Genomic DNA, 495,095 nt, shown 5'->3' with positions numbered 1-495,095 from the left:
GATAGGTCTGTGTAGACAGATGCTTGTGTGTGGTTTAGCAGGTGCATCCCTCCTAGTCTCCCCACTCAGCGCTCTGTTCAAACTCTGCAGCTACCACACCAGGACTCATGGTTCAGAGCAAAGCGGGTATTTACAAGAAGTGAGGAGTGATCCGCCCATGCGAAGGCAGCATCAGAACACAGGAGATACGCAAGCAACCATGGTGCATGATTCTGGAAAGCAGGTCTGCAACTTCTCCATGTTGAATCTGCCTGGATAAACAATGGTGAACTGAACCTTTGAGCCTTAAGACTACTGGTACCTTATTACTAATGAACAACACATGATAATGCTAAATAGTGGAAGAGAGACATGTGTAAGAGTGTTGGGCCCATAGCAGACCAACCGATACCTTGTTCACAAGTTAAGACAAGCAGATCTTGACAAACCACTACCATTACTCAGGCACGTGAACCCAATTCGTGAGCTATAAAGAAGACAGAAGTATGACACTGGTGTGGGAGTTTGGTTAGTCTTCCAGAGAGTATGTGCGTTTGTAACAAGAGCTGCTACAAGAGAGAAAAAGAGGTGGCTAAGCCAAATACTCAAGATCTTCCAGGACCTTAGAGCAAGTGCTGCACAGAGGCTACTGTAGTCCGTAACTCAAACGCTGGCAGAAGGCAGAAAGTACTGTGAAGGAGCAGCTTGGCTAGCCTGTTAGAGGCTGCAGCCTAGATACTGATGGGAACACAAAATCCACTCTGATGGAAAGGAGGAGAAAGTGAAGCATTTCATATCCTGCTGAGACTTGAGCTTGGCAGGGAGCAGAACAACATGAAAGCAGAAGAAGAGCCTGTAGTTGCTTATGGATGGAGAGTGACCTTTGGAGGATAATTATTGCTGCAGTCCAAAAGCATCAAGGCAGGGGGGAGAACATACTGTCCATATCAACTCATTATACCCCCAAGGCAAGGAGCTGAAAAAGTACCAGGTCAGGCACCTGTGAAGGGAGTGGTATTCAACTGACTATAGGACACGAGGATGCAGTCAAGGTCTTGCACTGGTAGGAGAGCAAGGGATGTACAACTGAAGGCTTCAGGAAGCATGATTTGTACAAAAAAAACAAGTGTGCGAACCACATGTGCTGGGGTGTTCTAATATGCCCTATTACTGTGAGTTAACCGAACAACATTTTCAGGGATGGACACCCTGGGCACTTGATTGTTACAACAGGGATCTGGGACATTGGACTAAAGACATTAGCTCCTTGAGGATTATAATCCATTCACCTACATTTAGAATTTAGTCCTCCACCCTGGTTCTGTTGCCCTAAGCCCTTTTCATTCATGTGGTGTTACCTATTGTGAGGGGGTCAGAAACGAGAGGCAGACACAAAGTGGTATAATTATCAACATTAGCCATTTCTATTAACAGAAAGGGGTTTGATGAAGACCTGAATTTCCCTATCCTAACGTAAATGTCCCTTCCTATGAAACAAAAACCAAAGTAGGCTGGCCTAGTGTCCAAACTAAATCAGACCCTCACACCAACATACACATGAAAAAGGTGCAAGGCAAATGTTTCCAAGTTCAACTCTCCCAGGAAATTGCACCAACTTAAACATATAACTTCAACCAAAACAATCCTTGTATGCAGGATTTTGTTCCCTTCCCCTGGATTATTTCCGATAAACTTTTCACAGTCTTGTGTGTCAAGACAAGTCTCTTGAATGCATTACAAATGTCTCTTTTATGGAACACACTCCTCAGAATTGCAAAACAAAATGTATTGGCCACAATGCTGGTTGGAATAAGACAAAGGAAAGTCTTTACTACTGTCAGGCTTCCCTTATTCCCAATTTCCAGTTCCTAGGTCTATTCCTCTGTATTAATAAGTGTAAATATATTTATGTATCTGGTTATGGGTTTTCGTGTGTTAGAGCCCAGGTAGGCCTTAACTGGAAGTTTTCAGAGTGTTGACAATCTCCCAAACCAAGATGGAGGTTTTCATTCTGTTCCCTGATTGGCTGTGGAATTCCTAAGGTCAGTTGTTGAACTCTTTCAACTGCCTTTCATTGTCAACAGCCCAGCTGAAAGGATCAGGAAGTGAGGAGCTCCCACTTAATGAAGATGTGTGCAGGTTCACGTGAAAACAGGGAGTATTTATAAAATGTGCAACTTATTTTTAACACTATGGTAGATGCGCTCCAAAAAGTGTTATTCTTGTAGTGGTTTTTTGGGGTTTAACTCAAATTTAACTTAATCCAATCCCCCGACACGTGTTTCCCCATTGGTGACAATGGTTCCTGTCGCGGAAAAACCGGCAGGCTGCCGTCGGACCCTTAATACCATTCCACCTCTATGAGTGCCGGAATTACAACCCCAGTGACCCCGTAATTCCGGAGGCGGAATTCCATAAATCCCCAACCCCATGGAGTTCCATAGGACTCCATTGGGTTGGGGACAATGGAAACACTGGTTCCGTCTATGACGGAGCCAGTGTTTCCATTTCTGCCGGCAGGTGGGTGGCGTTACTCCTGCCAGGTCAGACCTGGCGGGAGTGACACCTCCCACCTGCAGAACTCTGAATCAGCCGGTCCGGAAACAATGGTGGCGGCGGATTTACCGCCACCGTTGTTTCTGGACTGGCTGACTCGTAATGAGGCCCAATGTTTTGATATTCTGTAACATAAATTTAACAAGAAACAATAATCATTTGTAGGAACTCAAACTTGGTGGCTATATAATGGTCAATTTGTTTGCTTTTGCTGTTTTGTTTAAGAATTATAAAACCACTTACTTTGATGGTTGTCGAGAAAGTATGCTTAAATCGTACTCCAAAATCAAACTTTTGTGAATGATTGTGCATACAGGTTTTCCTTAACCCATTTTGTCAGATGCTATTTAATAGAAGATGCTTTCCTTAAACTGTATATATTATAGGTATATTTAAAGTTCATCTGCTTAAAATCAAAGTATCTTAGCTAGATCTCAACATTTCATTTCTAAAATTGCCAATTCCCTTACCTCGATTTCTTCTTTGTTGAATTACGAAGAATTATGCTGCACTGGAACTGGATCTTATGTTTTCAAAATGACTGTTTAAATATATGACGTTGCAACGTGAAGACACGTGATAAGCATGTAAACGTCATCACGTTGCCAACATAATCACGTTACAGGCCCAATTTTGGATCGGATATGTAACGTGTAGCTTTGCTATAATTAGCATGGATCTAAATGATCAAAGATTCAAAAGAGAGTCAACATGCTGCCAACGCTGGAACGTTGCAGGCGCCAATAAGAATCAGTTATGTAGGCATGTAACTTGCTGAGATTGGCACATATCTAATTAATGCAACAATTTGAAAAAGGCAAACATTACTCATTATGCAGATGCATTCTGGGTATTGTCAGATGCATGGACAAAATAATGTGTTATAATCCAAAATCACTCATATGGAGTCTGACCATTTTAACAGTTAGTGTATAATAACAACTTTATCATCATCAAGCAAATTACAGTTAATGCTAGGAATCCGCAATTTTGAACAAACATGATTCCTGATAGTAAACTCATTGTTGTTAGGTCCTTTAAAGGAAATGACCCAGTTCAGTGTCTGAATTTAAACCAGTTTCACATCTGTCCATGAGGCAAATCCAATTTGCCTCTTCCTGTCTCAAAGATTGTTCTCTATTGCCACCTCTTGTTGGCATAGTTATGTGTTCTAATCCATGAAATTTGATATTTTTGATTTGTTCCTCTGAGTGCTCTGAAACAAAGTGTTTGCTTAAGGGATAACGCTGATCCTTGTGTTTACTTGCTCGTAGGTGTTCTGCTATTCTTATCTTTAATGGTCTTATGGTACTTCCAATATATGGTTTGGAACATGAACACCGAATCACATAAACCACAAATTTTGTATTAAAGTTGATAAAGTCCTGAATAATGAGCCGATTACCATTAGGTTTCAAAATTGAGGCGGGTCCATTTTCTGAGTGCAGATACATGCTGCAATTACCACATCTAAAGTGTCCTGTCAATTTGCTGGATTGCCATAATCTGTTGATTCTTTTGGATGTTCTTTGTTTTATAAAATGTGAGGGGAAAAGGATATTTTTTTATGTTAGGAGCTCTGCAAAATGTTATACACAGTGAATTATCAAGATGTAGTGTTAGATATTTAAAAAGTAGTAAGTGCCAATGTCACCAATGGGGAAACACGTGTCGGGGGTCAATTATGCTTTCCAACCATGATCAAATGGATTAAGATAAATTTGAGTTAAACCCAAAAGAATCAATACAAGAATAAAACTTTTTGGAGCGCATCTACCATAGTGTTTGTATTTTTCTTGACTTTGTATTTAGCTCGGTGCAGCCTCAGAGCTTACAAACAAAATTGGATGCTGCCCTCGAACTTTAAGTACAACCTAAAACAGTCATACTCCACAAACTCGCCATCGGTTGTTATAAAAAGGCTGCTAATCTCAATTGATCAACTTATTTTTAAGACTTCCAAAAGTTAATTGTATTATATTGCAATTAAAGTGCAGCAAGGACGTTTGGCATCGAGGCACTAATGAGAGAGGGAAGAGGAAGACAGCCACCTCTAAAACAACAGTGTTTTAAGCTGTTTACGGAAGCTAGATAGGGCGTGGATGCTCCTAATATAATAAGGCAGAGCATTCCACAATGACAGGAGCAGAAGAGAGAAGGATCTGCCACCTGCCCGGGCACACCGAAAGCGAAGAACAAATAACAGGAATTGGTTCGATGAACAAAGCTATCTTTTGGGTTGGTAAAGAGATAACTTAGTTTGAAGAAATTCAGCTCCCATCAAGTGAATAATCTTTAATGGTCTTATGGTACTTCCAATATATGGTTTGGAACATGAACACCGAATCACATAAACCACAAATTTTGTATTAAAGTTGATAAAGTCCTGAATAATGAGCCGATTACCATTAGGTTTCAAAATTGAGGCGGGTCCATTTTCTGAGTGCAGATACATGCTGCAATTACCACATCTAAAGTGTCCTGTCAATTTGCTGGATTGCCATAATCTGTTGATTCTTTTGGAATCAAGTGAATAGCACGATGGACCGTAAAAAATCTTAAAGTTCACTGGGACAGTCTGGGCACATTAAGAGCAAGCCTAGCGGCCATGTTTTACTGAATCTGAAGCCACTGAAGTAGCATCTCTGGTTGGCCGAGCTAGTTGCCATTACAGTAATCTATTGCTCCCATAATGGAGGCAGTCACAATATTAACCCTAGCCTCATCAGGAAGAAAGGGGAGAACCTTTTTCAGAATTTTCAAATTAACAAACCCTGTATGGCAAACTGTAGAGATTTGTGCTTCTCTGGAGCCAGAAGCCGTGATCTTAATGCCCAGGCTCTTGACTACAACAAAAGGTCTTGGGCAGGGCCCAAGACATACTGGCCAGTAGTCGGAGGTCCAACAGGGGCTGTCAGAGTCTTGGCCAATTACCAGTACCTCCGTCTTCTCCCCATTTAGTTTCAACGAATTTTCAGTCATCCACATCCCCACCGCTGAGAGACAATCTTTCAGAAGCTGTGGGGTGGAGGGCTTTCTTTAGGGGCATTAAGACAGTAAAAGATCTTGGTGTCATTGGCGTATATGAAAAGGTGCACACCAAAACAAGAGATACATTAGCCAGTACGACCATATATAGATTAAAGAGTAATGGGGAAAGTGCCGACCCCCGTGGAACTCCACAATCAAACACCATAGGAGGAGCGGTGAAAGGGGGAAGAGACACCACCTGAGTGCGGCCAGAAAGAAAAGATGAGAACCACTTCAGAGGGATTCCCGAGACTCCTGCATCTAAAAGGCACTGCAGAAGTTTCTGGCGATTGATAGTATTGACCGGCTGCAGAGAGACAGAGTAAAATGAGAGCACTCATCTCTCCGTGGTCTTGTAACCCTGCAATATCATCATGAAGTGCAATCATTATTGATTCTGTGCAAAACATTCAGGGGTTTGTCTCTGAAAGCGTTACATTTTGGTGTTTTCATTTTGTTTAAGGGTTAATTTCTTCCATTGTGCTTCATATAAACAAGTATTAGACTGTTTATATATTTTCCATTCATTCACAGTCAACGGTTGTTTATCTGAGGTAAATCCAGCGCGATCCGTTCTGTTGCTAAGGAACGGTAATGTGTCTGGATTTCCTCAATGAGAAAGCTTTCTTTTGTTTTTAACGCACTGCATCCTGCGCAGTCAGCGTGTAGATTTGTCATGGTGCGGCAAGGACGTTAGCCCTGAAGTTCATTCCCCACGCTCTTTCTCAAGTGTGGGCAACGCGACTTGCACGGTGACAGGATCCCTTTTCAGTGTAGACAGGAGTTGCACGGTAAGCGCAGGGACAGATCAGCTTCTGAAATGTCAGTTTTTATTTTTTGCAAAAGTTAGTTTCAGTGAACAAGTAAGGAGCATAGTGCTTACTAGTCACTTTTTAAGGTTGCAATTGTTAGTCAGTAACTTTATTAGTGTATTTTAATAAAGTAATTTGCCCACAGAGAGACTATTTCTCTGAACTATGCAACAATATCTAAGACCAATTTAACCACTTCTCAGGATGACATGGGAGTTACAAAGAGAAGACACCATTAATTCTTTTATTTTTTATTTGAATTAGTTGAAAATCAACTTTACAAATATATAAAAGAAAAGATCATCATTGTTACATTACAATCAGTCTTTTTCACATCCTTTACATTTAAAAAGAAGAGTAAATAAAAGAAACCATTAAATAAGAAGTGTTTTGGTAATCTGGATTTTGAGCAGTGAGAACACAAAAGGAAAGTTTCTTGTTCTTGGAGTGTAAATATTTCAGATCTAGAGCAATACTTCTCTGGGCATTCTGCAGAAAGGATTCAGGTACTGTATAAAGAAATACATTAATGGGTATATCCAGAGAGCATTAAAGGAGGTAGATGATGTTAACCATTTGTGTTTTTTCCTTCTTCCCTATTCTGCAGATTTCCAAAGAGTAGATGAAAGGAATCTGACTTTTTAAATTTGTTTATCCACTTCTCCTTTCCCCACTGGGTGTTCCATGTTCAACAGTGAATGCTTTTTAGTTGAGTGTGTCACGCTCAGGAGGGTCTGCTGGGGTTCAGCAGCTTCTGCGGACCTCAGTGAGGACTCAGCCTGACAACGATTTTTCAGGATGGCAAAACAAAATGTTTTTCCACAGCACTGATTTAAGTATCTTAAAAGGCACGTCTTTTCAAAGCTTCTGGTTGACAGTGTTCAATTGAAACAAGAATTTAATATGACCAGTTCTCTCTTCAACACACCAGTTCAAAGTAAGTTTCCCGTTACACTCTCCTGCCAGGAAACATCTCAGTTGAAAACTCTTAATATCCTGGTTTACTCACCTGCCAGGAATATCCCCCTTTTGGTTCACATAGATCCCCTGGTGTACTCTCCTTCCAGGTATCGCTTTCCAAGAAGGTTTCAAAACCTTATACCCTTATCAAGCTTCTCTCCAACATTCACTTCCTCCTTGGGTATCACACAATTGTGCTTCTTCACTAACACAATGTTGTTTACTTCAATTGTTACTTGTGCCAATTTCCCCCATACTGACAGCCCATCTCATGTCAGGAGAATTGTACACATTTTGCCACTATTTTTCTCACAGCCTCTTTCGGCTCTTGGCCAACCGACTTCTTATATTGGAATAATTGTTCCATATTTACCCCTATTGTTCATTTGTCAATGTCTTTTGGCTCAGGCAATGCTGGTCCCAGGTTTCCAGCAACTGACATTGCATGTCAGGAGAATGCCTTTTGCTTTCAGTCCTATGTGGCTAAGGTTATAGCTAGAGAAGGACTGCAGACAATGCTGGATTCTAAGGGTGACCAAACCAGCACAGTTACTGCTGAGTGATTATTTTTGGATGTTCAGTATGAACCCAGTATCATGGTGAGCAGGGCATTATCTACATCCCGTTGAAGAGTACCACACTACTGAAATCTGTTCTGAAGAGGTAATGGTTGACTTTGCACAGGAGTGACTGCCTATACCACTCAGTCGGGGGTTCATAGTGCTGGGGGACTTGAAGCAATAGTCAATATAGATGATGAAACCGAGAGACTGGGCTTATTTTGATAACAGAATGCTGAGCTTTTGAATATCTACTTAGGAGGCATTGTTTTCAGTAGGGGTGCACGTCATCCACATTGTGGTGTTGAGAGACCTGGTCGACATTCATGGAGGGGTTTGTTCACCAGCACAGGCGTTTCATATATTAGCATATTTTATTCCCTGTTAACAAGCTGAGTCTCCTTGGTACAGTTTTACAGTACCTGCAAAAGAAAACTACAGCACTGGGTGTAGCCTCTCCCCATTATTTTCCCTTCTGTCAGTGAAGTGGAGAAACCCTAGACTCCATCGCTGGAGCCGCTTCTATGTGATTTTTCTCAAATATTGAATGCAGCACACTAAAAAGAATGAATTTGTGGGCCTTCACTATTCAGAAATATCGCTTTTCGGGGGTTTTCACCCAACCGCACTCGAAAGCGGCCCGCTTCCCACTACACCTTTGAAATTGTGGTGTCCCCCCCCCTTCCTTTGCTCCCCTGCCACCTCCCATTAACATTTACACACAAACCCACCGTTCCCTCACAGATGCACACAGAAAAGCAGAAACACATACACGCACTGCTAATCCTCCCCCTCCCAGCCTCACAACAAACACTTCTCCTCGGCCACCACACACACTTACATTTAGTGACTATGTGAAAGTGGGCACTAGAGGCTGAATCAACATGTGCTGCTCTGAGTCTTTAGCTATATGGTTTGTTTTAGGTGTCGATATTTGGATTTGCAGAAAGGTCACGGTAGGGAGAGGTGTTGCCCATAGCTCTTTATTAGTTTGAAAGGGTTGGACCCCGTAATGCTTGCATTTATAATAAGGATGAGGACTGTTTCCTAGTTTTTCATATACAGGATTTAATTAGTGATTTAAGTAGGTTAGCTAACATGTTTTTCGACATACCAAGGTCTTTCTCAAAGCTGAATCAATACAGATGTTAAGTGAGGTACATTTTAAAGTGTAGACATTTTGTTTTAGAGAGAACATATAAATAAGCAATACATTCCTGGTACGGAAGAGCCTTACCTAAATGGATTCTTGGCCACCCATGTTTGATGGGTGACTGGCTCGCTGGGTGGACACTATGAGAGTAATCGGTCGATTACAGGTTTGAAGGTAGTGATTGCTGATAACCAGTTATCGCTTGGTCGGGGGATTGCCATGGGGTATGTGACTCTTCAGTTGGTGGAGGTAGATAGGTTTGGGTCGTGGTTGGCCATGAGTAGCGGTTTACTGCTGTGGGTGTCAGCCAGGGCTCTCAGCCTCCTTCATACACAGAAGATGCAATCGCACTAAAAATGCAAATTAACTTGCTCTCTCTCGCTACTTTTCCCTCCCCTCCACACTACAAACATTTCCCCAAAATGCAGACACACGCGCCAACAACTTCCATCTTCCCGGCTGCGCTTTTCAGCTTCTGTGCGCACTCATGTGCAGCAGGGGTGTGACCGGTTTAGGAAGACCACTCTGAATGGTTGCAGAGCAGTCTTTCTTAATCGGTCGTTTCTGTCTTCAGACAAATGAAAAAGAACATTTCACTCCGATTCTAACTCAATGTCGTACTCAAAGGAGTCCTCAGGATAAAATTCATCTTCACTGAATACTGAATTCCTCATTTCCTCATGCATTAAGAAAATGTCTAACTTTAATTTTGCCAAAGCTAAGACATCCATATTTGCCATTTGATGTTAGTTGCTCTCTTTCTGTTTTCTGTGAGCAAGTTTGCCAAGCCAGTATGTCGGGTCTCCATAACTTTACTGAGGTTAAACAAAGACTGTATGTATTGTTTTCAGCAACACCATATTGTGGTAGAGTGTTCAGTATGGAATGGCTTTAGTGTGAAAACTCTGCATGTTAAGCACAGGAGATTTGTTTGAAGCTTAAATGAAGGTGCTTAACTGGCACTGGAAGCTGTGCCTTTTAAGAGCGCTTCCGCCATATTGAACAAGGGAAAAGTCCATCTAGAGGCACTGAAACGATCACGATATGAGGAGAGAGCTGAGAGGAGTGGGGATAAAAGAGTGAAAGCTTGTCACCTCACACTGGCACCATCTACGGCAGCCTTCCCCTTTTGCAGAAGCGCCATTATTGCCACCCCACTTAACGACAGGAACATTTTTAATGGCAAAAGACTCCCAGCAGCCATCGATTAGGGTCGTCAATGAGTAGATTAATTTATCAGCAGATGACCATACTCAGACAAGACCGTTAATGACAGTCTCTTTGATGACAATCAAGTGTACTCTTCCCAAAAAATCACCACAACTTCATCTACACTAAGGATACCTCTCAGATAATACAAAAAAGAAAGATATCAGCACGGTCTCTTCTTACAACATGCTCTGAATAGCCTCCTCTTGCCCCGATACAAGTACTGGAGATTTACAAACAGGCTGGCCCCTAAGGGAATCCTTGTAGCGGACATTGCCTCTTCAGCCATGGAAGCCTTCACACTCGGGGAAACACCAGACTGCCAAAAGAAGATGAGGATACCTTTTAAAGATGTTCTAGAGGAAGCAGAGGTGTCCTGCCAAATTTAAGTCAGAGGTTGATCGGGTAGGCCTGACGATCAGGATCCATTAAACCCATCCACATGCAATGGCGATGACTTGGATGGCTTAGTGATGGTCTCCCGTTGTTTTCACCAAGTGAATTACTTTGCAGTAATTTGTAGGCACTTGTTATTCTTTTGTTATGCTGAAGAAATCAGAGGGAGCTTCTAACCATGCCGTCACCATTGCTATGGATGTGGTAGAAACTGACTTTGAATAGATGTTGAACAGGGCAGTGCTGTGCAGGCTTTGCTGGCTGCAGCCACAAACTATGTTCCTGTGCTGCTGGAAACATAGATAATTTACTCTGGGAACTGCCACCACTTTGTAGGAAAGGAAAGCAGTCAGAATGATATGGGTGGTGCTGTGAGTGGGATATCCTGCCCAGTTCAAGGTGCACCTGCGAGAGGCTCAGAGTCTTGGCAACTTAAGTAAAAGCAAAGAGCATTTATGGAAATATACGAGCGTCTCGTTTCCCATTCATGTGTTACACAGCTTGTAAATTAATCACTGGCTTACCATGAGCATTCTGAATTTAACCACTAGACTAAAGACACACTCGAGAAATCGTGCTGCTTGTGGGTTACTGATTTTAAAGACTTTGCACTGGGAGGTTTGCCAAGAAAGAAAGATCTTTATCTAGCCAAGATGTTCGTACATTAGAAAAAGGTTTGAAATGTGTACCTACCCAGAGTACAAACACATTTCAGACTAAAGTGAAATTATACAAGCTCATATGCAAACTGAAACTCAAAATCTATTTTGCAGGGACGGCGAATGCACCTGTACCAGAGCTAGAAAGTGAATACTTAGAGTTTAAACCTAAGAGCACATTTTGTGCACCTGTTCATATACCATCTATAGATATCTTTGAAAAAATGGTGTTGAAAGACTTATCCCAAATCCAATTCAAGAACCCAAGCAGATACAATTTGAACCGAGGAGAGTTATCTCAAATCAAAAGTTTGTTTACCGATGTTTCTATTACAATCAGACCGGCAGATAAGGGTGGTGCAATAGTAATACAGAATACTGAAGACTATGATAACGAATGTCTGAGGCAATTAGCGGATGCAAATACATAAGAGTTATTGACACATGATCCTACTATAGAAATAAAAAATGAACTTGAATTACTTCTAGATGAGGCATTGGATAACCACTGGATCACGGAAAAAACGAAATCATACTTATTTACAGCATACCCTAAAATGCCGCATTTGTACACTCTGCCAAAGATACACATAAGAATGGAAAAACCATCAGGAAGACCAATTGTGGAGGCAACAGAGAGTATCTTGCAATCTCTCGGTACAGACTACTTTTTGCAACCTATCATACAAAAAACTCCAACTTTTGTTAAAGATACCACCCATTTCTTATAGATACTTAACCAGATACAATTAGAGGAACAAGATATCCTTTTCACGATTGATGTGGTCAGTCTGTACACAAGTATACCCCATGATCAAGGTCAAGAGGCAGTTCAAAATCTTCTACTCCAAACCGAACACATCGAAGCAAATAAAGAGTTCCTGATGCTTCTACTGCAGTTTATTTCCACACATTCTTGCTTTGAGTATGATCATAGATACTACAGACAGATATCTGGAACCGCAATGGGGGCAACCATGGTGCCAGCTTATGGCAATTGTTTTATGTATGTATTTGAAAGCCAAAATATCCTCAAAAACGAGAGATGGAAACCGTATTTGAAAACCTGGATTCGATATATCGATGACCTTTTTGGGATATGGTCAGGAGACAAAGAGGAATTGGTGGTGTTCTCAGGATATCTCAAAAGTATAGATCCACGGTTGCAATTTACCCTTGAAATTGGAGACCCTAACGTACACTACCTAGACGTACAAACAGTGATCAATGGGAATAAGATCGACACAACGCTGTACACCAAAAAAACTGATCGCAGTAACTTGCTTCATTGGATGAGCTTTCACCCTCCAAATATGCTCCGCAATTTACCTTTTGGCCAAATGCTGAGAATCAAACGAATTGTTAGCGATCCAGATGATTGAGAGAGACAATTGGAACAACTTAAAGAAAGATTAAAAGAAAGAGGTTACCCGGAAGCAGATTTGCAAACAGCACATGAAAATACAGAAACATTAACAAGAGAACAGCTGCTGACAAAAAGGAAGGAAAGGACTAACCCGGAATTGGTCTTCATCACGACATATGCTATACAGAGCAATAAAATAAAAGAAATAATTCGGGACAGGTGGAATGATCTGACGAATGACGCCCGGATTAAAGATTTGTTCCCACAACCACCCATGTTTGCCTATAAAAGGAGCAACAATTTACATAACATGCTGGTGAAATAAGAATTCCAACAGGGAACCAGTCAAGCACCCAGGTACCTACCCGTGCATGAGCTGCAGCAATTGCAATAATGTGATGAAAGGAAATCCTATAATGCATCCCAAAACTGGGGCAAAAATCAAACTGAGGTATCATGCAACTTGTTTATCAGAGAATGTTGTCTACGCCATAAGATGCCCCTGTGGCATCTACTATGTAGGAGAAACAGCGCGTAAAATACGAATAAGGATAAATGAACACAAATCATGTATTCGCAATAGCAACATGACCTCAGCCATAGCTAGACATTTTAAGACGAATGGACACTCTCTTACACAATTGAGGTTTGCAGTACTGGAGGTACTATCTACCTAGAAACATAACAAAGACATGAAAAAATGGAGAGCACAACAAGAAGCATTCTGGATAGATAAATTGGATGCACTAGCTCCCGATGGGATCAACAAGGAGTTAGATTTGAGTTGTTTTTCATGAAGACGTTTCTTTTTGGGATGTTTACTTTTTACTATCTTGATGGTATCCTATGTCCACACGCCAGATGACCATACAACCACATCATGCTACTATGAAACTGAAACTGTTTGCAGGGGAGTTGATACCTAACTGTATATTACGATTGTATTCGACTGAGGTTGTCAGTTCTTGACTATATTGACATTATCTATCAGAGGACACTATGGTTATATAGTTCACAATACTTAAGGTAGACCACTCGAGACTAATACTAATATTAGGAAGCAATTTATTCTGAGAAAGAAACAGGAATATATTACTTTGACAGCTGCCCCTGTTAAGTGTTCTCTATCTTGATTTCAGCTCAAGTTATGTGATAAATACTCAGACAGACCTTTAGGGTCAGCTTCTGTTCATTAGGTATAATCAGGAGTAAAGTATAGGAGATATTGTAGTTTCATGCAGATAAGTGGCACATAACCTTCACCTGTGCCATTTTTGTACTACTCCATTCATTTTCTGGTTGCACTAATACTCTGTGGCCCTCATTAGGACCCTGGCGGAGTGGGTTTCCGCCAGCGCTATTCGCGGCGGACCCGTCCGCCGTACTACGAGTTCCCTTAGCGCCATGGAGGTTTTCTCCGCCTGGTTTTACCGGGCGGAGAAAACCATGGCGCTAAGGGACCTCATTGTTAATTACGCCGCCGTACTTTACGGCGGCGTAATTAACTCCTTCCCCACTCCCATTATACCCTATGGGGCAAGAATGGGAATGGGGAAGGGTAAAATGGGGATTGGGGATTTACCGCTCCGCCAAGGTCGGCATGGGGTGGTAAATCCGCCAACCCCCATGGCGCTATCGACGGCTTTCCGCCGTGCTTCGCGGTGCATTTAGCACCGCGAAATCCGCCAGGGTCGTAATGAGGGCCTGTGTCTCTGCATTTAACGTTTGAGATAACTACAGTGATTGTTTTACAAATGTGAGCATTTGACAAGTCCGGGGACAGTATTACCGTATTGTTTCCTCCAGTTTTCTCTACTGACTAGCCATAGACAGACATAGATCTAGACACAACCTTGACGCCCTCCTCCGATACTTATGTGGAGTGATGAACATGAGTGTTTACCCCCTCACTTTTTTTCACATCTTACGCGCAGTCCTTATCTATTGCATTAGTGTTCTCCAGCTGAGGACGCACTCAGTAGCGTTTCATCCCACAAGGAACACACACATCAGATAAGATACACAGATCATAGGCACGAATTTGCATCCTTACTAGTGTTACCCACCACATTTTCTTTTTGGTTAGGTGAATTTTTGGCTGTATTTAAGCTGTGGAGGGATTACAGTATTATTCTGCCGTTCCGAAACGGCTAAGCATGCAATGTTTTTTTGAATCTTTTTGGTTTAATGAATTTCGAATAATCCCCTTTGTTTAGTGTTTGGCTAAATAGATTAACTTGTATGAGTAGATGAGACCACTTTTGGACAGTAAGTGTATGGTTACTGTCATTTTTTCATGCTTTACATTGCAATGACACCATTCTAAGATGGCCGCTGCTATTGGTCGGGAATCTCCAGTTATAGCTGTATGAGGTTTCCGTGGTTACTTGTGACAACAAATTAACTCGCTGTGAAACGCGCATCCATGCGGTTTCACCGAGAGCTGACGCGAGTCCTCATGCAGCATCAGGTAAGCCTGTGCTACCTTCAGCATAGTACACGCTACTGATAGATTTTATAAAGACTCCTATGTACCCTGTATACACTCTTACAGATTTACTTGGGAATCCTATCTTTGGCACTCGAACGCATACAATCTCCCAGTACCTATGCAACTGACAGCACCTATTGAAGTACTTGCACATAAGAAACCTTGGACAGTAAGGTACCCATTAAGGAAACCCTATCGACAAGTGAGACTAACTGACGTTTGGCAGAACACAATACCTGAAGAAGCCAAGAAAATCCTAAAGGATGACGAATGTTGACATCACAAGAACCAGGACTGACTCACATATAGAAATATGACGACCTGCGAATGACGAAAAGACGAAAAACCATGGTTAAGTGACATCCTAAGTTTAACGTGAAATGAGTGATGTCAAATGTAAGAACCTTATGCCATAAGCATGATGAAGACACGCAGCCAGTTTACACGTGTACATATGCTTGGAAGTGCAAGAAAGCTGAGAAAATGTGTACGGCTTACAATGCTTAGTATTGAGATAGATTGTGGCAAGCGCCACCTATCAATATCTACTTCAAAAAAGGAGCACTTTATATAAGTATACTTCCACTATGCACAAGAGCAGAATCAACCAAAGGTTACTAAAGGACTCAGGAGAGCAGCTCCTCAGCACGTAAATTGAACACTAAAAACAGAGAGAAACTCAGACGCATGCAAATCATGCCAAGACGCCAAGGTTGTATCGACTGAAATAGACCAACAGTAGATACAATTAATGAAGCAAAGAACAGAGTAACCTGTTCAGAAAGGTCAAGATAAGCCGCAGAAGGCAGGTGGTGGGTAAAACTAAATCAAATACACGAATTGCATGGAGAATGAGACGATTTCATGGTGTTGGAATCATATGACCAGCCAAGCGAGAATAGATGAAACTTTCACACCTACACGTGGCCTTGTGCCATGCACAGATATCTGAACTTTTCCAGACAGATCTACAGTCTTGAGGCCAAGCACAAAGAAATAATTGACAAACGACCACTGAGGTGATGATTGATTGTAGCAATAATTGGAGGAAGGCTGGGGGAGCAGACAAGCACCCTGCACCTGGCCGGCTATTCTGCACACTGCTAGGCTAGTGGAAAGGTATGAGTGGGGTTGGTGCCAACCCAATCATAGTGGACCAAGTAATCTAGGGTCCTATAGTTTGTAGAACCAATGTGACGTCGTACTTTTCGTGACATCCACAGTAGCCATTTTGAAGGAAGTGCTTAGATGCCCCACCTGACACTGTTTACCCAATCCCCTCACTCCGTTACCATATACAGATATAGCACCTATATTAAAGTTACCTTCTCATAACCAATAGATTCGCATGCACCATTTTAATCATTGCGCGTCAGTGATGAGTTTTTAGTATAAAGGATGTGTATTTTATGTAGTTCGTTGGAGTTTAAGCGAGAAGGAAGATCGAGCGGTTGCTGATGTTCATTGAACGCCCCGTTTTTTGTACTTGTCGTTAAACGGACTCCCTTTGCCAAACCATTGAGTTGTCTTTATTGATATGATGCCAGAGTATTAATCTGCATCCATCTCACGGTTCTGCTACTCATCTTAAAGTGCTATTGGGCAACCTACTGGGTTCCTACTGCACACTTGGTAGCAGAGAGAGGATGGTTTATCGATTACACAAGACACCCATTGACCGTCGACATAAAGTAACTCTAGGTCCTCTGCAATATCACAAGTCCTTTGCCATCCGGCTAAGTAGATCGAGAAGCTCCCCATAGATAGTGGCTAGATTAAATTGAAAAACCTACAGGTTAAGGCCTGAAGGAACCTGTGTTTCACCCACGAACCCCTTCCCACTTCTACGAGCAGCTGATCAAGCGAACAGCAGGAGAGGCGGTGACGAAGGCAGTGATCCTGAGGATCCAGAGAGGAAAACATGCGGACGGTGAGTGAAAAAGACAACGCTTTGGCAAAAAGTTGCATGCCTTAGAACAAGTAAGGGAAGGTAACGGTGGGAGGCGGGAAACAAAATAAAGTTAGAGATAGAGTAGAATGTATATATATATATATAGGGAAGGAAATAATGACTCGAGGGTGACCGAGCAATACATAGAGGCTACCAGGAGGATACCCGAGCATAGAGGAGGATACCAGGAGGATACCTGAACAGAGAAAGGATACACCCAAATACATATGATTTAATATAGTGGTTAGAAGTAGCCTGTATTCAAAGTCCTGAATAAAATAGGACGAAATAGGAGACCAAAAGGATTATTGAAAGGAATGGGCTTACACTCCATGTCAGGGTAAATCATCGGGGTAGGAGATGTGTATCCAGCTGGAGTTTGTCACATCTGTCTTATGTTTTTTCCTTTCTTTCCTTTCCTCTCTGAAGTCATAGAATGAGAATGTATTTGGAGGAATTATCACAAAAATTATGCGATTGTTTAGCTAAGACACTGTATAATATGAGTCGATGATTGTTGTTTGAAAAATAAAAAATAATTTTTTGTGGGAAAACGGGATTGGAGCTTGCGACGATTGGTGCTCGCTCATATTGTTGGAGTTGGTTAAGAAGCGTGAAAAGCATAACAAGGTGTTATATAAAGAGAAGGTGAACGAATTTAAGCATGGAAGACATTACACCATAAATACACTTGTGCAAACAGTTGCCAAAACATGCACCTAAGCTGAAAAAGTACAGTGTAGAATGGGTTAAGGGAACTGCCAAAAAAATGTTTATGACATAGCCCCAGGGTAGATGGCTGTCTAAAACGGTCCTGCAACACATGATGACATATTTACATGCTACGTACACTAGCAAAAAGTTAGACAAACGCCTAGCTAGTTTAGATCTTTGGAAGATGTACCAAGAGGAAAAGGAAGAGCAGCCGCCCTTAGATTGGATACTTAATGTATGCACAGAAGGGGCTGAGATGCCTTCCGCGCCACCAGCCCCACCTGAAACAAAAATCGAAGCCAGTAAATACAGAGGATCATAGCCGCTAAGGGAATTTAAAGCAGCCACGGCATATAGCAACCCGGCATGTGAGTCACCTACGCAAAGTAGCGACGAAAACCCAGACAAATACTGAGATAGAGATATCACCTCCAAAGTCCAGAGGGACAAGGAGAGGCACGAGAAAGAGAAAGGAGACCAGGCACAAGCAAGTACATCTCTAGATACCGAGAGAGAGGGCAAAAGATGGAAAGGAGATGAGGATAGAACTGATGAGATAGCATTCACACAGAACAAATGGATGGGAGGTCAGATTCTGTTGAAACTCAATGGTAAAGGCATTGAGGACGTGAGACTAAGGGAGAGCCAGACGATTTACAAAGAAAAGAGAAGGAAAAGGAAAAAGGATTGAGAGACGAAAGGATCAGGTAAAAAGATGGGCAGAAACGAGAGCAGTTGTATCACGAGGAGCAAGAAAGGAAACACGATCAGAAGCAGAGAGCAGCTAACGATCAGAACAGGCAGGAACAGCAGAGAATAGAAGAACAACAACAAAAGATAAGGGAGGAGAGAATAAAAAGACAAAGGGATGAGAAATACAAAGGGCAAACAAACATAGAGATGCAAAGAAACGGGAAGAAGATAGGATCAGAGAGGAAGCTAGGAAGCGCAGAGAATTCGATGATGACATAGAACGTAAGCGAAGAGAGAAAGCCCGCGATCTTGAATATCTAGAACGAGAGGTTAAAAAACCCGATCCAGTAGTAGATTGGGAAGACAGAAGAATTATTTCCTGAGTATGATTCAGTACCAGGCACATCTAGGGCAAATATCGAGGATGACTTCGACACCAGAAGCATCGGAGAGACGACCAACAGAATATATGATGAAATGGGGCTAGAACAGGTACTCCAAGGGAGAGGAGAGGACGGACGTCTTGAGAGCACTCAGTTGTACGACACTGAGGAAGCCTACCGAAGTAGCAGAAATAGAGAGCTGTCCCTGGATAGGTTGATGCTAAATCAGAATGCGGAAGATGAGGAATTACACGAGTTGGGCACAGACCATATCAGACGCAGAAAGAGGAATAAGAGGAAAAGGAAGAAGAGAGAAGACACGAAAAACGCTCCTCTGGAGGAAAAGGGATAAGATGGTCAGATTCTAGCAAATCTGTACCTCAGGCATCAGAGTCATCCACACAGTCAGACCGACGCAAAGGAGTATCTTATGGTCAAAGGGGGGTGTCTCCACTACCCTATGTGAGCCAACTAAGGACATTGCCAGGTAGACGGCGATGCGGGACTATCACCCCTGCAGTGGATAGAAAAATGATGGAGGAAAAGGAGTGCCACGTATTACAATTCCTGTTGCTCGAAAAAGGAGGCACGAGGCCTGAAAATAAAGCTTCCAATGTTAACCTCGGGAGCCGGAAAATGGATACATCAGCTAGAAAAAATGACGGGAGGTAACACGTTGGCTATTGGAGATATTAAGGGTCTTTTAATCGCCATACTTGGTGATCGAGCTGACGATGTGTGGACACGTTTAGGTTACCCTGGCACGACTACAGTTAATACTGCACATGATGGAGCTCCATTTAACAATTGCAAGCCACAGTATGGAAAGCATTACGATTGCTATACCCGGATACATCTGTCATGGGAGCCATAATGACAAAAAATTAAAGAGTCAGAAGATCCTTTGCTTTACATTCAGAATTTCCAAGACGCGTGGGTATTGGAAATGCGTGAATATTGGGGGAAATCCATACCCGTGTTCTACCATATATTATGCCAAGGGCTGCCAGATCAGGTACAGAAGCAGCTCAAGAAATTGGTGGGAATTGTGGCCAAACTGTGGTCTGAAATACAGTTAACCATAGCTCACTATTGCAGACTATTGCAAGAGAAAAATCGCAAAAAAAGAGGCTGCACGAAAAGCTGAAGAGGCAAAATTAATGCAGAAAAAATTGTCAAAGTATACCATTGAAGGGGCAATGATAACACAGGCAGATCAAACATACAGCAGGTCAATAATCAACAGCAGGTTAATCAGGGCAGTAATGGGTTTTACTCCAGAGGGAGAGGCTTTTGAGGAAGAGGATGGCAGAGTAATCAGGGAGGTTTTCAAAACATGCAAAATGGCAATCAGGATATGTCAAATGGGCAAATAATCCGACCACCGCCAATATGTTGGACGTGTGGGATGACAGGGCATCTAGCACGCCTATGCAGAAGTCAAGGCATGGTGCAAAACGACCAAGGAACAAGAGTAGGGATGGTGAATCCACCGGTGTTTTTACAGCAAGGGGAAAATGGAGTTGCACAGAATCACACGGTGTAACAGAAAGCACCAGGAGCACAGCAAAGCTTGCTGATGCAACTGTCACAGACAACAAGTGCAGGACAGGCATTGAACTCTGGGATGAGAGCCAACACTGGTAATGGACGAAGTCCATTCACACAGCATGGGACAAGGTCATATGGACTAGGACAGCTCACTGGGGAACCTGATGTGTTCTATCCTATCAGTGACACCTAACCCTCATGAGGAACCAAGGGTAGATGTTGTTATAGGGGATAAAGAAAATTCCTTCCTCGTAGACACAGGTGAAAACATGCTTGTGTATACGTGAAGGCAGGTTTTCCTTGTCCCACGATGCCATAAATACTCAAGGTTTCACAGGAGCAACAAATCGTGTTCATTTTACAAACTAACTTCCAGTCTCTATAGAAGAATGTTATTTGAATGTGCCACTGCTATTTTCAAGGCAGACCCCAGTAAATATCTTGGGACGAGACCTAATGACGAAGTTAAACATGACAATCTTGTTCACGGAGAAGGGCATAGTATGTTCAACTCCAGGAATGCATTATTTAAATGTATGCGAGATGGTTAGAGCATACGTGGGACAAACAACTATGAGGGCAGTCCCATTGGAACCAGAAATATTCATGTATGGGATACGCATACTAATGGCAGGGCTACCATGCCTTGCAGACAAAACCATGAGATCCCCAGATGAGTTTTTATTTAGGCCAAGAATACCTATGTACGAGGAAAAGGGTCAAGTATTTCCCTTGACAATACACACAGCCATAGTGCGAGGGAAGATGGCACTGATCGAGGATTGTGATGACGAAGGCAGATAATGGTGCACAGTAGTCGCCATTGAGGAAGGGTACAGATTGACTTACATCACTGATGACGATCTGTTTAACAAACAAACAGCTGGGGAGGAAACAACAGTTGAGGTAAATCTAATTTTTTGGGTAAGGATGATCAAAAGAGAAGTGCCCCAGAGAATGATCCTGGCACTGAACCGTCCTGAATATTTTGACAACATGGCCCAGGTGCCTGTCTCAGTGTGGACCACAGGCCCCTATGACGTAGGCTTATTTCAAGGAGGCCGAGAAGTAAGGATTAAATTGAAACCAGGTGCAATTTTGCCAAAAGCACAATATCCCATGTCCAGGGAAGCAGATGAAGGAATTTTCAAAACAATGTCTGCTATGATGGAACAGGGCATCTTAGTGATGTCAGAGTTGTCACGAAACACTGTGGTTTATCCGATTAAAAAATCAAAGGGAGGATTGTGGAGACTAATTCAAGATTCACGCCTGATAAATGATATTATAAAGGCTGAGTTCCCTCTGGTTCCTAACTCAGACACAATTCTATATAATATACCTGTTGAGGCACAATATTTCACAGTGATGCATTTTTTCTCAATCCCATTGCACAAAGACTCAAAAGATTTGACGTAATTTACATTCAGGCAGATGCATCTGAAAAGCACGATGTTACCCAAGGGGTACTGTGAGTCTCCTTCAATATTCAATAGAGTCCTGCAAATGGACAGAAGTTGACAAAGAAAAGTTCCAATATTGTCAGCAAGAAGTGCTGTACATAGGCCAGCTGATCTCGCATGAGTGGAAAAGGGTTACCCCTGAAAGGGCTGAAGCCGTACTGAACACAGCCAAGCCACACACGATTACAGATGCAGAGTTTTCTAGGTCTTTGCAATTATGTCAGTGCATGGGTCTTTGACTACAGCTCATATACCAAGCCCTTGTTACAGGCCCTAAAGCCGGCATAGGTGACAAAAAAAAAAATGAATTGTCTGAGACCATGGAAGAAGGGTTTACTGAACGCAAAGCCATTTGCACAGCACCAGTTTTAGGGATTCCCAATTATGCAGAGGAATTCTATTTGTTTTCACACACAAATGGCAGTGTTATGACGGCAGTACGCACACAGAGAACCACATTAGGGTACAAGCCCCTGGCCTAATACAGTGGGAATTTGGACCCAGTGATGAGAGGCCACTTCCCTTGCGAAAAAGGTTTAGCTGCTGCAGCGTTCGGGGTTGAGAAAGCTACAACCATTGTGATGGGATGCTCTATGACATTATTCATCGAGCACGCACTATTTGCCCTTCTAGAGAAACCAAAAGGCACGTTGACATCTCAGAGAGCTTCTGCTAATGAAGTGATCATATCAAATCCATCGATTAAGATAATTCGATGTAAGATAGTGAACCCAGCTATGTTTATAGCAGAGCCATTCACTGAAGGAGAGCTGATCCATGACTGTACAAATTATGAGGAATTCTATGATGAGATGACAAGAGTGAAAGAGAACGCATTGGCAAGAGGAGAAATTGTCTTCATTGACGGTTCTTCGAGGATCAATCAAAATGATGGACAAAGATAAACAGGCACTGCTGTGGTAAAGCACACAGCAAATGGAGAATTTCGAGTACTCATTAGTGCATGATTACTATCTTACTATTCAGCACATGCTGCAGAATTATTGGCGTTGATGCTCGCCATCGAGAATCACGCAGACCAGGAAGTGACGGTGTACAGTGACTCCACCTATGTGATTTCTACAGTGCACGCAGGCCGAGCGTGCTGGAAAAGGAGGGCCTACCTCCGAGCGGACGGCACGCCAGTGCAGCACGCAGCCCTTTTGGATAGGCTCATTAAGGCACTACAACTCCCAGTGGGCATAGCAAAGGTGAAATGCGCCGCCCACACGAAGGGAACTGATTTTATCTCACAGGAAACTCAAGCAGCAGACACAGAGGCCAAATATATGGCATCCAAGGGTGAAACCATAATGAATGTGGAAATAACAGATGTACATTAAAAAATTATTGTTGCACGAAGTGAACCTGAGGGTTATAGTAACATGGGGCAAACCCAGTTAATGGAACTCCAACGGGAAGCACAACAGGAGGAAAAGAACCTCTGGAAGCGGCGAGGATGTTCTTTAAACCCCTTCGAAAGCTTGTGGCGGCAAGACAGCACTGGTAAACCAGTAATGCCTATAGCCCTGTTAAAATTAGCATTGGAACAATTGCATTATCCAGCGCACATGTCAAAAGAGAATCTAGCAGCAACGATCGCTGAAGAATGGTTTATACCAAACTTAGCAAAACACGTTCAATTTTTTATGGTGAACTGTATAATCTGTCAAAGACATCTAACTATCCCTCCATGTGGCTGGTAATGTCCCTAGGCAGCGCTTGTATAACGCCTATCTTTTTTATTTTATTTATTTATTTATTTTTTTATTTGTGTTTAACCAAAAAAGGTTTTTACAAAAGAAGTTCAGGCTTCCATTAATAAATACTAGTTCGATACTTGGGACACCACTTTCGGTCGAGAAGGGGCCGTTTGGCTAAGGACCGACTCCTACAGGCATGGAGTTCATGGTGGTATCTGAGAAGTTGGCTTTCTTGAGTGCCACTATTAGGATTTTGGCTGCCATCCGAGACCATTTCGCAGAGTCGCCTGCCATTAGACGAAACCAGCAAGTTTCTTCATCCAAAACAGAAGGGTCTGAAGTAAGTGGTGCCAAGTATGATTGTCTTTCAACTGTTAATGCTGGGCAAGACATAAGAAGATGTCCAATAGTTTCTGCCTGGTCTGTAGCTCCACAAAGCTGACAATTTGATCTAAGTGAACGGGCTCGGATAGCCAGAATTTCCCTTGTGTGAAGCAGGTTCAGTCGTGCACGCATGAAGGTTTTCTTAAGTTCTTTCTCTGGGAATTTTTCACAGTACTTCAATGGAACCTTCAACTGATTATGCACCGGGGGCAGATGTTTTAGAGATTTGTATTGCAAATTTTTTCGTTGGTATTTATCCAGTCCTGGTACTCAAGTTTCGCTTTTACTCGTCCTGGGTTCGTAAGTAGAGTTTCTTCCAAGCAAGCGACTTCTTCAAGCATTTATAGAACTTTTTTTACCCATGCCGCTAAAGGTTTACAAGTGTCATGTATGGGCACTCGTTCCTTTCCAAACCGCTCTACTCCTCCCACGGTCCATGCCGAGTAGAGCGCCGCGCTGTCATGTGACTTGCCTCCTTATTAGCGCCTCCTTCACCTAGATCGGTGCTTCTGATCGCTGATTAGTGGCGTTACAAACTCTGTTCAGTGTTACTTCCTTGTATCTTGTTTATCCGATCCTGTCCTTGTTATTTCTGTTTTTTCCCCTCAGTTCCTGATTACTTTTGGCTCCTTGACGCGGACTGCTATTTGGATTGCTCTTCCTGAACTCTTTGCCTTGAATTGCCTCGTCACATACTCTGACCACGGACCGTTACTGGATTTCCCTTGCCTGCTCCTTGGATACTATGTTACATCAGGTGGTTGTTGGACCCCGTTTGCATACGGTTCTCCACTTTCAGATTGTCCCTGAAACTTCTGGTTTTCTCTCGACAACTTGGACCTCTTGGAGTTTAGAAATGGTACACGGACTAGAGACTCCCTGTGTGTACTACTGTCCTCGTGCCGTCGGGCAGGGTGTTATTAGGCGTCCTCGTGCCGTCGGGTTAGGTTTGGACTTCATTCATTTGTGGACTGCTTGGAACTTTTTCTACGCTTGCTACCTACTCTCTCCTGGGACAGAACCACCGGTAAGCTGCAAACCTCTTCAATTAAATCCGGGGGGGAGAAGGGAGGTATGTTTTGTATCCTGTGCTAACCAAACTTGTGGGGTACGATTACTGGGACTGCTTCTTTGCCTTGTTCGGTTGTTGGATCTTTTGGCACAGCGCAAACTCAAACCTTGCTGCTGTAGTGTGTTTGTTATATCTCATATTTGCAGGTCCGGCCTCAAACTGCTGTTGTGTTTTCCTACATCCAGTCCTCCTTTGGCATCTCGACCTGTGATGCTCCATTGGTACCCTTGGATTTCCATCGGCATCCATTCTTTTCTCCAATTGATCGCTCTGGTTCTTTCTTCAAATCAAAACCAGAGGGGTACATTGGGAAGAAGAATTCATCGGCTACACTACGTGGGCAATCTGATATCTGACAACAAGAACCTTTCTTGATTTCTTGTGCCACGACCTGAAAAATTGGGAGTGAGCTTGGAGACAGGATTTTCCCGTACAGCTGGACTGCGCTTTGTGCCACCACCGAGGCTAAAGAGGAAAGGCCCAAGTCACGCTGAATTGCCGGCATAGGGTGAGGGATAGACAAGAAATGACCCAATCCTCTCTCACTACTTTCCTATGTTATGATATTGTAATATGTAATATTTTTTGTCAAATCAAACTAGTAATGATTTGACATCATTCAAAATAAAAGACACAAATTTGGAAGCCAGACTAATAAAGGTTACTGTTGACTTCCGAATAGTGTGCACACACTTTTAGTAACATAGGAAAGTAGTGAGAGAGGATAGGGTGATTTCTTGTCTATCCCTCACCCTAGATAGGCGTTATATCAGCGCTGCCTAGGGAAAGAACCAGCCACTTCGAGGGATAGTTAGATGTCTTTGACAAGGACATTTATGTAGATGTAGGGACATAGTCCAATAGGAATAACTTTTTAAGTAAAACAGTTCTGTCTATTTTGTGTTAAAAAGTCTGGGTAAGGACAGAATGGAATCACCTGTAGACTCCCATCTGTATGGAACTGTATAATCTGCCAACAGTTCACAGCTGGGCATATACTAAGAGTAGTTAAGGAGTCATCCCAAGGCCTAATGAACCTTTTCAGCACTTGCATGTCGATTATGTCGATATGATTCAAGTATGTAACGGGTACAGGTATCTAATTGTTGTGGTGTGTCCATTTTCTAGATGGAGAGAAGCAGGCATATGCACACACCCAGACTCTACCTGTGCGACCAGATTTCTAGTGAGAGGTATTTCCCAGGTGGGGAGTATGTGAGGTCATGAGGTCAGATAATGGTCCCCACTTTGTTAATACAGTATTTGACCAGATCAGCTTGCTGCTTGGTATAAAGCACAAGTTCTCGTCGGATTATCACCCACAAGGTAATGGGATATGTAAGAATCGCAACAGCTTGTTAACAGTAAGGATAGCAAAATTGAAGCTTACTCTAAAGAAGGGATGGCTACACTGCCTTCCATTGGCACTGTACTCACTCAGAAACCAGCTTGGTTCTGACCATCTTACGACACACAAAATAGCAACAGGCAGAAGGATGCACACTCCACTGACACCCCGAGATAGAGCTAGATGTGATGCCCAGCCAACAGGGGAAATCTTAGGGTCTGAAATGCAAAATTACTTGAATTGCATGACAACTTGTCTTACTGTAATTTCAGGACAGCTGCAGCCACAGCAGAAAGGGTGCAGGGCAGCACAGAACACAGAAGGAGATACTACTGCAAACTCAATTCAGAGTTGGTGTGTCCCATCAATCTTCCCTGGAGACACGGTTCTGGTGAAAAATCACATTAGAAAAAAGTGGGACGAGCCAAGGTTCAACTGACCCTTCACAGTGGAAGAGGTCACTCCATCTGCAGTCAAGCTACAAGGAAGAGGAGCTTGGACCTTCCTGGGTGACATCAAGCCATACATCGGAGAAGGCCCCTTGCCCGCACCCCAACGTGTAGAGACTACAGACGATGGGGGAAGAACCACAGCATGCAGACGAGATCCATGACGAGGAAGGAGGACACATGACCAGCAAAGCAAAGGCAAATAATGTTTGTGCAAGGTTGTGGCTTAATTCTGGACATTTCTTCTATGCAGAAAAGGGGATAAGGACATAAAAACTGACACTCTGTGCATCCTATTTGCAGGGTGAAGAAGAGAATTGCATGCATAAACCACAAGGTAGGTTATTAACTTTGAACTTTGGACTGGGGCACAATGAAGCCTTGATAAGAAAAGGATATACCAAATTTTTATTGCGGACACACAAATTGGAAGAAAATACAATATCCAGACTCGTTCCAAACAAGAGCATTGTTTGGACTCACTTATGGTGTCCCACAGCAGTGACATCACTAAAGACGTTCTGAACTATTTTGACCTAGTCTTGAGGTCATACCCGTCACTAGTGGGAAGGCTCACTAGCATCACTGAATTTCTTCAAGAACCTGAAAACGAAGAGACAATAAAGAGGCTGCCCACCGTGAACGCCGAGCAGTTCCTCCTGCTTCCAGAGTACAAAGAGGAAAAAACAAATGTCCCCAGCAGAAGAAGAAGCGAGTAGGCTTGTCAGTGTGCTGTTCTTTTGTTTAATTGAAGACTGTCCAGATCTTGTTGGGAGACGCAGTGACGTCTTGACATTTCTTCGAGATCCTGCAAATACAGAACGCTTGAGTGTAATCCTGAACGGAATCAGAATTCAGGTTGCAATTCACGCTCATCGAGATCACAGAAGCTGCTCACAGTTTCAGAATTCAGCAAGGGCAAGACAAATGTCCCTATCACCAGAAGATATCAGATTGTCGAGCAACGTTTTCTTTCGCCTAATTCCGACTTTCGCCTAATTGATGACTTTCCAGAACTTGTGAGGAGGCCCGCCAGTGTTGACGTCCTCACTTTCATCAGAGACCCAGGAAACGCTACACAGATGAGCATGCTCTTGCATGGTATTGTGATGCACGTTGAACTTTCTAATCACCATCATAATTTCCAAAGGAGACTGTAAGAGTTTCCGCCGAGGGACAAATTGAGGAAGTGAGACTTCACTCTTGTTTATACTATCAAAGGACACAACATGTCTTCTGGAGTGAAACAGATAAGAGGACTAGACTGGGAACTGGTGTATTTTGAACACATAAGTGAAAAAGAACTTGCTGAACTTATTGTCTTAATTCAAATTTTTTGAATACAGAAAAGAGAACTGCATCCAGAGACAATAAGACAATCCATTATCCAGGCAAAGGAGGACAATTGTTCCAGTACCTGCAACCCACAAGCAGAGACATCAGAATCCAGAGATATTGTTGCATAGAATATATTAACGTTAGTCTTTTTTCCTTAGATGATGGAGATGGGAAATCAAAACAGCAGCATTGTCATCCCTCAGGAGAGACGTATTTATTTTTCCAGAACTAAGTCCTGCCATCAAACCTACAGGGGCATAATGTATATATGCATTATATTCATTGTTGTTTTATTGTCACTGACGATTTGAACTGCATTCTTCATAGGTGTACAAAGTGTTCCGATTCCAGTGCACCCACCTAATGATGTACGCCTGACACCCACAAAAGCACCCAGACCCTTTATAGAAGGTCTGACAAAGGAGTGAGTGAACTTGAAATGGATGTGATTAGCAATCACACATATGTAGTGACAAGCAAGTTGAAAAGCCGGAGACAGGGTTGGCAGAGTAAGAATGAAAGAAGGTTACTGACAACCACATGCATGCAAATGATGAGTGCACACACACCAGGTCTAGTGTCAATAACTGCAGAACCACAGGCCAAAGAAGGGGAGAAGGGTGGACAACCAACGATGAGAAGCTCTCCTACAAGTGAAATGAAAAGACAAATGAAGAAAGCTGCACTGTTAAAGAAACAAAGGGAGTTGGAAAAGAAGCCAACTGAGACAGCATTGATAAGCACCCCTGATCCAAAACTGAAAAGGGCAAGTGCAAGCCCAGCCAAATTCTCACGAGCACGGACGAAAGCAGAATCAATATGGCCGTCCATAGCCAGAGCCAGGAAAACGCAAGAGGAACAAGAAATAATTGCCAGACTTTTGCCTAGTCAATTGATGCAGACGAAGAGGGCCACACCATGGATTGAAGTACCTGAGAATCCTCCAATGAGAAGAAGATACATGGATGCTATTAAGGATGTGATGACAGCAAACTACATGAAAACCTTGAGAATCAAGAGAAGCATACAGGGATATGAGGCATCCACATAGCTTGGTTCCTCAGAACCAAGCTACGCGGTCTAATGTTTTGGCTGTGGTAGCCTAGGGACTACTTTACCTGGACTATTTGGTTGGGGCTATTTAAAGCACACCCGAGCAAGACAACACGCTTCGCGTTACTTTGCCGCTTACAACGTGACGCTCACCGTGTCCAGCTACACTCCCGAACCTCGGAGAAGCAGAACCTGCATGGTCAACGTCAAGGAGGCAGGCTGCGAGGTCAGGCTGAGAGTTGGAGTCTGAGTTGAGGGTTTTAGGATTATTTGAGTGTCATCAGCATAGTTGTAGCACAGGATATTATGGAGCAGACTATTCCAGGGAGAGTGGACATATATAGTTTGAACACGAGGGTGGATAGGCATGCTCCTTGTGGTACCCCAGTATTGACTGGTCGAGCGGCAGAGGCAAAAGTGGAGAGGAGGGTTATTTGTTTCCTGTTTTTGAGGAAGGAGGTGGTCCATTCAAGAGCCATTTCACATATTCCTAGGGAGTGGAGGCGGTCAAGTAGGATAGAGTGGTTAATTGTGTCAAACGCAGCAGAGAGGTCTAGAAGGATTAGTGCAGCGCATCCTGCAGAGTCCCAGATTGAGGCCAAAGTGGTTTTGGTTCCATGTCGTGGTCTGAAGCCAGATTGGGCGGGGTCCAGGAGGTTGTTGGTTTTGACAAAGGCGTTTAGTTGGGAATATGCAATTTGATCGATGAGTTTTGCAAGGGATCTGGTGTTCGAGATGGTGCAGTAGATTTTTGGGTCGAAGGGGGGGGGGGTCGAGGGAAGTTTTTTTTAGAAGGGGTTTGACATGAGCAATTTTGAAGGCATCGGGGAAGATTATAGAGCTGAGGGAGTCATTTAGGACAGTTCTTGTGTACTCTCCTGCGCAGGTGGATGAGAACATTTCTTTGAGGACTGAGTGTCAATAGTTGTAACTGATCCTTTTATTTTGCGCATACAGTCACTGATCACACCTGCCTACAATCAGAAATTTAAAAAGAATTAAATGGACACTTGGCAAGCAGTCATTTTTAGAAAACATTTATTACCTGGTGTTAGGAATGAATGTATTCCCGGCTTAGAAATACATCCCCTGCTTGCTGTTTGTCATTACTCAAAGCTCTAAATATGTTAATGTTATTACATATACTTCATGCAATATTACTTACTTGATTCATGTTATTAGAATGTTGTGTTGTGACCCTGCTTGGAATATGCATCACCATGGAACTTGTAGCTTACATGCTCAGCTGGAGTTCAAAGTTCCATGGAGAGCATTTCGTGTGTGCAGGCAGCTGGGGGGCGGGGGAGGGGAAAATCGCTGCTCGTGTGGACTTGGCATAGTCTCTTTCAATAAATCTTTTTCCTTAAATGAAGTTAGTGTGTCTGGCATTTCTTGCCTCTGGGGTTGAACATAACTGGTGATGAGGTCCAAGGGAAGCAGTGACCCCTGCAGTGCACAACGAAGGTGAGGGCTGTGCGGCGCAAAGCAGAGAAGCAAGGAGGCATTTTAAGGCACACTATGGCTCATCCAAGTGTACAGCATCAGGAAGCCCAGTGGGCCTCATCCAAGCGCGAGCCACAGATCCCGGAGAAGTGCATAGGTCAGAGGAAAGGCCCTTAAAATGTCGCTATACATGCGGCCATCTTGGCAAGGAGGATGTTGAACGCGTTTTCTTGACAACAAACACAGAAAAAGGCACTCAAAGTAACTTAGACTCAGTCAGGTTGTCTAGGCAACAACCACAGCATCGCTTTACCGAAACCAGCCCAGCGGCAATGCAGTAAGACAGAAATAAGGCATGGCTAGTATATATAAAATGAAATCGTGTCCGAGTGAACAAGGCTACATACATCATTGTTAAACAACCACAGCAACTGAGTATAGCCCCAGCACAGTTTCAAAGAAACTGCAAGAGTCAGTGCATAACACACCCTACTGTGAAAAATTGTTAATTTACCTCTGGACTAATATCTGGTTTGTATTTTTCTTCATTTAGATAAAAACGCAATGTGTTTTCATCTATTTCGGTTTGCCAGTTTTTCTTGGGATCCAAATAAATATCCAAAGACTGATTCTCTTTTCCTCCTTGCATTTCATCCGGACTCATGAGAATGACAGTGACACTAGGCACACAGCTATTCTGAAGATATTCTTCCACTGCACTTTCTGATTTAGCAACAGAGTGGCATTCTTTTACACTGTTGCTTTGGTTAATTATGTTCTTACGTCTCAATGGTATTTTGGCTAAGGACCATAATACTCCATTTACCCCATCAATGAGGAGTGGTAACCTCTTCAGGCAATTTATCCCTATGAGAAAGGGTATGTCATTAATGGGTGTGACCCACACTTCCTGTCTCATCCGATGCTTACCTATCTTTACATCATCCTCAGCGACACCTTTAATAGGTATTTCTTCCCCATTGAAACCGTGCACAGGGTATTCATTTTGCCTCGCCTTTACATGATTTTATGGGGATCTCCCTGCATTGATACTTTTAACCAGTTCTTTTGATATTATGGTTGCTTGGGCACCTGTGTCAATCATTGCAAATGCATAAACATTTTTTTCAAAAGTGATTGGAGCATAGTACCTATCTTCAACCTCTTCTAGTACTTTCAGGACTTACATTGCTTAGCTCTTTTTTACTTTAGGCTCTTCTTTTTTTCCCACAACATTTTGAATTTGTCTATTCTCCTGGGCTCAGAACCCATTTGGAGTGTAGCCTCCGACTTCCCCTCTGCCTTGGGACCACTAGTGTTCATGCCCCAATTTCTCATTGTGCCTTCCCCATTGTCTGGATCCTCTCTACTTCCACCTTGCAACCTACTGGCTGGGTATTTTCACAAGTATCACGTGACAGCATGTCAGTTTCTGTTGTGCAACATTTATCTGTGTTTTGTACGGAGTCTGTCATTTCTGTCCCTTGGAATATCCATGGTTCATTGAGCTGGACCCACCTTATAGGGAACTGTTTCCTCTGTGTGGGTATCGACAGTATTTTGATTATCAAGTAAGGATAATTATCTGTTCATCCCAATTCTACATTTTGTATTTTATTTTCACATTGGATGTTGTTTTCAAATCTGCTTCCCGGTTATTTGGGTTTTTCTTGTTCATTTTCCCCCTTTTGTTCTTCATCTCCATAGACCTGAATGGACTGAGTCAACTCTAAATTGAACCACACTCTTTGGGTGTGTTGAAATTCCCTGCCTCACTTTCATTTGTTTGTTTTCTCATTTTTAAATTGGGAAGCAATTCAGTATTTTTATTCAAGGGCGATTCATGGGCATCTGTGTTTTCATCAGTGCAGAGGTCATTAGCCGGTCACTTGTTATCGTTACGCACAAGATCACTCCTATGGCCTTCTGCACCTTCACTTGGCTGTTGCTTTTGGACTGCACATCATTTTCCTATCTCTTCAGACAATATTTTGACTTGGGCCTCTAAACATTGAAATCTGTCCATGTCTCTATACTCTTCTCTTTGTGGTCTGGGCCGGCAATGATTAAACTTATTCTGATAAAGCTTGTTCTGATATCTTTCAGGAGGTTGATTTCTGCTTGCGTTACATCTGAATTCATATGACACAGCAGGTGGAGAACGTGGAGTGACCATCCTTTGACCATGGTTGATCAGTGGTGGTGACTGATTATATTGGTGAGGGACATAATTCATATTTTGTCCATTTGGTTGGAATGGTTGCCTATGCTGGCTTCCATTTTCAATGAATCTATCCACATACCTCGGCCTTTCTTGGTGGTCATATACCACTGTATTAGGGTCAAATCTACTCTGGGCCCCTAGTGTCTGGTATGGGACATTGTACATTTGATTTTGATTGTTATTTAGGCCTGACATATCGTGGCAAAATCCCACTCGGGGGGGACTGCCAAGATATCTAGGACTAATTTAAGAACGTCTATTGCTGGGATCAATCGATTGGAACATAGGAGTTTGGGGTGATGTCCTCTGTGGAGGCACGCCCCTTTCATTAGGTGTCATGCCCTGCTTTGCCCGAGTTTCGGCTGGTTCTATCGGCATCTTTTGCAGATTTTACCTCAAAATGGACTTTATTTTGACTCTTTATTCTTAGGCGCCTCCCCTCTCTGACCAAATATCACTTCTTACAGATTGGTCCCCTGTTCTATTATCCATTCAAGGGGTTTTTCCCCCGTCAAATTCACAAATTAACTGGGAGACAATTTCTTTTTTGGAGCCCATAAAAGTTTGAAGTTTTAAATTCTACAGAGTTAGGGTTAAAGGTCACATCAAAGAGTGAAAATGCTCTTTTAAGTTTTGAAAGAATTAGCAAGGGAACTCACTTTGCTGTGCCGTCATAGCAGAAGCGGCTTTCTTGGCTTGCTGTATAGACTGGTAAGGTGTAAATTGATGCCTAACCTTCTCAAAGTCTGCCCAGGACAAATGTTCCAGTTCATTGAGACCACAAATGATACTAGCAGATGCTTCATCTAGTGTTAGGTGAAAGTACTGTCTATATTGTTCCCTAGGGATCTGGAGGGCTTTGAATATATCATGAACTGTTGCTAGATGGTCTTGCATGCAACAATCACTTCCCTTTTGGAATGATTTAATCAAAGTCTTGATAGATTTCATAATTTTTATATGACTACATAGTGCATTCTGGTATGTGTCATTTTGTTGCCCATTCCTGTTCTGTTGTGGGCAAGAATGTGTGTGCAGGTGATTCAGACAAGGGGACACTTGTGGGTACATTTATTCTTGATAAGGCTGTGAATGAGTTCATCTTCGGGCGGTATAGTAACCTGGCGCTTTTCCTGAGATTTCAGATTACATATTTGCTGTTCCAGGTTCTTGCACCGTCCATGAAGCTGTTCTGCCTCATGACTGACATCAGAATTCTCATCCCTGACCTTACTGATTATTGCTTATAGCTCTTTGATTTGTGTCTGAGAATGATTAAGTGCTTTGGCCTTTTTTTCATTTTCTTCCAGTAATTTAAATATCTCCTGTTCCGTAGCATGGAGTTTTTAAAATCTTTTTCCCTGCTATCTTCTCTAAGAGCTTGCATTCGGAAACTGCAATATCTTTATCTTATCTTATATCATCCAGTATTGTTTTTAAATGGGTTAATTCTTGCTGACTCTCATTGAGATTTTTCTCTCTCTGAGCCAATTGAGTAGCAAGATTGCTACATTTGGCTTGTAGATCCAGGTCTAGCTCCTTCTGCTTTAATTCTGCTTTTAATTACTGCACCTGATCACATTCATTGTCCAAACTGCGTTGTAATTTGCTAATGACTTCACTGTCTTTCCATTGCATCTTTATGGATCTGTGTAGCAGAAACCAAAGTTTTGCGCACAGTCTGATGATGCGGTTTTTCTCTTCTGTGCGTTCTGTCACCCGAAATAACCTAAGGAGACACACATGCACAATGCTTCCTTCATCAAAAATATTTTTAAATGCCTCCTTTAGTTTTCGTCGGCGCAGTTACGGGTGGCGCATTGATCACACATTTACATGAGCTGGACCGATTTTTCCACTATGCTGTGGTGTACCATAAAAAAATGCAGTAAATAGATTTATTTGCATTGTATGCAGTGAACATGTTACCAAAAAAAAGCAGTCTGATTTTTTGCCCAAGTGCAAACGTATTTAGATAATACAGATTGGGACAAAACCAGGATGCTCCGTTCCGTATTACATAGGCAGCAAAACTGGTGCTAAATGCATGCGCTATATTTTCTGTCCTGGTGAAAATGTTACATAATTTGGTCCTTGGTATGTTACTGAAAAGCAATCGGGCCATCAGGTTCCAGCGCCCATTCCTCTTTTTAGCCTTTTGTCCTGCCGGCACTCACCGTAGCCTGCATTTCTGGGCCGCTGATCATTTCTATATAGACAGTGCCCCTTAAATGCCCTGTATAGGAACGGCTAAGCATTACTCGGGTGTGGGAGAGTTGGGAATACTTTGTTGCTATCCACACCCGGAAATTCTGTTGCAGCCAGAAGCCTAGTGCAGAATTCAGCAGCCTGTCCTGCAACTACATTTCAGGCCCCCCCACCTGCCCGAGATTGGTGGACATGTTGGAGATGGCATATCATGTGCATGTACACTATCTGTGCATAGTGAGATTCTGTCACTTGTAGCACCTCAAGCCTTGCCTGCTCATCCATACCTTTGGAAGTAGTCAAGCAGGAATAGCTAGATGGCTAGGCGCCATACTGTCTCCATAGCTGGCTGCGGGAGAAAACAAAATGTTTGCCCCATCAAAGACCCTACATACATCACCCATAATCTCCATGCAACAGCAGAAGAGGTGGAGCAGCACCACATCGTGCCAAGGCAGTGGTGGTATGAGTATGTGGGAGCCAGCAAGGTGATAGCCATGTGTAAGGCACACATTTGAATTTGGCTAACCCTTGTATCTATGATTTTCAAAGTTGATGCACAACCCTTTCGCTTTCCAATATCTAGTGGTACATGTCTGGAGTTCAAAGCTACTACATTTCCTTTTATGTTTGCTGTTTTTATCATGGTTTCTAGTAGCTGAATCAACACCATGACCGAGGGGTGGAGGGTGACACACTTTGCATCTCTGTCAAATGTGAGCCTGATTCATTGGTTCTGCAACTTTGACAGCATTCAGCAGAGCACATCACTGCAGCACAGGCATAGCTCAGTATTAATGCTTGCATCGTTAAATGTGTTAATCCCTCTGTACAACACCTACTTCAATGTACACTCATTTGGAATTTTAGCCCATTGCTATATGTTGTGTATCTTTTCCTTCTGAGTAGTTTGTGTGGGAGATCTACTGAGAGCTGAGTGTTCCACACGATAGACCACACTCAGATGGGTATAAAGTTCATGACTTCGGGAGTGATGGCTAGGGTTTTTTCACGTGGTAGAGCGTTAAGGTTTTCCCCGTATTGGCCAGACCATGTGCAGCAATAAACCCTAATCAAATCACAGGTTCTTGCCCCAGAGACTTTTTTTTTTAAACAATGGGTACAAATGTTGCATTTTACAGCACACACTTCATAGATTTGGTAAATTACAATCGGCTCTGTAGGGTAGCGCATAAAATACTCAGCATATGCCAGCAGCATTTCACAGTCATGCTTACTATGCCATTAAACAAAAGTGTTCCTATTGTAGGGAGGTTGAACACTGCATACAAAAAAATGCAGCTTTAGGCATTCGGTTTCAGTGGCATTCCCTAATCTACCTTCGTATCCTCACCTGTAGGGGTGAATGAAAATGACTGACGCAGGTGGTGTTTTTACCAGCGACAGTCACTCGCTGGCAAAACCACCTTATACTAGAAAATCACAAGGCCTTTCTCAATAACATATGCCAGCACTACAACTGTAAAACACATTTTCATGCTGCTTGCGATTAAAGAAAATCAAAAACCTGAGTTTACAATATATGCCAACACAGCCACTTTAAAACACATTTACCACTCACAGCCAAGCTCTGCCTTCAAGCATCCACCACCGCATGCTGCGAGTCCCTAAATGTACACACACACAGGCACACTCACATGCGTGCGCGCATCCACACAGATGTGCAAACACACTCACAAAGATCATACAAATGCACCACATATACAAACACATTGTACTCTGCACTTCCGGCTCCTCCTCTCGCCTTTTTCTATGTTTTACGCATTCCTGCCGCCACTTTTGTGGCTTTGAATGGGAAATGTCCAAGTGTGACTCCACCAGGGTGTCGCTTCACAGGAGACACCCACGTAATCCCGGCTTTGTTTTAACAGGATGTGGTGCCCATTCCCGGGAGGCACTCCCATCACCTTGTGCCGTTATTTTCTTTTTTGGAACGCAAAAGCAGTCGACAAAATCACAGCTGTGAACATTTGACGCAGTCTTGCCATTAGAGCTTGGATTTGGAGCCCCATTATGCACCGAATTGTGATCCTGGGGCTCCACAGAGGACACCCTCAAAGCCTTCCATGGCCAGTGTTCTGCCACACAATTTACGAAAGCAAAGTGCGACTAACCTGAAGGCCTTCATGTAGGACTGTGCCTGGTGTCACACACGACACTCTGGTCTCTCAAGCTGCATGCTCCCCTGACAGGTTTAATGGTGGGAATATATTTGCATAATGCAAAGGTAGCCTGATCAAATTGGCAAGGAGCAGGCCCTTCTCCAACCCCCATTAAGAATGGAACAATAATAAGATAACACATATTTTTCTGATTTGATGAAACAAATTAGTTCTGGATGCTATGCCACGATCTGAAACTGAAGCTGAACTTTCCGCTCTTTCCTTGTCCACCTTCCAGCACTGTATTCAAAATTAGATGTTAGCATGTGGAGTTCTAATGGTTGCTCACCCCCTAAAACCAAATACCACATCCCTAGGTTTTTTTCTAGTTAGCAAAGTGCATTCCAAATCGAATTCCAACAAGTTTTGCAAAAGGAGCTTAATTCCAACTTTAACAACTGTACAAACACATTAGGTCCTGCAATTCAATCTTTAATCATCTATGCAGTCTCTTGCATGGTCTCGAATGGTGTATGAGAACCTTATCTACGGGACTCCCCAGAAAATAGCCCTCACAATTAAAAGTGTCTCAGCGTCTAGCAGCACTAGTCCTGTCCATTAGAAATTGGCATCCAATACAAACTTGGTGACTCTTTAAGAATGTACAAACCTACCTATGGGGTTATCCGTCTTTAAACTCGGGACAAGGAATTCAATAGGGATTTCTACCTGGAGATCCCAAGATGCGACAGGATATAAAAAGCTTTAAACCATCATGTTTGTAATGTTCTCCAAGAATGTGGATCACTTTTCTTAGCTGTAACAAAATCATGTTCTTATCAAATTCCGGAAAGAACTCAAAACCTCCTTTTTAATGGACTCCTCAGGGGCAGGCTCACATATAGCCCATTCTGCAATTATATGGCATCACACAGAGCGACGAATGTTAAGGTTTTGATCCCATCACTCCATACCCCACTTCGATACTATATGCTAACCACCTTCTGGTGGATGACAATTGATGGCCTCTCTTCCCAGTTGCCTACCAACCTGTATTCTCACCTGCTCTTCAGTGTTGAGTTCAAAGCAGAAATGAAGAGGGGCCTACTTGTTTTAGGAGTTGAAGCTCTCCTGAAATCAGTTTGAAGAATATTGCATTAGTGAATTTACGGCCTTCATAACCTCCAAGGCAACAGCCCGACACATCACTTAATTGCGTCACTCCTCTATTCCTGACCAACGAAGGCTAATCAGAACTGTGCCCATGCAATCATCCCTATATTATGTTCACTTACATTTCAGAAGCATAGATGAACTGTGTTTTACAAACTCTGTCTAGGGAGTTCATCCATGCAGCACAGCCAGACTCGTTGACCAACCTTTGAGTAGTTGTCCTGTGCCTGCTATCGTCGCTAGTGTACTGATGTTAAGCATAGTAATATTCACTGGCTTTCAGTAAACGAATGTTTGCTTTAAAAAATGAAAACAGAAGAATGAAAAAAGATAATGAAGTTGCTTCACATTTTTCTTTATTACTGGTCTTCATAATTTCATGATTGTGACAAGATCCAGGCAACCGGGATTCCAAGTACAGTTTTAAATTACTGCTTCACTATTTTCTTTTTGTAAAACCTGCAAGATACAAATAAGAGTATTCGAGTGATATACCAGACTGAATATTTATAACCACATAAAAAATGTCAAACATTCAGAATACCACTATGAATATCACTAAGGATCATTTGCAATTTATAATTATGCTTTATGTAGAAAACCACAACGTGGTGGAGAAATGTGTAACCCAACAAGTTCCAATAATTCAAGTAATGATAACTTAAAATATTACAGCACTTAGAGTAGGTAGCAATACGGCTTAAACTGCTATATAAAGTTATCAGCATTATTATAAAATGAGATAATATTCCAGTGTGGCCCAATTACGACTCAATTTTTTCTGACAAAGTGAAAACTAATTTGATCATACACGATTAAGACTTGCACACCATAAAACAAGATAACACGGGTGTTCATACAAAAAATACCTTGACAACCACCAATGTTGAAAAAGTCGAAATCAAATGTATCTTCATATACCAAGAGTCAGGTAAGAAAAGACTCAATCGCTAAGACTGGGCAAACAAATTGAAATATAGATCTCGCTGTGGATCATAGCTGCGGACTGGAGACACTTTGGTGGCACCGTAGTGACCAGTTGCTAGAATTTGGCACATGTAAATGTATTTTGTCGAGTGATTTGTGAATAAAGCATTTGTACCTATGACTGTGGGTACACTTGGTGTGCTCTGTGGGGGGTATGCCGACTCATATAGGGGCATGACTTTGCCAGAGTCATTTGATGTGGTTTGAGGCTGAAAACATGTAATTGTCTGAGAGTTCTTCGGAGGTATCCTTTCTTAAATTGTGTGGTGCCTTTCCTCTACTTGGTAGAAAACGGGGGTTGCATTCATTAAGCAGATGTCCCACTTTTTTGCGAATTTGAGAACAGTGGTAGGGTTTGTGTTGAGTACTGTTGATGGGGGGAATTGGTATCGGAAGTATAAGGGATGTACATGTGTGTGGCTTGTGTGTATGTATGTCTTTCTTTTTTAGAGTATGCCTTGTGTTGTTAAAGAGGGAACCTGCTCTGTGTGCATGGAATGTTTGTAGTGACTCACATGGAGTCTTGAGCAAGTGAATGTTCCCTCATGTGTGTTCTGAGAGTGTCAGTTGAAGATGGGGTGACAGAGAGAGGGTCCGGTGGATGTTGTCCCTTAGCTATTTACCCGATCTTCCCATTTGTGTCATTGTCACCTGTACCTAAAACTGGAACCAAAGTCAAGATGTTTCCTGCTCCTACACCAGTCTGAGGGTCATCTGTGATCAAGACCTCGTTACAATATGTGGCAAGTGGAAAAAAAACCTGAGCGGCAATGGTGCTCAAAAGTTAACAACATGGGCTTGTCCCTGCACATTTTTTTCACATTCACTGCATCCTGATTGGTCACTGCACAGACCAAGTCTGCGGATACTTGCTAGACTATAAATAACAAACACTACTCCAGAGAAAGGGTAAATAGGTGGTGGTTAGGACGAGAACAGTTTGAAAGAAAAAGACTTTAGGAGCACATATTTAATGCTATATCAATATAGTAATTTGGTTCAGTAGAATAAAGAAATGGAAAAATAGACATAGAAAGATTTGCAGATAGAGTTGTTGGGGAAAGTTGAAGGATCACAACACAAAAGACAGATTTGTTAAAACTGAATGTATTTGGGGAAAATGACATTTGACGGCTATCAGGCCACCACTGTGTGAGGGAATATAAGCTTGTGTGGAAACAATTGAACAGCAAACTCATTTTGTTGTAAAGAAAGACCTTCAATGTTGGGCAGGATTGGTTCCTATATTGGAATATACCCCAGTCAGACAGGCATTGGAACACTAATTGGAAATATGTTATACCAGAATGAAAGGGTTTTGTGACGAAACAGAGCTAGAGCCAGAGAGAGAGAGAGAGAGAGAGAAAGAAAGAGAGAGAGAGAGAGAGAGAGAGCTAAAACCAGAGAGAAGGAGGGAGGAGGAGAGTTAAAGATGGAGAGGTTCACACAGCTAAAAGGATTAGTTTATCTTGTTGGATAGCAAAGCATTTTGCCACAAATGTATTTGTAAAGAAAGACACTTTCCAAATATGTATGTCAGGGGTTTGCAATGGAAAACGACTTGAAAAAGACCAATCTGAAAGTTTAATTTAAATGGTGACATTTGACTTGTTGTTTCCAATTAAATTGACATTTAAAATGTGTGTTGTGTCAAGCCATGCTCCACTTTCAAAGCTTTGGTCTGCCTAGTCGCAAACTAAATCTTTGAGACATTTCTCTGGTAAGCAACATATTAATAATATCTATTTCCTATACAGCACTACACACCCATGGGTCTCAAGAGTGCAGAAATATCAGTTGACATTATTATCCCACAGAGTGGCACTCAATTTATCGACCTTGGATGGATGAAAGTGAGTGGACATTGGGGGGATTCAAAACCTGTGACAGCAAGATGCACATAGATATCAGTGCCAAGCACTCAGCTTGCTGTGCTACCTTCCTGGCTATAGACCCGTTAGCCCACACAAGGTCCTGCCTGGCAACCTTTCTATGGTTAATGGAAGGTAGGGAGCTGGTGTGAGGAATATTGTGGCCAAAGATGCAGATGCACACTGTGTGGATGCCCAAATTGTGCATGGTACTTTAAAGGGGCAACCATAAGTAGCAAGCCATCTGTTAGTATCAATAGCATTGTATTCCTGAGTGTTAGCATCCATTACACCAAATGATTGATTTGATTTTTGGATTTGTATCACGCAAAACACTAGAACAGTGTACCAAGCAGAATGCACTGCATCTGGGCAGAGCTGTTGTAGAGCAGAACAAATAATTGAAGTCAGAATTGATGATGAAAATGTAAGTAAAAGACAACTTTTCAAGTTCCTATGGCGAGGTACAAAGAATTGTATTTAGGCCGGAATGCTAGGGTTGAGCGGTATCTCAAGCCATGTGCGGTATTATGATATATTCAGGCAGTGGGCAGAATTAAAAAATTATGAACAGTGAATTACATTTAGGTTGGATGTCTGGGTTGTCACCAATCTTATCTTTGTTATGGAACACGGAAACAAATTGTGTAAGCAATACTTCTGCGATGCACTCCAAACAGTCTGGGAAGTGCTGCAATTGTCCCTGTTTGTTATATTATACAAAAATAAATGTTCTTGTTAACAATAAGTAAGGAACTACAATGAACTACAACATTTCTGTCAAAGTTGGATATGAGGGATTGAAGGTTATTTAGCAACTAGCCGTAGTGCGATAAGAAAGCAACTTGCAACTGGGCGACAGGTTTAGGCAATTTACTGCCAACCTTGCTTTAGACATAAACAAGTAACTTGCTCCTGCTAAATGCTGATAGTAAGGCATGACCTAAGCAGCATCTTGCTGATAGTGAGACAAGACGCTCTGATACTATAAAAAGGCTGGCTTCGGGAGGCTTAGAGAAGCTGTTCTGATGGAGCTGAAAGAGACATGAAGCAGAAAGAAGCTGAGAGAACCATCCATTGAGAAGCACGGCAGCCACTCTTTCCCATGATGATGGGAAGGTGGGAGTCCCTCTTTTTTCCTTGCCAGGTTTTTGAAGCCACTAATTTGGATTTCAGGCATTGAGTCTCCAAAAGACTCTGCCCATTCGCTTTTGAAAAGTAGTATTATTTTTAATGGAGCTGTATGTTGTCTAAGGCACTCAGCTCACCACCTATTCACACTTCACTGTTTGACACCATGGTCAACTCCACTTAACACTGAATCCTTTAAAATCATCTTTGCCTATTTTTTCTGCTTTTTGCTGTCCATGGTGATTCTGATAGGTGGTTTTTTGATAAAATATTCTGGGATTTCTTTCTTGGATTGGTGCAGACCACAGGCAACCAGGCATCCTGCCTCCACCTCTCTTCTCCCTACCTTCTAAAGATAGTAGTTAGTATGAGAACCTGTTTACCCATCTTTAAATGTTTTACCCATCTTTAATATCACATTGGGAAAGAGGAGAGGTATTGAGGGGGCAGGTCATTCTATGAGGTTGCCTAGCGAGATCTATTGAGGTAGGCAGTTACTATTGACATGGCTATCATGCTTCTGAAATTATTGATTTGTCTTGAGTAGACCTAGAGGCAAAGACAATGAAAGCTGCATATTCATTAATAACATTTCGCATATTAAGTGTGTTCTGTGTAGTGACTATAATGATAGTAATGTTTCTTTATTACTTATTTCTCATAATAAACATATTTACACTACACACAAGAGTGTAAGGGCATTCATTGAGTGCTCATTACTGACAATCTTGTCAGAAGCATTTGAACATGAGCATAATGTGTGGGGCATCTATTTGAAAGTACTGTGCATTGATATGTTATATATCATGCATGTCATTAATACACACGCAAAGGTGTAGAGGAAGATCCAGAAGCTGTGCCCCATGATGCCTATATGTTGGGAACCAGAAATTGCAACACATGCAGTACCAGTGAGGATGCCTGTACCGCAAAGAGTTCTTGAAACAAGGTATCCATTGAGAAAGCCCTATGCGCAATATGAAAGAAATGATGGTCTTCTGGATAAAGTCCCGGAAGAAGTGCGAAATTGGATGAGAAAAAGGATTGGTGACTTCATGCGGAGCAGAACTGATGCACCCAGAAGGGATACAAAGGACAAAAGAACAAACATTCTATAAGATCTGAAGAGGAGGTATTGTTAAGCAACATTTTGGAATCAAAATGAAGGTGCCCGTGCGAAGAAACCGAGAAAATGCAAAGTCATTTTACACTTGTACAGATGCTAACGTAAGTAGATGAAATAATCCTGAGGTGGCTATGTAGTGAATAGATTACGGCATTGCACCAGTGTACATACATAGGCATATATAGAATCTGGATTTTCCATGATGTACTTTAGTAAGTTTAAAACCCTGTGACTGAAAAGGGCTCGAGTGTGGTGTAGTTGTAAAATAGGTAATGGCGAAGTAGAAATGAAGAAAGACTGGCTGGCCCAGCACCAAGAGTCAAGGCCACCATGAGCCTGGTTGTCTGTCAAAGAAGTTACATGAACGTGAGAACGAAACAAACTTCTGTTTGAGGTGGGATGAAAAAACAATGAAGGAGTCAAATGTTCATCATTTACTAGTATTCTATGCAACAAAGAGCTTGAAAACGTCTCCAGTCACGTGGTCAGATCAAAATAGACTTTGGGTCGAGCTACACTGAAACTAGAAGATAAGACTATGGCATACACCCTTTTATTTTCAGGCACAGAATTTCTGCAAGGCCAAGTTCAAAGCCTAATTGGATGGCAGACCGTAAAAGTGATGATCAATGTTGAGCTAATTGGGTGGGGAGGTATGACCATGCTGCTATTAACTGGAATATTCTAGAAGGGTACAAGCTTGCCAACCAATTGTAGAGGCCCACGTATTAAAGAGCCCTATAGTTCATATTACCAATGAATCGTCGTGTATTTTGTGACAATGAAGATGATTTGGACATGAGGAGGGCTTAGTTGTCCACCTGATATTAGAGACCCAATCACAAACCCTGTCAGTATGGAAAGTATACCTAGATGTTCCCTGTAAGCCTATCACATCCCCAAGTAGGTTTTTGTAGTTTGCCACATAGTGTGATGCCAAAGATGACACATTTTTGCTACAAAAGTAATGTTTTTTATGTGATGCATTGAGATTGTGCTCTGCAACGTCTGATGATGTTGTTTGTAACTCCGATTTAGATCATTGCAAATAAAACCGTACCAAGTTTTGCGAACTTCCTGAGTCGGTTTAATTATTGATGTATGAGTAAGTTCTGCATTCCCATCCATCTCTAAGTATTGCTAACTCATCTTAAAGGACCCCAGGTCCCGGGGTTCAAAGGCGAAACTGGAAGGCTTGAGCAGTGGACCATCAATAACATATGTGACAATAACAAGCCTCTCCTGTGCTGATGGCCGAGTAGCCATCCGCATGGGGTTGTTGCCTTCTCTCTTTACTTATGCACAGCCACAGGCATATGCTTTTCCCTACTTCTACCACAGGCCCTGCAGGTGGAGTCTTGAACACTCCCATAAGGTTGGAGGGAAGGTTCTGCAAGGTAGCGATGATTAAAATCACTTCATTTTTGCCGTCCCTTGCAGGGCTCAACTGCTTAAACAATCCTACACCGTAAAATAATCTCCCTACTTAGCTACTGAAGAGGGGCTAAGGTGGATGCTACAGTCCTGGTGATACAAAGGATAAACATAAAAATCCACTCTAGTGAAGAGTAGGGTATAGAATAAACAAATATCTAACAGCACACTGTAGTGAAGAACAGGTTGCCTTTAAAAGGAAGTACTCTTAACAGCTATCTAGCTAAGAGATAGTAGAGAGGCTAACCCACATGTTGATGTCCCTCTACCTGTAGCTTACCTCCAAGTGGTAACCAGGTGGTTACAGGGAGGTGGTGTTAGAGATGTCAACACCAACTTTATAGTGGAAGTGTCTGTACCTGGAGGATTGCCACAGGAAACCCGGTTTACATATACGAACACACCTGGCATGATGCCAGGGGATAGGGTTGAAACCCTACACACCAGAAGGGATGTAGACCAAACACAGTACACAACATAAAGGTATCCAGAGTTAGTTTTGCAGCAGGTAGACCAACAGAACAGGTTCCAAGGGGGTTTGACATATCCCACTACCAGGGATAGACATGACCCTTTTCTATAGAGGGGTAAACCTTAGAACACATCCTTAGGTTCAACCTAAATAAGCAGGCAAATAAACCATATATCAGGGAAGGCTATGAACTCCTGAAGAGACATTTTGACACAGTCTGTGCTCAAGCTGTAGAATATACAGCTTTGGAAGCTACACCAGCAGCACTCAGACCAGTAACAGCAGGGGATGAAGGAATAGTTGTATTCCAAACCTTCAGCCTTTTTAGGTACCTTCCCTACAAGGCAGGTGGACACCCATAGAAAGTATTCCACTAAATTGAGCCAGCTAGAGACAGCCTACCCTCGAGTCACTCCTCGGCAGAGGCAGAGGGCGCTAGCAATCATAATTACAACAGGTTATAAGCAGCCACTCATGGAACACTGATAGTTGGGTTTCAGTGTATAGTTGGTTTTACTGTCATTTAATGGGGACCTTTACAACACTAACCTCAATTTTGGAAGAGATACTGAACTGAAGGGAGCAGAAGCAGCAATGAGTTTAGGACTGGCAATAGCTGGGGGCAATTATCTCATGGTAGAGGGAGTACTCATGAGTCAGTGAGACTTGAAGTCTTCAGGCACCTAGCTGTGCTGCACAGTGATCAGGAAAGGAAACTCCAGTTTGGTCACATGGTGACAGCTGCTTCCAAGTCCCTGGGTAAAGATCACCCCAGTAGACGACCCAGAGACGGGCCAAGGAAGGAATCGGGTGAGAAAAGGCACACTAAAACCTACTAGCAATATTGGTATCAGACAGGCTCCAGGCAGAAACACCTTCCCAGCTAAAGGCAGAAAAGGAAGGACATGGGCTTCCAGTATGCCCCCGATTGAAGGAGAAAGGGAGGCCTTTCATAGTAGAACAGTATCTGTGCAAAGAGACAGTACAAGCCCCAGCCAAGTATCTGGCTGGGGTAGAAGCCCTATAAGGACAGGAGTGGCGAGACTAGTACGTATCATTTAAGAGATAGGGCATAGTTAGGCAACCACAAAGATACAGAGATTAAAACTATACTTCTCCTTCACAGAAAGAAAAGAAACAGGCTTGGCACCCAAGGGATAGCAGAAGCCTGCCAAGAGGGATGAGAAGAAAGGAGAACAGAATCAATCTGTAGCTTTAAGAGTGGACAATGGCAAACGCTATGAACTAGAACTCACAGGATAATACCCGTGACTAAATAGTGATAGGATTTTGGCGCACAAGTCTCCATATTCAAAGAAAGGCACGAGAAACTTTAACAACATATTCCTACTGATGAAACAGTAAATGTTAGTACTCCTACAGGAGAAGTGGTTGAGGCAAATGAAGTGTACATAGTTTCCATACATCTTGAAGGGGACAATCCAAAGGAAATAGAGGCCCTATTTTGGTCTAAACTGCATATAACACAAGATGGCCTTTTAGCAGAGCACTATTGGCCCAGGCTATATGTTAGGTAAAGCCCAAGGAGGAAGGGGGAGAAGTAATTAAACCAGCTTTTTCCAAGGAAGTTGAGGAACACGTAGTTAACACTTATGCACCCTCGTGTGCTGTTTTACGCACAGTTATTCAAGAATCATGTAGGACATGACACAGATTTCCCTGCACATAAAATACCAGTGCTTGCAAAACCAAAGCCTCAGAGACAATATCCACTCGAGCACAGTGTTCGGAATCGGCATCAGCGAGCAGGATTCCCACTCGCTGCCAGCCAAACTCACCTGTTGCCATGCAGGCTGGGGGCACGGTGATGCAGGTCTCTCCTCCTGTAGGAGACATCGTCTGCATTCAGTGGGATGCATGCGGACACATTGAGGTCCTTTCCTCTAAGCCACTGATGCACGTCACGCAAATCTGATGGCAGTCACAGCAGCCGCTGCATAAAATGAGAGCCAGTGCTTACAGTTGCTGTTCTCTGAATGGTCCATTTAGTATATGGTCCGTTATGGAACATTATGTTCCTCAAGTCATTTTGACCTATTTTTGAAACCTTGGGTTATTTAGCGCCTAGTTGTTTAGGGTTTGTTTTGGTTTGTCTTCTACCAAGACCACACGTTCAATTCAGCAGATTAGGTTCCAGGTTGGGTGCACTCTACCAGCAGGTAAGCCCCTGTTTAGGGTGATTCCAGCAATAGCTTATGTACCTTTGGTATACAATTTAAGGATCTGTTTCTGTCCACTTGCCACTCCTATGCCCATATTGATTGTCCTAAGGAAGGGGAGTGTCAGGTAGCACTCCTATCTCCTTGGAAAGGCTTACGCAGTTTATTCATCCTATATTGAATGGCTGGCCATTCCTTGAGGGTAGGGGTTTGAAGAGGGGACTTCCAGGAAAGATGACCAGCAGCCAGAGATCACAGTAAGTCTTTTACTTTTTACAGGACACAAATCAGGAATACGAAGGATTCACAGGTAGGTACAATACAATAGGAAACATCCACCAGTCCCCATCTCTGTTCAGTCACTCTCCTAAATGACACTCACAGAACACAGCATTCTAAGACTCAAGCACGCTCCACATTCCAGCCATACAAGGGAAGCAGGAACCAGAGAACACACAAGTAAACCATGTTACACACCTTCCCCTCTGTAACAAACCAAGATGCGCTCACCAGAGGAGACCAACAACAGCAAAAGGTATAAAATCCAACTTTGGGGCAAACATACAAAATAACCCTAAAACAAAGCTAAGTTTCCCTCCAAAGCCATTCTATCTCCTCACCCACAGATTGGGCAAACTACGCCAACAGAAACCCACGCCGTCCTCACCGAGTGGGACAACTCATATTCACTGCCCGCTCCTCCTTTCTGCTGAGTGAAGGAGCGACACCCATGAACAAATTCTGCACTGCATTGTTGTCTCGCCCAATGGGCTCCAAGCCCCCAAACTGAACTCCTCTTCACACCACAAGAAACCAAATCAACTCCCAGGTGAAAATTGCCCCTAGAGCCAGTGAAACTCTACCCAGAACTAAATTCAAACAGGCTAACTGCCATACATGAACTGCAATACCAGATGTAAATACAAACTGCAAAAACTAACAACCTCCAACCTACACAGGGCGAAAGGAACAAATTGCCTAAGGATCCGAAGACTGCCCCCCATCCTAGGTACCAGGCGTCCATCACAGCTACATCATAGTGCAAGGAACCCTCCCTTGTCATCTCAGAATTAATGGCAGAGGTCCCAGACCCTGAGTGCCGGGTGTCCCACTCCCCGGGTGTCCCGTGGTCAGGCCCAGATCCCAAAGAGACCAACACCACACAACATTCCTCAGGCAGGTCAGGCCCACGGGTGGACACTGCACTGGAAATCAGGACACAAACAGGATTGGGCCACCTCAAACCCAGCATACGGTTCGCTACGCTATATGCAGTTTTTACAAACATAAAAAAACACACAAAATTACATCTCACACTTAAGATGAAACCAGAACATAAGCAGGTATGCAAATGGAAGACTACCTTAAAAAGTCCATAGCCAACTCATAAGAGATAACCTTTGAGTCCATAACTTTGTAAATAACTCAGATGAACTAGTGAGGAAAACACATCAACACAAGAAAATACTTTGCAATGACATTTAAATGCTCCGAACTTAAATGACAGAAGCCACGCTGCAACACATTTAGGGCTGCGATGCCCTACGTGGCTCAGTAACTCACCCTGGCTGGGCTGACTCAAAGTCAGCAGCCAGGGTGCTGAACTGGGTGTTGCGGGGCCTGGCGCCTGTGCTGCCATGCTAGCAGCAGAACTTACAGGTGCCGCGGCGCAGAAAATCGCTTTCCGGCTTTGTGTTCGTGCGACACACAGACAGGAACTAGGAAGCTCATTCAGCTTGCTGGTTTCTGTCTGGTGATGCGTAAGTGCAAAGAGGTTAGGTTGGTGTAACATGTGACGTGGCCCGGGCGGCATTTGAAAGCAGAGCATAGGTACTTTAAAAAAAAAACTTTTTAAATTATGTTTGTGTATGTTTGTTGGGGGGCTGGGCTGCTGGCTGACCCTAGTGAGGACGGGTGTCATATTTGGAAAATGTGAGCAGAGCTCATAGTACACATTAAGGCCCCAGGTATGAAGACACACTAACAATAACAATAACAAATGGTGCATTCTCTGCTCTGCAACGCCTCTAAAATTAGTCTTGCCACTTTTCAGATGCTACTAAAGCACCACCATTCTAATTTCAAAACGAAGTTTGCGGAAGGTGCGCCTTGCCCAAGTAGAGTGGAAAGAGTCAAGCTGAGAAAATCTGTGACCCAAAACTGTCATACTCTGCAAATTCTGTGAAATGAAGCTGAGTGCTACACGACTTCCAAACATGGTGAACTTTTGTTAAGTAGTTTTTGCTTGTGGTGCGCAGAAGGAACCGTATGGGATTTTGTGGTAAAAGCACACTTTTAGGAGCCCTGTATAACTTTTCCCCCTGCCGCCAAACATAATCTTCACCAAACTGGAAAAAAGTATTTCAAGTTTTCCAGACACTTTTTCTGGACGGTTTGGTGCAAATTAGTAAAATGGGTGTCATGGTTCTGGTTTCAGGCCACCAAAAACTGCTTCACTTTCCAAACTAAGCAGGGGAGTATCCAGCATTGTAAGAGTGTGTATGGGGAGGGGTTTGTGAGCAACGAAAGGCAGTGTGTGGAATTCAACATGTTTTCATTGGTGCCCCTAAACCGCCCACCCCTTCCCCTATCTACTTTAGTGGAAGATGGCATTTTAGCACACAACAAAAAAAATAAAACTGCAGATCATTCCAGATGCAGGAAACTCATCTATTAGAACTATTTTCAGGCCCTCTGAGGCAAAATACATGCAAACTTCCTAATTATTATATGGATTGCACCAACAGAAGCGAGTTCACAGAAAAGGACATTGCAAGACGCATCATCAGTCTTTGAAACTTGGAGGCACCATGGAAGTGACTTTAGAATAATTTGCCATAAATAAGCCAGGTGACAAATAGTTTTGTGGTGCAAAATACCTAAATTGCACTATTGTTATATGTGGAGAAATCCTATAGTCATTAGGCTTTTCCGTTACAATACCATGATACATTAACATAAGCTTTGAAGTGAATCAGAGTCACTTGCAGAGCTGCAGATAAGGGACAATGGGGGGGTCATTATGACCGTGGCAGTAGCCATGCCGGTAAATACCGGAAACTCTGCTGCCGGAGTCATGAATTTACCGGCACCAGGCAATGGGGACTTACCGGGGCATTACAGACCTGGCGGACCCGGTACATCCCCATTGCCAAGTGCCGGTAATTATTAGTCCCCATTCCCATTGAGTCCCATTGGACTCAATGGGAATGGGGAGGCCGGACACACCGGCACCATACATGAATGGTGCTGGTGCATCCGCCAAGGTCTGCTCGCAGGTGCCGGTCTGCCCACCAGGTCAGACCTAGCGGCCGGAAAGGCACCGCTTAGTAGAACTCGTAGTTTGCCGGTCCGGTAACAACAGTCCCGGTAGCTACCGGCACCGTTGTTACCGGACGGGCAAACTTGTAATGAGGCCCAATGTGATTAAATGATTTGCTCAGGATCACACACTTGGTTAAAGGGTGAAACTGGGATGTGGACAATTTAAGTGACAGCGCACATCTTCCAGGTTTAGTTGATATAGATATTTATTAAGGTTTTGCTTTGCATTTCATGTTCGGTAATTATTTATAGCAATGCCTTGGAAGCAAACCACATTACATAATATAATTTTGCATACCAAGTAACTTTGGGTCTCACCCTAAGTTAACAGGGGACTCCAGACGTGTACCCCTTGCTCACTGATCTTAGAGAGACACAGCTTCACCTCACTGATGATGCCCAACAAGGTTGAAACACATGTATGTGGTTGCTGTGGTACTCTTGTTCAGAGGTGAATTGCCTAGAATTTCGGTGCTGGACTGCCCCTTGCCAGGATAAAGACTGATATGTGGGGAAATGTATTCTCTGTCAAATGAACAGTGAGCTAAAGACTTGGTTGAGACTCTCCCAGGGGCCATCCACCCAAGAACAAGTCAATGGGCTGTGTTTGTGCTGGTAGAGTTTCCCCAGACCCCCGCCCTGTTTTGCACATTACATAATAAACTAGCCTTTTCTAGTAAACTAACCATACACTATATACATTGTCATAGAAATATGTTGAGCAATGGGAGTATGTCTTTAGTTTTATTCTCCCCATTCTGCATGCAGTCACAATAGCATCATGTAGATTAATGTTAGCCTAACAAATCCCCCTTTTGTTTTAAAGCCGTAGTCATTATTTCATAAAGCATGCAACATTATGCACCCTTCTCACTTCTGATCACTCCCTCCCGTTCACATTTCTAAAGGGACAAAAGTCCCTGCTAATAGTACCCCCCTCCCTCCCATCAGTGCCTAATGCCTCACATTGTAATGCTCTGCTATTACAGAGCAACGTGAGGTCCCTCTGCTGCCCGAGCTCCTTGGGACATTTTCCTGGAAGTGGGACACCTCTACCATTCGGAACGGGTAAGGTGTCCTGCTGCCAGGACAAGGAGCGTGCTGAGCAGGAATTGCTCAGCCCACATTGTCCTGCCAGCGGGATACCTTTGCCGTTGGGCGCCCTCTTTGAGGTGCCAAATGGGAGAGGTGTCCCAATGACAAATGTCCCGGTCTGGCTCTTAAAAAAGCCACAGGGGGCAGCTTGCCCCCCTGCCTCTCCCACTCGGTACTCCACTGCTTGGAGCTATTTGAACACATGAAAACATACCTTAATTTTAAACATTCAAAGTCTTGTAGAAAAAATCTATCAGCACGTACACATATAAGGTGCTGTGCAGAACCTGATTATGGAGATGTATGGCAATGTCAAATTGATACCAAGTATACATGGTCACCCATTGCACTGCATTAGCCGATGGCTTCTGCCTTTGAATGAAAGGAAAAATCAAGGGAAATGGATTTCTGACATTGCAATGAATCTGTTCCTTTCAGCCACAGCTTTATAGTTCAGCTAGGTCAAGTCACCTTACCGCAACATTTCAGGGATCAGGGGGTGATAAAGTCGGGTCTGCTCAATGGACGTTACGCCACTGTTTCCATGGGTTATTGTATATGTACATATACATGTTGTGTGTACACAGTGTATGTCAATGGATGTGCTGGGTGCATTTGTGTGCGAGTGAGAGTGTATGCAAGCATATGTGTGTTGCCCCTTGTGTCTGAATGAATGATAAATAATGGATTGTTTGTATGTTGTGTCACTGGGTGAATGGTAGGCCGGCTGAAGATGTGTGGGGGCCCAATAGAATTTTTAAAATATGCCACCAGTCTTACGAAAGTTATAACAGAGCGTCAGCAATGGACTCTTGTGGTGTATTAGTCTAGTGTTCTCCCTCGGGGATTTAGGTTGTTTGACCGAGGTACAAAATCACGGCGGAATTGACCATGGTCATTTTCACTGCAAATACGTTTTTACCTCGGTACAAAAAACCAAACCCATGTCCCCCCCAAACCGCCAGTACACCCATTAACCCCCTCTACCCTACTTATCTGTTCTCCATCCACCGCCTCTCCTGTACCCTGCAGCATCAGATCATCCATCTAACGCAGGTCAGAGCTGATGCTGTAGGGTCCTATTTTCTTTTTTTTGTGGGGGTTGGGTCCCCTGCCACCAATGCTGAAGACACACCTGCAACCGCCAAAACCAAAAATACCAAACATGGAGCGCGGGGGAAACCCCTGCAACCCCAGCTCTTCATGTTTGGTAGCTTTGAATTAATGGTGGAGACCGAATTCAGTCAAATCTACCATTCAACCAAATTTTTTCGAACAATTTGGCAGAAACGATCCCTAAGAGGCACCATCCAACCCACTCCTGTCCCCTCCAACATTTTCAGCAAAGTTACTCCACTGGCAAAAAACCCTAAGCTCCCTCCAATGGACAGAAGCCTCATATCTTGTGATGCGATAGGGACACAAAATGAAATCTTCAAAACAGTAACTCTTTTCTCTGTCAGTCCAAGAGTTTTCCGCATCTCCATGCACTTGGCCTACTTACTGCACTGAATATTTGACTGGGCCATTCTGCAAGGTGTGACTAAAATAATGAGCCAGCTGAAATTGCTTCACCTTTACAGCGCCAGCTCCATCGGATAGGTGCTGCCTCTTCGGATTGCTGTGGTGACGCTCATACTTTCGAGCAGCCGACAACAGCGCCGTAGAATCCCCCGATGTCAGGAGCTCTCTCTTCCTCCTTACATGTCTCAGCTGCACGCAGTCATCATTGTTAGAAAGAACTCTGTTGCGTGCAGAGCTCCTGCTGTACCAGCGCACCGCAGAGCATCTGCCCCTTGGACACCACGCAGTGGGGCACAGCAGCACAACTCTCAGGAACCTCCTGACATTAAGTCCCATCTGCTAATTCAGGACCCCTCTCCGCACCGTAGGTCCCATAACTGTGCTTCTTCTCAGCCCACTTACTGCTGATCCTCCCGACAGCGGATTGAAGCTTGCCATAGCCGCTCACCAGGCCAACAAGTCTTCCAACTGTCCCTTGCAGCCCGCACTTACTCGCTCTCTTTTAATCTGAACTTTGCACATCTCTGCAGTTTGACAGCACCTCGCCAGTTAATGAAATTCCCTGATGGCCCTTCACCATCCTGTCACTGGTTGAGCAGCTCCACACCTTATTCACATATACTCACCGGGTTGGATAATAGTTTACTCACGGCCCCTTGCCACGATGTTATTTAAGACGATTGTGCCTTCCAACCCGTCCTCTTAGCCACTTGCACCATGCAGACCTGTACTATTTTACAGCTTTTGATGTGCACGGCCCCTCACAGTACATTGACTATTGCAGCTACAACTTGCAGTTTGGGCACTGCCTTCTTTTGTTGTCCACTTCAGCCCCTGGAACTTGGAGATCCGACTGCCACCAATGCCAGCTCCTCGGAAGTGCGCTTTTATTAACTACCTGCCCTTTGCAGGTGTGCTGCCACCCCAGCTGCCCTCTATCTCAGCAACGCTTTCTGATGCACAACTTTGTACTCTGGGGGCCAGCTCTTTTCGAAGGGGTCGGGGGCGTTGGATGTTCCTCTACTTCCCAAAGTCACAGTACCTTAGCAGCAGGTTGCTCAGCTCTGCTTCTTTTATTTTTTTTCTTTAGGCTTGTTCCATGGGCTGTTCAAGAATCCTCGTCACCATTTCAGGAGGTGGGCCTTCCAGGAGAGAGGACTAGGAGCCAGAGATCACGGTAAATCTTTTACTAGTTACAGGACACACATCAGTAATACGCAGGATTCACAGGTAGGTACAATACAATAGGAAACATCCACCAGCCCCCATCTCTGTTCAGTCACTCTCTCAACTGATACTCACAGAATCCCTAGCACACAGCATTCTAAGACTGTCAAGCACACTCCACATTCCAAACACCCGACATACATGGGAAACAGGAACCAGGGACCACAGTTACAACACAGTGCTTATTTCTTCCATGGTTCCTGAGGATCTCTGCTCTGTATGTGTCCTGGTTCCAGATTTTTTCTACCTCCTAAGCCATGGAAACACTGCTCAAAGAGATAGCTGCCTCAGTACTTGAACTCCAAACAGAGATGGTTACCTCGCGGCAAGAAAAGGCAATGCTGTACCAGTCCATGACTGCCTTAGAGGGGAAGGTAGAACAGTTGGCGAAGACCAAGCCTCCTCCCAGTAACCCTTGGGGGGGTTGGGGAATGCTAGTCCTACTACTAGTGCCCCGGCCCATTCAGATTCATGTCCCATATTGACTCCTGCTACCTTGCCACGACCAAATGCCAATGCAAGGCATTCCACCCCCTCCCAAGCCCTCCAAATGTGGGGGAGAACCTAGGGAATTTAGGTCTTTCATGAATCAATGTAGGACCAATTACACAAATCACCCCCAGATTTATGCAGCAGATCGGGGCAAGGAGTCCTTCCTATTGTTTAACCTTGAAAAGACAGCACTGGCTTGGGCTACACCGTATGTAGATGGTAATAGTCTTTACCACAAGATTATACGGGGTTCCTAGAAGCATTTAGGACTATGTTTGACCGCAAGTATGCAGGGCAATCCATTCGTAATGAATTGGATATCCGACAAGGAAGTCGTGATCTCTTCACCTATATAGCCGATTTTAAAGGATTAGTAGCCCAAACCAATTCGCCTGGTGATGCACAGCTGACTATCAGTTACAAAGGATTAAAGGAAGACCTTAAGGACTCCTTAAATCAGATAGTGGCTCCTCCTGACACCCTAACAGAATACATAGCCCTTGTCATTAGTGTGGATGAAAGATGGGATGAAAGAAGAAGATTAGAACCTCAGAGACCCTGTCCCTGGTGGGAAAGGAGGTCCCTTCTCCAATGACCGAGAACCCATGCAGTTAGGGAGCACTTGCAGACATATCGAGTCTGAAGAATGGTGGCAGCGACCATGTTTGCACCTTTGTTTCTATTGTGGTCATCCAGGCCATTCAGTAGAGTTTTCCCAAAAAAACATGTATTCCTCAGGGAAATTCCAGCGCTTGCCCTCAATAGGGAACCAGTTGGCAAGTCTTCCCCTTCTAGTTTCTCCCATGATGTCATGTTCAGTTATGCCCACACAATCCCCTCATTAGTTTTGGCTATTAGGTGGTGCTGAAAATGCTACCTTTAAGCTGAAACTATGGTCATTAACGTAAGAGCTTCAAATAGGGGCTTTGAATGAGAGTCTCTAATGCTTTTCAATGCAGAGGACATACGAGGTTGCATTTGTGTTTGGCTATGTGTCCTATCCATTTATTGCCCATCTCTAAGTGAAATCTATATGATTTCCCTCTCATTCCCACCCATCTCAGCTCAAACCACACACCTTTTTGCACTCTTTGGCTGCATTGTATTATGTGCTGAATTTGTCAGCCATTTTTACTTCCAAATTGGCGGACGCCATATTATGTTAAGAAAATGTTATTGATGCTTGAAAACATATTTACTACAGCTTTGAAAGTATGTTACACATTTTAATGAATTTTGTATTTAAAATAAACAATTAATGTAATAGGTACGTTTTGGTCTACAATGTCTTTCAAAATGTTCATATAGTGATTTGTGGGGTGTTGGTGCAGTGTTTTTGATGTAAGCAGCACCTGACTGGCTGTGCAGTGAGTGATGTCAGTATGATGTAGGTGGTTCTCCGGTCTGTGTGTGTTTACCCAGGGCAGCCTTTTTCTTTCAGCATCTGACAATATGCAAGGATGTTGATTTTGTTATATGGTGCGTGCACTCACTCTTGCTGTGCGCGAGGATGGAATTCTAAAGAAATGTTAGCTATTGCAGGGGTGAGTGGAACATGACCCAGCCATGGAAATACTGTTCCTGAAAGGCAACAGCAACTCTATGGCAAACCCGTGTGGAAGACCTGGCCGCAATGCACAATGGGATAGGCTCGCCTGGTCCGTCCTCTTAGCTATCAGGTGATTCGAGAATTTAGTCCCCTTCAATTACATTCCCTTCATCAGTTGTTCCACCTGACCTGCAGCTGAGCTGTAGCCAATCAAGTTTTGCTCATGTCCACACGCCTGGGGCTTCGTGCACACTGAGCGGCCCCAGGAGATGCCAGCTCTTGGGAGAGGCTGCGGGGCGACGAGACCGAGCCTCGTATGAGTTCCGACGAGCAGCTGCAGTAGTGTCTGGGCAAAGACCAGGATGCTGAGACAGGCGCAGACCATTGCTATTAAAAGAAATACACACACGCCTGCATATAATGGTTAACCGTGAGACGAGCCAGTGCTGCAGGCATACTAAGTGTCTTATTTCTGAAAGCAAATCAAATTTGCACAGGAGCAATGTAATGTGCTCAATTCTCCATGCATTTATATCAACACATCTATTTTCACATAATATGTTATGAGCTCCTTTGTTTGTTGAGCCGAGCAAAGTTATGCTATGCTATGCTTAATGCTCAGACTCATGCTGGCCTAATCCGCAGGGAACGTCAGCATGGGGGCAGTCGTTCTACTTACTCCCATTAGTAGAAAGTCGGGAAATGATGTGTGCTAAAGTGGGTTCCCCACCTGTGTCCCGATGCCTCTCAATCAGTGGCCTGAATTTCCATTTTTCTTGCTTTCATTCACTGGTCACCCTGTTAGACAAGCATTGCGATGGATTTAATCTAGAAACAATGACAGCGTCGTTTCCCTTTAGAAACTTATTACCATTGAGAGCGAAGTATCTTTGCCGACGGGCTTGGACAAACCCATATTCTCCTCCCCAAAAAGATTAGCTATATTGGTGATATTCTTAGCACTCATTAACAATAGGCTTTTATCGAGAGATATATTATATAAGAAGAAAGTTAGGATTGCAGTTTTAATGTATGTTTTAAGCACTGTGGAGATTAGCAGACCGAGTGATCAGGTGGATGAGTTTTAGGATTCTGGCCTTTTTTATTGGCTTAGTAGCTGGGCTGGGGGGCATCTGTGCTCTTCAGCCTGGCACACCCTGGTCAACGCTGGTATCTGAAGGAATATAGCAGACATATGCTGGGAGCCACACATGCTGCCTTACTTCAGGTCTGCCATGATAGGAATAAAACGCAAGCTGTAAGTAATCAAAAGAGCATAACATTCACAGGATATGTGGGAGATGTAAAGAACATGGTTTATATACAATTTAAACATTCCTGCTAAAGTCAATGCACATCTTTCTTTAGAGGAACAATAATTAACAATTATTAATATATATGTCAAGGAAAACAAAATACATAAATAACACCTATAAACTAAAAGAAACCACATTTTTCTATTATACAAAAAGCTAAATTGGTACAAAATACATTTTCTCCCATTCTTTCCACATGGCCAAAATGTAGATAATATGGTCCCAATAAGTGAATCCTTTGAGAAAGGTAAAACTACAAGACTACCTAAGGAATCCCTCAGAGTGGCATAAACCTTGCAGCAAACCAGGAAAAGTGGTTCTCTGTAAAGACTTTGTTGTACACTCACACAGCGCGCAAAAATATATATAGTTATGAGAAACCAGCATTGGTAATGCCAATTGTATGAGTTTTTGTGCCAGCATGGGAAAGGCACATGCCATCCACAGCCATGGTGGTATTAACACTGGCCATTGATGGTAGCAGGTGCAAAATGGTGTGAGTACCTTGGCATCTAATAGCAGTGCCTGGCAAATGCCTAATACTTATAAACACGGCCAAACTGTTGGCCTTGCCAATGCTCGTTTTTCTTCCCTACTGGATCTCTCTATAAAAGGCCGGATATGGGAAAATGTGTTAGCCCTTATAGATAGCTTGGCTAGAAAGAATTTAATAGATTTAGCATTTGCTCATAAACACGATATTCACATACAATCAAAACCCAAGTCCAAACCAATCATGTCAGTCAATGATTTGGGCAGACCTATGCGGGCCTCATCACGAGTTGGCCGGTAACGCCGGCGGTATTACCACCGGCGGTATTAACCGTCCCGCCAACCCCCCGGCGCCATTAGCGCCGGATCACGGGTTTGGCGGAGCGATTAGTGCCCATTCCCCATTGGACCCATTTCGTAATTCCTCATTCCCCATTGGGCCCAATGGGGACATTTTGCGCTATTACCGCCGGCGGATTTCCTGCCGGCGGTAATAGTGCCGAATATTGGCAATTTTGCCGTGGATTTCCCCCAGCTAAGAGCTGGGGGGAAATCTGCCAAAGCCATGATCTGGCGGACTTTTAAATGCAGCGGTAATAGCGCTACTGCCGCATTTAAGGGTTACCACCAGACTCCTGATGAGGCAATGTGGTACTAAAAGATTACATAGACAACAACCTACATAAGGGCTTAATGGCCATTCTACTTCCCTGGCTGGAGCCCCTATTTCTTTATCCCAAAAAAGGATCAGATGGAACCCCGTCCTTGTGTGGATTATCACCAGCTCACTGCTATTACGATAAAAAAAAATCGTTATCGCTTACCCCTTATCCAGGTACTCTTCGACCAGGCCCGCAATAGCACCTTGTATACAAAGCTAGATCTCAAAGGGGCCTACAATCTGCTTTGAATGGCTAACGGTGAGAAATAGAAAACAACATTTCGAACCAGATATGGTAATTACAAGTACCTCGTAGTGCCCCTGCTGTATTCTGATACTTCTTGAATGATGTCTTAGATATGTCTTGGACACTTTTGTTGTTATTCATCTAGATGATATTCTAATCTTTTCAAGTAATTACCAAAAACAAGACAACCATGTCAAAGAAGTCCTAGACCGACTACGTGCCTATGGCCTATATGCTAAACACTCTAAATGCGAATTTCAACAACAGCGCATCACCTACTTAGATTATATCATAACCCCAGAAGGCATAGAAATGGACCCTCACAAAATAACCACTGTACAGTAGTGGCCTTGTCCTAGTAGAGTTAAAGAAGTGCAGAGGCTCATTAGATTCACAAATTTCTATAGGTGGTTCATCCCCAACTACTCCCGAATCTTACTTCCTTTGACTGAGTTATTGAAAAAAGGCCTTCCTTTTTGGTGGGATCAGGAGACAGTGCAACCTTTGTATCACGCAAAGAGGTTTACTTATGCACCTATTCTACACCTACAGAGTCCCGATCTTCCGTACTTATTAGAAACGGATGCTTCAAACTGCGCTCCTGGCGCACTCTTGTTGCAAAAGTACCCACCTTTCCAGCTGGTTCACCCTTTAGCATATTATTCATGCAACTCTCAATACCACCGAGAAAAACTACAGCATCCTTGAAAAAGAGCTACTAGCCATAAAAGACGCTTTCCTTAACTGGACACATCTCTTGGAAGGTGCTAAACACACCATAACAGTGTTTACAAATCATCGGAATCTAGGATTCCTCAAGACAGCTGACATGATGAACCAAAGCAGCACCAATGGATTCATTTCTTTGCTCTGTTTGACTTCATAGTCACTGATAAACCCGGAAACCAGAACACAAAGGCTGACAACTTGTCCAGAGCCTACCAATCAACAACAGAAGAAACTGAAGGGGTTCCTTTCCTTCCAGTTCAAAGCATAATTTCTACCATTCATCTTGCCCTATTTGCATATCAGAACGCCCAAAGAAAAACATTCGCCCTTACACTAAAGAAGAACTTTCTTCAACAATCCACCTGCACACTGAGGAACAGGGTTTGTTGTTCCACGACAAAAGACTATGGTTACCAACTTAGATTTGTCAGCAGACCTTATTAAAGTGGGGACATGATTTACCAGGAGCAGGACATGTTTGTATGCACAACACCTTGGAAAAATGCATGGTGGACCTGTATGAAGAGAGACTTGGAAGACTATATCCAAGGATTTCTTGCGTGTGCACGCTTTAAAACTCCCAGGCAACGTCCCATGGGATACCTTCAACCTTTCCCTGTGCCTGATGGACCATGGCAGATATGCTCGATGGATTTCATTTCAGATCTCCCACTAGAACAAGGAGACACCATCATTCTCACATACGGACTCTTTTACCAAGGTAGCACATTCCATAGCCTTGGAGGTCATACCTTCATCTCTACTTTTAGCTGCATGTTTCATCCAAAATATTTTTCATTTACATGGTCCACCCCTTGCTATTATTAATGATCGTGGATCCCAATTCATTTCCCCCTTTTAAAGAGCAATAGGCAAGGGACTTAACATCAAATTACTTTTTTCTGTGGCTTACCATCCTCAAAGCAATGGAGGGATGGAGGGCAAATCAGACGATTGGACAGTATTTGAGGGGTTTTTATCACAGAGCACGATATAATTGGGTCCACCCTAACGTTACAGTAGGGTGCCGCAAATTCCCTTTGCGGCACCCTACTTTAATGGCTGGCAAAACCAGCCGTTAAAGTCGGGTCCCGCAAAGGGAACTCTTAGTAAGGCGGTAGGGGTTTACCGGTACCGGTGCCCTTACCGGTACCGGTAAACCCCTACCGCCTACCGTGTAATGAGGCCCAATTTCACGCCAAATATCCCTCCGTGCCAGGTCCTGTCAGTACCCATCCTCCCCCGTGTCTGGGTCATTGGGGGGGGGGATGCTGTTAGGAATTGGCAGTGGTATTCCCGCTCGCCGAACTCACCTGTTGCCCTGGAGGTTGGGGGCACGGTGATGGAGTGTCCCAGTATGCCGCGGGTCCCTCCTCCTGCAGGTACTGGTACTTTCCTCTAAGCAGATGGTGTGCGTCACACGAATCTCGGGACGCATTTTGCTCAGGGGCAAAATGCTCTCCTTGGAAGCAAGACGACACAGAGCACCACAGGTTCGATCCCCGGTCTGTGCTTCGAAACCTCTGGGTATTAAGCACATTATAAATAAGCTATAATATCAATCTCTCGCCTTGAAATACTTAATGTTATAGGCACGTTACAAATGCCATATCATATCTGAAGGCAATCAAAGCAGCCACTGTATAAAATGAGAGGCAGTGCATACAGGTGCTGTTCTCTCAATGGTCCATTTAGTTTAAGGTTCGTTAAAGAAGCTTTTTTTCTTCAGGTCATTTTGAGCATTTTTTGAAACCTTGTCTTCACAGTTTTAATCCTTAGGTATTTAGTTCCTAGTTGTTTAGGTTTTGTTTCCATGTGTCTTCTTCTATCAAGACAAGTTCAATTCAGCATATTAGGTTCCAGGTTGGGTGCATTGTGCCAGCAGGTAAGCCCCTGTTCAGGGCGATTCTTGCAATAGCTTATTTACCTTTAATATACAATGTAAGGTTCTGCTTCTGTCCACTTGCAGCTCCTGTGCCCATATTGATTGCCCTAAAGAAAAGTGTGCATCAAGTAGCACTCCCGTCTCCTTGGAAAGGCTCACAACATTAATCCTATTTGAAACAGCTGGACTTTCCTTGAGGGTAGTGGTGCTTATTTCTTCCGTGGCTCTTGAGTATCTCTGCTCCATCTGCGTCCTGGTTGACACACATGTTATACCACATTTGAAAGTAATTGTGGATTAGTTATTAGACCAAATGGTTCTGATACAACAGGCCAGCCCATACAACATAAAACGATTTCCGGTGTCAAAACCAGATGGATCATATCGATTGGTAATAGACTTTAGGGCTCTAAATGCCAATACATGCACAGAGGCTGTACAGAACATGCATAGTTCAGGCCTTCTGAGTAACATACCGAGATACAAATATAAGACTGTATTGGATCTGGGGAATGGATTTTTCTTGCAGCCTTTGTTTCCAGAGAGTTATACATACACAGAAATAACATTTAAGGGAAACAATTTTGCTTCACAAGGCTTCCAAAAGGGTACAAAAACAGTCCAGGGCTATTCTCCAGTAGAACACAGTCCCTCTTAGGAGGCATACATCAGGCTGGACATATCTATATGGCATATACTGCACAGATGATGACTTAAATGAACACTTCGATAAGGTGGACTGAATCACACTAGCAGTTAAAGGCTACATTTTCAATTTCAAGAAATCTAAAATCTCCCATAGAGAAATCATATTTCTGGGATTTTAATCATTTGATGAGGAAAGGGGACTTGCCCCACAGTTCCTAGAGAAATGTGCACACATGCAGAGCCCATGTACAGTTACAGACCAGATTTTGGGCATTGATACGTTGCCGATTATGCAACATTAGTGAAACCACTATATGACCTGTTGAAGCCCAGCTTCCATTCGGCAAGCTAGAAGGGAGAGCACATACGCATTCTGCACCATATCTACCAACAGATGACTCAAAGTAGTCTTCTCCAGGACAGAAACACAGATAAGGACTTAGAAATGACACTGTTTCCTGTTCGAAAAGCGTTAACATATGTATTGTGTAGCTATGGAGAGACAAAACCCATAGCATACCACTCACATGGCTATACAATTCCAGAACCAAAGTTTACCCTAGAAGAGAAGATTCTGGCTGCAGTACAGATAATAGTGCAGATGGAACGCACATTAGGTGCAAACAAGACTATGTATATAAACACATCGTTAGTGCAATTAGAAGCAGCTACACACAAGTATTGTGAATGCGGAGGCACTTCACTCCAGGGGGGTACAATGGGCCTCAACGTAGACAGCACAAGATATAAAATATCATTATAAACCAGAACTACTACAAATGTATGAACTTGAGTAGTCTTTAAAACTAGAAGAAGATGCTGTAAAAGAGCGCTTCAACCATAAAAATGAGCCCGAACACCAGGATACCCAAACAAAACATTTAGGGGATACATCAGCCCAGGTTAGTGAGTTACAAGACCTCCTCCTTACACTGTAATCAATTAGTTCACATATGCCCACTTTAAGTGGGTCTGATTCAGAGTATGTAGTAAGAGGTTATAATTCTGACCTTCAATGGTGGCAAGCCAACTCAGAGATTCTAAATGCAAACCAATAGTGTCAAAACTGGGTTATGCACACAAAATCACACAAAAAGATTCTGTGCAGTGTGCAGGCAATGTGCGTGCCAATCCATCTGCAAGACAGCAGACTGTGAAAATGGTAGAAGCAGCATTGACACACTCTGCTACATACATAGATGAGGACACAACAGCATGTTTGAATTCAAATTGTCATAACCCACAAGGATTCCCCACAACCTATACCTACACTGTAAAAGTAAATACAGTGATAGTCACTAACCTTAGGTAAAAAGGAGGCCCTGTTGACAGGGTACTATCAGATAGGCAGGATAGTTCAAAACTAATCTCTGCAGCACATGCAAGTGTATCCACAACACACTTTGGGCTGTCGGCTACTACACAACTCTTGCAAGACAGATATTTGTTGTCAGGGCTTAGTAAAGAAGTATGACCGTACATAGCGAATTGTTCCATATGTTTGCACACAACAATGAACAATTCCCGAATATCAACAGTGAGCACACTAACAAGGACACAGTGCCTTTTGAATGCATGTATATGGACAATATAAGTCCATTAACACTGTTCAATAAGTACACATTTGTTGGTCGTGGTGGATTTGTGCGCAAGAGTTACCTGGCCAATTCTCTAGAAAAAAGCTAATTGTAACAAGCTCATAAACGGTTGCTGTCCTTAGTAGCTGCCTTAAGAAGGGTCCTGTCAAGGTGGGTTTGTACTCTGCACTTGGCCAATCCATTTTGTCCGCAAGCAAATGGATTTGTAGAGAGCCAATGGGATAGTAAAGCAAGCCTCGACTAAATGCATCCTCTCTTCTGGGGGTAATTGGGTGAATCATGTACCTATAGTGCAGCGTAGCATAAATAAGCTCCCTCGCCTTTCTCAATGTGAAGGTAAACAACCTTATGAGGTGCTATTTGGTGCTACCAGTGATATGCCCGATTCTACCATTGATATGCCAGATTTGTACAATCCTTGTAATTCTCTCACCAGGCCAGACCAGCTGCTCCTCAAATCTCCTGTAAGACTCCATCCATTGTGATAAGGCACCACAGCATCAAGACAAGTCGCAGAGCACCTTAAAATCTATGGAATACGTTATGGAGAAGATACATGAAAAAGAAGCACTCGGACCACACTACAGACCTCCAGTGAAGGTAATGGAACTCATCAGCTCAAGAACAGCCATACAACCAGCCCTGTCTCCTAAGAAAGGGACATGTCAAGTGTCTGTTGACCACCCTAAGTCAGCCCCAGACGGTTACTTCTCTGTTCCCGAGAGAGGAGACTCTCGTGAACAACCTGACAAGCAGGCAAAAATAGAACACCACATGGTGTTAACAATAACTCCAGAAACCTCTGCATTTTATGGGAATATGTCTATTTTACTGGGAACAGAAGAGCCTAAAAAAAGTCTAGAAGTAAAGCAAAGCGCAAGGTCCATCTGAAGGATTTTTGACTATCCAAAGTCTACCAAGAACTTTTCTGTGGATAAGACTTCTCACCTTTTTTGTATTATTGACCGTGGGACATAATCCTGATGATCAGCAGACGGTTCAACATAACACCTTTAGCCATAGAACATACACAACATAAGAGGGAGGTGCAGTCTGCTGTTGATGAGGAGTTTCAACGCAAATAAGCATATACCCACTAGAGTTAGGATTTATACTCGCTTGTCCAGAATTGCCACAAGGGAGGCCTAGTATGCAACACCAGGTACATACACTATCAGCAATAGATGAATCTAGGATAATGTCCCCTGCGATACATGTCACAGATACATATGGGAACCTGGTGAGGGCCAAAATCAAAGCCTTTGCTCAAGGAGCACTGTTCGATCCGGAAGGTGATCTAGACAAGTTTGATGACATGGCAGAACATACATGTTTTGTGAAATATTTTGACACCTTTCTTTTTTACAAGCAAAGATCAGTGCAGTGTCTTGACACAACCTAGTAGGAGCATTGTCCTGTGTCATTTCTGATCTCACCACCAGAGTTTAAGGCACATTTTCCTTACATACCAAAACTCCAGGTGGAGGGTGAGCGAACAGTGGTGAATGGATATATATTCCTGCACCTCCTGAAAATGGTATGTTTATGTGGCCTACACCGGAGTATGATAAAACCTCCTATACCACAATGACAGAGAAAACATGACAAGAATCGGTCCCTCTCAAAATGGCATGGTGGTGAACCTTGGCAAGCTCATGGAAAAGGCACTCTAGATCTAGCATGTAGAAATCCACATTTAATGTATTTCCTCAATCACACTTATTTTATTGTAATGTGTAGTTGAAGCCAGTAATCCATGTATCAAGATTGAGCGGCCACAGAGGGGAGCTTTTGGTGGACCATTAAGCAGTTTAGCAAAGCAATACAGGAAAACACATCTGACCATACTCCAAATGCCTCAAGCATTCCAGTACTCTGGAACTTTGGTGCCAATGAAAGTCTTAAAACGTAACAAAGGTATAGTAATAGGGCCATACACAGCTTGGGTTGCACAAAACATTTCACAAACCTATGCAATTTCTCTAACACTTACCTCTGGGGCCCTGCAGGAGTGCCAGGTCCGGCTCACGGGGCAATATTCACAGGTTGAGAAGATACGGCCTCAGTAACAAGATGCTAGCCCAAACCACTCTTTTCCCACTGTTTCGCTGAAAAGCTATTGCCCAGCATGCAGTGCGGTTGGGAGTGGTTTGGTTGAAACTTTCACTGGTATAATGAAGGATAGTGGAACTTCTGGTTGAGCCAAAGGACAAATAAGTGGAATACGTTAATGCCCGCTACCTTCTTCCCCACCCCCCCACCCAACTCCCTTCACTACCCTCTTAGGTTGATTGGCTGGGGGGAACCTGGGCTCACCTTTAATATTGCAGATGAACTCACAAATTATTAAGGCAACATCTGGTCAAGTTGCTTGACAAGATAGTCATGGCCCAGTCCTGCTGCAGTGCACAAGATGCTTTCTGAAGGTAAGTCTCAGCGTTAAGTCCTTTGCTGTGTTGCTCTGCGGCAATGCAGTTTCCTTAATGTCTTCGAAATGTTTCTTAAGTCTGTACTGTCTTTTTATGTCTGTAGAGAGTATTGCTGAAGACACACAATGTGTGTGTTATGGGTGTTTAATATCCTTTGTACTGATTTCTCTTTTAGCTAAGGCGGATGCTGAAGTGGCCCCCCCGGCTGTGCCGAAGCGTAATGCTCATCTCAGCTGCACTGATGTCAAAGCGGTTATCCATTTGGATTCCTAGCGGGGTCAGGATAAATCCCAGAAACTCCACCTCGGTTACATGGAAAGCACACTTCTCCAATTTGGTGTATAGCTGATGGCATCGTAACTTCTCTAATACCGCCTTGACATGATGCACATGTTCCTCCCGTGTCAATGAAAAGATCAGAATGTCATCTATATAGACCATGGCGCAACCATCCAGCAGCTCTTGGAGGACATCAGTCATGAAGTATTGAAAGGCTGCTGGCACGTTGCATAAACCGAAGGGCATGACAGTGTAGTTGAATAGCCCAAACTTGATATGGAAGGCCGTCTTCCACTCGTCGCCTGATTTTACGCAAACCATGCGGTATGTCCCTCCCCTGCCCCAAGGTCAAGTTTGGTGTAGATCTTGACTCCTTTTACTTGGTCCAGCAGTACTGGGATCAGCAGTAGGGGTTACCAGTTCTTAATCGCGATTTTGTTAAGCCCTCTATAGTCTATGCAGGTTCTAATGTCTCCTTCCTTTTTTTTTAGGGACAAAACAGAGAGCCGAGGAGGCAGGAGACTTGGAAGGCCAAATGAATCCGTTATGCAAATACTGACCAAGATAACTAGTGCTGATTTTCTTTTTCTGTAAGCGCATATATGCGACTCCATGGTGCCTGGAAATCTGGGATCAGATCTCTTTAACAGTCATAAGGCCTATGTGGTGGCAGGGTATTGGCCTGTTCTTTCTGAAAAACATCTTGACATTCTTCATACTCGGGAGGCAGCTGTACAATGATACTGATTGTTACCTTGTGGTTGTCGTTTAATGTTTTGTAGATGGAGTAATAAAGAGTGAGGATGAGTAGCAAGTCTGTAAACACTCAGCAGAGAAGGTCAACGTATGCATCTGCTAGTTGATGACTGGATTATGACTCTCCAACCAGGGCATGCCTAATATGAGCTGGCACTGAGGTGCGTTGATTAAGTCAAAAACTATGCGCTCTTGATGGCCATCATGAGAATAATTCAATTTCACCCGTACACTTGGTCACTGGTCCAGATGACAGTTGTGTACCGTTGACTGAGACTAGGTTATCCACACTCAACCTCTGCTGTATGGGGAGGCCTATCCTCTGGGCTACTGATGTCCATCTAGTTACCTACTGCTCTTTAGTCTACGTAACCCTCTAGGGCGTGCATTCATTGTGGATGCTCTGGGCAGATGAGGATTACTGGTGTTGTGAGATGTGAGATCGTTGACGCCTTTCCCTGTCTCAACTAGCCGATCCCTACTCTTGCCGAGCCATGCAGTTTTCCACCGGCTTACTTGTTTCCATCAATCCAGAGTTTATTGCCCATAAAGGCTTCTGGGGTAGATTGCTCAGGCAACAATTTAAGAAGTGTCCAGCCTTACCACAGTGTAAGCAGAGTTGTTGTCGCCTGCGCATCTCTCTTCTCTCCTTGGTCAGCGGACCTCTGACACTGTCTAGTATCATAGGTTCTGGCGGAACTTCTATACTACGGAATGCGGTCTCATGTGGTCTTAAAGAGCAAGATCCTTAAATTTGCTATCGAGTCCTCAATAAAACAGGGAGGTCCATTTCTCTTCTGGCCAATTAGTTTCTGCCACTAACCGGTTGAAGGTGGTGATATATATTAAAAGATCCTGGTTTCCTTGCAGAAGGGTCAACAGTTCTCCATCTAAGTCCTGCCCTTGTGTCCTGCGAGCAAAGAGTTTGTCTAGCTCTTGTTGCAACTCCTGTAAAATTATATAGAATGGGGTAGTCTCGTTTGACTAACGGCACCAACCAACTAGCCGCGTGTCCACTCAGTTATGACAAAACAAAGGCTACCTTGGTCTGACCTGTTGTGCATGCCCTTGGCCGACACAAAGTGAAGCCTGCATCGATGCATGAAGATGGCGTATCTCTGGGGATCACCCAAGAATTGTTCAGGTGGTGCCAAAGGGACGGTGACAGAGGTGGTAAATTGCATCTGGGCAGGCACTGCTGCAGCACCGTCTGATGGGCCTGGTAAAGGAACCTGACCCGCTTGTGTCACAGTTAGGTGTTTTGCTAACTCCTCTGTTCTTTCCTGGTTCACCACCAACTCTTTTCTCATGGCATTGGTCTCAGAACAGGCGGCGTGGACTTCTGCCTGCAATTCACCTAGTAAAGTGGCAAACTGGTCAACTTCCGAGGCCATGGAACTCGGGCAGGGTTGATTTGCGTGTGCTTAGCGTTCTGTAACGCTTACCTCTGGGGCCCTGCATGAGTGCCAGGTCTGGATCACCGTGAGATATTCACAGGTTGAGATGATGGGGCCTCAGGAACAAGATGCTAGCCCAAACCACTATTTTCCCACTATTTCGCTGAAAAGCTATTGCCCAGCGTGCAGTGCAGTTGGGAGTGGTTTGGTTGAACCTCTCACTGGAATAAGGAAGGATAATGGTACTTCTGATTGACCCTAAGGACAAACAAGTGGAATACGTTAATGCTTGCTACATTCTCTTTCCCCCCACCCCTTCACTACCCCCTTAGGTTCATTGGCTGGGGGGAACCTGGGCTCACCTTCAATATTGCAGATGAACTCGCAAAGGATCAAGACAACATCTGGTCCAGTTGCTTCACTGGATAGTTGAGGCCGAGTCCTGCTGCGGCGCTCAAGATGCTTCCGGAAGGTAAGTCTCAATGATAAGGCCGCCGGCTGTGCCGAAGCATAATGCTGATCTCAGATGCACTGATGTCAAAGCGGGCAGTCGTGGAATACCGGTTTCAGGTAAGCAGAGTTCAAAAGGGTTCCGGGGTTGGCAGGGGTGTTATTATCTCCGGACCTACTGTATTGTCTTTTCTTCTAGGATGCAGAGGAACATTGCAGTGGAAACTCAGATGCCTATACAAGTAAGGAGAATGCTGGCACTGCTGCAGATTCAAGGAAGCAGTCGCTCCGAGTAAGTATTGAAGTCAGAAGGCCCAGGAGCGCAAGCAAAGTACTGAAGATCTGGAACCAGGTAAATTGCACAGAGCTTCTGAAAGACTGGAATCCTCTGGCACGTGGAGCCGGAATAACGGCAAGTGTCACACCACTTGCAATTGCTGAGGAAAAAATGCTAAGCACTGGGTGTGGCCCAGGGTGGGGGTTATATAGCCCTGGGCTGCACTTTTCCACTAGACCATAAAGGATACTCACAGTATGAGCTACTTGGGGGGGATCTTGGGTTCTAGGCTGTGTCCTAACTTGGTGGCCATTTTGACTGGGGCACTTATTGTTTGCATACAGGTGCTCACGCCAGCCAGCAACCCACATTGTCCATTGTTTACCAGTGTTGCCCAGATGTCCCTGGTGATTATATGAATGGATGCCTGATGCTCTGCAAGGGGTCATGACAATTTCCATAGGCAAAGCATGTCAATTAATGGTAAAACAAACACCTTTAAAGGAGGTCATTAGCGAGATAGACACATGGGGACGTTCAGGTAATTAGTCAGCAATCCTATACAGGATAGGTTAACTAAGAAAGGCTAGGACCAAAAGAGGTGAACCAAACAGACATCTTTGGCAACTGGAAAGAAACTGTCCTGGGAAACCAAATAATGGCAGGACAATCCATAGAGAAGAGTCTTCTCGCCGCTGATGACAACTTCATTGCATTGCAGCAGGGCGTCTACAAGCTAAGAGATGTGTTAGTTCATATGGTGCAGATCATCCAAGAAGACTTGGAAACTTTACACGATGGACAACAAGCAATTGTTAAACTTCTAAAGATCACCAACTTCCTGGACACGCTGTCTACAGGTGTTCCAGATTGGACTACCATCACATGGCCAGAGTAACTGGCAGAACTGAAACTATCAAGACAGGCTCAGAGACAGGCCATTTCCCATTTCTGAATCCACCTACACAATCCTGACCGTTATCAAAAAGACATGCTATGGAATATCAGTGTGGGACAAAGACCTTATGTCTTGGACACTTCATGGGATCCTGAACACTCCTGTGCCAGAAAGATCACCACTGTTTAAAGAATTGGAGTCCTGGGGCACCATAAACCAAGTAATCAATGGATACAAACCATCTACAGCCATGATTGCGTGATGCATGGGGACTCTACTGTCCATCAGTATTCCACAAAAGACTGTGGGAACACGCCATACAAGATGTCGGGAAACTGCTAGGATCAGCCCATGTGAGCAATACACCCATGTGAGCTGGGTGCAATATGAATGGAAACATTTAATAGCAGAGCTCTGTTACTACTTAATGGATCCTACATCATGCATTTTAACACTTCATGATCTGGTGTGCCTGTGGGGATTGCCAACTTCATCACTGTCACAAAAGTGGTGAAATGTTATGACATCATCCTTCTTCGGCCGGTGTGGACTGAACTAGTATCATTAAATTGGCCTGAAGTGAAGCTAATGCCTCTGAAGGTCCACAGTTAACATTGAAACTGGCGTATCTCCTGAACATGAAGATACATATCACTAACACCACAGTAACCTTCATGGAAGCATCAAACAGAGCACTGCAAGTGGCCAGCGATCTGCTGAAGAAAACCCCAGATTGGCCCAAAGCAATTCAAGCCCTACTAGAAAGCTCCACTCCAACAAATGGGAGCTCCATCCTGGGATCCATTACGGACTGACTGATTAAATCAGTTTCTTCATTCCGCCAATTGACCAGCATATTGGACTTCTTTGGAAAGATAGGCTCTGGGATTACACCTGTGTTCTACATCCAGAATATTTTCATTAATGCACCAGAACTGTAACCTGACTGACACTGAGTCATGAAAATCTACCCATCGCGGATTCGTCTACATACATCATCAACTGGATGTGGTCTGCTGACGAGTATCTGCTGCGGCCAGCTCTTCACAAGAAGATATGTTTATGTTTTAGAATTTAGTAACCAGTGAAGATCCTGAGTGAACACTTTTTATCAACAAAGTAGTGTGCGATGTTTTATATGCTCTTTTGTCTTTTCACTCTTATTTCCTTGAGCCCCATGATGCATTCATGGCTTGTTCTACGGCTTACTGGGGGAGTGACATGTATTTTAGCTTGAATACTAGGGTGAGTTGTATCTCAGAACATGTGTGGTATTAAAATATATTCAGGCAATGCCCAGAATGAAAAATTATGAAAAGAGAATGATGTTTGGTTTGGATGTCTGGGCTGTGCACCAATCTTGTCTTTGTTATGGAACACATGGAACAATTTGTTTAAACAATACTTCTGGGATGCACTCCAAACAATCAGGGAAGTGATCCAACTGTCCCGGTCTGTTATAGTAAACACTAAATGCTCTTGTTAACAATAACATTAAGGAACTACAATTAACAACGTTTCCGGCAAAGGGAGATGAGGGATTCAGAGGTTATTTAGCAACTAGCTGTAGCGTGATAGAAAGCAATTTGCGACTGGGTAAAAGGTTTAGGCAACTTACTGTCAAACTTCCTTTAGACATAAAAAAGCAACTTGCTCCTGCTAAGCGCTGATAGTGAGGCATGATCTAAGCATCTTGCTCTTGCTGATAGTGAGACAAGACGCTCTGAGACTATAAAAAGGGTGGCTTTGGTGAGGGATAGAGGAGCTGCTATGACGTAGCTGGAAGAGACAGGAGGCACAGGAGGCTGTGAGGACCATCCACAAAGCAGCACTGGAGCCACTCTTCCCTATGGAGAGGGAAGTCTCTACTTTTTCCTTTCCTGGTTTATTGAAGCCACTAAATTGGATTTCTGGCATTTGAGTCTCCAAAAAACTCTGGCCATTGGCCTTTGAGAAGAACTACTATTTTTAATGGAGCTGTATGCTGTCTGAGGCTCTCAGCTCACCACCTACTCTCACTTGATTATATCTGACACCATGGTCAATTCCAATTGACAATCAAACCTTTTAAATAATTTTCTTCTATTTTTGCTGCCTTTGCTATCCGGGCTGATTCTGATAATTGATTTTTGGATTCAATATTTTTGGATTGTTTCTTGGATTTTGCAGACCACAGACATGTGTGCATCCCGCCTCCACCTCTCATCTCCCTACCTTCTAGGGATAGTAGTGAGTATGGCAACCTGTTTTACCCATCTTTGCTATCACTTTGGGAAAGATGAGAGGTATTGAGGGGGCAAGTCATTCTATGAGGTTGCCTAGTGAGATCTATTGAGGTAGGCAGTTGCTATTGAAATGGCTATTATGCTTCTGAAATGATTGATTGGTCTTGAGTAGATCTATAGGCAAAGATAATGATAGCTGCACATTCATTACTAAACTTTTGCATGTTAAGTGTGTTATGTGTAGTGACTATAATGGTAGCAATGTTTCACTATTACATGTTTCTCATACTTAAAAGATGTATACTATACACAAGAGTGTAAGGGCCTTAATTGAGTGTTGTGGGATGTTTCAACCAACGCATCCAAGCCCTGCAACAGCACTGTGCATTACTGGCAGCGGAAACATCATAATGGCCGCCGGAAAGCATGCTGCTCGTCAGAAATCATCCCAAAATGCGCAGTAAAAATCTGAAAGATAGGTTGCCATCTTCTTTTGCCTCTGTCAGTGTTAATACAGACCATTGCCAGACCCCATCCTTCGGCTGCACAAAGAGCAAAATCAATGCAAAGGACTATAGAGCTGTTCAAAATCTGTTTTATTTGATGCCAAAAATTGCTAAAATCATGGCTCACCAAAACCACTAAAAAGGTCCCACCTCCTTGTTGGGGGGTCAACATCATTCTCCCGCAAGAATCTACATGAATCTGAGGTCCACAGAAGTGTATCTATATTTGAACAAAGTATATTTTGAGGATTGCTTACTGGTAAGACAGCTGTCAAAAATAGGTGCAGTACCGGTGCTCGCCACTGATCGGCGCTGGTGATCTAAATTCTGACAGGAAACCTGTATTTCAGAAGCTAAACAGTAACCTGAGTTAGCTGAGACTTCAAAAGGCTTGCTGTCCCCGGGAATCCTTCACACCTGGGGACTCCACACCAGAAGGCAGGATATCACATGGTCCTGTTGATTAAGAGGGAGGAGATTTTCCCTGCAGCCTGGAGGAAGGAACAATGGGGGCTTTGGGATGAATAGAATATGCTGATTTGAGGTTTAACTGTCCATTCTGCTCAAGGAAAAACAAGACATGTGACCTCTGAGTCAAGCCAAGCTTCTAGGGGCGGGGACAACCCAATGGGTGTACTGAAGTGAAGGCAAATATATGTTTTATAAGAATACTGATAACTAATTGTAACCAGCTGATAGAAATGTACAATTTTGAGATTCTTAAAATGACACCTTCACTCACAGTTGAAGATGAAGTTGGACGCCGTGGGATGTTCTGAGGCCATGCCCTGTATTTATTAATATTGTAGACACTTTTTATACTAGAAAATTGAAAACTTACTGTAATATGCCAAGAGAGGGGGTGTACCGTGTAAGATTTGGTGCAAAACCAATATTGCAAAGCCTAGCAAAATCGCGAATAAGTTGTCATTTCTGAACCCAAGCTCTTAGAAAGAGCAGGGTTAAACAGAGACATGTCTTAATTAATATGTGATATGTACATGTATTCTCAACAACTTGTGTATCTGGGAAGCAGGTTTGATTATGAAAAATGTATTTTCTTGAGAAACCAAAGGGGAGTGTTCTTTCCTTCAGCCATAAAGATGATACCTGATGACTCATTCTGACTCACTATTCCCTTCTCCAGTCAGAGGACAGTAAATCCTTTAACCTATCAGGATCCTCAGAGGGTTGGGTATAGAAAGCTAGCCTCCACGCCCCCTTTGGAAACACACAAAAATCACCACTGAGACCCAGATAGGGACACTCATTTTTCCACTACTCATCAATTCCTGCGCAGCACGCTGCCCCACCATATCCAGACAAAGACTCCAGACTCCTGAGACTCCTGATTCCAGACAGACGCCAGAACCAAACTCTAGAACCTAAAATCTAGAACCTTGGAGAAAAGAGGCCTAATCCACGAGCTGAATCCTTCTCAGCAGGCCCCAGTATCCAGCAACCTAACCAAACTATTCAACAGCCTTGCTGTGCTGTTCGCTTCTGGCCCAGAACCCTGTGCCAGAACCGAGATCCAGAGAAAGCAGAGCTGTATCCAGAACCAGTCAGACCCAGACCAGACCGCTGTGCAGTGCCGATAGCAGACCAGAGGCCACGCTGTGAGCAGAACCAGTGCCTGACCGTCCGGTGGCGAGAGTTTAGTCCAAACCTGACCAGATCTGTGACAAGGTCCATTCCCTTCCAAAAACTAGGATTGAGTATCTATTCTAGAACTGTGCATAGTCATCTCTTAGTCTAAAGTAATCTTATCCCATCCATTTCAACCTGTCCAGAACTGCATAGAAATCGTGGGTCCATTCTGTAATTTCAAATCTGTGAAAGCGTCATCTGTCATTCTGAAATCTTGACTTCATTTTTGAAAATCTACCTCCACAAAAACGTCCATATCTTTTGAACCGCACGTCCTAGAAGCGAGATTTAACTGTCATTTTAAAGCTAAGATCATCGGCTTTCCAACAAACCCAAACATTCCAACTCCTTATAGTTTTTCCGTAATCGCTATATACGCACTCTGAAAAAGTGCTGCGAATTGAAAACTAGATCAATTTCACCACATGTTAAAAATAGCTGTCTTTTGCTTGCAACTGCTGAATTTCATTTTCAACCTGATAATCACTCATGAATCGTTGCTAGTGTTGACCTGTACCAATTCAAAGTAACTATCACCTACCCTGAATCTCCTTTAGTGAATTAAAATCACTTTTAGCATATTTGTCACTTCATTGCACTCACATTTTAAAGTATTTTTGCCTGTTTAAAAGCATACCGGTTTTCTCTAAGCTTGCTGGGGGAACTGGAATTTGAACTGTATTTTGATTTCATCCCTGAAACCTGTGTGCCCGCCTTTCCATCTCTCCATATTGCATAGGGGGGGAGTGAGTTGTCACAAGGGAAAAAGTGATCATATTATCTCTTGTTGAATCCATATCGAGTTTTATTTCTGTGCTGCATTCTTTCATAACTTGCATTTCCTTGAAACCATAAAAGTATTCTCTGCTACCTTATCCTTTCTATACCAACTCCTAAGTGATTAAAGAATTGTGCTATTGTAATATTACCCATTGTTGATCACTATTATAATCATAAGTGTGTTATCAAATATTAATTTATTCATAAAAGTGTGATATATATCTATTGTTTAATTCTTCAAATAAATCTTTTAATTTGCAAAACAAACCTACTTCTTGGCTCAGTGAGGTCAGGGGGATTCAAAGAGAGGGGCGTTATATAAGGGTTTATCATCCAGATTTAAGAACTTGACATAAAAATCTATACATAAGGGCTTCCATTGGGCATCCCAGACTAGGCATTGACTTAGTAGGATTGCTGGATTGAAGTCAATTACATAGTTCATCACTGAGATCTTGTCAGAAGAATTTGAACATTAGCATAATGTGTAGGGCATCCATTTGAAAGTGTTGTGTATTGATATGTTGTACATGATGGACATTTTTAATACACACAAAAAGGTTACTGGAAGGTTTGAGCCGTGGACATCAATAAAATATATGTGACATTAGCAAGCCCCTCTTGTGCGGATGACAGAGTAGCCGTCCACTGCAGGGGGTGGTTGCCTACTCTTTACTGACGCACAGTGACAGGTATATGCTTTTCCCTACCACTACTCCTACCACAGCCCTTGATGGGGGTCGGGTGGGGTGGTCTTGACACTTCCCTGGGGTGGAGTGTAGGGTCTGTGAGGGAGGGTGGTAAAAATCACATCAGAATTAGAGGAACCAAGTTGGATTGGAAGGTTATTCAAGAGCCGCGGTCCAACCACAGAAAATCATTGTGTCCCCTCTTGTAGTACACCGAGGTCTGGAAATAACTAACAAGTAAAACTGTGCTGATCAGAGTGAGTGTAGAGGACAGTAGGGAAGAGTGTTATGCATGAGGTTTTGTGGTGCCAGGCCATGGGAAAACACAAACTAAGCAAAGGATCTTGAAAGTGTTCCATTAGCATATGGCTAACCAGTGTAATATACATCCTAAAAGAGAGGTAGAATAATATTATATAAATGAAGAATGAGCCGAATGGCTGCATTTTGTGCAATTTGAAGGTGATGTATGAGAAATGTAGGTAAGCATAAATATGCTTTGGCATATTCCAGACAGGAATTTTCCATTGTACTGACCAGTATGGCATGACCCGATTGTGGAAGAAAAGAGGGAAGGGTAGGGCTAAACAAAAGACTGATTTTACCACTCTGTTAATCTGTTTGGAAAGCTTTAGTTCCAAATACCAGGTGGTTCCAAGACTTAACATTCATCGATAAGGTTGTAGGTGGCCTAAAACACTGAGGAAAAAGGATGTGCCGAGCAGAGTCATTGAGAAAATACTCGGGACCAATTCAATGTTTATAGGATTAAGTTTAAGTGTATTGTTAGTCAACCATTAATTGACTTCCTAAAAAAGAAAAGTCGAAGCTCATCAAAAGTGTCTTGGGGGCTGGATACCTTAAGAAATAATTTGTTGTTGACAGCATACATGTGGAATTGAATACTGAATTTACGGATGATGAACATCAAAGGTAAAACTTAGATATTGAAAAGCAAAGGTGACAGGGAAGATCCCTGATGCACTCCGCAAGTAACAGAAGAGAAAGTAGTGGTGAGAGAGCCCAGTTTCGCACTATGACTTCTGTGAGAATGACAACTTCTGAACCCATTGAGAGCAAGGCTAGAGACTCCTACAGCATCAGAAAGTTGACGCAAAAGAATGGTGCGATCCACCCCATCAAAGGCTGCTCATATGTCTAACAAGACCATAAGGGATAGATAACCTTGACCATCATAGTTTAACAGAGCATCCCAGATCGATACAACTGTCGATATCCCATCTGGGTCAAAATCCTGATCAGAGATGGTCAAGATTTTTTCAAGAATATTGGCCATCGAAGTTCAGCCACCTATTGGTTAATAATTTGCCATTTCTATAGAATCAAGAGAAGGTCTCTTGATGGGAGGCGTGATAGTTTTCAGATTAAGAGGGACAATCCCTTCAATGAGAGAAAGATTAACCAAGTGTGTAACGGAGCTTGAAAGAACTTCAACATTGGTTCATGCTGGCTTATTCAAGGAGAAACTACGTCTTGTGAAACATTTTTAAAAAAAAACCGAAGATTTAGATGAAACTAAGAAAGGAAATACCGTTTTGGTGGGGTTCAGGCTTGAATAGATTGTATGAATGTTTTCAACAAAATATGTATTGAATTGGTTAGCAAGTGAAGCCGAAAGTGCCAATATTTGAGGAAAGACTTGGGGCATTGAGAAATGTGTTAGACAATTGCAAACAAATGTGCACCTTTATAAGTAGCCAAATTAACTCTGCTTTGAAAAGAGGTAGTTTTAGCAAACCTTATCCCTTTTCTTGGGCTACTAGTGCCAAAAGGAGAGAGGTGCCTAGTTCTCACCACCATTTTTCTTTTTTTCAATACTTTTGTTTAAGAGTCATTAAATTTGCGAATAACAAGGATTGGATGTTTTGTTTGGGGGCAGAAGACAGGGGGTAAGGGTGGCTGTTAAGCTCACCTGGTATCCACAGGGACGCCACCAAGCCCTGGTTGGATGAATTGCACTCTCAAACCCTCTCCGGGTCCCTTGGTAAAGCCTCTGGTTAAAGATGGGTCTGCAATATAGGAGAGCTGGATTCAATACCAGATTGTCTTTATGTTTCCCCACCTACCTTGGCCTCAACTCCTTCCTCCCCCTTGAGCCCTCTCCTCACCTTAATATTGTAGAAGGTGGATTATTTGTCCTGCTCCTCGTGGTAGGGGTGTTTAGATGTGGGGGGCAAGCAGCAACCAAGTTACTTCACTGGTGCAAGCCCCCCCACCCTGTGGGAATCCAGGCCTGCTGCGCCTCCGTAGATTTGCTGCTTTACAGTCTTTATATGCAGTTCTTCTGTTCCTCTTAGTTCGAATAATAATGTCTTGCTTCTTTCCCTTTAGGTATGGAAGGGTATTTTGAAGTTGTCATGCAGTTTGAAGATGAGCATGGGCTGGTAGGTGAAAGCGCGGTGTGCGCGATGCTGTCCGGTGAGTAATGCGCGATGCGCGCCGCTGTTTCGCCTTTTATATTGCTAACCTATGTCTTTTCTCTCCTTTCAGGTTGCGATGTTCCTTGCCGAGCGCCGTAATGTTCCAGCAATGATACTGACCAGGAGATGACTACCCAGGTAAGAATTGTGTGGCTTTCTTCATTCGGAAGGAAACGTGAGTAAACGCTTCGTAATGCTGTCTTTCTTTCTCCTCTTTCCAGGTTATGGTATTCCAGGATGCATGCGGTGCCGGATGATGGAGTTCGTACCTTCAGGTGAGTGGAACTGAAGTCGGTGATGGATTGAAGACAGTATACTGGCCCAGGTAAGTTTCGTAGTGTTCTTTCTCTCTCTGCAGGTCCTTGGTTTCAGGTAAACTGGCATCAAAGAACTGGACGTGGTGAGTGTTACGCTGCCCACAACAGAATAATGCAAAGCATGTTCTGCTGTTTGGATGTGGTTTAAATAGTCTCAGGTAAAGTAGTCCAGGTAAAATAGTCCCAGGCTTACCACAACCATAGTAGTCCAGGTAAAGTAGTCCCAGGCCTGCCACACCCAAAAGACTAGACAGCATATGATATGATATGGCATTTGTAACGCGCCTATACACAAGTGTTTCAAGGTGCGACGAGGCGGGGGGAACAAAGGGGAGACAGACAACTATCCTACTAGGCCAAGTGTTATTCAGATCACGCAAGTGCAAGGGTAGAGGGGTAGGGAAAAGTGCAAGGGGGCAAGGGAGAGGGGAAAGTGCAGTACAGAGTTAGCAGAATACAAGATAAATAATAAGAGCCAGCTGTTGCCAAATGTAAGGTAGGTGCAGACAAGTGCTGGGAAGGGGGGCTGTAGGGATACAGAGACAGTCCCGCAGTGCAGGGTTGCCAGGGAGGCAGTGCAGGGGAGAGTGGCTGGGCCAAGGACCGAGATCGGTGAGTGGCCCAGTTGCAGATTCAGTGCAGTTTCAGTTAATTTAGCAGGGGTGAGGGGTAGAGAAAGCGGAAGCAAAGAGGAAGGTTTTGAGGTGCTTCCGGAACCGGAGATGGTTCTCCTCAAGTTTCAGGGAGGCAAGAAGGCTGTTCCAGAGGGAGGCCCCTGCTGCAGAGAGAGATCTACCCCCAACTCGTTGCTTGGAGAAGCGGCTGACCCTGAGGGAGTTGGAGGCAGATGAGCGAAGAGCTCGAGAAGGAAGATATTTAGGAAGAGAGAGTTGAAGGTATTTTGGCCCAAGGCCCCAGAAGGCCTTGTGGACAATGCAGAGGGTTTTGAACTTAATCCTCGGAGCCAGTGTAGCAATGTCAGTCCTGGAGAGATACGGTCCCTGGGCTTGAGGCCAAGGACAAGTCTCGCAGTCCTGTTCTGGATGAGTTGCAGAGGGCGGAGAGTAGAGGCAGGCAGATTTAGATAGAGGCTGTTACAGTAGTCCAGCTTTGAGAGAACCAGGGCTCTAGAGACAGTGAGCTTCTGGGGGAAGGAGAGGAAAGGAAGGATACCTCTGAGGAGGGGTAGCTGGTAGTGTGACTTTTTAGAGACATCAGATATGTGAGGAGAGAAAGAGTGTGGAGTCGAAGATGACCCCGAGGTTTTTTGCATTGCAGGTAGGAGCAGGAGGCGGGCAAAGAGAGGCCGGCCAGAGAGCTGCAGGGAAGGAGGGAGTGGGTGTGCCGATGAGTAGAATCCTTGTAATTGAGCCATGTGTGTGCCTCCATGTTGGCTGAACCCCCTCCCACCCCTCCCCAAGTTAAATAGTCCCAAGTAAATAGTCCCATTCGAATGTTGGTCTTCATGATGGTTATGAGCCTGGCGCAAAAGGCGCCAGGGCTGACTCCAAGAGAGTCTTGGATGAGGTTTGAAGGCCTTTGACCTGGCCCTAACTGGAAGGCTTACTTGCCAGTGAGGGCCAGGGGCAAGGGTCATGACAGCAGCCCCCCCCGCCCAAGGCCCCTCTCACGGTGGCACTTCTGCCTGGTCCTGGTTTGGTTGGGCAATTCTGATGGAACTTTTTAATTAAGCGAGGTGCATGGATGTATTCACTAGGTTCCCATGATCTGTCTTGAGGGCCGTATCCCTTCCAATCAACTAAGTAGTATAGTTTGGATCTGGTGTATTTTGAGTCTAGGATATCCTTTACTTCAAACTCTGGTTCTCCGTCAACTAATACTAGTTTTGGTGGTGTTGTAACCCGAGTACCGTGTTGTACCGGTTTCAGGAGTGATACGTGAAACACAGGATGAATCTGCATAGTGGGTGGCAGGGCTAATTTTACTGCCACTGGATTTATTATGGATTCAATAGAATAAGGTCCCAGATATCAGGGACAAAAGGTCTGAGTCCCTTTTATGGGCACATATTTTGATGCTAACCAGACCTGGTCTCCAATTTGATAGTCGGGGGCTTTACTACGATGTTGGTCAGCAAATTTCTTTTGTCTGTTCTTGGCTTGGAGTAAATGTTCTGCTGCTTCTATGAAGGCCTGGGAAATAGTCGTATGTATGGCTTTAACCGCTGGCATTTCCAAAGGGGTTGGGAGATCCAATTCTGAAGTATGTGGATGTCTACCATATTTAGTGTAGAAAGCGTAAGTATTGCTCGAGGGTTTGGTTTGTTCTTTCTGTTTGCTCATCTGTTTGAGGATGGTGACTTGTGGTTAGTCGAATGTCAATTTGGGCCATTGAACAGCATTTCCTCCAGAAGTTGAATATGAACTGGCTACCTCGATTTGAGATCAAGACCGATGGAAAGCCATGTAGCCTACGATTTCCTCCAGGAATACTTTTGCTAAATTGAATGCATTTGGAAGACCCTTAAAAGGAATAAAGTGCGCCAGTTTAGAGAACAAGTCTACAACTACTAGGATGGTGTTGAATCCTTGACTGGGAGGTAGATCTGTAATTAAATCAAGGGACAGTATGTGCCATGGTGCGGGAGCAATTTCCAATGGTTGGAGAAGACCAGCTGGTTTCTGCTTTTAGGACTTTTTTTGTGCACACAAACCGCAAGATTGGATAAATTGTATAATATCTTTACGCCATGTGGGCCACCAATAGTTTCGTTTTACTTTAGCTAGAGTTTTGGCAATTCCAGGATGACCTTCAATCAGGGAGTCGTGATAATCCGAAATAACCTGCTCTTGTAAATCTTTACTTGGCAAGTATAGACGGTTCCTAAAATATGGTAACTGATCTTTAATGGTGTAATGTTCTCCTTGAGTACACCACTCTTGTGAGAAAGTGGGATCCATTAAGAGTTGGATCTTGTTTTGGAGTTCACCCTGTGTCAATGTTGTCGTAAGACCCAAGAGTTTGTCTTCTGGAATGATGGCTACTGGATATGGAGTTATGTCTACCTTTTCATCAACACCCATGTTGGACAAGACATCAGCCTTTCCGTTTCGGACTCCTGGTCAGTAAGTGATCACATAGTCATATTCAGCGAAGAAAAGAACCCACCGCAGTTGACGGGATGATTGAGCCTTTGCTGCTTTTAGGTATTGCAGGTTTTGATGATCAGTTATGACCGTGACAGTATGTCTAGCACTAAGGAGATAGTGTCGCCATGCCTTGAAAGCAGATTTTATAGCCAAATGTTCTTTGTCTGTGATAGCATAGTTGAGTTCGGGAGGGGAGAATTTTCATGACCAGCAGGCCACAGGGTGTAACTGGCCAGTTCCTGGGTCCCTTTGAGAGAGAACATCTCCCATAGCCATGCTAGAGGCATCTGTTTCAACTATATAAGGGAGGTCTGGGTGAGGATGCCGTAGAAGTGGAGAGGAAGTGAATTTTTTCTTAAGTTCTTGAAAGGCCTTTTCTGCTACTTCGGTCCAATGGAACTTTTTATTGTTTTTTTCTCAATAGTGGTGTAATTGGAAGCACTATTTGGGAAAAATTCTGGGACGAATCGGCGTTAAAAGTTTGTAAAGCCCAACATATTCCTTTAATTGAAGTTGGTGACGGACAGTTAAGAATGGCATCTACCTTGTGCCTATCCATTCTGATACCTTTTGGTGTGAGGATAAAACCGAGGAACTCCACTTCGGTGACATGAAAAGAGGATTTTTCGAGTTTAGCATCCAGTTTATGTTGGCGGAGTTTAGTAAGGACGGAGCGGACATGCCTGACATGGTCTTCTTTTGTAGCAGAATACACTAAGATGTCATCAATGTAAACCAGGGCGCAAACGTCGAACTTCCGCAAGACATCATTCATAAAGTACTGGAATGCAGCGGGAGCGTTGCAAAGTCCAAAAGGCATTACCTGGTATTCATACAAGCCATATTTGGTATGAAAGGTGGTTTTCCATTCGTCACCTTTCTTCACTCAAACAAGATGGTACGCCCCCCTAAGGTCCAGTTTGGTATAGATTTGGGCGTCGTTGACTTGATCCAATAATTCGGGAATAAGGGGCAGTGGATAACGTTTTTTTTACTGTGATCTGGTTTAATGCGCGACAGTCGATCCAAGTCCTCAAATCTCCTTCCTTTTTAGGTAGGAAGAATAAGGGCCCGGCTGTCGGTGATTTAGACGGTCGGATAAATCCATTTGCCAGGTACTGATCAAGATAAGATTTCAAATGGAGGTTTTCTGGTTCAGTAAGTGCATAGATTCGGCCACAAGGAATTTGCGCACCATGTATGAGGTCGATCTGGCAATCGTAGGGCCTGTGCGGTAGTAGAGTATTTGCTTGTTCTTTCTGGAACATGTCTTGAAAATCTTGGTATTCATTTGGTAGAGGACTAGTCACACCTAGTACAATCGCCGTTGTACTGGGAGTAGCAGATGTACATAAGTCTGTTTTCCCCTTTTCTTGGTAATAACAGGTGTGAGCACAATCATCAGAAAAGGCCAACTTCTTGGCACGCCAATCTATTAGAGGGTTGTGAGCTACCAACCATGGCATCCCTAAGATTAGTCGAAACTGAGGAGCTTTGATGAGATCGTATGCAATAGATTCTCGGTGTCCATCCTGGCACAGTAGGGTTAGTGCTGCTGTACATTGGGTTACTGGTCCGGAAGCTATTTCTGTCCCATCAACAGTAGTAACCTTTTCAGTAGTCGACTTAGAGCATAAGGGAAGCCCCATCTCTGCTGCCAGATCTTGGTCTACAGAATTCCCAACTGCTACGCTGTCTACGTATGCTTCGACAGCATGCATCCGTGACGTTTGTTGGTGATTGATCAGAATTGCTGGTAATGCAAAGTGTGAGGTCTGTGGCTCATCCTTCTCGCTCGACAAGTGGACCTCTATGCTTGCCGGGCTTGGTAGTTTTCCGACTCCTCGTTATTATCGTCCTTCTCTGTGGCTCGAACAGTTCTCCTTGGTGGTTTCACTGGACATTCTTTGAGGAAGTGGCCTGATTTTCTGCAATATAAGCATAATTGCTGTTACATTCTTTTGTCTCTTTCAGTTTTAGTTAAAGGGGGCCGTACACCTCCGATTTGCATGGGTTCTATCGTGTTTTCCAATGTACGTGGAACACTATCCTTTGACCGGACATACACAGCTCGAGTGTCTAACCTTATCCGGTCCGCTTTTCGGTCTTGTAATCTGTGATCTAATTGCACCACAAGGTTGATGAATTCTGCACAGTCTTTAGGTGGGTTAACCACTTGAGCAAGGACATCCTTTAGTTCCCCTCGTAGACCCCGATGAAATAGTGTGGTCCTTTTTTCCTCAGGCCACCCAGCTTCAACGACTAGTCTGTTAAATGTTGCTATATATGTAAGCAAGTCTTGACTTCCTTGACAGAGTGATACAAGTTTGTTATCTAATGCTTGGCCTTGGGTATGATGAGCAAAGACTTTTTCCATTTACATCTGGAAACCCCCAAACTCATAACAACGGGTCATCCTGATTTACTAATGGTACCGACTAATCCGCAGCACTGCCGCTCAGATATGACAAAACAAAAGCAGCCCATGCTTGGTCGTTAGGAAAAGCCCTAGGTCTGCAAAGGAAATGAAGACGACACTGGTTCATGAACGTTGCATACTTCTTGGGATCCCCTGTAATTCGTTCAAGTGGAGCTAAAGGAACTGCCCCAGGAAGGGTTATTTGTACTGGATTGGTAGAAGTTGGTACAGGTGCTGGCGGAATGTTACCAGGCAATGGGGTCTGTCCTGCTGTGATTGGAGCATTTGTCTACTTATTTCGTCGGTACGATCCTTAGTAACAATCAAATCCCTCATAAGAGGATTGGTTTCTTGCCTGGCTGAATGTACCTCAGCGCATAATTGTCCCAACAACGGAACTAACTGGTCAGTCTCTGAAGTCTCTATGACGCCCAGGTGGATAATATTATTGAGGCTTTGCGTTCTGTTACACTTACCTGGTATCCACGGGGACGCCACCCAGCCCTGGTTGGATGATTTGCACTCTCAAACCCTCTCCCGGTCCCTTGGTAAGGCCTCTGGTTAAAGATGGGTCTGCAATATAGAAGAGCTGGATTCAATACCAGATTGGCTTTATGTTTTTCCACCTCCCTTGGCCTCAACTCCTTCCTCCCCCTTGGGCCTTCTCCTCACCTTAATATTGTAGAAGGTGGATTCTCTGTCCTGCTCCTAGTGGCAGGGGCGCGTAGATGTGCGGGGCGAGCTGTGACCACGTTACTTGCCCCCCGTCAGAATCCAGGCCTGCTGCAACTCCGTAGATTTGCTGCTTTACAGTCTTTATATGCAGTTATTATGTTCCTCTTAGTTCGAATAATAATGTCTTGCTTCTTTCCTTTTAGGTATGGAAAGGTATTTTTGTGTTGTCATGCAGTTTGAAGATGAGCATGGGCCGGTAGGCGAAAGCGCGGTGTGCACGATGCTGTCCGGTGAGTAAAGCGCGATGCGTGGCACTGTTTCGCCTTTTATATTGCTAAGCTGTGTCTTTTCTCTCCTTGCAGGTTGCGATGTTCCTCGCCGAGCGCCATAATGTTCCAGCAATGATATTGACCAGGAGATGACTACCCAGGTAAGAATTGTGTGGCTTTCTTCATTCAGAAGGAAACGTGAGTAAATGCTTCCTAATGCTGTCTTTCTTTCTCCTCCTTCCAGGTTATGGTATTCCAGGATGCATGCGGTGCCGGATAATGAGTTCGTACCTTCAGGTGAGTGGAACTGAAGTCGGCGATGGATTGAAGACAGGATACTGTTCCAGGTAAGTTTCGTAGTGTTCTTTCTCTCTGTGCAGGTCCTTGGTATCAGGTAAGCTGGCATCAAAGAACTGGACACGGTGAGCATTATGCTGCCCACAGCAGAATAACGGAAAGCATGTTCTGCTGTTTGGGTGTGGTTTAAATAGTCTCAGGTAAAGTAGTCCAGGTAAAATAGTCCCGGGCCTGCCACACCCAAAAGACTAGACCGCATAGCTCAGTTCCTTGTAACTGAGCCATGTGTATGCCTCCATGTTGGCTGAAACCCCCCCCCCCAAGTTAAATAGTCCCAAGTATATAGCCCCATTCTAATGTTGGTTTTCATGATGGTTATGAGCCTGGCGTCATGACAGTGGCCATAGTCGTTTTGAATGAGAGTTGGCAGCTGTTGAAAAAAGGTGTAGTAGAAAGGCCTTCACATTTTGGCAAAGTGGAGAGTAAGGCATAACCACTGATCTGAGCTAATGTCTTTTTGGTTGTATACGAATTGTTCGTTTTACAACTGTTCGAATTACAATTGACCTTTTCACAATTGACCGAATTGTGAAGGTTAATTGTAACATATATGTGGGGGGAAACCCCCCACAACTCCCCACCTAACGCCAAACCCCCCAAAACCCCTATATATATAAATAAATATATATTACCAAACATATATATACGGTCAATTGTGAAAAGGTCAATTGTGACCCTTTAAATTCGGTCAATTGTTCATTCGAACAATTGTAAACAAACAATTTGGGTAATACCGTGCTTTTAGACCCATGGAGCTCAGTCATAGCGAGGGAGGGTTGTTAGTGCACCACCATTAGTAACCCTCTACTGTTGGGCATGAACCTGTCACAAAGGGATACAGAATACAATGGACTGTGTGATGTTCTAAATGCAGATCTTCTTTGACTGTAAAAAAAAAATATTGTATCTCAGTGTCACTTTTCTTCACTCCCCGTTTACAGCCCCTTAAAGTGCTTCTTGTGAGAGCAACTACGTCAACATAAAAGTGAAAACGGATGTTCAATCTCAGTGAGCAGCACATAAACCTGTAAAGACTCATGCCATACAAATGTGGAAAGGGTGGTATAAAAATGATTACAATTACAATGAATGGTTCCCCTCGAATTACCCATTCTGTGTCCACTGTGAGAACGCTTGTGCATGATGATGGCAGCAGAAAGTTGATTATGTGACATGCTCCCAATCTCCTCAATTTGTCTTGTGTTGTGACATCAGAATATGTGCCTAGAACTTGAAAACTAGGGTTTGTATATATTAAAGACAACTGGGAAGGAATAATTACTTGCTACTGTATTGGTGCACCTATTAGTCTGTTCTGAAAGCAACAACTGGCCGAATGGAGACAGAAACTCTAAAGTGCCTCCCTCACACTTTTGTCTAGTTGGAAATGGTTTTTATTCTGTCAAAAAAATCTACATACATCTTGCGGTGAATTGACTGAACTCCCCATCCTAATAAATGGGGGAAGCAAGCAATCAAAGACTGGGCTGGTCCAGCTGCTAACTTACACAACTTGCAGAGGGTGGATAAGGAGGGATCCTACTGGCTTTCTGGTGATAATATAGCGTTAAAGGACATATTGGGAGGTGATGGCTGAAGGACTTCAAATTCCTGGAAGCCATGGTAAGGGTTCCCACAGCTTGGGGAACAGAGCACTAGAAAAGTAAATGTGAGAAGAGTCAATTCCATTTAAAATCTGTGTTCGCGAGTCACACAGAAAGATGAGCTGGTTCCTAGTATGGGGGCGAGAACGCAGAATGACAGACACTCAACATGCAGAAAGGAATTCCAAGATTACGCCACAAGTCAAATACTTCTGAAACCTCACCAACTCTCATTAATGGAAATGAAAACCTATGTAATACCCAAAACAGTTAATAATCCAATGCGAAAGGTACACTAATAGAATAATGAGGTGGAGTATGAATAATGAGGGGTACTAAGGATACCCCAGGGAATAACCAATCGGGCTTCAGAATTCAAACGGAGATGGAGGAATAACCCACCAGGAACAGCCTTAGAATCCAAGTCCAGCCTAAGGACTACAAAAGGGTCTACAAAGGTCCAAATAAGTAGGGAATCCCGGAGGAGGTAGACATTCTTACTTGTTTTCCCTTGACAAATACAGATACTCAAGCAAGGAACAAAGAGGGGATTACTGCCTGGAGTAAGGCAGTGTAAACTTGGAAGCCGATTAGAGAAGCTAGGAAGCAGTTTAGACCTGGAGGCCCTCAAAGCAGAAGCGGACAATGGTGATTAGAGAACACCTCCCATACCTTAAGGGAATTGGAAAGCCAAACCATAAGGCTATTCATCAGCAATGCTAAAGAAAAAAGAGAGAGGACCCTCATGCCTGGCAGTAGGGTAACACCATATTGGCTGCCTGAAAATACACGTTAACATTTTGAACCCTGAGAAAATTGAAGCCTTGGAGAGATCTACTATGAATGCTCTGATGCCAAGGTCCTAGGAGGGATGTACAGTGAATTATGAGGCATCCAATGTCCGATAGAGACCTACCATGAGTGTTAAGAAACCCAAGGTCTGGGAGAGACCTGCAGTGAATGCTAAGAAATCCAAGGTCTCGGAGTGACTGCTATAAATCGAATGAATATAGGTTTTGACCAACCTGTTGGGTATCCTGAGACACCTATGGTCTGGGAGAGAGCTGATATGAATCCTAATAAACCAAAAGTCAAGGGTGAGACATGCAGTGACTACTGAGAAACCCAATGACCGAGAGCACTTCTGTGAATGTTAAGAAACCCAAGGTCTGGGAGAGACCTGCAGTGAATCATAAACACGAAGTCTGAGAGAGACTTCTGCAAATCCAAAGAGACATGCTGTAAAACCTGGGAAACTAGAGGGCTAAGAGAACCTTATAAGTGATATTTGCAAGGCTGGTGAAAAGCCTGAGGAAAAAATGCTGTAAAGCTTGTAACCTGTAAGGGAACTTGAGAAACAAAACGGAAGAAGAGAAGCCTGGGGGCTGATCCCCTGGAAACAATAGACATTTATCTAACCATTACTTGACAAGTCCACTAAAGATCCTTTATTTAGCAATTAGAAATCCATGTCACATGTGTCATTGCTCAGCCTTATAAGTGATTTGAGAATCTGGATTGGTTCCGTTCTGAAGCAGGCTAACTAACCCACACCCAGAATATTTTGTTTTTATATTTGGATTTATTTGAAGACCAATGATGTCAATGTCGACCAGAAATGACTTACAATAACACATTTAAACATGGTGAAGTAATTGACTGAAAGGATGCCTTCACAATAGCACAAAGCTGCGAACAAGTGGTGAGCCAGTTTAAGAGAGTAAAAAATGTGGGACAAAGAGCAGGGACAAAACAAACGCATACAAAATATATAAGAAATAAGCAACTTACAAAGATAATAACTTTAAGGGCAAGTGCTTCAAAATAAAGAGAAGTACTGTACACATATTCAGAATAATATTATTGGGCTTCATTTGAGGGAGTGGTGCGGTCAGGTAAGGAGGATGAGGAGAGATGGGGGTTGCTCTCTCTTTAGCCAGTATGTGAAGTTTAAGGCAAACTTTGAAGAGATACTCAACTTTGATTGTGATATGCAGAAGGTTCCAGTGGTGCGGAGACAGTAGCGAGAAAGAGCGGAAGCAAGAGGAGACATGGAATAGTGAGGTTGAGTGCAGCAGTTGGGCAGAGCGAATGGAACGGTTAGTAGAGTATCTGACAGATACTGAGGAGCAAGATCATTGATAGCTCGGTAGACTCAGAGAAAGAACTTGAAAAGGTATTGCTATTTGCCTGTTGAGACAACCAGAATATTGTCAGTAGGGAGAAGTGGTGAACAATGTAGGTATGTTGTAGAGAGTGCGAGTAGCAAAGTAGAAGACGTGCCCTAAAGGGATGAAGGAGTAGACAGAAAGGTGCAGAATAGGCTAAAGCATAAGTTACGTTTTATGAACATGAGGTTGGATGTTAAAGTTTTTGTAGAGTGGTTAGTAAGAAATTGACAATATTTATTACTCTTGAGCAGGTAAATGAGAGCAATAGAGGCAGTAGTAGTGATTAACTGTTGCAGTCAAAGGTAGCTACCTAAGAGGATTGAGGAAACCCACAAAATCCTCGGCCTGCGCCAATCAGGCTTACACCTCGGTCACAGAATGGAATCCATCCTCCTGGACATAAAAATCTGAATGGATGAAATCAAAGACGATGGCAACATGGCCATCCTCCCCTTACTGGACTTCTCTGCAGCCTTTGACTTGGTCAATCACAAAATCCTCTGCCACCACCTCTCCTCAGCTGCCCAATTCTCGGCAAAAGCCATAGCCTGGACAGAGTCCTTCCTATCTAACTGCACAATGAGAGTGTTCTCCACCTCAGCGGCAGCCACCCTTTCCCTAATCACCTTTGGAGTGCCTCAAGGATCATGTGACTCATTGACCATGTGTAATATCTTCACCAAACCCTTCTTTGACCGCCTTGATGTCCTGGGTGTCACCTACACCAACTACGCAGACAACACCCAAATCATCCTACTCATCTCCGGCAACTATGACACTGACTCCAATGCACTAAGCAATTGATCCCAAACCATCCAGGCCTGGATGGCACAACACGGACTATGCCTAAAGGATGAGAAAAATGAACTACTCCTTATTGGCACACAATCCTGGCTAAACACACTTAATGGTTCATACAAATCCTTTTCCATCGACGGGAACATCATCACTGTTGCCAAAGAGGTAAAGACCATGGAAGTATACTTAGACTCCACGTTATCACTAACTAGACAGGTAAACGCTATCGCATCAGCATACATTGCGAAATTGATCAATGACTGTAAACCCTTCCTAGCTGTTGACCGCTGCATCACATTCACTAGAGCCCTCATATTATCCAGGAATGACTACTGCAACTCCCTCTTTGCAGGTACCAATGCCCGTAATATAAAGAAACTACAGGTTACAGGTTATTCAGAATAACGCCATAAGATCAGCTCTAAACATCTGCACAGCCAGATGAAACAACCACTGGCTCCCGGATCAAGAACGCATCATGTTCAAAACGCTAGCATTGAGCCAGAAATGCATCTCAAACACTGCCCCAACTTACCTGTCCAGAAATGTTTCCAAGGCTCAACCCTCCAGACCTACCGGGCTGCCTACTCGCACTTACTCGGCATTCCTAGAAACAGGCACCAGAAAGCAGGAAGAAGCAGCTTCCCGATGTTCGCGGCAAGACTCTGGAATGCCCTCCCTCTAGCCCTATGATCTGATGACTCCATCTGGTCCTTCCGCAGAGGCCTCAAAACCTGGCTCTTTTCACAAGACTGCCAAATTTAACTGAACCCGCCCAACCCGACAAACTCTTGGCACTTCCACCTCGACTCTGATCAGAAATGTAGATCTACACAACATGTATGCACCACTTAATTTATGCTTATAACCATTGTAACCCCTACATGTAAACTAAGGTAATACCCATAGTTATAACCATGTGTAACCTCTGCCCTCATGTAAACCAGTGCCTAGATGCCCCAGGGTTCGGTGCGCTTTTAAATGTAAAAATAAATAAATAAAGAGGACTCTAAGGTTGTAAGCCTTTAGCGAAGGAGAAAGAAGGTGAGGCAGGAAGGAGGTAGGAGAGGGGAAGGTAGGGAAGGCAATGGAATCTGGGGAAGTTTCCTTCCTTTTTTGAAGAGTTGATTATGAGGCACCAGCGAGGCATCCAGTGACGAATTGCAGTGGGACATTTGATAATCCGTTCCAAGATGGCTGGAGTGACAGAAGGAAAGGAGAAAAAGATTTGAGTGTCATCAGCAAAGAGATGGTAGTGAAAGCCAAAGGACAAGATAAGTCTTCCTAGGTCAGAGGTATGTACAGTGAAGAGCAGCGGTCTAAGACACATTTCTGTGGACATCAACAGGGAGCGGTTTGAGGTGAGAGGCTTGCGAATTCCAGGTGGTTTTAAAAGGATCAACCTTCCAGGTAGGAGGCCCCTCAGTTAGGAGTATATTGGTAAAACACAAGGTGATGCAGAATTAAATGGAGAGAGTAGTGGTCATCATTGTTTCTTTGATTTCTCTAGTTTAATAGCCGTGTATCGTTTTACTAGCACCATGTTGGCACTCGTTGTGAGAGGTTTTCCATGTTTTTAATCTAATACTAGTACTGATGTTGCATCAATTATTAATTTCTTCTATGACATATGTTGCCTATGTGGTATGCAGTGATTATATCGAATACAAAACTAATGAAAAAATAACTAATGAAAAAACAACTAATACCAAAATAACTCATTAAAACAAAAATGGGGTTGTAAGTGGGAATAATGGTTTAGGGGTGGTGAAAAGTTTTTAAAAATTTGTAGAAGGGAAGATTTGGGGGCGGAAACCCACCCGCGTAAAACAACGAAAAATGAATTTGTTATTTTTTCATTAGTTATTATTTCATTAGTTATAATTGCATGCAACCTGCCTGTGAATGTATTTGATTGTAGTACCATGAAGCTGTTGGGCCCATAACAAGATAAAATGTGCTCCACATAGATGCATATCACAGATGTTCATTTGAAGCTTTTTCATTGCACAGAAGAGTTTATCACTGGGTCTTAGTGGAAATGAGATGCTTTACCAGGAAGTGCAGATCTCTGAAACAGCGGCAGGAAACCTTCAAGGACAGCACGGATTCGAGTAACTGAAATTAAGAAGATCAAGGATAGTTTTACAAGGGTACAATAGAAGAAACGAAGTGTGTTAATATTCCACACAGCTGAATAAGTGTATGCGCATTCTGTTCAATATGGATAGTGCTAGGAGACACGTATGCACACAATTTGAAGGAGCACACAGGCACACAGGTATAATAGACACGTTAGTACCACCCGCATTCCTACATTGACAAGCTCCAGACTATTCTATGTGAGTACAAATTAAAAAGGGTATAGAATACAGAAATTACACCGGCACCTGACATGTTTTGCACTGATGCATTGTACTGTTGTGCCATATCTGGAAGTGTTGCACTGACTAGTGCAATATCAACCTTGTGCTGAAGTTGGTCACTTCAAACGTTGGTGCAAAGTTGCCTAGCAAAAGTGCACATTTGATCAGAACTGAGGCTATTTAAGTAATCTGGCTTAAATAAACTAAATTCCCGCCTTACTCAAAATCGATTGCCATTATGTACGAGGCTGTTAATTCTGTGCCTTTGTGGGTAAAGTTAACAGCAACCTGTTCCCCTCTGCATAGGACTATGCTGCATGTCCAAGTCCCAAGCCCCCCCCCCCCCAACCGCGCACTGCATGCCCTCTGTCATTGTGCTCTCAGAACTGGCTTCTGGGTAACATGCAGCACACTTCACAGGTCCCAAAATACTATGCAGTGCAATGAAAATACTAACAAGCGACTGATGCGATATCAAAGAAGTACGAAAAGTTGCAAATGTGCAAATAGTTCTTACCAAAGCCAAAATATATTCCAATTGTTTCCAGGGATGCAAATATTAATAAACCGACTCCAGCTGAAATCGTCCAGTCTATATAAAAAAAAGTGAAAAACATTGCAAATGTTTCATCTGGTGCTTAAAGTGGAATCTTACCTGACTCTTTCTTCTGAACAGTATGAACATCCTTCCAGGACCTTAATGAAATGTGTCAGTCACACTTTCATCATGCATCACTGAAACGTGTCACAGTCACACTTTCATCATGCATCACTGAAACGTGTCACAGTCACACTTTCTATGATGCATCACTGAAACGTGTCACAGTCACACTTTTTATGATGCATCACTGAAACGTGTCACAGTCACACTTTTTATGATGCATCACTGAAACGTGTCACAGTCACACTTTTTATGATGCATCACTGAAACGTGTCACAGTCACACTTTCTATGATGCATCACTGAAACGTGTCACAGTCACACTTTCTATGAACACTTTTTATGATGCATCACTGAAACGTGTCACAGTCACACTTTCTATGATGCATCACTGAAACGTGTCACAGTCACACTTTCTATGATGCATCACTGAAACGTGTCACAGTCACACTTTCTATGATGCACCCCTTTTTCATGTGCTGTACATCCCCTTCACATTGTGCGACCATTGCCCTTTTCTGAGAAGAAAACCAGTCCCGTTGGGCTAATTAACACTGAACGCCCTAGAGACACCCATCTTACAAGAGCCCTCTCCTAGTGATGGGTGTGATCATCAGAGCAAAACTAAACGCTGCCTCTGCGAGGTTAGGCTGAAAACGCTCCGGCAAGCTCGTACAACTAACGGTGGAGGCTGCATGCACGTGTTTTCATAGGTTTCGTGGTTATTTCCTAACAACCTCCTTCGTAGATTGAGAATGTGGCATTTGGCTAAGGGCACTGTTCACACCATCCTTGCTTCCATTATCCATGAGTTTTACGAGCCCTGATCACAATTTCTATGCTTCTGTAAGCCCAGGGGGCTGTGCACAACATCCATCCATCCATCCATCCATCCATCCATCCATCCATCCGACCACCCCTAAAAGGTTTTTGTGACCGTTTCCTATTGCCTGAAGTATATTGCAGTAGTGCTGCAGTGCTGTTCATGCCATCCATCCACAACTGAAAACAATCGCGTCCAAAAGTCTCATTATATCCCCACTAAACGCGCTCTTCAGAGGTATTTTGTGGTAACGAGATCCACATCTTTATTTATGGAACACGGTACATGGTCCTTACATAGGGATGTATAGTGTGGTTGATATTTAGTAATCATGTATGGTAGGATTTGCCTTTTACATGTTGACTGGATCAATTAAAGTCAAGTTATAATATGTATTCAGACACGTGCCCCTGTCAGCGTTTATAGAATGTGTGTCAAGTCATCTCATGTGCTAATTAGAAAATAAGAATGAAACTCACATGCAGAAATAAAATAGTCATTCAATTACAATAACCCAACAATCACATCAAGATCAAATAACACTGAATTCACAAATTGGACCAAATGTGTTCTGCCAAAAGCAAATATTAAAAAAAAAGCAACCAAGGTGATGAGCAAAGTTACCTAAATATTTGTAGGGGCGAGGGGGTTCAGAAAGACTAAATTCTGGAAAATAAATGTGTAAAGTCGCTGCTGTTATATGGGGGCGTGAGGGGGTAACCAAATCAGATGAGTGGATAGTATGAAAGACAGTATGTATGAGGGTAGTGCAGACCACAGAGGTTAGGCTATGAGTATAGCAGTGATGTCATTTTGGAGTGGGGTCAAATGACATCACTTCCTGTGATATCATCAGAGGTTAAGGGGCGTGTGATGTCCTTTCAGCTACCCCTGGCATTTTGGTGAAATGACATCCCTGGAGTATAGACTAGAAACCAAGGCAGGTAACAGAAAAGGGTGGAAGAAACATGTTTACTTCACACTCGGAGCATACACAGAATGGTCACAGAGTTGCCATGATGTCAGGGCAAACTATCCCATTGAGCAAGTTACTATTACAATGCCTTACCATAGATGCTCCTGGGAAGGAGCCGCAGGAGTGGGATTCTGTGTGTCGACCTCAAGGCATGACCTCGGAAACAATACTCACAAGATAATAGCCTATGTGGATCCAGCAGGAGTAGAACAGGGACTGCCTCATGAAACGGAAACCCCAGATTTATTAACAAATACGGCACTATGGACAGCAGAGAGATGCATAGGAAAGGTACAGACACTGCCTACTGGGAACCCAGCAGCCAAACCCCATGCAAAGGACTTCTGTAAACTGTGGAGTATTTGTATCCATGCCACTGCGCCACACTGCACCCCTTTGCCAATGGGAAAAGAAAACTGCCAAAAATGGAGGCAATAACCCCTGTGCATGCTAAATCTGCAAAATTGTGCAGGGTTCATAAACCACCAAAAGAGCTGCTCACCCCACCCCACACACAGGCAATGTTGGTGTAAAAACAAGAATCACTGCTGTCATCTGTCACCTGAAACAAGGCCACAAAAGGGCCTAATCCGAAAATGTCCTTAAAAATTCAGTCACTTTCCCAGAGAATTATGGAAAGGAAAGTGTGCTGAAGTCATGGATTCTCCAGGCAGTCAGAGGAATCCAGGTCTCTCTGCCTGACAGCTGCTTAAGGAAACTAGCTGTCAAACCCATTTGAAGGGGTTTCTTTTTCTGAAAAAAATGCAAAATCCACTATTTCAAGCATGTTTGTGAAGGGCTAATTCTTTTAACAGGTTTAAATCCTTTATAAACTGTGCTTATATTTGATATGGGAAATGAAAAGACTTTAATGTCAAAGAAACCAGTCTGGGAAAACCATTATTTAATTCTGATCTGACAACCTGGCTTGGGAAAACTGACATCTATGCTTGACACTCCCTTGAGAACAGGAAGGCTAATGGCTGTTAATGGTTCCCGCATAATGCCAACAAGCCACACAATGGTGCCGAATTAGACATTCGTCCGCTGGCTGACCAAAGAACAAAAGACAGGCTGAGCATTGACCTCTGCCAGGAGGGGTAGGATGTGGAGGAGGTTTCTCTGTGAACTTCAAAGGACTGGACAGCTGCTGCCTGAAAAGGGGAGGTTACACAGGAGGACTTTGGTGTGAAATCCTTATTTTGATTAAAAATGTAAAACTCTTAACTGAACAACCTAAAGAGGGATACATCTGAAACTTGGTAGACATTAAACTAATTTCAGCCTTGTGATTTGGAGACATTGAGGAAACTCATACCATTTAAGGAACCAAAGTTATGAAAAATGTCTGATTGTGCCAAAACTATTAATGTTGCAAACTTACAATTGTATGTACATGATCCACTGATAAGCGCCCAGAGATGTATCAAATTAGAAATGATTAATCCAAAATGTTATGGGTAAAATTGATAGAAATCCATAGAATGACCAATACAGCTCTCACAAAGATGGGAAGTGAATGTAAATGTAGACAATCGAATATAAAGTATGTGTGTCCAATTTTATGAGGGTACATAATGGTAGAAAGGTACATTTGTGCAAAAGTAAGTTTTGGGTAAAAGTCCAGGTGGGAGTTCCTAAATCCTGTCATAAGATGTCAGCTCTGTTCAGGCTGCCAACCAAAACAAAGCCCATGCCTGTAGCCACTTACAGACATGGGGGTGTGTTTTGAAGTTCTGCCCATGCCATAAACTTTGTAATGGATAAATTGAGGAGTTTCACTACACATATGACGCACTGCTTCCAGAACACCCTGCTTCCAAACCCATCCAGATGTCCACGCAGCACCTTCTTCCAGAACTCTTCAACTTGTAGCTGACTCCAAAATCCTTGAAAGATCCAGATTTCTTTGCAGAATCCAGACTCTAGCATTGCCATTTTATTGCTAGCCTGACCCAATTGCAAACATACCAAACTTGAAGGGATTGAATTCTGATTCAGCTTGGCTTGCTACAATTAAGGCTTGCCCGCGGAAAACTTGCATCCTGCTATCTACCGTTTCCAGTAACCAGAAGGGACCCTTCCAAATCCAGGCTGAGGTGCAGTCCAAATTGACCAGAACCGCCTTGCTGATCCAATCTCGCTAGAGGTGCCCTGCTGCCGGTAGACCAGATCCAATTCATTGACCAGATCTCAAACCCATCCCATCTTTAAACTCAATATCTGTGTTCCAAAACCATAACTCCCTAATGATTTTGAATAACTAAAGTAAATCCCAGGAAGAAGTAGAGTATCCACAACCGGACGGGTTACGCTGATCACGTGACTTTAAGATCCATATGTGGCATTCTCTTTTTCATAGCCATAATATAGTGTAATCAAACCCATCTGTAATTTTCAAAAGCGCTTTTCTGTTTTCAATTTCGCGCCTATTTTGCAAAAACGCCTTTCACTAAAACCTCTAGAACTCCTTCACTTTTAAAGATAGAAATGAAATTTCAACTCTCACTGATACCTAACATCCTTAGCTACATCCACAACTAATAACATCGCCGAACAGTGGCTCTTCAATATTGCATAGTAAATGTTTGCTGCTAATTTGCAAAATTCCCAAGTTTTCACGTGTCATTTCCCCATTTCAAAGAGCTTTTTCCATCCCATCCTGATCTGAAGTGTGTATTGTTGTTTATATTATAGCTCATGTATGTTAGGACCTGATTAGTGTTGCCTTCCTTAGAATTGCTACCCATTTAAGCATTTTTGCACCTTTTGCAGTATTTCACAAAGCCATTTTTCGTCTGCCAGTTTAAAAGTGTCATTTGCCAAAACCCTTTTCCTCTCTTGTTTAGGGAGGGAAGATTGCCTATAACTCTAGACATTGTATTTCATTCCTGTATTTCATTCCTGAAAACCTGCTGATTACTTACATTGGTTTGTAGGGGGAACATTAACCTAAACGCTATCTGTGTGCAAAAAAACGTCTTTTTCCCTGTGTTTTCTATTTTGCCTCCCTATAAGTGAATTCAATTTCTTTGCTTATTTCTGAATTGTATGGTCACCCTATGGCTGATTGCTGCCCTATATATATATCTATAGTAAACTTATGTGTGATTTGAAGATCAAAATAAATAAATACATATTTATCTTTACAAACTAGCCTGATTCCTGGTTCAGTGTGACCCGGGGGGTATTTTGAGAAGGGTGTGATACGAGTGGTATTTCATTCAGAATATTGAATTTATAGACAAAAATAAAATAAGGGTTTCATTTGCGCACTACATGCTAGTCGAGACTTGGGTGTGTGCCTGATCGAAATCCCTTACAAAGCACTAGTTAAAATAAGATCAGAATTGCAAACTTTCACAGAATTCCACAGAAAAAGAACAGGAAGGCTACACAGCACATATTTCAAGAGACTATAGCAAAGGCTAAGAACAGACTACGCTGCAAGAGGAATTACAGAAGAAGGAAACTGAGGGAAATGGCGAGGTCAGTCAGAAAAAGTAGAGAAAACAGAGAGCAATAGTATTAGCAAAAGCACTGCAAACTAAAAACAATGTTACCGCAGACTAGCAACTACAGGCTGGTATCAAGGAAACTACCCGGATTAAGGAAGTGAACTCGGAAGTAAACGGATGACTGCATGCCAGACAAGCTCCTGGACCAAAGAGTAAGATTAATCACATGACCCTGCCGGCACAAAGATGCCACACATATGTAATTATTAATTCATCAAATATTTACACCATTTTGTTCATTGTAAAGTTCCTTAAAGTCTAATGAAAACAGAAAATCAATACACAATTTACACTAACTCCACAGTTGATTATACATAATAAAGAGCTAATCCAGCAAAATAGCATCATTACATAAAACAAATTCTTTTGTCGGACAGTGGGGAGTTCGCATTTGAAGCAGTGACTTTGATGTTTGGGAAGCAGCGTGAGATGAGACCATGTAAACCGTTAGCTTGATAAGAACGTGGGACTTTGAAATAACATGGACTATGTGCATGGACTGTGCGAATTTAAAAAGGACATCTAGGCACTACAGGTCAGCAAAATCCCAGTGATTACTCGGACTATCTAGAGCCTGTAGCCTGGTTGGCATTCTTTAGTGATAAGGAGGCGCGCCACGAAGCACCAGTAAGCACCGTTTACTGGTTGGAACGGCTGGAGGAGTCTGAGGTCCTTTTTCATGTGTTGCTGCTGCCGTGCGGCCAGGAGGACGTCTTTGACTTCAACACCGTGGTTGCATGAAGCGAGCGTCACTGGCTCCACCACCTGCCTGCTCTGTCTTCCTGTTTCCGCCTACTAATACCTATGGTGCAGCACACCTGCGCGCACACCACAAAGCACCAGTAAGCACTGTTTACTGGTTGGAACGGCCGGAGGAGTCTGAGGTCCTTTTTCATGGGTTGCTGCTGCGGTGCTGCCAGGAGGACGTCTTTGACTACAAACCGTGGTTGCCTGAAGCGAGCGTCACTGGCTCCGCCACCTGCCTGCTCTATCTTCCTGTTTCCGCCTACTAATACCCATGGTGCAGCACACCTGCGCGCGCACCACAAAGCACCAGTATGCACTGTTTACTGGTTGGAACGGCCGGAGGAGTCTGAGGTCCTTTTTCATGGGTTGCTGCTGCCGTGCTGCTAGGAGGACGTCTTTGACTGCAACACCGTGGTTGCCTGAAGGTGACTACACGGCGTTCTTGGGCTGTATTTAAAAAGTTATTGGCCACTGGATTTGTCCACAAATACAGACTTATGGACACTTAAGCTATCCTTATGTTTAGTCTTTTAGACTGTAATATTGAATTATAGTAAGTAGTATCTGGCAATTCTAGCAGCTTACTTTTTTCTTTCCTTGAATTGCAGCGAGCGTCACTGGCTCCGCCCCCTGCCTGCTCTGTCTTCCTGTTTCCGCCTATTAGTACCCATGGTGCAGCACACCTGCGCATGCACCACGAAGCACCAGAAAGCACTGTTTACTGTTCACTGTGAGCAGTGCGTAGTGCGAGGTGTTGGTTTAATCTTATCATTTGTTACTTACTGCTTTTTGGTGGAGCACAATTGTTGACTTACTATGGGGGAATAAGATTCAGTATTGACTTCTAGCTGGTAAGAATAAGCTGTGACTCTGGTGGTTCTGTTACATATATGTGCTATTTGGATAGATGTAACTGATTCTCTTCTCCACTGAGGGTCATTCTGCTTAAGTGGGCTACTAAGTTTATCTCAATCTGTCTTTTGTGATCGGAAGATGGGGAAAAAAAGCGGGCTTTGCAATGAAAGATATTAGAGCAGATTTTTTTAATGCTGTCAGCACACGTCGTGCGAGTTTGGCGCGGGCTGCTGCTCTTCCTCTTCCAGTTATCAGTGATGAGGAAGAAGCTTTGCTGCAATGCGCGTAGGATTGTTCCCCTAATTGTAAAACGATAGAGGATGCTATTGATCCCTCGCAACCACTCTTTGTAGATGAGGAACTACCAGAGTTTTTGGCGGGGAGGGATACTATCTTTGTGGAAGAGGTTGTTATGGAGGAACCTAATGTGATGAAAGAAAGCAGCTTTTGTTACAACGACTTTGCTGATACACCATTTAGTCCATCAATGGAGTCAAGGCATGCGTTAGCCTCGGATGCTATACCTAACAATCTGGCGTCTAATAGGGGTGTAGGATCGGATTTTATTGCAACCATAAGCATATTTAACAGACTGCTTCTATCGGAAATGAGAAAACAGACAGCAGCTCTGACTAATTTAACTACAGAGCTCTTGAAAATTCCTCAGTATGTAACTGAATCTTTTGCTGAGGCAATGAATAAAGAAATACCCAATATTATGGCCCATGTCCAAGGGCTACTAAGGGACAAGGTAAAAACTGTCCTGGATAAATCTGCTTCACTGGAAGAGATAATCATTATTCCATCATCACAAATAGCTGGAGGTGGTATACTCTCAGAGAGCTTGATTAATGAGACACAGGCAGAGGCCACTGATACTGATAATGAAAAAAACGGCTCAATGAAGACTCTTAACAACGTCTTTGAGGTAAAAATTTCCAAAAGACAGAGTAAGAAATTGGCCAAACAAAACAAGAAAAGAAACAACAATGCGGCTAGAAACAAAATGTTGCAAAAATGTATAGGAAAAGTGGATCCACAACAGTTAGCCTGTGAACAGGTTGTACTTTTTGAATCCTACTTTGACCCATACAAACTCAGGGGCTAATGCTCTGACCACAGCTATCGTGATGGGACAAACAACTGATGTTGAATGTGGTCAAAGGGGCATTTTTACAGAAGGGGAGAATACTTTGAGTGAAGCATTAAAACAAAAATCAGATGTCATGTATCAAATTTTTAAGGGTCCCCATTCTCTTGACTTTAGTAAAGAAAACACAAACTCAAAGGGTGTCTGGGGTATCAAACACCATGTAGGTTGCACTACTAACAGTGTTCTCAAGGCTGTACAACTGCCGCACCCCATATTACTGAACTCTATTGGTCACACTAGAGAATCGATCTATGAAAGGCAACCTAAGGTCTCCACTCGTGTGAAACAATCTGAAATGACAGTAAATACTGGTTTGGGTAGTGTGGACTGGAGTAGAAACAATGATGTTGGGAGAACAGATTGTAATTCTAATGCTAATAATGATGCGAATGGGGAACGTGAGACTCTCTTTCCCAATCCCATTCACGAGACAATTGTTGGGTCCCTGGGTACTAATGAAAGGAAAAGGAGAATGAACTAAGGCGTATTATTTTGAAGGTGTTGGGTGAGAATCACGCCTTTATGAATAATTGTACCTTGGGAACCAGCCAAACGAACCTGCCTAAAGGTGAGGCGCCTGTTTTAACCCAGGGGTATGTACCCAGTGGGTTGGGAAGAGTTGACCTGGGGTCGGGAAGAGCTGACCATGTGGTTAAACTTCATGAACACGAATCTGATAATGTGGTTTCCTCATCCGACAACATGGACACTGATTTAAAACAACCTGTGTTTCCTGATATCCCGGGTCTGATTTTGAAAGTACTATTTGAAGACCAGGGTCACATCTCACTAAACAGATCTTACATTTTATCTCTATTAGCTACTATACCTGAACTTAGTTAGATCACTTCTGCGGATATCACTTTGGTTGATTTTATTCACAGGTTCAGATATGACTATGTAAGACTTGTAGTTCCTTCTCCCTTGGTAAGGTCTCTGCTGCTAAAGGAATTTGAACTACTTCAAAAATTAGGTTTTGATATCTATGAATACAAATCCCAAGTGGCAGTACAACAGAAGCCTAGGTTGTGTGAGGCAGAGCAATTAAAATCTAGTCAAGCTAATAAGTCTTCTGATGATGAATCGAATTTGAAAAAGCAGGAATGGAGGTGGTTGGCCTTGACTCTGAGGCAATCTATCGATTCACTCAGAAAACATGGTAAACCCCTCCAGCTGTTTGACTTTTAAACTGGTGAGCTGGAACTCACGGGGATGTTTGAATCTTCTGAACAATGAAAAATGTATGAGTTTTCTGTCGCAATATGATTTTGTTCTTCTTCAGGAAACTTGGTCAAGGGAGCAGTTGTGCTGGGAAGGGTTTACTGTGGTTAACATTTGTGCTCGGGGCTCCAATAAGGGTCGCCCTAAGGACGGATTACTTATAGCCATTAAACAAACAAATCTGTTCTCCAAAACGGGGGAATGGTGCCTGGAACACCACTTTCTGGTGGCCGCATTTAAATCAGGAACAAACAAAGACTCTCTTTCTGTTCTTTTTATTAACATCTATTGGAACCCCAGTGAATTGAATGACCGGCAACTTGGAAAGGAACTGACCAAATTGGGTGTAATAATTGAATCCTGGTGAGAGACAAACCAGGGAGGTCAAATTGTTATGGCTGGTGACTTGAATGCCAACTGTTTGTGCGAACAGCTAGCGGGTGACGAAATGATAGCAAATGCAGAGCAGCACTCTCGGGTAGGTGGCTGTGGCATCTTACGTGGAAGGTTGTGGATGCACTTTGCGGAATCCTTGGGGTTAGATTTTCTCAGAGGGGACCATCATACTTGGAAAGCCAGAGGTCTCGAATCGACTATAGATTATATTTTTCTCCCTACCGGTATTTTTAGGAGTGTGTATGACTTTGAAGTTCTTGATTCTAGCACGAGCGATCATTGTATTCTCTCCTTTAAAATGGCCTTTAATTTCCAAATTCCTACTAATGAAAAGTATACTCATTGGGTGATGATAAATCAGAAGGGGAATAGAATTAAATGGTGCCACAAAAAAAAAAAGTGAAGTTTACATCGACAATGATGAATGATTATCTATCCATGTCTGAGCTACATCGTGATGATTGCTATTCATCTTTACATTTTTCTAACTACATCAAAAATACCATTGATAATTTGGCTCCTCGGCCCATGAAGGGTACAAAAGTGCAGATGAAAAATAGACACCCCACGGACGTAGTGGTCCATGTACGTAAAACTTCATACAGAAGAGAACTCAGACAATTAAAAAAAGGTTTACTACCCACTGAATATAATATCAGAAAAAATAAAATCAAACAATCTTATAAAAATTGGCAAATCCAATACAGAGCTTCTCGAATGCAGCAGGATGGTGAGCTTATGTTGAAAGCTCTACCTCGGCATGGTTGTATACATTTTTGGCACCTGATAAATGAAACTGAAAAACCTCAACAGGATATGGCTGTGAATGTCATTAATGAGGATGTATGGCAGGACCACTTTTCCCAGTTATATACTGTCAATAAGGTGACATGTAAATTGATAATTGCTGAAAGTCAGTCATGGTCTTTGAAGTTTTCAACCTATGATATTACAGATCTTATCAAGAAATCTACAAACTCAGGAGCCAACGGACCGAACAATTTGTCTAACAAATTGTTAAAAATGGACCCTGTAACATGGGAAAATATTTTGTCCAAGTTGTATGCCAATATCTTAGAGACCAAGGTTATACCACTCTTGTGGAAGGTTTCCATAGTCATCCCGGTTTTCAAGAAAGGTGCACGTTTGTGTCCCACTAGTTATAGGCCGATAGCAATTGCTGACACAGAGTCAAAAATATTCTGCTCTTTGGTCTTAAAGGAATTGCAAGAATGGATTACAGCAAAATCCATTCTTGATTTAAAACAAATAGGTTTCAAAAATAATATTGGAACAGATTGCGGCGGTCTAGTGTTGGAAACCTTAATAGCCAACTCTATGAAAAAGGGGGTGAGACCTATGTTTGTGGCCTCGATGGACCTTAGCTCTGCCTTTGATCTCGTGGATAGGCAACTTCTGTGGTTAAAGTTACAAGAACTTGATATTCCAGTTCATTTACTCCAGATCATCATTGCTCTGTACACTGATACCAGTTTGAAGGTCCGCTTGACAACAGAGGGCTTACTCTCCAAGGTAATTATTATTCCGAACGGCCTAAGACAGGGTTGTATGCTGGCTCCTACGGTCTTTAACTTGTATGTAAGCGGTGCTCAAAATGCACTTGGTGGTAAAGGTATGGTATGTCCTAAATTGAATAATGTGTCCATAGACTGGATGGTTTATGCCGATGATTTTCTTCTTCTGGACAAAACCAAAATTGGTCTGCAAAGTCTACTTAGAGCCTTTGAAATATTTCTAGACGATCTCAAACTTAAAATAAATCCTGCAAAAACAGCTATTGTCCGGTTTGGCAAAAATAACAAAAAGGAGAATGTTTTTGCTTGGTCTTGTGAAGGAAAGAGGATTAAGGCACAACCCTCATTTAAGTATTTGGGATTCTATTTTTCTAGTCAGGATTCCACTAGTCTGTTAAAAAGTCAGCTGATCTTGAAATCAGAAATAGCCATCAGACAGCTGAGGGATGACAATAAATGTGGAAACTATACGATGGTTCCGCTGAGGGATTTCTACAACAAAAAGGTAATACCACGTTTAATTTATGGAATTGAACTATTTACCAATGAATTACATACATATCTGACCACTATTGAAGGAAAAATCTGGAGAGCTGTGCTATGGTTTCTGCCTAAATGTATACCACTAGATATGAACTGGGTTTGCACTCACTCTCTTCTCATGCAGCTTGGAAGAGACTATGCCTCTGGAAAAAATGTAAAACTTCAATGGATGAAACTCTGTATACATGTGCTTATCGTGAATTATTGAATCCCTTCATGTGTGCGTTAAAAGGTGAAAGTGAGACCTGTTTGAAAGAGCAAGGTCTATCCATGATCTCATTATGCAATAAACCGGGTAAAGTGAAGTTCAGTTTAATGAGCTTTGATTGGCAAAGAACGAAAGCCTTAATCCTAGATTCAAAACTTTATAAATCTGCCTGTTCCACTTGGAAATGGCAACCCGACATGGAAGGTTATCTGATCAAATAACCAAGCAAGCGGTTGCGTAATGACTTCATGCGCTTTCGCTTCAATGTTTTACCTACTAATCAAGTACAATGTATTAGAAATCGTACAATCATGGTGTAGATACTGTAAAACTGCTGGTGTTGTGGAAACTTTGCAACATATTTTATTGGTTTGCCCCTATTTAAAGACTCAAAGGATAGAGTATGTTTCAAAATTTGTAGTTTCAACAAATGAAGTGATTAGATACTTCATATGGCACAGAATGTTGCACGATAATTGTACAAGCTTAAAAATCTCTGTAACAACCTTTCTAAGAAATGTCTGTGATTTGAGTTAACAAGGGTACACGTTTTATTTGTGAGGATTTCTGCGGATTGGGATCTGAGGAAAATTTTCCCTTGTGTCTTTTACTCTGGAAACGTAATGTAAGATTGCTGTGATGTGAACATTTGGATACAAAAAGGAAAAAAAATGTTTGGTACTTTTATGCACTTCTTTTAATTTTTCTGTATAATCAATGTTCGATACTTTTGTGATTTTGTAAAGGTTTGTAAATAAACCAAAATAATAAAGGAAAAAAAAACAAAAAAAACAAAGCAACACACTTTCTTGGGAATTATGTCGTGCACCCTCATACATACTTCCCTGAGAGGAAAGCCACAACTTGCAACTGGAATCCAGCTAAATGTTTTCTTTTTTATTTGTTTACTTATTTTTCAAGTCAGCAGTCAAAGTAAATACAGAAACACATAGCATAACAGTTTCTAGTACATTGCTTAAGCTTTCATGGACTCCATACACAGTGTAACTCAGATGTTTATGTTGGTATTGATGTGGTTAGTATGTACGCTGTTTAGTTAATCTATTTCATCTTGTTGTTTAGACTTTAGCTAGGTAATTTCGGAACTCTCCCCAGAGATCTCTGGGGCGGGACATGTGTGGAGACAGTGATCTGTATAGATCTTCATGTTAAAGGGATGGTCTAGTAAAAAATGTTATTTAAAAAATAGATAGGCCACATAAAAAAAAAATATACTAGCATCCTCGGTTTTAAAACTTCCTATGTAAAATTTTGAGCTATTCAAGCTCAAAATTCGAAAAAGCAAGCACAGGGGCGCCACCATTTTGTGAAATGGAGGCCCTCCTGTGCTGGCTTTTGCTTTTGCGGCACTAATGAAGGAAAAGCCAGCCAGCTGTAGTAAACAAAGTCTACCGCTGGGTGGCTTTCCCTTCATTAGTGCCGGGACTCGGAGGACGCGGACCGGAGACCAGAGCAGGAAAGCTGCAGCTGAATCTCGGTAAGTGCTATTTATTTTTTTTACAAAAAATAAGCACTAGCTGCGTTTTTCTTTCTAAGTTTTCCGGGCTGGAGGAGCCCGGAAAACGTAGAAATAAAACCGCAGCCTGAGAGCCCCAAATGGAAAAGCAGATTCAGGCAGACATAACGCGGCATTGCGGAAAACAACCGCGTTGTGTCTGCCTGAATCTGCTTTGCCATTTGGGGCTCTCGGGCTCCCCATGGGGAGCCCGAGAGCCCCAAATGGCAAAGCAGATTCAGGCAGACACAACGCGGCATTGCGGAAAACAACCACGTTGTGTCTGCCTGAATCTGCTTTCCCATTTGGGGCTCTCGGGCTCCCCACGGGGAGCCCGAGAGCCCCAAATGGGAAATCAGCTGCAGGTAGAAACACTACGCGGCATGTAAACATAACCGCGTGTGTTTCTGCCTGCTGTGGCTTTCACTTTGGGTCTCCGGTGCTCCCCTGGGAGCACCGGAGACCCAAAGTGATAGCCACAGCAGGCAGAAACACATGCGGTTGTGTTGGAAAACGCTGCGGTTTTAAAACCGCAGTGTTTTCCAACACAATAACAATGTATTTATGTTTGCGGTCGCTTCAAAAGCGACCACAAACATAAATACAACGTTTTTAAAGCTGCGGTTTTATTTCTAAGTTTTCCGGGCTCCTCCAGCCCGGAAAACTTAGAAAAAAAAACGTAGCTAGTGCTTATTTTTTGTAAAAAAAATAAATAGCACTTACCGAGATTCAGCTGCAGCTTTCCTGCTCTGGTCTCCGGTCCGCGTCCTCCGAGTCCCGGCACTAATGAAGGGAAAGCCACCCAGCGGTAGACTTTGTTTACTACAGCTGGCTGGCTTTTCCTTCATTAGTGCCGCAAAAGCAAAAGCCAGCACAGGAGGGCCTCCATTTCACAAAATGGCGGCGCCCCTGTGCTTGCTTTTTTGAATTTTGAGCTTGAATAGCTCAAAATTTTACATAGGAAGTTTTAAAACGGAGGATGCTAGTATATTTTTTTTTATGTGGTCTATCTTTTTTTTAAATAAAAATTTTTACTAGACCATCCCTTTAATTTACCCACGTTAAGTTCTTTAGCCATTCCTGTGTAGATGGGGGACATCTAGCCTTCCATTTCCGAATTATATATCTTTTTGCTACCAAATAACAGACATTTAGGGAGGATCTATTTTGAATTTCTAGCCGATTTTGCCACTTTCCAAATAATGCAGATATAGGAGTAGTGACCAGGCTCGTACCAGTTATTTCTGACATTACTTTGTATATATGTGTCCAGTAGTGTGACAGATTTGGGCAGGACCAGAGCATGTATAGGCATCCTGCATCTTCTGTCCCACATCTCGGGCAAAAAACCAGTGTGATCTGGGAAATATCTCTCGAGTCTGTATGGCATGTAGTGTAACCTATGTAATATTTTATACTGTATTAGCTTCAGTCGGCCATTCATAGAGACTGACGTGGTAGGCTTACACATTTGCCCCCATTGTGCGCCACTTATTATTTGGTTTCGCTCTCGCCCATTTCTCTCTCAATGGGTCATCTTGTATCGGCATTCCAAGCAATGTCTCCCTGTAAATAGTGGCGAGTACATGTCTGCATCCACTGGAGTTTGATATATAAGCAAGTAGTTTATTTTCAAGTGGTTCAGTGGGGTACAAATCCCATCTAGCCCAGATTGCCACCCGTAATCTGTAGTGTTGTAGCAGCCCCACCTGTGTGTTGCCATGTTGTGTTTTAAATTCCTTCACTGTCAGGAACTTCCCCCCAGGAAAAAAGTTGCCTTACAATGATATCCCACCGATTCCCATAGCCTGCGAATTGCAGCATCTCGAGTAGGGGAGAGGTGTGGAAAGTCCCACAGTGGGAGCTAGTGGTCGCATTGTGGGGTACATTTACCAGCCCAGCAGAACTCCCCAACATCACCAAACTGCATTTGAGCAGTTACAAGTAGAATGGCAGCGCTGGCTCTGCAGAGCGCATTCCCTTGCATCAAAACTGCGTTTTGCAGATACAAAACTAATGGCTGCGCTGTCTTTGCCGGGCACATATGGGGCAAGATGAAACATAGAACACCCCGAGAATTGCTGCAAGTTATTTTCTTCAGGTGCACCAAAGAACCAAATTCAAAGGCAGTGCTGCTATGCTGCCAGCTGAAAAATTCCAACAAAATATAAAAGGGGAATGTTTTGCATTTAAAATGGCTTTGCACTGTTGCCATTTTTCATCCTTCAACATTACACAGTTTGGCTCCAGATAAAATCTGTGACATACATGAAAATTAACCCAGGTGTAAAATGGTGCTTTTGCCAAGCAATAATGTAGAGGAGGTCCCAGACATGGCCTGCACCCCTTCCCCTCATTTTGAGGTACCAGGAGCATACTCGCCAAGGTATGTGACGTATGAAGAGCAAATGAACCTACAAAGGGCTGCACTGGGACTCTGCCTGGTATACATCAGAAGATCCATACCTGTTCAAGCACCCATAACCAGACAACCCTGGGCAGCACGGTACCCTATCAGACAGCCATACCAGCCGCTGATACGGAACTAAGAGTACCTGCACACGGTCCACGAAGAGACCCCAAAAGCCTTAATGGAAGGCCAGTGGAAATGACACAAGGGCCTGAACAGACTCATGAATGAACAAAAGTGGCTATCGAAGACAAGCTTGCCAGTGCAAAAAACTACAAAATAACTGTAATGGACACAGAGAAGAGACAACGTTAAAATGTAAGGAAACGGTGCTACGTGACAAGATGGAAGCAACCGACCTGTTAAACATGTGTAAATAGGCTTTAAACGCAAGATGCTAAGAAATCAATACTGCTTGCAATGCTTAGTAGAAGATAGAGCGGCAAGCGCCAACCATATATCTACCTCAATAAGGCACATTATACAAGTGCGACTCCATTTTGTAAAAGCAGAAATGTACCCAGGCGGCCAGAGGCCTGACAGGCCAAGTTTTGAAACCCAGCCAAAGGCAAGAGAAGGAGCGGAATCGAAACTCAACAATGAGCGCTCATGCCTAGGAAATCGAGGTCAACCAGAGAAGGGGAGGAGAGCGTCAGCTAACAAGACTCAAACTTCAGAGCATACCAGCTTGCCTCATGAAGGTTGAGATAAGGGGGGCCCATGCAGGTGGCGAGGCGGACACAGAATTAAATGCGCTAAAAGCCGGAAAGTGAAGCAGATTCATGGAGAACTAACACGTGATCGGCCAGGGCGAAGAAGTACCATCGCCTGATGTCATCCAGGACCCGAGATGCCATAACTTTTCCCGATAAGAGACTACAGTTTCGAGGCCATCCTTTGCCAACTAATTGACACATCACCCTAAAGCACTGATTGGTGGAAGGGAGGCAGGGTGAAACTTGGGACACCAGGCACAGGGGTGTCCATTCTGCATGCTGCTAATTCAAAGTGGAAATGTATGTCTAGGGGTGTAACCTGCCCAATCACAATGGACCAAGTTATCTGGAATCCTATAGATACTGTAACCAATAGGACGTCGTAGTTGTAGTGACTTCTATCACGCGTGATGTAGAGGGATGAGCATAGACACCCACCCGATAAGAGGTATCCAATCCCCATGCCCTATTATCATATACAGATATAACACCTACACTTAAGTTACCTTTCCTAACCAATTATATTGCATGATTATTTTTTATAGAATTAGACGTCAGTGATGATGTGCTTAGCCTATAACAAGGACTGTTCAACTGGAGTTCGAGGAAGTCGGAGCGAGACAGGTGATCGCAATGCTGCTGATTTCCATTTTTTTCGCTGTTTGATGTAATTGTCATTAAACAGACTTCCCTTTGCCAACTTATTGAGTCCTCATTATTGAGTCGTGTTAGAGTAAGTGAATCCTGCACCCCCTTCCTCACATGGTGCAGCTATCTTGTCTTACAGGTTCTAGAGGGTGAAAGCTGGCCTATGGGCCCGTCAGCGATTTTCTCTCCTCATGAACACTTGGTAGCGTGAGGATGGTTTCGGCCATCGATTATCGATTATCGATTGATATAGTGATAAGACACCTTTAAACCGATGGTACGAAGTAACTCTAGGCCTTCGGCAAGATCACGAGTCCTTTCGCCATTCCGGCTGAGTAGACTGAGAAGCTCCCCGTGGACAATGATAGAGTAAAATTTCGAAAATCTGCAGTGGGTCTTAAGGAACCCGCCTTTCCAAGCATAACCCTTCTCATTCCCAAGGGCAGCGGATCGGACGAAAACCTTAAGAGCAGGAAAGGAAGGGGCGGTGATCCCGAAGTTCCAGAGAGGAAACGATGCGATCGGTGAGTGAAACAATAAACTCGTTACTTTGGCAAATGTCTTGTAGGCATTATAACCATTATAACCATTAAGCGAAAGGTAACGGTGGGCGGCGGAGAAAAACTAAAGTAGTTAGAAGTAGAGAAGACTATATATATATATATATATATATATATATATATATATATATATATATAGGGGGTAATGACCCGAGCATAAGAAATAAAGAGTGGATACCGAGGGGACACCCGAGACAAAACGTAAGGATTACCAGGGGGGCACCTGAGACAAAACGTAAGGATTCACCTTATTCAGGCACTTTAAAGAGTGGTCAGAAGAAACGTAAACTCATAGCCCACAGTGGGGGGACAATTTAGGCTACGGTGATGATTAAAGACAGCATCAAAGGGGGTTGTTTACATCCCATGACGGGGTATTGATTAGAAGGCAGGTATACGTATGACCAGCTGGTGTCCGTCTAGGCTGTCAAATGTCTGTCATATGTGTTCTGTTGTATGTCCAATGTGAAATAATTGTATCGATGATTGGTTGAAATGCATTTTTGCCTTACGCGATTCTGTAACTAAGATGGAATCGCCATTGAATTGATGAGGTATAGCAACCCCGCATATGAGTCACCTATGTACAGTAGTGACGACAATAAGGGAAAAGAACAGGGAAACAATATCGCCTCTGCAGTCTCAAGGGAAAAAGAGATGCAGAGATGAAGGGAAAGATTGGGCACGGAGTTGTGCACCTACAGATAAGGAGACAGAGGGAAATAAACAAAGGAAAAGCGGGTAGAGGTGATGAGATAGCATTCGCGAAAGACGAATGGATGGGAGGTCAAATATTACTGAAGTTGGATGGAAAAGGAAGTGATGATTTGAGGTCAAAGGAGAGGTCTGATGAGACGCAAAGGAGAGAGAGAGAGAGAGAAAGGGATGGAAGAAAGGGATGAAAGGACAAGAAAGAAGGATATGCTAAGGTGAGAAAAACTATATCGCGAAGAGCAAGGAATACTGCTGAGTCGCACACAGTACGCAGCCTATAAAAAGTACAGGCAGAACATGTTAAGGTTAGAGGAAGAAAGGAGAGTGCACGAAAGAAAAGTAAAAAAGCCGGAAGATGAGGAAAGTAGAAGGGCAAAAGAACGTAGAAATGAACGGATGACGGAAGTAGATAAGGCTAGAGAAGAAGCAAAGAAGCGAAAGGAAATAAGACGAGGAAATAGAACGTAAGTACAGACAGAGGGCACGGGATCTTGAATATTTGGAGCGGGAAGTGCTTAAACCCAATCCTACAGTAGGATGGGAAGACATAGAAGAATTTTTTCCTGCAAGAACGCGGTACCAGGTACAAACGGGACAAATATTGAAGATGACTTCGACACCAGAAGCATCGGGGAAATGATTGATAAAATATACGACGAGATGGGGCTACAGCAGATATCCAATGGGGGAAGGAAAGTTGAGCGCTTAGAGAGCACTCAGCTACATGACACTGAGGATGTCACCCGAAGTAGTGGGAGCAGGGGACTGTCCCTAGACAGGCTGGACAGAACGAAGGAGATGCAAGGAGTTGTGTAACCTGGGAGTATTCAGTATCTGACTCCGGTGGGGAAACGGAGGATGTGGCTCCCAGGGGACCGAGAGGTATGATGGTCAGACGCTAGCGGGTCCACAAGTAGGGCACCGAGGTCTGCCGGACAGTCTGGCCGACATGAAAGTACACCCCATGGTCAGAGGGGGCGTCAGCACCTGCCTATGCAGACAGATTAAGGGCATTGCCAGGTAGACGGCAAGGCGGGAATGCCACCACGGCGATAGACCAAAGAACTATGGGGAAAGAGAAGGAGGACTGTGCATTCCAATTCCCGTTGCTAGAGAAGGGGGGAGCAAGACCACAATATATTCCATGGCCTCACATGGATCAAGAGAATCTTAAAAATAAGCTTCCAATGCTGACATCGGGAGCCGGGAGTGGATACATGAGTTGGAGAAAATGACGGGGGGTGTCACCTTAGCTATAGGGGACATCAAGGGTCTCCTAATTGTCATACTTGGTGAACGAGCAGATGATGTATGGAAACGGGCAGTCTATCCTAGGGTAACCCTAATTAACACCTCCCATGACGGAGCTCCATTTAATAACTGTAGGGCAGCAGTGTGGACAGTGCTGCAAACGTTATATCCAGACACTTCTGATATGGGGGCTATAATGACTCGGAAAAATGAAGGAGTCAGAGGACCCATTGATATATATTCAAAATTTTCGAGACGCGTGGGTGCTCGAAATGCACGAGTCTTTAGATGAAATCTATCCCTGTATTCTACCATATATTGTGCCAAGGGTTACCTGAACTGGTGCAAAAACAGCTCAAGAAATGGGTAGGAATAGAAGCCAAACCATGGGCCGAAATACAGTTGACAATTGCACACTATTGCAGGTTGTTGCAAGAAAAGAATCGGAAAAAGGAGACAACTCGTAAGGGAGAGGAGGCAAAGCTGGTGCAAAAGAAGCTCTCGAAATATGCTCTCGAGGGAGCCATGCTGACAAGTCCAGCTGAACCAAGCACACAGCAAGCGACTAACCCATCGCAGAATAATTAGGGTAACACCAGATTTTACCCGAGGGGAAGGGGTTTTGGAGGTAGAGGATGCAGAGTAATCAAGGAGGGTTTCGAGCTAACCAAGGAGGTTTTCAGAATGTTCAAGGTGGCTTCCAGAACGCGCCGATGGGTGGTCCAGCTATGCCACATGGACAGATGGCTCGACCACCGCCTGTATGTTGGATGTGTGGAATGACAGACATGTGGCACGCATGTGCAGAAGCCAAGGCATGTGGCAAAACAGCCAAGAGATGGGGGCAGGCATGGTGAATCAACCTGCCGGCCCACAGCAGGGCGGTGCGCAAAATTACGCAGTGCAGCCGCAGGCGTCAGGCATACAGCAAGGTGCACAGCAAGTGGTTCAACCACCGAACATGGGGAATTTACCACAGGGACAACCCCAGCAGGCACTGCCACAGATGACACAGGGTACTAATTCCGGAGGAGGAATTAACCCTGGAAATGGGGTAAACCCACAAGTATACAGTGGACGAAACCTGTACATGAAATAGGACAGCTCACAGGGGACCCTGATGTGCTCTATCCGATCAGTGACACCAGACCCTAACAGGGAACCAAGGGTTAATGTCACCATAGGGGGGAAAGAATATTCCTTCTTAGTTGACACGGGTGCAACACGCTCGTGCATACGAGAAGGCAAGTTTTCCTTGTCTGGCGAGGCTATAGATACTCAGAGTTTCACTGGAGCTCATAGTAGAGTTCCCTTTACAAACGCACTCCGTCTCAGTGGGAGAGCGCGAAATGAATGTACCTCTATTATATTCACGTCAGACCCCAGTAAATATTCTGAGTCGGGACCTGATGACTAAATTAAACATGACCATCTCGTTTACCGAGAATAGTATAATGTGCTCCACTCCAGAAATGCATTATTCAAACGTGTGTGAAATGATCAGAACATACTCAGGACGTATAGCCATGAGAGCTATACTGCTAGAGCCAGAAGTCTTTGCATATGGTGTGCGGGTGCTTATGGCGGGACTGCCAGGCCTCGCGGACAAAACTATGAGAACCCCTGATGAGTTTCTGTTCAGACCAAGAATAGCCATGCACGAAGAGGAGGGGCAAGTATTTCCCTTAATGATACAATCTGCCACAGTGCGAGGGAAAGTGGTATTGGTCGAAGGATATGATGACGAAGGCAGACAATGATGTGCGATTATCGCCATTGAAGAAGGTTATCGAGTGACTGACGATCTGTTCGAAGAGCACCCTGACCTAGAGGAGACAAGAGTGGAAGTAAGTCTCACATTTTGGGTCAAAATGATCAGACGGCAGGTGCCTCAGAGAATGATGTTGGTGCTGGTACGTCCAGAATACTTTGAGGACGACATGGCCCAAGTGCCTGTCGCAGTATGGACTACAGGGCCCTATGACGTGGGTCTCCTGAAGGGGGCAGGTGAAGTGAAAATTAAACTGAAACCAGGAGCAATTTTACCACGAGCGCGACAATATCCCATGTCCAGAGAAGCGGATGAAGGGATCGCGAAGACAATTTCCACCATGATGGAGCAGGGCATCTTAGTGACATCAGAATCACCTGGCAACACAGTGATTTACCCTGTCAAAAAATCACAGGGTGGGTCTTGGCGTTTAATCCAAGATTTACGAGCATTAAATGATATAGTTGAAGCAGAGTTCCCCCTAGTCCCTAATCCATCCACAATACTGTGCAACATACCCACTGTGGCAAAATATTTCATGGTGATCGATTTGAAAAATGCGTTTTTCTCGATTCCGTTGCATCGTGAATCGCAAGACCGGACGTCATTCACTTTCAGACAAATGCGCCTGAAAAGCACGAGGTTGCCACAGGGGTACTGCGAGTCCCCATCTATTTTCAACAGAGTCCTGCAAACGGACTTAAGCAATATTGGGGTGGACAGTGTTGTTTTGCAGTACATAGATGACATTCTGATCTGCAGCACCACTGAAGAGCAATGCAGGCGCGACTCGGTCCAGCTATTGACTATATTGGCTGCAAAGGGATACAAAGTTGATAAGGAAAAGTTGCAGTACTGTCAAGAGGAGGTGTTGTACATAGGGCAACTGATCTCTCATGAGGGGAAGAAGGTAACCCCAGAAAGGGCTGAAGCCATCATGAACACGGCCAAGCCACACACGTTAAAACAAATGCAGAGCTTCTTAGGCCTGTGCAATTATGTCAGAGCATGGGTCTTTGACTACAGCTCATACACCAAGTCCTTGTTACAGGCCCTAAAGAAGGCCCAGGCGACAAGGAAAGATATCGAATGGACTGGGGAAATGGAAAAGGGGTTTACAGAACTCAAGGGGGCAATTTGTAAGGCCCCAGTTCTGGGGATTCCTAATTATGCAGAGGAATTCTACCTGTTCTCACATACCAATGGCAATTTTAGGACGGCAGTGCTCACGCAGCGAACCTCGCTGGGGTACAAGCCCCTAGCATATTACAGCCGGAGTTTGGACCCGGTATTGAAGGGCACCTTCCCATTGTGAACAAAACCTAGCTGCTGCCGCATTCGCTATCGAAAAGGCGTCATCCATTGTGATGGGATGCTCCATGACATTGTATGTTGAGCACTCACTGTTTGACATACTAGAGAAGCCAAAGGGCCCACTGACCTCTCAGAGAGCATCCGCCTTTGAGGTGATCATCTCTAACCCATCGATCAAAATAGTTCGATGTAAAAATGTGAATCCAGCTACATTCATAGGTGACCCAGTCACAGAGGGAGAACCTATACACGACTGTGCGAACTATGAGGAATTCTATGATGAGATCCCCAGGGTTAAGGAAAACGCCCTGGCAAGTGGAGAGATAGTCTTTATTGATGGTTCTTCGAGAATTGACCAAGAAGACGGACAAAGGTATACAGGCGAGACCGTGATAAAACACCTAGTGAATGGAGATTTTCGAGTACTCATCAGTGCGCGAATACCCTCACTATTCTGCGCAAGCTGCAGAACCGTTGGCACTGATACTCGCCATTGAGAATCATGCAGACCAGGAAGTAACTGTGTACAGTGATTCAGCCTATGTGACGTCCACAGTACATGCAGGTCTAGCGCGCTGGAAAAGGAGGGGCTACCTCCGAGCAGACAGCATGCCAGTGCAACATGCAGCCTTATTGGACAGGCTGATAAAAGCACTACAGTTCCCAGTGGGCATAGCGGTCATGAAATGCGCTGCTCATACCAAGGGGACGGATTTCGTGTCACGTGGAAATCATGAAGCGGCCCCGGAAGCCAAGCACATGGCATCCAAAACTGAAACAATCACGGACGTAGAGGTGGCACGTACCCATGAGCGAATGATGGTAGCACGAGCCACACCAGAAGCCTATAGCAATATGGGGCAGATTCAGCTAATTGAGCTCCAGGGGGAGGGACCTCAGAAGGAGAAAAATTTGTGGAAGCGTCGAGGGTGCTCTTTAAACCCCTCTGACGGGTTGTGCAAGCAAGACAGCACTGGTAAACAGTAATGCCTGTCGCCCTTCTAAAAGTAGCGTTAGAGCAACTGCACTACCCCATCCATATGACAAAAGAAAATCTTGCTGCAACGCTCGCAGAAGACTGGTTCACACCGAATTTAGCAGAGCATGTTGCATTTTTCATGGTGAACTGCATAATCTGCCTGCAATTCACTGCTGGGCACACATTAAAAGTAGTGAGAGGGATCATCCCCAGACCAAATGGACCATTCCAGCACTTGCATATCGACTATGTCGACATGATTCAAGTGTGCAATGGGTACAGGTATTTAATTGTGGTGGTGTGTCCATTCTCTAGATGGATAGAAGCAGGTCCCTGTACACACCCAGACGAACCTGTGCTGCCAAGTTCCTAGTGAGGGAGGTGTTCTCTAGGTGGGGGGTGTGCGAAGTAATGAGATCAGATAACGGGCCTCACTTTGTAAATTCAGTTTTCGAACAGATTAGCTTGTTGCTTAGTATAAAGCACCAGTTCTCCTTGGCATATCAACCAGAAGGGAATGGGATATGTGAACGGATCAACGGCTTGCTTAAGGAGAGGATAGCCAAGTTGAAGCTCACATTAAAGAAGGGATGACTGCACTGTCTACCATTGGCATTGTATGCACTTAGGAAGCAACCGGGCTCCGACCATCTCACGCCGCACGAGATAGTTAAAGGCAGAAGGATGAGGACCCCTCTTGCCCCCAGAGATAGTTGTGATGCCCAGCCGACTAGGGAGGTTCTGGGAACAGAGATGCAAAAGTACCCTAACTATATGACATCCAGCGCCTCTGTCATTACAGGCCAGCTGCAGTGACGGCAAAAAGGGGACAGCGCATCTCGAAACACAGCAGGAAGTGCTGAAGCAGACACCGAGCAAGGTGTACATGCGCCCCTCATTTTCCCTGGTGACAGCGTACTTGTGAAGAACTTTACCAGGAAGAGGTGGGACAAGCCAAGATTCAATGGCCGGTTCAGCGTTGAGGACGGCACCCACTCCGCCGTCAAACCCCAGCGCAGAAGGGCATGGATCTTCATAAATGACATTAAACCGTATATAGGAGAAAGCCCTCCTGCTGCATCCGACTGCAAAGAAACCACAGATAACGGGGAAGAACCTCAGCACGTGCAGACAAGATCCACGGCGAGGAAGGACGACGCATGCGCAGACAAGACAAGACGAGAGAGCTCCTCGTGAAAATCTTGGCCTTATGCTGAACATTTCCTTTAAGCATTGAAAGGGATAAAAGACAATAAAACAGATACTCTGAGCAGCACAAGGTGCAGGGTAAAAAAGAGAATCGCACATCCAAAGCTGCAGTAACGCTACTCATTCAAACATTAAAACCACACAAAGCATTGAAAAAGAAAAAGCCCAAAAGACTCTGATAAGCGGGAAATAAGACATTGTCTGAGAGTGTAACACAGTATCCAGAAGCAATCAGTATCGAGACTTTGTTCACAGAATTTATGGTATACCCCAGTAGAAACATCACAGAGAATGTTCTTTCCTGTTTCCGGCTAGTATTAGAATCTTATCCATCACTTGTAGGGAGAGTTACCAGTATCACAGATTTTATTCAAGATCTGGCCAACAAGAAAATAATCTGGCAACTGCTGACTGTCATCACGGAAGCCTTCATTGTACTGCCCGAGTACGGTGATAAGGATACAGATGCTCCTACCACAAGTGATCATTGATGAACTGACATACACTGTTTTTCCGCATCATCGAAGAATGCCCAGGACTCGTCGGGAGAACCACAGATACTTTATCCTTTATCAGAGATCCAAGAAACAACAAATTCCTAAATTGCTAAAGTATGGTACCAACTGAACTACATGGTCGCGATCCACGCAGCAGGAAAGTGTAAAAAGTGTTTGCGTCACAAAAAAGGCCTGTGATCTAGAAACCCGAAAATCAGAACGAATGTCCTTGTCACCAGAAGACAGCAGATATGCATACCATGTCTTCTTACACCTCATTGAGAACTTTTCAGAACTAGTGGGTAGACCAAACAATGTTGACGTACCCGCATTCTTCAGAGACCCAGTAAAGAACGCGCAATTAAACAGGCTCCTGAGAGCCATCACAGCACAACTGAGAAGTAATTATGGCCATCCACTGCTGATAAGAGCCTTAGAAGGAAGAGAGCCACAATAAGACTTTTTGCCGTGGAGCAGATCGAGGAGAGAGACACTGTTCAACTTGTCACCGAGAGACTGAGCGAAAAGAGCGGACACAAGAACTTCACCGTCTTATCTTCCTTTTTTCTTCATTTTTCTCATTTTTTCCTATTTTTTCACATGTTCACTTTTATTTCTATTTTTGTTTTTATTTTTACAGCATTTTATTTTGTGTGATTTTTAGCAGTTGCATCTTTTCATTCTTTTGCATTCAGCAAGTTCGAGCATGTCCTCAGGACCAAGACAAATTCGAGGCGTGCATTGGGACCTCACATATTATCGCTATTCATAATGAATGTGATGTACCAAGATTGATTGCCTAACCCTTTTCCATAGTCTAGCACAGGAACTGTACCGAGTACCCAGAGACTACCGTCGTCACCCGCAAGAGGGAGGACACTTGAGGCAAGAAAAGAATAAATAATTGACTATGGACCTGGTGGAAATGGGGGCCCAAAACAGTAACATAGTTCTACCCCCAGCGGAAGGGCGCCCCCACTTCCCTGGAAGAAAATGCTGCAAATTGTCGTTCAACGATTATGTGTATATGTATAGTTATTATTATTGTTTCTGTCATTAACAATCAGAACTGCTTTCTTTATTGGTGCACGAAGTGTCCCGATCTCAGTGCACCCACCAGATAATGAACATCTGGGGTCTACGAAAGCACCCAGACCTTATATAGTCATTTCATTCCCAAGAAAACCGGATGATAAAAGTAACAAACTCAATTTAAATGTAATGATCAATGATTTAGACACATTTGAGGTAACAAATGAAGAGAAAAGCTGGAGAGAGGGTCAGCACGGAATGAATGAAAACGCTGCACTGACCACTGCACGCACCCACACAGGATGCACACAGACAAAGGCAAGTGTCAATGGCTACAGGGCCTCCAACGAAAGCAGCAGAGAAGAGGAGACTGCATGCCGAACAATCTATTCCAGAAAACAGTAGAAGTACTCAAGAGGAGCCAAGTGAACCACTAGAGAGAGAGTGCATAGCAAAAGCCCTCAAAAGAACAGAAGTAGCCACAAAGGAATTCACAGATAAAACACAAATGCTGATAGACTATTTGTTCCCATTCATAGTCAGAGCAAAGAAACTGCACAAGGAGCTGGAACAAGAACTGCAGAGACTATAACGACAAACACGCCAGCTCGAGCACTGCAAACAAGCACCAGATCTATAACTCAGCCTCACGCTGAGCAGATGGTGAGCCAATGGCGGCCAGAGAACCACGATGAAAACCAACAAGAGGAGAGGAAGAGAAACGCAAAACCTCCTCCTACCATAGCAAGGCAGCCTGCTCCACCGAGACACCCAGGGAGGAAAAGCAGCACAGACGCATTTAGAGACATAGTCATAGCAAACTACAGAAGAACGCTGAGAATCAAGAGATGCCCACATGAAGAGAACAATGAACTTAATGATTACATGGACAGCACAGCCCATCTCGGAAAAAACATACGGTACCAACACATGACGGAAGTAGGACGAAGGCAGTCAGAAGGGGAATGCTTTGTCTGTGCTCTCCTACTTTACAGCATGGGAAAATCCAAGATCTTCGTGGCCGTAGAAATTGATGTCCCTACAGCACACTGTATATCACATGTAGCAATGTGTAACACAAGAGGACAATTTATGGGAAAAGACGCCACGTTGATATGGGGAAAAAATGATTACCCAGATGAAGATGGCTACATCCAGGACATTAAAACAAGAAACAGGGCGTATACTAGGAATCACGTGATCAGATACGAGAACCCTGAAGGTAAGGGCTCAGGAACACGATGGGTAATAAACCCAAGATTGAACACTCAAGGAAAAACTGGAAGAACAGAGGCCAAATGCAGATCTGGGGGACAGTGGTCTACCCAGATGGATGGGAGTACGGAGTAGTAATTTGCCGAGCATGGATGGTCCTTGGAGCCTGCAAGGAAGCAATAGAGAATTAGCAGAGGTTATGCAAACCTCTGTGGCCAAAGCTAGTGAAGCTACTAACGTGGGTCGAAGACAGAGAGGGACTCCTGCAGATAGTGCCACTGGAGAGCCCAAAACTATGTTACAGAAACAATGGCACAATGAAGATGAGAGAGAATCAAAACTGCGGAAGAATCTTTGAAGCCCCAGGAATGACAGAAGGAACCGTACTTATTATGGACCATTACTGGGCGTGTAGATCCAAGGCATACATAAGGCTGCCGAAAAACTGGGGAGGCATATGCACACTAGTGAACGTTCAAGTTCCCGCACTAGTGATCCCTAAGAATAACCTGAAGTTGGACAGTTTCCCGAAAGCAGATGCTCATCTAAGAAGGAGGAGTTATGTGGGACTGGTATCCAGGATGAAGAGGGAAAATTACTTTTCTCCCAAATCAGAAGAGGCATTTCATGCAATCCCATACGAACACAGGCTGTTCAGCCTCACCTCAACAGTATTCACAACACTACTCTTGCCCCACATCCAAGTTGGAGTGAATGCTAAATGGTTGCAGATAACCAGATCAGAACAATCATACTGATGACCCTCCAAAACAGATATGTGCTTGACATGATCACTGCAATGGATGGAGGTGTTTGTGCAAAAATCGGAGAATGATGTTGCACATTTGTACCATCACACGACGAGGAAAACGGAACCCTAACAGAGGCCATAAGCATGTTGACAAGCCTGAAAAACCAGATGATCGATGAAAGTGATGAAGTGGACGATGACAGCTGGTTTGGAGACCTATTCTCGTGGGTCCCACAATGGATGGCAGATATATTCAAGTTTCTGGGATCTCTATTAGCAATGGTATTGCTAGGATTCTGTGTTATTAAGATAATCATTACACAATGCCAGAAAACTGCGAAGAAAGCCATAGGGATGAAAATAATGGTTGATGTTGAGCCAGGGTGGAAGCCCAGAGACCTGACTGATGAAGAAATAAGAGACTTTGTGAAAGCCAGCAAATTTGCGGCAGAGGGAACAAAGTTCACATATCCTAAGAAACTAAGAAGGTACGAAGGTAAATCGATCTACTGCAGCCCAAATGGACAATGTCAGCTGATGACATGGAACAAAGACGAACATGTAAAAACAGCAGGGAGTTTGAAGGGAGTAATAAAAATATGGACTCCAAAAGCTCACACATTCACACCATCATGTACAAATGCTGAAGACGATGGACGTGACACCGAAGAATCAAAAGAAATGAATGTAAATACGGTTGCAGAAGTGGTCGATGAACCGACCAGAGGGGGGAGTGTAGAGGAGGTCCCAGCAAATGAACCTACAAAGGGCTGCACTGGCACTCTGCCCGGTATACATCAGAAGATCCATACCTGTTGAAGCACCGATAACCAGACAACCCTGGCCAGCATGGTACCCTATCAGACAGCCATACCAGCTTCTGATACGGAACTAAGAGTACCTGCACACGGTCCATGAAGAGACCCCAAAAGCCATAATGGAAGGCCAGTGGAAATGACAAAAGGGCCTGAACAGACTCATGAATGAACAAAAGCATCCATCTAAGACAAGCACGACAGTGCAAGTAACTATGAAATAAATGTAATGGACACAGAGAAGAGAATGTTAAAACGTAAGGAAACGGTGCTACGTGACAAGATGGAAGCAACCTGATAAACGTGCTTCCAACCTGTTAAACGTGTGTAAATAGGCTTGAAACGCAAGATACTAAGAAATCAATACTGCTTGCAATGCTTAGTAGAAGATAGAGCAGCACGCGCCAACCATATATCTACCTTAATAAGGCACATTATACAAGTGCGACTCCATTTTGTAAAAGCAGAAATGTACCCAGGCGGCCAGAGGCCTGACAGGCCAAGTTTCGAAACCCAGCCAAAGGCAAGAGAAGGAGCAGAATTGAACTCAACAATGAATGGCTCATGCCTAGGAAATCGAGGTCAACCAGAGAAGGGGAGGAGAGCGTCAGCTAACAAGAATTAAACTTCAGAGCATACCAGCCTGCCTCATGAAGGTTGAGATAAGGGGGGCTCATGCAGGTGGCGAGGCTGACACAGAATTAAATGCGCTAAAAGCTGGAAAGTGAAGCAGATTCATGGTGAACTAACACGTGATCGGCCAGGGCGAAGAAGTACCATCGCCTGATGTCATCCAGGACCCGAGGATGCCATAACATTTCCCGATAAGCGACTACAGTTTCGAGGACATCCTTTGCCAACTAATTGACACATCACCCTAAAACACTGATTGATGGAAGGGAGGCAGGGTGAAACTTGGGACACCAGACACAGGGGTGTCCATTCTGCATGCTGCTAATTAAAAGTGGAAATGTATGTCTAGGGGTGTAACCTGCCCAATCACAATGGACCCAGTTATCTGGAGTTCTATAGATACTGTAACCAATAGGACGTCGTAGTTGTAGTGATGTCTATCACGCGTGATGTAGAGGGATGAGCATAGATGCCCACCTGATAAGAGGTATCCAATCTGCATGCCGTATTATCATATACAGATATAACACCTACACTTAAGTTACCTTTCCTAAACAATTATATTGCATGATGATTTTTTATAGAATTAGACGTCAGTGATGACGAGCTTAGCCTATAACAAGGACTGTTCAACTGAAGTTCGAGGAAGTCGGTGCGAGACAGGTGATCGCAATGCTGCTGATTTCCATTTGTTTCTCTGTTTGATGTAATTGTCATTAAACGGACTTCCCTTTGCCAACTCATTGAGTCCTCATTATTGAATTGTGTTGGAGTAAGTAAATCCTGCACCCCCCTTCCTCACGTGGTGCAGCTATCTTGTCTTACAGGTTCTAGAGGGTGAGCACTGGACTATGGGCCCGTTAGCGATTTTCTCTCCTCGTAAACAAGAATATGGGTCTCATTACGCAGTAGGTGGTAAGAGATTACCGGCACCGGTAAGGGCACCAGTGCCAGTAATCCCTTACCACCCTATTCCAAGGTCCCTTAGCAGGTCCCTTCCTTAACACCTGGTTTTACCGGGCTTTATGGACGGGACCCGTTAAGGGACTTCACAGCTAATAACGGTACCGCAATTTGCGGTACCGTTCTTGGCTCCATCCCCATTCCCATTGAGCCCTATGGGGGCTCGAATGGGAATGGGGACATACCGGGTCCTCCAAGGTTGGAATGACCCGGTAAGTCCCTATTTCGGGAATCCAGACCCAGAATGCGGTAAGGGGGTAGCCATGGTGCTAATAGCACCATAGCTACCTCCTACCGCGTAATGAGGCCCTATGTCTTTTTAAAGTGAAATGTTAAAATGAGGCCCTGCATAGAAATAGGATGGGAGATGGGGGTTTGCTTTAAAAATATACATGATATTTATTTCCAAAAAGACTTGGGTTTTGTGAAGGAAAGTAAGAAAATAAAAATGGCAGAATAAAGGGGCTTGGCCTGGAAATTCAAAGGCACTAAACCTTCCTGGGGAAGGAATTTCCCCTGCAAACTATGAATACGGCCAAAGTGGAGAATCTAACAACCTGGTCAGGCGAAGCGGCATTGCCGGTGCATGACACAATGGACTGCCCTGGAACAGAGGTGTGAATTCCTGGTGACACCTCCCCTCAGCTTCAACTGACTAAGACCAAAAGTGAATCCATGGCAACCCTGGGCTATGCTGACCAGAGCCCGACTTGTTGCTGGGTGTGGGAAAGACTGCCCATATTTGGAAACAATGCCAGCCCAGTGGATTACAGAGACTGTTCAAATCATAACATTTAATCCAGTAATCAAAAGAAACAGTAATGTGGAATTATGACCATTTAAATATTTGTCTTTTTTTGTGGCATCAAAATAAGACATTGTAGGTTTTTCTAGCATGTTAGGGAGGCAAACGCCAGGAAAATGTCATTTTGGAGAAAGGTGTACATGGTACAGTTTTGTAATTTAATGGAAATATGCCCAGTGATGATATGTATACACATACACAATTGTAGAATTTTAGGCGGGATGTTTTCCAGGGAAATGGCGAAAGACTGCCGGAATGACTAAACAGCATTGCACTGTCATGGGAGTTGGATCAGCATGTTTCTTGTAAAATATGGAGTATGCCCATCTAATTTTCCTGATGGTGACATGTGTAAAAGTGTTTTGCTCCATAACTTATTTTGTCAAAAGTAACTTTGTGAATCAAAAGTACATCATAAAACACCTAAAAACTGAGTCACCTCCTTCAATCCAATCTGCTTACAGGGAGGAGGCGACATATTACAGCTTGACCTATCCGATTTAGAGGTATGTCTAGCTTAATTCAGCCCACATAGTAAAAAATACATTGATGTCATCTGGCCTATAAAGGGGGGAGACAATCAAAGCTCAGGACACACACAGATTCCAGAAGGACAGACATTCAAGAAAATCCAGCATTCCTAAATCAACACCCAGAGATCCAGGCATTCCACATTCACCCTGCAAGATCCAGATTCCAGAAGCCAGGCCAGAGCTAGTGGACCCTATCCAGGCAGAACCACTGATCCAGAATTAAAACCCTACTAAAATCCCTATGATTCAGGGAGGAAGGGACCAGACAGGCTTTGCCTGCTACCTGATTGCCCAGCTGATGCACCTGCAGTCTACCGTGAGCAGAATAGGCCCAGCTGTCCCATTCTAGGAGAGCCCGCCGATGTGCAGAGACCAGATCTTGCCTCGCTGTCCCGAAACACGGTTCGCTGTTAAAACAGCACCATTCAAGGCTCTTTGTAAGTATTTCCCTACCCAAGTAACCCAAAACTGCATCCTTTGCTTTGTTACCTGGTTTTATGTCCAATCCCATAGAAATCCTATAAATAACCTAGTAAATCCTTAAAATTGTCAGAATCCTCCGTGTATCCTGTCCTTAGGAAAATCTGAGTTTCCAAGTGTTAGCACAATTCTTTCCAACTCATTTCAGTCCTTGTGTAAGTCCTTAGTACTATTTTGAATAATTCAATTAATTCCCATATAGAGCTGAACGCGGCGTGGATAGGTTGCCATTGCAAGTAACCTCCTTACATACCGTGCCTTTCTCTAACAATCTAGTCACTAAAATATAGTTTCGGTAAAAGAAATCATTTTATTAACAAAACCGAGTTGTCCCGTGAAATTGGTCCCGTTTCAAAACAGAGTTTCCTTTCTCTTTAAGAAACCCTTACTGTCATCCCTCCAGAGTAAACCTTTCACATTTATATTATACCTGTGAAGGGCCTTTATACCTTGGCATCAAAACCACATTCCGATTTCGTCTGTTTAGCCCATTTTCCAAGCCATATTGCTATTTAAAACTGTAAAAATAAGTCACTGCAATTTCTCCATGTGTGATTTTGCTTTCCTTCCAAAGTCGATTTTCTGTACTGTATGCACGTTATTAGTACATTGCCTTGTAGTTTGCTAGTGTTCTCACTTCTTTGATACAGCCACACATGCTTGCCTTATTCATTCAAACGCACATGTAAAATAACTATTTAGTCATTCTGAGTGCTATTATGCTCAATTTCAAGGATTTCAATCCGATTTTGCCTCCCATTCAGGGGTTGAAGGTTGCATTTTCATTCTGTTTGTTGCCTAGTATACCTGACTCCTTGCTACTCCACTCTACCCACACAAAATTTGGTTCACAGGGGTTTGAGGGAGTGTTGCGGGGGGAAATATTAACGGTGGTGCTCTCTGAAAATAATACCCGAAAAGTAATCTTGCTTTTATTCAATTGTGCATTGTGTATCTTATGTTAAACAGTCAAACTAAGTGTGTTCTATCACTTTACAGTGTAATTATCGCCACACTGGTGATTGCTGCCCTATGTCGAATGTCTTTGATTCTTGTTCATAATTAAAAATAAATAAATATTTCCTTATCACACACCGGCCTGGTTCATGGTCCATTGAAAATTGTCTAGTTTTGCACTGAACACCAACTTGTGCATAGTGCTATAACAAACCAGTAGCAACCTTGACTGGGGGCTGCTTCCTCTGCGTACGGACCTCCCAGAAGTGGCACGCTTCCAACAGTATACTGAGGATTTGTGAGCCTGTGTGGTTTATGGAGGTTGTCTCTGTTTGATACTAGTGTGAGTATGCAATATCAACATTTCAATGCTCAACTAATATCCTATAAACAGTTAGATTTGGCGTCCCTGTAACAATTATAACATTCAAGTGAATGCAGTTGGTTCTCCTGATCCTAGAGTCTCCATTGACTGTGGTTGGATTGGTATATGAGCTTCCATGAAAGAAGCTGCCTCCTCCGGTATTGTGAAGAATATGGTCTTCCCGCGGTGTTGTATGTGGAGTCTCGCTGGGAAAAGCATAGCATATGGTACAGATCTTTCTTGCAGCATGTGCTTCACTCCCATGAAAGTTTTCTGCTCCTGGTGTACCACTGCCGAGAAGTCTGGATATATGTGCAGGGAGGTATTACCTTATTTCAGCAGACCCTTCTCTCTGGCGAATCGGATGAGGGCCTCCCTGTCACAATAGTTTAGGAGTTTCACAATAACTGCTCTTGGTGGTGCTCCAGGTTTAGGTTTTATAGTAGGCGTTCTGTTGGCTTGCTCTACCACGAACATAGGTGAGAACTATTGGGTACCTAGTAATTTCTTCAGCAGCTCTTCTATGGCTGTTTCTATGGGGACGTGTCCAAAGTGTTCAGGAAGGCTCAGTATTCGGACGTTGCTTCTCCTAGACCTGTATTCCAGGTCATCACATTTGGCTAGGGCTTTTTTCAGGTCTGTATTAACTGTCACCATCTGGGATTTAAGGGCATGTACATCATCCTCAATTGTACCGATACGTGATTCTGCTTCCGTGAGTCGCGTGCTGACACGCTCCATCTTGCCATTGAGGGTAGCTATTTCCGTTGTCATGTCATTAAGTTTCCCTGTAAGGGAGGTGAACCCCACCTGCATGTTTTTGATGATTTGCCTGAGGTTGGGGGCTTCTGAAACTTCCTGCATATTAGCTGCAAGTTCTTGGGTTTCAGATAGTTTTCCTGTTTTGGGCTGACTTACTTGACTTGTGTACGTGTCAAGCATGTTTTGCTTCTTCTGGCTCTCTCCTCCTCTAGGTATAGTTGTGGCCTTAAATGTCTCACCCCTCCTTTGTTCCAGCAAGTGATGCAACCTGAGCTTCTAGCGTTGGCTATTATGTAGTAGCGAGAACGGGACTCCAGTCTATGTCAATGAGCCCTGCAAGTAAATCATGGCCCTAGGAGCAGTGTTTAGCTTTGACTTGAGAGTGTGCAGGTAGGTTTGCTGTGGTCTCAGGTGTGTTCTTTTGCCACATGGGAGACCGAGATTGTGGCAAAGTACAGGGTAGGTGCATCCCAGTTCCTGGACTTTAATTTGCTTACATTGCCCGTGTTGCTCTTTTGTGGTCTGGGTCTTCCGGTCTGCACATATTTATGGTGCTGCAGTAAAACCCGGCTCTTGTATCCAGAGTGCTTTGTAGAGTTTTGCATTTGTAGACCAATAAGGAGTTTATGGCCATTTCACAGTCAACTGTATGGGGAAGATAGTTACATGGATAGTGCCTGTGGGTGATATTAAAGCTGCACAGCTGCTCCCACTGCAGGCCCAGACACCCACTCACCCTGCAAGCATTTGAAGATAGTTAAGATAAGAAGAGTGAAATGATTTAGTTCGGTATGGGCCGCCAGTTATTCATAGTGCTTTGTGTGTTGGGGAGTTCCTCACATCTGTTCGTTACCGCAGCAGAGTTTCTCACTCCTTGCCAGACTGTCAGGCGGTGGCTGCGGTATATCAAGTATTTATTCCAGGCACTCCCATGGGCCTGGCACTCCCACGTCCCACTAGAGTGCCCGATGGCAGCGGGGGGAGGGAGCAGGAATGAATGAAGCCATCGCGGGCCAAAGGTGCCCCAGGTGTCGTATCCCTTTGATGAGTCAACCGCCTCCGCTTGTGTGCTCCGGAGTCTTCCACTCCGCACCAGGTCCGTCTCATCGATGGGCGGTTGCTTCTACTCCATGTGGGCTATCCGGGGACAGTACCAGTACCACTGCCCGGCTTGTCAGTTTCCACCAGCTGATCCCCACGGCATGCCTCTGATAGCTCCTACTATCCCCTCAATCAGCTGCATGGTTTTATGCCGGTCACCTAGTGCAGGAGGCCAGCTCAGCGATGGGAGCTCGTATCAGGAAGCAGCTTAAACATAGCTTGATTGAACGCTCCTGAGTTGTGCCAGGGAGTCTTTTTAAAAATGCAGCAGGTAGTTTTCCTTATCCTGAAGCATTTGAAACAGGCTCAATTAAGACTTTATTAGGCGCCTCACACAGGAGTTCAGAGAGTAGCCGCCATCTTTCTGCTGCTCAACAGCGCCCCAAGAGCTAAATGTTTTCACCTGAACAAACGGAGTAGTGACTCCTTGCAGCATATATCAACAACATGAAAAACAGACTATGCTGCCCAGCATTGTGATACATGCAGTGTCAAAACCATAATCGATCTTACATAAATGTAAATATGGGCATCAGAGAGAGCAACCCATTTAACCAAATGCAAACATTGCAAACATTTTGATAATAAATAAACTGTTATTCACTGCATCACTTATGATATGATATTGTATTTATAGTGCACCTATACACAAGTGTTTCAAGGCGCGACGAGGCAAGGGAGAGGTACAATGGAGGACAAGACGACAGGCGCAGTGACATTGAGATTGCAAAAGTGCAGGGGAGAACTTCAGTTCAGATAATGCAAATGCAAAATTCCTGTCAAAAAGCACACGCCAATGTAATATTTTAGGCTACCAGGTATTCGTGCCTCTAAAAACCAAATCCAAAAGAGCTGTCATATTTTCAGCCATGACTGCCTTTCCCCACCTCTTGAATCTCACAACCAGTTATAGAATTCTGAATCCCAACTGGGCATTGGTATGGTTTTTAAATGTTATAGTGCCTAGACAGTTCTTTTCTAGATTTTGTACGCATGTCCGGGGATGCTCATAGAGTCTTCGCCTCACATTTTTTGGTGGTTCACCTATATATTGTAATCCACATGGGCATAACATTTGACACATGGAAAAAGAACGTTTGCACGAAGCATAAAGTTTTATATAAACACTTTTCCAAGTGAAGAGCTGAGGCACTGAAAGGTGGAAGATTTTGTTTGCGTTAATAACGATTGTATACTTGATGGTGACATGCAATTACATTTCCACTATTCAAAGTCCCTTTTTGTACAGAAGAAGGTCCTGGCAAAACAGAGTGACAGCTCCTGGTCATTTACCAAAATCCTTCAATAAGTGTTAATGATCTGTTTAACCTTATTGAAAATCGGGTTATAAACCACTAAGCAAATTATTTTTCTGTATGTGGTTTCACTGATGTTTTCAATAACCCAGATCAAAAGACTTGATCTAGTCTTTCTCTATTGAATGTTAAGAGATGGGTTGTACGGCCTCTCATATATATATATGATATATCTTCCGTACAAAATTCTTTCGATGCATATATATTGAGACTATAGTAGCGATGAAATTTAAATGTGCTGGATGATTTGGTGTGCGACATGTTTAGATCTATGGGCTTTCTGGATAATTTGCATGCAAGTCTCGGATGGTGTTTGTAAACTATAATCTCAAGAAAATTAATTTCCTGTTTTGAAAATTACATTGTTAATAAGATTACATGATTTCAAGAAATTGATGAAGGCATTCAATGATGTATGTGAGCCACTATACAACAAACTAACCATCATTGCATCAAGTATGTAAACTAATCTAGAAACGATGGATATATTCTCAAAATCTTGCATTAAAATAATCACAAGATTTGGTCCCATGGAAACTCATTTTATTTGCTTGAAAACGGTTTGCATATTGAAATATGTATTTTTCAATACAATACTTCACAGGATGACAAGTTTCATTAACATACTATGAACTGAATTTTGATATCACTACATTGATACTGTTGTTCTGTGGTACGTTAGTATAGAAAGAGTTAATGTCACAGGTTACCAAAATAGATTCAGAAATATGAGGATCCATTCAATTTGTTTTTTTAAATGCTATCCATTTGCCATTGGTGCATTTTTCATTCTTGTTAATAAAGTGTTGTAAACAATAATCAACTTATTGTGGCACCCGATTAAAAATATTGCCTGACTGAGAGATAAAAGATCTCCCAGGAGAGAACATTGTGCGTCTTTATGAGTTTTTGGTAAACAATACAAATGGGTATTTTAGGATGCTTAACTGTCAATAATTCAGCATTTTTCTGAGCAATATGGCTCAGATCTAGTCCCATCTGTGCCACGGAATTGATGATTGCTTAAACACAAATACAAATTAACCTTTAGTAAATACTCCAATGTATTCAGTATTACAGTGGCATCACTGCTCCTCTGCATGTTTAATAATGGTATAACTGTCTTGTTTAAGGGCCACTACAGTGCTTCAATAACTTTGCTAGGGTTTTACAACATTTTGATTAACCAAGTTTAAAAATGTGATAGCTTCAGCAATTGCAATTATGAGGGGCAATCAAACTGTTTCGAAAAATCCTAATACTGGTTTTGAGGTTAGGTTGTTAACAGGTTACATTGCAAAAACAACTTCTAATGTAACATCCTTAACCATGAGTGACATTCAGTCAAAGTTTGAAAATGAACCATGTGAGGTGCTGGACTAAAGCTTAGGCCTCTGTCAAGCACGTTTTGGTCCATTTTAGTGGTCATTCTCTCTGATAAGTCCACTACAAGAGATCCTTTGTCTGAGCACTGGTGGCTACTTTAAAGTATTCCACGTCGGCCCTCTGAGGGGTTTTCTTCATCTAAAAAAAGAGTGGGATTTTTCTGTCCCAGTGGTAGCATTTGATGTTCACAGTTCTTGGGAACTCCCTGTTTGCGGAGCTACAGAGTGTTGTGGTTGAACTGATTCCCTTGCCTCTGTGTCTGATGAAAGGTTTGATGACATTTTTCTTCTTTTATGAACCATTTGTCATCCATAAAGGTACATACACGATTTAATTGATAATCCAATCGGTCTGGTTTAAACTTCCTTCATTTTATTTGCAATATTTTCTCACAGTGATCTTCAATCAAGTCAACCAAAAGATTTGTCTTTGTTGCAGTCTTCTAATGAGCCATCTTTTCTCTGAATTGGACGATGACATGTTAATACGCGTTTCAAGACTTTCCAAAGTTGTTTGTAATTGCTAAATTGTTAGTCATAGACACCACAATTTGAATTAAGGAACATTATGGACTGAAATCACAGACCAACTAGAATCAAGGAAACTATGGTCTGGAACAGAGAGAAAGCAAATAACTGTGGGCCGGGTACTAAGAGAGCTGCTGTGCCGAGAGCAAAAGGTGCAAAGGCAATGGAGCAGGTGCTGGCAACAACTAAAGGGCTCAGAAGGAAAGCACTGTTCCAAAGGGCTACTCAGCCAGCTGCTTAACCACAGATACACCCCGGATTGATACTGGCTCAATGGCAGCACCTGGATAATGATCTTTCTCCTGCCTCAATGATCCTTGGAGAGTGACACAAATGTAGGCCTTTCGACTTCTGGGGATTGTAGTTCTCCAGATGCATACAGAGAACCATCTTGTTCATCTCAATCACTAACAGGTGAATTGTGGGACATGCAGTTTGTGAAAACCATTATGGACTTTCATTTTCAATCCTTTCTAAAGGCAATACAAAGTCAGGAGTAGGCATTCTAATACTCGAGGATGGCTTGTAACGATGAATTCGGGACCACAGTTAGTCTGTAAAGTGTGTTCCCTGTTGTTCAAGTGGCAAAGACAATTTTGAGAGGGTCCATTCTATCAAGCCCCCCAATGCGTGTGTTGGTATGTTCAATCAGATCATCCAGTGTATGGTGAGTTTGCCGCAAAAACCGCAACATTAAGTGAGGTATAACGTCGAAGTCTGCTAAAAAGGCACATCATGTATTTTCATGCCCATTTACTGCCCCTTCTATTTAATCAGGAGGACAAGTTAATTCCAGTTCCCTAAATCCAATACAAACCACAAGTGCTAAAAGGCCACACATCATGTAAATGAAGGAACTCCACATGGAAGATGCGGTTTCCTATCGAGTGGCATAATACAAATGGAATTCTGTATGCAGCTATCACTCATCATTACTAGCTCTCTACCATACATGACCAACCTTTCTTGGATTACTATTTGAATTAAGTGTAAATGTCACAAAATGGAAAGAAATGTAGTGTATCCATACTACCTTTTTCCTTGCTGCAAACCTTTGAAAATCAATCCCACTCCATCCCGGGCTGGTCTGCTCTGCTCAACACGGTTTAGTTCACTGAGCATAAATGAGAGCAGAATTGAGCCTGCCACAGGAAAATGAGTATGCGCTTCATTTAGAAAGTGAAGGCAAAATTGAAATGTGAGTCCACACTCCCAATCATGTCAGGAGGATTTCAAAAGTAATTCACGATTAGAGCAGTAGCCTCAAGCGCCTTTAAAATGATTACAGTACAGGTCAAGAGTTATGAAAGAGCAATGTCTGACGATCGCAAGCAGCATGTAGACTGACGCGTACACATGCAGGGTAATCTGGAACGGAGAGTATCCCTACTGCTCAAGAAATGTCAGGAGTAGTGGTGGGAATAATGAGGAATTTTAGGAAATCATGAGCTTTTTATATGAAGGTTTATTTTAATATAGTTATAGGTTTGTGCCTTTTTGAATAATATGTGGAGGTATTTTGTATTGCATGCTAAATGTTTTGTACTGTATAGCATCCAATGCACTTTAAGATAAACAAAGCACATTATGTATAGCGCTGTAATGAATTAATTGATTTTTATAACACACTTAATACCAAGACAAACACATTGCCCCTGAACTATCCTTCTGGCTCCTTTACTCCTCCATTTGCAGCACCTAATTAGAGGCAATGTTTCTAGGGGAATGTTAAGTTCATTTGATGAAGTTGAATCTAGATAATTTATTGTAAGACAATCATTGTCACAAAGATATTTTAAGAAAGATTATGTTTAAATGTATATATACGAGGTATAAAAGAAAAATAAAGGAAAACAGAATCAAACTATGAATTCATTTTAGAAAAATATGATACAATCTGAGAAGATTACACATTGAATGCTTAATTCCCTTATTTATTTTATTTTATTGTGTATAGCACAAACCTAGCTCAAGAGCAGCAGAGCGTTTCACAAAAGGATTGTGTCAGAATTGGGCTCAGCATTTTATCCAGTAACACAATACTGTTGGTGGCGGGAGAGATATGATATGATAGTTTATTTATATTAGCGCCTATACACCATGTGTTTCAAAGCGCTTCAAGGCAAGGGAGGGAACAAGGGAAAATACAACAACATTCTTACAGGCCATGAACAGTAAGGATGTGAAATTAATTATCGTACTCGGCCTGACGACATTTCAGATAGAGCAAGTGCTAAGACATAGATAAGGAAGGGAGGGGGAGCGTGGGAAGGAAATGGAAACAGACAGGCGACTACCGTACTAGACCTGACAACATTTCTGGTAGAGCCAGAGGAAAACAAAAGGTGAGGGAGAGGGGTGCAGAAAGGGAGGAGAGGAACAAAACAAGCGCCTATCGTACTAGGCCTGACAATGTTTCAGATAGTGCTGGGGGGGGGGGGAACAGTAAGGGGATGGGGGAGCGACAGACAAAGTTGCTATCATACTAGATCCAGGGACAAGTCTGATAGAGTAAGTGCATAGAAGAAAGTAAAGGGAAGAGGGGAGGAGATAGGAAAAGGGAGAGGGGAGGGGAGGACAGAACAGAGAGTAAGCGGTCAAAAAGAGTGGAGAAGCAAGAGGGGAGAGCGAATACAATAGCAGAAATCAGTAGTGACACAATGTTGCAAGTCTGGATACAAGAGAGGGATTTGTATTATTTTGTATGCATATATGTAATAAATAGACAGGATATAGATGTGGATAAGCCTGAGCTCTCCTTTGAAATAAAGGAAGAACAATAATGCCACAGGATTTTAAAATTCTGTCCATTAAGCCTGAATAAGCCCCTTGTTTCCAAAACAGAGTCATTACATTAAAACGGGTCTGCTGAGAAGAAATTATGATTCAGAGTCAATCCTGGAATCTCAGTTCTGCCTCTTCTCAGCAGAAGAGGCGTTAGGAGTAGGTGTACATGCGAGCATACCGTGCCCCATGATAGGGATGTCCAGTCGCTATTTGTCATGTCTGCAGTAACAATATGCATCCCTCCACAGCAGCTTCATGCAACACTATAGACATTGTAAGGAAGGCATGGCATCAAAGTAAGACAGACATAAGTGACCACAGTTCAAGGGTGTTTATTGAACTTTATCAAGGTTGTAATAAAAACCTATCTAAACCTAAATCTAAGATTGGAGCAAGTCACAACCATCAAATAATATTGCAGTCCTAGTGGAGTCTCGTCAAAATAAAGGGGCTTATGTTAAAAAAAAAAATCTATTGCCTATCCCTACCGCTATGGTACAAATAGTGTGGGATAATGTTTATGAAAAAGAAAGAAGTGTTCACAAAATGATAGGCCAATGGCCTGAACATCCTGACTTCCCTTCCACACGAATCAAAACATTCCAAGCACCAGGGTCTTCTTTGCCCAAGTCTCTCAAATTATCAAAAGTCTCTGGCCTCAGAGGGCCTGATGTATCAAACAAAAACGTTCCTTTCAAAGTATTCAAGCAGGGCAATTCACTCTTCACCCTGGATCCCTCTCAGCCGGGCTCAGATTCCCTTGTGCTTCGACAATCCCTTTTCAGGTGACTCGCGATTCACCCCGCATCACCCTTAGTCGGGCTCAGATCCCCTTTTGACAATTAGCCTCCCTCAACCGGGCTGGGACCCATTACAGTTTGTATTAGCTACTGAGGACTTTTGAATATGCACAGGGTTTGGCTTGACCTGTTGCAGGACCACTTTGATGTTACAGTTCACAATGTTACACTCTCTGTTGGATACCTAACATCTGTACTGACAGAACACGCACGGTGCGTAAGCCACGGGAACGCTTTGCACGAGAAGACCATCGCAGTGATAACGAGTGCAGGCGGAAGGCGACCGCTCTCTGAAGGGTAAGCGGTACGATGTTAGAGGACGTTCTTGATTAGGAGGTGATACTATGAAAAGACCCGGATTTAAGAACTATGACAGTATGGCCATGTCAGTGACGCTCTATTTTAACATCGAGTAATTCAATTAGTGTAATTAATAGCTTTAAGTCAGAGCCAGTATACTGTAAATAGGGGTTTAAGAGTTAGAGTTCACCATTAGCCGAGTTGTGTGAGATGAACAAGTTACTTTCTTACCTGGTAACGTTCTTTCGATGGGATGGTCCGACGACGTATTCCATATCTATGACAGGCAATCACAGCTGTGCTGCTTTGGAAAGTTTTCGGCGTCTGCATCCTGCGTTGATGACGTTGATACGCCGTCCTCGAGGGCCTCCGTCGAGCAGACGTCACCGGATGTTATAAGTAGGACGCACAACGCCCATAGCCTCAGTTGCAGTTTTTTCCCCCAGAACATGTGGCACCAATCTTCTGCCAGTATGACCACAGAAAGCCTTGCGGAAACGTAAGCTGCAAATGCATAAGAAATTCTGTAGCGGGGCAGGAAGGGAGGGAGCGATATGGAATATGTCGTTGGACCATCCCATTGAAAGAACGTTACCAGGTAAGAAAGTAACTTGTTCTTCGAGGCGATTGGGTCCTACGACGTATTCCATATCTATGACAGACTCCCAAAGCAGTACCAACGTATGGAGGAGGGAAAAAGAATTTAGAATATAGAAATTTAGAATGCCCAATCAAATTGCAGAGTAAAGGACCGCCTTGCCAAAGGCCAGATCCTGCCATGGATAGAATCTAGGCAGTAGTGTCATACAAAAGTATGGACCGAAGCCCATGTGGCTGCTTCACAGAAGTTACGAATAGGAACACCCCTCTGCAGGGCAGTAGAGGCAGCCATACCCCTAGTAGAATGGGCCCGTAAGCCTATCGGAGGGTCCTTACCCGCCAAGCGGTAACATTGAGAAATTGCCAAGATAATCCATCTAGACAAAGTCTGCTTAGTAATAGCTTGTCCCGAACGCCTTCCAGCGTAACCAATAAAAAGCTGATCATCCACTCCGACCCGGGACATGCGTGAAATCTAGAAACTTAAAGCTCTCCTAGGATCCAAACTATGGAGCCTCTCCTCTTCCTTACCAGGATGTGGAGGAGGTTAAAATGCCGGAAGAATAACCTTCTGGCTTAAATGAAATTCCGACATCACTTTCGGAAGAAAGGAAGGACGAACTCCAAGGACAATCCTTTCTTTATGAAACACAGTGAAGGGTGGCTTAACTGAAAGTGCCTGCAACTCACTCACTCTGCAAGCAGAAGTGACCTCCACTAAAAATACAGTTTTCAGGGTTCACAGTCTCAAAGGACAAGAATGCAAAGGCTCAAATGGAGCACCCATTAGGAATTTTAGAACAAGGTTCAAATCCCCACCAGGCACCTGGAAAGGTGACGGCGGAAACACATTAGTTAGCCCTTTGAGAAACTGAGAAATTAAAGGACTCTTGAAATAAGAACACTCCTCAGACGAGCGCTTAAATATGGACAGCGCCGCCAGGTAACCTTTAATGGTACCCACTTGCAGGCCCTTGTGGGCTAACGAAAGCAAAAAAGACAGAACCACAGGAATGTCACAAGAAAAAGGATCCACATTCTTAACCCTGCACCAGACGCAGAACTTTCTCCAACAGCAATGGTACAGGGACTTTGTGGCTGGCCCTCTGGCCAAAAGCAACACCTCCATCACGTCTTCAGGGCGGTCCCAATCCTTATACCTCAACCTTTCAGAAGCCAAGAGTGAAGGTTGAGGGATCTGACCTCTGGATGGAGAACCTGACCCCCCCTCCCATGAGAGCAGATCGTCTCGGTAGGGAAGACGACGTGGAGGGCAGATGGACAAGCCGAGAAGGTCCGGGTACCACGTCCTCCGGGCCCATGCCGGAGCAATGAGGATCATCCGTAAACCAAACCCCTGTAACCTCCCCAGCACTTGCAGGATGACGGGGACTGGAGGAAACGCGTACAGCAGTGGGAAGGACCACTCCACCACAAACGCGTCTCCTAAGGCGCCTCTTGGAGGAAATTCCCACGAGCAGAAACTTTCGCACTTCCGGTTGACACTGGAGGCAAAGAGATCCACTTGAGGGGTCCCCCAAGGGGCGAAGATCTCCAGGAGAATCTCCTGAGCCAGCTCCCACTTGTGAGAGATCGCGCTCTGCCTGCTCAGAGCATCCGCCGTCTCGTTTTTGTCTCCGGCCAGATGAACTGCTGAGATCGAAACTTCCTGCTGGATGGCCCAGAACCAGAGCTGCATCGCCTCCCTGCACAGAGGAAGTGACCCTGCCCCCCCCCCCTTTTTGTTGAGGTAGTGCATGGCCACTGTGTTGTCCGTCAGAATCAGAACATTCTTCCCTCGCACAGTCGGCAGAAAAGCCTTCAGGGCAAGCCTGACGGCCCTCAGCTCCAACAGATTGATATGGAGTTTGGACTCCGATGGAGACCAATGACTGCTGGCTGTCAACTCTTTGGCATGAGCTCCCCATCCCATGAGGGATGCATCCGTCACAATCGTCACCTCCGGCCAGGGCAGCCAAAATGGAGCCCCCCACATCAGATTACTTTCGACGGCCCACCACAGAAGGTCCTGGGCGACCGAGGGTGGCAACTGAACGGGGTCTGACATCCTGCCAGCGGACTGTGACCCCTGCATCCTGAGAGCCCATTGCAGAGATCTCATCCGCAATCTGGCCTCTGGCACCAGAAGAATGCAGGATGCCATGAGGCCGAGCAACCTCAAGAACTCGAACGCCGGGAGACTCTGGGCATGTTGAAACATGTGCACCATCTGCTGAATGTGAGGAGCCCTCACCTAGGGAGGGAAACACTGCCCCAGGGTTGTGTCGAGCAATGCTCCGATGTACTGGAGCCACTGAGTTGGCGTCAAGTGGGACTTCTTTAAGTTGAGGGAGAAGCCCAGCTTGTGAAGGGAGTGGCAGGTGACGGACAGATGATCCAGGACTTGCTCGGGAGAGCGCACCCTGATCAACCAATTGTCCAGGTAGGGGTAGTCGTGAATCCCCCCTTTCCTGAGATACGCTGCCACCACCACCACCATGAGCTTGGTGAAGACCCTCAGGCCGAGGTTAATCCGAACGGCAGGACCTGAAACTGAAAGTGCGAGTCACCAACCGCAAACCTCAGGTACTTCTTGTGCTTGGGAGGCATCGGCACATTAAAGTATGCATCCTTGAGGTCGAGAGACACCAACCATTCCTGAAGTTGAAGGGCCTGGAGGACTTGAGAAAGAGTAACCATCTTGAACTTGTCCTTCCTGAGGAGCTTGTTCAAACCGCGCAAGTCCATGATGTGTCTCAATCCCCCGTCTTTCTTCGAAATCAAAAAATAAGGGGAATATCATCCCTTGTTCCTCTCCGCTACAGGCACCAGTTCTATGGTGCCTTTCTCCAGCAGGGACTGTATTTCCTGCACAAGGAGTGGATCCAGACTCTTCAAAGAGAGATTCCCTGGTGGATTGTCGTGAGGCCTCTGCCGGAAAGGAAGACAGTAGCCAAGGGCTATGATCTCCAGAACCCCCACATCTGAAGTAATGGCACGCCATTCTACAAGATGCTGCGCCAGCCTTCCCCCAACCGGCGAAACATGGGACATGGCCTCATGACTGAGCTGAAGAATGCGGCAGTGCCCGAGGGCAAAGAAGCAACTGGCCGAGCGGCCTTGGCACCTAGAGTACCCTGTTTTCCACCTCTGGTACTCCTACGGTGGCCCCTTTGACTTGCAGCTCCTCTCGATTAAATAAAGGATGAGTAATATCGAAAGGAACCTCCCCTCCATTGCTGTCCCCCAGGACGAAAAGGCGGAGGTTGGCAAACTGCAGCGCTCAACGACTTCACTGCAGCTTTGGAGGTCTGCAACCTCTCAAGGCTCTCGTCAGCCTTACTGCCAAAAAGATGTTCACCATCAAAGGGCATGTTGAGGAGCCGGGCTTGAACATCAGGAGCAAACCCTGACTTCCGCAACCAGGCAAACCTGCGTATTACGGTGGTCGCCGCCATGGACCGGCTGACACAATCTGCCATGTCCAGACCCAACTGAACGGACTCACACATGGCATCCTTTCCATCCTGCAAAAGGGCAAGAAAACCATCCCATTCCTCCCCTTCGGGAATATGTTCCGCCGCTAACGAAATACAGTTCCAGAGTGTGCGTGAAACGTGACAAGGCACACACGGAGTGTGTCAGTTGGTGGACCTTGGACAAGGATATCCGTCATCCTGCAGAAAATCCACTGGTGGCGCAGACCACCCCAAGTATTCCTTTACCCTCGGCATAAGGTGCCGGTACGAAGACTCGGCATGGGTGCCAGGCTTAGGCCTACAGAACTCCACCTCCAGAGAGGTGTCCAGACCACTGGCGCCGTGCAACGACTGACGCAGGTCTTCAATCTGGCTATGACCAGACAAAATCTCGTCAGGTACCTCATCAGGAACCATAACTTACTCAGACCCTTCATCCACCTCAGAAATATAATCCAGAGGCTGGAATGAGGGCACAGAAAAAGAGACAAAGACATTTTTAGCCTTGGCCAGAGCCTTTCTAGGGGGTTCCACCGTGCCATGGGGTACCACCAACAAAGCAGCCTCGAAAGGCGTCGACGGAATCGGCATCGACGTCCAGCATGGTGCGACGGCTTCGACACAGTCCTCGAGGGTGGAGCCCCGAGCATGTCCTTCGACATCCTGGGTGCCAATGGCGTTGACGGCTTCCTCGGAGGCGGAGCCACGAGAACCTCGGCACCGAAGGCGTCGATGTCTTCTTCAAAGACCTCACAGGCTCTGACGGTCTCGAGGGCGTCGAGGACCGGGACCTGGAATGGGCATGTCTAGAGCGACCATCCTTGTCGGACCGGGACCATGAAGGCGCCCGGCGGTCGCGCCGACCGCTCGAGCCCGAAGGCGTGCGAGTGGTGTCTCTAGCACGGTCACAGCCGGCGTCTTTTGACGGCGCAGACAGATCGGAGCCCTGCGACTGAAATCACCATCATCTCCTGCGGAAATGAAACCCATTCGACAGGAGTGGAATGCTTGTTGGGACAAGCAACCCGCCGACGGGCAGAGTCCTCGGACGAGGAAGGCGACCGCTGACGGCGCTTCCATGAGTGCCTCGAAGAGGCAGAGGAATGGCGGGACCGACTCCCGGACCGAGACCCCCCTGGACTTACGCCGACGATGCGGTGAGTTGCCCCTCGAATCGTCAGTCGAAAGCCCAGTGGATCTTGACTTCCGGGGCTTGGCCACCTTACCTACAGAAAGCTTCTTCTTACGCTTCCGCAAGGCCTTCAATGTAAGCGACTGGCAGTCTACACAGTCATCCGTGTCGTGATCCTCACCGAGGCACCAGAGGCAAGCGTTGTGCGAGTCCCTCAATGACTACTTGGACCCGCAGTCCCGACACTTCTTAAACCCCATCCGCGGGGTGGAAGAAGCCGAAGACATCATGGAATCTCTTCACAACTAACAGGTTCGAAGAATCGAAAGAACAGAACTCAGAAGAACCGAGGCTCGCCGAGATCTCCGAAGCAAACACGTTCGCAGAAAAAATGGAACTGAGGCTACGAGCATCGTGCGTCCTACTTATAACATCCGGTGACGTCGGCTCGACGGAGGCACACTGTCATAGATATGGAATACGTCGGAGGACCCAATCCCCTCGAAATGGAGATTTCTGTTGAGTAACCGGTTAGGAGGGCTAAAGAAGAATCTTTGGCTTAATGGGTTGGAATGTGACTCGTAGGGTTTTATCTGCACCAATCAGTGTGTTTTAATTTTCAGATCGTTTTTTTGTCTACAAAGAAGACAAGTCTACCCATCTGTTTTGAAGCATTAATGTTGAATGCCAATGCAGTAAGCCATCAGTAGGATACTTTTTGTTCCTACTTGAATATGGGCTTTGTGCAATAATGTACATCTTAATTGACGGCTGTTTTTCTATGTTGTTTCCCTCCCTAGGGTATAAGAGTACACCACGAAGAAAGAAAGAATTTGGTTTTGGTGTTAAGTGTTATGACCAGTGTGCGTTAGATAAATTGCCTTTTTTCTTGCCCCTGAAGAAGTTCTTTCATATCTTTAACTACAGATAAAGAACGAAACATGTTGGGTTTTCAAAGATGTTGTATAAATAGCCAACATTTAACAAAGAGGTATTTAGTTGATTAGAACCACATGTTAGTACACATGAGGATTCATTGACTAAGGGCATAAGGTGTCACAAGTGAGTATCCTTTAGACAGGGACTGTCTTTTGTTTAAACTAGGAGTGTTTATCACTACACAGGGTCTCTTATAAATTGTAGAGGCAACCAGTTGTTGAGCACAGTTGGTTGCTGTAGAGGATTTTATTCTTGTATTTTTAAAGGTGAAAACCTATGATTATTGATTTAATTGCACTTTAAATTTGAAAAAAATAGAAAATGAAATAAATTGTGTGTTTTTATTAGATAGGTGCTACGCACCGAGTTTTAATTATTATATGAATATGTTCATGAAATGTCAATTTAATAAAGTATTATAAATATATGTATTACCTGAAGGTTTAATTGTTTTGTTTGTTAAGAGGTGTGGATTATCCCAAGGGAGGGTCAACATGGAAGCCACAAGATTCTTTAGTCTGGAAACTGTCGTAAGCCGTGCTATGGGGATGAATCTCGGGGCTATTTAAATTTTCCCCAGAGTCTTTTCTGTGTTATTTGGTGGATACCTAACATAGGCTTCAAATGAGCACCCACGTGGTGGCAGACCACTCTGTATATGTTATCTTGGGTTGCCTCCCAAAGTTCAATTACTTCAGTTCCAATTATATTTGCGTCGCTCATCACCAACACTTCACGTATGTCTCTCTTTAAACAATGTTTCTGTTTGCAGCCTTGGTTCTAGCAGTCCGGTCTGCTATCAGTCTCTCTGGCTCACTGGCTGCGCTGACTTTACTGGAGCTGTTTTGTTGCAGGAGCCAAGGACAGTACCATGGCGGCAATCGCTGCTCCCCACCTCGGCTATCGATGCGGGAAAGGCCCCAGCACCTTTGACCCACAATGCACATTTCCTCAGCTTCAATTCCCAGTCTTGTGTACCTTATTCTTGAGGGTTCTTGGAAGTATCAGCTTTCCTCCGAAAAGGCCACGGGCAACTTCCTCCTTGCAACTCTTTCTGGTCTTGCCGTCTTTCTCCTTGTATTAAACTGCCATCTCGGAACTGCTGCTTCCTTGTGTGTTTTGCATTGCTCAGTGTGTGCTTTCATGCTCCACCTTTTATCCATGTGGGGCAGTGTGATGGAAGTCAGGTTTATGTAATTATCAGTAACTGCCTGACCCCCGCGTTGGAACAAGTCAAGTATACGGCTCAGGTGTTAATCCGTTGTCGCTCATGGGGAACTGTCTGTGAGAAAGTGTTTGTGTTGGAAAAGGGGGCAGGGTGTTGAGCTCCTAGGTATCCTACCTGGTAGGATGGGAAAAAGGTGTTATTTGGAAGGGGATAATGCATCTCACCCTCCAGTGTCCCACTTCCACTCCCAGAGGACCCCTCATCCAGGTGATCCACCTGCACTGGTCCCCCCCCAGGAACTGGATCCAAAAGCAATGGCTGTGTCCTGGCCACCTGGATGAAAGATCCACAGGGATTGGTGGGTGAGACACCTTCAGGTTTCTCACAAAATCAATCTGCAGAGAACTGCCACTGGAGAACCCGGAAATATGGCATTAACGAGGTTGGGATGCTCAACAAGTAACATGAAAGAGTGTGTAACCTAGGCATGTGCACTTTAATATCATTTCCTGAAAAAGCACAACAAAACACCACGTTACCGGGTAAAAATGTACATCAGGTGGGGGACCATGATGCACTCGTTCTGCATCATGGAGCAGCTGATTTACACCAGGGTGCCTCTAATAAGTATCTCCAAGAATATTGCCAGAGAATCAAAGCTTTCTTTAGCCAGACCTAAAACGTTTGCCTTGAAGTACAGGTTGGAGGTGCACTGAGAAGATCTCTTGGCATAGGCTCCTAAAAATAAAAGCAAATGTTGAATTCAGCCTGCGCCTTTTGTTGTGCAAGGTTGTGGGTGAGTCATGCATGCTTAAGCATGGAGCGGGAGCATTAAGCTCCTGCCAGTACACATCTGCACTGGAGGGGTCTGATGTATGATTTTGCGGCATGACTGTTCAATGCTAAAGGGCCATGGGGACAGGCTAAATATTAGAAAGTGGTGATGGTGGCATAGCTTCCGGGGTGGGGTGTGCAGCACTTGAATAGTGGTGTTTCATTGACAGTGTGATTGTGCCACATTTCATTTAGATACCTGGTGGCTGTGGATAATATTTAAAAGAAGGAAAGGAAAAGGCACACCTTCTCTTTAATTATCACATAATCCGGTTTATATCCCCGGTGGAATCTCACCTGCATAGTTGTGATAGCAAACTAAGACTGCTCCAATAGAGAAGCAGGCAAGGATGAAATGGAAAAATTCATCTGGAATTGAAAAAAAGAAAGAACCTCAAATTAGCATGCATATGGCAGTTTTGGTGCATAAACTGATTAACATATTCTGCATGCATAGATTTCAAATGCATGCTGCTACAAGCCTAACCCTCCCAAATCAGTATTATGAAATGACTTTGGCTCTACATTTCTGAAAATGGTTTCATGGGTACCCAGTCGAAAACATTACAGAGTGGTATATTTCACTGCAGACTCTACCACCGAAAATCACCAAAAACATTAAATAATTATATACATGGTAGTGGGATAACGGGTTAAAATGGGTCAGGATGGGATTGGGGTGGCGTTATAAGGGTGCAAAATTGGAGGGATTTCGGGTGGGGACCGCAATGAAATGTAGCACTCTGTAATGTCTGGCAGTAAAATCACATATAACCGGGTTCATAGTGTTGCCGGCTATTGTAGCAAAAGATGCAGGGATTAGCATGCAAAGAGTGGCCATCATCCAATCCCTGTACACTGACATTCATTAAAAGTGTGTTCTCATCTTACATGACTGTATAGAATATACCACCTTCCCCCTACACACTAGTCATTCACATAGAAAGTGTCAAAAAAGCAGCTGCTAAGAAGCATTCTTTTCCAAACCATACCAGTTGCAAAAGCAGGGCCAACAGCGAGGAAAAGGGGAGGATGAGGAGGTGAAGGGTAAGGCAAAGAAAGGGCATGTGTAATATTAATAGGAACACTCTGTTGAGAACCGGCAACATGGTGGTGTACATGCCCAGTAACGTCCTGCCAGCCTGAGCCTAGTTGAGGGCTCAGGGCTATTACGGGCCCTGTATGCCACCCTAAGCGGGGAGATTGCTATATTGACAGCCCAGGATGGGGGTGAAAATATATTATTTATACCAAATGTGTGGGCCACGCGTGTATTGCGCAAGCCCAATCTCCTGTAAAGAAAAACAAACAAGATGGCCACCGCCATAGGAAAAGGATGGAGTATCTTTTCTATTTCTATGGTGACCACTGGAGGGAAGGTGTGCTGCGACTGGAACACAAAGTCCTGGTCCAGCAGGGAAGGGGAAGAAGAAGGATGGAACATGTCTTGGAGATTTGGCAGGAGAGTGGGGAGGTAACAGGGAGAAGCTCCCTTTTGCGTCCCCACAATCAAGATTGCCCATTCCGGGCAATTACTTTGGATGCTGGAGAAAAACGCTGGTGGTACACTGTGTGCTCTCACCTGTGTTCCCCACCACCCGATATCACCCTTCAGTGGGTGGAAATAACCATTCCTGAGGAGCTAACTTCCATGTTTGCCTTCAAACTACAATAAACAATGATTTGTAGTCAAACAAGGTACAATACTGCATTCCATATGTAAATGGTATGCAATGTCACAGACCAGTTATCACATTGCCTGTGGGGCCAGAGAAACCAGCAGCAGAGATGCCATTCTCCCAGAACGGTAAACAAGAGAGGGCCAGTAAACACTAGAGTAAGAGAGAGAGTGGAAGAAGAGGAGGGTACCGCAGTGCTATTGTAATAATAACAATAGTTGATGGTGCAAAAAAAACAACATTGAAATGAGAACATTGGAATGTGATAAATTCTTTGGTTGTCTTCCTCCATGTTTAACAGAATTTTGATTACATTATTCAGTGGCCTCTCCTTTCTTATTCACAGTCCTCTTTACAGTTTTGGCTATTAGTCGGCATTTAAGCGTGACCTTTGAGCTGAAATATTGCATTGGAGTACAGCTAGGAGGGTGATGAAGTGTGGAGGGACACACAGTCTGTGGGTGTTGCTTGGTTATTTACCTACCCATTGAGTTCCTATACCCTTGCTAATCCCCATGCCATTTCCACCCACTACTGGACCCTCCCTGCTCAAAACACATGCTTCTGGGGTCTCTTTAAATTAGATCTATCAAGCTGTAACTTCAAACGTTGGCCTGCCAGTGTTATTTCTAAGTAGTCTGATGAGCGTTAATGGCTTAGTTGAAGCAGCAAATTACCATCCTTCCGTATCATCCAGCCACCTCTGTGCCCTCTGTGATCGTGATGATGGTCTTCACTTTCTTGTTCTAAGAAAATGAAAACATTAGCGATAAACAAAGATGGCCACAAAACCATAGTTCATTTAAGATATTTTTAAATCGTCTCATTCTTTTAAGTAAAGCATGTCTGAAAGTATATCATTTATGAAGGGATGCATAGAAAATGTCTTGTTAGACCTAGAAGTGTTTTCAAATGTGTGTATACTGGTCAAAGGGTCTGATTTACAAAGCATTTTTTTAATGAGATTGCTCCATTGTAACACACTTTTGTAACTCAGGGCCAATGTGTTCCGGCATTAAACTGCTGAAAAACGGATCAGAATTTCCCCATGTGACCCATACCCCGGAATCTTGTTAGTGGGATTGCTTCCTCCAATCAAACTACATAAACCAATGGGGGTCATTTGGAGTAAGCTGGTCTGGAAAGAATGCCGTTAAAACGTCCGGGTCCATCTCCTCAGGCATTCTTTCCAGACCGGCTCACTCCGACTCTGCCGGGAGAGGCAGTGAACGACCGGCAGGCCCGACCTGCCTTGAGTTCAGGCCCCTACCGGCAGAGTATCACTGAAGCACCAGCATCATTAGCAACGGTGCCGGTGCTTCAGTAGTTCCCATATAGGACTCCATGGAATGGGAAGTTACCGCCGTTGCCGGTGTTTGTAATATCCAGGTAACACCAGGCTATCGGGTGCTGATAACGGTAAGAGGAGTTTGCCGGTCACCTGAACTCCTAATGAGTGTCAATGTCATTTTGTTGTGGTCAAGGAACCGAGATGTAGGCACAGTTCTCCCTCACCATAGATGGGGTGCACACAGGAGATCTTCCCACCTCTCTGCGCTCATCAGCACAGGATGGACAGGCCAGGAGCGAGGCTAAAGAAATGAGGCTTGGATGGAAGGGGCTATGGAAGTGGGAGAGTTGCACTGCTGAAGACCACAGATGCTGGCGGAACATGTGGACCTAGGAATGATGCAATAGAGGGGCCAATCAGGGATCTTGCTGATCTGGCCGATTTTAACAATTTGTTTTAAAAAGCTATACAGAGGTTGTGCTGTAAAGGGATTAGACAGAGCATCTTCAAAAGAAAAATGTTTTTTACCGGGAGACACATGGTTGCATTTTACTTACTGGATGAGACATAAAAAAAGGTGACCAATGAATTTCCAAACCCAACACATGAATTGATGAAATCTGTCACTTATGGGAATAAAAGAGGATGTATTTGCATTTCTGAAGTTCAAAGTCGCAAGAGATTTGGGAAAGTATGAGGTTGTGGCTGGAGCAGTTCAGAACACTAGTGTTCAGAGGAAATAAGCGCCGGGGGGTATTGTCTTGAGGGAAGATTCTTGATGAGGGTTGAAGTTTTGCTTTGGATATCCAGCTATTGGTCATCCAAGATATGATAGCATCTAAGCAGCCTTGCAAAGCTTGAGAAAGAGAGGAAATGAGTGAATGTAAAGCTGGGCATCATCAGCACGTGACTGGGAAGAACCTGCCTTTTATTTCATAGGAAGGGGCATAGGTCAAGATTAAAACGAAAACGTAAAGTGGAAGGATGTGCTGGGAAACACCACAGAAGGGTTTAGATGTGGTGAACTTAAAAGTGCCGAAATGCACTTGTCGAGAGCAGTTGGATGAGAAATACTTCAACCAGTTAAAGGCAGAGGTAGAGAGTTGACCCATATAAGGTGCTATGGAGGTCATTACGACCCAGGCGGTAAGTACACCAACTTTACCACCATGGTGTAAACTATGTTTACACCATGGTGGATGGCGGATTTACCGCCCCATTCCAAGGTGAGTGGGGCGGTAAATCCCAATTTCCCATTTACCCTTCCCCATTCCCATTTTTGCCCCATAGGGCATAATGGGAGTGGGGAAGGCGCTAATTACGGCATCATAAACTACGGTGCCATAATTAGCACCAAGGCGGTTTAGCGCCATGGATTTTAACGCCTGCTAAAATCAGCCGTTAAAATTGGAATCAGGCGTTAAGGGTCAACGGCGGCGTTAACCCTTACCGCCTGGGTCGTAATGACCTCCTATGTCTTCAGTGTGCAGTTCTCTATCTGCATGAGTTTCATGCCACTTCATGAATGTCACCACACCCAGAAGGCAGCTTTCCTCTGTTCACCCAGAATGTCTGAATGCGGTCAACTGTTCACTGCACTGGCACTGTTCTTTGGAGGGCGTCCCCCAGAAATCCGGGGGACTAGTCCTGCTCCAAAGACTCCATGCTGCCTTTTATTCCTGGGACCCTGCCTCTGATCCCTAATCTACTACCGAATAGATTAATTCGGAGGAAGCCGTAGCCAGCCCAATTCCAGCCTTACTGACACGGGCTTCCGCTCCACCCCAGAACCCAATGCACACATTAGTCGTGTATGGCTGCATCATGCTCCGGCCATGTCTGGCTTGCTCCTCTGCAAGGCCACCTCCCATCTGTATGTGGCCTCTACTGTGCGGCATTTCCTCTGTGCAAGGTCTGGAAAAGGCCACAGAGAGGTGGTGATCGTGTAGATCCGCAGCAAACGCTGCCTGAGAGGTCGAATTAGCAGACGAGGTTCATCAAACCATCATTTGCCGCTTGTCAAAGTTCACCGGAATAGAGAGTAGCGCAACGTCCATCCAATTGCCGGAGAAGAAGAGCGAGTGGTGGCATTAGAGTTAGAGTGACAAGGCGTGCTTTAGAGCTGGGGAGAGGCAGAAGGCTTCTATGATTGGAGTAGGATGACTTCGGGTGTTCTGTAGATAACCATAGGAGGGGCATGAGCGGATAGACTTCATTGGATGTGGTCAGGGAAAGGGCCTTTCTTGAAAGAGCCGTTAGAAATGTTCGAGACAATTGGGGGAAACGGGTTGAAGAAATGTTGCAGAGCAAGGTAGGGAAGAGGTTGTAGAAAGTCTTAACAACGGACCATGGAATGAGGCTAGTGACAGTTTTAGAAATAGGAGTGCAATTAGAGTAACGTCACGAGCAACACGTTAAACGAGTCTGGGTGCGACCTTCGGTGTGTCAGTTTCTGCGACTGCATTCCTTACATCTAGAATTCTCTGGTCAGAAAATGACAACATTGTTGCACACACACTGATGATGAAGCTTTAGATCCCAAGGCAGGCGGGGTGGCTAGTTCTTGAACTGGTCATATTAGCTATTTTTTGCCTTTGCCCTGACAGTGATTTTTTTTGCCATTAGAAGGGCTGAAATAAAATTGTATTGGGATACATTTTTCAGTTTGGGCCATTAGGTGTCACTTGCGACACTTAAGCCTAAACTTTTTCATCCAAGTACAGATAGGGAGAAATGGCATATGAGTGGTGACAGACAGCTTTTTGGTGTTGTTTGGTTATTTGCCTACCCTGCCAATGCCCATGCTAATCCTATTGCCATACCCACGCTTCCCTGCCTTTCCCTGCCCAAAACACATCCGGCTGGGAACGCTGAGCTCCCTTTAATCAAGCCTTGCCATCAAACTTTGCACTCGAAAGTGTCTTGCAGTGTTTGTTGCAAAGCAGTCTTCTGCGAGTTAATGACTAAGGCCTTGATTAACATAGAATTTTCCAATGGGTCCTTGCCATTCTAAAACGCTTCTGTGAATTAGGCCCTTAATTGGAGTTGTAAACCTGCTACTGGTGTAATTAAAATATGTCTTAACCAGGTTGCCTTCAGCCACTCGATGTTTAGGCATGTCCTTCATTGAAGTCCTGATAAAAATAAGCATTGGCAAAGTCAAGAGTTTTGGGTTGTGTATAAGTATTAGGCATTTTCCAGGCAATGCTATTAGATGCCCAGGTACTCACATCATTTCGCACCTGCTATCATCAATGGCCAGTTAATACCACTAAGGCAGTACCTGGCAAGTTCTTATCCCATGCCTACACAAACCGCTGGCATTGCCAATGCTGCTTCTCAACTATAATGGATCTGTAGTCCCTTTGCCATTTGGAATTTAATGTTTTAGATTTAAAAATGTTGCCTCTTGTATGAACCTAGTAGACTTTCAGTCTTTGGCTTTTCTTTTCTTCCCACAAGTTTGGGAGTCAGATAGAAGAGTCATGAGCATTTTATCCAGGGATGGGAGAGGTGGGAGTTAAAATGGGTTGGGCCAGGTGAGAGTGAAGAAAAGGGCGAGACCACAGGATTGATCGACCCAGCAGTTATGTTTTGATAGAGTGGAAGAGTTGGGTATCTATGCGTACGTGAAGTGAAATGGGAGGGTACCAGACGGTGGAATGACCAGTAAGCAGAGGAACAGTGAGGCACTAACCCCAAGAGTAGTGCTTCAGTAAAGCTCTTTTTAGACCTTTTAATTCAGTAAAAAAAACACTACAAAACTTCTAAAAAGGAGGAGCCAGAAAGTCCTATACTTTCAAAGACTGACTGGTCTTTAAAAAATACTTCCAATTGTGGCGACAGAGAGTATGTTTTAATATGCTGATAGCATTTATATGTTCGTGGAACGTCACCCAGGGTCAGACCTTCCACTGTCCGTCGCTGGACTGTTCTATTTCTAAAAAGGCAATAACCACTTGGTCTCCATTTTTTTTCTGAATCACAAGGCCAGAGAATTCTACCCATCTTATTTTTGTATGCCTTCTAGATGCAATCACTTGTACATTTTTAGGTTTGTAGTTGTAGGACTGAACCAAACATCACAAGATCATATGTAGGGAATGCCCCTTGCTGTGCACGGCCCTGTGATAGAGGGAGCAAGGCTGAGAGTATAGCACCTAGGCATGAAGCGTGTAGAGCAGGGGTTGTCTGGGAAATCTGAACACAATTGCCAGAGTCTCTTAAAACAAGGTGGTGTTCAGTGGAGGGCTGTAAGCAAGGCATGGTATCAACAGTAAGACAGACAAGTGACCACAGTTCAAGGGTGTTTATTGAACTTCAAAAAGGGTTTGAAAAATGCCTATCTAATACTAAATCTACAGGAGGGGAGCAAGCTACGACCATCAAATAATAATAACACGGTCCTCTTAGTGTGTTGTCAAAATAAAGGGGCCTACACTAAAACCTATTGCCAATCCTTACCTCTAAATAATAATTGTGTGGGAAACAACGTTACGAAAAAGAAAAAAGTGTTCACAAAATGTGTCAGGAAGTACAGGCCGTTGGCCTCCTTTCCCAATGTTTTCAGCACGGGAAAAGGTGGTACACTCTATCTTAGCACAGTCTCTGGCTTACCCAGCATGAGGATCCAGTTCCTACATTAGCATAAGGGCGTCCGGGCCCAAGTCTCTTTGTGCCTTTCAAAGTCTCTTCATTCAGAGGGCCTGATGCAACAAAGAAAATATGTTCTTTTCCTCTTTCAGATTATCACAAGTACACAAATTCTTAGTAGCTTCGTTATTTTTCTGGGATCCCCCTCAGCCGGGCTCAGATTCTTTCAACTCAATGGTCGTACATTTTTTATGTATCTAATTCATTGTAGGGTATTCTTTTTCAGGTGACTCACGGTTCACCCCGGATCCCCCTCAGTCTAGCTCAGATCTCGGATCCTCCTCGGTCGGCTCAGATCCCCATCAGTCAGGCTCAGATCTCAGATCCCCCTCAGTCAGGCTCACATCTCAGATCCCCCTCAGTCAGGCTCAGATTCCTTTTAACGCACACTTCATAACTTTACACAAACGCTTTAACCAAAAGCATTTAGCTGATCACCCTCTGCTGGGCTCGGACCAATTTCATATATGATTTCATCAACTATCGAAGATTTTCAAATGTGCACATGTTTTTTTGCTTGACCCGTTGCAGGACCACTTCGATTTCACAATTCTTTATCACTCTTCACATTTGCCGCCTTTCAGGTGGATACCTAACAGACTTTCGAACAAGCACCCTTGTGGTATCGGACCACTCTGTCTACAGTATTATACGTTGTCTTCAAAGTTCAATCACTCATCTGCTGAATAATTGTGTTCACGTTGCTTGCAACATATGCTTCATACACTGTTCTCTTCTGTTTTCATTATACAGTGTTGCCGCTTGCAACCTTGGCTTTAACACAGATCAGTCTGGTATCAGTGTCTCCAACTCATCGGCTGTGCTGACTTCACTGGCACTGCTTTGTTGTAGGAGCCAAGGACAGTACCATGGCAGCAATCGAATCTCCCTGCCTTGACTATCGACGCGGGTGAGCCCGGGTACCTCTCACACACAATGCAGCATTCTTCAGCCTTGATTCCTGGTCTTACGTTTCCTGTTCTCGAAGGTTCGTGAAAGTGGCAGTCTTTCGTTGGAAAGGTCAAGGACACTTCCCTCCTTGCAATCCTTTTCAGTTTTGTCTTCTTTCATCTTGTATTAAGCTGCCATCTTGGAACCGCTGTTTCCTCGTGTACGTTGCCTTGCTCAGAGTGTGCTTACATGCTCCGCCTTTTATCTGTGTGGGGAAGTGTGAAGGACCATTGTATTGGGACATGTCAGGTATACGACTCAGGTGTTAGTCCATTTTCTCTCACAGTGAGCTGTCTGTGAGAAAGTATTCATGCTGGGAAAGGGGTTGGGGGAGAGCCTAACTGTCGTACCTGGTAGGATGGGGTAAAGGTATTACAGGGTAGGTGATACCGCGCCTCGCCATCTGGTGTCTCACTTTCCACTCCCTGAGGACCCCTCACCCAGGTGATTCTCCCGCACTGGTCCAGCCCCAGGAATTGGATCCAAAAGTGATGCAGAGTCCTGGCCACCTGGATGACAAATCCCCAGCACTAGCGGGTGAGACACCCTTAGGTTTCCCATAAGGGCACAATGCAATGCATTCACAGACAATCCTTCCTCAATAATGATTAAGCAGTCTGCAGTTCCTGTCTGCATTATCGGACCACTCTTTTAGAGCCTCTTCACTGCTTCCAAATACGGCAGAAACCGGTGGCGAGATTTGCAGCTGGACAGAGTAGAAAAAGCAAGACACCTTCCTCACGTGTAACCCACTGGTGAGATTGAATAGCTGAGAGCGCCACATTTAAATGGAGCGACTAAACATGAAATTCTTTAGGACTCTGTCCGACCCAAGAAAAGGTACAATCTTAAATAAGCAATGCGAGATTGCACGCCGTCAAACTGCTTGTCATCTTCAAATTTAGCCCATGGGCTTCTGGGAAAAATAGCTGGAGGTTGCAAGCTGCATTTATCTGCGACCAGGTATCCATAGAATAGTGACAGGAAAGTGTACCCTAGGCTTTCTATAAACAACTGGTAAATAATGAATCCCAGTGAGTACAGGGCCTCTGCCATTGCCTTTTTCATCTCCACTCCGAGGAGGCGAAAGAGTTTCTGACCCATACATGGTTAAATCTGTGATTGGTCAACTACCAGATTACATTTTTAGGACAAATGTTACTTCTGAAAGTTGTTCTATAGACTAGATTATCTGGAGTGCATAGAAGGCATCACTGCAGCAACACAGTGTGACATCACGCGTGTGTTATGTCAACACCAACTTTTTACATGCACAAATGGATCTACTCAACAGTAAAATGGGAGAAAAGGGTGCATAAGAGCTAGACAGGGGGCAATCAATGCAGGACTGGCGGATATCAATGCAGGACTGGCAGACATCAATGCAGGACATGGGGGGGCAATCAAAGCAGGACTGGCGGACATCAATGCAGGACATGGGGGGCAATCAAAGCAGGACTGGGGGGGCAGTCAAAGCAGGACTGGGGGGCAGTCAAAGCAGGATATGGGGGCCATCAAAGCAGGATATGGGGGCCATCAAAGCAGGATATGGGGGCCATCAAAGCAGGATATGGGGGCCATCAAAGCAGGATTGGGGGACAATCAAAGCAGGATTAGGGGACAATCAAAGCAGGATTAGGGGACAATCAAAGCAGGATTGGGGGACAATCAAAGCAGGAAAAGGGTATAGAGAGGGACAATGCATTTTAGTAGATGTATAGCTGAAATATTGCCAAACTAGCAATGAGGACCAGCCAAAATCGGTGACCGTTACCACCACTTGGTCTCACGGATTTACTGCAGGTTCGCAAGTGGTAGTAAGGTGGTGCAAGTCCCCATTTTTGTTGCCATAGGACTCCACAGGGACTTTGGTGGAATTACTGCGTGGGGTAATTCTGCCGATTCGTTGCGTTAAAGTGGAGGATTAAGCTTCAGCAGGATTCTGGAGGTAAATCCTCCACCTCAATGTCAAACTCTGGATTTGGAAGAGCGGTAAAAACTGACGTCATACCGTTACCACGTAACGGAATTACCACCACTTTATTACCATTCTGCAAAACTCTTAATGAGGCCCGATGTCTTGGTGAGGGTTGTAAAAGATGGAGGACTGCAACTGAGTCAGGCAGAAAAGAATCAGGAGGGGAACATTGGGACATGCCTGTGTCACTAGAGTGGCACCGAGGCATAAGCTAGAGCACGGGGATGGGGGCAGTGAAAGAGAAATCAGAGCGTGGAAATATGGGCAGAACTGTGTGTCCATGGGGGGCAGTTTATAGTCGATCTGCAGGCAAATCAATTTTAAGCGGATCTACATGGAAGAATTAACATAATGCATGTGAGTTTTAAACAATTGCACAAAGCAATTACCCAATGACTTTAAAAATGTGTGTAGGTGTAAAGATATATTCTGCAAGTTCTTGCAACTGAGTAAATTACTACTAAAGTTGGCTCCTTTGCTATTATTGCACTCTTGAAAGTAAAATGCATACAGTCATTTAGATTATCAAGGATTGATTGATACATTTTAATTAAATACTGCTTAAATATACAGTACCTGATAGTGTTACAGGCAGCTTTTTCTTCTTCCCTGTGCAAAGAACACAATTACATTTTACTTTTTCTGGATTTGTATGGTGATAACACGAATAATTGTGAGAAGTGTTACACGTGCATTTGTATTAAGTATTTGTATAATAGTATAACATGTATACATATTTAAAATGTGTTATAGGTTGTGAATGGTTGGGTCATTGAATGCATCGAAGTGATCCGACCCATTTTTCCCTGGCATGGTACAATTTTGGAGGTGGTGGGAGCCCGGAAGCACAGGAGGACCTCCAACGGGGTTTAGTGCTGGTTGTGGTGGAAACCCAATGTGTAAGTGTTCATCTCTAATGCTGAGGCTGCTTCCCAAGAGAGCACTCCATCTCCTCCAGGATGCCAGAGAGGATGACCCGATAAGTCACGGCCTCCATGGCCACTCATCTGTTGACTCTGGAGAGTAGTTACTGTTGCCACAGACTCCCACCAACCTCTGCTGCAGAGTTTCCGCTCATATTCCATTGCCCACACCTGTCCAACACAGGCTGAGCTTGCTAATAAGGGGGAATGCCCCCAGCAGTCCCTGGATTGGTCCATCCCCCCTGTAGGTGGTCATTTAGATCCATGAGGTGAAAGGCCTATACCAGCAGCGCATTCCGGTCAACCACCATCATCATTACCTGTGGCTCCAAAACATTCCAATGGGATAATCCTGGGAGTCCTTCCCCCTCTACATAGTAGTGTGCAGCTGTGCCTGCGGCACACCGCCCCTACAACCATTCCCATTGGCACATCTTCCCATGGCTGTAGGAGGATGAGGACCGGGTGGATGGGACCCTCCTGGCAGAGGACTTCCTTGAGGCTACCCTGCTGCATTTAACCCCCTGGCCACCTCCAGTTGCAGCTGTGAGGACATCAGCTGCGGCAGATCCAGTGTTGAAGATGGCGGTGGCAGTAGACGTAACTGTGGAGCAGGCGGAGGTTGCGTTTTCTTTCTGATGTATTGTAATACATTGTTTCTATGCGCTATGTTGCTATATTTCTTTTATGGAGGCTTGTATCTTCCAGAGAAAGATATTACAATCCTGGGATTGCGGTTGTTTCCAAGCTGCTGCAGTTGATGGCAGTGGTGGTAGACGCAGTGTGGGTGAAGTTGGAGGTGCAGGATTTCCTTTCCTTTAGGGCTTAAAGTGTGTGCCCCATTCGGGGCTCCTGTCACATGAGCTGGTCATGGCAGAAACAGCCATTCCTGGGCATGGCAGAAACTGGTGGAATGCAGGTGGCAGGCAGATTTTGGCTGCAAATACATTGTTTCTGAGTGTGCCTTACACAAATGCCATATACAGGCCTCTCAGTCACATGTGGTGTGCCCCTCAAATAATAATAGTCTGAGACTGACATATGTAATCGAGATAAATTAGGCACATTTGTTGTGCACCTTTTGATGGGCAGGATTCCCATCTTTTCTCAGATTTGAACACTGGTCAAGCTTTCTCACAAACCTCAATCACTACCTCCGGGCCACTTTGCTTGCGCCTTACAAATAAGCTAAAGTAAGTAAAAGTGGGAATTTAAATGGAATTACCACACAACTCGCGTTGTGGCCCATTTTATGATAGGAAAAGACATTCTATGATTGACAACACTTGCTTAGAATTGGCCTTGAAATGAATTTTAAAGTACGTTGTCTTAACCATTAGCAGCTGCACAAATACATGTCTGTGTTTCAATAAATAATGAGATAATATTTGGTAGAATTCCTAATATATTCTGCCAAATAACAGGGAAATCTATACTCACCGCGTTGAACAAGCTCCCTGTGCGTGTCTACACAGTAAAAAAACAACAAAAAACAGAAATAAAAGGGGAAATAATCCTTAGATTAGTGAATAGGTTCATTTGGTATTTTTCAGTGATAAAGCTCTCAGTATGCCAGAACACAAAACAGGCCCTTCTGAGAAAGTTTATGCTACTTTTCAATTTAACCTCCTTCTAAAATATGGGGGCCACAGGAAAGATTCACTGGATTTCGTTTCTAGAGCCACGTTACCATGAGCACAAACAGAGATGCAAATGCACTGTAATTTGCAGGTACTTCCAAACAAAACATGTGCATTAGTACAAGCAAGACAACGCAAAACAACCTGAAGTCTAAGAAAGGAGTTTTATTGTATTTGGAGATTTTCAGCATGCAGTTAAGGAAAAAACAGTGAAAAGATGTATTTAGCCCCCACACTGTGGCACACTAACCGCTAGCACATTATTGCTATTTTTTAATGCTTTAGTGCATCATTACCAGTCCGGCGGTAGTGATAAAAAGAGGCAGTGATATATTTACCACATTTTTAACCGATCCGCCTGATTATTTTAATTGAATTGGATATTTGTAAGATGCCTATACAACAAATGGTGTTTCAAGGTGCCACAAGACAAAAAAGGTGAGAGGGGTGTTGTGGCCTAGCGCCTAGCTTTGCTCTACCACCTAGTTTGCACCCGGCAGAATGAGCTGTGTGTGTGTGTGTAATAGTGGTGGAGCTTAGAGTGTTGATGTGAGGCTGGAACCTAGAGAGGATGACGGTTCCAGGGATGACCGTTGGAGAGAGGTGGAGAGAGAGCCAGAGGAGGTAAAGCACATTACCTGCTCTCCAGTCTTACCTTCATACTTTAACTGTAACAATAAAGTAACTTACCTTTTCTACATGCCCGGCTCTGGTGTGGTTCCTGTGTGTCCTGCCTGAAGTTAATGCCACACCAAGATACATCAAGGGGGGAACAAGGGCGAAAGATAACGACATTTCTACTAGGCCTTGTGACATTTGGCTCGTGCAAGTGCAGTAACAAGAAGTACGAGGGAGAGGGGGGAGAGGGTGCTAAATGGAGGCCTGGAGGGCAAGCGCCATGGATTGCATCAGGTGCAGGAGTGAGGGGCAATATGCTAAGTGCAAAGAGCGGTGAGGACTGGGCGGCGGGACGGGTACCCTGTAGAACTCGGAGGGAATCAAGCAGCCAGTCATTGTGGCAGACGGGTGTTGGGAGGGGAGGGGGAGAGGGAAGGAAGGAGAGAAAATGAGGGTCTTCAGGTTCCATAACTTAAGGAGATTACGTTTTTGCATTATTGAAAGACGTGTACATGGCCTTTTTGGCGAATGGTCTACTACCGACTACCACTAGACATGCTATGATTTCAATATTCCTAAAAAAAAGGGAAAGATGATACGCTTGCTGCGAGCTATAGGCTGATTAGTCTCATTAATACAGACAATAACATCCTGGCAAAGGTTTTAGCAATTAGGCTGGAAGGTATCCTCCCTACTTTGATCTACGAAAATCAATCGGGTTTCGTGAAAGGAATGAAAACATCTTCAACATCTTCTAACATTAGAAGGATTTGCCATACGATTTCAAAGGCAACAGATCCATTGGATAATGCTGCAGTGTTTTCCTTAGATGCAGAAAAAGCATTTGCTCGAGTAGATTGAGACTGCCTCTTTTCAGTCCTTCAAAAAATGGATTTTGGTGAGACATTCAGGTCTTGGATTAGATTACTTTACACAGAACCAACAGCTGACGTCAATACAAACCGCTTACGTTCAGATCCGTTCAAGTTATAAAGAGGGACGAGGCAAGGATGTCCACTATCCCCACTGCTGTTTGTTATTGCGATCAAACCCCTAGCTGCTGTAATTAGAGATCACCCAAATATAACAGGGTTGTCATGCTGGTGGATCCAACAAAAATTGTGGCTATTTGCAGATGACTTGCTACTAGTACTCAGGGAATTGGGTCAGTCTTGGCCCGCTCTCACGGACATTTTGGCATTGTTTCACAAGTCCTCAGGATACAAAATAAATTGGACAAAATCGGAGGTTTTACCCTTGGTACCATGCTGTAGTAAACGGTTTATAACCGATCTAGGATTTAGATGGTGCCCAGATAAAATGAAGTATCTAGGGATCTGGATTACTCTAAAAGTCAGTGATCTGGTGAAGATAAACATGGATGCGGTTTGTTCAAACTTTAAAAATGATTTGGAGCGCTGGGGTCTTTTAAATCTTTCATTATGGGGTAAAGTTAATGCTTTAAAAATGGTGTCGACCCCTAAAATCAACTATGTCCCAAGTATGATTCCGCTAAATGTTGATACAAAATTTTGGAATGAGTTGGATAGGCTTATCCAAGGCTTCTTGTGGGATGGGAAACCCCCTAGATTAAAGTTGTGGAAATTGCAATTACCTTTGGATAAAGGTGGAATGGGGGTGCCGAACTTTAAGGCGTATCAGCTTGCCTACATTTGTGACTTTATGGTTAAATTCCTAGCACCGTCACCTGATCAGTGGGTTGTGGCAGAGACGAGCTATAATGGTCCTCTAACACCGAGGGCGATGTTGACTACAGAATCTAGAACGAAATGTGTGAAAGATCCATTGACTGTTTGTCTGAGCAACTCATGGGAAAAATTGATTAGATTACTGAATGCGAATACATGTAAAGATCCTGGGGCATCGATATGGATGAATCCTTCCATTAAATTGGAGAACAAAACTTTATTTTGGCCGGAATGGTTTTTTGGGGGAGTTAATTGGATTGAAGATCTCTTTAAGGAGGAAAAATGGTTGAATGTAAGAGAAATACAACAACAATATAGTATTGAAAATTTCAGGGCCTCAGATTACATGAAAATAAAAAATGCTATTGGAGAGATTGATGTGAAGGCCAGAATTAATCTGAATATGCTCACAAGAGAGCCAAAGGAAGGGGAGGGTGGTCTAGCAAGTTGTGTGTACAAGCTAATTGTGAACGAATATAAAGGAAATGACTTGAGAGATGAATGGAGTCTCAGAATTGGATCTGAAATTACTGTGGAATCATGGACAAGAATGTGTGAAAATGTTAAACGATGTTCCTTGGGATTGACTGAGAGGACGAGACAAATTAAGATCCTAAATCGGGTTTACTGGACCCCCGAAAGGTTATGGAAGAGGTCAGGAAGATGATCCAGGTTGTTGGAATTGTGTTCATGAGAGCGGTACATTGGAACATATGTTGTGGGATAGCAGGAAGGTGCGAGAATTTTGGACAGAGTTAGGGGAGATCTTCGAGAAGGTTTTAAATGAGAGGATTGAGCTTGATTTTCAAAAACTGGTCTTGGGTTGTGATGATAACTTTTTAGATCTTACACAATGCCAGAAAAAATGGTTATATAGAGGTGCCATGATTGGAAAAAAAAATCATTTTCAGGAATTGGAAAACTGCTACTAACTTACACAAAGATGTTTGGTTTCATGAAATGTATAGTCTGGCTGATGTGGAAAAGTTTTTGTAAAAAAGACAAGACAAGAATATGCTATTTAATAAGATATGGGGGAGATTTCTTTCAATATATTGGTGGACTCCATTTTTTCAGTGATTTGTGATCTTGTATATAGTTTATTATTATAATACCTTGATATTTTTTTATGTTTTTTGCATTTACCGTTTTACAATAACACATGAATACCCCGAACTGCGGGCTATACAACCTGCGCCATCAAACTTTCCCCATTCCCCCCCTGCCGCCCCAGACCTCCCTCTTCCCGCCGCACCCATTGCAGTCTTTTTACACCTCTGTACATTGTGTTGGTGTTGGGTCCTAGTCCGCCTGGTTAGCTGTTTGTGTTGGCTCAGGCGATGGTGAGGAGGAGTCAGCTTTGGAAAGCAAATATGATACATAAGGACCCCATATGTCCGGAGGCCTCATGTGCAAAGGCAGTGTTCTTATGAATTCTGCTTTCACCTCTTGGCAGTAAAGGATGTCTTTCCGCCAGTTTGTTAGTGTGGGGACTGGGCCCCGTCCCCATGCCATAGCTATTCTTCTGCGTGCCAGTACCAATAGTACGTTTGCCAGTTTCCTTGTTGGCGGTGCCAGGTTTTTTGTCATCCCCAGTAATGCTGCCATTGGAACAGGTCTCAACTCCTCACCTATTATTGCTTCAGTTTCGCAGAGCACACCTGTCCAGAATTGGGCCACCGCCGGGCAGCTCCAAGCGAAGATGTAAGAAATCAGCCGCCGGCGTGCCGCACCTGTCGCATGTAGAGTTTAGCTCTGGGTGGTGCCTATTTTTTTTTCCGGCGTGTAGTATGTTTGGTGCAAATAGTTAAAATGAATTTGCTTGAAGCATGAATTTAGTGCCACTTTTTGTGTCTGTTGTAATATGTAGTCCCATTCTTCTTCTGGGATGGGTGCTTGCAATGTCTTTTCCCACCTTTATTTTGTTCTTGGATTCGTTGAAATTGTGTCTGTTAAGAGGGTTCTGTATATAGTTGAAATTCACTTTCCCTCTCCTTGTATCACCCTGTGTAGTAACTGCCACGTTGGTGGTTGTTGCGGGAACGAGGGTATGAGTTCTTGCATAGCATATCATAATCTGAAGTAGATAAATATATCTAGGGAGGTGGTGCTGCCTCTCTCTTTTGCATGTTGGGGCGTTATGAAGGTTTCTTGGTTGAATAGGTCGCCCAGCGTGCTAATTTTGCATTTGTCTACCCATTCAGCACTGAGGGATATCCCTGGGATAAATGTAATGTGCAGGAGAGGCGAGTATCTAATCTGTACGTTATACTTTTGGGCTATCTTCCGCCAGATTGCATATGTGGACTGTACTATATTCAATGTTGTATGTGGCACCACTTGTTTACTAATGACCACATCTCTCAGCAGGTTTGGTGAGGCTAGGGCTAGGTCGACCTGGACATGTGGTCTGATGAACTGGGTCGAGTACCAGTGGCTGAGAAACTGAGCCTGAGCCGCCCAGTAATATCTTTCCAGATCGGGGAGTGCAAGGCCACCCTTGGCTACCGGCAGTGTGAGGGATGAGTATGCCACCCTCGCTGGTTTACCCGCCCAGACCAAGTCCAGCACTAGACTCCTCACTGTCCCCAGGAAGCGTCGTGACAGCAGGATTGGAATATTGGAAAACAGATATAAGAATTTAGGGAGAATTATCATTTTCACCAGGGACACCCTCCCCCACAGGGTTAGTGGGAGTGATTTCCATCTGTTCACCTTTTCTCGCAATATCTTAAGTACGCTTTCGTAGTTGTCTGAATATTCATGGTGGTTTAGGGACATCTGGATCCGCAAGTATCGGACGTGGGCATTCCGTAAATGTTCTGGTATTGGCATTTAGGGGAAAGATAATTGACTTGGAGTGGTTGATTTTTAGCCCTGACACTGACCCAAACTTATTTCGTGCATGATAGGATTGAGGTTTTCGCTAGGATTTTGCACATAAAGCACTATGTCGTTGGCGTCGAGGGATATTATCAATTTGTGGGGTCCAATATTCCTCTTTGAATTTGCCGCTCCCGAAGCCTGGCCGCCAGGGGCTCCATTTCTAGTGCAAAGATCAGGGCAGATAGTGGGCATCCCTGTCTAGTGCCACGTTGAAGTTTTATATATGCGGATTTTGTTGTCCCTAGCGTGATTGCCGATTGGGGTTGGTTATATAGGAGGGAAACCAATTTGATATACTGGTTCCCGAGTCCAAGTTGCTGCAGTACTGCGAACAGGAAGGGCCACTCGACGGAGTCGAAGGCTTTTTCCGCATCCAACAGCACCGCTATCGCCTGCTGACTGGGATCTAGTGCGGTTATCACCCCGAACATTCTTCGTATACCGAATGTTGTATTACGCCCAGGAACGAAGCCCGCCTGGTCGGCGAGTACCAGTGGAGGCATTAGCGGGAGCAAACTGTTTGACAGAATATTTGCCAGGATTTTATTGTCGAGATTTATTAAAGAAATTGGTCTGTAGGACTTGCATTCTTCGGGAGGTTTGTCTTTTTTGTGCAGGAGAATTACATTAGCTTCCATTAGTGTTTGGGGGAGAATGCCAGACTTGATTGCTTCTTCGTAAACCTTTAGAAGTAAGGGAGCTATGATGTGAGCAAAGGATGTATAGAATTCACCTATTAGCCCATCGGGCCCGGGAGCTTTGATGGTAGGTAGACTCTTTATTGCTTGTAGAACCTCCTCTAGTGAGATGGGATGATTTAGGGGCTCTCGGAGTTCTCTCCCTACTCAGTACAGCTCGCGGTCATTAAGATACTTGCGGATGGCCTCAATGTCTGATGGATGATTGGCACTATACAGCTCTTGGTAAAATACTCGAAACACCTCGACTATATCTTCCTCTCTATGTACCATATCCCCTTGTGGGGATCGGACTCTTTCCACCCTTGTTGGTTTCCTATCTGCAGCAATCAGCCGTGCAAGGAGAGCTCCAGGTTTTTGGTCTTCGCCATAATGCCTGATCCTGTGTCTGTGCCCTAGGAATTTTAGTTCATGCTCTGCTAATGTCCTGAAATTCAAAAGTACCTTCTTCAACTCTGCTTGGGTGTGTGTTTCATTTGTGGTAATTTGCCGACTTTCTAAAGATTTCAGGCGATTTTTGCTAGTGGTCAGTTTGCGGCGAATCAGTTTCAGAATTCCGTTTTCTTTAGCTATGCACACCCCCCTTATATAACATTTCAGTGATTCCCAAAGCATACCTGCAGAGTAGACTGTGCCCTGGTTGGTTTCGAGGAAAATGGTAATTTCTTCTCATAGCTCTGTTGCAAATACTTGGTCTGCAAGCGCCCCGGGTTTGAGGCGCCAGTGGGGTGCTCTCGGTCTGATGTCTGGGGGGATGCATTCAAGTGTTTCTGTGGCATGGTCTGAGAAGGTTTTGGGAAGTATTTGACATAGACCCCATTGCAACTTGCTGTGGGAAGAGACCAGCAAATGGTCAATGCGTGAGCTTGTGTTGTGGGTGCTTGTGTGGTGGTAGGAATAGTCTCTATTTTCCCAGTTCTGATGTCTACAAATGTCTATTAGATCATACGCTCTGCAAATTTCTTGCACTTGACTGGCCTTGGACGGATTGCTGTTGTTGACTGTGTTTTGTCTTTCCATGGGTCAAGGTGTGTATTCAAGTCGCCTCCCCAGATTATGGTTGCGTTGCCCACTTGTGCAAGTCGAGATGGCACCCAGTCAAAATTATTTGCGCTATCCGTGTTGGGGGCGTAGGAGTTGACAAACACCACTTCCTCTCCTGTCACGACCCCCTGCACCAGGAGTGCTCTACGTTCTCCATCCTTTTCTATTTTTATCAGGCGGAAGCATAGTGTCGGATGAATGAGGATCGTCACTCCTCTGGCGTATGATGAGTCGGAAAAGACTATTGATGACAGCTCAAGTTTCGGGCCCAGAGGTGTTCGTTATGAGGGAGAACATGGGTCTCTTGGATCATTGCCACCTCCACCTTATGTCATCTGAGGGGTTGCAGGATCTTCCTCGTCTTGGCTGGGTGATTGCCACCTCTAATATTCCATGATGCTACCTTGAATTGCACCGGTGATACTTTATGTGATGCCCGCAGGGAGAGGCAGAGGCTGGCTTCTCATGGTCAGTGCCTCTGTGAGCGGTACGTCGGAGATGTGTGAGACCTTCTTCGATTCTATGAGAGTGCAGGGTGCACTTAGGGGCCGAGGGGCCAAGGCGGCGATTAGGCGGTGATGGGTGGCGCGTGCTTTTAACAACAACAAAACATTCTTCCTTACACGGACAACCCCCAACTTGTCAATTGGGGGAATTGAAAAATTGTGTTCTCCCTTCATATTGGATGCACAGTTTCGCCGGGAAGAGTATTGAGTAAGTGATTTGGTTGTCGCGTAGTCTACGTTTGACGTGGGTAAAGGACTTTCTCTGGGCCTGGACTGTTGGTGAGAAATCCGGATAGAACTGTCATCACCGTCATACTGGATTTTGCCCTTCTCTCTCGCCATTCTCAAAATCATGTCCCTGTCCTTACAGCTTAGGAGCTTAGCTATAATCGGTCGGGGTGGTGCCCCGGGAATGGGTCTGGTGGACGGGATCCTGTGGGCTCTCTACCACAAACAGTTGAGATAGCGCTATGGGTCCGAAGAGCTCTGTGCATATTTTCTCAATGTGTTCCTCCATTTTAATTTGTAGCTGTTGCTCTCTAACACCGACCACTCTTATGTTATTACGTCTGGAGTGTCCTTCCAGATCCTCATTTTCGGCCAGGACTGCTTTCATTTGACTCTCTAGTGTTGAGACTCTTGTGGTTAGTGATGACGCACCACCATCGAGGTCTGAGACTCTTTATTCAACACTGTCTAGTCTGTCGCTGTGTTTGTCACTTCCAACTTCCATAAACGGATCCACTCCATCTACCGTCTCTGAATACGCCCCTGGACATTCACTGAAGACAATTCCAATTAGGCTTCTTATTTTCATTATTAGGATATTTTTTAGCACAGACCTAGCTTCGGGAAGCAACAGAGAGCTTTACAAGTCATAGGGGGGGAAGTACACAATGCCGAAAGGAGAGGTACAACGGAACATAGTGCTAACAATGGGGCAGGGGGACAAGTAGGAGGGTGGGATGTTCGTCAGCAAGAGATCTGCAAGCATATGGGAAGAGGAAAGGGGGGGGATTGCCTAGTCTCAAGTTAGGTGGAGAGTGTGTGGACCTAGGTGTTAGGGAGGAGCCATTCCTTGAACAGGTGGGTCTTGAGTTCCTTCCTGAAATGTAGCAGGGACGAGTTTTATGTTCATGGGTAGGACATTCTAGAGTGTGCAGGCATAGATATAGAAGGCCTGTCTCCTGGTTCTTTCCTTCCTGCATTGGAGTAGAACACTGAACATGCCTGTACTTCTGGTGGATCGGAGGCCTCCGGAGATGCAAAGCTTCTCAGCCGTTTGTGTCTTCCTTGTTATGTGCTCCTTGAAGGAGAGGTGTCTGTCATTGTAGAACCTAAGGGACTTGGCAACAGTGGTCAGCTATAGTGTGAAGCCCTGGAGGTTCATACCAGGGATCCAGCTCTGGATCTCAGGGTGTTCTGTGCTGTTCGTAAGCAGAAGGAATTCAGTCTTGGATTAGTTGATACTCGTGCTATTCCATTAGGAAGAATACTTAGATTTGCTCCTCTCTCCTTTTAATGAAACCTGTATCATAGTAACATTTCCCCACACACCACTGTCTGAGTGTAGCTACTGGACTGTACACTTTGTGATCCTAGATAGAAGCTCCTTCCCTGATCCACAATGTGCAGCCCCCTTTTTTATATATGCACTGTCCTAACCCCCTCACAGTCGCTGGCCTTCAGCAACAGTTTCCCTTTCCCACACTTGAGGGAAGCATTTCCAAAGCAGGTAACAGAAAACACAAAAATGCATTCTCTCTTTCAATGCAGATTTACCATTCATAGATAGTTACTGGATAGGAAACACCCAAGAGTGGATCCCAGATATCCCCCATCTTCTCAAATCACATTGGAATATGAAGCAGGAGGCTTATAGTGTATTTCACTATCAATGTGGCTGGCGGTGGGAATCCTTCCTTCCGTAATGTAACATCAAAAAGCCAACTATAAACTCCTACCACAATAGTACAATAATGTCAGTACTACTCACCCTTACTCCAAGCTCCTATTACACTATCATCTCTGGCCAGCGACACATAATACCCAATCACCTGTGCCTAACATGGTGTTCCACATATAGCCAGTTCTCAGGCAGATCCAATATCCTATACCTGAGGACCTAACTCCCTCAAGCCTATGCTAAATCATACCTTGTAACACTCATATCCTCTGGTCTCACAGTGGCCCAAGACATTGTGCACACCGACACGACCAGACGTACTCTGCCAAAGGAGCCTGTATGTGCTGCACTTTCACCTCATCTTACAAGAAACAAGATCGAGCCCTAACATCACCACTAACCCTTACTGCACACCTACAAAAAACAACACTGTTGACATCCAACCATCCAATAGGTTTACCTACACTGAATGCTAGATCAGCCATCGATCCCTCTACCAATATCGATTACACCTTAGAAGAGTTCAAGAACATCCAGTTTCTCAGAATAGCCAAAACCTGGTTCTGACACAAAAACACCACTATCCCGGGCTCCTGATGTACGGTTTTAACATATTATCTAACAATACGAAAGACAATCCAGGGGGCAGAGATGCACTTGTGTATTCAAACCTGTGCCAGACATCCACACTGCTGATGGACAACACAAACACATTTCAAAAACAAATCTGCAAAAGCATACTCGCTTCCAACTCCTCTATGGTCTGCGTGTTGTAGTGTACAGACGCCAGGATAACATTCAATGTTTTCAGAAGAATTGGCAGATTTCATATCCCAAACTCTTCACCATTCCCAGCAATGTTCTGATACAGGCGGCATTAGCATACGGCTGCATATCAATGAGAATACATGTACCAAGATTCCTGAATTACTGACAGTTTCGACATGGCATATCTCAGCTTACCAATGCCAAACATCAATGGGTAGATGCGCAAGAGCTCACCTGTATCTGTAACACAGCGCTGTCTACCTCTAGCAGCATCCTAGACCTCTGGTCAGACCATCATTGGGCTCATAGTACATGGGCCCTTCAGAAATAAACCTCTCTCTCCTCCACATATAGAAGCAATGAACACAACTACCCTTTTCATACCCGAGATGATCAACATGGACAACCTTGCAACAACAAAAAAACAAAGATCCCCTAAAAACAGCCAACAAATGGTTCAGCAACGAACCCGACATTATAAAAAGCAGTGCTAGTAAACCTGAGCACACATGAAGAAAGTCCCAGTTGAACAATGTTAAATTATCTTTCGGAATCATGTCCTGCAACAGCATTATGCTTCTGAACAAACCTGCATCACAGCAGCTCATCGGAAATCTACTGATTTTAACACTCATTCAAAGCAGCTGGTATTTAATATGGAAAAGGACTAACCTCTTCCAGTCTTCCTAGACATGCTGGCCACGAACATCCGAATTTCAGGATATTTCCATCTCCTCAACTCTCTCTCCCCCTGCACCCGATTATTCCCCGACCATATCCGAAATGCAACAGTACTCAATGCACACCTAAAGGTGAAGTTTCTTTTTATGGAGTCCACTAATTCTATATTGTGAATTACCGGTCATGAACATATGAACAGGTTCCACGATGGACCATCAAAGCTTTGTTTCCAGACCTTTTCTAATGATTGCGGGTAGTTTAGCAAAAAGTGGAGGATCCTCTCCTGGATGATCCTCTCATCCACCACGTTTTCCCCTTTTTACCCAATCCCTTACCCCAACACATATACATTTTGGGGGTGGGCCATCTATTTGTAATTCATAAATTTTGCCCCAATTTAGAAATAAACAGTATTTTCTCATTACCTTTTTTCATTAACCAAAAGGGAGACCTGGAAATGTAACCTGTTAAGCGACCATACACCCATGTTGTGACCTAACATTCGCATGATGTCCTCTATTAACAGGACACAGTAACTGCAGTTGAGGATGAGAAGGCTAGTAAGAGATTGGTCAAGTAAATTAACTCCCATAAGCACCTAGCCACACCCTCAGAGAATTCCTGCTTCACACAACAATATAACCATTACTTTAAAGGCCCTGACAGGACTCTGGAAGTTCCAGGAAGGTGGGACTCTGGCTTCTGTGCCCAAGGAAGCTGTGGTCGAAATCCCACTCTCAGTTTAATGTGCTATGATTTACTTCCAGCTTCCCCATCTATGGAAACTGGCTGTTTGTGGCGATTTGGGGCATAAGGCAGTAAGTAAAGGGGTTTTTCAAGGTGCGATTTCTTGGGCATGGTTCCTACATGCTTTGGCTCACCATGATACTGTGGAAGGCTCAGGGACAGGCTTTGTGCACAAACCTAGAGTTTTGGTGACCATGGCATTATAAGGAAGCCAACCCATCTTTGTTTTTGCTCCCTTTAAAAAGGGAGCTTTTGCAAACTTGGCAAATTCTGATTTCTGACATATACCCCCTGCCAAATGTTGGGATCCCAGGAAAGTAAGTAGAAGGGCTTTGTCGCCTATCTTTTCTTGGCCATGGCATTAACATGTCTTGGCTCACCAGTGCCGTCTCTGGACTAGTAATCCTGCCAGCAATCCTTTTGTGTGGCTGAAATGCAAAGGTATACCAAATACCCATCCTGACAAATGTGAAGTGTGTGATGGGACAGTAGTGCACAAACATGTCTGGTTTCATTGAGGGCTACTTCTTCAGCAAAGGGAAAATCTGACCAGTATTCAGCGCATCGGTGAAGGAATGGTGTGGTCGCTTGCCCTGGCATTGATTTCACAATAGAGGCAGGAATTAAGTAATCTTCCGATGAGGTGAGGTTAAGGGCAGCGAGAATCTTTGCCAGTTATTTACGTTTCATACTCCTAAACATGTACCATCTTGCTGCAACATGTGGCAGAACGAGTGCTGCGTCTTAGGTGGGTTTGGAGTGGCCAATGTAACACCTGGTCTTTTCTATTTTGTCTATGAACAGCTGGTTGATGGTGCTGCCCTTGTCAGTATATTGAGGTATGGATGGCTCTGGCAGATGGTGGGGGTACCGTTTCATGGCCTTGAAGAGTGCCCTACCATTGTTGGATGCCTTGGCAATGGGGGATGAATACCGGTACGTTTTGGCAGTGGCAATGAGGTTTCTGCACGCTGATCAGACTTTTTTCAGGGTGGTGAGGTCTTCCTGTTGTGTTTGTCATCACATCCTCCCTTTTCTGCAGATGGCTCCTTGGCGGTCAGTGAGTTCTTCTGTGCCAGGTTGCAGTGGTCTGTCATCCATGGATTGTAACATTCATGGTCAATGCGGTCTCCACTTGTCGATCAGGTCGTGGTTCAATATGCTGAGCGGGGTATTTACGTTTGATTGCGGGTAGAGAGGGGACATCATACAATAAGGTCTTTATCAATTTGAAGGAGCCATGTGATTTCTGGATGATTTTTGGTGCTGTTTTTCGTGGGCATGTGTGATGAAGCTGAATGGGTACAGTGGCTGTGTCAGTCTAGCTAGGTGGCAGGGGTGGTAGCAATAATAATTTGTGGACTAAGAATATCAGTACAATGGCATTGCCTTTATTGTGAATGGCATCAGTGACGTGTGTTCATAGAGTCAAGTAGGTTGTCTAATTCCTTTGGTTCCTGGCAGAGTAATTTCACAGAGAAAGTTGTGGAGTGCGTTTTTGATGGGTGCCGCAGTGGTTTCATCAAGAAAGGCCTTATGGGCTTGAGACGGGTCAGACAGATCAGATGGACAGTGGCTGGTGCACAAGAGCAGTAGATGACAAGTGCAGAGCTCCATTGAGCTAAGCGGGATCGAAGATTACTGTGAGACTCCGTCCAGTCCTTCCTATGTGGTTGATACGCCTTATGCTGTAGAGGAACAGCATGTGTGTGGGGTACAGGTAAATGAGGCATGCAGCCAGGCCATGTGTGGTGATGAGATCCACAGTGCCTGCTGCATAGAATACTGCAGGCAGTGAATTCATGTGTATGAGGTTGTGCAGTAAGTGCGCTTTGGTGGGGAGTGAAATGTGAATGAGGCTGTTAGGGTTGGAGCAGTGTGGGTGATGAATGTGTGGTAGACATTTTCTAGTGTATATGCTGATTGTCAGTGCACCATCCACCAGTGCGGAAGCGCAAGCATCATTGCTAAGTTACAGGTCACATGTTGCACGGGCGCCCAGGTAGGTGCGCAGAAGGAGATGGGTGGGAGCTTCATGTGAACCCTGGAGACAAAGTCAAAGTGCTGCATTTCCCTCGTTGGCGGTTTCCACGTGGGATAAAAGAAAGCTCTGTCTTTAGACTGAATAACACACAGTAGTTGCCGCATTTGTCGAGTTGAAAGCAAATAGTTCTGTGATTTCCCCAATGATACAACAATCTCCAATGATACAATTGTAATAAATATGTTTATAATACATATGTCATTAATATACACTGCAATTAGCTAGGTCTTTCTCTGAATTCTGGGTACTTGATTAAAATCCAGGACTCTCACCCTTGTAATTTAGTTTGGACATTATTTCTGTCCTTGTTTGCCCCCAGTATGTGTGTGATGCAGTATCTTTATAGGCAAGATCATCGGTATCTTTAGTGGCGGGATCATCGGTATCTTTAGTGGTGGGATCAGCGGTATCTTTAGTGGCGGGATCAGCGGTATCTTTAGTGGCGGGATCAGCTGTATCTTTAGTGGCGGGATCAGCTGTATCTTTAGTGGCGGGATCAGCGGTATCTTTAGTGGCGGGATCAGCGGTATCTTTAGTGGCGGGATCAGCTGTATCTTTAGTGGCGGGATCAGCGGTATCTTTAGTGGCGGGATCAGCTGTATCTTTAGTGGCGGGATCAGCGGTATCTTTAGTGGCGGGATCAGCGGTATCTTTAGTGGCGGGATCAGCGGTATCTTTATAGGTAGGATCAGCACTGTCTTTATAGGTGGATCAGCGGTATCTTTACTGGCGGGAGCAGCGGTATCTTTAGTGGCAGGATCAGCGGTATCTTTATAGGCGGGATCAGTGGTATCTTTATAGGCGGGATCAGCGGTAGCTTTATAGGCGGGATCAGCGGTAGCTTTATAGGCGGGATCAGCGGTAGCTTTATAGGCGGGATCAGCGGTAGCTTTATAGGCGGGATCAGCTGTAGCCACATCTTTTTGATACTTGCATGGTCAGAACGAGCGCACAGCAACTTATCAACATGAAAGGTATGGTGAGCCCAGGCAAGGACGGATATATCTCTGAGAGACACGTCATCCTTGGAAACCATTGTTAATCCTCAAACTGTCCAGCCAAGAGCAATTTCAGAGTTTAGAGTTGTCTGGATTTTCAGAACAAAATACCGCTGGAGGAAGTTACCACCTCTACCCATGGGACTTTTCTGAAAATGTGCCCAGTTTAGAATTTACTGCAGGTTTAGGAGGTATTTCTGGTGTTAGTTCTGAAATGCCACCTCTAACAGTGGCACTACGGTTACCACTGATCCAAACACATCCATGGATCTGTGTGAGTGGATGCATGTGGCATGCTCGCACGTCACATATTTCCTATTCTTTTGAAGTATTTTAAACCCTATTCTTTTTTTGTTGGAAGCGTTTGCATGATTTTAGGGCATTTAAGTGGCTGGTACCCCGATTGTATGTGAGGCTCGCAGAATCGGAAGAGGATTTCCAGGAATACTGCATGCCATATTTCTGAAAATCTGCAGGTATTTTTTTTTATCCATTTCCCCCCTCGTTTTAGTGGATGGAAATGGATTCCATACAATAGCGGAACATTCCGGACCCCTACCATGTTTAGTAATGGAGAGAAGGGCCTGTGTTGAACCTTCAGTTGTTAACATGGAAAAGTGGTGGGAATCATAGATGCCCATTTTTCGCGTGCTTTTGGGGAACCCGTAACATATTTCTTTCCATGAAGCTGTTGGACTATCCCTTTACCTGGCAAAACATGTAAAAGACTACGATTTTTAATGTATTTTTTTGCCAATTTTGGAGGAAATTGCCATCAGGTATTTGACTTCATAATCAGGCAGTATTTACTTCAGGATGCATTCCTAGGAATATTTAATGCAATAAATATGCCTTACCATGTTGTTTGCTAGGTGGTCAAAACAACATTAATTGCGAGTACTCCTTGTTTTTACTTTTGCCGCCAGCCTCATTTAGGGCCCTAGCGTGAATTTTATCTCACAGCCAAGGACGACATGGAATGCCATTAAATACAGCCAGTGAACTCAGTTGAAAGACGTTCCTGTCCAGAGGGAATTCAGTCAAGTATCAACTGGAAGAGAGTTAAGCTGAATGCCTACGTTCCGTCACCTCACCATTTATTTCAAAGGGCAAAACTATTCCGTTTTTTCTTTAACACCTTTAGAAGACACAAGTATTTTAAAGCATCCACAAGATGGCAGCAGATCCCAATTATAAAAAAGGATTTTGGGACGACTTATTTTACGAGAATGAATGTAAAATGATCCCTCGTCATTACAACACTCGAAAAAACATTGCCGGGAATCTCAGCATATTCTAGTACCGTTAAGATTACATAAAATCCAGTCCAGAAATAATATATGGAGAGCACCCAACCCAAGATGCTGAAAATCTATTAGCCATCTATTAGCCATGCTAAGCTGCTTAACCTTCCTCATGTTCCTCTTCTGTATCATCCAGGGCAGGGTACCGTTTTCTAGGGAGCTACTATGTAAGAATTAAAAATGGACTTTCCAAAGTGGCCTGCCCCTGACACCACCCCATCCCTTGCCCCACACCATTCCTGTCATCACCATCTCCCTTTCCACCCTAAACCCAACCACCCTCTCACCACTAGCCCTGATGCCACCGTACATGACACCAAAACTCTCACCCCCTCACACGCATTAGAGCACCTCCCAAAGAATATCAACCGCTCCCATCCTACCATAGGCAGGACCAGACATTTGTGCCTAAGAATCACGCACCTTATACCGCGCCCATGCTGTCACACCTTACCCCTCATCTCCCAAGCAAACGCCTCCTACGGTGCCCCATTGCCCACATAAGCATAAACCCACCTCCAAAATTGATCTCACTACCGTATGTCCAGGGACCTCTACAGTGACAGTCACCACTATGCAGAAGCCGATCGCTAACCTTCAAGGTGCCCTCATTATTGCCCGCTCTCTAGGAGCTCACGCCATTGAAATTCACGACCTTATCACAGATTTACAACTAGACCTATTAGTAGTCACTGAATCCTGGCTTCACCAAGCCTCAGGCCGACTCCTCTCACTCGCTATTCCACCAGACTATACCATCCTCAGAACCGACAGATCTCACTTGCACGGATTATAGCCAAAACTAAACTCCAACTGAGATCCAGCCCCATTGAAAGCATTGCAGGCTATGATCGTCTTCTAGCCAAACTAGCCATTAACGAAAAAACGACTATCAACTTCATAGTGATCTACAGAGCACCCAACCCCAGTAGCCACCCAGAAACAGACATACCATTTGTGCCAGCTCCTCTCATCAAACCGAATACCAAATGTTTCATCCTCAGAGATGTAAATTGAGGAATTAACGATAGCCTAGACACCAAAGCTGAAGCCCTACATTCTGCCCTTAACAATATGAGCTTCACAAAGCTAGTGAATTCACCCACCTATATTAAGGGAAGAACCCTAGATTGGATCCTCACTCTCAACACCTCTGTTACCATTGACTCCATCTCACCAGTAGACTGGACTGATCATCACAACATCCAGTTCGCCATCATCTCCGATGCACCCACCCCCACCAAACCAAAGTCTACAAATACTTACAAAGCCAGAAATCTTCGCAAGCTCACTCCTGAATATCTCAACCCCATGATTAGTAAAAAACTAGACACTGTTGATTGTCAGTGACAACCCTTGTCTACTAGCCGACATACCAAAACTGTCTCTCCTCAACCATTAATGCCGTCGCCCACTAACTACCAAAACCAAACACTCGGTTAAACGGTCATGCTTTTGGTTTAATGACGACCTAGCTGCACTTAAAAAAAAGAAATGCGCCCACGAACATGCACACAGGAAACACCCCACCTTAGAGACCGAAAATGCCCTAAAAATAGCTAACAAACTATAAAACAGCTATCCGCATTTGCAAAGCTAACGCTTATAATGCCTGGATCAGCAATGCTGCCTCTGTTTCCAAAGAGCTCTTCTCAATTGTGAGAGAATTGGAAAACCCTACTCCAGCTACCAATGCCACCAACTCCAGTAAACAATGGTGCACCACTATTCAAGATGCTCTAGCCGCCAAAATGTACCTCGTACAAACCAAAATTACAACTAAAAAGCAACTACTAGCCACCAAACCATCCAATGACAACCTCACCTTGAATCCCATTGTCAATACTAGCCCCCTCTTCTCGTTCACCACAGTCTCCCAAGACCAAGTCCTGGACATCATTTCCACACTCAAAGCCTCAAACTGCAAAGGAGATACGCTCCAGCTCAAATAGTAAAATCATGTGCTCACACTGTCCAACCCATCATAATTAATTTTGTAAATGCCTCTTTCAACACCAATCTGGTCCCAGCTAGTATTACAGAAGCCTGGATCACAACCCTACTAAAAAACCCTCTCTAGATCCCACGGTACCATAGCAATTACAGGCCAATAACCGCACTCCCAATCCTACTCAAAACCCTTGATAAAATAGCATATAATCAAGTCCAAGTACATCTGGAACACAATAGGCTCCTAGGGTCCAGACAATCTGGCTTCAGGCCTAACAACAGCACTGAAACTGCCTTACTGGACCTCAAAATCCAGATGGATTCCATTAGGGACTCAGGTCAACTCTGCATCCTGCTTTTATTAGACCTATCAGCAGCATTCAACCTCGTTGACCATAACAAACTCTGCTCCACCCTAGCTAAAGACTTACATTTTTCCACTGACACCACCATGTGGATTAAATCGTTCCTAGATGAACAAACTTCTTGAGTCTCTATAGGCAAAGAAGCTGCAGACCCCATTCCAGTCCCCATTGGAGTACCCCAAGGTTCTTGCCTATTACCTACCCTTTAAAACGCATACAAAAAGCTTCTATTTCCAACCCTAGATGATATGGGTGTCAACTACACGAGTTTTGCCGATGACACCCAGATCCGTATTCCACTCACAGGGAACTACATCCAAGACTCACTGACTATCAATAAAATTTACGTCATCATACAAAACTGGATGGCACTTAATAGTCTATCCCTCAACGATGAGAAGAACAAGCTACTTTCGTACCTGGTAACGTTCTTTCGATGGGATGGTCCTACGACATATTCCATATCTATGACAGGTAATCACCACAGCTGTGCTGCTTTGGAAAATTTTCGGCGTCTGCGTCCTGAGTCAATGACGTCGATACGCTGTCCTAGAGGGCCTCCGTCGAGCCGACGTCACCAGATGTTATAAGTAGGATGCATGACGCCCGTAGCCTCAGTTGTAGTTTTTTCCCCAGAACGTGTCGCACCAATCTTCTGCCAGTATGACCACAGAAAGCCTTGCGGAAATGTAAGCTGCAATCGCTTAAGAAGTTCTGTAGCGGGGCAGGTAGGGAGGGAGCGATATGGAATAAGTCGTTGGACCATCCCATCAAATGAACATTAGCAGGTAAGAAAGTAACTTGTTCTTCGAGGGGATTGGGTCCTCCGACGTATTCCATATCTATGACAGACTCCCAAAGCAGTACCAACGTATGGAGGAGGGAAAAGTATTTCGAATATAGAAATGTAGAATGCCCAATTAAATTGCAGAGTAAAGGATCGCCTTGCCAAAGGCCAGATCCTGCCCATGGATAGAATTTAGGGAGTAGTGTCTTACAAAAGTATGGACCGAAGCCCATGTGGCTACTTCACAGATGTTATAAATAGGAACACCCCTCTACAGGGCAGTAGAGGCAGACATACCCCTAGTAGAATGGGCCTGTAAGCCTACCGGAGGGTCCTTACCCGCCAAGCGGTAACATTCAGAAATTGCCAAGATAATCCATCTAGACAAAGTCTGCTTTGTAACAGCTTGTTCCAAACGCCTTCCAGCGTAACCTATAAAGAGCTGATCATCCACTCTGACCCAGGACATGCGTGAAATGTAGAAACTTAAAGCTCTCCTAGGATCCAACCTATGGAGCCTCTCCTCTTCCTTTCCAGGATGCGGAGGAGGATAAAATGCCAGAAGAATGACCTTCTGACTTATATGAAATGAAGGATGAACCCTATGGACAACCCTGTCCTTATGAAACACCGTGAAGGGTGGCTTAACAGAAAGTGCCTGCAACTCGCTCACTCTGTGAGCAGAAGTAACCGCAACTAAAAATACAGTTTTAAGGGTCAACAGTTTCAAAGGACAAGAATGTAAAGGCTCAAATGGAGCACCTATTAGGAATCTTAGAACAAGGTTCAAATCCCAACCGGGCACCTGGAAAGGAGACGGTGGAAACACATTAGTGAGCCCTTTCAGCAACTGAGAAATTAAAGGAATTTTGAAATAAGAACACTCCTCAGACGAACGCTTAAATATGGACAGCGCCGCCAGGTAACCTTTAATGGTACCCACTTGCAGGCCCTTGTGGGTTAAAGAAAGCAAAAAAGACAGAACCATAGGAATGTCACATGAAAAAGGATCCACTTTCTTAACCCTGCATCAGTCGAAGAACTTTCTCCACGGCAACGGTACAGGGATTTTGTTGCAGGCCGTCTGGCCGAAAGTAACACCTCCATCACGTGTTCAGGGAGGCCCCAATCCTTATAACTCAACCTTTCAGAAGCTAAGCCTGAAGGTTGAGGGATCTGACCTCTGGAAGGAGAACCAGACCCCCTCCCGTGAGAGCAGATCGTCTCGGTAGGGAAGACGGCATGGAGGGCAGATGGACAAGTCGAGAAGGTCCGGGTACCACATTCTCCGGGCCCATGCCAGAGCAATGAGGATCATCCGGGAACCGAACCTCCGTAACCGCCTCAGCACTTGCGGGATGACGGGGACTGGAGGAAACGCGTACAGCAGTGGGAAGGACCACTCTGCCATGAACACGTCCCCTAAGGCTCCTCTTGGAGGAAATTCCCACGAGCAGAACCTTTTGCACTTCCGGTTGACACTGGAGGCGAAGAGATCCACTTGTGGGGTCCCCCAAAGGGCGAAGATCTCCAGGAGAATCTCCTTGAGCCAGCTCCCACTCGTGAGAAATCGTGCTTTGCCTGCTCAGAGCGTCCGCCGTCTCGTTTTCGTCTGCCGCCAGATGAATTGCCGAGATTGAAATGTCCTGCTGGATGGCCCAGAACCAGAGCTGCATCGCCTCCCTGCACAGAGGAAGTGGCCCTGCCTCCCCCTTTTTGTTGAGTTAGTGTATGGCCACTGTGTTGTCCGTCAGAATCAGGACATTCTTCCCTCGCACAGTCGGCAGAAAAGCCTTCAGGGCAAGCCTGACGGCCCTCAGCTCCAACAGATTGATATGGAGTCTTGACTCCGACAGAGACCAATGACCGCTGACTGTCAACACGTTGGCATGAGCTCCCCATCGCGTGAGGGTTGCGTCTGTCACGATCGTCACCTCCGGCCAGGGTAGCCAAAATGGAGCCCCCTTCATCAGATTGCCTTCCATGGCCCACCACAGAAGGTCCTGGGTGACCGAGGGCGGCACCTAAACGGGGTCCGACATCCTGCCGGAGGACTGTGACCACTGCATCTTGAGAGCCCGTTGCAGAGATCTCATCCGCAACCTGGCCTCTGGCACCAGAAGAATGCAGGATGCCATGAGGCCCAGAAACCTCAATTACTCGAACGCAGGGAGACTCTGGGCATGTTGAAACTTGTGCACCATCTGCATAATGTGATGAGCCCTCACCTGGGGAGGCAAACACTGCCCCAGGGACGTGTCGAGCACTACTCCGATGTACTGGAGCCACTGAGTTGGCGTCAAGTGGGACTTCTTTAAGTTGAGGAAGAAGCCCAGCTTGTGAAGGGAGTGTCAGGTGACTGACATATGATCCAGGACTTGCTCGGGAGAGCGCACCCTGATCAACCAATCGTCCAGGTAGGGGTAGACGTGAATCCCCCCCTTTCCTGAGATACGCTGCCACCACCACCATGAGCTTGGTGAAAACCCTCGGGGCGGAGGTCAATCCGAACGTCAGGACCCGAAACTGAAAGTGCGAGTCACCAACTGCGAACCTCAGGTACTTCTTGTGCTTGGGATGGATCGGCACATGAAAGTAAGCATCCTTGAGGTCGAGAGACACCAACCAGTCCTTTATTTGAAGGGCCTGGAGGACTTGAGAGAGAGTAACCATCTAGAACTTGTCCTTCCTGAGGAGTTTGTTCAAACCATGCAAGTCCATGATGGGTCTCAATCCCCCGTCTTTCTTCGGAATCAAAAAATAAGGGGAATACCATCCCATGTTCCTCTCCGCTACGGGCACCAGTTCTATGGTGCCTTTCTCCAGCAGGGATTTGATTTCCTGCGCAAGGAGCGGATCCGGACTCTTAAAAGAGATTCCCTGGTAGATTGTCGTGAGGCCTCTGCCGGAAAGGGAGGCCGTAGCCGTGGGCTATGATATCTAGAACCCGCACATCTGAAGTAATGGCACGCCATTCTACAAGATGCTGCGCCAGCCTTCCCCCAACCGGCGAACCATGGGACATGGCCTCATCACTGAGCTGAAGTGGCTGCAGCAGTGCCTGAGGGCAAAGAGGCTACTGCCCGAGCAGCCTTGGCACCTCGAGTACCTTGTTTACCACCTCTGGTACTCGTACGGTGGCCCCTTTGACTTGCAGCTCCTCTCGATCTACCAAAGGAAGAGTAGTAGCGAAAGGAACCTCCCCTCCATTGCTGTCCCCTAGAACAAATAGCCGCCAAAGAGAGACAATTCCACAGAGTGTGAATGAAATGTGCTAAGGCACACACAGAGTTGGCTGCCTGTAAAGCCATACCCCCTGAAGAAAACACTTTCTTCGCCCAGCCATCAAAACGTTTGTCGTCCCTATCAGGAGGGATGGTAGGGTACGACGCTTGTTTTGCCGGGGCCGTAGCCGCCTGCACCACCAAACTCTCCGGAGTGGGGTGCGTAGTCAAGTAGCAGGGGTCGCTACTGGCAGGACGGTATTATTTTGGCAAACACTTGCTCACTGCCGGGAGACTCTCCGGAGCAGCCCAAGCCGCTGCCACCCTTCTTTGCAAGGCCTATGGAAAGGCAGGACCGGGTCAGTTGGTGGACCTTGGTCAAGGATATCCGTCAGGTCATCCTGCAGAAAATCCACTGGTGGCGCAGACCAGCCCAGGTATTCCGTCACCCTCGACATAAGACACCGGTACGAGGACTCAGCATGCATGCCAGGCTCAGGCCTACCGAACTCAACCTCCGGAGAGGTGTCCAGACCACTGGCGTCGTGCAGGTCCTCTAACTGGCTATGACCAGACATGAGTTCGTCAGGAACCATACCTTCATCAGACCCTTCATCCACCTCAGAGATGTAATCCAAAGGCTGGAATAAATCCCTGGATGAGGGCACAGAAAAAGGCTCAAATACAGGCCTTACTGACTTCAGGGCCTTTCTCAGAGTTTCCACCAGTCTCCGGGGCACCTCCGATAAAGCCTCTTAGAAAGGCGTCGACAGAATTGGCGTCGACGTGGAGCGTGGCGCCGAAGGCATCGACACAGGCCTCGAGGTCGGAGCCCCGAGCGTGTCCTTTGACAGCCTGGGCACCAATGGCGTCAACTGCTTCCTCAGAGGCAGAGCTTCGAGAGAGCCCTTCGACGGCCTCGGCGCTGAAGGCGCCAATGTCTTCTTCGAAGACCTCACAGGCTCCGACAGTCTCGAGGGCGTCGAGGACCGGGATCTGGAGCGAGCACGGCTAGAGTGATCCACCTTGTCCGACCGTGACCTCGAAGGTGCCTGGTGATTGTGACGACCGCTCGAGCCCGAAGGCATGCGGACGGTATCTCTAGAACGTTCCCTGCTGGCGTCTTTCGACGGCGCAGATGGAACGGAGCCCTGTGACTGAAAAATCACCATCATCTCGAAATGAATCCCATTCCGCAGGAGAGGAATGCTTGTTGGAACAAGCAACCCGCGGATGGGTGGAGTCCTCGGACGAGGACGGGGAAGGCGACCGGTGACGGCGCTTCCGTGAGTGCCTCGAAGAGGTAGAGGAATGGCGGGACCCACTCCGGAACCGAGACCCCCTGGACTTACGGCGACGATGCAGAGAATCGCCCCTCAAATCGTCAGTCGAAAGCCCAGTGGATTTTGACTTCTGGGGCTTGGACACCTTACCGACAGAAAGCTTCTTCTTACCCTCCTGCAAGGCCTTCAATGTGAACGACTGGCACTCGTCACAATCGTCCGTGGCGTGGTCCTCACCGAGGCACTAGAGGCAGGCGTTGTGCGGTTCCGTCAGCGACATCTTGGAACCGCAGACCCAACACTTCTTGAAACCCGGCAGCGGGGTAGAAGACGATGAAGACATCATGGAAATCTTCACAAACAGGTTCGAAAGAACCGAAAGAATAGAACTCAGAAGAACCGGGGCATGCCGAGATCTCCAAAGCGAACACGTTCGTGGAAAAAACAGAACTGAGGCTACGGGCGTTTTGCATCCTACTTACAACATCTGGTAACGCTGGAGGCCCTCGAGGACAGCGTATCGACGCAGGAGCCGAAAAGTTTCCAAAGGAGCAGAGCTGTGGTGATTACCTGTCAGATATGAAATACATCGGAGGACCCAATCCCCTCAAAGACAGATTCTCATCGTGGGGTCCAAATCCAAAATAGGCACCCTACCTCCGGACTATGCATCAATCAACATTGACGTCTCTTTGATAACAGTACTTAGGCAAGTAAAAAACCTATGAGTTTACTTGGATGCAAATCTCTTGATGACCAAACACATCAGCAGCCTCTCCTCGTCCACCGCATACACTGCCAAACTTATTGCCCTTAGCTGGTAATTCCTCTCCCCACCAACTGCATTACATTGGCCAGAGCCCTGATTCTCTCAAGACTCGACTATTGCAATGTCCTATTACTAGGCACATCCAGCACCAATCTAAAAAACTGCAACTGATACAAAATAAAGCCTTACGGGCCGCCCTAGGAATTAAAAAAAAATCAGACCAAATCTCCAAGACCAGAAGAGATCACCCCGGCTGCCCGTCGCAGATAGAGTCATATTCAAAACGCTATGCATCACTTTCAACAAAGTACTAGCAAAAAAAGAAGTCACCAGATCTCTAAGATCTAACAACCTCCTATTTCTTGCCACGCCTCACTACAGAAACTCCAGAGCGGGAGGTAGCAGCTTCCAATACCTAGCTCTCAAACACTGGAACTCCCTCCCACTTAGCATTAAAAAAGAGGAATCCCTCATGGCTTTTAAAAAGTCACTAAAAACTTGAATAATGCCACCACTGCAGTACCTGTATATATTCTGTACCTTTTTCCTATTTTCTGGTTTATGTAAATACTTGTACGATTGATTGACTGTAAATTTTCTGTAATGCTTCATTGAATGATATTTTAACAAGCTGTGTGTAACCTCGCCATGTAACCCTCGGCGTGTTACAAATGTAATACAATTTTTAAAAAAGAAATAAATCCAGAGGCTAAACAGAGAATGTGGTGGGTAAATCTCGGGAAGTCTTACGTCCCCCTAAGAGGATTTGTAGCCTCTTTTAGTGGTGATGACAGTCATCTGTCTCAATTCTTAAAACACAGCTGTTGTTAGGAACCTCTCATGGTAAGGGTTACATCTTCCCCAAGGCAGCTTACGTCATCTGAAGGTTCGGCGTATGTGGTGGCTGAACCCGAGAGCAGGGCATTCGAGGCAATCTGTGCAGAACACTCTCTAATGAAAGCTACAATGCGCTCCTCTGCCCCACAAAAGCACAAACAGTGCAAGAAGCTGAGGTTAGTAGTGACAGGGTCTTAACCAGAAAGTGTGGGGCTCCAACGGGTAACGATGGATGCTCGCAAAGATCATGTAAAAAATAGGGGTGGGGGACTATGGTACCTAAGATTAATGTGGAGGGCGAGGTAAGGCGTGTGTTTCTTAATGGCCCCATGGATGGTTGGCTGGGCAGAGTATCCAATATCCCAGTATTTGAACCAAAGAAAGGCCCGGGGGAAAAATCTATACCAGCCCTGTCTAAATCACCCATAGGCTGCCTGTTTCAGCCTTGACAGTGAAGAACATATTCGCCCACGTTCTACCCACCCGCGTTAGAGCACTCAGAGAGACTAATAATCTACAGTTGCAAAGGCCTGAATGTGTCTGTCAAAAGGTCCCCACGAGAGAACCTGCAGGACCAAGCGAAGAGTTGGAATCTGACCACCAAAGGGGGCCTGTGTGTACCAAAACTCAATGGAGTGAAACAGGACAAGACAATCTTTAGAAAAGTCTCTTGGTTGGATCAGATGATGCCCAAGCCTTCAGTCAATCCTGGGGTGAAACGTGACTCTGCCTGGTACACAGATCTGCTCCATGTTAAGTTTGAAGACACAAAAGTAACTGATTATAGCCCATTTCTGAACCATACCTGGCTATTGGAACTTAGAGATCTAATTCAAGACCTTTCTACCATCTCATTCAAGGACATTTCTATGAATGAGCTACCCAAGATTGACATTATGACTAATTGGGGACTGGTTACTTTCATCTCCCCTATCAGAGTAGAACGCATTTGTAATGACACAGGGGCTCTTCATCAATTGGAGTTTGAAACTGCAGTTGTATTACCTTTTGGACAAAAACCAGTGCATAATGGTTCCATGAATTCTCGTAATGCTCAATCGGGGACTAGAAAGTTGGATGGCAAGCAGGAAATATCAGGGGCAGTGGTCTCGGGTGACCCCGGGTGGACATTGATCTCCTCGTTTGGGGGAATCAAGTAATACATATGTGCTGTCCTGGAACACTAAGGGTGATAGGTTCCTTTATTAATAATCCTGATTCGTTGACAAACGGTCATTGTTTCCGTTTACAGGAAACTTGGATAAGCTTGAGCTAGATGGGTATAAGTTATTGTTTTGCCCCTCCCTTATTCCCCTATGAGGGTGTCCTAAAGGGGGGCTGTGCATTGGCGCCAAACTAATGATTACCATGTACGACCCCTGCCCCTGGGGTAAATTCACAGCTGCATTGATGGACATAGTGGTAGAAATCTGCAGAAACTGCTATATCCAGTTCCCTGGAGGTTCCATTGTGGTAGCAGGCGATTTTAACATGGATTGTGCCCAAACAGACCAAACTAATGAAGTGGTGGGTAAGAAGACTCTGTTAGGACTAAGAGGTAGACAATGGAGGGTGATTTTGGCTGTGTGTCATCACCTCGTTTGGTAATCATACTTTGGACGAAGCCCTGCTTAACAAAATCTATGGACTGATTGAGACCTGGATGGTTTACAACAAACTTGTTCTAAATAAAGAAAAACAGAGCTGTTGGTGGTTGGTTCTCCCTGCACGATTCAGAAACTTGGTTCTACATAAGATAGCTTCTATATTGGAGGTGTAAAAATTACCCTGTTAAAGAAAGTAAAAATATTGGGGGTCATTTTTGATCAACATCTCACCATGGAGCCTCATGTAGTATGCATAGTATCTTCTTGTGCTTATTTTAATAAACTACTAGCCCACCTCAGACCCCTGATCTCTCAAGCCAATGCTGAGACTTGGCAAGAGCGATACTAGGAACAAGGATATATTACTGTTCCAGTCTATTAGTGGGCATCAATACATTGCTTTGTAAAAGGCTGCAGGTCTCTGGTGTTGTGAGGGAGGTAATGGGCCTCTGTCAGAGATCATGTCTCGTCTGCTAGCTAGAAGGGCTCTCCATTGGCTCCCAATCGAGAAATGACTTTTGGTCTTCACGCAGAAGTGCAGACAGGGGAATATGCCTGGCTCCAAACTTTGCTCATAAATAAAACCTATGGGAGAACATTAAGGTCCAGCAATCAGGATCATTTGTTGATCCCTAAGTGTAGGCCAGAGAAGGCCTCTAATGGAGCCTTCTATGCCATTGCTCCAAGGGCCTGGAACGATTTACCACTTGAGCTTAGAGGTACTGAATCTACAGAGGTTTTCAAAAGTAGGGCGTAATCTATTCTGCTTGTTATGCTCTCCTGCTCGGTTAATGATTCCCCCAGTAGCATATGTGTTTAGTGTTTGTCTTTGACTTGTTATGTGCCTTTAAGCCTTCGGGTACATGTCATGCGTTATATAAATCTATTAAAGTAAAGAGTTTTACCTCAGCCCGACATTGTCTAGGGACGGTAATGAGCACGCAACCTGATCCAATGGTTCTTGTAGCAGTTGCATAGATTTCATCTTCACTAATGCTCGATTTGCCAGATATAACCCTGTCCTTGACATTAGGCCTGCTAGTTCTAGTGTCCATGCAATGCTTTTGTTCTTTAAGGAGGCGACATCTAAATTTAGAGATAGACTGGTTTGTAATCTTTCGGTAAACGAAAAGGGGAATAGACACCAATGGATCAATTCTGGAGCACTATTATTGGTGCAGAGTCATTAGTAACTACGACAGTGGATTTTTATGTTTGGAAATTGGAGGTTAGCAGATTGCCACTTCCATCTGTAAATGAATATGCTTTTAATATCCATTTTAAATGGATGGAACAATGTTAAATTGAAATTGTAAGATTTTAAATGATATTTATGGTTTTGTCTATAGTAGGATTGTTTATATGAATTATGTGATGTATTTATATTTGAATTGTATGAGGTTTAGCTTGTATAGTGTAAAAGGTTATTAATTTAACCAAAGGCAATTAATAAACAAACAATAGTTAAAATTGGGGGTCTGCAACCTGGGGCTCGCCATATATTTTGAACTGCAATTCCCATGATTGCTCACGTTTGACGATCCTGGCTAAGGCTTGTGGGATTTGTAGTCCAAAACATCTGGAGAGCCAAACGTTGCAGACCACTGTTCTAAATAGTGACGTTTAATCTCTGAATGTCAAACAATGTTTCTGAGCCTGTCTATAGTTACTGCAACCCAAGCCTTTCCTATGGGCAACAGCCACCTACTGCCTAGTTGATGATACCTCAAGCATAATAACAGAATGGGTATCCTATGCTACACCTGCATTGAACTACAAGAGCACAGTCATTTTTTGATCCATTTGATATGGATATCTACAAGGCAAAGATCTCAAGGTAGTTGGTCCAAACGCAGTCTAGCGATAAGGACTGTTTGGGAGTGGTTTAGTATCGGTCATACACTTGCAAGAGAGGAGGCAGAGATAGCTGAAGTCACTGGTATATCTGACCTAATAGACTTAACTGAGATGATAGACTTGCTTGAGGTGGGTGGGGGGTCGAATCAGAAGAGTTCTTTCAAGGATGGAGTCAGAGTCCTGATCTTGAGGGTCTGCATTGTCAGGTCCTGACCTAGTCTAAACGGGAAATCCCTGGAAACATTAGAGAGCTGGGAAGTGATTACTAGGGGTGGACTGGCCTATCTGCCATTCTGCCACCGGCTAATCAAAATGGACTTTGGATGGCCCTTGGGCCAATTTTATAAGCCACACTGGGGCCAGTTTTATGAACCACATTAATATCCACAGAGCTGGGCTGGATTTTTGTATATGAAGTTGTACTTGTTACGTTGCCTCACACAGCCTGCCGCCAGCTCGCTGCACAGCAGCAAACGGATGTATTTATGATTAGAATGCACACAGTGTCAGTCGGAGAACATCATCAATGAAAAGTTAACAGTTAGTGTTAACTTTGCTTTGATGATGCACCAATAGCATGAGTCATGGGGCTGCCAGTGCTGCAGCCATCCAATGGCTTGGCTCCGGGCAGGCAACGTCACGTTCTCTTAGAGAACCCCAACAATTCCTGTCGCGGGGGGTGGGCTTTACATCAAGTTTGCTTTTGCCTGCCTTGGGTGGGGGGCAAGGCAGGGCTGACCCGGGCATGACACTTGAGCCTTGCCCTCTTAGGGTCAGGGGGCCTGTTGATAGGTAGCAGGCTGGCAGTGACAGCCAATCATGCTCAAGACGTGTGGGCCGTCATGCGCATTGGTGTGTTGCTGGGTGCCACACCCAGCACAATGCACAGATATTCGAAAGGAAGTGTTGATGACAGAGGAAGGAGCAGGCCGCAAGCAAAGCATACCAGACAATGACGAGGGGCCTACTCGAGCTGCGTGGCCCAGCCATAAACTGCAATGGAGAGTCTCTGGAGACAGAATTTGTGCACGTGGGTTACACCCAGTAAGTAATAAAAACATAAAATTGATTGGGCCAGTGGGGGTCGGGAGTCGGAGAAGAGGCAGTCACTATGAACAAGAACAGTCAAGTGAAGTGTTTGTAATTAACTGTTACTATCTCTGTTAGTCTAGAAAGGGCCAGAGCACTGCCACTCAGTCAGTGTGCATCACGGCCGTGCAATCATTGTATCTGCATGATTAACAACACATGCAATTATACCACAAGGCGATGTTTGAGCACAGGCAAAAACAAATTTGAAGAAAAAAAAAAATTACATTTCCAATCAGACTAAATGAGTGTCTTTTGAATGAAGATCAGGTTTTCTAAAACGCCTTTTGCAGGCAGCAGCATCCCTCCCATCCAAGGCATATTTGATGGGAGCATGAAATGACTTAAACTCGATGCTGTTGCTGGCGCTGTATCCGGAGCTGGTGCGGAAGGGAGCCATGTCATGGTCTGCGTGGGTCATTGCTTGCCACACCTGGCTCAATGTGGGCTAGAAAGTGGAGGAGGGTCGGCCTTTGTAGTAGTCCTAGTCCTTGCAAAAGTGCATCATGGGAGAGGGGAACACAATCCTAAAACGATCCGTTTGTGCGTACATAAATGTGCGCATGCAGGATTGCCTATATGAATGAATGCAAGAACAACACGCTTAAAGTAGTATGGACTCAGCCGACATAGAAGAGCTCTCCTGGACAGACCGGGTGCAGGGAAAGGTGAAAGGTCCTGTCCTTGTGGCGCATTCAGGGCCTAGTTATCCTGGATGATGTGAAGTGTTTGGAAATAGTATCATTGTGCAGTCTTTCATTCTACTAATTGAAGCGTCAACCTGCTCCAAATTCCCATTGCCCTTTTACCTTTATCTTCCGGTCTCCAAGCTCCATATTCTATCAAGCCTGGCCCCAAGTATTCAATTGAATGAGATTTCTCATAATGTGGGTGCAGGGGGTGTTAGGGACCTGGCTGTGCATGTTGCTCGTCTCTGCATAAGGCGTTTACGGTGCAGCTCAGTTGTTTTGTTGGAGGCAGCCCCACTGATGCTCGCTAGTGGGCACTGGGTTTCTGGTCGCAAGTCTGAGACAGTCTGTGATTGTCTATCCACTTTACGATAGCATGAGCCGGACCTGGGTCCTTACTTCCTTGGGGTGCTACTCAGTGGAAGGGCTCCACAAATGGAGGAGGTCCGACTACAGTTTAGGAGAATCAGGTGGGACAGGTTCTGAAGTGGTGATCCGCTGCGCCAAAGTCAGGACAGAGTTACCAAATGTGTAGCCTAATGTATCAAACATGAATGCTGCTTTGTGATGCTACTCAGCAAAAGAGATGTTTACGCTGCTGTCAAAGGTGCTATGCTCCTGTCATTGCTACTTTGTGTTAAAGGCATGTGAATGTGATGGTGTTGTGTGGTGAAAATACTCCCCAGTGGTAAAGGCATTTGATGCTACTCAGTGTGTCAGTTTTAAAAAAGTATGGTAAAGGCAGTTAATTGTAAAGGTTTACATTGGGTGGGCCTGGTAGGGAGTGGTGATGATACAGTATTTAGGTGGCTCTAGTGTCACAATAAATATGTGCAGGAAGCTCTATGTTTCGACCTGGGCTGCCCTGGGTCTATGTTGTCGTACCTGTGGCTCCTCCATGGAGTGAGCGTGTATCTATGTCACACTTATCAGGTCATGATCGAACCTCACTGAAAGCTCCCAAAGACTGAAAACCAACTGCATCCATGCCACACATCATTTTAACCCATGAATGAAAGCTCTCATCTCCTGAAAATGTCTGAAATGCGACATGGACAAACCGGTACAGGCCAGGACAAAGCTTCATAATTTTAGTTTACAGAAATTGAAATTTCCCTTAAACTGTAGTAAATATTCCTGCATGTTGTTATATTTGTCCATTATACCCTTGTACTCAATATACATCCATTAAATAATGACATGAGACCGCCTTCATGTCTCAACTCCTTTAGTCATACCTTAAGACTGACCTTCCTATTTCCCTCACCATTCTATCCCCGTGGTCCCATTCCATCCTCCATTCTATATTCTGCTCAGCCACAACACATGTATGTGTATTTTCTTCATGCCCATTCACTAGGAATGTCCAATGCACAGTGCTTCTTGTAAGAGAGGATTTCTTAAGTTCCTGTACAATTATAGGACACACACAGTCAATTGTACTTCTGCATTAGGTATAAAGTGTGGCAAGCACAAGTGTGCACTATAATTTGTCCTAATGTGGTCCTTTCGCTCTTAGTCCAAACTGTTGGCTTTGGAGCCTAGTGTTTGACCTTGCTTCCAAACTTTGCAGCATACGACTGTTGCGTTCTGTAAGCCCTGGGATTGTATTTCGGAATGTACTATACATCCAGAATATGGGGATTAAGGCAATCAGCAAAACAAATTTAATTTTAAAAAAACTATTTCCCAGAAGGCCTTGCACACTGCTTCCTCCTTACGTTTGCAGATAAGCGATGGGGTGTAGCGAGGGAGTACAATTTAAGGGAAGGTGTTTCATAGGTTTTTTTTTCCCATGAGAACAACTCTTGAATAATGGGTTAAAATGGTACATTATACAGCACACTTTCTGTGAAAACTGGGTAAAAAGCCAGACGTTTTGTAATTGTTTTTTTTAGGGTAACACCAATTCAAAAATGCTATAGATGCAAGTAACCAACAAGGCACAAGAGCATTTCCCACTGCATTGTCAATGCATTTTTCCTCAATATATGCCTGCATAAAACATTTTCACGTTGGCTGTGCCCATACATTTCCATGCTGGCTGCACCGATATATGCCCTTAATCCCATAAAAGAACATATTCATGTTTGCTTTGTGGGTAATGCCAGTACTAATACTATGAGAAAACATGTCCATGCTGGTCCTGCCATTATATGCCAGTAACCACATATAGCAACATATTTCTGTTGGCTTTGCCATTAAAATTGCCATGCCACAATATGTCGGAACTGTCTGCCTCCTAATACCAGGTTGACACATAATACCACATGTTTGTTTCATCATCAATGCCCAGAATAATAATCCATGCCAAAGAAATCGCTAGACTGCCTGCACCAAAATGCCAGTCTATAAAAGTAATAACACTCAACATGCTTGTTTTACAATAGATGCCGGAGAAAAAAATGTCATGCCACAGTATGAAATGGGTAGACTGGCTGCCCAAAAATGCCAGTTTAGCCATGTAATAACACATCTTCATTTAAAAATAAAATATACAGAATTTTTACTGAGCATCTATGATAGAAGCACAGTAAAAAAAAATTCATTGTTCCTACGACCCCCACGCCCGACCCACCAAAATCAAGCAGCACAGAGCAGATTTATAATCAGCTTCCCGGCATAGCACTGACAACATTAATTTGCTCAATCACACAAAGCATTCACTCACTCATAAATCACTAACACATTCATACATATACACACACACACACATTTATATCATAATTAATAAAATGTTTACTTGCACTGTACGCAGCTTTGGCCCGGTCTCTGTTCTGCTCCATCACCTCCCCGAAAGCCTTGGGCTCCTGTGCAGCAAAAACAGGAAGGCTTCCTGATTCCTGCACAAGTGCACAGGAGCCAAAGCGCTGATATAGTGCCATGTCCTGCTTATATGTGCCAAGATGTTCAGAAGCCTGCATCCCCAATGTGCCATGCAAGACTGGGAAGCAAATCGCCCCAAGCCTTGAATGGCGTATCTGGCATGCGTATTGGGAACAGAACTGTCAAAGGGAAACTGGGTTTCCCTTTGACAGTCTAAGCAAGCCCAGGAGCGCTCCCTCAGGTGCAACAAGCAGCCGAGGGAGCACTCCTGGGCTGGTGCAGCCTCTATGATGGGCAAGGGTTAAGGCGGGTCAGCGCTCCCTCGCCCATTATGTACGAGCCATCCCTTGTTCCAGGAGAGAAAGCACTATAACCATATGACAATCTTTTGGAAACCAAATATTACATAAAAAAACCGGGAGAGACCTCCATGATATAGGCGAGTTAAATCGCAAATTGAGAGTCCCTATACGCTAAGAACTATTACATTCCAGAACACAAAGTTGAAGGCCTACCATAGTTATTGTCACAATCCCAAAGAAAAAAAATCTGAGTTCTAACTAGCCTGACCATTTTGCATCTATAAATAAACGTAATACACTTTGTTAGATAACATTCGGTTCTTAAGGTCCAAGTGGTTTCATGCCATAAAAAAACACCTTCAGTATTCAGAGGTGAATTGCCTGGGATGTGTCAAATACCATTGGTTACTGCAGTAATTGCACTTGAGAGGCGTATTCATGTTATGTAATCCAAAAGGTCAAGCTTGCTGTAAAATGATATACATTAAATGTGTGAAAGCTACTCCCAAAGGAACATTTCATGGATATTCCAGGCTGTTAATAGGTTCTGCTAGCCAATAGAAGCACACAAGCTAGTGCCTTTATAAGGTCATGGAATTCCGAGGTGACTTGCAATATACTTTATAAATACAATTGGGTATATTATACTGTATAATACAGAGGTGGTGCCCATCACCACTACTAAACCACTTTTGACATTTTATGTTTCCCCATCTTTTATTTTCTGCATTTTATGTCTTGTTTAATTACGATTTCTCACATGTTGTCCCTGTTTTTCGAGTGTATAGAACAAAAAGGCTCCTAAAGGTTCAAGCTTCTTTGCCAAAGATGTCCCGACTAATCATGCGCTCTCCATAATATAATGGATTGCAAACAATAAGTTTAATAGAGCATAGTTCCCAGGCAACTGGCTCATGATAAATCAAAATCTTCATATATTAATTGTTCAAGTGTTTGAGGAAACACGTTTCGACCTCTACTACGTCTTTTTCAAAGCTGTTATATATGTACAATAACAAGACATTGAGAAATCCACATAAATTGAAGTTTGTCAAAGTAAAATACATTGGAATGAGTAATAACAGAACAAAAACCAAAAAGCAGAAAAGTAGAGAGAAAAAGGGGAGACACGCTAGAAGGTAATGTATTAGAGGAGTCCAACAATGGCCGCACACCTAAAGTCATCATTAAATACTGAACCAATTAAGAAAGGTGTGGTTGAATGCCTGTGTTCGTAGATAACACCAATAGAATGGGCAGTGATGATTGAGGGTGCGTAAACACATGCGTCAGCCTATGGCCCCCTCCTGTGAATTACTTGCTTTCCTCACAATCCGAGCAGTCAAAACAAGTGACACCCAACAACACTATGCGCGGGCATTTAACTCAGGCCCCAGGCCGTTACCACCCATTCCAGCCCTTGTAACGGATGGTTAACGCTTAAATATTACATGTACACCAATAAATACAGACTACAAAAGAAAGATAATAGTTTCCAATCATTTCTACTCCTCTGTCTTTTCCAAAGATCTTTTCCCTGATTCAATATGAAAGAATATATCCAATGGAAATCTGATGCATCAAAGCGTAAACAAAAAGGCCGAACTCACCATATGGAACTATCTTTTCGTCTGCATCTAAATAGGGGCAGAAAGAAAAGCAAGGAAAAAAAAACAAACATTCCAGGTTAACGTCCAGAGACTGGCTGAGGCACACCCTAACAAATCTAAGACAGATGTAGGATGCGGCTCGAACCTCCATTGTGATGCAAGTGAGCAGCATATACAAGATGTTGGAATAAAACATGGAACGACTCTGATCATTTCCATACACATTTAACAATCATGATATATTGGTCTAGGCATAGAGCAGAGACATTCTTTTTTCCCCCTATAGAAATGGAGGGAAATTGCTATTGCACTTTGAGTGTGAATGAAGTTGATCGCACTCGCGGCTTGCAAGTCACTTTGGACTATCTCAGCCCTGATGGTAACATTGGATTTTCTTGCTTATTACAGGCATACGGAAGAGCCCAGCTTGACAATGAGTGCACAGGAGACCATCAGCACCACTGATCCAAAGGCAGGAGGGGAGAAAATTTGGATGGTCCTCTTCCATATGGCCTTCCCCAGTGCTAGATGGACTACCGCCTGGACGGTCTACTGTGCCGAGTGTGTGGCAGGACAGAGCTTGGATAATTTTGAATTTTGTTCGAGTAACTGAATGAAGTTATGTTTCTTTGCGCAGACTTGAGAGGTGCTGTTAAAGTCTCGGGAGGATAGCTCAGGGGCAATGTGCTCGCCTTGGAAGCAAGACGACACAGAGCAACACAGGTTTGAGCCCCAGGTCCGTGCTTAAAAACCTCTGGGTGTCAAGCGCGTTATACATTATCAATCATATTGATGGCAGGTCAACAACATAATGCAATGTATTTCTACATAACTGTTGAAAATTATAAGTGAGCCCCCAAGTCTAACGGGGTTGTTAGTGCGATGGGTTATGCTAATACACAAACAGACCTAGCAACCCCGCTGGGAGCCAGGCGGACACCACCAAAGTCAGGAAGCATAGTTCGGCTGAAAAACAGTGGGTGGAGGTCAGGAGGTCATTTAGGAGTGAAAGGCTTTTTAGCACAGTCCATTTGTGGTGAACTTCCAATGTTCTTAAGTCTAGAAGTGTATTTATGAATTAATGGGTGCGGGTTCATTAAGGACGAGCAAACATAACATAACATGATGTGGACTGACCCATCCCGATTTTTAACCCCGACAACCCAGGATCCAGCTTCCTATCCAAGCCATCATTGGGTTGCATGTTCTGACACGGACAGCAAATGATGTTTTCCAGGATTTACTGAAGTACTACATCTAATTCAAATTTCATCTGCAAATTAGAACCATGTCTAAGCCTTCACAATGCTTTACTTTGCGAACGTGACCACTTTCCAATCTAATCCATTGCACAGTTTGAAAGTCCTCAAAGCTATTTTTACCAGATCGCCACCCAAAGAGATGTTGCATTTGAAACAATTATGTGAGAAAACGCTACTGCAAAAAACAGTTGCCTTCCTAGGAAATTAAATGTCCAATGCTCACATTAGCAACTCAGTCATATAATTTACGTAATTAGCTCAGCAGATTGACATTGTTAGCAAAGTGATGCTGCCATGGCGACGGGCCCCTGATTGACAGGTCTTCATCACCTTCTGTGTGCTTTGAATCCACGTCTTTTCTGCTTGCATCTTCCTGGTCGCCTTCTGTATGCAATAATTACATTGTCAGTTTGCTTAAAATGAAAGGAATTCTACTATTGCTTTTTTCCAAAGTTAAAGGCATTGTCCTAGAAATCCTATGTTATTCTGGCTATGTCTCGCGTAAGAAACACAGGATTGATACAAGTTTCTTTAGGAAAAAGATCATGTTACCCATACAGTACACGAGATTTTATGTGAGTGGGGTTTCTTCTAAACTAGAATGTTATATGTGTCTATGTGTTCTCGTAATTGATAAATAATTGATCTGATTTTCTTGTTACTTGAATGCATTCAAATTGATTGAACAATGCTGCCAGGTTTTTAACGTTTTTTTTAATCCACAAGAAACGTTTTTGATAATTAGCAGTGCACTCAGATTCTGAAATAGTCATTAAAGTCAAGGAATTGACATAAAAAGCATAGTGGTGTTGCCATGGTTACAACCCATAATTGACATGTCATACTCACCCTCTGTGTCCCCTGAATCCACATCCTCCTTCCTTGCATCTTCCGAGTCAGCTTCTGTATAAAATAACTACATTATCAGTCTGCTTAAAAAGGAACACATTATGCTTTTGTATTCATACTGAAAAATGAAAGGTATTTTCCAAAAAATCCCATGCAGGCAAAGTATTACAAGAAGTGAAAAGTAAAGACATCAAATGGATCATAGCTATATTAAGTTCAGTTTGCTGGTGCCGTGTTAGCCAGCGGTTGAATAGAAGGTTGATCCAAAAGAAAACAAGTTGATACCTTAATTAGGCTGGTTGCATGATTTGTGCTATTTGTGTGTGTAAAGACTGAAGGTGGGTTTCTGTACTCCTGCCCTCTATATGGCAGAGTAGAAGCACAGAGCACCCCAGCCAAGATTCCCTATTGTTGGCAGCAATGGACGAGCAACGAAGGCTTAAGCTCTCAGGAGGTGATGCAGGCTGGTTCTTAAGTGCAGTGTAGTCCCCAATCCCCCACAAAGGAACGTCCACACACTATGTTAGTGATAACACTGTTCTTTATATAAATAAGGTTCAAAATATATACACAATCAATAACACACTTTGTGCTTTGGCAATACTAATATTATACATATGTGCAATGTCTTTGTGGTACCACAGTTAACTCTTGGCTTCTTTAAAATGCACCAACGTTCCAATGGCATACAAATCAAATAGTAAAGTGAATCAACATCAGACATAGTAAGGAAGACAAGTTAGGTTAAATAATGGCAGAATAGTTTGTCCCACCACCATGAAACAGTTCTGTGTGAGGATCCCCCACCACCTGGGCAACCTGTAAATAAAGTGCATCAACAAGCCCAGTCCATATATGTTTAAAATAGTCTCGATTCCTGCTAAAATGTTCTACTACCCCAATGTACCCGAGTTTAGCAGAGTTTCTTCGATAGTTCATCGACAGATCCCTTATGGGTGAACTCCCTTTAAAGCAGGAGCCACAGAGCATCGCGATTCCTCGAGGAAAATGTGAATGCTGTTGTCGCTTCAACCTTCACAGTGCTCATCGGCGATCGGTTATGGACGTCCTGGGAAGAGGAGGCATGTGGTGCACCTCGATGACGACTTCAAAGAGTTCTTGATGAAGAACGTAGGCCCGGGTGTCCTGTGTCTGCGTTGGTGTCGATGATCAGGACTCGTCCACAGCTGGCTTTTGAATCTGCATTGGCCTTTGTGGACTTCAGGTGGCGGGAAACCCACTGGCAGATTCTCCTTGGTTCGTCTACGACCTCGACTTTCTCCAGAGGGACAAAGCGGTCGACAATGATGGTAACAGAGTCCTTGATTTCAAAGTGTCTTAGGCAAAGATGGAGCGTTGCGGCTCCAGTCGTCGCCAGCACAGCGTCAATCTGTCCCCGCTTCTGGGCAACACGACGCGGCAGGCTTCCAACAGGGTACCTCGGTGAAGATAAGCTTTCTGCAGGATGTTCCCGTGTAACTCGGGAAGAGGTCTCCTAGCCAGGTCCTCTCTTGGATCAGTTCTTGGAGACACGTCAGCTTTCGGATTGCGTCGAAAGAAAGTAGCAGCAGAACCTTCTTCCAGCTGGGCTTCAAGGTTAAGCATCAAGTTTCCACTTTCTGAACAATTCTGTTAAGTGAGATGTCCCCAGATATACTGCTCTGTCTCTCATTCACACTGCCGAGCCAAGCTCAGGCAGCCAATCATTCAGAAGGGCATTCATGCAGGCAGAAAGCCAATTGGGCTCACAGTGCATTCAGCCCATTCTCTTCCATCCAGACACCTATAACAAGGAATGTGGATTGGGGCAAGCACCCAGCCTTTCAGCACACCACACTGCATTCATGTCAGTTTCGGGCAGGGCTGTCTCATTCTTTGTGTCACACACACAGACACCAGACACCCATAACATGAAGTGCATATTGTTCACACACTCCATTTATCCAGGTCCCACCCCAAGGATGTACGCACAACATACCGTCACTGGGAAGGCTCCAGTCAGTATGGCCTGGACTTCCCCAAAATACCTGTGGAGTCATGCCTCGGGTGGTGCCGCAGCGTGCCCTCAACCCGCACGAGCCCGGAGACGCTGGACACCCTGGCGGCATGCCCGCCCTTCCCGGTGTATCAAGGAAGGAGGAAGCCGCCGCGGACAGCCGCGTTGCTGGCGGCCGTGGCGACGCTGCGGAAAGAGCCGCTATAGACATCGCGGTGGTGCCGGGACGCAGGAGAGCAGCGACCGGATCGCCGCCTCCGTGCTCCTTCTGATGGAGCCAGGACTTCATGTGGCTGGAGAAGGACGCCCATCGTCCGGATGCGTCCTTACACCACGCGGCCACGGCTGCATGGCCAACGTGAACCCTCACCACCTCAAGGGAAACGGGAAGGGCGACAGCCCAGGGCGGCAACCTTTAAGGGAGGCGGGACAACGTCCCAGGAACCAATGAGAAGGGGTTTAGCCCAGGCTCCCAGTGATTGGAGGGGGTTTGAAACCTCCTGTTATGATAAAAGGGCGCCAAACCAAACTAATGGGTTGCTCTCATTCCACAGGACACAGAGAAAGGAGAGAGGGGAGAACCAGAGTGGTGGGCCTATCCGGACACCTCAAGATAAGACCAGACCAGGACTAACGTCGTTATATTTTGGAAGGCCAAGACACCGGTGAAGTTAACCGGGAGGACTTGAGAATAATTCCCTAAACATAACGCTATCCTTCAACCAGTGATTAAAAATATTGTTTCAGCATCCACCTGTCTCCGAGCTTAATTCCACACTGGCGACGAAGGTGGGATACTGACAGCGCTATGGAGGCATTGATAAAGACCCTGACCGAGGGTCAACAGCAATTGCAACAGATGGTGCAGCTACAGTCACAACAAGCAGCTGCGGATCGGCAAGCCTTTCAACAGGCCATCCAGCTGCAGGGTACTATACAGACCACTGCGCAGGACAAACAGCATGAGACCATAACCCGTCTCACAGATGCAGTAGCCAATACGAGAAACCAACCACTGGTGCCCTCGGCCCTCCTGCAGAAGTATAGGGACGGGGAGGACCCTGCCTTTTTCTTTACCAGTTTCGAACGCATAGCCAGGAACGCGCAATGGCCTCCAGACCGGTGGGGTCAGTATGTCGCCCCCCTTCTATCTGGGGTGATGCAGGGCGCCTACCAGGCGGTAAACCCCAACGGCAATACGCCGTACGGAGAGATCAAGGCCGCAGTGCTAGACCATTTAGGACTGGACGATGAAGCATACCGGATCCAGCTAAGGGAAGCCAGACTCAGGGCTGGGGAAAGCCCACGCCAGCTGTATTATAGGATAAAAGACCTAGCCGAGAAATGGTTGCTGGCTCCAAACCCCGCTAACCAACCCCTGCTCGATAAAATCATACTGGAACAGTTCATAGAAGCCCTGCCCGGGCAAATGCAGAAATGGGTCAGGCAGCACCATCGGCCCACCCTAACCGAAGCAGTGGACATAGCGTCGGCGTATCAGAAGGCAGGGCGCTTCCGGCTACCACCCACAGGAGTATCAGCCCGCATTGCCATTCCGGTTTCCGACCCCCATGTGATCAGGGGTAGCCGAGTCCTACCCTTCAGGTGGAAACCCTCAGAGGACAAGAGACCAGGAAGCGAAGAGAAGGCCCCGATGCCGACACCTGGTTACAAGCAACCGCAGTGTTATGAGTGCAATGAGTGGGGCCACATAGCCCGGTTTTGTCCCAGGAGAAGACCGGTTGAACCCATGGACATCGGTTACCTGAACCCGATAGACGAGGAGGGCGTCCTGGGACCCTATGTGGTGGACATTCGTGTCGACGGCCGACCATCACGTGCACTCTTGGACAGCGGCAGCAGGCAGACGGCCATATCACCAACCGTGAGTAACTCTCCCTGCTTGTCTAATGTAACGGTACCTATCCGATGCATTCACGGGGACACCAAGTGTTACCCAATGAAGGATGTAGTAATTGACTTAAAAGAAACCTCCACTCCCTTGAGGGTTGCCGTCCTACCTAGTCTTCCCACCCCAGTGGTAATTGGGACTGACCTTCCCCACTTCAACCAGACCTTAAGGGACCTAAGGGAAGAGAAGTACCCGCCCGAATCCAATGTTGCGGGAACGGACCCTGTTTCCCGGGAACCCCTACCAGGGCGGAAAAGGCGGACCCGGATGGCATGGTGTCAGGCCAGTTATATGACCCGACCCATCGATTGGAAGCTTGAAGATAACGAGGACACCATAAGGGGAGAGACCCTAACCGATCCAACCCTACGTGTGGCCAGGGAAAGGGCAGCCCGGGAAGGGGAACCCAACCTAGCCAGTGGCCCAGGGTTCCTTCTACGCAATGGTCTCCTATACCGGAGGTATAAGGGTGACGATGGCGCCGTAAAAGAACAATTAGTGTTACCGAAGAGTCACCGTCTTATAGTACTACAACTGGCCCACAATCATCCCTGTGGGGGTCACATGGCCTCCCTTAAGACCCAACAAAATCTTCTAAAGAGGTTTTTCTGGCCTGGCATTTATGGCGAGGTAGCCCGACATTGCAAGAATTGTTCCACCTGCCAGCTTACCAGCGGGGTACTACCCGCCAAGGCACCACTACAGAAAATGCCCCTCATTTCGATCCCATTCCAGAGGATCGGCATGGACATAGTGGGACCCCTGGAACCAGCCAGCCGCGGTTATAAATACTTATTGGTCGTAGTCGACTACGCCACCCGCTACCCAGAGGCCTTTCCCCTAAAGGGAACATCAGCCCGGGTATTAGGCGACCAACTAATCCCGTTCTTTGCCCGAGTGGGGATACCCTCCGAGATAATCACCGACCAGGGCACTAATTTCATGTCAACCCTCCTAAAACAAATATGTGGACAGCTACAGATCAAACAATTGAGAACCTCAGTATACCATCCCCAAACTGATGGGCTGGTAGAACGATATAACCAGACGATCAAAAAAATGCTAAGAAGGGTGACGGGACCAACCGGGAAAAGCTGGGAACGGGCGATCCCCCTGGTGTTAATGGTGTTAAGAGACACCCCACAGTCTTCCACCGGTTTTTCTCCCTTCGAGCTCTTGTTTGGGAGACAACCTCGGACGATATTGGACCTGGTTAAGGAGGAGTGGGAATCCACGGAAGAGGTGTCCTTAACCGAGTATACAGAGGAATTAAAGGAACACCTAACCGCATTACGTACACTGGCTCAGAACAACCTTGGTCATGCCCAAACAACTCAAGAAAGAAATTATAACAAGGGGAGCCGGATGAGAACCTTCAGCCCAGGGGACCAGGTATTGGTACTCCTACCTACCAGCACCAACAAGCTCTTAGCCAGATGGAGAGGGCCCTACAAGATCATTGATGTGCTAAGCCCAGTGACCTACCGGGTACAACAACCCGATCGAACTACCCCAGAAAAGGTCTATCACATCAACCTTCTAAAGAAATGGAACGAGCCTCTTCTGGGCGCCTTTGTGAGCATCGAGGAACCCGAATCGGAAGAAATCCTGAACACCGTTCCCCATACCCTGGATGCAGTCAACTGGGGTGACACCCTTTCCCCCGAAATGAAAACGGGCATTAGGAACAGGCTGTCCCCTTATGCTGACGCCTTTTCCTCCTTACCTGGACGAACCAACGTGCTTGAACATGTAATCAAAACGGACCCCGGACCACCCGTGAGGCTTAGACCGTACCGGATACCCGAACCCAGGCGGAACATCATTAAATCCGAGGTGGATGAAATGTTACGGATGGATATCATCGAGCCATCTGTCAGCGTTTGGTCGTCCCCCATAGTGCTCGTTCCTAAACCAGACGGTTCGGTCCGTTTCTGTATGGACTACAGACAGTTAAATGCGGTGTCCCGATACGAAGCCTATCCAATGCCTCGGATGGACGAACTACTGGAGGGCCTTGGAGCAGCCCAATACTTAAGTACTCTGGATTTAACCAAGGGCTATTGGCAGATACCCCTACGCACCAAGGATAGGGAGAAAACTGCCTTTTCCACCCCACAAGGCTTATACCAATATAAGGTTCTACCCTTTGGACTCCATGGGGCCCCCGCCACGTTCCAGAGGCTGATGGACATCATACTAAGACCGCATGCTGGATACGCTGCTGCTTACCTGGACGACATTGTCGTGTACAGCCAATCCTGGGGGTCGCATCTGGACCATCTGGAACTAGTAGTAGCTGATTTACAGAGGGCAGGGTTACATATCAACCCCAAGAAGACTACGATGGGAACCCACGAAACCAAATATCTGGGCCACATAGTGGGTGGGGGAGTGCTTAAACCTCAGTCGTCCAAAACCCAGGCTATACGCGATATACCGACTCCCACCAACAGGAAACAAATACGAGCATTCCTGGGGTTGATCGGGTATTACAGGAGGTTCATCCCTGACTTCTCCTCGGTGGCCGCACCTTTGACAGACGCGTTACGACTCAAGGGGAATCCCAATCTAACCAACAACCCAAGTGCCTTGAACGCCATAGCGGACCTGAAGCGACGGATCACGTCAGACCCGGTTCTCTGCTGTCCGGACTTCCAGAAACATTTCTATTTACAGACAGACGCCTCCAACCAGGGACTAGGAGCTGTACTGTCGCAGGAGACCAGAGGGGATCTACAACCGGTGTGCTTCATCAGTCGGAAGCTGTTGCCCCACGAGACGGCTTACTCAACCATTGAGAAGGAGTGCTTGGCCATCAAGTGGGCCGTTGACTCACTCCGGTATTATCTGCTGGGTCGCCGGTTCACCCTGTATACCGACCATGCCCCCCTCCAGTGGCTGGCTCAGCATAAGGACACTAACCAGAGGGTTCTCCGCTGGTTTCTCTCCCTTCAGCCTTTCGACTTCATCACGTTGCACAAACCTGCCAGGTTCCAGCTAGTGGCGGACTATCTGTCTAGATGCTCACCCTGGCCCGAACGGCCTGGGATCGGGGTGGGGATGTGTGGAGTCATGCCTCGGGTGGTGCCGCAGCGTGCCCTCAACCCGCACGAGCCCGGAGACGCTGGACACCCTGGCGGCATGCCCACCCTTCCCGGTGTATCAAGGAAGGAGGAAGCCGCCGCGGACAGCCGCGTTGCTGGCGGCCGCGGCGACGCTGCGGAAAGAGCCGCTATAGACATCCGCGGCGAAGCCGTGAGAGAAGCCTCTGCGGACAGCCGCGGCGGGCCCGCGGAACACTCACCTGGGTTCCACTCCGGTCCGGGGAACGGGGAGCCGTGCTCGCGGTGGTGCCGGGACGCAGGAGAGCAGCGACCGGATCGCCGCCTCCGTGCTCCTTCTGATGGAGCCAGGACTTCATGTGGCTGGAGAAGGACGCCCATCGTCCGGATGCGTCCTTACACCACGCGGCCACGGCTGCATGGCCAACGTGAACCCTCACCACCTCAAGGGAAACGGGAAGGGCGACAGCCCAGGGCGGCAACCTTTAAGGGAGGCGGGACAACGTCCCAGGAACCAATGAGAAGGGGTTTAGCCCAGGCTCCCAGTGATTGGAGGGGGTTTGAAACCTCCTGTTATGATAAAAGGGCGCCAAACCAAACTAATGGGTTGCTCTCATTCCACAGGACACAGAGAAAGGAGAGAGGGGAGAACCAGAGTGGTGGGCCTATCCGGACACCTCAAGATAAGACCAGACCAGGACTAACGTCGTTATATTTTGGAAGGCCAAGACACCGGTGAAGTTAACCGGGAGGACTTGAGAATAATTCCCTAAACATAACGCTATCCTTCAACCAGTGATTAAAAATATTGTTTCAGCATCCACCTGTCTCCGAGCTTAATTCCCAATACCATATATGCTTCTTCCACTCAACAGCCAGTCAGGGGAAGGGACAGTCAGGGCTTCCCAGGACTTTGGGAAAACAAAGTAACAGTTAATAGAAACCAAGAGGCCATCTTGTCTCCTATCAGGAATCCATTGATTCCTATGCCAGGACCTGGGTATCCCAAAATGGAGGCTACTCGGAGTACCTGTCAAATTCAGCAATTCAGCATGGAGTTGCCACCAGCCCATTCCCTGCTCTGTGGGCCACACACAGGTGCCCAAACACATTCACTAGGGGTAGAGGGCTGTACCCCCATCCATGGGTGCCATAAGGGTATCCCAAAGGTCTGTTCACCACAACAAAAAGCTTCACTGCCAGGAGTCCCACATGGACTCCTGTGCAGAAAACACAGAACACACATAAGGGAGTACAGGACAAGGACATGGAGGCCCTGTCCCTCCAATGCATTTCCAGCATCACATTGTGTAGTTTGCTTCTGAACAGCATTCTCTTCAGATCCCCTTAAGCAACATCTTACAACATAGAGAGCAAGAGACACAAACCCAGGTGCCACTGGTAGTTTCATACAATCGAGAGTTGGAAGCTCTCCACAAGATTGCCAAGGATCTCCAACCCATTATGCAAGAAGATGAACATCTTAGGGAAGTGTTCCCTGAGATACCCAGCCTTGCCTTCAGACAACCAGCCAGTCTGCAGGGAATGATGGTCATGCCTTGCAGAAAGAAAAGATGCCTAATTTGCCTAGATATCAACATTCCGGGCACAATCAAGATACCCAACACAAGGTAGGACTACAAGATTATGGGGCATTTACATGCGCATTCAGCAATATTGTTTACTTGATTATGTGCATGAAATGTCCCGGCGTGGCTACTATGTTGGGGAAACTAGTCAAACTCTACATAAATGCATGAACCTCCATCGCCAGAGTGTCAAGCGATGCTCAAACAATGGTGAAGTTGGTGAACAATTTCAGAAGCTAATCACACCCTTGATGATCTCAGAATTGCTGCACTCACAGCTCCTGATCCACTTCGAAGGGATTAAAAGCAAACAAAGGCACTCTGAATAGTTTGAGTTTTCAAAAGTTATTTTTACCTGATCACCCCCAAAAACAATTTCACGTTTAAACAAAAAAACTAATTGAGAAAATGCTACTGCAAATAAAATAAAAGTGGTCATTGCTAGGAAAAAATTAAGTCCAATTCTCACATTAACAATACAGTCATATCATGTACTGTTCTGGCTTTTCAACATTGTGATGCTGTCATGGTGACGGCCCCCGATTGACAAGTCTTCCTCACCTTCTGAGTGTCTTGAATCCACATCCTTTCTCATTGGACCTTCCTTGGTACCATCTGTATGAAATAATTATGCTGTCAGTTTGCTTACTTAGAAAGAGGTCATTTTGTTAAAGTTAAAAAGGTACTGCTAAAAAAATCATAGGAATGTAATAGAATAGTACGTGTTCTCATATGGGAAACATAATCGATCCAATTGTTTTCTTTTACTGGTATTTTTTTCCTTTGAAAGCATCAAAAGGAATGGATTCAAAAATACTGGGGTGTTTTTAATGGTTTCTTCTAACCCGAAATATGTGATGATTAACAATACACTCAAATCTTCAAAGTGAGGCCTGGATGACTGACAGTTGTCTATGCCATCACGGGACCACAGCTATCATTTGCGGTCCATCCAAAATCAAAACCCCACCCCTTGACTGGCTCTCCAGAGCTCACTTTCAGGCCCCAAGTGAATGGAGAGGTCACACATGCATATGCCAACTTCACAGGCTGCAGAGAATCCTGCCACTTGTGGAGTTTCATCACAGCATCCCAGAAGTCCTTGATCCTCTTTTATCCAGGCCTGGTTACTGCTGGAAGCCCTGTGTGCGACTCCAGTGTGGGGGCAGCATTAGACACCTGCTGTTGGTCCATAACAGGGCAGACCTTGTGATCTAGGGGCAGGGACGACATCTCTGCATGTTTGACACGCATCATCTGTGTTTCTACTTAAACAAGGGGGTGGCGTTCAAGCCCAGAGTATGGTCCAAAGAGTGATCTGATGCATTGCACCAAACCACCTAACAGAGGAGCGGAGGTTTACCATTGGGAAACCCCGGGTTAGCCACCTAAACAACGCATGTGCGACTACAAGAAGAAACGCAGGGGAGGCATCCGTTTTCGCAGGTCTGGCCGTAAAGTATGGAATATACCCAGAGTTCAAAAAGGACCTGAAAACCCAGAATGAGGCAAGGTGCGCGGAAGCCATGTGCCCCGGCCTGCCACCGTGCCTGCCTTCATACTTCCAGACCCCTAAAAACTGGATAAACCAGAGCTGTACACCATTCCCTTGGGCACTCCTCTCCGAGGCTGGACATTTAACAGAAGCAGAGCCCAAGCTTTCTCTAAGCCAGTCGAGAATTACAGCTCCTAGATACTCGTTCTCTCCACCACAGGCTCTCAGAGAAATGTCTTCACTCCACCAGCAGGGCGGGGGAGTATGTATACCTTATAGTACATTAACTAATGCAGCTTCTGTGCTTGCCTTGCAGTACTACATGTTGCATTCCCTCTCTATCTACCCCTTCCCCATTTCTTGCCCGCCATCTGAGATATTCCACTCTCAACCAAAGCCCCTCCCACCCTCGCTTGACGCCTTTTCCCTAGCACTCTAGTCGGTTTGTGTTTCCTCGGCATTTGTGTCTGCATAAAACTTCTAAAAATGCACCTTAATAAATACAGCGATATTGCAGCGTGGACAGAAAAAAAAGAATGAGATATCTTTGCCTCACCTTCCGTTTTCTTTAATTCTGCATTTCTTCGTTTCAGATCTTCCTGGTCACCACCTGTGGATGGAAAATCGCTGCTCTGTCAGGCGGTTTAGAAATGGCTAACACTACCGTTTTAATACGAAGCTAGACATGTAAGTAATACCATCTGTATTGCATGCATATTGCCACGCATTTGGACATTCTTATTTTTCTAGGATTAATTAGCTACAGTTTGCACATTTCAAAGAATGAATGTAGGCAGCATCAGTTGTGGTTTAGTGGGCCAACAAGAAGGGAATGGATGGATACAGTAGATGAGCAGGTGCTCCCACCACTGTAGGACAGACCTATCACCAACTTCCCTAGAAGGAAAGGGTGAAAGAAGAGTAGAAGGAAGTGCTGGAAGTAAATGCAGGGGACAGAATGCTGTAGTGCAGCCACTTCCGGGCGGAGTCCCATCTTCAAACGTCCTGCCACCATGAGGAGAGGGTTTTTATTTTTTTGAGCGGGGCATTAACAACATCCGGCAGGATAGCAGTGAGATAGGAAGTATCTGGGGTCTGAGTGCTTCACACGTTGCCCCTCCCTCTATCAGGCTTGGGCCCTCCCCTCCCCCATGTGCTCCGCTCTCATAGATCGCTGGTAGCACCGAGGTCCAGTGGCTTCAGTAGCTTGATGTAAACTCTCCCTTGCACTGGGAGATGGGCTGGCTGGTTGTGGCTTTTGTGGTGGGGTTTTCCACCCCTCATAGTTGGGGGCAGCAATTAAAGGTGGTGACAAACAGTGTAACTGACCGCACCTGGCTCAGTCCCTCGTGGGTTCTAACCATAGGGTTTACCTGGTACCAAAGGCAGCATGACATTTTGACATGCAGGACGACAGAGAAGCGCACTCAGTGAGCATTGCTTCCCACCGCCATGCTGAGAGAAAAAGCGGAATATGGCCGCTTACTTATGCCTCAGTGTGCAGCTTGAGCTTCTCCCCCATTCTAGGTGCTGCATCCTAATGTTGGTGCCACTGCCCGCTCCAGTGCTGCTTCCGATGCCACACGGGCCCAGGCAAAACGCTTTTCAAATGTGCTGCATCGGGGAGTGGAGATTGGATCTGCTCTCTTTGCTCCGACCTCATCTTCACTAGCTTAGAGAAGCTGCAGACCACAGTTGGGCTTTGAAGCTGTAGTGTTTGGGCACACTCAGGAGTAGGAGGTCTGGTGATACGTTTTGAAGCAGACCAGGGAAGGTTTTTACCTCCTGGTCGAGGAACCATGGAGTGATTCACGGTGCACATACGTGGTGCAGGGAAGCGATGAAGCACACAAGTATCTTTTGGTGCATGTACCTTGTCTGGGGCAAAACCCTGATATTTCCTTCTTTAAATTAGGGAATCGCTGGTGTTCACACCATTCACCCAGCGAAGGGAGGCTACATCAACTGCTGTTTCCTGGAACACCCTTCCCATGAGGCCATATGGGAGCCACCTCCCTCTCCCCGCTACCTCTGCTCTGTAACCACCCAATAGGGTTTAGCCCATACGGCACACTATGTTCCTCAACGACATGCATGTAGATATCAGGCTACTGCACATGTAGAAAAATCTGGCTTAAGAGCGAGAGCAAACAAGACTGCTTGGTCACAGCCTGCATGGACTTCTCTCAGCCTTTAATGCATGCATAATCAACACTCCCCCACCCCCAGGCAGAAAGACCATTGGCAAACAATTCTAAGGAGATACATACATTATTAAAGGTTTTGTTAAAACAAAAATACTAGCCAAGTATACGTACCTAGAATGTAATACAACACTCGGGGAACAAGGTATATTTATGCAGCAGCATCATAATGGAGTGGTTACTTGTGTGAACAGTTGAGTAAAGGCGACTGATGGGTGTTTGGGGTTGGTTATATTACGATAGAAAGTGAAGGTGAAGAGGGAGACCTAAACGTGGCCCTCATTGCACTTTCCCGCTCTCATCTCGGCAACGGAGAAACGCGAGGTGTACATCGTTCCTGGGCCCTTCCTCCCCTTAATGGATGTATTACAGGTGTGAGAAACGCTACTCAGACAAACAACCGTTCAGGCCTTACCATGATGATGGTCTTGAGGAGATACAGCATCAATCAATGGAACAAGTTGACTAACTTCGAAGAAAGCCAATGACATCATAACTGACACCATGTCATAGATGCGTTAGACATGAAGCACATAGACATCCCTGCATAAATTAGATGTATTGCTGGCAGACAGAAGAACGTGCTTATAACTGAAACATGTACACCTTTGCCACACGGAAACAGCAAGGCACACAAGAATGCATATGAACTGCTTGCTGATGCTTAAATGCAACTAACATGGGAGGCCATGTAAATCAAGATGAAGCCACAAGTACATTGGAGTGAATGGAAGAAGCTGAAAGGACTCGAGGATACAGATTAAAAAACAGACCGCATCATCCTGCTGAATTATGCAGACTGGGCTTCCAATGCATGCAGCCACCGTGCATAGCCCTGCGAAGGACAATGGGAGAAGGAAAGTTTCAAATTGCAGAATAGATGGGACACCTGCAGGAAATACTAGCTGCAAATCCTCATAATTGCAGGCAGGAGAAATTCATTTTGTTGTCCCTATACACGTGATCTGAACCTGCAAGACAGAGCCTATTCACTCGAGCCAGACTGAGGTGGCTGTTCCCATTGACCTGTAGGCAGGATAATACAAAGCAATATCAGGTTCAAAGACAAATGTTCTGTCTCAAGTCCCAGGAGATCGGAGATGGTAACTTGTTGAGAACATGAAGCACCTTCCGGGCTGTTCTCACTCCCTTGAATAGTTGCACTTGGCCTGGTAACTTTCCAAAGCTCCAAGGCTGAAAAGACCCATTTTGCCCAATCCCCAACCATCTTCCGTGTTAAGCTCACAATTTTTTGCGCCATCCAATCACCTCACACTAACCTGTAACATTTGCATTCGCAATATTTAGAGTTGGTCGCAGAAGGAGCCACCAGATATGTTTTAACCAATTACCACACTAACCCCTTATATAATGTGTATATAGTTTACCTTATTAACCAATCCCGCCGCTTGTTAGGTTTTGTAGTATGTAACTTCATTTTGTGATGTCATGTATTATCAAAACTGGACTTCTGGCTCAAGATCGATGAGAGCGAATGTGGAGAATGCTGCATTGCACATACTCCAATCCCCGTCATTCAGTTCTTAATAAAGGCAGTCAAATCTTTTCATATGGCTGGATCTTCTCTTTTTTAGGGCAGGGAACTTCCTTGGCCCAGTTCCTCTTGCATGTAATTTGGGAGATTGATAACAATTTCCCTACCTGTAATTCAAAGGTAACTCTAGCCCCATAGATGCCAGAAATCCAAATGAATTTGAAGGACGAATGTATAGAAATAAAATGGCCATCCAGGCGTTCACGCAACATAACAATCATGCCACTTAGAAGGGGCCATAAGGTGATTTTAACAAATATATATTTTTTTACATTTTATTTTCATCAGCAACACAGACACAGCATAAACAAATATTAATTTTTAAACTGGAATTGGCAGAGATGCATCCGCGTCAGTGCATGTATATATGGTCCTTGATGAATTTATATAATGAACATGATGCAGCGGGATGTGTTAACATGTGGAGTGGAAGCTGTGATTTCAGTATATCCGTGCCAGCAATGGTAAGGATGTTATGTGTGGTTACATTATGAGGATGCTTGAATTAATGAAATGCAGGCCAACATAGTCACTTGGCACCTTAATGTTTTAAGAGCTGGCTGATAAGGCGGATGTGTGCTGTGGGAGATAGGAGTGGTTATTTGCCAAAAGACGAAGCCGGTTGCATCAATCAGGCCACAGTTTCATAGCATGGCCCCTGTAGATGTTCTCAGTAACTTTTCTCCGTTATGGAAGTTATGAAGCAATATACACAGAGAGGGGTGGGAATACCGCCTTATGCACGTTGTTGCTTCTCTGCTGCCTGAGGAAGTGATACTGGGAATTGCAGGCCTTTGGAAAATTGATTTCTGGAGTTACACTGTACAATCCATAGGGAATTGACACGAGTATCCCTTCTCAGGGGATCTGGGAAAATCATTTGAGAACTCTCGGATTACAGGTCAATGACATAACTTAACGACCATTCCTCTACCCTGTGAGGGTGGTCCACTCTCCACTGAGAACCGTGTCTTTACCGAAGAAGTGATTTCCATGGCATTACCGACACAGAAATCAGGGGAGGCCCCAGGTACGGATAATTGAACTTTAGAAAAACAGGGAATCAATAGGGTGCACATCCTCATGTAGCTTCTTTTTAATGCAGTCTACTGGCAAGGTCGCTTGCCATCAACCTGGAGAGGTACATAAATAATCCGAATTTTTAAAATCTGAGAAAAGAACGTTCACTGCAATTACAGACCAATATCACTAACCTGGTCTCGTGAAAGCTTGTGTAAAGGGACTCCCCAACCACCTCGAAAACTGGATAAATGATTAAAACATTGTATCACACCGGCAGACAAGGGCAAAGAAAGGCACAGAGACTGGGGACAAGGTTTGCTGTATTCATCTAATAGCCCAGAAATACGTACATATCAGATAAGAGGCAACGTATGTTTTTGGCAATTTTAAAATAGCCTTTTCTTAAATTGCGTTTTGGCTTGAATCAAACCTTTTGGAAAAACGTATTTGACAATAAAACATCCAATTAATTTCTAAAACAAATAAACATCAATTCATTACAATTCAGAAGAGAAAACAAAAGGAAACTAATCAGAAGAACAATCAGCACCATCAGAATTCTTGATACCTCTGACTTTCAGTTTATACAAAGCATAAACATGCATTTTCTATTTAATTGTTCTCTTTTTGTTCCTTGTGTATAAGAACCAATGAGTACACTAAATCATTTATACCTAGCCATTATGGAACCTTATCCTCTCTAAAGGTGCCCTCTGCTCTACTACAAGCCATCATGAATGTGTATTCCCGTGAAAATGCAAGCGTGAGATTGGGGCAAGGTGGAGAATTAGCCAGTTCCTTCAATGTGAAGGTGGGGGGTGTGCCAAGGCCACGAGTCTGCCTTTTAGAAATGACTTTGCACCTCTAGAAGCACATGCGCCCAGATTGGATGGGGATAAAATAGACATCCTGCTAATTGAGATTGATATTTTATTTATATCGCGCTCGTACACAAGTGTTTCAGATAGTGCAGACGGTGCTACTTTTGGGGTCTTCTGCGGCCTCCAAAAGCCCATAGAATTCCATCAACCTGAACCCGGAAAGGCTCAATGATTGACACAGAAATGACTTCTTTCTGGGCCTGCCACTCATCGAACTATCTGAAACTATAACTAGAGATAAGAGGCATGAACATAAACCAGGTTAATTATTTTGATTATCTAGGACTACCATTTTCTATAAATACACTGGGGCCAGCAGCTAGATGGAAAGACGGAAACATTCCACTTGAACTTTACAAAAAGTGTTCTGTGGTTGTGCAATACATCCAGCCCTTGAAGTATTTAGGGAACACGTGAAATCTGTGGCTCCATAGAGCTGTGGGTGGATACCAATTTGAAACATTTAGCAATTGAGAAAAAACGTTTTTAATTTATGTTTTTAATAATTCCTTACACGTCACCCAACACACTGCTTGATCTCTAGCTTATACTCAAAATCTGCCATTGAAATCAGAGTGCATATGTTACCTAAACACACTCTTCTAGGTCACCTCTCTGTAGTAGATAGTCCATATATAATGAACACATCCATACCAATAGAAGCATGTTGCCCTACTTACCTATCCATGTGTCTGCAAAGTCATTTAACTCTTTACCCTCCCTCTCACTTCACCCCTGCTCATGCTATTCTTCCCAGCAGATTAAGGTCTGGAGATTGTGGGTGGGGCAGTCACAAAGTGCATTTCAACATAACATATCATAACTCCCCAGAAACATTCTCCTCTATGCAGAGGTTGGAACTCTGGGATTAGAAATTACGATGTGGAGCCATGATGGATGTAATGACCTCTCCGGTGAGGGGGGACAACAAGCAGATGTTCCTTTTTTGATACATCTAGGAATTCCTGATGAAGCATCTTGATGAAACCGATGGGGGGTGCATGGAAACCAATAAGAAAGCTCAGCTGAATGGGGAATACAGCCATTGGCAAAGCTAACAGTTGTGGCTTTTATGTAGGCTTGAAACAGGCACTTGCCAGACACTGCCATGATGGTGCGAACTCGCCAAAAGATGGCAACAGCTGAAAAATGGTGTGAGTACCTGGGCATATGCCAAATACCTTACACAAGCGAAAAAAGTTGGATTTGTCAATGCTTATGTGCAATAGAACTGAATATATTTGAAGACACGAATTGATTATAAAATCAAGAGGCTGAAGGCCCACTTGGTTAAGACGTTTTTATTTCCCCAGTAGCAAATTTACAAATGCAATTTACAGTGATTCCATCTGAGAATATTCAACACACCCACACCATTTTCAGTGCAGAATGTTTATCACAAAGAAATGTACTGAGAATATATAATTGGAAAAAGTGTACTGATAGTAAGGTTGGGAAAGAGGATCACTTTTTGGGGGTGTGGAGTTAGCGTTGCATAGAAGCATTTAGCAGCCACACTGAATGAAACATTCTACAATGAAATAAATAAATCACTGTTAAAACATAGTTCTCTTAGAAATAACACTAGCAGGTCCTATAAAGCACAACATTTAATGTTACCGCTTGATAGCACTTGATCAAAGATACCTGGAGGGTGTATCAGTAGAGTCTCTGCAGTGTTCCCATTAATTCACTATCTGTCACTTAAAAAAAAAAAATGAATTGAGGTATGTCGGTGGTAGCGGGAGAACAAATGTTAACGGGTGCCATCATGTTGTCCTTTTGAAGAGCCGCACCTTTCAAATTGGCTACTTTGTTGAACATGACCTACTGTATTCTGACACACCGATCTTTGTCTTTGACCACAAGATCCATTGGAATAAGATCAGGCTTTTCCAAGTCTTTCAACAGCTCCTTTGAGTTAAAAGAGGCATTTAAAATTCAGCCAACCCTTTTTAGCTTGCACAATGGCTTTCTTATATTGAGAGTGGCTACCAGACTATATGTATGTTTATCCTTATTAATGAGAGATTTCTGTCAGTGTCTATCAGCTTAGTTCATTTTGGCTCCAAGGACTCTTAGGTTTTGTGCATACCACGCCTGGTGTCCCACCGGTAACCTTGCACAACCTAGGAGGAGCAATCCCATCCAATGCTTCCCTAAGCAATCAAAGAAGTGAGAAGCAAATACATCTGGCTCGGTAGAGGGGGGCAAATTAATCAAGGGTTCAATAAGTGGTGCAATTGTTTTAGATGTCATTTTATGTAGGCTGCATCTAACCACTGAGACTCTACTAGGATATACTCGCTGTATGGGATCAAGGACCGGAAGCTCAAAGAACATAAAAGAATTGTCAGACCAGGGACAAGCCACCGTCTCCAGTTTCTTCACCAAGGTATTAGTGGTGCAGAGCCAGTCCAAGATGTTTCCATCTTTGTGAGTGGTATCAGCAACTAGTTGCCTAAAACCCAGATTCACCAGCAGCTGCTCAATGGTTAAGGCTAAGGCTAAAACATATTGCTGGTCATTAAACCAGATGTTAAAATACCCAATGTCAATACATCTAGAAGAGGGCTTCAGCACAGAGTGGAGAATAGAAGATAGTTGTTCTTCAAAGTGGTGCATATTACAAGGCAGTCTGTACAGAAGTATAAAACTGTATGTGGTACAATGATTGATCGACAATTTCACCATCAAAGCATCCACCCCTTCAGTCTCCTCAATATCTACCCCTTGATCTGTATACAACGGGCCTTCAGAAGGACCCTCCGGGGTCGAAACACGTGTCGGCAGACAACTTTCTAGACTATGTGTCTACACTACGGACAATAAAGAAACACACTTTGAAACACTGCATCCAGCGTGAGAATCTTTTTACTAATAAGATTCACCAAAAAATTTTCTTTCGCAAGGGAACCAGGACTTTCCACTATTCCCTTACAAGAGCGGTTGGGCTCACCTCTTCCCACCTGTGACCTTGCACAGAACTATCAAGACTAGCAAACCAAATACTGAGCTCAGCACAGGAGTGTTAATTTCTGGAGCCCACCTTTTCCCTCCCTTTTTCCTGTCAATAAATTACCTTCCCCAATAAATGCCTGGGCAGTGCCCCTGTCCTGCAAGAGGACAAAGTCACCATCATTGACAGTATTGCAGGGGACAGAAGTTCGATTTACATTTCATATTTTGACAGGAAACCCGACTAACCATACTCAAAAATGTAAAGTAAAAATGTATGTTCTAATACCTGTCACACTGCCAAGCACACAACCAGCAAAAGGCCAGCAGCACACAAACCTGCCTGAAGTTAATGAAGTAGGGGCTCCAGAACAGGGAAACATGGGAAATGTAGTGCCAAGCAGTTAAACAATTAAACACAATTAAACAGCTAGACGTCCTTATGTGTATTCATATTACAAGCAGACAATTAAACAAATACTAAAATCTACAATGTAAATGAGACACACAGTCTTATTTAGACAATCAAGGCAGACAACAGCACACCATCCAGCTGTTCACACAACGCTGGTTGCTGCAAGCAAAGAACCCACAGATGTGCCTAAAATTAATTAAGTAGGCGTTCAGGAACAGGGTAGCATGGGAGGTGTAGTCCCAAGCCGTTAAACGATTAACACAGTTAAACAGTAAAAATAAACTAAGATGCACATCCCTACAAGTTGCTACGTATGTGCAAGTTTGAAGACAAATAGTTAAAAATATTAAAAGCTACAATTTAAATCAGACGCACTATCTTATTTAGACAATCAAAGCGGAGCAGAGCACACTACTCTTCACACAACACAAGGATATCATTCTTCTCAGCTCAGGGGCTGCCTGGAGGCTGTGGGGCGGTGGATGGGCAACAATTGGCTGAAATTGAATTGGGACAACTCTGACATTTTAGTTGTTGGTCCCACATCCGCCACCTCTGGGTCAACAGCTTCTTTCTGGCCCCCCTCTCTTGGCCCTCTTTCAGTTTCGGCACATGTGGTGAAGGATTTGGGTGCAACGATCACTTCCTCTATTTCCGTGGAATGCTCAAATTAGTGTTCTATGCCAGTCCGGGTACTTTCATCTAAAAATCTTGTGCAAAGTTTACTCTTTCTCCCCGCAGGACTTCATGCCCCAGTTGTGGCAACATTGGTGTTGAGCCGGATTGATTACTGTAATTCACTCTATCTGGCTCAATCCCAATACCTTCTTAATCAGCTGCAAAATTTGCCCAATCTTGGGGCTAGGGTCACTACTGGCACCCCCTATGGATATCATATCTCGCCAGTGCTGAAGAAGCTTCACCAGCTTCCAGTTGAGAGGCAGGTCACGGTTAGTTCACTCTCTTTTACGGTCAAGGTGCCGAATATTTGCAAGTTAAGTTTTAGTGGTACATTCCGAGTTGACACCTCTGCTCTCAAGATAGAGGTCTAATTCCCACGCTGTGTTATAGATTGTCATTTTCTCTCCATCTATGGCGAATTCGATTCTGTATTGGTTTTGTTATATTTGTGAAAGGTTCTTTGAACTGAAAATAAAAAATAAAAATAAAAAACAAAATGACTGTCTAGAACGGGTGGCTAAGCTTGCTCGGTTGCTGCTGTTTAGGTATGGAATTCCATCCCACAATCTCTTAGGGCCACTGAGAATCATCTAGCATTTAGATTTGATTTAAAAACCCTTTTGTTTTAGTTTCCTCCTTTTCTGTCGTCTGTGCTGCTTGAATACTTAGCGTCAAGATACCTTTGGTGGAAGGGCGCTTGACAAATTATTTAACATAAAACAACGCGGATTACCCCAAGAAAATTTTGATATTCCAAATGGTGGGTTTCTCCTTTCTTACAAAAAGGATGTAAAAAGTTTCAATCCATTTTTATTGAAACTTTACATATTTAAGCAAAATGATTAGTATTAGGGATCTATGAGGTTTCTTCCCAAAAGCTTTTTACAGCATAGGGTCAACATTGCACAACTTTAGATTTTGGATGGCCTATTTTGTTTTTTAAGCTTTGCTTGGACTCCCTCCCAAAAATATTTTACAAGAAGCAGCAAATTGTTCAGTGCTTTGCCAAAACAGGATGTATTTTGATGTACCTGGACCCAGGTAAGACATGAACTCGAAGCAGGCATCAGACTGACCCAGGTATGTATGAAAAGGAAATGCTTCTTTATTCTCTTGGTTACAGTTACAGTAGGAAGGCAGGAAATCCGGGTACACACATCCTCTATGGTTCCTTCTCGCACTCGAAGTCCCCAAACCGTCATCCCCGGAAACCAGCGCCACACATCACTACATTCTCCTTCCATCAGGCCCCTCAGCTCGTGCACGCAGCCAACATAGACGCCTTAGCTACAACTCATTGCAGAGGCACAATTAGACATGGGGTTAAGTGAACCTTCCCAAAAACGTCTATACAGAATGTGCAAAATTGTACATTTTGTAAAATACAAGGAATGTTTATAAAGAGGAGACAACAATGTGCAGTCTTTTAGTGCTTATAGTATGGATATATTGAAACCAATGAATTACAAAGAAATAGGCAACTAGAGGGTCTCCTACCACTTTCACAGCATTAGAGTTCAATTCTCCATTTCTTTTTTTTCAATGTAATCTTTTTATGGAGGATAATAAAGTCATGATCAGAAACAGTTACAGTGCATATGAAAGCATTCTACATGTTTACAACTTGGTAACAACAGATAACAGTAAGATATGGGTACAGTCATGGGGTGCATAGGGAACTATTTACAGTGCAATTGTAGGTGCCTACAGACATACCAACTCATATAGGGCAGAATCCAGACCTTAGGCGTCAAATATTAGTGAACCAGCTGACAGCACTTGGTTTACAGACTACCCCAGGGAACTGCTCTGCATAGACCAAGAAGAAGACTACATACCCTGGAATTTTCCAAACTGGCCCAGGCTCCCAGTGGCAATTGTTCCCCTCACCGCTGTACCTCAACATTTACCCACCACATTGAGATCATGGGGCCCTCAGGATCCCTCCAGCAAAAGGCTATTGCGATGTGTGCCTGCTGTTAAGAGGTGAGTGATGCGATTGGAGTCAGCACTGATTTCCCGATGGTGACCTCCTCCCATCTGCCAAGGGGACGGCAGCCGCTACCTGATCCTGACCCCGGGGGTGGTTATATGAGGGAGGATGACATTGGGGGGAGAAATCCTATGGGGAGATGTCATGGCTTCATCAGGTGAGACATGGTATTCCCCATCTTTCCTTGAAGATAGCCCTCGCATGTCTAATACCCTCTTTTTTATTTGTTTATTATGTGCCAAAACCTGCAGGTATCAGGGCACACACTAACACATGACACAACACAAGACAGGATATCACGATGAATGAGCAGATTACAACATCATACAGGTAAACTGTTCCAAGCAATCTCTGCTTGCACAGGAAAGGAGCATCTTCTCCCCATGCTCTTCTAGCTTTAGAGCATATGAGATGCAGGGTATTGCTAGATCTTTTAGGCCTGCCAGGCGTTTGTTGGGTAAGGCTTTCTTTAAGATACGCAGGGGCTGATCCAAACAAGCACATGTGAGTCAGGGTATTTATTTTAAAACAGATGCTAGATGCCACCGGGAACCAGTGGAAGTGTTTCCTTGAGGCAGTAATATGCTCTCTCTTGGGTATATTCTTAACTATGCGCACTGCATCATTTTGTAGCATTTGTAGCTTGCGGACACAGTGTTTATAAGAGCCACTTAAAAGCGCATTGCAATAATCCAGTCTAGTCATAATAGTTGTTCTCACCAAAACTTTGCCTTTTTTTGTGGTTACATAAGGTTTTATTAGCCTCAACAGTCTCAGGTGATACTGGCACTTTTTTTTACTGTAATGTCTACTTGAGCATCAGCACCAAGAGGAGTCAAAAAAGATGCCCAAAGTTTTCACTTTGTCTTCTGCCTTGATACAATGGTTCTCGATATAAAAACTTGCGCTCAATTTTGCCCTTGATGTGTTCACCCAAAAATCAGGAGCTCTGTTTTAGCGTGGTTTAAACACATCCAATTGGCTGTTATCCAGCACTTTACTACTTTATAAATGCTTTGGATTCTTTCAGTATCCTTAATGTAATCGCCACTTAGTTCAATCAGCAGCTGAGTATCGTCAGCATAAATTGTAAATTTGGCCCCATTTCATCAAGCATGTCCTCAGAGGACGCCTGTAAACATTAAAGAGCCTGGTTACAGGCATGCGCCCTGACGTACCCCACACAATTTCTGTGCAAGTTGTGGTTGCTTGGCCCCAGCAGATTTTTAATTTCTTGTTAATAAGGAAAGCGCTAATCCAGTCAGTGACCTCCTACGAGCAGGCTCCTGTAGCTGATCAGGTTCACAGAAGCCTCTGATGGTCAAGAAGATCAAAGGCTGCTGATAAGTCAGGCAACTTCAGCAGTCTGGTCTTACTTCTATCTAGAATACGGAGCATCTGGGTTTGAAGGTCCAATAATGCACTTCCAGTTGCATAATTGGATCAAAATCCAGACTACCTAGGATGTAAGATATTTGAGCATTCCAGATGCTTGTGGAACTGTACAGTGGCCATTTTGACAACAATTTATAATAAAAAGAGAACATTAGTAATAGGCCTCAAGTAGTCAGCATTGGGGTAACTACAACTTTATTTTTAACAGAGTTGGGGATCATTTTAGTGCCAAAGGTAGCATTCATAAAGTGTGAAAGGAAAGACTATTTAATGTTGCTCAGAATAAGCCTGGATGTAATTGTGTCTCCGAGACAAGACGTGGTGCACATTTTTTTAAAGAACATTTTACATCTCGAGCACAGAGATGGGATTGAAGCTGAAAGCAGGTTGAGCTTCAAATCTAGAGGCTTTGACAATACGGGTGGTGCATCCAAGACAGAGTCTGTGGCAATCCTGGCATGAGCAAACTTGATTTTGTCTGCAAAGCCATGTTGCATATTAGTACAGTCTTCGTTCATACACCTAAATTACTTTGGCTGCATGTGTGGCTTCTCTAGTTTTTTACACATTTCAAAGAGCTTCTTCGTATTGTTATTGGTGTTCATTTTCCCCATTGAAGATATTTTTGGCTTCATATATTTCAAATTTTGGCTTCATAGATTTTTAATTTGTAAGTTTGTTCAAAGGTTTTCCAGATCATTCGGTTTTCACCCATTTTATTCTTGGACCATCTATGTTCTGTCCGTTTTTTATCTTGCTTGAGCTCATTCATCCTGGCAGTGAACCAGTTATGATGGTTCAGACCATCCATGATTGTCTTAGGTTTCATGGGAGCCACTCTGTCAATTCGACCAGATGTATCTCGTAACATGTGGCCAGAATATGTGGTGGGTCAAAGTCTGTGGTATTATTTATGAGTCTGAGGATGCAGTTATCCAGGTCATCCTGATGTTCTTATTCAGATTGCTGCTAATGATTTTCTTAGGTATATTAGTTCCATGTGCCAATTTTCCAGGCAATGTATTCTGAAAATCAACAAAGAGGTGTTCTGACCACACACAAGGTTTAGTGTTCATGGAACTGATAAGCATATTTCTGGATGCTACCCAATCAAGGGTATTACGCTTGATATGTGTGGGTTCTTTATTGTGTACAACATCATCAATATTTTTGAGGTGCTGTTCAAGGAGCATACCTTTGTTGTCCGAGGTCTTTCCCCACCATCGGTTAAGTTCGTCCAACATGAGCGTAGAGCAATTAGGATTGTTCATACATGCAAGAATGCTAGTTATTTCTTCATTAAAGCTTGGCATGTCATTGGGAGGGTGATAAAGTAAGATAATATTTGTGCAGTTTACAGAAGAAGAATTTTGTATAATTTCACATCCTTCGCAGACAATGGGTGACTTAAAAAAGCACAGCTCTTCTTTTGCCACACTCTACACCACCTCCTATGAAGAATGGAGTAAGCCTTTTTCCTAGACCTGTTGGCCAACCTTCTAACTTTGATCTGACTTGTGGAATTTATGAGACCGCCTTCTCCTGTTCCACTTATCAATCATGCAGGACTGATTTAAGACTATTGAAAGTGCTTATGCAGGTTTTTCAAACCAATCATCAACAATGGAATTCTTTTCCCAGAATTACCAGAATACTGGTACGAAGAAAAGAGATCGGGCAATACAGAGTGGAGGAAACCACAAGCTCAGCAAGCAATCTAGTTGTTGCTTGGTTTCACCTGTGCCTGGGAAATTTCAAAGAGCAGAAGCAGGGAGTTGATGGTTGCTGCGGGCGAGAGAAAGCTGCACCTCTCCACGAGGCTTGAGGAACTGAAAAGCTCAGGCAGGTGTGGTGGAGCCGGGTGGCTCACCGACCAAGAAGAAAGAAACTGCTGCACAAGCAGAACATGCTGCAGGAATGCCAGGAGCCGGCAAGAGACATCTGGGAGTTTGCAGGTGGCAGAAAGTAGCGCTTCACTTACCAGAGCCTGGAGCAAAGCGGGTGTGTCAAGGGGAAGCTGAGAGAGATCGGAGAGCAAGGAGAAAGCAGCCGCAAGAAGGAAGCAGGTGGATTACCTTCACCGGCTGACCACGGGTGAGGCCAGGAACATCAACGAGAGCCGGTGAGTCAACCCAGAGACAGCGGGGACATCGAGGCATATTAGCGATCACACCAAATGCAAATAAGCATAACCAGAGCAACAGAAAGAGAAAAGGTGAAAATACTTATTAGAAAAGGTGGAATCGAATCACAAACAAGACCCTTGCAAACATGTGAATGTATGCAGTGTAAGTACATGGGGAACCCAAACAGACTAATATAGGAAGAGGATATATTATCCAACCAAGTAGATGTACAACTGTGGAGCGGGGAGAAACTCTGGTTGAACCGATGTCCTGGCAGGCGAGTACACCAGGCAATTACAAGTGTGTGAATACAATAAGCCCAGTAGGAGAGTACACAAGGGAATTACAAGTGTGAGTACAAGAAGTCCTGACAGGAGAGTATACCAAGCAAGTGCAAGTGTGTGTATACAAGAAGTCCTGAGAAGAAACACCAGGACCATTTTGACCAAAAGAGAAGGACAAAAACACTGGAAGACGAGTATACCCGGAATCCTGAAAGAGACACTATTACAAAGCCAAACAGCTTTGTGTGACAGTATCATTGTGGGCCAAGAAAGACACAAGGAACTGTTTGAAGAACTTGTGTGCTAAAAAACAAAAATCCAGGATAAGGGAACCACCGTTTGGAGCAAGGACCTTTATCCTTGAAGGATGGTTGTGTGGCAGCCATTTATTCTTCCTTTACTAACACTTTTCTAAAGCACCCAAGGTTAAAGACATTTCAATGTTCACCATAGAGTTTAGTTTAGAGTGTGAGGGTCAGAATAGAACCTCTGCACACAGGACAGTTTTGGTTTTGACATCCTGTCACAGACAGATCCTTAGTTTTGATTTAGGTTGGGAAATTCCGTTCAGGGCATGGGTCAGATAGGCCTTTTCTCAACCCTTTTATTTTCAATAAAAGTCTTTAACCAAAAACATGGCTAACTTGTGTCTGAGTTTCATTCCTGACTCCTCAAAGTGATTAAACCTGCCAAGGGGCTAGTCATGGAGTACACTCCATCTCCTGTATCTCTGAGTAGTACCACCCCCGGGCCCCAGGGAATCGTTAACCCAGTTATATGCTTGATTTGCACAAGAACCTCCTTCCAACCTTGGCAGATTTTTTGCAGCTCCAGATAAGATGTAAAAGCGAACCCACAGCCTCACAACCCGTCCAACATAATAGCGATAATGAGGGTTTGCTTTTGTGCAATGCTTCAGGAGTTATGTGCCACCTGTAACACACCTTTACTACCCCCTCCTTATTTGTTACACACTTGGGAGCTTCTGAACATGCAGACCCAGATTTGGTTCCATTCCTCTGTGCCTAGTTTTGTTTGTTTGTTTGTTTAATTTATTTGTAGAGCGCTCCGGACCCGTAGGTAGAAGGGCACTTAAGGAAGCAGTTACAGGCATAATATATGCATTTATATTACAAGGTATATCAGTTTACAAGAATTTTACATAGTACAACAATTTACATATAATGCAGGTATAATTACGGCTGTTAGATATTACAGATGAGGGTAGATGCTACTCTTTGTTCAGTAACCAGCCAATAACAAGTTTCCTAAAGATCTGGAAGGATTCTGTGGTTTTAATGGTTGAGTGGTAAGGTGTTCCAAAGTTGGGAGGCTAGCACACTGAAGCTAGCGCCTCCTGCTCTTTTTAGGGCGAATCTGGGCACTAACAGGTATAAGGAGTTAGATGATCTAGTGGTTCTGTGTGTGGATTTTAAAGTGAATTTGTTGGAGAGGTATGGTGGGGCTAGGTTATTTAAGGCCTTAGGTGAGGCAGATAGTTTTGAGGTCAATTTCTTGCTGTATGGAGAGCCATTTACACGCTTTCCTGGTTGTGGAGATGTGCTCACGCCTTGGGATGTTGAGTGCTGCGCGTAGAGCATTGTTCTGGAGAACCTGGAGTTTGTTAGTTACGGATTGGTTGGTTCCTAGGTACAGGCTGTTGCAGTAGTCTAGTTTGGATTGAATGAGTGCTCTGGCCAGAGTGAGGCAGCTGTCGGGGGATAGAAAGGGTCTGCTAGCCCTGATTAGCTTACCCGTATAGGCGGTGGCCGAGGCAGTTGAGGTGATTTGTTTGGAGAGGTTGGTGTTGGCATCAAGATGGAAGCCTAACGTTTTCACACTTTTAGCGATAGGGATGGTGTTACCATCAATGATAATGTTCTTGTAGCTGGGACTGAGTTTTATTAGGGGAGCCGACCAGAGAAGCTCCGTCTTCTCATCATTCAGGCAGAGGCCGTGGGTGGCCATACATGCCTGAATGATGGAGAAGATTTCCTTGATCCTAGTGACGTCCGCATTGTAGTTGCCTGAGATGGTGAGGAGAATCTGGGTGTCATCTGCACAGTTGGTGTAAATGACACCTAGACGGTCCAGTTTGACGAATAGAGGCTTCGTAAATATATTATACAAGGTGGGGGAGACACAGGAGCCTTGTGGGACTCCGCAGGTGATGGGGATCGGGTCAGCAGCAGCTGTATTGGAGAAGACTTGCATGGTTCTATTCGCCAGGAAGGATTGTATCCATGCGGAGGCAGAGGAGGTGAAGTGGGCTGCGATAGATAGGTGGTTGCATAGGATTTCGTGGTCAACTAAATCGAAGGCAGCTGAGAGGTCTAAGAGAAGTAGGATTGCTGCATTGCCTTTGTCTTTGATTTCATCAATCTGGCTTTTGAGGTCAACTAGAGCGGTTTCAGTTCCATGTTGAGGTCTGAAGCCAGATTGACGTATACCAAGCAATTGGTTAGATTCCAGGTACTCCTGAATCTGGATGTAGGTGACTCTGTCCAGGATTTTTAACAGAAAAGGGACCGTGGTGATGGGTCTGTAATTGGTTGGTATGGCTGGGTCTAGGGATTTCTTTTTAGGAGAGGGAGCACCCAAGATGGTTTTAAGTTTTTGGGGACAGAATTGTTAGCAGATGAGAGGTTGATTAGCTTAGTGATAAAAGGGGAGAGGTCTCTGGCAGCATCTTTTATTATTTGGGCAGGGCAGCTGTCCCCTTTGCAATTAGAAGGTTTTAGGGAAGTGATGACTTTTTGGACTTCTAAGGCAGTTACTTTCTTTAAGGTGAAGCCTATATTGGCTTTGTTCGGTGTTGGTGGGCTTAAGCTAGGGTTAGTGGTTTTGTTGCTGAGGAGCTGTTGACGTTTGTTCTCAATTTTGGTCTGGAGCCCTGTGATTTTATTGTTGAGGGCATTCTGGATGCGAGTGCACCAGGGTTTATCTTTTGAGCAGTTGTCAGGAGGGGGATTGGGGTTTTCTAGCTCCTTTAGAATTTTAAATGGCTGTTTAGTGGAAGAGCCTGCCTGGTCAATCCTGATGTTATAGGCATCTTTTTTGGTGCGAATTACCTCACTTTTGTATAACGCGGAGATGTTCTTGAGATTGGATTTGTTTTCAGGTGATGGGTTGGTTTTCCATAGTAGCTCTAGTTTGGCTTTCTTCTTCCTGAGTGGTTTGAGTTCGGGAGTGTACCAAGAGTTCAAGTGGTTTATAGGTTTACTTTTATGTAGTTTCAGAGGGGCAATGGTATCGATGGCGGTAGCCATGGAGTTGTTGAAGGTGTCAACTATTAGGTTAAGGTCAGCATTGTCTGGTAGAGCGTTAAGGGTGGGTAGAACCAGAGGTAATAGGGCTTCGGCCGTGATGTTGCGCTTGTTTCTGGTTGGGCAGGCTGGTGCCAAGGGGCGTTTCTTAGAATTGGCCGGGTTGATGTGAATTTCGAGTGGGATAAGGTAGTGATCTGTCCATGTAAGAGGTTGGGGGTCCTTATAGGTGGTGTTGCAGTTGAGAGTTGCTACCCAGTCAAGAATTCTGCCTTTCTGGTGAGTCAGTGAGATGCTAAGTTGATGCTAAGTAGCTCCCTCCCTTTCCCATGTTTCCATGTAGCCCTCCCTAATTGAGAAGCCTAACCTATCCAGCAGCCTTTACAGGGCCGCCAACGCACATTAACCTCCCCGGCACCATGTGTTCTTGTGGATGGGTGTCGCATCAATTGCCTAAACTAGGGATACATAAAAGCGCTCCCCTTCTGGGGCCTGGAATTTGGTCTTGCATTCTTCAAAGGACTAGGGGTTCCCATTTACAAAAACATTCCTGAGAAAGAATAGGCGTTCCTACCGCCCCTTTTGGAACCCCAATAGGCCGCACCCAGAGTTGCCTTAAAGTGGGGTCAGAGGGCTCTGTATGGCTTTAATCCACCATTTACATGCCCCACTTATCCAGTAGTGAATGGTAGTTGTAGTGGATACGAGTGGTCCGGTGCCAGGGGCCTGTGTGGCAGATTTCAAGTGGGGTAGTTGTGAAAGGGGGCAGGGTTGAAGTCCAAACCTGCTCAATTTGTCACCATTGGGGGGGGGGGGGTCCTCTAGTGTTTGCTACAAGAATGCATGAGATAACTGGGCGGCAAGGTTGTACCTGAAAACGTAATGGACTCTGAGAGCCCTGCCTTTAACGCTCCCAAGCATCACTCTTCTAACCACAAAAGGTTTCTTCCTGCCCCATACGAATGTCATCATCCCCCTCTGTAACCTCCCCAAGTCTGCGTCAGGAATTTGGACTAGCACAATGAGATTATGATAGAGAATTCTGGGGACCAGGTTCATTTTGAGAGACGTGATCCTGCCAAACCATGAGATCTTGTGTTTGTGCCAGCAGTCCAACTCTCCCAGAAAGGTTTTGAATAGATGGGAAAAGTTGCATTGGTATATCTGGGAGGTCATATTCAAAATTTGGACGCCCAGGTGCGTGATGCTAGATGGTCCCCCCATGGTACCGGGCTGGTATTTGTAAGACCGACCCGGTACCTTTTTGACATGTGCAACCCCAAGGTGCCAGATTTAGCATAATTTACCCTGAATCCTGAGCCAGTCCAAATCGTTTGATTTCCTGCAATATGGACATAAGGGAGGAGTCAACATGTGAGGGTCAGCAGAACGTTGTCTGTATACAGGAACATTTTACCACCAACCTGCATCCCCTGAGCCTGCGGGTTGGCATGGATCCTAGAGGAAAGTTGCTCCAGCGGAAGTGCAAAGATTAAGGGGGAAAGGGTGAAGCTCCGACGAGCACCACGGGAGTTTGAGCTTTGTAGATACTGCCTGTTGATTCTGAGTGAAGTGGTGGGGCTCTGTTAGTTCGCCAGGACCCATTTTTTGAAGGTCAGGCCAATCCCATAGTACGGGAGAACTCCATCAATGTAACTCCAGTCCACCAAGTCAAACGCTTTATGCACGGGTTGAAAGAGACACCCTGCTCTGAGTCCGTCCAGGAGGTGCTTTTGAAGATTCAGGACCCGTCTGATATTGTCATACGTGTTTCACCCAGTGATGAACCCCATCTGATCCATCTCAACTAAGTGACACAGGACCTCTCTGAGCCTAAGAGCCAAGATCCTCTGGAAGATCTTTGTGTCATTATTCAGGAGTGTTATAGGCCTGTAGGAGCTACAGTCTGCGAAGTCTTTCCCTGGTTTGGGAATGAGAACCGTAAAAGATTCGGCCATGGTAGGCGTAATTCATCCTGAGCGCTGGAAGGAGTTAAAGAGTGCTGTCAGGTGGGGGAGGGTTTAGGGTGTGTGAGTGGGTTTGGTAAAACTGGGAAGTGAAGCCATCAGGCCACAAGACAGTTTGCTTCAATTATTTGATAGCTGCTTCCCCCTCCTCTGGGGTACTGGGCTCTTTGAGAGATTCTAGCAGATGGGGGGATTGGCAGTAAGAGGTGCAACCCAGAAGTGTATTTATCTTCCTCTGTAACCTGCGGGGTCAAGTCCGAGCCCACCAAAATCGGAATTTTGTTCCTTATGTGCACCTCTTTAAGTTTGTAAACCTGCAATTGGTTTGCTTTATTGCTCTTTGTGTAATAACATTGCTTAGTCTTCGAGAGGGCCTGTGCCGATTTATTGGCTACGTGTAGTTCTAGCAGGGACTTAACTTTCTTCAGCTCCATCAATGCCCCGTTTGATTGCCTGATCTTATGCTCCCTTTTTAGAACCCTGACCCTATCGTCCAGCTGGATTTATTGTAGTTTGTTGGTTCTGTGAAAAGCTGCTGTGCACGCCATAATTTCCCCCTGTATTACTGCCTTCATTGAATCCCATACAGTAGCGTGGGAGCACTCAACAGTGGAATATTCAGCAAAGTAGTTCACCAGGGCTATAGTGATCGCATGGCTGATCGATGCATCTTGCAGGGCCACATCCTGTAGTTTCCAGGGGCTTTGAGGTAGGTCAGAGAAGTTCATTGCTCTAATGTGGGCCTCTACCGGGGTGTGGTCAGAGACAACCCTTGGGAGGATGGGAATCTCCCTGAGACAAGAGAAAAGTAGCTTGAGATGAGGATCAGAGCGATCCTTCAGCGCCCCTTGTGCACATGGGAATAATAAGTGTCGTCTCTGACCCCGCCATTGGACACCCACCATACGTCTACCACCCCAAGTTCCCTGAGAAATCCGGCCAACCTGATAACTTGCTTGAAGCTGTCTCTAGTCCGGGGGGATGGGGTTTGTCCACTATTGGATCTGGCATTAGATTAAAGTCCCCACCTATAAGGAGCTGGCCCTCACAAAAGGAGACAATGCTAGGGGTGATTGTCTGCAGGGAATGGTCCTGTGCGTCATTGGGGCAGTAAACCGATATAAAGGTAAATGTTTGCCCAAAAAGGTGTCCCTTGACCAGAATTAACCTGCCTTGGGTGATGTATCACTGAGGCCACAGTCAGGGGACCCTGCCTGCTGAATAATAATGCAACCCCCTATTTTCCTACCCAGAGGTGGCGAAATAACCACTGGAGCATCACAACGCCAGAAACGCTGTGCGTCCCTGTCCAGCAAGTCCATCACCTGCAGGCAAACTATATCCTTGGACAAGTCCACCAGGCTACGAGTAACAGACTTCCGTTTTGCTGGTAAATTGAGGACATTCCCAACTCACTATGAACCCAGGTACACAGCCCTAGGGAATCGGTGATCTGAAACCTAGGCTATTGTGATATACATGTTTCATGGCATTATCACAATGGAACATTCTTGGCAACTTCTCCATCCCACCCCCTGCCCTAAAACCCCATCATGGGGAAAAAAAAGACGACAAGAACCCACATTCCCTAGGGCAACTAGTGTGAAGCCGGCAACAAGGCCCTATGGTCATCCAAATAATACATACATAACAAACAAACATCAATCCAGACAGGATGTGCAACACTATGGGGCTCTGATCTATAAGCCCACCCAGGCACTGCGATTTTCCCAATCCCTGGGCAGCCACTGTGCAGACTATATCTGGACTCTGCCGGCGTCCATATAAGAGCAGTCACTCAGCTTCCTTCATCAACCTCACCTTCCAGGGCTTACCACCTGCCGTGAAAAGCACTGTCAACTAACACCCCACCACCCCGATTCATGGAAAGTTGTTTTTCAGTTCAAAGTCACTTCGCACTGTTCCATGAATCAGGGTGTTTGTTGGCAGTGCAAAGTCACTTTGCACCGTGCAAAAAATTCCATGAATTAGACCCAAATGTTTTGGAGTAGATGGAGTCCACACCTCGGTGCTTGCACAGGCCAAGTTTTTATTCATCAACTAATTCTATTTTTCAAAGTCACTTTGCACTGCAAAAATACACTTTGCACTGCTCCATGAATCAGGGTCTTTGTTGGCAGTGCAAAGTCACTTTGCACCTGTGAAATGTCATTTTTCCCCAGGCATTAAAATCCATGAATCAGGCCCTATCTATCTTTCATAAGCGGAACATTATTGACCACATTGTCCTTTTCAGCACACGCAAGAATCAAATGACCAAAACTATGCAATGCACAATCAAGCAGAGTGTGAAGGCAGCATCTACACAAAACCAACTTTTCAGCACATGGTGAGTATGGCGCATAGCATGTACCAGGGGGAGGACTGGGCACCACCTTTATAGCATACGTATACTTAACCAGTGTTAATTCATGTTGAGTTATACTGTGCACTTCTGTCATTTGCATGGTTTCTAATAGTTAAACAAAAAAACACTAAGAGGAGCACTATATCAACCCAAGAGGCACTACTGGGTGGGTATGCACCGAAATAGAGATTGTAACAAAGTAGGTACAATGTTGTGTGCTCATAACAGAGGCGCAACAATAGCCTCTCTCATATTCACATATAGGTTAGAAAAATAAGGTCAAAGACTTGCAACCGTAAGTAGGCAGATGCGCCCGGATGTAGGATAATTTTATTATCCGAAATGCATTGGCCATGACATCTGCTCTCCTCCGTTTTCATTGTATTGTGGAATTTGGGATTATAAACACTTCTTAATTACTTGCGCAAGTCTTTGACCTTATTTTTCTAACCTATATGCTAATATGAGTGATGCTATCGTTGTGCCTCTCTTGTGCTTTGTAGGTACTTTGCTACAATCTCTATTTATGTTGATGGCATACAGCATGCCAGCGTCAACCTTTATCCAGATATTCACACAGGTACTGAGTGACATGTTGCAATCCCCATTTGCAAGCTATGGCAACGTGTACTCAAATGATCAGGCAGGCAATTTTCAAGAACTTCACCAAACTACCCATTATCAGTGCAGGTAGCGGGCAGACATCAGCATCCCTTCGGCCTCCACACACGGGGCACTAATGGCACCCGTTTCACCAAGCAGCCCAGGGTTGTCCCTTCCATGAGATCTTGGCTAGGAACTCCACCAGCGATATGGTGACCGGGACTGAAGTAACCTTTTGTGGATCTCGCCCTCCACCTGGTCCCTTGGATTGCCCAACTTGAGATGTTCACCCTCACACCACTATACACACTGTATTGTGCAATATCTCTACCCATTTTGGCTGCTTCATGTGAAAACATCCTGCCAGCAAGACTTAAGTCCTAATCCAGAATTCTAATTGAGTGTACTGTATATACACTCAAACTTTAGATTGAAGCACTATATAAAAACTAATTATTATTATTATACAGCCATGTGTTGAATCTACACATTCAAGAGTAACCTAGAGCCCCTCAAAGCTTGGGGAACTGTTATGTTTGGGGTACGTGTATATGTATGAGCCATCATCAGAATCATCTCCATCACTGTTCTTAGTCCTCCAATTGCTTCCTTTCTCATGTTACTGACAGCGACAGAGCTGGTTACGCCTCTCGGCTTCTATCATTTGAAGAGTGGAGTAGCTGACATGTATGTAGCTGTATGGCTCCTGCAAGATGTCTCTAATTACATCAACCTGTGGAATCGTCCACCACTGGCCCTATCTGCACAGTGGTGTCCATGTAAAGTGTATGGTGACCATTTTTATTTACTTACAATCTATGGTTACAGAGAATGATCCTTATTACACCCATCCCACTCTCAGCCTGGCGACAGAGAAACGAAAGGTGTACATCCCTTCTGGGCCCTTCCTCCCCATTGTTGATGTATCACAAGTGTGAGAAGCACTACTCACTCAAACAACCATTCAGACCATACATGGATGACAGTACTCAAGAGATGCAGCTGTCATCAATTGAACAAGTCGACTAACCGCAACCTCGAAGAATGCTGATGATGTCACAACTGACATCATGACAAATACGTTAGATATGAAGCACATAGGCATTCCTGCACAAAGTTACACACACACTTGCCACTTTTCTTAGACATGAAGCAAATGCTAATGACTCACATAATTGGAGGACTAACACATGTATACCTATTGCGACGCGGGAACTGCAAGTCGCCTAAGAATAAATGTGAACTTGTATACATGTGGCTTGCTAAACTGTAGTTTAACTGTAACTAACATGGACAGCCATACGAATAAAGATGGAAACTATAGGTACTTTGGAGTGAATGGGAAAAGCAGGACGAACTTCAGAACACAGGAAAAGGCGGACAGGCTGATTCTGCTGAAGCATTCCGACAAGGCTTCCAGTGCAGACAAAGTGCACAGCCTCGCCAAGGACAAGTAGGGAAGAAAAGGTTCAAGTTAACAAGAAGAGACAGGGCACCTGTGAGGAACAGTCAGAAATCCTCTTAGTTACAAGCATAGGAGCTAACTTTTGTGGTCTCTGCACAGGTGATCAAGACACAGCCTATTCATCCAAGCCAGACTGAAGTGTCTGTTCCCATCGAACCAAAGGCAAAAGGATACAAGTGTTATACAGGTTCAAAGCCAAATGTTCGGTCTCAAGGCCTAGGATGGTAACTCATTGGGAACATACACCACCTTCAGGGTCGTTCTCACTACTTTGAATAGTTGCACTTGGCCTGGTAACCGTTCAAAGCACCAAGGCTGAGAAGACCTTTTTTGTCTAATCCCTAAACACCTTCCACACTAAGCACACACTATGTTGCACCGGCCAATCCCCTTTATACTAATCTGTAACTTTGTATTTGTGACACAGAGGAGGAGCCACCAGATAGGCCTTACCCAATGATCATACTAATCCCCTATGGAATGCATACATAGTTTGCCTCATTAACCAATCCCTTCCGCCATTAGGTTTTTGTGATGTAACTTTGTTTTTGTGACATCACTGAATAACAAAATGGAATAACAGGTGCATGGAAGGGGAGAGCACTTGGAGAATATTGCGTTCATGTTTTGATGCCTGTCATTTGAGATCAGGAGGATAGCTCAGGGGCAAAGCATTTGACGTGGAAACAAGACAAAGCATAGCAACACAGGTTCAAATCCCGGTCTCATGAAAAGAAACCTGTCCCTGGTATTAAGAGCATTTTCAAAGAATAATTTGAATTACAAAATACAATTATAAATTATTAATAAAGACAGTGAACTTTGTCCTATGGCTGGGTCTTCCGTTCTTGGGGCAGGGGATTTCCAGAGCCCAGTTCCTCTTGCACGTAAACTAGGAGACTGATAATAGTTTCCCCTGCCACTCAATTACAAGAGTTGCAGAGGATGGTTTCCAAGATCTTTTGGCTGAAGACTGTATTTCTTTCTGCAGCGTGCCCGAAGGGATGCGTCACAACCTGCGGGGAAAATCCATGCATGGACACTGGGAAGTTCGTCAGAAGCTGCCTTGGAGAAATTCCTGGCCACTACCGTGGGACAACAAGCAGACCAGATGGAAAAAAGTGGCAGATTGTGAAAGAGGCGATGCCTGAGGGGCTTCAGTGGATCCACAGAGTGTAAGTATAGATACAGCCATATTACAAATATTAGGGGGGGGGTGCTGTTTGTCGTAACGACTATGTTTTTGTGAAAGATCCCCGTTTCCAGGCGTGTTAGCTGGGTTATCTATGAAAAAGAAAAAATACAATAAAAAGTATTCCTGTTTCTAGGCTGTCAGCTTAGCTTATGGATGAAAAAGAAAAGAAAAGACAATAAAAAGTATACCTGTTCTCTAGGCATTAGCTTAGTCTGCGGATGAAAAACAAGAAAGACAAGAAACAGGATACCTGTTTTCTAGACAGTTAAGCTTGGTCTACGGATGATTTATGTATGGATCCCTGCGTCTAGTTACTAGCGTAGCTCGCTTAGTTTGCGGAAGGTGGTTTCTTAGTTTCTCTCATTGAAATGTAATCCTATATGCAGCGGCATAGCACAAGGCCCATATCATTTTGGTATTGCCTGTGATTTGAGAGGCAGGAAGATGGCTTTCTGTTATATCATTTGTGTTGTTGTGTCTTGGGATGTCATAATAATTGGCAGTGTATTTAAAGTATTAGGGTTTTTCTCTTGAGCTTGCGACGTCACGCATAAGGTTATTGAATAGGGCTTGGTGCGATTATGTGAGAGCGAAGGTCCGCAGGAAGGGCACAGATGTGATGGTAAGCGGGAAAGGAGAGAAATGAGAAGTGTTGAAAAACAGAAAATGATGGGTTCTAACTTGATGAAGTGACTTGACAGCCCACAGACGGGCCTTATGAGTTCAATCCTATCCGTTACACCCGACCTGAATGAGGAACCATGTGTAGGTGTGACCATAGGTGACTAGACATTCTCTTTTCTCGTAGATACAGGATCTGGTTGCCCCTGTAGCAGGGAAGGAGCTACCGGATTTCAGGTATTGCCATGAATGAGCAGAGATTCTCTGGGGCTACAGACTTGTTTCCTTTCACCAACAAGCTTCCCATTTCCATAGGGGAACATGACCTGTCCATGACATTGTTACATTCCCGACAGACATCAGTCAACATAATGGGTAGGGACATGATGAGCCGACTTAATATGACCATTTCATTCACCGATCAGGAGATAGTATACTCGACCCCAGGAATCACTAAATGAATGTTCAAGTACTTCTTAAGGCATACTGCGGGTAAACTGTACATAGGGGTAAGGGGTGTCAGTGAACCCTGAGTTGTTCCAGTATGTAGCAGAAGTACTGTTAGCATGGCTTACAGGGATACAGGGCAATCTGCTTTGTATACCCAATGAATTTTTGTTCAGACCAGAGGTTCCCTTAGATGAGATGGAAAGATAAGTGTTCCTACCAGAACTGTAGACGGCTATAGTGAGCAACAAGAGGGTAGTACTACATGGGACTGATGACAGGAAGGCATGAACAACAGTAATTGTGATAGGAGAAGGTCATAGACTGACAGACAACAAACTGTTCTGAGACGACTGTTCAGACTTTGAGACAGTGTTCTTTATGAGCATTACCTATTGAGTAAAAATTATAGGGAAGTACCACAGAGAATGGCCTTACTGAAAATGGCACGAACGCCATTTCTTGAAGAAAACCTAGCGCAAGTACAAAGTGTCTTATGGAACAACCACCCATATCATGTTGGCCTGCTAAAGGGAGTAGGAGCTATTAGAATAAAGCTCAAGCCAGAGGCTGTTTTACCAAAGGCAAAACAATATCCTTTGTCCAGGGAGGCAGATGAATGCATTTATGAGACGATTTCCACATTAGTGCAGCAAGGGATTCTGGTACCTTCAGAATCGCAGTGTAATATGGCTGTGTACCCGGTGAAGAAGGCGACAGGGGGATCATGACGTTTTGTGTCCTCTGAACAATATCGTTGAAGCAGAGTTCCTGTTAGTTCCCAGTCCAGTGACAATGCTATGAAGCATTCCCCCGGAGGCTACCCATTTTACAGTAATAGATGTGAAGAATGCCTTCTTCTTTATACCACTTTGTGAGTCATCACAGGACCGGACATCCTTTCTGTATAGAAAAACAAAGTGGAAACACACAAGGTTACCTCAGGGGTACTGTGAACCACCCCCTATATTTAATAGGGTACTCCAGATGGACATATGGAACATACATTTGGACAGCACAGTCATTCAGTATGTAGATGATATCTTGGTTTGCAGCAAATCAGAATAACAATGTCAAAAAGACACAGTACAGTTGCTGACAGCGTTAGCAGAAATTTGGTTATAAGGTGCACAAGGTTACGTTGCAATATTGCCAAAGTTAAGTTGTTGTACATTGGACAGTTAATATCACGGGAGGGTAGAACGGTAACCCCAGAAAGAGTGGAGGTGATGTTTAGAATGCCACAGCCACAAACGTTAAGGGGGAATGCAGGAATTCTTGGTCTCTGTAATTATTGCAGGGCCTGGGTGTACGACTACTGCACATACATGAGACCCATTTTTAGCAGGCTCTGGTAGGATCAGAGAGGACGGTAACCTGACATGGACACAGGAGATGACTGAAGCATTCGAGGAACTAAAGGGGGCAATATGCATGGTCCCAGTGTTGGGGATTCCCAATTACAGTGAGCAATTATATTTGTTCTCACACTTCAACAGAGTTGTGATGACAGCAGTGCTCACACAGAAGACCTTAGGGCACAAACCAATGGCTTATTACAGTGGACATTTGGACCCAATGATGAAAGGACACTACCCTTGCAAACAAGCACTAGCTGCTGCTACATTTGCAGTGGTAAAATCTCTGAATATCAAAATGGGGTGTCATCTAAAATCTGGTGATAAAACTAGTGCGGTGTAGAACTGTCAACCCAGCGACGTTCATAGCTGGACCAGTAGAGGGAGACTATGTACATGACTGTACTATGTACACAGAACATTATGAGGACATTCCCAGAGCAGGAGAGAATGCCCTCAAAGGAGGGGACGTACTCTTTATTAACAGATCTTCAACTATAGACCAGATGAAAGGAGAGAGACATACTGGGATGGCAGTAGTAAAAATAAAACCAGAATGGACAGTTGAAGTAGTAGCAAGCACAATATTGCCTTCACATTTTTCAGTGCAAGCAGCACAATTAGTAGCTCTTATAATGGCATTTGAAGTGCATGAGGACAAGGAGATTACTGGTTATTCTGATTCCACCTACGTGAGGTCCACAGTACATGCTGGATTGTCACGGTGGAAGAGGGGCCATCAACGTGCTGATGACACATCAGTGCAGCATGCGTCCCTACTGGCTAGACTAGATGCACTACAACTCCCATCAGCCAAAGCAGTCGTGAAGTGACGGGACTTGATCTCCCATGGCAATGAAGCTGCCGACACAGAAGTGAAGCAAGCAGCATACTGTACAAAAATAAATGAGTACCCCATCTAACATTTGCATACATGTGCACAACATGCTACTGAGAAAAGGGTATAGTTAATTGCCTGCTACTCAAATAGTGAGTTTCAGGGGAGAGCACCACTAGAAGAGGAGTTGTGGGTGAAGAGAAGATGTTCAATATCCCCTTCCAATGCATTGTGGTGATAGGAGAGCACAGGAACGCCAGCAATTCCTGCAACATTGTTGCAGATTGCGCTCACGCAGCTGCATTACCCCACTCACTTAAGTAAGGATGTTCTTGCTGCACATATTGTGGAAGATTGGTTCTATACTGAATTGGCAGAGTATATCGCCACATTTATGGATAATTGCATAGTATGTAAAGAATCCAATCCAGGTCACGTAGTGAGAGGAGCAATACCACCCCATTGGGCCCTTCCAACATCTCCACATAGATTATGTGGTCATGATCCATGTTTGCCAAAGGTACTGCTACAGGATTGTGGTTGTATGCCCTTTTTCATGCTGGATCGAAGATGTTCCATGCTCCTACCCCGATGCCCTCCGTGCAGTGAAATTCCTCGTCAGAGAGGTGATTCCTCGTCAGAGAGGTGATCCCACGATGGGGGAAAAGGGTGCAAGGTCCCATGTCCAGACAATGAGCATCACTTTTTAAACAAAACCTTCGAGCACATCACCGCCCTGCTGGGGACTAAGCATAGGTCTCCTGCGCTTATTACCCGCAAGTGAATGGGATTTATGAATGCATCAGAGGCCTGCTGAAGGAAAAAATATACAAAATAAAAGCAATGCTGAAGAAGGGATGGCTACATTGCCTATCCATAGCTTTGTTTGCATTGTACAATCAACCTGGATCTGATCACTATTTAACCCCTGATCAGGTGGTGACAGGACGATGCAAGCAAATCCCACTTGCTCCTCCCACTGGAGCGCTGACAGATGCCCAAAGTACAGCCACTGTCTTAGGTGATGAAATGAACGAATATCTTGCTTTAATGATGGCTAGTGCTTCCTTTATCTCTTGACAGTTTCAATACCAGCTGGGGGGGTGTCGAAAAAGGATGAGGAAGATAAGACACCTGTTACAGACCCTGAACTGCTCAAGCGATCACAGTGCTTGTGTGCTCACTCGCTCCCCCACCCCCCTCAAGAGTCCCTGCTTCCTGGTTCTCTGTCCCTCCTCCCTCACTCCCGCTGCCTGCATTCCTATTGGGCACTTGGCCCGATATCCGGAGAGGGTCTCTCGATCCTCTGCTCCCAGCACCATTTCCGACCTGCTGGTGGGAGTATGTGCTGGCTCAGGTACTACAATCTGCCTTTTAAACCTTTTTGCACTGCAGCCCTTGTTTGCCTGTTCCCCCTACCCAGTGTCCCTGCTTCCCGGATTCTCTGTCCCACCTCCCTCACTCCTGCCCACCACACTCCCATTGAGCACTTGGCCCTTACATTATGCCACCCCAGGCAGCCCCTGCCATGCCAGCCCCTTAGTGAAGAACCTGAGGCTAAGGACAGCTCCAACCTGGCCTATTCTTGATACCTACATCAGTGCTTTCTCCAAACAGACTCTCACCAACTCTTTGTGGTTCCCTCACCAGACCTACAGGCCCCTCATATGGTCTGGGCTCTCTCTCCTATCTCTTCCTCTCCCATCAATGGTGGCACTCGGTGGGAGGTCCTCTTGGCCTTCTTCCACTCTTCCAAGAGCATCATTAATGTCTACCTGAATGGGACCATCTTGGTCCAGGGTCCTCAGCCCAATCTCCTCCTTTTTGATAGGCATTTACTGCATCTTATCAACTTCCTGCTTTCTCCTGCTACCCCTACTAGCACCTCTCCAGCACCCCTGCCACCTCCTTCCTCTGCCGCCCTTCTGGCACCTTCCTACTCTTCTCTGGCTACCTTTCTACCACCTGCTATCACCTCTACCCACTCTCAGACCCCTCTACTACTTCTGCCGGATGTACCTCAAGCCTGTACCCCTCCCCGGAAGTCTCAAATGTGGCAACATGCTCCACGTTTCCACTCTTAACTCTCGCTCTGCTGTCAAACACTACACGGACATCTGCCACCTCCACGAAGAGCTTGACCCTGGATGTCCTCGCTCTCACTGAGACTTGGTTACAAAATCCTCTCCGTGCCCAGAACCAAACGACCCGGTGGGGGAGTAGCTCTCACCTTTCTGGAATGGGCCCCTGCCTCTGTCATTCCTATGCAGGCCTACTCCTCCTTTGAATGCCTGGTCTGCAGGCTCTCCATCTCTCCTGACCCTCTCTCTTACTGTGGCCACCATCTACAGGCCACCTGGCCAGGCTGCCCTCTTCCTCTCCGAGTGGGCAGACCTCTCTATCTCTCCTTGCCTCTACCTCTCAACTTCTCCTCCTCAGAGACGTCAACATCAACCTGGATGCTTCTAATCCCTCCTCTGGGATCTTCCGCAACCTCTGCGACTCTCTCCATTCTACCCTCTGGTCCGACACACATTGCCAGACACACACTGGATGTGCTCATCTCCTCAGACATCCCTCTCTCTAATCCTCTCACTACTCCTCTCTTTTGGCTTGACCACCTCTTCTTTCCTCTCACCTGACACTCTGTCCCCCAGACAAAGCCCACCTCAGCACCACTGCCTACCTTCTCGTTCATTCGCCCATGAAGCATGTCTGTGGATGCTGTTGCCACTACTTTCTCTGTTCCTCCTACTCCTGTGGCTGACTCACACTTTGACAGCCCTTTCTAAACTGCATCTTGCTATTTCTATCACTCTGGACATCCTTGCACCTGCCATGAGAATCTGTGTGAAGCCTACCTCAAGTGCAACTCTTGGTATGACACCGACATTGCCACCTTGAAACGCAAGTTCAGGGTGGCTGAGAGGAAGGAGGGCTTTGGGTGCTTCCTCTCACAAACTGTCCTGCTGCCTGCTCCAAAGGCAATACAGACACTCTGTCCTGTCCAGGAAGAGAGTCCACATCGAAACCCATGTCTTTGTGGCCTCTAACAACACAAACTCTTTAAAATCTGCAAGGAGGTGGCCAATCCTTCTGCCATCTCCACCTCTCCTGTTCGCTCCCAGGCCCTCTGTACAGTCCTGGCTTCTCCCTTCACTACTAAAACTCAGGACATCCTGTCCTCGCTCTCCTGTTCTTCTCCCTCTCTCAGCCCCCCTCTGGCCTCTCCCTATCCTCCGCCCTTCTCTTTCTCTCTGATAACACCTGATGATGTTTTGAGACAAATCCAATCTATGAAAGTGTTGCCTAAACAGGTGCTCCCCTGATCCTCTAGAACTATCAAGAACCACATTGACACCCATGCTCCTGCCTTGGCTGATTTCTGTAATCACTCCTATGCCACTGGAACCTTCCCCTCTCTCCTCAAGCACTCCCTTGTGCACTCCCTCCTAAAAAAGCCTTCTGCTGATCCCACCTGTACAGCTAATTATCGCCCGATCTCTATCACTCCTTTCCTGGGCAATCTTCTGGAAAAACTGGCCATCTCCCAGCTTATTCTTCACACTGAATCTGTTGATTGTCTCCATGATCATCATTCTGGCTTCAGAGCAGCCAGAGCCATTGAAACTGCTCTCCTGAACACAGTAAAGATTTGCTCTCCAATCTTGACTTCAGCATCCCTTCTGTCCTCATCCTCCTTGAACTTTCCTCTGCTTTCGACACAGTCAATCACACCATCCTGATCAATCGACTTAGAACCTGGGCATCACGGATCAGGCACCGGAGCGGCTGATGTCTTTCCTCCTGGACTGACCGTCCCAGGTCCAACATGGGTCCTTTCTCTGCACCACCTCTCTCTCTACATGTGGTGTTCCCCAGGGATCCAACCTGTCAACAGTGCCTCTTCAATCTCTATGTGGCCCCTTCGGCCCACCTAATCTACCTTCTGCTCCAACTTTGTGTTATGCAGGTGAGAAGCAGCTCTCTTTCTGGCTCCCTACAGCCTCCTCCCCGCTCTTGCGCATTCCCGACTGTTTATCCGCGATTCAAAAGTGGTGCACCTCTAATGATCTCTGCCTTAATGCCAGAAATACAGATCCTTCTCAACAGGACCCTTGCACCTGCTTTCCCTCGCTCTCTGGCCACCTTCCATGGGCCCCCTTCCTTCACCTTCCCGTGAGGCATAACACCTTTGATTCATCTTTGACTCCACTTTCTCATTCTCTTCTCACATCACTGACCTTTCCAAGTAGGCCAGCTGCACCTCCTCAAAGGTACTCTGCCTTTTCTCATTTTCCCCCAGAAGCTCATTGTCTCCTGAGCTCAGCTTCTCTCTAGGTTGGACTACTGTAATAGCCTCTTTCTCAATCTTCCTTCCTCTACTCTCCGCCCTCTGCAACTAAACCAGAACAGGTCTGCAAGATTTATCCTTGGCCTCAAGCCCAGGGACTATCTCTCCAGCCCCGAAATCTCTCCACTGGCTCCAGGTGGCTGCAAGGATCAAGTTCAAGACCCTCTTCATCATTTACCACAAAGCTTTCTGGAGCCAAGGCCCGCACTACATCCAACACTCTCCCTAAATACCTACCTTCTCTAGCCTTTCGCTCTGCTGCCTCCAAATCTTAGGGTCAGATGCTTCTACAGGCAAAGAGTAGGGGGCAGATCACTTTCCTCTGCAGGTGCCTCCCTCCGGAACAGCCTGCTTGCCCCTCTCAAACTTGAGCCGGACTACCTGAAGTTCTGGAAGCAGCTCAAGATTTCCCTTTTCTCCTCTGATTTCTGTATATCCTTCCCCTGCTGGCCTCTCTCCCTATGTGCCTGCTGCGCTGACTGGTTGCTTGGATACCCTCAGAGCCGCCCTGAGTACCAGGCTCTGCTATGACCAGTCGCCCCTGCACTGCCTCCGGGTTTATCACGCACTATGGGCTGTAACTTTAACCTCTACAGTCCTCACCTTGTTGTATTTGCGCTGTCCAGGCTGCACTTGGAGCAATTCTGCCTTCATTGCACTTTCCCTTTCCCTTGCACTTCACCCATCCCCTTCACCTTGCGCTACCGCACTTGTACGATCTGAATTACACAAGGCCTATTAAGATCTTTTGTCTGGTCTTCCCTCTGTACCCTCCCTTGTCTTGTCATGCCTAGAAACACGTGTACAGGAGCGTTATAAATGACATATCATAACCACCTCTTCTCCCAGGGGACCAGGTTAAGCTACGCAATTTTGTTCTGTCCTTTTACAAGCCCCAGTTTGAGGGCCCCTATTCTGTAGAACAAGCCACAAGTGCAGTGAAACTCGTAGGGAAAAAGGCCTGGAATTACCTTGGAGATGCCAAGCCCTGCAGAGGTGAGACCGCTTCTGTCCAACACGCAGACGATTTGATGCAAGAAGAACAAGGAGAAGACACACCTCAGCGAATGCAGATGCGGTTGGTGACTAGAGCTAGACAAGAACAAAATGTAAAGCTAGACTAGGCACACCATCTAATCCTGACACTAGGTAAACACTGAACATTTTAACTGATTTTGGCTAATGATTATATTACTGCACAAAGTTTGAGAAGCACCATTTCCAAACTCACAGCTACATCTGGACAAATGATACCTCCTAAAGTGTTCTTTTATGCTTTCCTTCGTTGTGTGGCACACACGTATTCCATATTAACTCGAGGCGACACACCAATCATCGCACTGCTCAATAGTGCCAAGGTGCGACTTGTCTGGGAGAGATTGTTTTTTGCTGCACTAGCTCAGTATCAGCGCAGGAGAGGTTGACAAACAACAAAACAGTAATGATGCATTTTAAAAACTTTTTCAAGTGGTTTTATGAACTCTATCGACAATATAAAAGACATCCGGCACTACAGAAAATGGAAGCTGTGATAAGACCTATTGTGTTGATATTTTTTGCATTCTGTTGGCTCTACTTCTTTAACCTATTTGCACTACAAAAGTGTGTATTGTCTCATGCACATGCTTTGGTCCCTGTTAACACAACCCTTATCCCTCCACTTACTTAAGCCATATCTGGGCGAGTGACCAATGCTGCCTTCGAAGTAAAAAGACTCAGGCGAAGAGCAGATATAGATTTTGAACATGTAAATTCTTACCTAGCTGATTTGGCCCACGTGTTGAACAACATGTGGTATAAGCATATGACCAAGGATGTGAGGGAGACAGCAATGGAGAGCTGCTATGTGTGCTCTCTCACCCCATATGCCATGAGCACCCCCAGAACATTCGTGGCAACAGAAATCCCAACAGTCAGAGCACAATGCCTTATGCACCTGTCGCTCTGCACAACTAGAGGCTGATTCCAAGTCAGATGGGCTACATTAAGATGGATGTCACAGAAGACTTTCCCGTATAAAGACAACTATATCAAGACAGTACAGTTGAACATCCCAGCACTAGTAGTGCCTCGAAAAGACATACAAGTAGATGGATTCCCCAAAATGGATACACGCCAGAGGAAAAAGAGCTATGTAGAGCTGACAAGAGCAAAGAGAGGAAACTATGTGTCAAAGATAGAAGATGCACTAGACCCGATACCACCAGAGCACAGATTATTCAGCAGGACAGAGATGTTCTTTGTGTCAATCGTTTCAGAAGTTCAGGCCAATGTGAACACCAAGTGGCTACAGATCACCAGATGGGAACTGCAGACAATAAACTCAACTGACAAAGGGTTTAACACCATCAAAGTTGAGAGCTGTGAGAATGCGGACTTTGCAGAGCAGATCCATCCTGAACCTTCTCACAGCTATTGAAGGAGGCGTTTGTACCAAGATTGGGCCTTCTTGCTGTTCATACATGCCTTCCCAGGATGGAGATAACGGGACACTAACAGAGGCAATCATACAACTATCAGCACATTAGAATGGAGATGTGACAAACCCAATAGGAGAAGACGAAGACTGGTTAACATACATGTTTTCCTGGATACCGTCATGGATGGCTATTTGACTGAAGTTGCTGATAGCAGCCTTAGTGCTAGTATTATATTTAATAACTTTTAAAGATTAGAATCACCAATATAGAGGGATCCTGCTTAAAACCTTGTAGTTAGTGCATCTCAAGTCTGGTATTTTTGGAACGTTTTCTAGTATTAGTTGCCTTCTGCGTTGTCAGAGTAGCTAAAGTACAATGCTAAAAGACTACTGAAAAGATGACAGGGATGTAAATATTATTGGACGTAGAGAGGGAAGGTGATGGGGAGACACAGACTGTGTTCCCTCTCTGTTCCCTTTTCCCCCAGATCCATGCATCTATTGGGTATGGTGCAAACCCAAAGGATATTGCTGCTATATGACCTGGAGCTTAGGCGAGCACGTGAAGTAGCATGGACATCTGGGAGGTGTAGAAAAGGCATGGATCCTAAGGCTGCACGTGAATAGAGAGGGTCGTCTAGGGAGTGTGGTCAACTTGTCGACCAGAGGGGGGATTGAAGAGGGAGACACCAACGTGGCCCTCGTTCACCCATCTCACTCTCAGCCCAGCGACAGAGAAGCAAAAGGTGTACATCGCTGCTTGGCTCTTCCTCCCCATTGTTGATCTATCGCAGGTGTGAGAAGCACTACTCACACAGACAACCATTCAGAGCATACCCTGATGACAGTATTATAAGAGATACAGCTGTCATCAATTGAACTGACAGCAACCTTGAAGAATGCTGATGACATCGAATACATTAGAGATGAAGCACATAGGCATCACTGCACGAAGTTACAGACAGGCCGAATTTCACTTAGACACAAGTAAATGCTGATGACTCACATAGTTAGAGGACTGACACACGTATACATTGTATTACACAGGAACTGCAAGATGCCTACGAATACATGTCAACAGCTTGATAACGCCTAGCCACAACTAACAGACGGCCATGCAAATAAAGTTGGAAGGCTTATGTACATTGGAGTGAATGGGAAAAGCAGGACAAACTTCAGAACACAGGGAAAGGCTGACCGGACTTCCTGTGCAGACACTGTGCACAGCCTCGCCAAGGACAATTAGGGAAGGGAAGTTTCAAGTTACCAAGAAGAAATAGGGCTCCTGTGAGTGACACAGTCAAAAATTCTCTTAATTACAAGCAAGGGAGCTCCATTTTGTGGTCTCTGAACAGATGATGAAGACAGAGCCTATTCATCCGAGCCAGACTTAGATGGCTTTTCTCATTGAACCAAAGGTAGAAGGGTACAACAGTTATACAGGTTCAAAGCTGAATGTTATATCTCAAGGCCTAGGAGAACGGAGATGGTAACTCATTGGGAATATGCACCACCTTTGGGTCATTCCCACTACCTTGAGTAGTTGCACTTGCCCTGGTAAATGACCAGAGCTCCAAGGCTGAGAAGTCCCTTTCCGTCGAATCCCTTTCTGTCCAATCCCTAACCACCTTCCACGCTACGCATACACTATGTTGCAGCGGCCAATCAACTTTATACTAACCTGTAACTTTGTATTTGTGACACAGAGGTGGTCTCAGGAGGAGCCACCAGATACGGTTTACCCAATGATCATACTAATCCCCTGTGGAGTGCATATATAGTTTGCCTCATTAACCAATCCATTCCCCCGTTAGGTTTTTGGGATGCAACTTCATTTTTGTGACATCACTGGTTAACAAAATGGAACGACAGGTGCCTGGAGAGCGAGAGTACTTGAAGAATTTTGCTTTGTTCATGTTGCGATCACTGTCATTTCAAGTGTTTAAAAAGACAGTGAACTTTGTCCTATGGCTGAATCTTCCATTTTTTGGGACAGTGGATTTCCAGGGCCCAATTCCACTTGCACGTAAACGGGGAGACTATTAATAGCTCCCCTGCCACTTTATTACAAGAGAGATACACAATTCAAAACACAATCCATTCCCTGATGGAATTTATATATATGAAGTCAATCACTGCTTCGCCCTGATCTGTATGTAACACATCACACACAAAACCTTGGCATGGATTCAGATCAAAAAGAACAAAGCATGCAACTTTCCTTCTCCTTTTATATCTCGCAAATTAAATGAGTAACCCACATCTGCCCTTAAAGACAGGTGGTTTACACTAGAACAAACAATGCTGTCCCCATTCCACAGGGTGCAGGCACCAATATATCATTATATGCAACATGTAAATCTTTTCAAACACACTATTTTGCATTGAGTATTTCAAATGGTGTACACGTCCATGTGATCTCTTCGGCCCTCTACCATGTATATGCCAAATGTTGGCAATTGGTGGTAATGCCACAAATTAGCCAAAACTAAAAAAATAAGATTTTGAAGAAATATCTAGTGCAGGGTTCGTGGTGTTTTGGACTACAACTCCCATCATCCTTAGTAAGCACTGTCAATGACGAGGGATCATGGAAGTTATGATGCAAAACATCTGGAGCCACAGGTTGCATTCTTGTTAATCTGATAGGATCCTTGGCAAAATAATGAGCAGAATCAGAATGGCGTTAGGAGATCTCAGATACTCTACAACTTAAACGTATAAAAACAAAGGACCCGTTACCTGGAAACGTGCAATAGCTGGTTACTAGTATTCATCTCTTCTTTACGAGCTAGAAGATAAAGATGTGTTGTGCATACCTGGCATAAAGGGATGCTCATCGTCACTGTCTATTTCTTTCACCTTGGTCAAAGTTCGCTTTAGCATTGCTGCCGAACCTCTGCGTTTGTTCATAGTTGGACCATCTGATAATTAAGAAAATCATTTGTAAATCATAAAGTATTATTTCCAGAATACTGACGCTGAATATATACTTCATTACCTGGCTGATCGGGTTCGTCGTTTTCTTGCTCTGCATTGTTCCTGTGTACGTTTGGCTTCACAGTAGCCACGATGACCTTAGGCTTGATTGGAGCACCTGGCGTTAATAAAGCGAAAAGTATGTCAAAGCACTACTATTCCTCCGAGGTCTGTGATCCATGCAGTTTACAGATCAAGTTGGGCAATCTGCAGCAAACCCAATGGTATGTATATTTGAAACAATAATCCAAACGTACTTGTCAAAAGCACATTACAACATCTCAAATCTCTCAAAACGTGACTTTTTCAACAACTACACCTTATCACAGGCTAATCCCAATGGAGGCACAGATCGACACACAGACCGCAAGTCACAGGCATTTGTAGAAGTGTATCGAAAAAAGTAGTGGAACTGTGGTCTTGGCAGGGGAGAGGGTAGACGGAAGCACAGTGCAATATGTGACAAGTGTTGCGGCACGGGGCATTGCAATAGTCTAAGTGACTAGTAACTAAGGCTCCTATTACAACTTTACACTTGCACAGGGAGATGAACGGACAAATCCCTCTATACAGAATGTTGAATATGGTCGTAAAAAGCATGGAAATGGTAAACAGAAAAAAATAAAAGTAGCACCGCTCCCGACCGTTCCCTCTCACTTCAATCACTGGTCACAGCACTGTGCTATTGTTAAAAAAACAGGCCCATGCGCAATCTACCCACACCTTGCACAGCTCTCTGCTGATCTGGAGCTAGGTACGAGATTTATTTTAGGTTTTTCATTTTATTATTTAGTCTCTTGCGTATGCATCCTTGTGCTGTGGTCGAAATAAGGGGGAAATGTTCGGCAGCGGTGTTCCACTATTTTTATTTTTTACTGTTAACAGCTCCCCTACTTTTTGCAACCATTTTCACCATTCTGGAACTGTTCCACTTCACCACTGGATATCAGCTACAGCTAAATTGAAATATATTTCAACTCAATTGGCTGTCAACCAGCATGACTGCAACCCTTGAAAAATGTGTTGCACATTGCTCCTTCCCTTCCTACTCTGTGTCCTGCCGGAAGTCACAATTCCACGACGTTTCTGGTACACTTCTGTTACACTTCGATCACTGTGCTTGTGGAGAGAAATGGAGCACACTATTTCATTCATTTAGATTTTTCCGTGAGCTCACTTGAACATTTTGATAGAGTTGTGTGCAGTCGGTCAGCTGATAACGAGCAGGTGGATTAACGGGGTGCAAGATGCATGTGTAATATTTCCATATGACTAAACCATCACAGGTTCTGACATGATACAAGAGGCAAACATTCCCATGTGACCCGTTAGGATCTTGAAGAGGTTGCACAGTGTGATAGTGCTGGCAGGAGAGGACGCAGGATTGTGCTGGTGTGTGGGGTTTCAAAATACCCAGACCTATCCGGCATATTTAGTATAGTCAGTGAAATACCAGCCACTCGGGGGCATGACCTTCAGAATCTAATAGATTTATAAGCACTGGCCGAAAGTTTAAAATGTGTGCAGGGAATAACAGGGAATATGTAGAGTATTTTATGTAGACCACAGGTACATACATTTAACATCATCAAATATATGACTACTGTTTTGGTCTCTCCGGAAATTCTCATAGCCCATGTTCCCTGTTTTTTAAACAAATGCAAAACAGCAGGTGATACTGATGACCGATATGTATCTCTTGATACCAAGATCTGTGATTTTAAATCTGGACCTAATGAACCGAGCAACCTCAAGTCATCTGAATGTGGAAAGAGAATTGATTGGTGGCACAGAACATCTGAAGGAGAGGCTCAAGCAGCGTAATGTAAATAACCTCCATGTGTCCGGTATCAGAGAAAAAACACATGCCGTGCTCCTTGCACCACTATGGTATCATTGTAGTTGGCCAGGATGGTAGCAGCGTTCTACCAACCTCCTTGCTCAACACACAATGGACCTCTTCCACAAACAGCACACCTGCCAGGTTCAGCTCTGTGACTTGGCTAATTTTATTTATTGGATATTTATGTAAAGTATACATTGCTGCTTACGTCATTCGATTAGTCGGAATAATGAACACACGCCAGGAGCAAACAATTTTGTTTATATCATATCATATGGGATTTATAACACGCCAGTACACATGTGTTTCAAGGCTTGACAATGCAAGAGAGGGGAACAGAGGGAGGACAAAAAACAGCGATCTTACTAGGCCTAGTGACATTGAGATTGCACAAGTGCAGGGGAGGGGGGAGGAGAGAAGTGTGAGTGGGGGGTGTGTGGGAGGATGGACAGGTGAAGGGCAAGGAATCAACATAACAAGTAGTGCAGCCAACAAGTGGCAAGTGTGACTGTTAGAAGTGCAGACAACAGGTGTCTAATAACTGTAGTAAAGGGGACTGTAGGTTTACAGAAACAGACCACAAGTATAGGGGTGTTGCCAGGAGCCAGTGTGGGTATGCAGCTGGATGGGCAGGGACCAGAGCCCGAAATTCAGAGGGTAGCCAGGTGACCAGTGTCAGAAAGGAGGTAAGCAGGGCAGAGGAAGAGAGGAGGCAGAAGCAAAGAGAAAGGTATTCAGGTGCTTCCGGAAACAGAGATGGTTCTGCTCAAGTTTCAGAGAGGTAGGGAGGCTGTTTCAGAGGGAGGCACCAGCCAAAGATAGATATCTGCCCCCAACTCGTTTCTTGGAGAAGTGACTGACCTTCAATGAGTTGGAGGTGGAGGAGCGAAGAGCGCGAGTAGGAAGATATGTCCGTAGAGCGAGTTGGAGGTATTGCGGTCCCAGGCCCCAGAAAGCCTTATGGACAATACAGAGGATCTTGAACTAGATCCTTGCAGCCACTGGAAGCCAATAGAGAGATTTCAGAGCTGGAGAGATACGATCCCTGGGCTTAAGGCCAAGGACAAGTCTTGCAGTTCTGTTCTGGAGGAGTTGTAGCGAATGGAGAGCAGAGGCAGGTAGATTCAGAAAGAGGCCGTTGCAGTAGTCCAGCTTAGAGAGAACCAGAGCTCTAGAGACAGTGAGCTTCTGGGGAAAAGTGAGGAATGGAAGAATACCTCTGAGGAGCTGCAGCAGGTAGTTTGACTTCTTAGGGATGTCAGAGATGCGAGGAGAGAAGGAGAGTGTGGAGTCGGAGATGATGCTGAGGTTCTTAGCCTCACAGGTGGGAACAGGAAGAGGAGCTAGAGTGGGCGGCCAGAGAGTGACAGGAAAGGAAGGTGCTGATGAGTCGATGAGGAGGATCTTTGTCTTACTGGCATTAAGTCAGAGATCATTGAGGTGGCTCAGGGGAGCCTGAAAGCAAACTGTCATCCGCATAGCACTGACAGTTGGAGCAGAGAGCAGCTTTGCAGTGGGCAAGAGGTGTCAGGTATTGGTTGAACAACCAGGGTGAAAGATTCGAGAGAGAGAGAGAGAGAGAGGAGAGAAGGACCCGGGTTGGACCTGGGAGGGTCGGTCAGAGCGAAAGGAGGTCAGCCAGACCAGGGCCTGATCAGTGATACCCAGGTTATCACAGAGTCGATTGAACAGGATGGCATGGTTGAGAGTATCAAAAGCAGAAGAGAGATCAAGTAGGATGAAGACAGAAGGGTGGTTATTATCCAGGTTTGAGAGCAGGTCTTCACGGATGTTCAGGACAGCAGGTTCCGTGCTTCTGGCCACTCTGAAGCCAGACTGATGGTCGTAGAGACACCCAGCAGATTCAGTGTGAAGGCTAACTGGAAGATGGCCAGCTTTTCCAAGAGTTTTCCCAGAAAAGGCGTAAAGGAGATTGGGTGATAGTTAGCCAGACAGCAGGGGTAGGCAGAGGGTTTCTTAAGAAGAGAGTGCACAAGAGTGCCTCAGAGGGGAAGGGAAGGTTCCAGTGGAGAAAGAGGGGTTGCAAACATCCACCAAGACTGGTGCGAGGGTGTCAATGTGGTTGTTGATGGATTTGGATGAACAGAGAAGAACCTGTTTTGATGAAACCTAGTCAGGGGTGAACAAAGGAAATGAAGAGAAGGAAGGAGGAGAGGCAGCTGCAGGAAGGCTAGAGGAGGAAAAAGTAAAGGAAGAAGGAGGGGAGGAAGAGAGTGGACAGGATGTCCTGGATATTTTAGATACAATGTGAAGCCAGGGCCATGCAGAGGGCCTGAGAGGGGACAGGAGAGGTAGAGAAGCGGGTTTGGATGTGAGCTCTCTTCTAAGTGTGGACAGAGTTGGTACTGCCTTTGGAGTAGGCGGCATGGCAGTTAGTCAGAGGATGCACAAGACGCCCGCCATTTCCTCTCAGCCACCCTACACTTGTGTTTAAGGGTGACGAGGTCCGAGTCGTATCAAGAGTTGCACTTGGCTTTGGGCGTCAAGCGATTCCTCATGAAAGAGGCAAGTACATTAAGAGTGTCAGAGATAGAAGGATGGAGGTTGGAGAAGGCTGTCTCAGGATGCGAGTCAGCCAGAGGTGCAGGAGGGAGAGAGGAAGTGGCAGCAAAAGCTTCAGCTGACCAACACTTCATGGGTCGGATGACCGAGAAAGTGGGTGGCAGTGCAGGCATTGGTTCGGCCTGAGGGGTAGAGAAAGAGAGATGAGAGGAGAGGAGAAAATGGTCACTCCAGGAGAGAGGAGTGGTGAGAGGGTTAGAGAGGGGGAGGTCTGAAGAGATCAGAACATCCAAGGTGTGCCCTGCAGAGTGAGTCAGGCCAGAGGGAAGAATAGAGAAAAAGAATCACAGAGGTTGCGAAAGAGGGACAAGAAGCATCCAGGTGAATGTTGAGGTCTTCGGGGAGGAGGAGGTCATTGGTCGAGGCCAAAAGGGAGGAGTAGAGGTCCGCCCACTCAGAGAGGAAGGAGGTTACCTGACCAGGCAGATAGTACGTTAGAAAGCGGAAAGGGCACCACCTTAAAAATTTAGATAAGTTGAAAAAAATCGTGAAATCAACTCACTGGTGGAAATTAAATGTTTTAAAAGGAGCAGACTGCACAAAACCCAGAGACACCTGGGCTCAAAATAGTCACATCAAAATAAGCTGGTGGGAAACACTCGGTTAAACAGCCACTCTCACAATGTTCCTCATACGAGGTTGCTCAAAATGATTCAACAATACATCCCCGATATACTGTTCAAAAGGAGTCTTTTCTTTGAGTAATATCTATTATATATTTGCTTCAAAGAAAAGGTATGCTTTGAAAAAACATTCAAATGTGAGCAGTTTTGGTTATGTTTTCTTGGAAGAACAAGCCAATGTAGGGTAATTAGTAAAATCAAGAGATTTTATTGCAGATGAAATTCTGAGTATGCAAACTCCTTCAGGGGTTTACACTGTGATGAAACAAATCATAACCCAGCCAAATCACAGAGCTATTGCCGAATAATATTAGAGTGTCAGTAGCATGATGCAGATCATAGACACAAACAGCATAACAAAATTAGTAAATTACGTGTGAAAACCAATCACAAAAATGCCAATCATAAGTACCAAAAAATAGACGTACCATATGTCAATGAGTATTGTTGTATTGAAAACAGAAAACATGGAGTAACAATGCACCTCATTGTAATTATCCATTTTTGAAAATATAAATTGCTAAAATTCGGGTACCTTGATTAGCATGCAAACAGTTTGTGCAGGCGTCTGAACTTGTGCAAGCCCTTATGGACTATAAATCTCCTAGGGAATAAATGTACATAACTAATTACAACTGTATTGCGATACTTGCATCCTGTCTCAAGTGCCCGCTTTACAAGTATTTGTAAAACCTGCATTACTTGTGAGCGTGTGGAGGACCAGCGCTGTTGAATGATTTTTCTCTCCGGTCATGGCTTCAGGTTGAAGTCTGTTATGTATGTCCAAAATACCAAGACATGAGTCTAATACTTGGGAGTACATTAATTCTATTCATCTTAAGAGTTTCTTCCTTACCTTAAAGCTCTCACGTCCATGTTTAACAGTGTAGAGCATGCATGCGGCACGCTATCAGATGCTTTTATGCAGTTGCCATGGTGTCTGCTGGAAACGGCACACTGGTGGGTGTGTCTGTGAAACCAGACGCCTCACGCCCCAACCAAGCTAAAAAAAGCCTCAGTTGGGACGTGCAAATCACCAGCAATACAGTATCTGTTTTTAAGTGGATGTTGTGAAAAAAATTCCTTGTGTCTTTAAAAGAAATTTAGAATGCCCGCTCGTTCCACGGGTTGTCAGGAAATTATACTTGCGTTGTGTAATTATGGCAACATATCGCTGTCATGACGACGTGATTAACATACTGCCTAAGCGAGTGAAAATCTAGGTCGGTATAGAGATATACAAGTTGATACGAAACCCTAAGAATTTCTGTGCAAAATCTAAATGTATAGGTGTGTAAACACGTTTACAACAAGATTTTACAATGTTAAATGACCAAAAACCCAGCCTGATATGTTCACAGTATAAATTGCATCATTACCACACATGCTAATGTATAAACCTGTTGAAAATGTGGTGTTGCAATGTTAAGAGGACATCAACTTTGCTTGGTATTGTAGAACAATAAAATTCAGATCTGACATATTTACCAGTGAATTATTCCAATGTTACAATTGTCATGCATCACATGATTCAATAGGACACCAACTTCTAGTTGATTATAACACTATCAATCATTTGGGAGCTGAAGTTAATCATGAATATTCCTTCTTTTTTGGTTGGCGAAAATTGGAAGTTCTTTGAAAAGGTGTTGTACCCTTTGATCACAGGTGAGTATGGCCCAATTCTTGTTAATGATCTTCTTAAACTGTTGGCTCTGTAATGAAAATTTCAAAACATATACAAACTGAGTCTTTCGTCTCCTTGGTGGTGGACATCGAAGTTGCACAGTTCTCTGTTGCTTTGTTTATGTCTGTGTTCGTGTACCCACATGCTAAGAACTTAGTGCTCAAGGTCACTCACTATTCTCTTGACTCGTAATAGTTGGCTGTGAGGTAGGTTTTGAATGAGACTAGGCTGATGGAAACTTAAACGATGCAGTAAATTGTTTCCGTCTATTTACGATATAGAGTAGTATTAAATCCCTTCTCATCAATTCTTATCTTTATGTCAATGAAATGAATCTCAGTTGAAGACGACTCGTGAGTGAACTGGATCTGTTGATCAATACTGTTAAGATACAATGAGTTCACTGGGCGTCACGGGCCAAATGCCAAAAATACCATCCATGTATCTTATCCACAGATGTATCTTACTTTTCCATTCTGCATGTGTTGGAACATAATCGGTTTCAAATTTGTACATAAAACAATTTGCAGATGTTGGAGTCATAGTAGCGCCCATTGCTGTGCCGGAAACTTGGAGGAAAAATTGTGTTTAAACTCAAAATAAAAGTTCTCTGAAACGAATTGAAGACGAATCAGAATACATTATTTCTGTGCTCTGATGTCTGGTGTTGTGAGAAGGATCCATTCTATTGCTTCCTGTCCAAGATTGTGTGGAATGTATATATAAAGGCTTTTGACATTGATGTTGAATAGAATGACATTTTTATCAAATGTTATTGATTCCAGTATTTTGAGTAAATGGGCTGTGTCCTTAAGATAAGTCTGTGTTTGCTGAAGTGGCTGCAAAAAGAAATCTACATATTTACCCAAGGGTTGAAGAATGCTGTTCATACATGCCACTATGGGTTGCCAGGTGGATGCAAAGCGTCTTCGGGTACTTTCGTGTAGAAATTAGGAATCCTGGGATGTTGATTGAGTAAAAATTGGAATTTATTATGGTTGATCTGTAGAGGAGGTCCCAAATAAAGCCTGAACTCCAATCGTCCATTTTGAAGTTCCAGGAACGTTCACACCGAGATATGTGATGTATGATGAGCAAATAAACCAGCAGAGAGCTGCTGTAGGGCTCTGCCCAGTACCTATTAGAAGAACAGCACCTATTGATGTACCAATACCAAGGAAACCATGGCCAGTAAGGTACCCATTGAGAAAACATCATCAACAAATGAAACGAAATGAAGATCGCCTGTGTACAGTCCCTGAAGAAACCAAAAAGGCCTTAATAGAGATGAATGGTGACGTCACGAGGGCCCGGACTGACTTACAGATAGAAGAAATGACAACCAGAGAATGATGCAAAGAGACGAAATGCCATGAATAAGGATATTGTGAACTTAAAGTAAAAGAGCGATGTTAAAATGGAAGAAGTTTAAGATTTAAGCAAGATGAAGCTATTCCACCAGTAGATACCTGATATACAATACCTGTAGATATGCTTGGAACCGCAAGAAAGCTAAGAAACAGTGCGGCTTGCTATGCTTAGTAGAAGAATAGTGCAGCAGGCGCCATTATAATAAGGTGCTTCGTTTGAGGTAGATTATGTATAAGTATATTTCCACTTTGCACAAGAAGCAGAATCAACCCAGGTTACTAAAGGCCATACGAGAAAAGCTTCACATTTAAGCAAAAATGAGAAGAGACGGCTGAAACGAAACTCAGCAGAGGCAACTCATGCCAGGAGAACCACGGTCATACCAATAGAAGAAACGAAGAGTAGCTACATGTAATTGAAACTAAGAACAGAATATCCTGCCTCTGAAAGGTCGAGATAAAAAGGCGAAGGCAGGTCGCGGTGAAATGAAAATGAAATGCACAAATTGATGGAAAAGAGGCAAATTCACAGTGTCTGAATCACGTGACCAGCCAAGAGAGAAGAGACAAGCGCTCACACCTACGCATGGCACCAGGCTAGATGGACATATCAGACCCTTTTCCAGACAGAAGATGCAGTCTCGAGGGCAACCGCAGTGAAATAATTGACACATGGCTACTAAAGTTATGATCGATTGTAGCAAGGACTGGAGTACGGGCGGGTAACTAAGGGGCACCTCGCACCTGACTGACCATTCCGCATGCTGCTAAGCAAAGTAGAAAAGTATGCATGGGGTTCCTTGGAGGAAGGGCTTAGATGCCCACCTGACCATGTTTACCCAATCCCCTCACTCCGTTACCATATACAGATATAGTACCTATAGTAAAGTTACCTTTTCCTAACCAATAGAATTGCATGATAACTTTTGAGTGTTACACGTCAATGATGAGGAGTTTTGGGTATAAATGTTACAACTTGAATGAAGTTCGTTGGAGTTGAGGCGAGAAGGAAAATCGCATCATTGCTGATATTCGTAACTCCCCGTTTTCTGTACTTGCCAAACCGTTTGAGTTGTCCTTATTGACTGGTGTTGGAGTAATAAATCTGCACCCCCATCCATCTCACGGGTGCGGCTATCTTGTTTTAAAGTGCTTCTGAGCAAACTCCGACTCTATGGGCCGGTCGGGGGTCGAGTACAGATCCAATTCAAGTCTTGTGCCTTTTTAAGGATTTTTTATAAATTATATTTGATCTCAACAGTCAGGTCTCCGTCTAGTGGAGCATGGATGTTGGTGTCTCCAACATTCCACTTCATAATCACTCATTTAGAATAACCAATGCCCCGCCTTTATCAGCAGGGCAGATTGCAATCTCCTTAGTACAGTACAGATTTTTTATGAAACTCATCTCATGTGGTTTCAAATTTTAATGGGTAGGGCGTTTGAATTTCAGCCTTTTGAAATCCTTTATTACCTTTCTTTGAAAGATTTCTGCCAATGGATAAAACCAACGACTCTGCTGAATTAACCAAAGATGACAAAATAAATCCCTTCTCCTCCTTTGGAATCTTTTCAGGGCCGGCAAAAGTAGGACATTTGAATACGAAAGGAAAAATCAGGTGTATTCCAAATTCAAAGAAGAAGATGGCACAGAAATTGGTCGGCTGAAGTAACTTTTTGCCTTAAATTCCTGATAATCATTTCCCTCTTCAATCGATGGACTATATCCATTGGTGTCAAGTTAGTCAAAAAACACTTTCAATTTTAGTTTCTTTATGAACCTGAAAAGTTCAATTTTACTATCAAATAGCGTTGATCCGTATGTAGGCACAAAACTCAAGCCTCTTTGTAGTGTCTTCTCTTCAATTGGAGTCAGTGATCTGTCAGAGATGTTTATAACAAAATTTTCTTCTGCTGTAGTCTCGATAGGGGACCTTCTTTTTGGTAATTATATGGTAATATGGTCATTATGTGTCACACAAACATGGTGTCATCACTATACAGCAACCAAAACAAGTCCCTATAGAAACTTCAAGGACAAAGCAGGGTACGCCAGTAAAAGCACAAATTCTCACATATGGTCAAGATAACCACATCTAGAAACTAGCCTGGAAGCAGAACAATTCAGACAGCAGAATACAGACAAACATGTCCATATAATGCCGGTATGGAACTACACAATTCAATATGCTGTAACAGCAGGAGTATCCGACTGATGCCAAATTAGAAACCCCAGAAAACAGAAACACAGACTTGCCCACATACAGGTCAGCACAATAGATCACATCCCATATATCCAAGAGACTGAATAACAAAATACACAACACAAATGGGCCATTTTCTCATAGCAAGAATACATTCCTGCACAACACATAAGTACCGCTAAAGCAATAGGTACACTAGTTATGGAAGCGCAACTAGGAGCTACACAACCATTCCATTCCAGTAATGTTTGACCCTATATTCAGAACAGTCTTGACAAATATTGTATATCGAAGTATTATTTATACACATGGCGGCACAACATGAACATAACACTGCCAATTTTTGGACAAAGGTCTCGACAAAAACACAACACTAGTGGCATTTCCCTCCTTGGGGCGTGGGGGTATATCCCCCCTCGTTTTGAAGGGAAGATGCACACGTGATGTAAATGTCTCTGGAACTGTGCTTTGGATTTGGGACCCATAAGTAGCGCTGTCAACCGAGGTGCTTTATTTTCCCAGGGGACTCCGATTCCTGGAGTGCAACGCCAACAGTTTTTTTCCCCCTTTTCAAAACGGAGCACTTCGTGCTGGACAAAATAAGAAGCGCCTAATAATGAGAGCCAGTGGGGTGTAGGAAGTCTGGCCTCGCCGCCTCTCATTGCGCCAATAGTGTACGGGCTAACTGACAGGAGACCACTCCTCTCTGGTTAGTCAGCGTGCTCTGCAGAGGGGGTGGGTGGGCCACCAAGTTGTGCTGCTGTGTGGCAGTGTGCTGACGGTGCACAAGTGAAGTGTTTCATTTTAATTTGTTTGTATTTTCTATACATGCCTGCAAGGGGGCTTGTCCGAGTGCGAGCGTGTATGACTGTGTGCATTTAATGAAAAGTGACAGTCCACATTAGATCAAACTGCTAGTTTGCTCTATTATAGGTAACTAGAGCACTGGGTAGCAAGGCACCCAACAGCACCTCAGCATCAACTCACCAGAAGAACCACAGGTTAGAAATAACTCAACAAGAGGTTCCACAGCCAATGCTGGGACCTCCATGTAGAATGTTGCTCGTGGAATGATTCAGCAATACTGATCTGGAAACAACAGAGCTAATATAAAACAGTGTTGTTTGTACTTATTTTGTATGCACACATGTCTAAATGCTGTAAATATTCATGGGTAAATGAGAGCATTTATGAATGTAGAGGTGAATGAGAGAGTGTATGTTTTGTGTGCGAGTGTGTGGATAAGCCATGATGTGAACCATGTGGTTGTTTGTGGGTGAAGGGGGAGAGTGGAGCGGTCCTCAGATTTTAGGGGGGTACTGGTGGCATTGCAATGTTGAATGGTCATGAAGGGTAAAGCACAAGCGACAAGTGTTGATACATGATTAGACGTCTCCATGTTCGTGGTGTAGCCTGTGAGTCCATGTTTTCCAACTGTGGCATGGCGTTTTTCACTGGGCATAAATGGGAAAGCAAATATGATCATTGTTATTACGTGGCTAGACTGACCTTCTTGATGATGCAACCAATCTGGCCATGTTTTCTAACTGTAGTTTTGCATTATTATTGGGTATGCAGTGTAAAATAAACATAAGTGTTACAATGTGGCTAGACTGGCTCACATCAGTGAAGCAGCCAGTCTGGACATGTTTTCCAACCATGGGATGGCATTTTTTACTGGGTATCCAGAGTAAAGCAAATGTGATAAGTGTTATTGCACGGTAAGTCTGGACCACATTGCTAAAGCCAGTCTGAATAGGCTATATTGATATGTCATGGCATGTTTAACTTGGTATCAAGGGTAAAACAAACATGATAAGTGGTATTATATGGCTCGACTGGCCTATGTTTGTACACCCAGTCTTGCCCTACCCTGGTACCATGGCATGTAATTTTTACTAACAAAGTCAACATGAACAAGTTCTTCAAAGGAACTGCTGGTATATATTGTTGCAGACTGCATGAATACGTTTGGGAAGAGCAGCATGTCAATATTTGTATACTGGTGTACATTGTGGGCAAAGACATCATGAAAATGCTCCTTTGCAATATTGTCAACTTTTGCCTATTAGATCTTTACAATATTCAACCATACAAACCCGATTTCCAACTGTGTGGCTATTTGCCCAATTTTCACAGAAAGTGTGCTGTAATGCACACAGTTTTAACTCATCATTTAACAAAATTCTCCTTGGGTCGGAGGGATTCCCTCTGAATATCCCTTGCCTGGTTTTAACTCTCTCGCTACACATGATCAGTCCTGCAAACATTTAGACCTCTCAATATTAAAAATGACACTATCTGCCACTGCGCAACACACTCCCACCAACCGTGTACTTTGATTTCTAAATGTCAAAGCATTGAAGCACCCATAAACTAATGTCCCATGTTGCTAAATAAAACCCCTAGGACAGTGGACATTAACACAAGGTGCACCCCCTTTAACTGTACAGTACACTTTGTAGTTCGTCCGCATAGTCGAGTATCCAGCATCAAATCCCGGATCTGATTATGTAAATCCACTAGGATCCCTCAGTTTTGTATGCCAGACCAGTTTGAGTAGTCTCACATTAATTCACACACTTTCTAAGTCTGGTGTCCATCTTCTCTCTCAATGGCACATGCGCTGCATGACAGAGCCCTGGTGCTCCATTCAAGCAACCTCACCTTTAGCCCCTTGCTTTTTTAATTAATGCTGGCATTCATCTCACCAGACTTCAGGCAAGGACACACTTGTGTTCTAAGATGATCCTCAATATCTCTTTACTGTTTATTATGGATGCTAGGAGTTCCTTTTCATTCTTAAAAATAGTCTACTTGCATTTCAGGTTGCGCTTCAGAACCCTCTTCTATGCTAATTGCAGGATTGCAAACCACGGTTGCGCTACATCCACAAACCAAGACGATCTTCGCCTATGGCAGCTTTGGGCTGGGCCAGGAGGAGGATGGAGGAGCAGAACACACATCCAAAATAAACAGGGTGCAACCGTATTATTTTAAACTAATTGAATGGGGTGAGGGGATTAAAGGCACAAGCAGGATTACTATCAACAGAACTGAACTCCTAGGTAGAGTCAAGTACCTGGATCAACATAAGGAGTCATTAAACAAAAGGGGACTAACCAGTAAATTCCACGGACTTGGGTATATGTAAATAGCCTCCAGTCGTGTAAGAATATTTGAGTAATTGCCATCTGGCAAGGGTGTAGATGCTCTGAATTGTTGATTTTTATTAATTAATAAAATGATGTGGGTCATTCCATCTCAAAGGTTAATCTGATTATTAGATCCCACTTTCCCAAGCTCCAAAAGCATAGCGAACACCTGTGCCTTGCTCAATCAGTATTCTAATTTGCAGTGCCTTTTCTCCAGTGGCACAGAGCAGGTTCAGATCAGATGCACACTTGACGGCTCTAGTGACAGCTAAGACTCTTCAGCAGAGGTGCTGTATTTAACCTCTTAAGTGCCAGGCTATTATGCAAGTCTATGCAAAAAGGATATGCACCCCGTTATAAAAACGACATAACTTTGAGAATGCTATCTGGTTGCACATTAAATAGTAACTTTAAGCCATACCCGAGTTCGGGACATGGTGGTGGGTATCTCTCCTAGCTATCCCAGCCACTTGATATCACACATGTGTCAGCCTTGTGAGCACAGTTCAGCTGTGGTGGAAGGGTTATGTGCATTCCCTCCAGCCAAGTTGCTTGCTGGTCTAAGAAAGGCTGAAGCCCTGGGCGTTGTGTTTCTTTGTTCCTTCGTGAGGGCATAAAGACCCTCCCCAGTGTGACAGTTACTCCACAGGAAGCTTTCATGGGAAGAGAAATCAAAGGGCACACTTCACAAAATGACTAGCATCACACCAGGGTCCAGGCAGTTTCATACCAAAATGGCCTTTGATGAAATTGACAACAGAAGGGGGTTGGTTAGTGTAGGCAGAAGGAACTAGGACCAGCTGGAGGAAGGTTTCCCCAACCTATTTTCTCTCTTTACCTCTCTTCCTTCCGGTCCCCTCCACTTCCTTTAAAACAAAGCACTTTTGGTGTGATGTCAGAAGGCAATTACACCAAAACAGCCATGCTTTTGTCCAATCACCTATAGAATTTTGCCCATAAAAGCAAGGGTCTCCAACTCCTTCTTTAAATGATCTCTGGACTTCAACATTTAAGAGGATTTTGTTTGGACCCTGTTCGGAGAGCAGTCCTCCACTTGTTAGGTGAAGACTGGTAGTCCAAGGCAGAGGCAAGCTCTGTCCCCTATGCATCCCTAGGGCACATTGGGGGTGGCCTGCTGGTGAAGCAGCCTCTCTCCCAGCCACACTGGTACCCAGGACCTCACTGTGCTGAAAGACCCCCTTAGGTGTGTGCCAGCCTTGCCTTTGTTTGTAGCCCGAGGAAATGCACTACTGTTGCCCCTGAGAGCTGGAGTGTGACTCACAGCACCTGAGAGCCAAGCCAGCCAGAATTCCTGCTTTTTCATTATCGAACTGCTGCAAACCATGATACGAGCCCATTGAACTCTGTTTGACCCAACAACACCCTCCAGGAGATGCCTTTTGCAATCGCCGATCTTTGAACTGCTGACCAGCAAGTTCAGACCAGTATGCCATCTCAATGCACAAGCTAAAGTGCATCATTGCCTCTGCAAAAATAAAGAAGCATCACTGTAATTGCATCTGCTCAGCCAGCTGCTCGTAACCTCCAGTCTCTTCATCTCTGATGGAGTCGATGATCAAACCGACCCTGGTGTTCTTTCAGGACTGCGTCCTTCAAACACCACACTGAACCTAAACACCTTGCACATCTTGACTCAGCCCATACATTGTCATGCCTCGACCATCGAACTGAACCTGGCAGTCATCACGATCAGCATCAATTGAGTAATTCTTCGAACCGAGTACCCTTCAGTTCAGACCCACCTTGACATATGCTTCCCACTGGACTTCCGAGACTGCTGAATTTCAAATTGAACCCCTGAACAGAACGAGAAGCCAGGTTTGCTGTTGACAAAGCGTTAAGACACAGCAAAGGTATTACTGCCTGATAACTGTGCCCTTGGTACATTTTGGGCAATAGACACTGTCTAGGTCACATTTATCCCTTTGGTAAATAGCCTTCTCTCGGCCCAAATTACCACAAAAGGTGAAGGAGTTATATTCCTTAACTGTCCCCATTTTAACTTTATGATTGGGTTGGCTGTTGGTTTGTAGAAATGATGGCCGACTAGGCACTTTAGCCTCTACTCATCCTTGTACTCCTGCAGGGCAGACATACATTTTTCACAGCATATTTCTCTCCCATGCACTGTCTTCAGCTTTGGGAGCATCAGTTACCTCAGGAGATTAGCCTAAAACCCTCAAGTTTTCCTCACATGAGTCCTAGGATCAGGGCAGGGTGAGGAAAAACTTCTGTAAGATCTAAGGGTAGCAACAACATTATGATGCTTCTTCTGGAAAATGTTTGAGGATGGGAGGCTTACCTTAAAACCAGTGAAATGCCTATTCCACCCAGACCTATTCTTGCCAGTCAAATGCCCATCTCTTTTAAATCACCATCTCCCAGGTGTCCACATCCTGGAAAAGTGTCCTTCAGACCACTCACTTCTTCTGGGTCTTTTAAGTAAATCAAACAACCTTGTTTGTCTTCTTTTTTCTCTTAACTATGTTAGAAATTCCCAACGATGATTACTCTCCTGGGATACTGTGAAAAAAATGGGTAATGACTAAGTAGAGGTTTCAGTGTCAAAGAGTCTCTGGCTGCATTACTAAGGCAAGACATGTAGCTTACCTTCTTTCCCTTGGGGTTCTCATTTGTGTTGCTGGGACAAGACCTGTGGTTTCCCCTCTTGCCCTAGAGGTTTTTCTAGGTAGGAGTGTCTTACCCCCATGCCTGCTTATTAGTTAGGCAGCAGTTATGGTCCACCACACACAGTTTTCTTCAAGGACGAAAAAAACCTCTAAAGCTGGCTTTGCAGCAAACAGCAATATATTGGTAAGAAAGTACAGCAGGCTAATTTCCAGCTTCTGTTGTCAATTACTGGAAAATAATGGCCTATACAATAAGGCTCACAACAGGCTCTCTTCTCTAGCCTTTTCTTCTAAGCTGTGTCTGTTCTGCATTGGAGCTCATTTGGCTTAGCCTCATTTTCTGTACCTTTCTCACTGCATGTCCCATTTTCTTTGGCTATTTCAGGTTCTGTTGCTCATGCTCATGGGTCTGGAACCTTTGGTCCTCCATATGTTTTTGGCTACAACTCGCATCAGCCCGCACCAGCCTAGTCAATGGTGAGGGATCATGGAAGTCATAGTCCAAAAGAACTGGACAGTCACAAGTTGCAGATCCCTGCTCTAGCTCTTCTTGCCCTCCTACTCTTGCTGCAGGTCTGACATTCTGAGACCACCATCCTAGAACACAACTCAGGAGGCTTCTGCTTTTTGATAGCTAGAATTTGATAGTTGTTGTCCCAATGAAAGCTCTGGTTGGTGGATTCATCTCTATACCTGTCAGCTGGGGCCCAAGGGAGGAGGAGAGTGATGCTGGCAGTAGGGCTCTCATTGGGTTGGTCCATGTGCTGGGGGGGATGCAATGCAGAGAGCCATGAGGGGAGCCATGCTGGCAGCAGGGGGAATGATGCTGCATCCCCGTATTGGCCAATTTCTGGACATATGGGATTTTAGAGCCATACCGGCTCATCTGGCCCTGATATTGGCTACTGGTGGAGTACCCTGGGATCTAATTACGGTTAATGAACATGCAAAAGAGGCTTCTTCTGCACGTGCCTCAGTTACAGCAGATGCTATCACAGATGCTGACACCAGCACATCACCTATTTTGTTTATTATTTTATTAGAAGGCACCTGTGTAGGTGCTAAACTAGTACACTACGAATAGGCCTTTGGGGTACAAAATGTCCTCTCCAAGAGCCCTCCACCTTAAAATTGAACCACAAGCAAGAGAGAACCCCTTCAATGTCAAAAGGTGCTTAATTACTAATGCACCCTCAGCGAAGGACTCTACTGTCCCTATCGAATGCCCACTGTCCCTAAGAAACAGTGGTTGTGGGCTGCCTATCTCGGGTGGCGGGGGGAGGAGAGAGAGAAGCCATCATACTTCACCATGGCACTGTTGCATAAGCAAGGTTTTATGCCACCAAAAAGGGTTAACCAATGTGTACATAGTGTGAGGAACCTGAGGGCATCCTCCCATCTACTCCCCCTGGATCTTCCTCTCAGGTGGCCAGAGAAGGGCCAACGCTCTTGGATCCCGACCCTGGGGGTGGAGGGAGGAGCACCTGGGTTGACGGACATTGGGGAGTGGGGAGAGGATTGCTCTAGGTGAGGCCTGCTATGCCCATTTCCCTTGTCAGAGTGAACCCTGCCCTCCCCCTGCCTTTGTAGGTTATTTTCAGTCTTTTCCTCTCACACACAAACTGTCCCACAATCATATTCCTTTAAGACTGGGACGAGGAGGAGGCAACTGGGAGTTATACACACTACCATTCATTCACACCACGTTGGTACTGGGACGAGGAAGAGGACTATGGAGAAATATTACAATGGCCAGGCACACCCCACTGAGAGATATAACTATGGTCAGGCAAAGGACTTGCACCTGCAGCCAATTAAGAAGCTACAGGTGCATAAAACGAGAGACCAGCAAGAGAGGGAGAAACCCGCCTGGTGAGAAGGACGGAGTGTCCCGATGTGGAGCAGGCTGAAGAGGGACAGGCAAAAAGAGATGCCAGGGCCCAAATGGGCCACAAGTGGGTCGAGACACCTGCAAACCCCTGTGCTGTGAGTCCATGGCCAGAGAAGATTCCAGAGGGCTGCAGACCACTGCAGCACTGTTCGAAGGCGGCAAGCGCTGCGTGCCGGAGCTTCCGATGAGCACAAGGGGAGCGAGCGAAAGCCATAGAGGAGAAAAAGAACACCCAGAGGAGCAGACGAACACCGTTGTGGTAAAGAAAGGGAACACACACACACACACACACACCAGGGTGCTCCAGGGGCTCGAATTGGGCAGATGGAAATACTGATCGAATGAAAATGTATAACAAATGGGTGTGAAGACCGAATGGCAGAATTTTTTAATATCGAACAAGCTGCAAAGAACGTTTGAAATACAACAAGTATTATTGAATCCCAAACTAAAGAAAGGATATGAAAAGCATATGAACATAGCGCACAAGTGGATACAAAGTGATGTGCATTTATGATCGTAGTGCAAACATTGATAAGCGCTGCTGGACAATTTGAAAGTATGAACACAAGTGAAAGCCAGTAATGAGCTCTATTGAAACAAGTAAAAAGCAAGTGATCAGCACTAATGGACAATGTGAAAGCAAGGTGGTGGAAAGGAATAAACACCATAAAGTGAGTTGTGTGAAATTTGCGTTGTGGCAAAGCCAAGAGGCTGCTATGGAGAAACCAAATTGAATGTGGACTAATGACACAGGGTCAGAGAGAAAGCCCATGTTGGCAAAGTCCAAAGAGAACATGCAAGTCTAGCCAAGTGCCACAGGTTATCTATTGCATGACCTACAATGGGTGGACCGTGTGGTCAAACAACTGAGCCCAGACTGCATAACCCCTGCTTGGAAAGATCCGAGGAAAGTCAAGATACAGAAGCTGCTGTTATGTATAATAAGTGCTGAAGTGATTAAAGAAAGGAACAACCAATGTGAACTACTGAAAAAGCCTGAAGGGTTACAAAGTTGAATTGGAATTATTAAAAGCGGAGTGATTTTAACTTACAGTGGTTTTGAAGCTGGAAGAGCAACTTTCTTGGGAAAGGGAACCACAAGACTTTGTGAACTGTTTTTAACTTGGGGAAGGAAACCTTGAGGTCTGTTGGAACTGTGTTGAACTTGGGGGAGCTGAATAGCAAGCCAGGGGCTGAAAGAAACTCTGAACCTTATGTTGGAACACTGATTCTTTTGGTGCAGACATCCCTACACATTGGATAACTTAATTTGGGAGGGCAAGTTTAGGTTTTGGACACAAACTCTTTTGAGTTGAAGCTAATGACACAGACTGTCCTTAGTTTCTTTAGGTAGGTTAATCCCACTTTAGCATAGGCAAGGTAGGCCTTAATCTATCTTGACATTTAAAAAGAATAAACCTTTTGTAGAAAAGTGAATCTGTTGTCTGTGTCTTACTTCATGATGCCTTCACAAACAGTGTCAGGGGCGGGATACGGCTCAACCGACAAGAGTTGGGGAACCCTCAGATTTGAAATTATCAGATCCCTCAGTAGCCACTAAGGGCTCTATTGGGTTTTATAGTTGTAGAGTAGGGACAAGATAATTCCCCCAGCTGAAAGAATTGAATCAGTGGGTATCAGTCTTTTAATTCCAACCCCTGAAACATTAGATTGACTCCAAAATCAGGACCAGCATGGAAGTTGGGAATTGATGTGCTAGCTGGGGTTATGACCCAGACTTTAGAGGTGATGCTAAATTGTTGTTACAGAATCACGAAAAAGAACCCTTCCAAATCCATCAAGGCCATCAAATTGTTCAAGGGGTAATTGAGAGGACAATGTTCCCTAGGATCCAGGAAGAAGCCAGGAAGGAAAGTAAATGAAATGAAATGATAAATGAAATATTTTATTTATATCGCGCTCATACACAAGTGTTTCAGAGCGCGACCAGGCAAAAAGGGAGGGGAACAAGGGAGAGAAAAAACAGCGATCTTACTAGGCTTAGTGACATTTAAGAAAGCGCAAGTGCATGGGAAAGGAAAATGGGGGAAAAGTGCGAAGCAGAGGAGAGAAAAACAAATAAATATTAAATAGAAAAAATAATAAATAAGTGCTTTAAACCATTGTAGTGCAGCCAGCAAGTGGCAGGTGAAAGTTAGTCAGAAAGGTATAGCTGATAAGTGCAGATGAAACGTGGGAGGGGGACTGTATGGGTACAGATAGAGAACTCTAGTGCAGATGGTGGCCTGGAGGCAGTGCAGGAGGGTGGCAGGGTGAGCAGATACCTGGGCCCGAAAGAACAGAGGGTGGCCAGGTGCACAATGCCATGAGAAGAAACAGATCAACAGGGGAGGGGGGCAAAGGCAGAGGAAGGTCTTGAGAAGTTTCCGGAACCGAAGATGTTTTTCCTCAAGTTTCAATGGAGGCACCAGCCGAAGACAGCGATCTACCCCCAGCTCGTTTTTTTGCAAAACGACTAACCCTGAGGGAGTTAGAAGTAGAGGAGCGAAGGGCTTGAGAGGGGAGGTATTTACGGAGGGATAGTTGAAGGTATATTGGACCCAGGCCCCAGAAAGCCTTGTGGACAATGAAGAGGGTTTTAAATGTAATCCTTGCATCCACTGGGAGCCAATGAAGGGATTTCAAGGCTGGAGAGATATGATCCCAGGGCTTGAGGCCAAGGACAAGTCTCGCAGTCCTGTTCTGGATTAGCTGTAGAGGGCAGAGAGTGGAGGCAGGTAGATTTAGGAAGAGGCTGTTACAGTAATCCAGTTTGTACAGATAGAGGTACTCTGGTTTCGGGGAGATGGATGATATACCCACGCCCCTCCGGAACCTGAGCCTAGAAAAGTCAGAGAAGAAACAACTGAAAGCCTTCCCGATCTTGCCTTTGCCCAAAAGAACACCACATTGTTGGGTGATGCCTTTTTACAGGTTACATCTGAATAAGAGGGCTGTGAGAAAGGAGGACCTTTTTCTTTTTAAGCCATGGGCTTATGTGTAGGAGAGACACCACTTCAGAAAGCGTAGTATGAATCCAATTGGTTGTCCCCGAGAGTCATAAGCAAGTGGTCCTAGAATTAGCGCACTCACATTTGACCGGAGGCCATTTAGGACAGACAAAGATTCAGGGCCAAATCACTAATAAGTTCTACTGGCCAGGAATACATTCTGACATTTAAAACTTTGTTCAGGTTTGTGAGATTTGCCAAAAGAATAGTACTAATATGCCACCTCCAGTTCCCTTAAATCTGTTGCTAATCATTGAAATTTAATTCTCAAGAATTGGTATGGACATTGTGGGGCCCTTAGAAACATCAAAATTAGTGAACAAGTACATTTTGGTAATCGTGGATTATACAACAAGATTTATTTGAACTTTAACTCGGCACATGCCCGGGGCCCTCGGGGAGCATAAAGAACACACAAAGACAATAACTGAGACAGTGGGAAAGTCATGAAATCAGAACATGGGAGTTCAGTCAGGCGAAAGGTTGAAGATGTGGGGTCTTCAACCTCTTCTTGAACTCATTTATAGTTTTGACAGTTCTGAGAGCAATAGGGTGAATATTCCAGGCCATTGGCCCTTGCAAAACAGGATACATCAGCCTTCATCAGCCTAAACCTAGGCTGCACGAGTCTGGATTGATCCATGGATCTTAGACTGCAAGGAAGTACATATACCTGTAAGCGGTCCCTGAGGTACTTTGGGGCTGCATTAGTCAAACAATTATGAGTCAGCATGAGAATTTTATGTGTGATGCAGTGTTTCACGGTAAGCCAATGCAACTCCAGCCGGGAAGCGGTTATATGGGCACGTTTAGGTAAACCAGACATCACATACTGCTCCATTCTGCACTACCCGCAATGCAGACTAAGAGCAGCCGCTAAGAACGCTGTTACAATAGTCCAGTCAAGAATTTGAGGCCAAAGTGTATGCATTATCATGTGACACCAACAGCTGAATCTGATGGAGCAGCTTATTAATGAGGCCACAGGAGGACCGAGTCTGAGCAACGTGCTGGTTCATAGCCAATTCAGCATCCAATATAACACCAAGGGTTTTAACCTTCTTAGCCACTGGAATAATATTGGAGATACTGAGTGGAATATTGGAGCTGTTCCACTCAGGTGACACGGTTTTGAGTTTGTGGCCAGAGGCCACAATCCGTCATTTCATTTTTTTGGTATTGAGGGCCAAGGAGTTGTATGCCATTCAGTCATGGATGGCAGAATAGATGCTATTAAGATTCGATAAGTCCTGTGAGTACAAACCTGAGAGCTGCAGGACGGTCTGGGCATCATCGGCATAGTTAGTGTAGAGGTGTCAAGCAGAGAAGTGCGTGAGAACTGAGTACCTGTTTTCTTGACAGTGGTTCTACTTGGGACCGCCAGGCTGCATCCAGTGAATTGACGAGTATGTGACTCGGGGAACCAGCCTCTCCACCACCCTAATGACACAGGGTGGTGAATGGACCAACTCCCAGCGTCACGGAAGACACTCTCCTGATTAACGTGACGAAGGGACTGTGCAAGCACAGACATGAGAGGCCGCAGTCTGATGGAAGGTTACTGGATACTGGTGAAGTCCAAAAGAGTCTTTTGCAGAGGTACATGATTCAGTGAAGCAGCGAGATAGTCCAGGATACTTCTCAGATGAATACAAGGAAAGGCACCCCGTCCACGGGAAGACAAGTTCTAGCAGATTCACGTAGCTGGTCAGGGATGACAGATCTGCTCGAGGTACAGTAGGTCCAAAGGATGAGGCACCAGGCAGGACCAAACAGGAAGAGGGAACCAGATCGGGAGGGGAGGCCACCAAGAGAAGGGATCCCTAAGGTATGTCCCAAAACAGTAAACGAGGGCCCCCAGGAAGCAAGAGGAGAGGCTGGCCCAGAAAAACCCAGGGAGAAGCCCAGGAAAGAAAGCGGGAGTCCCCAGGGAAAAGCAGGGAAACTGGAAACCGGACCCAGGGAGGCTCAAGAACAGACAGGAGCAAGGAGGGCCCAGGCAGGTAGTAGGGGAACTGGAACCAGGCAGGCAGGGAACCCACCAGGCAGGGAGAACAAAGAGCAGGTTGGTGCAAGGCAAGGCCAGGCACAGGGAAGCAGGAACCACAAGTGGCTGGAGCGAGCAACACGACCGAAGCAACCCCGTTGAGACGCGAATTGCAACAGCTCGCGGCTCCTCTTATGGGCCGCCGGCACTCGCAAGGCCTGAAACGCAAGCCGTTTCGTTTCCGAGCGCCGGCGGACCCAGAATGAGGCTTGGAAGGCAAGCCCTTCCCAGAGCGGAGGCCCAATCTACGGCGCATGCGCGGAACCGAGACAGTGGTTTCCCGCGCATGCGCCGCAGCCCTCTAGCACCGGCCCAAGCACCTCTCCCCCTGGTGAACGCCCAAGCGCGAAAGCGCGGGTAGATCCGCCAGGAGATGGGAGAGGGAGCGGGTGCAACGGACCCCGGTCTCCCAAAAAGTGGCGTGACAAGAGGACACAAAGGCCATCTAGCAGTCTCAGGAAAGGAATGATATAGACATTAAACAAGGAAGGCGAGAGGCACGATCTCTGCGGGACTCCACATATAATAGTGTAGGAATGGAACAGGCATTGTCAGTAGCAACTCTGGCATTGTGAGGGCCAAGGAAGGAGGCAACCCAGTGTGTTGCTAGACGTGAGCAGCCAACTATGGATTCCAACCTGTCCACCAGTAAGGCATGATCAAACGTGGCGGACAGGTCAAGAAGCATCAAGAGCGCCGGCTGACCTTGATCAACAATATTGGAATGGCTAGATTTAAGATCCAACATGGCAGTCTCTGTGCGTGGCTGGCTCTGAACCAGACCCACGTACTCCAAGGATATTATTCTTTTCAATGAAGCTAAGAAATTGTAGGTATGCAACCATGTCCAGAATCTTGAGAAGAAACAGCATGCTTGATATAGGGAGATAATTGCCTGTGGACATTGGACCAGCATGATCTTTCTTGAGTGGGGTAATCCACGCTTCTTAAGGTTGACTCAGCAAATCCAGGCAGCCAATAAAAATACTGGATGGACAAACATCCCCCCGACACGAGGTGGGTTTCATTTTACTAACTATCTGGGAGATATCAGTGTTGTGTTTGGTATGAACTGCAACACGGGTTTATTGGGATTGGGTGGCAGATTGGATGGGATCAGTTAAGAAATTCTGCACCATATTACTAGAATTCCTAGTACTTGTGATGGTGTTTTGACGAGACGCGACATTATCAGCAAAGAAGTTATGGATTTCCTGACACCAGACGGAATCCTTTACGGGTCCGGCCATGGTGCCTGGCTTCCGCCTAAATTCTTTCAAGATGGCAAACAGCTCTTTAGAGCTGGATTTGGCTTCCGTAATCACAGTATTATAAAAAGCGGATTTTGCCTCAATAATGGCATCCTTAAGTTGTTTAACTAAGAGTTTATAGGAGCCAGTGTTACAGGCATGGGATTATTACACCAATCACGTTCAGCTGGTCTCTTAAGGTGCCTCAGTTCAAGAATAGTGTCATTAAACCAACACTTATTTTGTGTCTCGGGCTTCACACGCTCATTTATTCTGGGTGCTAGGGAGTTAATAGCCACCGCCAAGATTTCTGTGAGGTGTCAGGCGAATTCATCAGCCTTGTTAAACTTGTCCAGGGGACCAAGCTTACACCTAGGTGTGGCTCACAGCTTTACAGAGATACCCAGAAGCCCTTCCCCTGAGAGCAAATACATCTCAGCAAATCTTGAAACACCTGCCCCCTTGCTTTTCACGAGTAGGTTTTCCAAAGGAAATACTGAAAGATCAAGGCTCTACATTCAAGGGAAACTCATGGGGGAAAGAAAACAATGATTGCCTATTACCACTTTTAGGACCTCAGTATACCACCCACAGACAGATGTCCATGTAGAAAGATGTTGAAGATCATACTGCAGAGGTTATGGGAACAAGATGGCGGAAATTGGGATCAGATGATTCCATGGGCTTTAGTTGAAGTTAGAAAAACACTGCAGGCTTCCACAGGATTCTCCCCGTTATATGATATCATATATGATATGATGTGGCATTTATAATGCGTCTGTACAAAAGTGTTTCTAGGCGGGATAAGGCATGGAGGGGGAACAAAGGGAGGACAAAATAACAATCTTACTAGGCCTCGTGTCATTCAAATTAAGCAAGTGCGGGGAAGAAGGAAGGGGAGGAGTGCCAGGGACACGGGGGGAGGGAGAAGTGCAGTTAACTCACAAGTGCAGCCAACGGGTGGCTCAGAAGTGCAGAGAGAAGTGACTGTTGGGTTGCAGATACAGTCTCTTAAGAGCTGTGGAGCCCGGAGTCAGTGTAAGGGCATGTGGACATGCAGGAGCCTGGGCCCGAGTTCAGAGGGTGACCAGGTGACCAGTGCGTGGATCAGTTGGGTGCATCAGCAGTGGAGAGGAAGAGAGAAAGCAGAAGCAAAAAAGGAAGGTCTTGAGTTGCTTCTGGAACTAGAGGTGGTTCTGCTCAGGTTTGAGAGAGGTAGGGAGGTTGTTCCAGAGGCCCAAGCCAAGGAGAAAGATCTTCATACAACTATCCGCTTGCAGAAGCGTCTGACCTTCAGATAGTTGGAGGTGGATGAGCGGAGAGTTCGAGAAGGAAGATGTTTTGGAAGAGAAAGTTGGAGGTAGAGTGGTCACAGGCCCCAGAAAGCCTTGTGGGGGATGCAGAGGGTCTATAAGTTGATCCTTGCAGCAACAGGGAACAAGTGAAGAGATTTCAGAGCTGGAGACATTCGATCCCTGGGCTTGAGGCCAAGGACAGGTCTTGCAGTCCTGTTCTGGATAAGAGTTACTATATGGACGGGGACCCCAGGATGTCCTAGATGTTCTTAGGGAAACCTGGGAGGAAGGTGAAGAGGCCCAATACCACTCTCTCAAACTGCCACTAGACTTAAAGAACACATGACAGCGGTTAGATCTTTAGGGCAAACCTATATGGCCAAGGCACAAGAACAACAGAAAGCCGCCTATGACAAAAAGGTTTCCTTAAGATCTTTTTCTATAGGCCAAAAGGTATTCGTGTTGTTACCCACTTCTGAGAACAAACTGATGCAGGGTTGAAGTGAATGCAGGCATACATCTTTCCATAAGACAATGAGAGAATTTTAGAGGGGGCATTCCCTAATCTTAAACTGAAATACTTAAGAGGAACTCATTAGCACCTATCCCACAATTTTCATTAAGCAACAGCAATGACAGTTTATCTTTAAGATTCCTAATAGATGGAAGCATGACGTTCTTTAAACGAGAATTATAAAAACGTACAATAAGGAAATCATGGTAGATAGTACCCTTAGGCTTTATCATAGGAATGTAGGTTGACTCACAGCTCACAGTACTGATTGTCAAATGCAATTAGACGCTCACACACAAACAGAGGCCACCAGAATTCCAAGCATCTGGTTCCTGGAAGCCGGTTATTGGTTCTTCGAATAGATATAGCAAATGTGCTGAAGCAACTTTTAGGAACCAGAACCTATTGGTCCTCCCTCTCTGAATAGATACAGCAAATGTTCTAAAGCAGCTTTCAGGCCTCGGTTTAATGTAATGATAACAAAATACTTCATTAAATATTATAAAATCATCAACTTCAAGCTTGTTCCCTAGACCCGAAATGTTCTCGAATAGAATCTTCAGCTCATTTGACATTTTCACTGCATGGATACATAATCACCAGGACTAACCATACAGGGATTGGCAAATAGATCTGGGTCTGAAGAAGAAACACTGTTGGGCACTTCTACTATTTGTGGACCAGACGTAGAAAAGGGCTATGAAAGTGTACCTTTAAAGTGTATAACTCTACTTTGTAGTTAGTCAATGCCCACCCTTTCAGTCAAGAGATCATACTCGGCTGTGGATACCATAATGACTTTCTATATAGAGAGTATGTGTTCATGCTACAGGTTCAATATCTAAGCTCGTTATTTAGTGTTATGTTGCCCATTAAAGGGTTCACACTTCCCACACACACATCCCCAAACACTTCCAACATACTCTACATCTACCGCACACAAAATCCACCACACATAACCCCCACACTGCCCCCACGCACAATGCCCCTATGAATACGCTCCCTCACACACATTGGCGAGAAACACACATGCATTCATTGCCCTCACACGCTAAGGCTGTCACCACCCACTCAAACTGCCCCTCCACACACATGAACACTGCCCCATACACACACTACCTCTACAAACTAACCCTAGCTCCACACACACACACTTCCTCTACAAATCCGCAACTGCTGCATCATGCACACACTGTCCCCCACATGTACACTGTAAAAAGTTACACTGGCCCCACACATATTTTCTAACACATACACTTCCTCCCACATACTTTCTAACACACAACTAGCTAGCAGGCTAGCAGGCATAGCATTAGTTGCAACATTTGCACTTAAAAATGTTTAAAAAGTGGCTTTCTGGGTTCCAAACTGTAGTATCTAGTTAGTATGGTGATTTACATATTAAGACAGACATTCTTTCCCCGAATTCCTGAAGTTTGGAATTAGAGCTATAACCAGATTGCGAGCAGCTGGGGGCAAGTTTAGCCTGCCCAGCATTTCACAATTGTGGGATGAATTAGTTGTAGCAATACGTTTGTAAAAATTAAACTGATGAAACGAAAGAGGCTCGCAGTTGCAGCCGAGACTGTGAATCACTCCCTTTACCAGTATTGCTGCGTGTCATGTATTCCCCTAGTTCCTGGCATTATTTAGACTTGTATTTCTGGACCTGCTAGAGCTGCCTTTCCACGTTTGATGGATTCAACAATATTCTTGGAGCGTAGTTTGCAATTAATCATTGCCTTGTTAGTTTGAACTCTACAGCCGGCTTCAAAATGGCGGGAGAACACAAGTATGGCCGTCTTCTCCAGAGAGAAAAACTCCTTGAAAACAACGATTCTCTGTATAAGGGCAGCTTAACTGTAAGGCTGCCTGCAGACAGTGGTTCTTTCATTAAGCTTCTCATTGTTATTCGTTGACAAAGGTTTGCTGGGAGAAGTTTTTGCCTTCAACTGCTGATCGGTATTTCATTTGAACGGCTAATGCTAGTGAATGTCTGCATATTCTTATTTATCTTTTTTTCCCCTTTTCTTTGGGGAATATCTTTTAAATATAGTCATTTTCAGATTTGGTCATGTGGGGGTTTATCATTATTTACAACAGATACTGAATTAATTACACTTTATAGACATAGCCCGAGGGCTGTACCGTGAGTTATAGGACCTGGAAACATGCGCAGCAAGGGTGTTTAACAAGGCCCATAACTCCAGGACAGCCTGAGGGCGGAGTACTGTATTTATATTGCAAGAGGGGTTAAAACAAGCACTGGCAATGCAAACAATTTTGGCTTCGTGTATGCATGAGAAATGGCACTGCTGTAGTGGCATTAACTGCCCATCAGCATAATCTAGCAATGTCTGGCACATGCCTAATACATAGACACAAGACACAACTATTGGCTTTGCCAATACTTGTTTGTAAACAGGGCGTGAGTGAAAGACACACATTGTTTTAAAATCGAGTGGCTGAAAGCAGACCTCGTTGACATGTTTTATTACACCAGTAGCGTTTACAGCTCTAAAGTCAATATCTCTCAGAAGAGTGCTCTGGAAAAACACTGGCGGGCACTTCGAGCAGACAAGACTTCATAAAGACAGCCAAAGAGATCGTAGGAGCGTGAATTTTGGGCAAGGAGGGCAGGACTTGGGTGGTAATGACCATAGGGATTAGCATGGCCATGGGCAGCCAATGGGTTGGTAAAAAGCCAAACACCTACAAGCTGTGTGTCCCTCCTCATATGCCATTTCTCCCTAGCTGTACTGTAATCCAATAGTTTAAACGTATAAAGTGTGATGGTCCAGTGTCGCTCGATGCACACGGCATGTTGACCATCAGAGACGTTACGACATGGTGAGTCACGGACCCAGCGGGAGCATTTCGTTGATGTTCTAGCAGCTGGTATACAGCAGTAGCGGCCTGAAAAAGTGCTTGTGTGCTGCTTCTACCACCTCAAACAATTTTTGGGAACTTTTGACCATCTTCGACACCCAGAGGACGGCCCACTTCTGACAGACACTAAGAGCCAGAAAGGGAGCAAGGACACGTTGTTTGTCACCGGACAGTAATTGGAGGTACGTGCACTGCCCACCCAAGTCAGGTTTGTGGCCTCTAAGCCACAAGGGGGTGCCTGTGCGACCTGTAAACATGGCAGGAAGCGACGGAGAGGCGGAAGCTGCGGCAGTGGTGGTGAAAACACAATAGGGGGTCTTTACTGCCGATGCAAGAGTTTGATGTGTTAGGTCCCCCTTCGAAATTGGGCCCAAGATGGTTGCTATGGATGAAAAAACTTGATATGTACTTTACAGCGACTGGGATAACCGATGACGATGCGAAGAGAGCCACCATGTTGTATTCGGCGGGTTTGGAGGTCATACGCATATATGAGTCCCTTAACCTGCAGGTAGTCACCTATGCTGCAGTCAAGACTGCTTTGGAAAACTACTTTTTACCGCTCTCCAATGTGGATTACGAGAGATTTCTCTTCTGTGGGGAGAAACAGCGGGAAGAGGAGTCACTTGATCAGTTTTGTGCTCGACTGCGATTGATGGCCACCACTTGTCGATGGGACGATGATGAATCTATGATAAGGAATCAGGTTCTCCAAGGATGTACATCTGGCAAGTTACGGAGGCAAGTGTTGAGGGAACTGGGCTGGACCCTGCAGCAAATCCTGGACAGTGGCAGAACGTACAAACTAGCGGAGTCGAGAGGCGCTAAAATGGACGCAGCAGTGCGTCCGGGGGCATCTGAGGATGCGTTTGCTGTCGGGAAATGGGCTATGGCGAAAGACAAGTGGGGGCAGAGAAAGCAAGAGACTCGCCCTCCAACGGGGTCTGACTCTATCTGCCAATACTGCGGATATGACTTGCCCCACTCTGAGGAGTGTCCGGCCAAGTCGAGGTCATGTGGCCGATGCAATGGACCCGGACACTACGCCCGGATGTGTCGCGTCCCTGCTCCGGTGTTGGTGCAGAGGGGCCCGGCCAGGGCACGGGGTGGTGGTTCGAGGATGCAGAGGAGCATTGCAGCCTTGGAGCAGGAAATGCAAAGACTACAGTTAGCTGAAGAGGAAGAGGAGGAAGAGGAAGAAGTTTTCTTCATCTCAAGCATCGCTTCAGGGGCAAGGAGTAAGAGGCAGCCCAAATGTGTTGTGGACATTCAGGGAGTGCCCACACAAGTACTCATCGACACAGGGGCCTCAGTCTGTGTGCTTTACCAGCGGATCCCAGGGCCTCCTGCGCTAGACGTTTCAACTGCAAAGATCTTCACGTTTGGCGGGGACACTCCGCTTCCCATCAGGGGCGTGTTCGTAGCGCCTGTGTCCAGGGGCGGGAAAACCATAAAGGCCCGATTCTTCGTCACAGATGCGAGTCCCCACTCTCTACTCAGCTGTGCGGCATCCGAAGCCCTGAGCCTGGTTCACTTTGCAATGGAGATCTATCAAGTGGACATTGAAACGCTGCTGGACAGGTTTGCAGGCATTTTTGAAGGGGTCGGGAAGCTGAAGGCACCCCCGGTGCGTCTACACATTGACGACACGATCAGGCCAACGGCCCTCAAGCATAGGCGGATCCCATTCCATCTTCGTGAAAAGGTGGAGGAGGAGCTTTGCTCGCTTGTCAGCATGGATATTATCGAGAGGGTGGAAGGGCCAACGCCCTGGGTTTCACCCATAGTGGTCGCACCCAAGCCAAAACAGCCGGGGGCAGTGAGAATTTGTGTAGACATGCGCCTCCCTAATGCCGCAATTAAGAGGGAGAGACACCTAACGCCGACCCTCAATGATATCATAGGGGAGTTGCAGGGGGGGGAAGTCTTCTCGAAATTGGATCTACGAGCAGGCTATCACCAGCTGGAGCTCCACCCTGACTCTAGATTCATCACGACTTTCACGACACACGAAGGTCTTTACCAATTTAAGCGCCTGAGTTTTGGCATTTCATCAGCTGCCGAAGTATTCCAGAACACCATAAGAGGGGCGCTCGCAGGATTAAAAGGCGTTTTGAACATGAATGATGACATTTTGGTATTCGCCGACTCGGAAGCAGAGCACATGAAGAGGCTCGAGAACACGCTGAAAAGGCTGAACGATCTGGGTCTTACCCTGCACCGTCAAAAGTGTGAATTCTTTAAAGACCGGATTGGGTTTTTCGGATTCATTTGTCATGCAGCGGGTGCGTCACCTGACCCGGCAAAGATCAGAGACATTCGTGAAGAAGCGGCACCATCGTCCCCCACGGAGGTAAGGAGCTTCCTGGGGATGGTGAATTACTGTGGGCGCTTCATCAAGGGTTTGGCTTCCTTATCTGAGCCCCTAAGAGCATTGACCAGTAATGATGCCGTGTGGAAGTGGGAAAGCAAAGAACAGGAGGCGTTCCAGGCCCTCAAGAATGCCCTGTCGGATGGGGACACGATGGCGTACTTTAACCCTGCCGTGGAATCGGAGATTGTGGTCGATGCCAGTCGCGTGGGTGTTGGGGCAGTACTATTGCAGCCAGATGAAAGAGGGGACATGCGGCCCATCGCGTATGCAAGCAAGGCTCTCTCCAACACCAAGAGGCGATATTCGCAAATTGAGAGGGAGGCACTGGCCATCCTGTGGGGCTGCCACCATTTTCACCTCTACATCCTGGGCAAGCCCGTGGTAGTGGTGACAGACCACAAGCCGCTGCTACCCATCCTAGCGGGTGTGTCGTCGAAGCCACCACCCAGGATTGAGAGGTGGATGCTGGCCCTGATGGAGTATGGGGTTCGACTGATATATAGACCGGGCACCAACAACCCGGCAGACTATCTCTCACGTCACCCGAATTCGGAGAACATCGACAAGGACGGCGGTGTGTCGGACTGCCAAGGGCTGCTCTGTCATGTGATAGATGGGGTGCTACCAGTGGCGCTGACTAGGCTAGCCATTGCGACTGAGTCCTCCAAGGATGAGGTCTTCGGCATAATCAAAGCAGCAGTAAGGAGTGGAGATTGGAGAGAGGTGCTGCGCAACAACTCCCGATGTCAGCCGGAAGCCCAAAGGGATCTTCAGGCACTCTGGGGGGTCAGGGATGAGCTCTCTATTTCAGATGATGGACTGATCCTCAGAGGGCGGCAAATCGTGATCCCACAGGCCTTAAGGATGCGGGTGTTGGAGCTAGCACACATCGGGCATCAAGGGGTTGTCAAGACCAAAGCGAGACTAGGGCCTAAGGTGTGGTTCCCGGATTTGGAGGGGAGGGTCGAGAGTTTCTTGAGAAGGTGCCTGGCATGTCAGGCGGCGACCCCAGGAGACAAAGCCCCGCCGATATGCTCGATGGAGCGAAGTGAGAAGCCGTGGGGAACTGTCCACGTGGATTTCGGCTCGACGGGTCGTGGCATGTATTTCCTGGTGGCCGTGGATCAATGGTCTAGGTACCCAGAGGTGGATGTGGTGGAGTCGACGGCGACTGAGTTTACCACGAGAGCCCTGGACAAGATGTTCGCCACACATGGCTTTCCGGAGATACTTTGTTCTGATAATGGACCGCCATTTACCGGCAGCCAGTTTGCCCAATACCTCCGGGACAGGGGGTTACATCACCGCAAGGTATCCCCGCTATGGCCCCGTGCCAACGGAGAGGCCGAAAGGCTAATGCGTACTTTAAACAAAGTACTCAGTATTTCTGCCAATGGGGGTGACGACCTTCCGACGAAGCTCGTGGAATTTTTGCGAGAGTACCGAACCACGCCCCACCAGTCCACGGGGGTTGCCCCTGCGGAGGCGCTGTTTGGGCGCTGCCCGAGGGGAATGATACCGGAAGTTGAGGGGAGGAGTCCAGGCGTCATAGACAATGAGAAGGTTCGAGAAGAGCGCGCCACGCACAATCAGAAGGAAAGCGAGAGACGAGGTCTGCAAGACAAGGAAGTGTGCGTGGGGGACTCCGTGCTCGTTCGGAACAGACACCCTGTGGGCAAGCTATCTTTACCATATGAGCCCCGCCCGTGGAAAGTCACCCATGTGAAAGGGACCATGGTGACGGCGGCCTGTGAAAGCGGCATGGTCACCCGCAACCGATCCTTTTTCAAAAAAGTGGACACGGCAACAGATACCGTGGGTCAGGAGGATGGGCCTAGCCAGGAGGCAGTCCGCGAGGGTCCGATTGATGATCCCACTGGTGCCGTCCCCGTTCTGGGGACAGGGCCCCTGGAACACCAACGGTCACTGCAAGGTATCCCATGCGCAGTGGCCGGAGACTGCCTGCTCATCTCAAGGACTATGTCCTGGACTCAGGAGACTGAGCCGAGATTGCAATGGGCCGTCAACAGTGGCGGGTGGGATCCCGTTCATGTGTTACCAGTTATGTTTGGTGCTGCACCATAATGTTATGTTGTTGTTAAAAAAAAGAAGGGATGTGATGTCCCAGTGTAGCATAGCGCATGCGCGAGCCTCGGTTGGGCCCGCGCATGCGCAGTTGAATAAACTGCATCCGTGCGGGCGGTTGCCGCCGGGACGCATAACAGGCAGCCTCGCGTCCCGTGCCTCTCTGTATGAGCACGTGTGTGCATGCATGCGTGTGGGCCGCCCGAGGCACGGGTGGCCATATAACAAAGCACCACCTAACAGCCCAAACCAAGACGGTAATCAGCATAGAGGGGTTTCTGGGATCTGGCTAGTTCCCAGCAACCACATTCACACTATTATGGGGAGGGGGTTGGGGATTACAGATGAGCCTGGCCACTTCTGCTAGATGCTGCCTGACAAGGTATTAGAGATTCAGTGGGGGTTACAGTGGCAAGCATCTGCCAGATGCTGCTCGATGAAGATTGTATCCAGCAAGGGGCAGTTAGGGAAGAAGAAGGGGATGGAGAATTTGGTACCCAGTGCATGTCTGTCAGGTGCGAACCAAAGGAGGAGGGGAGCGGTGCTGGTAGCAGGGCTCTCAGTGCAGCGTCCCTCCCAGTGAGGGAGCACTGCGACGAGAGCACTGAGTGAGCAACTCTGGCATCAGGGCTCTCTGGCATTTTTCCCGTGGAGAGGGATCGCCCCTGTATCCATGTATTGGGCATTTTCTGGGCCATACAGGATTTCACAGCCATAACGGTCATATAGACTAGAAATTGGCCAAAAGGGGAGTGCCGTGACACTCTACTGGAATATATTTACTGTTAATATTGCTGTGTGTTTTTTTTTATATAGTGTTTTGCTCCAAAGCGCTTTACAGATAACATATTTGCATACAATATCATCCAACCAAAGTTGATACTCATTTATCGACCTCAGAAGGATGAAAGGCTGAGTTGGCCTTGCCAGGATTCCAACCTGCGACCTGCAGATCACGCTCAAATTGCGGCAGCGAGCGCTCAACACGTTGAGCTATCTTACTGGCTTTATGTTAAAGAATGCACAAAGAGCCTACTTCTCCAGGTGACTCAGTTACAGCAGATCTCATCACAGATGTGGACGCTGGCCCTTCACCTATTGTGTTTATTTTATTCAATGGCACCTGTTTATGCAATTAACTAGTAACAAAAGTGTGACATAATGCCATCTGCTGAGGGCGGGATAGCCAGAGGTTTTCTTGATTTTCCATTAAAAAAAGGATGCAGGTAATTCTGCTAAACAGACCCCACATTCATCAGGCTCCATGCCAAAATGATGTCTCTCCTAATATAGTCACCTGATACACCAGCACCAGCCATGCAGGGCAAGTTCAAAAGTCACACATAAACTCCTGATAGTTGCTGGAACAAACTGTTCCAACAGGCAGATGTGTTTTTTTAATTGTCTGCACCTTTAGTTCAAAATATAATAATTAGGCTTCCTAGTCGGACTAGTGGCACCTTAAACTCTAAACATAAGCCATGCCTGGTTGCGACCTGGTGGATAATGTGGTTACACAATTATACAGTCACAGCATTGTGATATCAATTCAATTCTCAAAGTTTATTCGGATAAAATCCATAGACCAACAAAGCATACAAATATACACAGCCCAATAAGATAAATTTCCATGTACAACATATAACAACTCCATATACAAAAAAAATGCATACAAATCAAATTATAATTACTTTCCATTTAAAACTTGTTTATGTTAATGCATTCTCAGTATGTTTTATGCTATACCATGCCTTCTAGGGTATTCTAGTGAACACCAGGCAACCACCACAGGTTCAGCTCGTAACAAAAATATAAGAGCCGGGTGGCACTGGGTAAAATTAGCTTCTTTTAGAAGTGGGATGATGGTGAGTTTTCCAATGTCATTATAACATGGGCAGAGCAACAAAAAATGTAAAAGATCTTCTTTCGCAGTGCTGCAGCCTGGACAAACCGAAGGCTGCTCCTAACCTTGCCATTTCCTTGTGTTATCTCTTAACAGCAAGAGGTTAAAGCGTGCATGGTCAATGCCCAAGAATCTATGGGGTTGTTGCTGTGTGTCAAATAAGGCTGTATTGTGTCCACTTCCGTGAGGGGGGATGCGTTTCCTATTAGATTCAAGAGAAAGCCCAATTAATTCACGATTTGTTGAGATTAAGGAGAGAAAGGCCCTCTTACGCATTCTACACTCAACAACAGATAACAATTGAGCAGGACACTGTACATTAATCTGTCTAAGACACTTAGAAATAAATATCAGCCAAAGAATGTTGAGCCAGAAAGAGCTCTGCAGAAGGGTTCTAATGATTTTGTGGGTGAGAAGGCTTCTTGGATTTGACCATATTCCAAGCCAATGCAAAAAAGGCGCTTCGTGCTAATCATCTCTAATATGGGTTCAACATGCACCTCATAAAAACAGGCAGAGCTGGGAAGCCCCAGCAACTTTTTCAAAAATTATTCTCGATCACCTCAATGGCCATTATGTTTTCATTCCCCCACAGCGCCGCCCCGTAATTTGTAGCTGCCTTGACTTGTGCGCAATACACTGCCATAATTAAATTCAAAGGTTGGTATTGGCACATCTTCATGAATCTTGAGATGCTCCCCAGTGCCGGTTTCATTTAGGTGCCTTGTCTATGGACATGGGCCACCCATCTCCAGTTCTCCAAAAAACAGATGCCCAAGTAATCGAATTTGGTTACCCTGGGAATAATGGACCCATTGCTTACCATGTTGCGCATATTCATTTTCTTTTTCCCTCTACCAGAGCTACATGCCATAACTACCGACTTACTTGTGTTTACTGTTAGTTTCAGGGCATTCATTAACTCATTATAAACATTTATGAGCTTCTGAAGGGCTTTCGGTGTACGAGCAATGGGAACCATATCGTCAGCATACTATAATAAAGCGAGTACTTTGGTGCACACCCGAGGTTGATCTGCATTAGAGTCCACAAGGATTTTATACAGGCCATTGAGGTATAAGGTAAACGGCCCTGACGCACTCTCTTTGCAACCTCAACATAACATGTGCATTGACTGTCTTCCGCAAATGGGACACAAGCCTTAGTGTCCTCGTGGATTATTCGTAAAACATTCAATAGCTCGGCTGAGCAGCCCATGAACCAAAGCACCAGGCACAAAGAAGCTCTATCCACCTTGTCAAACGCTGTCCATAAAGGCCAAGTAAATCGCTTCACCCCTACCAAACTCAGATGATGCTTCTGCCAAGTACAGGTTAATGGCTTGATCACGTGTGCCTAGACCAGCCCTAAAGCCATATTGGACTTCGGAGAGAACTTGGATCATGTCATAAAACATGACATCCCTTTCTGTCATCCAACCAGCCAAGAGCAAGGTGGGACTGTGCTCTTGCCCAACCATAACCTTGTGGCAGTGGGTTGTAAGTCTGCCCCTAACATAAACTGAGTGATGTAATTTGGCATGATAAATAAGGGAACCTCACAACACACAGACATACTGATTCCTGACTCCATCCCGATTTCTGCGTGGTGCCCTGCCCTGAATTTTCCATCGTGTTCCCGATTCCAGATTTCTTCACAAAGCCAAGGCCTCAGCATTGCTGAATTCCTTTTTCAGCTAGGCCCACATCCTGAAGCAATCCATAAACTTAAGGGAAGCAATTTGATCCAGTTTGGCTTGCTACCACTAAATGCTTGCCTGCTCCAAACTCGCCATCCCACTGATCTACAGTATCCAGCGACCAGAAGAGCCAATCCAATCCAGTCCAGTCCGAGGTGCCAGTCCAGGTGACCGGAACTGCTCTGCTGATCCAATTTCGCCAGATGTGCCCTGCTGTCCGTTGTTCGACCCGACCAATAATGACCAGAGCCCTTGACAGTCTAAAATCTTAAATTAAAGAGGACTGCAAGTATCAATATGAATCATAGTAAACCATAGCATATATTTCCTTACAATGTCATATCCCAATCTATAACCTATCCCATCTTTAACTTAAGAACCTATAATATTGTCAGAACCATTCTTGCAACTCTGTGATTCTGAGTGTTAGCGATATTATCTTCAGTTTGTTTTACTAGACCATAAGCCATTCGCAATTTGGATTAAATAAAGTAATTCCCATAAAGAAAACGGGGTATCCGCCATGTGAAGGGTTACAAGCGGCCGTGTAACCGGAGATTCACGGGTGGGATTCTCTTTTTCTTAGCCATTAATCAAATTTAAGTAAAATCGACCTGTCCTTTTAAAACAGATTTTCTGTTTTCCTCTGTTCTATTTTCCTAAAAACACCTCTCATTCAAACTTGCAAAACGTCAATTTAATAGCTAGAGACTTCATTTCAACTCTGACTTAAACCTAAAACCTTTAGCCACATCTCAATCCAAAAACAGTGTATATGAGCCATTTTTTCTTAAAAAACGTTTAGTGAATTTTAGGCGGGAATTTGCATTTCTGCAAAAGTTTTACACGTGTGATTTTCAATTCCAATTATTTCCAAACTTCCATAAGGATTCAAAGTGTGTACTGTTGCTCATACTAAAGCTTATGATTGTTAGCATCTTTGCAGTGTTACTCCCATAGAGATTTATATCAATTTAAGGACTTTTTACACATTTTTCTTTGTTTTGCTCAGCCATTTTCGAATGTCATTTTAAAAGTGTAAAATTTCCAAAACGTTTTTCTCTCTTGTTTGGGCAGTGTAGGGGAGGACTGGTCCAGGAGACCCCTCTCGCCTGCGTTTCTTCCCCAGGTGAGGGCTATGGCCCATTGGGCGTTCCCTCATGCCACCCGGGCCCAGGTGGTGGAGGGCTCACCCACTGGAGACATTGCCCACACGTATCGAATGCCAACATGTATTGATTACAACACAAATATAGCTAGGCCCAACAACCATTCTTTGCCCGGTGAAGATGGTGTGAGCTCAGCGCACTGTAGCGCGGCCCCCACCCTTGGACAACATCCCTGTTGCCGCAGCACCCTGGCAGATCCGCTGCGAGCATGTTCCCACGAACAAGACGGACATGAGCTAGCGCACTACGCTAACATTGTAACAGTTCACCTCCCGCAGTGTACCATCACTATCAGCATGACCCGGTCAGCAGGCCTGAACAATGAGAAGAACAGTAAAATGGTCCTCTGATGGCAGACAGTCTTTATATATATGTATATATTAATGTCAAGACCTCTTGCATTATTTCTTTCTTCCACAAAATACAAATGCCTGTAGAATGTATTAAAATGAGAGAGCATGCTCCCATGATATAAGCTATGGCGAGCTCGCACCATTGCAGGTGGAGGCCAATGATAAAGGAACGCTCCAGGGATCTGTTCGTTGCGTGTATCACTGGGCAGCCTACCTCACGTGGTTTCGCGCCATAACCAAAGCTAATGCTGCTAGAGTACACGAGAAAGCGGATGCAACTATACTATGAACCCATGTAAAGAATGCGCGAGAGTGCACGTATCATGTGTGAATGTCTGAGCCCCTCATATGCCACCACCGTCACGTACAGTGGCGGGTCGTTTTCTATGTACTCCACTTATCTAACCACTACCTCATTTACTACGAATGTATATGCATGTAACTGAAACACTGTAGCTGCTAGAGTCTAATGTACAAATATGATGCTCGAACTGGGTATAATCGAAACGCACCCAGCAAAGGTTAAATGCATGTTTCGAAGTGATTTTAAATAAGTATTATAGAAAGTATTCAAATGTTTGCGATGTCTTTACTTATATTCAGCAACGCACGAGGGAGATACCTTTGTGAAAGCGTACAAGGTCTCGATGTATCCCCCTCCCTCCCTCAGAAGGCTGCCAAGACAGGAGAACAGAGCCCCGCTCTGCGCTATCACGCCTCCCCCGACCCGACTGGAGTCGCTTCAAAGACTTGTAGCCCCACTCCAGTACCCAAGGCCGCGGCCAGCCACCTGCATTATTTACAGCACAGCAGTAAACCTTAGTTTAAACTCAAGCGCCCCCTCGTAAACCCCACAACCCACCGGACTGTCTCAGACTTATGGCCCTGTGCAATCAGGACACCCAACACTTTGACAACACACAGCGAAACATCCATAATCACTTCTAACAAGACAGAAAGACCTGTACCACCCGCCCCAGTCCCCGAAGCTTAGCCCCTCGACCTATGGTCCCGGTCAACAGATCACAAGTAACCAGGCCACGATATATTACCTCCAGATCCCTCACAAGGTGCATTCCTCCTGTGTTGCATTAACCTATTGAAAGATTTACTAAAGAGAATAAAACTGTAAATGACTGAATGACTGCAGTGTGCATGGCAGAGGGCAAGTAAGTCAGAAAAGGCATTCATCTCTGCCACAGGCCGCCTCGGCACACCAACACCGCCCGGATGAACTCAAGCCGACCTGCCAGGCCCAGCCCAACCCACGAGGGTGACCAGTGACGTCCTCCAGCCAAGACCAACCACACCGCAGCAGCACCTATAGTTAGTCGTCGCCACCCAATCCCAATGAACTTGTGCCCCCTATAGTATGTAGGTTTTGATGACGTTTTTTGTAAATATATACGCCTGTCTTTGCTATTGTCAGACAGAGCGCTCTCGGAGTTTGCAGAGTTCTTTGCATGCCCAATTCTGATTGATAAACTCCCACTTACGCTCACCCGCACTCTGTCTTGGCCTTATTCCCATTTTGGGAGAGTCCTTCATTGTCTCTCATTGCGGGGAGGATCGTGCTGTTTGGGGACGCATGCTTTCAGTGGTGACCCCGATAGCGTGATTTTTATTTCTTCCTAAACTCCTTATAACCGTCCCCGTTTGGCACGAGAATCTCCGGTCGAAAAGGGATACGCACGGTGAGCCGGCTCCAGGAGGCTGCCCGCCAACGGCGACCGGTACACTAAGAAGTGCGCACTCAATAGAGAGGGGGTACGGGATCCCGGTTGAAAAATCCCCTTTGAGTACCGCTCGCCGGAGCCGGGGCTGACTGTTGAGCTGATGGCGACACTGCCTGGACGGACCCAGTTTCGGAGAGTATCGGTTCGAGACGGGCACGTGAGTACTGAGTGCGAGCGATCTTAAGGGGAGCGGGGAGTGAAGTGTAGGACAGGAAACCAAGAGGGGGGTACGCAGATCTACTAAAGATCATCTTAAAATTTCCTTGCTTTTTCTTTGCATATGGCCATTAGGATTAAGAGGTGAATAAGAGATAAAAAGTGACGGGAACCTAGCTCCGAAAGGGGGTGGAAGGCGGCGCCGCATAGTGCTATCTTGACTAGTACTGGGAATATATGAAGACGTGGAGTATAAAATAAAAGTGTTCAGCAAAAGGGGACACAGAGTACATTCGTGACCGCTATTACTTTTTTCCTTTTCTTAAGGGTAGGGGGGAGAATAAAGAACTGTGATTAGCACAGACTTGGGGAGACAGTAAGAGAAACAAAGTCCTATTAGAAGGAGGGGAAAACAGGGTAATATCTATATATATATATATATGCGCATCTAGATACTCAAATGAGGCGATTAGGGACAGCCGGCTAGGGAGGAAAGGGAGGGCAGCTTGAATGGTGAATGGTGCCAAGAGGTGTGTGCACCTCGTATGTGTTAGAGGAGATTTTGACGTTGTGAATGTGTGAACGATTATAAGTGCATAATAGTTAAATGGTCATAATAAGTGTGGTCGGATAAAAGTTTTTTTCCTCTCGGCAGACAACGCCAATATAGTGGAGTGAGTGAGTATCTTTTTGATTTCGAGTCTGACTTTGTGAAACCAAAGGATGGGTTGCTCTTGTATGTGCCCCTCAAAAAGAACATAATAGATATTGTGTACGGCCAGTTTTGTATTGTGCAGACAGGGAGGGGGAGAGCCCAAAGGGACCCAACATTGCATGTGAAGTAAAATATAAAGAATAATATTGATACGACACTTACATTGTAGTTGCAAACACACGAGGCACATCAGCACTAAGAGGGCACAGATATGGGGGCTGAAACACCCTTATCACATATTTGTAAGAATCTCCCGGGATACGTGGAGCGGATTAAAAAATATCATGACCAATGGGTGACCGAGCTAAAAGGGGAGGGGTTACCTCAGATTTGGCCCGAGGGAGGGTTGTTTGATAAAAGTGTCCTGGATACAGTGGCCACATGCATTTATCTAAAATACAAAGGAAAGCAGCTGCAAAATAGGAGGGAAATATTGGATCTGTGGAGGTTATTTGAAGAGATACCACCGCCTAAGACACCAGCATTAAATCCTGATCTCCCGTCCACCACAGACAATCCACTGCTAATACAAAGAGATGTCAAAGAAGGCTCAAGTGTAGCGCCACCAGTAGAGGTAATAAGTTTGTACCCGATAATAAAGAAGCCTGTGCCCGCAGAGGGGTACAGTGATCCCACTTACATACCTCCCCCGAGAGATACTACACCCCTCCGGCCCACAGCACCTCCGCCATACGAAAGCACGAGAGAGCGAGCCCAGGCAGGCGCACAAAGGGTGGATATAGAGAAGCTCACAGATGATTTAGAATCAAGACTGACGATAGCAAAGGATGAGCTCTCGAGGATAAAAGACATATGTGAACGAACAGCACTAGATGCAACTAGATCAGGGCGTACGTCCAGAGCGCAAGGTGAAAATAGAAAGCCCGAAGAGGGGTGGAAAAAGGGCGAGATTTTGTTCAGAATTGAGGAAGAACCAACGCGAATAATAGAAGTAGGGCCCGGAGAGGGAGATGTTGTAAGTGAAGAAAGGAGGGGGGAATTAGAGAAGAGTTGCTGTGTGATATAAGGGACGAGGTAGAAGAAAGCGACAGGTTGAGTATGGCGATAGGAGGGGGAAGCGAAGGGGAGGAAGGTACGTGTTCACTGAGAACCTTGGATGATGAGTGGACGGGGCGACTAAGGAACAGAGTGGGAAAAATGGCATCACTAGGGACATCAACAGATCAAACGGGTCCGGACGGAGCGACAAGAGGAAGGCTACAGCTCCCGTTGATACACAGGGGAGGAGGGAGGCCTAACTATATCCCATGGGCACAGATGGATAAAGCCAATTTATTAAAGCTATTACCCCCGTTGTCAGGAGGGGCAAGTAAGTGGATATACGCCTTTGAGAAACATACTGCCGGGGTACCCCTAGCCATAGGAGATGTAAAAAGTCTACTCGTATCATCAGTAGGTGACCAGGCTGAAAGGGTATGGGTTAAGGCCGGTTTCCCGGGAGTAACGTTAGACTGTGACCGCCATGATGGGGCATCCTTCAACACGGTGCGTGCCAGGGTGTGGGATGCCTTACGCGAAACATTCCCAGACACACCGGACTTGCAGTCAGTGATGCAGTGTACAATGAATGACGGGGAAGAGGCTATGGATTACATTTTTCGGGTCCAAGAGATGTGGAGAGCAGAAACGGGCACGCCCTGGTATCAATCGACATCTTTATTTTATTTCATTATAAAGAGAGGGCTCCCAAAGGAAGTGCAGAAGGCGCTTGACAAGATAGCAGGTATTGAAGCAAAGGGATGGCCAGAAATTCAAAGCATAATAGTACACCATTGTAAAAGAATCAAGGAGAGGGAGAAGGAGGTGGCGCAGAAAAGATTGGCAGACGAGGCGAAGTTAGTACAGTCAAAGTTAGTGAAGGTTGCAGCAGCAGTAGCCGCGCTGCCACACAGTAGGGAGGGAGATGAGGAGGAGGAGGGGCTGATAGCACTCCAAGGAAGGGTAGCAACTAATTGGACAGGACCAGCACAACGGCAGTGGACTGAGCAAGAGCAAGGTGGAAGTCCGCAGTGGCAAGAGTGGACCCCTCGAGGGGGACGAGGTGGGCACAGGGGCCGGAGAGGAGGCGGACAGGGGTATGGAGGAATGGGAGGAAATGGATGGCAGGGTCCCAGGGGCCCCCAAGGGAGTTGCTGGAACTGTGGACGATGGGGACATTACTCCAGGGAGTGCAGAAGTAGACAAAACAATGGGTTCCAGGAGGGGGAGACTTATGGTCATCCACACCCGGGAAGCCCATACGGTCTCCCAATGGGACAGCAGCACCTAAGAAACCCCGGCCAGGGTACCATGGGCCAGCAACAAGGACACCAGTATAGGACACAGAACCACCCCCAAAACAATGACAGCATGCAATACACGCCAGGCAACCCTTTCACGACAACAGCAAATGGGGCCCCCGCGCCAGCACCTTACAGCGGCATGTCGGTAGTTTCCGGAAATGTCTTTACTGAGGGAGGGGCGACGAGATACCCCGCATAGGACAGCCCACAGAGAACACTTGCGTGTCCAGTTCTATCCACCACCTACAATGCAGCAGAGGAACCATTGGTAGGGGCGCAGATAGGAGACAAGCAGTTTATATTCATGGTTGATTCGGGAGCGGAGAAATCATGTATCAGAGAGGGCCGATTCCCGTTATCTAACAGGAAGTTAGAGACGCAGGGGTTCTCTGGGGCTGTAGTTGAAGTTCCTTACACAGAAGCTTTGGATGTGACAGTGGGGGGTAAGACTGTGAAGGCACCCTTATTATATTACGAACATTCCCCAATTAACTTGCTAGGGAGGGATCTCCTGAGCAAACTCAACATGACCATATCATTTACCGAGAGAGGGATAGTGTGTTCCACACCCGGGATATGCCCCTTGCGTGCAATGCTGGTAGTGCAAGCCTACACAACCACGCAGGAAATACGAGGACTGCCACAAAATGAGGAAATGTTTATCAAAGGGCTGAAGACTCTGGCCCTCATAATTCCCGAGTTGAGAAGCATGGACTGGAGGATCCCGGCGGAGTTCCTCTTCCGCCCCATAGTATGTCCCAACGCAGCACCAGGGTCAGTGGTATCGTTAGATTTGCACGCTGTGCAAGTGTCAGCAAAAAGAATAGCTGTGATCGGAGTGGACGAGGAAGGGTGTGAGTGGCGCACAGTGCTATGCACAAACGCCAACATCGCCCTGCGAGAGGTAACAGATGAGGATCTCTTCTCAGACTCAGAAGGGGATGGTGAAATAGTGATGGAAATAGCGATGCCCTGTGATATCTTAATACAAGCAAAGGAGACTCCCGTCCAATTGATGACAGTGGTAGGAGCACCACCGTCGTTTTTTGATGACGACATGAGGCTCGTACCAAACAACTTATGGACAACAGGCCCCCATGATGTGGGACTGTTGCATGGAGTACAGCCTGTGGTAATAAAGCTAAAACAAGGAGCAATTTTACCACGAGTTAAACAGTATCCTCTGTCTCGTGAAGCTGAAGAAGGGATAAAAGAGACAATAAACGCCCTACTAGCACAAGGGATAATAGTGCCTTCAAACTCCCCATGTAACACTTGTATTTATCCGATCAAAAAAGCAAAAGGGGGGTCTTGGAGGATGATACAGGACTTACGCCCCCTCAACGATGTAATTCAGAAGGAGTTCCCTCTAGTCCCGAACCCCGCATCAATACTGTGCAGCATCCCGAAGGAGGCATCACATTTCACAGTAGTGGATTTGAAAAACGCATTTTTCTCTATTCCCCTGGCTGAAGAGAGTAGATACCTTACCGCCTTCACACTAGGGGGTAAAAGGTACGAGCATTGCAGATTACCACAGGGTTACTGCGAGAGCCCGAGCATCTTCAATCGCGTATTACATGAAGACCTAGGAAACCTATCAGTTGAGAGCACAATTATTCAGTACGTAGACGATTTACTAGTTTGCGCACGAAACGAAGAAACATGCAGAACAGATTCCATAACATTATTGACTTTGCTGGCCAACAAGGGGTACAAAGTGGACAAGGGGAAGCTACAATACTGTCTGCCAGAGGTCCTGTACCTAGGACAGCTGATTTCGAGAGATGGAAAAAGAATAATACCAGACAGGGTAGAAGCCATAAGATCAGTACAAGAACCCACAACAGTAAAAGACATGCAGAAATTTTTGGGAATGTGCAATTACTGCCGAGCATGGATATTAGATTATGCGGCATACACTAGGCCCTTATTACAAGCATTAAAGGTGGCCCAACAGGAGAACAGGAAGGTGGAATGGACGTAAGAGATGAGTTCCTCCTTCCAAACACTAAAAGAGTTGATTTCAAGCGCCCCAGTACTCGCAAACCCTGATTATGGACGCGAGTTTTATCTATTCTCCCACTGCAAGGAAACACTGATGACAGCAGTCCTGACACAAAAAACATCCCTAGGACACAAGCCATTGGCTTACTATAGTGGCACTTTAGATGCCGTGATGCAAGGCCATTTCGCGTGCGAGCAGTCACTCGCTGCAGCCGCGTTCGCGATTGAGAAAAGTGCCACAATAGTAATGGGCTTCCCTGTGACATTGTTTGTGGAACATTCATTATTTGCAATACTCGAGAGATCAAAAAGCACTACGAGATTATACTGTCCAGTGCCAACATCCATATAGTGAGATGCAAGACAGTGAACCCCGCCACATTCATTGCAGAAGCGTGCACGCTCGAAGACATGCAGAACCACGATTGCGCAACCTACACAGGAGGAAGTGGGGAGGAGACAGTGGTGTGTGAGAACGCTCTAAGCGAAGGGGAAGTGTACTTTGTGGATGGGTCCGCATCTATTGACACGGACACGGGAGAAAAACACGTTGGCATGGCAGTGGTGAGGTTAGAAGACGGTGAGTATGAGACACTGGTACAATATCGTCTCCCATCACATTACTCCGCGCAGGCAGCAGAACTGATTGCACTCATAGAAGCACTACATGCAGCAAAGGGTTGTGCAGTGACGATATACACAGACTCAGCTTACATGACAACAACAGTACATGGAGGCCTAGCAAGATGGGGGCGGAGGGGCTTTAGGAGGGCAGATGGAACACCTGTACAGCATGCAGAATTGTTAAAAGAGTTAATTGAGGCCCTGCAAAACCCCACTGCCGTAGCAATAGTAAAATGCCAAGCACATACGTCCAACACAGATGTCGTGTCTTTAGGGAACGCGGCAGCGGACACTGCCGCCAAGGAGGCTTCCTATTTTCAGAAAAATGATACAGGTGAATACATGCTTAAGGACAAAACAAACGAAGAGCCCCCAGAGGGATATAATGTCATGCCCATACCACAAATAATAGAATTGCAGGAAGGAGCCAGTGCAGAGGAAAAACTATTGTGGACAAAGCGAGGGTGCAGCAAGTCAGGAACAGACCTGCTGTGGAGGCAAAATAACTCGGGGAAGGTGGTAATGCCAATTCAGCTACTAGAGATTGCATTTCAACAGCTACACTTCCCTGCACATAACACCAAACAACACATCGCAGCAGAAATACAGGAAGAATGGTTCGTGCCCTGTCTCCAGGAGCACGTGTCTCGGTTGGCAATGGAATGTACAACATGCCAAATATACAATTAAGGGATGACATTACGTACTCTCTGGGGAACAATCCCTAAGCCCATTGGCCCATTCAAGGAACTACACATAGATTATGCAGATATGGGGGAAAGGTGTAATGGTGCACGGTACATGATTGTGGTCGTGTGCCCATTTTCAAGGTGGGTGGAAGCAGGACCCTGCGCGCGCCCCGATGCCAAGAGCGCCGCCAAGTTCCTAGTAAGGGAAGTATTCCCGCGCTGGGGAATTTGTGACGTGATCCGCTCAGACAATGGCACTCATTTTGTGAATGAGCTTTTCAAGGAAGTGACTACATTGCTGGGAATAAAACATAAATTATGCTCAATTTATCATCCTCAAAGTAATGGCGTAGTGGAAAAGATGAACGGACTGTTGAAAGGCAGGTTATCTAAACTATGCTTTTCATTAAAAAAGAATTGGATTTACTGCCTACCGCTTGCGCTATTTGAGTTGCGAAACCAGCCAAGCAAAGACCACCATTTGTCCCCGCACGAGATCGTGACTGGGAGACGGATGAACACTGCACACTCACCACTGCGCGAACACTCAGACGCTCACAGAAGCGCCGCGATATTGCGAGATGAGTTCACAGACTATTTAAAAAAACTGACAAGGGCAGCGCGCGTGATAGCAAAGCAATTGTCCCCACCCTTCACTAGAGAAGAGGGAAATGTAACAGGCGCTGTCACGGAGCCGGAGCAACAACTACAGCTAATGCCAGGCGACTGGATATATGTCAGAAGTTTTGTGCGTCGGTGGAATGCACCACGATTCCATGGCCCATATGAAGTAATATTTTGCACACCTACGGCGGTAAAGGTCAAAGGGTTGAGGTACTGGGTGCACTTGACCGATGTACGGAAGGCATATAGCAACGTACAAGAGGAGGTAGATGGGGAGGCACAGACAACAGCAAACGCTGCAACTGAGCAGAATGACTGAATATGAACTTGCGTGTATGTGCTGGTACTGAATTTGAAGAAATGCACAACTGCTAAAAAAAAAAAAAAAAAAAAAAAGGGGAAAAATTTTGTTTTAACCTTCGTCTTGTTGAGTGTGAATGTATATAAATACATATATCAAATTGAATGATGAACTATGAACTTGTATACACCCTTGTCTGTGAATACCCCTCCCCGTAACCCTACCCGCTTCCATTCCCCGTCACATGTATATTGGCACTGTTGGTGCCAACAAAATGTTTACATGTATGCACTCAATGCACTTTTATATCTTAAACAGGAGCTTCCATGGCATCTAACGGGCGGCCTGCAACGGATAGATTTACTAGAATTAGAGAATGGTTAACTGTGAAATGTATATATTCGTATGAATGTGGACTATCTGCGTGCATTATATTGTTTTTTACATTATTATTTGGTCTGGTTACATACTGGTTCATAGCGTTCATCTCTATCGAGATGAACGAGGGGGGAGGGAGTAACAACTACTGGGACCAATACAACTGCAAGTGTCAATGCAACTACAAGGGAAGGTGATTTTTTAATATGGGATGGAACTAAACTTGTGTGGGGCTACTATACTACGTCACCCAATGTTGTCATTTCACACGATGGAGGGCCAAAGGGTGAAAGACAAAACAACACACTGTCCCCACCTGAGATGTCTAATTACAATGCTCACAGCTTAAACGACCGAAATCCCTCTGCCATATCCTGGTTGTATAATACCCCCACCAGCCAACCTGCCCCCACGGCCATAGAGAATCAAAGAATGAGAGAAACACATGAAATATTATATGATGACTGGGTGAAGGGGGGCGGGAATGAGAAAGGGGGGTCTAGGTTGTCTCTTGCCCAGGGAATCGGGAAGAATATGAGGAATAAGAACAATAGACGGAAGAGGGAAGCAGGAAGGAAGAAGTATGATGAGTACTATGGGTTAGGTCTAGATAAGATGGAAGACCCGCGACACCCCCACCAAACAAATAAGTGGTATGCAGACATGAGTGCCACAGCTAGACAAACAACAAACGAGAGCTGTTATGTTTGCTCCCTCATCCCTCACGCATCAGGTACACCCAAAGTACTGTTACCCAAAGAGTTGCCGATTATAGATGCCCAGTGTCTCCTTCATCTCACGTTATGCAGAATTAAGAACACCTTCCAGGCACATGAAGTGACTTTTCAAATGCTGCAGAACGAGAAAACGTGCTACCCAAAACCGTCAGGGGTTGTATGTCTGAGAGAACCATTTTTTGCAATCGAAGGGACACTTTTTTCTGATAGCAAGTGGAAGAATGAAGAAGTAATGTGTAAAGCTGAAGCACTGAGGGGTGTGGCACCGGAGAAATTGCAATGGATAGAAGAAACATGCACACCCGTATGGAGAGAACACATTTCAAAACTAACCTGGGTTACGCCCATCGAAAAGCCTTTCAAGTTGCAGAATGAAATAGACTATGAACTATGTTTCAAAGGAGAGGGGAGAACATCCATGGGGACGAACAAGAAGTGCAACAAAACCCTCACTATCCCAGACCTAAGAAAAGGGACTGCGGCCCTTATGGACACGTATTGGGTATGTGGAAAACAGGCATACCTACACCTCCCCCCGTCGTGGAGTGGCAGCTGCTCAATGGCCACTCTGCACTCAGCTCTAATGGTGATACCAGAAAGCCACATCGATGGAAGCAAAAGGACACAGGAACGCACACAACAGAGTGTGGCTCAACCAACTGCAGTACCACAAATGTATGTCCTGTCTTCTGGAAACAGGGGAGAGGTGCTGACCCGCAACAGACGAGCATCAAACTATATATTAAAGGCATCATCAGAATTATTGGCCCAGATCCCAGACAAATATCGATTATTCAGCTCAGCAGAAACATTTTTTGCCTCGCTCGTATCAAGTGTCCAAGCAAGGGCTAACGCAAAATGGCTCCAGATAACCCGCTGGGAATTAATTCAGCTGGCGAACGACACCGAAGAAGGTTTTAACATAATAAAGGTCGAACTAAGAGCCTTGCGACTGATGACCATGCAGAACAGGTATGTCCTGGACCTGTTGACGGCGATGGACGGCGGTGTTTGCCGAAAAATAGGAAGTGCCTGCTGCACTTTCGTACCTTCTGAAGACGCAGAGAACGGCTCCCTGTCCCATGTGATCGAAGCAGTCCACAACCTAGGAGAAAAAATGAAGATGGAAGGCGGAGCAGAAGACAGTACATGGTTCGATAACCTCTTCTCCTGGGTCCCCTCATGGCTTGGACAACGATGAAATTTTTGATGCCAGCTGTGGTGTTCCTCCTTTTGATTTTCTGCCTGTGCCAGGTGGGTCTTCGAGTCTGTGCTAGCGCAGTACCAAATGGTGCAATGATGATGGTGACAATGGGCAACTCACACGGTACAATAAAAACGGTGCAAGAAGCACAAGTACAAACAGGGGTAGACAACACACCAAGGTACCAACTGGTACCCATGTACCATGACAAGGATATTGTAGATAAGCTTTGGCACACCACCATCAAAGAGCCCCGCATACTAGAATGGTACGAGGAAGTGTGGGTAGATTTGGAAGGAGATGGTGGGTGCATATATCTTACGTGTACTCCAGATGAATACGCCAGGAGAGGTGAGAGTTTAAGGGGGGTGTGCAGAGCATGGATGCCTATCAAAGGAACTCCTGCATGGGATGAGGCGGTGATGGACGAAGCAGAATGTAGGAGGATAGAGGAGTTAAAGAATTTGTTACTTAAGTAACGAAAGGGAGGAAATGTAGGGGAGGACTGGTCCAGGAGACCCCTCTCGCCTGCGTTTCTTCCCCAGGTGAGGGCTATGGCCCATTGGGCGTTCCCTCATGCCACCCGGGCCCAGGTGGTGGAGGGCTCACCCACTGAAGACATTGCCCACACGTATTGAATGCCCACATGTATTGATTACAACACAAATATAGCTAGGCCCAACAACCATTCTTTGCCCGGTGAAGATGGTGTGAGCTCAGCGCACTGTAGCGCGGCCCCCACCCTTGGACAACATCCCTGTTGCCGCAGCACCCTGGCAGATCCGCTGCGAGCATGTTCCCACGAACAAGACGGACATGAGCTAGCGCACTACGCTAACATTGTAACAGTTCACCTCCCGCAGTGTACCATCACTATCAGCATGACCCGGTCAGCAGGCCTGAACAATGAGAAGAACAGTAAAATGGTCCTCTGATGGCAGACAGTCTTTATATATATGTATATATTAATGTCAAGACCTCTTGCATTATTTCTTTCTTCCACAAAATACAAATGCCTGTAGAATGTATTAAAATGAGAGAGTATGCTCCCATGATATAAGCTATGGCGAGCTCGCACCATTGCAGGTGGAGGCCAATGATAAAGGAACGCTCCAGGGATCTGTTCGTTGCGTGTATCACTGGGCAGCCTACCTCACGTGGTTTCGCGCCATAACCAAAGCTAATGCTGCTAGAGTACACGAGAAAGCGGATGCAACTATACTATGAACCCATGTAAAGAATGCGCGAGAGTGCACGTATCATGTGTGAATGTCTGAGCCCCTCATATGCCACCACCGTCACGTACAGTGGCGGGTCGTTTTCTATGTACTCCACTTATCTAACCACTACCTCATTTACTACGAATGTATATGCATGTAACTGAAACACTGTAGCTGCTAGAGTCTAATGTACAAATATGATGCTCGAACTGGGTATAATCGAAACGCACCCAGCAAAGGTTAAATGCATGTTTCGAAGTGATTTTAAATAAGTATTATAGAAAGTATTCAAATGTTTGCGATGTCTTTACTTATATTCAGCAACGCATGAGGGAGATACCTTTGTGAAAGCGTACAAGGTCTCGATGTATCCCCCTCCCTCCCTCAGAAGGCTGCCAAGACAGGAGAACAGAGCCCCGCTCTGCGCTATCACGCCTCCCCCGACCCGACTGGAGTCGCTTCAAAGACTTGTAGCCCCACTCCAGTACCCAAGGCCGCGGCCAGCTACCTGCATTATTTACAGCACAGCAGTAAACCTTAGTTTAAACTCAAGCGCCCCCTCGTAAACCCCACAACCCACCGGACTGTCTCAGACTTATGGCCCTGTGCAATCAGGACACCCAACACTTTGACAACACACAGCGAAACATCCATAATCACTTCTAACAAGACAGAAAGACCTGTACCACCCGCCCCAGTCCCCGAAGCTTAGCCCCTCGACCTATGGTCCCGGTCAACAGATCACAAGTAACCAGGCCACGATATATTACCTCCAGATCCCTCACAAGGTGCATTCCTCCTGTGTTGCATTAACCTATTGAAAGATTTACTAAAGAGAATAAAACTGTAAATGACTGAATGACTGCAGTGTGCATGGCAGAGGGCAAGTAAGTCAGAAAAGGCATTCATCTCTGCCACAGGCCGCCTCGGCACACCAACACCGCCCGGATGAACTCAAGCCGACCTGCCAGGCCCAGCCCAACCCACGAGGGTGACCAGTGACGTCCTCCAGCCAAGACCAACCACACCGCAGCAGCACCTATAGTTAGTCGTCGCCACCCAATCCCAATGAACTTGTGCCCCCTATAGTATGTAGGTTTTGATGACGTTTTTTGTAAATATATACGCCTGTCTTTGCTATTGTCAGACAGAGCGCTCTCGGAGTTTGCAGAGTTCTTTGCATGCCCAATTCTGATTGATAAACTCCCACTTACGCTCACCCGCACTCTGTCTTGGCCTTATTCCCATTTTGGGAGAGTCCTTCATTGTCTCTCATTGCGGGGAGCAGGGAAGATTGTATTCAAACCCTGTACACTGTTCTATATACCGGAATACCTGCTGCTTACTTATATCTATCTAGAATTGCTTCTTTGTGAGTTGAGAAATTTGCAGGGGGAAATCTTAACTTAAATGCCCTCTTTCCAACAAGCCCAAACTGTTCTTTTCCGTGTTTTATATTCTGTGTTGCTATAAGTGAATTCAGCTGCCTCACCTACTTGCTTATTTGTATTGTCACCACATTGGTGATTGTTACCCCATATATTAAAACATGTGTTTGATTTGAATTTGAAATAAATATTACCTTTACGAACCAGCCTGATTCCTGGTCCATTGTGACCTGGGGATATTTTGAGAAGGGGTGTGATATGAGTGGTATATCACTCAGAATATTGAACCTACAAACACAATAAAATAAGTATTTCATTTGCGCAGTGTATACTAGTCTGAAACCAGGGTGTATTTCCTGATCGGAATCCTTAACAACTGACTTAAGCCCCCATCTTCCCTTTTAAAGGCATATTCTTGAACATTGAAATTGATTCTGAAGTATTTTTGACTGAACAACCCTGCCTCTCAGCCCAGAAGACCCTTTCTTATTAGTCATCTGCATTTTCTGCATTTTTCTCACAGTGGCAGGTCTCTAACGTTTATAATAGGTTGTCTACATTGATTATGTATGATCATATTTAAGTTACTACTGTTCTTGGACCTTCATTGGACATTCTTTTATTTGGCCACTGTACTATGGCTATCTGTGTGGCAACTGGATCAGCTCATACCACTCCTGAACATATAGTCTTCCCTCATCCTACACCAGCAAAAGAGGAGGAGGTAGGCCTGACGGGCTTTGCCAGTTTCACCTTAATGATTGGGATCCCTGCTGGGTTAGTAGTAGCATGGGTCTGAATAGGCGGTTTAGCCATTACTCACCCCTGCACTCCCGCTGAGCAGTTATCACAATAAGCAGCACCAGTTTCACCCTAGAAGAGGGCAGATTTTCATGGTGAATCAATGCTAAATCAAACATGATCCAATGGAGTTTAAATCTCCTGAGCAATTGTTGTCCTCAATTATCTCATGGGGACTGATTGTCTTTCACTTCATCATTATACAGACAGCTCATCAAAAGAGAGGGTACAAAAAGTAGAACATTCCTCTATTACTTAAGTCAGAAACTCCTGCAGCTTAAATGAATAGACAAACTTATGTGAACGTTTAGGAGAGTTAATAACACATTGGCTCTAGAAATTCTTTAAAGCAGCTACTGCTGATACGATGGCTGAATGATTCACAGTCAGTGTATGGTATCCGGTGGAAGGGGCTACAATGACAAAACGCCCCCTCCCCTGGTCATGTTGCAAACAATTAAAACTGAACCCAAGTGCCTCAAAATTATTCAAAGCAGAGTGTTCAAAGGGTACAGGAGTGACCCAGTCATGAGCGGGCACGTTTATTGCACCCGAAAATCCTTCAAGCCACTTATTGGTTGCATAAATTCAGGCAGAAATGAGCACTCTGACTATTTTAACTATAACCACACAAAGCACTTTAAGTTCAAAGGAATAGTCACCACCACTGCCCGGATGGAAATATGCAATAGCAGAAATAATGGACTTTCAATCAACTGTTTTTTACTCGTGAAATATGCATCATTGAAAGGATTGCAATCCTTCTAAATCTTCAATATAGCCATGCAAGTGGAAATTGACCATTTCGCCCAGCAACTTGTTGCTTCCCTTAACTCCGCTCCCACTTCCTGCCACACTGGTCAATTTCAAACCCTTTATAATCTTGCTGACTGTGCTAAAAGTGCTGATAAATGAGGCTGCACTACCATCATGACACCCATCAACATGTACACCTAGCAGAAACACAGGCAACCACCTCACAAATCCGAGACAGCATTGGTTAAAATCTGGAGCAACCTCGTAGGTACCATCAAGTCTGGAGCTGCCAGTTTGCTGGTGCTTCCGAACCTCTCTGCAGCGTAGCACACGGCTGACTTAAACATCTTGCTGTCCCAGTTTACATAGGAGGGCAGAGGCGGGGGCATTGCATTGGTTAAGTTCTTACAGGATTACAGAATCTCTGCAGTTATTCTAGGAAATGTGTATGTGCCTTGGTAAATGAATAATAATACATTTCTTATATAGCGCTACACACCCATAGGTCTCAGAACACTGAAATAGCAGAAGACATTATTATACCTCAGCGTGGTATTCAATTTATCGACCTCAGAAGGATGAAAGGCTGAGTTCACCCTGCCAGGATTCGAACCTACCCCAGCAGGCTGCACACAGATATAAAGGGCAAGCGCTCAGCTTACTGTGCTATCTGACCCGCAATGAGCTCAGAGAACCTCAGAGGAGCCGGAGCTGCACATTCAAGAGGAATGAATGCATGCTGCTGTAAGGTCGGTTCCAGTGGCTTCCCCTTGTTTAGCAGTGAGCGTCCCTAAGAAGGTGAGAACCTTTGTGCATCATGTTTTAAAATACGTTTTGTTCCCTTAGTGCTTTGTACATTAATGTGTTGTCCACTTTATTGCTGCATTACATTGTGCCTGTGTTCTTGTTGCTTATGGCTGCCTATGTTCTGGTGTCAAGCTGCATATAGTTAAGTCCGCAATCAATAATGGCAGCCATTGGTTAAATAAAACATGCTGCCTTTGAATGATAATGATGTGTTATTTCTATAGCGCGTACACCTAAGCACCTTACATAGAACATACATATATGTACTGCTGTAGCTGTGATCCTGACCTGTGTGCAGCACATTTAGGGGCTGCCGGTGGAGGTACCCATTTGGATTCAGTTACCAAACAAGATACCTGCACAACTGCGACTTAATCCGATGCCATGAGGATCGCATTCTCTTTCCCCCACTAACTCATACAAAAATCCTGCATTTTCCTAAAACCATTCCACATACAAACCAACTATGCCACGCACACACAACTTTTTGAACACAACCCCCAACACTGACAACAAACAGCAGAACTCCACACGTTCTCCAATAAAACACACCATGTCAACACTGCCAATTCATTCTTATGCCATGGACACACCAGGCCTCCAACATGAACACAAAGACCTTCCATGCCCACCAATCCAGACCACCTAGAAGCAAACCCACACACAGGGACCGGTTTTTCCAAACTGAACCTACCAACACCAGAGGAAAAGCACTTGTGCGCTCTCCCTCTCCCCCAACTAGTAAAATTAACCCTCATTTTCAGATCGGCCAGAGTGCCTGGGGACCATGCAGATGACAATGATGCATGGTATAAGTCCCACTGACAAAAACATTAACACCATAATGAGTCAATGCTGGCATATTTTTGTCCACAGGCAGCATGAAAAAGGTTTTAAATTAGCCATGCTGGCGTATATTGTGAGAACCAAAATGGAAGTGTTTTCCAAGCGAGTTTTGGCATAGATTTGGGCATAGCCACCCAATCACATCCATTCACAAAAGGACATCAAGCATTCAGCAAGACAATCATGCTAGTTAGCCGATCCATCCATCCTCCATTCACACAATCAAACTAATACATCCAACCTTCAACCTATCCATGACTAAACAGTAACACCTGTGAAAAAGTCACACTTATTGATTTTGTCAGTGTTTGTCACTGTTTGATCTTCGATTGGTGCAAGGATTACCATTTTGTTTTTTGAATTGATATGGCTGACATCAACTTTTCAATATTATTTAACAACATATAACTTACACATAATTGAGAAAGGATGAGTAATGGATTATACAAAAAGAAGTCAAGGTACAAAATTCATCATAAAACAATTATACAATCAACTATTTAAGATTAGTAAAAGAAAATTGTGGATTTCACATAATTTACAGTTTCATATGTCTCCAGATCATGCTGTGGTAATTTGGACTTCATCCAGATTATTCATGAGATCAAGTTAAGCAATTCACAATGGAGTAGCCAATGGCTTGAGTTCGTGAATGAAATAATTCATCAAAGGTTAACATTTTGCAAGATGAAAAGTGAATTTTAAAATATCTTTTTCGTAATTTCAACAATTCAGCACATTCGACAATCAAGTGTCTTAACGTTTCCTTCTGAGTCTGACAAAAATCGGCATTTCCCCTCACCGTCTAGTCCCATTTTGTGTTTGTACTTGACGTCATTCCTGTACCAAAGATTGAACCGAAACCGCATGTAAGCAGATCTATACGGAGGACTCAGAGATCTCACTAAGTGTGCAGCCAAATCACTGTACTTTTTGATGTTAAATGGATTTCTTCGAAAGTCTTTGTATATCATGCATAGTGCTCTAGTTCAGATCCAATCTGCCTGCCACAGTTTTGTTTTTACTTTGGCCGGATTCATGAATAAGAGATCTATGGAGATGTCATATTCTTGCAGAATGAGCTGAATTTTGGATCTCCATTGTAAAATGAAACTGTGGTTGGATTTCTTAACATACATAGATATAGTCAGTATATTAATTGGATTTCTTGGTGCAAAGATTCAAAAGCAGGATTGTTTCCCATTTAGAGCAGCTGTATGTCAGGTTGTGCTGATGTGGTTCGAGACCATAGAGCACTTTGACCATTATAGGTTGAAGCTTATGGGGTCAAAAACTATGCCAGCTGTAAACAATATAATGGTTTTTAAACTAGCGGTGGTGCCAGGGGAGAGCAGTGGAGGATGTTGCCTCCCTTGGGGCCCATCTTCTTGTCTCAGTCACCACTTCCCTTTCACCTGCTGGCCAGGGCACTGCACTTTTATGTTTCTTTTAATGTGAGATGCAAAGGACTGTGCACAGCAGTGACAAAGCGCTACATTTGCTGAAGCTCTGGTGTAGGTTGCTTGGCAACCACATTTGCATCCCTATATGAGCCCTGGCTCCACCACGGGTTTAGGCGACTGCTGTGCTTCCTTCTGTACTTGAGAGAAGAGTGAGGGGTGTAAAGGGATTAAAGTGTATGAGTGCAAGTTGTAGTGCCATGCATTTTAAGCGGTGTAGGGTGCAGGGGGGGGGGGGGGGGGGGGGGGTGTGTGTGTGTGTGTGTGTGTGTGTGTGTGTGTGTGTGTGTGTGTGTGTGTGTGTGTGTGTGTGTGTGTGTGTGTGTGTGTGTGTGTGTGTGTGTGTGTGTGTGTGTGTGTGTGTGTGTGTGTGTGTGTGTGTGTGTGTGTGTGTGTGTGTGTGTGTGAAGAAACGGGGGGCCATACTGGCATCACCATTATTACATTGATTTTTTGTGGGGATGTTGGCATCCATTGTGAATGCAGTATCATGTACCCTATTTGTATTGTCTGTGCTGGCAATGGCATGCATTGCATGCATATAATCAAAGGGATTTACAATGGGGATGTCAGCAGATATTGTGGATGCAACATTATGAGAGTGATTGTGAATGTTGGCATATATTGTATGTGCAGCATCATGGGAGTGTTTTTATGTGGGAATAATGGCATATTATGGCATCATGAAAGTGCTTGATAGTGACAGCGATAGCCTATATTGCATGAGCATCATCATGAAAGTGACTACAGTGTCACTGTTTGAATGTCTTTGAGGCTATGACATGAAAGTGATTTACAATGGAAATGCTGGCATCGACTCTGGGTGCAGCATCATTAAAATGATTTATAGTGGCAATTGTCCCATATACTTTGGTCCAACATCATGAAAGTTATTTTACGGTTGCAAAACTGCAATATATTTTGTTCACTCACGCATCTGATGTGTAGTGTTGGGGAGCTAGCAACGATCAGTTTTATGTATGCGTTGTCCTGCAGATCTGATTGTAAATTGTATGCCATGTACCATATTTTTCACAACGATTTTGCTGTAAAATCCCCAATTTCTACCCACGATTTAAAAAAATATTCTTGGAGCATAATTCTCCTGAAACACCCTGCACCAATTAGGGGTCACTCACTATGCTTGGGCACTCATGCAATTCAGAGGAAGTATGAATGCACAAACTATAAATATTTATCAGCCGAAACTGATCTTTAATCATTTAGGATGCTTGCGCCCCCTCAGGAGCCACATGCCCCAAAAGCTGTCCCCACCACTACGGTGAAATCTCTCTAGAATTTCTGGCAAAGGCACAGGTAGAAAACCTGGGAAAGGAATGCAGGTGTCTTAGGAGAAGTGGAGACCATTATGCAGGTGTCCTCTGCCCACAATATAGTGGACTGCCATGTCAATGCCAATGGCCCTCTTTTTGGATATGTGATCAGACACGCCACAGATGCAATTCTGTTTCTAAAGACCAGAAATGACCACTGGTGGCCTTTGCCACTGCTCAATTTGCACAGTGCTTCCTTTAAACAATGGGAATGTTAACATTTGTTAGATAATTTTATTTTTCACTCCATCATTATTATATAGTTTTATTATTATGATATGAATGATAGCACTCAGTAACTAATTAAAGATCATTATTGTTTTCTGGAAGACAACTGAAGGAACAACATGGAACTCTGTGATGGAAAGAAACAATATAGAGACATTAACTGCAAGAAGGAGGGGGCAAGGATAGAAGGTGGAGGAAGGCCTTTTTTATTACAGTAATGTTGTGAAAACTAATGTCACCCGATTAACGCCGACTGTGAGGTTAGCTCATATTCAGAAACAGACAAGTGAACAAAGGTCAGGGGCCATATTAACGAATTGGTACATTTACCATGCAAGTTGCACTTGGGCTACAGAAAGGACCCATCGGAGAGGGCATGGAGAGGCCTGTGTACCTCTGGAGACCATCCCACAGAGGGGTATAGTCCTGCCTGGATGGGCAGAGCTCCGCTTAGAGTGTCTGGCATATGCTGCAAACTCTCATCTCAGAGCAGGTTATCATGCCATGTTCTTTCTGGAGAGGAGCGCCTGCCACCTTTTCTGAAATATGCGCTAAGTGGCATAGTGATTACATTGATCATTTGCACAACATACAATGGGTCACTTGAGAGGTGGGACACAGATGACCGCATACAAAGGATGTCGGGATATTTAAATCCCTCGAAAGGTGCGAGTGTCTGCCGATTTACCCTTGCACCGTTTTTTCTTATTATGGCACAAAGGCCCTGGCTGTGCCAAGCACCCTATGCACACTCACGTGGTTCTGTGGGTGTGGGTGTATGTGTGTGCATGCACACAGGTTAATTTCCATCAAATACATTTTGCATTCATTACCAGGGGGTTTTGACTCTGCCGGTTCACTTGACATTTTCACTGTGGTTTCCTTTGTGCCAAAACGAAGCTTCGCTCTACGGTCTCCAGTACTTTAAGCTTCTTGTCTGGAGTCAAAGAAAAGGGTGCTTCGTGTCAGGAAAAGGTTGTAGTCAATGAAAACCATGATATAATATTACATATACAAAGCCAACATAGATTATTATTAAATTTGATTGCTCTTTTATTAAAAATGTAATTACTCTTTCTCATCAAGTATTGCCTCACAAAGTAATTTTGACACCGACACACTGAGCGCATACCCTTTTCATGACCAAATATGCTGTGTTTACATTGGGAATTTCACTTCAAATAATGATGAAAGATTATTAGAGGGAGTCTTCTTTAGTCCTTATAAAAGAACAAAAGAAAAGAAATCGCACAGCAGCTTCTGGAATATAGAAATCACAGTAAAGGTGAACTCTTTGGTGTGTGCTTTTTTAGAAAGCCGAATTTAGGAAGCCACAGGACGATTGTATAGTTTAACAAAGTTTAATGACAGTAGACAAAATTGTTTCCATCGTAATTCTTACATGCAGATTTTAGTTGTATAAAGAGATGTTATTTTCAGGAGTGTGCGTTAATCTTCAGAAGCAGTATATATTTGTAAAGAAATGAGCCTTGTTCCAGTGCGCTAGGACCAATTCAGAAATGCAAATGTTTGACACGTAGGACATCACAAATGTTCTAATGATGTTTACAGAACACAAAATAAATAATCTATTCAATAGAATCCGCTACTCGTTAATAGGCAACTAGAAGACAAGGAAGGAATGTGCGCCTCCCTCACCCCAGGCCAGAGGCAGTGCCCACAGGAACCCACCATACCACCCACCAGACCATTTGGAAAGGAACTGGCGCCCTGCAACCTGCAATTAAAATCAATATTAAAACAGGAAATGGGCTATGCCCCGAGTTCTTACCCGTCTCTATTCTAGTAGGACACAGACACCAAGGTGGATTTTTACAGGGATCCCCTATGGGGTCCCTTTTATTTATAAAAACATATGCACCATTTCCTAATAAACATTCCCTAAATAGGTCCTTCTAACACTAACCCTTTGTTCTCCTGGCATAAGTTCTCTGAGGGATCACAGCTATACTTCTAGGGTGGACCGACAACAGAACTCACCTGGCACCACCCACTTTGCCAGGCTGCCTCCTCCTTTACCTGCCTCACCCCAGGGTGCACATCAGCACCTGTTTTTCCTCTGCACACCTTACCTTTGCAGCACTATATACATCCCTCTACTTAGCTACTAACATGCACTATAAACACACAATAAAATGTACATTTAAATATACATCCCACAACATATAAAAGGCAAATCATGTTACATTGGGGTGTTTGCTGCGGACAGCCAACGCTTATCTGTAACTGTGGATGCAGTCTCTCGTGGATGAGGGGGTTGGCAGCCCCCAGAGGAATTGCATAAGCCAGAGCTCAACAACATTTGGGATGTGCCGGCTCTGCGATGGGAAGGAGTTGAGAGAATGTACAAGGTGGAGAAAAGGGCAAAACCTCTAATATGCGCATGTATAAAACATTTGAAAAAGATTGACACCAGTCTGAGGATCTTGAAATTGTTGGAACCGGAGAAGGGATAACGAGACAGCAGAAAAGGACCCCGCCATTCCTAGACTAGGAGCTAAGATCTGGCGCTCAGCAAAGGATGTGTGCCCATCCAGTCATCTTCAAACAGCAACAAAAAGGCCACATCCCCAGAACAACAGAAAAAAGCTCTGAAAGGAGACCCCAAAGAATTGTAAAAAAGTCAGAAAAGGAGCACCAAGAAGGGACGTAAGCATCAATGTTTATTCCTGCAAAATCCTTGCATATGGAGATGTTCAGAAACCTGTAGACATGGGGCTCCTTCATGGAAAGTAGGATGAAGACAACGACCGCAAATGTCACAAAGCTGCAAGGAGTTCGAGGATGGGCATAGGACAGTAAAAAATCTACACTGGAGCGTTTCAGATGCCAGAAGGACAGAGGAGAAGTCCTTGGAAATATGAATTGTCTATTCGCTTTGAAAATGCAGCGCAACGGTTATGTTGAAGTAGAGAAGAGCACACAGTGGTCACCTCATCAATTCTAGGATTTCTGGTTCACGAAAAGACGTTTTTAAGAGACGGCTTCTAGCAACTTAAACATTTCTTGCCTCAAACTCAGCAGAAGCATCAGTAGCATAGAGGTATAAGCTACCTAAAATATCAGGGTAAAAGCAGGGTTGGATTGGCCCCTCGGCCGTGGCCAGGCCAACATCGTCCCTGGGGAGTGGGGGCCGGTTTCTGGCCATGCCTGGGCCGGTTTGGGAAAAGAAAAAAAAAAATGTTTTTTCCATTTTTTTCAAAAAGCCTTTCATCCTTCTTAGGTCGATAAATGAGTACCAACACAGGTTGGGTGATATTATATGCATAGTTGTTATATAAAAAAAGATCTTAAGCATAAGTGCTATACAATAACATATCATTTGTCCTTGGACGTCTGCTTGGATTCACAGTAATTTAGTGTACTTAGGTACAATCTATTTGATGTCACTTCCTGTTTTGTCAAGGGGTGAAAGGTCATGTTTCACTGCTTCCCGTGATGTCACTTTGTGGTGGGGTCAAATGACATAACTTCCGGTGATGTCATCAGAGGTCAAGGGCCGTGAGGAGAGGGGTGGGCTACTTTTTCGAGGCAAGGGGTGGGCCACTTTTTTTTGGGTTACCGGGCCCATTTCTTGTCCCAGTCCGACCCTGGGTAAAACAGCTGGTTTGGAGAGGGCTGGAAAGTGAAAAAGAGCACCGATGTGGGCTGCTAGCTGCATGAAATGCACTAAACACTGGGGTAACGAATTGCTTGGTTTCCTGGAAAAGGGCTTGGAGACAAAGATATGAAAACACGAGATACAGGTAAAGAGTTGTCCTCACTGAAAATAGAAGCATTGATCTGCTTTCAGTTGAAATTGCAAGTGATTATAAAAAGGAAAGACACATATTTGGTGAAGGAGATGCTGCCCAGACATTCTTAGACAAAACCATCTTTAAAAGGAGATAATGGCTACTTATGATTCCCATTGGTACTGCCAATCACAGGGATCTCCATTCTGTGGTCCTACAGATTCATTGTATCATGATTCCAATGAAATGTCTATCTTGGCTAGGACTGATGCGAGTTGTAGTCCATAACACATGGAGAGCCATCAATTGAAAACCCCTGACCTATCGGATCATTTCATGGTCACACCAAGAAGTTATGCATTCTGCCAACAGTTCATAAAGCATGCAATATTGGCCATGTTGTCCGCTTCTCTCTTCTTTCCCCCTCACCACCCCAGTCGTGCCCTCTGTCTATTTTACAGATTAATGGCACACGACTTGAATGAGTAAAATAAGCAAGAGATAACATGAACAAACATGCTACCAGAGGTTACATGCGATAGCCTTATTTATTCCTATGCTTTTAACTGTAACTGTAGTTTGCTGCCATCCCCTTCCCTGCCGTATGCAGTGTCTGCTGCTATGATGTCAGGGTGAGTGTTGCAATGTATGCTTATGAGAAAAGCTTCCTCCTAATAGGTTCCAACAGTTATATACATTGGAATAAAATAGAACGGAAGCTAGGGGTGAGTTCTTTTGACAGTTCTGTCTTTTAGGAGCTACTGTAATGCAATGTTCCAGAAAAGGCCCTGCTTCCAGTACTGCGCTATAGAATTGCAGTCGATATGCATCGTGGAAACCAAGGATTGTTGCTACTATCAGAATGCAAATAGAGCCCGTTGTTTTGAATGCCTGCTCGGCACTTATCTTCCTTGTTTCCATGCAGCTGTCTTTTGTATTTACTCAAGTGCTTTTTCTTTTGTGCGCTGCAGCCTTCCTTTCCAATCACAATGTTGAGTGCGACAGACACTTCCTTCTACATGTAGCAGTTTCATGCTGTGAACTCCCCCTTTCCCTAAGTTTGACATGTTAGCTGGCTGATCTGAGTCAGATGGGACGAGTTCTCTTTTCTACTGGTCCTACTGTGTGCAGACAGTCTGCAATATGCCCCCCTGGTCTGAGGCACTGCTCCCAGCGCATCGCATCAGTGTAACTGAGCACCTGAGAGTGGTACAAGGGGGATCACCATGAGGAAAGGGCAGACAGACTGACAAAAGAGACAAGGTCACTCACCACGTATTAGCAACTTTACATCTTCCCATCTTTACGAAACTTCAGTGCAACATTTTTACTTAACTTCATTTGTGAGCGACGTGTTAAAAATATGTGTTGCCAGAGCAACCCAGTGGCAGCCGCTCCGTGCTTTGGGGTCACCCCTGAAGGGTACACAGCCCGTCAGACCTCAAACGAGCAAGGACACCAGCACCAAATACCTCATGCTCAGGCACCACTCCAAGGGACACAGGGACTGCAAAACTTCCACTTTGAGTTCTTATTCCATTAAGTATTCAGCTGAATACTTACTCAAAGCCGAAGTTCAGTACACCCCTATTTTAAACACTAGGGGCAACGCATCCGCCACAGAGTAGAATGGGTCGTGTCACACAAGGTAGGGCCTAAATAGAGAGCATATGCAAGCATAAAAAGGATGGACCAGACCCAAATAGGGTTACACAAAGTAGCATAGACACGAATATAGGTAGAAGTAGATGATGGCATACATGGGCAGCGATTAAATGTATGGCGCTATGCAAAACCAAAGACATGAAGAACATACACTAGACACGAATATCATTGATATGGCAGAGAGTGACCAAATGTAGGGCCATTTTAAAAATAACTGTGAAAGGCCTTAATTCTGAAATTCTGAGTTCCGACATCAAAACTGGTTTACACATACAGTTCTAAAAACATGCAAGATTCAGACAGATGCTTGGGTGTCAAGGCTATGATACAGGGGGTCTCAACAAAGAATCAAAACCACTAAAATAACATTTCCCAGAAGTGCACAGCATGTAACTCCAAAAGATAATTATTTTCTGTTGGCAGCAGTGGGAAGACACAGATAGCTTTTGATCTCCAGGTGCAAGAGGCTACAGTGCTAAACAGCCTCGAAAAAATAAACACACAGTGCAACAAATCGGGTTAAAATAATAGAAAACACAATAAATAGATGAAAAGGAGGTCTGAAGTAGTGGTTTCATACCACGTGAACGGAACAATGATCCTTCATTTCTGGTTTGACTAGACAGTGGACCTGCTATTTCCATGGTGCAGTCAGACTCTGGGGCAGTGTCACGGTCACAAACAAATTGGCAGATGAAGGTCTCAAGCCAGAGAATAGGAAGGGAGTTGACCTTCAAACTGAATCACAGCAGTCCGCCCATCTCTCCTTCCCCACCGCGCATCCTGGCATTGCATTAAAGTGTCCAAGGTCAGATGAGCAAATCGCCAACCAATCAGGACTGTGTCCGTCAGGTTGGCCAATGGAGTATGGTGCCAACCGATAAGGTAGCAGAAAATTGTGAAAACACTTAGTAGGCTGACCTTAGGAGGAGCCTTCAGTTAAAGAACATCCAATAGTATTAATTATATACAAAATCTATATGTACCATATACTCTTAACCAATGTTAAAGGAGGATGTCTTATCACTAACTATGATGTCAAGCAGAATGTATTTTTTACTTAAAAGCTTGTGTTTTACACTGGAAACAATGAGAATGTTTTTTTGTGTTTTGCCGGCCGACTCTTGTTTGAATAAATATGGGTGTTCTTGAGCACTTTTATTTACTCAATTTGAGAGTTTTCTAGAGTTTTGTTTATTATTGATTGGGGGAACCCCTTAACACTGGAGGCACTGTTGAGATACCTGGTGGAGGGTCGAGGGTCTCTTGCTGCGCCTCCCTGGACAGCACAGTCTGCCTGTGGGGAGCAGTTTGAGTGCAAACTTAAAAATTAGGTTGTCAGGAGCCCGTTTTCCCCGTCAAAGTCCTGCCCGGTGTCAGATGGCATGCTGGGTGCAGCGGGTTTAGCAGGCAGCTAGAGGAGACTCGGCACCGGCAGACTCGTCGGATCCTCAGAGTGTGAGTATACCTGTGCATGAGGATACCTGCAGGGAGGGAGTGTTGGTGTTGTTTTAAGTTGATAAAAGGAATAGTGGAGATATAAAGAGATACTTCTGACAGTAGTTGGGGTGTGGGGGGGGAGATCGCACGCTAGGGCATAAAGCCCAGCCTCCTTTGGGGGCAGTGACAAAGAAATAAAGAGAAGTTACCCCATATAAAAGGGAAGACAGCTGTGCTAATAGAGTTTTTTGTTTCGGCATTGTTGTTAAATATAAATAGACCAATAGACGTGTTTTTTGTGTGATGATAGTGTAGAAGTTAGGTTTGTTTGGGGGCAAGCAGGGAGTAGATTGAGATTGCGTATTGTTGGTGTGAAGTGTGAGGATTTTATTGTGATGTGGTTCAGAAGGGACATGTCGTTGTATTAACATTGTAAGGAACTAAAATGGGAGAGGTGAGAATAAGGGAAGGAAGCGGATTGGAGTTTGTATTGCTTATTTTTATGGTGAGCTGAGTTGTTTTGAATTTTCATAATGTCAGACAACCCCATCGCTAATTTGTGCAAGTCGCTCCTCCAATATATGGAGAAAACCGTGAAATATGATGTGCAATGGGTCAAAGACGGCTGGCAAATGTTTCAGCCGTGCCCTCAAGAAGGGACACATTCAAAATACTTGCTGCAACACATGCAAGCATACATACATGTCACATACAAAGGGAAGACATTGCAAATCAGATTGAGACTATTAGAGCTATGGAAAATGTTTGAATAGATTAAAAAGGAGAATATCGATAATGTACACAAAGAAGGACATGTACAACCAACGGTGCCTCCCTTTAATCCACAAGGCATATTGTTTTCTACTATGCATGGCAAGGAGCAGCAGGGTATAAAAATCCTAAATTTGTTCCTCAAGAGGATCAAGATGATATTAGTGAGCCGGAAACGAAGGGAAACACAAGAAACCTGCTAGCATTGCAAGTTGAAAGGGATGTGTTGCGCAGCGTGGAAGCACAATTGCCAGAAGCAAAAGAAGAATTAAAAAGGGTTCAAAGCATGAGAAAAGGGGGATAAGAACCAGAAATTACCACAGACAAATGGACAGAAGGGCAAATACTATTCAAAATAGATGGGGCAAACTCTAATGACAATGTGAAGGTATAGGATCAAATAGTGTAGCGGTAAAAGTGAAAGGAAAGAAGGGAATGGCTGCACCCATACAGAAGGCCAGGATGATGCAGCTACCACTGTTACAAAAAGGGGGGGGGGCAGTTGGGTCAGTATATACCATGGCCACTCAGAGGGGTCAGAAACTAAAGCCAGACAGAAAGTAGTGATGTTTTTGATTAAAGACTTTTATTCAACTTAACTGGTTTGGGGAAATGCCTCTCTGACCCTATTCTAAAGAGGAGTTTCCCTACCTAAGAACCAGAAAGTAAGGATCTGTCTTTGTTAGGATGCCATAAATCAAACGCGTCCTTGTGTCCAAACGTTCTATGTTGACATTCACACTAAAACAAAATAATTAAATGAAAAGGGAAATTTCTTTAACCTGGTATTTGCAAGGTATTCTTAAATAAAAATAGAAAGCTCCAAAGTAAATGTTCTCCAAAATGGAAATGACCTTCATTCTAGAGGGGTATTCCTTTCCCCTGGATTCTTCACTGGTATCACAAATGCCTCTGGGTCTATCCCTTCCCCTGAATTCTTCACTGGTATCACAAATGTCTCTGGGTCTAACAGTTCTCTGTGTCTGCCAGGACTGTTCATGAACTTCCAACTGTCTGGTATATACTTCTGCTAGGACTTTTATTAAATTCACATTTTCCTGGTGTACTCCCCTGCCATGACTTCTCTTGCATTCACAACTGCCTGATGTATGCGTGCCAGGACTTCTAATCTATTATAGTTCCTCTTTATATTTAAGAAGCATATACCTTTCTTAGCTTGATATATCTACTTGTTTCATAGTTCTTTCAAACGTTTCTCCACATGTGCATTCACTTCTTATTGGACTTCAGATTGGCACTCTGCATTTTTAATTCAGAAGTAATCTTTTTGCTTTATTTTCTGTAACTTCACAATGTTCAAATTCTCTTTGGTTGTCGCCGCACCACTGTGGGGTGCACATTCTGCTCGGGCTGAATCACTGGCTTTCTGTAGCATTTTCGGTCTTCCTCAAGCTTACGTGGCATTGCTTTGCCGCTTGTTTCCCACTCTGGACAGCTCTAATGTCTCTCCAGTCTCTCTCATGCCTCTGCTTCTGTAGACCGGCTTCTCTTCTACTTCCGGTAAGGACAACGCTGCTTCTCTTGGCTGCCGGATGCCCAGGAATCCTCTTGCGGTTCCTGGTGTCTCCATGGCATGCCTTGTCGCACCACATGGTTTTCCTTCTTGGCTGCCAAGCTTCGTTGCTCCACCGCACCAGTTTGCGTCTCCAGCTTCCGCACACTAAATCATGCCTCCAACTTCTGCATGCCCGCTCATGCCTCCAGCATCTGTCCGCAATCAATATAGATACCACGTCTTCTCCAGAGCTCTCTCTCATTGTCTGATCACCATTTTTAAAGGTCCTTCGCACAGACGTTTTCATCCAACAGCTAGCACACTGATTAGGCTTGACGCTCCTGCTGCTCTGCATCAAATCCTTCATCTGCCTAGTCTCAGTACTTAGGTGGCTGTCGGAATTGAAGTCCTCAGATGTTAACTGATAATTCAGTTGGCTGTGAGAATTGAAGTTCATTGATGGTTTTGGAGGCATATCTTGTCTACAGTCTCTCAAAGATTCTATATGGAAGATCAGCTCTATATGAAGGACAGTTAGAACTGAAAAGGGTTTTCTTGGTGCTTGTATTCTTCAGGTTAAGGATGGGAGTTTGGCCTAAAGGGTTCTGGTAAGAGGTCTCAATATTTTCCTTATAGGAGGGACCTGAGGCATGGCAATAGGTCATTGGGGGTGTTGGGCAACAGGGTGTCTTCCTCATGGGAAAACAGAGATACTGCTCCTCATCCAATGAAGTCATGACAGCTCCATGGTGGCTGTATCCTCCCTCATATAGCCGCTGTCAGGATCAGGTAGTGGCTCCTGTCCCCTGGCCACATGGGATGAGGCTATCACAGGCTAATGTGTGATGACTCCATTGGATTCATAACACCACAGACAGACCAGCACAATTTAATAACTAAATAACGATCGCTCACAGCAGGAGCAGGGAAGTGGATTTATGAGTCTCAAAGGCAAACTTCGGGAATGACATTGGCAGGAGGAGACAGGGAGGGAACTGGGACACACATGTAACTGTATTCTATCTATGTAGAACAATGAGAGAAAGTAGTATGGATTGAGGCAAAACCATGGCCTGAAATACACAGTGCATTTTTGTTGAATTAAATCAGCGAAGGAAAATAATACAATTTAAGAGAAGCACAGAGAGGAAGAAAAATTGGTGCAGAGGAAATGGTCAAAAATATCAGTAGAAGGGGTGGTGATCACGAATCTCGGGGGAGAACATCATGGGCAGGTGGGCTCACAGCCAGGTACCAACAAATATTTTGCAGGAGGAGGTTTCAGGAAATTACCCCCCTAGGGAGAGGGGGTATGTGCCAAGAGGAAGAGGGTATGGGTTTGGAGCTGGATTTGGAGGAGGATTTGATGGCATGAGGCCATGATTTGGGGGTCCCAGAGGACCTGTGGGCCATGCTGGAAATCTGGAAGGATGGCACATTATTCACAGACATTCTGTATAAGTCAACATAACATAAGATGTAGCAGCAGAGGAGGAGGGGCAGGACAACAGGGATGGCAACTGTATATCCCAAGGGGGGGGATAGAAACCCCCAGCAAACATTGCTTATGACCCATTGCAATCCCAGAAAGAACACACAACATTTGTTTACACACAACAATCATTTCCAAATTGTAGCAAGCAGTCACTGGTACAACAAGGATGCAATACACACCACGGCCACAACAGCAGGTATCACAGTAACAACCACACATTTCGATATCTTAGATACAGCAACCACACGCTCAACAACTGACAAATGTATTACAGATGCAAACAGAAGTTTGGACGGTGGGACGGAAACATTATCAGAAACCCTGGTACCCAGAGTAGGGGGGAGTAACAGTTATGGATGGGAACAATTTCACAGGGGCAGTGATGAGCATGTAAACGCAATAGGATGGCCCACAGAGCGGCTTGATGTATCCAATACCATCGGTAACCCCTGGCCCAGACGAGGAACCCCGGGTGGGAGTGAAAATAGGAGACTGAATATTTTCCCTTTTGGTAGACACTGGGGGCGATGAGATCTTGGGCCTGATTCACAGATCGTTTTCCAATGGGATTGTGCCATTATAAAATGCTTCTGTGAATCAAGCCCCTTGTGTCAAGAAAAAGAGGTTTCCAATGTCAGAAAATATCATGGACACTCAAGGATTGTCTGGGGACATGAAAAGATTCAATTTACAGAAAGTCTGCCCATAACATTAAGTGAGCATACATTGGCTACGGCATTTTTGTATTCCCAAGGACACCACTGAACATATTAGGGAGGGACATGATGAGTAAATTGAATCTGACGATTTCATTCTGTGTAGAAGGAATAATATGTTCATTAGCAGGTATTCATTATATAACTGCAAAGGAATTTATATGAACATTGTATGGCCAAAAGGAACTCAGAGGAGCACCACTGACTGCAGAGGTATTTATTTACGCAGTGCAGGTATTCTTAGGATGGCTCCCAAACAAAAGCCACATTTTTGCACTTGCCTGCAGAGTTTTTATTCAGAGTAGAGGTGCCCACAGATGTAACAGAAGGTGAGATAATTAAATTACAGTTAGAAGCAGCAGTGGTGCGGGAGGACAGGGTAGTATTGCATGGGACGGGTGACGTGGGTGTCAGTTGGTGCACAGTGTTAGAACTTGATGCAGCACAGTGACTACATGATGTGATAGATGACTACATTTGATGATGATGACACAGCCAATGAGATTATTTTTGACATTTTGTATCCCTTGTCAGTTGTTAATGCAGTATAGAAAAATATCCACGATAATAACAGTGGTTAAAAAAAGGACTATCCTTTTTACAAGACGACTTGGCAAGAGTACCCAATGAATTATGGACCAGCAGCCCCTATGATGTAGGATTAGTGAAAGGGGTTGGCGCAGTGAAAATAAAATTGAAGAAAAGAACAATTTTGCCCCCTGGGTAAAACAGTACCCAATGTCCATTGAAGCAGAATTCCCATTGTGCTGAATCCAGCTAGCATTTTGTGTAATACCACCTACTGCCACCTATTTTACAGTGATTGATTTGAAAAATGCTTTCTTTTCCACTCCTTAGCATGAAGAATCACAGTATTTACAGCATTTACCTACCAAAGTACAACACACAAGACTGCCACAGGGCTACTGTGAAACCCCTAGTGTGTTCAACAGGTTTCTGCAGATGGACTTGGGTAATTTACAGACTCCCAGTACCATTATCCAATATGTAGATGACTAGCTCCACAAAAGACAAGTGCAGGACAGACTCAGTGAAGTTGTTGACCCCGTTGGCTAAGAAGGGAAACAAAGTGGACAAGGAAAAGTTGCAGCATTGTCAGGAAGAACTTTTTTTGGGTCAGTTAATATCGAAAGAGGGGAGAAAGGGGACGCCCAAATTTGGGTCAGCTAATATCAAAAGAGGGGAGAAAGGCGACGCCCAAAAGTGCAGAAGTGACAAGAAATGCACCCCAACCAGCAACAGTGAGAGGACTGCAGCAATTCATATATTTGGGCCCTGTTAGAAGGACTCAGGGAAGTGCAGAAAGATAACAGTACCATAATGTGGACATGGGAGAGGACAAATGCATTTAACAAACTGAAAGAAGCAATATGTACAGCTCCCGTTTTGGGAATACCAGATTACAAAGAAGAATGTTATTTGTTTTCACCTTCAAATGGGACACAAACCATTAGCATATTACAGTGGGATACTAGAGCCTGTGATGAGAGGACATTATCCATGTGAGGAAGTGTTAGCAGCAGCAGCATTTGCAATAGATAAAAGCTCCACAATAACAAGCGGCTGTTCTGTCACATTGTACATAGAACACGCCCTTTTCACCATTCTGGATAAAACAAAATCCACACTCACCACACAAAGGGCGTCATCATATGAGTTGATATTATCCAACCCATTAATTAACATTGTTAGGTGCTGTGCAGTGAACCCAGAGACATTTATTGCTGAACCAGTGGAGGAAGGAGATTGGGTCCGTGATTGCACCACATATGTTGATTTATATGATGACATTCCCCAGACTAGAGAGATTGCACTAGAGGGGGGGGAGAGATGGTCTTCTTTGATGGGTTATTTAACGATTGATCAGAGCATGGGATTGAGGCATTCAGGCGCATCAGTGGTAAGAAAGAGAGGTGAGGATTGTCAGTTAGTGTAAAGTGTGATGCTACCAGGACATTTTTCAGCACAGGCAGCTGCATTAGTGGCAATGATAATTGCATTTGAACCACATGAGGACCAGGCAGTTATGGTACATTCTTTTTCAGCGTATTTAACATCTAAAATACAGTCAGGATTGTCACGGTGCAAAAGGAGAGGTTTTAGCATGCAGACGGTACTCCAGTATAGCATGGCACATTATTAAAAAGATTGATCGAAGTGATGGTATACCCAACGGCAGTTGCTGTTGTGAAATGCACAGCCCATACCAATGGTACAGATTTAACTTCTCATGGCATTAAAGTGGCAGATGCAGAAGCAAAAAGGGCAACAGATTTTACAAAAATTAAAGAGAAAATGTACACCACACATAAAAAGGAACATAATATCATGATGATGACAGAGTAATAATGCATTACCATTGACACAACTGATTGAACTGCAGGGATGCGCACCGCTAGACGTACACCATGTGTGGTTAAGAAGAGGTTGATCAATGTCCCCAACTGATGTGGTGTGGCTGCAAGACAGGACTGGAAAGCCTGGGATGCCACTCAAATTACTTGCAGTAGTGTTCGAGCAATTGCACTACCCAACACACCACAAGGGAATGCCTTGCAGCAACCATTTTTAAAGAATGGCTCATTCCTAACCTGCATGAAAATGTTGAGAATGTAAGCATTAATTGTGCAGCAGGTCAAAAATGTACCACTGTTCATACCTTGAGAACGGTGAGAGGAGGAATACCCTGCCCGACAGGCCCATTAAAGGCACTTGCATATAGACTATCGTTATGCTCCAAAGTTGAAATGGATATCGATATATGATCATATGCCCCTTTTCTTGCTGGATAGCAGCAGGATCATGTACCACATAGACACCGAGTCAGCTGCTAAGTTTCTTGTGTGTGAGGCGTTTCTCCGATAGGAGGTGTGTGGAGTACTAAGGTCAGATAACAGACCGCACTTCTCAAAATGAATGGTTCTCCAAGAGAACATTCCTGCTTGGCATTAAACACAAACTTTATTTGGCTTATCACCCCCAAGGCCAACAGTGTTGTAGAATGCCTCAAAGGCCTATTGAAGGAACACATTACAAAATTACGAGACACTTTAAATAAAAGCTGGTTGTATTGGCTTCCCCTGGGTCATTTTGCCTTACCTAACTAGACCGGTTCAGATCACCACCTCATGCCCCACTCAGGCTCGATTAGATGCAGAAAGTTATGCAACTGTTTTAGGAAATGAAATGCATGATTATTTAACTGCTATGACTAAATGTCTGAAATTCATTTCTCGACAGATCAAGGTGCAGAGAGGAGTCCAGAAGCAAATACCACCAACACAGAAGAGACTTTAGATGATAATGCTGTGATGCCACCGCCACAACTCTTCCAGGTGACCTTTTTTATGTTAGAAATTTCATGATGAAGTGGCCTACACTATGATTTGAGGGGCCGATATTATGTCCTCGGTAGCGGTAAAAAGGCTTGTGTGCATAAAGGTGATGTAAAGTTATGTAGGAGTATGGCCCCCATGTCGGATGAAGAAAGACCAGAAGAAGAGGAAGTGACCAAAGCACAGACACGAGCAAGAGTGAGAGCTGACCAGCAGAGCGACGTGACGCTGCATACCTGAACAATGGACATTTCAAACCAGACTTTGTCCCCCTAGTGCTCCAGTCTGTGTCCATAAAGAGACATTTGGAGAAGATGGACACACTCCATATCATGATCATAGCTCTTTTCTTTTTGCCTTTGTGGCCTACGGCCTATGTATATAATGGCAAGCAGAATACATTTTCAGCAATGACAGTATTGACATAATTGCTGACATGAGTGGAAAAATAAAGAGTTAGGAGAGGTGTGTCCAATGAAGAAAACCTTTCAACACACCACCTTGAAAGCCATAATGGAAGATTAAATAGCTTGTTGTATCACCACATGATAAAGGTGAGGAGAGAAAAATCGAATGAGATCTGCTTCACATGCTCCCCTATTCTACACGCTTTGAGCACTTCCAAAGTGTTTGTGGCCGAAGAAGTACCAGGAAAAACAGCACACTGTCTAACACATTTAACAATGTGCAAAAAAAGAGGGCAGTTCCAGGGCACGTGAGATTATATGAAATGAGTTACAAAAACAGATTAACCTTATGAATACAATTATATTAAAAGTATGAGAGTGACAGACACTAAATAAATGGTCATGAAATGTATATTATCAGAGCCACACAGACGTCAGGTAGTAACAATGGAACATCCATTATTAAAGTGTACAGATTCAAAAGGAAAAGCAATACCCTACTGTTGGAATAGACCACAATAGCATATAATAGGGGAAGTATATACCTCTGAAAGATGGGTAGAAAGGATGACTGTATGTAGAGCAGATGCACTGGTAGGAATATGGGAAGGAATTAGGGTAGGTGCAAACAGTGAATACCATGACAAGTAGCCAAGAATTACCAATTTGTTTACTTGGTCAGAGGACTAAAGAGGACCAAAGGATATAATAAAAATGGTAAATGCCTCTGAGAGCTTCAGAAACAATACCACTATGAAAGTAGTATAGAATGAAGGATGCAGTCGCATCCTGAATCTGCCAGATATGAAAGTGGCTCAGCAGTATTGATGGATCAATATTGGGCCTGTGGTAGCAAGGCATATATGCCGCTCCCAACAGACTGTGGTGGTATATGTTCACTGGCAGTGTTGCATGCACTGACAGTACCACAGAGTAACATGATGTGGATTGATGATTACCCTCTGGTAGGCAACAAAGGAATAAACTACCTTCGACAAGACAGAACACAAAGATAGACAATTATTTCTCAAGGAAAACTATAGAGTCACTGGATGAGATACCATATGAACACAGGTTATTCAGCAAGGCATCAATGTTCCTGACATCCCTCCTTGCCCATGGCTTACAAACATGTGTCAAAGCTAAGTGGCTGCAGATAACCAGATGGAAGTTACTATTAACGATAAATGCCACTGCAAAGGGAGTTAATGCAATAATGGAGGAATTGAGAGCTATCAGACTGATGACTCAACAGATATGTCCCTGACCTCCTCACTACCATGGAGGGGGGTGTGTGTGCAAAGATCGGCTGAGGTTCCTGTACATTCTAACCGGCACATTTATTTATTTCCATTTATAAAGCGTGCAGCTGCCCTAGGGCATCGTGGTACTGTTGCATCATATTCACTTGGGTGCAGGCAAAAAACAGTGTACAGTTCTCGGGTTCAGGATCATACAGATTAGGCAGTGATGAGTAGAATCGGAGCTTGACAGAAGCAATCACGTACCTGAAAGCCCTGTATGGAAAAAATGGTGAAGGAGACCGAGATGGCAGAACATGAATACTGGTTTGATTACCTGTTCTCATGGGTACATACCCGGCTGGGTAACATGTTTTAAATATTGATAGCAGTGCTAGTGTTAGTACTGGCCTCTTTGGCCTACAAATAATATCAAAACATTGCAGAAGAAAAGGGAAGAAAATAGTGGAGAAACACATGCTGACAATGTTGGATGACCATAATGAGACACATGTCTATACCCAAACAGATGAATCACCCGGTATGCATGTCATAGAAAGGCCGTTTGGGCCCCCTGGTACAAGATTGGAAACCCTGTTCGATCCTCAAAATTATACGCAGCATTGGGTGGATTGTGAAGGAGATGGAGAATGTTGCTTTTTAACATGTGGCCCAGAGGAATATGTGAAACAGGTAGGCATCTTGGGGGGAGTGGGAGGGAGGTGGGAAGAGTCTTTACAGTGTGGATCCCTAAAAATAGAGTTGGGAAGAGGATAACTCAAGGGTATGTGGTCAATAAATTGAATAGTGGGGGAGTGGCATGATGCAGATAAAATAAAACACCAGGTGTGGGCCCGCTCAAAGATGTTCGTAGAGATGAAAAAACGTACACGTTTAGAAAAAAGACAAGTGACCTATAAACAATTAGTTTAAAAACTAGAGACAACACAGCCACCATAAAGAGTAGAATAGGGTGCATCACACAATATAGGGACTAAATAGATACCACATACAAGCTTAAAAAGGATGGAGCAGACCCAGGTAGGGTTACACAAAGTAGCATAGACACAAACATAGGTAGAAATAGATGACAGCATACATGGGCAGGGATTAAACATATGGCGGCATGCAACACATAAGACATGATCATACACTCAACACAAAGAACATTAATATGGAACAGAGTGAACCCATGTAGGGGCATTATATACAGTACTCTAAAAGCCCTTCGTTCTAGTTCTGACATTGAAACTGCTTTACACACACAGTCCTAAGAATATGCAAGATTCAGACAGACACTTGTGTGTCATGACTACAAGATAGGGGGCCTCAACAGGGAATGGAAACCACTAAGAAAACATTTTCCAGAAGTGCACAGTATGCAACTTGACAAGTTATTGGGCCTCATTACGACCTTGCCAGTCCGGAAATAAGGGTTCCGGTAAACTTGCCAGCATCATTGTTTCCGGACCGGCATGTTACAGGTCTACCTGGCAGAGCTGCTTTGCCCGACAGGTCTGACCCTGCCAGGCACATCGGCCACACTAGGGAGACCAGTCACAGAAGCAACGGCATCGTTAGCAATGGTGCCGGTGCTTCCGTGTCCCCACTCCCATAGAGTCCTATCAGACTCTATGGGAATGGGGACTTACATTTTACCGGCAGCTGACTTTTTAGGCCGCCGGTTTTGTAATCTCCCAGTGGCACCGGTAAGTCAGGTGCCGGTAAATATTTATGGGTCAGGCAGCATCCCACAGGTAGCACCGGCAGGGTTATCACCGGAGTCGTAATGAGGCCCAATTAGGTTCCGCTTTTAGCAGTGAGAAGACACAGATAGCCTTTGATCTCTAGGGGCAAGTGGCTACCATACCAAACGGCCTCTAAACAAATAAACATAACAGAGCATCAAATACGGATTAGAATAGTAGAAAACTCCATAGACAAAAATAAGGTCTGAAATAGTGGTCCCCTACCATGTGATTGGAACAATCACTCTGGCATTTCTGGCTTGACTGGCTAGTCATTTCTAGCTAGTCTGTCAGTATGGTGCCAACCAATAAGATAGCAGAAAATAGCATAAATACTTATAGTAGGCTGACCTTAGGAGGACCCATCAGTTGAAGAACATCCAATACCATATACTCTTAACCAATGTTAAAGGAGGAGTTCTTATCACTAACTATGACATCAAGCGTAACATATTTTTTACTTAAAAGCTTGCTTTTTACACTGGAAATGTTGAGAATGCTTTTTTGTGTTTTCCCGCCAGACTCTTGTTTGAATAAAGCTGGGTGTTCTTGTGCTTGTATTTACTCAACGTTTGTCGAGTTAGTTTCTTTATTGATTGGGGAACATTTTAACAATTTTGTTTCCATTTAGCAGCAAATAAAGTGGACAGAATATAGTTAGTCTGTCCTTATAAGTTTGGCGGAAATGTGTTATGTTAGTGACCTCAAGTGAAGCTAGGGGATTATGGTGTGAACATGTGCTATGAGGATAAGCCAAACTCACATTTTCCTTTTTTCTGTGAACAGCATTTCCTCGGTAAGATCTCAAGTTGCGATGTTACTGGGGAAAGTGCAATTTTGAACTTTTTCCACTGAGTGGAAGGAAATGAAAAAGGATTAATTGTGGGCTGTTTCAAACAACAAATCGCTCAATCAGTAGTTATTGTGTCATTACAGTATAAATGTGTGATTAATGTGCCAACGGTTGCAAAGGAGTAAAAATGTGATGAGGAAAGGAACAGAATAGTTCATATAGCACTCAATGGGTAAAGTGATATGATGATAATGGGTTGCAGTAAGAGATATAGTGACAGAAATGGGGATGTAAACGAATTGATAGTGATATGGGTCACGTATGCATCTGAAGAAAAAAGTTTCCAAAACGTTGATCTGGAAATCATTAATGCAACAAAAAGGTTGCACGTTTGGATGGAAGTGGAAAAGGTCACAGTTTGGGGGCCAAATGTTGATTGGTAAAATCATTAATAGCAATAAAGGTTGCACGTTTGGTTAAAATACACAAAGGTCAAGTGTAAACAAAAAGCACAAATGTCGATTTGAAAGGCTTTAACTGTGCACAAGTTCTAAGAAGCTCCAGTTCTCCAAGTGGTATCCAGAAGGAAGAGTGATGAGCATTGTTGGTTGGTACGATTTTCGATTGCAGTACTTAAAGGGATTTCCACTTAACAAATAGAGTAAAGGATACTTTAAAATAGCTTGATACAGTGCATTCACACCCAAGACATGGTGTAGTGCTGGGATGGGAATGTGGGAGTGTGTGTGGGGGAGTGTGTATGTGTGTGTCTCGAGAGAGTGGTTTGTGTAGTTCTTGTCTTGAAGTCTGAGGGAATAGTGGTCCTGATCACGGGTCAAGTCGAAGGGGACAGTCCCCTCACTTTTTTCAGGAGCCCCCCCACTTTGCTTAAAGGGCACCTTGATATGCTAATTTCTGATGATGCCACATTCAATTGTTACTTTGATGAGCCCCCTCACTTTTTTTTTAGGACTTGACCCCATGGTCCTGATAGTGTGTGTGTGGGTGTGTGTGTGCTCTCTCCTACGTTAGCTGAGTCTGTGTGGGTCAGATGTCTAAGTGGTTCACATTTTCTGTATCTTGGGGGAACATCGGTTTTCTTTCAATTCTTTATGACCCTTTCCTCTTACAAGGCAGAAGTACGCCTGCCGTGCTCTTGCTCTGCATCTCTCTCTCTGACTGTGGTAAAGATCCCCCTGCATGGGTGACAAACGTGTTTGGTAGAAATGGCGGTGTGTAGTACCCTGCCCCTCTTCCCAGTGTGTGTGTTATGTCATGTTATCAAAACTTCTAAAGCACACGTACACCCAGAGGCATCTTGGCGCTAAGGAGGCAGGCAGAAAGGAGCGCAGCTAGAAAAGCAAGGTTTTTAATCCTCGACGAAAAGCAAGATGATTAGTAGTGTCGCGTAGTGGAAGGGGAAGGTCATTCCACGTTCTTGCAGCAGCGACAGAAAGCACAGCCACCCTTACGGGCCAGCTTGAAATAAGGTACAACCACCCGCCGGGTGGTAAGAGAGCGGAGGGTGCATGAGGGCTGATAGGGAGCAAATTTACTTTGCAGATATTCTGCTCCAGATCCATAAAACGCCCGATGTACTATGCACATGTGTGGTTGATGTGTTTGGTGGAAAGGGGAGGTGTGTAGCATCCTGCTGTCCCCTTTCCTTCCCTGATGTATGTTGTGTCCGTAGCTGTGATGTGTGCATGAGGCATGGTATCACATGTTGGCACTGACACAAGAGATGCAAGATTCAAAACCTTTATTAATGGTTTAAAAAGGGATTGGAAAACTCCTATCGTGCCCCATAACTAATATGGGAGTAGTCTTGACCATCAAACAAAAGGAAAATACAGTCATAGTCATTCCTTAGTCAAAATAAAATGGCATATACCAATAAACCTAATGCCTGTCCTCTTTCCAATACAATAAATGTGTAATGGGAATATGTAATGCAGAAATGTAAATCAGTGTTCAAATAAATGCCAATATGGCTGAGTAAGCTACCTGCCAAATGTTTTGTAGCACGGGGTAAGGTCACTTGGACCTTGTGAGACGCTCTGGCTTTAGACACAAGGATGCAGTTTGTTTTGTGGACCAGTGCCCACCTGGCCTTCTACAAAAAGTCCTGTACTACAGTTCAATAAAAGTTTGTTTCCATCTGGTTACCACAATTCAGTACAGGTTTCCCCCCGCCAGGCTCAAACCTTTCAATCACAATTTATGGGGTTCCTTTCCCAAAGCTTCAATCACACCTTCATAGGCTCCCCTCTATTGGGCTCAAGCCTTCTTTCAATTTCCTTCTGCTGTCGAAGACTTTCAAAACTACAAGGCTTTTGCTTTTACCTTGGCATAACCACTTCGACCTCAAACGTCACTTTTCTCTCCTATACCAAGGCCTTTTGGTAAATGTAGTTTTGAGCACAGTACTTATTTCAAAGTTCAAAAATGTCTCTCACCCAGGTCTACCTCCTTCTGGATCAAGCCCAACATTTCAAAGGCAGCCCTCACATCCAGGTTTCTTGCCATCGGGATCAAAACTAACAGTTCAAATCTTGTATCTCAGTTTCTTTCCTCTTCTCGCAACTTCTATGGCATCAGACATTTCACAGAGACTTTTGATTGGGCATTTTTCTTTCACCGAACCACTCTGTTACTTTGTATCCTTAATTTACAGTTCTTTACAATGCTTGGTTTTCTCTTGAGTCTTATAAGCATGCGCACAACCTTCATTCCTTGGATACTGCTGCCATCAAGTTTCATTGAAAACTGACTGGACTTTCATTGCTTTCATCAACTCACTGGCTGTGTTAATTAATTTTTGTCTTTTGCGGTTTTGAACCTGAAGTCAAGGCTGATACCACAACTGCTGCTGAACCTCCCCAACTCTGCCGTTCACCCGCAAGGGTGGCTGGTATCCTTGAATCTCTGGTGGTGCTTCCTTGCTCAACTTTCAAAGCCCTTCACAGGTAACAATCTTTCTCCGGGGTGTCCAAGATTTCTCCGTACATCGGTTCTGTCCCTCGGCCTGTCGCTCTGCTCCACCTGGTATGCCGTTGCCCTGAAGAATTGCTCATTCTCGTGCCTCGCCTTGCTTAGAGTGTCTCTCAGTGTTCCGCCTTTTATCCATGTGGGGAGAGCCAATATGTACCAGGTGTATGTAATTAAGATCAAGTGCCTGATCCTGCCTGATCTTCTTAGTGGAACATGCCCAATGTATCCCATGGGTGGCACTCCTTTTAGCCTCAGACCTCCTCGTCCTCGGCTCAGTGTTTGTGTAGGAAAATGGGGTGGAGACGTGGGAAGTTGGAATATCCAATAAAATAGGATGGGACAAGGGTATTTGATAAGTGGGTATACCATGTCTCTCCATCAGGCATTCCTCCCCCACTCCCGGAGGACCCCTCACCCAGGTGATCCTCCCGCACTTGTCCACCCCCAGTGTCTGGATCCAAAAGGCGATGGCCTTGCCCTGGCTACGCGAGTAGGGAATCCCCAGGGTTTAGGCAGTGAAACACCCTCTGGTTTTTAACAGATATCAGAGTGAGTTTTGGAATGTATGCTTATGAGAGAAGGTTTCTGCCACTAGGTTCCAACAGTGACAGTTGAAGTGAAGACCTGGGTGGTGGGGACCGGTGGGTCTTCTTATATATGTACTTGAACTATATGTGCCCAAGACCTGAAAAAATGCACTACGTGTACCTACTTACACCTGAAAAGTACATATTTCATTACTACATTAACCATTGCATTTAACCCTCCACTTCCCCCCCCCCCCCCCACATCTCTAAGAAAGACCCAGGCATATAGGTGTGCATATCCTTTGATTGAAAGCTCAATAAAAAGATGTTCTATTACCTAACAACAGAATAGAACTGAAAGGTGCCCAATGGGCTGGAGTGAATATAGAGGCCCTTGGAGCAGAGCGATGCCAGGCAGGCACTAGATGTGGGCAGAAATGGCATGGTGGTGGTATGCCAGTCAAGTGGTTGATCTTGGCTGACTAATTGAATCCTCTACAGGTGTTCAGCGGATATGAATTGGGCTTTATTACTTTCTAAGGCACTGAGCCTTGCGCTAAATGTTGTCCTTACCAGATATTGATTTACTAAATCAAATCACATGGACGTTATAGATTACATTTTTTTGTGCAGAGCTCATACTCCTCTTTTGCAGCAAAAGGTTTTGATTTTGGAAATTGCCCATGCATACATGATTCAGCGGGCTTGCTTATTACGTGAAAGAAATGTCCAGTCTCCACTATGGTCATAAACCATGAAGGCATTTGTGGTCATGACAGACATGTGGTCTGGCATGACCCTCATGGAAAAACATCTGCACTCAAAGTATCCTCATGGACTGCCGTTCAGTGCTACAGGAGTATTTCTGGCCATGATCTAGTGCCCTCTACCACCAAGAACTATGACTGGTATTTTTTGATATGACTCACAGGATCTGCAACTTCCTGGGTGCCGTTCTCAGACTATTTAATACTTGTGCAGTGCATATCGGTGTTCAGCATTTTTATTTTTGAAACCACGGAGTACCCTCCTTATTGCTGACCGTTTCTATCCTAAATACCTTATATTACTCGAGGTCAAAAATCAAGGGGTACCTCACTAATTTTTCTGCCTCTCACTCCTCTTTTCCATGAACTCTGTCATTTTCCCATATACAACAGTTGCCCTTATTTGACTTTCCCTTCATTTTCATCTCTTCCTCCTTCTCTCTCAATCTCGTTTTCCACAATGCTCACCTTTTCCCCTCGGTATCTTTTTTTTCTGTCCCGCTTTAATCTCTTTTACTCTCTCTGCATCTCAAAGTGTTTGTGACGCCTTTTGTGGGTCTTCTGTTTCAATGAAAAAAGTACTTGAATTCAGTCACTTTTCAAATTACAGAAACACTGCTAAAAAGAAGTGGCAGCCATCCACTATACCATCCTCCCATCAAAGACAAAAATGTACAGTGACATGCACTAAAATCGTCATAACCTAAAGGACGCGGTTAAAGAACTTTACTGGGTTACTTGAATAGGTCTCCTCCTGCTGGAAGCTGTCCATAAGAGAGCGAGAGCTTCAATGAATACACGTTTGAGAGGCCTAAACACACGGTCGGCATTTCTACTTGATTAACTATTGGTGGCGATTGGCCCCAGAGCATTCTGTTTGTAAAATACACTGTTTTAATGTCATGGTGATACACCTCATGATACATTTGTTTTGTGTTAATGATGAAATGTGCTCAACATGTGTACCGTTTGCATAGCTTTCCAATGAATGAATAGCATATATCATTTTTAAATATAAAATATAATTAAATATTGTTTTTACTACAAACACACACACCCTCAGTCATACATACTTCCCATTAGCTTGGATTTAAATCATGAAGGCATTTCGCCTGTACTAAATATTCCTGCCCTTTGCCTCCTTCTGTTTGGCTTGGCTACTATATCCTTAAAGAAATGATGGGACCAAGATAAAAAAGTGAAGCTCACCTATATGGAGAGCAGAATGAGAATGTAACTGAACTTATCAAATGTGATCCTACCAATCCTTGAAGAGCTTTGAAGCTGAGCACCAACACACCACGTCAATCATCACCTTGCCACCTCTATGGGGCTCCTAGGGGTAGCTGTCCTCATTTAGTCCCGGTCCCGTTGAACCTTCCATTTCAGTCGCCAATGCTTCATTTCTACTTCTCAAATTGGCTCAAATAAGGCCCAGGTTATCCTTCATGTGAGCATACCGGGTGAGGAGGGGATGCCGGGTGAGGAGGGGAGTGCAAGCCAGAACTCTGCAGTTAGATGCCTATCTTATGAAACCATGTTTTACTGGCAACATAAATCAAAGCGGTTAGTAGATTTGATCAATAATCACTCTGCACATAATCTTAATCTGTAAAAGCTCCTTTGCCTGCTGGTAACAAATCAGGGCAGAATCAGTACCTACCTCAATTGTGCCTTGACTCTCACCATGTTCTTTGAACCATGCCAGACTGTAGTCCAAATGCGCCTCTTCTACAACATTAAGAACACCAGACGGCCCATCAAGCAGATCACACCTCTGCTTAGAGAACTGAAATGGAAGTAGACACATAATAAGAACTATAACGTATAAGTCAATGTTATCACCTGCAAATTATGTCTCGCCACACACGTCACATTTCTTAGCTTTACCGGCGCCCCAAGTTACCTTCACAGACCACATGGCCGCGGTCATAAAAACATGCAAACTACAACTACTCCTCCTATGTAAGATAAAACACATCCTTCACACTTGCAACTTCCACGCTGCAGTCCAATCACTAGTCCTGTCCAAGCTGGACAACAGGAAAGCTCTGCTCACCGGACACCCACGCCCCGTGCTAGCCATACAGAATGCAGCAGCAAGACTCATCCTGCACCTACCCAAACCCTCATACATCACTCCAGGTTTTTCACAAGTCTACTGCCTCCCCAATCCCCAGAGTATTGCTTTTAAAGGACTGTAAATTGTACACAAAGCCATCCACCTCAAAACTCTAGCCTACCTCTATAACAAAACCGAACCCCATCACTCACACAAACACCAGACAAGGTAAACAACATCTCCTAAGCATTCCACTTTGAAAACTAACACGCAGAAAGAAACAAGCATTCACCCAGAGCCTGCAACACCATACCAGACAACATCCACGCTGCACCCTCCATCACCACTTTTTGAAAAAGCCTCAAAACATACCGCTTTCCTCACAGATAATCCAACAACTCCACCTCCCCTGCTATGAGGGACACTGATTCACCAAAACACTAGGGGTAGCGATGTGACATCATACATCCAATGGCATTGCAGGAGGTGATGTCATACAAACGTTGACCATGACGACATCAAAGGTAATATGACATTTAATCAATGACATCACCCGAAGTGACTGATGTGTGTAAAAGAACATACATACGTTTACATTTCATAAAATGCCAAAGCGTTACTAAAGCAGACATAAGGCTTTTTTAGATACCAAGTAGATTTTAACGTGGGTGCTGCCTTGATATGCCATAGAGGGTGGCATTTGATAGCCGGGGTAGACCCATTTGAAGCAACATAGCCCAGGGGTACTGTCATGAATATGCCATTGCAGCCTCATATGGCCATTTACTGCCATCTTATACTATGTATGTCTGCACGTCAGGTCTAGTAACCATACGCCAAGTAAAGCCACTCTTTCGCAATTGTAGTCTCTTTTTGCGGATATTGCTATTTTATGTCTGGTGTAGCCTTACAGCCTATGTACAGTTAAAACATGTACGTTACAGCTATATATGTCCAGTTGCATCCATCATATGCCAATTGCATCCTCAAATGTCTATTAATGACACCCAATGTCAGTTAATGTCTCATACAGCTGGTATGTGCACCATAGGAATGGAAGAGTCTTACCAGTCTAATTGCTGCCATAAAATGTGAAGTGAAGCCTCAAATGCCCCAGTAATGCCACTCAATGCCTTTTATGCATGGTATAAGGTGGCACATGTGCTGCCGCCTGTGTAATTAGGATATGGCATTTATAACGTGCCTATATACAAGTGTTTCAAGGCGCGACAAGGCAAGGGAGGGGGAACAGATAGAGGACAGACAACAATCCTACTAGGCCAGGTATCATTCAGATTGAGGATTCCATCATGTGCCAAGCTCAGCCTCAAAGTATTCATAGACACCAAATAGCTTATGCTATGCATGGTATCTTTACCATGGGTGACGTGCAGCCTCAAATGTCCTAGAAGTGACAATGAATGCCTCATGAAAATGCACGGTCACTAAATGTAATGTGCAGCCTCATGCCCAGTTGCTTCCTCATATGCATGGCATCTTTACTATCAGGGGTTTGCTGCCCATGGCTAAGCAGATGTTTTGGCCTATGGCTCCCATGAGCCCTGACAATTGACTATGCTGTGTAAGACTGATGGGAAATGTAGTTCAAACCATCATGAGATACAAAGGTGGCAGGCCACTACAACAGGGTTGCTGCCATCATATGCCAAGCATGGCCTTAAATGCTCCAGAAATGCCGGTTTATGAGAAAGTGATGAAGGGTGAGGCAGGCAAGAGAGGAAGGATGAAAAAAGGAGGTGTAGAAAGCAGGGACGTCATTTCACCAAAATGCCAGGGGTAGCAGAAGTGACATCACATCACCCTGGACCTCTGGTGACAACACAGGAAGTGATGTCATTTGACCCCACCCCCAAAGTGACATCACGGGAAGCGATGGAATACAACCATTCGCCCCTTGACAAAACAGGGAGTGGCTTCACATAGCATTGTTCCTAAGTACACTACGATACATATGGTTACTATATCACTGTAATGTTTCAAGAATGAATCACCATATGTATCGTTAATATTATTACCAAATTACTGTGAGGGCAAGCAGACGTCCAAGGCCAAATGATGATGTGTTATTTTATAGCACTTACGCTTAAGTGCTTTATATAGAACAAATATACATACAATATAACCCAACCTGTGTTGGTACTCATTTATAGACCTCAGAAGGATGAATATTGAGTTGGCCTTGCCGGGATTCAAACCTGCAACCTGTAGATCACACACACACACACACACACATCGCAGCAGCGAGCGCTCAACCCACTGAGCTATCTTACTAGCTATAGCTATCTTACCAGTTATAGTAAAATGAGAAATTACATGCCTGAATATTCTCAAAGTCAAAGCAAATTACACTCTGTAGTGTATACCAATAAACTGGTAACAGATTTAACAGCAGGCCAGTTCATATGCAGGTCTGATACAAAGTTGGCCACATGTCAAGCCGGCGTGCATCTACTTTTCAGGCTTGAGAGGTTGGCAAATACATACATTGGGAGGGTTCATAACTGTGTATTAAAGAATTTAGAGTAGTGCAGGGAAAGCAGCACACTCACACGGCATCCCGTACTCTGGGCACTCGCTACCTCATACATGCAAACAGACATCTTGAACAACATGCCATGGAGATAGGAAAGAAAGCCACATTACAACAAAGCATTCATTGTGGCAGAATTAAATCAAGGGCCACTTGATGTGATATGGTCAAACATTTCTACACTGTACTCAAGCTTTTAGACACAAAGATTTTATCAAGTGACGGAGGACACCGAGATGGGATGTCTTGTGATGATCGTAACAGAGACAACAGCAGAAAAAAACATGCTATAACTGCAACTTGCAAAAAGCAAAATACATATAGTTTTTGTCTGCATTGTGAATTTGAGGTATTTAAGAACAAACTAAAATCAGTGACTCACCTCCTGAAGTGTGCCTAAAATAAACCTTTAATGAGTCTAGCAATTACTGTATAGAATTCCAGAAAGACAATTTGTTATTCCTATTCTTTCTTATTTAGGGTCACTGCACTTGTGGAACCCCCTGTTTTTGAAGAGGCCTGAACAAGAAAGCCAGCCACTCCAGAAACAAAGCCACGTGGTGCAGGCCACAGCCCAGGAGCTTCCATTTAAAAAAGAAAAAAAATGTAAACATTTGTTTTAGGGGTAACCAGGGAGACCACAGGGATAGCAAGGGGACCTCGGGCCGCAACTCTCCTTCACGTCTGAAACCATACACTTAAGAACTGCTATGAGAATGAGTTTGTCTCCTGTCACCCACTACCTTTCCAATCACTCCCCTGACATGCAAATACCAACCCCTATCACGATAACGCCCAATGGTCATTGCACCACTGGAATAGCCTCTTTAGGATGTGTAAAGAAGTTAGATGCACTCACACAAGTGTGCCCCTTCCCCACAGTCTTTGAAGGTAGCCCGTCTCCCAACATTTGAAAGGTTTGCCCCCTCCGAAATGTTAGTCTAGTTACACCACCGTGTCTCAGTTACCAGCAACATTACAAGAGGAAGGATGTACAGACATGAAGTGCCATGAATCATCTGATGAGGGGTCGATGGGAAACTGTCCGCCAATTAATGGATGGTCGTATTCATCAGTGACGTTTTTGGGGCTTTCTTAAATTTGAGGTAGCCTTTGTTGTGGACTTCTGTGCGATATGCTAATGAAGAAGGGAGCGCTGGAAACCTAATGCTTATCCCGTCCCCATACGTACCCATCTGCATTACTTTACGAACCCTTGGGCAAGGCAAATATTTCTGCCATGATGAACGTAAATGCAGTAATAGTGCTCACCTTGGAAAATGGCATTCCTTACATGCACTGGAGAGATTCTCCGTCACACACCTAGTTGTAAAGAGTTGAGCTCTCGTTTCAAACGTGCCTTTCCCCATTTACAATTGAAGCAACACTTTTGTTATTAACCTTTTAAATGGCGTTTACCTTTCCAGAGAGAAGCTTTGGCGAGAATGTTGAGCGAAGCGTATTAGTGACTGAATATTAACAAAAGAGGTCGGGATACAGAGTGGGTGGCATAAAATCACACAGGTCGTCACTGGGGAGCTGAGAGTGGAACGTACACGCTCAGTTCAGGCTGCTGTCACCCTTCGGCCAGCGAAACCCATGTGTGTCGGAAAGGGAGAGATGTACAAGCCATCAGCTGCGATTGTGTAAGGAAGGGTGTTTATCTCCACTTACCCAACCCTGTGCGCACCCCACCTCGTGGGACAAAGATCCTTCGAGGGTCTAGCCACAGAAGCTGAGCCTCCTTCGCTTACATGTCCAGTCCGGCAGGATAACAAAAAACAACTCATGCTATAAAAAAACACTGCAGGTGCGGATGGCTTTCTCCAGTCCCTTCACGTGCCTGATGTCAGCTGATGTCAGCCGGTGCCACGGCCCTTCCAGGCCGCAGGCGTAGCGGCCCATAACCCGCACACACAATGAGGAGGACCCACCGGCAACCCCCACGCAGAACTGGACACACTCACCCCCGACCTGCTCACTCACTTTACCGTGTTGTAAGCCACGAGGACAGGAGAACCAGTGAACCACACATGCTGCTGTGAGGGGGAGAGTGGACAAAACATAAAATGGAGCACCCCAGGCACACGCGGCAACGTGCATGATAGCTGTGGCCACGCCACCTGCATTCTCTGACTGGCGGAAATGCAGAGGTCGCAAGAGACTGACAGAGGTCGCCAGCCAATCAGCAGAGGTTGCTCTTGCGACCTCTGGCGACCCCCGAATGACGTCCCTGGTAGAAAGGAGGGATACCACAGAGAGAGAAAGATGCAGTGGGGAAAGAGTTGAGATGTGAGCAGGAAAGAGGGATAGAGACAGTAATGAAAGAGAAAGATCAAAAGACAGATGGAGACAGAGAGAAGCAAAATGGGCACTTATGAGGGGCTTTAAAGTTTACTAAGAGCTGAGCAGAATGGCAGGGGCAAAAGAAAACCGGGGGAACGCGAGTGTCCTTATTCCTTCCAAGTCACCTCTCGAGTAAGTAACATTTCCCTCTGTAGCTCAATTCCTCAACGCCCTCAACAAACAAGCACAAACCTCAACATTGCTGAGACATTTTGATGCAACCCATTGTCCCTCCACCATACCGTTTTTCTCGCAGTCTATCCCACAAACATATTAAATGTGCAAATTAACATTGATTGCCTACACCCTCTACAAGCCTGATTTGCATATGGTTTTTCCCCCCTTCTGTAATGGCTTGGCAGGCTGTAAAACAATGGTCTGGAGGGTTGCCTAGAGCTGTGCCCGTGGTTATGATTGATTCAAAACCTTCCAGCCATCACCTTTTCGTTTTGCTTAAGTCACCCTGAGTGGGACGCATATGCCCAGACGTGGGTCCCGAGTCTGCCGGGCTAGAGACCCAAGCTACTCCTCACTGATGACGCCCAACAAGGCTGAAACATGTCTGGGGATGCTTGTGGTCTCATGCAGAAGGGATGTGACCTAGCAGTTGGGGCTGGACTGCCCCTTTTGGGGTAGGACCAAGCAAGATTTGCATATCATTTTTCCCCTTCTGTAATGGTTTGGCAGGATGAAAAACGATGGTCTGGAGGGTTGCCCAGAGCTGTGTCTGTGGTTATTGATTCAGAATCTTCCAGCCATCACCTTTTCCTTTTGCTGGCAGGCTGAAAGGCACCCGCTCGCAGACCTAGACAGATGCACCGGCACCATTCATGAATGGTGCTGGTGGATCCCTCCTCCCCATTCCCATTGAGTCCAATGGGACTCGAATGGAAATGGGGAGTAATATTTTACGGCGCCCCGGCTATGAGGAATTACCGGGACCTCTGGTGTTGTAATACCCTGGTAAGTCCTCATTGCCGGACGCCGGGAAAAAAAATGACTCTGGCAGAAGCCATGCCGTTTTTACCGGCGCGGCTACCGCCGGACTCATAATGGGGCCCACTGTGTCACAATTGGATCGATCAGCAATTTAAATGCTCAACATTTGTCAGCCAGCACTTTTCAAGTTCATATTTCAGCAGGCTGTATCAGTCTTAATCCTTCTGATGTTGATAAATGAAGTACGTTTACATTTTGTTGCATTTAACCCCTATTTTTACCGTGCTTCAAAGCAGGAAGAGTCAAGACTCAGACTGCTATACATAAAAATATAAATATTCTACCTAAATACAGGACAATTCAGGCAAACTAATTTCAAAACGTGGAGCTCTTTTAACAAAATGATAGGCAACAAACATAACAATCAAGTAGATACTGAATAAGAGGGTCTGGGGCATCCAGCCTGCCTTATCAAATTAGACAAACACTACACGCCAGCTGCACATTTGCAGATATAGTACATTGGCAAAAGCCAAAATTACGCAGGGTGATTCCCTAAATTAGAAAGAGTGTGCCAAGAACAAGGTTTACATTTTTTTCACACTGCCTCTGCATTCCTTGACCAGTGGTCACAGAGGCAGGCCAGAGGTCGCAGGGGAGTCACCAGAGGTCACATCTGCAACTCCGGGCAACTCCCAAATGACATCCATGCTTGCTATCACCTCTGTATAATTTCTTGCTAACCTGTAATGAAACAGTTTGCAACTTCTGCATCACCTCCCACCTTCTGAACCTTGTAAGGTGCTCCGGGACACAGCCCTGGACAAAAATTTAAATAGAATAATGACAAATAGAAAACGACTATTTCTTGTTGATAAATAATCAATGTGTTCTTATCAGGTCAAGGATGTCATAAGATACATGCAACATAGCAAATATTAATGATTGCATTCTCCAGCATCTATTCATACACTGAAATAATCAACAAACCTTGTTGGTAGGATTGTATGACCTCATAATGGGCATATAATGCCTTCCTTTTAACCCACGGAAATTCAAAGTCTTCAGAAATATGAGTCCCATGAATTGGGCTTCATTATGTCTAGTAAATTTGAGTAAAAAGTCTGTTTCGTGATAGCATTCCATTGGCCATTTCAGATGTACATCTCCAGCGGCCAAAGTTTTGAGTAAATAGTTACTGCAGGTTTATGCACTAACCCATAGAAAAATAAATCGGAGTTGGATTTCAATTCCCTGTGCTTGACTTTACAGGGCAAAGGTTGTTAATCCAGGATAATTCATTTAAAATTTAAACAGCACTAAATTAAATGTATTTTGCTTCTGGTATCCACTAATATAGATAGAATAAATACAATTTTTAAGTCATATTTATTCTTAATTCTTCCTGACTATTGAGCAAGTTTCTCAAATATTCTAGCACTGTAATTAAATTAGTAAATTAAATACGTCCTAGAATATTTAGAAGTGCTTTTTGGCATCAGACTAGCGGTGGCAAATCGATGACTGCCCAATAAATATGATAATATCTGTAACATTTCCATGACATTGTCAGGAGAAAACTGGGATGTATGCAATATAAAGCTGAATTACTGAATTTTAAGTATAGGTTCTAGCATGTGACACACACTAGGAGAGCAGGGACAACCCTACCTCTCTGTGTTCACTCTTCCATATATTCTTACGCCCTCTATGCTCCTAAGCATTATGTATGGGACAAATCAAATTCTGGGGACCAGTGGTCCAGGGTCGAATATCTGTTTCTAAACCATCAATCAGCCCCACACCCCTAATACACCAGAATGGATCAGAACAGAATGGATTAAACAAGTAGACAAATACAATTATAAATGGTTTTCTTTCCTGGTTACCTCGCTGCAAGTGATTTAGTGGAATCCTGTGACTACAAGATTTACACGCTGGATGAAGTGTATTAAGGTGTGTTTTTTTATTGTTAAAAGTGAGGTGATACTGATCTTGGTTTTAAAGGAGGAAGGTTGGGTCGTAGTTAGCCGTATGGCAGATATTCAAACATTTAACTCATGGGATTTCATGGCTAGTGCCATACATTCGCTGCAATTGCCGCAAACTAATGCCAAGATCAGTATCGCCTTACTTGCCTTGAGAAAGAACCTTCGGGTTTGAAACACTTGTAGGCTGACCATTCTTTAAACTGTGTCTACTTTATGAACAATAAATCTTGTAGTCACAGGATTGTACTAAATCACTTGGTACAAGGTAACCAGGGAAAAAACACTTTTTCATTACAAATGGTGTTGGGTTCACCTTTTCACACCTGTTACCTTGCACAGAACAATACGAGACGATCAGCACAAAAACTGAGCTCAGCACAGGAGTGTTCTATCCTAGAGCCCAAATTTCTCCTAAATAAAATTATAAACCTCCTTGTCCAATTTTGAAATGTAGATGGAATGGCAGACTTATCTCCTCTCAAGTTCATGGGTCGTTGGTTAGCTGTAGCATAGCAAAAATACAATTACCCAATGATAAAAGGAGTGTCTAGGCAAGGTTGCATACACATTTCTACTGTATTATTGTTACAACAGTCTACCAACACTACAAAATACTAAACACCCTGAAAAGGAAAGCAGAGGACAGACAGTTTCAAAGAAGGAAAAAGGATGAACGCTGGATAATGACAGTAGGACAGTTGGTTATGTAAATAAATACCACAGTTTAAGGTTTCTTGGCTTTGGCACAAAGGTGGAAAGGGGTCTTAAAATGTCTCTAGGGTCCTCTGGGGAAGGACTGCAAAGTTTAATCATAGGCCCAAACAAACAGAGCTGAGGGCCAACCTAAACACTGAAAACGGGCCTATTAAGGCAGACTATGTGGGCGTCTTTCTCTAGTTCAAATCCTGAGAAAGCTGAAAAGAAATGTAATCCAAGTGCAGTTTGGAAAGGTACATCACATTGCAGACAGAGATAAATGCAGCATTTTCACTGAAACCGATACCCATCAAAAGGTGGTGCACTATGACAACTCAGACCCACTTTTCAGTATAAAAACCGACAGCAGATTAAAAATATATTTTATTAATAACTGAAATAAATATCCCTGTACTTTGAGCTGTCTTATTTAAATGCCAATGCTGTTTGAAAAGAAAGAAGAAATCAACCGACGCAAAAGCAAAGTGAACCATGATCAGTAAAATACACAGTATTTCAAAGAATAAAGGATGATGTTAAAAATGCAATATGCACATTCATTCAGCCAATGACAATCTGTAAGTCTCTGGGCAGAATTCATAAATGGCATCCCCACTGCAAGCCTGTTGGCCTCTAGATCTGAAGAGTGAATTCCTTTGAAGCTATTGCATCCCAGCTATTTACAACCACAATAAAGTGTGGCCTGCCCTTAAGGGTGTTCAAAACAAATGTCCCCTATTGCCAGACCTGTTGTCTCTGAAGGCTAATTTCCTTGCAAGGCAAATGGCCTAGCAAGTGTGTAACTGGAATGTGGGTAAGCCGCTGCCTTAATTATTTTTTTTTAAAAACACAGCCCTGGAGGCTCTGGTCTAATGCTTGCCAAGAATGGCAACTGGCCTGAAGAAAGGAGAGCTAAGAATTGCATACATATGAAGATTTCCCATTTCTTCTCAGCAACCACAAGTCGCACTGCATGCATTTATATATCAATTTTAATATAACTTTGAAAACTATTTTGATGAAATACAATTTATCCACATGTGATTTAGGGAATTTTAATGGCAAGCTAAATGTGTTTATGGCTGCCCTAAATATGTCCCAAAGTTAAGAATTGGTGAGCTGTTGTGGGGTAGTTTTAGGTATTTGGAGAGTAAATTGCATGTTCATAACTGTTATGCTTTTGTATAAACTGCAAGAAATGTGCACAGTGGTGGCGCAAGTTATGGTTGCTTAGCCTACCATAACTGGCAAGGTTTTTCAGTTTTACTTGTAACCATAACGTCCCTTTAACAAAGTTTGCTCAGTATTTTTCATGGGTTTTTACCAGAGCATGCTACTTATCTACAACTTACTAATATCATACTTACCCGAATATAGCAGCATTTCTGTCCAATTTACAAAGTTTCACCTTAAAAATCTGCCATTTCCCACGATTTAGCATCATTTATAACACTTCTAAACACTTTTTGGAACGTAATCCACATTTTTTGCATTTGTCAACGTCCGCGAATGTCTGACGTATCATAGACTTTTTGGACAGTGTCACGTGACCATGCACGTGGAATGATGACGTGCTAAACGGACAGTTTGGAAATGCACTTCGGATTAATCTAGGAACTTGCACGTTCAAAATGTTCCCCTTGCACAGCTGCAGGACCTATTATTACTCATTATCCATTAACAATCTAGTTTAGAGCACATACCTGGAAGAATATTAGCAAAACTGCTATTTATCTTAGAAATGGCATCAGCTATTGCCACCCCTCCTCCCCAAGAAGAACCAGCTGTAGGACCTACAGAACAACAAAAAGTGCAGTACTTCCAAAGACAATGAAGAGGATCATGAAGATGTGGTAGAGAATGTGCCTACCTCTAGCACCAAGAGAGAATCATGGCCGTGGCCGTTGTTGGGAATGTACCAAAGGCTAAAGCCACCAAAGTGAAATGCACGGAGTGCAACATTGTACTCATTCAGAGACTACCTGGATTGTACTCATACAGGAGCACCTCCACACCCAATCCAACGACCACAATGCTCTCAGAAAGGAGCTTCCTTTCTTAGCAAGTAGTTTGCTGCCTTCCTCCACCACCTCTTCCTCAACCGATAGTGTAACTACGCAGCCTACTTCTGTGGGACACAAAATCCCACCAGCTACCGTGGAAGCAATAAAAGAGACTGTTGATCCATATCTTTCAAATAGAACAGTCCTCTGTATATACTGCAACACACCACTCTGCAGTGGGGAGCAATTTCAAAGTGCTTTTGAAGCTGTAATCAAGGAGCATGAGAAACACTGCCCCCACCTTAGATGTAACTCAAGTGCAACATCTTCCCCTGTCCACCTGCCCCTCCATATTAGTACTTGGTACCTCTTCCCTCATTTCCCTCCCCACCTTATGTTCTGAACTCTCCTGAAAAAAAAATCAACAAAAAAAATAAAACAGCAAAAAGGAACCACCTTTCCCAGTTAAAAAAAGAACTAAAAAAAAAAACATCATAGACTCCATGTAATTTACATTTCTCAGTAAAGTACATAGACTCATTAAGATTTTCCAACATTAGCATTTAGTGTTATGCTAATGGAGATAATGTGGTGTTCATCCCCCGTTCTAAGGACTGGAACAGGGGAGAATGGCCCTCCAGCTCAAGTTATCACCCAAGCAAAGCATGGGCAGATAACGAGGGCTCCAGACTTTTATCCCCTGTTCTAGCCACTGCAATGGGGGATGAAGGCCATTAGCACCCTGGGTTGCCAAGGCGGTAACCTGGGCTGCTAATAAATAAAAATGTTCTTCCTACACCAGGACACACGTGGCGTCCCATTGTAGGAAGGAAAATCCTTTTCCAAGATGGCCACCATGCAAAGGGAAGGGAGGGATCCGTACAGAGCCCCTCTTCACTTTCCATGGTGGCCTGCAGAAGGCAAAGAGAGAACCTTATGACCATATTACCAGGAGCACATTACTTCTTCCCTTTCAAATCTATCCTAATTTCAAAAGACTTTACCACATAGTCAGTCCCTGGTGGACATGGGCACTTCATTCCCATTGGTTGTCCTCCTGCTCATGTCCAGTAGCCAGATTATCCTGTTCATGACCTTATGCCATGACCCAGACAATCTAACCACTGCCCATGGCCACAGGCTATACCTCAGTCACCAAAGGTAGATCACTATTTTTTTTACCTACATTATGACACTTGTCAAAAAATAAAACAGGGGCACATTTGCAAAACCATGCTTTTAGGTCCTTGCCAATGCTCCTAACACAAATATTTGGGAAATCTGCCCGTTTTTATTTTTTAAAGTTTCAAAATGTTCGTACACACTTTAGTCATATAAACTACCCCCTCTTGACAAAATCCATTCAGACTTTCCAGAAAGATTAGATACCCAACCTTGAATGTTTGTGCAAACTCGTGTCTACATTCGTAAAACGGAAACAAAGTTATAAGCCATCTAAACATGTTGAGACCCCCCTCTAATTTAGCCCCCTTTTTTTAAATGTATTGTTTTACAGTCAACAAGTAACCAACTGTTCCCATAATACTCCCAACATGTCTACCCTCCACCCTAACCCTCCCTCCCGACTCACAATGTTACAGCCAGGTATATGCGTTCATTCATTAAGAGTTCTGATATCACACCATGAGGGTGTGACAGTGTCACGTTGCAATGCTACCATGCGTCCATTTACCCGTGCCGAGGCTACCATGGGTCCATACCACTTTCATCATCATGGGGTAGCTTCAGGAGACTGTGCGCTCTGGGCTGTGTCCAATTGGTATTGCCTGAAGGGGGGGCCAGTAGTCAAATGGGCGGCTGGTTGCTGGGAGTGATGAGGAGTACCTGGTTTCCCGCAAAACTCCAAACTGTGCGCACACATTTATATTGAGATCTACAATCTTTTTGCAACCTTTTGTGCACATTCGACAAATTGCACCACATTCATAAGCCTTTACAATATTTTGGGACCCCCACTCTAATTTTGTTGCCTCTCTACAAAACAGCAGCACACTTTCCAGAACCATCCAGAATCAGGTCTAGAATGGAATTCCAAAATTAATTTCATGCAGTTTCATTGAGTGGCACCAAAGTTATAAGCCATCCAAAAACTGCTTTTTACCAACCATGTATTGTAGAAATAAGCATAGATGCATCTGAGGATCAAAGATGTTCACGGACATCACAGGACCATTTGCAGACATCGGAGAAGAAACACGCCTGTTTATTGGCTTTTTAAGGCCATATGCTATCCTCATCACCCCTCACCTCCCCAAATATTGTTTGATAAGTTTGACAAGTGCAATGTTGAGTTTTGAAACTTGGGCCTTTTGGTGAGCCATGATTATTTCATCAACACGGAAGGCAAGAAGTAAGTTAGCCTAGCGTGGCTTGCGCTGACCTGTACTGCTCGTATCCTCGCTCAGATTTATTTTTATTTTTTCTTCTCTTCCAACTTGTGCAAAGTTAGAACTGCTTCTCGCTCCTCCTTCGTCCCAAGGACTGCCTATGTGCTTTCCCTCTGCCTCCTTTTTCTAGTTGGATCTTGCTTGGATCTCACCTCTGCCTGTTGGCTGCCATTGTCCATCCCTTCTACCCTCACCTATCTTTGTGTGACTGAATCTGTAGCGGTAGAGTGAGAGAGTGACTTTGGCCAGAATTATCCTGGGATCGAAGCAAATGTCTGTGCCTGAGATGGATGCAAAAGCCATTGCAGCAAGGGCCGCTGATGCCGTCGGGTTCAAGATGCGGAATGGCGCAATGCCGTCTGATTCCCCTCCACTATATACGCATGTGGGCTATAAACCTATCAGTATCCTGGACTATGCCTTTGTGGCTAACGTCCCTTCATTGGTAAATAATCTGACCATAATGCATAGGCTTGTGAGCGATCACCTTACTTTGAACATTAGCTTGAATACTTCACTAACACCCCCCCATTGTCATCAGACCCAGACATTTTTTGGGAGTTAACACTGCAATGAATCGTATCACATGAAACGATTGTCACCTCGAGAAATCTGTACCTAGTATGCAGACTGCTTTGGTAACCTACATTGAGTACAGTAAAGCAAGTGTGGCTAACAAACTGGTTGATACAGCACTAGAGACCATCAATGAATATGAGGCAATGGTAGCCAGGGTTATTACTAAGATCTTTATCAATAGAAATTCCAACTCCTGCCAAACAACACGTGTTATGCACAGCCACGTATTTGACCAACTTGTGGTTAATAAAAGAAGGGCCTTGGGGGTCACCTTGCGTGCCCTGTCAAAGTCATCACTGAACGGAGCACCGTATCCTTAGAAAAGGGTAATTACCGAAAATGGTTTAAGAACCATCACCATTACCTTGAATGCAAAAGTTGGCATTCCCTGGTAGGCCTTACCCTAGCGAAAGACGCCGGTAATTTCTGGAAGGCCATAGAGGGCAACCATCATGAACCACCCAGGATATCATTGATGTCATTGAGCCGGCTTTGATTGAACATCTTAGTAAGACTCTGGGAACTGAAGATACTATGGCTGAAACACTGCTAATCACATGAGCACCATGGTCATTCACAAAGGGGCCTGGCGACATCTTGAAATTGATTACGGGCAGTAACGCATCAAGAGTCCCTGGGCCGGATAGCTGACCATTGGGCACAAACTCTTGACTGGCTATTCTGCTAGAATGCTGAGTAGCAGGTCTTACCTTCTTCTTGGCATGACAGCATCATCTTCACTGTATGGAAAAAGGGCAGCTGAGAGGATGTGAGTAACTACCGGTTGCTTGCGCTGTTGGATGTCCTGTCAAACATTTTCTCACGCTTGCTGTTAAGTGAGCTAAAGGAATGGGCAGAGCAGGCTAATCCCATCGTCGCAAATCAAACTGGTTTTTTGGTACTCCCACCAGTTGCCTTGCTCTAACAACTACAATACAGCAACCATGAGGCATACGTGGAAGAACAGTTTACGTGGCCTTCATTGACAAAAGCTCGGCCTTGGAGTCTGTGAGCAGGCACCTACTCTGGAAGAAAATGACTGCAAAATCCCACCTGGCCTGCTTTCAAATATCGCCGATTTACACATGAATACATGTATAAAGGTCAGGTTAGATCAATCAGAGAGGACCTCTACCTGGATTTCTACCTATCAAGGTTTCAAACAGGGATGTAATCGTGCCCCTCTCCTTTTTAACCTGTGCCGTGCAGACATGGGTGTATCATTGGCCAATCTGATTTCTATCTCTCCAAAATTAGGGGTTATTTATTTTATTTATTTAGTTGATTTAATCAAATTAATGATTTTTACAAAACATTGTAGAAGAAGAAGAAGAAACTGTAGATCAAAACTGTATATCGAAAAAAAAAAAGGAGCTGCAAGCAAAGGAAGAGGAAGAGATTTACGTGAAGGACGATCAGTGTTTTCAAAATGTAAAAGAAGAGAACCAAGGAAACCAAGAAGAAAAACGTTTTTTGCAGAAGTCGTTTCAGCAAACAGCGCTCTAGTGGCTAAGTTTGTAGTTTGAGTAGTGGTTTAGATTTCATAAAGATAGAATAATGTTAAGAGTCTTTGTTTGTCCAAGTGTTCCTTTCTCCGCTCATTAAGCGGCTCCACCACAGTTCCACTTCCTTAGTATCTGATGCCGAAAGGTGTGGTAGCAGGAATTTCTCACCCATTTCTCTCGTTCCTGGACAGTTTAAGAGCAAGTGGCGTATGGTTTCCACCTTTGTGTCATTCTTACAGAAGCGGCATGTGTCTGAATTACTCTGTCCTCTGAGTTTTAAGATCTCGTTGGTTTCCAGTAAATTTAGACGTGCTTTCAAGAACAAGTTTCTGGCTGCTTTGGGGTTATTGCACTACAGTGGCTGGGCTATGCCGATGATACAGTACTGATGGATCTTACACCATAGGGCCTCCAGGCATCGTTGGACTGCCTGAGGGTTTACTCGGAGTTGAACTTTCTAACCATCAACATCAGTAAGAGACAGGTTATGGCCTTTAACCCCTGCTCCCACCTTCATAAAACTAGGCGGATGAAATGGAATCTAGGAGGGACAGAATTGGAGGTGGTCGAATAATATAAAATACCTTGCTTTTATCTGGCAAATGCCATATGAAGTGCTTAAAATTAAAGAGTGCCCAGGTTATAGGACGCTTAAAAAAAAACTAGCACTCAAAGGTGGAGGATACTCATTGGGTATCCTGGAATAATTGTACTCTGCCAAGATCCTCCCTATCCTTGTGTATGGGTTTGAGTGCTGGGCAAATAAAAACATGGATGATTTGGCTAAGTTGGAGGGAACTCTCCTTAAGAAATTGTTTTGTCTCCCAGTCTGCACACGTATTGAAGTAGTCTATCTGGAGTTCGGGCTGGTCACGGGTATGGCGCGAGTGCAGCTATACAAGACATACATGCATTGGAAGCTGGCTAATGCTCCAACTGGAAGCCTCAATCTAATTTTTGAGGCTGTCCTAATCAAAACTGCATTCATCAAAATAGCAGTGTGGTTAACATCTTCTCAGAATCATGTAGCTGGCACGGTGGATTCTCCGTGAATCCTTTAACATATTTCTACACACGCTATAAGCAGGAAATGAAAAGTAAGATCATTGCTTATTATCAGAGTCTCACAAATGTAAGCTACAAACTAAGCGTAATAGGCTCCTCTTCGTGCAATACATCGAGAATAGATTGGGGGCTCCAGTTTATATCCAGCAATTTGTGGGAAACCAGCTGGTCTGGGATTATCTCAAATTAAAAATAAATGCAGTGAACACTCTTGAAATAACTGGAGCATGGATCAAACTCCTGCGCAGCGAAAGAACCTGCCGAATGTGTGGAAAACAAAAATGGTGAAGCACCTACTGGAGTGTAAAATATTGCGAATGTGTGCTGTGAGATCGGCTGACAACTGTGATGGTTTGGGAAGGGGGAGCAATGGGCATGCTTGATGAATGAGAATGAGGCATCTTGTATTATATTTTTTACTGTTATGTGGAGGAAGATTGTATTGCTCCTCAAAGCGTTAGGTGATTAGGACAGCCAGGTTTGGGAGGTGGTTGAGTGATTAGCTGGGGCAAGGCGAGTTGGTGGGAAGTGTTCTCCCTGATCATGTAATGTGAAGGTTATTATTGTGTGTAATGTGAAGGTCATTAATGTGATGTTGTTGTTAGAAAGCAGACATTGTTCAGCTGTATGACATGTAAAACAATTAAAAAAAAATTGTCTTTTAATATGTTTTTACTGTGATTTTCGCAGGCTCTGGCACCTGTCACCTGTCCGCGAATCCAACATGGCAGGCGTTTCCAAACATCTGATGCACTTCACGCTTTTTATCATCCAAACAACGGGCGCGCCAAATGCCTGCAGACCACACGTCGGAAAAGGGCCAATCGGAAGCCGGTCCATGGACCGAACCCTGATATCACCAATTCCTTTTTTTACCTATTTTTTGGTCAATTAAAAAAATAAAATACTGGACGGATTGACACCAAATTTACAGAAGCACGCTTTCAGGACGCCGCCGCTCCTGCCGCAAATTTGGTGAAAGTCCGTCCAGGGATTTGGGCTGTAGGCGTGAGCAAATTTGCTTTCCCATTGCGTCTATGAAAAAACCACAGATTTTAGGACCCCCTATAAGTTTGGCCGCCCTTGATGAAACCTCACCAAACTTTGCAGAATCAATCTAATGGGGACATATACTTTCACTTTATAGGTCACCCACAAAGTGCGGTGAGCAATTTAACCATAAATACAGGGCTGCTACTGCAGGCCCTGCATATGTGTGTGTATATTTTATATATATATATATATATATATATTATATATTCAATGGAAAAACTTAGTTAAGGGAACGTTATGGTTAAGTTGCACTAATAAAAAACGTATAAAATTTAATGGAAAAACATTGTTACAGGGATGTTATGGTTACAGGTAAAACGGAAAAACCTCAGAAATTCACCAGTTATGGTAAGTTAAGCAACCATAACTTGCGACACCACTGTGCACTGCTAAGACTAACACCCAGGACATCAAAGATGACATCGCAACAGTGTAAATGAAACTGCTAACCTTTTTAAACTTGCAGGAAAATACAAAATTGCACAACACTGCATATGTAAACTGATTTTGTTCACTGACCAGTGATTATTCCTTGAATTGAAATCTTTATAAAGTAAATGATTGTGATTTGAGTTTTCCCAATTGTGTGATTTATGTATGTAAAAATAAATGTAATTGTGAGCCGCAGAGAAAGTGGCATGTGTAGGTTGAGTGTGATCTCCGTTACCTGTAATTAAGGCTTCAAGTTTATAGTCTGTCTGTATCGATTCATAAAAACTGAAAAACGGGTTGTTCGGTCTGGTTCTCCAGGATGTCACTCATAGATCATAGGCCAATCACATTGCAGATTGGCATTGGAGAGTGTAAAAGTTATCTAAAGAAAGCATTAAAGTTCTTCAAATTGCTGACAGCATATATCTTAAGGCAGCAGCAGTCACGAAAGATAAATGTGGATAAATACAGACAAGGGCCCAAAAATAGATATCGATAAATACAGATGGAAATGGCAGAAAAATAAATACCAAAAAAAAATAATAAAATAATAATAATAATAATAATAATAATAATAATAATAATAATAATAATACCTGTTATTCAAAGAAATATAAATATATTTTCTGTACACCGGCCTGGTTCTTGGCTCATTGGTGGCACGGGGGAGGGATCCCAGGAGCACAATATGAAGCTGAAATAGGGCTGAACAAAGAATCCATTAAACAGTTTGTTGTGCAACACCTTGATTGGGGAGGGAAGGAACTCCCTCTGTCGAGGGTGGCCTCTCAATAAACCATTACAGGACCAGGGGGACACGATTACAATGTACCTTTGGCTGTTGGTGTCATTGTGCTCAGCAGGGTTCAGTGGACCTCAGGGTGCTTGGCGGGCTTCTGTGACAAGTTCAAGATGGGAGTCAGCTGCAGGTATCAGGCGACAAGACAGTTTGGCGAGTGAATCTAGACGAACGGCTGCAGATGGGCCTACGTGGCAGCTCGGGGTCAGGAATCATTGTCTCAGTGCTGATTGGCAGTTCTGAAGCACTGAATGAGAGGTCTCAGATGTCTTTAAGCAACTGCGGCTTGACAACGGCCAGTGTTGCAATCGGTTGCAGATCGAGGAACTCGACTAGCTCAAAGATGTCTCTTAAGATGGACAGGAGTAGATGCTCATTGCGGTGCTTCTCCCAGCCCCTTCAATGGGCTTGAGTCGTCCTTTAAGGTGGATGGCCCACAGCTGTGGAGTGTGCTTCAGACAGCTGCCTTGTCCTTGGTTGTAGGTTCAGAGTCCTTCTACCACTCCTTTTCCAGAAAGCTTGCTGCAGAGCCTAGCAGGGCACGATGCGTGCTTCCTGGGTACCGGTTCTGCAGTAGCTGGAGGGTCCTTTTATCTCCCTCTGTTCCCTGGGAGAGGTTTAGGGGAGGGATCTTGCTTCCCTCTTTGGATATCATGGCCTTCATTCACTGGGGAAGAAGTAAGGCAGGCTGTACTATCAGTCAGGGCCCAGGGTGGAGTTCTTCTTGCTTACTTCTTGTAAAGTCTTCGGATGATCTGCCTCTTTTAAAGCAAATGGGCCACAGTGATTGGTGTAGGATAGGTATTAAGTTTGAAATGGCATGGAGCATTGCATGCAGCATTTTAACATCTGTTGTACTGCAAGCTTGATTGACAATATTCATTGTTAATGAATCGGTTATTCCAGATTATTAGGCTGGACATGATTTGGAATTTTGCACGCAGAACTTTTTGCATTTCCAATGTTGGTTGGCAATGTCCATATAGAACCTATTGAATGTCTCATGTATACATTGATTCGATATTTCGACTGTGTATGTACTAATATACTAGGATGACAATTGGCATTTATTTAGGAACTTACCTTAGGTGTAGTCCCTCCCTTTTTTGAACATCAGAATATTTTCATTACTCTGTTCTTACCCCTAACTGCAGTGGGGGTCACTGTGAGGCATGCACTTTATCCTTTGTATCTAATATGAGCTGTGAATTTATATGTATTTTTATCATGTATTATGTGCTATTGTCCATGTTTTTTGATATGGGATTAATAAAATATGCTATTTTTATATCTTGCTTGACCTGGCTTATCCCCTCCTTGGTCCATATAATTGAAGTCAAATGTATCCTTTTTGATTAAGTCATTTGTTCCGTGTGACCCCACCCCTCCGTTCTGCTTATTTGGTACCTTAACAAACCAATGTTGGGGTGCCTACCAACAATCTGCTGTATGCGTTAGGTCATAACCACAGTGCTTTACAACAGAAAAGGTAAAGGGGTAAAAACATGAACAAGGTGTGCCCCAGAACTAATATGGAAAAACCACCTCTCAACAGAAACAGCTCTGGGCTCACTCCTTTCTGCTACTGTATCCCACCCATCTTCCTGTCTATTGTGTTCAAAGAGTCTCTCTGATTAATGGTCCTCCCTGTGTGTTCACTGTTAAAGTGGCAGGTCTCTCTTGTAGCTGCAGCGAGACCAGACTCTCTGGCTCCTGCAAACCACATTCTCATACCTTATCAATGTGGCCCCTGTAGCGAGGTGGCCTACTACAAACAGACCCAGACATGACAGATCACTGCCATCAATACTGAGGGGCAGGAGATGGCTTCAGGTTGCCACTGTGCTGTATAAAAGGTTGTTGGGTGTCCTGCCTCATTTGATATCCTCTGCAGCCAGGCCCCATGTGGGCCTGTTTGAAGTATCCCCTGCTGGTATGACGATCACTGCCATCAGCTGCAGGGCCTAAAAAAAGAGCAGGGCGAATCCATTGAGCCTTTGTCAGTTAATCAGGCTACCCATAGCAGGGGGAAGGTTAGTCCCCCATCTTACAAGAGATGGCATTGTGCACTCCTTGGGTGTCATATTCCAACTAAATATGACAGGGGCGGACTGTGCCTGTAAGTGGTGTCCAGTCTGGAGTACATGGGTCTATGCTTTTATCATGGTGTGAGCATAGGAAAATGTGTATGGATTAGCCCCACACATTTTCCTGAGGTTAGTCTACCATCCTTCCATTTCAATAAAAACTTCAAACAAGCCCAACCGAGCGCATGCCCACTCTGCCGATGGCCGAATTCCTCAAAACGTATATTCCTTCTTCCAACTTCTCTCTGTTTTGCACTATAAAACACATCCCTAGTCCTTCTACCTTTCTGTTCCTCACTATCACATATATTCATACTAATTCAGGATCTGTGGTTGGTACCCATACTTTATCAGGCTCTCTCCTTCGCACCTTCTCATATATTAGTCCCTCAGTATTTCTCTGTGCACCCTCTACCTCTGTTCCTCAGTCATACAGTTTTGCACTCTGGGTTTCTCATTTCTCACCATTACATTGTCATTGCTCAATCTGGCTCTATGTTGCTCAACATAATATACATGTGTAAACTCTCTGGATGCTTGTTCCACATCTTCACAGGAATTCCTACTCCCAATGAAGATCTGTTTCTACCCAGCCCATAGAATTGCAACCCCGTCCCTTTGTTCCTCACCATCATTTATATTCTTACTACTTCTTCCTCAGATCACAGTCTTATTCCCTTCTAGATTTCTCACCATCATATATTTTTACTGTTCTTCTTTCCGTTTCCCACCGTCCAATATATTCTGTCTGTTTTTCTGTTCCTAGCACATATATACTTACTAACTCAGGTTCTGTGCTCCTCATCATCAAATATATATCTGTGCTCTTTTGTCTATTCTTTACACATATTCTCATTCCGTGGATTCTTCTGATCCACGCGTATAGTCGAGCACCACCCCCCCCCCCCCCCTTTATCCAGGGTGGGATGGCTAGGTTTGTGTTCTTTCTGCCTCAATTATTCTCTTAAGGGATCTTAGCACTTAGCAACAGTTGCCAGTGAAGATGCACAGTGTTCATTGTAGCCATTAGGCTTCACAATCCAGTGCTAATGTAAACTAAAGCGCACACCTAGCTCGGAATTTATGGAACACTGTACAATTGGGATGCACCCAGGGGACTAAAAGTAGGGTGCCGGAATAGCAGTGGAGCTAGGGTGGGTTTGGGAGCCGAGGAGGCTGGCAGATCTGTTGAGTAGAAGTGGGGTAGGGATCCTCAACATCTGCCCATTGAGTGAAAAGTTCATATATTGAACACAATGTTGCAACACTGGAACCTGTGCATGATCAGGTTACCAAACACACAAGAACATACCTTTGGTCTATTAACTTGGGTTGCAAGAACCTAAGAGGTTATAGCATGGAAACATCTTGGGCTAGATTCTCCAAACAAATGTGCACAAATGATGAGATGTGCTAGCCCATTTCATCATTTGCGCCAAAACCAAAAGAGGCACCCTTTTTAGGAAGGGTATTTGAATGTTCCAGAAAAGAGGTGCTCTATTCAAATGTTCTTCTTTTCCCCTCTGAACATTTGCAGAAATCAGGGGATGCTTCTGCACATTTTGAAGTGCATCCCAAATTCACAAAGATGCACATTATAATGCACATAAGTGAACAACATCTCCCTGCGCCTGTTTGGAACGTGACCCGGTCATCCTTTTTTTAAATTTTCTTTTTTTTTTTTTTTTTAGTGTGACAACAGTATGAAGTGCTGCTGTCCGACTTGCATTCCGAGCCCTCAAACCGGGATAGAAGGCCTTTTTTTTTCCTTGTTTTGTATTTCTCTGTGAAATGTGTTCAAGCAACCATGCGGTTGCTGGGTGCTAGTGATACATTAGTAAAACAGATGGTGTCCGAAGTGTATTGGACACTCCCGCCCCCTGTACAACTTGTTGCTGACTAAATCAGCCAGACTTAAGTGAATGATTAATTAGGAACTTACAAAGTAAATTGCATTCAATGTGAACAGATTTTTGGGAAAAAGAGTAATACAAGTCTGAGGTGAGTTCTGTATTGAAATCTTCCTTTATATTGAAAATTAGCAGCACAACGCGTTTCAGGATGCAACTTCCCTTCATCGGGTGTAATTCAATTATCTAAAATATAATAAACAAACTGTCAGTACAATTGCAGTCAGAACTTGAAGTATACAAACTCCTTTCAAAGTATAACTTGTTCAAAGGAATGGTTCGGTCAGAAATATTATTGTCCCTATGGTTCGGCCATATGTTTTTAACCATAAGTCGATCGATCGTACAAACATTTCCTATGCACCTTGCCCGAGTTTTCGTCTCTTGAACACAAGCGAAATCAGGCAGCAGGGCGTGGACATCTTGTGATAATCTTATCACTTGCAGCATCACCCGAGTGACCTGCGTTTGCGGCACTAAATCATATCCCCCTCCCATGAGCCTGACATCACTAGACGCGTACCACCCATTTCACAACGCCAAAGCACGTCTCGTGTCAACGTTCTCTGCTCTTCAGCTAATGACGTGTCGCCATAGAAATGGCAAGAAGCCTCTTTCTTCGATAAGTATAAACAGACCGTTCCACAACACACAACAGCAGATTTTCTTTTCCATTCCTCTCACTGTATTTCTTTGAGTATTCTGTGACTCGTTTCTGTGCTCTGGTCAGCTACCTTCATTGCTTGTAGCCCGTGTGAACAGATACCAGTACCACCGCTATAAATAATTTTCGTTTGTTTACCACACAATGGCAACAATAATGCCCTAGCTGTAAGAGCCTGAGTATTCAGAGGAGGAATTACTGGAAAAAGAAAGATGCGGAAACGATGGGGCTTTGACAACAGTTGGGAGGATGATTCAACAGATAAAGAGCCTGGGCCTAGTCGCATGGACGGTGTTTCCACCTGGTGTACCTGCAATTGGTGCGCGCTAATGTCAACCGAGGAGGAGAACTGCTGCGGCCGAGAAAACTCAGGATGCTTGTCCTACATATCGCAAGGCAATCCACAGACGCAATGCGTTACCGAGCTGTCAGACTTCACGGCAGCCTTCCTCACACAGTCCGTGTTGAGGATTTTGACGGTGCTTCTGCACGAACTTCACGCAATAGTTTGCCCTCGTAATCCCAGTAATGAGTAAGTCTGGTTGTGATGTCAGTTAGGCCACTACTATTTCATGGCTGTCCCCTGTATTCTCGTAACTTCAATATATCATTGTCATATCAGTTTAGTCTTGCAATTCTCTAGTAATGGTTGCATAAAAGTCGTTCAATATTGTGCAGTGTCTAGTTAGCATTCGTCCTGGCAAAAATGCCATTGCATACAAGAATTGTCATTGACAACTAAGGTTTAATACACTTATCTTGGTCATTTAAAAACAGTTTGTATCTTTCTCTTTCACAGGTGGTACCGGCTGGTGGCCTATCGTTCGTACACATGATGGCTTCATTGGAGGCTTAGACACCGCGTTCGACGAGTAATACCCGCCTGTGTCGTTGGTGCCATTATACAAACTTTCCCCAGTGACAGTGGTCAGTACAGGGGATTTTCCCTCGCTGAGCTGCAACCAGAACTTTGCAATGTGTAGTATTGTTGTGCCATCAAAATAAGAAACCAAATAAAAAACATTGTATTTTTTTATCAATTGTTGTTTCCGTTTTTAAGCGAATCAAGTGTGTCTCCATTCAGCAGTGTTCAGGTGCCTTGTCTGCACTCCCCAGGCCCATCCATCGCCCTTCCACTATCAAAGCAAGTTCGCACCAGTGGATGTGCGCTGCCAAACGGTGCTGTCACGGGCGCGAACGGCCAAGGTGCCAAACAACATGCACACTTCAAAAGGTATCTTACGCCCAGGGGCCATTGTTCACATGGCCTCCTCAGACCCCGTGTCTCCAGGCAGGCTCCCCTTGAAGCAGGGCGCTCCCCGGCAATACACATAATACCACGACATATACACGTCATTCATTCACAAACACACCCCTTATTGTTATTCTTTATAAACCACTTGATATTTACCATGAGAACATCTTTGAGCACTGAAAGTCAACTCGTGATCATGCTACTCTGTGACCGCTTCGAGTGAATTCGTCAGTGTGCTACCTGTGAACATCTCCCTGTTCTCCTGCCACTAATTACTCTGCTTGCTGAATCCAACTGTTGGTCAAGGTAAGGGCATGCATCCTAATTATACCTCCTTCATTTGTAAATTTATATCTATTTTGAAGTAACGTACTCACTAGTGCTATATTAATTTGTCTTATTGATATTGATTTGAGTTTCTTTTTGTTATGTTATCGATATATCAATTTTTACAGTGTCAATTGGTATTGTATTGCATCCTTCGCGGTCCGTGTCTATAGTGTAAGCATGTTTCCTTTTTGTGCATGATAGAACATGTAAGAGACGAGTAACATGTTCTGATTTTGAACACATCAATGAATCGTTTGTGAAATTTATCCTATAATACAGCCACCCACGCTGCATTGGTCTTGCTGTGGTGCCCAAAAGAAAGCGTGCAATGAACAATGTATGGTCCAATTCATTCTTTCTCACATTTTTATGCAACATAATTTTCTAATAAAGTTGACCTTTATTTTGCAGAATTTACAACAATGCCTGCATATTCTATTTTCGGTTGCCCTTCGAAGACCCATGACAAATCCGAAGGCATTACAATGCATGTATTCCCTAAGACTGTTGATCAAATAAGAGAATGGGTCAGATATTGCAGATATGCACCGGAAGAGCTTGAAAGTAAAGTCAAACAAGTCTAGGAAGACAAGAGGGGTCATTGATACCGCATCTACAGCCTGCACTTCAAGCCGGATATGTACGACACATCCTTGTACACAAAGAGGAATCAACTGAAAACAACTCGTAAATTGCTCGCAATCGCGATTCTGACTCTGTTTGTTAAAATGACACCACAGGTGAGTCACGCTTCCAGATTAAGCTTTACGCCTGTATTTTTGGTGTTAATGTAACTTATAATCCTTTCGCTACTTATGTGATTGAATAGCTGTTTAAATAATGACTATTTTGCTAAACATCAGTCCTTGTTTTTGAGAACCCACATAGAAAATTGATTTATGGGGACAGATAACTATGCTATATTATGCATTTACATAAACATAATTTTCTCGTATTCAGTCTCCAAACATGACACTTTTTAATGTTGGAATTTCTAAATGGAATAAAACGTTCCCTTTACAACTCCATGACTATCCACCGAATATGAAGCAACAAGATTCAACATCCATGTCTTGCCTGGAGTCATCAACCACTTTGAGTGTGTATCAGGTAATCTTACCTAGATTCTGTTCCAGACTAGTTTTATGCACGGAATTCTAGATAATGTGATAATATTTACATATCTTGTAATTGTTTTAAACAATGTTTCATTCGTAGTCTACTTTTCATATGTACCTTTGTTGTCTTTCCAAATTGTGTGGCCAGTTTCCAATATTTTCGTCCTTACAAATGCAAGTACTGTGATTCAGGGAGATGCTGGAGCGTCCTCTACAATTACATTATCCCTCGTAGTAGATCCGGTGCCAGAGGTATGGGTCTTCGCAGTTCAATTGGATGAGATAATCTGATCATATTTACATATCGTGTAATTGTTTTACACAATGTTTCATTCGTACTTTACTTTTCATATGCACCTTTGACGTCTTTCCAAATTGTGTGTCCATTTTCCAATAGTTTCATCCTTACTAATGCAAGTACTGTGTTTCAGGGAGATGCTGGAGTGTCCTCTACAATTACATTATCCCTTGAAGCTGTTCCGGAACCAGACCTTACAGTTGATCCGGAGCCAGAGGTATGCGTACTTACAGTACCATCTAACGAAAGAAAAAGAAAATCGGTCTTTTTATATGTGTAATACAAATGACTTATTTTAAAAGGATACTATTTTTTGTAGGGATGTATATAAGATTCATATATTGAACGGGAGGCACGTGGATCTGAGTTGGTGGACCAGCGTGCTGATAGTGATGGTAGAGTAAAGAAGGCTTCAAAGAAAAGAAATAAAAATAAGCTTAGTTATATACACTTTATTTTTTTGGCATTTTTTTTGTGCTGAGGCTTTCATTATATGCTTTTTTTTTAAAGTCAAGTCATGTGTACAACACTGTATGTTGAATTTACACTGAACATCCCTTTTCCTAACCGTCCTGTAGTTGCCCGATGGAGTAGGAACTATGAAGACACAGACAGCGATACAAATGACAGATGCTGCCTGCCAAACTGTTTTCACCATGGATGAACTATTAACTGAGGCGTGGCGTGTTCACACTCGAGATGCCTATGTCCAAAGGCCAGAAAATGAATTTAATGTGACCGGCGAACCCAGCAAAGTGTTTTTGGACCATTGCTACAATGTGCCTGCTCTGCCAGATGAAGGTGAAAGTGAATTTATAGAAGATAGTTTTACATTACTCGATGGGTGACACAATCGACACCCGCCAAAAAGGTGGCCCCCGAAGAACAGTCCATATTGATATTTTCTCCTATCCATGGTCAAGTAACAGATGTTGAAATGACAGAGACTGAAGCATCAACACTATTGACCGACGAACCAGACAAAGATATCGACTATAGTATGTCCAGTTTGGCTGATATGTCAACAACGGTTCAGTCGAAACAGTGATGTCGGATGACAATCTAATAAAAGAGGCCAAATACATAGTAATCGACAGCAGCTTGATGGAAATTATAAAGAAGCTGAAATGTGTGCATTCAGTGGGAGGGGTAGTATGTGGGAAGCCATTGGTGAGCGTGACTCGTCTAACACAAGGCAGTAACCTCAAAATACACGCCACCTGTGAAAAGTTCCATAAAACATTTTCATGGTGCTCTCAACCGGTGCTGGGGAAAGTGCCAGCTGGCAATCTACTGTGTGCAGCAGCTTTACTTTTCAGTGGCTCTAGTTTCACAAAGTTATCCAGTTTCTTTCAGCTTGTGGGACTCCATTTCATTTCTAAAATGCAATACTACAAATACCAACGTGATTATCTATTCCCTGTCATTAGTGAAGCTTGGAACATTGAACAATTGGTCATTCAAAGTACATTATCCGACAAACGGTTCAGGCTAGCCAGCGATGGACAGTGTGACAGCCCCGGATTTTCTGCTAAGTACTGCACCTACCATTTTCAGGACATGGAAACTAAGAAAATTGTGAGTTCGGTGGTTGTGAGGTGTCCCAATGTAAATCCTCAGTGGCCATGGAGAAACTTGGTTTTATAAAATCACTGCAATATCTACAATTGAGGGGAATGCAAACCGACCTCATAGCCATGGACAGACACGTTTCAATAGCCAAGCCAATGACAGAGCAGTATCCAAATATTATACATCAATTTGATGTATGGCATGTTGCCAAATCAATCAATAAAAAATCACGGCGGCAGGGAAAAAAAAGGTTTTGAAAGTATTTCACAATGGTCCCAGTCTTTCAGCAACCATCTTTGGTGGAGTTCCAAAACATGTGACGGGTCTGTGGAAATTCTACTGGAAAAATAGTGGTCACTAATGCACCACTGTTCCAACGTTCACCACTGGACAGAAAACCAACATTTCCACCAATGTGAACATGGCCCTTTGTCCCCAGAGGAGGCACGGAAGAAGAAATGGTTTATCCCATCTTCACCTCCACACAAAGCACTTGAGAAGATTGTGTTTGATAAAACTCTATCAAGAGATCTGAAGGGACACACAGAATTCTGTCACACAGGAGATTTGGAGGTGTTCCACAATATGTGCCTAAAGTACAGGCCAAAAAGATTGCATTTCGGCATCCAAGGGATGAAATCTAGGACTTTACTAGCGGTATTAGCGCATTACAAGAATATAGGCCAGGAACAATCTAGGACTGCAAGAAACTTAGGGATGCTTCGCTACACTATGGCCTTTACGAAAAGAAGAAAAAAATGGGTTGTCAAACCAGTATATGATAAAATGGAATTCGATTTTGTGAAAGATCTTATTGTTAATGTCGTAGAGATGCATACTCATGGAATTGCGCACAAATCTGTTCAGAGCACAGATACATTGCCACAAAACATTGCCAACGTTCAATGTCCACCCAAAGCAGAGCTCGTTGAATCGTTCAAATCCCGGTACAAATGATGACCATCTGTTTTTATTTTTGCCAAAAATGTTTTTATAAACTGTACAAATAAAGTATGCAATGTGTCTTTTGAAATCTATCCATCATTGCTTTCACATTTCACAGTTTAGTCGAGCTACTGTGGGACTTTCATTTGTTGTGTTAATGACCAATGGATAGTGTGTAAGAATCTTTGGATTTTGGCAGTTGCCTTTCGATAAAATTCCCCAAACAGCTGAATATCTTCGCATTACACAAAAGGGATTAAACCTAGGCTACAAAACATTCTATGCACGCAAGAAGTACTGACTGTGAAAACATGCCATGGGGTAGAAGGCCATGAGATAAGCAGAGGTGGGACTATTACTAGACACATTTCGACTCAGTTTTTGTTTTATATCGGCTATAATTTGAGAGTAGGGGGCATTCTGTCATTGGCAAGTTTCCCCTATAAACCAGAGCAGTGAACAACGACCAGTGACAGCCCCCAATTTTTTCATCCCGTGCTTCAAAAATCATGTTCTCATGGATGCGTTGACATTGGAAGGTGCAAAGTAAGAAAGTATGTTCATTTGGACTGAAGGTAAACAGCTTTGAATTTTTTGACCTCGAGAGGCAGGGACCATTCCGAAAGGGATTGAATTGAAGGGGGGATGTAACAACGTATGATATGATAAGGTTGCCCATTACGAAACTGGAGCTAGTTACATAGAAGTTCAGTTTATGAAATTTCGTTGACACGAACAGAGGAGTCTGCATTACGGTCTGCCTTACGCCAAGAGAATGGAAATGCTGAATATAATGTAAGTTTCTCTTTAGACGATTTCATACCAGAACTAGTCGAAATACAAATAGCTGACCGTTATTGCTGGGTTACATTGTACTTGTTCTTTCTGTGTGGCATATTGCAATGAACTGATAGTACAACCGTTGTGTGCTGGGCTATCTACGGAGTACATGGGCAGGCCAGCATCGAGACGCATGTAGACCACCACTCGTTTCTCCCTGGTTCTACACTAATAAATAATTACATTCTTTGTGCACCTCGAATTGTTGCCCCAGTTTACGCATTACGTTTAGAGCTCAACATACTCCATTGCATTATCCTTGGAAGAAAATAGCAGAGTACTTTGATATTCCACGTTGTATTCTCTCGGTTCACATTGTGTCACCTCTGTGCTAATAAAGAAAATGATTAATTCTAATAAAGATCGGCTACTGAGACACATTTCTATTTTTATGTTTTGCAAACAGGTACATCGTGCCATTCTGCGATTGTCATCTATTCTAGACCCCGACCGATGGATTCTTTTACCGCCAGCTGCAGCTACATGTCAATCACTGGATCTACTTAACCGTCTTCTGGGACCACAGACAAGGTCCAATATGCCCGTACGCGGTACCAGCGATAAGGAGCAACATAACAACCTTTACGGTGGTCTAGGGCAAGTTTATGCACCAGCTTTGCAATTCACTGTGCGACCGAAGTGCTTCATTTAGACAAAACGAACACCCTGTGTACCAAAAAGGAACAGCGCGTGACTCGCAATAAACATTTGCGGACTTGTGGATCGAGAGCAAAGGAAAAAAGTCCCATTTTGATCGACTATGTCAGACACTGAATGTTATCGAAATATTTAATGTGAAATAAATGTACTTTACCAATTGTACAGTCTTGCTGTTTCCTTTTAAAGTACAGTTTCATATTCCAAATTGTGACGCGCTGTGCTGTGAGATGATGGGTGTTTTCCGGGTTCCGCGTCTAGTCGCGTAGGTGACGACTGGGTGCGTTTGGCTACGCTGCCCAGTAACGTCACGGAGAGAGGCAGAGAATATAAATGATTTGGTGATGTCAGGCTCAGGGGCGGGGGATATGATTTAGTGCCGCAAACGCAGGTCATCCAGGGCGATGCGGCAAGTGATAAGATTATCACAAGATGGCTCCGCCCTGCTGCCTGATTTCGCTTGTGTTCAAGTGACGAAAACTCGGGTAAGGTGCATAGGAAATGTTTGTATGATTGATCGATTTATGGTTAAAAACACATGGCCGAACCATAGGGACAATAATATTTCTGACCAAACCATTCCTTTAACTAACTCCATTCTTTAACATTTGATCCTGTTCACAACCATAGAATAACCACTGACAAATAGTAAACATCTTAAGTCATAGATGTCATTCGATTGTAGTTTGATTGTGTTATAGTGGCAAAAATAAAAGTGAAGTTTGTAAAGACTACATTTTAGTGTAATCAGCTCCATGGAGAAGTAGCCATGTGAGCATACTTGGGTAGTGACTGGGTATCAGAAGCCAGTGCCCATGCAGTTCACCCTGTGAGCATGCTCAACGTGAGTCGATAGTGCATAACCGTGACGGGATCGAGGTCCAAAGCATGTAAGAGTATGTACCTGTAACATTCAATGCGTGTTCCCTTAGTTACAGGGATGTAGCTTATGGCATCGCACGATGTCCAAAGGCTGAGAGAGAGCAAATTAAGGAGGCAAGATGCCAAAGGTCGTGATGGATGCAGATAGACCAAGCTGGTAAAGTATCGAAAAAATACCTCTAAACTGACGCGCGTTCAAATGTCTGTAAAAATATAACAAAAGCAGTGGAGCTGATCAGTAAAGAGTCCATCCAAGGAATGGCAGGTGGGGGGAAAAGAATCTCAGATCCAGAAAGGTCCCTTACAAGTATGGGGATGACCCATAGGCTGGATGAACACAGGCCCTGCGGGGTCCTCAGTGAGTCCAATAAGGCAAAACGGAATCCCACTGTACGTATAGAGCGCCCGTTGCTCACTCCAGACACCAATGTATGCAGAGGGGCTGTCCATCGCACATTTGTGCTGCTGTCCAGCCCCTCTGCAATTCGCATGTCACATTTGAGATCAAGGTGACGTTGCTGCAATGAGCGCAAAAACGCGCATCCTCTACACTTTTAATTTGCGCTCATTATTCAAACTCTGCCCCCTTAAGTTCTGCGATGATGTATACTGGCTGCAACGTACCCTCCCACCAAGAATGCAAATTTGAATATTATTGTTGCCTGTGTGTTACACTTGCAAAGATTGAGCACGAGATTGCTAAATCTGTAGCATTAAAACTAGTTTCAAAATAAATATCCAGCCAAAAAAAAATGTCACGTCACATGTGATCATTTGCTAAAATGCTACTGCACACTGGGAACCCATAGGCTGAATATTTTTGAGTTTCTCGACTTCGCACACATCGTCTGCGAAGCATTTTCTTTTGTTGGCCCTGTTGGTGGGTTCTGCCACGTTCCAACGATAGGGCCTCCATTTTAGATCACTGGTAGCGAACATTAAATGCCTTGCATGTTTGTCACGTAATCCAACCCACAATAATAATTTCGCATTTATATAGCACTACGAACCCACAGGCATCTGTGCGCTGCTTATTATTACCCACAGTGTGTGGTGCTCATTTCTCGACCTCAGAAAGATGAAAGGCTGAGTTTTGCGCTGCCGGGATTCGAACCAGCGTCAGCAGGCTCTGTATAGATGCCAAAGCCATCCCTCCGCCTTCTGTGCTATCGGACCAGTTGATGTATTGTTAGAGCTGTGTCATCTTCAGTTTTTGGGATTCCAGGACTGTGATTATTTGCACTTCATTTTGCAAACGTGTAAATGTTGCCAGGGCATATGACATCCCAGCCAGCAATACTGGATAAATAAATAAACCCATGATGGCAATAAACAGGATCCTGGTGGAGAAAGTGGACATGCCACTGGTGTGTCTGGATATTTGATCACAGGATTTACATGTCATGATAATATATTGCATACTATAGGTGAACTCGGTCAGCTTATGCCAATAACAATCATATAATGGGCGAACATTGCTATATGATTATACTATTAGCACAATGAGTGAGCAACTTGGCACATGATGCCAATAACTGGCATGTTGTCATACGTGATAGCAGTATATGGGATTGCAATTGGTTCCAATTCCTCAACTATGGCAAGAGAGTGCCTGGGTATGCGATTCAAATAGCCGACACATTTTATCAGAAAATGGACATATTAACCAATGTGTTATGGACGAACCTAGGCTCATGATAGCACATGATTATTGATGTATGTGCTTATACCTTTGGTACCTGTTGCTGTGGATGTGGCCTCATGCAGGTATGCAATGGCAGTAGACGGTATGAGGCTGCACAGGACCATATGAATCTGTCCGCTTTCCACCTCTGGTGCCTTCCCATGGTAGTCTTTCTCAAGTATGCAAGGGGTCAGCAGCTGCACACCAAGGTACCCCCCAACACCAATAAATAGTTTGCCTGTCATGGGGTACCTGAGCAATTAGTAGCAATATCTGATCTAATGGTAGCAGTACATAGCCACACTAGGGTGTATATGCTATGTCTGTTGATAGCACGAGCCCTCATCTAGGTATAGGACGCTGTGGGAGTGCATGGCCACGTGAGGCTGTTCCTACCCTTATCTAGATCTATCACATTGTAGGAGTTCTGGACCAGGTGAGGCTCTTCCTACCCTTATCTGGATAGATCACATTGTAGGAGTACTGGACCAGGTGAGGCCGTTCCTACACTTTTCTAGATATATCAGATTGTAGGAGTAGATGACCAGGTGAGGCTATTCCTACCCTTATCTAGGTATATCACATTGTAGGAGTACTGGACCAGGTGAGACCGTTCCTACCCTTTTCTACATATATCAGATTGTAGGAGTAGATGACCAGGTGAAGCTGTTCCTACCCTTTTCTAGATATATCACTGTGTAGGAGTACTGGACCAGGTGAGCCTGTTCCTACCCTTTGCTAGATATATCACATTGTAGGAGTAGATGACCAGGTGAGGCTATTCCTACCCTTTTCTAGGTACATCACATTGTAGGATTACTGGACCAGATGAGGCTATTCCTACCCTTTTCTAAGTATATCACATTGTAGAAGTAGATAGCCAGGTGCAGATGTCAAGTCCTAAAAAATAAAATAAAAAAGCAGGGGACTCCTTAACATACCAATTGAATGTGGCGTTACCAGAAATTTGCATATGAAGGTGCCCTCAGAAAAAAAAATGTGGGGGGTCCTGAAAAAAGTCAGGGACTCCACCCACCCGCGTGTACCCTCGACTTGAGCCCCGTCCACGTGAGGTTGTTCCTACCCTTATCTTGGTATATGACATTGATAGAGTACATTTGTATTTGTATTTTATTTATTTATAACGCGCAAACCAACAGGCCCGGAGGCATCAGGGCGCAATTTGTACAAGGTTACAGATATGCAGGTATAACAGAGAATCATTACACATGGGTTCCGATATGCAGGTCTAATAAAGAATCATTATATACATTTGCAAGAGGATATTATATACATATGTACAGTGGTTTCAGTGCTGATAGGTGAAAGTAGCGGTCGGCAAGTCAGGGTAGGTCGGGGAGAGGCGCGAAGCCGGCCTTAAAGCTGGTTGAAAAGCCAAGATCTAGTATTGGTTTTGAAGGTATTGAAAGAGTCTTCCGCTCTAATTGAAACAGGGAGGGAGTTCCATAACTTGGAGGCTAAGACGGGGAATCTTGAGCCCCCTGCTTTTTGCAATTTAAATCTGGGGATCGCTAGACAGTGGGATTGGGCTGTTCTTAGAGGTCGTGAGGTAGAGTGGCGCGATAGTCGACTACCAAGGTAGATCGGGGCTTTGTTGGCTAGGCATTTGTGCGTGAGGGCGAGTGTTTTGAGTGAGATTCTCTGTTTGACAGGTAGCCAATTTAACTTACTTCTGGTTTCTGTGATGTGGTGGTGTCGGGGAATGTTTAAAGCAGCACGGATGGCGTTGTTTTGTGTCGTTTGAAGTCTGTTCAGGTTCTCTTGGCTGGTGCCAAGATAAAGAGCACTGCAATAATCAATTTTAGCCATAATGAGGGTTCTCGCTAGCGTGACGCTGTTAGACGAAGTGAGGAATGGTCTGCAAGCTGCGATAAGTTTGCATGTGTATGCAGACGCAGATCTGACAGCATTAGTTTGTCGGGTTAATGAGAGTGTTGCATCAAGGTAGAAGCCTAGCGTTTTGGTATCTTTTGAGACACGAATGATATTACCATCTATGTTGAATGACTGATAGGACGGCTCTAGTCTGCTCAGGCGTTGCGCAGTGCCCAAGATCAGGAGCTCCGTCTTGTCATCATTCAAGCACAACTGATGTTGGGCCATCCAGGCTTGGATGACCAAGTAGACGTCGTTGAGGGCCTTGGTGTCACCTAGATAATCACCAGTGATGGGGATGAGTATCTGGGTGTCGTCCGCATAGTTGGTATAGGAGACACCCAGATAGTCAAGCACATCAAAGAGTGGTTTCGTGAAAATGTTCTAAAGTGTAGGTGACACACAAGATCCCTGAGGAACGCCGCAGTGAATCGGGGAGGGGTCCGCGGCTGCGGATGGGGCAAAGACTCTCATGGATCTGTTGCTCAGGAAAGATTTGATCCAAGCCGCAGCTGAGGAAGAGAAGTTGGCAGCTGAATGGAGGTGCTCGCACAGGATCTGATGGTTGACCAGATCGAATGCGGCTGAAAGGTCGAGAAGTAGTAGCAATGCTAGTTTGCCTTGATCCTTTAGAACCTCGATTTGAGTTTTAAGGTCTAATAATGCAGTCTCTGTCCCGTGTCTGGGGCGGAAACCAGATTGTCGTAGACCTAGCAGGTTATTAGTTTCCAAGTAATTCTGGATCTGAAAGTATGCGGCACGGTCTAGGATCTTGAGCAGAAATGGTACAGTGGTGATCGGTCGGAAGTTAGTGGGAATGTTAGGGTCTAGGGAAGGTTTTTTAAGCAGTGGGATAACCCAAGCGTCCTTCAGATTGTCCGGGACAATACCTGTTTGAAAGGAGGAGTTGATGAAGGCCGTGATGAATGGGGCCAACTCATGCGCTGAGTCCTTGATAGTAGGAGCTGGGCATGGGTCACCTTGGCAGTTAGTTGGCTTAATTCTAAGAATTATATTTTCTACCTCTGCCACAGTGAGTGGAGAGAATGTGAATGGTGTGATATTGGTAGAGTCTGGCAAGGGGGCCTTAGTGAGGGAATGAACGTGGTTGTCGCGCTTCAGGCTGTCCTGTTTATCTTTGATTTTGTCTTGTAGTGTGGAGATTTTATTTAGTAAGGCTGCTTGGATGTTGGCACACCATTTACTATCTTTCACGCATGTGATAGGGGGGGCGACTGGAGTTTCAAGCTCTCTAAGGATTTTAAAGAGTTCCTTGGTGTTCGAATCGGCTTGAATAATGCGGTTGTTGAAGGATTCTTTTTTAGCCGTGATGATGGCATCTTTGTAGGAGAGTGAGGCTAGAAGGAAACTGTCTTTATGCTCGTCTGAGGGGTGGCTTTTCCATCGATTTTCAGCACAGCGTTTGGCTTTGCGGAGCAATCTTAACTGTGGTGTAAACCATGAGTTAAGATAAGCTTGAGGTTTAGCCTTTCTAAGTTTGAGAGGTGCTATACAGTCAATGGCAGTTCGCATTGTTTGGTTGTAGGTGTGTGCTAGCGAGGTTGGATCAGAGTAAGATTTGGTGGCTGTGTTAAGGGATGGGAGTAGCAATGGGAGGAGTTTCTCCTTGGTTATATCTTTTTTGCTTCGAGTTGGGAGAGCTGGGGCTAAAGGTGACGGGATTCGTGGTGTGGCTTCAATGTTGAAAGTTATAATGTGATGGTCAGACCATAGACAGGGGGTATTGTTAAGGATCTTGATGTTGCAATTGGAGCCAGCTACCCAGTCAAGTGTTCTACCTTTAATATGGGTAGGCTCTTGGATGTATAAGGTAAGGCCAAGGTCGGATAGTGCGATCTCCAGTACATGCCCACATGAGACTGTTCCTATGCTCATCTAGGTATATGACATTGTACTGGTACATGGCCATGTGAGGCTGTTCCTACCCTTGTCTAGATACATGACATTGTACGAGTACTCGACCACATGACTGTTCCTACGCTAATGTACATAAATGACGTTATAGGAGAAGATGGCCATGTGAGGCTGTTCCTTCCCTTATCTACCTACATGACGTTATAGGAGAAGAGTGAGGCTGTTCCTACCCTTATCTAGGCATATGACATTGTACGAGTACATTGCCACGTGAAACTGTTCCTACGCTTATGTACATACATGAAGTTATAGGAGAAGATGGCCATGTGAGGATGTTCCTATGCTTATGTACATAAATGACGTTATAGCAGAAGATTGCCACGTGAGGCTGTTTCTACACTTATCTAGGTATGTGACATGGTAGAAGCACATGAGCACCCGAGGCTGTTCCTGCTCCTATGAACATACGCTCCCATCCCTCATTTCGTCTGCAAAGGTGCCTGTGCTCCATGGCCACCATGACCTGTTGAATGAGGCCCCCTAAAGTCACTGAAGTATTTTTATTACATGCATTATTTTCCCCTTGAAAGTAACATATTTCGATAAGATTGGAGTGCATATTTTGAAAGCAGAAATAAAGTGTAACAATGAACCGATATGGGTAAGGGGCTACACAATATACATTCTGACCTTGCATGAAGAGGCAGGGCTGCTGTAAAGCCGACAGCCCTCTGGCACCACAATTGTCACTTAATGTTGGTACTAACTGCGGGTTACCTATTAAAGCTAGGGCCTACAGAGTTTGCAAAGAGCACAAATAGCATCGCCGTGCCCTAATACCCGCCTCTGTACGCGCTCTTTGTTCGAGGGTTGATGTCTAAGCCTCTAAAACTAAAGTAGGCTCTTCACAACTATGAACATAGGATGCATGAGTGCACACGATTACAGAGCTGGGCACAGAGCCAAGTCTGCGAACTCCAGTTTTCAAAGAACAGATTATAATAAATGAACACAAAATGGAATCAATTATCCGAGAACTGCGAAAGTCATTAATTGATTGCTTATTGTTGTGCGATAATGGACTTTCTTGCGATTTGTGCAGAGAAACGTGCTTCTGAATGATGCTGGTTCATTTTAAGAGCGAAATTATTAGGTTTTTGCCCAAAGGTGGTGCTAAAGAGTCACAGGGTGAAGCCAAAACGATTGGTATATTGTGGGTCGAGGAGAAGATGACACCGTGTTTGTGCACTGCTTTGGCTATACACTGTCCTTCAACACACTACAGGGAAGTTGATTTGTTAGAATCACCAGCTTGTTCATGTGCCGTGATCTTCCCATTGGCCAGCAGTGGCGTCCATGTTCTTGCAAAGGCTGTCCCCCTGCTTCCTCTTAGCTAAACATGTTTTCTTTGGCGATTGCATGATGCGTTACATGGGATTCAGAGGTTGATCTTTCTGAATTAGCATTCATTTCTGCAACCGCGGAACATGTGCTCTGAAGTCAGCGGTCAGTGGCTTGGATATAACCTATTGGCGCCCCGAATCGGATGAGAATATAAATCAGGAGCAAAAAGATGAGTTCATGCAAGGGGTGTGCAATTCAAAGTTGGGCTTGTTATGGCTTGTGCATTATTCTCATCTATATTTATTAACGTAACAAGGTGTGGGTTTGCGGCTGGGTTTGTGACTTAGCAAAGCTTGTTCTTTATACAATTCCACACCGTTTCACCAATCGCCACTCTATTTTGCTTAGTTACCTGTTAGGACCCTGCGGACATTACTGGCTACATAACATGTGGACACCCCACCCGTTTACCTAGATTTCAGCAAGTCAACATTTGTTTGTGGCTTGGTGAAGCGTTGTTCCTAATACAAGTCCAACTGTTTCACCAATCTGCACCAAATTTTGCATAGTTACCTGTTAGGACACTGCAGACATTACTGGCTACATAACATTCGGACACCTTACCTCGGATTTCAGCAGCTTCGCACATGAGACGGTTGCCTGAAATCGGCGAAAACATTGATGTGGTCGTATAATGATCGGTCCTCAACCCTAGAATGCATGGTTCCTGGGACATTTGAACCACAATTCACAGCAACAAACTGCACCACGCCAGAGTGAGGCAACAGGTGGGGAGAGAGCACAGTAGGTCCCAGTATGTATCAGCACACAAACGTTCGCTTCCCGCATCATTTGCTCCGGGGAATGTCAACCAGTCACACACGTCCACTCTCAGTGCTGTTTACTTCAGAGTGTAAAGCACATCAAGCGATAAGCGAATCGGAACACCAGCCTACAGGATCATCAATTTTCAACAATTGATGAGTGTTGTCATGTGTGTCCACAGAACCCGTTCGGAGAATAGGTACTTTTTGCTAGTGTAGTTCAGTCTTTATCCTTGCCTTCTGCACCTCATAAATTATGTTACGCTACACCTACTATGCCCTTGGACACAGGAATGTGGCATCCTAAGAGACCACTTTGAGTGCAGGACAGCAAGTGTTTTCCACTGCAGCCTTATTCTAATGTCATGCAGCACTAGTTTTGCTTGCCCTAGTTTATGCTACAGTATGTTAGTAGGGAGAACGCATGTTTGTGGGGAGCACGCATGTTTGTTTATTGAATTTCTAATGTGCACCAGACCCAGGGGTAGCCAGGCGCAGCAAGAAGAATGTGCAAATCTTACAAGTTACAAAATGGGAATACAGTGACATGATAGTAAATACATAAGGGTAGGTGCATTTGCAAAGTAGATACAGTGGTTTACAAACATAGTTTTAGTTAGAGACAAAATGAAATAAAACATCAAATTTTCAAGGCAGACATGTAGAGTGATCAGTTACAGACTGTTATGCACTATCACGTTTTAGGCAATACTGCCGTTTGGTTGAGAAGGGCGATGTGAAATAAAACATCAAATTTTCAAGGCAGACATGTAGAGTGATCAGTTACAGACTGTTATGCACTATCACGTTTTAGGCAATACTGCCGTTTGGTTGAGAAGGGCGATGTAGCTCTTTCTGAAATGAAGGTAGGGTTGGTCAGCTCTTAACTCGTGAGTTAGGGAGTTCCAGAGTTTAGCAGCCTTCACTGGGAAACTATTACCACCAATCCTAGTAGATTTGAATTTGGGTACCACAAGACAATTGGCATTGATGGTTCTGGTGGGCCTGGTGGAGGTTCCTCGACAGTTTGTCAATGAGGTAGATGGGGGCAGCATTGTGTAATGCTTTGCGAGTTAAGGAGGCAATTTTTAGATGTATCTTGTCTTGTGTGGAGAGCCATTTGAGTTGGCGTCTAATGGAGGTCATATGTAATCTTTTGTTGATGCCTAGTGCAGCTCAGAGCATTATTTTGTAAGATTTGGAGTTTATGGATGTTAGTTTTGTTAGTGCCACAGTAGAGGGCATTACAGTAGTAAGATCAGTGCTCTGGCCAGAATAATGCAGTTGTCGTTTGACAAGAAAGGCTTGCCCGCTCTGATCAGTTTGCATGTGTATGCTGCAGTTGAGGCCAAGGTGTTCACTTGTCTATTGAAGGACATCGTTGCATCCAGATAGAATCCCAAGGTTTTTACTTCCTTGGAGACTTTGATATTATTGCCATCAATGATGAATGAGGTGTATGCAGGACCTAGTTTTATGATATTGGCAGGGGTACCCAGAATTATCATTTCTGTCTTATCATTCAGGCAGAGGCCGTCAGTGGCCATCCATGCCTGAATGATGAGATAGATTCTATTCACCAGCGCCACGTCCTTGTCTTGATCCCCAGAAAGCGGGAGGAGAATCTGTATCATCTGCATAGTTAGTGTAGGTGATACCCAGAAGGTCCAGATCGTCGAATAGAGGCCATGTTCTGGTGAGAAGGGGTACGCCCAATCTTGTGAGAAAATGGCAGCACAGGACAGTTGCCTGAAATCGGCACCTAACGTGAGCACATCAGCTACTGGAGCAATCGCGCACAAACAACCTCCAATTGACATCCCCGACTATAAACTGCCCTGTACCCAGGCTTGCATCCAAATTAGTGAGCTCATAAATTAAATGCTTTTTTTCAGTTCTGGTATTTGTAGAAATTGTGACATTAAAGTGGCCTGCCCCATATTTCTGCAGGGTTAAACAAAATAAAATGCAATGTTGCCACATCTAATTTCTCTGGCTTTTTTTTTTTGCACTGGCGACGCCATGCGCCACCCTGACTCTGCACTGCTCCACCCTGCCCGACCTGGAGTGTACCTCATGATCCACAGGGATATTCAGAGTTGCTTTCACAGTAGAGGCAGTCCACCTCTGCAAAATATAGGTGCAAACCTGCAGAAAGGCGTTTTCATATTTCTGAAGAAAAACAAATACAAAAAATCTGCGGGGAGAAACAATCCAGCAATCTGTGTTAACGGCAGCAACACTGGGCATTATTAGACACATATTGATGAGCCAATTGAAAAAGCACGCATTGGTCCCGATTCTATTAGGCCTGTATTGGGCATATGCAAGATTACACCCGCAAATGTGTTGAGAAGCATGGCACTCACATTTGCGAAACTGGCAAGCACAGTGGGTGACCGTTCATGAATAACCCCAATGAGAATTAAGAGAATTAAGAGGAAGTGACGTAAAAGGGGAAAGAAGCACGTACACCAAGGAAAAACAGATGCAAGTGGTGTGTTCCCACAAAAAACTTGAGCATGCTGCCACACACAGCAGGAACGCATGAGCCACGCCTACGAAAGGGAAAAGTGCACACAAACAGCACAGTGTCTAGGTGATGAAAGGTTGTCAGCAGGCGCGTTTCTTGGCCCGGGCTAAGCGGGCAGCTGCCCTGGGCACAATTGCCCATAGGGGTGCTTTTCCCTGGGAGGCAAAATTTCACTGTTGGCGGCGATTGCCTGTGCGCGAGTAGAGGGCAGCAGGTGCTGCCTCTGCAACTCTGACCCACCTAACGTTACGTGCGGCTCTCTAAACACAGGCCACCATTTTGTTGTAGTGTTGCACCAAAATCCTTCATGATGGTTTCTGTAATCCGACACCTGTTTCATTTGTATAGCAATGATTAATTGACGTTGGGTAGGAGTTACTTAACCATGGAGCGTGGTTAGGGAGTGGCGCATGTCGAGCGCGGGCTGCGGGGGGCACAATTTTTGTGTTTCGCCCTGGGCACCAAATGGACCAGAGACTGCCCTGATTGTATAGATGTATTATAATTACCTTATATAATTGTTAAGCCTTAATGGAGTTTAATAAAGATTATTGTACAACTACACCTACTCCAGTGCCTCATTTGGAGCACTTCACTAGCGGTGGGGCCCCCTATATCTTCTCAAAAGACCAGTACCAAGCGCAATGCAAAGGAGCAGCAACTCCACCACCTTATCTACCAACGCCAGGTAGGCCAGCAATACCATGGCCCCAATGCAGGGTCACTCTTGACTACATACGTATAAGAACCGGTGGAGCAGATTACTTTCCAGGGAGAAAGAAAGTAACATTGCTCAAAGCATGGGTGTTGAGGGGCAAAGACTATTTGCAATATGGAACCCAAAGCCTGCAAGAATTGGGGATGTTTGTAAGGAACCAATCAGGTAAATAATACAACGATTTTGCAACAAAGAAAATAGTTTCTACACTAGAAAACAAGACCCTATAGAATCAGAGATGACAATGTGACTTGAAATGGTGGCCTGGGTCCATTTTGGGAACAATTTAGATAAGAGGATCAGAAACATGTTCACAGTGAAACATGTAAAAACAGTACTGGATAGATGCATCCTATAGAAGGAAGGCACACTGGACAAGGCATTTCAGACAGGCAGGACGGCACCAGACACAATATTAAGGCACAAAGAAATGGTGAAAATCACACTAAACAATAAAATGTATGCACTCCAAATAAGAAAAAACAAGGAGTGAGAGTGATCTGAGACTATAAAGAAAGTGGAGAAATAAGGTGGTAGAAGCAGCAGATCAAGACATTAACCAATGACAGGCAATGCCCCACCAAAGGCAAGCTGCCGAAAAACTGGACATTTTGCCACAGCGTGCAGATTAAGATGCAACAAGGTATCGGTGGTGGAGGCAAGTGATGACAGGACAAATGAGGGCCCCTCAGAGGAAGATCAACCCACAGTATTGATACTGAGCACGGGGAGATGCAGAATAGACAAAAACACGTTGTGTAATAAAAGTAGATGGTAAAGAGACCAGAGTAACCGAACACACCATTTTACTGTTGAAGACCCGAAAGAGATGGCGGAAAAGCAGAAAGTTACTGTGTGTAAGAACAAGGAACAACCAGATAAACCAGAATACACTTGTTATGGAGTATAGTATGATGGATAGAGTTCAAATGAGGGAGAGCCAGCCAGAACAAAAAGGTGTACATTAGGAAGAAAGGCTGGCTGTGCTGGGGTGGGATGATCAAACCAAACTGGATATTAAGCTGGAACCCAAAGCAACTGATCAAGTATTGGCAATAAAGAGTGAGGATTACCCTTTTTCAAAATATTCATTTCCCAGAATTGTTTTCATTGGGCATCATTAGACATTATGTACACAAGATACATGCGAGGACTAGTGCTGTTGCAGGGAAACACAAAGTGCACCCAGTGTAAGCTACTGCCAAGCAGCGTTACAAGAACAACTACTGAAAATGACAAGAGAAGGCACCATCAAACCAGTGGAACCATCAGATTGGCGGAACTCGGTGCTCCCTATTAAACACATATAATCAATGTCATTGAGGTTTGGCATTGGTCTATTCAGCAATAGAAAGCAACATTATGGTTGAGGTGCAAAAAAAACAAAACCCAAAATGATTACCAGTTATGCTTTCATAAGTAACCATAACCGTGTTATTGACACTGAAAAGCAACCACAGCTTGTCCACCGCTATGCACTTCGCAGAAGGTCTCTAGTTTTGTTGTCTGACCTGAGAAATTAGGTCAAATTAATTTGACAGTTTTGATTTTGGCACTCATAAAAAATGTAACACAACTAATCGGTTTGGGGTACAACTTTGTTCAATTAAGTGTGGTTGCATGTAGTCATGCTCGTTTTACAATGGAGGTAGTATACATAGTTGCTTTGGCAAATATTCAGGATTTCTGTTGTGCGCAACAACCACGATCTCCCTTTAGAAACCTTCCTGTAGGGTTAACACCAGATGGGTGGTAGGTCACCAACAGGACACAGGAGCATTCTCCAATACATTTTTATGACATTTCTGCCAACAATATGTAAGTATAATCACTTAAAAACACACTTCATGAAGACTGTGCCCACAATATAAGCCAGCATCTGCCAGTATAAGAAGATAGGTACATGCTAGGTATGCCAACATATTACAAATCACGTATGTTGACTGTGCCTAGTAATACCAATATTGCCACAGTAGGAACACATGCTTGCTATGCCTAAAATCCTGCATGGCCACTGTTAGAAGACTTTCATACAGGCTGTACCAATATACGCCAGTATTATCATCGTATGAATACGTTTGCTGTGCCCACTAAAGCTACTGTTGCCAATTTAAGAACCCACTGTGCGCTGTGTCTAATAAATACAGTTTCGCCACTATTAGAACACATTCAAAATACCCACAAATAGAGCATTGGAAAGGCGCTGGTTCATGCAACAAACAGCAAGGGAACACCGTTTTCTATCACAACCCGGACTGGAGCAGAAGTACTCGCTCTGCCGCTTGCTGCAGATGAGCGAGCGCGCTCTGGTTTCACTGTACCCTTTTGCCCATTGTAGATCAGCCACTCTACACACAAATCTTAATACTATTGTGCAATATAACAAAACATGTTAGCATAATGTACTATAACTTTGCATAACAATCTGAATGCATATCTATTTTAACACTGTAGAAATATATCCAAATTGGCTACATTGAGGTAACACGGTCTGTGCTATTGCTGTATAACGGTGGGTGGTGTGGCTGTGCGCGCTACATTACTGTCACTGTTAAGCCCGAACAAACCCCCTCAAAAAGTGAAGTATGAATATAGGATATTGTTATGCTATTTCACATTATATTTTACTAGGCCATGTGGTATGCTCTGTGACATTATGTTTGTTAAGGTGTAAATGCTTTACCAAAGCAGAATGTATGCCTGTAAGAGATCTAATTATTTTCAGATCTAGGCGCCAAGCACACAGCTGCAACCAGCTCGACTGGGCTCCTGAAATGCAACAGCAACTCACCTGGCATGCATGAACTTTAGGTGCAACATCATTTAGCAAATGCTTCTTTGGAACTCTAGACTTATCTGTTATTGAAGGAAGTGCTCGATTAAATTTTCTGGATGCCCAAATCTTTCTCATCGGCGCTTCTATCTCACACCAACAGCAGTTGAGTTGTTTTGCAAAGGTTACACAACTAAAGTTAACAGGTGACTCATTGTCACTGGGGAAATCATGTCCCAGACCTGGGCTTTTATTTCTCGATCAAGTGCATTCTTATTATTAATGTATTTATTCAGCCCCATGCAGAGACCCTGGAAGAGCCCTTCCTAAAGTCTGAGGCTCTGCGGACTTCAAATGTGGGGCCTATTAGTCCTTTCCTCGTTACTCAAGGGCATTTCAAGCCCATCCCTTAGACTCGGGACCCTATTGAGTAACAGTGGCAGGGAGTCTATCCAGACATTTTCATTCTGTTCTGACATGAAATATATAGGACTTAATATTCCTTATTAGTGGGCGTGGGCGGGCCCTCCCCTCTCCATGGTCCTATTTCTCTGAATTTCAGATGCCAAGTATACGGGGTTAATGGCTGCAAGCCTGGAACTCCTTATTCATTCCCAGTTCCCTGCATTGTCCCTATGCTGCGTTCCTGCCATCCGATCGGATGGCTCATTAATACACATTATAATTAAACTGAGCTGAAACTGGACTAGGATTGCTCATACTATTCTTGTTGGTCCTGATGATGATCTAAGACAATCTGTTTAATAGACCTCATTTATTACTGTTTCGGAACGGAAACAACCGTAACACAGCCAACAAGTATTTCACAACAGGAGCAGGAAGCCATACAAGTTATGTACACAAATAAGAAGAAGTTTTGTTGACAGGCAGATGAATAAGTCATTCATGGCTACTGCCCCTCCCCCACCCCAATATTACACTGGTAACAAACGCTATGCACTAAGGTGACCATACCCGCCTTATCCCAGACAGATGAAGGAGGAAATGGACCTGATGTAACTAAAGATGTTGAGAATAAGCAAATTCACTGTTAACTGACACACGTGCATGCAATATGATATTATATTTGTATCTCCCTCATACACTAGCGTTACAGAGCGCGACAGACACAAAACAAATATACACTTAACATGATGAAACACGGACACTAGGTTAAACGTGCATAAGATAAGAAGAACATAACGTAAGCAATGTATAGGCTGAAATGCAACACAATCAATACACGTATGTAGTTTACCGACATAGAAATGCAGCAGAAATAGGCAGCCATCTTTTTCAAACTGGAAGCTGCAGCACACATTAAAATGAATAAAGGCCTCAAGGCTTCATGGAAGCGCAAACTGCTGAATTTACTGAAATGCAGATTTGTGCAGAGCACAGACGGTAGCTGAGTGGACCCTTCTAAGAGTATAGGGATGGTTCTGAAGGAACACAAGATAATTACCATGGCACAAGACTGTTCTCGAAGATTAAAGAACAATGTGCCTTTGAATGCCAGGTGCAGGATAATTCTGAGCCCAAAACTCTACAAGGAATTGATTGACTAAGCCCCTAGTGGTAGAAAAGTAATAACAATTGTGCTCACATTAACTAAAATCTCAATAAATGCAGGGTGAAATAATTCAGAGCATGGTCCTCCCACACGTGACCCATAATTCAAGAGCACTGTCCATTCATTAGCCCCAGACACAGACAGACACATGCTTCAACTCCCCACATATTCTCAGAACCAAGGTGCCATGCAAGGTCGACTACAAAGGGGTAAATCTGGCTCATGGCATAGGAATAAGGGATAGCATCTTATTTAATTGAAAGGAAAGCAGTTCCTGGGGTTCTCCGCCCCTACTCCCATTCTGGCTCCTGTATTGATGACCTGTCAAATGCGCAAGGTTGTTAAATAAGATGGTAACCAAATGCTGTGTCACCCAGTACATGTTGCATTAACAAATCCAATAATAAAGACAAGTTTTCATTATTTGCAATTTAGAGGTGATCTCAGGTGGAGCATTCAGCTAGGTTATACCAAAATGAAAAGACTAACTCCTACAAGTTCTATAAGTATATTATTCCCTTAACCAATCCTGATAGCCCGTAGGTTTTGTAACCAAGATTTTAGAATTACATAAGTTGTCGCATTTGGAACTGGGACAGCCGACCCAGCCCTTTAAGACGAGGTAGCAATACTTTGAGATGAATGGGGATGCAGAAGTTACTCAAACATCAATAATCAAAATGACTCAGGAAGTTGGCAAAAGTTGACTGTTTTAATGTCACTTATCTAAAACAGGGAGTACAACGGACATCCACAGATGTCTCACAGCATGATCTCAATGCATCTTAAAATAAAGCTTACTTTTATAACAAAAACGTGTCATTGATGACGTTGACCTACGTATTTGCTAACGCCATCCTAGTGAGTGATTGGGTCTAAGGGAACATCTGAGTATACATTCCATGCTAGTCTAAGAGTGATAGGCTCCTTAACATCAGGTGGGGCAACTAAGTCTCCCCTCAAACAGGTGACTATGAATGTCACTAAATACACAACGTCCCATTGGTTACACAAACTATAGGGCCCTTAATCACATCACATGGCCCCCTACAATTGATTGCCACTCTTACATCCGTCAGTACTTTTCCACCTACGTTAGCAGCACACAGGCTGGACTTCCAGGTGCTGGTGAGCTTGGCATAACCATAGCTTCCCACCAATTAGCATATCATCTATCATCACCTCAGTAGTCTGTTGTCAATTAAGGCTTTCAACTTGTCCTTGAAAATGTGCTTTGCTCTTGGGAATTCGGGGGACTAGAGGCACGCTCTGTCTCCCTGCGTAGGTGTGGTTTGTCATGTTTGTCCAACTTCATCCATCCACGTGACTGAAGACCACAAATTTGTGCTCTGGTGCATTTAAAATACTATTTTCTAATAGACTTCTGACGTCTTCTTTGTTTTCGTCCATGTCTTCTGAACAGGAGTTTTGTTCTTTGACATGATTTTAACTAGAATCTGCTCATCCAGCCCTGAGTGGCCTTGGCTTCTTGGGGCTCATCCAGCATTGCCTTTCTGAGATTAATTTCTGCAATTTCATTGCGTTGCAGTGTGACACACTGGAAAGGCCTTCCTTTTCTGGTCCAGCTCTGCTATAACACGTCGTGGAAACATCCATGCTTTACTCACTCCTATATATGTATATGTTGGTGCATGCTGCGATCTATTCACTACTTAGCTAGCCTTAAGAATACTTTGTCTGCTTGCGTTTCTTTGCATTTGTACACGTGTAAAATAACTTGATGTCTTCATCGTTTCTGTAACATAAGTTTCTTCATCTTGAGCCCAAGATGTTACTTATCTTGGATACTTTCTTGATGCTTTCTAGACTATCTTCATTCTCTGGACTCTGCATCTCTTCTAGGTACGTCAGTCTTGCTTTGTGTGACGTCACCATTCTGCTTTTGCATTCATTTGTTCTGCGTCTTCTGGGATTTCATTCAAATGGCCATCATATTGTCGTGTATGCAGGTATGGCTTTCTCAATGGGAACCTAGCTTCCAGGATTCCCCTTGGTATCGGTATTTCCACTGGTACCGCAGGTGTCTCGCACTCTGGTTCCCAACATATAGGCAATATGGGCAAGATGGTTGAGGTGGGGGTACTTGGCCCCTTCTCTATAATTTTAGGTCAGATAAGAAGGTACAAAAAGGGAGCCCAAAGATCACCCAAACAAGTCAGATTTCGGACAGATCCATCAATAAATACTACAACCACAACCACCGTGTCCAGAGCAAGAGGGGAGGAAGACAATCTAGAAGAAGAAATAAGACCAAGAGGTATACTAACCAGATCCGTGGCACGCAAACAGGGGAGATGAATCTGCCTAATCTAGTTGTGAATCTATCTAATAGAACACTTACTCTGACTGAGACTTCGGTTCTCAATAAGGGACTATCCTTTATCCCTCATCAGATACTGACTTTGTCCAATTTCAGATTGATTTATTCAGGTTCACACGGAAGCTCAAATTAAAAAAAATATTTTGCCACACAGGTGCATACTTTCTCTTCCAAACCACCGGAGACCCCAACCAGTACACTTACTATTCAACATATTGAAGACACACATACGCTATTATCACTCAATACTGATAACACATTAGATAGCACACACATTCGTAGAGATCTGGGAATACAAGATAAAGTATTAAAACTTCATGAATTGAAATCAAAATCCAAATTCACTCCTCATCTAGCAACTGATAACGTCATAGATACTTTTCACCGAGCTGTGATCAAAGACATTCATAGACACATGGATAGACAAACTCTCCGTACTAGGAATACATTTTCCAATCTGACCCCAGGTGAGATAAAGGCTTTGAACAGGCTATGCAAAGATCAAATTATCATCATTAAAGAAGCTGATAAGGGAGGTAATATTGTGATTCTTAAAACTCAGGATTACCTTTATATGGCCAAACAACATTTAGATACTCAAAATGCTATCAGCAATTAAGAGCCAAACCAACTAAGGAGATAGTTAGAAAAATGTTGATCATGATCAATGACTGGTTCTCCCTGGGGTACCTAACAGATGAGGAAAAAAAGTTTGAGTATCACGGAGCCCACTATGCCTACCATTTATTTTTTACCTAAAATTCACAAACCCTATGATCACTTACCTGAAGTCAGACCTATTTTAAGCGGAATTGGTTGGGCAACCGAAGGCTTATCTAAGTACTTAGACAATGCACTCAAACAACATGTCTTTCAGATGCCATCATATAGAAGAGATACAACACATGTATTACAAATCCTTGCACAGATGGAATGGCAATCATTTTATTTTGGTAACCCTGGGTGTATCAGCTCTCTATACTAGATACTAGCTTCATATAGAACTCACATCACTATGCTCAAGACGTTCCTTCAATTCACTCTTGAAAACAATGTGTTCTTATTTAATGAACAATATTATGCACAGGTTAAAGGGGTAGCCAAGGGGGCTAAATACGCCCCTTCCTTGGCTAACTTGTTTATGGCTAAAATAGAAGACATGCATATTCTTAATAACAGGCAGTTCATGTGAAATATTGTTATCTGGAAAAGATTAATTGATGTGAATATTAGCATGTACCACACTTAGATTGAATTCTCAATTTAAGCTTGCGTCACATCTAGACAGGATTATGAATGTTAGCATGTACCACACTTAGATTGAATTCTCAATTTTAGCTTGCTTAGATGAAACTGTAATGATGACAAGGGCAACACCCGGATGGAATCATGATCACTAGCCTTCCTCACATATAGACAGAATTTTGAAATTAGCAAGCGCCACACACTCAGATGGAATAGTGAATGATAGCAAGAATCACACCTAGACATAATGGCAAGGACAGAAAGGCCAACTAACCAATCCACTAACAATTTCATCCCTCTGCATACACCTCTCAAACTCTAACCAAACACAACCACAAGCATAAAATGCAGCAATCCGCACAAACTTCACTACACTGCAACAACAAAACAAACCTCACATAGACTTGCACAACAGCACACAATGACTACCGATCATAAAACACCCCAAGCCCAGCCAACGGACCCACCGGGCTGAGGCTGCCAACAGCAAATCACTGCTCTCTTGCACTTTTCCAGCCTATTTCCACTCAACCCCCCCCCTCTTTCAGAGCCGCCAGAGTGCCAGGGGACCACTCTGGTGGTGATAGTGCACGGTACAAATATCCTTTAACATTAACATGATGTTCTTATGATCTGGTCAGGCTCCACTATGGAACTACAAAACATTTTTTCACATATCAACGACAACAAGTTTGGCATCAAATTTACTGCACAACACAGTAATGCCAATATTGACTTTCTTGACCTCACTATTTTCATTGAAGAAGGGCGTATTAACACTAAGACATTTCGCAAGCCCTCTGAGGCCAACTCTACCTTGTTCTCTACCAGCTGTCATCGGTCACCAACAATACAGAATGTCAAGAGAGGTGAATTCTATAGAGCTCGTAGGAATTGCAAGAGAGATTCAGACTGAGCGCGAATGTACACTTCTTTCTACCAGATTTAATCAACGTGGTTATTCTAGAGAAAACATCAGCAACAGTCTCAACAAGTACCGCACGATGGACAGATCTACTTTGCAGCCTAAAAAACATGCATCTCGCCATCAACCTACTGTCAATGTGATCACCAAGTTCTCTAGGGACTCCAAACACCTTTACCGGCTATTATGCAGACACTGGGACATCTTATTACTTGACCAAGACATTAGGTGCTATTTAGCAGATAAACCAAAGCTCATATTTACTAGATCAGAGACAATACGGGACAGAATCAGTCCCTAATTTTTACAGATCAGGCCCACAGACTCCAATGCAAGCAGAACATGGTAGTCCCCAATCTCTGGTTTTCATAAATGTGGTAACTGCTCGATGTGCAAACATGTGGGCAATAACGTGATTCAGCAGCTTGATATCAACGGTCAAAAAGTACAGATACATGATTTTATTAACTGCAGAACTACTCATGTAGTATATGCTTTGATATGTGTTTGTACCAAAATCTACATTAGTTCTACCATTAGACAGGTACGCTTTAGAATTCGAGAGCACTTGGCTAGTTTGGGCAGTCAGGATGCTAGACTGCCCTTAGCAAACCAAGCACCAAACCGACAATAAGGACGATATTCACGTTGTGGGTTTAAAAAAGCCAAGTTGGGTAAAAGAGTGGGTGACATCACCCTCAAGTTGAGACAAATGGAAGCTAAACTCATTTGTTTTCTCCGATGCACCGAAATGGGTCTCAACACCGATAATCAGATGCCCGTTTTCTTATGACTCTCTCAAGGGTGCACAAATTTTGATTTTCTGCAGTCAGGCATTGCTTTTATCCCTCATCTTCACTTAAAAATGCTTAATTCACGCTATGATCAGAGTGCTTTCTCCTCATATGGTAGCTGTCACGAATATCGGGAGATTCCGAGCTGACAACATTTTCACAACTCCTTGATATACTATTTTTGCACACTATTATCTGTGAGGTTTAGCCAGCATATAGATATTCTAATACACATTTCTAACACTAGCATTGTTTGGGACTATGTGCATGCCCGATTTCACCACAACTAATCCAGAGGTAGTGTTAACCAAGCATACATAGTACACCACACCCCGTAGGGAAGCTGATATGGTCGTTGACAGAACTTCATGATAACCCGTTAAGTGTGCATACCACAGGATTTTGTGTATTTGTTTGCACCATGATGTTTAAAAGGATAACTTCTTTTACAATTTCAGATAATTGATGTATGTAATATTTGTGCATGTGTGTCGGCACATTCAGGTTTTTCAGCATCGCTCCCAATGGGCCTCATTACGACCCTGGCGGTAAGGGGTTAGCGCCAGCGTTAGCTGCGCCGACCCCTTACCGCCAATCACGAGTTCCCTTTCCGCCATGGCGGATTTTACACCTGCTTCTAGCGGGTGTAAAAAACCATGGCGGTAAGGGAACTTGATGTTAATTACGCCACCGTAATTTACGGTGGCGTAATTAACGCCTTCCCCACTCCCATTATGCCCTATGGGGCAAAAATGGGAATGGGGAAGGGTAAATGGGGATTGGGGACTTACCGCCCCGCCGACCTCGGAATGGGGCGGTAAGTCCGCCAACCACCATGGCGTAAACGTAGTTTACGCCATGGTGGTAAAGTCACGGCCCAGGCGGTAACTTACCGCCTGGGTCGTAATGAGGCCCAATGTTACATAAAGGCGGTATTTTCTTTACTCTTCACACATACTTTTTTAATGACGAAAAAGTAATGTATATATGCGCATTTGAGACACTAGTCTCCCTTCCTGACTGACAAACAGTATAGTTGACTACAGCAAGTACGCATGCGCACTTCCAATACACCGTTATGCTATTGAGCATGTGTATCGGATCAGCGTATCCACTTCTGGACATGCGCATTAGTATTCATTAGCTTCCCACTGTCTAAATAGGACGGTATTTAACCCGCTGCCTCCTGCGGACTCGCTTCTTTTTGAATGATTCACTTGATTCGGGATTTACCCCAGTAATGTAGGTAAGTGCAAGAGGCTTTTGACACATCATTTAAAAACTCGTTTATAAACAGCATTCCATTACTTGCCAGTTATGTCAGTAAACTCTTGTGTGTTGTAATTATTTGGCAGATTGCTCCTACTACAAATATCATAGCGAACGTCGCTCAACGTTAAAGATTCCTAAGCCATTATCAAGTTTGCTTGTTAGCACGCTCCATTACTACTGGATGGTGAGTTCCAACTTATATATCCTATTAAACCTACAGCACTGTAAAGCCCCATGACTCTCAAATATATATATGTTGTACAATTCAAGCTCCTTACGCCTTCTCTTTTTTAACAGCACATCTTACGCTGATGACAGAATCCATGTTGCCATATTACAATAGTAACCCATACTGCAATTGAATGCAGACACATCAATTCGCCAATAGGATGTGAGGTGAGACAGTGTTCTAGTCACCAGTCACCCAGTAATATAGCTTGCTTCTTTTGACTATAACATAAACACATATATATGTGGGATCCACCTTGAGGTGAAGGTTGGGGGTTAGGTTCATGCACTGGTGATGTTGGACACACATGCCAAATGATTCTATTTATTTATTATTTGCATTGTACGATTCATCATACATTAAAATGTCTTGTTGTTTTCTTTTCTCTTGCTCCCTTCATGCAAAACCATACAACTCTCCATTCAACTGGGTATTTTTTACCATATCATGCTTTATTACAACTTATTGTTATATCTGTTACTATTATGTGATATGGATTCTTTTTTTTTTGCTGTGCGCAATTATAGTGTTTACACTTATCTTTGTTGTTTAATAATGTCAGCCTTGAGAACGACAGGATTGTCGAAACAAGTGCCGGCTGAGTTTTTCACACAATAAATACCTTCAACCAAGGATAACAGCTTTGACCGCCATATTGTAACATTTATGATCAAAGGACTTTGGACATTGACAATATGCTTTCAGTCCAGCAGTTCGATGTGGTTTTCAGAATACAATTCAGCTTTGCTAATTTAATGGAGAGCGCGCTTGTATGCTGGTCATTTACATTTTGATCTTCTCTACAATTTCTTTTTACTTAAAATCTGCTGTTTCACATGAGAAACTTTGAGAGTGCTGGGTGATCCTTAATGCTTGTATACTGTCCCTGCTTTATGTGGATTGTTAATAAAGCAGGTTTTGCCTATCACTGACTATTTCCGTTATTGAGTTTGGGATTTCCTGGCCTATCATTTCCGCTTAAACTGGGGTTTTCCAGGCCATCTTTACAGTTCCACATCCATATTTCTCCTTTTCCCGCCACAGTATAATGATTACTTGAGGCTAATGGTCTTTTTTTTGCTGTGCCTTGATTGTTTTCTAAGATAACTAGACAGGAAACGGGGACATCGAAGGTGACGGGGAAGTAAGGTTCGAAACTAGTTAGCCCTTACCTTCCGGGTTAATTTTCAATATATTAATCACATAATTGACTAAAATAATTGTAAAGAATCACTGTAACCTATGTGAGAATAATAACAAATCCACCACTGATACTAAATTCCCCATTATTTTGGACTGAGGAATTGCATGATTTACTTGTAAACATGTATTTGTAATTACCTGTTTGATTTTTTTTACTTAACCTTCTTTTCTGCTACCTAACATGCTTGATTGTGGGATGCGTGTCTGATGTCACTGAGGATGAACGCACGTCATCCCCATAAGTACTCCTATAAATACAATAAGAATAGTATAAAGCAAGTCCATTGACCAAGTTTTATATTTGAAATGTATACATATATATTTTTAACGTATTTCATTAAACATGTATTGTTAAGTTTGATACAGTCTTTTCACAGACTCAAGAGGGAATAATCTTGGTTTTCCATATTGGGGAAAATTCCCTAATGAAATGTTCCTACCACAGAACTTTCTTTCTGGGACTTTCAGTTTTATTTTGATGATTATAATTACTTTTTTTTATTTGTATATGATTGTAAAAAAAACCTTTACAAAATAGAACCTTTAAAATAATCTTCAAACTTAGTTCGATAGCAAAATTCATCAACAGTTGAGAAACAAGCAAAGCCAAGCATAACCAAAGGAAAAGAAAAAGAAAAAGAAAAAAGCTAAGGAGAAAAAGGAAGAAACAAACAGACTGTTAAAAAATAATTATTCCAAGGTTACATGATAGAACCGCAGTCCTGATAACATGTAAAAGGAAAGGAATATCGTTGTGAAACAATACCCAAGTAATACATAGCAACGTTTCTTTTCATTCCGTTTTTTCCTTTAGCATTAACCTTTACAATTCTCAGTGTTTAGATCTCTTCCCTTTCCAGAGCGTGCTATAGCAACGCAGCCAAAACAGTCCACCAACGCTAGTGTTTGTGTTGGATAGATATTATTCATTGATTAGTCCGCTCCTCAGTAAGACTTGAACCACTGCTATTGTTATGGCTGTGTTCTGACCTGAGATTAGTCTATTCCAGAAAATTTCCCAATGCATCCATTCGCTCTCCACAAATCTGGACAAATAGATTAATCTTGTTTCCCACATGCCCTCGCAATCCATCAAAAGATGTTTCAAGCTCGGCTTAGCTGGATTTGCACATATGTTGCATAATTTAGTTGCCGTTTCCCCTTGCCCCCTCTTACTCAGATATCACAATTTCATATCTACCACCAAGAAGTTGTTCCATAGCTTACTCAACTGCAAACTCGCAATAGTTTCAATCCAGTCCATTGTTTCAATCTCTTTTCGCTTTCACTGGATTGGATATTAATGTTTCAGCGGTAGAGTCAGCTTTTTCAAGGATTTTTTTAACTTTTTGTTCTAAATGAAGCAGCATCTTTGATTTGCAGGCTGTCAGATGTAATTTTACATCCTCAAAGATTCTTTCTTCGGTCTAATAATCAGCCTATAAAGGGAGAGTAGTCTCCATTCTGCAAATGACGCTAGTGATTTCAAACCTAGTTCAAACCTAAGGTATGACATTGAAGGGGTCAGTGGAAGGCCAAGGACTCTTTTTCCAGATTGAGCCTTCAAATGTTTGCCAATCAGCGTCCCACAAAAAGGGCTTGACCTCAAGGCCATATAGAATTACTGGCACTACCTTTGCTATGTATAATGTTACTAGAGGTTTAACATGGAATTTGCAGAGTGTGAAAAGGATCTTTTTCATCTGCAGGACTAATTTGTCTATTTTGTTCTGTGTGTTATGTTCTATTTTACACCTTGATGGAGAGGCATAGATTGAGTAGCCCAAATACAGCACTTCCTCGACCCTCGGGATAACCGGATCTTCCAGTACCCAATGTGCAAACTTTACCCGTTTTTGTGGATGCCTAAACACCATCACCCTACACTTCTTTGGGTTGATGGATAGGCCGTTTAGTTTTGCGTATTCGCTCAGGCTATGCAAAAGACAATGAAGGCCCACGGCTGTTCTATCTATCAAAACAATATCATCAGATTATAATTACACCCAGCATTCAAAGTGCCTTTGGCAAAAATAGACAGCATTGTTTTGAGGCATCCCACGGGTCATGAAGCCTCTTGGATAGAGGTGGACAGGCCATGTGGGATTCACAGATTTTGCACTAAAGGCTGCTGTGCTGTGAGGGGATCTCTCAGATGTCCTCAGTGCCATGGGGCTCGGAAGATTGCAGCCCCCCCAAAAAATATCAAAATTACACTCTACTTTTGAACATGTAGGGGTCAGGTGGAGGGAGGGTCTGTTTTCCTGCTGTGTATTTAAGAATAGGCTCCGAGTTCTAGAAACTGTTTGTTTGTAGAACACCTTAATAATATTCTTTGTGGAACGTTAATCAAACGTGGCCATTTCGAAATTCGATGTTTTCTTTGCGACTTTTTGTCCGGATACCAAGAAATAACATGCGTAATGATGCCAATTTACTTTGCTTAAGGCTCTAAAGTTATCTTGGGCCTCTTAGTCCACTGTCCTTGGATGAGGTGGGGGCGGGGTGCCATGTGTAGGATAATCTGCTAATAAGCAACGTCTCAACTTCAGCAGCCACTTCAATGTAACATCAAGGAGCCTATGCACATTGCAAGTGGGCCATGTCACTGGTGCAATTTCCTACTGCCATAATGTGCACTGCCCTAGCACATTTAAGGTTATACAAGTCATTTTTGTGTTCTGGGGCACGTACGGCGCATTAAGGGGATTAGGGCAATTGGCTGGGGTTCTTGGCTGCTTTTCTCACTGCACAGAGATGTAGAAAGGCTTTTTAGGTGTAGCAAGGGTTGCGGGGGGGCCTCAGTTGTCGAGTGCTGGAACACATGCAGGTGTTTTGGCATGTATGAACCCCATTGCTGATTGACTGGCACATACTATGAATTGAAAATGGAGAAGCAAGCTTTTTAAAGATCTTCTCTTCATTCTTGAACTGCAAAGCCACAAGTCCATTTAGATTGTAGTCAATCAACCCTTGACTGCCACAGCCAACACCAGAGTTTCTAGCTGGCCCAGGTCCTACATAAAGGCACATTTCCAAAAATTAGGAAGAGTGAGTAAACAGGATTGCTGTGAGAGCAAGGGCAAGAGGAGCAGAGTGACTAGGACAGATTAAATCCTGAGAGCGCTGAGCTACCTGGGGGAGCTAAGAGGCCAGAGACTGCTGAGAAGCCAGAGACCACTGAAAGGGGAGAGCCGAGAGGCCTGAGACAGCCGAGATACCTGGGGGAGCTAAGACGGCAGAGACAACCGAGTGGCCAGAGACAGATGAGGTCAGAGACAGCTGAGAGGTCAGAGACAGCTGAGATGTGAGAGATGAGAGGCCTGAGGGAGCTGAGCTACCTGGGGGAGCTAAGATGCAACAGACAGCCAAGAGGTGAGAGGCCAGAGACTGCTGAGATACATGTGGGAGCTAAGAGGCCAGAGACTGCTGAGAGGCGAGAGACAGCTGACAGGCAAGAGCTCAGAGTCCAGACAGCAGAGATGCCAAGAGCGGAGGCAGAAGGATGGCCCAGTGATACCCAAGAGGCCTAGAGAAGTTGCAGAGGAGCAGGATGACAAGTGACATAGGATACCCGAGAGCGCAGAATGGAAGAACATGCATGTGGCCTGAGTGGAGGGTTGTATCCCTGACATTGGGCCGAAGGATAAGAGTGCTAGACCCCTGAGTGTAGAGTGAGGTGGGTTCTAGATTGCTCACAAGTGGGCAGGCCACTAATCCCCTAGTAGTGAGCTAAAGAGAGATCTGCTTGCAAGCGAGAGGAAGTGAGGCAGGCAGTCCTCCACTGGATCGATTACAAATGGCGAGCAGGGCAATATATCCTGAGGTTCCATTACGCAGCAAGAAGCATGCTCATTGATGTACCCCTGAGGATGTATCTGAAAAGCAACATGTGGGCTGGAATAGGTCCAGAGGGAGATGTGCACCCCTACTAGGCAGGTTACCTCGAATGGACCCAATGTGTATGCATTCTGACACTGTTGAGATTATTCCAAGACAGAAAACGCCCTTCATCTTTGGACGTTTATTAGCGTTGCCAGGATGGGGCTGTGATAAAGTCCTTAACAATAATTTCTGGGTCACATGTTCTGCTGGATTTGCCACAGTGAGCAGTGTGTTGGTACTGTCAGTATGCAATCAATGGCATTTGACTGGTTATTTGAGGATGTCCTAGGTGTCGTGTGCCTGTATGGACCTGAGATCTGGATATGCCAAGTTACTCTGTGTCCAGATTTGTGGAGCGAGAAGAATGGTTACAGATTTCTGTGTATGTGGCCATGTGAGGCATGGCTTAGAATGGAGCCGGCACAGTGTTTTTTCCACTCTAGTTCTGTCCACTTTCTAGTGAACAGACTGCCAGAAGCCATCAAGTTGAGCTGCACTGACCGTACACATGGGGTTTTGTGAAGAGGTATTTCATGTTCTTATGTATTCTTGGAGGTGTGCGGGTAGGTGTGTCAAAATGGCATGCTCACTCTGGTGTTCTGTGCTAAGTCACATATTTGCTGGGTGTTTGCTTTCCCTGTCCTTATTTGGTTAAAATGAACATGTTTGCCTTTTTTATTCCCCCAAGTGTTGGCGAAGACGGTTTTTATGTGTTTGTAGTTGCGCAGCACATTTTTTGCATTCCCCCGATTTGGCTCCAAGCAATCCCTTCCAAGGCCTTACCCCCAGTGGCAACACCCGAGAGACAGAATGTGGGGTAAAATGACTGATCGTTAAAGACTTCCTAACAACTCAAGCAGCATTGAGCAATCATTCCAATATGAACCCTATCCAGCTAATGGGGCAAAAACCTACTTCTTCCCAATCAAGACAGTTGCAGATTTCAATAAAATTAGTTGGTTGCCTCCTGATCATTTATTCCAAATGTTGATCAGGAAAGGGCTACAAAGTAAGCGGAATGAAAGATCAATGGTGAAGACAGATTAGGGGAAGGGGTTTTTCTAATAATGGCCTTCCTAGGGTGGTCTTGTTTAAAATAATGATTGAAGAATGAATATCAATGAAAACATATTCAAGCCTACTAATTGTAGAATCTTTTGCATAATGGGGACAGGGTTAAATAGATGGATATATGTTAAGAAACATGCAATGTGTGGCATGCTTCATATAAGATTGCACACTCCCAGGTATATGTGGGGGCATCAATTACAATACATGCAGATTTCTCACTTTTCAAGTCAATCCCTTGATCACATTGTGAGGAAACCTGCACACAAATGTTTAAGCCAGGGCAGGTCGTTTGAATTTTGGGATCACAATCTGGGCTCTAGAAAAATTTGCTGACACCATGGAGTCAGAGCTACATTTTACTACAATCTTTGCACGTGGACAGAACTTTTTAAGTTTCAGGAAATATTGAATCATCACCAGCAGTCAGAAAAGGAACATCATAGGACTAAGCTCTATTAATTAAGAATACCAGCATGCATGTGTGGACTATAATAGTTCCTCATTGACAACTTCTTCACAATGAGTAATGAGGCCAAAACCTTTCAGAACATGGGAAGGTGTTTGCACAAAGAACTTTAATGAGGCAATACAGGTGTGACAGTACTTATTACATTTTAAGACATGCTGACTTAATTAGGTTTGGTGGATTTGGGAATAAGTTCTTCAACTTATCATGTAATCGTTGGGAAATGTGATGCACCAATTCCTACAGGGTTAAAACTGGATACTTGCTGAAAATCAAATACATATTAAATGGTCTGGCACCAAAATATAATGTAGCACTACTCTAGACTAGAAGAACAAGTTACTCTCTTACCTGGTAACGTTCTTTCGATGGGATGGTCCGACCACGTATTCCATATCTATGACAGTAATCACTACAGCTGTGCTGCTTCGGAAAATCTTTCGCTGTCTGTGTCCTGCGTCGATACGCCGTCCGAGGGTCTCCATCGAGCCAACGTCACCGGATGTTATGAGTAGGACGCACGACACCCGTAACCTCAGTTGTAGTTTTTTCCCCAGAACGTGTGGCACCAAACTACTGCCAGTATGACCACAGAAAGCCTTGTGCAATCGCATAAAAAATTCTGTAGCGGGGTAGGCATGGGTAGGCAGGGAGGGAACGATATGGAATACTTCGTCGGACCATCCCATCGAAAGAACGTTACCAGGTAAGAGAATAACTTGTTTTTCGAGGGGATTGGGTCCTCTGACGTATTCAATATCTATGACAGACTCCCAAAGCAGTACCAACGTAAGGAGGTGGGAAAAGAATTTAGAATATACACATTTAGAATGTCCAATCAAATTGCAGAGTAAAGGACCGCCTTGCCAAAGGCCAGATCCTGCCCATGGGAAGAATCTAGGGAGTAGTGACGTACAAAAGTATGAACCGAAGCCCAAGTGACTGCTTCACAATTTTACGAATAGGAACACCCCTCTGCAGAGCAGTAGAGGCAGCCATACCCCTAGTCGAATGGGCCCGTAAGCCTACCGGAGGGTCCTTACCCGCCAGGCGGTAACACTCAGAAATTGCCAAGATAATCCATCTAGACAAAGTCTGCTTAGTCACAGCTTGTCCCAAACGCCTTCCAGCGTAACCAATAAAGTGCTGATCGTCCATTCTGACCCAGGACATGCGTGAAATGTAGAAACTTAAAGCTCTCCTTGGATCCAGCCTATGGAGCCTCTCCTCTTCCTTACCAGGATGTGGAGAAGGATAAAATGCCGGAAGAATAACCTTCTGGCTTAAATGAAATTCCGACACCACCTTCGGAGGAAAGGAAGGACGAACTCGAAGGACATCCCTGTCCTTAAGAAACACAGTGAAGGGTGGCTTAACTGAAAGTGCCTGTAACTCACTCTGAGTGGAAGTGACCGCAAATAAAAATACAGTTTTAAGGGTTAACATTCTCAAAGGACAAGAATGTAAAGTCTCAAATTGAGCACCCATTAGAAACTTGAGAACAAGGTTCAAATCCCAACCGGGTACGTGGCAAGGTGACGGAGGGAACACATTAGTGAGCCCTTTCAGAAACTGATAAATTAAAGGAATTTTCAAATAAGAACACTCCTCAGACAAGCGCTTAAGTATGGACAGCGCCGCCAGGTAACCTTTAACGGTACTCACTTGCAAGCCCCTGTGGGCTAAATAAAGCAAAAAAAAGGCAGAACCACAGGAATGTCACATGAAGAAGGATCCACATTCTGAACCCTGCACCAGTCGCAGAACTTTCTCCAACGGCAACGGTAAAAGGACTTGGTTGCTGGCCGTCTGGCCAAAAGCAACACCTCCATCACGTCTTCAGGGAGGTCCCAATCCTTATACCTCAACCTTTCAGAAGCCAAGCGTGAAGGATGAGGGATCTGACCTCTGGATGGAGAACCTGACCCACCTTCCCATGAGAGCAGATCGTCTCGGTAGGGAAGACGAGGTGGAGGGCAGATGGACAAGTCGAGAAGGTCCGGGTACCACGTCCTGCGGGCCCATGCCGGAGCAATGAGGATCATCCGGGAACCGAACCTCTGTAGCCTCCGCAGCATTTGCAGGATGACGGGGACTGGAGGAAATGCGTACATCGGTGGGAAGGAGCAATCCACTACGAACGCGTCTCCTAAGGCTCCTCTTGGAGGAAATTCCTGCGAGCAGAACCCTTCGCACTTCTGGTTGACACTGGAGGCAAAGAGATCCACTTGAGGGGTCCCCCAAAGGGCAAAGATCTCCAGGAGAATCTCCTGAGCCAACTCCCACTCGTGAGAGATTGCGCTCTGCCTGCTCAGAGCGTCTACCGTCTCGTTTTCGTCTCCGGCCAGATGAACTGCCGAGACCGAAATTTCTAGCTGGATGGCCCAGAACCAGAGCTGCATCACCTCCCTGCACAGAGAAAGTGACCCTGCCCCCCCTTTTGTTTAGGTAGTGCATGGCCACTGTGTTGTCCGTCAGAATCAGGACATTCTTTCCTCGCACAGTCAGCAGAAAAGCCTTCAGGGCAAGCCTGACGGCCCTCAGCTCCAACAGATTGATATGGAGTCTGGACTACCACAGAGACCAACGACCGCTGACGGTCAGCTCGTTGGCATGAGCTCCCCATCCCGTGAGTGACGCGTCCGTCACGATTGTCATCTCTGGCCAGGGTAGCCAAAACTAAGCCCCCCTCATTAGATTGCCTTCGACGTCCCACCACAGAAGGTCCTGGGCGACCGAGGGCGGCACCTGAACGGGGTACCACATCCTGCCGGATGACTGACCACTGTAGCTTGAGAGCCCATTGCAAAGATCTCATCCGCAACCTGGCCTCTGGCATCAGAAGAATGCAGTATTCCATGAGGCCGAGCAACCTCAAGAACACGAACGCTGGGAGACTCTGGGCATTCTGAAACTTGTGCACCATCTGCTGAATGTGTTGAGCCCTCACATGGGGAGGAAAACACTGCCCCAGGGACGTGTCGAGCACTGCTCCGATGTACTGGAGCCGCTGTGTTGGCGTTAGTGGTTGAGGGAGAAGCCCAGTTTGTGAAGGGAGTGGCAGGTGACGGACAGATGATCCAGGACTTGCTCGGGAAAACGCACCCTGATCAACCAATCGTCCAGGTAGGGATGGATGTGAATCCCCCCCTTTCCTGAGATACGGTGCCACCACCACCATGAGCTTGATGAAAACCCTTGGGGCGGAGGTCAATCCGAACGGCAGGACCCGAAACTGAAAGTGCGAGTCGCCAACCGCGAACCTCAGGTACTTCTTGTGCTTGGGATGGATCGGCACATGAAAATAAGCGTCCTGGAGGTCGAGAGACACCAACCAGTTCTGAAGTTGAAGGGCCTGGAGGGCTTGAGAAAGAGAAACCATTTTGAACTTGTCCTTCCTGAGGAGCTTGTTCAAACCGCGCAAGTCCATGATGGGTCTCAATCCCCCGTCTTTCTTTGAAATAAAAAAATAAGGGGAATACCACCCCTTGTTCCTCTCCGCTACAGGCACCAGTTCTATTGTGCCTTTCTCCAGCAGGGATTGAATTTCCTGCACAAGGAGGCGATCCGGACTGTTCAACGAGAGATTCCCTGGTGGATTGTCGTGAGGCCTCTCCCGGAAAGTAAAACAGTAGCCGTGGGCAACGATCTGCAGAACCCACACATCTGAAGTAATGGCACGCCATTCTACAAGATGCTGAGCCAACCTTCCCCCAACCTGAGAAGCATGGGACTTATGACTGAGCTGAAGCGGCTGCGGCAGTGCCTGAGGGCAAAGAGGCAACTGCTCACGCGGCCTTGGCACCTCGAGTACCCCGTTTTCCACCTCTGGCACTCCTACGGTTCCCCTATGACTTGCTGCTCCTCTCAATTGACTAAATGACTCCTCTCCATTGCTGTCCCCTAGGACGAAAAGGCGGAGGTTGGCGAACTGCAGTGCTCAAGACTTCGCTGCAGCTTTGGAGTTCTGCAACCTCTCAAGACTCTCGTCAGCCTTGCTGCCAAAAAGATGTTCACCATCAAAGGGCATGTTGTGGAGCCGGGCTTGCACATCAGGAGCAAAACCCGACTTCCGCAACCACGCAAACCTGCGTATTACGGTGCTCACCGCCATGGACCGGCTGATGCAATCAACCATGTACAGACCCGACTGAATGGATTCACACATGGCATCCTTGCCATCTTGCAAAATATCAAGGAAACCATCCCATTCCTCCCCTTCGGGAATATGATCAGCCGCTAAGGAAATACAGTTCCACAGAGTGTGCGTGAAACGAGACAAGGCACAAACGGAGTTGGCCGCCTGAAGCGCCATACCCCCAGAAGAAAATACCTTCTACACCCAGCCGTCAAAACGTTTGTCGCTCCTATCAGGAGGGATAGTAGGGTATGACGACTGCTTTGCTGGGGCTGTAGCCACTTGCACCACCAAACTCTCCGGAGTAGGGTGCGTGGTTAAGTAGCAGGGGTCGCCACTGGCTGGGTGATATTTCTTTGGCAAGGACTTGCTCACTGCCGGGAGACTCTCCGGAGAAGTCCAAGCAGCCACCCTTCTCTGCAAGGCCATATGGAATGTCAGCACCGGGTCAGTGGAGGACCTTGGCCCAGGATATCAGTCAGGTCATCCTGCTGAAAATCCCCAGGGGGGGCAGACCACCCCGGGTAATCCGTGACCCTCGACAAGAGGCGCCGGTATGAGGATTCGGCATGCGTGGCAGGCTCCGGCATACCAACTCCACCTCTGGAGAGGTGTCTAGACCACTGGCGTTGTGCAGCGACTGACGCAGGTCCTCAAGTTGACTATGACCAGAAACAATGTCATCAGGAACCCCTGCAGGAACCTTACCTTCCTCAGACGCCTCATCCACCTCAGAAATATAATCCAGAGGCTGGAAAGAGGAAACTGAAAAAGGAACAAAGACATGTTTTGCCTTAGCCAGAGCCTTTCTGGGGGGTTCCCCCGTACCACGAGGCATCCCCGACAAAGCTGCCTCGAAAGGCGTCGATGGAATCCGCGTCGACGTAGAGCGTGGCGCCGACAGCTTCGATGGCGTCAACACAGGCCTCGAGGGCAGAGCCCCAAGCGTGTCTCTCAACAGCCTGGGCACCGATAGCGTTGACAACTTCCTCAGAGGCGGGGCCTTGAGAGTCCGTCGATGACCTCAGCGTCGCCGCCGAAGTCTTCCTCGAAGACTGCACAGGTTCTCGTGGTCTCAAGGGCGTCGAGGACCGGGACCTGGAACGGGCATGCCTAGAGCGACCATCCTTGTCTGACCGGGTCCTCGAAGGCGCCCTGGTGGTCGTGACGACTGCTCGACCCTGAAGGCGGACCAGCGGTGTCTCTAGCACGGCCACGACTGGCGTCCTTAGACGGTCGCGGACGGACCGGAGCCCTGCGATTGAAAAATCGCCAACAACTCCTTTCGGAAGGAATCCCATTCCTCAGGAGTGGAATGCTTGTTGGGACAGGTGGAGTCCTCAGAAGAGGACGGGGAAGGCGACCTGTGACGGCGCTTCCTGGAGTGCCTTGACGAGGCAGAGGAATGGCGGGACCGACTACCAGACCGAGAACCCCCAGACTCACGACGACGATGCAGAGAGTCTCCCCTCGAATCGTCCGTCGAAAGACCAGTGAAACGTGACTTCCAGGGCTTGGCCACCTTACCGACCGACAGCTTCTTCTTACGCTCCCACAAGACCTTTGATGTGAGCGATTGGCAGTCGACACAGTCGTCCGTATCATGGTCCGCGCCGAGGCACCAGAGGCAAGCGTTGTGCGTATCCATTAGCGACATCTTGGACCCGCACACCCGACACTTCTTAAACCCGGACTGCGTGGGGGAAGAAGTCAAAAACATCATGCTTACAAGTAGCAATGAAGAAACAGGTTCGAAGAACCGAAAGAACAGGATTCAGTAGAATCGAGGTGCGCCGAAATCTCCAAAGCGAACACATTTGCATAAAAATCCCTAACTGAGTCTACGGCTGTCATGCGTCCTACTTATAACATCCGGTGACGTCAGCTAGATGGAGGCCCTCGAGGACAGCGTATCGACGTCATCGACGCAGGACGCAGACGCCAAATGATTTTCCGAAGCAGCACAGGTGTGGCGATTACTGTCATAGATATGGAATACCTTCGGAGGACCCAATCCACTCGAATTATTAATAGTACCGTCTTATAGCAGACCGGTTGGCTCATTTGGTGAATCAGATCCTCACAATTTACACATTACTCTTATAAGTTGTTTCAAGTTTAATAAACAAAACATGGGACTATTCATGGGTTCAAAAAGCTCTGAATACAGTGTAAAATATAATTCATTGAAGCCCCAAAGCATATTGCTGTACATTTGGAAACCTAAGAAGATTGTTAACGTGCCTTTTAGACTCACCAAAAGAATTACCCAACAAACGCCTATCAAGAAGCATTGCCACATCAGATCAGACCACTGTCGTGACATCACACTCAACTTGATACAAAATTGGAGCAAACTGAATATCCTGGCACCTTGATCTTAAAAACCTAATACCAAATTAAGCAACATGTAGTTTTCCCTTATGTAGACAAAAGTAAAATTATGAGAGGGTTTGGACCAAATCAGCTAGCAAATGCAATGAACTTTCATACGAAGAAACAAAGATACTGTGAGAAAGAAAGGAAGTGCAGGAACGGCTAGTGTAGAGGGCAGGAGGGTGTCACTATGTTTGCCGAGCTGAGACACTTTCTTACTCCTGTCCAAGAATGGCATCTCAACGTAGCTCGGGTCCCTGCCTGGCCCAAGTAAATACACATAAATAGTAGAAGAATGAAGAGGATGAGGGAAGAGGCTCCCACTTCAGGACAGGCAATATGTCTTCTAAAAATCAATCCCTCTTCCACAACTTACAAAACAATGCTAGAAAGAAAATTAATGTGATCACAGCACCATCTCAACAAGCAACATAAACCCTCATGGGCTGTTATAGACACTGTGAAGACCCACAAAATGAGTAATCAGTACCACAGAAGATGGAATCTTTACAGTCTTAAAGGCAATCTGGCGATTCATAATATAGGAATATCTTGTACATTTCTGGACTATCAAACATGAGCCAACTTATCTAAGGAGGGTTGCAGCTCAGTGATCCCTCATCTGGAAAATATAGACGAGTAAAAACATCTTATAAAGTAGTCATGCTTCTGTTCTTCAGCCGTCTGTGTCCTGATCCCTCAATATGGTATATGTTGTTGTAATAATTCCAATTAAGGGGGGCTTCTATCTGATTGAGCTGCCTACTTACAAATCATTTGCTTAATCAAAATTATACTTCGCTACACTTTATCAGTAAGGATGGTGCTAGCAAGTTTCCAGGAAAGATTGGTCTCAGTCCAAGGCTATCGTTTGACATTGGTTAGGTCTTAATAGTTGTGTAGATTGTTTAATGGTCAGCTCTTTAAACAGGAGCCTGGCCCTCTGCACCACTTTGAATCTGCAAATGCTGGCCACACCGCTGCAATGTTCAGTTAGCAAGGAGGGAGCTGTGTTGCTGTTTCACTGTTTCAGCTGACCGTAACCGTTTTAGTTCTTGCTCCGAAAGTACAATATTTAAATTAGTTTCTTGTGGTTTACTTTCTGTCCGAGTTTGGTTTTTCATGAGTTGTGTTAAGGATTTCAATCAGGCGACGCACACCTTAGTCTCGGCCCAGTATGCAGCACGCTATTGAAATGCTTATGTTTTTAGATTAGATTCAATATTGAGATGGTACACCACTCATATCAAAACCCCCGGGTCACAATGGACCATGAACCAGGCTGGTTGATAAAATGCAATATCCATTTATTTTAAAATTAAAAAGAAATCATGCAATTTTTAATATGGGGCAGCATTCACCAATGGGGTGATAAGAACAATAGGAATGTAATCAATGCATTTGGTTTAATCTTCTATTGACACCTCTACAAAACACTAGGGAATAGGAGCACTTTTAAGTTTAGGAAAGATAGCACTCAAGGAATTTCCCCATGCAATGTTCCCTCAACCCACAAATAACCAATTCTACGTAGATAAACAGAAGAAGTAGGTAATTAGGAATGACGAATGGAAAACAGAATTGAAATCCATACTTCCCTCCCCAAACAAGAGAGAAAAGCTGATTTTAAACCCTTGCAATGCTAAAAATGACACTCAGAAATGGATGAATAAATGAATGAATGTGTGCAAAAACCTTAAAAAATATATTATTTTCACTAAAGCAACAATTTCAAAGTACAAACAATCACAAGCAATGTATAACCAAGAGCATACAGTTTGAAATGAGTGGCAGGTTTTAAAACATGTTTGCAGTAATGGACACATCGGAAAATTAGCAATTTTGCAAATCCCGCCTGAAATTACCAAAACGGTTTTTAATACAAACGGGTGAAATAGTGTAAATTTTTGTGTTGGGGTGTAGCTATAGATCATAGTTACAATGTGCAAGTGAAATTAGGTCTCTAGCTGGGTAAATTGAGTGAGTTATGCAAGATTTAGAAAGTTACGTTTGGAGTAAAATGGAGTGGTAAAAAAGAAAAGGAAATCAGTTTTGACAAGAACTGTTTTTCTCTATACGAGAGCATTCAGATTAGAATACCAAAAGGGAACACAGTAAGCTCCAGGGTCAATTTGCAAATTCAAACCTAGTTCCCCAGTGCCTGCCCTGGTGGAACCGGTCTGATCACTCGAAATAGGATAAATAGCTTAGGATTTAAAAAACAAAGTTACTAAAAGAGCTGCCGCTAGCACTAGAAATCAATGGCAGGGTTTCAAGAATAATTCTGCCAATAATACAAGTTATCAGGATAAGGATAGGATGACTTAGAGACGGGAACTAAGGACAAGGCAAGTTATACTACGGTTTTCTATGGTTCCTATTGATACTCGCAGTGCACTTTTTAGTTTTGGGATTTTGGACAGTCAGCAGTTCTGGTCAACACATGGATCTGGTCTAACAAAGGACAGCCGGGCAACATCAGTGGGACAGGATCAGCTGGGCATGCACTGGATACCGGGTAGCACTTCTGAACAGGCAATTCTGGTAGCTGGATAAGATAGGGCATCAGGGTAGCAGGATGGCAGCAGCATGCAGTGAGTGACAGCAAGCCAATCTGGATCAGGATGCCAAAAGTACCACAATTTTTCCTGGTTAATGGGAGATTGTTGGGTTTTAATATTGTAGGGTAGGCCTGGCTGGAGCAGGATCAGCAATGCGTGGGTTGTGCAATGGACCCTGGAGCAGGATCAGCAATGCTTGGCCTTGTAGTTGGGATCTGGAATCTGGATAGATGACGGGTACAGCAACGCAGCGCAGGAATCAGGAAGAGTGTGTGTCTAGGGTCTTGTCAGGGACCCTTATTTATAGTGCAAAATTACATCATCAAGGTAGAGGCTATGCAGGGTTAACTATGCACGGCCCTAAACTACTTGGATTGGGCAGGGAGCTAATCTCTGCCTTGCTCTCTGCTGGTTGGATTTCAGAAAAATAATGTCAGGTTTATGGGGTGACACAGTTTTACAGTGTCCAGAAACCTCCCATAGTTACTGGAACTAAAATCTAATTTTGCCACAAACATAGATTTACACAGTTGCAACATTTTAGCAAATCAGATACACAGGCTACATATTTTTTGCATCACATTTCAGTCCAATCCTCCAGTCTGTGTGACATTGTTTCACCTTTCTGATACATTTTGGTAATTTTAAACAAGAAAGATTTGGATACAATTCCACAATGTTGTACACAGATACGAATTATCCACAGGGATGTATGTACAAAAGTGTATGTTTGCAACATTAATACTTTCCTTGGAATCTGTCATATTTTGTAACTTCTGTTCCCCATACGGCAATGAGTTCTACCAAGTTTTGGGAGTAGTATAATTTTATTTCAAGTTTTAAAAGAAAGCACATAAAATTAGATTTGAAATTGCAAACTTTTTAGATTTCTACTAATTCTTGCTGCTGAGATAAAGTCTTTAAAGTTTCTTTATAAAATAGTCTTTGTAACCAAGATTACTAGATCTTGTTTTTTCCAACTGCAAGCAACTGTCAATTCCTTCAAGGAAAGGGGGGTTTCCCCATCCTAATTGAAGGTTTTATTCCCCCGTACACTTACCAGGTCAGTGTCCCAGGACTTTCAAGCGTGTGAACTTTCATTGTCCTGTCCCATTCAAAGTTTTTCAAGCTGGCAGTTTGCACTTACGTTTCCTGGGTTTATGGTGCATCTCCCTTCCTTTGGTAAGTTACATGGCTGGCAACTGGAATGACTGGTTTTTCTGAGAGCTTGCTGATCCTGCCCATGTGCTTTAAACTCTTTAATTCCTTATTTTGGGTCCTGGATTAAAACAAACCTGTGAAAGCCCATGTGTGTATTATGACCACTAACATAATCCCTTCACATTGCTATGTAAGCAGGCTTTCATTAACAATTTATTTTAAAACAGGCCAATTTTTTTCTTCAGTCAGTCAGTAAACCCGTTTTGCCACATGTGTTAAAACTGCTAGCATTTCTTTAAATTCTGTTTGGTAGCTGCCTCAGATTGCCCACACTGTCTTTGCAGCTGTAGTCATTTCCTTGAATGCAGGAGTTTTATCTAAAGTATAGATACATTTACACTTGACCTGGCTCAGAGAGTTACAAGTCTCTTTGAACTGCTACACCTGGATACATTTGGAAGGAAAATAAATGTGTGTTCCTGTGTGAGTGAAAATCAAGTTGTGTCTTGATTTCTCTGAGAGTTGGTTTGACTGGGCCTGTCACTCAGGAATTATGCCTGGTTTTGGTGAAGCACAGTGAAATATTCTGAGCATGACAGGGCCTTTTGAATCACAGTGGTTTCAGAATGAACAGATGGAATTAGCATAAAAACAGCATTTTGAAAGGGTGAACATTTTTCATTTTGAAGGGGATTTTGGCTTTTGCAGCTAAGCAGTGCTGCCTGTTCACTTGATTCTATGTGTAGGTTTCAGAACATGCTGGCATACTTTTTCAGTGTGTCCCCTATATTCCATTTTGCATGGAGTGTGCTAGGGAGGAGGTGTAGCCATTTTTTTGTTTGCTGCCAAAATGCAGTTTTGAGGTCCTGGTGCACACAGGAGCCAACGCAGCCAGGTTTCTGTTTCTTGCCAAATGCAGCTTATTGATGTGAGGCAATGCCATTGAGTGGGTCAATATATCCCACAGTTGCTATGTTGAAGTCTTGGGGAAGGGAACCCCAGGGTTTGCTGAAATGAGATACTGGCTTGAGGGTGGATCCTCAAGACCCTTTCCTTTTGAATTGGAAGGGAACCCCAAGGATTGTGTGGAACTGTATTGCTTTGAACTTGGGGAAGTGAACCTCAAAGATTTGTGGAACTTCCTTGAACTTGGGTAAGGGTAGCTGAAGAGGAAACCAGGAGCTGCAAGAAGCTCAGAACTTTGTGTTTATCACCATTTCTTTATTAGTGACATCCCTAAACATTATTTAGCTTTCGTTGTGAAGGCAAGCATAGGTTTTGGACAGAGACGGACTTTTAAGTTGAACTCTGACTTGGACATTCCTTAGTTTCATTCAGGTAGGGAAATCCCACCTTGCATAGGGCAAGTTAGGCTTTCAACCATCCTGACATTTGATTTAATAAGGTATTTTACTTTGAACTTTAAGTCTGTTGTCTGTATCTTGCTGCATGATGCCTTCACAATGCATGAACATTTCTCACATCTGAATGCCTGCAAAACCGATATCCTATTCTTTCCCTCCTCCTCTGTTCCCACAATGTCACCTTTGTCGCCTCTTCCACTATCCCATTTACCAATATGGCATATAACCTAGTGTATTCTATGACTCTGCACTCTCTTTATGCACATCTCAAACACTGCTCGCTCCCGTCAGTCCAATTCTACAACATACATATGGATCATACCATCACTAAACTTCTTACATCAACAATTAACCTGCACTTCTTGTTGGCCTACCTGCCTATCAATGCCCCCCCATCTATAATGCTGGTATACGTAATTTGTTGTCTTTCCCCTCATACCTTTATCTCACCTTCACTGCTTTCTCTTGGCTCTCATTTAAATCCCATCTACTCTTTCATTTCTTCTTCAAATGTATGCACTGCCGTGCCCCCTTGCCTCTCCTCACTATTCTTTCTCTATGCTCACACCCGTTCTGTTTGTTCACAATCATCGTATCTACTCCCTGTTCCTAAACCCCCATACACTCAATCTCGGTTTCAGTGCTTTGCAATTCTGGTCCCTAAATACTGGAACGCGGTACCCCACTATTAGATCTTCTGCTACTTTTCATAATTTCAACTCTCAATTTAAAAACCCTTTTGTCAATTCAAATCACTTATCATCTCTGGTTGCTCTCTGTCTACCTAATACATTTGTAATGCTTACCTATGTACTGTAAAAACAAATTATTTGCTGCGCTTTTGTGAGGAATTGCCATCTGCAATGGGTGTAGAAGCCATAGCTTTTTTAATTTGTATTAATTAACAAAACGACGCAGGTAATTTCATCTCTGCAAGGGTAATCTGCTATTCAGATTCACCTTCATAAACTTCATTCTATAAGCAAAGTGTGTACATTTGCCCTGATGCATCAATATCCTGATCTGCAGTGCCTGCTCTAGCAGAGGCATAGAGCAGGTTCAGAGGTCACATGCGCCCATTTGAAAGCTGCAGTGACATTAGATTCTCTGCAGCACAAGGGCTGCATTGAAGACACGCACCCCTGTTAAACAAAAATACATAACTATGAGGATACCATACTGGGGGCATGTTACATTGTAAATATAAGTCATACCTGAGTTTAAGATATGATGGCCAGCATCTCTCATAATTATTCAAGCCACATCAATTTGGTAACACACGTGTCAGCCATGAGAGACTAGCTCAGCTGTGAAAGGATTATGTGCATTTCACCCCAGCCTGCTGCCATTTCTGCTGCCAGCAAGACTGTAGCATTCAGCTCTTTGTTCCTTTGTGAGGGCAGAGAGAGAGAGCCACTCCACAGGAAGCTGTCCTGGAATATGAATCAAATGGCACACCCATTAGCAAAAGAAGTAGCCACACACAAGTGTTCTGCATATCAAAAGGCTTTTGATTCTATGGAAAATGGAAGGGGTAGGGTAAGTGTAGACAGAAGGAACTCTTTACAGATGGTGGAAAGTTCCACTATCTGGTTTCACTCTGCCTTTATCTTTTCTTCCTGTCCCCTCCACTTTCTGTAGGACAAAGCACTTTGGATGTGATGTCATATGGCAAGGTCCGCTTGTTCCAAGGACAGGGATTGAACCCCTTAAAGCAGGCTTGCTTTTGTCCAATCATCTGTGGGCTTTTCCCTTTAAAAGAAGGAGTTTCCCACCACTTCTTTGATACACTTTTGGACAAACACTTAAGGAAGAATTCTTTGGACCGATATTGAGAGTTCATCTTTTCAAAGTCCCCCACCAGTGAGGTGAAAGCTGTGTGTCCAAGGCAGAGGCGAGCTCTGACCCCTAACCATCCCAAGAGACAATTGTGGGAGAACTGCTGTATGGACAAGACCTGCTTCTCCGCCAGCCATAATGGTAGTCAAGACCTCACTATGTTGGAGGACACCTGAAGTTGTGAGCAAGTCTCTCCCATTTTTTGGGAGCCCAATAACAAGGACTAAAACATATCTACGAGTCCCGAGATTGGGATTCACAGCAACCTTAGTCAAGGCATCCAGGATCCCTGTACTCCCACCTGTGAAACAATACCAACCATGATTAAAGCCAGTTCGACTGCATCAAACCATAAGGACCCTCCGTGGCTGCCTTGGGCACTTACCTGCTCTTCGTACCACTGAACTGCAAGTTTGAAGCCTGTTTGCTACTGCACTTCTCTAGTAGAGTGTTGTTGCCTCAGCTCGAACTGCCGCCCTTTTATTGCCTCAAAATGTTCAAACCCAGTCTCCAGAGTCTTCACCTTCAAGTTGTCAAACCAATCCTGGGGCCCGCAAGATCCGCAACTCTTCAAGAATCACCTTCGAACTGGCATAACTCCTGCTGACCACCACTCACTGTCTGAGAATCAATGGTTGCTGTACAAAAACTGATGAACAGCACATTCTAACCTGTTTGCCACCACAATGCGCTACCTGGGCACACAGTTTCCTCAGCTCGAACTATATGTTCTTTGTTCCATCTGCCGCCTTCGAACAGCCGATTGACTCACCAGCATCTTTGCCGCTGATCTTCATCACCAGTTAAACTGACCTTGGTGGATCCTCGAGCCCAGATAATCAAACTCTGTAACGACCCACCAGACTCAAGGTCTACGGCATCTTTGCAGTCAAATCGGCCGTCAAACTACCCTGTGGCCCTCACAGTCTGCAACCGCTCAAATTCTTCATTGAACTGATCCTGTAGACAATGAGGATGCAGATGGAGTAACCAGCCCTTGTAAAACCGGATTGGATCCCCGAAGTATTGGGCTTCTTGAAAGCACCCCAACCCATCTTCATGGCAGGGGACATTGGCTGGGTCGAGGAATCATCATCCATTTCGTTGATGTGAGCACCATCAGGCACCATTATCATGTTAGTTTTGTGAGATCTTGTGATGGGCATGTTAATAGCCATGTAGGGGCAAGATCTACAATAACACCATCAAAAGAAATCACAAGATGGCATACTATCTACCGCATGCTCTTTGACTGTAACGCTCACCTGGTATCCACGGGGACGTCACTCTGTCTGTTCTGACCTCTTACGACCTCAAACCCTTCCCTGGAGGCTATTCGACTGGAGACTGGGCCTGAAACACAGGATTGGTAGAGTTTAACTCCCTATTGTCTCTGTGTGCTTGAACCCCTTCTTCCCCGGGGTCCAACCCTTCCCTTTGATCCACAGCTCAGCTTGTTTTCTTGGATAGTGTGCTCTCAATCCTGCTTTCAGCACAGGGGCGCGGTGATTGATGCGGGCTCGTTGCTGCCTAGTTACTTCACTGGCAAGAGTCTTACAGGTAAGTATAAGGAGTCTTTTGAACAGTTCTCTAACTTCGTTCCTTTCCTTCCTTAGATGATGGCCGGCATCCGGGGATGGCGGCGTGCTGTTGAGAAGAGTAGCACTGAAGGTGTGTGAGAGCACGATGCGCGATTCACCCCTTTCGTATTTGCATTGAACTGAGTTCTTTTTCTGTGTCTTTTAGGTGGCGCAACGTTTTCAGCATGGATGCCGGTTATGAAGAACAAATGCGGTGGGTAAGCGCGGTATGCGGCGCCTCTAGATGTTTCCACGCTAACCTGGAGTGTCTTTTCCCTCTTGCAGATGGATGAGAAGTTCCAGAGAGAGAGTTCCCCCAGAACGGCTGGGATTCAGGTAAGTGTTTGAAGCTTGTACAGTATTTAAAAATAAGCGAAGATTTGCAGAATGCTTACTAATGCCTTTTTTCTGTTCTTTTCCCTTTTCCTTAGGAAGCCGTGCCGGGATGGGAATGACACCGCTGAAGATGCCAGCAGAACAGAAGGAGCGATGAATGATGGGCAGAAGCGCCGCAAGGTAAGGCTATTCCTAACAGTGTTCTTGCAGGAGCTGGGCGCAGAAGAAAGATGCAGGCCTACTGGAGACCGATCCGAACACGGCGAGTGTCACGCTGCAGGTGCAGAAAACGCAAAGCATGTTTCTTAGCCTGGGTGTGGCTTAAATAGTCTCTGGGTATCCCAGGTGTCTCTGGGCTGAACCACACCCAAAAGACTAGACCGCACATGCAGTTCTGGGAACCGAAATATGTGGAGGCATCCATCTTGTCCCCATCAATGCACTAAAAGTCCAATCCCCAATGTTATCCTATGGGAGTGAGCGAGTCTGGTGCCACAAGCGCCAAGTCTGACTCCAAGTGGGTATTTGGAGGGATGGAGAGGCCCTTGAGGGCCATGTAGGTGATCGTGGCCTGGCTCCAGCCTCACATCTTGGAGGGCTGGGGACATGAGGGGCAGGAATCATGACATTGACTGAATTTCTGAATAGCTACAGGCAAGCTCCACAACACTCCAGACACTGCCCCATATTAGTGTCACACATCAAAGCAACACCAAGAGGTAGTGAGGAGAAACAGTAAAACAATTAACCAGGCCCAAAAATTGCCAAGCTGTCATGGTCATGAAGTCAGGGGCACAGGCATGCAGGGGTCGCATGCACAGGAGACCTGGGTGGACACCATCCTGGCACCTTTGGCACCAGGCTCATGAACAGAAGTAAACAAGAACATTGATTTAACACCAATAAGCTGTTATTATGGACATAACACTTCAGATGCATTAACCTTGAACATTCCATCCAATAAGCAGGATGCATTAACCTTGAACATTCCATCCATTAAGCAGCCCCAGGTGTATTCTTGGGTGTGGCTGCTAATGGATTGCCTTTGCACGCGCTCACTCACTAGGAGTAGCAGGGTGGGGCTGGTAAGCCGGCTCTAATGGGCGTGCCCACAATCTCAGTTATATAAGCTGCCCCGATCCTCAAGACAGACTCTTTGCGTTATTCTGCATTTGCAAGCAGCGTAATGGTCACCGTCACCTGAGGTCAGACTTACCTTTGAAGATCCTGCTTCCTGGACATCCTGCTTCCTGCCAGCATACTTATCAACTGGGGGAAGCTGTTCTTACCTGTACATCTCTTCAGCGAACAAGTATTCATCTTTACACTTTCCCGAACGCCGAAATCTTTTGGCACCGCAGCACAACACGCTCCATTGGCGACAGCAGCGCCTGCAAGGAAAAACAGAAGACAAGGTTAGACATCGAAAAAACCGTCTGTTTACAGTTGCGCTTTGCCATACTTCCCACTTTTGCTTAAACCATCACTTACCTGCTGTCGAACATTGCGGTAGAATCCATCTTCCATCCGGCCACGTCTCGCATCTCACAGCTGCATTGAGGCCGCATTTCCATCTAAGGGAAGAAAACCGAAGAGACATTATTGTGGGCATAAATAGGAGCAACATATAAAGACATTAAACAAAACAAACAGCATCACAAGAGCTCAAGAAAAACTTACCAATCCTAAGGAGAACCATAGTCGCAGATGGACTGAACTAATCCTTAACAGGGATCAGTGAAGGAACTAGATCCCATTCGATGCTCCCCTGATAGAAGTAGCAAGACGCAGAATTTATGTTCCATAATTCACACGTGAGCTCTATGGGCCGGCATATGCTCAAGAAACCGTACTTTGGGTTGAAGGGTTCGAGAGGTACAACAATCACAGATTGGCACACTCACACACTCTTATCTCCACGCAGGAGCAGTATCACCACGTACCACCGCTCACAGCTTTTCTACTGAGGGAGAGGCCTGAAGGGGACGATTCAAGTTCAAGGAGGGCTGCAACTGTGCCCCAATGCCTCTGCAGAGAGCAGGTGAGAGTAACAAGCCCGGAAAACTACAGGCCATTACAGAAGGAGGTGTAACAGATCAGAGTGAAATGATAATCACATCACAAGCACCGGACAGCAAATCTAATGCAACATGCCACCAGCCTGAAACTTCAACCATCAAGCCAGCAGCACTCAGCCTCTGTCTTCCGCCTTCCAAAACTCAGTGTCTCAACAAGAGACAACCCGAGTCGCTTCAGCCACCAACAATGGTCCTCAAAGTAGACTCAGGAAGTATCACAGAGCTGCGGCACAGTACACGAAGAGCAAAACAGCATGGAACCTCCTTGGCAACAGCGGCATGCCCTGAGGCCACTGGCAACAACTGCGCACTAAGCAGGAGAAACAGAGTGCTCAAGGGACGGCAGCGAGACACAGCAGGATGGAGGAGGCAAGCCGCACAGTAAAACACATGCATGCCCTGAAATGGCCGCTTCTGCTTCCTCTACCAGCACCATTACATAGTCTCCATCTCCCTCCAATCCAAGCATAATATTCCTGAGACTAAGTGTCAAGAAGCTGGTTTATGGAAAATTAAAAGTGCCTTTTTCACGATACATATGAGACGGTTTCTGAAGAAGGAAGGATGCTGGGAGTTATATACATGAGACTGCATTGAGTAGATTTTCTGGACAGTCAAGAACTGTGCTGGCCAAGGACGATACATATGCCAGTGATTCATTTGGAAGACCTATATCTCTATACCAAAGATGCTTTAGTTTGTCCTGGCTATGAAGCGTTTAGGTTTCGATTGTTCAGATACTGGAGCCTCTAATTTCTTAAGTTAGACAATAGCCCTAGGCCTTTTTAGACACTTAACACATTTCAAGCATTTAGAATGACACCATGGTGAGGGGGTAATAAAGAGACCCCTTTCTAGGAGAAATGGAAGAATGCCTAGACAGAAAGTGTGATGAATTGCCATCCTGATTCCCGGCACCTGCTCTACCAGTGGCACAAAGCAGGTTCAGAAGCCACAGGTGACCTCTTGACAGCTGCAATGACAAATGTATCTGCACTGCAGGGGCTGCAATTAAAATGCACACCCTTGTTCCAAAAACATAACCCTGAAGAGGTTGTCCTGGTGACACATAAAACTGTAGATATAAGCCATAACTGAGTTAGGGTATGGTGGCTAGAATCTTTGACTTATCAAAGCCACATTAAACTGATTGTGCACATATGTCAGCCCTGTGGGCCCAGTTCAGCTGTGGAAGGATTATGTGTATTCCTTCCAGACAAGGTCCACCCGTGTCCACTGACAGGACAAGCCTTGGGGGATTGCTTCTTTGTTCCTTTATAAGAGCAGGTAACACCCTTTCCCCCAGACAGCCACTCCACAGGATGCCGGTATGGAAATAGAAACCAAGTGTCATGCTGCGCGGCACTTGGCGCCTGTGGAACCGCTGGCGGCGCGGACATTATCCTGCTGTGCACGCTGGTAGCCTGTCACGCCCACCTGCAGCTCCGCCCGTGCGTATGCGCGCTTACGCGGCCCGGAGTATAAATACAGCTCCTTCCGGGTTGTGTACGCGTTGCAACGCTTCCGGTTTCCTCCGTTAGTGCTGTCTGCCTTTTTGCCTACTCTTCCCTCGCTCGCACTCGCTGCTGTAGTACCCGATCTCTATCGGGTCCTTGTCCTCTTCCCCTTGTCTTGCCTGCTGCCCCTTTTTTCCTTCTACTATTTCCCTTCCTCTCTCCTCGCCAACCTCCTTCTCCCGTCCCTTCTCTGCTTCCGTTCCTCGTCCTTATTTTCCCCTTCCTGTTTTCTTCCTCCTCCTGCCTGCCTCCTTGTGTACCAGACCTAGGCCTGTTTCTTGGATTGCTGATTCTTCTGATTCGGATACCTTCCTCTGTGATCTCCCGTGTACCAGATCCCGGCCTGTTTAAGGACTGCCTATTCATTTGTGCTTCACCTATGGACTTGGTTCTCCTTGTGAGATTCCGTACTACTTACTGTCTACTTTCCTCCGGAGCCTCATCCTTTCTACCACAGAGTTCAGCTTCAGCCGACTGCATTCTCCCAGCATACCAGCTCATTCCTTAGGAGAGTCACGCAGGTCGCTTAGGGGTTTTTTGTGCCTTTTGGCTTTTTCCCCTTCCCAGCGTTCCCGGGAGGAGGCACCGGAAACCCTTTTTGGGTGACACGGTGGCTTCCTTCCGTGGGCGCCCCTGCCTACATAAAAAAAAGGAGCGACCAAGAAGTAAAGGAAAGAAGGGTACAGGAAGAAGAGACGAAGGTGAGGAGTTAGGGGAGGGTGGTGAATCGGATTCTACGTTCTCTGGCGAGGATATCACCGATCCTGGTGACACCAAGAGGCACAACCATTCACAGAGAGACATGCCTCATGGTAGGAAGCTGCATTTCAAAAGGCATTTGATCCTATTGAGAGGGGAAGTGGCAGAGTTAGGGTGAGCCAGAGAGGGGTCTGCACAGTTTTTGGAGCGGAGGGTTCTGCCATCTTGATTCTCTGACTTTTATTCTCTTTCCTGTTCTCTCGACTTATGGAGTAAAGCACTTTGGGTGTGATATCAAAAGGGCCAAGTCCACACATTTCAAGAGAAGGGATTGGACCCCTAAAGCAGGCTAGCTTTAGTGCAATCACCTGGGGAATTTTACCTATAGAAGAAGGGGTCTCCCATCACTTCTTTGAATCATCTTTGGAATCAACTTGAAGAATCTTTATCATCACTTGAGTACCCCACCACGGAAGTCTTTAAAATGTGGCAACCTGCTCCACATTGCAACTCACAACTTTTGCCCTCCTGTCAAACACGCCTCTGACATCTATCACCTCCTTGAAGAATTTGACCTGGATTTCCTCACATTCACAGAGTCATGGTTCACGGCCAGCTCAGTCATGAGTTTTGACACTATCCTCTATGATGGCTACAAGATCCTCTCTGAACCCAGAACCAACCGTCCCGGAGGTGGAGTAGCTCTGATCTTTCCAGAGTGGACCCCTTCTTCTGTCATTCCAATTCAGGCCTACTCCTTTGAAAACCTGGTCTGCAGGCTCTCCATCTCTCCTGGCCTCTCTCTAGCTGTGGCTACCATCTGCAGGCCAACTGGCCAGGTCACCCTCTTCCTCTAAGAGTGGGCTGACCTCTCCTCTTCTCTCCTTGCCTCCACATCTCAATATCTCCTTGGAGACCACAACATCCACCTGGATGCTTCTAATCCCTCCTCAGGACTCTTCCGCAACCTCTACGGTGCACTCTTTCCATTTTACCTGCTGGTCCGATATACTCTGCAGTGCATACCTTGGATGTTCTCATTTCCTCAGAAATTCTCCTCTCAAACCCTCTCACCACTCCTCTTGGACTGACCACTTTCTACACTCCTCTCACCTGAAGCTCTCTGACCCCAGGGTAATCCCAGCCCAGCACTGCCCCCTACATTCTCGGTAATTCAGCTCATGAAGCGTGTGTCAGTGAATGCCTTTTCCACTAGTTTCTCTGCCCCTCCTAAGCCTGCGGCTGCCATACCCTCTGACACAGCCCTCTCTAACCTGCATGGTTTCATCTCCGACACTCTTGATGTCCTTGCCCCAGTCATGAGAATCCATCTGAAACCTACCTTCAAGTGCAACTCTTGGTATGACTCTGGCCTCGCCACCATGAAACGCAAGTGTAAGGTGGCTGAGAAGAAGTGGAAAGCATCGGGCACATCCTCTGACAAACTCTGCCGCCTGCTCCAAAGGCAACAGGCTCTGTCCTGTCCAAGAAGAGGGCCCACATCCAAACACATGTCTCTGTGGCCTCTAACATGGCTGTACTTGCAAGGAGCTGGCCAATCCTTCTGCAGTCTCCAGCTCTCCTGTTCCATCCCTGGGCCTCTGTACAGCTCGGGCTTCTAACTTCACCATCAAAACTCAGGACATCCTGTCCTCTCACATTTTCCTCTCCCTCTACATCTCTCAGTCCTCCCGCCCCTCTCCCCCTCTCCCTCCTTTCCCCGGCTACACTCGATGTTTGTAGAATAGTCTGATCTATGAAAGTGTCATCCAGACAGGTTCTCCCCTACTCCTCCAGAACCATCAAGGACCACATTGACACCCTCGCTCCAGCCTTGGATGATTTCTGCAATCACTCTTTTGCCACTGGAACATTCCCCTCTAGGCTCAAGCACTCCCTTGTGCACCTCCTCCCTAAAAAGCCTTCTGCCGATTCTACCCATCTGTCAAACTATCACCCGATCTCTATCACTCCTTTCCTGGACAGACTCTTGGAAAAGCTAGCCATCTCCCAGTTTACTCTCCACACTGAATCTGTTGGTTGTCTCCATGATCATCAGTATGGCTGGAGAGCAGCCAGATGCATGGAAACTGCTCTTCTGAACACCTGTGAAGATCTGCTCACTAATCTCGATTCAAGCCTTCCTTCTGGCCTCATTCTCCTTAACCTTTCCTCAGCTTTTGACACGGTCAATCACACTATCCTGATCAATCAACTCCACGAGAACCTGGGCATCACGGATCAGGCCCTGGAATGGTTCACCTCTAACTTTTATATGCGGCTGACACTCTCCTTCAGGCTCCCCTCAGCCTCAGCTCCTCGCTCGCTCATTCCTGACTGTCTATCCATGATTCAGGATTATCGTGACGCCAAAGATCTCTGCCTTAATGCAAGTAAGACAGAAATCCTTCTCATTGGGACCCCTACTCCCCCTTTCCCTCACTCACTCTAGTCGCCCTCCTTGGGCCCTCTATATTTGCCTTCCTGGGAGGCAAAAAACCTTGGTGTCATCTTGGACTCCACTCTCTCCTTCTCTCCCCACATCACCGACCTTGCCAAGAAGGGCCACTACCAGTTGCACCTCTTCAGATGTATTAATCTTTTTCTCACTTTCCCTCCAAAGCTTACTGTCTTTAGAGCCCTGGTTCTCTCTAGGGTGGACTTCTGCAACAGCCTCTTTCTCAATCTGCCTTCCTCTCATCCGTCTGCAACTAATCTAAAACAGGACTGCAAGACTTCACCTTGGCCTGAAGCCCAGGGACTGTTCTCTCTCCAGCCCAGAAATCCACCCCCCCCCCACTGGCTCCCGGTTGCTGCAAGTATCAAGTTAAAGACCCTCTACATTGTCCACAAGGCTTTCTGGGTACAGGGCCCAAACTACATGTAACTCTCTTCCACAAAAACCTTCCTACTCGAGCCCTTCATTCAGTCACCCCTAACTCTGAGGGTCAGAAGCTTTTCCAGGCAGAGAGAGGGGGCGGGGGGTAGATCTCTCTCCTCTACAGGTGTCTCCCTCTCTGTAATGGCCTCCCTCAAACTTCAGACAGAACACCTAAAGTTCCAGAAGCAGCTCAAGACCTTCCTTTTTGCCTCTTTTTTGCCTCTCTCGCTCTCTCACTCTCTCTCTCCCTCGCTCGTTCTCTCGCTCTCTCCTCTGCTGACCTACCCATCGGCTGCGCTGACTGGTTGCCTAACTACCCTCAGTCTTACTGGGAACCAGGCTCCTCTATGACCGGCGCCCCTGTACTGCCTCCGGCCTACCGCACACTTAGGGGCTTTAACTGTAACCCTGCAGTGCCTTATGCAGAGCCGCAACGCCCTGGCTGCACTTAAAGCAATGCCATCCTGATTGCACTCCACCCCTCCCCATTCCCTCTACCTGGCACTACTCCTTTCTCCGTCCTCCCCTGCACTTTGTGTTATCACACTTGCACGCTCTGAATGACACAAGGCCTAGTAAGAGTGTTTTGTCCTCCTTCTGTCTTCCCTCCCTTGTCTTGTCGCACCTAGAAACACTTGTGTACAGGCGTGTTATAAATAACTTACCATATCATATCCAACACATTTGAACCAGTGGTAGCCGCAGTTGCTGCCTTTTGCGCTCTCCCGGCTTTCACACAGTGCCAAGAAGTCTGGTTTGGTGCTGCCAAACCATCAATAACTGCAAAGAAGATACTATTGACTGCCAACTGGCCACTTGGTCCATGTATGGGCCCTGGAGACTGGTTAGCTCACTTTGAACCTTTTTTCTGGAACATTGTAGCTTTTGCTTGCCTTTTGCCACTGACGCATTACCTAAAGTGCTGCATCAACTAGCTTTGCCTATTCTGTGCTCTTTCCTCAGGGGTGGTTTTTGTGTAGTGTTTTTCTAGTTAGTTGTTTTTGTACATGGTGTGTTTAATGAATATATTTTTTTTTATAGAACCTTGATTGGCAATTCCTTTCTTTTGGACTATCATACTTCACTGTTTGGGTTGCTATATTTTGTCCCGTTCTTACACTTTCTTTAATCTCCTCTGATATCAACATCCATTTTATTTGCATCTATAATCTTAGCACTCCAATCATTTATCGCATACCCAAGCCTGACAACCCAAATAAAACCCTTTAAAAATCTACCTCTTTATCGCGTGTTAATGTCGAGGTCCTTGAAAATCTCTGCCTACAGTTGACTTTTGATCTAAGATTGCTCTATGACATCAGGCCAGAGGCCAGGCGTTACATCTGGAACTCTATAGCTGTGCAAGAATTTAGTACAAAACAGAACATTTTAGGCAAAATTAAAATGTCTCCAGTAGTTCAAAATGGACATCTAGACTATGACCCGAGCTGATTGGCTTAAAGTAACAATGGCACTTTTGAAACACTGCATATATGCATGTAATTTGTTAGACTGTTAACATGTTCTGCATGGGATACAGCAGATTTAAATAGTCGCTTAGAACTGTACAGTTCCCTTCATTATTTAGAATATGGCATTTCTTAATGCATTAATAAGGTTAAAAAAAGTCGCCCAAATTCGACATACAATTTTGAAATGTCAGAGAGTGCCATGTTGTGGTGTTTTGATGGGTGCAGATATGCAGCCATGAAGTTTGCGAAGACACGTTTAATGTTGTACACCATGATATTGGTGAGGTGATTTACTTCAAAGTAATGTCACCAAAATGCATCCTCATACAATTAAAAAATTCAGAAATTCATTCCTTGAAAAAAACAGTTGTGAAAGTATACATTTTTTGCACCCCAATGGAATCACAAGAATAGAATTACTTTTTTTACTGCACTTATTGAAATTATACAATTTATTTTGATATGTTTACAAAAGTATACAAAGCGCACAATTAGTATTTATCGATATTTTGATGGTGCCAAAAGTAATGATATTCAATTACTGTTCTAGGCATAGAAGGGAGATGAAACTCTATAGGTTGACCCCCATAACTACTTCAAAAAATATAATTTGTATGCACATCGATGCATCGAGTAAACATACGTGGTGATAACTGTGAAGCATAATCTTTATTGAAAACATCCCTTGTGCCCAATTCACTCAACTATTTCCATACATTGCAACAATATCTTGTGCCACCTTACCTTCCCCATTGCCTGCAAAGCCAAGAAGCAGGGAACGCCCCATATTCACTGAACTAGTGGGAACGAATGCTGCGAATCCACATACTCCTTGGATCACCAGCCAAGAAGACGTGATTTCAGACACCCTTCATCAATTTCACCTTCACCATCTTAATGAAAACAAGGAATCGCGTTCAGCCCTGCAACTTCCACCTCTGGGCCCACTCTCTCCGATATCCCACGTCTCTTCCCCGGTCACAGAAAATGTATGATAACAATCTCCATGACTGATCCTATAACAGGATGACAAGGGTGCTCAAATTTGGCACTATTCTGAATGTGTGGATACATCTAAATATAAGGCAGCATTTGTAAAAATCCGTTTCAACATCTATGAATCATGCACACCTGGAATCTAATTGGTAACGGTCTGGCCAAATCAAGTGAAGCATTATCCAGCTGTGGTCATGCCATTCAATACAGCTTTCCTTTCTGATAATGTAGGCTTTCATAGTTCTCTCATCTTTGTGTAACATTTGAGAGACATGTGTTATAAGTGTGTCTCATGAGGCATTTTGACACCAGCTTCACAAAAAAACAAATAACTGCCCCCTTGTCCGCAAATTCACCCTCTGGGTCAACTCTCCCCCAGACCCTACATCCTCATCCTGCATCGAATATCTCAAAGCCATTACATTGGAGCAAATGCTGAAAGAGTCTTCCCACTTCCTCATACACATCGTTGGGCTGCTCAAGAGAAATTCATGTTGTATAGGATGTGCTAATGACTATGCAGCATTGGTCCGGATAACATGCCATTCGCCTTCAAGTTGCACACCCAAGCCTAACTGATAAATAATTGCGCCACACCAGTAAACACAGGACCATGTTGCCAAATAAACTATTCAATGCACTTTTCCAACCCCAGTTACCAACAAAACCTTGGCTACACTGGACATATTCTCACCACGGGACATAATGTGTACTCTCCTCAATGTAACCCTCCAATACACAGACATTGTCACTCCATCGAGTAGCGAGGAAAGTGACATAAGATTCATAGTCTTCATAGCGCAACACTGAAAAATGGCCTCAGCCTGCCCTAACCTCAGAATATAAACTGTTAATCATGTGCATTATAATTTCAGTAAACCACAATACAACTAAGACAAGTTGTTAAATAGAAGAGCAAAGAGGACGATGGGAAAATGATGTATTGCAAGTGGGTGTTAGATCCTGCTTTCCAGCCGAGGCGTCAGCGGGAAACAGGATAACTGGGCCCCATACTATCAGGCCCCGCTGCGCAGCTCCAGCGGGAGCAATGTACACGTGTGTTGCTGTCTGCCCCCGCTGAGCGGGGGCGGGCCTTTATTAGTAACGACTTATGTCACCAGGTTGCGGGACGTAAGGCGGATATAACATTCCTCCTTTATTTTAACCAAACAATAACAAAACAATGCGACAACGGGTAAGTGTTTCTTAACGCAAGTTCGGTAGTCTCTAGGGCTGTTCTTCTACCACTCATAGTCTCGGAGCCTGGCTGGGGGCCGATGCGCAGTTCTTTGCTCATATCGTCCACACCTGTGCACTATCCCCCGATTCCCCTCGGGTTGCTCACCTTCATAGTTCGGCTCACTCAGCTCTGGTTCACTCGGCAAATCTTCCACTCTGTCTTCGATGGTCATTTCACCTTCCTGGTGATTACTCTCCTCTCCCCTTAGCTGGTCATCTATGTTGCGGGGCACCATCCGTCCATAGGTCCTTTGGGACTGTCTTGAACCAAGACGCGTTTCTTGCGACTTGTCTCCGTCCCCTCCTGGCTGTTACCATGGTCCCGTGCCTTTGGGTTATAGTCCATGGGAGGGAGTCATATTGTGTGTCTAGTTTGGATTTGGATGGGTTTTTCTCACCATCACCACCTGGTCACCTACTTGGTAACGGGACCTTTTGGCGTTCCTCTTGTTGCTCATGTGCTCGTTAGCCACGGTTCGTTTTAGCTCGGTGCGTGCCCTGTCGTACGCGTCCGTGCTCCTGCTCAGGCGATGGGGAATGGATGAGTTGATGATGGTTCCGAACATCATGTCCACCGGCGGTATGCCCGTTGTGCTGTGTGGTGTTACCCTGTAATTCCTCAGGAATCTGTAGAGATCCACTCTCGAGGGGCTTGAGTTCACACACGACAGGCGCAGGACTTTGTTTATTGTCCGCATGAAGCGTTCCACGTCGCCCTTGGCCTGCAGCCATCTTGGCATAATGTGGTGGTACTGAATATTGAGTTCGGTTAGGTAATTTTTGAACTCTTCTCCTTGGAATGGTGGACCATTGTCGCTTCGAATCCCCCTTGGGAGGCCGTGAGTGGTGAACATTTTCTCCATCGTGGGTATGACCACCTCCACCACCGTGGAGGTCATGATTTCGACTTCTGGGCATCTGGAGTGATCGGCGATCGCCACCAATAGGTGTGTGCCTTCTTGTATCTTACAGAAGTCTATGCTGATGGTGTCCCATCTTGAGGACCCTTGCTCTGCGATAGTATGGGCTCGGGATTGGGCGGCGCCCCCGTTATTTGGCATGGGAGACATGTGTTGATCAGTTGCTCCACTTTCCCCATCGATCTGTGGGAACCAGACGCAGTGTCTGATCTGGGCCTTGGTTCTTACCATTCCTTGGTGACCCTCGTGTGCCAATGCCACGATTCTGTCCTGCATGGTCGTGGGGATGACGATACGGGTCCCTCTTAGAATGAGCCCTTCTGTAATCAATAGGTCTTGTCTCACTGCGAAGATGCCCGTTAGGAACTCCTTTGCTTCGGCCTTTCGATTGTGGATGTTTCGTAGAAAAGACTTCAATTCCCCCGAGATGAGTGCTTCCTTGACTAGGTTACAGCACGGATCGGCTTGCGTGGCCTCTACAATGTCTTCAATGTCGATAGCTCTTGGCTTCATTGTGTGGATCACCTGGCAAATGTGTTCTTCCGTTTCTTCCGCTGCGTGTATTTCTGCCGGTGTGGCTGCTCTCAGGTGTCTTGACAGGAAGTCGGTTGGGTTTCCACTGCCTGGCTGATATGCTAACTCGAAGTTATATTGTTATAGGTGTAATAACCACTTTCCTATCCTGGCTGGTGGATGTGAGGATGAGCCAGTGAAGATCAGGAGTAGCGGTTTGTGGTCCGTGTAGGCCTTGAATTTTCGGCCGTAGAGATAGAGATGAAAATGGCGGCAACCCCAAAACACTGCGATCGCTTCTTTTTCGATATGGGAGTACTGTTGCTCCGTCTGTGTCAGGGCGCGCGAGGCTTATGCGATCGGCATTGACTCTCCTGTGCTGGCCACTTGTAGGAGGATGGCTCCTAGGCCCACTGGGCTGGCATCAACGTACAGCTTGGTCGACAGCGTGGGGTCATAATATGCCATTGTGGTGTCTGCCGAGAGTGATGCATTGATTTTCTCGAACGCTTCTTGGCAGGCAGGGTCCCACGCCCATTTCGTGCTGGCCTTTGTGAGGTCCCTTATTGGTTCTGATAGCGTCGCTAGGTTGGGGATGAACCTCCCGCAGTAGGTTGCCATTCCTAGGAAACTGCGTACCTTCGTAGGTGTCATGGGGGGTGAGGCAGCTTGGATGTCTGCTACTTTTTGGGGATCCGCCGAGATGCCTGCCCTGTTGAAGGTATACCCAAAGAAAGATCTCCTTTAGGAACTCGCACTTGTCCTTGTGGAATGTCAATCCTGCATCCTCTAACCTGCTGAGTAGCATGTGGAATCGTATGTGCTCTTCCTTGTCCTTTGCGTGTATGAGGATGTCATCGCTGACATTTAATACCCACGGGATGCCGCGTATCACCTCATGGATCGATTTCTGAAATACTTCGGCTGCCGAGGAGATCCCGAAGCTGAGTCGCTTGTATCTGCGTAGGCCAATGTGAGTGGAAAATGTCGTGGTGTACCTGGACTCACAGTCGAGTTTTAGTGTGTTATGTGAAGTTATGTTCTAATTGTAAATACTGTAAACTAAAATATATTTTTTTTAAATACAAAAATAAAAATGCAATGTCATGAAATGTACTGCTCAAACACAAATGGGATCTTCGCTCACTCCCCACAGGGAGTGTGCATTATGTGCATTACCACGAGTGGAAGGCAGCTCCTTAGGTGGGCAAACCCCAGTGATAGCAATATGGCGCCTGCAGTGAGCAGAGCGTCTGCTGCGGAGAGCTATGCAATGTGTGGGTCACATGTCCATATCGAATAAAAAAAATGCATTCTTGAATAAACAGTCGTAGCATAAGGATTTATACAGTTATAAACTTGGGAAAACAACTTCACTGTGGCAATATAACACAGACCAAGAACCAACAATCCAAACCAGGACTACATGTTTAACAAAAGACATTGAAGCAATGAATGTGCCACTCTTCAAGATAAATAAAGAAGACCTATACAGGATAAAGAAAGAGGACCAATCTTTAACTTGAAAAGATGCCATAACTGTTAAGCATCACATTCAAATGTCCCACCGGTGGGATCGTCTTAACACTGCCTACTGAGATCAGATGCACGACCCACCCGGGCAAAGTTCTCACACTTCCCTCTGGTGTGATCTTTGAGTTAGTTTAATAATGAGAAAGTAAATTGACAGACTCAGTTAATTAAATGTGGTTTTATTTTGTAGTATTTAAATAACATGCAACATGGTGGTCTTCATGAGTTAAGCATTGCAATTGCAAACTTGGTTAAACTGGAGAGGGTTGATCATGAGCCTGCATTAGGGGTCGTGTAAAAGTAAACCGTTTCTCTATAAGAAAGTGAAAGCATGTTCCTATGTTTTAGCTTTCTCTTTGGAATGCTGAATAGAATGTTGCAGTGAAAAAACTGTTCATCAGAAAGAGGAAGTTTATTGTTCAAAGATATCTTTGCTGGAATGTGTCCCTGTTTTCTTTTGAAAGCAGACTGGTTAGAATGCGGTCTATACCAGTACTTATTAACAGCACTCTCTGAACATTCTGATTGGCTGTGAGGAGGTCAATAACTAGCTGCATGTGCTAATACAGGTTAACCTCAAACACAACAAGCTACATCCTGTAAACCGAGAGAACTAGAAGTGTTATATTATTAGTGCTGATAATGCAAACAATAAAATCTCCTACTAATATTGATAACACTAACAACACAAATAAATACGTACCAGGGCTAATAGATTCTGGCTGGTATGGCACTGTGCTGCACTTTTTAATGTGCCCCAACTACATGATAATAACAGAACTTCTCATATCAATGATAAAAATAACTATACTATCGTTTTGGCAATGCAACACGTATTAATAATACGGTTGCCATTAATACTACTACAAGTAATAATGGGAATATTGGAGAAAAGCTTGTTGCCACAGGATTGGCTCTTCATAGCACTGCAAATGAAAGCTTCTCAGTTTTGCAAAATCAGGTGCTCGCAAAATCAACCCAACAAACTTGTATGTAGTCAGTCCCGTTGAGCCACTGTCACTGCCTGTTTTACATCGGTCTTGTCCCCTGTTGTAGCATGTATTATGTGGGGTGCATTTGAAGTCCCTGTCACATGAATAGCAAGATTTTAACAAAAAAGGCCCAGCATTTGTTTTTGTTTTTCAATTAAAGTTTGAGAGCCATGTGGAAAGGTGCCTACATGTCATTACCAATGGACAAGCAGCATATTAAAGATCCCCGTCACATGGAAAACAGTATTTTTAAACATTGAATACAAAAATGTGTGTGTGCAAATAAAAACGGTTTGTGAAAGTCAAAAAACTATCACTGCTCACAGAAAAATGTCAGGAAAACAAAACATGATGTGTGGGTTGACAAAGAGCAATGTATATTATGTTTCACCAACAAAGCTCCAGTGACATTTGAAGAGCCACTTTGTCTTCATTGAAAATGTCAGTCCAAGGCAGACCCTTTTGCTGGCTGTGGGCAAAACTTCACAAGGACATCTCCCACTTCCAGCCTGGATGTCACATCTCCCATCAAATGACCAACCACAACAAAAAATGTCCTGCTAAAGGCATCGAAATTCAGTGTTCTCCAGATCTGCTGCTCTGAAAGCATGGACTTCAAGAAAAGTCACTCTTGGGTGGAGCACCATTAATATGTGTGAAAATGGGGGCACCCACTTCAAAGAGCAAGTTCCAACTCAAAGAAGACAAAGATACAGGCTGACCCAGTGAAAACAAATGGCCAGAAGCAGAAGCAGGACCATTTGTCCCACATGAAGATTCACAATTTATTTAAAAAAACACTTCTCATGTAGGCCTTTTTCTCAGCCATCATAAGGTGGATTGATTTCATTTTTGTACCATTCTTTTTTTAAATGTTATTTCCAGGCGATTTTCGGGATACAATATTCATCCACGTTCGACTCATGGAACTATTGTGGCTATCTAAGATGTGTTACTGGCTGATCGGAACATGTTCCAAATGTGAGAGTTGGTGAGCGGGTGGAAAATGAAATTAGGGATAGGTTTCGTAACTTACATATTCATAACAGTTGTGCTTTTTATAGAAACTGCAGAAAGGTTCCACAATGCTGTGCTACATGATAAAGATTTGGTGGTCATCTTATCTAATTCCCCATGGTTAGCTGAAAAAGAAAATATGTTAATCTGGCAGTTGCTAGTAAAATTATGAAGTTGTGATACATAACTAGTTTTTGCCAAAAGGTTTAAAGGAGAACAAAGGGCAATGGCAAATGATAATTGCCATATGTTGCTCCAGACCCCTAAACCAATCCTGACATGGAGGCTGGGTTTGGGAGGAGAGAGAATGGTAACTGTCCAATCCTAGTGGCAGGGATTATTGCAGTGTACTTCCACAAGATTGTAAAATCGATGCCGTCATCGCTGCTACATAAGGGGGACTGCACTAGGACAGACACAGAAAAAGGTGAAAGACAGGAATAGACAGGCAAGTGACAGACCATCAGGAAGGCTGCTGAAACTTACCATCTGACAGCTGTAAGGAGACATCAGAGGAGATTACTGAGAGTACATCTGGGTGGGCTGTCTATTTCTAGGAAGGCCTCAAAGCTGACTGTGTCCTATGGTGGAGAGTGGGGGGGGCATCTTTGAGAGTGGAGTGACCAGACCCCTGCCCTATCTCTTCAGAGTATCCTGAGATGCAGCTGGCTTTCACGAACCTTAAACAGATGCTTGCTATGTAAGTAGAACTGAGCCCTGGGAAACAAAAAGGTGGGGGAGTCCGATTGCCTTGAATCCCTTGTCTTTATAGTGGGCAGGGTGGCAAAAATGTGTGCACCCTTAGCCTATTTAACCAAAAATATTAATTTAATTAATTCCCCATTTGGCAGAACACCATGGGGTGAATTTTGTTAAAATTCAAAAATAACAAAGCTCACTTCCCAGTGTGCACTGAAAACTAGTGTCATGATGCCTACCCCCGGAGCACCAGGCCAGGCCCAGCACCCCCGGAAGCAGGCATCAGGCCCTCGGGTAAAGGCCCAGCGGCCCCTTATAGGGGCTCTTTGGACTCAGTCCTGGCGCCTTTGGCGCCAGGCTCATGTTGGACATCAGTCCTGGCGCCATAGGCACCAGGCTCATAAAGGGAGGTGTTTTGTGCACTTACCTGATGCAGACCATGCTGCACGCTTCAGGCCTCCCTGAGACCTGAAAGGGACTATTTTTTCATAGGGACTATTTTTTCACTCGGGCGTGGCCAGGGAAGGATACATACCTAGTTGGGGAAGGATACATACCTGGGACTTCTTTGGAGGATATTTAAGCCACGCCCAGACAGCAGCTCATGCTTCGCGTTGTTCTGCTTCCTGCAGCTTAACGCTCACCGGGTCTGCTCCTGGACTCCAGCCACGCCCGCCTCGAACCTGGAAGACCTGCAAGGAAGGAAGAGAAGAGAAAGGTGAAAACCAAGGACTATTTCAAACTTCTTACCTGCATCCGGAATCTTCTCGCCAGCATCCCTGAAGAAAGACTTCCATTTAAAAGCATTGTGTTGCTCGCTGCAGCGCCACGCTTCACTCACCTGTCCTCGAGACATCTCCTGGCTCCATCGCGGCTGTCAGCATCGGACGCCACATCTCTGCACCTAGGGGAGAGAGGAAGAAACAAAAGGTGAGCAGAAGGAACACAGAAGGAAAGCCTGATTAACAGCCATAATACTTACCGGCTTTTCTTCCACATTTCGGGTCGGCGCCGCCCCGTTGGCAGGTACCGTACCCCGGCCCCTATGGGGAAAGGACAAGAGACATTTCTGGGGAATGATAAGGACATTTAGAGGGATCGCCCTCATCACTACTCACCTCGACAGTTTAACCCCTCGACGCATCGCCTTCAAAATAAAGGACAGATCACAGGTTAGAAAGACAACATAAATGGGGCCTCACTTGAACTTTGAACTTTCATACTTACGGCGCATCGCTCAGGAAAGTCAAGTGAATTTTGCCAGCGCCATTCTGAAAACCAGTGAAGTAACTGGACGAACACGCGCCCCTGCACCAGAAGCAGGATGGAGAGTTCATCCTTCTAGACCATAAGGTGAGCTTAAACCGGGGTTTGGAGGAAGTTAGAGAGGAACGAAGGGGGAAGGGGAAAAGGGGGGAGCTAGCACACTATTCTGCAGACTGTTAATCCCCTTTCTCATCTGCAGAAGGATATTCCTATGGGCCAGGCAAGCACGATTTGGAGGTCCTGTACAATCGGTGTTCCGGGTCCTGCGCATCACGCTAGAAGAGGCCACAGCAATCTAGACTAGACCAGCGCCCCCGTGGGAACCAGGTGAGCGTTACAACTAGCCTATAAATGAATTGGGTAATACTTGCTGTCCAGCTGACTCTGACTTTAATTGAAAGGGCTGTATTAGACCTTAAATCAGTCCAAACTTTTTATCCAACAGGGAGATCTGAAATCCAAATTTCCCCAAAGCATTCCAATTTTACTGTTCGACTTCCCAACATAGACCAAAGCAAGGGGCAGTCTGAAAAACAAAGCAATAAATCACCCTCTGTTTATTTTAAACCAAAAATTTGGGCAAAATTATAATTGCCAATTGTATTTTTACCAATCTTGAAATCCTACTGCTACCCTTTAAAGCCTGCCGGAAAATCAAATTTGCACATTACATAAGTGCCTTTGTTATTGATCAGTGTAATTATTTTGTGAAATTTGCAGAAAGTAAGAATCGTGATTGTCTTCTTTTTAACTCACTTTTGAGATTTATTTATGCCAAGAGAAGTTGATTGTGTTGTGCCATGGATAAAGTGGTTTTTAACATTTTCCTGCTAATTTCTAAAACTTTTAATTTAAATAATTACCAATATATTTCCAGTACACCGGCCTGGTTCTTGGCTCATTGTTAGCTCAGGGGAGAACGATTCAAGGGGCATGATATGTGTCTGAGATAGGGCTAAAAGAATCTGTTAAACAGTTTGTTGTGTCACCACTTGAGTGGGGGAGGGAAGGAACTCCCAGTGTGGAGGGTGGCTTCTCAATACACTGTTACAATTCCCAGCACCCAGAAGTAGGTTGCGGACAAATTCTTCAGCTACTGTAGTGCATCCAAATCAGGATTACCACCTGGACTGCTTATTCCCTTTTGTAAGTGTTTTTTCGGGGCCCACCTGGTACCCACAATCAATGCAACAATTGCATTGGGTTACACTTCCCCACTAGCTCTGCTTTATAAGGCTCAGACCCCATATTTTAAAAACTAGAAATCGGCCACTCTATATGGATGTCCTTACCGCTTAAAACTTGGCCTCGTTCAGTGACTGGGTACATGGCGCCCACCCTGATTTCTGACTACACATTTTAGAATGTGTTTGTTTCAAGCAATGAAGGGACAGGTCCTCTTAACCAGTTAAGAGCATAACATTTCTCAATGTTAACTAACAAACTGGTACATTGAGGTGTAAACATGGCATAGCGCCATTGACTAGTAAAATACAACATAGCAAAGGGGCAGAAGCAGAGTAAAAATGCATCTCATACGAACCCTCTAGGTGTGTGCATTTCAACCACAAAGGAAGGTGCGGGTGTCCCCTGGTTGTCCAGGAGGTCTTGGCGCTCGTCCCCCATGTTGGGGGCTTGATGCTGCTACTCGTGGCCTTGCACAACAGTCCTTACTGCTCTCGGTCGTTACTGCACAGCACTATTTTTAAGAATGAGCAGGCACAGAAATACACTGTCTCAGACCAACACGAAGACCAGAGGATGAGAAGTGAAAGCAACGGAATACCTTGGTTTGATTTGCAAGTCTAATTTCAGATGTTGGTACAGTGCTCTTATTGGCTGCTTCAACCGCATTGCATGTTTCCATGCAGTGCTCCCCGTCTGAGCCTGCTATATGCACCCAGCACATTAGATATCGTACACACCCTCTGCGTGGGTAGCACAGCCAAGGGAGGTGATGGGAACATGGCACACCCCCATTTCTGCTCTCAACGCCTACCCCACTCAACCATCCCAACTGTTTTAAATGTAGTTGTCAGCTTCTCTGGAGACTGAGGGAGTAGCAACCCTTACAGAACCTTCAAAGGTGTGCCAGATACAGTGGCGCCAACGCTGCAAGACCGCTGACCGGACAGGAAATAGGTTGTTGTTTTCAGCAGGGTAAGGCAGTTGTCACAAAGGGCAGTGCATGGTTTGCAGCTGCAGTTCCTAGTGACCCCCAAATGATGTCCATGAGTAGTTAAAACACTGACAATTGCATAAATACAAACGTAATTCATGATGCGTTGCCACTACTTGGGACGAACAACATAACAAATGCAAAAGAAGGACGAGATTGGGAAACAGCCAGGAGAACTTGATGTCTCTTTCTTACTTGGTCAGCTCAGTGGCAGATCGTTTCAAGACTCTTGTCTGTGCATGCTTCCTTGCGATCGTTACTCTGAGAAGCAAAGATTGTGGTACAGGCAACGCAGCAACATGGCCCTCCCCCTTGTAGTATGCTTGATTAAGTTTGCTACTAACTTGCTTTTTTTTTTTTTTAAATAAATCTTTCTGGAACGGTTTCTTTTAAAAATAAAATTATAGGAATGGTGAAAGTGCAAACCCTCCCACTGACTTCGACCACTCAGTTCAGGTAGCCAGGTTTCCATAAATGTCACTTAATCGTCACATTCCATGTGGCTTGCAACCTAATTCTGAACCGAATTATGTGCACTCTGGAGGTCTAGTAATACTTGGATGCATAGGTTGAGGGCTTTCAGTACCCATGGTTCCATGCATGTTACTCGATTAGCACAGTCCAGATGTTCTGAAGAAGCAGGCAGAGCCTCTCTTTATCCTATCGTCAAGGTCTGGTTGGCTCTTTCTTACTGTCTCTCTGTATTGGAGGATTCCGGCGTTTGAGCGAGTGGTTGCTGAGTGGGCTGTCTTGCTGCTGGCTACGCTGTTCCTGTCTGCATTGAACACGAATTTTTGGACTCCCTGCTTGCGATTTATTTTGTTGCTATTTGCCTTCTTGTAGACATTTGGACTGTTTTTGACTCCTGCGCACACTCCCAGCAACCCTTTCAGCTCCACTCTAAAACCACCATTTCCGCGCGCGCGTTTGAGCGAGTGGTTGCTGAGTGGGCTGTCTTGCTGTCTAGCTGGGTAGCGGGGGCGGATGCCCTTGTGAATACTTCTTGGTCTTCTGAACGGTAACACTTTAAAAACACCCATTAATATCTGTAATATTCCCCTTTTCTCTTTGTTGAGTTTGTTTTACATGTTGGTCATACCATGTCCACTCCAAGCATGTCGTTAAAATCAGGCATGCCAAAAATTGGTGCAGACCTAATATCTCGCCCTTGCAATCTAGAAAGGTCTTTTTTGCAAAGAGTCTAAAAGAGAATCAAGAGAAAAAGAAACTGTCAATTTCACTTAATGTTGACATTCGTATCTTCTGTCAAACCGTGAAGAAACAATGTACAGTTCCTGCGGAAACAAGCAATGTCCCAAATTTAAAATCATTGTGTTCATTGTCAGTTGCTATAATTCCAGAGGAAGCTTCGGTTAAGGGGACTTTAGCAGAGTCAAATGCGGAAATTATAAACCCGCCTAGTAAAGAATTAGCTGATGCATCTTTTTGCCCTAGCTTGTAAAACGGGAGAAATATGTATCACTCAAGTTCCTGATGACCGTGTTAAAACACACTCAGTTCCTACTGGATCACCGTTTAAAAATCCCCCTCTGTGCAAAGTGCAGGCACAGCAGCTGTTAAGAAATGAAAATGATAAACTGACGCTAGCTGGTGAAATTTATGCAAAAACGCTCAACTTCTACACCTGAAGTGCAGTATATCTGCTCTAATACAGGGGATCTGATACTCCTCAATGATGGATCTGTTAAACAAACCTTGCCCATTAGAGAGGGTAATTCTGTCTTGCAGGATAAACTGGTGGATAAGGATAATGAAGAGCTGTATAAATCGCCAGTGATGTTTGACAAATCACCATCTAGCGTCTCAAATCGATCGCTCTTTTGTAGCCCCTACTCCCAGTCAAACTCAATTCCAGTAACCCATTGGTAATCATCCATACTTTATACGCAATCCTCAGACTAACTATAATGACAACAGGTTTTCCTTCCCTGAAGAGCCTGCCATCAATAATACTCTAACTGCCATGAATACAGCACTTCTCTCGTTAGCAAAGCTATATGAGTTGTTGGATGAAAATAAAAATAAAAATTCAGACAGATTTTATCCAGCAATCACATGCAAACATTATCCGAGAGATAGGAATAAACACGCAAGCAGATAGTAGACCGACATTTAACCTTACCAGTCAGGGTACACAGACAAATACAACAGATGAGGTCATTTCCTTCCAACCAGTATTAAAGGAGCATGCAACACAAACAATTTGCCCTGGCATAGTTATTGATGGTCCGCAAGAGCCTACATAAACGACTTTGGAGGTCAGCCCAACCTTGCCAACTGAGCCTCCTTGAAAACACTGACAACAGCATTTGCACCTATGTTTTTTTAGCAGAAAAATTCCCCCCTCAAATACAACAAGTATCAATGAACCATCTAATCAAATGCAAACAATCAAGGAAGGGAGCGCTAGAACCAAAATCAAAAAAGGCATCAAGGCTTGTCATGGCAGCCAAAAAATAAAAGACAATTACATTTCAAAATGGACACAGTCAAAAATGAATGTGCCAAAAATGAATATAAACCCATTAGCATATAAACCTCTGGATGACTTGGTTTCCATTACAGCTCCTCCGCTTCATCCACAATCTGTAACTTTGAGCCTCATTCAAAAACCACTAGATATCACATCAACAAAAATATTAAAGAATTCACAATTAAAAACATTTACAGATACAGAGGCGACAACATCCAACTCAGATAACATCATGGCTTTACGAGGCGATTTGCATTCTGTCAATCACCTTGCACTGTGGAGGGTTTTGACCCATGTGGAATCATTAGACGGGGTAAATTTGGGGATTAAGCTGTCGCTGCCCATCATTTTACCCCAGAACAAAAATAAATCATTGGAGTGGGTAAAGATGGGGATCATTCATAGAGCGGACATGTGAACATTTTATAAATGATACCATAATTCTTGTGATTTTTCTGCCCACATTTTAAGACGTGTTAGGACCCGGTGGTATGTTCAGGGGGGTTTTAGCAGAAAAGAGGATATTACTCAAAATGTGTGCATGTTAAAAATCTGACACTTCATCAATTAATGTCCATACACCTTGCGCACATGTGTGTAACTTTGGGTTAATGTCCAACATTGCAAAATCAGTTAAAAAGTGAAATATATGCCATTTATGAATGCAAGCCCCCAGGAAGAGCAGAGTTTGAACAGGGGATACCTCCTGTGATATGTGAGGGGTGCATGTAATTTTAAACAAATGTGTACCTGTGCAAATATGTTTTTTTATCAAATATAGATTATGTGCAATTTGACAGGGGAGTGTCCTCTCTGCAAGCCATAAAATGACATCACTCTGATTCACAGTTCCTTCCCCAATCATGGGAGAGGGGAGAATTGGGCCAATGGCAAGTGGAGAGGGGTAGGGTCTAGTGATGCTGCACACACACCCATTTTAAAAACAGATAAAAGCAGACAGACAGGACAGATAGGGACATTCATTTCCATCTGCTGCGGGACGCTCTGCCGGAAAAATCCATACTTTACCTCCATCAACCTTCAGAGAGCCAACCTAGAGACTTCAATCTATCCACCTTCAGAGACCCAGACCAGACCAGAGGCAGAGCAGAGCTGACCCAGACCGCTGTTAGCAGAACCAGAGAGCTGAACCGGAGTCCAGTCCAAAACCTGACCAGATCCGTGGCGAGGCATATTTCTAAATATATTGTGAGTACATAGTAGAACTGTGCAGAACCAATCTCTTAGTTAAAGTAATATAATTCAATCTATTTTAATCTAACCAGAACTGTCTCCTAGAAGTTGTACCTTGTCATTTTGCAAAACTGTCACTTGTCACTTTGAACTTTAAAATTTCAAATCTGAAAAACGACCTTTACAAAATCGCTCATATCTCCGCGACCGTTTGTCTTAGAGACTTGCAGTAACTTTCATCTGGAAGCTGAGATCCTAGGCTGTCCTAGGACCCCAAAATGATAGTGATAGTCCTTGTAGTTCCGCGATTTGCCAATTTCTCCACGTGTAAAAATCTGCTGCTGCTTGCCTTCCGTTGCAAAAATTTGTTTGCAACCTGACAACCATTATAGAGCATTGATAAAGTGATCCTGAACTTATTCAAAGCATATACCACTCACCCTAAACCTCTAGAGGGAATTAAAAGCATTTTAGCATATTTTTCACTTCATTGCCAGCACATATAAAAGCATTTTGGGCCTGTGTTTTAAACTTCTGTAGTCCAAGCTTGCTGGGGTGAACTGAATCACATTTGATTGCATTTCTGAGAACTGTGTGCTTCCTTCCATTTCCTTGCATTGCATAAAGGGGGGGAGTGGATTGCCAGAGAAAAGTGATTACATTGTTTTGTTGAAATCATATTGAGTATTTTCTGTACTGCCTTTCATTCAACATTGCATCCATTTGAACTCTATAAAGCATTCTCTATCACATTATTCTTCTGTCCCTACTTACCAGTGTGCTACCTTATCCATTTCATGTCAACTCCTTAACGATTATAAAGAGGTGTGCTAGTGCCAGATTCTCTGTTAATCTTTATCATATCAGATTAAGTGTGCTATTCAATTATTAATTTATTCTAAAGTGTGATATATATATCTATTGTTTAAATTATCAATTAAAGCTTTTAACTTGCAAAACAGAACTACTTCTTGGCTCAGTGGGGTCAGGAGGATTCCAAGAGAGGGGTGTTATATAGGGGTAGTCATCCAGAACGCATGAACTGGACATAAAGATATATCAATAAGGGTTTTCATTCAGTATTCTAGACTAGGCGTTGACTTGGCTGTAGTGCTGAATTGAATCCTCTTACAGCACATGAAGGGTCAGCTAGAAACACAGATTGCATATTACAAGAACTACGCGATGAGATACGAGCCTCTTTTGCTAACTATAATAAGGAAAATGAAAACCAAGCAGATCATGTTGAAATCGAAACAAGGGCTGTCTATTGATGCTAGTCAACTGCTACATACTGCCTTTCCCAATGTTAAACCGCTTTTGAAAGACCTGGGGATGTTATATTCATCCAGAGACCATGAATCTTAAGTGAGCATGAGTCCTAAAAGGGTACCTCCAGGATGTTCGGGTGGCAGATTAATTTCAAAGTCCAATAGTGAGCCTAGAGCAACTCCTTCTAGCTCTAAAAGGTCAGGCTCAATATAAAAACCACCATCGTTTAGTGATTAAATGTCGAGGCCACCCATTTACCAACTATGACTTGAACCGCGCTAGTGTTTTGAACATTTGTGCGGAAATCACTGCCCTTGAAGACCTGACCTCAGCAGATATTGATCTAGTTCAATTTGTGAATCCACCTGACCTAACCGAGGCTTGTCTATATATTCAATCGGGAATTATACTCAACACCTTATGGTTAGCTCGGACAGCCTTCTAAAATCTAGGCTTTACCCGAGTCAAGATGTCTATGTACGAGAACAGATGATGGTAAAATCCATTCTGCCTCTGACCAGAATTTATGGGGATAAAAGAGTCGCACAATTGAATTCTGAAATGATTGCCCAAGATGCATGGGTGAATCGAAATCATAGTGGAAGATCATAACAACCCCAGATGGTTGATTCTGTCAGCCTTGTCTCCTGGAATACTAGGGGATTTAAACACCTTATTAACACCAAAAGTAGGGATCTTTTACAATATGATATAATAGTACTCCAGGAGACCTGGCTTTGTACAGCCCCAGTCTGGGATCTTTATGACATATACCTGGTACCTGCTATTGCATCTTTAATGGACAGGCCTATGGTAGGCTTAATGAAGGCTTTTTTGCAAAGACAAAAATGGTGTTGTCGAGTAGCACCGTTCCCCATCTCCTTGTTTTCAAATCATAAACATTTAACGAGGAGAAAACTATAGTGCCATAGTTAACATCTATTGGGGAAGGAAACATCTTACCACTGGTGAATTTTTTGATCAATTTACCATCATCCTAGATCAGCTCCTATTAGATAATTCCATCATGGATTCTTTCATCATGGGTGACTTGAATTTGCATTTATTGTCTGAGGGTACATCATCTCGAACAATGGATGAACACCGCTGGTCCATGTTAATGGCTAATAGAAATGATGTGATGTTGAATGGATCGTTACAGGGGGCTGTCCCCCTCCCCCCCAAGACTACATGGCATAATGATGGCTGTCATTCAACGCTGGATTACATTTATGTTAATAACCAGTCTTTTTCCAAAATATCATCTTTCAATATAAAATCAACAATAATGAGTGACCACAGTCAACTTTGTATGACTTGCGATTGGCCTTTGGAACAATCTAGGGTCATTAATCATAATATATCCAATCTACTAGTTAGTAATGCAGGCAATCACATAAAATGGTCCAGGTCCAAATTACTTAGTTACAAGCACAATTTGAGTGTTTCCTATTGTGATTCCAGTGTCTCTGACAGCCCTTGTTATGTCCATGCTATGCAATTGTTTTCACTAGGGAACACTTGCTAACCAGGGTCATCCAAACCACATACACAATTTTGATATGGAGGTAAAAAATAAAGAGAACAAGAAAACATATAAAGATGTTGTTAAAGGCCCCTAAGGATTCTATAGATTCCAAATTTGAACAGATAAAATGTTTTAAAAAAAATAAATAATCAATAAAAGATGGCATTTGGGCCATCGTGCCATACAATATCAACGTAATGCTGAAGCTATGTTGAAACAGATTATTGTTAAATCGTCTGGGGGGATATGGGCGCTCTTGAACAGTGCCTGTCATAAAATCCAGACAACAGTCCACATGGTTGGAAAAACTTTTTTGATAATATCTATCGTACTCCATTCCCGGAGATTTGTTTAGAATGGGATGGAATAGATGCTGACCATACTGTGAACTTTGATTTAGAAGATATTATTTACTATATATCCAAGCTGAGTACCTCGCGAGCATCTGGCCGGAATGGGCTGCACAACTCATTGATAAAGCAGAACAAAGATTTATGGGCCGATATATTACATCTAATAATCTCAAATATCATGAGAACTGGGAATATACCCCTTCGCGGAAAACCTCTCCAATTGTCCCTATAGTCAAGAAAGGAGACCATACAAATGCAACTTCTTACAGACCTATTGCTCTCTTGGATTGTCCGGGGAAAATATTTGCCTGGATAATTTTGGGGGAATTTAATAAATGGTTAAACAAATTGAACTACAGAGACCCATTTCAAACGGGTTTTCTACCAGGTTTAGGTACAGCCATTAACTTAACAGCCCTGGGGGTGTGGCTTGATGGCTACGTGAGAGGACGTTCCTTGGAGGAGCTCCCAATGATCCGATCCTGATCCTGAGAAGAAGTGACGGTTTTTGGTGGACTTTCGAGCCCACTGTGCATCCAAAGGCGTATGAAAGTGGGGGGCAGACAGTGCGTGCCCTCCACACCAGCGAGACTGCATATCCACGGACTAGACCCCGAAGGTGGTGGCGGTCGCGCAAAGGAAGGGGAGCACCCAAGATGGCCGTCGGTGGACAATGGACCATAAATGGTCCGACAAGCTGAGGAAGACAAGGTTGGTTGGAACGTGGGCGAGCCCAACCAGATAGACGGGTCGCATGCGCCTCGGGCTGAAGGCAAGAACCTCGCTGTGAAGGGGCCGGCGAGCAAACCCCGCAAGGATACAGCTGGGCGCGTGGGCCCAACCGACGCAGCAGGATGTCCTCCAAGGTGGTGCGACCCCGGATCAAACAGCCAACGATGGAGACCTATGCTAGGTCGCCCTCGGGCGCGGAAGGGGGCAAGAGCAAAGAAACCCCCGCGGTGGCGACGGACCCACCGGGTACTATCCAGGAGGTGCTGGCAGCAATTGCCGACCTGAAGGTGGCCTGGGAGACGAAGCTGGGCCTGGCCATGAAAGAGCTGCAAGAGGGCCTAAACCTTAAGATAAGAGTGGTCCGACAAGTAGTGAACCTGTTGCGCCAGGATGTGCGAACGATCGTGGAGCGCACTGGGGAACTGGAGAAAGAGTTGGCCCCGATCGCGGAGGCGTGCAATACACACGCCAAGGAGCTTCATGCCCTCGTGCAACAAGTGGGCAATTTGGAGGACAGAGCAGAGCAGGCAGAGGGGCGCACCAGGCACAACAACATTCGCATAGTGGGGGTACCGGAGGGAATGGAAGGATCGAACCCCACGGATTTCGTTGAAACCATGCTTTTGCAGGAGATTACAGGCGGAGAGCTGACCCAGGGGTTCGCGGTCGAAAGGGCGCACAAGGCCCTGACCAGGAGACCGGCTCCAGGAGCCCCCCGCGGCCGTTGATCACGAAGATCTTGAACTATCGTGACCGCAAGAAGATTCTCGAATTTTTCCGGAAAGGAGGCACGATAGAAAGGGGGTCAGCGAATATAACGGCGTATCCGGATTACACGCTGCTCGTACAACAGAGTTGAATGAACTTTGGAACGGTGAAGAGGAGGCTTAGAGAAGCAGGCCACCGCTACATGTTGCTTTACCACACCAGGTTAAAGGTGTTTTATAAGAACAGATCCCTCTTCTTTGAGACGCCGAGCGAAGCGATGGAATGGTTGGATATGCAAGGTCGACCTCAGGAATCGGATGCCCAGGCAGAAGCGGCTGGAGATAAGTAGCACGTTGCAGAGGCACTCGTGAGGCCATAACTATGACATTGGGACTGGAATATTGTTTGATATTGTGCTTGTGTGGGGGAAGTCACGACATCTGCCGGCGGGTCCCGTTGAATTCACTTCTCCTAAATAGATGACTGGGAGCTCCTGGGGAGCAACCTCTGCACCCGATAGTAGTAGATTTAGTTAGGTCACTGTTAGATTGGTGACACCCCGCGGGGTCCTTGTTCTTGGTCACGAGACGGGTCCAGACGTGGGTAGGCCTGAGATCCAGGGATGGAGCTGGGCTATTGTTGGGGGTTGGCGGGGGGGGCGTTGCGTGCAGTGGTGTGAGGTTGGGGAAGGGGGCACGGTTCGTCAATAGAAGGGAAAAAGCCAGGAAATGACCCTACATGGGGAACATTATGGGAAGAGATGGGATGGAGATAGACCGACCGGATGGCATCGGGTAATCTCAGAATTGTGACCTGGAACGTACGGGGCCTCAACAGCTACCTTAAATGTAACATAAGTGATGTTGTATTTAAAGAGGATGCGCGTAGACATAGCCCTGCTGCAAGAGACCCACCTCACTAGGGAAAGGCTGGATGTGGTCAGAAGGAAATGGAAGGGCACTGTTGTGGGGGTGGCGCCCCATGTGACGTTTCGGGTGCTTGATTCCACGGTGGACCAGGAGGGTAGAATGGTGGTGGTAACGGGTCTCTTGTAAAACAGAGAAGTGCACATCATAAATTTGTACGCCCCCAATTACGATACAGCAGCTCACTTTAGGACCCTCTACGGTAAACTTGGCCCCCTGGCAGGGGGTACGGTAGTGTGTGGGGGGGGATTTCAACTGTACCATAGACCCCAGAATGGAAAGGTCCAAGGACAGGGCCGGAAAAACGGCACCAGCGGCTAAAGCACTGAGTACCTTACTGAAAGTCCTAGGCCTAGAGGATGCGTGGAGAAGGCTGCATCCCACGGATAGACAATACTCACACTACACAGCGCCACATGATTTGTACACAAGGTTAGACTACATGTTTGTAACAGCCGGGATAGTTGGAGACATAGAAGGAACGGAATACAAGGCCCGAGTGCTGTCGGACCACTCGCCCTTGGTGGTAGATTGGAGACACCAGCCCTCACGACCGCAGATCCCTACATGGAGACTTAGGACCGAGGCTCTGCAGGATGAGGGGTTTCGGGAGGGCCTGAGGGATGCCATTGAAGAATACTTTGATACATATATACGGGAAGCCTAAACTCTGTGGGCACACTGTGGGAAGCGTTTAAGGTGGTGGTGCGTGGGGTAGCTATTTCCCAAGCTAAGGGGCTATAGGGGGGGGTCGAAAGGGAGCTAGAGGAGCTCACGCGTTGCGTGAGCACCGCTCATGATAACAGAACCAGAATAGAGGAGCTACAGTTGTCCTGCAGCGCACTCTGGGACAGACTGTGCAGACTCAGCTACGGACAGACTGCTGGCTTGGCTGTATAAGAGTGAGAGCCCCCACTCGGTGATTAATGAGATTCAGGGCGAAAGAGGTTGCATATGCAACACCCAGAAAGAGGTAAATGAGGAATTCCTTAAGTTTTACAGACACTTGTATGAGGACACGGAGGAGGATATGGGTCAAGACATACTGGACACATTGGGGGACATTGAGCTGCCCACCTTAGATGATCTAGAACGTTCTGAGTTGGACGCACCCGTCACCTCGGATGAGCTGGAGGTAGTGATTCGGAACTTGCCCACTTGCAAGGCGCCGGGTTCGGATGGGCTGCCCAGCGATTTCTACAAAACATACCAGCAAGAGTTGTTTCAGCCACTGCTTGCCACTTTCAACGAGGCCTATGAGCAGGGAAAACTCCCGCTGTCCCTCCGTGAGGCTGTAATCATCCCACTCCTGAAACCAGGCAAGCCGGCCGTGGAGCGCGGGTCTTACAGACCGTTGTCCATGCTTAACCAGGACAGCAAAATACTCACGGCGGTGCTGGCTAATAGACTGAAGAGGGTGATTAAGAAATTGATACACCCAGATCAGACGGGATATGTTCCAGGTAGGAACATCACCGATAACCACAGGAGGCTACACCATGTCATAGACCAAACTGAGGAAGACACGGGCGAGCTGGCTATAGTGTAGTTAGACGCGGTCAAGGCCTTCGACTCGGTACGATGGCCCTGGCTGAAAGCGGTCCTGAAGAGGTACGGAGTGGGACCTGGATACCTCAGATGGGTCCAGTTGTTCTATAGCACCCCGATGGCGAGGGTCAAGACAGGGTCCACAGTCTCAGAATAGAACGGTACGCCACCCTCTCGGGAATATCGGTGAACCCTGGAAAGTCCAGTCTGTTCCCTTTGGGCAGATATAGGAATGTCCCGGTGCAGAGGCTGCCTGTCCTGCCGATACCATGGCAGCCCGTGACATTTAGGTATTTAGGAATAAATATTTACCACAAGATCGAGGCAGAACACAAGCACAACACGGAAAAGGCGATAGAGGGGATCAAGAACAGCATGGTATTTTGGTCCAGATTGCCCCTGACCATGATGGGGAGGGCGGCCTTGCTCAAGATGGTGGTCCTGTCTAGACTCTTGCACTTCTTCGTAAACGTCCCGTTTCTGATACCCAGGAGCCTATTCGCGAAACTTCACAGCATGTATAGGGGTTTCGTGTGGGGCAGCTTCAGGAATAGGGTGGCTCTGTGGAAACTCCAGAACCCGTGTGACAGGGGGGGATAGGCCTGCCTAACTTCGAACTCTACTACCTGGTGGGGCAGCTGCAGTACGTGGCCAGGTGGCTCTCGGCTGAAGACTCGGCGGAAGCCAGGCTCCTGCGTGGAGATACAGCCCCATACTTTCTGATGGAAGTGGTGTGGTTGGGCAGAGATAAACTGGTAGGCAAGTGGCGGCTACTGAGGCTGGGCTGGGAGATCTGGCACAGGACATGGAAGATTGGGGGGGGACTCGGAACCGTGCTCCCAGCAGGCCCCTTTGGCGGCGCTGTGCGGGAGTGACCCTCAACTCCTTGAATCGGTCCGAAGATACTGGGAACAGGTAGGCCTAGCCACCCTCGGGGACATATGGCAGGAAGGGGAGGCAGTGGACTTTCAGCGGTTGCAGGAAGAGACGGGAGTACATGGTGGCCAATATATAACCTGCACTAGGCTGGTAAAAAAGACTCGAGAAAGATGGCCTGAGACGGTGCTAGCGGCAGACCCAGACGCCTCCCTGGAAACCATGTATGATGTATCGTAGTGCGGGCATGAAATGTCGAGGATATATGAGCTCCTGCGAGTAAGGGCAGGGAAGGAGTTGCTCCAATTGAGACAAGATTGGGAGGAGGAGGTGGGAGGGCCCATGACGGATGGGCAGTGGGAACGGGCCCAGAGGTACCACAAAAAGGTGTCCCGGAACGCGAGATTCCAACAGCTTCAATTGTATGTTACCCACAGCGCTTATTTAACCCCCGGGAAGATTGCAAAGTTTGGGGGATCAGCTATGCAGCAATGCCCCAGGTGTGGGGAGGTGAATGCGGGACTGCTACACATGTTTTGGGCTTGCCCGGAGGTGCATAGATTTTGGGACGAGGTCAAGACGAAACTGTCTGGGGTGGGGGTGGTGCTGGATGTAGAATCGGCCTGGTCATGATTGCTTGGGCTTTTCCCTAGACCACCGCATTCGAAACACATAAGCAAGGAGAAGGACCTGGCTTATGTCTTGGCCAAACGTAGGATTGCCATGTGCTGGAAGGCGGCCCACAGACCTAGGGTGGAGTTATGGTGGACAGACCTCTTGAGGTGGGCGGAAGCTGAATCCGTAGGCTGGTTTGAAGTGGACACCAGGGGGGGCAAAGAGGAAGTAGGGCCCTTGCTGGCCTGGCGGCAATTGATGGCCTCGTTGGCAAACCCTCACCAGGGTGACAACGAAACAGAGGACCCGGATGATGGCGGCCTGAGTATTGTGCCACCCAATGATGTTCCCGTAAACGACATGTGAGAACCGGCTCTAGTTTAAGGGGGGAGGGGAGAGTTGGGGAGTTTGAAAATGTGTTGGAATATGATGCTTTCTATGTTTGAAACAGTTGTTGTGTTTGTTTGATCTTAAAAAATAAAATAAAAATATTTTAAAAAAAAAACTTAACAGCCCTGAATGCCATCATCCTGCAGGGGAAACGGAGTAAGCAACCCATTTACACAGCTTTTGTCGAATTTAGGTCGGCCTTTGATCTTATGCCAAAAGAATTACTGTTCAAGAAATTACTGGATTTAGCTTGCCCCTGGTTCAGTTTAAAATGGATCATAGAATTCCACTCCAATACCTCCATACAAATGAGGTTGAGTAATGGTCTATTGTCAGAGCCCATAGAAACCACTCGAGGTTTAAAACAAGGATGCTTGTTGGCTTCTGCCCTTTTTAATTTTTTTATTTTGGATATTGGGTTTGGTTTTCGAGGCTTGATCAAAGATCAAGTTAAGTTAAGGGTTCAGCAATTAATTTGCTTCTTTACGCTGACAATATGGTACTTATATCAAAAACACCAGTTGGATTACATAATATATTGAATGCTTTAGATGCTTACGCCAGTAGAAATTGCATTAGTATCAATCTTAAAAAGACAAGTCATGCAATTTGATATAAAAAAGACAAAAAGGGTATCAGTGGAGGCTACAGAAGATCGAACTCCAGGTAGTGCATACATATATTTATCTTGGAGTCTGTGTGAATGATCACATGTTTGACAGGCCGTATGAAGACTATCTTCAATTACAACAGAATACGGCTTTGTCACAAATGAGACTCATTCGAGCTAAATACTGCAAATTCTACATCGATCCCTTGATTATATATTATAAGCAAAAGTATATTCCTACCATATTGTATGGCTCAGAAACAAAAAGGTGTCGAACGTATACTTATTGGTCGAAGTATGAAAATGCTTTCTGGAAGAAGTCGTTATTGTTACCTTTGTCCGAATCCATGCCTGTTATCGGGCATGAGTTGGGACTTATTTCTGTCTTTGCAATCTACAAATGGAAAGTACGCCAAATGTATAGGAGATGCATAATGAGAGAAAATAGCAATGGTTTACTCTTGATTTTGTCTAAATACTTATTAATATCTGAAGACCATTTTGCAACAAGCTGGCGTGCTTTTGCTAGAAAAATTATGATTGGAGCAAATATAACACAATCACTATTAATAGAAAATCCAAATAAAGCCAAATCAAAGCTATGGAGATCCGATTGGATTAAGACAAGAGTTGCATGTATGAAAATACAAAAATTCAATCGAATCCGTTTGCACTTAAAGCTTATGGTCAAGTCAAAAAATATTTACAGCAATCACCCAATCTGACTCATCGTTCTGATTTTATGAGATTCAGATTGAACATATGGCCAACAAAAGAAATAATGTATAAATGGAAAAAATTCTGAAGATAATATTAGATGTCGATTTTGGAACCAGGTGATTGAAACCATGAAACATCTAATGGCAGAGTGCATAGTTTTATTACTGCTTCGAATATTTCACTTTAAACACGTGTTTAAAGTGAAACTCTTTCCTGATGAATTGTGGTTAATAATGCAAACTGGGAATTCTAAGCGTATGAGATATGCAGTTGTGAATTATTTAATTCAATTTAAGATCAATGTCAATATTAAGGTAGACGAATCTGATTTAAGTAACAAGATGGTCACTTTCGCTTGATAGATTTTAGGTTAAAATAAGTTGGTCATGAATTTAAATGTAATTGAATTTAAATGTAATTGAATAGACATTTAATTTTGTGAGAATGTTTTTTATCTTTTGTATATTTATGTTGAAAGGTCAGATTAATTTCTTGGCAATCCAACAATAAAATAAAAAATAAAAAAAATTTGAGGAATTCCATAACTTCCATTGATAGTCTCGGCTGGAGGAGATCTAACTTTCTGTATCCATCAGTCTCCATGTACCGTGTTAGATTGTTAATCAGTGACACAAATCAGCTAGTATCAGCCTGCTAGTCCCCCAGTGTAATGCCATTCTCGGTTTATAGTCATTAAATCGAAAGCAATAATGTCGAAAGTCAAAATATAGAAAAAATAATGTCGAAAAAAAGTCGAATTTCTCTTTTATTACTTTTTTTTCCGAAATGGGGGGTTAACCCAACCCCCCTTTTTTGTATTTTTTTATTTTACCCTCTTTTTTTACTTACTAAACCCAAAAAATACATATAAAAAAAAAAAACACATTCGACTTTTTTTCCTACATTTGACTTTGTCGTTTCGACTTTTTGACTGCACACCGTCATTCTCACCAGTCACCTGATCACCTTTTGTTAATTCATTGTTAAAATCTCTTAATAAACAAAATACATAAAGTTTTCAATTTTTCTACCCACCCTTCAGCACAAAACAGACAGGTTACCCACTGATGTTCACAAAACATGTGTATAAAATAGTAACTTACAAAATAGCAATTTACAAAGTTGAAATGTCTATTCTCTGACTCAAAAAGCCACTGATTCACTGAGTACATAAAACGACTACACGGTTTCATTTTTTTTCTACTAAAGAATGCCAAATTATATACATACTGTCTAGGAGAAGAGGCAAATATCTTCCTGTTTGACTTCCAAACACAACATTGTACTACCATACTAAATCCATCGAAACCATGCATCATAAAAAATAAATACGCCATCGAGATTGCAGAGCTCCAAGGTTCCTCATGGCCATGCGTGAGACAGCCATCCAGTCTCGTTTTTGTTTGGAATCCTGGTATTTGTAGTTTTCCTACATTTCTAATGGGGAAAAAACGATAAGCCCCAGAACCAAAAGGAAAAACAAAAAAAACAGGACTAGCTAAACTTCTTACGCACAATCATGGGAAACCGGAGAGCGCTGCAATGCCTGAATAATGCTCAGGTGATTAAAATGATCACTTACTCTTTGGTCTACTGGTTTACAATATTACCATAAACGCTTGGTGGCATTACACTCATGTAACACAAAACATTCTAAATAGTTGAGAGAAAATAATGATTTTTTTCTATATTCCCCCCGTCCCCCCCCCCCAAGAAAAAGAGGAAGACTGCTTGGTTGCAAGTAAATTCCCAAGAAATCAGACATGTGTGCTCATGCTCTGCAATGCATACCACTCGATGAAGGCTCAGGCTGCTCGCAGTCGAAGACGGGAGGGTGTGAGTAATTAGAGCATCCGTACAGTGGATGTGCGCTCGCCTGGGCTATTTTTTAATTACTTTATTAAATTGAATGATGTAGATCAACCTCCAGAAAATGTGTGGGGCTAAATCGGCACACATTTTCCTACGTGCACTGCATGACATACACATAGACCTGTGTACTCTGGGTGGACAAAGCCTACAGGCGCCCCCCCCCCCATCATATTTAGTTGGAATAGGACAGCCAAGAGTACATCAAGGCATCTCAGAAGAGGGAAGGTAAAACCTTCCTCCTGCCATGGCCAGCCTAATTAACTTAGAAAGGCTCCATGGACTTGGATCCGCCCTGTCCTCTGTAAGCAGCTGGTGGCAGCTTCACATACTAATCAGATTTAATTCAAACAGGCCCATGGGAGACCTGGTCGCAGGACTAACAAAAGACAGGAAAACACCAACAACCTTTCATATGCACTGTGTGAACCTGAAGCCATCTCCTGCCTCTCAGTATCAAGGGCAGTGACCGGTTATATCTGGGACTATGTATTTACAGAAGTCATCCCCACAGGAGGACCCCATTTAGAAGATAAGAGAATGTGGTTTGGCAGCGACCAAACTTCTTGTCCCACCGCAGCTTCAAGGGAGTTCTGCCGCTTTAATCCAGAAAAACAGAGCGCTCAATTACCCATAGACCCTTTGATGCACAAAAGACAGGAAGATGGGTAGGACATCATATTACATGCTTTCACCCCTTTACCTTTCTGTTGCAAAGCACTCTGGTTATATCCTCATGCATACAGGAGATTGTTGGCGGGGGACTTCGGATTGGTTCATTAAGGTTGGTTTAGCCTACACCAGTCAGGGCCCATTTAGCTTTAAAGAGGCTCAAGCCCCTCATTTGGCAGATCATCTGAAGACTTTGCAATGAGTAACAAGAACAACTCATTTGGACCCTGGCTGCTGAAGGTACAGCCTGCCTTACAGCTTCTGCCAGTGAAGAAAGGCCAGGATTTCCAAAGATGGAAGCAAGATCCCTCCCCTTAACATCTCCCAGAGAACAGAGGGAGATACTTAATCCAGAGGACCCTCCAGCAGCTCCAAAACCAGTACCCAGCAAGCACACAGCATGCCATGCTAGACTCTGCAAGAAATCTTACTAGGTGGGAAGTGCCAAAGAGTCTCTGAACCAAGCCAAAGACAAGGCTGTGGTCTGCAACACTCCTCAGCTTTCGGCCATCCGCCTTGAAGGACAAGCCTAGTGAAGAAGCTAGGAGGACTGCATCGGCAAGGATCAACCAGCGTCCGCCTTAAAGGACATTTTTGAACCAGTCAAGCCCCTCAAGCTTCAACCGACTGTACCGCTTATGTTTGTTACGCCGCAGTCACTAACGCCGTCTGAGACGCCTCAACCAGTGCTTCAGACCCAACACTGAGACGAGCCCTGTCCCTGAGCCGCCGTGTAGGCCAGCCTGCAGCTGTCCATCCAGGCTTACTCGAACTGCCTGCCACCTGATACCTGCAGCTGTCTCCCGTCTTGAACTCTGTTGCAGAAGCTGCAAAGCACCATGAAACCGTCTCGACCCTGTCGAGCACCAAGAACTTCTACAAGCACAAGATACATTGTGGTTCTGTCCCCCTGGTCCTTCTCCGAAGGCACTTGTAACATTTTACGACCCATTGCTCCCTTTGTGTTTAAACCAAGTATCCCTGAAGTGTTTTTATTACTTTACCAACTACCCTCCTGTCATTATCCAGAGTGCATCCCTTTTCCTTCTTGAAACCATTTCTCCTCTGCATTCCTTGCAGGGTGGGTTGTATTTTGTAGTGTGCTAGAACGGTCTGTTGCGATAATAATAAAGTAGATATTTTATACAACCTTGATTGCACAGTACCTTTTATCATTGGGTAATAATTGTATTTTCGCTGTGTTGCAACTAAACGATAATTTAAGACCATGCAGATATAAGCCTGCTGTTCCATCCACTTTACCAAAATTGGACAAGGAGGTTTATAATTTACAAGTGAAGGGCGGCAGAATGTCCAAGACGAGGGCCTAACTCATGCTCCCATGCCTTGGCTGAGTGGATAGCTCATATGTTATAAGAATAACTCACATCAGCATTTTGCAATGTGGTATGACAGTGCTTCCTCTTTTGCCTTGAGTTATTAGGAAGTAAGGATATCTTTTATTTGATATGCGACATTCGCTAAATTGCAATCTCTCCAAAGGAGATATTTCTCTATGTCCGAGGCTCAAAGGGCATAACCCTGCAGTTGCCTGCGAACATCCTGCGTGCAGGGTTGAGTAGCGAATTGCTGAATTGAGAAGTGAGATGTAGGAGGTTGAGGCAATGAAGTAGGGGCCCAGAGTTAGGCGGGTCCTAGAAAGCCAACTCCTCTGGCAGCATGAACCCACACTCGCAGCACGCACAACTCTACTCACCTCCCAAAAACACTTCCCAAAGCCTCAAGCTCTTAATAACATGCCTAATCAACAGGTGTAAAGCAGGGCAGAGCAACAAAGCAGCCTCGTACACACAATGTTCACACTGTGTGCGCAACCTCTACTTCCCACTCACAGATGTGCACTGTACGATTTTTCTAGAATTCTATAGAGGATCACCAGCAGTCGTGTAGGGTCTGCAAAACTGCAGGGCTGACTTAACCCCCAACTTAACCCCCCTGCACTTCCTTCGCTTCCTTCCGATACGTTACGCTCGCTGAGACCCTGCTGTTGCTGATGGCTGCTAATGGCCGCTCACAGTTGTCACACTACTCAGGCAAACTCAGGCACAAACTCAGGCACAGGCTCGCGTTTGTGGTCTGAGCTTGCTGTCTCAGCTCTGCAGCATTATGATACGGTAGTCTTGACTGTAGTCTCAGCTCACAACACCCTCAGCACTCAACGCTCCTCCTGGCTAGAGGAAAGTACCAAAGAGACACAACAAAATGTGTCAACCCGCACCTATTCTGCAACGGCACTTCCAACGCAATCCGACACCGTGTAACCTATTACTTTGTAACAGAATCAAATTGTCACTATTTTGCAATGGCATGCACAAGATTCCACAATGCACCAACTTTTAAGAAGGGGTCCCTACGAATGTATAATTGTACTCACTGGCCAACATAAGAGCGGGTCTGCTCAGACATATTTACAAGGCAAATAGATCTGTACTATACTGGACTATAAACTAATGTACACACGCAAACATTGCAGACTGCCACACCGTGCTGCCATTGCAACCCTGGCAATACATTATCACATAAAGGTACTAAGGTGTCATTGCTCCCAATTTTCACTGCTCTCATTCAGTGGAGTAAAACAAATTGAAGGGGCCATCAAGTGAAATGCAGAGGGGTTTCCCTGAGATTTCACCAGCCAAAACAGTATAGACTGCAGTGGCTCTTGCACAACTACAGGTGCTGAAGCGGGGTCCATTATCGCCTATGCTCTTTCTCTTCGCACAAGTTAAATAACGTACCAGATCTGTTCAGGGATCACTAGTCATGATGTGGAACTTCCTTATGATACCAGAGACTCCCCCCCACCCCAAGAGCCGCAATCACCTGTGAAACCAGATGCCGCTGAATCACACTTACCAAAGATCACTTGATCTTAATGCAATATATGACATCACCAGAGAGTGAGCCTAACCTGAATGCCTGTGATCTCCAGGTGGCCAGTCTTTGTGTTGCCAGAGGCCCTCAGTGAGTCAAACTAACTACCATACTGAAAATGTGGGCAGAAGGGAGACAACTTGTAATATGTGAAATCCTCAGAGTGGCATTAACATGAGAGCTCTCCTGCCCTTTCAAGGTATCACTAACCTGCTATACCCGTCATCAGAGAGGGGCATTAACTTGTAATACCCGAGCTCTCCAAATTAGCCACTCTCTTGTGTTGCCAAAGGCCCTCATAAAGTCCCACTAACTACTATATCAGAGATCCCTACAGGATGGTACTAACTTTTAATATATGACCCGAGATATTCGTGATCATCTGCATGTGAGCTTTAACCTCCGATTCCTCGCAGCATTAGAGGAGCGCCCTAATCTGTGACACACGATATCCTTACAGAATGTCTGAAACCTCCGATACCCGAGATCCCCACCGTGGCACTAATGTGTGATATCTGCAATCCTTGCAAAGTATCACTAGCCTGTTACATATATACTGGAGATCCTCAGAGGGTGGAACTAACCCGCGATATCCAACAGTGCTTAAGAAGTGAAACCTTATCTACCGTAAGAGCATTTTTTGCTTGTAAACCTTAAGACCTCAAGAGAAGCAAAATCTACGATATGATATATGATATGGCATTCATAACGCGCCTATACACAAGCGTTTCAAGGCGCAACGAGGCAAGGGAGGAGGAACAGAGGGAAGACAGACAACGATCCTACTAGGTCAGGTGCCATTTAGATCACACAAGTGCATGGGAAGAGGGAAGGGGGAGGGGACAGTGCAGTACATGGGATAATAGAATAATAAAGTAAAAGTATGGCCAGCTGGTGGCAAGTGCAGGGGTAAGTGCAGACATCAGGTAATAAGTGCTGATAGAGGGACTGTAGGGATACAAAAAACCGTCCCCAAGTGCATGGGTTGCCAGGAAGGCAGTGCAGGTTAGCGACTGGCAGGGGAGGGGACCAGGGCCCGAGAACAGAGGGTGGCCAGGTAACTAGTGCAGTTTCAGGAAGTCAGCAGGGGAGAGGAGGAGAAGAAGCAGAAGCAAAGAGAAAGGTTTTGAGGTGCTTCCGGAATGAGAGATGATTCTCCTCGAGTTTCAGGGAGGGAGGAAGGCTGTTCCAGAGGGAGGCCCCAGCTAAAGAAATAGATCTACCACCAACTCGTAGCTTGGAGAAGCAACTGACCCTGAGGGAGTTGGAGGTGGATGAGGGAAGAGCTTGGGAAGGAAGATATTCAGGAAGAGAGAGTTGAAGGTACTGAGGCCCCCGACCACAGAAGGCCCTGTGGACAATGCAGAGGGTTTTGAACTTGATCCTCCCAGCCACTGGGAGCCAGGGCAGAGCTTTCAGTCCTGGAGGGATATGATCCCTGGGCTTGAGGCCAAGGACAAGTCTCGCAGTTCTGTTCTGGATGAGTTGCAGAGGGCGGAGAGTAGAAGCAGGCAAATTTACAAAGAGGCTGCCGCAATAGCCCAGCCCAGAGAGAACCAGAGCTCTGGAGACAGTGAGCTTCTGGGGGAAGGAGAGGAAAGGAAGAATACCTCTGAGGAGGTGCAGCTGGTAGTGTGACTTTTTAGAGATGTTGGAGATGTGGGGACAGAAGGAGAGTGTGGAAGCAAAGATGACCCTGAGGTTTTTAGCCTTACAGGTGGGAGTAGGAAGAGTGCCAAGAGAGGACGGCCAGAGAGTGACAGGAAAGGAAGGAGTGGGTATGCCGATGAGGAGAATCTTGGTCTTAGTGGCATTGAGGGAGAGATCATTGGCGGCACACCACTCCTGGATGGTGGACAGACAGTCGGAGATGAGAGATGGAGAAGAGGTGGCTGAATGTAGCCTGAAAATGAGCTGAGGAAAATGAAACCGTCTCTGTGAAAACCTGGGTATCACTGATCAGACTCTGGCCTGGCTGACCTCTTTCCTGTCAGATCGACCCTCCCAGGTCCAACTTGGGTCCTTCCTTTCATGGGTCCTTCCTTTCATCTATCTTCCTCTCTACCTGTGGAGTTCCCCAGGGGTCTGACCTCTCGCCCTGGCTTTTTAAATCAATACCTGGCAACTCTCGCCCACTACATTGCCACTTTCTTCTCAAATTTCCATTGCTACGCTGACGACAACTCCTTTTCAGGCTGCCCTCTACCACCTCATTTCCTTCTCTCATCTCCGATTGCCTAACTGCCATTCAAGATTGGTGTGCCGCCAATGAGCTTTGTCTGAATGCCAGCAAGAAAGAGAACCTCCTCATTGGCACACCTTCACCATCCTTTCCCCTCACTCTCTGCCTGGCCTCCCTTGGCCCTCCTCCTACCCCGACCTGTGAGGCTAAGAACCTCGGGGTCATCTTTGACTCCAACCTTTCCTTCTCCGCCCACATATCTGAGGTCTCTAAAAAGTCAAATTTCCTACTGCACCTCCTCAGAGGTACTCTGCCTTTCCTCTCCTTCCACCAGAAGCTCGTGGTATCCCAAGCTCTGGTTCTCTCTAGGCTGGACTATTGTAACAGCCTCTTTCTAAATCTACTCACCTCTACTCTCCGCCCTCTGCAACTAATCCATAACAGGACTGCATGACTTGTCCTTGGCCTCAAGCCCTGGGATCGTATCTCTCCAGCTCTGAAATCTCTCCATTGGCTCCCAGTGGATGCAAGGATTAAATTCAAAACTCTGCATTGTCCAGAAGGCTCTCCGGGGCCTAGGTCCAAAATACCTTCAGCTATCCTTCCGCAAATACCTCCCCTCTAGAGCTCTCCGCTCCTCTACCTCCAACTCCCTCAGGGTTAGTCGTTTTTTAAAGAAACGAGCTGGGGGTGGATCTCTGTCTTCAGCTGGGGCCTCCCTCTGGAACAGCCTCCCAGCCACTCTAAAACTTCAGTAGAACCATCTCCGGTTCCGGAAGCACCTCAAGACCTTCCTCTTTTCTTCTGCCTTTGCTCCCCCTCTCCCCTGCTGATCTGTTCTCTCTTGGCACCGTGCACCTGGCCACCCTCTGTCCTCCGGGCCCAGGTACCTGCTCACCCCGCCACCCTCCCACACTGCCTCCAGCCCACCACTTGCACTGGGGTCTGTATCTGTACCCATACAGCACCCCCTTTTTCTTCCTGCACTTATCAGACCTACCCTGCCTGCTGCTTTAAACCTAGCACTTGCAAATTGCTGGCTGCACTACCACTGTTTGTTGCCTTTATTATTTATGTATTGTTATTTATCTGTTTCTCCTCTGCTTTGCACTTTCCACTTCTCCCCCCTTCCATGCACCTTTTCCCTCCCCCTCTCCCAAGCACTTGCGCGTTCTCAATGTCACTGGGCCTAGTAAGATTGCTGTTTTGTTCTCCCCTGTTCCCCTCCCTTGCCTTGTCACGCTCTGAAACAATTGTGTACGAGTGCAATAGAAATAAAATATCAATATCAATGAGTCAGCTGCATAGCATTGGAAGTTTCGGCAGAGCACGGCAATGCGGTGGGCAAGAAGGGCCAGGCATTGGTGGCACAGCCAGGGAGAGAGGTTAGACCCCTGGGGAACATCACAGGTAGAGATAGAGATAGAGGAGAGGAAGGACCCAAGTTTAACCTGGGAGGGTCAATCAGAGAGGAAAGAAGTCAGCCACGTCAGGACCCGACCGGTGATACCCAGGTTATCACAGAGACGGTTAAGCAGGATGGCATGGTTGACTGTGTCAAAGGCAGAGGAGAGATCAAGTAAGAGTAGGACACAGGGGGTTTTGGAATCAAGGTTGGAGAGCAGGTCTTCACAGATGTTCAGGAGAGCAGTTTCTGTGTTTCTTTCAGCTCTGAAGCCAGACTGATGGTCATGGAGACAACCAACAGATTCAGTGTGAAGATTAAGCTGGGAGATGACCAACCTTTCCGAAAGTTTGCCCAGGAAAGGCTTGATGGAGATTGGGCAATAGTTAGCCGGGCAGGACGGGTCGGTAGTGGGTTTCTTAAGGAGAGGGTGCCCAAGGGAGTGCTTCAGGGGGTGAAGGGAAGACTCCAGTGGCAAAGGAGTGGTTGCAGAAGTTAGCCAGAGCAGGCGCCAGGGAGTCAATGTGGTCCTTGGAGGTTTTGGAGGAACAGGGATGAACCTATTTTGATGAGACTTTCATAGATCGGACTGGTCTGGAAACATCGTCTGGGGAGAACATGGAAAAGGCAGAGAAGGAGGGAGGAGAGGTGGGCGAAGAAGGGCCAGAGGAAGAGCAGGGAGTAGAGGGAGGAAGGGGAGAGGAGGAGAGAGGACAGGATGCCCTGAGTTTTAGAGATGAAATGAGAAGCCAGCACCGTGCAGAGGGCTTGGGAGGGGACAGGAGAGGTAGAGAGTGCAGCAGGAATGGCCAGTTCCTTGCAGATTTTAAAGAGTTCAGCCGAGTTGTTAGATGCTCCAGAGACGCAGGCTTAGATGTGAGCTCTCTTCTTGGTGAGAACAGAGAGCCGGTATTGCCTTTGGGGCAGGCGGCACGCCAGTTTGTCAGAGGATAAACCAGAAGCACGCAATTTCCTCTCAGCCACCCTGCAGTTGTGTTTGAGGCCAACGAGGTCAAAGCTGTACCAGGAGTTGCACTTGGCTTTGGGATTCAGGCGGATCCTCATGAACATCAGATATAGCAGTGTGGGGCATGGAAAGCGCTGTGTCAGGGTGTGATTCAGGCAAGGGGGGCGGGGGGTGAGAAAGTGGTAGTGAAAGCCTCAACTGACACGCGCTTCATGGGTCGGATGACCTAGAAGGTGGGTGGCAGGGCTGGAGTTGGCTTGGCCTGAGGGGTAGAGAGGGTGAGCTGGGAGGAAAGGAGAAAGTGTTCACTCCAGGAGAGAGGAGTGGTGAGAGGGGTAGAAAGGGGAAGGTCTGAGGAGATCAGAACATCCTGAGTGTGCCTTGCAGAGTGAGTCGGGCTAGAGGGTAGAATAGAGAGTGAGAGTCTCAAAGGTTTGTGAAAGAGTCCAGATGAAGGACAGAAAGCATCCAGGTGGATGTTGAAGTCTCCAAGAAGGAGGAGTTCAGTGGTAGAGACCAGGAGGAAAGAGGAGAGGTCCGCTGAAACTGAGGAAGGAGGAGATCTGACCAGTTGGCCGAAAGATAGTAGCCACAGTAAGGGAATGGCTAGGAGTGAGAGAGAGAGCGAGAGCCTGCAGACGAGGCATTTGAAAGAGGAGTAGGCCTGCATGGGAATGACAGAGGCAGGAATCCACTCGAGAAAGATCAGGCCTACACCGCCTCCGGAACGGTTGGGTCTGGGTGCTGAGAGGATCTTGTAGCCATCAGGGAGGAGAGTGTCAAAGCTTGTGACAGGGCTGGCCGTGAACCATGTCTCGGTGAGACCGAGGACATCGAGGTCAAGTTCCTCAAGAAGGCGGCAGATGTCGGAGGAGTGTTTCACAGCTGAGCGAGATTTTAGAGTGCCAATATGGAGAAGGTTGCTGTTCTTGAAAGACTTCTGGGAGGGGTACAAATCAGAGGTACTCCCTTCGGAGGTGTAGAAGACGACAGGGGGGGGCATAAAGTGAAAGGAAGATGCAAAAGAACTCTTCTCCATCCTTTAGGAGTTGGAAAACCCTATCCCGATCATCAACCCTGTTCAACCAAGTAAAGAATGGGGCACCACCATTCAAGAGGCGCTGAATGCTAAAATCCAACTACTACAAAGGAAAATCTTTGCTAAAAGAAAAATAACAGAAGATAAACATACTCCGGCAGAAACCTGTACCAAACCCACAGTATGTAGTACCCCCATATTCCACTTTGCTCCAGTTACTCAGGAAACCGTACTTAATACTATAACTAAACTTAAGACCTCAAGTTGCAAAGGAGACACGTTCCCAGCACATTTAGTCAAACTTTGTGCTCCCACACTCACCCCCATCATCACCAATTTTGTATATGCATCCTTCAGCTCCCCGGCTAGCATCAAAAAAGCCTGGGTCACACCACTACTAAAAAAGCCCACACTCAACCAACTAATCCCGACCAACTACAGGCCTATAACAACTGTCCCATTACTTCTCAAAATTATAGACAAAATAGCATTTAACCAAATTAACATTTCAAACAGAACAATCTCTTGGGAGCCAGACAATCGGGATTCAGACGAAACCATAGCACTGAAACCGCTCTCACTGACCTTAAAATTCAAATAGATACCATCAGACACTCTGGAAAAATGACCATATTCTTCCTGCTTGATTTATCAGCAGCGTTTGACCTTGTAGACGATGACAAACTCTGCGACACCCTAGCCAAAGATTTCAGTTTCTCTACCATTGCTACCCTCTGGATCAAATCGTTCCTAGCGGATCCATCATCCAGAGTCGCCATCGGAAAAGATGCGGTTGACCTCATAGCGGCCCCCATTGGAGTACCCAAAGGATCATGCCTCTCCCTTACTTGTACATCGCCTACACCAAAATCCTGTTCTCAGCCTTAAATGATATAGGTGTCATCTACACCAACTTCGCAGATGACACCCAGATCCTCATCATTATCACCGGGGCCAATGCCCAAGACACCCATACCATCCACAAAATCTATTCCATCAATCAAAATTGGATGGCACTGAATAGCCTCTGTCTCAATGATGAGAAGACGGAGGTCCTCATTGTAGGACCCCAAGCCAGAATTGGTTCACTCCATTCTGATTACACATCTATCAACATAGATGGCACTCTAATACCAGTACTCAAGCATGTCAAAACTCTTGGCTTTTATCTAGATGCCAACCTAACCATGAGTAAACACATCAACCCTCTCATCATCCATGGCAAAGACAGCCAAACTCATCACGTTGAGTCTCCATTTCCTCACACCGACTAACTGCAAAACACTAGCCAGAGCGCTTGTACTATACAAGCTCGATTACTGCAATGTCCTCCTCCTAGGAACCTCGAATGCCAACACAAGTAAACTTCAATTGATGCAGAACAAAGCGCTTTGAGCAGCCCCGGGCATCAAGAAATCAGACCACATTTCCAATATTAGGAGAGAACATCATCGGCTGCCTATCAAAGCCAAGATAATATTTAAAGCATTATGCATCACATACAAATGTCTCACCAACAAAGCCCCCATCTACCTCAATAACGCCATAAAAAAAGAAAATCTGCAACAGAACACTCAGATCGAAGAAAAAGGCACTACCTGAAATCCTGCACCACAAAAGTACTAAAGCAGGAGGGAGGAGTTCCAGAATCCTTGCCCCCTACGACCTTTGGAATTCCCTACTACTGGAAACCAAAAATGAGGAAACCATTGAAGATTCAAATAATCAATGAAAACATGGCTGTTCAATAAATTCTGACGGACGGGGCCTCCCCTCCTTAGTACTCCCATCTCACTAAAAGAACAATGCAATGTACCACTGATTACTCATATGTATTACTTTGTATAATATTAGGTCTGTTGTTACTCTGTATAATAAACTAATCAAACTGTCTGCATTATTGTATAAGAATCTACCAAGTTGTCTTTATCCTCGCCGTGATACCCAAGGGTCTGGGCGTGTAACAAATGAAGTAAATAAATAAATGAGGAGAGGGCAAGGTAGCCAAGTAGGAGGTAATAGGGGGAGGCGAGGAAGCCAAGGAGGGGGGAAGAGGGGACAGCAGGAGAAGAAAGGAAATTGATGAGGCGCAGAAAGCGTCTGTAGAAGAGGAGAAGGTTGGCCTGAGGGCCTTGGACCAAGACGGTACCATTCACATAAACATTAATGATGACCTTAGAGGAGTGGAAGGAGGCCAGTATTTGCCAATACTAGTGATGCTCAAAAAGTGCCACTAACCTGTGATGCCTGAGACTGGCACTAACTGCGATACCCGACATCCTCAGAGAGGGTCACTAACCTGTGATACCGGAGATCACCAGAGAGTATCATTGAGTAATGGTTCCTGAGGCTCTCAGAGAAGGTGCGATACCTGAGATCACCAGAGTATCATTGAGCAATGGTTCCTGAGACTGTCAGAGAAGGCGTGATACCCGAGATCACCAGAGAGTATCATTGAGCAATGGTCCCTGAGACTCTCACAGAAGGCGTGATACCTGAGATTCCCAGAGTGTATCATTGAGCAATGGTTCTGGAGACTCTCCGAGAAGGCGTGATACCAGAGATCACCAGAGAGTATCATTGAGCAATGGTCCCTGAGACTCTCAGAGAAGGTGACTACAGCCGTGATACTTTCGTATCGAAGTGACAACATCCGCTTACAATACAGCTTTAAATGCCACACACCTGCCACTAAATATTAAGCCTTCTGATACGACTAAATTAATCTCTTTCATAAGAGAAAGAGCCGGTGCTTTATGCGATCCGGTCCCCGGATTCGAACTTGGAAAAGTAAACCAAGCCCGCTGTCTGAGACGAACTGCCATCCCTCTGTAGCGCCTTTGCTATCCCTCCCAAGAGCCTCAGTGCCTAGCACTACTAACCTGTCATTCCTCCGATCTGCAGGACGTGGGTGACTGTAAAATAGGCACCCCAGAGGAGCAGACGCTGTTGCTCTCGAAGACTTCCTGCTTTTGCTGGATCGTTCTTGTTAAATGTTTTTGTTTTTGAAGAGTTCAAGTGACGTCCACTAACCACGAAGCGGCGGCGGAAGACGTGCCCCAGATGGTTACTTTAAAGAGGGGTGTGGCCAGGGAGCAGACATTTAGTCATCATTTAAAAAAAGGGGGCGGGCCGGCACAGATGCTGACAGCACAACTGACAACTCAGGAGCGAACCCGATGGTTTGAGAATCAGTGACAGCCGTCAACTACAATAGGATTTCTGCCAAACTGTACTGATTTACCAGTTTACGGATGAACTCATTTTGAATTAAACATTACAATCGTTATGTCTAAACACTAAACAAAGTTTCAAAAAGTTGTAACAGTGAAGAGGCGCGTGGTCATAAAAAAACGCTCCCTTAAGATTCTCAAAATAAGGTCTGCCATTATAAAACCACAGCCAGGTTTCACCCGATTTAAGGCAGCAGATTTGGAAACCAAGTGCTGCATTTAGCCGACTGTGTCCCATCCCTTTCTGCGCATCCCGGTAGCAGCGAGTCAGACCTGCTCAGCAGGTTTATGTCATGGTACCGAAGGGCGAACCCGTCCAGGCTTGTTCTAAAATGGATTGTAAAAGTATCCCGCCTGTCTTCCAAGCCCCGTCAACCAAGTACAAAAATGCACATGAAAACCCATGTAAAATAAAACACGCACTGACAAGATCATTGCTGTTGTATGGATATTGGCTGACCATTAACCAGACATTGTCAGCATGTGCCCAGGTAAGGTATAATTTGCCACGTATTTCCAATGAATGCTCCAGTCTTCAATTTTAATGGCAGGTATTGCAAATATACACAAGATATTGCCATTAAAATCGCTGGTACACACACCATTGCCAGGGTTTACAGTCGAAGCTAAAATATTCACACCAGTCTCAGATATTGTCATCAAAAGTACAGACTCCCATCATTGCCGGCTATTGCCATCAAAAGGCCAGGTTCGAACACCACAACCGGCATCAAATGCCAGATGTATACATCATATGCCATTTTTGCCATCATATGCCCAAGCACTCCCATTATATGCCAGGTTTTCCTATAAAAAGTCAAGGTGATCACACTGTTTGCTTGGTATTGGCATGGCCACCCAAATAGACACATAATTTGCCAGGTATTAATAAAAGCACAAGCATTCATATTATTTGCAAGTTTTTACCATGAAATGCCCAAGTTTCCCATGGGGAGGGGGGAACATGCAGACATTGAAAGAATTTATGGAACAATAAGCCATTTAGTAAATGCCATAACCTGTTGCCAACAAATACACTATGGACACCAACCTCAGAGGTCAATGTGGGAGGGAACTAAAGGGTACGACGCTCCCTTACTACTCAGGGAAATGGGTCATAGTTCCCTTACTCTATGTGACCTGGATTACTGTTCTAGGACAGTAGGAAAGGCCACTTAAAATATAAACAGCCCCACTGCTGGGGATGTGATCATATGCTCTGCAGTAACAATCTTGTGTCAAACCACACTGTGCAATCTCGCATGTGCTGGCTAAGCTTTCCAAGTCAACGCCTAGCATGTAATGCACAACTGAAATCCTTATTTATTTTTGTCTAAAAGTTCTTTATTCTGAACGATATACCACTCATATCACACCCCTCTAATGGAACCCCCCCCCCCGGTCACACTGAACCAGGAATCAGGCTGGTTTGCAAAGTTAAAATATTTATTTATGGATTTACAATTTAAATCACACTATGTTTTAATGGGTACACAATAATCACCAATGGGGTGATGCAACACTGAACAATCTCTTTAATCCACAAGGAGTAATAGTGAGCAAAACAATTCAGCACAGAAATAATACGTGTGTGTGTTCAGATCAGATAGCACTGGTTAAGGGTTCCCCATGCACACACCCCAACCCCCAATAGGCAATGTAAAGAGATCGGAGGAGAGAGCAGGTATTGAGGAATGCCAGAATTCACACAGAATATCAATCCCACCTTCCCCCAGCAAACACAAGAGAAAAACGGAATTGACTGCCAAGCTGTCAGAATGGCTTTTAAAGTTATCTTGAGAATGGACTAGGCAAAAACACTAAATATGGACTAAATTGCTGAAATAGTTATAAATTCTCATGGGAGCCGTTTTGGATAGTTGCACACAAACACAAGCGATGATTTAATACCAAGAAACAATTTGAAAACTTAAAATTCAAGCCGGAAGCAATTAAAAGCAGTTTTACACCTGTCAGAATTACCCAAAAACGAAATTTGCTGCAAACTTTTCACTGCTCGATAATCGCCATAACGGGAGAACTGTATGGATTTGGGATGCGGTTGGAAGGAACTCACCTTCTTCAGATGAGAAAAGTTCAGCGCAGAGATAATTTTAGCGATACTAGTACAGGAGGAAGATAGGAGGGATTGGACAGAGTTCAGACAATTTAAAAATACTCCTAACAATACCGGTTCTGAATAGAAGATAGGATGGGTTTAAGATAGGGATTATCTAAGCAAGATACATATGCTAGAAACACAGTTCTTTCTATAGATACTCACTAGATATGTTTTTAAACAGACCGTCAGGATTCTGGTCCGTCAAGATTCTGGTCAGGGAATTGGATCTAGTTCTAGGACAGACAGCAGGCCCATCGGATTGGATCTGCAATCAGCAAGGCGCTCTGGTCACAGCACGGCAAAGGACTGGACTGGATCTGAAATGGTTCTGATCACAGCACGGCACAGGACTGGATTGGATCTGCTCTTCTTGGTTCTGATGATAATTATTTCAGCCGGCAAGCAGTACAGCGCAGCCCGGCTGTATTTTGATGCATCCCCTTAGGTTGGTTGGGTTCTGGTTTTGGAATTTGAGGCCTAGCTGAAAATGGTTCAGCTATCCAATGGGTTTCTGCTTTGCCAAGTTTCTGGAGTCTGGAGCAAGGAAGATGTAGAGTTCAGCAGCAGGTTGCTCTGCCAGGATTAGGATAGTGAGTGACTTGGTCTGTCTTTTGAGTGGTGAGCTGTCTCAATTTATGCTAAGACAAAGGGGGTGTGTGGGCTGGTTTCACCTAAGCTCGCCCCTTTGACAGGTGATTGGGTCAGAATCTCCTCTCTGCCTTGATAGGAGGAGAAAAACAGTGGGTCACCTTTATGGTGTGATTTTATGAGGCTGAGAATCCACCCTTAGCCCCTAGAACACAAAATCTACTTTTGGCACAATACATATTTACACATGTGCAACCTCTATAACAATCACATATACAAATTAAATAGTTTATATGGTAGCTATCCATCGAAACCCCGTAGCTGTGGGATCTAGTCTCGGCTTTTCAGAGAATTTTTCCCTTTTCATCAGGAACACAATGTCCAATTTATAAGCAAATTTCTACAAGTGTGCGCGTTTAACATGGGCATAAGTGTATAAAGTTTCATACTCCTAGCAGCAATACATTTAGTGTAAAATCACATTTTCAGCCATTTCTTTCCATAACATGTCACACAATTTTGCCACCTCTTGAAACATGAAGCCAACATTTAGATTCACAAATCTGTTACTTCTATATTTTTCACAATTTTAACTGGCAACTTATAAGTCTTTCAAAAAAAAGTGTTTGCTCGGGTCCGCCTCTTTCTGTCTCCCTGTAGTTCAGGAGCAATCTCCTCCCTGTTTGCTCTTGGCAGAGGCCATTTACGACTGTCCTCACACCTTGCATTTCCTCAGTAGCAGCTGTTCATTGTTCCTCATGCCTCTGTAGACCAGCTTCTTTCCAACCCCTATAATTATCACTTGCGTGTGATTTCCTGCTGGAGGGAAAGGCCTCTGTGAGGAAACCTGTTATTCCAGTTTGGTTAGCTTTAGCCAGGCTTGATTTAAGTGTTAATTCTGTTGCATTTTTCCTCAGCTTAAAGCAAACTTGTGATTTCAAAATAGCAGCTAGAATTCTCATTCAAGATTTTAAACCATGGAATCAAACACACAATTACAACATAGGTTACTTTCAGTAACAGGCCTCTTAGATTGCAAACATTTGGTTTCAGTTTATGTACATGTTTAAGTTTAATCAGACCGGCTCCTGACAGCTGTCATCCCTGCAGCCCTCTGCTGCATAGAGATTTTTTTGCATCCACAGACAGGCCACTTTTGCTGTGGAAATCCCTTTATGCTTTCAGCTTTTCAGGACCTTGCAAGTTCACAATGATTCCATAGACTAAGTGAATTGTAGCACCCAGCAAGAATTTTGGATGTTTGAGGGTGTTTTATACCAGCATTCTGCAGTTTCAGCAACCAAGAAAAAGTGGTTTAAAGCAAAATGTTGGGTTTCATTTAGCAAAGCACTGCTTTTTCCTTCTGTACTCCATTTTCACTTGTTGTGGAGCCCAGCAACATTGTCCAGGAGTGAGATCTCTGTTCCACCACTGACAACATGCGTGGCAGATTGGGCAGCCATCTTTTTGTGTTTTGCAAAGAATGATTTTCTGAGGTTTTGGTGCGCACAAGGGTTTTGCAGCCATTTTGCTATTTCTGGCACCATCACGACACAGTGCTGTAGCATAGCAGAGCAGAGCAGAAGTGGGTTAAAACATCCCACAATGCTGAAGGTGAGATTTGAACCCAGTCTGCACATTGTGCACTAGGTTGCACGGTTGCCAAGTTTTTATCAGAGAGCAAGATGCAAATATTTCTGAATCTTTCATTTCAAGAACTAAAATGCTACTTTCTTTTGTATAGGTGACCTGGAAGGTACACAAATCATATGATAAAACTACATGAACCTCTTTGTCTGAAAATGCTTGTAGAAACACTTTGTGCATCAGGAGCATGATTCTATCTTTAGATTCTCTATCATAAGTGTACATCTTAGAGTACTGAATCTTAATTGATGTGACCCTAAAAATCTCTCATCTGGGTGTTTGCTACTATAATTTCAAGATCAGACTACAACCAACTAAAGAAACTGTGTACTAAGTTCTCTGTCTTATATTAATTGTTTAACACAGAACTGCAGATATTTATTCATGAAATGAAGAACAGCTGGCATTCTAGAAGAATGCAAACTCTGTTATTGTGTCAAATAAACAGACCTCAAAATAAGATTGTCAGGGTCCTTTCTCAGTCAGCTGTCTGTCTCTGGTTTTGCGGCTCTTCTACGAACATGTCTTCATGAAATGAAAGAGCAGGCAATGTTTTAAAGAACTCCAACAGAATGTGAAAAAGCTAATGTTTTCTCTGAAGAAAGCAGATGATACGAGATCAGAGCATCTGTCCAGGATCAAAGTTTTGTTTGATGGCAAAACCAGGATATGAATCAACACTTGGGTTCCATGTTCTGCATTCTGGCTACTTAACCACCTCTCCTATAACCCTTGTTTGGAGTGCTCTAGACCTGCACCATACAGATGCTATATTAAGTTTTTGTAAGTAGATAGTTCTGGGGTATGTATATTGCTGTGTACCAAAGAGGGAAAATGCTGAGTCAGTAGTGTTGGAATGTTATACAATGAACCGACATGTGAACATAGATCCCTGCAACAGATGCATAACACACTAAGCTCCCTTCTCAACTAGCATGGGATTCAAACTTAACAAAATGTATTTCAACTTTGGTTATTGCACATGATAAATATATTTCGCAAAGAGGTGAAACTGCAACATAGGTTCATCTATAATTAATGCACTTAGGGGCAGATTGCCACCTGCGTGGGTGTGCATTCCCATACGTTTTTGAAATGCGTTACAAAATGTTATGATGGTTTTCTCTCACAGAAAGTGAACCCTGCTAACCAGGCTTCACTTTACAATGCTCCATTCTAAAAAATAAGTGAAAAAAGCATAGTGCCCTTAGGCTACACAGAGGGCAGGGAGCTTTTCACTGAAATAGGGTACCGCCTGCTCAAAGAAGACTGTTACTCTGGTGTAATGGTGGTGCCCTGTTTAGGATTCCTCCACGCATACAGGCGCACCAGCACAAGGGTGAGGAGCTTTTCAATCAATAGGGCTGGTGTGGCGGCACCTGGTGTAAGACATGCTGCCCTTCCTTGTGTATGGAGCACCAATTCAGGGGGTGGAACATTTAAATAAAAATTCTACCAGTGCTACTACGGGGTAGCTTTCCAAAGGCTCCCCCATGCTGATTCAGCGATTCGCAGTGGAGGACCTTTTCACTTACATAGGGTGCTGCTGCCACACCAGTTTGGGAGAGCCTTCATTTTATAAAGGGCACCACAGCCACTGCTAGAATGGCCGTGACCGTGACCCCCTTTGTAAATGGCATGGGTTTGGCACCCTGGGCCATCATGCAAATTGCCCACGCCCAAGACCAGCCTCGATTCTTTTGAAATCCTTGATGTCTTCTGCCCTCTACACCCGTGCAATAGGTCTCTGGCAATGAGCAGCCAATGACCAGTAGTTTCTGTTTCTGGTCAAGGGACTAGAAACAGGAGGCTCAAAACTGATTAAAAAGCATTCCAATATGACATGAACACAAACTATAAACTATATACAACAACATTAAACGGAGGGGCCATACTCGATTCTAGTGTCACAATTACACATTTTCCCAAATGAAAACATTTTCATTGTATCATTTATTCAGCAAGAAATGTCATTAAAATGGTGGGTGTATGAATAAAATACAAAAGTACAAAAAACAAATATAAATTGGATGAGTTATAATCACAATAACCTACATCGCCATACAATAGGAATAAACATTTAGTAAATCAAGAAAATTCAACAAGACACAGCCCCACCAAGGTAGCAGTGGTTAGTTACATAGTTTGATGGTTTTTCTTTCAAAGAACTAGGTGAGTACTATTAAACTAGGGATTTTAGCCACCTGTTCCAGCATTAAAAATGGATATATATATATTCAGTCAAAAAACATTAAAAGGGACATTATCGTTAAGTTGCACTACTAAAGACCTATCAAATTCAGTGAACAAACGTTGTTCAAAGGGACGTTATGGTTAGTTGCCCTACTAAAAAGCTATCAAATTCAGTGAAAAAAAAGGGACATTGCAGTTACTCTATAGTAATACCAACCTATCCATGTTATGGTTACATGTAAAACCGAAACACCCCAGAAATTCCCTAGTTATGGTAAGCTAAGTAACCATAACTCGCGCCACCACTGTGTACTGCTAAACACCCGTGACATGAAAGATGACACCGCTGATGACATCACATGTGCAGTTAGTTGTCATGAAAAGCCTCCACAAGGTCACACCCCAGAACTGCTCTGCATTCTGTTTGTAGCTTTTCAGAACAGAGTAGCGGCCCACATAGCTTTGAGCTGTAATTGATGTTGGCAAAATTTCTGCTATGCTACATTACCTTTGCAAGTAATGGCAACCATGTCAGCCCGGCTCACTACGCACAGTAATGGAGAAAAGTTTTAACGCCCCTTCCTGTGAACCACACCCTCAGTACTGATAATCCCCACTGTCCCATTCCCATGGGCAGCATGCTGAAAGGGTAGTATGTGGCACATGCGCCTCCCCAAGTACCAAGAGGGCAGTGCCCCAGTAAAACAGGAACAGTCCTTCTTCCCTTTCCCATCTTCTTTCCAGCACCCCTTCATTCGGTACTGGTAAATAGTCACACACGCATCCATCAATCACATTAAAGAGCTCTCCATGTAACACTATCAGTTCTCTACAAAATTCCGCTGCGTAGACACCACACCTAGAAATTTTATTGTGCAATTCCTTTGCATCCACAGTCCCATTTCCATGCCTGCCATCCTCAAAAGCCCCGGATGTGGCTTTTGTGCTGTGTGTGTGAATAAATTACAACCAGGGTAGGGGATTTCATCATTAGTGGTGGCTCTGAAAAGAGCCTTTTATTATTTCTTTAGATGTTTCTGGAGAAACATCTTTATTTTTGGTTTTTATAGGGTTTTCGGTTTTCTTCTCCTCCTCACATTCCTACAGTAAACTTTTCAACGCTTCCTGTAAATGGGCAAACAAAAGAGCATCACCAATGCTGGACAAAGAAATGCCATTTGCATGGAAAAACTCTGCATTTCGAGAATTAATGGTGTCATTGTTGTAGAACAACATCCCACGAGCGGACAAAACAAAAAAATAAAAAAATAAAACAATCACACATGCCTCTGCTGACGAGACCCCTTCCAGCCTGTGGCTGGGAACAACATACATTAGGATAGTCCCATACTCTTCTTTGGTGTTATGGCTGAGAAAAATCACCTGGGCAGTGGGAAAAAGCCTCTTCACTGCATTCATCAGCCTCTTCAGTTGATGGAACAAACGTGAACAAGCCATGTAACCCAAAGGCATGCCGCCATAAGGCACGACAAGAACGTTAACTGTAGCGAAACTGGCCACTTGTCTGCAAAGTTGAAGCATAATGCTGAAACTGCAGACAAGGACAGCGCACAATAATGCGTCCACTCCTTCCAAACCAAAATTGCCATCAAAGTGTCTTTCCTGGGCATACTTGTGCAGATCTACCACACAGGCATCACCCAAAATCAACACAATGCGTTTCTCCATGTCAGCCCGCCTCACTAGACAGATTAATGAAAAATAGCATTACCACCCCTTCCTGTGAACCATACCCTCAGTACCTGATTGGATATTCCCCACAGTCCCATTTCCATTGGCCAGCATGGCACATGCGCTTCCCCAAGTACTGCGAGGGGCGTGCCCAAGTAAGGCAGGAGCAGTCCTTCCCTTTCCACTATTGTTTGACCAGCACTACCTCATTGGGTACTGTTAAATAGTCACACACGCATCCACCAATCACAGGCAAGACCTCTGCACCCAACACTATCATTTCTGTACAGCACTACCTATGTACCGTTAAAAATTCACAGTGCAAGTCTCGGGTGACTCGCAAGCACCTCCAGTAGAAGGTTCTGTGAAACTATCCATGAATTCTGCATCCAGAATCATCCATATCGCCAATGCAGAGGATTTCGTCTGTAGTGGTGGCTCTGAAAAGAGCCTTTTTTGTTTGTTTTTCTTAAACATTTTTTTACGTGCTTGCACAGAACCTTGTTTGTTTTTGCTCTTTATCTCAGTTTCTGTTTTCTTATCCTCCTTACATTCTCTTCAACACTTCTTGCACAGTGTAAAACACAGCATTGCCTACGACAGTCAAAAAATGCCATTTGCATGGAACCAGTGCAGATTTCGCTCATTAATGATGTCATAGTTGGTGGAGAGCATCCCAGCAGTGCACAATAAGTGACACATACTTCTTTTTATAAGACACCTTCCGACCTCTGGCTGGGGACAAATTACACCAGCATGGTCCCATGCTCCTCTTGGTGGTATGCTTGAGAAAACCACCTTGGTAGCGGGAAAAATCTGCATCACTGCTTTCATCAACTTCTTTAGGTGACCAAGCAAATGTCCACATGACATGTACCCCAAATGTTCAGCTCCATAGTGCACAATGACAACATCAACAGTACTGACAGAGACCACACATCTGCAAAGGTCAACCATACTGCCGAATCTGCTCTCAGAGTGCCCCAGAAAGCCTCCACTCCTTTCAACTAAAAATTAACAGCAATGCCTCTTTGCACGGCATACCTGTGCAGATCTTGCACAAAGATATCACCCACGATCAGCACTCTGCATCACTCTATCTCTGCCAACCCCACTACACAGATTATCGGGGAAAAAAACAACAGTACCACCCCTTCCTGTGAAGCACACCCTCGACACCTGATTGGATAATCCCCACAGTTCCATTTCCATTCCCACCATGCTGAGAAGGGCAGAATGTGGCACGTGCACTTTCCCAGCTACAGCGAGGGCCATGCCGCAGTAAAGCAGGGACAGTCCTTCACTTTCCACTTTTGTTTTTGCAGCATTCCCTCATTAGGTACTATCAAATAGTCACACAGGCATGCAGCAATCACATCCAAGACATCTGCATCGAACACTATCATTTCTGTGCAGCACTCCATATGTACCGTTACATACTCAGAGTACACCTCTTGTGTGATTTCAAAGCACCTCCAGTTAAACGTTCTCCAAAAGTATCCACGCTTTCAGCATCCACATTCACCCAGAGTGGCACCCATCACCACTAAGTAGAGGTAGCAATATTTTGTTTCCTCCCAGAACTCCCGTAAGTGCAAAGAACCAACACTTCAAAGTGCAGTACAGTAGTCAGTAATCTGCACAATGCACACTACCCAAGCACATACAATATCCAGTTCAATCCTATCCACTTCTCTACACACAGTATCTAAACACAGCAGTCAGTGGACACACAGCAGGAGTGTTCACGCCTAAGCTGCAGCCATGGACTAAAAACTGTAGGTTATGCTAACAATCACCACACCCATGGAACCAACAATGTATGCAATGCTCACAAACCACACACAAAATGCAACAATGTCAAACCTACTTGCAAGCAGGTCACATAGTTCTCAGTGCAAGGGCTCCACCCATGCATCCAAGCCGTTAGGGCCTCACCACACACAACACACCATAGTACACTGTATGTTAAAATGTTCATGTCATGTGCAATGCACCCCCCTTCTGACATTGATCTTCCATCAGTCACCACGGAAAGAGGTCACCGCACCAGCTATCGTGCTATAACACAGACTGCCTGCATTCACCACACAAGGTAGTCGCCTGTGGAAGTACCTGCGATTTGGCGCAATACGCACAGATACTGCAGGCACACCACTGTCTTCTTCCACCTAATGAGATATCAGATGAACCACTTTTCACTCCCTCACCCTTTCCATCCCTTCTTCCCAGCACCACATGGCGTAAAGTATGTTCTCCAGGCCCTTTCGGTGCCGTACTGTCCTCCGATACACCATGGCGGCAGTTCCCAAAAATGTTGATGCACAGCATGCTTCCCTCCAGCCAAGTCCAATGTTCGCCGACAACACGGTGTACTGCAAGCCAATGAGACTTTTGTCAGTGGAGCGAACAGAGAAATGGGTTCGCGGAGCGGAACCAGATATCACTAATGTTTTGAGACGTACTTTTCAGTTCTTTGCAACAGAAGTACTGCTCGGATTGCCACCAAACACACAAAAGCAAATTTGGATACAATCCGTCCAGCCGTTTGGCCTATAGGCGTGTCCACATTGTTTGTCCATTCAGTCTATGGAGGAGAAAAAAAGTATGTTTGGAACCCCCCCTATAACCTCACCCAACTTTCCCAAAACATTCAGCGTGCCCCATATACTTTTTTGGCAAAGTTTTATCCACATTTGTCCACGAGAAGCAGAGTTATAAGCCGCCCAAAAAGTTGTCTCCCTATGGGTTTAGCAACTTAATCAGAACTACACGGCCGCTACCGCGAGCCGTGTCAATGTACCACCAATGTTTAGGGAGTCACACTCACAGCTGTAGTTAATAGTAGTTCGGCTGTCAAAAATCACATCAAGAACATCAGTGTCCAAAGATTTTGTTCAGTATAAAATCTTCTTTATTTGTCAATCCATAGTTAAAAAACTGTTGCTTCCAATCTGTACCCAGCAAATCAGAACGGAAGGCAAAAGCAAAAGCTGATGCGTTTCGCCATTCCTGGTGGCTTGGTCACATGGTTTTGCATTCGTTGGTTTACGCATTTTTAACTCCACACACACAGTATATCATTAACATAGAAAGAGGGCCAAATCTCATTCTCATGGTAGTCTATTCTTAATGTCGATTACCTTTCAAAAACAACATGAAATGTAAGTAGCATAGTGCATCTATCTTGGTGTTTTCATGATCGTACTGAGTATTTCCCACATGGACACCCTTTCAAAGGAAAATAGAGCATGTGATTTTTATTTCATTCGCCAATTGAATATATAAGGATGCCACGCTCGATTTGGAAGCGCCATACAAACCACATGATTTTTATATATATGTGCAGTGCATCCACACTCTACAAATGGAGCATAACAAATGTATTTCCATGCATGCTATACAAGGTGCCATATTGTAAATTTGTAAACTTGCAGATTTTAAGTATCTAATTTAAAATTGTTTTTGAAAAAGTTGGAATGCAAATAAAAATAAAATACAAGGTGCCATGTGCTTTTGTTCTGAAGTGCATAATGCATATTCATGTATGTAAAGTGCCTAGATTAGTTGTAAAGTGCATATATATATTTAAAACCTGGCCAAATGCTCCAACCACAAGGACTATACTGCACTGATGATCCCTAATAAGGATGCAACTGGGTATGTAGTTGTCCTGGCAGCCTTACAAATGTCTGTCTTTGGTTGATGAAGCTATGTATAAAGTAGTTACAAAGGAGTGTGGGAGCCCCTCTACTGAGAATGAACATGGATCAAATAGCCTGTTCTATGGAATTGCTTCCACTCAGGAGATTCTACAACCATGCGTTAGCTCACTGCACCCTTTACAGAGGAGAAATATCCATTTGCATATCACTGTTTGTCCCACCCATAAGGGCAGGCCAGCACTTGCAGGGGTTCCCTTCCCCAAGCTTTATTCACATTCCCTTCCCCTAACTTATTTAATGTTTCCGGTCTTCCTCTGAGGGGCTCGGATCATTCAACTGATGTCAAAGACTTTCGAATGTGTAAGGCTTTCACCATAGACCTCTGCAGTACCACTTCGACTTTCACTTCAGCTCTCCCTTAATGTTATTTGCCCCAATGTCTCTTGGTATTGGCAATTCCATACCACAATCAGAAAAGTTCAAAGAAATCTTCCTCTTAAAGCAGTAACCTTTTAACTTCCCCTTTCGGCAGAGTTATTCTCGAGCATTGCACATTTCAAAGTTCGTTCACTTCATCACTTCATAAGAAGACAACAAATATTTAGCTGAGATTTTTGAGTGGGCAATTTCCTTTCGCCGGACCACTCCGCTAATCTGCATCGCTGGCTTCACAGTTATCGGTAACTAAAAAGTTCATTACTAGTTTGCTTTCTTTCGCATCTCATCAGCATGCGCGCAACCTTCAAATTGTGAGATACACTATTGCGGCATCAATCTTCCCTTAACACAAGCCGGCCGTTAATGTCTTTCGGCAACTCACCGGTTGTGTGCATTCCTTTCTTCTCTTCGCCGATTTGATTTACGAGTCAAGGTTGATACCACAGGCTTGGCCTCACCTCCCCAACTCTGTTGTTCACCCGGGAAGGTCGCTGGTAAACTTGAAACACAAAATGCAGGCTTCTTGTCTGGGATTTGGCTTTCTCTGAGTCTCCTTCACGGGGCGACAACATCCTGCAGGTACATTCAGGGTTTCCCTACCCTTCTCTCGATCGGTTGTCTTGCTCCAGTGGGTTCGCCTTTGCCCCGGAAGATCTGCTTCTTCTCGTGCTTCACCTTGCTCAGAGTGCCTCTACTTGCCGCCTTTTATCTGTGTGGGGGGGAGATAATGAGTCTCAGATGTATGTGATTAAGGTCAAGTACCTGACTTTGCCTGACCTGATTAATGGGACATGTCCAATGAGATATGCAAGTGTTAGTCCCTTTACTCTCAATCGCCCTCTTCCTCAGCCCAGTATTGTATAGAAAAGGGGTCTGGATCCAAAGGCAATGGCCGTGCCCTGGCCACCTGCGAGAGAGCCGCAGGGACTAGCAATTGAGACACCCTTTGGTTACTCACAGTACCCATTCATGTGTTAAAATGTATTTGGCCATGCACACTGACCATGGCTGAAGGCCATGCTTAATGCCAGTTACTGTTGTAATGTAATTAGTGATGTCATCAGTGATCTGTGATGTCATCACTGTGGTCACAGGCTGCGCAACAGGGGGCGCGAAGTTAAAGGCTTTAGTTGAATTTCAGGGGTTTTGTTGCTTTAAGTTTTCACCTAAACGTCCCTTCCCCTAAAGTCTAGTCCTTGAATTGCAAGGGTTTTTATTCCATAAACAATTGACATTAATACTACAGACAATTGGGCTAATGAAAACGATCATCATACATGTGTACAAAGTAAATAAAAAGAAATTGTGCAACCACATTCCACCCAAATGAACCTGATCTTAAAAAACTGCATTTTTACTTAACTAGTTAAAGTGTTTACATTTATATATACTGTTGATGAATATAAAGTTATTAAAGTGTTACATTAACTGTGTACAAAGACTACACTCAATGTATCCTGAAATACATTTTTAGAAGAATACTGCCCATATATATATGTACATATTTTTTTTTTAACGGTTTTCTAGTCACGGGTACCAAGATACAGGAGCCGCTAAGTGCGGCAAAGACTGGGGGTTGGGGTTTACCCATGGCTTCAACAGGGCATAACCGTGGCTACAATGAAATACATAAGGGCATGTAGTTTCTTTTCTTTTTTACACACACTGTATTGAAAGTATAAATTAAAGGTCTTTGATCCATATGTACAATAAGCGTTTTTATGGTCTATTTGTACAACTGAAAAGTTGGCCCTGAAAAGGACAGTTTGGGGAATAAGCAAAAAAAGGGGTAAGAACTGGAAAGGGAAAACAAAGAATAGGGTTAAAAAGATATGAGATACTTAAAAATATACCTAGCATTGGCAATTGGCCATATGTTCTAAAAGAGCCTTGCCCAAAGCATCTAGGGTGCTACCTCCCACCTCAATCAAGCTGTAACAGGTTTTGCACATCACAATAAAGTTAGAAGATCAGGTACAGGCAGGATGGACTGAGATCAGGTGTTAGATGTTGGAAAATAGTAATCATGTTCAAAGTCTCCGGCACAGATTACAAATACTGCTGTGCTGATCTTGCTCCATGGGCTTTTACCTTATGGTTTACATGAGCCTTCCTATAGGATTCATCAACTTCATCCCAATGAACACAAACAAGATGTTGGATTAACATAGATGTTCCCCAAGCTTTGCAATGGCTTGTGTGAATGTCCGCTCTGCAAAACATTACCACAAAAATTACACAAGACCTCGCCAATCTCCTTTTTGCTGTGTTGGTCCTTCACACAGAAATATTGGCAGCTGTCAATTATTTTTTGTGTGCATATTGCTTCTTCCATAGTGGAAAAGCTGAAGCCACCCACACCACCTCATCATCACTGCTGGTCATTGTCATTTTGAAATTCAGGACCGTGGAGGAAAAATAAATACTGTAAAAATACACAACACATAAAGGACTCTGCCACTTAATAGAAGTACAAAGTACAAGACAACAGTATAGGAAGAGGAAAGGTACAAAAGTAATTGATAAATCATGCTACTCCTTTAAAAAGTTCCCGAAGGCTTACAAAAAAGTTCACCCATCAAAAGACAAAAAGCAATGACAGAAAACCGGAGCAAGAGATGGGTATAACCACAGTTACGGAATATAAGGAAACAGAATGGGTTTTCGGTATGCGCGGGTACACCTAAGCACAGTGTTTGCACCTGAATTATTGACCAGTCACCTAAATCAACAAGAATATGTACTTGCAGATAGCCGTAGCCGCATTGAGGAAAGTCCTGATCACTTTAAAGCTGCTCTAACACAGCAACGCACCAGTTTGTAAAAGTTAATCAGATCATGTAACAGTTGTACTTTTCCACTATATCTTGAGTGTGTCCATTTTTCTAATTGTATCCAACTAGGCTGTTTAAAGTAGTACTTAACAAGGTAAAATCAGATTGTTACAAACAATCTGATTGGCCCTCACAAGGTCCTTAGCATCCAGACAAGGCACAAGTCACCACTCTGTTCCTTGCTGTTCATTCTGCCACTAGCTACCATGGAAGGAGAAGGGGCTACATGTACTCCCTTCTCCCTTTCCATAGCAACTATTTTCTTTTTTTCTTCTATCTTTATAATGTCCATCATGGAAAGGGAGAAGAGACTATGTGTAGTCTCTTCTCCCATTCCATGGCGCCCATCATCTCTGCTTAGTTTTTTTTAACTGTTTTAAATAGCCGCCATCCAAAGGGTGAACGGATTTCATATCCCTTTCCAAGGCTGACATCTTCTCATTTTTTTCTTTTTTCAGTTGCAAAATGCCAAAGTGCAACCGAAAAAAAACACGATTAGTACCCTGGGATAAAGTGGATTAAAACTTCTGGCAGATGCATTGCATCAGATAGAAAAGATCCTGGGAAGGCTACTCAACCAAGTGGTACTGCTGGAGATAAGAGCAGCAAATCTGTACATACTTGATGAAAATCCTCCTTTCTGGACCTCTCTATCATTTCTGATGACTCTTCAAATGGAGTGCTACAGTGCTGCAGTTGTTTCAAGACTCTACACTTCATTACAGAGTTGCCAGCAAAACCATAACACCATTTCCACTGCCTGACTTCCCGGTGCTACCGGTATATTATGGCAGGCAGCGGAAACAGTAAATCCCCATTCCTGTGGAGTGCCATAGGACTCTACAGGAATGGAGTCACTGAAGCACACTCACCATTATTAACAGTACTTCAATGATGTTAAGTGACTTCAATTCAGCAATCCCACTAAGTCAGTGCCTCGTCTGGGACGACCAAGGGAAGCCCTTATTTATATATTTTTATGACAAGTTATACTCTGGATGATAAACCCTTGTATAACACCCCTCTCTATGAATCCCCCTGATCTCACTGAGCCAAGAAGTAGGTTTGTTTTGCAATTTAAAAGATTTATTGGAAAAATTAAACGATATATATATATATATATATATTACACTTTTATAAATAAAGTAATATTTGATATCACACTTCGACATATGACAGTGATCAACAATGGATGATGTTATACTAGCACACTGGTTTAATTACTTAGGAGGAGTATAGAGGATAAGGTAGCTGAGAATGCTTTATATGGTACAAGGAAATGCAAGGTGGAAACGAAGCAACACAGGAATAAACTTGATATGATTTCAGCAAAAGATAATATGATCACTTTGTCTCTGACAATTCACTCCCCCCTTATGCAATGTAAGGAGATGGAAGTAACACACACACTCTTCAGGAATACAATCACAGTACAATACGAATTCAGTTCCCCCCCCTAGCAAGTTTATAGCAACAGGGATGATTTTGAAACACAGGCGAAAGACTTTCAGGTGATTTGCAAGGGAGTGAAATATGCTAAAATTGATTTTAATTCCCTCTAGAGGTTCAGGGTGAGTGAGAGATACTTTAAATCAGTTGAGGTCCACACTAACAATGATTAATGAGGGATTATCAGGTTGAAAACGGATTTCAGTAATGGAAGCAAAGGACAGATCTTTCTACACGTGGTTGAAATGAAGCAAAATGTCGTGTCGCAGCACTTTTTTTCGAGTGCGATGAGCGCAATTACGGAGGCGCTATAAGGAGTAGCAAGTCGGTTTAGAGCTTGTTTGAAAGTTGGGTATCTCAGCTTTCGTTCCCAGGATGCACGGTTCCAAGGATACAGACGATTTTGTAAAAGTAGTTTTTCAGAAATGAAATTACAGTTTCGGAATGACAGATGCGCTTTGAAAGGTTTGAATCAACAGGAGGAACACCCGATTTCTTATGATGCAGTTCTAAACAGGTTCAAATGTTTTGAATCAGATTATTTTAAGCTAAGAGATGGGTTCTGCACAGTTCTAGCTGGGTACTCGCACTATAAATTTGAAAAGAATGGCCTCGTTACGGATCTGGTCAACAAGTTTAGCTGCGGTTCCCTCTGCTCGGCAGGTCAATCAGGCACCGGTTCTGCTCACAGTGGTCTGGTCTGGGTCTCTGGTTCTGCTGGTCTGGATCAAGTGGATTCTGGATACCGCACTGCTTTCTGGGTACTGGTTCTGTTCTGGATACAGAGGACTCTTAGCAAGCAGCAAACCGCACAGCCCGGCGGTTGAATAGTTTGCAAAAGATTTTGAGGCCTGCTGAAGAGTTCAGCTCTTTGGAGTTTTTGTTCTGGAGTTAGTCTGGATCTCTGGAGTTCTGGATTCTGGAGTTCTCCATCAGCGTGCTGCGCAGGAATTCAGTTGAAGGTTGGAAAATGAATGTCCCTGTCCGGCTTCCAGTGGCTCTTTTTATGTCTTTTGAAAATGGGTGTGGATGCTAACTTTCTATGCCCTACCCACTCATGATTTGATAGGTCACGGATTTCTCTTTGACGTGATTTGAGAAGGGAGCAGTGAGTCATCCTATGTCATCAGGTTTCATGTTTATGGCTCCAAAGAAAGAACACTCCCCTTTGCTTTTACCTTAGAAAATCATTTTCATAACTAAACATATTTCCCAAATACACAAGTGGTTGACATTACATGTACATATCATATTACTTCGGGTAGGTCTCTGTTCCAACTCTGATGTTTCTAAGAGCCAGGGTTAAAAAAATGGCAACTTATTTTCGTTTTTAGTTGGTTTACCAATATTGGATTTTTACCAAAAATTACACAGATGTACACCGCCTTTCTACACATATTCCAGTAAATGTTCATTTTTTTAGCGTGAACCCCGTGTCTGCAATCTCCATAATTCATGGGGTTTTGCCTCAGAACAGGGTACAGAGCCCTAACACCTCTTAAAATGTGCACAGAAAAATCACAAGAATAATGATATTAATTATATAATTTTGACAAGTCCGTACTATGAATTATCCATCTTTTTAAAATTATGCTCTGGCCCAGAGGGGTGTGGTTTCCCAAAGCACATGGTGGAATTTCTGGTTTGTCCACTTCCTCCAACTCAAGTTGCTCACAAAGGCACTGCTCCTCCCAGTTTCTCTCAAGAGGAAGCCATTTACAACCCCGCCTAATTTAACATTTGCCTGAGCCAAGGAAGGCTCATTGTTCAGTTTCCTGCAGTCCCCAGCTGCTCCTCCCCTAATCCAATCAGAGAGGTGTCATCTCCCTTTGGTGAGGGCAGGGGAATGCAGGCCAGGCCTGGGAACATTTGTTGAGCAAGTTTCAACTCCCGTCGGGGGTAGTTGTCAGGCAGAATTCAATCTCTTTAAGCCAGGCTTCAGCTAAATGTCACTTTTGTTCCCAGTTTTTCTTCATCCAAAGCAAACTTACAATTTTTACACATGCAGCTAGAACGCTGATTCTAAGTTCAAAAATTTGACATTTAACAGTTGCAAACTATGTGACACTCAACAGTAGGTCACTCATTTATTTTAAACATTTAGATTAGTGTCTTTCAGTCCAATTTAACTTAGGCTGCTGACATCCACAGCTCAGCCAGTTTCATTATGAACATTATTTTAGGCTCTTTCTCTTTCCAGATTTTGTATGCACACAAGACTACATTCTGCCAAATGTCTGCTGGTGTTCATTGAGATTTTTGAATATCTTGCAATGTTTAAAATTGGCATTTTTAGCTTGCATTTCTGATAAACAAAGGTGATTTCAAAGCGCTTGTTGAGCAAACAGGCACTGCTGTTTTTCCTTTGGCACGCATTCCACTCATGGCACTCCTGGCCCATCACGCTTGCACTGGTGGGTGGTAGGTCAGGTGACCATTTTGGTGTGCGCAAAAACTGTGCGGTTTTCCTGGATCCTGGCGCAAACGTGGGCTTTTCCGTCATCTTGGATTTCCTAAGCCCACAGCACCAAATGTTGCAGCATAATAACTCGAGCATGGGTCAAAACCCCTGATAAGCCCTCCCGCCCGACTGTGCTTTGATTTCGAGTCGAGGGGGAGTCGGTGCAAAGGATGTTTTGATACACGCGCTGGGATGTCCACATCATCATCTTCCGATCCCGCAGATGACAAAGTTCAGTATCTTTTCCTCCATCAGGGTGGATCGATCGGTTCTCCTCGCCAGTCCTGATGGGAGTATTGGGCGGTACCCCGGGCCCCTCGGATCTTTGCTCCCGGTCTCCAGGTCGTCTTCCGTGGTCAGTCTCCGGGTTTTCTTTCTACAAAGATGACAAAGCAAAGCAGCAATACACGTTCCTAGACATTTTTCCACCACTATTAATGGTGTGGCGAACAGATACATTTTATACGTCAGGATACATTTTGCAGTCTTATTTTAAAAACAGGATATAATTAGGAGACATTTACAATTATGTTACTATATTTTTGACATGTGGAATATTTTAGGGTTGGAACTGAATTACTCTGGAGCGGCCCCCTCTGGTATTGCAGAAGACTCGTCCAGTTGTTGCAGAGCGTGCCTGCGATGGCAACGATTTAGCTGATTAATATGGACCCACTTGTCTTCCCCCTCTGCCAAACTACCTTTGGGGATGCAGATCTTGTAAGCGACTGGGGAGATCTTGTCTATAATTTCAAAAGGTCCCTTCCATGTATGCAAACATCTTCGCTGTTTGGCCTGGTTTCTTTGGAAATTGTATAGACAGACCCAGTCTCCCACATTATATTCCTTCCTGGTGGTTTTCAAATCATAGTGGGTTTTCATACTCTCGGCTGATCTTTCTAGATTCCGCTGAGCATAGGCAAAAGCATGTTGGAGGTGTTTCCTCCAATTCTCCACGTTCTCATGAGTTGTGGAGGCATTGATCAACGTCTGCTCTTGGGTGCTATAGAGCAAATGCTGGGGGAGCACCATCTTGCGTCCAGTCATTAGCTCAAATGGTGACATTTTAGTTGCAGATGAAGGGGTAGATCTGATGGCCATTAGGGCCAGAGGTAATCGGATATCCCAACTTGGCCCAGAATCTGCCACAAACTTTTTTAATATGCTCACAATGGTCCGGTTGTAGCGTTCTACTGCCCCAGAAGAAGCTGGCCGGTAAGCAATATGTAGCTTCCTTTTAACCCCCAGTCTCTCCCACATCTTAGTAATTACTTCACTGGTAAAATGGCTACCTCTGTCTGACTCAACCCTTTGGGGTAGACCAAAACGCGAAAAGATGTGGTTGATCATCAGGGCAGCTACTGTTTCTGCCTTGCAGTTTGGGGCCGGGAGACATTCCACCCATTTGGTAAATAAGCATGTGACCGTCAACATGTACTTATTCCCCCTAGACGAGCGAGTCACGAGGCCTATGAAGTCGATTTGCAAATCTGACCATGGCAGTGTCATCCCCCTCTTTTGGAGAGGCTCCCGGTGTGTGAGGGATGTTGGCTGAAATTGTGCACACACAAGACACCCCTTCGAGTATTGGTCGAGGTCCAGCCCCATGTGTGGCCAGTATGCAACCTCTCTTAAGATTTCAAGTGTTGTATGAAACCCCCTATGACCGCCGGTGGCCGCACCATGGGTGTGACTTACCATCAGGCTTCGGAATGAGGTAGGGACCACCCACTGATCATGGCCAGCTTGGGATTTCCTTACCAACAAACCGTCTTGGATTCGGAACATTTTTGGACATTTCATCAACACTCTAAGGTCCTCTTTCCCAATGTATCGGTATCAGTCAGGGGAAAGTTTTCAGGGTCCTCAATGTGTTGGTAAAACTTACCAATTATTGGATCCCCCTTCTGAGCCGTAATCAAATCAGCATCTGGGGTCTCCTTACTCCATTGTGCAGATGAAAGATCATTGTGAGCATTTGTCTGGGACCTAGTGATGGCACTGACCCGGATTTCCCCCAACAGGGACTCTATTTCTATTAGATCCCCTTTGATGGCCCCGGTTTTGGCCAGCTGATCAGCTAAGTCATTCCCCGTTTTGTCTGGTCCCTCTACTTTGGAATGACCCTTGATCTTTTTCCAATAGATGGCCATCCCATTCAAGGTGACCAGATCATCAATATTTTGGATTAACTTCCCATGTTTCAAGGGTTTGTTGTTAGCACATGACATGCCTCTGGTTTTCCAATTAACCAGGTGCTCCACGAACCCGTTCTGTACATAATCCGAGTCTGTGATTATGACCAGTTCGTGGAGTTGATGTTGGACAGCAGTGAGGATGGCTTGATACTCAGCCATCAATTCTGCCACCTGACTACTTCGGGGACCAATTTTGTACCCAGCGGAGGGTTCTGGGGACTCCTTCACCCATGCATTCCCTACGCCGGCCACCAGTTCTTTTTCCCCGTTGTTGTCAACATGGTAAGAGCATCCATCCACATAGACAGTGGGCATTCCCTCACACTTGTCCTCTTCAAAGACTTTGTGTGGGGAATTAAGGTATGCCTCCATGTTGTCCTTGATTTTTAGACTTTCGTCCTCGAGACAGTTTTCTCTGGCACAATCATGCAAGTCAGCCAGACCTTACGTGAGGGGACTCTTCTTGTTTTGGCCATATCTGACGTCCACAGGAAAGCCTTGCATTGACAGAATCCTGGAAGTAATTCGGGAATTACTCACATTTCCGGCCCAAATTCTGTCACTTTGGAGATATTGCAGAGGCTGGTGTGGAGTCTCCACTATGATGTGTTCCCCCTGGATGAACGGGCGGCAATTCTTCAATGCCCACACCGTTGCCAGGAGTGCCTTCTCACAATCGTTGAATTTTTCCTCCACAGAGGATAAAGTTTTGCTTGCATAAGAGATTACTTTATTGATCTGGTCATGCTTTTGGTACAATACTGCCGTCCAGCACGTATTAGAGAACCCTGTCTCCAGGAAGAACTCCTTGTTTCTGACAGGGTAAGCTAGGCAAGGCGCTTATGAGAGGCTTCTTTTGAGTGGTCTTACTGCCTCGGATTGTTCTGGACCCCAATCCCACTTGACCCCCCCTTCAAAAGATGAATCAGGGGTCTGGTGATCTCTGCGTAGCCCTCAATGAAATTTCTGCTGTAATTAGTCAGTTCAAGGAGGCTCCTTAGTTCCTGGAGAGTTGTGGGATCCTTTAGTTTCTGGAGAGCTTCCACCTTCTTTTCCTGGGGACAGAGACCCTGAGGAGTAATCTCATGCCCCAAGAAATTTACACGTGTTCTACACCACTGTGCTTTTTGGAAGGAAAGTTTTGCTCCGGCGGCCCTCAACTGGGTCAGGACATAACGGATCTCCGCTATGTGTTCCTCAACAGTTGAGCTTTTAATGAGGACATCGTCTACATAAGCCAGGTTACCCCTCGCACCCAGGTCGGGCATGGCCTTGTGCAGGAAAATGTTGAATTCATTGCCGGAGTTGAGGTATCCGAAGGGAGTCCGGGTCCATATGTACTGCTGGCCCCCAAAAGGTAAAAGCCAGTTTGTATTGGTCCTCCCTACTGACAGGTACGGTCCAGTATCCATTGGTCAGGTCTATTGCAGTGAATACCTAGGAACCCTGGATCTGGGCCAGCCCTTGCTCAATGTAGGGAAGAGGCCATCGGGAAGTATGGACCCGTTTGTTGAGCTCCCTAAGGTCGGCGCAGAGTCTCCACTGGCCGTTTGGCTTCAACATTCCCAGCACCGGATTATTGAAGGTGCTGTGTACTGGACGGATTATCCCCGGGACTCAAGGTTCTTAATTATTTCAGTAAGGGACTACATCGATGCGAGAGGCAAGCGATATTGCTTCACAAACACTGGAGTCATGCCAGGGTCCGTGGGAATTGTTGTGTGGATGTCGGTGCGACCAAAGTCATATGAGTCTACCGCAAAGAGATCTTGGAAATCCAAGAAAACTTGTTTCAACTTTTGCTTCTGTTCCAGAGTCACGCAGGCATCAGCTAGGTTGACTCTCTCTTCCACCATCTGCCTGAAGCCTGGAAAGACTTCTGGTTTTGCTATCTCAGCGGCCTCCTCCAGCTGGGTGGAGAAGTCCCTGGTCAGAGTGCTGATTTGGACTGGAGGCTTCAGGTGGGAAAGGCAGCCCTCATGGACCTGGAAAATCACCTCATCCCTTCTGAAGTCACAAGTCACGTCTTCCTTACCATAAGGGCAGGACGTGTACACCAGGAAGTTCCCCCCATGCCGGGTAAAGATCCCGTCTGGTGTTGTATTGTCATCACTGTCACTGTCAAAACAGTCCTTGGGGATTGGTCCTAACAGTTCATTTCCTAGATCAATGGAAAAATGTCGGTCATCAACCGCCATTCCAATAATGGTGCCTGTGGCTAGAGTAATACTCTATAAGTCGCTGTTATCCACCTCTATTGGAATGGTGTCATGTTCTATATTGACTAATGGTGTTGGGTTTACCCCCAACCATTGCTGTTGGAGAGAAGCATTTAGATGAATATAAGCATCAGGGTTTTTCCATTTTTGTCCTCTTTTAACTTTCACTCCCAGGGAGAATTGTCAGGTCCTTTCTGGGATGGTGACTTCCTCTTTAACCTGAATTTCAACTGCATAAAGGTAGCAATTGAGCTGACCTAAATGCTTTTTCTGGATCATCAAAGCCCATGGGATTATCCACTAATTGGGCCCAAGCTTTGAAGTTTATTAGGTCCAAACTAATGGCAAAGCGATTGAGAATGTCACTGCTTAAGTAAAAGGCGGCAGTGACGTCTCGCACGACCCAACAATTATGGGCTATGCTCTTGTTGCCAATGGAGATTTTGAGCATACACCTGCTTGGCAGGAGATGTTTCGAATTGGGTGTTTCCAGATCCATTTCCCATTTGTCTATCAGTTTGAATGTGGGAATGGCTGGATCTTTTGAGAGTTGGCGGAACATGGCTTTGCTGATGAAGCTCTTACAGTTGTTCACACACACTCGGGCGAGAACAGAGTCCTTCCCATCATTTAACTGAACAGGGATGAACAACTGCTCTCCAATTTGCTGAATATCAGCCAAGCTCTGAGCTGATTTCACATCTTTCTGGACCATCGGAGTGGGAATGTCCGATTGTGGATTGGTAAAGAATTTCAGAGTATTTCCGTCCAGTGTGGAATACCACCTTAAACTGGAAAGAAGGTTGATTTTCAGAAATAGAGAGGACCCCCCATCACCAGTCTGTTGTCCTACTGCTATTAATGTCACGTCTGGAATTTGGTTATTCTGGAAGTGAAATTCTACTTGGTCAGATTTTTGTTCAACCATGTGGCAGGTGCCGTTTAAGCTAACATAGTTGACACTCTGCTTTAATTTTATTGGTCGGCTAGTCTGGGTCCAGAGGACCTTGTTTACACAATCTATTAGGGGTGACAACCTTCTCAGGAGGTCATTCCCTAGTAAACAAGGGGTGCCCTTTGGAGTCACTACTATGAACGGGTGTTTCACTTTGTGTCGCCCAATTTTGATGTCCAAATCTGCAGTCCCCTCGACGGGAATTTCCTTCCCGTCAAAGTTCTGGAGTTGTCCAGGAAGAGATGTGAGAGGAATATGGTAATTCTCCCCCCTTCCTGCATTTAGTTCATCAAAGGCCTTTTTGGACAGAAGGGTAGCTTGGGATCCAGTGTCCACCAGTGCCAAAATTGTACCCTGCCCCTGTACTTGTACCGGGGCATAGTATCTTCCCTCCTTCTCCTCAAGGGGGCACAGATAATGCACATTTTTGGACAACTGGTGGGCTAATTTTCTGGTTTTGGACATTGCGAGAGAAGAGATTTGGGCAGAATTCTGTGGAGAGTCATGTGAATCTGCAAGAAAAAGTTGGCAACTTGAAAGAGGATATTCGAGTTCCCCTGGTTCCGGTCCTGGGCCGCCCCCCCTTTTTGGAGGCAGTCACCAGAATGGGTTTGAACCCGGGGATTTTGATGCTGTTGGTTCTGGGATAGAATGATGGGCGGCGACAGCTCAATCCCCACATCTACCCAGTCTATTGATACGGTTTTGGGATCCCCTGGTTCCGGTTCTGGGCCGCCCCCCCTTTTTGGAGGCAGTCACCAGGATGGGTTTGAACCAGGGGTTTTCGGTATAGTTGGTTCTGGGATAAAATGATGGGCGGCGACAGCTCAATCCCCACATCTACCCAGTCTGGGTTGGAATCCCTTGGGACCCATTTTTCCTTGGGAGGAGTTCCCCCATCTCTGAAGGAGAAGCTCCTTTCCCCAGGATCCTCTTGGGATCCCTCTCCCTCAAATTGGAAGATCTGTACACCTCCTCCTCAAAGTGGGTCTGTTTGTGTCCTTTGTTTTTCCTACCTCCTCTCTGCTCCTTGGGTGGCAGACTTTCAGGGGTAGGAGATTTTGTTTCCGGTTCCTGGTTTTCCAGGGGCTGTTTACAAATGGGGAAGGAAGCTTCCTCCAAGGCTTTACACCCCCCTTCCCCTTGTGCCTCCTCCCTGCGAACCCGTCATTGTTCTGGAGCACCAGGCCTAGAGTTTGGGGCATTCTGCGGTGGCATGCTCATCTGAGGGTTCTGTTGAGCCCTCAGTATGTGACCCAGATCCCGTGCCATATTTTGGACCTGGCGTTCAAGTTGTGAAACCCGCTCAGGCTGATACGGGGTTCTATTTTCTCCCCTGGGCTGATCCCGGGAAGGGTAGCTATCCCTTCTCTGGTAGTACCCTGGGTTGGGAAGATTTGGGTACCCCTCCACCCTTGGCCTCCCCTCTCCCAGTTGTCTGGGCTCAGGGAATTGGGGAAAGAAGGATGGATGATTTTGGGGCTGGAAGTTGGGTGGATACCTGGGGAACAAGTTCTGCCAAGGATTTGGTGAATTTCTGCCCTCCTGGGGGAAGTGCGGAGGGAGGTTCCCTGGGTTGGGCGCTTGGTTGGATTCCCCCCCCCTTGAGCCGGAGGAGTCCACACATAACCCAGGATTGGACTGTTTCCCTTATAGCGGGGACACAGTCAGGGGAGCGAGGGACCCCATTTGTGGGACTACCTCCTCGACTCCATGTCTGTGACTGGCCCGAGGGCCTTCTGCGCTTAGAATTATTTGGTGCCGGCAGGTTTTTAGGTCCCCCCATCTCCAAATCTAAAACGGGGGCAACCTTCACCTCTGCCACCTTGGCAGCAGCAGGGGTGCTGTTGGTTTTGGGGTTTTTGGGCTGATTCTTATTTTCCACCGGTTTCTGCACCTCATAGATGCGGGTGGCTTGCTCAATGACCCAGTCTAAAGATCTTTTCTCGTGAAAGTCTCTCACGAGCTGGGTCATTATGTATTTGGGTAAGGCATGGAAAAACGTATTAACAAATTCTTTACTGTCCGTGCGTACCCTATTTGTAGTCTGCGCAAAAGCACGCTTTAATCCTGCACAAATTCTTGTGGGGCCTGATCCTCCCCACATTGCAAATTGTAGGCTGCCTTGCGAGCCTCTTGGGGATTTCTGTAAACAGAAAAATGTTTCAAGATGGCCGCCCTGTAGGTGGACCATCTTGAATGATTTTGGTCCTCCAGCCCCGCAAAGAAACTGGAGTATTCTGGGGAGAATGTCCATTTGACGTACTGGATGCAGCTACTGCTGTCCTTCAAATGGAAAGTCTCCATCATTTGCTCATAAAGCTCCAAGTGTTCCCAAACAGAATACTTGGCGTTCTTGTGATAAGGGGTGATGACACTCCTTATTGCCTTAATCTGTTTTAAGGGGTCCTTAAGCAAGGCCTGTTTTGCCTTATTGGCCTTTTTGGTTCGGGTAACCCTGGTCCATTCATCCTCTGACTCAGAAGCACTGCTCCCAGAGGTGCCCGTCTGATCTTCCAGGTTTTCCCGGATTCTGCGAGCCTGGGAACGGCTGGCAGAATGTGGGGACCTGGTCTCCTGTGTCCTGTGACGTTCAGAGGAGTCTTCAGATTCCTCCTTGCTGCCAGGATTTGATGGGTACCCCCGCCCCCACTGACCTAACTGGGCAGAGGTTTTTAGGATGCCCTTAGGGGCCTACTCTCCTGGGGTTCCCCACTAAATTGCACTGTACTTGGGTGCCCATACCTGGATGCCCGCCCATCCATTCCTGGGTGGTACTGGTCTATGAGCCCCATACTTCTGGCTGGATAGTAATCTGCCATCCCTGTGCTCATGTGCGCCAGGGGACATGGGGGTGGCAGAGTCCAGGGACTGGGAGAGATAGAGGCTTCTGGTACTACAGCTCCTGAGGTTATGCTCAGGTGTTTCCTTTTCCCAGCGAACCTCATCTCTATCAGCCCCTGCTCCCTGTTGCAATGCAAGAGCCTGCACTTTCAGTTCCTCAGTTAAGGCCTTAATAGACTATCAGTCTCTCCTGCATGGCTACCTGTTGCTGGAGCCTATCATTGTGCTGACAGAGAGCCTCATTTTCGCTCTGTGCCTCCTGGTTGGTCCTTGAGTACTGGGCCAGTCTTTGCTGCAGGAGGGTTACCTCCTGGGTCCCATCCCTACTGGCCTTCTCCTTTCTTGCCAGAGTATCTTCCACCCTCCTGGTGTGCTCTAGCAAGTCCTGATGCTCTTTTTGGAGGTCACCCCGCCCCTGGAGGGCCAGGTGATTTTCTTCAATTTTTTCTTTTAATTGGCAAACTTCCTGGCCTAAGGTGTCCCTTTCCTGACTAAGAGCCTGCATCTGTGCCGCCAGGTCGTCCCCCTGCCTTTGAAAGGCACCAGCTTTCTGGTGTTCTTGATCAAACTCTGCCTGGGTATCCAGGTCTTTCAAAATCAGTTTATTGCTCTCTGTCTTCTCCCTATCTAGGTGGCTTTGCAGGGTGACTACGTGCTCTGCGCATGCCCTATTGAAGTCCAGTTGTTGCTCCAGCTTTTTCTGGCTTTGCAGTATGGCGTCCAAACCTTCTTGGTACTCCTTCTGCAAGACCAGAAATCTGTTATCCTGGTCAGACTTTTCCTGTTGCAGGATATCCATATCCTCCTTTATTTTAATAATATACTGCCTACTATCATTTTCTGACTCATGGCTCCTCTGCAGCCTCTGCTCAGAAGAGACCAGGTCAGATTGGGCCTTCTCTAATGCCATCAGTTGCCTATTTGCCAGATCTTGGCCTTCAGCACATTTGTTTTGTATGGCTCCCATATTACATGGCCACGGTAGTGGCCATGTAGTTATGGTTAAGTTGCTGTTTCCATAGGAAGAGCACTTTTTGGGTGACTTATAACTTCGCTCTCCCTGGACGGATCTTCACCAAACTTTGGGTCACTCTGAATTTTTTTGCAAAGTTTGGTGAGGATTCGTCCAGGGGGGGGCAAAGTTATATGGGGGGTCCCAAAACTTTTTTTTTTCCCCATAGACTGAATGGGAAAAAAACTTTGCTCGCGCCTACAGCCCAAACCGCTGGACGGATTTCCACCAAATTTGGACCAGGAGCAGCGGCTTGGTCCAGAAAGCGTGCTTTTGCAAATTTGGTGAAAATCCGTCAAGTAGTTTTTTTTTAAATGACCAAAAAGTAGGTCAAAAAAATTAGTGATATCTGTGTTTGGTTCGCGGACACACTTCCCTGTTCGCTCCGCGGACAGTGTCCTGTTTGGCCAATCGTCTTGCGTCATGTTCGCGGACATGCAACGTGTTCGCTGATTGGACGGCGTGGAGCGCGAAGCGCGTCAGATTTTTCGGTAGCGCCCGCCATCTTGGATTCGCGGACGTCCGCGGACAGTGCGGTGAAACTTTGTTCAAAATGTGTGTTTTGTAGAGTGGTTGGTGTGTAGGAGTGTTTGGGGAGGGTGGGAGTGTATGAGATAGGATGAAAGTTGTGTTTTTTATGTGTTAGACGTTCTTTTTGTGTTCAATTTGTTTGCGGACATCACGGGTGTTCTGAAATGTTCTAAATAAACTGACTAGGGGGTGTTCTAAGGACTCAATATGTGTCTGTTTTGTTCGCAAGCAAAGTGAAACTGTTCTAAGAACACTCGCGGTGTCCGGGGAGTGTTTGTAGGGGGTGTCCTGAGGACGCTGTCCGTATTGTTCTCTGTCAAGTTGAATGTGTTGTAAGAACACCCGCGGTGTCCTGAAATGTCCGCAAATAAACAAAATGGGGGTGTTCTGAAGACGTTTTTGAGAACACTCCCGGTGTCCTGAAATGTTCGTAGGGGTGTCCTGAGGACGCTGTCCGTATTGTTCTCTGTCAAGTTGAATGTGTTCTAAGAACACCCGCGGTGTCCTGAAATGTTCGCAAATAAACAAAATGGGGGTGTTCTGAAGACGCTTCTAAGAACACTCGCGGTGTCCGGGGAGTGTTCGTAGGGGATGTCCTGAGGACGCTGTCCGTATTGTTCTCTGTCACGTTGAATGTGTCCTAAGAACACTCGCGGTGTCCTGAAATGTTCTCAAATAAACAAAATGGGGGTGTTCTGAAGACGCTTCTAAGAACACTCGCGGTGTCCGGGGAGTGTTCGTAGGGGGTGTCCTGAGGACGCTGTCTGTATTGTTCTCTGTCAAGTTGAATGTGTCCTAAGAACACTCGCGGTGTCCTGAAATGTTCGCAAATAAACAAGATGGTGGTGTTCTGAAGACGCTTCTAAGAACACTTGCGGTGTCCGGGGAGTGTTCGTAGGGGGTGTCCTGAGGACGCTGTCTGTATTGTTCTCTGTCAAGTTGAATGTGTCCTAAGAACACTCGCGGTGTCCTGAAATGTTCGCAAATAAACAAAATGGGGGTGTTCTGAAGACGTTTTTGAGAACACTCCCGGAGTCCTGGAATGTTCGTAGGGGGTGTCCTTACGGTGCTGTCCGTATTGTTCGTTGTTAAGTTGAAAGTGTTCTAAGAACTATTGCGTTGTTCTGAAATGTTCGTAGGGGGTGTCCTGAAAACAGTGTCCGTATTGTTCGCTGGCAAGTTCAAAGTGTTCTAAGAACACTCACATTGTTCGCGGACATTAAAAGTTTCCCATAGATCATAGTTGAAATGTTTGACTCTATGGATGTGATATGCTGCGGTGGTTGTTGCCAGGGCATAGAGTCTTGGGTGCATGGCCATTTGGCCATGCACCCAAGACTCTATGCCCTGGCAACAACCACCGCAGCATATCACATTCATATTTGCTTATAACTTTGGGTGAAAAACAAATGTATAAGGAACAAAGGTATTAGATACTATGGATGTGATATGCTGCTATGGTTGTCCTTATTATTGTATACTTACTGTTTGGTCTAGTAATGGGAGTCCATGTTTTTCTTCTTCATTTCTGTGATAAAAGAAAATAGCATGTTAGTATTAGTATTTTGTAATGACTTATTACATTGTATAAGCAATATACTTTTATTTTTTTTCGACCCTCATATTTAGTAGAGTACAAATCAGAGTACTGTGCAATTTGCTCAGTTTCTGTATTTGTTGCTAAAATCATTGGGTCTGTGGGAGAAAAAAAAATCCATGTTGGATTAAAAAAAAAAACTTTTTCTGTTATGCTACAGTTTATTTGTTTGTTTTCAGTGTTCACTTGTTGTTTCTGGCTAATGCTTTATACTTTGCGTTGTTGTATTTTTGTTGGAGCAGTAACAGATTCTTCATTTGTTTTGATATTATAAAATTTTGGAGCAGTTAGATACCAATTGGCGTATTCTAACGGTCTATTTTTTTAATATATTTTAGTGGTTTTGATTTATCTATTTGGATATTGTTAAATTTTGGGACAGTTAAATACCAATTGGCGTATTCTAACTGTATTTTTTGGCCTAATTTAGTGGTATTCATTTATCTGATTAGTTGTTGTAGAATCTTTGAGCTGTTAGATAGCTTTTGGAGTATTCTAACAGTTTATAATATTTTAACACAAATTTATAATTTTGGGACAGTTAGATACCAATTGGCGTATTCTAACTGTGTATTTTTTGGTCTAATTTAGTGGTATTCATTTATCTGATTAGTTGTTGTAGAATCTTTGAGCAGTTAGATAGCTTTTGGAGTATTCTAACAGTTTATATTTTTTTAACACAAATTTACTTAAAGGTTTAAATACAGTTTATTTATCAAATTTTGGTTTTAAGAACATCAAATAAGCGTTTGTAAGATTTGCTGGTAATCTCTGCTTTAGAGTAATGGTACTATCATTACATTCAAACCATCCACATTTCTTTTTTATATATGCAGTGTAGTGCCCTGAATTGGTTGTGGCTCCTGCGTGATAGATTATACCTATTGTTGTGAAGGTTTTCTTACCAAGTGATATTTGACCATGTGTGAATCCAGTCAGCTTGCAGTTGTTTTTGGTACCATCTGCATTGTAACGTAGAAGCATTAGTATTACGTATTTACTATGTGTTTGTATTACTAACGTGGAGCGATTATCTGAATTGCAGGTAGAGCATAATCTACCATGGTTTGCATTTTGTACAAGTTGCTGAAATGGAATGGATTCACAATTTGGTATTGATATATATATGAAGCGTTCATTGGGGATTTCTTCTTGTGTCACATTGTTGCAGAGAGTGCATGTATGTTTCCACATGTATGAAATCTGAAAGATTTCATTTATAGGTATGTTTTTGTTTTCCAGTACTTGTAGTAAGTACATTAGAAATTCTTGTGGATCTTCCTGTGAGTTTATAGTGAATTTCACCATTCCAGCACAGTAGTCCAATTGTCGTCTTATTCCAAAAACGCTATATGTGTTGTCAGGATTGTTTGCTGCATTTCTGTGAAGTACTAACATTTGCAAACACAATGGGTCTGTACTGTGTAAGTAAATGTTGTCAACAATTGGTGGTAATTGAAATAGAATATTCATTGCTACATTTGCATAGCAACTTACACCAACTATATTTGAGAATTTAAATGGTCCAGGTAGTTCTGTATCTAACTGCTTTTTTTGGAGTTTGTCTTCCTTCTTTAAAGAAGTACCTGGTTTACTTTCTCTAATTGATTCTTCTTTGTTTGTGGTAGATGAAGTATTAGTTTCTTTTACTCTCTTTGGAGGATTTGCAGTGACGTCCTGTTGCATTTCTGTTTGATTTAGTTTTCTTTTACAATGTTTTAGTTTTTGTGGAACAGAATATGTGTTTAGATGGGGAGTGTATAGTGAGCGAAGTCTATTATATTCTAAAATGCAAGGAATATCAGCGTTTACTTTACTTGCATCAAAGTTGATTAGGAATAGACCGTCAAGTGTACGTAAGCGTGATAGTGCTACGTGGCTCATGCCTTCTTTAAAGACTGTGTTACCAATATCTATCATTGCTTTGTCTAGGGTAAGACCTTGTGATTTATGAATCGTGACTGCGTATGCAAGAGTTAGAGAAAATTGTTCTCTGCGTACATACATATCTTTGAAGAGAAGGAATCTAGCTGTTGAGCGTCCTATCCGTTTTACTTCTGAAAGTTTGTCAAAGAGTATATTGACAAACTGAATTTTGTTGTCACGTGGGTATGTTTGAAAGCCAACAACTGTACCCAGTGCTCCGTTAACTAGTCCTTGGTCCACGTCAAGGTTACGTTTAAGCATTACTCTGCAATTTAAGGATAATTTTAACATCTTTTCTAAGCCTGCTGTGTTTGAGATTGATTTTTCTAAATTATTTAGTCTTGTTGTGGCTTGGTCACACATGGGTAGTGTCATACCATGTACATCTAGTTTGTCTGTGGCGCTAATTTCCATTATTGGTTGCATTTCTTTACTTAACATTATTTCATTGAATTTGAGACAGCTTGCAAGAGTTGGCATTAAGGCCATACAATTGACATTTTTGTGGGCTAATTGTTCCATAACATCTGTAGCACATGCATTATCGCCATAACGTGCATTAATGTGCCGGGTTTTCAATGTTGCTTCTGCTTCTTTAGAAAGGATACCAACTCTCAAACTTTTTAAAATGTTGGCATAAGTTAGATCTGCAGATTGGCGCATGTTTTCTGTTAATTCTTTGTATTGGAAATGTTGCCAAAGGTTGACATTTCCAATGCTGCCAACAGTTTTACGGCAGAGTTTGTGCCCTAATGTTTTAAAAATAGGTTCACCTTTTACTGGTGTTAATTGAAGCAGATCTCCAAAAACAATAATGTGTTTTCCTGCAAAGAGCTCTTCATAGTCTGTTTTGAGTACTTCTTGTAATCTGAGGTGAATCAAAGCTAACATCAGGTTGGAGACCATGCTCACTTCATCTATTAGTAGCATTTTCATTTGTTTCAATACTCTGCGTAATTCCATTGCAGCTTCTGCAGAAAGTTTGTAATAGTCTAATTTGTTCTGGTGTTCTACTGGTAATAGTAGTAATCGGTGTAATGTAACACCGCCTATGTTGTAGGCATCTAAACCTGTGGGGGCAGTGACAACAGCTGACAGTTTGTTGTTTGTCAATTGTTGAAGGAACTTACTAATGATTTTTGCAATTTGCTATGAAAGAAGGACTTAGGAAGGTTATGGACATGTTTCCTAATTCTCAAGTGATATTTTCACGGATTGCGCAGAGACAAATGTGGCTTCGTTCTTCTTCATTTGGTCCACAAATGGAAAAAGCAAGGCGCAATGTTAATAAGGCTGTTTGTGGCTTTCTAAGAGATTTTGGCATGTCTTCTTTTCACAATGAAAATATTATGTTTTGTAGTACATACATTTTTCGCAGAGATGGAGTCCATCATACTTATGCTGGCAATCAGATTTTTCTGAGAAATGTACAAAATGCATTGCGACCTTTTTTGGAATTACAACAACGATTTTGAAGTAGATGTTAAGCATTTACAATTTTTGACTTACAAACACCACCCAAAGGCTCTTTTCAGAGCCACCACTTCTTTCCAGAGAAAATTACAATGTTTGTGATGGAGTAGCAACCCAATTTTTTTAATGTTCGCGAACTGTCGGCGGACTTCTAAAAAATACAAAGAGCCCTGCTTCATTTATTTTCACTTCTATTTTTTAACTGGGAAAGGCGGCTCTGAAAAGAGCCTTATTTTTTTTTTGATTTTTGTAATTTTGTATTTTTTTTGGTTTTTCAGACACGACACACTAGGAGAGGAGGGTAAAGGAGGGTAAGGGGGGACACCAACCACAGGGATAAGAAAGGGCGAGCTGAGAGAGGAAGATGTAGAGTGGGTTTTATTTGGGTAGTGAGCAGGTCTTCTCGTGCTCTGAGACGATAGTCTCAAAAGCACTCCGAAGTCGCTCCCCCCTGCAGAGTACTGTGTCACAGTACATACATACAACTGTGACCCTCGAAAGGTAAGGGTCATCAGCATTCTGTATGGCCTGTGAGGCAGCTTGAGAAAGACGCTGTCCCACAGAGGTGGTCCTTGTGGTGACAGGATCAGAAACAGAGGATGAAGTAGAGGAAATCAACCTGCTACGTTCTTCGCAAGGTACAACCCTGCGAATAGCCCCAGAGTGAAATGACCTCAGGTGTCGCTTCATAGTAGTGGTCCCACAGCTGTACTTACCGTGCTTCCCGCGACTGAGTATCATTTTGCACTCATTGCAGGTAACACGGTTCGCACGAGCCTTAGGACCATTCCCATGAATGGTAAATAACCGCCACACCCAAGACTCACGCCTAGTGCGGGTAGTAGGGATTTCCTCTACCTCATTCTCATCATCCTCTTCTTCCTCCTCCGCATCCTCACTCCTGTTCCCCTCTTCAGGCCCTTGGGGAGGTGATGGTGGTGGAGGGGGTGGGGGTGGTGCTGAAGCAGGTGCAGCACCAAGTGGCAGTTCAGCAGCCAAGGATGCCATCTCGATGATGGTGTAGTCTGCAGGTGGCAGCAAAAATCACTGTGTTCTGAAGAATAGCCAGAAACACAATGGGAATAAGCTCTTGGGCGTGGTCTTTTATAGGGGTGCTTGTGCGCGGTCCACGGACATGCGCACTGTCCGCGGACAGATCGAACACAAAAAAAGGATCGGAAAGTTTCAAAAGGTATATAGAAACTCAAGATTGCTATGTGGGACTTGTGCCATGGTGAGATTTTATTGAAAAATATTATGGATTAACTGAAAATATACTTTTAAATTGTTCGGGGACACGAACAGTGTCCGCATTTCAGGACACACAATGAGCGTGGGCGTGGTCATATGATCCGTTTGCGAACTAGTCCACGAAGGAAGCGCCTGTCCGCAGGACACCAAGTGCACGGAGATTGGTTAGCGCATGCGCATTGATGTCCTACGGACACTGTTCGGGTTCTGAAGTAATTAAAAGTGCGTCACACGTGAAACAAACATTTCAGGACACCGTGTGTGTTCTTAGAACAGTTTAAACTTGGTAGCGAACAGTAAGGACAGATATAGTGTTCTTCAGGACACCTCCATTTTCGTTTATGTACGAACATTTCAGGACACCAACAGCGTTCTTAGAACAGTTTGAAGTTGCTAGCGAACAGTACCGGACAGGTATAGTGTTCTTTAGGACACTTTAATTTTTGTTTGTTTACGAACAATTCAGGACACCGTGTGTGTTCTTAGTACAGTTTCATGTTGCTAGCGAACACTACGAACAGTTGTACTGTTGTTCAGGACACATCATTTTCGTTTTTCTACGAACATTTCAGGACATCAATTGTGTTCTTAGGACACTTAAATTGATAGCGAACATTACGGACAGATATAGTGTTCTTTAGAACGCTTTAATTTTTGTTTCTTTACGAACATTTCAGGACACCACGTGTGTTCTTAGAACAGTTTCAACTTGCTAGCGAACAGTACGAACAGGTGTGGTGTTCTTCAGGGCACCTCCATTTTCGTTTATGTACGAACATTTCAGAACACTCACACTGTCCGCAGACACTTTTATTGTTTTTAAAAAAAAAACGGAAACTATTCACAATACAATATAAAGATTAAACTTTATTTAACATATATTAAAACATTTTGACAGAGAAGGTGAGGCAAAAACAGAAACAAAAACAACAGGAGAATTTGGGGTTTCAACATGATTGGTATTAGGTGAAGAAGGGATGGAAATCTCATCAAAACGTTTTGGATTATGGCGAGGGTTTGGGGATAATTGACTGGGATATGGTGAGGAGGGACAAGTACATGTGGGGTAATGGTACGAGGTTTTTGGTTTGAAATGATTTTCTACAAAAGTTTTTAAATTATTAAAATTAGCCAACAATACATCCATTTTTTCTTCTATATTGTGAAGACTGTTATCCATAACAGGGTTTTCTGAAGTTTTTTCCATTCTGGTATGCTCGGTACAAAAAAATAATATATATGTTAAATGTATATAAAAAAAATAATAAATAAATGATTTATATTATAAAGTGTTTACCATTAGTTTCACTATCTTGTGACATTTCTTCATGTGGGAAATTGTCCTCTAGCCATTCCAGAGTACTAGACATTTCTGTGAGAAAAAGAAAAAAAAATAATATATTTTTTAATCTAATACAGAAAGTTTATAAATATATGAGTAAAATGAAGTGCACTTACTATTTCTGGTAAGATATGTCCTATGTATACAGTGAGTCTGGTCTTGTTCTCAGTTCTGTTGTGTCTGTGAGGTAATTATGTTGGAAGCCAATTTATCTTCTTGTGGTATATTCCATTTCAGAACATATTGTATTTAAATGAATGCTTAGTGTGTTACATATATGGGTTACATTTCTTATGTGTGCTGCTTTTTGAATTTGTTAAATGTTCCTATATTATGATATAACAATCAAACATACCCCACCAAACCCCCCCACAGTTTTTAGGTAGTGGTACTGTTCTCCGAACATGTCCGCGAACATTAAATAAGTTCGCGGACATCACGTTCATAAGAAGAGATCTAGTCAGTTCCATATGACATGTATATAAAGTCAAAGTCATTATTGTTAAGTTGTGCTACTAAAAAACTATGAAATTCAGTGAAAAAACTTTGTTAAAAGGGACGTTATGGATATGTTGCGCTACTAAAAACCTATAAAATTCAGTGAAAAAACTTTGTTAAAGGGACGTTATGGTTCCAAGTAAAACCGAAAAACCCTTGAAATTCGCCAGTTATGGTAAGCTAAGCAACCATAACTCGCGCCACCACCGTGCACTGCTAAGACTAACACCCAGGACATCAAAGATGACATCACAAATGTCATTGATGATATCACTGATGACATCACATGTGTATGTACTTCTCATAAAATATGTGTAGAAGGGATTCTTATTATGTTGCGAAAAAAGTGTCAAGAATCATTGCAAGAAATATACCCTAATAAGTGCATTGAACGATGCATTGATATAAATAGCATCCTATTATGGGGTTCTATCTAGTATACTAAGCTACTCATACAGAAACATAACATTGTGTGCAGCGTACAAGATGAAGGTATGATATTCGTAATGTTAATATGTTGAATAATGAAATGATAATTGTTTTCTTAATAGATTTTTGTGTACTGTGAAATATGTAATAAGTAGATAATAAAACCCATGTATTACATAATTGCATTACTATAGACAAAACACAAAGACACAAGAACACATACCAATATGGGTATATACAGGGAAAGTGAAGTTAGCAAAAAAGCACAAGTAGTAGCAGAAACAATTCATAACTTAACTGATTAGTTTCATGCAAATAAAAATGAATTCTCTGTTTCAAAGCTGCTATTTACCCTATGTATATGTATCACTTGATGTGATTGGACCCTAAGGAAAGTAGTGTGAGTACAATGTATACAAATATGACCATATACAGGGAAAGTACAGCCATAAAAAAAACAACAGAACTATCAGAAAGTGCTCATAAGTCTAGTGATTATCTTTATGCACAAAAAGGATTGCTGTCTTTCAAGCTTGTGTTTTCCCATATGTATATGTTTCATATGATGTGACTGTACTCTAAGGGAATTACTGTAAGAACCTTTTAGAAGGATACGTCTACAAATAAAATAAAATTCTTATTTTCTGACTGTTACTGAAGAAAACCATGTGGCCTAGATATGTCAGCAAAAGAAAAAATAGTGAGCCAGACATGTGATGTCATCAGTGATGTCATCAATGACATTTGTGATGTCATCTTTGATGTCCTGGGTGTTAGTCTTAGCAGTGCACGGTGGTGGCGCGAGTTATGGTTGCTTAGCTTACCATAACTGGCGAATTTCAAGGGTTTTTCGGTTTTACTTGGAACCATAAGGTCCCTTTAACTAAGTTTTTTTCACTGAATATAAATATAAATATGCCGCTACCCTGGCAATCTTGTTGTGCTCATCCTTGGCCTTAGGGGCCATATATAGTTCACTCAGGGCCACATGTAAGGGACCCTGATCTCTCCATATATCTGACCCTGTTTCAATGATCTGGGGTGCGATTGCCTGCAACCAGACCGCCTGGTCCTGATGAGCCCACTCACCTCTCACAAATAGCTTATGTAAGAGGTGTTCTCTGGCTATTTTGATATCTACCAAGGTCGTCATTCTGGAATTTGATTTCCTTCCTGACTTACAGAAGTTTGTATTTTATTTTGCAAAACAAACCGTTTCCTTTGAGCGTTCCTTTGAGGGGTGTTTATACAGTCTAACACGGCGTGGTGATCCAACAGAATTTCTATATCCTGTCAGTTAGCACACTGTATTAATCTGCACAAGTGATAGATCTAATGCAGAATCCCCAGCTACGAGCCCCCACTCTTGTTAAGTGACTTCAATTCAGCAATCCCACTAAGTCAGTGCCTCGTCTGGGACGCCCAAGGGAAGCCCTTATTTATATATTTTTATGACAAGTTATACTCTGGATGATAAACCCTTGTATAACACCCCTCTCTATGAATCCCCCTGATCTCACTGAGCCAAGAAGTAGGTTTGTTTTGCAATTTAAAAGATTTATTGGAAAAATTAAACGATATATATATATTACACTTTTATAAATAAATTAATATTTGATATCACACTTCAACATATGACAGTGATCAACAATGGATGATGTTATACTAGCACACTGGTTTAATTACTTAGGAGGAGTATAGAGGATAAGGTAGCTGAGAATGCTTTATATGGTACAAGGAAATGCAAGGTGGAAACGAAGCAACACAGGAAAAAACTTGATTTGATTTCAGCAAAAGAAAATATGATCACTTTGTCTCCGACAATTCACTCCCCCCCTATGCAATGTAAGGAGATGGAAGTAACACACACAGTCTTCAGGAATACAATCACAGTACAATACGAATTCAGTTCCCCCCCCCCTAGCAAGCTTATAGCACCAGGGATGATTTTGAAACACAGGCGAAAGACTTTCAGGTGATTTGCAAGGGAGTGAAATATGCTAAAATTGATTTTAATTCCCTCTAGAGGTTCAGGGTGAGTGAGAGATACTTTAAATCAGTTCAGGTCCACACTAACAATGATTAATGAGGGATTATCAGGTTGAAAACGGATTTCAGTAATGGAAGCAAAGGACAGATCTTTCTACACGTGGTTGAAATGAAGCAAAATGGCAAATCGCAGCACTTTTTTTCGAGTGCGTCGAGCGCAATTACGGAGGCGCTATAAAGAGTAGCAGGTCGGTTTAGAGCTTGTTGGGAATCTTAGCTTTACAATACAAGTTAAATTTCGTTCCTAGGATGCACGGTTCCAAGGATACAGACGATTTTGTAAAAGTAGTTTTTCAGAAATTAAATTACAGTTTCGGAATGACAGATGCGCTTTGAAAGGTTTGAATCAACAGGAGGAACACCCGATTTCTTATGATGCAGTTCTAAACAGGTTCACATGTTTTGAATCAGATTATTTTAAGCTAAGAGATGGGCTCTGCACAGTTCTAGCTGGGTACTCACACTATAAATTTGAAAGGAATGGCCTCGTCACGGATCGGGTCAACAAGTTTAGCTGCGGTTCCCTCTGCTCGGTGGCTCAATCAGGCACCGGTTCTGCTCACAGCGGTCTGGTCTGGGTCTCTGGTTCTGCTGGTCTGGATCAAGTGGACTCTGGATACCGCACTGCTTTCTGGGTACTGGTTCTGTTCTGGATGCACAGGACTCTTAGCAAGCAGCAAACCGCACAGCCCGGCGGTTGAATAGTTTGCAAAAGATTTTGAGGCCTGCTGAAGAGTTCAGCTCTTTGGAGTTTGTTCTGGAGTTAGTCTGGATCTCTGGATTCTGGAGTTCTCTGTCATCGTGCTGCGCAGGAATTCAGTTGAAGGTTGGAAAATGAATGTCCCTGTCCGGCTTCCAGTGGCTCGTTTTATGTCTTTTGAAAATTGGTGTGGATGCTAACTTTCTATGCCCAACCCACTCATGATTTGATAGGTCAAGGATTTCTCTTTGACCTGATTTGAGAAGGGAGCAGTGAGTCATCCTATGTCAGCAGGTGTCATGTTTATGGCTCCAAAGAAAGAACACTCCCCTTTGCTTTTACCTTAGAAAATCATTTAAATAACTAAACATATTTCCCAAATACACAAGTGGTTGACATTACATGTACATATCATATTACTTCGGGTAGGTCTCTGTTCCAACTCTGATGTTTCTAAGAGCCAGGGTTCAAAAATGGCAACTTATGTTCGTTTTTAGTTGGTTTACCAATATTGGATTTTTACCAAAAATTACACAGATGTACACCGCCTTTCTACACATATTCCGGTAAATTTTCATTTTTCTAGCGTGAACCCTGTGTCTGCAATCTCCATAATTCATGGGGTTTTGCCTCAGAACATGGTACAGAGCCCTAACACCTTAAAATGTGCACAGAAAAATCACAAGAATAATGATATTAATTATATAATTTTGACAGGTCCGTACTATGAATTATCCATCTTTTAAAAATTATGCTGTGGCCCAGAGGGGTGTGGTTTCCCAAAGCACATGGTGGAATTTCTGGTTTGTCCACTTCCTCCAACTCAAGTTGCTCACAAAGGCACTGCTCCTCCCAGTTTCTCTCAAGAGGAATCCATTTACGACCCCCCCCCCCAATTTAACATTTGCCTGAGCCAAGGAAGGCTCATTGTTCAGTTTCCTGCAGTCCCCAGCTGCTCCTCCCCTAATCCAATCAGAGAGGTGTCATCTCCCTTTTGTGAGAGCAGGAGAATGCAGGCCAGGCCTGGGAACATTTGTTGAGCAAGTTTCAACTCCCGTCGGGGGTAGTTGTCAGGCAGAATTCAATCTCTTTAAGCCAGGCTTCAGCTAAATGTCACTTTTGTTCCCAGTTTTTCTTCATCCAAATCAAACTTACAATTTTTACACATGTAGCTAGAACGCTGATTCTAAGTTCAAAAATTTGACATTTAACAGTTGCAAACTATGTGACACTCAACAGTAGGTCACTCATTTATTTTAAACATTTAGATTAGTGTCTTTCAGTCCAATTTAACTTAGGCTGCTGACATCCACAGCTCAGCCAGTTTCATTATGAACATTATTTTAGGCTCTTTCTCTTTCCAGATTGTGTATGCACACAAGACTACATTCTGCCAAATGTCTGCTGGTGTTCACTGAGATTTTTGAATATCTTGCAATGTTTAAAATAGGCATTTTTAGCTTGCATTTCAGAGAAACAAAGGTGATTTCAAAGCGCTTTTTGAGCCAACAGGCACTGCTGTTTTTCCTTTGGCACGCATTCCACTCATGGCACTCCTGGCCCATCACGCTCGTACTGGTGGGTGGTAGGTGAGGCGACCATTTTGGTGTGCGCAAAAACAGCACGGTTTTCCTGGATCCTGGCGCAAATGTGGGCTTTTCCGCCATCTTGGATTTCCTAAGCCCACAGCACCAAATGTTGCAGCATAATAACTCGAACATGGGTCAAAACCCCTGACAATGAGAACACTGCTAGTAGGGGCCTGAACTCCCAGCAGATCAGATCTGCTTCCAAAGATCGAGGGTTCATTCAGTGTCCGCTGCGTTGCACTGGTGGAACCAGGTGCTAAACGTGGTACCAATTTCCATGCACATAATACATGAGCCCCATTCATTTTTATTTTGTGGTGCTCGTCCAATTTCCAATACACATTATCCACATCATCCCAGTAGACTTGCCCCAGATTTATCATGATTGATGTTCCCAGGCTTTGTGATGGAATATTAGGAGGGCTGGTGTTTTATTTCACAATGTTAGACTTGTTCAAATGTCAAACTGGTGATGAAAACATTATGTAACCCAAATGACAACTCTAAAAACAATGCCACAAAAAATGAAGCCTCCTCTCTAAACCTCGCTAGCATTTCTAATGACTCTTCAAATAGAGTGTTCCAATGCTGCCAGTCTTTAAAGACTTTGGCTGTTGCCAGCAGCACCTTTAATTGTTTTAGTTTTTATTTTCATGCATATAGCCTCACAGGGCTTTGTACAAAAACAACCACATACATTAAAACATATTTGTCAATACACTATCTTAACTGACACGAAAATTGTGTCTGATCAGTTTCTTGCATCATTTGCCATCATTCAACTATATTAGTCAACAGATTAAAAATCTTCTTGATATCCTTATAAAACCTCATCACATTATCCATTAAATGAGCATAATTACCTTCCATCAGATCAAACCACATCGTCGTCAGAGAAAACTCCATTAACTTATTCGAATATGCTTGCATGGTTCTCATTCTCAGTGTATTTAAATGCTAACATCTACACAATATATGTTCTATCGATTCAATTGAGTTGTTTCCACATAAGCAACAGTTTCGCTCCTCATGCTTTAGGTGCATACACTCCTATTATTTCCAGCACTTCTGCTTGGTTAAATTTGCACAGC

General features: G+C 44.5%; 1 protein-coding gene across 3 annotated transcripts; it reads right to left on the bottom strand.

Moving 5' to 3' along the window:
* Nucleotides 1-38,783: 38,783 nt before the first annotated feature.
* Nucleotides 38,784-452,149, bottom strand: TMEM40 (transmembrane protein 40). Of its 3 annotated transcripts, XM_069643616.1 has the most exons (17): nucleotides 451,952-452,149; nucleotides 328,744-328,869; nucleotides 304,723-304,826; nucleotides 244,999-245,094; nucleotides 244,817-244,921; nucleotides 206,138-206,191; nucleotides 204,648-204,701; nucleotides 195,525-195,578; nucleotides 195,006-195,059; nucleotides 193,414-193,440; nucleotides 158,110-158,136; nucleotides 156,323-156,355; nucleotides 147,551-147,619; nucleotides 145,492-145,563; nucleotides 93,813-93,887; nucleotides 92,985-93,047; nucleotides 38,784-38,903 (listed from the first exon to the last, which is right to left on the bottom strand). In XM_069643616.1, the coding sequence occupies exons 3-17, from the start codon at nucleotides 304,754-304,756 to the stop codon at nucleotides 38,884-38,886; spliced, it is 837 nt and encodes a 278-aa protein (XP_069499717.1). In that variant the 5' UTR covers nucleotides 304,757-304,826; nucleotides 328,744-328,869; nucleotides 451,952-452,149; the 3' UTR covers nucleotides 38,784-38,883. The 3 variants fall into 3 exon arrangements, with proteins under 3 accessions (XP_069499717.1, XP_069499720.1, XP_069499718.1); XM_069643619.1 differs by lacking the exon at nucleotides 304,723-304,826 and having other exon boundaries at nucleotides 451,952-452,123; XM_069643617.1 differs by lacking the exons at nucleotides 328,744-328,869; nucleotides 451,952-452,149 and adding an exon at nucleotides 327,549-327,636.
* Nucleotides 452,150-495,095: the final 42,946 nt, after the last annotated feature.

The sequence above is a fragment of the Ambystoma mexicanum genome, chromosome 2p (assembly GCF_040938575.1).
Source record: "Ambystoma mexicanum isolate Mex_15411 chromosome 2p, UKY_AmexF1_1, whole genome shotgun sequence".
Taxonomy (NCBI): domain Eukaryota; kingdom Metazoa; phylum Chordata; class Amphibia; order Caudata; family Ambystomatidae; genus Ambystoma; species Ambystoma mexicanum.
The sequence above is the reverse complement of the archived record's forward strand: the minus strand, read 5'-3'. Positions and strand labels throughout refer to the sequence as shown.

Excerpts from the sequence above, each read along its gene's own strand:
- TMEM40 (XM_069643616.1), bottom strand. The coding sequence starts at position 304,756 with ATGTCAAGTGAACCGGCAGAGTCAAAACCCCCTG. Across the intron at positions 158,137-193,413 it reads CGAAAAGATAGTTCCATATG|ACACGCACAGGGAGCTTGTT; the intron begins GTGAGTTCGGCC and ends TTTACTGTGTAG. Across the intron at positions 93,048-93,812 it reads TGGAATATATTTTGGCTTTG|TTACTCGAATCCGTGCTGTC; the intron begins GTAAGAACTATT and ends TCTTAATTTCAG.